The following is a 576,716-nucleotide window of genomic DNA, read 5'->3' as shown; positions in this document are numbered from 1 at the left end:
GGGCTCACTGCAGCCTCCTGCATGCTGCAGGAATCTGGCAGCTTTACATGCAGGAATACCTTACATTTTTGGCAATAGACAATTAAGTTTTGCAAAACCACATTGTTGCATTTAGCATTACCGCTGGGGGGAGGGAGTGTGTCGAGGGACCAGGCCAGCTGCATTGATTTATTCTACCTGTTCCTTGCCTCACTCGTCCCTTTAAGGGTTTATTTTCTCTCTCCCGCCCCAGTAAACATGACCACACCCTCATCTGTCTGTGAGGCTCTCTCCCCTTCCCCTGCATTATCACCAGAAGGTCACATCCAAGCGCCCATATTTTTTCATTCTCGGCAAAGCGGCTCTCTTTCATTTTCCCCTGGGTGTTCCCAAATAAACACGGAGCCCAATGCCCTGTCCCTTTATGGTCCCGTACCCCTTACTCCCAAGAGAGAGTCACAAAGTGCTGCTTCTCATGCAGTGGCTCAGTCAAAGCAGAAATGAGCTGCTCTCTGTATATAAAGGAAAGCAGATCTTTTTGGATCTTTGTGCAAAATCTCCCAAGTCATGCAGCTGCCTCCTACAGCCCTTAGAAGCCACATCCGCGGCCAATAAAATGGTCGCTAAAAATTAAAATAGAAATCCTGCTTGGCGTCTGACTTAAGCGCTTCATTACAGATGGTCACCATTTATTTTGTTTAACTGTCTGTCATTAAATAGGGATTGAGAGCAGGGAGGCGTAGCCATTCAGGGATGAGGCCCTGGGGACAGCATTAGCCTGAGGCTGCTCCTCCAAGCTGCCCCGGATCCTGAGAAGAGCATTCGCCGGGGGGCTGCTCCTGCATGCTCCCTCAAACCTTCAGAAGAGCGTCCGCCATAGTGTTCCTCCACGTTCCTCGGCTCCATGGGGTACCATGGCTACACAGATGGTGTTCAGACTGCCCCCAATCATAATAAACACAGGCGTGTACAGTAACACGTTTAGTCTAAATACATGGAGAGGGATGGGCAGTCAAAAGGGAAAGGCCTCTCATCTCAGAGATGTGAAACGGGGCCAGATGATTAATGTCGGAGATGAAGGTCAGACCACAGTGGCCTGTTTGGGAGCTTGAAAAAGCAAATGCAAACTTCAGATATATAACAATTGTAAAACACACATGCTAGCTAATTCTGTAGCATGGAGGCTGATGCATTTAATAATAAGAGAAATAAACACAAAACACAAAAATTCAATTTCATGGGCACCTTAATGTTGTACAGTGAAGGCTGTAAATGTTCCAGTTACATATTTAATAGATAGTTTTATCCTAAACAGCATGCAATCTTGAGAAAGCAGGGTCAGACAGTCTCTCAAGCAACTGAGAATTAAGGGCCATGCTTGCAGGACTAATGGTGAAATCACTTGGCAGACCTTGGGATTTGAACTAGCACCCTTCTGATTATAGACACAGTGCCCTAACCCACTCAGCCAGACACCACCCTCCTTAGTTGAGTATAATTAAGTAGGTAAAAGGCAACAACTCAGTTGGAAAATTAGTCCTGCTTTTGAGGGACCACCTCATTGACGCAGAGTTTACTCAGTGGTGAACAGATATTGTGAGACTGAAACTGAACTTGCACTTGTAGCTCAGGTGCAAGTGGTTCTTACCCAGGGCAAAAACGAAGACACCAAATAATAAAAACAGAAATCTGACATTTAGCATGCCAAAAAAACACATTGACACCACAATCACTTCTGACACCCCTGTGAAATAGCCAGAAGATCTCAGTGCAATTCCCACAGCTCGGAGGAAGTTTAAATCCAGTCTGGAAGCACTTAGAGTAAGTGGGACAGATAAATGAAGTAGCAGGACAGAGTTGAACAGTGACAGTCTCTCGGTGTCGGATTCATACAGCTGAGGGTAGCTGAACCAAAGCCCCCTCATTGGCCTTACCCCGGAGTTTGAATGACGAGTGGAGAATGCTGATTGGATGATCAGACAGTGTGGCATGCCTGCGGTTTCCGTGGCAAAGTCAATGACATGACAGTGAGTATGAGAGGAAAGCGAGCCCGAAAGTAGCTATTACAGGTTTTTAGTGATGGCCTTCATGTGCGATGCATCCTTAAGTAACAGTTCTGGGTCACATTTATAATGTTTTCCAATACATGTGACCTGCATCTTGGTGGATAGACTAATTCTCATTCATGTATCTAGAATGGGATCGTGTTGGTAGACACATATATAACTTTAGAATGGTGAACGATAGTATTTGATACTAAACGTGTGCATAGAAAGCCGTATATTAAGCACATAGATTTTATTTCTATATAAACATTTCCTTTTGTAAATCTTCTGGGATTTTATTAAGAATATTTCTTTATTTCTTTTCACGGGAAATTGCAACACACCAGTCACCGACATGAACTTATGGAGTTCACCAGGTTTACTGTGAAAAATAGAGGGGTTTCTTATGTGGTTACTAATGGGCATTTTTCAGCAATAAATGTGTCTGAAGGCTCTTAGCTTTCACTTTTGATTGTCATTAAATAACAAAGTGCTGGAAGTTCATTTTGTTTGCAAGTTTACACGAGACTTCAATGCATGGAATGTAAATAGTGTGTTTGGAAGTGCTGAAACATTGCAAATAATTTACATCTGAGCGGTGGGATCAGTTAGAATTTGGAACCTTGAGACGTGCAGATCAAACAAACACGAGGGCAAAGGTCACGGTTTGATATGCATCACAAAACCACAACGTTCCCGAACCGTAGCCCATTAGACGGAGAGGCGAGACTTCCCTTTCCTGAGATGATGTGTCTGGATGGGTGCTCCTTAGGTACATTGACAAGTCCAACCAAAATTGCATCGGCCTTATCGAAATACCGGCGACCCCGTTAAGGCAGGAAATGGTGGTGGAATGGGAGGATTTAGATGTGACAGCTTGCATTGAGTCAATCTCAGGGATCTGACTGGAACAGACAACTGCTATTGTAGAACAGTTCAGCATGCATTTCACATAGCATGCCTTCTGGTTGTGACCACCTGGTTTTTATGTATAACGGTGTATTTGAAGGTCTCCCGTACAGACATGGTAATGCGGTCCTGTCAACACCGGCCCCGAGTGCTGGGAATGTGATACTGCTGCTGCGAGCCTCGCGTTCAGCTCAACATCTCAAAGAGCGTTGATGATGTGAACAGGCGTCCCAGACCTAACTGCTCCACACCTAAGTGGTGCCCCTTCTGAAAAGCCTTTTCTTGTGTTACACTTAAAAATAACTCTTGATTTTAAACTAGACTGATCTTACTGCTCCAGTTATGTCTGCAGATGTTGATTTTTGAGTCCAAAATGTGCACCAGACATAGAAAAAGTTTGGTAATACACAGGACCTTGGTGGAATGTTACTCCTTTTGAATTCACTTAAAATGGAAAATTGGGCTCCTTGAAGGAAGTAGCTAAATTTTAGTGATTGTTGTTTTATTTAGAATGTCTGTGTTATGTGTTACGGTAATCATTATGTGTTACGTAATCATTATGTGTTAAGGTAATCATGTTTTTAGCCACTATGTGAGCAAACAGTGGATTTACCATTGAGGTGGAATCCATCTATTCCCTCATTTTATTTAATGATCTATATGCGATATATTTTGAATGGTGATATGTGCTGCGATGGGCTGGCCCCCTGTCCAGGGTTGTTCCCTGCCTCGTGCCTATTGCTTCCCGGATAGGCTCCGGACCCCCCGCGACCCAGTAGGATAAGCGGGTTGGATAATGGATGGATGGATGGATGGTGATATGTGACTAGACACATGGCTTTCCACACCATTTACCTTATAAATGTAATTTACATCTTGAGAAATATAAAACGCAGTTTGGATTCTAGGAAAGTCATCTTTGAAATGTTTTCACTCGTACAAATACCAGTAGTAGAATAAACAAAGGAAGATCATTTACTTCGCAGTTTTACACGGTTGCCTCCTGGCCGCAGAAATGATCTTTACCAAACGATGTTCTTCTTGTAGCTCTTCCTCTTCAAGTCCATGAAGCACTTTGGCATTTTTCCCCTGATTACTTGTCCTTTAGTGAATATAGTACTACATCCAAGTCTGTGTGCAAATTTCTCAATGCGAAGACAACTGACACCAAAAGACAGTAAACACTGAAGCGGGTTGATAATAAAAACCAGAAAAAAACTTTTACTCAAGCATTTGATTTCTGATGGAAATTTAAGTCTTTAAACCATCTCATTTGATTTCATTATAGGCTTTTAGCTATATGTTGAGGTTCTGTCTTTTAAATGAAGGAATTTACTGAACTAAAGGGGCTGGACCCAAAAACATGCACTGAAACTACTTTATGTATAAAAATTAGCTTAATCATATATGTATTTCTGCTTTATATTCAAACCTATGAATTACACAAAATTCTCTAACTGCTACATACAAAGATATTTCTGGAAGGAGGGATTTTATTCTGTGTGTCGGGATAATGGAATCAAGAGGCACTACAAAATAAATAACTTTTGAAAGTCCTCTCAATGAAATATCAAAGAAAATTAATGACAGAATGCAACAAAGCAATAAGGTCATGTAAAAGGGCACTTAGTAGGTGAACAGGAGACCCAAATGAGGGAATTACACTCAAAGAGTAAGGATCCCCATCCAAAAACAGTGAGTACAAAAGAAAGATTTTGATAACTGCCAAAGCCATTTGGGTACTGTGGTCCTCTGAAGGTGTTAGATTTTGGGTGTGAATGTCTAGGTTTCTCCACAAGGTTAAACTTACATGCCAATTTGTGCTTGTAGGGGGACAACCATGCTCAGCTAAACCTGATATTATTTAAAGGTGCTCTGCTTTTTTCTGATTTGATGGTTGTGGGATCTGGCTCCTGTGTACTGTAGGTGTTGGGTGTGGGTGTGTGCACAGTTTTCAGTGTTATTCTCCTGCATAAAAACTCAGAGACGGGTGAATACTCAATGGGCTTTTTGTAGGGCTTTTGTTCTAAGAAATCATTTTATTTATCATGCTCATTTCCATTTATCATGCACTATTCTGATTGGACCAAATCTGAAAGGTATGTCCTTATAAGGTCTTACAAAAGGATCATTTTGTTACTGTTGGAAATATTTCTCCTGTGTGCGTCTGGAGAAATGAAACCACTTTGAACTCAAGCACTGAAATTATAAGTATAATGCTTATTATATTATGTAGCTATTAAGTCAGTTCCCACAGCAGATTAAAATCACATAAAATAATCAAACTTGATGCAGGGTGTGTTATAAACTGAATGAAATATAGCATTCCCTTCCAGCCTAAAAAAATGTACTCAGTTCTCTGCAGTAAAAATGTGCATTGTGAGCGTTATACGCAGAGAAGCTGCAGAGGTAGGATGGAAAATGCTAATAACAAACGTCACAATTCAAGCTTTGGCTTTCTACAAAGAGCAGGAACGGCTACTGATCTTAATTCCTCAAGAAAACCTCTTTGTGACTCGATGAGCGGACTTGGGGAGGATTTGATACCCCAACTCAGGTCTGGTACTCCTTCAGAAAAGTGTTTTATCCTAGTCTTAACCTCCAGATCAAAATGGCTGCTGAAAGTGGTCTTAGTTTTGAAGTCACTGGCATGCGGAATTCCATCATTATTACCAAATGAATAACTAATGCTAACAGTTAAAAGTAATTGCAACCTTTTGGCACATCCAGGCAGTGATTCAATGAGGCTTTTGTGCCTCCTGAATGTCAGGCATGCAGAGTTCCTGTGTTCCCTCGGCCTTCAAAAAGCCAAAGCTGTCAGAAGCGTTTATTTTACCAATCGACTGTAAATCGTCACGCAACCTTTAAGACCTTGAGGACAGCTTGTTTACCGGCTGTGAAAGATAAAATGAATTGTAAATACATAATAATTTTTAAATGGGGAGTTGAAGGGGCCACAGAGCTAGACCTGGAGAAAATAGCCAGCTTAACATTTTTCAAGTAATAGCTAAAACGTGCAAGAATGGAACTGCACTTTGAATGAATGTCAAATTGGAGAAAGATAAATCTTGAACTATATCGTTATACTGTGCTGACTTGCTGGCCCATTAGTTCTCAGTTAACAGACTATAAACAGCTTAAACATCCTTTGCTTAAAATGCAATTTAATTTAATTAAGGTTTAATGTCAAGCTAACGGGGCTACATATTTGATGTGCTATTGCTTGCAGAGGGCAGGTGGTAAATGGCTGGACTCTTGGGCTTAGTCTCTGCTTTAAATTAGCGCCATCTGAACAGGCTTTGGTGTCGTTGTGGAAACGGAACGGGACTCTGAGAGCGTGAGTCCAGACCAGTGGTGAGAAGGTCAAGCATCCAGCTCATGGGCGTCACCGTCCGCTTTGGAGAATCTGCTATGTGATTGTGACACCAGGGACTTAAGAACCAGGGACATCAGGTGCGGAGATATATGGAACCAGATTATTTTTTTAAATGATCATGACATGCCTTATCATTTTCAATATGTAATAGAAGACATTCATAATACATAAAATTAAATTAAATCACGATGAATTTAGAAATCACAAGTATTACGAAATTTACTACCTTTACAGAAAACTATCCAGTTAAAATGAAAATAAATCCTCACTCAGCTGACTTTTCATATTTCTGTGGGCTGATTTCCTGATGTTTATGGTCTCATTTATTCAATGTATTTTCTTATACTTTCAGGTTACTGCAGATCTGTTTCCACCCTTTATTATTATCCTCTAGCTGTGTGTTCCATGTGTTAATTTTTGTGTCAAATAGTCTCATGTACTATTAAACATTAAATATAAACTTTAAATATTATGACAGTATGGTGGCCTTACAACCCCATGGTTCTATATTAGATGCCCTGTGTTTGGTGGGTTTCTTCCTGCAGTCTGAAAATATGCAGATAACAAATTGCTGACTCTAAATTCTCAAAAGAAAATACAATATTCATAATAGACTGTCATCCCATCCAGGGTGTCCCCTGCCTTGTGTCCTGTAGTAGACTTTCATCCCATCCAGGGTGTCCCCTGTCTTGCTTACTGTAATAGACTGTCATCCCATCCAGGGTGTCCCCTGTCTTGTGTCCTGTAATAGACTGTCATCCCATCCAGGGTGTCCCCTGCCTTGTGTCCTGTAGTAGACTGTCATCCCATCCAGGGTGTCCCCTGTCTTGCTTACTGTAATGGACTGTCATCCCATCCAGGGTGTCCCCTGCCTTGTGTCCCGTAGTAGACTGTCATCCCATCCAGGGTGTCCCCTGTCTTGCTTACTGTAATGGACTGTCATCCCATCCAGGGTGTCCCCTGCCTTGTGTCCCGTAGTAGACTGTCATCCCATCCAGGGTGTCCCCTGTCTTGCTTACTGTAATAGACTGTCATCCTCTCTAGGGTGTCCCCTGTCTTGCTTACTGTAATAGACTGTCATCCTCTCTAGGGTGTCCCCTATCTTGCTTACTGTAATAGACTGTCATCTGGTCCAGGGTGTCCCCTGTCTTGCTTACTGTAATTGACTGTCATCCCATCCTGGGTCCCCTGCCTTGAATCCTGCTATTCCTGGGAAATACCCGCCTCGCTCTACATTGGATAAGTGGTTAACAATGATGGACAGCTAAACAGATGAATGGAACTGTTTGTATAAGTATATATCAGTTTGGACCTACTATAATCCACAGTGTTGTGTGCGTTTTTTGCCTTTATTAAAAGCATTTTTACTGGACCAGAATGTTCCATATTTCCTGCTTTTATATAAGCCTCAAACTCTAACAAGATGGTCAATTTGGTTTTTGGAGTACAAAAAGAATGGGTTTCCAAAGTGTTTCCACTTTCTGTTATAAATTTTTTATTTCCCATTTTTAAAATACCTTAGTACAATAATAATAATTTGAAAGATATCTGTTTATTCTGTTGACTGGTGATTTTATATATAGAGTTAGATGCCATTAGTTTATCAAGATGTGCATTATTCACGTTATTTCATATTTCAGAGGGCAAAATACTGCGTTATAGAATACAAAGCCACGAGGGGTAATTATACAAAAGTGCGAAAATAAATCCCTGGCTTGAGAAAACAGAACATTGTGTGAAAACAACATTAAAACAAGCTCCCATAACCATGACATTATTCAATGGCGTAACACGCGTTTCTGTACTCGAATAATGGCAGGACCACCAGTTGAAATGGCACATCAGAGCTTTGTCTTCCTATTTTTGTGTATAAGAAAATAGAACTAGCCACAAAAGCATGCAAAACCACAAGCAAACATTTGTTACACTTTTATCAAGGAGACTTTAATTTCGAAATAATAAAACACTCACTGCAGTATATAACGTGTTCAGAACTTTTTGTGGTCCTAACATGCCATAAAATAATTTAACATATTATATAAATTCAAAACCTTTAAGTTTGTTATTCCCGTAATGCGCACACAGACTATTTGTTTAAATTCCCTTTAAGACTTTTTCTGAGACGTTTGCCTGTTTGTAACAGCTCCCCCTGGCCTCAGAGTAGAGGAATTGTCATTTTTAGATTTAAAAAATCTTGTGTAACATTAGTGTCAATTAACAACTCAGACTAAATGATTTATAATTTGATAATGCATAATTCCTGATTCACCCACTAGCTAGAAAAAGACATGGATTGGGAATATTCACTACGATGGACTAGTTCAATGTCAGCTGCCTTGTGACCTCTTCTGCGTATGTATGGGGTTGGCTCTGAGCTTATGGTGACCCTGAACTGGACAAGCGGTTTTGGAAGATGGATTGATGGACGGATAACAGAAAAAAGGAGAAAATATGAGTGTACCTCTTGTCAGGTTAGGACCTTAGCTATTACGGTTTCCATCCTTATGAAAACCAAATCAAAAGGGAGTCGTGACTTTGTTCTGTTCCTCTTTGAGTGTTTATGTTAGTTATACATCTTAAACAAAACAACTCATTCTGGAGAATGTCACGTGTTATATGTTCCATTTTAACCATTTGAACGTTCTCATGAAAGACTGTATTGTTCCAAGACCTTGTAACATAGCTTTATTTCTTGCAGTTATTTTTTTTTTTACATGCTGAACTAGACATTCATGTTTTGTTCAAAATCCAATGTAAAATTTAAACTAGCAGTTGTTAGTATTTTTCCAACTTAGGGTAAGGGCTTGTGGAAACACAAGCTCCGTTCACTTCCTATTTCAAATACAGGTCCGGGGTCTGTGCTGTGTTTACAGTCTTGGAGCGGGAATATGGTTCTCATGTGCAGTCACACATTTTTCTGTCGTGGGCTCACTGAGCAGTTTCGGCTTTGGGTAATGAGTGGGCTTCACTAGTGATGTCTGCAGGACATATAACAGAAAAGGAGGGGGTGCTTTTGAAAATGCCGCGATCGTGTTTGCATTTTATTGACGTTATTTACAAACACGCATGTTTTAAGATGAAATAAACATGCGTCGTTGCTTTCTGTGCAGTTCCTCGACCTCCCGGCATTAAAATGGTTTCTGTTTTGACTGGCATCAAAATAGCGAGGCATGTTGCAGATCTCAAATATCACCATCCTCATAGCCATTTATAAGATAAACAAGTCTGCATGATCAGTTAAAACGCCAACCGTAGAGGTAACAGTTTGGTTACTTATGTTATTCTTATGTAGTGTTTTCTTTTTTATGTAGTGCTTGTCTAATATTTTCTTAGATTTATCGTGTAGATTTACAGCTTAGTCGCTTTAGACCTTAGACAGGAAGTATTTGTTTCTTTTGAATGCGTGAAAGGTATATATAAAAAGAAAAACGTTTGTCTTGAGTGCATCTTCAATCCTCAGGGAGAAATAAGAAGTCATTCCCTTTCTTTAAATGGATAATTTCTCCAGTCTCCCTGTGTGTGTGTAAATGTAGTGTCTAACTCTACTTAAAGAGCAGAACCGCAAATAGATAAAACTTGTAATCTGTTTTGAAATGCATTGGGGGGTTTTAATGACAGTAAAATGTGTGTCTGCAGGACACCCCCACAAACGTAGCTGTAGATAATGTATCCACGTGTTACGCTCTTCCCCAATCAAATGGCACCTGAGTTGCAGCCAGGCTGATATTCGGGAAAGCGGATCAGTGTCTCTGGGAACGCGCCGTTGCCTCTCATGGACTCCGCTTCGGGCACATCCCTGGCCGCCACGCGCCAGCCCCCCCCCGCTCTCTCTCCCTCAGGGTCGGGTCCTTTCAGACCGCAGTGCTGCAACCTGCCAACACGCCGCGAGTGTTTAGTGACTGCGGGGCCGCCGCCTGCTCGGTCCCGCGAGTTTCACACCTCGTTTGTCCAAGTCCCTCCCAGCAGCAGCACATATTTCATCAGGGCCCCACCGCCTGACCCGAGACATAAATCAGGCCTGGGGAAATCGGGCCTGGGAGCTGTGTAAGTCGGGCCGGGGGGGGGGTTCGGCCTGCACGCCTGCTGCCAGGTGGCTCTGCTTTCAGACCTGTACTTCAGAAACAAAGGACGCTGTTTTTTTTTTTTCGTTAGTAAAGCGAGCCAGAGGATTGTCCTTGGACACATGTTAGCGAGTGACGATCGGGGGACTGTTAATACGACGCATCGCAATATCTCCCTGAACATCCATTGCTGAAGCTGGTACATATTCCCCCACCTTAGGAAAAAATGATGTCATGGTTCGCAGAGCCAGGTCAGGAAAGCACGGGTAGAAATGCAAAAAAACGGTGCATGGAGTAAGATCTGAGGTGCAGACGTTTTGCTCAATCTTGAAAAATGAACTAATTATTTGGATGGTAAAGGCCCCTCACCTGGGAGTGCAGCTGTCCCAGTCACCAAACAAAGCGAAACCGGTATGACCAAAGCCCCCGAGATGTGCAGTTCCTGGCCACTGACTGATGACATCATAAACACTGACGTGTGTAATTGGTGACCCTACTGAGGTCAGGGAAACACTTTGGTTAGAGATGGAAATACTAACTCGATCGATGTCCTTGTACTTTTCACCCTTAGGACTCTTTGTCAGTTATACCTGCAGGGGAGACATTTTGCAGAAAGAATTATTCTGGAAATTTGGCTGTAAAAAGCTAATGGTTTATGTCAGGAGAATGCTTTGGTGTTTGGGCTTTTGCCCTCGTGAATAGAATTAAAACAATTTAAATGTCCTACTAATATTCTACTGTTACTGATAAGCAGAGTATATATATATATATATATATATATATATATATATATATATATAAACGCCATATAAACATTTCTTTAAATACAAATAGTTGTTTGTACACCACATATCTCTGTGTAAACATAGGGAAACATTTTAGTTGCAACAATAATACTAAATTTCCAGGAATAAACCCCTTTCTATGCTGTAGCTTTTGGAAGGTTGGATCCTCGCCAGAGCATTGTGCAATATGAGCCACCAGCCTCTTACATGACAGAATATAATATAGCGTCTCATTCAGAGTGACTTGCATCTTGTTCAGCCATACATGCAAGTGGATATTTCCCTGGAGCAGCTGCGGTGAAATTACCTGCTGATCACAGCAACGCTGTTTTTCCTGAGGGTCTGACCGGCAACCTCTGGGTCACGAGTCACAGGTGCGTGCGTTTAATCATTCTATCTGCTACCAAAACCGCGCTGAAGGAACTTCAGCTCCAGCTCGAATTACGAGCTGTTCATTATGGGATATTTTCGGCGCTTCACAGAAACACATTGGGTGTCGTGCGGGGGTGGTGTGTGGCTGAGTGGGCTGGAGCGCCGTGCCCGTAGTCAGAAGGTTGCTCGTTTAAACCCCGCGGTCAACAAAGTGATTTCACTGCTGGGACCTTGAGGAAGGGCCCTTTGCCCTAAACCGCTGTAGATACCGTATGTGTGTTTGCATTGTATCTGCTAGGTCTTGACAATGTTAAATCGGCTCAGATTCTCAGATCCTGGTTCTCACATTTGGCAAAAGGAAGAGAGGCTTCCTGTCAAGGGTGATGGCAGAGTAACGGATGCCATCATAGATCACAACCAGATTACAAATATACCCTTGGACTTTAATTGGAAGATGATTAGATTGTTCTTTGCAACATCAGGTGTCATTAATAATCACATACTACTGGAATAAAACTTTTAATAATTATAAAAAAAAAATCCCATGTTGAAAATTGGGGACAAATCTTTAAACGCTGGATAAGAGCTTTTGAAATTAATTTGAATACATTTTTTAATAACACAGTTGTGTTTATCACTAAAAACATGATGAATGGTTAAATTGTATGTCGTCTTGTTTAAGTTGTCATTTTTGTGTTTGTGTTTACAATATGGTTTTTCTTTCTGTTGTATTTAGGGGAAATTAACTGGCAAGGGTATGATAAAGATACTGCGACGAGGAAAAAGTGCTGAAAAACAACAATGATATCAACAATTACAATGATACTTAAGGGGGCGTCTCCACAGGGATACGTAACCTGGTGTGTCTATTTGTGTCTGCTGTAGCATCCTCTCCATCAACGGTCCTTCCTCACGCCCATCATACACTGCCTGGCCAAAAAAAGTTACCATTTCAGCTTAAATCAGCAAGTACTTAAGAGCCAATGATTGGATCATTATTACAGCTCAGCAACATTTTGCAGCGATAAGGTGAAGTCAGCTGAGCTGAGTACCTACTGAACAGCCAGATTACCCCGTCAATGGATTTTTTCTTTCCTAATGGCATGGTCCTATTCCAGGATGATGATTGTTTTTGGCCAGGGCAGTAAACATACAGTATAAGTCGAAATAATACAATAGTACTAACATGCCAAAAGCAACTTTTATTTTGAAATTTATTTTGAAACAAAATGCAATCATGAAATTATCCCTCATTTCCTGTATAAAACTGGCCCTTTTTGAAGGTGTTATTTGGCATCAATTATGCTTTAGGATAAAACAGAACCGGACCCAAACACATACAAAAACTTCTGTACAATATGGAAGAGCCCAAAATAACAATTAATTCAAAAGCATGAAGCATACGTATTGTCAAACATACAAACATCTACCTATATATAAATCAAAAAGGCTTGTGGTTTGTAAACATTTTGTAAACAATGTTTGGCTGCTGTTATAGTTGCAGTAAACTATAAGATGATCTTTTATGCTGGATAATGGCGGTAGATTACCAATGCATACCTTTTGGGAGTTTCAGTTTGTTTTATTTTCCCAAAATCTGATCCAATCAAGGTACAAAAGCATGTCATAGTATAAAGAATTTTAAAAATCAGGTGTTCAGAAATATTTCTTAAATGAATTTGATAGGTTATCCCAAACCGTAGTTAATATGTTTACCTATCAGGTCTTATTTGTATCCTTGTAAATTTTATCTTGAACTCAGCAAAGCATAAAACACTTACAAACACACAGTCCCGGCAAAAAATTGGGAATCTTTGGTACCTTTAGACAAGCATAAATTGTCTTGATTTTAATTGAATTAATTTATTTCGCCTGCACAACACTGATAACTGGGCTTGTCGACAGATTGTAAAAGTCTAACAGTGACTGTACCACTTTTGGAGAAGGTACACCTGAAACTGAGGAAAGACGCAGTGTAAGAATCTGTGTGAATGTTTTCTCCAAAGCATGGAAAGTAACAAGAAATGAAATGTTACTTTTTATCGTAAGGAGCAGGCCTTGCATTAACCATCTGTGACTGTAAAGACTACACTGATATTCCATTATTACAGCTCTGAACTTTATATGATTGCCCATATTACAGTCATCACATGTGGCACATAATTTCTGCAATAATTCAGTCAAATTGCCATGCCATGGCCTTTGTCTTCAAAACTAATTTAATAATAATTCAAGCTTATTTTAAACATAATTTAACTTTATGTTACTTAAATGCTGACAAACATTTCCGTAACCAAGAAGGAGGGAGGGGGGGTAATTTGTTAGTAAAAGCTTAGGAAAACTCTTGTGGTGATTTGATTGAATGAAGTTTCTCTGCTCCAAGACAAGTTATTTGTTTGAAGGATTTTGGGCTTTTTTTCCGGGATCCATCCAAGAGGAAGGAGAACCGGGGCAGCTCTGTACAGTACCTTGGTAAACCTGCAATCGGGGATTCGGGTTTGTTTTCCTGGAGCTGTTGTTTACTCCGTCTGCCCTCCTTTCATCGCTAAACTGTGCAGTTTATTTACTTTGAACTAAGTGGGTAAAACGGTTCGGTTTTCACCAGAACTGAACCCCATATTCAACAGTAAATTATCTCCGACTCCGTCTGCTGGAAATGTACCTTATTTGATATGTGGATGTTTAGAGAGATCAAGAATGGGCAGTTAGTGAGGCTGAAACTGTGCTTCCTGACCAACACGGTAAGGAGGAGGCAGTGCGACATTCATCAGGCGTTTTAGGCAAGGCACTATAGGGGGTGCAAACAGCCGGCATGTCAGCAATGCAGTGTTTCCCAATCCGGTCCTCGGGGACCCACGGACAGTCCAGGTTTTTGCTCCCTCCCAGCTCCCGGTAGCTAAAAAACCCGGACTGTCTGGCAGGGAGCTCTAAGAGAACAAAAACGTGGACCGACTGTGGATCCCCGAGGGCCGGATTGGGAAACACTGATCAAATGTCACCGAGGCTGGAATCCGGACTAGCGGGCTGCCTTTGAGTGGCCACCGATGTCCATGTGCTTCTACATCTCCTACTTTTATACAGATTAGATGGTTGCCACTTCCTGTATATTCAATTTCTGACTGTGGAATTGACCTGAAGCAAAAGTAGAAGAGAACTTCACTGTACAAGCATTACAAAAAATTACAACAAAGGTTTCCCAGGTTGCTGCCCGCAGCCCTAATGTGTAATAAAGAACTTTCTTTAATATTGTACTATTTCATTGTATGAATAAAGCAAACACAGCAGCCTTGCCACCAACTTTGCTAATATAGTGCCTTTTCCTTCCTCTTAAGTTAATCATAATCGCTAATCATCACTAACGCAAGGGATTGAGTGACATAATCGACACTGATGAAAAATATATTATTTCTTACGCTGGACTTCTCTAACAATCAGAGAAAATAAATACATACAACATTTTTGAAATATAAATGCTTCATATAAATAGTCAAAAAAAGTTTGTTTTTTTACAAAGGTTGCAACTGTTAATCAGTCACATTTATTATTAATCTGGAAAAAAAATACACTGTACCTGTTATCCATATCCATAAAAAATGAAAATAATCAAACACCCCGCCCCCCTGCCAGTTTACAACAGGAGAAGGATCTGCTCTCAACAGACAATTCTGGTCACTGCCATTTCTTATTAAAATGTACTTGCTAATAAATCAATAAGAGAAATAAAACAATACCAGGACACTCTTTGGCTTGTCAGAATCTGAAATGCATGGCTGTGTGTCAAACAGGAGCAACAATTTTCAGAATATTGTAGAATATTACTCTCCAGCATTTATGGCAGTTTATATGCCCCAGTGACCAACACATTTAAATTGCCATTGTCCCTTTATTGCTTATGTCTGCATTTCACAGCAAGATTGTTTATATACATAACTCTGGGAACCGTGAGATGAAAACTGGGCAAGGTAGTCAAATGTTTGTTTCACCTGGTCATTTTTATCCTGGTAAATGTTTCTCATGTAAGTGCTTTACTTCATATAATGTTATACACAAAGGCTTTGTAGGTTTAATTTATTCATAAACAGTCTTCTGACATTTTTTTTTAAAGCACCATGTGATAAACGCTATGATATTTTGTCCTATTCGACCTACCACCAAACGAATGGAAACACTGCACTTGTACGCTCAGCTTACAGCTTTGAGTTCACTGTAAAGGACAGATTTTTGTGTAATTATAAAGTAAATACCCGCTTGTAGTTATTACTTTACTGCGTAATAAGGTAGATTGCATAGGTTTCTTAGTCTCATTGTTGACGCGACAGGACTGGATGCAATATGAGGTGACAGACGTCAATCCCAGCTTGCTTTTTCTGGAAACCGCTGTCACGGTGTCCCACATGCGAATGTTTGACATTCCACAGTTTTTAACTTAACACAAGCAACATAAGAAACAATTTTAAAAAATCTTTGGGTTTCCAAAATAGAAAATCGCACTAATTATATAAATTACTTATAAAAAAATCACGGTTAACTTAATTACATAGGCTTTAAAATTAACTTTAAACTATTGAATACATTAAACCATTTTATAACTTTGTATGATATTATTTCTCATTTTAAATCAATACCGGAATCCCTTTGCTGCTACAATTTACTGTTTAAGTTAAAACAATGTTTGCCAAATTTTTTTTCTGATACCACTGAATAAGACTTTCCCTAACTCTCTCTCACATTCACGTGCACACACACACACACACACACACTTCAATTGAGTACCAGCATGACTGAACAAGTTAACTATTTAAAAAAAAAAAAACCAGTAAAAACATTTAAATTGTAATAGGAAATTCTGAAATACTTAAACTGAATTCCCCATACAATCAGATGTGACATTTTCACGCAACACACATGTGTGCGTATTTCCCAGCAAACAGCCTCAAGCACATGCTAAATGTGAGTAGAAAATGGGAATCTTGTCATTTCTATAAATGTGCTAATTAATAAATGTCATTCAATTTGACACTACTTCCGTGGAGGAACGTGAAAATGTCACCATGATATCCTTGTTTATGGAAAAGCCTTTCCTGCTCAAGGGTGCCCCCTACATCTGACACTGTTCCTGCATCTGGAACAGTCACATAAATAAATATTTAAGGGAAATTCCTCAGAGCTTTCCATCAGCATCCCAATTAAAAAGTTAATGTTGAAATATAAAAATATTCACAATGGTCCTTTAAAAAAAGATGATTCCTTAATAAAAGTTTGTGCTTAGAAAACCATGTTATATTGGTACAGTACTGACTGTGGTTCTTGCAAGCTCTGTGGTCCTGGAACATCAATATGGCCTCCAGACGGACTCATCCATTCGTCCACTGGAGTTGAGTACTGTAGGGGAGCTGCTGTGACTGCCGTCGGCATCCACCCCATCCGTCTGGCTGCTGAGGTTGGGGTTGATCAGGGAACTGCCAGAGGAGGCGCTAGTGCAAGGTGGGAGCATCCGGGAAGGTGAACGATCTCCCCCTGGGACCATGGAGAATTGGTACGACCCAGAAGAGGCGCCATAGTAGAGATAGGGGGTACTGCTGGTCTGGAACGGTCCACTTTGGTTTTGGGTAGATCCAGGATAAGGAGGCGGCAGGTAGGTGTGGTAATGGGCACTACCCAAGGACATGCCCGAGGTGACTGGGGTGGGCGTGTAGGTGAAGGTGGCAGGGTAATGCATCCTGGGGCTGGAGAAGCGGCTCTCTGTCAGGGAGGAGAGGCCAGCAAACTGCCGCGGGTCAGAGAATGGGCTCAGATCTGAGGCTCCTGGGGTAGCAGAGAGACAGACGGTGACGTCACCATGGCGTCAGAGGGACAGGGTCACGGAGAACAGAGACAGGGCCAAAAAAAGCTGCTCAGGCTCGTACAGCATAAAAAATAACAAGACACAGGAGCAACAGAGTTAGATTACAGACTTTATCATGCCAGTGTTACACCATCATTGCAGAATACATACGTTTGCAAATAATTATTAATAATAATAACAATAATAATAAATATTCCCCAGTGCCATAATATCAAAGCTCTATGAAAAATACATATATTTTCTCTGAACATCCTGTTAAAGGATATTACATTTTTAGGCCAAAAGTTATGGGTTTATGACTGACAGACTTACAAACTAAATATGTAAGAAGATGAATGAAACGTAGAGGGTCTTAAACCACTAAGCAGAGCATTTCTTTTTTTTATTACTGACAATCGCACATCTGATATTTTAACCAGACCGGCATCACATCTTCATCATTATTACATCATTAACAATCAATGAGTCCTGAGAAAGATGTTTTTACATTTACACACTTTCCATAAACATCCTTTTCCTTGCTCTCTCCCTTGACTTTAATTCAATAACACTTCGCTTTAAAGTTAATACTCGCAAGGCTAAGTTTCAGACTTATTTTCTGTAAGGACTGTATATTACATTGGGACAAACTCCAGGCACCAGAGCCACACAAGCAGCACAGAGATCAGGCTGCATTTCTCATCTGTGAGTCCGTCTGCACGGCTGCCTGCGCGTCTGCATGCACTGGTGTGTGTGTGTGTGTGTGTGTGTTTGTATGCGTGTGTGATGCATTTCTACAGAAACGGAAAAAAAGCGCCCAGTCGGGATGAATCAGGAGTCGGCCATATGGAAGCACTTTGGGGGGAAAGCGGCATAATGAGCTGGGGCAGCCTCAGATGTGGCGGCGTGTCTCCGATTAGCCGGGGAGGGGGGCAGATCTCATCTCTCGGCTCCTCTGCTGAGATTTCGAAAAAATTAAAAACCGCTAATAGGCTGCGGCTACCATTGCGCCGGGCAGGGAAACGCTTCCTCCCTCCATAAATCGCGAGGCGTCCTCCCCGTCGCCCCGTCTGCCGCGGCCCCTGGCCCTCTGGGGGCCGCTCCCAGTGCCTCGCCGCTGCCCCCTCCCAGTGTGTGTGGTCGCTCAAGATCATTTAGCCCCTTTTCACGTTATCAGACATCTGTCGTTAAAATAATAATAATAACAGGATGTTTTATGCAAGACTGAGCTGCAGTAAAGAACAACAAAGTTACTATCCTCAGCAAAGTCATCACCAGTATGACAAGGGGTCTTATCCCAAAATTTGGAGCACTGCAGAAGGCAGATGTTATTATTATTATTATTATTATTATTATCACTTTCAACTGGTACTGTGCAGTTAGAGACTGAATATAATTGGTACTACAGGGAACACATATATAAGCACTTATAGCTTATATAAGCGTGTATAATTTGTTTATAGTTCCAGGAGCTAACACAGGCTAAGCACTCACTGTGAACTGGGAGGTGTTCAAACCCCTCCCCCCCCCGCTAATAAACATTGCAGATGTGCTGGTGAAAATCCAGCTACTTCACTATATTATATCGTCTTATTATATCCCAGACAACACTGCAGAAAAGTCACCTTATTTCACAATATCCCACTGCCTGTCCGCACATAAAGCAGCCCCTATATTTTTATAAGTGTGTGTCAAAAAGATTTCCGCCCGATGACGCTGGGAAAGGCCACATGTTAAGGTGGCCCCACTGCTGGCGGGAAACGTGAAAATTGAGCGGTTACACGGGATTCGCATAACGGACCGGAGCCTTCCAACCAAAACGGACGGACGTTAAGACCATGGGTGTGTGTGGCTCTTTGAGAAAAGAACAAAGCTTGACATCCCCAAGATGAAAGCGGGACAAAATCTAAACTAATCAAATCCGACAGGGCAGTTTGGACGGGCTTCAGACCTGCCAATAACAAGTCACGCTGAGGAGTAATTTAAATTCTCACATTTGCTCCGGGCTTAAGAAGAAACGCAAGGGTGCGTGGCAAAAAAAACGCAAGAAAAAAAAGGTAAAAAGGAAAAAAGAAAATGATCTGGCAGCAATACAGACAGGTGGCAAAAAAAGTGAAACTTATTTGAATTGAAATTTTAAAGCAGCACCCCAGCACAGAGATACAAATTGCAGTGCAGCCGTTCTCGATGCAGTGCATTAGGGTCACTGGAATTACCTCGACGGCTGCTTCAGGAGCACAGATCCCACTATAAACAGAGGCAGACGGGCTTTTTTTTCTCTCTGTGCAGGACCTGTTATTACCTGCTCCCCTGTTATTACCCATACTCCTCTAAAGATCAAACGTTTTAATGGAGGAAATAAGGAAACATAATCTCTCTTCACCGTTAGAAAAATACGCTTTTGGAGAAGCTCTTGAGGCTTGGAAACATGTTGGTGGTTTTTTTTTCTCCAAAGCATCACAGACTTTCTTTTTTTAAATATTTTTCCCCCATCTATAAAATCTATGGGTGATGTCATGGCGGAGGCTTTTCTTTATTTGTTATGCTATTACAATGTTTAAATTAAGACATATGAATGGATACTTTTTAGCAAAGGTGCCTATCGGATAACATAAGCAGAGATTTTCGGGGGTGCTAATTCATCCTCCAGAACGAGGCAGCATTACGAATGAGGTGGCTCTTATCGTTACAGTAACGCTAAAAATCAGCTGCCATTAGCTCTTGCCACACTAACACTAAGGATGAGTAATGCAAAGAAATAGCAGCATTTACCCATCATTACATTAACACTTAAGTTACCTTCCATTATCACTATAGTAATGAGTATGACTGAGTAACATTAATAGAGATAACAGCTACCCATCGCTATAGTCATGCAAAAAATAGGTCCCTTCATGAATAAGCTCTACCAGCAAAGGCAAACAAATTCTATACATAAATTTGATATCTGGAGGCTGTCCTCCTCGATCGCCCTGCCGTCAAACAAGCCCGTCATGTCTGTGTGGCTTTATCTTTCCATCATCCCTCCCCCAGGCATGTGAGAGGGAGGGGCACTGGCGCACCTGCACACAGGGGTTACCTGAGAGCCGTCTGGGCACATCGCTGATGGCGGGCAGCCCCGTGGCACGGGAGCAGGACAGAGGTGTGGTGGAGTGAATGGACGGAGACGTCATTTGGCTCAGGTATGGCGTGTAGGGCTGCTCATAGGACCAGGGAGGGGACGACTGAGACTGGCGCGGATCTGTCGGGGAGAGGGTAACACCGTGAGTTCACCGAGTACGTCGTCCCGGCAAACATCACGAGGAAAAAGTATCACCATCGGCAAACAATTCTTATGTTTATCTTGCTTCATTTTTTCAGCCATTAGTCACAAGTGTCATCATCCATTTGCATCTTCATCCATGACCTCGTTCATCCAGGTATTAGTCCTCATGCATTCATCCCTTCTTCCACATCATCATCATCTTTGGCACACTGGGATTCTCAGCCAGCAGGACACTGGAATCTCGATTACGGTAACAGACGATGTAGCTTAATGAGCAGTGAGCGTGTGTCCTGGATTGATCTTATGTTTGATCTCCCTGCTGAAATCAGCGTCAAACCAGGAAGGAAATGGAGTTTCTGGGCAATTACCAAGCTGAGCTGGTGACCCCTGTTTCCATAACGACATGGTTGTAAACAAAGACACGTAGAATGCCGCTAGAATTACTAATAGTCTCATTTTTGTAGGTTTGTTTCTCCAGTGGACACATAAACTAAAGGATCGAGCGAGCTTTAATGAAATGCTCAAATTTGCTGATCACCCACATTGCAGTGTCACAAAAGCACCTTGCATTTCATGGAAAAAGGCCTGGAGGACAGTGGAATCACCTGAGCGCTTGCACACACCATGCCAAAAAGAGCAGAACTCGCAAGTCACATAGCGTTACGCTGGAGCCCGTTTCACACATTACAATGCACCCCTTTATACGCAAGTAACTCCTACAGTGTAGTTTAACTCACTAATGCTCACCGATCACACTCCACAAGAAGGTAAGCTGGAGATTCTATACAGGAATCCTACATACGTACTAATAGGTATCAATTGAACAGTAACTGGACAGGAAAGACAAGGTACTGACAGGCCACAGAAGCATTCTGAACACCAAAGAAACCTGAATTTGTCTTTGTTTGAGGTGGACAGGGTTTTTTGATCATAATTAATAATAATGAATAATCATATTTTATAAGCCACATTGAGAGAGAGATAGCAGAGAAATCACTGTGACTCAATGTCATTAGTGCATCTACTGTTGGTTGACTGTAGTTTCGCTAGTGCTCTGTACCCCTGACAAATTTATTAATTAACAAAATGCCACAGAAGCTTGAAGTCATAAGGAGGCAATAAATTGCTACACTGTAAAGAGGCTCTGCATATTTTAGTATACATGGTTCATCTGGGGTTAATGAAGATGCTTTATTTCTCCTAACGTTGCCCTCACCAGTGATCTGGGTTTGTCCCTGTTGATTGAAGGAGTTTGGCCCTGCGTTCAATGACGGGCGGGGACTTTGCGTTGGCACGGTAACCCTCATGGTGGTCTGACGGATGCGCTCCAGCTCACTCAGACGGTCCGCGAACAAGCCGGGCTTTGGAGGGTCCTCCAGCTTCTGTCTGTGTCCTGCCAGAGCACAAAGACCCAGCCATTACAGTAAAGCCACGAGCGCCGTGCCACAGCCCGCTGTAACCATAACGCTAAGATCAACGCTCTCAATAAGTCACGCTAATCACCTGCCATTATCCAACACTGCAGCACCGCTAGGAATCAGCTACCCATACCTACAGTTACAGTAGCGCTAAAAATTACCTATAGTAACCCTAACAAAGAGCGGGCAGGGGTGCAGTAGGGGCATGAATACCCCAACAGATTTAGGAGGCCCAGCACTGTACAAGGACCATTGAATATGCAAAATTATATGTATTTTATATGTTTAGGGGGCCCATGGTGACATTTAGTCATGGGGTCCATCATACAGAAATGCCAAGTGTCATGTGAAAAACAACTATGGCATAATGGTTCTGGAGAAGGCTATTCTATGCCACTGTTTGCTATGATACTGTATACCGTTGGTGTGGCAGTGAAACCCCACGTGACTTGACAGTACTGCCAAGAATTAGCTCCTGTAATTCACCATTAGAGTAACGCTAAGAATTAGCTGGCATCATCGATCGCTACACCAACCATAAGGATGAGTAATACTGAGCGTTAGCGGCTATCCAGCATTACAGTAACACACAGCATCAGTTTCCATTATCTCGACAGTGATGCTAAAAATTACTACGCTGATGAATAACGAATAATAACATGAAAGTGGGAAGCTTACAATGCCAGACTATACACATTCAGCAGATATGCTGTCCAAATGGTCACCAGGAGTCGACACAGCACAGGACAGAGATGCCAGACTCCAGTTACAATTACACGAAGAATGAGCTCCCATAGTCCCATATCATTACGGCAGCGTCTCAGTTGAGCTCCCATAATTGTTGCAGCAACGCCAAGGGGAAAGCACCCACAATGCATCACTGTAATGCCGCAGTCACTGCATCCACAGCATTACTCTCTGAATATCAAACATGTGCTCGTGGCCCAGCACAGTGGGGCAAAAGCACCCCGTGGCCCTTTGAGGCCCAGTACACATGCAGAAGCTTCATTTTCTCAGACGCTGCTCTGACGCTTTGGCGACCTGATGGTAAACGTATTGCTCTGCCAATACTTTCACTTCAATGACATGCTAGAGCCAAACTGTACATACAGTACCTCCTGTGAACAGATCTGGTTCCCATACAAAAAGCTGGTAGCCGTAATATACGCACCGGCACCTGTAACTTCCTCTTAATGACGTACTAGTGACGCTGGCTCTTCTGCGAGCGACAAACGGCAGTTCAAGTAACGCTCCAAAGGGGGCGCCAGCGCGTGCGTCACATCAGGGATACGACATCCTACTCACACACACATAATAAAGCAACATTTATACGCCCCTCCTTTAGAAAAGTGTTCGAGTTGCCGTAAACAGAGCTTGTCACGCGATGTCCACGTCCCCTGCAGCCAGGCCCCGTCCCCGGCTGCTCTGCGAAAACGCGGCCTGACGCGTCACAATGCGAGTGCTGCCTTGCACAGACCTTTAATAATGCAATAAAGGCCCACAGGTGCATGCAGCCTTTCGGGGTAAAGCTTTTGTGTCAACACAGTGGAAGAATACAGGGGAAAAAAGGGTCTAGGCATGGCTAGGACTTTCTTTTTTTCACTCTTTCCCTCGACAAAATGAGTCTGTCTGTCTCGCCTGGGCCGGCTCCTCTGAATGGCAGTAAAGTAAATATCAAACACCAGAGAAAGACTCCTGCTGAAGCTGGCTAGCATCCAGTTGGCACGGCAACACTGAATTACCTCCATTCCTGCAAAACCTGACTGGGTTCAAGACCGAAACAGAGCGACTAGCGCTTTATAAGAGGAGAGTCGCTGTTTTGACCTAGACATCCGCTGTAGGTCTGAGCTGCGCTTGACGCTAAACGAAGCTAATCTGTAGAATGTGCCGGGGGTTACTGAAGATGGTTGTTACTAATATGTTTGATGACCTGCCAGGGAGCAGCTGCCAATGTGAAGCAATGAGCACTGAGATTAAGGACTCGTAAGTCCTCACTGTCAGTCCAAAGTTTTGATCGAATATTCCAATATGTGCATAGAGCTGGAGTTGGCTTGATAAGAGGTAATCTGGGCTCCTTCAATTTTATTGCTGTGTTTTCAAATACAATTTCTGGCCAATCATGAGCCTTCATTAGTACACAGTAGTCTGGAGTTTCCATCAATAAGGCCAGGATGTAGGTTTCTGTCAGATATAAATACAGCGAGACTTTAATCATGGGTTCTAACTTCTAAGATGTCCACATTTCTGAGACGTCACCTCAGACAGCTCAGAGTGTGATGGATTCGGATCAGTTTCACAAAGAGGCCATTTCTTATGATCCGCAAACTCAAGGAAACCTTTATGTACATCAGACGCATTTATAACACGGCGCCCAGAAACTAATGACAAATTGATTTCACCCTGTTATGCTAAAAGTATGTCAGGCTTACTTCATAAACGAAGCTCATTCATGAAAATCGACTAAATCACCCTGTGCGGCCGTTATGCTCTAACTTACCGACGTTAAAGTGCATATAAATACCTGAACACTGCGTACGGAGATGTCAGCGCCCCAGGTGGCCAGTAAATTCAGGCTGTGGTGCTCTGCTACCCGCCATCTACAGCGCTGTCCTTCAGCCTCACGTGCTTTAAGCTGTTACAAAGATTTTTCTTTTCGCCTGCAGGTCTAAACGCGGAAGCACTCTTTTTTTTTTTTTTTTACGGGAGCAGGCTTTCAAGCTGCAGCAGGGTGCGGAACACCTCCATCTTTTTGCACAGTCGGGGTGGGGGGGGGGGGGGAGGAGTAGGAAATTAGACTGTCAGATTGTCCCAGGGAACACAATGTCTTTCTTTAAAAAGTCTTCCTGGTTTTTTCCCCTTAAGTTTTTCTTCCTTGTTAACACACATCACTATGTAAAAGCGACTAAATCAGCATTTGTTTAATTTTTTCACTGCAGTCACTGTGAGTAATAGAAACAGAATCACATATAAGGCAGCTGCAGATGGCACCCGGAAATGTTTTAGCATGGAAAATGAGACCATGCTTTGATACGTTACAAGGTGACTACAGCTATAACTTAATGTACTTTACCGCTTAATATGATCATCTCATTATCAATAACTGATGGTGCATATGTATAGCGATTTTATTAGCGAGACATTTTCTGCGATAGCTATTAAATAACCAGCAGCTAGGTGAAGGGAATTTAAATGACACATCATGGGAGAGGGGAGAGGACAGTACGTACGACGGAGCATCATCCCGGGGCAGGAGTGCAGAGCGCAGAGATGACGCATCGACGCATTAGTGAGCCCACACTGCTCATGAAGGCTAAGCTAAAATAAGGGTCCCGCAGCGTGAGGCTCCCCTACAGCTCGCTACTCTACTTCAACGGCGTCTTCCAGGAGCTAACAATGATGTTTCATTTTATAACCTTATACAATAGAGACGTTGACTACACATTATGTTAATAAAGCAATATGATACATTGTAGCTGTGAGGGTGCCTGCGTCTTCATACTGTTAGGCAGTCAGTAAAGAACGTGGAAGGACAAAGTACATCCATCTATATTTCATAATGAAAAAAAAAAGGAGACCACAACCTCCGTGCCGGAGAATAAAACAATGAACTGTTTCACGTACTGGTTCATAACCACCGTCAGCCAGAAGAAAAGCTGGGGGCTGGGGTGGGGATTGGGGGGGGGGGTTTGTCAAGGCCAGGCGCCGTCGGCCACGAGGGTCTGAAGGAGCGGAGAGAGAGAGAGAGAGAGGGAGAACGAAGGAGTGAAAGAGGGGAGATGCGAGCCAGGCTGCGATGGAGGAGAGCCAGAAGTCTGTGTGGTCCCAGCCTTGCAGGCTTCAGGAAGCGCGGCGGCCAGTGCAGGGCATGAGCTACCAGGGGGCCGTAAATCGATCAGCTGTCTGTGCGCCTCGGACGGGCCGCCTGCCGCCGGCAGCTTAGAAACACCTTCTTCACTCCCATTTTGTTTACGACAGGAAAAAAACAAACATTTCGTTAGCTGTTTGGATGTAAAGCAGGTAAATCCTTTCATTTTCATTTACAACTGGGTTCTTTTAAATTTTTTTTTTAACTTTCCTGGCATTTTGAAGTGGAACCTGAACCGGCTCGACTAACTGCAAACAGACTCATCTAATTTTTATATGTATATATATATATATATATGAATTCTATATAAATATAATCCTTTTATATATTTGTGTGTGTGCATATATATATATATATATATATATATATAATCCAGTGCTTGTTCTTCAGAAAACTGAGGTGAAGGCCATAATATAAATACATATCTGAATTGGTGCTATCATTTTGTCTGAAAAAAGAAATTTACTATCAGCACCATGGAATCGTACTTGAAATTTAGCATGTATGATGGACACAGGCCGGCATAGATGCCGGATTTTGTGCCAAAACAACAAGGAAAGGTTCTGGCAAGCCAGCTAAGCCCGTAATTGGGAACGTTCAACCAACTCTACTGGTGCAGGACACACACTATCAGGCTCTATGGGTCCATTTATTCCAACAAAACTGCTCTTGGTCACTGTAAATAGCTAGATTTGTTCTTGCCAACTACAACAATAAATTTCTTTCTACATCTTAGGAATTTAAAACAAAACATTAAATTCAGCTCACTCTGGGGAAGAGCAGAAGAGGAACTGAGAGGAGATTAAGCATGCGCCGGAGAAGCTTTTATTTCCCCCGAACACATTCTCCCTGTCAGGACTTGTCCGAACTTGTGAAGATGTACTGGGTTCTTACAGAGCATGGCTTTGCAGGATTGTCTGACAGTGTCGCCCGTCTGAATCTCTCCATGGGGAAAATGGGAAAGGAAAACGCCAAATAAATCAGCCTCTCTGACTCTTCGTTTCACAAAATCATGGCTTCCAGCTAAATAAGCACATGTCGCGTATTATCCAATCAACGCCTACGGATGCTGTCTCCGATGGCCACGGACTACGGTGAAAGAGAACTCAACGGTTGGCTTTTTCGGATTAGGGAGGTTGCCGATAAATCAAGCTGGAGATGTTGCAGAGGCCATATAGAAGGATGGCGACACCGCAGCTACTTCAAACGTCCATAAGCATCCTGTCTCCATTCCCAGTGCTAATCTACTCTCCAAGCACTCGCCGTGTCTGCCGGGCTCATTTATTTACCCCCTTTCCGTCACGGCGTATCTTGCTGGTGTACGTTTCCAAAACAACTCCCAAATAATGCATGAACTCCAAAGTAGCTCCAAACAGAGCCTGTTTATACCTGTATCTCTCATGCTGTTTAGGTCTTTTTGAAGTCGAAAATACACTAATTAGTTCCTGCCAACAGCCTTAAGAGGTGCTTTCCGGCTCTTTTAGACAGTCTACACACCCAGCTCACATTCCTTAGACAAACTGGACTGTCAGAATAGTGTCACTTTTTATTACCTCGAACAGGTTTTAATAATTCATTAAATCATGTACATTATAAAAGCATATTTCAAGACAACATGTCCTAATTGGCTCAGTGTGGGTGCACTATTGGCTCATACATCTACGGATCAGGGTTTGAATCACGCTTTTGCTTTGTGTGTGGACATTGTGTGTGTTGTGGCACTTTTCTCACGCAGTCTGAAAACATGTAGTTAATTCAGTTGGTGTCTCTAAATTGCCCGTGGCACGTGTGTGTGTGTGTGTGTGGTCCAGGTATGCATTGTATTGTGGGGACTAGCATGCCGTTCTTTCAAGAAGTTTTATAATGGAAATAAATGATTTATAAATGTCCTTAGTTTTTCAATTGTGCTAGCTAAACAAGGCAGTTTTCTTCTCCCTGCTTCACGCTCCGCAGGCCGTCATTTTTGGCACTCGCTTATTGGCTCACGGACAAGGGGCGCGGAGGCCGGAGTGTCGACTCCGCAGGTCGCATGCTTCCTATTCTCGCCGAAATTAGAGCTTTAAATAGGTAGCTGGGCTCCATCTATTTTTGTTTATCAAAAACAGCCATTCTGTCAGCGCTCTCCACCTACAGGTTGCTGCAGATCATTTAGTAATGAGCAGCCTTCATTCCCGTCAAATTTCAGTAATATCCTATACATCCTGTCTATTACTGAGGTATGCTTCAGCAAATACAATCAAACACAACATTACTCAAAACAGGCTGCTGTAAAAACATTACCGCTCTCTTACGCTATGTTCTTTTTATTTACTAAAGAACAAACCAAGGATCACTACAGATCACTAGGGAGTGTAATAGTATTGACTAAAATCAAAATCTAGAATCTTACTGTTTTGATGCCAATAGTATAGCAATGATGCTACTAAAACAGAATGCAGAATATGTTGTACTGTGGTTCTATGATCAACATCTATTGTACGTGGTTCCTTAAACCTGGAAGGAGTCAGTTAAGGCTTTACTTCGCTGAAGCGCAGAGAGCTGTCTGATATTTACAACTTTCAGACAAAGCAGACATAACAAGACAACAGGTTGTAACTATATGATGCTCAAACCAACACCACCTTATTAGTCCAAACTACTTCTAATAACCGACATTAAGCATTCGCAAAATCCAACCTCACGGGCTAATGGCACAATTATAAAACACGCCCTCAAAGCCTTTTCTTCCTCTTTTTTTTTGCGGTAGTGGCGTACCGCAGAATAAGCCCAGAGCTGTCATCTGCTTAGGTGCCCCGTGAACACCACAGAGCAGGATTCGACTCAGTCGCATGTTCACCGCAGCAGCCAGCAAGACCTGTGCATTCTTGGAACAAACTACCCGCAGAGCTGCGTGCATTTGCTCCTCTACCACTCCTGCTCCTTGTCAGATAGCTTCCTTCCAGAATGTGTGTAGGAACTGCTACATTAAATCTACTCTGGTATCTGAATTCACCGTTATTGTGATATTTCAGTCTCAAGGAGCAGAAGACACTGAGACCACAGCGGCAAGTTGAGATGTTTCCTCTGGGCTTCCAGACCAAATCCCGAGTACTTCTGGAAACTGTGGCCAAACAGCTCGGCCCAAAGAGCACGCTCCATGAAGACCTGCAGCTCATGCATGTCTAGCCACTCTCTTAGTAACCCTGGATAATGGTGCGTGGATCCAGAACATGTGTATATTTACCCTTTCGGAGAGCCGTTTCCGACCGCACAGAAGCAAGTCTGTCCCGCTGAACAAAAATGCATCGTGTCCCCGTTCTCTCTCTCTGCGAACGAGTGGAAGGATTTGCTTATGGTCCTCAAGGATTCATACGGTGTCCAACAGGCTATGTAAAGTACATAAACAAATTGGTAATGGATTTCCTGTTCAGGAAAATGATGGTTGTTCCACCCGTACTAAGTGTGTCAGAAGTTCATAGAAAATAAATCCTGAAAAGTAAGAGAACCTGTGGTATTTCCCGTCCTGTGAGCACGCCATTGTGCAGTCTGAGGAGCGGCAGAGGTTGTAAGTGTGAAACTTAATTTCCCTAAACATGGAGCCTCCCGACTGTTCATGCACCTTCTACCACATTTCTTACAGGTAACTTTACTCTAGGAAAGCATGTTCCAGCTGATCTATTCTTCAACAACAAAAGTCCCAGACTACAGATTACAGTGAATTCATGTCTTGTCCTACAAACCAGCTCCTCCATCAGGTACTATAAACAACCTAAATATTCGTACTTATTTAACATACGACTGAGCCTTAATTAGGCTCAGGAGGAATTTGTATACAAAGGCCTTCTGAGACAAAAACATTGTGGGACAGCGGTTCTAAAGTGGGCCAGAAATAAGTACATGCATAGAGCAGGTAACAAAATGAAGGTATTCAGGTATTTCCTATCTGCACTACACTGTGTTTCAGTCTATGTGGTTTATATGGTAAGTAATTTACAATATAATTTACAAACCAAAAACATCACCTTGTCTGCATGAGTTTATTACTGTGTTCTATTCACTCTGGATTTGGAATGTCTTTATACACACACTCACATAAACACACACACACACATGTTTGCCACAGCCACAAGACAAGACAATGCGGACGTGGATGGGACAGGGTTCCGGGTAAAGGAATGTGTAAACAGGCAGTAGCAGCCCTGCGTTGCACTCACACAGAGTTGCACAACCCAGATGCATCCGTGTGTGTCATTTCCTGTTTGGCTACCTGCCTCACACACACACACATGCTGCAGGATGAGCTGATGGGACTTTTAAGCCTCTTTTCTGACTAGAAAACTGTTTCAAGAAATGTTCTCTTTTTTTTTTTTAAAAAAAAGAGACATTTCTGGATAATGGCTGATGAGCCGAAGGAAGAAGCCTATTTTCATGCTTCAAGCCGATCAGTAGTAGGTCCCGTTCAAAGTTTCTCTGCCAGATGCGTGGTTCTGAACGGCCTGAGATTCACAGCCACTGCTACCCGTCCAAAGAAACATTGTGCATGGTGCCAAGGCTAGCGCCAATCAGAGCTGACTACATAAAGAGTGCCAGCAGCTCCTCGTGCCCTGCTGCCACAACCAACACTCACAGAACTCGTCAGCAATATCCCATAATTCCTGATGCATGCAACGAAAACAGGACCTCATTCAACCGGCAGAAAGGCCTTTGTATCACATCCAATCAAAGATCATAACCAATAGAAATCAGATTGGCTTTTCAAAAGTGTAACTAAGTCATCAGAATCACACTTTCCCCGTCGTTTAGATTACAAATATGATCGCAGACGCTGCAAAGGACAAACAGAACTTGAGGATCCCTTTTCACACCAGACATGCAGAATATGCAGAACATCTGAATATACTACAGGTGTGTTTGACTGAAAAATGCGTTTTCCTTGTTGGTGCATATTCTTCCGCCTGTCAAACATGGCAGTGTCAATCAGGGATTTAATTAATCACGGGTATGCCACACGTTCAGGAGCTAAAGATGATTTAGATCAAATTAATAAAGTGATTTAATATGACATATGTTTTAAATAGCTCAATTACTGCTGCATCATAATTTTTACTGTCACAAAACCACAAAAAAAGAGACATCAAATATCCACCCTGTTCTGTCTGCCATTGTTTGGAAGCCTTTAGCTAGAACTTCTTTGAAAAGGTTCCTTTTTTTCTTTTTTGAAAAAAGCAGACGGAGGGTGACATGAAGCGATGGGCACATCAAAGGCGGAACGCGGCGGCGATGCCACGGGGCACCGTTCTAGCCGGCCGTAAACGGCGATCGTGTGCTGATACAAAGGCCCCTCGGCTCCCAGGGCCAGATGTGTTTATGGAGAGGGGGGAGAAGTTGTTTGCGATGTGATAGTGTTGATACCGGTGCCAAAGAAAGTGGGTGGGGTGAGTGGCGCAGGGGGGTAGGGGGACGACAAAAATATTTTTATGAACGAAAAGCATCTGGGAACAGCTGCTTGCCAGACCAGTTGGCATTGAAGGACACTGTAAAGTTGTTTTTTACATTTTTATTTTCCCAACCCTTTTTTAAACTTTAAATGTACCCGTTCAAAATAAGCTGGGGTAGCTCCATGCTAAACCTCAGGCTCATCTCACAGCCCCGAGACTTTCTGAGATATGAGAAGGTCATATAATCCACCATCTTGGGCAGCGTCTCTGACCCCAAGCATCCAGATGTGTCTGTTTGTGTTGGCTATCGGCACAAGTACGGGTACACTGGAACGCTTCTCCTCACCTACACCATCTTGCTCTCCATAGCTTGCAGGTCACAGCACAGGGTTAGCTAACATGTAGCACACCTGGAACTGGGGGTTAAGGGCCCTGCTTAAGTGCCCATGGACATGTGACTGTTCTTCCAAGGCTCAAAGTGGCAATCTTCTGATCACAGGCACAGAGACTCAGCATCTGAGCCTGACTGCTATTCTGCTCAATATAAATGCCATACATTGGGGTAGATATACTATTGACTACCATGCCTATGACACAAAACTCTATTTATCTCTCATGTAAATTCTTAGTATACTCTATGCTGTAAGTCTGTCTCCAGGATCATTGTAGTTGTATGACACACAGTTTCCTTTTAGCTGATAACAGATGTGTGTAAGTGGTTCCCAAGTGACTTAGAGATACATTCTTGGATCTGAAAGCAAATGTAAATGCCAACGCTGCTATGAAGGATCTCGATGTCACTCTCGACCGGGATCTCAATGTTTGACGGCAACATTTGAAAAGCATCTCGCTCGTCTTACTTTCGCCTGCGGAATGCAGCGTGACGGCCCAGGATTCCATCTCTACATGGTGTGAAGGCCCTGCTTTGTATATCCATAACCTCGAGATCCTAGCAGATTATTGTAACGAGTTTCTGTCCGGCTCTTCAGAAGCTCCAGTGAAGTGTCTCCAACTGGAACAAAATGCAGTTGCACATAACCTCCTAGTAAAAGAAAATTACAGTCGATGCTTCTGCACCGCCGCTCTCCCAATCGTGGCTGCAATATATCGTGGGGTTGGCGTAAGAAATTAAATGGGAATTTTTTGGGAGTTTTGCAAAAGTTGCAGACGACATGCGAAGGCCGGCAGGTGAACTTATAAATGCGTGAAATATATGTACGGTGCAGGTTTGGTGGACAGCGACCGTGTTTCTGGCAGCCTCTCGCGTGATATCTTGCGGTGATCTCGCAGTAATCTTTGTATCTTGCATTTTTCGTATCTTTTCGCTTCACTTCGCTCCGCTCATGGGCTCACTTTGCTTGCCAAAGGGACCAAAATTTTTTAGACGGTTTCTTCTACATCAGGAGGGAGGGGCCTGCGCCTCTAGCCACTGCAATGCAGAAGGGTCGACCGTATGCAAAACACGCTGACCCCTGTAGTCAGTTCCTATTGGCTCCCTCTTAAAGTTCTTCTCCCAAACGCTTAAACTTTTTACTGAGCATCTCATCGCAACCAGAAGTGTGTGGATCAAAGAGGCTTTATAGAGCAATCCATTGTTTTACAGTATGTTTGGGGTACAAGTTCAATCTTGGGTCCCTATGTAAAAACATACAGCTCCACTTATTTATCCCCCATCTGACTGAATGATGGATTCATATAAGCCTCACTGATTTCCTTGTCATCATTTCATGTATGACGACCCCCCCCCCATTGCCTTACGACGCCTTGACTTGGGATTGACCTTGTTTGTGACAAGCTGACAAAGGCTATCAGTTCTTTTATACTTCCTGGACAATTTCTGCATAGTAAAAGAAACTCACTTTGGCACCATAATGTATTTTTTTTCCCCATTATGCTTTCCCACTAGCTCTGAACATTACTGACCACAGAAGATGCCTAGATATCACAGTGTGAAGTCGGCTTGCTTTGATGTTCTCCTCTCTGGCCCTATAATAAAAGGAAGCTTATCACCTAACAATAATCAAGAAAGCCCCAATTCCACACCCCCAGAAACCATATTACCCAACACCCTCAACTGCATTCATAGAATGCCAGCCACTCTCAGCTATGTTCATGAGATCCTCATTCTGAATGCACTTTACTAATGATATGTGTGATTCATATAATTCATGTAATGCATCCAATCCAAAGCTTTTGAGCAAATCCAACGCCTTTAGTCTTTGCAGTCATGACAGACAGTGCAGAATTTGTTTCTGGCCCCTTGTCTGACTCATCTGTCATTGTCGTGTATCTAGTTTCAACAGTTTTTTGTACCATATTTCAGCATTTGTCCACATTATGCAAAGTAAGGTTTCCATCCAATTTCTGCTGGATGTTTTCTGAAACAATCCATAGCCATTCAACTCAGATGTCACCTGGATGCAGTGGGAACCGAGACGACAGTGGAAATGAGGGAGGTGCATCAGCAAGCTACCCCTGACTGGCATTTAATCCAGGTGAACAGAGAACACCCAAACAAGCTAGAAATTGGGACCACAGGGAAAACGAGAAGTCTAGCAAAGACCTACCCTCAATTCATATATAATCTAGGAGGACGGAGGAAACCGGAATACACTGGGCAAAAAGCTACCCTCGACACATGCATGAAATAAAAGATGCGATACTTCGAGACACATGGAGGTCTGAATGCTTGTCTAGGAGGCACAAAATGGAAAAAAGAATACAGCCAGACATCATGACAAGTTAAAAACAAGCTATCTGAAATAAAGGGCCATTGTTTCCATTTCTACAGCCTTCAGTGATGTGTCTAGCATTTGTTTCATCTTTTGTGAGATGCACCAAACATATAGTAAAAGTTGCTCTTAAATGAAAACAATATTGAAACAAGCTCTCGGGGGGAATCTGCCATAAAATCGCTTCGGATCGAACAATGGAGCTCAAAATATAAACCTTCCCCCATAGTTTTATGGTTTGTCTGTAGTCTTTTATTGTTTTTTTCAGTCGCACAAAAGCCTTTCATTCCTGATCTGTGTGCATGTTGCTGCTGCGTCCCAGTGTAAGCCCTGGCGAGAGACGCGAGTCGCCTCACACTAGCATTACCGCGGCTGGGCTGGCGGTGCACACGGCGGCCTGAACCGCGGCGGCCTGAACCGCGGCATCCTGAACCGCGGCGGCCTGAACCGCGGGCAGCCTGGACCTCGGCATCTGCAAACGATATCTTTAAAACGTTCTTCTTCTTGTGGCTCACCAGCTCGGATTCAGTTAATCCTCTGCAGAGCTCAAAAGGTTCTTTTTTTGTCTTTTGTAAAGTAGAATTTTTATCAATATTTCTAGACTTTCGGTACAGATTTTTGCACAACAAACTTAAAATGCTACGTACTATATAAATACAAGTATTCCTTTGTGTAAAATATCATGCATCTAATAAAACAATATAAATCTCAATTAACAAGTGATTTATCATCAATTAAAATTGCCATATAATCTAATGCTTCATAAGAGTTCAAATAATTTACAAAATATGCATATTATCCTCCTCTTTAGGATGAGGTATTGCGGTTCCTCGTACTCTATTTGGTAACAATTAATACTAATTACAATAAAGAAACCTATAGAGCCACAATAGTAATGACAGCTGATAAATAATACACATGGTCAAGGTTTTCCGCAATCACTGCCGTCCTGCAATAACGCCAATGCAGGAGTGACATGAACCCACCTCAGCGGCATGGGCTGATGCGTTCAGTAATGTTTATATGCGCTTGCAGAATCAACCACAGACCACTGACCTCCATCAGGATCCCACAGCTATCCCCCAAAAACGGAAGCCAGCCCTGCAGACCCCGCTCGTGCCCCCAATATTCCTCAGTTGCATTGCAAGAGCATTTTTTGGGGCCAAGCAATGAACGGATTTGAAAATTAATTTTAAATTTAATTGCGAAACTAATGCAGGCCATTTAATAACGAAGATGGGTTGGAGGTCTTGTTCCTGTAGATAAGTCCATTTGACTATTTGTGTTTTTACGTTGTTGACATTCAAGTTCGGTGATTGGGCATTTCTCAGAGATGATCTTCAATACAATAGCAACATGCTAATCAAAACAGCCGAGTCAAAGGAGGCCATGCTGTGCTAGCGTCCTTGCGACAGTGACTCGCTCGACGACGATGAATATTAATCGCGTCTGCGAAGGCGGTAATGAGATGCGCGGCAGTCAGGGGTCTTTGCGCGGGCGGGTCAGAACCAGCCCGGCACGTGCTGCAGACGTGATAGCGAGCCGAGAAGGTAAACATTTTTGTAAGGCGAGAGAAAAGCAGAAGCGCAAAGCAGTAAGTGGAATGACGCAGGCGTGTGGCAGCAGCATAACAGAAGGGCTTTGTGCGGCCCGATGACACAGACGTTTGTTAGCGCTGCGCCGCCCCCCGCCGCCGGCCACTCGCTCCGTCCCACCGCCTGGGTTAACTCGCCACTAAGACCGAAATACGCCGGACATGCCGCTAGGCTTCTCTGAGAAGTTGGGATGGGTACTCACTTCGGGGCTCGCGCGGCCCATCCACGGTGACCTTTATGGCTCGGTGGTAAGTAGCCACTTGGGGGGGGTTCGTGAATACGGTGATTGTCAGAGTGAAACTCTTGCCTGCAAAACACAAAAGATTAACAAGCCCATTAGTTGGCCCGCACAATGTCCCATATTCAGCGCTCCCGAGATTAGCATTTTCCTTGTTGGTGGCGAGACTGACTGTAGGCTTTCGTTTCAATGCTTACAGTGCAAAAAATATTTTAACATGCTTAATATGCTGTAATAATTAGGTCAAAATATTCCTGTCGGCCTCCATCACGCCTAGCTATTCTTCTCAAGATCTTCTGTTCTGCTCCTCCATATCAAAACAGCAGGCCCACCCTACATAATTCCTGAACCCCTGACAAAATTATTTCAACGGGGCTGGGCTCTTTATCCCCCCCCCAAACTTCCCCAGTTGCCCCCCCGAGACAGCAGGCCTGAAATTAGCTTTCACTGCTATGCTACCTTCAGCTAGTGTTCCATTCTACACATTAAAGATGGCAGCAATCATGTGACATTCCCACAAGTTAAAAGCAAACAGTGTTCTCCAACGTGCGACAGATGCTGTTATTCTGGCAGAAAGAATCCTTCAGCTGAATTATTATTAATATTCCATTCTGTGAAATATCTTTAAAATGAAACAATGTGTCATGTATTTCATTGTTTGCTTCACAGATAAAGGGATTCATTAAGGAGAGGAAAGCCACATATTCAACAAATAATTATTATACTCTTCCTGTTAACCACACTTTCTCTCCCACTGTAGCTCATCAGAGCCATGAAAATTTATAATCCATCACAAAACTGTTTATACTTAACGGATTACTCAGAAAACATTATAGTATAATGATGAATGTCTAAAGCAACAGATGGCTGCCACAAACAGCATTTGTATGTTGTGTTTTTTACTCAATAAATATCTCCGTGGGGTCATGACAGGTCCTGGAACTGGGCGGGTGGCAGCGCAGATAGATTCACGCAATAAACTGCGGGCAGACAAAGTGAAACCAGACACTCGTGTTGGCTGCATCCCTTCTTTGTGCAACTCGTGTTTACATGCGATGACGGAGGTGGAAAAACTAGCGTGCAGTCCTAGGCCATCATGATGCTATTTTCAGTCTTTAGGGTCTTGATGAAACGCCTAAGCAGCATGAATTTACGGATTATTTACTATAAGCCATATTTGATTAGTCAGAGAAAAGGGTCTACATAACATTAAAATTTGTTTAAAAATTTTTTATTGGCATATATAGAACTTGCCAAGATAGTTAACTACATACCCTAAACTGTTTTAGTGGAAGAACAAAAGCTCTGGTAAATCCTTACAACACATTTGCATCGAATGTTCTAAATGTTTAGCAACAAGAGACTGATAGGATGATAATTCTCTATCAATGCGATTTTTTGTTGCACAGATCTGCACACAATAAGGTGTAGAGTGTCAGGCGCAGCAACAACAGTCATCAGTGAGGCATGTGAGTGGCTGGTTGTGTCATATCTATACACTTTTATCTCTGAGCCCCACGGCCGGGACTGATCTGTGGCGGACAGGAAGAGGTGGGCGGAATTCTGGTGACTCAATAACACAGCCGGCAGCACCCGCTTGTTCCCTGTGCGTCAGGACGCTGCTCTGCGGACAGTCGGAATCTGCTGGTGTCGCCGTGGGTTTCTAACCCTGGTCTTTTCACAAATTGAAGCTGATGTTCCTCAAGTTGGTCTCTGGCCAAAGACTTTCTGGTACAGTTTCTGCATGACAGGTACCAAGTCACCCTTCATCTCTTACGTAAGCCCCCCCTGTCTGTCTAAGCCAGGAGGCTGAGAATACCAGTCTGTCTCTCAGGAGCAGGAGAGAAATTTCGGTTAACACTTTACTTAAAGCAGTCATCCTAATGCATTATACATACCGTCATAATGCATTATAATGCATTCATAAAGTATTATAAATACAGCTATAACTATTTATATAAAGGCATAGCATTTTTTTATATAGATTTTGCACACCACTACTGCTTGTGAAGCTAGCACACAAGAATTTCACTCATATGTACTGTACCAGTAACATGATGTGACAACAAACATTTGAAAGATTGAAAGATTATAGCCATGTTTATTAAGCATAATGAATGATCTACGAAGCTCTCATCTATAATGCATGGTAGATACATTCATAATATATTAGAATGGTCAGTATATGAATTAAGGACGCTTTGTACTGAAGGTATTTATAATGCATTATAGGATATGAGCTTCATAGAACATTCACAATGCATAATAGACATGGCTATAATGTGTTATGCCTTTTTATAAATATAGCCCTGTTTATAATACTTTATGGATGCATTATAATACCTTATAAAGGTGCCTATAATGCATTATACATGCATGGTTTAGGTATAGTGTTACCAAACTTCCTTGATGGAATTTGCTGAGTCCACAAAGGGGAAGAGTGCCAGTTGTCTTCCAGCTCGGCCAAAACAAACAGACTCTGTTACAATGGCATAACCAGTCCGTTCAGACGGTTGAGGGATGGCTTGCCTGTGCAGGATGCTGTCAAAATGCATGGCAGGCTACGCCTTTCTGCAGATAAATTCAGTCTAAATAGTTGAAACAGTTCTTTCCAAAACACTTGGCGGTGAGAAATTTCCTTCTCCAAAGTACCACCTCAACTTTCTCCAGACTCTTAGAGGAACTGAATCAAAGGGCCAATGCCTGTGACCACAAACATCACCCTGTTTTGCAACCACCTTTGTGCATTTCCATCTATATTTTTGAAAATGCATTTTTCTGCAAAATAGGTTAAATGTACCATTATAAAGGACAAGGATGATGGTTTCCTTAGCTAATAAGTCAAAACTATTGTCTCCAGTTTGGATAATGGCACTATCAGATATACAGTGGAGAGTGGCTCATCATTGAACCCTATTCCCTCACTCATTCTTCATACAAAATCACACACCTCAACTATGAATCTCCTCAGATTTCATCCATCCATCCATCCATATATTTTTTGTAACCGCTTATCCTGTTCAGGGTCGCGGGCGGGTCTGAGGCCTGTCCCAGAGGCTATGGGCGTAAGGCAGGGAACAACCCAGTATGGAGCGGCAATCCATTGCAGGGTGCATTCAGACACCATTCACTCACACCTACAGGCAATGTGGGGGGATACCAGAGTACCCAGAGGAAACCCCACCTCAGATTTCATATATCACTTAAATAAAAATGTAGATATACTTGCATGTTTGGCTTCAGTTGTGAAAAATAACATATTCCTTATTCTATATTGATCACTTGACCATAGGTTGGGTAAGAAGTTGTGTGTAACCATTAATCTAACTAACCCTAATAACGTGGTTATTAGAGTCAGACATCCAACTGACACATTAAAGCTGCTACTTTGAACAAAACAGCAGCATGTAGCCTAACCATTTAGCATATGCATGTGTAACCAGCTGGAAATGTTTAATAAAAAAACACCCAGGTCCAAAATCTGACAGATAACATCATCAGCTAAAACAAATAAGAAACCAAATTTTAAGAAATCAGATGTCTTGTAGATATCAGTCCACTGACATGAATAAAGATCCCAGTGAAGGCCAGGCTGAAATATGTAAAGAAGCCAGTGAAAGAGCTGGGCGTGATGCACAGTGATCGAGGCAAAGAAACGCCCTGGATGGGATGCCAGTCCATTGCAGTGTACATACATAAACACACCATGGGAGACTTAAACACGCCAATTCACCTGACTGCCTGTCTGTGGGCTAAGGGAGGTAACTCGTCTGCACTGTGTACTGTCTTACCATAAATGCTTACGGGTAGCATCTTAATGTACCTCCAGTGAGACAGTACTGTCTTTGCACTTGTTTTGTGCTATATTTTTGTATCCGTGCATCTCTTGTGTATCTGTGCATCTCTTGTGTATCTGTATCTCTTGTGTATCTGTGCATCTCTTGTGTATCTGTGCATCTCTTGTGTATCTGTGCATCTCTTTATGTACTTGCTGCTATACGCCAAAGAATTTTCCCCCTGGGATCAATAAAATATATCTCATCTTACCCGCAGTATCTGGAGAGAACCCATGCAATTTAGAGAAAACATGCAGACACCAGGGCGCTCAAACTCCCCGATGATGGAGTATGGGGTAACAGTGCTACCTAAGGAGCCACTGTCTCCTGCTCTATAATTAAATGAAATAATGTTATTTGCAAGTGTAATGATACTGGGTAACATTTTTACATTAACTGCCCCTTCATAATGCATTCATAGAACATTCATAAGCAGCATGTAACATCCTAACATACCTTAAAGCTTTAATATACATTAATAACAAACTTTACACAATTCTATATTTTTGATGTTTGTTATTATCTTATAGTTATATGATGTTTATTAATGTATGTTAAAGCTGTTAAGGTGTGTTAGAATGTTTAGGTGTACTTACATGCTGCTTATGAAAGTTCTATGAATGTGTTATGAGGGTACAGTTAATGAAAAGTGTCACGCAGAATAGCCTGTGAGAATGATTGGGTAAACCATTCATCCACCTTTAGAATGCTCATCAGTATATACACAGACACACACGCACACACAAACACCCCCCCCCCCCCCCCCCCCCCACTATGGACATACGATAGAGGTGACGTTTTAACCTCTGACCCAGAATGTATGAAGTAACCGCTCTCCACAACCACAGTGCCCCTAAACAAATAAACCTCGACTAATTGTACATATAATTTTACATATTCAAGGGCCCTGTAAAGTGCCAGGCCCCCTGAATCTGCCAGGGTATCCATTCCCCTACTGTGGCCCCTGTAAAGTGCTGGGCCCCCTGAATCTGCCAGGGTATCCATGCCCCTACTGTGGCCCCTGTAAAGTGCCGGACCCCCTGAATCTGCCAGGGTATCCATGCCCCTACTGCACCCCTGCCTCAACCGAACAATAACAACAATAACTAAATCTAAAATAGATTAACAAGAGAAACGGACTGTTTATTTGTGTCGTTGTCAGGACACTGCACATGAAAAACGGAACGAGTAATGAAACGTGCTTCTAAAGCATCACTGACGGCCTTTGACCGACGGACCACAGCCTGTGTATGCAGATTCATCAAAATGATACCATGACTGCTCTGCACCCGCAATCGGTTGCCTGGGAGTGTAACTGATGGAGGCTGGAATTCACCCCACAGAAGGTGAGCGTCTCCGGCTTAATGACTCTGCGTGGACGGGAATGCCGTCTCCGCATTGCACAACGTGAGACTGCGCAGTGGGAATGGCAGCCGGACTGGGAGACGTGTCAGGGCCCGGCTCCCACTGCGATCCCTGGATGCCACTCCCCTGGCAATGGGCTCAGGTTCATAATCCCTCTGACAAACCGCACCCTCGCTGCCAAGCCAGTGGGCAGAGTCGCGCTCGTACAGAGAGGGTCGTCCATGTCGCTTGCAGAAGTTGGGGGGGGGGGGGGATTTCTCAAACCCTCGCCTCATATATGTCCCAGTGCCACTGACACGCCTGAGAGACACGTGGGCAAAGTGCACGACACGTTCCAGACAGCAGTGGATTACACAAACACGGGTGAGCGTTCACACGTATGTGTTGTGTAAGGGATACGTTTTATTCTCGCCCAGCGTGTGTGTACATGTGCGCTCCGGAGGAGACAGCCAGAAAAGCGTGCACACCCTTCATTGTGGAGGCCAGCAGAGGTGAGACACTTTCATTTATGCCTGTGCTCCTCTAAGGCGTATTTACTTCGCAGCATCCACCCTGCGAGGGGCACTGTTCTTTTAGCCCAACGTTTACAATCCATTCATTTTCCCCCACGACCTAAATGTAAGCAAAGTAGGCTGTATGACTCTAATTGTAACATTATAGGCGGGTAATATTCAAAATGGCCTGAAGCCTAATTCAGGTCTGTAATATATACGTTAATAGCATGGCATGAACTACTAAGCTAGTTAACCCACTTTAAATAGTCAGACCTTTTGAAAATGAGCCCCATTCTGAAATATCCCGACATGCACTTTACAGATGTCATAAAATGTTTAAAATATTTGTTTCAATTATATCACATATGTCCAATGAGAGTGCAGATATTACATGTCATAAAATGCCCTGAGAACATCCTTGTTCTAATCCCCCAATCAGGGATACGGCTTTCCTTATGACACATTGTGGATACATAAGAACGAAATTTACTTGTCCCGTTAGCTTAAGTTTATCACCCACGAGCGTAACCCATGAATCCAGTGACTAAAGTAACACGACAAGGGTTGAGTTTGGCTTTACTCAAGCTGTGATGCTGATACGACGAAGGCGGGAAAAATTATGTCAAAATAGGATGAGAAGCAGACACCTTCACGGCAACAGCGAGAACTGGGATTGACGGAAATAACCGGAAGAGAAAGGGATCTGGACAGCTGCTGCCTGCAAGTCGTGGAGCGGCAGAGACGAACAAGCGCGGTCAGGCCTATCTGTCAACTTGACGACGGCGTACGACAGATCATTCTCAGGACCGTCTGGATCTGCTTCCCCCGACGCCACTTCCCTGAACATCCCCTCAGACCACATACAATGTACCGCTCACATAAGTTTGCCAGCTAATTTGAGCGGCTTGTAATATCAAGGCTAATAAAAAAAAGTATGCTGTCGATTTTCTTCATGATGAAAATCAGACTGTGATAATCCATAACATTTGTAGAATGATCCAGAGGTGGGGTCTTATTTTTCACTGTAGTCCAGGGAGACGGCGGGCTGTGTTTTCATCCCTTCTCATGCACAAAGTCACATGCTGTTGTGTTTTCAAAAGGCCACTATGGGAAGAGTAGTGGGTTTATAACACTCCCTGTCTAATTAACTGTAAAAGATTTTGGCTGCTTTTTCTGAGGATCCAAATGTATGTTTTTTTTTTGGGGGGGTTTTTTTGTCATAAAGTCAGCAGTTCCAGGGAAAGTGCAAAATCTGTCGTGCTTCATAGAGACAGGAATCAGCCTGACACAAACAAAATCATACACAGCTGAAAAACAGATTTATGTCCAGTGAGACACTGTAAATGACTGCACATATTTTAAAAATAAAATTCCAAAAGTGATTTAATGTTGTGTAAATCTGACTGGCAGTGTCATATTTATCTGTGATATCAGACTATAGAGCATTTAATTTCCCTGAAATGTGCTCACTTTGAAACGAAACAGACGTTTCATCCGACTTTACGGGATATTCCCTCTGAACAGAAACACTGTCAGAAACTAGGCTATAATCTTTTATTGGTTCTCAGTCTTATATGTCAAAGAAGACATATTGACAGGCCTACTACAACCTTGAGATTAGGTTCCAGTTTCACAGCCTTGTACCATCCATAGCTGATGGCGTTTATGGACAAAAGACCCCTTTAATTTAAGGCATTCTGCTGACTGATTAGTCAGGAGAAAATAACTTTAAAACCCATGTACAGACAATGTTTATGACGGAAACATTTTAAATAATTACAATTAATACGTTTACAGTCAGTCAGAGTTAAGTGAATTCATGACTAAACCTCAGGTTAAGATTATTTAAAAAAAATGTCTGACCAATTAATTGGGTAAGATTGGCAAACGGCTAAATGATTCCCCGAAGAGGCGGCCACGGTTTCCCGGTTATGTAAGTGAGATTCACTCCAGACTCTCCCTCGCCCGGCGCGACGCGCAAATAGAGGCCCTGTTTGTTTTTCCGATCTGCCTGACATGATTTGCACATAGATCGCAACATGAGGGAACTCGCGCTGGCGCCATGTGACCTGTCTATTACGATGTCATAATTCACCCTATCACTCCTGGGCATGGATGATTCAAATAATTATTATATTTTCTCAAAAGTTATAGTCGCGCCAACTTCATAAATACTGTGCAGTACATAATTTATATATTTGTCTATGAGAATGCAGGAAGAAAAATCAGACAATTTCAATTATCATATTGACTTTCAGTCCTTCTATTCTTATGTTTTTGTTTTATGGAATAATGGAGATTTCTCAATTTCGACATCTCAAACACAGTCGACTAAAAACGAAATGATTGTAATGATTGTAATTGAGTATTTAATGTGTTCACTCACCTCTTCCACTCCTGCCCACAAACCTCAGGTCATTAAATCGAGCCACCTGATTCTTCATGACCCCAGAAGCGTTACGAAGCTCAGCCGAGTAGTTCTCGTCGTTTCCTGCCATCACTGTTACAACTGTCCCGTCGGGGACCTCCCCAAGGGCCACCACCTGCAAAGAGAAAGGCCGTTAATGCGCTGCAAAAAGTCCCCGAACGCAAACGGGACCAAACCTGCGAGGAAAATGCAACTTAAAAAAAAAAATTCAAGCATGGTCTGATTAGTCATGAGACAGGAACTTTTAAAACCCATATTTGGTTGAATGTTTATGACACAGAAACACGAGGAAAATGCGAAGAACCGCAGCGATTATCTTCGGTGGGCTGCGCGACCGAGCGCGTCCTTAAGCGCGTGTGCGCGTTCACTGTAAGTCCAGATATATAAATAAAACTTTCACATTTACCGTTTCCGAAGAAGTGTTAAAAATATCTTATGGCATTATGTAAATTTCGACCAAAACATACATGCACAAATAAACGAGAAAAAAATGTAGTAAAGCAGCAAAGCTAAATAATAAACAGGAAAGGTCAATTACATGTGCATCATACGAAAACTGATAATATGTGCGTACATTTAACAGATTCACAGAAGGGCTCAAAAGTCCTAAAATACGTAGATAAAAGTGATCTAATTCTTTTGGTAATGAACAATAAGAATGTGGTGAAGGTGGAATGTGTTTCGGCGTGTATAATTAGTTTCACCTCGCCAGACCTTATAGATATTCGAAGTAAATATTTCATTTTCATATAGTAAAATATTCTTCGTGTTTATAGTACATATTTTACTTCTAGTTCTCATAAGACTGCAAAAAGGCATAACGTTTTGCACTTTATAGGCTAGTGCGTAAACATTTGTTTCTATACCTATATTTAAAGTAATAACATTGGCGATATATGCTCAGATGTATATGTATAAACACAAGAAAATGAGCAGAAGGCAGGATTGTCGTGTTTTTATATGTTTAAACAACATATCAAGTTATTCTATGCGTGTTTAAACAGCAGGTCTTTCACGGTTTCAGGTGTTATAACACGCCAGGTAAACGGCAACTTTATATTAATAATCTAAACGAGACATCATGTGCCCGTACTTGCATTAAAGGTAATCATTTATCATCTTGAAAACACAGCAATCAACAATTAATGTGACAAGACCACAGCAACTTGAACACACACGCAAACCAGTCGGAGTACTTAAGTGGCAAGTAATTACAGCAAAATGCTTCCAGCAATATTAAGAACTAACACCAGAAAAAAATGAATATGCCAGTTTATTCTAAGGAATTCAGCTTACATGTTATTAGAAATAATTGTTTCAATGCTTCACAGTTACCTACAATGACAGACAAAGCCCCATAATAACCAGTCTTAATAAAATTCATGCCGATTAATAAAACATTAATGTTAAACGTCTTACCTTAAATGCTACGGGTAGCGTCTTATTGCACCTCCAGTGAGACGGTAGTACAGAGCAGAGGAAATTGGGGCTGTCAGTGCGGACGAGCTCGGCGGGGTGGTCGGCGATGATTTCCACCATGGTGCGGTTCTCGTGCGGCCGTAGTCGAGGGACCGCCGAGTCCTGTTGGCCCGTCGCCGCGCTCACATCGCTCATCTTCCCGGGGACCGGCTGCAGGCTGCTTGACGGGGGACTGAACCTCCGACTGGTGCTGGGATCTATGGGAATGCGCATCACAACACTGTGTTAGCACAGGTAAGGCCAATATCAAAGTAAAAAAGGAGGAAAAACTTCTTTCTCCGACAGCAAAAAGGCTGCAGTCCCGTCGAAGCGGAGCAAAAAAAAAAAAAAGTCCGACAGAGAGAGAAAGCAAAAACTGGAGAGTCTGTCCCAGCCGATGCAGATCAAAATTTCAAAAGTCAAGAAAATGCGCTTCAGCAGCTTCGGAAGTAATGATGGAGGCGAAATGAAAAGTAAAACGTAAAATCTTCTGGACTGGCGTCTGTCGCGATCTGCAGCGTTTGCATATCTCTTCCTTTCCGCGGAGGAGCTGCAGTCGGTCTGACCGAAATTATTATTTAATGTATGTAGAGCCACCCTGGCAGTCGCTTACTAGATGAAATGAGTATATCTTTAAGTACAGTTGTAATCCCATACACGATACGTGCATTAAAAGTCCGTAAAAATACAAAGGATACAGTACATACATTAAAACTAATCACGTGTCATTCTTTTTGAAAGTACTTCATTAAAAATTTAATACAGTTTGTAATTTCTACAATGGCGGTTTGTTTTTGCTTTTTTTCTTTCGAATCGCGCTTAGATAGTCACATATCAGCCGCTGTGCAGTCTTATTAAATTGCTCCTACAAATACGGCTGCGTTTTGTATAGGGTTAAAAAAGCCGTTTCGAAAAGTCGCGGGTGGTAAGTTGAATGAGCCGGAATAAAGCCGCAGTTTTCTGTGTCCCAAATGTGGTTTGTCTATAGAGACTATGATTTTCTGTGTTCTGGGTTTTGCGGTTTATATCGAGCGCAAGGCATCCATTATGCTGATGAGATTCAAACACGTGGTGTCTGAAGCCAATTATCACCGTGCATTAGAATATATCAATCAATACTGCCCTCGGAAGCGCACTAAACCCGGACTGTTACTGAAAGCCTCAACAGAACCAATTTATGTAATAAACCATTTTCCCCTCCTTTCTGTCTGGAACATTTCCTTGAATGAATGAAAGAGAACCTCCACTAGATATAAAGGGTAGCATGCTAGTCCGTTTTACTGGAAAAGTAGGAGAATCTTCATGAACTCATTTTACATACCAGAATGTTAAAAAAAAAAAATAAAGGCACTCTTTCGTCCATGAACTTCTGACAGGGTCTCGTACAGAGACACTATCATCCGAGTAGGTCTCAGGCCGGTGCCTTCACCGCCGGGGTAACCCACATGCCCTCGTTGGGTATTCCTTATCCTTGTTTGTCTTTTAGGGAGTGACATAATGTGTAGCGCTATGAGAGGAGGGTGAAAAAAAACATCGCAGACTGCAGCCAATGAACTTCCCTGTTATTATGCTGTTTGTGCTGGAGAAACGTTTCAAACGGAACTTGAATCGATACCATCTGAGGAGAATAATAGTGGAAAATGGCTCCCCCCCCCCTAATTTGCCTGCCTCTAAATACATATACTAGAAATGAAATTCAAAATTTCTTGGGAATGGGGGCAGAGGTGCCTGAGTGAGGAACGATGCGTGACTCATTTCCCTTGTCTGACCCTGCATATGAAAATAAAGACCAAATAGCTTTTAACTTTTATTTCGGCCTCGTGGCTGTTGTACTTTTCGCTTTGGGACGGCTGGCTTTCTCTCCTGGAAATTTGGCCTAAAACCTCTGGGTCATATGAGCGGAGCCTTTTACCCACGGAGACTCCTGTGTATTTATGGGCCAGCATATAATACTGACTGAAAAGTGGGCAGCAACGGAAAACACAAGAACCAGAAGATAACGGTTCAAATCAGCCAGGAAAAAAAAAGAGATGCCTATTACGCTAACCAAACATGCTGATTTTTGTATTATATACTACACTGAGAAAAGCCATTCCCATTAGACCCAGGTATAGGTTTGCCAGTTAATGCAAACATATGTTTCTGCTGTTGATTCAAATTAAAGAAGTATTCGGTGACTAATGAGGAAAATTATGTCTCGCTTGATTTACTACACTGGCCAAGATATTTGGAAACAATTAAATTAAAATTTTCAAAATGCTATCCCTTTTATGTTTTTCACTGTTGTGGGTTCACACTTACGTCATACCATAATGAAACAGAGCCAACTAGCTGTTTCTAATGGCTCAAGGAATCAGCTGAGTGTATTGCAGCAAACTCCCACCATTATCATATGCTAAACAGCTTAGTTAGGAACGATAGGAGTTCAGGCCTACAAAGTAGCATAACGTTTATATGCTAACAAATTTGACGACATAATAATGAAATAATATTTATAAGGCAGGCAGCTTTATTTCTAATGTTTTTATAGCAGTTTTTGTCATGTTACATCAAAAACATCTGTAAGTAGCAGATACATGAGTTTTTAGAACTTGATTGATTTTATGTAGCTATGCCACTCTCCATGTATTAAATGCATTAACCAGAACATGTTTTGGCTATAGGGATCAACTTAGCAACTCCTATACAAAAATAATGTGCACGGTGCATCTGGAACTCCATGGATGCATCAGACATTTAACACTTGATTATCTGATCTAGAACATTAGATACATGCATATGATGATGTGATACGTTTCAAACATTTACTATATACATAATAGTTCAAATGTTTTTTTCAGGGGCTACATACCATCGTCCCTATAATAATTTGACAAGTCAATCTTATTTAAGCCCTGTCACTTCTATTTATTGAGAACCATGAAAATTCAACTGAATGACCAGCTTTAACATGCCCAAAACCATAAAATAAAATATTTTGTTATTGATGAAATAAACTGCTGAAAATGCAAGGCGCCCCCTAGAATTCAGATGAATTAACTTAATAGTAAGTGCAACATAATTATTTAACGTTAAGTATTTCCCTATAGATACACGTTATATATTATTGGAATATGTTTTAAAACAATATTTTACATTTGTGTAGATTTTAATTCATGTTCATATTTACAGTTTATAAAACATGTAATTACAGAATATAATAGACATTACATATTTACTGGTATTACTTTGCTGTAATATGCAATGGGATGGCAAACAGACCCATCTGACACTGAGTTTGGAAATAAGCATGAGGACTTTATTTTGCTTTGAAAATGAAGATGGGTTTAACAAAAGTGGCAGCATGGAAGTAAAATCAAAAATGGCTGTTTCAGCTTAGACACAAGGAGAAACACGCAAGAAAGCGAAGTGGACCTGTGGGTTGGTGGGACCTTGGCACCAGGATCTGGGGGTGGTTTCTAGAGATCAGAGGAAATCAGATCTTATGCAATGATTGATAGCCAGACACATGCTGAATGTGGCAACGCCCCCCCACCCGAATACAGTGTCATAAAGAGAGAATTTTACACCTTGTTCTGTTGCCAATTCTGAAAACAATAAGCTCCACACTTTGTGAATATCTGCTCCCCAACACAAATTTAAGTTTAGTACGTATGTGAACTGAACAGTAATGCTAGCTTACAAAAAAAAAAACAACAAATTTTCTGGTTACAAAATCATGTGTATTCATATCAAAAGGGAACATTAAACACATAAGTAATAAATACTGATTATTTCACTATGCTTGTGTCGCGGTGTGCGAGACAAAGGACTCGAACGCCAGTGTTTGCCAAACAAAAGGGGTTTATTGAACTAAACAGGAGCAGGGAAACAAACAAGACCATGAGGGGTCTAAACGAAAAGGCGAGTACAGAGTACAGAGAAGGACACAGGCAGACAGGAGGAGCAACGGCAGTGACTGGACCGGGGCTGACGGGACAAACAGCTACTTAAATACAAAGACTAAGCAAGGTAACAAGCAGCAGGTGTGACTCATCAGGGCCACGTTAGGGAGCAGGTAGGAGGGTCAGGCAGACATGACGGGCAGAACGTAACAGGTCGTTAAAATATCTGGTAAATTGACAAATTAGTTAAAAGGTTTGTTTGTACCTTCTATAAAAATACAAAGTATATGGGATCTGAACATCTTTATATAGTTGTAATTTGACATGTAATTATTGACTTTGAATGATCGAAAATGTACTCATAGAAAGCAATAATAAATACTGATTCATAAATACTAATGCTATGTTAGTTTACCACTTATGTAAATTAAAACTAGGGTCACTGGGATCAAAACCGATGTTAAATCAAAGTGCAAAGTCAGAATTTAACCAGTCAGGATATAAAAACAGAACCAAGAAACACAAAGCATCATATGTACGAATCTCAGACATCAAGACAGCTCCCACTTATCCTGAGATGGTGAAGTGTCTCAAATACAAAAGCTGATTTATTTTCTCTAATATTCACTAATGTGTGTCTGCATTGACTTGTAACTCATTACCACTTCAAACCATGACATCATAATAGAGTTAAATTGGAAATTACATTATATGTGAATCTACCCATAGAAATGGAAGCCATCTCCAATACACGACCCTCGCAGTAATGACTGCAGAATTTGCTGGGAAGGTTTCTAGAACATCCAGAACTTACGAAAGGGACCCCCAAAAAGTAGATTTCCTGCCTCTTTTGGTCGTTGCCTTCTCTTGACTTGAAACATATTTTCATTTATTACGATAAGACTTTCAAAAGTCCTTTGAAACAGATGGCACTATTAGTTGATTCAGCATATTTTCAGAAATGAAAACGGCTGTAAATAAAGGCTTGTGGTGCGATATCCCAGCAAGGCTCCATTTTAGAAGTCAAACGGCCATCCACCAACGATGATGTGCGTTTTGTGCATTTGGCAATGTCTCCTATGAAAACTGAACAGTAGATATAGTTTGTGGATAGTGCAACTATATAATGTAACTGCATTTCAGTAAAAATAGTTCCTTTTTTTCATTTTATGTGAGCAGAGAAAATAGATGTGGCAAAGGGCACATTTTGCAACTGAATTTTGTATATCTTGTTACATAGAAGTCGTATAAATTTATTGTCACCACAAAATAGAGTTGAAAAAAAGGTTAAAGATGATTTGTTAGACTTGGTTAGGTTTGGTAAGTGATACAGTTCCCCATTTTGGATGTTGGCTGGCTTTTGTTGACAAGTGGGTTGAAGCTGGGCTATTTCTATGCCTGGACCCTGTTTCTATGCCTCTGTTCCGTCCTCTTCAAGGGGGACTTTGCGTGACTTCGCTTATGCAGAGAGGATGGTTGGGGAACAAGGTGCCTAAGCAGAGAGCGGAGAAAGCCAAGGCACGTGGGAGCGAAATAAAAGCCGTAGAAAGCAATCCCTCATATTGCTTAAAAAAGGGGAAAGTTACATGTCCGCTTTTGCTGCTGAAATACTAGATATATTTATGATTTTTCGAAAATCAAGATCAGTAGTACATTATATAGAAACGATTCAGGTTCTGTCTAAGCAAATCCATATTGAAACACTATAGTTCAATTTAAATGGATAAACTTTGTGATGCCCAATACAACTGTTTACACTTCTGTTCTTCTGGCACAAATTTTGAATACTTTATAGCTATGTCTTTAAAAAACACATGTATAAAGCTAAACAAACAAAAAACAAGTAGAACATGTTATTCATTTATGAAAAAAATAACTCTATATTCTATATTCTATATAACTATATTCATTTTGCATTTTATTGTCAACTATCCATTTTATTGTGTCCAACCATTCATCTTTTACAAGGCACCTTATGACTGTTTTTTCCCCACCTTTATCACCCGATTGCAAATAAATCTGTTGCATTGTGAATCACAGACACTTCTCACACTGTACAAGACCACATGTCAGCGAAATACTGTATGTAATGTTCCAAAAAAGCAGAGTAGGACCCAAAGTGTAAGTCTGCTGTATAAAACATCACCTGGAACCATACAGTTTCACATAATTCCCCTTGAAGTTAGCTATATATATATATATACTGTATATGGCATTTGTGTGTGTGTGTGTGTGTGTGTGTGAAGTTATATGCCATTATATGTCATTGGCCAATTTTGCTTGGAGTTGCAATCAAGAAAATAATCACATTGCAGCAGATCTGACTACCTGTTTGTTCTAATGACTATCCTCCTGCACTTTACCCAAAATAAAACACAAGTGTTATCAGGCTCCTCTGTTTGTTTTAATCTGTTTTTTTTTTTCTTTTCATTTCTCTAGTTGCAGCAAATGGTTACTAAGCTATTCAAGTTTTTACAACACATAAGGACATACAGTGAACAACGGCAGCATGATTTTTGGGTTCCTGAAGCTAAATATCTATATATTATTATTACGCATACGCTGTGAAGGACTGAAGCACACGAGAGGAGCAGGATCACTGTTACCGTTTCTTCTGAAGACAACGCAGCGCATGCTTACAAGTCATCTGCGGTTTAGCTGTAATTTTTTTCGACCTGTCAAGTGTCTATTGTTGCAAAATCCCCAAGGTAAAGCCCGAGCGATGATAGTATAATAGGCCTAATGAGGGCTTTGTAAAGGATTTTCTGGTATTAAGGAAGACTGTCTCACGCCTGGGGTTTCCCTTAACTGCCTTCTTCCAGCCCACATGCTGATTTCTATTAATTAATGATGTTGAGCTGGTCCTCATTACAATGATCAACCTTCAGCCGGATATAGAGTCAGCTTGTCTGAACTGGTAAGGAGACAAAGCCACCCTTTGTGAATATGCTGTCTTCTAAGGCCTGGAAAGAATTTCACTTTGTAACTTTCAGCCTAATTTTTGCTGTATTGTTTTAGTTCATTGGCAATATTCAATTTGTTATCTCTCTTGTTGTTCTTAAAGAAGACTTCTTCCAATTTTACATATTTGTCGCTCATAAATGCCTCTTTGTTTGGCTGCCTGAGACTGTGGATCTTTTACTGCATGCCCATGATGTTCCACAGCTCTCAGACAGACACAGAATGCATCTTCACTGCCTGTGAGTTTTTTCCGCTGTACAGAAAAATGTTTTTTTTTTCTTTTTTTTAAAAAAAGCAAAAACAAACCAGGCGGAGTCCTCTCTGAGAGCTGCGCTGTAATAACTGTTAATTCCAGTAACAGGCAGGCTGTGCTTCAGGCATATGGTTCTGGTTCTTATATGAATCGATGCATCAGGAATCAGTTAATTCCTGAAGTGGCCCCGTAATTGCCACCGTCAGGGGGGGCTCGTCTTTCAGGTCCCGTTCACATGAAAGCCGCACTTCCTGTGCGGGACAGATGGGTGACAGGAGCCGGAGTTGGCGCCACCACCGAGGATCCGGAACAGCAGTTGGGTCTGGCGGCTTTAGTGTTAGGACAGTGTCTCAGTTTGTCCTCTGTATGCGTTTGACAAATGGCACAACTGAGCATGACGTTCTCTGGTGGGGGTGTATGATACTTTAAAAATAAGCTTTAATAACATCAAACCTTTCATTAAAAGATTACATGAGAATCAGTTGTTCATACCTTGGTACAGAGGTGTGTCCAGGCTTGATTTGCTGAGTGAATGATTTATTGTGTAGAAATTCAAATAATGATTTGATTACGTTACAGGCATGTTCTAATTACCCCATTCTGGTAGGTGAGTGTTCATCACATTAAGCAGATGCTTAGCTGTTTGTAAATGATTCACACTGTGGTCATTCTCATTTCCAAATATTACGAATTAATCTGATGACATTTACATCTAGACATATACTCTGTTCCATCTTAAATAATGTTAACTTGTTTTATTTTGGCCTGGCATCTGTGATTCGACGGCAAGGTCACATGACAAGGCTGGGAGCACATTGGTGACGTGTGATGCACTGATTGCTTGTATCATATATAATCCAGGGGTTTCAAACTGCAGTCCTGGGGGGCCGCAGCCCTGTGTAGCTTAGTTCTTTCCCTGTTTCACCAGAAATGATGCAGCTCAAGAGCTGTGTGGTAATTAGCACAAGGAGGTGCAAAGAGTTGAATCAGGTGTGTTAACTGAGGGGAAACCCAAAAATGTGCAGGGCTTCAGCCCCCCAGGCTTGGAGTTTGACACCCCTGATATATTCGGACACATCCTGTTACAGCCACATACTGTAGGTCAGTTTAGACAGCAGCAATACCACTGTACTTTCCAGTTATTGACAGCAGTCATTAAAAAATGTATTTTATTACTTTCATGACAAAAAACACAATCTGGACTTAATGTTTATAATGCAGGGAAATGTACGTTAAGCATTCTTTTTAGCTGCAGTATTGCTGACAAATGTTCAGTTACTTCAAATAATCTACTTCATATTTCATCAAAGGTAAAATACATAATTTAAGTCCGAGAGACATTATGTAACGTGCCAATGTTATGTGTCTGATCTTGATGCTCATATTTACTTTCAGTTTGTTGGAATGAAAGAGGCATCAGCTTAAGAGTCTGGCTCAGTCTCTACCTCGCAGTCCCCTGTTTTGCAAGACACTTAATTATAGCTTTATGTGAGAAACGTTTCAATGGCGTCGAAGAGCCTTCCAGTTTTAAATATTTGTTTCCACCCTTGGCAGACTCTGCTCTGTGCGGGGCGGTGACACTGAGAAGCCACTCATCCTCAGGGTTCTGTTGGTTCTGGACTGCAAACCAACCTGAGATTTGATCCGGACTTTTGATTCTCATTTTTTTCTTGATTATTATCTTTGGTGACATTGGTGTGGACAGTTATGGTGCCTTTTTAACCTGTTTTTACCAAGGTGTGCGGTAAGTGGAAAGACCAGCACCCTCTAGAGGTAATGTAGGGTCACAACAGCGGTGACTGTCACTGAGGATGCGGTGCCAGTCGATATTCCCTTAATCATTTTTCAGGATGTGTTCTCGATGATGTCTCTTTCCAGAATAATGAGCCCGGCTGGAAAAACGGTGGTGGGGGGGGGTGTTAGAGATCGCTCACTGCTGCTCATTCGTCCGCAGCCGCCTTCCGCCCCCCTGCCTTCGTGGAGGTCCCTAATTGAGATCACTTGTACTTATAAATAGCAGGAAGTCCTGTGGCTTTTGGGAGAGTTAAAATAGAACCGTATTATATGAGGCTAAAATTAAAAAAGGTCGCCGTTCTTGCCTGATGTTGGAACGAAACGTGTGCGGCTGTAGATCCCCTCCCCACCCCTGGGTAGTAGACCACCTGCTGTCACAGGGAATGCCTGAGCCTCCTCCCCTTCCCCCCCCCCCCCCCACCCCAGTCTTTGAAGGAGGAGGATGGTGCCATTACAGGCCCAATGCTGGTCTGGAAACGAGTCTCAGAGTTTCCAGAGTGCGTCTGTGTGTCTCCTGAAGACAATCAGACGTGACTCACCCCTTGGATGTCTGGAAGACGACCTTAAAAATGTCCCCAACCGCTAGCGCCTCGATCCCGCGCCCTGGCAGCCATTACGCAGCAGGTAACGCCGCCGCCACCGCGTAGGTGATGGGGCCGACGGGGATAATACCGCGGTGAGGAGGCTAAGTCCTACGTCTGACTGTCATAGACAATGGGATTAAAGTAGACGACGCGTGTGAGGTTTAAACAGTCCAGCTTAAGGTCTTGCATCACTAAAGGGCGCTGTCACGTCTACCAGTGAGGACGGGATCTGGTGTAACTGCTGACGTGTTGGAGCAGCTAACCTGAGACGAACCGGCGTTACAGAGGCGGCGGGTCAGGGAAGTTTAAGGCATAAGGCTCTCAAAATGATTTACGGCGCGGCTGCAGTCAGTGGCCATTTAATATACTGTTTAATATTTTCAGTTGAGCAAAGAAAAGAATGTGTCTTTTGAAGCTATCTTAGTATTTAATCTTTAAATATGCCCTGCAAAGTACTTATCTTGGAATGAGGAGCTGTGCTCTCCATACTTAAGTTGCTTAAATAATAAAGACACTCAGCAAAACGACATCATTCCTCCGTGTATTTTAATGCAGTTGACCTGACTGCTCAGCATTATCTCTCAAAACGACCTGACTGACTGAAATATTCATAATGCACCTATATGAGAAAGACTAGCAGACTTCGGACCATCTACCTATCATAAATAGCTATAGGACAACTAGAGGCATTATGCATGTTTACATTGAAATGATGCTTTACTTGATAATCATGATAGATGATCTGAAGTAGCTACTCTATTTGTTGTTAATTTATACTTTAGTGATAACTTAGTTACTAAGTTTCTGTGGCCCCTCAAGTAAAGTGTTACCCAGTTATTTATCCAGCCCCCCTGTAGCAATCTGGGGTTAGGGGCTTTGCTCAAGGGCTCAACAATGGCATTAGTCTGCCAATCCAGGGATTCAAAGCAGTATTCAAACCAGACATTCCGATAACAGGAATAGAGTCCAAACCCACTGAGCCAAACACTGCCCCAAAAAACATAGATTTTATAGATATAGATATGGAGTACAGAGAGGCTTCACTGAGAATTGCATGAAGGGAAAGTTCATGCATTGCGGTGTTAAATTAAAAGCCCAAAAAAATGGACGCGATTGGACGGTGCTTGGTCACATGACACAGTCATCCGCGTTCTATACTGTCCCAGAATATTTGTTCAGGCTTTCGGGATTTGGATAGAATGGAAAAGGCAACTAAAATCTTGGAAGGTGTGCAAAATAAAAATGGACTTCTCTAATGTATTCAGCCCAGAATAGTTAACATAATAAGGGAAGTCAGAGAAAGTGAATTACTTAGTGGAAAAAGGGTTATGAAAGCGTATAACCCTGGACGTACTCTTCAACTCCTGATATCAGTAGAACTAATTCCAGTTTACTGTGGGTAGTCTCCAAACCATAGAATAATAGTTATTTTATTATAAGGATAACAAAGAACAGGTCTGCCGGATAACCTTGTCATATTTTTGATTTTATTGTATTCTTCCTAATCCTATTACTTTTACAGGATTCATGCCAAAAGTTGCTCTAAAATCTTTTTCTGTGTGGTTTGAAATTTATCGTTTCTCATTTGAGTCATTTTCATTCACAATACAAAGCCTGATGATGCTATACACTAGCACCAATTCAATTAGAATTCATTAGAACTAATAGAATTCACATAGAATTTTTGTACAATCAGTGCTCTCTATTCTTTAGGGTGTAGCGTATAGAAAATGGGTTTTGGGCAGCGGGTGGAGGAGTGGTTGACTACATTCATAGCTCGTAACTTAGAATGAACTCATAACTCAAAGACTGTTTGCTTCGGTACTTGGTCCCCTAACCAGGGTTCTTAACCTATGAAACGGTAAAAGTTACAGCTGTACAAATGCATGTGAGGTGAGTTTGGGTCAAAAGAGCCCATTAAGCGAGCAAATGAAAAGGCAGGTATGAGGTGTGCTGCTTTGCACATAGCAGGGCACCTACTGTCTAGACACTCTGGCAATCACACTGAATCTGGGTTACGTGGACTTAACAATCAGCATTCTTACAATTCCAGAATTTGAGGAAACCCTGAGCTAAAGGAATTATTTTCTAAAATATTTTTCTATATTCTAAAATCTATCTATCTATCTATCTATCTATCTATCTATCTATCTATCTATCTATCTATCTATCTATCGGTCATCATTCATTTTCTGCACAATTACATTAGCAAAATTATCTCTATGACAACTTTGGACCACCAAAATAATTTCATAATAATCAATGTCCCAACAAAATCATACCATACTCTGCCTCAAGGGCACAGTAGGGGCATGGATACCCTGGCAGATTCAGGGGGCCCAGCACTTTACAGGGGCCACAGTAGGGGCATTGATACCCTGGCAGATTCAGGGGGCCCAGCACTTTACAGGGGCCACAGTAAGGCCATGGATACCCTGGCAGATTCAGGGAGCCCAGCACTTTACAGGGGCCACAGTAAGGGCATGGATACCCTGGCAGATTCAGGGAGCCCAGCACTTTACAGGGGCCACAGTAGGGGCATGGATACCCTGGCAGATTCAGGGCGCCCAGCACTTTACAGGGGCCACAGTAAGGGCATGGATACCCTGGCAGATTCAGGGAGCCCAGCACTTTACAGGGGCCACAGTAGGGGCATGGATACCCTGGCAGATTCAGGGGGCCCAGCACTTTACAGGGGCCACAGTAGGGGCATGGATACCCTGGCAGATTCAGGGAGCCCAGCACTTTACAGGGGCCACAGTAGGGGCATGGATACCCTGGCAGATTCAGGGAGCCCAGCACTTTACAGGGGCCACAGTAAGGGCATGGATACCCTGGCAGATTCAGGGGGCCCAGCACTTTACAGGGGCCACAGTAAGGGCATGGATACCCTGGCAGATTCAGGGAGCCCAGCACTTTACAGGGGCCACAGTAGGGGCATGGATACCCTGGCAGATTCAGGGGGCCCAGCACTTTACAGGGGCCACAGTAAGGGCATGGATACCCTGGCAGATTCAGGGGGCCCAGCACTTTACAGGGGCCACAGTAGAGGCATGGATACCCTGGCAGATTCAGGGGGCCCAGCACTTTACAGGGGCCACAGTAGGGGCATGGATACCATGGCAGATTCAGGGGGCCCAGCAACTGTCAGGGGCCCTTGAATACAGAAATTATACCTGAAATGGGGTGGGTGACAGTTTGTAAAGGGGCCCAAAATTTCTGCCTATGCCCCAGTGCAGCCCCCCCCCCCCCACCCCCAAGTTAATGCAGTGCTCCTGAGTTAGCCTGTAGGACTAACTATAATGACACAATGCTATTCCTTCTGTTAGTATGTCATCAAAATTAGTTCAGTGTCAGTAAAAGTCACCCTAAATGAACTTAATTAACCATTATTTATGTCTGTTAATATCCAGCCTCTCATGCCTGAAGGAATCATGTGGCAAAACTGAATCTTCCCTCTGACTGCATAGAAAATACCTTGGAAAAATTATGAATTACAAAATTATTACCAACTATTACAACTATAAACTATAGAACAAAAAACGGGAGGGACGCAGATATACCATCAAATTGTCAGCTCAAACCTGGAAAAAGTGTCTTTTAGTTTGAATTAATGTCTTGAGTGCCGTATTTTCCAATTATTCAAAAAAACATTCAGAAAACAATTAAACAGGAGAATGTAGCTAAACAACTTGCGTTTGGGCCTCCGCAGTTGGATGGCTCTGGGATTTTTGTAAGCTTTCCAGAACAGGCTTCCGCTAGGCGCTAACTTTGACAAAGTGCACAAGATTGCAAACAAATAAGAGAATAAACGTTTTTAATTAAATTGGCTTAACCTGCCGTGCTTTAGAAGCAGCCGAAGCCACAGGATTCTCTGAAGGCAAGCAGAGACGTAAATTTGCATAACATTCAGACACATGGAGATCACAACGCCAGGCCAGTTTACAGCAATTATGTGCATTTAAGACTTGTTGAGGAGTCGTATAATAATCCTTTGCCCCTCTGGGTGATTCCTTTGTTCAAGCTCCTGTCTTCATGTTGACTACTTCAATAAATCTGTTTTTTTTTTCTATTTTCAAAAGATCCTTAATTGTTTTTTTTTTCTTTTCTTTTTCAGAGAGTTAAGTTGAGACACGTCACGCTGGAAACAAACAGAAATAATGAGCTGGCTCATAGCATCTGGTTAACCAAACTGTAATTTCTTCCCCGAGAAGGACTCCTGTATTGAGCATTTGTTTACCAGAAAGTCACGCCGCATGTGCAAGATGATAGAGCACGAGCAAATCAGAATCTCCCTGCGTGACTTGCAATCGTGTGCACATGCGAACAAGTGTGAAGGCAAAACGTTCCTCAGTGTTCGGGAAAATGCCCGAATGATAGACAAATGGCCGTTTCTCATAAATCTCAGAAACATGGACCTCCGGAACCAGAACTGACACGATTCTATGGGTAAAAATAATTTTCTCAGAAAAAAATCTTTCAAAAAATTACACTGTGAAAAAGGTCAATCCATCTCACAACCACTTATCCGGTCCAATGTCTGTGGACAATTATCCAAAATATAAACTGAACAAAGTAAAATATGGGTAAAATATACGTAATTCCAGAGTTCTTGGTTTGTACTGATTTCCTTTCCTTGTCCTATTACAGATACTTTTTCATTAAACGCAAAGTACTCATTATTTTTAATCATTACAGGTTAGCCTATCTATAGCAAGTCATGCAGAATTATGACCTAGATTGTTTATTTTGCAGATGTCGGTATTCTCAGTAACTTACGTCTAGTCATAACTAGGTTATGTCTTTTTGGGATTCAAACCAGCAACCTTTGGCTGTACACTCTGTTGGCCTCTGCATTTAACCATATCGTTAAGGACCCTGACCAAGCCGTAATCTGAGAGAAATGCAATTAGGCTGATATGACTTTGAATTTATGAAAGCTGTACTGTAAAAGTAAGAACAGAAATGAAAAACAACCCCCTGCCCCCCCCACCCCATTTATGTCTCCAGTTTGAATTTTTTCAATTTTCTCCCTTTATCCAAACACTGTGAAGCGGCTGCACAGCAAAAGTACCTTATTTTTACTTCAAAATATTTTTCTTTTGAAAGTTGCCAGCGGAGGGTTAAAAAGCCCTCGCAGTCTGTATTCTGTCAGCAGGATTGCAAACCGTCATACCAGCTGAGTAAGACTGAGTTGTGTGGCCCTTGTTATTTTGTTGTGTGAATGTTAAAAAACTGTCTTGGGGCTCATGACTCACTGCTGCGATTTAATTACAAACAAAGGATATCATCATTCATTAATAGCTCCCGCTTTGCCATAATGTCAAGCTAGCAGGCAGCACTTCTGCGGTCCTTTGAGACAGTAACATAAAAAACTGCTTTTGATGTAATTTCTTTGAATGTTATATTACTAATTTTCTCCTTGACGAGTGACTCAGACTCCAGCTGAGCACCGACGACAAGACGACTCGTCCCCCCCCCCCCAACCCCACCCCCCACAGCCTCAGAGACACACAGTAAAAAGGCAGAGACAGTGAAACAAAGCACTAGTCTCTGTAACTCCCCCCCCCACAAGAAGCAGTGAGTCAACAACTGCTAAAAGAAAAGCGGACGCCTTTAGCGAGGGCCGGGTTCTGCTGGTCGGCGGTCCGAACGCCGGTCCGCACGTAACGCGTGGATGAAACCGCCTCCCAGCATGCTCGATACCGGAGACGTCAGAGCTTCCGAGTGGCTGTGCGGCTCGTAGCGGTCCTGTCCCGAGTGGCTGTGCGAGGGCGGCCCGATATGCTTCGTACTTAGAAGGTGTGATTTACTGGCCTGCATGGGGGCGCGCGGTTTTTTCCCCGGCGTCTCCAGCGGGGACTGCATCCGCATAATGTAGCCTGTCAGCCGAATAGCAGGACAGGCATCCTGTTCAATAAAGCGACAGTTTTACTGCTGGGGGTGATAACAAGACCCAGGATTAGTCACCAGCCTTGTTCCCCTCCAGACACGTCAACGGGGACAGACAAAAGATGGCTTCAAAGGCATCGGCGGCACAATACCACTACGATCTCTCGCTCCTCTCCACCCCTCCATACTCTCCAATGCCTGTGTGATTTCAGAGGCATTTAAACCACCTGTATGTATTACCTCTCTTGTACTGTATGTGATTAGGGCCTGTTTGCTGAGCACTGTCCCACCAAACATCTCTTTGTTAAAAGCGTCGGGGGTGACAGGCTGACAGGTCATCCCCTGCGCGGTACAGCGTGGGCGTGCCGTTCCCACTAACGCCACCCTGCTTTTGTGCCCTGCCGGGAAATACGGGCTTGTGTTTGTTGCACCCTGCCATGTTATTCTTTAGTTCAATTTCAGGTCCCCAGCTTTGGTCTCGTAGAGTGAGGGCAGATCTGTCTCACAGCATTTATTATATATATATATATGTGAGTTTATATATACATGTGTGTGCGTGCGTGTGGATACAGACATTGTAACAGCGTATCTGTGTGTGTGTGTGTGTGTGTGTGTGTGTGTGTATATATATATATATGCGCAGCAGGTAGTTTTGTGGTTAAGCACACAAACTGGTACCCAGATGACGCTGCTTTTGTCTCTTAAAGAAAGTTGTATAAATGAGTAGAAATTATAGGCTGCTTTAGATAAAGGCTGCAGCTACGCATCTAAGTGCAAACAGCTGGGCCAGGGTGATAAGTGCGATGCACAGATCGGCCGCTCACAAGACGTTAACGTAGCACGTAAACACCGTGCGGAAAACAATGCTTAAACGGTAATTTCTAGAAAATGAATCTAGTAAACACAGCAAATATTAAGCATACCATTTAGAAAGTAAAAATGTGCCTCTGTCTAATATTTCTTAAGAATTTGTAAAAAAAGTTTTGCAAACAATTATATATTTTAGTTTAATCTTCACGTTGAATAGTACAACATGTGCAGCGATGTCCACAGTGCACTCATGTGGCTTAAGCAGACATTAAACCTTTAAGTTCCTTTAAAAATAAGACATGAGTCTTTTCTCTGACAGGCAGGCCTGCCCCTCCCCCGGTGAACTGAAGCCCGGACACCTTGGCACTGGTTATCATGAAAACTTAGATTTGAGACTCCATGTGTCTGAATATGATCCAAGTCACCTGTCACACACATTATTTACAGCGTACACATATAGAAAGTGCCCTGTCCTTAGTTTTTATTAAAAGCAGGAAAGTAGCCCAGTGTAGATATGTTGTTATAGTTAAAAGGAAGTGTTTTGCTTTTAGGTATATACTGTAGGGCTCAGGAATATTATTTGGAAGTAAACCCCCCCCCCCCCCTTGGCCACTCCCCCTTTTTTCTTTTATGAGGTGTCACAGATAAAGTGCATTTTGGGCACTTACACAAAAACACAGTCTGAAAGAGTCTGGCTATGTGAGCGGCTGAAAAGCACATTGAAAAGTGACACAGACACACTCTCTGAAGTAATACAGACACACACTCTAAAGTGACAGACACACTCTCTGAAGTGATATAGACACACTCTAAAGTGACACACACACACTCTCTGACGTGACACAGACACACTCTCTGAAGTGATAGAACCTCTCTGAATTGATAGAGACACTCTCTAAAGTGACACAGACACACTCTCTGAAGTAATACAGAAACACACTCTAAAGTGATAGACACACTCTCTAAAGTGACACAGACACACTCTCTGAAGTAATACAGAAACACACTCTAAAGTGATAGACACACTCTCTAAAGTGACACAGACACACTCTCTGAAGTAATACAGAAACACACTCTAAAGTGATAGACACACTCTCTAAAGTGACACAGACACACTCTCTGATGTAATACAGACACATGCTCTAAAGTGATAGACACACTCTCTAAAGTGACACAGACACACTCTCTGAAGTGATATAGACACACTCTAAAGTGATACAGACATATTATCTAAAGTGACACAGACACACTCTAAAGTGACACAGACACACTCTCACTCTCCCTGTGGCCCTCAGTCTGCCCGCTCACTCACATTATTACTTGTAACTCTCGGGTGTGTTGTGCATATTTCAAAGTCAAAACCTCAGTTTTAGGATATTCAGCATTCCTGTAAAGGTTAAATCAATATGGGGGGTGGGGATCTGTCAGTTTTCCTGCATTGGGCAGAACAGACAGTGCCTTGTTTGTGGACCCATGGGTTTCTGAATCAGTTTGTTATGGCTGAACCAAAACGGCAAACGGCTACCCAGAGTCAGATCTGCGCGTTTCCACATTAAATCTCTCGGCTGCCTGTAGCCTCTAGACTTTAGCTTCATACAGAATGAGGTTTCAACCTTCATGTACATTAAATGTGATCCGGGGACAGAATCTACTCCTTGGGTTAAAAAGTGACTTGATGTGTTTACATGTGTGCGTGTTATTTTAAACATTTTTCTTAAACTGTATGATGTAAACACGGTAGTAAAACATTATTCTGAAATTTTAGATCCCTTTATATTTAAAAAAATAAAATAAAATTGAGGGTTACAGTACACTGAGTATACTCGTAGGTGGGTCATTAATGGTGGAATTACACTCCCTATGAGATTTTTGGATAAAATAAACTTCTGATTAGTTTGTAAATTATACCCTGGCTTTAGTTAGGACTGTGGATGAATATTAATCTGATATATTAGTTCTGGGTACCATAACAATGTTTAACTTACTTTTTTTCAAACAGTCTTTGTATGTTGAGGAAGTTCTGTTTAATTTAACTTCAGGCCCATTCATTGTTCCCTCATTAAAATGTTGTATTTGGCAAGAGGCGCATCTTGAGTGTAGTGCTGAATTAATTCGGGACGTACCCTTCTGATTGGCCTGGTGTTTCACGGCCTCACCGGGACAGTCTCCAGGCCTTAACCTGAGGTGACACACTGCGGTAGAGGAAAGGCTGGACTGAGGCTCCTTTAACGTTCGCTTGCGCTATTTCCACTACATTTTTAGGGTAATGATAATAGGTTCCTAACCATTCAGTCAGAATCCGGAATTAGCTTCAAAAAGAAAGATACTGGTGATGTGATTTTATTGGACAATTCATATCTCCCGCTCACAGTAATAAGGGTTTCATGAAGTTAGTTTTGGAGACTTTATTACAGACAAAAAGGTTGGAAGTGAATAAAAGCCTAATCAATTTCAGGATGGAGAAATACAGAATCCCAGTCCAACAATTCCCTTGGGAGTGAGGATGAGAGGCTGGTGCAGTCTGTGTCCCAGCTCTGTCAGAGACTCTCTACTGACCTGGACCCAAAGCACAGACTAACTCCATTCAGACACACATCCTGACTTGCGCTCGTGAGAGTGTGGCCTTCCGTGTATCTGCAATAAACTGTATATAAACAGCCCATGAAAACTACTTATACGATAAAGAGCATATTAAGAAATACAGTAGCAATATGCCAGCTTTGCCTGAATCACTCAGACTGAATGTGTTGTTTACATGTAAGATGTAAACGTGTTTGCAAAAATGCATCGCTCCTTCCAGAGCTCAGCCCGACCCGCCTGCCCGAGTGCACCGTTCCTGGGCCGCTCCGGCTCTGAAGGCATATCCCTATGGGTGGGTGCCGTTCCCGGTGCTCTGGGACTTTCCTCTCCATTTCCAAATCCCCCTGCCCTTCCCGCGTGTGGAGAATGAGGACGTTTCATCTACTCGCAGATGAAAATGAAGACCTAAGGACTGTGCTTATGTAGCTGGACATTCTTTAGAAACACACATTCTCTTCTATTCTGAATTACCTTTAGAATGTTTTTTTTTTTTGTCTGGAGTCTTTTAAATTGGTTTATTATATTACTTTATTTAATATTCATTTTCCATACATAATTCAGCTTTATAGTTTGCTAAATGCTAATCAGGTTGTCATATCTTTATTTTTTACAATGAAGCGAGACATATATTTAAAAACTGCTTTAAAACAACGATTTAGATTCAGACTGTTGTTAAAATGAAAATGTCTCATATAAGCAGTTGTTGGAATCAATGATTACATTTTAAAGCCTATGTAAGTGTATTTTTTTAAATGTATGTCCACACCACCAAAATCTGAGAAGATGACTTTAAAAGAACACTATACGCACATTTATTTATGTAAAAACGCAGACCATCCCAGCGGACAACCCAAATTAAATTTGATCCCATTCTCAGTTAGTTTGTCCTGGAGATGCTGGTGTTCAGTGCACGCAGCGAAACCTGCGGTGTTAAATTTAACACTGAGAGTGTTTACGCAGTTCCTGCAGGGCTGTGTAAACTCTCTCCATGTCAAAGTAACACTCTCGGTGTTAGATAAATGCTGCTACTCTTGCCATGTTACTTTTTTTTTTGTTTCTTTCGGACAATTCAGATTTCAGAGGCAGTGATATCAGGCCTTCTCTGAGACAGTGTGAAGCTCCGAAACGACACTCACAGCCATATTGTGTTAACATGGAAGAAGGAAGGAAGAATATTAGCCTAAATTGTGGTCGTCTCTTCGTCAGGCCGACCCGGACTCTGGGCTCCTTCTGACCCACGCTGCCAGCTTTCTTTTAAATGTTGAATTAACCTTTGGCATCATCTCTAATAATGTGGGATTCTGAAACGTGTACCTCTTGTTTTTGCTCGCATGGCCGGTGCACAGGTCATATTCCTGCCGTCAACACTGTTTTTCTTTTAGCGCGTCTCGCTGTGCTAACAAATTAAATGAATTAACGCAGCGCATTCAGCGCGTCCTGCGACCACCGAAGGGTAAATGAGAAGCATATGGCCAGAGCATTAGCGAGGCTCGGTAATTGATTAGCAGGGGTTAAAAATGCCACAGAGAGCACTAACATCTGTAATCCCTTTTTCCCCTCTTTCCTAAGGATAGACTAATGTCCCAGGAGTCTTTTTACCACTCCAAAAGCACTCTGAAGAGTCCCGTCAACAATACGCAGAAGTCTCGTCGTTGTGATACTCTTTATGGGCCGCTGACACGGCCTGATTTTCATCACTGCCCTGTGTGTCAGTTTGACTCAGGCAGGTGTAGTTTACCGAGACCATTTAACACGAGATGCTGTAGGCGTCTCTGAGGCTGCCTGAGTCTACTGCTGCTTTTGGAAAAAGTGCGACACGGCGCCTGAAAACTGCATCCCCATCGCGCCTATGGAACTCGTGGGACGTATGGATTATCGCCGAGAACTTCAGCCTTTCCGGGACCCCTGACTGATGGTACCACAAGCAAATCAAACAGCCAATTAAACACTGTCATTTAGGTAGGGGAAACACCGGCTTGTTGCCTGCAGTTTGCTCAGTCCAAACTACTCACTGTCCTGCAGTGATGAAGTCTAACATCCAGGCTATGTGCATTGAGCTGTAGAAATGAAAAGTTTGACTTTAAAATAATTTTTCACCATCCAAGGCAACATGGGGAGAATACTGCAAGTGCAACTTGGCATGCATGCTTTAACGTAATGAAAGCAAAATCTGTGACATAGTATGTTTTGTCACAAAAAATTAGAAAAAATAATGTCTCTTTATCTTAAAACGTTTAAGTTTTAATTATTTTATATTTTATTTTGTTTTATTGTGTTTTAATGAAGAAAAAAAATAACTTCATGCACCACTAATATTCGTTTTAGTCATTCATAAATGTCAGCAGAGTATTATTAACTTGTATTACTTATTGGTTTCTGTTTACATTTTAAATGATTCTGCTGTTTTTACATATGCTTGTTATTTACAAGAAGAGTTCTTAACTCCTTAAAATAAATGTTTCCGTCTGTCCATTTCAAATGTAATCTACATTCCCATCGCTATAAAAAGGATGGCTTTTTCCGTCTGATTTTAATAAAGCACCATTCTAACAAAATTCATTTTTATTTCCAAAGCCTGCTTCCTGGTCTTATTTGTAAAAGCCAAAATCAAAACTGAGCTGGTATTTTACTCAAATGGGGCCCTTTCATTTTTAGATGGCTAAAGCATATGTCTGCCCCTTTCAATATTTAATCGCAGTTCATATGTTCGTATAGTTAAAACTGTGAGATGATTTCATACAAAAGGTGAAAAGAAAGCTTCTTCCTTCTCAGACAGTTCAATGACATGTGCATGCAAACATATCCTGACTGCCATCTCCTAAAGCAACAAGGAGTGTTTAAATGTCAAAATAAGAAAACAATTCTGTCATTGCTCTCACATAATCAAATGTCTCGCACCTAGATCCAGAGTCTGTGGGAACCTCAGTTTCCATTCAGAAACTGTCCCCATCTCTCACGCAGGCTAAGGTTGCATGGGTGTGCCAGCTGAGCATGTTTGCAAACAGAAACGTGGTAAAAGACGGGCATCACCAGGGACGCCTCTCTGTCCACATGAGATACCATCTGAGCTCTGCCTCTCCAAACTGTCTATTGACCTTAGTCGATTCATTTGCCTGTGTCAAGATAACTGCTGAATAGCCATAACCTGAAACAGATTTCACCAGAGGGAAAATAATATTCAGGAGACTTACCCCAAAAGAAGTTTTGCTGGCATGGTGTCACTGAACTGAAAAGGCTGTTAGATGCCATAGCCTGTTTTACTTATTCTTTTTGGTTTCAGTGGCCCCTTGGTAAGTTCTAGAAAGACAAAAAAAAAATACTGCATCAGGATAAGGGGGGAAAAGCAAAAATAATGCTATGTTGTATCAGCAATTAGCATGGTCACAAATAACAGGCAGGTTTTACAAAAAAAGAGCGAGAATATGCAGAGAAGTACTGTGGCCGTGTTTTGCTGCGCAGACCAGTGTGGTCAGGGAGTACTTACTGATTGTTCGCTGCGTGTGACTGGAGGTGACCTGGGCGGCTTAACCATTTACTCGCCGGGGGCTCCCTGCCGTCGTCCTGGAGGAGAATCTCGGCACCGCACTTGTGGTTCTGTGGTTGTTTGTGAGGCGAATGAAGCTTTCACACAAACCCAAAAGGCATAAGCTTTAAAACGCTCTTTTTTTCCTCCGTGTGCTGTTACTGGAGAGCCTGGGTCATGTGCTCGTGACATCAGAGCACAGGAGTTAAGTGGGACTGCCTACCGTTGTGGCTTTTTACTCTTTTTTTTTTTTTTTTGACAAAAGCCTCTTGCAGCAGCAGCTCTTACTGGCATCCAGAGGGATGCAATTTCTGAATGCATGTGAGTCATGGGTGTTTGGTTGGGGGGGGGTGACTGGCCCTAGGGGGTGGGGTGCAGATTTTGTAAAAGCTGATATGATTCATAGACGCTCCCCCCAGCTCCCTTTTCACTTCCCCCATAGATTCAGAGCAACTCCCACGTGCGAGAGTGTGGCCTGGACCCCCGTCCTTTTCGCCTGGCCGGGACGGCTCCCCACGCTGGCTCCGGGGGGCGATGCCCGATGTTGCCGTCCAGGGTCTGCTTCACATTTGCCGGGTGGAGAGCTTCCCTCTGGTGTGCTTGCTGGCTGCCCCCCCCCACCCCGTTACTCTGCTCCCGTTACTTGCTCTCCCAGTTAGAGCTCTTACCGAAGTGACAATCTAACCTGAAAGCCTGCCTCTCTCTCCCCCCCCCCTCCGCCTCTCTCTCTCTCTCTCTCTCTCTCTCGCGCACTGTTTTAGGAAAGGTTCTCTTTGCCCTGCTGGAACCTGCACTCGTGTTCCATACGTCTCACACGTCCCGAGCCACACAGGACCTCTTCTTTGGCAGCATGTCTGCATTTGGCCAGTGATCATTTCCTAAATGTGTTTACATTTTTTTAAAAAATTCAAATATGCAGGTTTTAAAGTAGCACTGAAGAATGTGGGGAATGTTTTTAAAATCTGAGTCCTCGTACCATGGTTGTAGGGGGGGGGGGGGGGGGCAGGGGTGGGGGGCTCGCATTAAGCCCTTTTGTCGGAAGACGTGTGTGGCTTTCTGATGCATATCTTCAGCTGCCATCGCAAACTACTGGAATCAGAAACTTCATATCCTATATTCTAAACACAAATGGTTCCTGTTTAATGCGTTTTTCTGCAGAACAGCATTAAGGAAACTTTTTCTATTCATACTTTTCATACGTTGCTGGGGTAAAAAAAAAAAATACCACTTATATTAATCTTTGTGATGATTACATTTCAAATGTGCTCATGTGCACCGGGAATTAAAATCATCTCGGGGTATTTTGGGCAAGCCTAAATCCATGCCACAAAACCATTGAATAATTGCAGCTTGATTTCGTACGGTCTGGGCTGTTCGCTGAAACTCGGCTACAGATGAGGGCCTCTCATTATAAACGCATCCATGTCTTGGGGTCACAATTCTGCCAAACAAATGAGACGCTTTCCCCATAAAATCACTGCATCGTGTTTAATTAAATGCAGTAAATTGTTACTGACTTTGCCACTTGGCACCTTTTAAATGCATTTTTTAATTAAAAATCTCTCTATAGCACCCAGCTTTTCACCATTTGCAGCAGCTGCAGCATCTATAAAAATGTAAAAAGTCACGTACAATTTTCTTTCCTACATTTATATATTTACAAATCAGGACCATTTCTCATATTTCTGAAAGCCACTTAATTACATTGATGAGAATTTACATGTATTTCTGCCCCAAGGTCAAAGATCACACACACTGTGTGGCCATATTCTATATATTTTTCACTCACTTAACATTTAGTAAGCATGGTTTTTGTGTTATCATGGGTTTTCATATTCTGTCATTTTGGTTGCTTGATTTAGAGATATTCTAACATAGATTTTAAAATCCCATTTTAGATTTTGTGTTAATGTTAATTAATTATGTGATTTTACAGAAGGTATCTATAATTTTAATAAATTTAATACCAACAGACACGTTTATAATCCACAATTTTGTCGCTGTAAAAACATGACCTAAACATATAGTGTCAGGTATAAGTGATAATAATAATACAGTAATAATAATAATATTAATAATAATAATAATAATAATATTTTATTAAAATAAAACTTGCAATTACTTCAAATTTTATTGACATTTCATGAAAATAGAATACATGCAACCAGTGAGGAATTTGTGCTTCAGATAAGTGACACCAAGACTTAATTTGGAACAGTAAATTGAAACCTTTTGCTGGAGCGTATCGGTTTTGGCGACGGCAATATGAAAGAAGGGGTTTTGGGCAACATGCGCTTGTTTGAACTCATGATGTAATGAAATGCTAACCCACTTACTTACATGAGTACAAGGTTTATTCATGCGGACTTGTAAATGATCTCTGTCTGATTCATATTTAATGAGTAGACACAGGGTTTTTAAAAGGAGACCTGTATCTTTTTGTGCTTTGGATATGAGGTAAGTGCCGTCATTACATGTTTCTCAGGACGGAGGCTGCTGTTTGCCACCGTGCAAGGGAGACGAAGTCTAACCTGCTCAGCCAGACAAATAAATCTGAATCGTTCAGATAATGAATTCAAATCTTAAACTGTAATAAACATAACTAGCTAATCTCGGTAGGATGAGAAAGTTCATGTATTATATATGTATCGACTTTGTGTAGATGCTTTTAATATGCAGCTAAGAAGTTTAGTTTGTGATACATTATTGAACTCATTATAAAATATAATTGAGTAGGTCAAGGTGTTTCTCAACTCATTGATGTAAGAACTACTGGGAACTCAACGCAGTTATCATAATGCATTATAGATGCCTTCATAATGCATTATAATGCATTCATAAAACATTTTAACATGGCTATAACTATTTATAAAAAAGCATAACACATTATTGCTATGTTTATTGTGCATTATGAATGGTCTATGAAGCATCAATAATGCATTATAAACAACGCTTATAATGTATTATGACTGCATTAAGTAAAGTGCTACCTAACTATTTTCTCAGTCATTGCGCTTGTGGAGTCAGCGTCCCTGTGTCATGTGGGTTTCTTTTGACTGCTCTGGTTTCCAGCCTAAATCTAAACACATGCCTTTAGGCTAATCACTGTCTCGAAGTTGCCCGATTAGTATGTGTCCTGTGATGGACTGGCATCCCATCCAAGCTGCAGCCCAGCCTTGTGCCCTGGACTGGCATCCCATCCAAGCTGCAGCCCAGCCTTGTGCCCTGTGATGGACTGGCATCCCATCCAAGCTGCAGCCCAGCCTTGTGCCCTGTGCTGCCTGAGACAGGCTCTAGACAACCCTGACCAATATAAGCAGCTAAAAGATGGATGGATATTACACTTAATTTAAAAAAAAAAAAAAACAATTACAGACATCATGTCCCACTGCATAATTCAAGATTTTGGGGATGTACATAATGATACTGTAGGTGTTACACACTCAGCACCAGAATATTGAGGCAGAAGCTCTTCCTGGCATACAAAGGGATGCAATTTCTGATACACTAAATGTCAGATAACTGTTTCTTGGCGCTATACATTTTGACCACAATTATGCATTTTATACATTTTTTCTAAAGTCATTCGTTAAGTCATTTTGTCGTGGATGTAAATTATTTACATCAAGACGAGCAGAATCCCATTTAAAACGGATGTAATGTATACTCTGTGAGTTTAAAGAATCTGTAACCTAATTCTTTTCATTGCCATTATGATGCATTTGCTTTGGCTTCTTGTTGTGTATTTTGCCCAAATGAGAATGGGTGACACACTCATGTGAAAGTACCAATATTATTCTGTAGGGTGAGAAGTCCTCTGATTTCTCCTCTGATTGTCATGCCAGTGACCCTAAAAAAGCCAAATCTGGAGCAGCTCGAGCTGCTCTGGGGCTTCCCAGGCAGGCGCCAGGGGCTGCAGGCTGCCCCGCCGGGCCGCCGACTGGTAGCTGAGGCCCAGGCCAATGCTGCAGGGCCGACAGGTGAGGCAGAGACCGGAGCCCGGGGCTCTGGTTTCGGAACGGGCCACCCTGCCAGCAGTACGCGGTCAGCTCTGGACCACACAGACACTGGGGAAAGTCCAGCTTCACTTAATGCTCATGCCCTGACCTCCTTACATTGCGTGTGAATAGCTGTGAGGAGACTCTGCTCTGTACTGCCACAGCTCAGTGTGTTTTTCTGGACGAGGAACATGTCTTTGCAGGTCTGTTGGTCTCTTGTTTATTATTATTATTGTTATTATTATTATTATTATCTGCAATTCTGACCAGGATAAGTGGTTGGAAGATGGATAGATGGATGGATGGATCATTACTATAGTAGTGTAGTAGTAATACTATACTGTAGTAATACTTTCAACAACAGCTGTTGTAATGGCTGTACTTCTAATGGATAGTGTAGTCCTTGTTGTACTCCTTCTTTGGCACAGTGTTATGATATTTCTGTTCCATGTATCCCTGAGCTCTGACCTAGACTTACAAGCCAAAGTGTTTCTGGTTAAAGTTTGGGTGGCGGTGGTGGCTGGGGGTGGGGGGGCGGTGCGGGGTTGGTGTCTGTTGTAACCTTGAGAAAACTGCTTAATTTGAATCACTGGTTTACACTTAAAAATGCAGCTGTGCAAACAGCCGTGTTGGTGAGTTGCTTAGCAGAGGTCTGCGTGTCTGAAACGACTGCGACGTTAAGGTGATTCTGAGAGATACAGCAATGGTCTGGAATTAAAGTCGTGGATCAAATGTCACCAGCGTACCTGTACCTGCTGCCTATTCCCTTGTCAAGCATTCGCTGACTCTACATGACTCAGATTAACAACTGGAACACTAACAGTACTGTTTCTGTTTATCTTTCGAGTTTGCTAAAAAAAAAATAAACTGATATACAGGTATTTACCACAAAAATGACCTGATAGTAGCTCAGGGCCTTCCATAAACATCTGGGGCGTTATTGCTTCCGTTTCCAGATTTATACACATTCATCAACAATGTGATTTTAGAATATTGTGGACAATGGTACATTTATCTGTTTGCTTATTAAAAAGCTATATTAGCATTCTATAATTACATTCTGTCTGGCCTGGCTTCAAAATAAAGTTTTATCGTGTACACACTCGCTGGCACAGACAGGTACAGTCATTTCAGTTAACAGGACACCCCTCTCAAATGCCAAAGTAGTTTATGCTGTGGTTGATGCAAAAATTAACATGCTTTTATAGGAAACAAATGCCACTTTTAATCAGTTACTGCCGGACGCTGTATTTTTGGTACCAATATAAATATCCTTTTACACGTTTGCTCCACTTATTTGAAAGCTAACCAGCATAAATAAGATAATTGCAAATAGACACTGGGTGGTTTGGGTTGTACGAATTACATCGCTTGTGAGGATTCTACAGCAACCCATGAAGTGAACTTAATATGAGTACTTCGTAGCCAAGAGGACATCGAAGTTGCGCAAGCTGTTTGCTGTGGCATAATCTTAATGAAAATACATATTTTGTTTTTACGGTCAAAGAGTACGTCTATATCTTTTTATGGTTTCCAGGTCTTTTCTTGTGGTTGTAGCCTTGAGGAAAAATAAAACTGACCTTTTAGGAACAAAGGGAAATATTTCATACCAAGTGGCAATGCTACAAGTAAAACACAAATTAAAAATAGCTACCAAAGAGTTGGAATTGCATGGAATTGCAAGACAGGGCACATAGGATCACTGGAAGAAATTGCAATCACATTATTTTGTTAACGGAGATATTTTGGAGTGGTGACTGACCATTGGAAATTAAAGTGATTTCTTTTTTTCCCCCTTCATTGAAATCAAGGATTTTGTCCAGTGTAAACGGAGTCCTACCTACACTGAAGTTCAAACGCTGGGGGCCACAAGACTGGGCCAATGTTTCAAGGTTTTGGTCAGAGGTTTGTTTAATTTGCTACTTCGAAAGCTGGGGAGTGAATAGCTACCTACTATATGTATATATGTTTGCTCCACATGATTTTTTATCCCCCCCCCCCCCCCATATTATTTCACTATGTGGCTTTGGCCGCTGATTAAAAGACTCTTAAGTTTCGGAAATCTGTTTTCTTGCATTTGCGCACCCACCTTTGACTTGACATCGCTAACGTAAAAAGGCAGCATTGGTTGGGGCAAAGACAAGCTCTGCTGCTGGATTCAGAATGTTTAGTATTCTGGGGTGTCCGGCATGTTGGAAAAGCACCGAGTGCAAGGCTAGCTTCGCTCCTGCTCCACACGGAACCCCGCTGCCGGAATCAGGATTGTTAGTATTCCAGAATGCCAATCGTGTTGGAAAAGTGCTGAGTGTGAGGCTAGCTTCGCCCGTGTTCCTCATCACACCTCGCCACCATCCTCCAAGTGGTCCTTCTGTTCCCGGCCCTCGAGTCGCCCTCAGCTGGTTTTCCATTTTGTCGGAGGCGTCTCAGAATGGCAATTAGAGCTGGACGGCCTGTCATTGCGGCAGCGTTTACCACGTCTGGTTATACTGCGAGCCGCTGCTGAGTTCTCAGAGTCCAGAAAAGATGCTTGCAATCTTTTGCAGAGGGTCATGACTCAGTGAGTTTGTGCCTTAGCATATGTCAAACGTTGAGTGACTGACGAAAGGCCCTTTCTGAAACTGACACAATTCGGTGTATCGTATCAGAACAGAAAAAAACATGAATGACACAAAATATCAAACTAAATTTACTCCTCCTTATATACTCCATGAGTGATATGAGTTCTTGGTTAATCATCACCTTAGGGGGTTTAGAAAATAATCTAATAGGAACATCTTAGCACACAATATAACCATTATACATATGTTTCGAAATGTTTATTCTTACAAAAACACAAAAGGGCACAATGCCATGGCTGGTCTTTTGAAAACAAGCCTTTATAAAACTGAGATCAACATTTTGTTGTTAACAATAGATGAACAACGATGACTTTGTCTGCTAGAGTTTGTGGCTTTTTTGGAGGGGTAATGAATATTTTTACAAAGGAGTTTTGGGTCACTTTGCTGTCTTTTGCCTGTAACACGACAATAACTATGAGAAGAAAATCAAGAATTTTGACATTGTTTGAATATGTTTTTCCTGTTTAATTGTAGTGAATAATCTTACAAATATGTATACATGCCAGATTTGTAGAAAAGTTGATAGAAAATGTACTGATATTTGACTTTTGTTCTAAATACACAACAGTGTTGAGTTTCCTAAGCCACTAAAAAATTCTGGATAATTTCATAATGCTGATATGAAACGTATTACAAATATGCAGGTCATCCGCATAGGTGTCTCGGTCATACAAGGTGATTTTAATTGCCTGTTTTGTCCCTGAAATCCAAAGCAAGACAAATAGCAGCTCGATTTCAGTGTAAAAGAATGTCATACCATCAGCACACCACAATGATGTAGCAGTACCAAAATAAAGCTGAATTCTTTGACAGGGTGGACGCTAAGTAAACACCCCTGTTCTGCCACATGCAAGAATGTATGTTTTCCCCTTAAGTAGGGAGCAGAGAGTTTGTTTTTGCATTGAAAGTATATACTGTGAATATCACAGAGGCGGACAGCTGTGGTAATGGTGCATTCTGTCAAGGCAGCGGTAAAAATTAAAAAACAATTTCTGTCTAGCATGTCAAATGCATTCTGAACCGAAACACGCTGGAATATTTTTTTATTTTTTTTGTTGTTGTTGAGTTGTGCCTTGGAACGTCAGCCGAAATGTAATGGTTTTAACTGGGCCGCGGTGATTACTTAAGCTGGAAACCCTCAACGGTAGATTTGCCAGTTGATTAGTCTCTTGACCTGTCATGTGCTCAGGCTTGTAGGTTTTTCCGTACACTGTCACTGTCCTTTGTCTCTGTTTGCTGGAGCCATTTAATGACTCTGCAGCCAGGCCTTGTTTCATGTGGTTCTGGGAGGAAGACGAGCAAAATCAGTTTTGTGTACTGCGAGCGTAATTGTGTACTCAGACTTTAAGGCTAAAAGTTACATGTATATTTAGTGCTGCAATGATCTTTTAAAATGCAACACATGTGTGACAGTCTCAGTGGAAGGAGAGTTAAAAGAATGAATTATGGTAAGTGACATAAGTTTACAGCTATATTTTTGTGGTGAAAGAGGCGGGCTGTGCATAAGTGAAGAATGTAGTTAATATCCTCTTTTGTATTTTTTTTGGTGGGTGGGGCATATCTGTTTTTGACTGAGCATAGTAAGAGTGTTTTATTTTGCGATGTTTCACTTACCCCCTGGGGGGGAAACCAAATGAGAGAAATTTTATTCTAATAATGCCCTTGTTACTGTCACACACAAATAAAAGAATAAATTGCTAACTGCACTTTTTATATATGTATAATTATACTCTTTAGCGACAAACTAAAAACAATGAATTATTAGGCTTCTTGTAAACAGTAAATGCTGCTTGTTGACGGGTGCCGCCGGTGTAAGCGTTGTAGGTGGATGTGGTATTGAGATGCCGGCCGCTGTGATGGTGGTGATGTGCAGACCTGCCACTTTCCACTGCTGACGGCATGTGAAGGTGCTGTAGGAGGTGAAGCTCCGCCTCCTGACAAACAGCCTGGATGCAGCCGCTCGATTCACCAGTATCAGATCCTCACATGATGCTCCTCAACAACAGAAAGTTTGTATGTTTGGAAAAGTCCAATTGACTCATTTCATCCTCATCCTGCGGAATAACTACACATTTTTAATCGTACTGGTGTTAAACAGCATTTATTTTGTATAACACAGCATCAGTAGTAGTATTATAAGTCAGTTATTATTGTGCTTCAGTGAGTAATGCCCTTTCACACGCTCTTCTTCACTTATACAAGAATTTAATAACTTTCCAAGTGCGTTATGCAACCTATGTACCGTTTTTAAACTATTTCATGATTCATTTCAGCTTTAATTGAGTTTGAATAACAAATCTTCAGAGTTTATGCTAGTTCTTCTGCATAGTTATGTGATTGTAAAGGACAAAAATGAAAATTAAAAAAAAAAAAAGAAAAATCATGTCATTCCATTTAAAATATACCATGGAAAAAACAGTTATAAAAATTTTAGCTAGTTGTGCCAGATAAACTATATATTCAACACCTTTGATGCTGCAACTTGGGGGAGTGACTTAAGTCTATATTGCATGTATGGGGGGGGCAGTATCCCATAGTGTTTGAATGTAGCCTTGAATGGTGCCAAACCAAAGCAGAGGTTACTGTTTGTAGAAAGAGGTTTAGGTATTTTCCTGCTTACAGATGCGTGTTCAATGTCTTTCTGTGTTCATTCTTCAATCTATAAGGAGTATTTTGAAATATTATTTTTGAGAGTGATTTGAGATGTTCTCTGATTTGCAAAAAAAGCAACAACTTTGATGTATTTTTTCCAGCGGCTTCCTGCTATGAGATCCTTGCACATGAGTACCATAAGTACCTGTGTGTTGCAGACTGGACATGACTGAGCCATCTTAGTATTTATTTGCTTTGAATGTTTTCTGTTTACTGACTCTGGCTATTTTTAAACATCCTCCTCATTTGCATTGTGGGGTCCGTTTCCACCTCTGCGTGTGGCACTCCGGGAAAAACACCCTGCAGGAACAGGCACTCTGGTGGCCTAATGGGCTCGGCGAGGAAGCAGCGCAGAGCACACAGTTAATCATCAGTTAATCATCAGTTAATCATCGCAAGTGTTCCATGCGTTATTAATCTCTCATCGATAAATAACCCATCTCTGTAGTTGTCACAATGGCGGAAAATGCCCACATGTTCACATCTGATGGCAGAAATGAATCATGAAAGGCAGTTTGCTACCTGAGTGGAAATTAAAGTGGTTTTCTTTTTTATCGACATTTAAATACTGTCATTTCTGTGGGCTGCATTCAAAACTGTGAATTAATAGAAAAATATGAAAAATTTAATTCCACTAAGAACAGAGTAGAGAGTAAATTTTTTCATGTAAATGAATCAAAATCAAATTATAAACAATAAGACAGTTAATAATTGGCCATGGGATTTTTGTACTCAGTTCCATAAATGTTTGCTGTTAATACTCTTAGTCTTATTAGTCTGTAATTCCCTCAGCAGGTGTGGCCAGGATTACTTTTGAACATGAAGCGTTGTTCATGTTTAAGTTCCCGGCCCTGAGGACATCACGTGTTAATAAAGGTCGGTTCAACTTACAGGCAGACGTGCACATCGCTTATGGGCAGTAACTGAGACTGCGGCCCACGGAGAGCTACCTACCGGTACTTAGTGCAGATTTCAAATGAGAGCCTCAATGGCAGGGCAATTACACAAAAAACACTTCAAAAATAATAATTATACATTCAACATTATTAAAGGGGATTAAACAGTCAAATTATGAATATTTTTGCAGGATTCAAGCATTGACATTTTTTAACAGTTGCATTTAAGGACTTTAAGTAAACACACATATGCACTCTGACATGCTCCCTCTAAGCATATAGTTTCAGATGTTAGCTAAGAACAAAGACAGACCATAAAATCCCGCAGGTTTTATTCTCCAGAATTAGCAGAACAAACGAGCTGAGACACTTGTGTACATCAGGAAGGTTCACCAGCAATGGTGAGGCATGGAGCTCTGAGGGAAATGCGGACGAATTGCTCTCCGGTGGTCCTGCATCCCAGTGGGGGGGTGAGGGGGGGGGCAGCTGCGGGATGAAATGACAGGTACATCACACATTTAGTGTGCTCACCCCACGGGCAAGAAATGGCTGTTTGTTTACGTGGTGTAGTCCCATGTAGTATAGGGGGTCCACAAACTGAGCCACACTGCAGACAGAATGTTCCTTATGGGATTATAAATATCATAATGGCTCCTGGTGATATATACAAGGTGAGTTTTGTTTGTGTTTGTAAGCCTGGAGGCCTGCCTGGGTCATTCACTGTATTTAGACATATCGATGACCGTCACTACTCTGCAGTCTGCGACTTTTTTGTTTTTCTCAGACCTGTGGCACCCTGGCAAAATCCTGCACATCTACTGGGCCAACGGAATTGTTTCCTGCCGACTTCCATGGCCCACCTGAGATGACACGGTCTGCCCTGCATCGTGCCCAAAAGGAAGTAGAAAGACAAGCTGCACAAGCGCTTCTCAGCTGCATAAACATGGCTGAATTACAATTCGCCATCAGAAACGGATCGAAACATACTGACATTATAGACCTCTGTAATTAGAGTAATTGTGAATAATTCATACTTAAAGGCAAAATTGTAAGACATTTCCTATTTTTACTAATCTTCAGTACTACTGATACAGAGAAGCTCTGCACAAGTGGATGTTATTCATTTTGACTATTTCTATACCTGTTCATCCTGGCTCGTTAAAGAAAACGACTTGGATGGCGATTAAAGTCGACGGAGTGCATTTGCGAGATCTCCATGGAACCGAGTGTGGTTGTAATTCGCCCCAGTCGAGAAAAACCTTTCCGAGAGACCTGAGGGGAAAAGGGAAAGACAGAAAAAGAAGTGTAATGACAATTTTCAGACATGGCATTTTTAATAATCGGCCGCTTATGAGAGCTCATCTATGAGCCAGGTGTTGGTAAGAGGGCTTTGGCTGCAGACCAGAGTACTACCTTCACAGTGCTCAAATATTTACCTTGTTCAAAAATGTATGCTGCTGTATTGGGATTGGAATAATTGAAGCCGTTTTAGTGCAGGGTGGCCCAAGGCCAGGGCTGGGGAGTCCTGGTGTCTAATGGGTCGATTCTGGTGGTCCGTTAAAAGGAACAGGGCAGCTCGGGGATTGTTTTTAAATTTCTGGCAGGCCCAGACGGCAATAATTCAAACAGCTGTACCGATTCCAGTGAAATAAAATAAAAATAATGACATAAAACATGAATTTAAAGAAAGTTAAAAGGAAGGAAAAGTTTGGAATATGTAAGGGCTTAAGTTCGGGTCAATGCCAGGCAGAAATATATATACATATATATATATATACCCATCCATCCAAGCATTTTCCAACCTACTGGGTCGCGGGGGGTCCGGAGCCTATCCCGGAAGCAATGGGCACGAGGCTGGGAACAACCCTGGACAGGAGGCCAGCCCATCACAGGGCACACTCACACACCATTCACTCACACATGCACACCTATGGGCAATTGAGTAACTCCAATTAACCTCAGCATGTCTTTGGACTGTGGGGGGAAACTGGAGTACCTGGAGGAAACCTCACGACGACACGGGGAGAACATGCAAACTCCACACACGTAACCCAGACGGAGACTTGAACCCTGGTCCAAGAGGTGTGAGGCAACACTGCACCACCATGCTGCCCCTATATATATATAATACCTAATTCACAAATATATATATATAAAAAAAAAACTGTACTAAAAAAAAACACTAAAAATGCCTAGTCTTGTATTTTGTTTGGTTACTTATTGTTTAGGATCAGGACTGCATACGGGTTAAGGTTGTCATTGTTGGGATTAGGATTTTGCCCATAGAAATGAATGGTCGGTCCCCACAAAGATCTGAATACAAACATGTGGGTTATGCCCATAGAAACAAGTGATGAGTGTCTACAGCGATGGGAGTATACTTACTGTGTGTATGTTTATATATGACTGCGATATATCGTTCTTAAGGAAAACATGAATGTTTTGAAATGCAGTTCTTTCAATTTAAATATATGTTGCTCCCGTCCGTCGCCGCATGCTCAGTATAACTGACGTTTATGGGCGTGTTACCTGTGGACTGAAGGTAGACGCCAGCACCGGCCCGAAGGCTGGGGCGCTTAATCAGCCGCTACACGTCAGCACGCGGCCACGAGCCCTGCTGGGGTCACGCGGGCATCGGCTCGCCCGCAGGTACGAAGTGTCGCTATCGGTCCGGTGTCCACATTGGGCCTTGGCCGGATTTAATCCCTTTTCCTCAGAATTTCCACTGATGTTAGCATTTCTCTGTCGTTTTTTCTTTTACTACAGTTAGCGCAGAATAAGTACCGTTCGGCTCTTTTATTAAAAAGTCAACAGGTGTCCGACTGTGACAGGCAGAATTTTAACGGACAACTGCGATTTGTGAAATATGGTAAATGGATAATTTGTCCCTAAAACTATAACTAATAAAAATTATTTGGCCTTGTGGGAAAACACACAGTTTCATAAGTCTAGGGTTGGGTGGTTTTTTTCTGGATTTTTAAAAAAATATATTTCAGTAAGCTGCTCCATATTCTGGCTGTTTTAGTACAAATATGAGTTGAAATCTAATTCACTTCAACAAATAACAACACAGGACATCAGCTTCATAATTCTTTTTATTTTTATAATTCATTTGTAATAAAACAATATATTGATCTTTAGCTGCTGCCCGTAGCATATTCTGTTTATTTAGTATTCACAGTAATCAGTTGTAAGTACCATATCCAGGTCCGATAGCTTCCATAATAGATAATAGAAGCAGTTAATTATATCCAGTTCCATTAAAACAGATAAGATGTGGTAACCGGTATCTGTAACTGGAAGATTTGTTCAGCTAAATAAAAGCCTAGTTGGAAAGTATATTTGCTCAGAGTAATGGTTGCACGAAATTTTATAAAGGAAAAAAATTGAAAATTGAAACATACCATTCCTATTTACAAACGCGAATCAGTGAAACTGATTATGATAAATATAATTGAGTAAAACTCGCGTTGATAGTCCTGTTTTTATTAAATGCCCGGGTCCATCGTGTGCAATTCCAGTTAATATGACAGAAAATGATGCGACTGCCATGATAATAATGATCGTATAATATGTACAAAATGTATTCCATACATTCATATTCATGCCAACGTAGATCAAATAAGTGAATAATTTCTCTGGCAGACAGATGTCGACATTTTAATTTAATAAAAATTGACTTTATTTATAAGCATTTTCTAGTGGAGTCATACTATTCTCTGATGCGTCTGATTAAAGACCTGACCAAAATCATGATTAATTGAAAAAAGATACTTGAATTACACGAATGAGTCTTCATATAACGATCCAAAATATATATTTACGCTACTATATATAGGTCACTCAACAGGACGAGACTGTTTGATCCGGCCCCTTTAACCGTACATTAAACATAAAAGGTCTCAGTTTTATCCCACTTTATTCTTAATTTAGACGTCTGGGTGTTTTCGCGGCTTTCTCAGGGCCACATGTTCACAATCCATCCGTTAATCTCTGTCTCTATTTAGGAATGCATAATGAATTAACCGTCTTGAAATATCTTTCGCTTCACCTTTTTCATTTACTTTGCAAATGTTTCCGTTTCTTACCTACTCTTAACTACTCCGTTTCCCCTGCGAAACAGATGGGACTTGTGAACGTGAAATGGATTCTTTGATTCTGATTTATTTTCTATTTTTTATTTTTATTTGTACGGTAAACAGAAATCCAATTTAGGCTGTTTTATTTTACGATTTTCTGTGTTATAAGTAACATGAATGGGTGTAACTAAAACGACTGTTTTAGTAATTAACAGCATGTCTGAGTACAGTTTTAATATGAGTATTTAAGATAAATTGAATTATGGATGAAATTTACATTCAAATAATGGACGGTAGAGCAGATATTGTTGACACACATTTAATATTGTCTTTTGAATTTCTTTTCGGTTACACTTTTCTCATTCAGTAAAACGTAATTTCTGTCCGGTTACTTATTTCAGCACTGTTGTTATTTTCGAGGATAATCCAACCTTGCAAAGCTCAGTCTGGTTGCAATATTTACGCTATTTCTTTCTGAAACTAAAGAGGCACTCATTGTAGTGTATCCGCTATTAATTATGGTGTCTCTGTTTCTTATGTTATGAAAGCGGGACAGTAGCACATCAGAGGATCCTACGCATTATCCCCGGGAAAATCCAAGCCTCCTGGGACAAGGTGAGCTGGATTTCATTCCCCCTGAGCGCTGCATTAATTAACCCTGATTAGCTGCCGCCCGCATGAATTTGCACAAGTTAACTTAAACCAAATATATTATTTCAGGGATTGATATTATCCTGTACTTGTTATTCCAAATTTATGTCAGCTGAGGAATAGCTTAAAGTAGGAGAACACAAAGAAACCACTGTTGAGTTTGTTCCAGTGTTTTCCCCAACTACCACAGACACATTTGCTTCAAATTCAAATCAAATAATCTAGCCTAGCAGCTAGATTTATTAATTATGGGCAATATAAAGCAACCAACACATTTTATTATTCATAAAGGGAGTAACAGCAGGCCACATTTTTGGAAGTCTCAGAATTTATTGTTTTATAATTATATTTATACAATGTAGTTTTCCCTCAATCATGTAGTTTAATAACATTATTAGCGCTAATTTAATAAATGTTAATCTAATGTAAGAAGTCCTTACCTCAATAACAAGTTCAGTTTATTTTAAATGGATTCTGGGAAAAGTACGTGGTACCTCCTGCCTTTGAGGACAGGAGGCGTTGATCACCACTCCATCATGTCCACCACCATATTCTTTAGCAAACAAACCTTTGATGTTCTCCTTAATGTATCTTTAATAATAATTCACCACATTACCTGTGATGTTAAGAGTCTTTTGGCACTGTTGTGCATGTGACTTTGAGCAGTCATCAAATGGGCTTCCAGGTAATTGTAATTTTTAAAGTAGAAGGCCTTTCGTTCTTAAGTGTGACGTGATGACAGACAGACAGTGACATCGTGTGTCTTACAAAACCACAGCCCTCCTCGCTCTGGCTTCTATGAAGCGCCCTTTTCCCGCATTGCTCAACACAGAGTCTTGCAGTGATTGGTTTAGGGCGCTTTGCTTTCTCAGAGCCCAACATTAATAAAAAGAAAAATACCTGCGGGTTATGTGATGAAATTTCTGAAAAGTCATTTTTGATCATCTGAAATAGTACTTTTTTTCAGAATTAAAAATAATTCCCCTTCCTCCTTGGTTTTATAGTTAAATTGTTTCAGATTTTTAATTCTGCTCACAGTCTGTCTTTTGTAAGTTACCAAAACATGCTAGGAGACTGATACCTTGCTCTGTTTTGCACTGTCAGCCATTGTCTGACTGTATCGCAGATCACACAGTATTAACATTTCTGCATGGAGGCAGACATGAATCCTCCATAAGCATGTTTACGGAGTCTAGCACCACATGACCTTATGACATCACAGACACGGCCACAATCACACAACAAAACCAGGGTGATAATTATGGTCATATAGCATCAGCATACAGGTTCTGCTTTTAAATGTTCAGTCAGTGTGATTCATTGGTACACACAAGGCCTGACCCTGCCTAAACTGTATAACAGAAGCAGATTTATATTTTAATTTGGGTTTTAAAAAGATATCAGTTGTTTGTGTAATTCTTGACAAGAGATTGCTACTCTTCACATCCTTTTTAGAAAGGATGACAGTGCTACAGTTATTCAGCAGAGAAAAAATGAAGAATTATACTTCTGGCAACATCGCTGGATTTATTTGGTTGTAAATGTTGCATAAGTACTATTAGGTCATACAGTTTACAAGGCTAAAAACTATCATGCAGGTTCTAACTTCCTACACGGGCAATTTTTGAACCGGCTGGAAGGTTTGAAAGCTTATGCTACCACCTCTGTTGTTTGACAGTGATTTTATGCAAATATTGTTTTGTGATATTAAGGAAAAATAGCAAGAATTGCAGTATATTGTAGTGATATATTTCCTGAGGAATCCAGCAGACGTATTTTAGTTGTGGGGGGCATCCTAGTATGGATCGAGGGGGGTCATGTGGCAGGTGCCACAGGTCACCGTCTGCTATGACGACTTCCATCTGACCCTCGTTAGTTGAAATAGCTGCCCTGATTTATTTTAGTTCCTGACTAACTAGACTATGGAGAACAGCACGGTCCCGTATCCAGCGTGTTTCTAAGAGCCTTGTTGACTTAACGTAAATGGATTTCATGCGCTGATTTTACTTTTCCTTTTTTGGTATCTGAATGATTTGCTTCCGTTTTGGCTGCCCTGTTATTTTCAGCTCCTGTAGATAAAAAAAAACACTCTGGTCTGTTGCAATTTTCCTTTGTCACATTAATCTGTTTGCCATCTTGACCAGCTTCTTCTGATAGTTTTGATATTCTCTGATATTTTCATGTGTGATTCTTAGTGTCAAGAGTGAGCATTAAGTATTTCTAACTTTGCTTGTGCTTTTGTGTTGCCTTCTCTTAGTCGTGACCCATTTTTGGGAGACTTATTTCACTGATGTTACTTTTTTCACCCTTAGAGATTCTCATGCAATGCAGCTGTGAGTGCAGCCAGTGATGAGTGGTTTTGAGCTGAGAGGTCCTTGGGCTGTGGGCGTCCATAATGAGCACTGAGGTCGACCTCTAGCTGGAGCTGCGGGTTCCACACGATAACGTGATGATCCGTAACAACGGAGTCCAGCCTCTTTTCAGCTAGCTCGCCTCTTTTATGGTACTTGGCTACCATAAAGGCGTAAGATTCCACCAGATAGACACCAGAAAATCATTTTTTGAACAGCCCCTCCTACAAAATGTGGACTGGACCCTTTTTCAGTGGTGCAATTACGTAAACATTAATCTGTCACAAAACACATTTTGTAAACAATTATCACGCTATGTATTTATGAAGCATTCATGTGAAAAGACGGATTGTGCATTTATTTACTTAGCAGACATGTTTATTCACCGTGACATACAGTTGAGAGAATAGGGTCGGACACTGCGTGGAGAAATTTGGGGTTAAGGTACTTGGTCAAGGGCCCAACACTGACATTACTCTGCTAACCACAGGATGCAAATCAGCAACCTTTCAATCACAGAGTCACACACCACCACTCTTGTTGTGTAGGTTTAATGTTGCTGAGTAACAAATGATCAAGGATTTCTCATATGCATATTTTCCTAGAATTAAACTAGTCATATCTGCTCCATTTACCTCATGAAGCCCAGCCATGCTTGAAAAGAGCAGCTTGTGTGTGAGCGCTGAGCATTTGGAAAGAGTGTAGGACAGCACGAAGAAGGATTCATACAGTTCGGCTTTGTTGTTCAGAACAGTAGTCGGGTCAGTTTTCTGTGGCCATTTGTCAGATAAGGCCGTTGAAATGCAAGAGAGCGTCTCCTAATTGACTCTATCCACGCTGTCATTAGTGGCCCCACATGTGTTTTCAGGCAGATGCCGGGACGACCCGGCCTGCTGACTGATGCCGCCAAGGCGCTTTCTTGATGAAAGGGAGGAATATTGTTGCAAACCACTGTCACCGAATCATCTGCGTAATGGGGAACAGGCAGCGGGAGCTGTCTCACTGTCCGCATCTCCGCGCCCTTCTCCCCCAGTCCCAAGGGGCCTTAGATGGGGTGGTCTTCCATCTTAAGGCACCTTAGCTTCTGCCAGAGGTTAAAGCTTGCTTATGGACCCATCGGTTTTCCCTCTCTTTGTCTTTTCCACTTTGGAGCGAAGATGAAATTGATGACGTGATAATGGCTCACACAGTGAAATATCTCCAAAAGTCAGGAGTTTTTTGTGAAGGCAGCTTATGATCTGTTTTGCACATGGCAAATTTGCAGGCAAGCTCTGAAGATAAATACAAAAACTATATATTTTTTAATGTTTTCAGGAAACTGTGAAATGTGTGTGTTTTAGAAATGTAAGTTTTAACTGCTATACTTACATGTTATTAACCAAATCTGCTTTTCACTACTTGTGATTGTAGTGTCTTGCTGACAGACTTTACAGATTATGTATGTATTCTATCATTTTATTAATTCTAGTATTTTACTAATTTAGCTAGTAATGAAAATGATATTGAATGCACTGAAATACTATTTTAGTTAATTACATTATGAAACTTCTCAAGGCTGAATATATGTAAAACACACACACCCAAGAATAACTAGTAATGAGTATATGAAAGTCTCTGTAATGCTTTGTCAGGTCTCCAGGTCAACCAGATATGATGGTTACAATACAAACTATTACCAATTTGAAATCTATGTTCTACACCATGAAGTTTTCAGTCTACTTGCAAATGAAAAAAGCTTATGACGTTTAGAACATTGTCAAAGTTGTGAACATCTACAGGGACAATTTAGAGGGCTTAGCAGGAAGGAAAAGATTAGTATCATCACCATGGAAGGAGTATTAATGCACAGTCATGATTTTGCCTGGATGTCTAATGAATTAGGGAAGCCCCCGAAGGTGACCAGTTCCAGGCTAGACAGTGGTAAAGTGTTGAAAATGGCTAAGAGGTTCAGGAGTATCAGCATGATAAGAGATCTGAATGTAGGCCATCAACATTAGAGAATCCCTGTGGAATGCCAGCTAGCTACTGGAGAAGCTCTGAATGGGCTTTGGAAACAATTCTGAGATGAAAACATTGGGTTTGACGAAACCTGAAGGCAGATGGGGCAAAACTGGTTGGACTAAGACCTACTGATCAGAGAGCTAACGAATGGGACAATATCTGGAGAACAGATATTCTGCAAGTAGTTCATTGGGGATCAAGTAACAAACAAGAGACATGAAGTTCAGAACAAGGATTAAACTGAGTGTCTTTTTAGGAAATATTGCGTTGGGAATTTATGGGGATTTCTGATTGAACTGTTCATCCCATTAGAAATGCTGAGAAAGTCCTCACTTTTGAGTTGCAAGAAGGGGTGTAACAGTGGTTTAAATGTTGCTTGCAGTATGTAGCTAATTTAATTGCTAAGCTAAAAAGCTAATATAAGACTGATTTGCTTGAATGTCAAAAGGCATTTAGTTTGCTTACAAGTTGTTGCTACTGGTCTTCCAGGAAAAATTGTATATAAGCCAGTTTGAGGGCAGCTGGAGACAGAGTAGTAGAACAATGTTGATATAAGTAAGGAGTCATCAGTGTCCAGCACCACCTGAGAGACGAAGATGAGGTGAGAGAGAAAAGAAGGAGGTGGAATAGAAGGAGATGGGGGAGCAGAAAAGCTTCACAAACTTGCTAGTGCAAGTATAACTGCGTATAGTCATTTTTGATATGTGAAAGAATCGTAAATTATGTGATGCTTTAGCATAATTGCACAGTTTCCTCAATTCCTGCTATTCCATTTGGGCCTAGATATTTATGCGATTGCGAGAAGGACACCATGACGCTTCTTTTTGGGGGGGGGCGGCGTGATGTTTGTCAGTGGTTTACAGCCAGAAAAACAGAGGAGGCTTCACACTTAAATCCAACCGGCTTTCGGTGGTGGAAGCCGCCCGCTATGAGGGACAGACATGTGGAAGCACTCATGGATTAGAGAAGTAGCAGGCTGGCTGAAACGTGAGGTTAAAGAGTAAATGGCTGATCTGTTAACGAGTGCAAAGGACTCGGGCATCTTACATTTGTTGTCATGCAGTAGATGGTATCTGTCCTAGTACATTCAATAGTTTCACTCGGCAAAAACAATCAGACGTGCACTACAAGTAACAGAAAAAAACACTTATAAAAACAACTATTTTGTTTTATTCTGAAATGATGCATGTATTATTATGTTTATGAGCAAACCTTTCATGAACGAACAATTCATTTGCAGAACATTTTTAGTGTAACTGTAATTGAATATGCATTCTGAAGAAAATGTTTTACTTTTTCATTTCAGACATTTATGATAACTTTATGACATCCAAATGCAAGTATTACAAAGTTAATTATTTTTATTCTATATCTCTTCTACAAATTAATACAACCCCCACTGTATAGAGTAGTTATGGTTTATAAAAATGCACAGGGAATGATTATTACAAAAGTTCTCCAGAGGTTTGTAATATTTTGGTTAGCTTGTCACATCACTGCACCTTTTTGTTCAGTGCACAGATTCCAAATTTAACTTTCAAACATATGTATCGGCTCAGTGTCAGTATGCTGGTGAATTGAACCCGTAAATTTTGTTGGCAAGTGGATCTGAAGGGGGGTGTAATTGTGTGACTCTTTGGTTAGAAATACCATTCAAAAATCTCTGAGAATCAGGCTTCCTTCAAGGAAGAAAGACGCAGAATCACAATGATAATAACGCGTAAGAGCCTTTATCATACGGAAGGCTCAGACTGAATTAAAGTTTCCCCTCCTACACACTTCCAAGGTAAACTTGACTCTTTAGCTTTAAGATCTGGCTGCACTGTATCAAGCATCTTAATGTTTCCCCAGAAATATGTTTACCACATAATTTGTGAATAATCATGGTCTTTTGTTGAAAAACAATTTTATGGCCATTTAGAGAATAACTAAATACATTTACATGAATTTATTTTCAGGTTAACTGCTTTGTTTAACTAAGCATGTTTTTATATAGTTTACAAGGTCACCCTGACAAAGTAGCTATATAGATTTAAAATAAGGAAAATAATAAGAAATGTCCCAAATTTCGGGAATTGGGAGGGATTTTGCAAACAGAAGCTGTGGTTGATTTTAAACATAGCCTGTACGTATTTTTGAAATTACAAATGCTAACCATATCCTGTTATTGAAGGAATGGTATCTTTATTGCAATGTGACTGATGGATAGAAAATGTGAGCTATGGTGCGTGTTCCCTTTCTCAGGTCTCTTACGACGTGTACACGTCGGTGACATGAAGTTAGGCTCCCAGAGGGCAAAGCAAACCAAAGCGCTACCTGATGTTAGTGGTTAACGAATCTGGAAATGGTGGCATTTTTGGGCGTGCCTCAGAAAGTATGCTGGGTAATTTTGTCATTTACTGTGGTCTCGTGTTGGTGTATTACGGCTGTTATGTTGCTCGGGAATTCTCTCGTGCTATTTTTCGAAATGGACTGTTCACTCTGTGGGACATTTAACCGTTTGTGGCCACGCTGGTCCAGTAACAACAAATAATTAGAATAATAAGATAATGAACTAAAATAACATTAGACGCAAGTTGGTAACAAATTATTAATTATAATAAGTGAGTAATTTAATGCTGTTAATCACTTCGCTACCCTTTTTAATATACACTTAATCTTGGCATCTTATTATACTCATATTATTTAAAATAGGTTCTTATATCTGAAACTGAACCTGGAAAAATAATATGCTTTGCACTTTTTTGGGTTGGGGTTGGAGCTGGGAATGGGGGCAGGGTGGCGGGGGCTTAGTGTAGGAGCAACCACAACGGAATGGTACATATTTAATTTTATGTGCCTGGTAGATGTGTGTTTCCACAGGTTATTTTATTATGAAAAATATCCGCTGAGGACCTCTGTTCATTTTTTAAAGCTGAGGTCTCCTGAGCTTTGTCTGCACCAAATGCCCACGACTTCAAAATGACTAACAAAGTAAATAGTTTCTATTTCTATAATTAGGCTAGTAATAGTATAATCAGGGTGTGTGGTCTTCTGCAGGAAGGCCGGTCAGAGTTTGCTAAGCCAGTCCATATGAATTAAACTTAAAATAACACTCTACGTTGGGGCTGCAGTATACACTGACACCATGTACTTTAACACTCTGAGATTTATGCATGTAAACCGCGACAAAGTGCATTATTCCAAAAACGCCTCTGTTGGAAACATGCATGGCTCACACTTTCTGCTGTATGGGGGACACATGGGTCCCTCAGTGTCCCCAGCATCATCTGAGGGAACTCCTGTAGCTCTCTGTCACTCCTGCCTTTGATTTCTCAGCTTCCCCGAAGATGTGTGGAGCTTTAAATGAAATTGGAGAAGCGTATATCAAAATCAGCCACTTATCCTTATACCATGGCCAAAGCGGTGTATAGATACCATGTGTTCATAGTAGAATCCTCTGGGGGATTTGCGTAAGTGCAGAAAACTCAGATAAGCATTTCATCCCAAGTTTTTTAGAAAAAAAATATAATTTTATAATTATGTGAACAAAATTTGATTAGTTAATTTTAACAAACTTCTCAAACATTTTTCAGGAGAGTATGCACACATCAAATGACCTGATACAGAAATATTTCAAATGAGTAAGTTTTTTAATGAAATCAGAAATATTATGTATATCTCTATGAGTGCATTAACAGACACTGTACAAAAAGATATTTGTCCCCAGTTATTTTCAGAGACGCACAAGAAGAGTGATATTTGCCTTGCTGGGTAATCTCCTGTTTTTACACAAGCTGTCAGAAATTCAGATGTGAAACACAGTCAAGTAAGCATTCTGTAATGAGCTCTGAATGTTCCAATTTCCTCCGCCAAATCCCGGAACAAAATAACAAACCCTACACCAGTTATGAATGGCACTGTTTATTTTTCTGGACAGTGCATGATTATAAAATTTCTGAATTAACTGACAGACTAAAATATTTATTGAAACCGAACAAAATCAAAATAAATGTAATAATGCATCAGTCACTGTCGTCACAGCTTAAATGCTTAACTAGGAAACACCGTTTTTTTTTCACTCTAAATCTAGCTTTGTGTATGAGTGTGTATTTGTAATTACTACATTGTGGGGACCATATTTGTCCACAATGGGATAAAAACCTGTTACTATTAACCTTGTGCCGAAAGTCATGCATTTTGTTTGGGTACTTATAGTTAAAGTTAGGCCTGAGTAGAGGTTAAGGTTGTCATTGTTGGGAATAGGGTTATGCCCATAGAAATGTACTGTATATGGAGAGTCCCCATACCTGGATTCTGTGTGTGTGTGTGTGTGTAGCGATAGAGGAAAAAGGAAGATTTCTTTGTTCCTAACTGAGCAAAATCAAGCTTGTATCCTGGAAAATGTCATGATACAGGAACATTTACATAAGGGATAAACCACAACTGGTTTTGTACTTGTTTGCAAATAATCTCTGATGTGGTGGTGACGTTGCCCCAGGATAACTTATACTGAAGTGGTTTATTTTCTGTACAGCTCCATAGCCCAGAGAGGTTTATTCGGCTTAAAATTATAAAACGAATATAAAGTAGACAATTTTCATGAAAAAAAAAACTGTCTGCATTGTAGGAAAATTATTGCATTTAATTTAATTCCAGCAACTGTCTGCCAGGAAGTCCTATTAATGAGGACGGCAGTGTATGGGGAGTTTATTTTGCAAACAACAGGAATATCTTTGCTCTGTAAAATACACAATTTGGTGAATTATGAAACTTGATATGGACAATATGGAAAGTCCAATGATGGATGAATGAAACTCCACTGTTCATTTGACCTTATGGACTTCAAATCAAGGTCTCAGTTTCTTCCTGATTTAAGAGTAAGAACTAAGAACTTCCCTTTGGCAGTGGGTTTCTTTTCATCCAATCAGGGGGTGTGCTCCACGCGAAAGTAGTAATTGTTTCCAATCAATTTGATAAAATTACATGTTATCTAAGACGGAACTTTGATGGACGACGACCAGAAAAGATGATGAATGGTAGTTGGAAATTCATCGAATATCATTTACAGCTTCTAGCAAGGGTTTTCTAATGTGAAACAGAAGGATCTCTGAAATACAGTTACCCCTTTTTACCAAACAAAATTTTTGTTTCCCCCCCCCCTTTTTTTTCCAAATATGTCAGTTAATATGTGCATTTGAAACCCCAGGTTAAGCTACATAATTTATGTCTAAAAAATATTCTAGAGATGTATTAAGAATAAAAGAAAATATATATTAACGACTAGATAAGTATGATTTAGAACTGATATAGTGTATAGAACAGAGGAAATATCTTTCAGCACATAATCTGTTTTCTTCATCCAGAGAACTTTATGTCCACACATTGCACATTGTCCAGGGACCAAGAGTATACTTGCACGGCACAGTTTGTATCATTTTTATGTTTTTCACTCAAAGTCATCATGAAAACATACAAATTGAAAAAGATAAGGTGGGCCATTTATTTTTGGTCAATTTAGCTACAGAATTACAAAGAAATCCAGATGTTTTCTTCACTCGTTTTTAACAAATAGGATGGTCTTTTGCAGTGGATGGTGTGAGCTCATAAATTTGATTATGAGCTATTTTACACTAACATTTTACTGACCACTTACCAAACGAAGATTTAAAACCTTCCTGGAGGATAATTCAGTTCTGCTGAAAAGCGGTTTGGCTCCACACTATTTTCCCCTTTACGTGCAGCAGAAAGAGAGTTTTTGACAAAACTGACCTAAAGATATATGCAAAGCGAAATTGAGGCCAATTCTTTAAATAATTTCTTATCCTTTGGATCAAGAGGGTGAGTTGATGATAATCTATATACTTAAGGTTACATCGCTTACAGTCCCAATACAATTCATGGTGTATTGATTGCTGTGTACTAGTGCTGGGGGGTAGGGCCCAAAATTTGTATCATGGTGTTTAAGTAGGTTTACATTAATGTAATGGTTCCACGTATGTGGAGTTGCATGTTCTCCCCATGTCGCTGTGGGGTTTCCTCTGGGTTCTCCGGCTTTCCCCCACAGTCCAAAAATATGCTTAGGTGAATTGTAGTTGCCAAATTCCCCGCAGGTCTGCATGTGCAGTGAATGGTGTGTGAGTGTCCCGTAGGATGGGTTAGCATCTGATACTGGGTTGTTTCCTGCCTCGAACCCATAAGCTCCAGAAGCCCACAACACTGTACAGTTACAGAAAATGAAATAATTTTACTGCATAAAATGTTTCAGATATTCATACTAAACACAATGTACTTGTTTTCAGTCAAAATAAGACAATGTAGTATTTTACATGTACATATGCAAGCAATGATTTTTGGATGCCATTCATGTTATGCTAGTGATCCCAAGGCTGATGGTAAATATGCCTGCCATGGTAACTGCTTCTGTAACTAGAGATGATTGCGCTAAACGATATTGTCATCGTAAAATCATTTTATGCTACTAATACCCTATATTGCCAAAAGTATTGGGATACCTGCCTTTATACACACATGAAGTCTAATGACATCCCATTCTTAATACTTAGGCTTTAATATGGAGTTGGCCCATCCTTTGCAGCTATAACAGCTTCAACTCTTCTGGGAAGGCTGTCCACAGGGTTTAGAAGTGTGTTTATGGGAATTTTTGACCATTCTTCCAGGAGGGCATTTGTGAGGTCAAGCACTGATGTTGGACAAGAAGGCCTGGCTTGCAGTCTCCGCTCTAATTCATCGCAAAGGTGTTCTGTCAGGTTGAGGTCAGGGCTCTGTGCAGGACAGTCAAGTTCCTCCACACCAGACTCGTTCATCCATGTCCTTATGGACCTCGTTTTGTACACTGGTACATAGTCATGTTGGAACAGGAAGGGGCCATCCCTGAATTGTTCCCACAAAGATATGAGCATGAGATTGTCCTAGAATGCTGCAACATTAAGAGTTCCTTTCACTGGAACTAAGGGACCAAGCCCAACCCCTGAAAAACAGCCCCACACCATAATCCCCCCTCCACCAAACTTTACACTCGACACAATGCAGTCAGCCAAGTAAGTATCGTTCTCCTGCAAACCGCCAAACCCAGACTCATCCATCGGATTGCCAGACAGAGAAGCATGATTTGTCACTCCAGAGAACACGTCTCCACTGCTCTAGAGTCCAGTGGTGGCATGCTTTACACCACTGCATCCGACGCTTTGCATTGCACTTGGTGATGTAAGGCTTAGATGCAGCTGCTCAGCCATGGAAACCCATTCCATTGTTCTTGAGCTAATCTGAAGGCCACACGACGTTTGTAGGTCTGTAGCTATTGACTCTGCAGACAGTTGGCGACTTCTGCACACTGTGCATCTCAGCATGCGTTGTCCCCGCTCTGTGATTTTACGTGTGCTACCACTTTGTGGTTGAGTTGCTGTTGTTCCCAATTGTTATTATACCGCTAACAGTTGACTGTGGAATATTTAGTAACGAGGAAATTTCACGAATGAACTACTGTAATTGCACAGATGGCAGCCTATCACAGTATCACACTTGAATTCACTGAGCTCCTGACAGCGACCCATTCTTTCACAATTGTTTGTAGAAGCAGTCTGCATGCCTAGCAGCTTGATTTTATACACCCTTGGCTATGGAAGAGATTGGAACACCTGAATTCAATGATGTGGAGGATTGTCCCAATACTTCTGGCAATATAGTATATAATAGCATGATAATGGAAGTACACCCTTTCAAAAAGTAATGAACTTTTAATTCTTAAGAATATTCTGACATCAGACAAAAGTGTAAATATCCTATATAAATAAAACATAAATAAATCCACACAAAAAGTAGATAAAATGCACTCTCAGGCTTTATTAACAAAAATTGGATTGTACAGTATATTAAATATTTGGCACAGGGGTATAGAGAGTCATTCTTTCCTTTACAGGCAATATACTGCCTGCAATTTAATATCTAGGGATAGACGGAAAGTCATAGGACTTGTTGGGTACTAGAAAATGTCACAATGTAGCGCCGTTGGCTATTTCAATGGTTCAAGTTCATTGCATGAGAGGCCCAAAGATAAACAAATCATTACTTCAGCTAAATAGTTTTTAAATACGGTAACAGGAAGTATTTGACATCTTTTTTATTGTATCTCAGCTGGTTTCTGAACCAATATTTATTGTTCATAGTCATTTAGTTATAGTTATTTTATTTTCACGTGCTATTTTATTTCAGTTTATAGAAATGTTTTTGTTAATGATTATAACCCTGCCTGGCCTACTGTAAGTATATAGTACACAACCATACCACATTTCATAAAGATGACTGATAAAAGCAGCATTGCCTGGCATGTTGGTGCTTGAAGTATGAACATTCATGACCATGGATGGTAATGCACCGCGTCACTTGTGCCACGGCGTGCATACTTTCGTGTGAAGTATGAATCAGCTCTGTGTCATGCTTGCAACCCAGAGAGTAGACGTAGCGTGACTGGCTAAAATGTTGAGGACATTCATTCTTATGTAAACATTATTTTCCAGTATCAAGGTCAGAAGAATTTTATCACGGTTATGTCCATATATTGTGTGATGAGTCGATATCGTGATTATTGTGATAGGCCTAACAGCAAATCCTCTTTAATGGACATCAGCATGAGGCAGGTGACGTGGAGGTGAGCATCATGGTGTCGATTTGAGGTGGTGTTCAATTAAAAAATTCAGATTATCCTACCATCTGTTACCTTCTCCCAATTTTCCGTGCTCTCTCACTATAATGCTCTGCAAATGCAGTAAGCATACACCATCCAAAAACACCATACCCAAAAACACCATACCCAATAACACCATACCCAAAAACACCATACCCAATAACACCATACCCAATAACACCATACCCAATAACACCATACCCAAAAACACCATACCCAAAAACACCATACCCAATAACACCATACCCAAAAACACCATACCCAATAACACCATACCCAAAAACACCATACCCAATAACACCATACCCAATAACACCATACCCATACCCATCTTGCATGTCCCCTCTTTTTCAGAGGCCTTTATTCCAGTCCTATACACTCTTGAAAATGTCACAGTTTTAATTGCTTATTTATGCTCTCTTCCACATACTTATTGTCACCCTTGCATGTTAGAAGCAGAACTTCAGCAGCATTTTCTCTGCTACAACATGACCTATTGTAGTTTGTCGCCTCACTTAGGAACGTCTCCAAACAAAATCTCCGATCTTCCACTTGTGCACACGCAACTGTGCCACCAAGCCTATAGCTACACGCAACGTTAACATCTCAGTCTGCGAGTTCGGCCTTTACTCTGCCCAGCTTCACGCTCTTCACATTTGTGTTGGCTCCCCTACACTCCGAAAACAGAGAGGATCCGACCCTGTCTCTGGAAGCCCGTGTCGCAATAGGAACCATGTGGTCTGTCCAGTCAAAGACGTGTCCTTGCAGTGGGCTTCAAAGCGGAAACTTATATGGGAAACTGACAGTGGCACTAGCAGGTGATCACCAGCTCCTGTGTCCTGTCATTGGACGGCTGGATATCCCTATGTGCGTGCAGTGACCTGCATTATGTAACCATTCCCACTTGTACATGAAGGAGCTCTTCTTGATGCTGCTTATCCCCTTCTTTCAAACACTTCCTCATTACTGGTATTAATTTTCTCATGGTTCATATGAAAACACCGGAATTACAGCATCTCAGATGCAAGTTATGGCCCACTAACACTACCTGAGCCTCTCCAATGTTTAGTTCAGTTCATCCATGTTTTAACCTGCTTGTATTCTACAAGGAATACCCAAATAAATGTCATTATATTTCCAGGGGGAAAACGTGACTGTTTTGGAACAGAGGAATGGCATCCTCTTTGATGGTTGTTTCTTCCTTTCTTCTTGAGTTGTTTATCATTTGTTTTCTCCGTTGATTCTGTGTGTATACATAATCCATTCATCCTTCATCTATAAGCTCTCATCCAATACAGAGTCACAGTGAGGCTTGAACCTGGAAAGGATCAAGAATTGACATCTGGGATACTTTGTGTATGTGTGTGTGTGTACGGGGGGGGGGGGGGGGAGTCATGCATACATTACATTGTGGGGATCAAATGTCCACATAATGTGATAAAAACCTGTTATTTTGACATTGTAGGGACCACTTTTTTGGTTTGACAAGGAGAAACTCAATTGTATAAAAATCTGTGACTGCAGTCAAAAAACTAAAAATGCCAAAAGTCTTGTATTTTGTTTGGTTACTTATGGTTAAGGTTAGGACTGGGTAGGGTTATGGTTGTCATTGTCGGGATTAGGGTTTTTCCCATAGAAATTAATGGAGTCCCCACAAAGATTTGAGTACAAACGTGTGTGTGTGTGTGTGCTTCATTGTTTGTTTGTTTATTCATTCATTCATTCTGTTTATCGGATTAAAAGGTGCATGTACTAGGATATATATAACTGTCCTTCTGTATATCACATGACATGTGGAAGCACCCTTCTCTGTTTGGCTTTATTGGGAAAGACAGATGGAAGTCTATAATCAGACCGCAAACAAATATTCACCAATATTCACTACAGAATTTATACCATATAGTGAAGAAAACAACTTTATATACTCCATGTATATTCCATTCACTGACAGTGTCTGAATCTGCTTAAGTCTGCCTTTGTTCAGCTCACTGCAGCTTTAAAAATAAATACGCCGGTCCAAAGGCGAGGAAATAATTCTGGCCGGAGAAGACGGTCCAATTCGGAACCTGAACCCGTTATTATGAAAAGGCTATATCACCCGAAGCTGGGAGTTAAAGGGGGAGGAGTGACCGTACAGGGCGGCGTGTGCTGCAAAAAGCCGTATGTTCACAATTATACTCATGTTTATTGCACCATGTATTTGATACATTTTTGTGTTTTTCTTTCCCTTCTTCCTAATTGCTTTTTATCAAAGTCTTTTGGAGGGGTATTCCAACGCTGAATTTCCTCCAGCACTATAAACTCCTCTTATATTTGGAGGAGTTGTTGAGACTACAGAAAAGCCTCTGCTCATTTTTCGCGGAGGGCGAAGTGATTGATCGTTGTCCAATCTTCTTGTCCTAGAAAGACAGTCGTCTCGATAGTTTCCTGGTCAGAACTGAAGCCCTTTGTGACTAAACAAATGGAATAAATTATGCAACTGGAGTAAATTATAGATTTTCCTCTGGAATTCACTGGGATTTATTACATTTCAAATGGATGTATGTGAAGAAAATAAGCCGAACGGGGATAGAGTAAAAGTTCATTCATAGGCTTATGGCAGTAATCTCCACCATTCAGCTTCTAGGAGACCATTTCATGTAATCTTAGCGTGAACTGGCTCCTTTTACCTCCTTCATTTTCATTTCGAGGGACATTTAAAATAGCCAGATGCAACTGCAGTGAATTTTTAAATCATTTATGTCTCTGACAGAAAAAAATAAGGCGGTACCATTAATTTCTTCCTAACCTCAAATATATTAATTTCAATAGTGGTCTTGTAGCTCTCTGTTATTATCTGCAGATTAAAGCTGTCTTTTCCCAGAATCCCTTATATCTACATTTTCAAAATATTCCCAACACTTAATCAAGGTTCTTAAGATGTTTTAATTGCTTATAACACTCGCTTTATCTCTGAAACTGAAGCTGCCCATTTGTCTGACCTCGATTTTATTACTTATTCTTAATAAATTAAGAGAAGAGTTCATTAAAAGGCAGCAGGTCCTGCAGTCCAGTTTCATGAGTAGAGCTCCGACTTACCATGGCTTTCCAGAACCAGTTAAACACATATGTCCCACAATGCATTGCATCACACTTTGCCAAACTGGCCAGCAGGCCATGCTTGCGATATATGAGTGAACATCTGAGGTGAGCTTCAGGGCTAGCTTCACTTCTTTATGTTATTGTTCCAATGTACATAATGTGTATATAACACAAATGCCGGGGGGTATATTTCTACCTAATTCTTATATTTTCATCTTATTCTCTATAGCTACCAGCTGATGACACCCAGGGAGTGACCCAGTGATACACAGCAGTTGGATTCATCCATTTTTCTTCTTATCCAGTAAACGGCCACCACATGGCGGCCTGTAGCTTACCCCAGGCGGTGTAGCACACAAGAACTAAATGCCCTCTAAATAATTACAGAGTTCCCCACTAGATTCCCATCTAACCAGTTTGCCATTGGATTTGTGGTTACCAGTTGTTGGGTAAACATGGCTGGCTCCCTTTCTGGGTATCTTCATGCCTATTATCTGACATATGGACTCACATCAGTATCATGAAGTTCCATGCGCGACATAACATTTCATCTTCTCCTCTGTGAGCAGAGAAAAGTTCTGTGGATTTGCCACCACTGCCGCCTATATCTGCAGAAACTGCTGCCTTGATAAGTGTGGGAAGGTTTTGGCCGATTCTTTGTGGGAAGCGCAGTGAGCATACAGCTAAAGAGAGAGTAAACAACAGAAATATATGACTGTTGGATATGGTGTCAATGGGTGGAAATGGCTCGCGGCAATGACAGTAAAAGTCTGACTCACTCTGCATTAGAGGAGAGAGAGAAACAAAGAACAGAGAGACTGGGATACTGTCTCTGAGACGTATAAATCACCAAAATTATCGCAATAAATACTGCGAGTCATGAAATGTTGGTTACTCCTGTTGCATTACACTGCATGGCTTGTTTTCTGTATGCTTTGGAGGAATGATAATCGTAAAATCAATTATTAAACGTCTCACAATGTATTTGGGTGTGAAGGCCTGAGAAACATATTTTAGATATGTTTGTGATGAGCCACTTAATTTATTTAACAGATGATCTAAAGCAGGGCTGTCAAACTCCAGTCCTGGGGGGCCGGAGCCCTGCACATTTTTGGGTTTCCCCTCATTTAACACACCTGATTTAACTCCTTGTGCTAATTACCACACAGCTCTTGACCTGAATCATTTGTGGTGGAACAGAGAAAAAACTAAGCTATTCAGGACTTTGGCCCTCCAGGAATGGAGTTTGACAGCCCTGATCTAAAGTCTTATTTATTGTTTGTTTGTTTGTTTGTTTGTTTGAGAAAGCAGTGTTAGCAAGTTGCAGGAGCAATAGGAGTTAGAGCCCATGCTCATGGACCCAATGGTAACATTACCCTAACTCTGGGCTTCGAGCTGAAGACCTTCTTATCCTAACCAACTGAGCCACAAACCGCCCCACCCCCACGGCTTGTTAAATAATCATCATGAAGCACTTTTCTGTTTTCTTATTCATATATGTGCTTGTATATCTGTGAGTGTGAGAACATTATATTATGGATTCCTTTTCTTTGTAAACAACCCCTTGCTCAAACTGACCCCTGCATTGAGGGCCCTGTGCTGCCTGAATTAGGTAGGTGCAGTTTGAAATAACGGGGTCTGGGCAGGTGGACATTTTATCGCATACTAGTTTATCATGATTTTTAGGGGATGTCCTTCCCCCCCCCTCCCAGCCTCATCGTGATCCCATACTGGTCAAGTGGTTAGAAGATGGATGGATGGATGGATGGATGGATGGATGGGTTTTTGTCATTCTAGCCCTCCACCGCTGTAGACACAACATTGAATCGGTTGCTTTGTAAGAGCCTGTTTGAGATAGTGACCATGGAATTTGTCGGTCACATGGATCTGCCTGATGCAGGGCAGTCCGAGTCCACGGGCAGTGCCAGACACGGCCTTCAGAACGCTGCAGGTGCCTTGAGGTTCTACGGATCGGCGACTTTTACAGCACCATCTCCTCAGCTGTTAAATAAAACTGTTCGCATCTCTTTTCACGCAAAGCCGAGAACAAAGGCAAAGCGGGCTTTTATGTGATAAAACAGAGCAGAAAAATGCGCAGGATTCACTTTGATGAGGTGCAAGTTGTGGCCGCTCCCGTCCTGACTAACTCTCATGAAAAGAGGCACATTTTTCTGTATTTATGCATAGCAGTTAAATGTTGCACAGTAAAGGGACCGCAGCTTTGTGACATGGCTTCTTAATTACATGAAATGTTTTTTTTTCCTACTTTAAAATGTATTTCATGTCCTTTTTTTACAGAATCACACGTGCTTATGCAGGGGTGAATAGAAATTGATTTAGCATGTTCCTAAACAAATGAAAGTTAAGCTAGCAGTGGAGAATCCCTCATTAATAACATGTAATGCAATTTATTCCATTTTGCATGGTGTCTTTGGACTTGCTGGAGGATGGTATTCCTAGATTGCGTAATTTAAGTAATTAAATTCATATATTTTTTTGATCTTCGGTAAAATGCTCTTCAGGATGCAAAGAAAACATGATGATTTTGCCTACAATGACAAAGTAAAAAAAGATAATGTGACCATTTAGCAGATAATAGAAATATACTGAAACGGCTGGCTGAGTGGAATAACATTTCAGAAGCCAACAAGGGATATTCCGCAGGGAGGGAAAATGCCGGTGTTTTTTCAAAGTCTTGTGCAAAGGAAAACACATTATCCTACCATTGTGTTTGGCTTACCCTGTCTGGCTGGCCCTGCAAATGCTGGACTTTTGCAGCACTCCTTCTGATGTTTAATGTTTACGTTGGTGTACGGGGGTGCGACCCATCTATTGAGGTGCCGTATTCAAAATGTGTTCTGCATCTGTGGGACCTTTTTTCTTTTCTTTTTATAACTCTGCTTTCTTGGACCACTAGGCTGCAAAACAAGACTCCTGGCATAAGGGATTATAAACAGGCTAGTCATCAATTTGGCATGACAACACCTTTTCATCGCCCTAAAGGCCTGCGCCACACACGCACACGCAGACACATACGCAGACACACACCCTTACAACCTGTTTCTTAGCAACGGGCATGTTTAGGCCTTTTAATTTGTTCTGAGGCCGTTCCAGCCCTCTGTAGTCGGGGAATGTGTCGCTCCCGTGTCTGAGCTCTTACTTATTACAACTTGTCAAGAACTGTGCAGCATTCCGGTTAGAATTCCGTCTGTCTCATGGGGCATCATTGCAATCCCAATTTGCTGGAAGTAGCTGGGTTACGAAGGAGTTTAAGTAGAACTGATTGACTTTAAAAGCAACTGAAATGAGTTCTAGGCTGCAAACATACACGGAACCTTCGATCCTGTAGTGGCTTAACCCTAAATTTCCCACCCCAAACTATCCATTAATTTCACTCTTCTACCTATATTGAATAATTTTACATGAAAGGTCATAATTGTTCCTCCACTATATCTTGGACAAGCTACTGGAAGATGGATGGATGGATAGGTGGGTGATTGGGTGGGTGGATGGATGGCTTAACAAGTGTAGGTTGCCTAACATGTAGGTCGTCATGTTGCAATCAGTATTTTTAAACGGTGAAACACTTGACATTGTCTGATACTAAATTCACGATTATTAATTACAGTATTATTATATTAATATATCTAATATATCATTATTATTCATATGTGACAAAAACCAAAAAAGTTATTATCCATTTTAGAGAATTCAGGTTCTGATTAAATATATTTTTATTGCGGTGTGTTTAGTTTTCCATTTTGTATGGTAGCTTTCCCACAGATAAAGGGTGATGTGTGCGTTATGTGTGTGGGTTTTGTGTTGTGTGGGGTTTTGGGGTTGTTCACAAAAACACTAAATACTGACAAGTACCCCCCAACCCCCCCCCCCCAGCAAAAAAAATAAATAAAAAAAACAGATAACTGTCTAGTGGTTTAACTGGACCGTTGCTAATGTCTGGAGATGTCTCAAAGCCAGCTGAAACCATATCCCCTCTGGGATTAAGGCAAGTTCTGTACTTATAAACAATATATCAATGCCTACAAACAGTACATTTAACACATATGCAGTAACCCGCCAGGCCGCCTTCTGTGTACAACACAATACATAAACAGCTTCAGTCATGATTATAGTAAGATTACATACACTAAACACTATTTTAAAATGTTCCATTTCTATCCTAAGAAGCACTTACATGTCTGTGTTTTGTGATAGCTACAGTGTAAAACAACTAGAAAAATTCTAAAAACAAATTACAAAAAAACAGTCAGATTGTATATTTATTTTAAAATGATACACTGTCCTTTCAATCAATTCAATGTCCAATTCAAAATGCGCTCAAAATTATTAATAGACATAATGGCACTTGAAATTATAATATAAGTGGAGGGGAGAATTAATAGAAATTGGTGGGTTTTTTTTTCATTTGCAGAAATGTGCTCATATTATAAAACTTCTGTGAGCTAAACAATATTAACAACCTGCACTGGATATCTGAATGAACAAGCCATAAATTGCCAATAGCTGTACTCACACAGTATACCTTAATATATATTATTAAAACCTCTTCCTGAATCTACAGTATATCTTACATAGATGAATACAGTCCAACTTTCACAATACAGGTTAATCACAAAATGTTCAGAGTGACAACTAGATTTAATACCATGATGTAAATGTCACTCAGTACAATAACAGGGCTTCTCCCAACTTTTTCCGTTACAGTTATATTCTTGGGTGTGTTGTGAGTGAAACATTTCTTGCTATTCTGTGCCAAAATGCCAGAATGGGGCAGCCATCTGATAAATGACAGTGCTCCAGGTTTTGAGTGAAGCTCTCCTGGGTGCTCAAGGTACTTAGCCTAAACTGTTTAAACCTAACTGGGTAAAATTGTAAATCAGTTTTAAGAACCAAACCAGTAAAAAAAAGGAAACAATAACAATGCTGTTTGTTATCTTTACTTTGCATGCAGAGTCAAAATAAAGTTGCTATTGACTGTAACCATAAAATATACTTTGTCATTACATCATGTATAACAAAGCAAAAACAATAGCAAAGCCATAATACCCCCTCCCACTCATTCTACCATGGGGAGGCCAGGGTGGCCTCCTACATGGGTACAGAAAAAGGAGCAATCATTTAACAAACAAAAGTTGTCAAAAGATGAAAGGCGTTTCTTAATGGACGAAAGAAACAAGTGTGTTCAAAAAAAATTAGCAGAAAATGAAAACAGTATTATCACATTGGAGATCTGCCCACAGCGCATTCCTGATGTTAATCCCCGCGATTGCACCTCTGTGCCTCTGGTATGAACAGTGGTAGGTACATGCCGGGATGGACCAGCTCAGCAGACATATCACCTTGTAGGTGAGACACAACATCGGCGAGGCAACAGAAACGTGGGACAGAAATGTTACCTAAACCCGTTACGTAATTGTGAAACAGACAGCCGTCGTGATGAAAGGCCATGAAGAAACGTACTGCAAATGGGACAAAAGTCTGGTTGATATGTTATATGAAGCGAAGAACACATTAGTACGTGGAATATTCATGTTAAAGTGGATGCTGTATAAAAGACTTGGAAACTCCATCTGTCTGTGACAACGGCAACATGTGAAGTGTTTTGCCTGGGACTTAAGAGAGTGATGCGTAAATGGGTCAAAGTTCAGGCTGCGCCACGTGCTGCTTGTTCAACCTCTGACCTCACAGCAGAGGCACGCGCCCCTTCCCCATCCCCTTCACCACAATGGAGAACGGCCCCTTTATATCCTCGCGTTGACATATGAAAGCAGGCCCTCATAAATCAGGAGGTTAACCTGCACTTATGTGTTATTTATTATGAATTATTGGTCGTCTTGAGTAGACCCCAGATATGAAAACCAGAGAAGCTCTGCACAGATGTCTCTCCCCTCCCCCCACCCACAAATACCCTGAATCTGTGGCTGACAGACTACGACAGTGGGCTGTGTGGACTAAGACTTAAACTTGAATATATTCGCTCTTCACTAGACAGTCTCAGTCACTGATATGTAGACATTCTCATCTCAGTGTGTGGAGGACAAAGGCATGTCCATACATACAGTAATCCATGTCCTCATCCCTAGTTGTGTCCATCTGTGCATTGATTGTATATAAACTAACAGCTTAGCTACTTTTTGAGTCTGATGGAAGGTTATGCTGTTTAATAACAACAATTCTCAATTTTAATAAACAGCTGATTCATTTAACTGATTTAACTGACATACTAATGAACAGAGAGACATTGTCATCATTAGTATTGGCCAAGTAGCATCAATTAGCATAACCCAAGCTGCATTTTGTGGTTTTCAGGTAAAATACTTATTTGTACCTCAAGCCCATTTTGAACAAAAAGAATCTCTCTCTTCTCTTGAATTTAACCACAACATTTTCCGAAATGTAGTCACTAGTAGTAATTGTTCTCATTAATGGACTGATTGTATGAGCGAGAGAGTGATTTTATTTTATTCAGAAATTTGTTGATAATCATATATCTTTTTGTTATCAGAGGTTAAATAACTACTTAAAATAAATTGGGTAATACATTACGTAAGGCCATGTTTTTACTGTTTTAACATTCATAATGCATTATAATGCATTCATAAAGCATTATAAGTATGGCTATAAATATTTATTTAAAAAAGACATAACACAATATAGCCATCTTTATTATGCATTATGAATGCTCTTTGAAGCTCTCATCTATAATTCACTACCGATATCTTTACAATGCAGTACAGAGCATCCTTAATGCGTATACTGATCATTATAATGCCTTATAAAGGTATTTATAGTGCATTATAGATGAGAGCTTCATAATGCATTATTCACATGGCTATAATGTGGTATGCTTTTTGAGAAATACTTTTAGCCATGTTTATAATGCATTATTAATGCATTCTTAATGCATTATTATTTGTTATGAATGTGTTTATAAATGACTAAAAGCATGGCCTTAAGTAAAGTGTTACCGTAAATTGATTTGTTAATCTTAATTATTAATGCTGTATCACATAATTAGGAGGACACCGGTATATTTTTGTTGCGATTTTGCGTGTTATTTGACTTTATTCAGGTCATTATGAAGATTGTACTGAACCCCAAAGTAAATGTTACATGGAGATGCTTTATTTTAATGTTACCTGTCTTACAAATGAAAAGTCACATGATGTCACATGACGTCAAAGGATCTTTATCTGTATCCTTAGTGTCTTTGTATTTTTTTATGCATATTTATATAATATCTAAAGGATTTTAATTAAATACCAATGTAATGTAATAAAATGTAATAAAATATCTCACCAAGACATTATATTAAATTTCTTTTATTCATAACCAGACATTTCCAGCGCAAATTCTGTTACAAACCAAGAACTGCCGTTTAATTTTTTTTTTAGTTTCATCCCTCTAAGGTCACCATTTCTGTTCATAGTTGTATAGGTAAGCATCCAGAGGGGAAAATCTTTGCCCCGAACAAGTTGTCAGTATTTTTCTGACCTCAGTGTCAACATCTGCTCAATGTATCCTGATTTGTCTCTTTATCCCAAAATTGTGTTCTTATATCAAAGAGACTGTTCTCAGTATCCCATGAATCTCTGATAATGTGAAAAGCTAAAGAAACAGCAGATAATGGTGAAAATTCACCCTGTCATTTCACTGCCCATGGCAGTCTCTAGCCGCCTTTTAATAAATTAATAGCTGCAGTACGACTTTAGCATAAACACATTGCATAGTACAGGATACTCTCTGTGGGCGTGGGTAATTATATAAACTTTTTTCTGCAAGTAGAAAAATGTTGTTCCATTATTTGTGAAAAACAGCCCCCTTTGTGAAATCACTTCCTAATTTATTTTTGCTGTGTCTGCCCCGAGTTTTGAAAGCATGGCGTCATTATCGAAATTCCTGGCTCAGTTTATTACTTACAAAAGCCTAATGAATGTCATTTAGTGGGAAGGCACACCACGCACTCTCTCCCGGGGAAAAAAACAACATAATTCAGTAAAATCAGACCAAGTTGAATCATCTATGTTTGTCTGATTTGTCATTTATGTGGTGGCGGCGTAATAGTGGTGTTTTTACACATTGAGACGGCCAACATGAGTAGCAGAGGGCGGTGAGTATCGCCGATAACCTTAACCGAATTCACCACTTCCTCAGCCTAGAGTTTATTATTCTTTGCAGAGGCCAGTTGTAGTCCTTGCAGGATGGACGGCAATTGTGTGTATGCTACTTAAGCAAAGACCGCAGCGGTAATAGGCCAAATTATACAATAAATCCTTCCCAGATGTCCTGCCAAGCAGAAAAAAATGGCTGTCTCCTTGCTGTATACACTGCCCTTGCAGCACTCTCCTGAACTGCGCGTGTATATTCAGTTACCTCTGACAACTTTGGAATGTTTGGGTTTTCCAAGATTGTTTCCATCACTGGGCTCGTGTGGTCCCTGTGGAACGTCGACGTCCAGCCTTACGGCGGAATTACGGGCTGCACCGGCTCCCCCATATTTTGATAACCCCTTAATTGGTGTCTTGCTCAAGAGGCCAATTAGCCTCCCTTAAAAAAAGTAAGTCTTGCTAATAGTGTCGCAAAGGTTGCGCGCAGAGCTCCAGCTACACTTTATAACACAGAGTATTATTTGTATCTATGGTAATTGTAAGTGAAACAACAAAAATTACATGGGACCGGTGGAGGTCTAGACATAAGTCTAGAAACAAAAAGTCTTTTAGTGAGCATTTCATTACTTTTAAAACCTGCAGGCTATGTAGAAAATGAGTTGGCCTAACTTTAAATACTGAAACTTGTGATTTACTTGGCATCTGTTGTGATGAATAGATAGCATTATATATTCTATGGTTCCTTGGCAGGTGACGAAAGCAATCAAGCTCCCTCGTGGATTAAACTCATATTCGTTATAAGAAGGCCATTCAATGATAACAGCTACTGATGAAGAGTGGAGATGAAAAATCAGCTGTCAGGATAAAAGCGCATGACTTAGCTGGACAATTGACTACACAGAGTGCAAGGCTACGGCACACTGTGTAAACACCTCTGTACTGAGGTGACTGTTTTATCCAGAGCCACTTTTCACCCCTCTGTACAGCTGGATGTTTTACTGGAGTAATTGAAGTTAAGTACCTTGCTCTGGGCTACTACAGTAGGAGCCCTCTGGGGAAGTGAACTTTAAAGTGACCTTTGGGTTGCAAGTTTCCTCACAAGTGCCCTTAACCATTACAAATGATAAACATTTAAAAGTGTTCAGCACTCTCTTAAAGGCATAGGCAAATTTCTCCCTGTAAACTATGCATATATTTTACATACTGTATATGCGTTTTAACAGTATTTATGTGGCAGTAATGCATTCTGCATTCCTATACTATGCATGTCGCTACCAGTTTTTTCTAAAAGGTACAGTACAGTCCTATATGCAGGATGATTCTGGGCTGTGTGTAGCTCTTTTGCTCCAGGACACCCTACTTTTGTTTTGTCATATCCCTGCCTGGCGTTCTTCCCATGTCGTCACTGGGCCGGCTGCTGGTCATTTGGTTCCGGCTGCTCTCAGTGATACCCAGGGGTGTGATAATTGGGGGGGGGGGTGGTGAATGATTCAGTAGGGGTGGATTTGTTGTTTCTGGGGCCCCACCCGAAAAGTCACTTCGGGGCCCCCTGCCCCTCTTCTGATGTTTCAAAAATTAAATGGACGGATAGCAGGTTGGTTTAAAGCTTAGTGTGGGAGTCCTGGGTAAGCATTTTGTTGGGGGCCCAGGATGTCTCAGCCCATCCCTAGTGGTACCTGAGCCATGATAAAGAAACCAGCGTTTCATCTGAATTCAGCCTTAGTGCTCCACAGACGTCAGACATAGCCTGTATACCACAAACTGTAATATACTGTAGGGCAATAAATACTTTAAGCCAATTACACCTTTCAGCATATTTTATATCATATTTTATTTGTTTAGTAGACACTTTTACCCAAAGCAACATAATCCTAAGAAAGAAGGGTTAGACAGTCCCTGGAGTAATTGGGGGTTAGGGGTCATGCTGAAGGGCCCAACAGCAAAATCATTCTGCTGACCCTGGGATTTGTACATCCTGACCCACTAAGCCACACACCACGCCAAGTTACACAGCGCACTCATAACATATTTATGATCAAAAGGCCGCCTTATGTTTTGAAAACTCTCTTCCCATTCCCTATTATTTCGGCCACAGTAATCAATTATGGCTTTAAATGCAGATCTCTGCAAGGTCTGTCATTTGTCAGGTGGCTCGTTTGGCGTCCGGAGCAGACCTCCGCCCCCTGGGGAGCCCAAACACCAGGGTGAAAAAGCATCTCTTCCAGCTCCTCGCACGCTAACAAGCCAGCTCGGCTGCTTTCCGGCGCGACTCTGAGCCGTGTGCTTTCATCAAGCCCCCGGAGTGGCGTTTCCTGAATCGGCCCCGGCAAGGTGCTGAGACTGGGTGTGCTGGGAGTGAAACGGGAGAGCTGGAAAATCTCTCGTGTCCCGCTCCATTACGATCAAACCTCTGAGCTGAAGGCTAACAGTTAGAGCACTCGCACAGCTATCTGAGAAATGTCTTCCTCACATTGTGCTCATCCTCTTTTTGTCCTCCCTCTACCTCTTGGGACAAACAGAATCATTTTGTTGGATGGTAAAGCAGTTTGAGGTTTATTTGCATCCGTAGACCCGGCAAAACTCAGATACTTTACTGTCCCTTTTTGGTCACAATCTTTGTCCTTTCCAGAACTTTCCCTTAGGTTAGTACTGATGAGAGATCAGCTGGGAAAGTGTTCAGATTTTAGACAGTATTTGGTGGCCTTATCATCTATATTAGTGAAATATTGGAGGAAGATCGTTTCCATGAGCTTGACTGTGGGAAATTGATTTTGGCAAACTGACTTTGTCGATACAACCGATCATCTCGCCTTTTGCATAGCGCAAAGTACAGTAACAATGTAATGAACTGTAATTAATATCCATAATTTAATCAAAAAAGCATGTCACTGTGTCTCTATAATGCCCTTATTGTGAATGAGCTATTTCTGCTTTTTCTGATAGAAAAAACACAGTTGACAGGAACATCAAACACTTTTCCATTGAACTGGTTTGACATTTTTTTAGTTTTAATATGACAGTGTTTTTTTCTTATTAAAATGTGAATAATCAGTTACTTATTTCATTTTATCTTCCTGGTGTTTGTTTGATTCCCTGCTAAATTTACCTTCCAACCCTGGTGGTCATACTCCTGGCCAGTGATGTCCCCAGTCTGTTTAATTTGCAGATTTATTTATTTGCTGTGTCAGTAAATATGCAAAAAAATAGAAGTATCTATCTCCTTTACTCGTTTACTTATTCCTACCTCAGAAGACTGCAATCATATTTTTAGATTTGGTTGGTGCAGCTGGCAGTTTGCACTGAACCCAGATTCTAGCTGGCACTGTTCAGTCCACTGTAGGTCCGGTCCAGACCTGGGAATTACAGACGTACAGTAGCAGTGAAACCAAAGAAGGATGTGGATGAAGGAAAACCATCACCTCTGAACTCATCTTCCCTTGAATAAAATGTTAAAAACTGCCTCAGTAAAAATAAAAAATGGAAGCACGTTATATTTATTTGTTTTGAATTTGTTTCTTTAAAGACCAGAAACTGAATATTTTGGAAAGAAATTGGTTCACAAAAACAACACTTCAGCACATTGATTCAATCAAAGCCTTGAAGTGCACCTGATCCTTTTACAGTGTAACCACATTTCACCATGATTAACAGGAAATTTACAATTAAAAGCAAAAGGCAGAATTATGAATTTTGTTACCCCATGTGTAGATTCAGGAAGTTAATAAAACTGTGTTTTATAGGAAGGGCTTCTAAGTTCGGTACACAGCACAGTACCCCCCCCCCCACAGCCCATCAGCCAGGTGTAAGAAAACAGAAATGTGAAGCTGCTGACCATTTGTTCGCAAAGTCAGTCTCCTCACCACCACCGACATCTGGTTGCCATTACCTTTGCTTACGGTCACATCTCCTGAAGGCGGTCTCCTGTGTTTAATGGATACAGACAGAGCACACCATTGGGGGACTGCCTCTGGGATATCCCTGTTAGTGTGTGTGTCAGAGTTACGCAATTGGCTGCCAAAGTTGCCGAGAGGTACCCGCGTGTTTGTCTTTAAACGTCTTGTCCAATAACTGCAGGCCCAGTTCCCCTGGCTTGCCATAACTACCAACACCATTGGTCACTGGGAATTGGTGTGATAACGTGTTAGTGTGTCTAGGACAGTTGTATACATGATAGCCCATTTTGATGTGTCCTGGGTCTCACTGATGCTTTGATTCTGCGTAACTCATGGGACGTCATATCTTTGCCTTTATAACCTTTCTGTGCTGTGGAGTTCAGAGAGCCTTGAAGATTTACGGAGGTTACAATAGGACACATTGTCAATAACAAAATTAAATGGATGTCGTAAATAGCTACACTGAAATAAAATCAGAAACATCTTCCGTTAGATCCTCTTGCTTCACAGCCAAACGCATAGTAAAAACTTAACATCACTGGAAATAATTAAATGGTTGCAGTTTTTGAAAGATTTGAAAAGCATTTGTCCTTGTTTTATAGGGTTTAGCATATTTGTTGCCTTTGTAGCTCAAATTCTGGAAGTGTTTGTTTAGCCAGCTGTGATGCTGGAGGGGATCCTTTGGCGGAGTGAGCTGCTCTTCTCCGAAATGCACGCTCGGTTTGTCGGGAAGCCCGGGCAGCCTGTGTGGGCACGTGCCCATCTGCTAGCCGCCGCTGGTGCGCAGGGCAGAAAACAATGCAAATCAGGATAATGTGAGGAAACCAGCTCTACACTACTGATATACTGGGGTGGCGTGTGGCTTGTGGGTTAGGATGCTGTGCCTGCAACCGGAAGGTCACCAGTTCAAATTCTGTAGTTGGTAGAGTGATTTTGCCTTTGGGCCTTTGAGCGAAGGTCCTTCACCCCCAATTGCTTCTGGGATGGCTGACCCTGCTTTCTCAATTGTATGTAGTTTTTGGATAAAAGTGTCTGCTAAATGAATAAAATGTAACAAATGATTTTACAAGGCATCAGTATTTGTTTTTTTTTTCCTTTGGTTGAGCAATTCTGTGAAGTATGATGCCCGTGACATTTTCTTCCCAAGATTCACTTTGCTTTCCAGCACAACAGTGGTTCTACAGTAGATAGCGGGAAATGGTCTTTGAGATTTAAGGGATTAATCCCAGTGGTCATCATGGCAACAAAAACGCCCACTGTGGGCATGAGCAAGCAAAGACATTAAGCACCACACTCAGTGTCATCATCGTTTCCAAAAAGCTGGTAGTTGAAGTACAGTAAACAGCCAAACTTTTGAGACTGAGCTAGCGGAAAAGCGACCTTTAAGCACTGTGCCATACAAGCATCCAGCGGTCTAGCAGTTTGGACCACGTCTTTTTATGCATGCAGAGTTTTTTTTATTTTGCTCTTCTGAAAGAAGTGGTGCAATTGATCTTTACAGGCCTGTTTAACTGGATTACTCTTCTAACTTTCTGGCCCTTCTTCTTTGTAATTAACAAATGGACTCTGTAGCGGGGCAGCAGCAGTGGAGGGGAATTAGCACGGAGCGGGTCCATTTCCGGCTCTCCTATCCCGTCAGTGACATGACACTGACTGTCTCGGTCCATGTAGAAATGCCCCCAATCGTCCACTCAATTAAGGCCGGAAGGCTGGCAAACGCGCCTACATCTGCTTTTGCACTTGATGCAAAGCCTAAAACATCCTGGGTCACCCACAGCTCTCGACACGCTCTGCTCTCAGCCACCCCCATCCTTATTCCCGAAAGTAAAAGCTGAGCCTAGCTTTCAAGCCCTATGGCCTTTTAACCACAAGGAGGGAGGCGGTTGAGTGGTTGGGGGCAAGGGGGAGGGGGTGCTGGTATTCTGCAATGAAATCATAAACTGTAAAATGCAAAAAAATAGAACGGAAAATAAGCCCCGGACTGTGGTGGCGAAGCTCGTCATGTCGCGTGTACTCCATTGGCCGGTCTCCTTTGTTTATAATTGCAGGACAAATCAAGTGTTTATTCAGGACGTCCAGAAATGAGTGGTTTTAAAAGGGGGGTAGCAGGTGTCTCCAGAGCAAATAGACTGAATATTACCCTCCACAATTTTCTGTTTGTCGTCTGATCATGGATTTTAACCTTTGATCTGTAAGCTGTTCAGGTTTCTGGTGATTTATTTGAATCCCTGCAGTCACTGGCCTGACATCATTCTCAGCCCTCATTGCCTTGGTAACAGATCGGCACATAATCAAGATCTCAGGCCCCACATAACGACTGACTGCCCACCTCAAGCTGAGCTACCTGACAGGTTGAGCAGCATATCTTCTGGCCTGTCAAAGCCGGGCGTTTCTCACCCACTGTAGTGAAACGTTTGCTGCACAGCATCACAACATTATGCGTGTTAAAGAGCTGTGACAACTTGTGCAAAAAGACTCATCTATGCTTATCCATTATATTTTTATCTGTTTGTTATCTCATAGTACAGTTCTGTGTAGCTGAATTGTTCAAATTCAACTTTTTTTCTTGTTGGCTATGCTTCATCCCTCCCAGTATTTTCTGCGACACAATAGTAGCAGCTAATGGAATGTGCGGAGCCCTGGCGGAACCAGGGTTTTTTATTTTTTTAAAGGCACAGTGTACTAAATCCTGTGAACAATTTAGTTTAATGTTGCTATGAAATACTAAATCAAACTTACAATATTCTCAAAATGTGCATACAATTTACTTTTGTTCTGTTGTCAGTTTGCTAGTTCGAGCTCTCAGATTAATTTTTAATTTGATTAAACTTTACATTTTGGTTATTTATATTCTTGCCGAAAGAAAATGTGACCACAAAACAAGAAGCTAGAATAAAGTGCAGGAATACTATGAGTTTTACGGTAGTATGTTTATTCACTCAAATATCTGTAATAATACATAATATGTTTCTCATTCTAACTTGGTGTTATTTTGGGAGACTGGGCGCTTGTCCAAACATAGCTTCACCTAATTATATATAGATGGAAATTTGACATTATGGCCATCTAATTCTTAATATTGCACATGGCAATAACCAATATATGCATACATCTTGGAGCCTGTATGTTAATAATAATGTATGCCTCCCAATCCAAGTTTATTCTCCAGTGCTTCATAAAAATAAATTTGCCTTTTATTTTAATGAGAAGGCTTCACAGTATTACATTACTGTTTTGGTCTGTATTGCATTGCAATGCAAACACTCTAACAAAAGAAAAGGACAAGTGGTTTCAGAAGGTGGATGGAAGGAGGGATGATAATGCAGAATTAACACAGAGGGGAATATACAGGTCATTGTCACAAACGTATTACTGTAAATGTTGTTGCTCTAATTTTTTTAATTAATTTGAAGACAGACTCAAATTATACAACTTCATTGTCTAAACTGTTGATTTTGACTCTGGAGTAATTAATAAGTTTTGTTAAGTATTTATTTCTGCAATAAAAGTATTTCATCAAATCCTGGGCAATAGTTACTTAGATGAGAAAAAAATAAACTAACAAAAAACTGAGCAAAAAGACAATAAAAATGACCTATATTTCAGTATTTGTTTGATGGTTTAACTTAAACTTTTGATATACAGATTATTATTTTGTAACAAAAATGCTACTTACAAGCAAGTACAAGCTTGATTTTTATGTTTTCAAACAGGCATGATGAAGAGATGACAATTAGAAAAGAGACAATATTGTATTATAAGTAGGGATGATAATTATATTTTACTAAACACTATTTAATCCAAATGATTGATCTAAAATCTTAAACTTATTTGGCAAATGGCTCTAATAAAAGAAGCCTGTTAACAATTGAAAGTGCACATTATAATGTGAAAGTTCTTAAGATTTTGAGGCATAAGCCATCAATAAAATAAAACATATACTGCAAATTATGGTGTTTTGTATTCAGTGTACACCGGTGTCGGGCAAGTTTTTAAAACAAAATAAACCAGTAACATCAGCTTCCTTGTGAGATGCTAACTCAATGTTATGATTTTAGCTCTTAATTCTGGAATTCTGCCCAGCTCATGACCTTTACCTTTGCGTTGTTTACAACCAAGAATATTATAGGTCTCGATTAAAATCTATGCTCATACAATTCTCCCTTTTCGGTAACAAAATGCAACATGCATTTCACGTAATAACGTAATCAAAGAAATAATGTGTTTTTGTGTTTTGACTTTAACGCAACCTGTTCCCAGCCCTTATATATAGTTTTGGGACATCGAGTTGGCCATTACACCTACAGAAACTTTGCACCTACTTTTATTACATGCCGTTTTAAATCTATAGCCATCAATATCTAGTTGGTCCCCCTTTGCAGCTATAACAGCTGCCATTCTTCTGAGAGGCTTTTCACAAGATTTTGGAGTGTGTATTTTTGCCTGTTCATCCAGTAGGGCATTTTTGAGGTCAGGCACTGCTGTTGGACGTGAAGGCCTGGCTTGCAATCTCCATTCTAGTTCATCCCAAAGGTGTTTGATGGGGTTGAGGTTAGGGCCTTGACAAGTCCACACCAAACTCACCCAACCATGTCCTTACAGACCTTGTTTTGTGCACTGGGGCACAGTCATGCTAGAACAGAAAAGGACCTTTCCCAAACTGTTCCTACAAAGTTGGAAGCATAAATGTCTTGGTATGCTGAAGCATTAAGAGTATTAGAAATCATGGTGTTGGGTTTAATTGTTATGCTGATGATACACAGTTATACAGTATATATCAAGGCTGTTAAGCTGGATGATGCATCACAGCTGTCTTGGTTAGAAGACTGCGTACTAGATATCCGGTGTTGGACAGCAAAAAATTTCCTTATTTTAAACACAGAAAAAATCAGAAATACTGCAAGTTGGTCTTAAGGCTTCTCAAAATAAGTTTGACAACCTCAGCTTCAGTGGTCTTCCAACTTAGCCAAACACAGTGGTCAGAGATTTTGGTGTCCTGGTTCATTCAGATTTATGTTTTGATGTTCACATAACAAGTATTGGAAATTTTCCATTTTGTTCATTTGACTTCCCCTGCCACCCCCTGGAGGATGGGCTCCCCTTTGATTTGATTCTGGTTCCTCCCAAGGTTTCTTCCTTCTAGGGAGTTGTTCCTTGCCACTGTCACCTCCGGCTTGCTCACTGGGGGCTTTGGGTGGGGATGCTGTAAAGCGCTTTGAGACAATGTAATGTTGTGAAAATGCGCCAAACAAAATTGAATTGAATTGAATCATTATCCCTCCTGCATCACACTTTACAGCTGATACAATGCAGTCAGGCTGGTATCATTCTCCTGGCATCCACCAAACCCAGACTCGTCCATCAGACTGGCAGACAGAGAAGTATGATTCGTCACTCCACAGAATACATTTCCACTGCTCCAGAGTCCAGTGGCGGCGTGCTTTACACCACTCCATCAGATGCTTGGAATTGTGCTTGGTGATGTGAGGCTTGTATGCAGCTGCTCCGCCATGGAAGCCCATTGCATGAAGCTCCCAGTGCTGATGCTCCCAGCACCTTGGCTTATCACGTGATCTCGGACTCCCATATAGTTTTCATTTGTTTGTTTAATTTGTGTTTGTATGGCATGCTTTTTTCAGCTGACCTGGATGATTCCCTTTACTGGTTGACTCAATTTGCTGCAAGTGACACCCTCTTTTTTTCTGAGGGCTGCTGTTAAGGTACAAATCTAAAATGTCCCTGAGCTCAGTGATGGTGTTCAAAAGAATGACAGAAATGCCATTAGGCCCAAGGTTACACAAGCAGTAGATGAAATAAGATTAGCAGTGCTCATCATTGTGTATATGTGACTCTGATTGTAATGCGTCTGAATGGTTCTCTGAGTCAGGGACTTGGATCTGTGGCTTTCCCAGGAAATTGACCAGCTTGTGCCAACATCTGACCACAGTCAGCCATAGGCAGTTATTCTTATGCTCGATGAATCGTTGAAGGACTTCATGCATAGAAACAGAAGCCATCTTGAGACTGAAAATATATTGATAACCTCTGAAAACAGCACCGCTTATTGCTAAATTTTAATGTCACGTGCAGGTTTGGTGATAACATGACATAACTATCAATTTCATTTTGAGTGGAAACAGGATAAAACTATAACCTGTATTTAAGATAAATGCTAAATAAATACCAGCCATTTTTTGAGTAAAAAGCTTTTTTTTTTTTTTTTTAGACTAAAACTAAACATGAGCACACAGTTTTCTCTTCCTAGATCAGGTTCAGATGTACGTGAGAATATATGTAAGTTTAAGTTCAAAACGGCACTTTTAAATTCATTGTGTTCCTTAATAAATCTGTATGTCGGCCAGGGAAAATAAAACGTTAAGAAAGCCGCCTCCTGCCCGGTGCCCCATCCCGTCATACGCTCATCTGTTAAACGCACCACCCAGGGAGAGGAAACAAGCAGAGGTGCATTGTGGGTGTTCCCACCAGGCCGGCCTTGAAGCCTGACTGGAAGGAAGCAGCCTCGGAGCCTTCCCCAGCGTCTGTCCCTGCCTTTTGGGGGGGGCGGCCCTGCTGGCTTCCTGGCTTCCAGGCCCAACTGGGGAGACACAGTCCATGCACAGAGACTCTCCTCCACATTTTGCAAAATAATGAATGTAGATTCTTCCCAGAAAAAACAGAGGAGCACGGCACAATTGTGCCATTGTTCAGAGTAGGTAAGCAGAATACCACGTTAACCAGAGTCTTTATGACATTTTAATAACTCTAATAAAGGCTGTGTGGTCTCTTTCTGAGGCTTGAGAGAATTCGACTAGCCTGTCGGGCTCGTATTATGTTATATAGTATTACATGCTATAGTATCAAAGTGTATGGCGCTATATGGTTTGGCAAAAATATTATTCATAGGGAAAGCTACCATTTATCACGCTCTGCCAAAGTCCATGGAGGTACATGTAATGCCTCTAGAGGAGCACAGACACACACAGCTGGGAGGTAAAGTAAGTATAATGAGCCGCCGCCGGCGCAGAATGGACAGTATCAGCCCGGCGTTTGGAAAACACATCTCAGCATGAAACGGCACAAAGCGCATATTTAAGCGGTCGTGCATCATGGAGACGTCGCCCCAAAACCTCGGTGCCAAAAAGCACACAAGCGCCACTGGACATTGTTATACTGGCCAGACTTAATATATTTGAAATTATAATTAGCGGAGGAAATGTTACATTTGAAAGGAAGGATGGCTGTAAAATCCCCCTAGTTCAGGGACAGGCTCTTGGCATATCCATACTATGACTTTTCAGTCTTCTCTTTCTATGGGAAGGGGGATCCCTGAGTTTGGGGGGGGGGGGGGGGGGGGGGGGAGATGCGGCTAGTTTTTACTAGAATCTCCACACTATAATAATAATAATAATAATAAATCATTTTATTTGTATAGTGCTTTTCAAGGACCCAAAACTACTTACAATAAATGATAATATTATATACAGAGTATTGTATGAAATGTATTATTGAAATGAACAGCATTGGAAAATATAAACTATAGTACAAAATAACAATACATATATGTATGCAGTATATGACTAGTAACGTAATAATGACTAGAAAATAATCAAAAACTAAAAAAAAACATAGTCAAAGTTTCATCTCGGTGATCTCAGTTGTAACCAATATCCTTAAGATTTTCCACAAAATTACACAGTGTGTGCAGTTTGCTGTGAGATTTTTCGCTAAGCATAACATTATGTTAAATTATCAAAGCCACTTTGACCAGTCCCAGGTAGCTGGTGTAAAAAAGCACATGCTGTCTGTTCCAATCAGGAGGTAAATATGTCGAATAAATAGCACCAATATAAATGTGAGCTCTTTCTTATAGTTCTTATATTTTTGTGATTATAAGGCATTTCAGGTGTTGATTGTTTTTATTCACTTCATAATAGGAATTAAATATTATTATTTTTGGTAGTAATAGTAGTATTTTTTTCTTCATTTTTTCCCGTATTGACACCATGTAACCTTTTTAATTTAATTTAATGTCCATGTCATGTTTAAGTGAATTGAACTGAAGTGAAACTTTATTTCCCATTTGCACAGGTACAGAAGCACAAGCACATTGGAATTCTTGCATGGATCCCATGGTCAAGATTTAAAAACAACAAATAAAGCCAGGGCTGGACTGGCCATCTGGCATACCGGACAATTTCCCAGTGGGCCCATGGTTATGTGGGCCAGCAAAATGTTTGGTGGGGTACCCTGCCCCCCACTTGGCAAAGTGTAACTCAAAGTCCCGGGTGGGATTTTAATCTCAGGCCTGAACAAGACTATCACATACAGAGTTACATTACAATAGAAAGTCTTATTTATGTTCTATTTATATTATATTTATTACTATTTACTACTATTTCTTGCAAGACCGACATCTCATCATATGACCCATGCATCATACAGCAGAAGACCTTGGCTTGACAGTGGATTTTGAAATGTGAAATCCTCTGAAAAATGAACACCAGCTTTCATATATGAATATGAGAAGAGCTCGTCTTCGTTCTTCCTCATACCCATGTCCTTGTCGATACTCCACTTGCCGTTATGCTACTCACAGATGGACTACCTCGACCATACTCCGACCGTAAGCACTGGTGCTGATTAATGCTCTGTGCGATAGCCTGAGTGAATTTTGACTTCTGCGAGATTCCTACTGAATGTATAGTGGCGAGCAGGGTAGATGGGGGTCAGGAAGTCGATGCTGTGAATGTCTCAGTGAAAAAGCACCCCCTCAGTCCCCCAGGCATTCAGGCTGCTTGCTGATTTACATCAGGACAGTTATCATTCTGTCCAGAAGCAGACAGTGATTAATTACTTTTGCCATTTTTGCCCAAAAAAAATTATAAAAAATTTAATGAAGACTAGTTTTTGTTCTTTTCTTTTAGCTTTTAAATAAAACAGCTCCAGGGTGGTGATATTCATTTAACCTTTTATGACAATTTCAAATAAATAAAACTTCATTTTATTTGGAATGCATGATTAGTTCAAAAAACAAACATCTCACTAATCAAGTCTTACTACTGAGAACACCCTTCCATCACCCAGAACCCAGAAATGTTTATTATTTCACATATCTTTGTAATATTCCTGCATTATCCTTTTGCAATGCATCCAGAAGCTTCTGATTTCCGGCTGTGGACAGACGTGTTACTGGTTCAGAAAGAGAATCCTGATGGATTCTGGGATGAGTCTGGTACGAGCAGGGCTGCGCTTTGTAGGCCGCCACTCTCAGCTTCACTGTCACCATGTTTCCCGCGCTGAAGCTGGATTCGTTTAAACAGTGTTTTCACAGTCATGGTGTGGCCCCCGAACACACTGCACACAACTCCAGTGAACATCTTAGACCCCTTCAGGGCTCATATTGAGTGTTGTCAGACTAGTGAGCAGAAAATGTGAGGTGACACTCCCTCCCCCCAAATGCCCCCCGACCCTCTTTACAAAGAAACATCTGTCCAACTTTTTAAAAAATGGAGGTTTGAATTCCAGCGTGATCATATTCCCTGTGTGCTCCCCCACCCGAGGCTCGCGGTCTTTCTGCTTGCGTTTCGCTGACCCGGGTGTCGGGGCGGCCCGTCCCATTTGAAGTGGAGGGTCTCCCAGGCCAAGTGGCCAGCAGTCCACCCCGGGACCTAATCCTCACCCCTGCCGATTCGGGGACCAGTGCATCACAAGTACTGATTGTCTGATATTCTTCAGTCCCTGTTATAGAGGAATTCTAGAAGGATCCGCCTTCATCATTTTACAGTAGACAAAGTCCCCACAATCCTGACTGGGAAAAGTAGATGGATGGATGGATGGGCAGACAGATGGAAAAAAAAATTCTATTTAAAAAAACAATTCTGTAAATCCCCAACCTCCTCAATCAAAGAGCAACAATCTGCACTGCAGTGCTGATGTCAATCATACAGTTAGGCAACATTAAATAAACATAAAATAAATTAATAACCACTACACATTACAGGACCTGAAAAAAATCTTCAGTAAAAATTGAAACCTGATTAAGTAATATGTATTGTTTTCTCAGGTTTACAATTCTTTTTTTTTTCAAGAATTAAATCGCTGATTTAATATAAATATTAAACAAAGATAATATTGCCATTGTTAATGGCGATGGTGTACATAAAATTGGTGAGACTGAATATGCATTAAAAGTCACAAAACACTGTATTATATATATATATATATATGTATTGATTACAGGTGAAAAAAAGAAAATTGCCAAAAGGCAACATTATCTTTGTATTTCTGCCACAAAGCAACATTCTTGTAATCCTAAAATTTGAGAGAGGGATCTTACTTGTAATAGACGTTTGATATTTGTACCAGAAGCAATACGTATTCTTCAGAGGTGCAGAGGCCTCGCACGATTCCGGCTGCACGGTACGAACCACGGAACAATGTTAAATGCAGCCTTTAAAAGAACAGGCTGCTTGTCTATCCTTTAGGTGCCTGCTTGTCTGTGATGGATTTTCCCCCCTTTTCCAAGTAAAACGGTAAATGCAGCTTCAATGAATAAAATGCTAAAATAAGCCCTGGAAGCAGCTCGAATTCCAAACAGTAAACTTTTCCTCGGTTGATTATTCTTAGTCCTGCCAGGATCCTGCTTGAAAAGAAAGAAAAATGTTAAAAAGAAAAGGAACTTTAGAAGTTAATTGCGCTGTGGTGGGCATACATATCATGCATTGTATTCGGGCCGAGCAGTATCAGAACCTGGCGGCCTCTGCCCTTGGGCCCATCTCTTACGTCCTCTATATATCTGTGGTGAAACTTTACCGCACCGGCTACATGTGAAAGTGGCAAATTAAAGACAACCAATCCATAACTGTCAGCCTTTCCACTATAGAAATCCATGCATTTCTTTTAATTACGTGTGACGTTCTCCCTGACAGCACGTGTATCAGGTTGTATTGTAACTAATTATAATCATTGTAATTGACAGTTTAAGTTCCATGTACTATATGTTGAGGGTGGGGAGGGATTCCAGCCATTATCAGAGGATTAACTGCACATGTTTAAATACTGGAGGCAAAGAATTCAAACTAGAAGATAGTTTCATTATAAGTTTTCCTCCATTATTATCATCAAAGCTGGTCTCTGACCAGGTACTGGGCTGTTGATACGTATCACTGGACTGCATCAGTTGGACTCACTGAATCACAGGGTCTTATTGAAGTTTCATAGAGTCATACTGTATGTATCAGATGTTCACACAGAAATATCACAAGGTCTTACTGAAATGTCAATAGACCTCACAGTAGTTTCATAGTGAATTAATGAAGTATTAAAGGATGTTACTGAAGTGTTAAAAGGACTAACTGAAATACAATGAAGTTTCATATATTTTCACAGAGCATTTGATACTGAGTATCCGAGGGCTTTACTGAAGTACCACAGTGCCTCACAGAATTATTCATGGCCTTATTATAATGTCACAGGGCTTCAATGGAATATCAAAGGGCCTTATCAAAGTCTGAAATATCACTGTAACATTAGTTGGTGCAATGAAAATGCATTTAGCCTGGTATGCTGCTCAGGATGTCCCCAGCCGTGTGCTCTGTGCCGCAACCTTAAGCAGAACAAGAAGATGATGGATAGATTGAATTTGAAAGTAGCGCTTCTATTACATTTAACATTGCTTTCAGAGATTTCTTAAAATTTTACTGAATGATCTATTCCTATTTTCCTGCCTAGATTTAAATGTGTCCCATAGCTGAAGGAATTGTAGTAATGAAATACAATATGGAGTCAGAAATGGTCCAGGAAAGACATTAAATAAAAAATCAATGGTTAACTTTCCCCCATATGCAAATTTTGTGTTGGACCTTATATTTTACGGGACAGGCCTCAGGTTTATGGTGCCCCTGAACTGGACAGGCAGGTTTGGAAAACGACTGGATAATGGATGGACCAACTGCATTTGCAGCTATAAATCTTACAAACTTTCCTGCCTGGATGAATGAACATAATGAATCTCAAAAAATTTAATTCCCAATTAAAATTAAATCCCAAAATATCAAATCCTTCTAGAATACCTGATTAAGTGATAGAACTAGAAATCTTGCCATTTTGTTTGAAGTTTTTGTCTTTGTCTATTATTTTGATATGGGTCCATGGTATGGCACTTCTGTGGCAGATGGAATGCATCCGACTTGTGTTCAGGATGTTCAATAAACATGATAAGTGCATATATGTTCCCTTTTTTCTTGAGTCTGTTTGCTCATGCAAAATGAGATGCGATTAATATAGATTAAAAATGAATGATATTTAATCGTGATTAATCGAAATTAATCCACAGCAACCCTGTGATTAATCTGATTTTAAAAAAATTATTGTTTGACAGCACTAATTGTGTCACAAGTGTGTCTTGCGATGTGTTGTCATTTACACGACTGAATAGAGTAATATAGGCAATCAGGGCAAACAACTATACATACACAAATTGCAAAAGCATGTAATATTTAAATAAATTACAAATCATAAGTAGGCTATACATTAACATGTAGTTTAACCTAGATAAATTAATCAGAATGACAGTAACATTTAGTTCATCCTTTTGTAAGCTGTGATTAGAGGTCAGTATTGGAGGTTAAATCCCAACACCCACATCCATCATGTATGCCTGAAGACTAAACATACTGTGCCTTGTCTATAGGAAATGTAATGGGGAAATATTAGCAGTTAACATTAGCTAGCTCGCTGATCCATGTAGAGCTGCTGACTTGTTTGGTCCAGTTAGTTTGACTGATTGCCCTCCCTTTAAAAAAAATGAAAATGATAATATAAAAGGAAACTGAATGAAAGTTTGAATTAATTTATTATGAGGCTGAGCTTTCCCTGGTGGCCTTCAGGTGTGCTATTTGTTTTTTTGGGGGGTCTTTCTCAATACCTAGAACGCAAAGATTGTACTTGTGGTCTTGGCCAAGACCGTTCTTGCTAACTTGCCTCTCAAGAAAGAACTTGGGATGCAATGAATCATGGGTTGGTCTTGTTTTGGTGAGGGTGCAACTGATGTATCCTTGATATTTGGGGTGGAGCAAGAATGACGTCTATGTACTTCTGTTTTTAATATTGAAACTGGGCTTTGGCAATGGAATATGACATAAAACGGGTACGCTAGTATGTTCAAGTATGTATATTGACAAACACCCATAACAGTCAAACCAAGGCTGTGACGTTCTGCCACATTGCATTAGGGGATGCAGTAGGCAAGGTGGACTGGTCATGTGCATACTGGTGACATTTTCAAAATCAGTATGACATCCGGGTAACTTTGGCATACTGCAAATTTCATATTTTTTACATACTGCATACCAAATACTACTTTTTGGTCTAAATCAGTATATACTAGTAGTATGAAGTGTTGTTTCGAAACCGCCAAACAGTTAAGTTTACAGTATATACCTAAGGGGAAAAGGTTTTTTTTTTCATATTTTGGCCACTATCTTCAAAATGAGGCACAGGTTAAAGTATAATCCCATTGCTCATCAACCCACTCTTAAAAAATGAAAATCCTGCTGGTCTGAGACATAATTAAGATCTCAGACAAGAATGTGGAATGAGAGGCCGAGCTTCAGGATGCTGCCCTGGCTGCCTCAGGCTGGCCTGGTTTCATGGACGCTCTGTGGCGATTTGAGCGGACAGACCATGACAGGAATTGGACTGTGTGTCATTCCGGAACCTCTTGGCAAAGATCAAATTGCCCTCTGGGTAAATCTTACATCTCTGCATAATAAGCATATCAGAAGGTGATGATACTTCAGTTACTTGGCACCATTAACAATACAGAGAACATTTTTATTTAATACTTTATAGAATACTTTATAAATTTAATTCACATTCCTAGGCACTGTTTCTTGAACTAATTGTTAATTATGGAAGAGATCTTCATATATATTCTGGCTGAAAATGTAAGTCGAGGCGACTATATTCAGTGTGCCTGTCTCTATACTGTTCCAGATCTCTCTATCAGCTTTAACTATACACTAGTTGAGGTGCCTTAATTATAAGGCCACATGTACATATTTCTTCTGAACATCTCGAAAATGTGGCGTCTTAAGTGTCTAATTCCTTTTCCCTTTTTCATCTTCCCTTCCCTTTTCATTTACTTTTCATCACTACAGTAAATGATCAAACACTCTATTGCCCTTTCTTTTGTCTGTTAAAAAGAAGAACAGAAGATTTCACACCCTTTTGTCACAACAGCTAATGCACTCAATATCATTTTATTACAGATCACTCCCCTTTAATCTAATATAGTAAACACCGGTAACCATAGAGACACTGTTTATTTTTACTCTCAGCTAGTCATACTGACGTATTATTATTAAAGTAGAAGTATATTATTTTGTGGTCTTGTCCAAGTTGTAAGTATCATCAGGTGCTGATTTCAGTCCTTCAGAATTATTTTCAAGCCTCATTTGAAACAGCCCAAGTAAATAACAAGATCTCTGTTGCTGGGATTCAATCTTATGAAACTCCACTTTCAGGGTCACAGTGGGATAGAAAAGTAGAATATATAAATGGTATTATACTGTGTTAATGCATTTGTGTTTGGTGATTGTTGTATACTTTGTAATAAAAGCATTTTAATTTGTAAATGTCAAAATGAAAACTGAAGTCTTTACTTAACTAATTTAGGCCTACATATTTATCTCTTTTTGAATAAGTAACCAAAATGATCTGGGTGACAGCACAGATTCATTCAGTTCGTTCTCTGAGTTGTTGTTCATTCAGTTTGTTCATTCTGTTCAGTTCATCAAATGAGTGTTTCGTTGTTCAGTTTGTCCAGTTAGTCCATTGACAAGTAAGATGCCCTCTCTTTCGCCACCCTCTGGTGTAATGATGTACAGACACCTGAAAAAGTCTATGCCTAATATCTTGTAACTACCATTAAGTACAACATATAATGAGATAAATGCATGATATTTATTAATCAAAATATATGTAATTGCAGAATTAATGTAACATGCGATAAAATAAAATTGAATTCAAAGAAGGTGCCAAGGGGCAGCCACCATGGGACGGAAAAGGGGCTTGTATGACGTGGATGAATCAATGAACAAACCTGAAGAAAGAAATGTTTTACTTGACCCAAGCTGGTATGAAAGGGACTAAACAGTTCAGCTCAGGGACTCTGTTTATGATAAGTGTCAATGAATAGTTTGAAACAAAACTTTATTCATTGGTACTAGTACAGGTGCATCGGAGTTATGCGACCATTTATCTGAGAAACTAAGAAGCTAACAATCATTGACAAAGGAAATTTCATAAATGATGTGACCCAAATTAATGTTTTCATAACTGCCTGATATGTATGACACTATTCAATGCTCAAAATCTTAGCTGAATAGAAAAAAACGACACTGAAAACACTTGTCAGAGCAGCCTTGAGGTTGCGTGACATATGTGGGTTGACTGCGGTCCTGATTAGGTCAAATGTAGTGTCCAGTCTGAAAAATCAACCTGACGGCCAGTTTTGGCTGTTGTATTTATTCGTCTGCACGATTTGAGTGGATGACAGGGTTCGTCAGCTTTAATCAGCTGCAGAAACACCCTTTCGTTCACAGTCAAACCTGGAGCAGAATCCAGACTTCCACCAGACATGGGGCCTGCTGTAAACTCTCCCAGTGCGCACCAACTAGACCTCTACTTTGCACATAACAGCGCTAATAGAAATCTCAGTCCCCCCGACTGAATTTTAAGCAGTCAGAGAGCTGGATTTTCAGCATCATTAATTTGTATTCTCAAAGATGGAATTTCTAATGATTGCCAGCTAACCAAATAAAAAGTCTCCGGGCTGGTGTGGGTGGCCAGACAACTCTCCAGAAAGCCTTACATTGGGCACTTTCTCTATGCGCAGTTGTCAGACTATCCCGGGGCTGATAGACGTGGTGGATTTGGTGGTTATCCTCATGCACAATCACTAGTATATGTCTGGACACGGCTCAGGACTTCCAGAGACTTCAGTGCAGTGATGTGGTGTGCATGTATGTGTGCGTGTATGTCTGTGTATATACATAGACAGCGGTGCAGTCTGAGCAGTTGAAAGAATAGAAAATAGTGTTAAAATAACATGCATAGAAGTGTGATAACTGTCCCATGAAGGGTGGAGACTTAGCTTTAGCCAGTGTTTGTATTGGACTATTTTAGTCCATTACTGCCTTTTTCACAGTTCTGAAATTACACTGTACAGTATATGTGTACTGAAGTGTTCCAAAAGGCTGTATTCCAAGTTGTTGGAATGCTGTAGCGATGGATTGGTATTTATCTGTAGCACCTTAGTAGGGATCTGACTCCGAAAACAGGAAGATCAGGTCAAAAAAAAGAAAAATGAAAAGCTTTAGAGCACTTACACAACGCAGGAGGAGCGGCCCTCGTTTTTCCCCCGTGGGGCCGATTCAGCGGCAGCTTGCGGTGTGACTGACATGGGTCGCTAATCTCCCGCACGCTGGCTATGATTAAAGCACAGATCTGTCTGCAAGATAAGTCATGGCAGCTGTTTCCTGTGAAGATGCTCACCTCCTGGACCAGGTGCCAGGAAACCAGTCGTTGTACAAAGGGAGTGGCAAATAGTTGGATCCTCATTAGTTTAGTTTAATGGCCTTACATAGTCCATATCACTACATGTAGCTAATGTTCTTGCCACATTTTAATATTGTGTTCTGTGTAATAATGAATTCTCCATATTCCATAAAACATTTTGAAAGAGGAAGGACAACCTATAGCCTTCCCGCTACTTCTCTATAAAACCTATACTGTAAAACCATAAAACTTTACATTGAGCGCAAGCATAAACACAGCATCCAGCAACAGACTAGCAAAGTGAGTCAGCATTATATGAGGATCTAAATTTAGTCCTGAGAGACGTCTCCTCAAAGGACCTTTATGAAGCCAACGCAGGGATCCTTTCAGAGCTCACCAGCGCTGGGCAGAAGGCTGCATTCCTAAAGGAAAATCAGAGGATGGGATTAAGGCTTTGCCCACACACAGACCTATTTACTGGAAGTGTGTGCTGGCCTGGGACAGTGAAATGTTGTAAAGTCTCCGGCTCGACCCGACGGGGGCCCACCCTCCTGCTCTTCGGCGCTGACGACCGGTGACTAACGCCACCAAAGGTCAGGGATCAGAGGGCTGCTCAAAACCTCGATGGAGCGAATGCCAGCGGCAAATTGTCACAGTGGCACCGCGGGTTATGTCACGGACCGAAATGCTGTCATTATGTGTGTAGATGGATGGCTCAGCTGATTCCGAGTCACCCAGGCTCACATTACAAAATAAAAATAGAAGTCATAGTTTAAAGTCACTTTAGCAGAGCTTGAACTTCAGCTGTTCACAATAGGCCCATTTCGGCTGGAGTGGAGAGTGGCCATGTTTATTGTAACAAGCTGTTCTGATAAATAGTAGGAATGTTTATTGCTCATTGTAACAAACCTGATAATGAATTTCATTAGTCAACATATACTGTTTATTCCAAAGTAATGGACGTTGAATCTAACTTGAACGTGTTAATTGTAAATATGGCGAAGGCACACAGGTGAGATTGTTAAAAGTAAAGGGATATCAGTGCAGGGAGACGCGACCTACAGCAGGCACAGATCAGCAGCTAGCCAAATGCACGTTAAAAACAATGTGGCCTTCATTAAATAATAATTGCATTTACTCAGGGGCAAAGCCTGGCTTATTTAAGACATGAAAGACAGGCATAAATGTGACTCGGGGGTTCTTATTTTGTCCAGTAACGTACTGTAACAAATCGACCTAATCAAGAAAACTGCTGAAAGAACCAGGAAGTCAGTGTGTGTCCTTCCCACACCCACACGGACCCTGTGCTCTCCAGTTACCCATTTGTCTTACAGAAAGCTGACTTCCAGGGTATGTGCGTAGGTCTACAAGAAATATTCTCTGTTCAATGCAAAACCGTATTATTATTACTATGTTGGCTTTTAGCTTTTGTTTGGTTAGGTCAACCCTAAAAGAATAAAAAATAATCAAAGATCTTTGCACAAAATGTTATAACTACAGTTTTGATTAAATTAGTTAATTCTATATTAAATTGATTCATTCTTTTCAAGCCTGAATGGCATTATTTTTTAGATATTATAATTCAGGATTTCAGGCTGTTTTTAATCTTTCGTATAGTAGTTTCTGGCTAAAGTTTATAGCCGTTGTCAAAATTGAAACAGCATCAAGCCTGGCCAAATAGTAAATTTTAATAGGAATCTTTTTTGACTTGCAATGTTTCCAGGCAGCAGTAGGACTGGGAAGTGGGATTGTGACAGGCAACCACAACAGCTACATGGCTATTAGCAAGAATTAACCAGGGAGTCACGCCACGGCTCAAACCCTCTCAGTCATATACTGTCATATATTCTGAAACTCTCTTAATATTCAAATGAATGAAGATGATCTGTTTAAATGAAAGGCCTGTTATTCAGTTTGTCTTATTACACTAAAAATCCAATAGTGCAAGCAGACGCTATCTAACAGATAAATCCATTCTGTATTATTTTCACTGAACACTGTCTCTTGCCTAACAGATACCCATTGACTTTTTCCTTTTTTTTTTAGTCAGTACTTTATCACATTTTCCCTCAAATTTAGATCCATAAGTCCATCCATCTTTCTTCTAACTGCTTTTCCCAGTCACGGTCATGACATAAATCCATTGAGAGCATACTTAGTCTTTAACCACATTCTGCACCCGGTAGCTTAATTGATATTTCAACTAAGATGATATTCACTACTGAATCACGATTCTCAGGATCTGACTACATGTGGGCCAGAGATGTGCTGAACTATATATTATAAAGCATTTTTTTTTGTTTTGTTTTTGTTTTGTGTACTTTCTTTTGAACACGCGCCCATGTGCGATGAGGCTCTCGTACACAAACCGGCACGCTGTTTTTGATTTAGCGGCGTCCCTGGCGTATTCCCGCGGTGCGGGGGCTCAAAGCGCTGCCTTTTCAGGCCGCCCACATCACAACGGCCATCCGGCCTGACAGCCGCAAGATTGGCCCCCTCTCCACCTTCTCAGTACGTAATAACAAAGCCATAAAGGAGTTATATTTATCATCTTACTGCGCGCTCATTTTAAAGTGGTCAAGCGCTGAGGTACTGGAATTGTTGAGTGCAATTTGTGGTCGGTGTAATTTTCTTTTTAAAAGTGGCACAATTCCACCAGGGAATTAGGTACAATAATTTCTGTCCAGCTTGGAAAGACAGTTTACATTTTAAGTTTTCTTGTTTGTTTGTTTGTTTGTTTGTTTTGCATTGTTTGTTCTGAAATTAAGTTAGTTACGGAAGATTTTCCAGAACAGAGCCTCATCTGTTCCTCCTTCTGGATAAATGTAAATATTATGATGGAAAAGCTTGAAGCTTCTTAGCAGCACAATGTGGGACTTCAGCAAGCAAACGATTTAATTAACACTTAAACCAACGCTCTTATCCAAAGGCATTTTTGAACATGGATTTTTCACTAGAGAAGTTCAGGCTAAATAGATGCCATACCAGCCCCCCCCCCCCCCGGGATTTAAACATCAACTCAAGTTATGAGTCCGGGGCCTTAATTGCAGAGTCACCCCTGGAAGAACCTCAGTCATGTCTTGAGTTTGTAACTGTAGATAAATGTAAATTTGTATCGTTAAAAAGTGAGAAGTATTTTTAGGGGAACCTCATAACCACCATATCAGACACGGGTTACAAAGAATCGGAAGGGTCACTTTACTTCATTATTAGTGTAGTAGGCCTAAGTCTGAGATCAGCACCTGGAAAGCTGAGGCCGTGACCACAATGCCTGTCCACTCTGGTGTTTCTGAAGGCACCCATTTACAGTGTTGATTTTATACTGGCGACATGTGGCTGATCATTTTTAAAATGTCATCCATCTGCTTTTGATTACCCACAACAAATACCTGGGCTGTTTAGTAAGTCTTTAAAAGCTGCACATTTAGAAGGTGTCCATGGCCCCTTCTTGTTGATATTTTGCGGTTTCCCTTATCCTGACCAAACCACACTCTCGGTGCCAAGAGCAACAGTAGCGTGAGTGAAGATCTCAGCACGTGGGTATCGACCTTTCTCAGGCCCCTGACCTAAAAAGGACATCCCTACTTAACTTAATGTGAGCCACGTTTTTCTGCCTTGGCAATCAATACCAAGCATGTCTCATCAAAGAGCAGGAAATAAATGTTCCTGGAAAGTGCCTGCACTAGAAATTAGTAGTACTGTAAGTAACAACTTAATCCTTGCGCAGTGGCAATATTGCAGCCTGTGAGGTTTAACTGGTGCATGATTATTGCTGGTTAATTTTTTAATGTAGCTCGGTGGGTTCCTATGGTCAACAGATCAATTATATCACCCCTTGAGCAAGGCCCTTAACCCCAATTGCTGGGTATTGGATGCTAGCTGACCCTGTACTCTATTTCCAAAACTTGCTCTCACATCTTATTCATATACCTAGTGGCAGCAAAGGGAAGAATGACTGCAAAAGACAATCAATCGTGTGAGCACAATAACTCTAAAAATATTTGATGGATGTTTTTCAAACTTCACAGGAACATTGTATAGCTGATTTTCTGGTACCTGTTTTATTTTGAGACAAATCACACTAAAATTGAAGCATCACTACATAGTGATAGCAAAGAGAAAAAGCCAGTGTCTGGCACTTGATCTCTTCAGCACAATAACTATTTGAGTATATATAAGTATATGAATTATCTTTTTCAAGCTTTTCAGACACATTGTATGGGTGAAACTATGGAACTGGTTTCACTTTGAGAAAATCAACACACAAAAATTGAAGCAGCAGCATTAGATACCAGCAAAGGCAGGAAAGAACAGCTGAAGAAGTTCTTTTGTAAACAGTAACTCTAAAAGTAATTGATGTATCTTTTTCAAACTTCTCAAGAACATTGTATAGTTGTTTGACCTGTTGACATGTGAACTGTTTAATTTTGAGACAAATTGCACCAAAAATGGCACTTAGTCACAGCAAAGGGAAGAGCCACTGCTTGGAAGAGTGTAGGAGACCTAGAGATTTTAGAGGTTTGGGGGTATGGGAGGAGTAGCAACCTGATTGGGGGGAGGGGTTGATGGAGTCATTAAGCCTGGTGAATGTCAAGGAGTATGAGAAAAGAAGAAAAGATGGATAAAATTATGTACTGGGGAAGCAACAGAAGACATTTGACTTCATTCAAGTCAAGTGGCTTTTATTGTCGTTTCAACCTTATGCAGCAACACAGTACATAGTGAAACGAGACGGCGTTCCTCCAGGACCATGGTGCTACATATAACACACAGGACTACATAAAATGCAAGTGTGCAAAAACTGCAGACATTACATTCTGGTATTCATGAAGCAACTCTTGCTGTTTAGCAGGGTGTAGTTTGCAATTATTATTTTAGTATAAGAGAAGAACAAGATGGTTTGCCGCACAGCATGCACCTGGTCCTGTGCCTGATGTTCCTTGGCCATTATAAACCCATGCAGAGCAATCATCTGACCTAATCACTGCCTGCCTGTATCATTATGGATTCCACAGCATACTGGTTTTCTCCCTAATATAAACCCAGTTTAATGTAGGAAAAAGAGATGACTCATCAGATTGTATTATTGATACACCTGCAAATCAGGCACCAACTGTTTGATTTTCAGACCCCTTTTATAGCTAATATGTCTTGTTAATTGGCATTCAGCCTTAAATGACTCATGTTAATAGCTCTGTTTGTGATTGTGATAGTAATTTAAAGTCCTTTTTCATGTGGTGATATATGCATGTGTATGTGTGTATATATACACTACTGTACATGGATAAATGTTTGGGTCACCTGGTATGGGGCTATTACTGTAGAAAATTATTTGCAAATGTGTATGGAGTTGCCCGACTATCTCAGTCTCTGTGTGCGTAATTAGATTTGTAAATGTGTAGAAGAATTTGTAAATGCGTACTGTGATTTGCAGATGTGTACAGAAATGTCAAAACCTCCACATACATTTGCAGATCTGCCACAGCAGAAGTGTAGCAAGAATCACATGTAAAAAGACAGCCAATTCAGAGGTGTATCAATAACACAAATAATACTACACAGAATTCACACAAATTCTGAATACACATTTAGAGATTCCTTTATACATTTGCAAATCTCAGTATGCATTTACAAATTCTGTTATACATTTACTAATCTGATTCCGCACACACGGATTGGGATATAGTGACACAACTCTCCATACACATTTGCAAATAATTTTGCTACATTAATTAATAGCCCATATCCTGGCCATTGCACCTACAGAACTTTTTATAACATCCCATTCTAAATCCTTAGGAATCAATATGGATTTAGTCTCCCTTTTGCAGCTATAACAGCTGCCACTCTTCTGGGAAGGCTTTCCACAAGTTTAAGGAGTGTGTCTGTGGGAATTTTTGCCCATTCATCCAGAAGAGCATTTGTGAGGTCAGGCACTAATGTTGGACGTGAAGGCCTGGCTTGCAATCTCCATTCTAGTTCATCCCAGAAGTGTTTGATGGGGTTTAGGTTAGGGCTCTGTGAGGGCCAGGCAAGTTCTGCCACACCAAACTCATCCAACCATCTCTTCATGGACCTTGCTTTGTACCATGGAGCACAGTCATGCTGGAACAGAAAAGGGCCTCCCCCAAACTGATCCCACAAAGTTGGAAGCATAGAAGTGACCAAAATATCTTAAGCTGCAGCATTAAGAATTATTTTCAATAGAACTAAGAGGCCTAGCCTAACCCCTGAAAAACAACCCCATACCAATATACCTCCTGCACCAAATTTTACACTTGGCATAATGCAGTCAGGCAGGTAATGTTCTCCTGGCATCCACCAAACCCAGACTCGTCCATCAGACTGCCAGACAGAGAAGCATGATTCTTCACTCCACAGAACATGTTTCAACTGCTCCAGAGTCCACTGGTGGCGTGCTTTACACCGTAAGGCTTGGCATTGCACTTGGTGATGTAAGGCTTGCGTGCAGCTGCTCGGCCATGGAAGCCCATTCATTCCATGAAGCTCCCAGTGCACAGTTTTTGTGTTGGGGTTAATGCCAGAGGAAGTTTAGAACTCTGCGGTTATTGACTCAACAGAGCATTAGCGATTTTAACGCACTTTGTGCCACAGCACTCTGTGGCCCCGCCCTGTCACGTGGTCTGCCACTTATTGTATAATGCAGATACAGATCAGGAGCTTCAGTTAATGTTCACATCAAACACAAGAATGGGGAAGAAAGGTGATTTTGTATGTGGCTTATTTGTAGGTCCCAGACGGGTTGGTATGAGTATTTCAGGAACTGCAGATATACTAGGATTTTCATGCACAATCATTTCTAGGGTTTACAGACAATGGGCTGAAAAAGAAAAATAATCCAGTGAGCGGCGGTAATCTGACTGAAAATGCCTTGTTGATGGCAGAGGTCAGAGAAGAATGGCCAGACTGGTTCAAGCTGATAAAAAGGCAACAGTAGCTCAATTAACCCACATTACAATCAAGATATGCAGAGAGCGTCCCTAAATTAGAGTTTAGATTCTCTGCCCGAGCCCGAGCCCAGACCCGACCCGACCCGACCCGTGGGCCGGGTCGGGCCGATATTTCCTGCCACTATCTTCGGGCCGGGCCGGGCCGGGCCGGGCGGGGCCATGATCAAGCATTTGTGTGTGTTTTTTTTTTTTAAATCATTACTTAATTAGCCTAATTGGGTGGAGAGCTATGCCATAATTATAAATGTAGCTCCCTCCCGTAAGACACGAGCACAAGAGTCCTTTGCATTTAACTGAGCCGACGGTTTATTCGAAAGACAGTGGCTTCGTTATTATCACCATCACGGCAGACGTGAGAACTAAATACAGATACGGAAACACAAAATCAAGCACATTTACTTACAATATTAGCTAACAAACATTGAAATTCAAATGAAATATAAACATAAATAACAATAAAGACAGCTTAGAGAATTCATATACAGTTAACACGAACCTCAGTTAGCATTTACATTTACATGGCTAAATACAACAAACTTAACTAAAACTTAATTAACACATACCTCGTTGGCTGCTTACGGAAGGATTTAACCTTTTTCTTAACCCTTTACTTAAAGTTCGATGCCGAGCACACAAACTGGTTCCAGCAGCAAGCGAACTGGATAAGTGAAAACGTGCTTTTCTTCTAAACGTGTCTCAAAAATCCATTCTGAATAAACAAACAATGCAGTTTACATGCTTCGTCCTTGTTGCATTTTTCATTAAGATAAATCTAAACTAATTTCTGTAGTTCAAACAACTTAGAATTGTAGTTGAGAACGTCTGTTACAACGGCTCACGTATTAAAAAATAGTCGGGTTTAAATCGGACTCGGGCTCATAATTACAGTTAATGTGTCGGACCGGGTCGGGCTCGGACACAAGGTGCACGGGCTCGGGTAGGGTCGGGTTTAATTTTTTGGGCCCGATCTAAGCTCTACCCTGAATGCACAACACTTAGAATAGGGGTGGCCAGTCTTATCCAGACAGGGCCGTAGTGTATGTGGGTTTTTGCTGCAATTCCCTAATTAGATTACTAATTAGAGGACTGACTGGCTGAAGAGTCCTCACACCTGGGTTTGAACAGCTGACCTAAAGATTATCCCAAAAGCCTGCATACAAGCTGGCCCTTTGCGGACAAGATTGGCCACTCCGATTTAGAACCGTAATGGAGATGGGCTACAGCAGCAGAAGACCACACTGGGTGCCACTCTTGTATGCCAAAAACAGGAAACTGAGGCTTTAGTGGGCACAGGCTCACCAAAATTGGACAACAGAAGATTGTGGAAAAATATTGCTCGATTCTCTTGATTTCTGATGTAACATTCAGATGGTAGGGTCAGAATCTGGTGTAAACAATATGAACTATGGATGCATCCTACCTTGTGTCAATAATTAATAATAGTAATTGATACTGTCACGCCTGGCTTGTATGATCCTTGTGTGTGCCATGCCCCTCATTACCTATGTGTACTATCCTGATTGTGATCACCTGTTGCTTGTTCAGTTCAGCCTGTCTTGTGTATTTAGTCTGTATGCCCAGATCTGTCATTGATGTTGTATTGTTTGTTGTTGTGCTTCCCCTCCTGTCCTGCCTGTTCCTGAAATAAACCCCATCTTGTCCTCATCGATGACTCTGCTCCCTTGTTTGCATGCTCGTATCTGGCGAAACTTAACAGATACTTTATTGATCCCTCAACTTGCTCTTTGAAGAGTAAGTCGTCTGTGAAAGGCAGCCACCTGTTGGTGTGCCCAGGGAGCTGGGGGTTAAGGGCCTTGCTCAAGGACCCACAGACATGCTGAGGCTGGGTTTGAACCGGCGACCTTGCGGTTACAAGTACACAGGCTTAGCCCACTGAGCCACACGCTCATAATTCAGTAATTCAAGGACGCCCATAATTCAGTAATTCAATCATTTTCTTGGCAAACTTTGGGCCCCTAAGTATTAATTAAGCATCGTATAAATACCACAACCTACCTAAATATTGTTGCTGACCATGTCCATCCCTTTATGACCAGTGTACCCAGCTTCTAATGGCTACTTCCAGCAGGATAATGCACCATGTCACAAAGCTCATATTTCAGACTGGTTTCTTAAACATGGCAATGAGTTCACTGTACTCAAACAGCTTCCACAGTCACCAGATCTTGATCCAATAGACCACCTATGGGATGTGGTGGAACGGGAGATTCACATCGTGAAGCTGCAGCCGACAAATCTGCAGTAATTGGATGGACCAAAGTCTCTAAGAAATATTTCAACCTTGTTGAATATATGTCGCGAAGAATTAAGTTAACATTTTTGATAAGTGTTTAATAGTTCAGTGTTGCTGGAACGCCAGCTTTACTGACCTCGCAAAATTTCTCATAAAGACCGGGATGTCGGTCTTTAAGATGCTTTGCCAAGTTTGACGTGCTACTTGACTTCGACGCCACAACTTTGTAGCGCTGTTTGCATAGAGGCTTATCGACATCCTTAGCCTTTCCACGTTTATTTTTTTCTTCTAAAGCATCTTGCGAAGTGCCTTCAACTGCAGCATACTGTATGCCATGTTCGGCCTACTCGGTATGCGAGCGTTAACCAGCGTGAATGCGTTCAGCGGCTATTGAGAGGAAGGGAGGCAAAAACCTCACTGTTGGTATCAATAATGATGAAAATGAGTATCTGATCAGTTACTAATTTTTAATATCGATTAGTATCTCCAGTGTCTCCGGCGTCAGCTGTATCTTCCTTTTCTGATCTTTCGCGGTACATTTTTAGCGGTGGAGCAGTGAAAAAGGTCACCCCTGCTGCGCCATTTTCCAAACATTGTGTAGGCTATTTTAACCTGTATTGCAGTATAAGAAAAATTCATATCTTAACAGTAATAAAAAATGGTTTTCGGTATGAACCGGTATACCGCCCAGCACTAGGTAAAATATACTGTACAACATACGATACAACATCACACACATCTAACTAAACCTCTACAGTGGCAGCAAAATTGGTCTGTTTTGGTTCTTGCCACATACCGGACTTGTGGTAAAATACTTCCGCTAACGTCCACTACATCTGCTTCAGATGTCTCTTGATAAATTTCATTAAGGCTCTTGTGGGACATATCAGACATTACTCAATAGGACACTAGTCAACAGCTGAATGTATATACATGTTGTTCTTCGTTCTTGCGTATGTTCCCTGAATACGATCTAACAATCAAGGCACAACTCAACAAACTGCGTGACTAATTCCTGACCACTGCATATTATACTCACATCAAAGGGCACAGGCAGCCGTGTTTCACATCAGTCAGTTTGCCTTGAGGTGCTAGCAGATGGAAACGCAGGCCACAGGCCACAGGCCACAATACTGACATCCACACATTATCGTAATTGCAATTAAGGCCTTTATTTTCATATCTCCTTAATGGGTGAATCTACTGACACTGCCAGGATTTATTTTGGGACTGTATTTTTTTTTGTGGGGGGGAGGGGGGTTTGGTTGCCATGCTGGCACAAGGCAAGGACATTCTCCATGTTCAAAGCCAGAATTCACCACAAAGGAAAAATTCTAGACCACGGTGTTCCTAAACCGTAGGAAAATATAAAGGGGCACCATGAGAAGTAATTTCCGCCGTGCTGGATATTAGCAGACAGAGGCGAGTTGTAATTCGACACACGATTATTTCACTGTATCCTCCAAATATTAGTAGCTCCTGGTAGTGATGTTGGTGGATGGGTCCTTGCAAAAGAACGTACAAAATTTTAGACTGAAATGAGTCCCACAGCGGAGTGGAACCACGCTGTTATTTTAGGACACAAGGCAGCGTATTAAACGCTGATTCTTCAGAGGAACAAATTGAATTTTTGTCATACATGCATCACTGACAATTCAGATACCCAGACTATAAATCATCCTGTGCCTAGAAAATTTCAACGATCCTACTGTAAAAATATAAGACGTGTATTAATTGTTAAAACACAAGTTCCGCGATATTAAGGAGGGGTTTTCTTAAAACGTTAAGGTGTTTGAATCTGCGTTAGATCCACCAGGGGTGTCTGAAAAATGACTGACCCTGTGCTCTGACCGCACGTTTCATTCTCACCTGACTGTATGACTCGAAGGAGAGCAGGATGGTGTTGTGTGAAAATTAAAGAATTTCTACGTACCTGTACTCATACTTGTACAAATAGCAAATAATTTTTCAATTCTGGAGAACATCTGGAGGTGTATATTTTTTCTGATTGTGGATATAGGTAACAGATTAGCCACTTGTTTAAATCCTTCCCAAACTGTAACACGGTGTTATAGTGTCGGCAGAAAAATGCTCCCCCTTAGCCCATCCGTTCCCTGATCCAAGGTCCCACATCACAATGCGGTGGCTTACATTACGGCCCATTGAGCAGGGTTGGCTGTAGGCACACTAGAAATTCAGGAGTCCCCGACGTGCGAGCATCGCTGATCCCTTTCACAGAATCCCCAGAAGTGCCCAGTCAGCTGTAAATCATAGTATCTTTCCCCCATCACCACATTGGGTAGTTAATGAAGGGCACATGCTTTCAAAAGGAAGTAAATCTTTGTGAGTTACTGGTCTTCTTAAAGCAACTATTTTACTAAGATTTTCATAACAGAAAACACATAAATCTGATGAAACTCTGACCTTGATGCTATCTGTCCATCAGTATTTGTAAAATTGGGGGAGCCCAAAATTAAAAATTCAGATACGTTGTAATGGTATTTATCCATGTAGATTGTTGTGGTGAGAGTTGCCTAGTTTTGGAGATAGCAGCCATAACAATGTTTGTCTTTTCTCAAATAAGGTGGGATTGAAACGGCATTCTTTCTGTGGTGATTAAAGTGTGAGCTAGCAGTATTTGTTAGCATCAGCTACCAACAAACAAACAGCAACAATGCTATATTAGTTAATAATAATAGCTCAATTTGGTTAACTCACCTAGTCCCACTGAGCTAGCTAGAGCTCAACTAAGGAGGACGCCGTTCACGTCCAGTCACATTGTCAGCAGCACAAAAGCCCGGGCACTAACTTCTGTGCAGTGATATGGTTGGTGTGTGGAGTTCAGTAGAAAGAAAATAGTTCCTACATTATACTGCACACTACATGGTCTGTGGATTATCTTGAGTAACTGGGGCATTGGATTTCTGGTACGAGACATTGCTGCTGGATTTTTCAAATGTGTTTTTCTTTCGGTGTTTTAATCACCACAAAAAGAATACCATTCAGTTCTATTATATTTGAGAGAAGACTGATATTTCCAAAACTAGGCAACAATCTAGATACAGTAGATAAAAAAAAAAACCTTGCAGCTTACCTGAAACATGTTTTTTTAATTTTAAGGGTGAACTGGCACTTTAATAGTTTGAAATGATGAAATATAGCTAGTACTGATTCATTATCAAATATATATAATCTTTAAACCTGCTGCAAAGCACATAAGGTGCCAAATGCACATTCAGAGGGAATTATGACTGGTCCGAAAAACAGGACTCATTTTTAAAAAGCATGTTTAAAAGTGTATTTATAAAAAAAGCAGTATTTATAATGTTAATCCTACAGTAGAAGGAATTCTTTGTGTTGTTCTGGGAATTTTTTATTTTTCATATTCTTGATGGCATTAACACATGACTAAATAGCGTGTGGCCAAGTGTGGGAGTTAGGTCTTTATTTTCATATGAAATTCTGACAGGCTTTCCATCCTTTTCCGGCAGCATTTTAAAAATAGCTGCAGACAGCCGTTTGATGCAAGGCGCGATCCGGCCGTCTATGGTGTCCGTAACTGGGCTCCGTGACACAGTGCTGTAGCATCCTTCACTATATGCTAACTGAGCTAAAGTCAGGAGTCATCAGCGTGTAGCCCATCTATTGTGTTTGTTACTTAAATCCATGGCATGGCGCTGTAGCGTCCTCCGCTACATGCTAACTGATTTAACGTGGGATGCCATCAGCGTGTTGGTTGTCTATAGAGTCTGTGACACCCAGGTCATCAGGAGGACAGCAAGCTCAGTGGCCAATGGGAGCTTATGGAAAGGTGCTAGTCTGCACATGAAAACGGGTGAATGATTGTGAGTATGACCATGAGACCTTGTGACGGGGGAGGATCAGTGATCCAGGGTCAGGCATTACCAAGGACGGTTAGGTGTTGGGAGCGAATAAAGCAGACCTGAGAACTTCTGGTGAGAGGTCTTGTTTTGGGGCCAGACCAGGCAAGATGCAATGAATTCCTCTACTTCTTGTCTCCAACCAGGCCACCAGTAGCACCAGGCAAGTAGGTGAGCTGTATTGTAAATTCCTGAGGGAGCTGAGGGAGGCATGAACCCACTGTAATGTGGAGGATGGAAAAAAAGTGGGTACAAACAGCTTTCCTGGACAGCAGTCATCTGCAGGTGGTTCTTGTCGATGGGCATCGCGCAGTGCCATCTCAAAGGCCCAGGTCACTGTGCTTATGAAACACACTGTTCCAAAATGGGAGGCACCAGTTCTTCACAATCAGTGAGTAGAGGGACAGGGCATCTGCTTTCATGTTCTTTGACCCTGGCACACAGTTGAAGTTGAAATGAAAAGAACAAGGCTCACTTGACATGATGTGCATTGAGATGCTTGCCTGACCTGATGTATTCCAGATCCCAATTATCTGTCAGTTACAGGCTAGGAAGGGGTGTGCTGCTCTGTCCAGCTAATGCTGCCAGTCCTCCAGGGCCAGCTTGATCACCAGAAACTCACAGTTGCTAATATCATAGTTCCTTTCTTTCTGGAAAAGAAGCCACATGGGTTCACCTTCCCGGGAATTCCTCAGTCACTGCAAGAAGAGGGCCCTGCCCCCTATCTCAGAGGCATCCTGAATGATGAAGAGTTTTTACTGGTCGGGCTGCTGGAGGACAGGCACCAAACAGAAGAGACTCCTATGGCACAGGAGGGCCTCCTCACCCTCGGAAGTTCAGATGAGGCTGGTCCACCGGGTTCAACGGTCCGGTAAGCGGGGCTGCAATGGAGCTGAATCCCTTGATGACGTGACAGTAAAAATGTGCAAACCCCAGGAAGCACTAGAGATCTTTGACAGTCTGGGGCTGGGGCTAGTCTCGAACGGCTTTCACCTTATCCTCGTCCATCCAGACTCCTCCAGATTGGAATACGCTATCCTAAAAACTTAATGGCACAATGATTAAACTCACATTTCTTACCCATGACATACAAGTGGTGGTCCTGGAAGTGTTCGTCATTGAGTTGCTTCGGGGAAGTGGAATAAACAAGGATGTCATTGATGTACACAATGATGAACCAGTTCGGCAGGCCAACCAAGACCTCACTCACGAAAGCCTAAAAATAGAGGGGTTCATTAGAAAGGTGTCTTCCATTCACCACTGACTAGGATGTGAATGAGGTTATAAGCGCTGTGAAAATGTGAGTCAATGCAGGAATTCAGGCCCCCATCCTTATCCTTAACAATGAAGAAGCCGGAGGCTATGGGGGATGTTAAGGAGTGCATGATATCTTGGGCCAGCGCCTCTTGGATATAGGGCTCCATCACCTCTTCTTCCATTCTGGATAGGGAGAACAACTGCCCATTGGGTAGGGAGACCCCCCTGTACCAGATCTATGATGCAATCTGATCTTTGGTGCAATAATAGACCAAACACCTTAGTCTTGCTAAAAACATCAGAGAAATTCTGGTACTCCATGGGGAGTCCAGGACCAGATCTCATTGGTCGGCCCGTCTATGTGGGGCTTATAGTCTCTCGACCAGGGATGGCCCACAATGATGCCTTAATGGATGGATGGGAGGACTGGGAGGTGGATATACTCCCCATGGAATGCTTCAACCTGCATTGTCAGGAGAAGGGTTTGGTGAGTCACCCATCCAGAAGCCAGCAGGGTTCCATCCACCCTGTGTACAGCGAGTGGTGGCAACACAGGGTTCCACGTGGATGCTGGAGAACCAACTGGAGATTGTTGAAGCTCCCAGCTGCTCTAGAGTTTAGCAATGCCCTGTCCTCTACCTGTTCCCCTTCCTAGAAAAAAGTGAGCAGTACCACCACCTGCTTTTGGATTACCACCATGGGGGAGAGTGCTGCTACCTGGTCTCGGGAAGGTCGGACCAGGCAGGTGTGGATGGGGTGTCCTGATTGCCAGCAGTAGAGGCAGAGCTGGAGCTGGAACCGGCATTGATGTTCGACTGGGGACAGCAGAGCTCGGCCAATCTGCATGGGCTCATGTTCTGGCAGGTGGATGGGCAGACCAACCACAGAGAACGACTATAGGTCCAGCGGCAGTCCTAGACAATGTTGTCCAGCGAGATGGATAAGGGGACATACTCGTGGAAGGATTGAGCTGCACCATGGCAGGCCAAGTTCTGCTTGTTGATCCAGGTGCAGCACCCAATGATTTTTAGGGAGAAGGCGTGCCAGCCCAAGCCTGTGGCAAGTGTCTGGAACTCCATCACGAAGTTCATGGCTGTTCAGTCCCTGCTATAGGTTCCCCTGCCATAGGTTGCACAGGCAGTTCCCTAAACACCGTCCTACAGGGGTTGGTCAAAAAGCTCAAGGAAGGTGTTATGAAATGTGACTGATGAATTAAGGACAGGACTTGTCTTGGTCCACAAACTGTTGCCCAGGGGACTGAAATGTGAAGCATTGGGTGTTTATTTTCAACCAGGCAGACAGAGGTAGATTCAACAGATGGGATCTAGGGCAGGATCATGGTGCAGAAGGTTTGGTAAAGTCAGTCCCACACTGAAGGCTCCAGACAAGGGACATGCACACGGGGAAGATCTAAAGGGAGCAGGGCAGGACAAGAACCAGGCAGGCAGGGTGGATGAGGGCTAGACAAAAGACTCAGGATGCTCAGTATGCCGCATTAGAGTGAGAACAATACCTTGCACCAAGCACAAGGGTGATCCAGGTTTTAACAGGAAGCAGACAGGTGGCATCACTCAGCATTAATGAGTGAACATTCTCACAAGGGAGCACGTGACATTTAATATGACATTTTGAAATGCATAAACTGATATTATTTAAAAAAAAAGTTTTGTTTGTGGTTTTGTTAAAAAGGCTTTAACTTTAATCTCAAATGTATTCAGTCAGTATTTGTATATTGCAAATGTACAGTGGTTAAGGATGTCTTCTTTTAAGTCCTATGAGATCATGCTCCACTACCTATGAAGAAGATACTCAACCTGAACCTGCATAAATTAATTAAATTGCAAGTTGTTTTAAATGAATGTGTCAGCTATGCTGCTGAATATATAAAACATGTTTCTTATATTTCACATGCTAGTCCTAATCCTAACTTTTAACAGTGTCACAAATAATCTATGTTAGTCCTCAACTAGCTCACACTCTCGTCTGATTTTTTATACTGTAGAAATGTAACTTTGTTATGAGATTGGGGGCACACATTTGGAGAAATATTTTCCAGATAAGAAGAGTCTTGTGATTTAAAGGCCTACACACTAAACGGAAATGCAAGCCGCCATTACAAAGCATTCCTATTACATCGCATCAGGGGTCTGGAAGTAGTTCTTCTTGCTCAACAAACCACCGCTGACCCGTGCAAGATACTAGAACACAACCAGTGTTTTGATCTCCTGTCTGAACCCTCAAAAATATAAAATGTACTGTCCGACCTTATTAACATGATCATGTTCCTTGGCATCGGGAGGAAATAGGAGCAGCACGGGCTGCTACCAGCAAAGACAACAGAACCGGAACTGTCTTTCAGCACCCCGATGTGTGGCTGTCTTGGGTCAGCACTGGGAACTGTCCCAAGTGGCCGCAGCAGTGGCCCCAGTCAGAGCAGGCCGCTCATCAGAGTTACTGGTGACCAGCCGCTCATTCGCTGTCTTTCAGTGGGAAAGGCAACCTGTCTCACGGCTCCTTGCAACCAGTTAAGACCAAGAGGTGACTGACAGCCAAAATTGAATTGAGTGCTTCATATCTAGGTCTTCGGTCAAAGGGAAATGGCATCTTTTTAAAAGCTTTCATTTTTAAGAACAAGCTGTTCTGCCAGCCTGCCCTGTGTGCCATCATGTTTTTGGCAACAGCCAAGTTCTGGTCACATTTGATGCAGAATACAGACAAGACCCGTCCAAGGAGAACTGAAGACTGTTTTTTCCCCTCACCTATTGGATTGAGCTGCCTAGGTGGGATGCTGGTTAACTATGTCAGTACACCATGGATTCATAATGTCACCACAGCCAGAAGCATATAGCCACTTTTTAAGGATTATCACTTTTATTGTAGAGAAGATTTTTAAAAAGACAGTTTGGATTAACATTATATAGCTGGGTTCAGCATATTCTCAAAGTTTGTAATCCGTCCTGTTAGTCTTGATCCAGCCAGACAACTTTTAGCTTGGCAGGGCATTTGCACTATTTTTTTTCAAGCCTTATTGCTTTCATGGAATCTGTTACATAACCATGTCAAAGGTTGGTGGCATAATAGATGAAACTGGACTAGATGAAGAGCCCTTTATCACACTGGGCTTTGACAAGTGCTATTAGATGCTAAAGAGTAGTATGCAGCTGCCTTCTTGATACCCAATGACCTGTATGATTACAGGGTAATTTTCTTCCAGGCTACTGTACGTCTCGACTCATGGATTTAGGACTTTACCCATATGATTGCTCGTATGAGTATACCACCACATATCGAGCCTATGTCATTGTCTATTATGAGTTCTGGAAAACATGTTTACTTCAGTTGTGGCAGTACTTAGCTATGCTGAGGTTACTGAGCTCCCGTCTGCCCAGGGTTAGAAATGCATCAGAGACTTGATCCACTGACGGTCAGAGAGACAAACAGTAGTCTGTTTTAGAGGGTTACTGAAGTGCTTCTCCCCTGACCTGATGTCCACACCACTATCTTATAGATGTTAAATGATTGTGAAGGACATTTTATTTAGCAAAATATTGACATAGATAACAAGAATGTATGTGCAACAATGGAATTTCTTAACATTCTTGGAATAATTCAGCTGTATGTGTTAAATTCAATGCAAAAGCACATTATGCTCACCAATAATAACATTATCATAATAAAAACACTACATTTTAATTTAAAAAGCACGAACCATACTTTTTTTTACTCCAAGAATACTCTTTGCATTGGCAGCCGAGCGTGGTTCGAGGGTGCGGCCTACATGAGCTGTCAGACCCAAAGGGTCATTTGCTGGTTCAGCCTTGCCTTTCACAGCAGCATTTCAGCCCCTCTCACTGTCAGCAGCTCACATTTCACCGGAGCTCTCAGTAAATCCCACCCCTCTGCAGAGAACAGCCTCCTACTTTTAACACATTATCCTTGTGCTGATTCTCACACCCAGTCCCCAGGAAGCGGAGAGGCCTGTATTTAGGGCAAACCCCGGCCTCTGAAGCCTGGATAGAGGGTTGGGCTGCCAGCGGGTGTCGGACCCCTACTTGGGCTTTACACCTACCATAAGAGTTTACGTTTCCTGTTCTGTATTATCATCTTCCTTTTCCCCCACACAGACTTTTAGCACTTTGAAAACATCAGCCACTGGGAAATGTTATGTCTAGCTGGATTTCTGTGTGATGATTCTGTTCTTAATTTTTTTCCAACCCAAAATGGGAAGAGTTTTGCACGAAAGAAGCGAGTGAGTATGTGTGTGTGTGGGGGGGCTCTGATGGATATTAACCAAAAATCAGGTCAAATGGTGTTCACAAAGTAAAGTGAGATGCATGGGTGGGTATTCCATTATTTTTAAATATTTACTTATGCATGTCTTTCATATAGACTTCCGGTACCAATTGTGTGGTTTTATTAGCCTTGAAGTTTTTAGTCTAAAGGGACATCAAACAGTACATGAATGTCCGTGTTTGTTGTGTGAGCTGACTTAGTCTTGCCTTCTTGTAGCAAAGTACATAAAAAACAAATGAACTATCTGGATGTCAAAAGTGCAATAGCATATTAGGGCAGTAGTGGGTGCAGTAGTGCTCCATTTAGTGATTGTGGAATTTTTGTCATCCATTGTACTGATCCAGGTCAGTGCTTTGTCATCTGTTTGGAGGTCAAACCCATGACCCACGCTTCTGGATATTCAGCGTGAAACCAGCTTGTTGGATGTACCCCAAGATCTGATCTGGATACTGCAAATAGCTGAAAATGTTGACATCATTCCAATATGCAGCACTATAGCTATCACAGTACTGAAACATCTGGACCAGAAGCGTCGGCACCATGGAGACCAAAGGGCATCACCCAGTAATGAAACAGTCCTAAAGGATTCCTAGCTTTGCCTAGAATAAAACCCCTGCCAACATAATTCCAGTTTCTCTCACACAGTTAATTCACATAAACATAAAGCCTGTAATCCTTAAAAAAAGAAAAACAATAAATTACATAAGAAGGTGACAATTTTCTGTACCAAACAAAAGTAAGATATGAAAGGGTATCTTTCAAGTCATTCACTGCACCAGTCTACCTGTGATCAGGCACTGAAAAGGCAACCCCATGTGCACTACTTGGGTCCTTTACCAAAACTGATTACTGCAATACCCCTCAAGTATGTGCCCAAGACAGAGAATGGGAAATTAAATTACTCCATCCCTTTATTATGTCCAAGGTCCAAGGTGTCTCCACCACCCCTAGTGGCATATAATCTCAAAATCGTACCCAGAAAAACAGACATGAAGCAGAAGGGTCCGTAACAATCTATAAGAGTCACCCACAGAATAAGCATATATATATATATATATATATATATATATATATATATATATATATATATATATATATATATATATATATACACTGTAGCACTACCTGTAATTGCAGTGTTATAATGTGCATGGGCAAACTGATTGCAGTATTCGCATTTTCCAATAAACATGAAACACTGAATATCAAGAAATCTATCTGTCATGACCTGCTCGTCCGATCCTCCCGTGTGCCACGTCCCCTTGTTACCTCGTGTGGAATCCCATTCTCAGCTATGTCTAGTTGTTGTTAATCAATTCTGGAATTTAGTGCTTCCGAGTCTGTCTTACCCCTGTCCGGTGATTGACATTTGTGCTTGCATTTCTGTCCTGTGTTTTGGTGATTTCCCCCCGATAAAACCCCGTTTACCCAACTTCACGGCTTTCTGTGCTGCTTTCCTGGACGCAATCCGTAACACTATCCATCTTCCAAGAACATATCCACTACAAGGGTGCATGAAAAAAAAAAAAAACTTGAATTGTAATTAAAATTTATCAAAGTTCATTAATTGCTCTTGGTATTACTCACCAGTAGATTATTGCCAAGTCAGTAGGACACAGAGACTGATACAGTCTAGTAAATTTTTGCAAAGACCAACCAATAGTGCAGTTCAGCAATTGAAAACTAAACCTTTGCTGGAATATTCCACCGCGAATGCTGACATATTCTAGGTTGTCATGCTTCTGACCCAGAACCTTTAAAAAATATTAATATGCTATTAATTCTTAGAGGATAAGAACTGAAGACAAAGTTTTCAGGACTTTCTTGTTGCTATGTGCATGTGATTCTTCACAAGCTTCACTCCTGGTGCTTCCTGGGATATGCTCTAGGCCCAGCACAATCCTGTACTATATAAGTGACTATGGAAAATGGATAAGTGAATGGGCATGATTCTTTTATCGAGGCACACCTTGCCACTTTCAAAGCTGGCATTGTAGACCATGGGCTGTAGTGTCCTCTAGATTGTTTGGGTTGTTAATTTCCTCGACGTGGCCCTGGCATTGAGGCTGTGAGTTTGAAGGCCTCACTGTAAGGAAAATCGGTTATTTACATGAACAGAGCGAGGCGTCTGTTTCCCTCCGCACTTTCACTCTAGCTGTATTCCCCTGTAGCTGCTTATTTCCACTGCCTTATTAGACAGTACATAAATCACATACCAAATTATAAAAATTGCTGTCCTTCCCTCTTCTGGCAACAGACTACATAGTTTTCTGATGATTGCAATTACCTGTCATTTAATTTCAGCCTCGACGGCAGCTCTGGACTAAATGACATGTTCACTGAAATCTTAGCAGCTTTGTGTTTAGGCCTCCCCAAGATTATTTTTCTTGGTGCCTGTAATTGCTGCCCTTAAAGTTTACTCGGATATATATATATATATATAAATTCACAAAAACAAACCTGAACAAATTAAAAATAAATGTCTTTTGACATGTTCGATCATTTTAAATGTTTTTTCTCCTTTTAATTTTAGGCTTGACATTTTTTTCTGAGTTTAATTGATAAATATTTTAGTATTATACATAATATAGAATTCCACTTCATTCAGATACGTTTCAGAGCTTAACAACTCATTCTTTTATGACTTTGCACTAAACAAAATAAACAGCAAAATATCACATTTGCAAGGTTCATTGTAGCGATATGTTACACTAGAACTAAAATTATGAACGACATTAAGCGAATATTTCTAAGAATCCAAATATACTTTCTGTTCTGACAAACTCAAGCTGCACTATCCTCTTTATGATAGAGATGCTACTTTGTGATACTGACACCTATTTAAAAAGCTGGTTTGATCACAGAACAGACATTTTGGTGATGAATCACAGGAATATTGAGGGTTACTGAATGATGTTCAGTACACCAGTGCGTTTAGGTGGAATGTTTTTGTTGTCACTTATGTTTTCTTTCATCAGTTAACACACGACATCAATCTTGGTCTTGCTCAACCCCTCCTTACTGCTAGCAATAACAGTAAATGTCTCTGAATATGACATTTACAAGCATTTTTTTTTTCTAGAAGATTCTTATAGAAGTAGAGCATTGTCGGGTGTGAGTCAGCGTGGCTGTATCATTATAGTTGGCCTATGAAGTTCTTTATTGAGAAAGCCGGGTCAGACAATCCCTGGAGCGATTACGTGCTAAGGGCCTTGTTCAAGGGGCCCAATGGTGACATCACTCTGCTGCCACAGAATCTGAACCAGCAACCTTCCAGTCACAGGTACAGTATCCTAACTTACTGAGCCACACACTGCCCCATTTATCTGTTTTAGAATAGAGAATAGTACCATGAAATATTAATGCAATTTTAGTATATAATGTCTACAGTATAGTGAAATAATTCATGAGGTATTGTTCTAAGTGTATGGAAGTCCCTTAAGTCTGACATCTCAGATCTGGCTATACCCTTTATTCCAGTTTTTCCAAACAGATGTCAGATATGAACTGTAGACTGCATCATGTCTCCGTTCCCACCGTCTCCTTAAATAGCTTCGCAAACCACTTGTTAACCACTCCGAGGAACTCATCCACCCATTCTTTTATTACGGACGGAGTGGTCGCATCTGACCCTGGGTCCAGAGACACGCGTGACGCGGGCACTGCAGAATCGCACATTCCAGTCGGTTTGCTGAGGATGCTGGGAAACCGGGGCCTGCCGCTTAGCTGGGCAAAGCTCTGTAGATAATTCAAAGCAGATTTTCCGAGTTCTTTCTCTCCCTCCCACCCCTCCGCCCTCCCCTACCGCAGAAACGAAATAACCTTCATGGCCTACTGAATTGAAGGGCAAGGCAGGGCCATAAGCAAAGGCGTCTGTTCAAAGGGAACTCGGCAGTCTTTCATCTGCCGTTGGATGGGACCATCCCAACAGCCCTTAGATATTTTATTTTATCGGCTGTGTGTAGATATCGTGAGCTTGTAGGTCTGATTTTAATTGTGTGATTGACAGGCAGGATACATCTAAAGTATAAATCACATTTAGCGAGCCTGGATATAGATTACTTTTATATGGTTTCGATTTAGCCGAATGCGGTATATGTAGTCCATGCTTCTTCATATTGTTTGTTTTGGGCTTTGACGAAAAAGGGAAATGACACGTGGCCCTTGCGCCTACAGAGCTCCCAGACTCCATTTCATTTTTTTTGAAAAGTTGGCTGTTTTGTTCGCTTTGCCAGGGAAATGTGAGATTGGGGAAGGGCGGGGGGGGGTTTGACATTTCGCAAGTGTGGTGTTTTCATCGAGACAATTATGTGTATCTTTAGTGCACTCTGTATATCTGGGTTATTTGTGAAATTGAATGACTGACAGTAGTTGAGGATATTTCACAGCAGAGTCATTAGAATCTTCTAGAGAGTAGGCATAGGCAACCAGGAGACTTAATAAACAAACAAAATTTCACAAACAATACCTTTAATGGGTTGCCCAGTGCTTAAAGTGTAATGAAAAAATTGCTAATCATTAGCATATAATCAGATCCAGTAAAACAGCTACATGTTCTATTGCTGGTCATGCTAAGGCTCAGCCTTCAACCAGCAGCCTTCAAAGCAAGTTCTTTGACTGCTGCTACCTGCTGCCACTCCAGTCTGCAGACTAAATGCCGTGTCTTTTAATGCAGAAACGTCAAGCCCTCGTATGTCCGAAATATCAGCACAGACGCAAGCGATTCATATATGGCACACACAAACCTTTTGTTTCTGTCTCTGAGGAGTGAGCGTGATTTATAACTGAGTCGCCGGCTGCCAACGTGTCTTTCATCCTCTTTTATTGCATCCGTCTTGCTCAACTGGAGTATCAATTCCCATACCTGCATCTGGTTCCTGATTTAACGTAGCCATTCTGGCTATGGTCGCGCAGGAAGAGATGCACTGAGCACTGGTGCTAATAGGATGGGTATTTCTTTTTAATGGGCGTCCTGGGCCTGGAGTCCTCTCTGTCTACAACGTTAAGTTAAAAACTGATCTTAAAGGAATGATGGGTCTTGTAGAAAAGTGGTAGGACAATAACATTTTCTTCGAAGGAAATCAGTAATTGTGTTCCCTTCATTTTGTCCCAAAGTTAGAAGACTGCTATCCTGTGCAAAAAAAGTAACTCCTCTTCTTTCTTCTTGTGTGTTTGTGCCCCAAAATGCTTCATGGAGGTCCTACTGAAAAACTTACAGAAGATTGTTCCATGGATAGCTGTGAAATGCTACAAATCATCTACCTTGGCATATCATAGAATCATTTCTTGAGGAATTCTAAAACTACGGTTCAGGTTTCCAGGAACGTCTCAGGGTTTTAGAAACGTTTGGTAGGATATCTTCATGCAGTTAGAAATTGGGTACATGAATCCTGTTGAAAAATGGGGTATGGAAAAATTCAGTCCTGGCTGAGGTGCAAGTCATTAGCAGTCATTGTGCTCGCGTCCACCCAAGCTGACAGACAGACTGACGTATACGCTGCAGTTTCAGGGGGGTCCCAACAGAGGCCCACATAGTCACGGTCCACGTGCTGGACCGTCAGTGGACTGTCACTCCTTTGAGATACTGCTCCGAGTCTGGATCCTCTGCCAAACTGGAGGATGGTGATACGGATTGTTTAATCTCATTCTCTCATATGCTGGAAAAAAACTTGGTATAATGACTGTGATTTTTGAAGGTCCTTGTTTTCAAACCAATGTGGTTCTTCCATGATGTCTGTCTGAAAGACTCAGACTCACAGTGCGCACTGCACCAATACACTGCGAGTGTCCAATCACCTAAATCTGCAGCTCACTGGCTGCACTGACAGAATTACCTAGGAATCCTGTTACCACAGGTAACTTTAAGTATTCTAACCATATGATAGGTGCCCTGTCTCGAATTGTCACTTCTGGGACTCACTGATGCTGGATTTATCTACAGTGAATAAGACAGCTTGTGCACCAGCTGCAGTCTGAGCAGTACGCATTGGGTGAGAATGCAGTGGGAGCTACAGCTGGAGTTATGAACCTTAATCATACCAACGGTGATTTTAAAAGAAGAAAATAGTGAAATATTTCAGAGCAGGAAAAATGGAGCATGGCAGAAGTAAAAAATTTCCACTTTCACGAATTGGTGGGTGTGAACCGTTTATTTATTGTTTAAAGAGGGGGTTTAATTGCAGTATTCATGTGTTTTCAGCTGCGGGTAAATTCCTCTGTTAGAATATTCAAACAATATGATACTTAAAAATAATTTATTTGACTTGGACTAAAGTATCAGATAGGAAAGCAGTATTTTGACAAATTGATTTAGAATTTTGATTGGATTGATTTAATATTTGATTTATTGTTTTATTACTAAAGTATAATCATGCATAGTTATGTAGCAATATGTTTCCATATATAATCATAATAATTATTATTATTATATAATAATAATAATGTTATTGTTGTAAAACAGGTAGCGTTTCTCCTAAGCTGTTACGACAAGTTCCTGATGTGTATCTAAGCAGTCATGGACGTTTCTGACTCAGCGAGCAGCAACGAACCTCTGGCAGTTTTCAGTCAGGCAGAGAGGTGCCCAGGAAATCCAAACCACTGTCTCAAATAAAACCTATTGAAGGGGCCGTTGTGATCCAGTGAGCGAGTGGGAAGGAGGCTGGCTGAGCACAGCACCGGCCACAGGCGTGGCACGCGTCTTCCACGTGAACAAACAGCCAGGGGAGTTAAGAAAGAAGAGCCGCTTAGCTTCCGATCTGCAATCCGACAGTGCTTTCTTGGGCACTAAAAATGAGTAAAATGTCATGGCCGCTGATATCCTAAAAACCTACTGTTTCTAATAATAAACTACTGAAAAAAAATCATTTAAAAAGCAGTCTACATTATATAAAGTGTACATACTGCAAAATTAAACCAGTAAATTAAATTTAAACATCTTCCACAATTAACCAGGTGCCACTGAGCCTTTAAACTGTGTGGGGTGGGAACGGTATGGGGGGTAAAACATTGGCTTCAATTATAGCCTCATAAAACGTGTGAGGGTTGGTCTAGGTGGCTCCTCGGAGCCTCAGCAGAGCCGGTGCTGGCCAGCCACTGCTGCGTTCTACTCCATAAATGTAGCACAACTGTTTATTTTCTCAATCCGGGTGCAGTTTCCAGGAGCTGAGGAAAAAATGGGAACACAGCAAATTAAATGCCCCCTTTTTTACAGCCCGTTGATAAAGTTCTGTGGAATTTCGTAAGTTGGGCATGGAGACTGGTGGAGGATGAGGAGGAGACTGGGACAGCTTGTGCAACTGGTAATGAACATTAAAATAGACGGCAGTCCCACCAACCCTTATTAACCACTAGCCTGCAGGTAAGTTACACAGCAGATTTACAGACAATAAAATTAGCTACCTCACTGCTTACGATACTAAGCTGTAATCACATTTATAATGCTGGCCATTTAATGAGTCATTGCATTTTAAACACCTTGGACACCGCTCACAGTTTGAACCTGGGTTTGGAGAGCTTTACTGGTTGAATCCAAGGTGCATGCGCTTGGGCAAGAGAACCAAGATTACGGCAGGCAAATACTCTAGAGACCTACTTACAGGAAGTGACCTCAAAGGGACAATGTATCCATGACAACATAGAGTCAAAGATCACATATCAATTTTCTCTCCAATTTAGCCTGGAAAACAGCTGAGGAGAGAGGTAAGGAGCAGACTCACTGGTATAGCACAGTGCCACACCCACCACCTCAGGGATGAGAACCTGAGTGCAGCCGGTTGATACATCAGTTTGAATGGATTGGAACAGTGTGAAGTTTTTTTGTTTTTTCTCAGTGACTGGAGTGCCAATCCTGCCACCAACCCCCAAATATTCCCCTTGCAGAGCTGGATGTAAGTTAACATCATAACCAGGATGACACAATTCCAAGCTAAGGGCCTTGCTCAAGGGCCCGACAGAGTAGGATCACTCCTGCCATTCATGGGATTTGACCTAGCAACCTTCCAATTGCCAGCACGGATCCCTAGCCTCAGAGCCTCCACCCCAAAACGCCTGAGGTGACCTTTAAATAACCACTTCCTCTCACCACAACCCCTCCTGTGCTACCGACACGCTGAGCAAATTTTATCTCTCTCCCTGCGTTACGCTCTCAGTATGAACTTCCCTGATTTGGTTACCCCCCTGCCCTCCCCGGTCCCCATATTCACACCAGAGAGGAAATCTCGATAAGCTTCTACGTCCATGACACAGTTACGCAAACACGGCCGAAAAGCAGCAGACAAAGGCGACCTGATGAGAGATTTACAGCCTCAGGCTGGGGAAGTGAAGTATTATGGGCACTAAAATCTTACAGGAGCTTCTTGGCAGGGGGGGCACAGAAAACACTCTTTCCCTTTATGTGATGCATGTGAGGTTTGTGTTATAGTGTAATTTTAGATAGTTGATTAACTGGTTTTAGATGGTTGATAAATTGCTTTATGATAGAAATGCAAAAGAAAGACCTTAAGTGTCTTTCTCAGGTTCAGCTCCATTTCTAATCTTTCTTTTCTGGAGCTTGTGTTACCTGCATTTCTGCAATTTTCTTATTTATGCAACTGGTATTTGTAAAATAAATATTTATCTTTAAAATCTCCCTGAAACTCCTATTTGTTTATTTTCATGTTAAATCAGACTTCTGTCCTTTAACTAAGATTAAGCGAAAAAAAAAAAAAAAACACAATCAGGACTGCCTGTGATCAGAAGGTTGCTAGTTCAAATCCCAGGGCTGGCAGAGTAATTTCACTGTCAGGCCCTTGAGCAAGGCCCTTAGCCCCCAGTTGCTCCAAGGACTGTCTGACCCTGTTTTCTTAGTTGTATGTTGCTTGGCATGAAAGCATGCGCTAAATATATAAAAAATAATGTGAAAATGCTTGGTTTTAGCAACTATTGGTTTCTATATTTGCAATAATGCAAAATGTGGTTTTTAAGGGCTACTTTTAATTTTTATTTTACAAGTGCACTGTATGTTTCTTCTGATTAGCTCTCAAACACTTGCTTGAATAAAGGCCTCACTATGCATTGGGTCTCATTTGCAAATCTACTGCAAGCTCTTCATTAGCACATATGGAGGGAGCTCTTGTCTTTGATGAACACTAACACTGTGTTCTTTTCAATTACAAAATCCGCAAGTTGATTCATCGTGACAAAATGTGCTCCCAAAGAAACCAAAGAGGAAAAAAACTTAAATGGCAAAAAAAAGAAACATTTCAAGTTTGCTTTAGATCTAAATAAATAAAGAGAAGATTAAAAAATCATCATCAAAGATCAACAGTTTACTGATTCCTATGCCTTCCCACTTCTTGGCTGCTGAGGTCTTTATATTATTTAGGATGCATCAGCTGGTGATTCAGGTGCAAAAGAACTTTTCGTTAAAAACCTTTAAAACTGTTCAGTGTGACTACAGAAGGAAAATAAGTTGACTTTGTATTATAATGAATTATGTCTGCATCAAGCCTTTATGCACCAACCAGTCAGTAAAGACTTATCTAGTTTTGCTACTGTCTGTTTTTTTAATGATAGTATTTTCTAAGATTTGTCTTTTTCTATTTTTTGGTCTGAGGGTTTATTTTTCTTTTATTCAAGAGATACCAAATATATAAATAAAATGTATATATAACTAAATTGAAACTGGTTTATGGACTCTAAATTATCTTAAACTGAAGCTCCTGTCATCAAACAACGTAATCTGGATGATAATTCATCCTGCATTCCTGTAGTGCCATAAATGTCAGCCAATGTACAGCTGCTTTCACAGCAGAATGGTCTGGGTCAGTTTTTACCAGGAAATGTTTATCAGTTTGCATATTTGCATGCAGCTACCAGCAGTTCATTTATCCTGAACTGTGTTATGTGGTATAGTCCTGTCACATTGCTGTACACTCATCCTGTTCTCTTTATGTTTTGTTATATGCAAATTCCCATATTTATTATGTGTTCTGTGCCAGGATGATTTCCAAGATAAAACCAAACAGGACAGGCAGCATTTTCAAAATGCCATTGATGATCGCGGCTCCTTGCTATCAAAGCTGCTCGTGGCCGGCAAAGAGAAAATGAGTAGAAAATGCATTTTTGATGATGGGAAATCAACAACCGAAATGTAATCAACCTTTGCTGTTCTGGATCACAATTACCCACAACCAAGGAAAAGCTGTGATAACTAATATTTTCCAAATCTGGTGCATTGTGCTTTCATTAAATCGTGGTGTTAAGCAACATCACCAGGGGTGCTGCTGGAGATTTTGGGCCCCATGAAAGCATATCATACTGGGCCCCCAACCCAGACCAATCAGATTATGTTCCAAATTTTCGTTAAGGCCCCCGTCACTCAGGGGCCCCGCTGTGGCAGCCTCCATAATAGGCTTCCTTGTCTTCCTCCTCTGCTTTCCAGTTGTGGGCCATACTGGGTTCGGCATCTTCCTGTAGGCTGCAAGGATGGTAAGGAAGCTGTGGCATCATAACAACAGAACGTCACATTTGTATCAAAGTGGCTGTCTGGAATTGGATATTCCAGGTGAGAAGAGCTGAAAGTCAAATCGTTTTTGACCTTGGTCTCCTTGTAGCATGACAAGCATTACCTTCAATCCAAGTTCACCTCTGCAGCAATAGTGCCCTGCTGCTCTTTGACTAAATGTTCATTGGACTCCATGACTCTTGCCATGCAGGTTAATTCATTTACGACTGCTCTCTGTTTCATTTTGACTTCGTGCTACAGTATGTAATCTGTACAACTCAGCATGCGATAAATAACTGGTTGTAAGATAAATGTGAACACTGTGTGTTGGCGTATTTCTGCCTTTGTGTATGTTTGTCTGCTTTCTTATTGTTCTGGGAGCAAACAGAGATAATGCCAGACTTTGCTGCCACAAAAAATAAACTTTATATTGAGGTTTGGTGGAATGGCGTGAAGATTAAACTATATCACAGAGCATTTGAAAAAATACAATATGAATGCATTAGGGAAATAAAGTAGATTATAGATCAATCAAATGATTGTTTAAAGCCTGAAAATAAAATTGATTAGCTTTTAAACAGAATTTTATAAATGGTTCGTGGCGATTGATCCCAGTATAATGCGTGGGATATTTACAATGTATGTTTCAGATCATCTACCTGTTTCATAAGCTTCCTAGAAAGTTCTTCTGGCCTCCTTGTATACTGGATGATATTCAATATGGATTATTAGCTGCCCTAGAACAGCTAACGCCTTGTCAGGGGTATGGCCACAGTTGATGATGTGGTTGATACATATGGGTCAATTGTAGAAAAATCACTCAGTAGCCTAAAAGTCAAACACGTATCTGCTGAAAACAGGGGGCTTAATGAATCAGCCGCTGATCTGGAGTTCTGTCTGAAAAATCACCATCTCTTATGCCTCTGTGAAAGTTAAGTAGTGCTGGGGGGGGTGGGGGGGCTGGCTTTCCTCCGCAGGTCTGCCAAGAAGGCCTACAGTCCAATGTGCTTCCTGGACACATGTCAGCAGAACTGCGATTTAAATGCTGCGCTCAGCAACAATACAAGTGTCCTCAACATCAACTGTGAATGACGGATGGCTTTTTACTCGCTCTTCATCAGCCTGCGGCCCTGCCAAGTCTCTGTGAGCCTTCAGAGCCAGTGGAAATTTGAGTCATATTCTTGGGAGTTCTCTTTTTTGAAATTATATATATATATATTACATTATGAGCCCTACTTTGTGTTCTGTGTTAGGACAACTGTGCCTACAAGCAATGACACCCAAGCCGGTTCCATGTGTATTTGGTATGCAAACAATCCAGAGAGCAGCTCATCTAGAATTTGCAGATTAAAAATGTGATTTTTCAACTTTCAAAATATGTTTCCATCCTTATGCAAATCATCTCACACATAAAGATTATAAGATGCTTATGAGGATTTTGCTTCCCTTTTTTTTCCCATTTTATTTCCCTTCTTGGGAATACGGTAATATGATTTTCTTACATTCACTTCAAGAAAGAAAAGAAATGTATTCAAGACAACTTTCAGCCTAAACAAATGCCCGTTTCAGACACAGTCTGTTTGTTTTATGTATATATACATCTTGTTTGTTTTTGAGATATTTATAAGAGAGTAAACATAATACAGAGAACAGAATGGGGCTCCAACAAATTAGAACAACACCACCCCCTCCTGGAGGGATGGTGTAATGAAGACTAAATGAGAGCAGGGGCTCGGCAGGCAGTGTGGGGAGGTGGGTATTTGCTTATAGTTGTGAGAATGATTTTAATTATAATGTCGCAGTTTGGCCAATCAAACATGCAGCGTAATCATCCCCCAGATGGGCTTCTGTTTGTCAGGTTAAGCGGGGTGGGGGGAGGAAGGTGGAGGGGGGGGGTTTGGCTCTGGACAAAAAAGAAAGCACTGGCTAGGATGTCAGGCAACCGCCTTCGGGGACTGAGGCAAACCGCCAGAACACCACACTGCCGTTCTCGGCTAATTCCCAGAGGCCTGTTTTGGTTTGTTGATCTTGGTCATAATGGGCTTGCTGGTGACGGTTAATGCTGGTGGTCTGGGGTGGGGGGGGCACCCAGCCTTGAGCCTTGCTGCCCACCTGTCACCACTACCCGCTCCTCACTTCATGCAGCAAACGGAAGAGCCGTCAGATGTGCCTGATCTACTTGTAGCTTTTTAAACTTGAGGTACGTTAAACTGTTGTCAGAGAAAATACCCTGGTACCATTCTTTCCTAGTAACCCTGATAATGCTCTGCCTTGGATTCGCTGGGAACACTTTCCTCTGGTAACCCTGATGGTCTTTCCTGGTAACCCTCTCCCCAGGTAACACTATTATCGCTCTCCCTTGGTAACTCTAGTAACAGGTGCTGCCTTGTGCAGCACCTAAAGCTGTTAATGCATTTCCTGGAAGATCATTGGAAATTATTATTTTTTTCTTCCAGTTGGCAGTTTGCTTCTGGAATTGGCCCTGGACCCCCACAAGTCTGCATAGGATAAGTGGGTATTGAAGATGAATGGATGGATGGATAATATTTTAAGAATGCAGTTTTTTATATATTTATTAGAATACATTTTGCCCACCAATAACTCAGTTAGAATTATATCTTATGTAAAATAATTTGATGGAATAATGATAGCTGTTCATTTGGAAAGTAATCTTTGACTGAAAGGCTGTTTCTAGTTAGCAATATTCACTGTGTTGTAAAAATTGAATCCATTGTGAACATTTCACTAAAACGAGTAGAAAACATCAAACAAAACACACGCTTTTCATTTCTTTTGACTTGCTACAAAGTGTTTGTTTACATTAGTGCTGCTGGACAAGGCTGCGGGTTTTCAGTGTCCAGTGTAACCAGGAAACGGTCTGTGGTTAAGGGGCACTGACAGCAAGAGCCATGAAAGTTGAGGTCGCTGAGTTTATGTTCCACAAACCACAAAGTAAGGACACTGTGACCTGTGGATCTGAACCCACATTAACACGGCCCTCTGGAACACAAGCTTCAGAGTGCGAGAAGGGTTTCCGCATGAGACACGTTCACCCAGAATCATAGTGGCAGACACTCAGGGAGCTGCATCTTCTATTTACAACAGGATGAGCAGTAATACAGAGTCAAGATCTTCAAGTTCTTGAAATCAACAGACCCAACTGCCTTTCGAGCTGGACATAGAGTCCCTTTCATATCAGCCTTTGTTCTTACATGTTATTTATTTAGCAGCTTTTATCCAAAGCAAGTAAAATTGAGAAATCAGGGTCAGCGGGTCCACGGAGCAACTAGGGTTGGGCCTTGCTGGAGGACCTACAATAACACCACCTTCTTCTGTCCTACAGATACTGTATGCTCTACATCCCCTGACACAAGCACCACATACATTGCGATTGAAAATACTAGTACTGGTAGAGAAATGAGCAATGGGAAGTATTAAAGAGTAAAAGTGTGTGTGGACTTTCTTAGTGATTATATGTGCATTTACTGTAGGCCCCCTGTGAAGCTGTAACTCGGTCGTGCTGAAGTGTCTACTGCAACACTGCAGATGACAGAATCACGCCTGAAGGTACAGCAATGTTCCACAGAAAAGCCTCACTAACCGCAACAACATCGTCCAAAATGTGAAAAACTGACATTTTTTTGAGTACATTATGAGAAAGTACCAGGATTTCTTTTTCACTCAGTCTTGCAAATATTGGCGTGATGGGGATTGTTTTCTTTCTAGTACAACGTTTTAACTTCACTGGAAACCGAGCTGGAGGTATGACAGCTTTGGAATGTGACGACCATTCCAGATTATTTGAGACATGCAGGACACCCATTATTATGGTCTTTATTAACCTTAATGATCAGAGTCATTTAAAGCCTTGGTTAGAGAAGTAACAGTAACTCTGTCACATTCTGCTCCTCTAATCGTCCTGCTGCTCCTGCTCGTTTGGGCTGTACCTTAAATAAAGCTGAAATTCGTCCAGATCATAGGCTGCTTGCGTATGTCAGGAACAACGTCAGAGGTGCTGTAGTAGGACCAGGGCAGGCAATGACCTGGGGCCCCGAGCTGGGAGGGGGCCCCTAGGGGCACCTGATTACATAGTACATTGCAACGACAAATCTGCTTTATTTGTACATTCTGTTTATCACAGAAGTGAAAATAAAGGTCTTGTGTTTATTGAAATCTATTTATCGGTATTCATTTATACTTCACAGCAAAATTAATTTAATAAATTTGACCATGCCGGGGGAGGGGGAGTTGGAGGCCCCCATGGGCCCCCACTTTCCCTAGAATCACCTCTGAGCAAAGTGTACATACAGCACTGTCCTATTGCAGTAAACTGTAAGCTGTTTGGTCCAAATTTGTCTAGCACATTTGGTTTTAATTCTCGTTTAGAATTTTCAATGGGCAGTTTATCAATATCTACCTATTTAATTAATAACAATAATAATAATTCTCAGAACATCTCAAATGAACACGCTTGACTGTGGATACCAAACAGTAACTTCTCTAAAAAGATTTTTACACACATGAAATATGTTCAGCACCATTCAGAGTAGGACGGAAACACACGAATATCAGCATAGTATGGATCGAAACCTGCTGACATAGCTGAAGTGATACATCCAGACAGACATACTGAATAGTTACAGTGAAACCTCTATTAACACGGTTGAAAATTGCCCGGGACCTCTTGGCTAAGATTGCACTAACAGGAAAAATTACAATTAAGCAATTAAATGCTTTTCAGCAAATGTAAGCCAAGCTGCTTCACTAGGGTCGTGTTAAATAAGAAACACCTGAATTGGTTATAACTGAACACAATGCAGTATTTCAAGCCATAAAAATATGAATACAGTGATCAATTTCACTACCCCTAATTCCAAGTAAAATCTGTGTAATTGTTAATAATTTAGCAAAACAATCATAAATAATCTTGAATAAATACTATTGTCTAGAAATGAAGACTCAGAAGAGTAAACCTCTATTACGTGCCCATGTTGGGCCACAACCAGCTGGAAGTACAAAACCTTGCTCTCCTTTTCAAGTTACGCTGGCTGTGCTCCGTGCAGAAACTTGATTACTGGCTTATTGAAAGGACAGATAGCCAATGATGTGCATTTCGCAGGCAGTTTTTGGCCAACCAAAATACTTTTTTAGCATTTGAATGTGAAAGGTGGAATGGGTCTATTATTCCTGCCAAGAGAGCACGGAATAAGGGGCGCTGTACTGGCAGGAGCGACAGATGGGGTAATTCCTTTGACAGATGTGACGTAGGAAACTGGGATTTCAATGTTCCTCACACTTTCCAAATTGGCAATGTTGCATCAATGATAATGGATACTTTATATCACCCTTATTATTTTGACAGTGCAACTGAAGTAAGTCGGCGTTGTTCCTTTTGATAAATATGTATATAAAAATATTTGACATATATGTGTGTGTGTGTGTGTGTGTGTTTGTGTGTGTGTTTGTTCCTATAGGTCTCTGGTGTTTGTGTAATTTTCTTGTTACTTTTAACTCACTTTTAACTACTAATGCAGTCATTTTGTGGTATGTTTGGATTATTATATTTGAAATGTTCTCATAATAAGTCGCCTTACACAAGAATTTCTGCAAAATGAATGTAGGTATAAAGGAATAAATGCATATAAGCATTTGTTACTTTTGAATTTTTTAAAGCCATCCTGAATTTCGATTTAATTCAGTGGGGTAAGATTATTATTCCAAAATATAAAAATAATACATGCACCAGATATGGCCACCAGGCACATCGTAAGAAAGTTTAAGGGGAATTCATTCATTCATTCATTCATTCATTCATCCATCCATCCATCCCTTCATTATCTGCCACAGACCTCCTTCTCCCCAGCCACCTCCTCCAGCTCCTCCGGGGGAAATACCAAGCCATTCACAGGCCAGTCCAGAGATATAATCTCCTCATATTGTTCATATTGTTATAATTGTGTGTTTTTTTTTTAAGAAATAAATGAGTAAACAGGCAGGTGATAAACTCAACGAGTCGTGTATCTTTGGGGTCCCACAGTTTGGAAGTGAGTGACAGCTGACAGTCGTACCCACCTTGTTATTTGATAATTAATTTTACAAAATGTTTTAAATCGGTTCCATGCTCCTGTGAATTGCAGCCTTGCATTTTTAATTTCCTCTCTACATAAAATATTATTCACCGGCATCCAAAGCAAACAGAAACGCTACAGAGTGAGCAGCACCTGGCTTTGCTGTCTGAGTCTTTAACTGTCAAATACATGATTGAAAACATTAAACACACAAGCCTAACACCAGGTTAAAAGTGTCATGGAACGCAAGCACCAACATAACAACGGATGAAAAGCTGTGTATAAAACTGTTATTTCTCAAATATTTGTATTTCATGAGCTGATTTAGCTAATAAATATTCTTGCACACTGATTATATCTTCCATATGAACTGAGAGTTTCAGAAAAGTGTTTTTAAAACCATATTTTATGTTGGTGGCACAACTTTTTGAACCTCAAGCATAAATACGGGCAACACCTAGAAATCTCAGCTAGAAGGGTCAAATCAAAGGCGCCTTGCTGATCTGTGCAATAAAACAAGATCTTAAAGAAAAGCAGCATTGTTTACCAGCTCTGTTTATTGAAGAGTTATGCAAATGTAGAGAAGAGCTGCAGTACGGCTTTGTAATTGTTCAGTATACCCGCCGCCGTTTATCATTCATAAGTGTTCAGATTATGGACTTACATGTGGATATTTTCAAATGAAAGATCATTCAGAAACAATTACACTCAACGAATTTTATAGAAAAGCGAGTGAAAGATGACATTAAGAAATCAATAGCAAAGCCCCAGGAAAACTGGTGAAACTGATCATTGTTCCACGTTGTTGAAGAAAAGTAAATAAAAGCTGCAGGGAGTTTTCTGTAATGTGACAGGAGAACAAAAGAAAACCATTAAACCTAAAGGCGTAGACTTTTCTACAGGTTCTAGCCTGTATGGTGCCCTGGACGCCCCCCCTCTTCAGTGCCGACCCCCCCTGCCCCCCGCCAACAAAAATTAACCAACTGGCACTAACTGTGATTTTTATTATGACATTTAAAACTGCATAAATGTACAAATATATAAGATTATGAAATCAAAAAGAAGTAACAAAGACTAACAGAAACAAGCTGTATATTAATAAAAAAAGTTTATCAAATTATTACACAGTGCTTATACACTGTCTTAATGTTACACTTACTTAACCATTAAGTTGAATTCTTTAAATTTTTCAATGGCATGCTACGGTGGTGCAGTGATTAGCACTGTTGCCTCGCATTTGTGTTGGACTAGTATGCGAGACTCTATCCATGCTGAGTTTTCATGTCACTGGGGGGGGGGGGGTGTGCCCTGTGATGGGTTATTATCCAGGATAGGTTCTGGACCCCCACGACCCTGCATAGGACATGTGGGTATATAAATATACGGATGGGTAAGTTTTTTGCCTTTTGGCCTCTATAAGTGCCTGTGACAACTTGGCCTAAGCTAGTAGACTCTTCCCAGGGGCCTGTTCTATCTCCATGTGGCTGATTTATATAAATAACGATCGGTGGTCTGCTAGCTGCTTGGACCAATGCAGTAATGATAAACTCCTTTTCCCTTCAGTGCCACTCTGTGCTTTGGTTCAAGATAATAATAATAATATCGCCTTAAATATATCCAAATGTCATCTTTCAAAGGGTCTTGAACAAAAAAAGAATAAAAGGCGCGTGAAAGGGAGGATGTTAGGATTTGTATCTATATAAAACAAGACATTCCTTCGCTTTTCAGTCCATATGGGCTGAAAGTCGCAGCTCAGGGTAATGAAATACCAACTGGAACGCTGCGTTCAGAGCGCGCAGAGGGAACCGTTTTTTTTTTTAAATATATGGCACAATGAAGTGTAAACGGCAACTTTTTGTTTTTTGAGTTCAAACCGTGTTTTGCACACCACCGTACATTTTCCAGACGTTTAGGATAGTTTTGGTTTTTCACATGTTTTGTGGCATCACAGTGAACAAAGACTACAAAAAATAAAGCTTACCTGTGTATTTTATAACAAAAGAAAGAGGTACTTACTTTAAGCTACTTTGAGTGTATTTATTGCTTTTATCATGGGTGTGTTTGTGTTTGTATGAAACCTTTGAAGGATTTTCTAGAATAGTCTAGAGAATTATGTGGTCCTTAGCAGAGGGGCCTTATATCAAAACTCAGTAATTTAACCTGGCATAATTTGTGTAATTCATGCTGTCATGTTGCACTTGAATCATCTATCTGCTCTCCATTTATGGTAACGAATCGTTCAAATTACTTGCACTCGTTAGACAGCCGGGACACTGAAATTGACATCCTGAGATTTTACTATTTCAGATTTTTAACATCTGATTTATAATAACACTTTTAGTTTTATAAAATATATTATTCAGTCACTTGCTTTATGACTGCTAACATTTAAATACAGGAATTAAACATTAAAAGGTTGATAGGTTCACCATTGTGGAAAGATGACAGTAATCTAATTTCTGTGATTATTGGGCCTAACCTTTTTAAATTGGTGTCTATTGTTATGACATTTGAGATGCTTTGCAAAAAACTAATTTTGGGTAAATTATGCAGCCATGAAGGCTAATTGCCCTTTCACATGGAAACCTTTTGCCCAGAATTTTCCACTAATTCTCAGTAGTTACGATTTTGGTTTATGGCAAATTGCAACATCCACCCTGAGATCCAGCTGAATAAAACTAACAAAAATCAATTTATTATTGTTCTTATGTTTATGGAACCTTTCCTGCTTCTTACAAATTATCCTGTTAATTTTTAATTACACAGATCTCACATTCAGTGTAATATTGATTTATTCTGCTGCAGCACACAATGTTTTAATTTAAAACAGGAATTTGGTTCATATGTGCCATTTTTCACCATAATAGTTCATAAACCCTCCCTAAAATCTTTGAAAGTAATATTTTGAAGAAATAATTTTGTTTAAATTTGGCTTCCAAGCCCCATTGAACATTGAGAGAGGTTGACAGCTGTAGATGGTCTTCAATTTAGAAGCAGACCTTTCTGTTTTAAACATTTGGACATAAATATTGACAGACAGCTCTGGCAGCTGACAAAATTCATTCAAGATGTGTCACAGAGCAGGCAAGAGAGCCTTCTGTAAGGAACCTTGAGGGAACAGTTTCCAGAGTCCATGTCTGACCAACATGTTGAGGAGGTGATCAATTATGAGAGATGTACAAACGTAATAACAATATTGAATTTCACTATGATTTTGTTTGACAGTGTCATGTACAATAACAGATTTTTGTTCATTGCTTTACACTTACAGGTATATCAGCAAACAGAATAAAGGGGATCACCTTGTTCTTGGCATGTAATTCATAAGGGGAAGAAACATGACTTCAGCTCCATCATAAAATATGGCTTCTGTTTGTGTTCCATAAAGGCTTCACCAAATACTCGTTTTCATATTGTTTCAGAGGACATGCACCTTATGACCAGCTTCCAGGATTTCACAGTTTATAACCTCCTGAGACCCCACCCATTCATTTATGTCCATTGTAGTGGACTTGTTGTTTTTGCATCTATCTTTTCACTGATGTAAGGAAACATATTTATTCCTGTTGTAGACTAAAGAGGACAGGCTGTGAAATTAAAAATAAAAATAAATTTGAAAAAATCTAAATTGTAAGATGTCTTATTTCCTCCAAACACAAATAACCTATAACTGAAGGACACTTTTTTCCTTGGGTCTGAGGATATGAAGGTAATGTCTGTCCATCTGTACAAATCCAAGTTCAGGACTAATTAGCAAGACTGTCCTTTACTTTGTGCTCAGTTCCCTCAATGTTCAGATTGACGAGCTCACACAGCAATGAATGTGTGACATTTAAGCAGGAATCTTACAAACATTATGGGTTAAACACGTCTGTTTGGATCCCTTTGTTTCAGCCAAGTCAAAACATTTTGTAGCTAGACTAGGTGACTTTAATCTAATTGTCTTGGTCAAAAAGGGAGTCAGTAATCTCAATCCATCTGTTTTAATGAAATGCTCAAATCAAACTGCTGCCATGGTGATTTGCGGCTGCATGGGGTGGGGTGGCATCTCCTAAATAAGGAAGACGTTTATTTAATATATAGCGTAGTGACTGGTTGGGGTCAACGGGGGGGGGGGGGGGGGGGGGGGGGCGAGCTTATCTATTTTCAGAGTGTTGATCTCCAGATATAGATGCTGGCCAATAAGTGAAACAGGGAGGACATAGATGTGTCAGGGGGGGGACAAGATTATGGGACCAGCCCTTCTACTCACTGGTAACCAGTCATTAAGGGTATAAAGTCAGTCTTTGCCTTATGAGTGCAAGACACAGTCCAGAAACAGCCCAGCTCTCATATATGTACATTTTGTTTATTTTTAGCTATTGAGCAAAATTACTATTTTCGTATGTTTGCTCAGCTCACCAACCAATAAAATCAATAAATTCCCCCATTCTGCCCTCCAGTCCCTACATCTCATGGATATCTCCCACCCCAAAGACTAAGGTTTTCAAGCTCCTGTCCCAAAATCTCCAAGAAACACAAATAACCGCAAGGTGTATAAACTGGAATATTCAGTGGAGCTCAGAGAAAGTAGAATACTTTGTGATTGCACAATTGTACATATAAAAGAAACACTGTGAACACCAACACAGACACATCAAAGGACAGGAAACAATAAGTAAACTATGAATAACCAATAAATAAGACAAGACTGGGATTTATAGAAGAATGATGGTCAAATCACTGTTGCCCTTGCTCAATAACAGAGTCTAGAGGTTCAGGCTGCTTATGTAAGCATTTCAAGCAGCCAACCACCTTCACCTCACGTGACTGCAAGATTTCCCTGGCTTCATTCATCATTTCTTCTGCTGAAGCAATTATACCAGCGGGGCGATTCCGAACATGATTGAGTGGGCAAATGAGAAGTTTAAGGAACGTTTCCTCATAGTAAAATACCAACGTCTCTGCCCCCGTGAATGAGAACCTACCATTTGAGTTTCAGGCCAAGGAACAGATGTTTCTGCTCAATGTCATATTTCTTTAGACCTGAAGGAGGCGACGCTGCTGGAGCGACTTACAGGTTCAGCCACAGCTAAGCAGCTGCATTCATTAATGTCCTGGTTTTACAGTCTTTACCTTGATCATTTCCAAAACTAGGGGTTTTTCTAAAGTCCCAGAACGCCGCGGTTGTGTTGGAATCTCCCAATGCCAGAGCATAACTGTAATACGTATAAAACCTGCACACGCTTTTTTGTATTTATTTTTTAACAGCCAAGGACGGTAGTCGTTTTATTGACAGTCTTGCTGTGTGGGGTTATGCGTCAAAGAGACGGTCTTTACATGGTAATGAAATCTAATGCTTTCCAACCCAGATCTGAGGTTTAATTACCGTTTGTGGCCATCATTAAATGAAATAATGTGCAATTTTCTGTTGAATTTGCAGGTGTACATTTATTTCTCTCTTCCTTAATATTTTACTAGACTTTTCAAGCAGTGAAGAAGTCTGGAGATCAATAAAGCCCAACAAATAACATCATTATATGACGCTGTGTATCAGCCGTACACCATACAGTATATCAGTTGTACTGATATTTAACCATAGCAAAAACTAGTTTCTATTGGGTTGTAATGGAGTCGATTGCTTGAATAGGGATAAAATGAACAGCACCTGCACAGTGGGAGTAATGCTGTGAAACAACATCACATTTTGTTGTGTAAAACAACATTTAAACCAGTTGGGTCATTCACTTGCAGCTTTCAATAGAATAACATGTCAGTTCTGTACTGTGAGTGTTTTTTTCCCATCTCTGAGACTAATATGACCTCACACAAGTAAAATAAATGAGATTATTGTCTGAAGGCCTAATCACAATTAAGGTTCAATAATTAAAAACAGACTAATATTGAAGTAATAATAATTTATGACATTTTATTGAAATAAGCGGAATGTGTATCTATGCATCTGTATATTTGCACAGATGTGTTTAAAAGAGCTACGTTTTCCTAACAGCATCTGGAGTTTCTCCATGTTCCGTCCAAAAAAGTGTACCAGTCAAAAAGTAAAGGCTGAGTTGCAGTATTTAATCCCTCATTAGGAGTGTTATTAGGATATTTTAGGACTGTTTTGGTAAGGGATCACCGTTCATGGTGTTTTGGCTGCAGCACAACCAATACAGTTTCATTAGATATTTGCAAATGGATTTATAAATCTACTTTTCTTTTCCGGCAGACGGACATTTCATTTGCCTGTCAAGGAAATTAAAACCATGTAATAAAATTGTGCCTGGTGTATAACGATAAGCTTTAATAGGTGTGACAACTAGAAAAGAATGATCTGCGACTGGTTTTCCAGTAACGTGAAACCAATACGGCGTAACTGCTAGTCAAAGTGACATGTCTTAATGCCTCTGAAAACCTCAGGAGCGTCTGTCTCCTGCCAAGACACCCCTAATGGCCGCCTTCCAGTTCCCTTCTTTATTGTGAAGTGAAAAGTAAATAATTTCCCTTAATCTCTATCATCTAGGGCTCGCGTGCAGCAACACCCCCACTCCACCCCTGTGCGTTCATTTCATGCTTTGAATGAGGCTGCAGCCTTTCATTTCGCCACATACATCAATCTGGAGTCCCTGCACAGATAACGGCCTTTGCTTAAGGCTAACTGCATATTTAACTTGGCTGGATCAAACTGTGCCTAAGTTTAGAATCTCTATATCTGAACTAAATGACAATGCCTGACTTATTCTGTCGTGCTGCTATAAAGCTGATGCAGATTCTTTGTAAGCCCCCTAAGATACACACGGGTCTCCACGGCAATCCAGAGAAACCCACCAATGAACTGGTACATATGAGTTATAGAGTACTTTCATCCATCGTCCCGGTTGTCTTCACGCCCCAGACAGGCTCTCTGCACCATGCTCAGTATTATCTAGTCACAGGCCTTCATACTCGCTGGGGCTGCATGTTGCTTGTTTTGCTCTCCAGTATGGAAGATCCTGGCTGTGATTCATTTTCGGTTTACATCCTTGATTGTGACCAGTGACACAAATGGTCCTGTCCTTTCTTTGCTGGTGCGATTACGGGCATCAGATTTCTCTAAGAGTGAGAATAAAATCTATCGTGCTTTCCCAAGGGCAGTCTGCTCTCTCGAGCATTTGAAACGATAAAATAGTACTGTAAAGAATAATAAAACAGTGTTACAAGCATTACTGCAACACTAGTAGCCTGTGCTTGGGACCATAATTAGCAGATGCTTTTATCCAAAGCAATGAATTTTTTTGAAGAGGAAGCAGGATCAGACAGTTCCTGGAGCGACTGGGGTACCAGCCGTGCCCACAGGCACAAAGGTGACATCGCGCCACCCATGACAGGATTCGAACTGGCAACCTTCTGAGCATAGGCACAGTGGTGCAACCCAGAGACCCACACACGATTTGCTGGCTGGATGTGGGGGGGTAGAGCCTTGCTACTGGATTGCCCGCGATAGAGTCACTATTTTGGTGTCAATGACTTACAGCATTGCCACTGTTTGAGAGTGTGTGGTGGGGGGGGGGATTGGTGTATTCTGGTGAACGAACCCAGAAACGACAGTACGCGTTTCATTCCCATAGGCCCCATTCCAGGAGAGCCACTGGAAAGCAGTGTTCATTCAGGAAGCAAAACCTTACGGCGCTATTTTTAACCACTGTTAGCCAGCGCCAGGGTAAATCATCGTTTTTAATTAAAGCTATGAAAAATGTGAAGCCTGTTGATTTTAAAAATAAAAATTTCCCCATAGATATCGCTTTGATTTAAGAGGTGACTTTAGAGTCCACATTAACGACTTTTAACGTACAACCACACGCATCACCGGTCGCGGTGAAACAGGTCTTTCTCAGAGGCTTGGGATTAAGTAGCAACTCGGCAGCTGTGAATTTTATTCTTGTATTTTTTCCAACAACTTCACATTAGCCACCAGCTACGTAGCTGCTGATTAGATACAAGATCCCAGGGGGCAGGGAGGGGGAATTAAAAATCACGGCAGTAGCGTAAATTACATCAAACCGTGATGGTGCTGCAGATAATCGCGGTTTTACCAGAAATGTAAGAGATGCATATCATTAGCCGAAAAGAACTGGGAGGTTAGCTTATCATTGCTAAACTGTTAAAGCCAATATATATTTCCTGTACATTCAGCTCGGACTATAACAACTCATTTATTTTCTGCTATCCCATATTTAGTTTTCATGACTGAGCGACTCTTTCGTTGTGTTTGTCTGCATGGGGCTGCTGTGTTCCTCAAAAGCCGAGCCAATTTTATGGCAATTTCGGAAGCTAAACACACACTAAATAACAGTAATGAGAGCCACAAGCACTTTTTCACATGACTAGGAGTTCCTCCTTGTGGTAATTTCTCTTTAGCTTTACCTAACATCTTCTATTTTTAGAATGCAAGCTATTTGCAGACAGCCACATACTTCTTGGAAGCTGACACCAGTGTTTTTAAACACTCTAGCAGCAAGTGTGTTGTGTGTGTGTGTGTGTGTGGATCAGGTTTATTTTACATTGTGGGGACCAAATGTCCCTCACAATCTGATAAAAACCTGTTATTTTGACATTGTAGGGACCATTTTCAGGTCCCCAGAAAGATCTGTGAATGCAATCAAAAAAGTAAAAACACCAAAAGTCTCCTGTTTTGTTTGGTTGCTTACGGTTAAGGTTAGGGCTGGGTAGGGTTTAAGGTCATTATATTGCGATTAGAGTTTTCCCCATACAAATCAATGGAGAGTCCCCACAAAGATATACTTAAAAAGCTCTGTGTGTGTGTGTGTGTGTGTGTGTGCGTGCCTGTGTACACCTGTTTCAATACATCCGGTTACCATTCAGTACACACTTAGATGACAACAGGATTAAACGTGTGGTAGCGCTAAAAGCAAGACATCAAAACAGTGCTTTCCGTTATGCTGCGCTGCATCAGCATCAGTTTATAACTGAAGACCTGCAGATGCACAAGTCTCAAGTTTGAATGTCATGTGTTTGTAGGAATACAGTCAAATTCTTATGCCACAGTTACTGGGGAGGGGACAGGTGCATGGAGGACAATATGAAAGACAGCAGTATGCAAATATTATATAAATATTATGATGCAAAAGGGATAAGGATGAGAAAATGGACCACATCTTAATAAATTATTGATAAAACTACAAGCATCCTGGGAGATCCCTCATGCGCAAAAGCCTGTGCAGACCAAGCAGACCCTGTGCAAAAGGGCGTTCTGGCCTTACCGGAGCGAGGCCCGTGCTCGTGCACACGTGAACAAACACCCAGCCAGTGGTACAGGCTCCGCATTCATCACGCGTGTTTTCTGACACGTGCCGGTGACCCGTGCAGCTATGTGCCCGCGAGTGATACCGGAGCGGCCCGCAAATAAAGGGTATGATTTACTCGCCTCCCTTCTGCTTCCACGCCATTCCATGCCCTCGCATCTTAAACACTATTTGTTTAACCAATTTAAACCAGAGGAGTTTAACACTTACCTACCAGATTGTTCTAAAATGCCAAAGTTTTCATATTCAGCCCGTAAAATCTGTTTCCGCCCGCGTGTCAACACTTACTTAAATTCATGAGGAATATTTAGTCTCAGAAGTCACACTGACATACTGGGCCAGTTTAATGAATCTTTTTTTTCCTCCTGGTGAATACCTCATTGACTGCCTTGGACCACCCCGGCTGTACATCCCAACTATCGAACGTTTAAGCAGATTTTTTTTTTTCGAAAGGCGAAGGAAATGCTGAAACTTGAAAGTGATTTTTTTTTTTGCTTTTTAATTTTTTTTGGAGAGCCGTTCCTGAGTAGCGACAGGAATGCAATGAATCACCCAGCTCTGACAGCGATCTGTTTACACAGCGCAGTGAGATCTGGCCCCGCCTCCGGCCCGCGGGCTTGGATCAAGCCGCTGATCTGCGTCGGCGCCCGGGGAGTGACCGTGCATTTATTTAGCGAGGGGATCGCCGTGCAGTTTGTCTGCAGCATGAGGCAACAAATACGCTGTTTTTTTTTTTCGGGGGAAATACAATATCTCCCATCTTCAGCACCATATTTTAATAAACTGGGAAAATATGCTATTTGCATTTTTTTTCCTTGTGTGAATAAGTAGCAAAATTTGTAAAACGGTATTTTAAAAATGTGCATTTGCTGATGTACAAGAATTCCACCTTAAACTACTCAACGACATGAAGGGAAGTTAAATGTAAACCCGTCCTAATTCTGAGGAATGAGCAATGCGGAGCCGGGTCACTAGCCCATTCATTCAGCCCTCTGGAGTCTTATCCGTCCTGCAAGATTTGATCCGGTTTCTCAATCAGACGCAGAACACACGCCCAGACCCCGGTGCCCAAATCCTAACTGTTTTATCTCCCCATGTTTCATTCACACAGTTTCTTGTTTTCATTACTCCTGTATCTTTGACTTTAAGTCCCCATCAGATGTTCTGGTCACCATTCAGAGTCTCAGAAACATACAGTGGCCCAGCGAGGGTAGCACAGTGGCCTCAATACTCCAGGGTCGCAGGTTTGATTTGCACCATCGTTCTGTGTATTTCTGTGTTTACATGTCTTATATCAGCATGCACAGTAGCAGGGGTACAGTAAGAACTGTTCACAGCAGCCATATTTAAATTTGAAAGAGGGACTCTTTCCCTGGATGGAGATCGCCAGAACTTTGCAGAAGTTCTTGCATTCTCACCACCTCTGGAGACCTTTTATGAAGTCTGCTCCAAGGATAACATTTCAATAAATTTATCACAGCCTTTAAAATGCTTTTCCAAACTCCATCAAAATATCCCTCCAACCTCATTTTCATCACACATATTAATAAAGGTGAAATTCCAGGTCAAAACAATCTAAATTCAGTGGAAAAGCAAATACAAATACATGTATTGAGGACTCACCACAGATGTATTAAATCCTACATGACACATTTAGAATAAACTTATTCAGCTCATGAAATGGTCACTGGAACTCCATCAATTTGGCATCCAGCTTAAACAAGTTTAAGACAGAACTGCAATGACACATTCAACATAAACCTACTGCAAGCCAATTCCACACTGGAGGTTAATAACAGGCATACCTGACAATCACAAAATTGTGCATGAAACAGTGCAGCTCTTTTCATTTGCGAGTGATTAGTTGAATCCATTAGCAGGCATTTAAGAAAATGAAAGACGAACAGAATTTCGCCATTGCAAAGTGTTTATGCATACCAAGAAAGCCTTATTGTTAATTCTGAGTAGCTCTGAATACAGTACAGCACTGTCAGCTTTGGACGTCCCAAATCCCTGTCTGCGGCAGACAGGATTAATGTAGCAGGGCGCCATCACATCACTGAATATGGGCACCTTTGCAAAAAAATATAAAAGGCTTAGTGAGGTGCAAAAGGTTGTGAGCTACATTCTTATCAAGCATCACCATGTTACTATGTATAAAGTGTATTTTTATAAATAAGCATTCAGACATGCTGCAGACAGGAAATGACCTAGGCTTCCAGGTCGCCCTGCTCTTTGAAGGTGCACAGCTTCAGGCTGGTCTGCGGGGGCCGATCCCACAGGTGGCTCAGCTGCTTCAACACCCCCGTTTTCCTCGGCTCTTTGCTTCCGTCCGCACGTGGAGTCCAAAAAAACATTACCGGTTGCAGAAGCGTGGGCATATTTGAAGTCATGTGACAGTCGCAGCTACCAATATCAGATAAATCCTCCACAGATGTGTTTTCAAACCTAAAACCACCTGGATCCCCCTCACACAATCATTAAAATGCAGCAGTAAATGGAGCCCTTTGAATACCACCAGTGGTGACCACATGCGTAATGACCGAGGAGCAGGGTTCCGGGTTTGAGAGCAAAGCTCGACGTTTATCTGGGTAACTATAACAACGGCAGAAGTCAACATCGTAATCCTGGATGGACTGTGATAGAGAATCCCATCATTTCCCCCAATTACAGACCATGCAACATTCCTGAATTTCCCTTTCTAGAATGCACTTAGGAAAAAATATCCCAACTCTCCAAGGAAACCCGACAACTGATGGGAATCTTGTGGTCTCACATAAACTTTAGCAACCTGTGAATTAACCCCCCCCCCCCCCCAAAGCTCTACCACTATTAAACCTCTTCACCCCTGCCCCTGTTTACCTCCTGTGGTTATAATAACGCACCCTGGACCGACAGGAGGGGGCGGGGGGGGGGGGGTTATTGAAGCAGGCCCGGGCCCAGATGAGAACACGGCAGTCGTGACAGAGGTAATGAGCTTCCAGCAGCTGTTGGTAAATGTGCCGCACAGCTGCCACTACTATAAATTGTGTTAATTCTGCGAATGAAGTGGCGGTAAATGCCTCCCCCGCAGATCCTCCCGGACCCCCCATTCGATCCTCAGAAGTAGCTGCTATGTGAATAGGCTCCAAGTCGCCGCCCCGCGTTCCAAGCCAAGAAGTATTAAACAATCCCACCCTTTGTGAGACACTGCCTTGATTAACTGAAAGTTTAGCCATATGTGCCCTCAGAGTTTTTTTTTTTAAAAAAAAAAAGGTGGGGAGAACTTTTACTGGTGCCAAATGTTGTACTTCAGTTTTCCTGAATCCAGATTTATTCATGTAGCCTTCTCCTGAGACTGCATGATTTCGATGCTTCATTAAAGAAATAAATATTAACGCTAAAACGTGGAGCAGATGTCAGGCAATTGATGGTGGGAAAAGGTTCGTCTGTGACGCCCAGTCCTTCATGTGTGGAAGTGAGAGCAGCTATGAGTATCTGTCACAGTGCCTCGGCACCCCAAACATACTCTTTTTATGCACTTTCTGATTCTTAAAGTTATGTGTTGTTTGTCATATCAGAGTAGAAACACAAACAGGCATCCATATAGTTTGCAGCATGAGCTCTAAGCCACCCAGAAATGACTGAATTTCTCAACTCTTCAGTTTTCCTTCCGATCAAGGTTCTGAACAGAATCGCTTTCAGACTGAAGCCGACTTCAGAAGTTCAAAAACTAAACTCTGCTGCACCCTGCTGGAGAAGTACTTCCATTGCAATGTTATTGCAACTTAGACCTTGGCAACTAATGAGAGTGCAGGATATTAATATCCTGCAACACTGGCCACCTTCTCATCGTCCTCACAATGGATCTTCCGGGAAAAAAACAATAAACTCGATTCTTCACAATTACTTATCTAGCCAGTGCAGTGTCCCTGCGAGCCTAGAGTCCATTCGAGTGTAAAAGATAGGAGACACACCGGAATGCGCGACAGTCTATCACAGGGTATCACTCACTTTGGGCACGTTAGAGAAACAAATGACCGATACTGCATGTCTTTCAACATGTAATGCCTGTTCTAGAAATGTACAACATAATAACACGAAACTGTGTATCTCTTTTTAAGAACCACATATGTTGGTCATCCTTGATAATATCACCCTGTTTATTTAAGGTAGAGACGTCCACCCATGGTAGAGACATCCATCTAAATTCGCGAGCGGGCTGGAGCCTGTCCCGAAGGCAACGGGCACATTGTAAGGGACAACCAAGGGTGAGGCGTCAGTCCATCACAGATGGCAGCGATATGACTTATATATATATATAAAAAAAATCAAAATAATATTTAAAAAAAGACCCTCTGACGAATGTCTGGTCTGAAATATTATGTAGCGGTGTCGCCGCTGTCCCTGGTGGTCTAGTGGTTAGGATTCGGCGCTCTCACCGCCGCGGCCCGGGTTCGATTCCCGGTCAGGGAATTGTGTCTTATTATTGCAAAATCCATTAGAATCCATTATTCTATGTAATATGCCAAGACGTACAATAATCTCTCTGATGTGTTATTTTTACAAACTCCTTCTCTTTATAATTTATCCATTGAATAATTTTACCATTTTTGTATGTTTACTTTTATATACACCTATTGTTCACGTCATTTATATATTGTTTATTTCATATTATTTGTAATTGCCTTGGCCTGGTAAGTTCCAAACGCAATAATAAATAAACGTAAATAAAACGTAATAGTAAATAAAACCTTTTCAATCTTGAATGACTTCGGGCCCTGTGTTCCTGTTAACGTATAAATGGGATCTGAGGACTGCAATTATTTTGCTGATGGTCATTTTCAGATCTAACCACTTTCTTCATCACCACTGCCACTCTTCTCATAACAGGTGAGACAGCATTAACTGCATATGCTACCTGCCCCATACCAGGCCCAGCTCTTTCAATTTATTTTTATATAGCACTTTTCACAACAGAATTGCCCCAAGACGCTCTACCTGTGTGTGTTGTGATACATTCCCACATTCAAAACAGGGAAAAGGAAAGACAAAGAAATGAAAGAAAGAAAGCCAGGTGACAATGGAGGAGAGGAACCAAAATCTACCAAGCAGGGAGGAAAATAACCTCTGGGGGTCCATGGTCAATGGCTGCCCCCCCCCCCCCCAATGCAAGGTGTAGACCATGGTCAAGGTCAAAGCCAAAGTCCATCAATGAGTCAGTTCTCCATGCCAGCCTGCGATGGGGGGCAGATTGAAGGCTGCACCTACAATGTTGCAGTTTGTAAGTCACATCCATGATGTCACCCCCTCCATGAGACTGAAATCCGACAACTTACCCTTATAAGCCAGTAACCCCGCTTTGTAGTACAGGACTCCAGCTCAGGTGATGCCCACTCTAGGCGCCATCCGGACATGTGGGAAGGAAGGCAGAGAGCATGAGTTATGTGCCTTACATGTAAGTAGGAGAGCTTCTGAGTCAGTCCTGAACCTGACAGGAAGCCAGTGCAGGGAACTAAGAGAAGGTGTCTCATGTTCAAACTTCCTGCTTCTGGTGACTATATACGTGCTGCTGCATTTTGAATATGCTGCAAGGTGTTTATTGTGTGGTTCGTGCTCCCGGATAGAGCATTACAGTCATCTTACCTACTGTGTACAAAAGCATGCATTAGTTTCTCAATGTCGTGAATAGTAAGGAAACGTCGTAGTTTGACATTGTTAGGTATCTACAGGAAGCACACCTTGGATATTGCATCTACATGCACTTTGAAAAAGAGGTTTGTATCTAAGGTGACACTTAAGCTGCTAATGGAAAAGTTCAGCGTCTCAGAGCGGAGTCTTTGAGAGGACAATGACCAAATTAAAAAAATATTTTTTTTACATCCAGCTATATCTGACGTTACATTACATCATTCTCGGTGAAATTAGTTTTTTTATCTTTCTTAATTTCAAAATGCAGTTACAAAATAACAATGCAAGCGTATAGTGCAAAATAAATTACAAATAGGAATCAGAATATAGGGGTATACGTCAACGTTTCTACAATATATTTCGACCTGTGTTAATGTGGAGGTTATATGCCCATATACTGTATGGTTCATTGTAGGCGTTCTTTATTTTAAACTGGCCGTACACGTGGAGTCACATTTAGAATAATTTATCAATTAGATTTCTCAACACTCATTTCGTACGGCTGTTCGTTCAATTTTCACTTTACTTGTACAGTACAATACAAAGCTGACCTGGAAATAGCCTGGGACCTTGATTTCATGTGGTATAAAACTTGAGCATTATGATTATGAGAAAATTCTGAGAAATGGCCTGTCAAACTCGTATAACAAAAAATAACATGGTTTTCAAAGTGCATTTTCTTGCAAATGATACAGTGAAAGTCTGGACTTTCATATGATATGAGAATTTTTTTGCATTATGGGAAAGTAAGAATTTCATTGTATTTTGTTACGTCCTGTACTAAAACCAATTAATACAAACCTGTAGCCTACTAAAACATTGTCCTACGCGCGATCGCGCAGTGGAGTTATTTTACTAAACGTGATCTGATAAACGCGGATTATTTGACCGCGTAACGGCGAGACGCGGACAGCTTCACGCAGTGCCCATATTGTATTCAGAAGCAGGTGTTCCGGGCAAATCGGTTTCCCTATGTTTCCCCTGTCTATCAAGAAATAATGTTTCCCCTAATATTAAAGCAAAGAGGTATGTGAAATGTCTGAAAATCACTCAGGTACATTATTACATGTGAATATACTGTATTGTTATTAGTGCCGAGGCCCAGAGTTGCTGTATACCTGTTTTACCAGGGGGGAACCAAATATACTGGATGTCAGGAAATAATGTTTCTCCTAATATTTAGGCAAATATGTATGTGAGATGTCTGAAAATCACTCAGGTACATTATTACATGTGAATAAAGTAGATCGTCACGAATAATGTAGTCTTATAAGCAATACTATACCGTTTTCATCAAGAAATATGTCTATCCAGCGAATTAAATACTTTCATTTATTATCTGTAAAAACAAAAAACATCGAAAAGGCATGTGATGTTTTAAAATATATGGCTTGTTTACCTCAAGAGCTTCGTAAAAAGACATGAAAACAACAGCGCGCGACAGGGGAAACATAGGGAAACTGAATTGCCCGGAACACCTGTCAGGTCATGCAGCCTAATGTGTAGAAGGTTCCTTAGCTCACGATATGTCGAACCACCTATAAAAGGCAGCGATTTCTGAAGAATACGAACCTGTACTTGATTGTCTTATCAAAAATTAAAATTTCCCCATGTTAACCTTTTTGCACAAACCGCTCGTGAGCGCTTAAAAGAGATAGACCAAATATTTGAAAGTGAAAGCAGCTAATTTACAGCAGTACTTAATCTCCTAAAGGACGTCTCCTATACCACCCCTAATTTTGGTAAAGCAATTAAACCCGCGTCGCGGTGCTGATGGTTGCGTGGTGTATTTCCTAAACCATTCACATTGCGATCTAAGGGACTTTAATGTACTACAGGCGGCTTCTGTCGTGCCGCTGTGTCGGGTGTTATTTATGGTCAAAGACACGACTTCTTTTCGGGCTGCATTTAAATTGCCGATCACCTTGAATGCACTTAAAAATGCTGCGCGATTGTGTGGTCGTGCAACACGCGTGCGTAAGGAGCAGAGGATAGATATATAGCATCTGGTTGCATTTCAGTGATATTGGAGACTGCAAAGTGCAGAATTTGTAATATGATCCTTATCTAATATATCCTTTAGAGCAGGGTCAACAACAAACCTGCACAGACATACAAGAACCACCCACCCATCCGTGCAACTGGAGGGGTAACTGTATTTTTTGTAATGAAAAAATGCATAAAAATACGTAATGTCTGAAAACAATGAATAAGAAATTGCTTATACACAAACCATTCATAATTGCTTAATTGGGCTAAAATATAAGCATCCAAGTGATACTAAACGAACAGCCATTCGGGAGCCGTAAGAGCCGGCTCTTTAAAGGGAGCCGATCCAAAAGAGCCGAATCTTTGAAAAGAGCCGGAGTTCCCATCACTACAGCCCGCTATCTGGCGTCATTGCCGTTAGCCCTAAACGGCATACGGGCGGTACCTCCGTCCCAGAACCAACGCGTGCTGTGCCTAACAAGCGATCTCTCATCGGGCGCGGCTGCCCCCACCCCACTTTCTTGCATTCTCCGTTCTCCCTCTTTTAACACCACATCCCTAACAACCCAGGTGTAGCCACTTAATTAACTACTACCTTCCACACCAATCCCTCCCACCTCCACCCACACCACCATTACAATATATATACAACCGACTAATAAGCAGGGCCGTAGAAACCGGCGGAACCTGTGCTCCCAATGTTTAATTTGGATTATTTCATTCATCTCCCCCCCAAATTATTTGCATTTCCACTCCGCCCAATATCAAATTCTCTCTTACGCCTTTGCTAATAAGGGAACGCAATCTGCGCACTATTAATGCCCATCCCGAAAACTAAACGTGATGTTTTTGTCCGTACCTGGTGCATCGCGGGTAACGGAGAAGCGGGAACCAGAGGCGCTGATCTCGGTAAGAGTGCAATTGAGCAAATGTAATTAACTTTAAAGATTTCCGAGCAGAATGATTGGATAAAAGTTGTAAATCGACTGGTAAAAAAGCGTTGCTAAAGAAATTGGCAGACAACAGAAGATTGTCTGCCAATTTTGTCTAAGACGGGGATTTGTGAGGAAGGTGATCATAATGCACTGGCCTTTGGCAAATTATAACACAGTCTTTAAAAAGCCCAATATAATTTAAGTATACAGTACTTTGATTATTTCCCTTAAAATGCAGATCTCAGAGTGGATGTTAATAGTGGGGGAAATTAAGCGTTGAACCAGCTGTTGATAGGATTACTGTGCTATTTAAGTATGTGCTGTATGAAGCTGTTTGATGTAAGTAGTGTTGGGCGGAATTTTTATTATTCCTATGATGTGAATTTTTCTTATACCGCAATACCGGTTTAAATAGCCTAAACAATGTTCGGAAAGTGTCGCAGCTGAAAACTGCGCTGAGAATGTCCCGCGAAAGATCTGAAATGGAAGATACAGCTGACGCTGGAGACACTGGGGTTGCCAAAAAATCGATTCTAATCGATATTTAAAATTAGAATCTAATTAGATACTCATTTTCACCATTATAGATACCAACAGTGCGGTTTTTGCTTCATTCACCACACTTCACACAGTTCAAAAATGTTAACTTGGCCGGCACACACCTTGGCATTAGCCATTTATCCATAAGCAGTTAGCTAACAAACACGTTAGCCTTATGTTATCATTAAGGTAGCGGATAGGCGCAATGGATAATAAAATATAGTTAATGTGAGAACAATACAAAAACGTAAAACAAAAATGTGTCCTAGTCATACTTTTAAAAAAAAAATACCGTCATGTACCGTGAAACCGATATAACTTTGAAAAATGCCCTGATATAGTTTTTTTGGTCACCGCCCAGCTCTAATTGTAAGTACTGATTTATAAGCAACTTTGACCAGGTCACATGTTGGTGTGACTGTAAATGTAATATAAGGTCCCACCTGGACTTGGATCGTGGTTGATGGATGGATGATTGTAAATAAAAATAAGCATGCAAAAGCAAGTGACCATTGAACTATGTAACTACACTGGCACATTAACGCATTATGAAGTGATCAAAGATGAGTTAGTTAACATATATACACTCACTGGTCACTTTACTCTCTATACCTTGCTAGTACTGGGTTGGACCCCCTTTTGCCTTCTGGAAGTAGCCATTAGAAGCTGGGTACACTGGTCATAAAGGGATGGACATGGTCAGCAGCAACTCGGGTAGGATGTGGTATTTATCCAATGCGTAATTGATACTTAGGGGCCCAATGTGTGCCAAGAAAATATTACTCGCACCATTACACCAACACCAGCCTGAAGTGTTGATACAAGGCAGGATGGATCTGTTTTGTCATGTTGTGTATGCCAAATTTTGACCCTCCCATCTGAATGTCGCAGCAGAAATCGAGACAGTTGAGCGATGATCCATCTTCTGTTGTCCAGTTTTGGTGAGCCTGTGCCCACTAGCCTGAGTTTCCTGTTCTTACCTGACAGGAGTGACACCCGCTGTGGTTTTCTGCTGCTGTAGCCCATTTGCTTCAAGGTTTGACATGTTGTGTCTATAGAGATACTCTTCTGCATATCTTGGTTGTAATGAATGGTTGAGTTACTGGTGCCTTTCTGTCAACTGGAACCAATCTGACCATTCTTTTCTGCCCTCTGCCATCAACAAGGCTGATTTTGGCCCATTCCTTGTAAATCCTAGAGATTTCCTGAAGCAATCATACCAGTCCATCTGGCACCTACAAATGTGCCATATTCAGAGTCACTTAAATCACTTTTCTTCCCCGTTCTGGTGTTTGACGTGAACATTAACTGAAGCTCCTATCTTGTATCTGAATTTTTCTATTGCTCTGATTAGATATTTGCTTTATTGACCAATTGAATAGGTGTACCTAATAAAGTGGCCAACGAGTGTATATAATAAATCTGGGAATGATCTAAAACAATGCTGAGAATATATAAAATTATTTATTTATTCTCTTTTAACAGAAAATGAGTTCCATGTCCCAACAGCAAGAGGAGTTGGTATTCTTCCTTGGTAAGGTATAGCTGATAAACCAGTAATGAATATTAGAAGTTGTTTTAATATGAATATGTGTAATGAATATAAAAATTTAAAATGAATATAAACGTACAATTCTACAAGACCTGACACGATCAATGACAGCGCTTGATTGTATGTTTTGTGACATCTGGGTATCCATGGTAACATGACCATAGTCACAGTAGTATGTACAGGAAGATGGAATTGCCTGCTAGGCATTGCTGCTGGTCACACCTTCTCCGGTGCCCACGGGTCAGCTGCAGGATCGGCAGCCAGGAACCACCGATCAACCTTTCGCTCCTTTTAATCCTGGAACGTCTCCTGGGACGTCTCCCTGTCACCCCTGCAGCTGATAGGTGTTTTCCCTGCGGCTGTTATTGGGGTTAGTTGTTTCCCCAGCACTTGTCCTTCCTCCTCAGCCAAAGCCAAACACTCCCCTTCTCAGCCTCCTCTGCCAGCTCTTTGGTTGTCTTCTTTATGTTCCCTCCGGTCACTCCTACGTCCCTCAGAAGGTGTGTAGTTGACAGCCCTACATAGCCTCGGCATCCAACTTCTGCTGGATAGATGCTAGTCTTCCAGCCAGCCATCCGGCACCCAGCAGCCAGCTCTGAGTACTTGGCTTTTTTCCACTCGTAGACAGCCTCTATCCTCCTCTGCTGGTATTGTGAGCTCGATGAGGAGCACGGATTTCGCTTTGGTGGACCACGCCACTATGTCAGGGCGGAGAGATGTAGTAGTGATCTCGGTTGGGAAACGGAGCTGCCTGTCGACATATTTATGGTGTAGCATTGCTCCTTGTTCCTCAGCTTCCCAAGTTCACGAGTGCGTACTGTCAGTCAAAGCAATATGCAGCCTTTGGCGGTGACCACCGTTTTGGACAATTGAATAGAGCCCGGTGCCCCTGAGCCAGTCCCTGGCCGTTCAGGGCCCAAGGCTGGAGTACAGCCTGGCCAGATGCCAGTCCGTCACACACACAGTCCCGGCTTATGATTAATTTAGAGGCCCTTAGCCTGACTGCATGTCTTTGGACTGTGGGGGGGGGGGGGGAAACTGCAAACGTGCAACAGTGGGAGAACATGCTGATTCCTCACAGACAGAGCGCAGGTGGAATTCAGACCCCCAACCTTGGGGGTGTGAGGCTACTCACGCAGCAGCCGCCATGCTGCCTGTAAAGACATATCAGCAAGTAAAACAACTCTCACATTCTTAACACTTATAGTACATACACACTCTATAAATAAAACACTAAATACAGGAGTGCATACATACACACACACAACTACAGAATGCAGTCAGTCCTAGTGTGTAGCTGTATATACAATGTTAAAGCCAATACACATACATCCAGACTCTCCTAATACTATGTACAGTGTATTTTCAGCTTAAAGAACAGTTCATCAGCTATAGTATTATTTCCAGTTAATTACTAAATCCTGCCCTCTCGATTTTTTTATTTATTTTTGTTTTATTAGTTTCTGATTGGCTTGCAGGTAATATTCCAGTCAGTATATTGGTTGTAGATGAAGATGAGGAAGATTGCCGGGCTTTGGGTCAAAGATCAACGGGCAAGAAGACAAATAAGCCATTTGAGAAAGGTATTTGTTGTTCATGCTAAAAACTGTAATGTCCAAACATGTTCAAAAGTAACTGGTAGGACTGTTCAATACCCTGAAGAGAGTAAATTGTTCAAACACTCATATTTATGCAGATAGGAGTCCTCAGTTAGAGGAACACCCAACGCTGAGGTCGCCGGGGGAATCCAGAGGCGCAAGTAGAAGGACCAGTAAAGGGCGACACGAAGGTGGCGCCCCCTGTAGGCAGGCTGTGGAGGGGAACACGGAGAGCCCTGCTCAAGCTACTGAGATGAACAGTACAGAGCGTCAGCTGAGAGACCATAGATCTTGCCCAGTCCGTGACTGTTCCTCCCCCAGAGCGGACTCTGTCCTCGTGAGGTGTGTGGGTAAGAGCTCTGTGGGCTCCCTGCTTTGTGACCGTGTCACTCCTGTGGTCAGAGAGTTCAAGGAGGATCAATCAAGCACTTCGAGATGCAAGTCTGAGTGGAGCGTAAGTGGCCTGGGCAGCATGACGCGTAGATATAGCTGCCAGCAATGCCTTTATGTCACCTCCCGCTCCGACAGTCTGGCCTGCCACATGAGGATTCACACTGGTGAGAAGCCCTATGGATGTCAGGACTGTGGCCGTGCTTTTCGGACCCGCAGTGAACTGAATCGTCACCGTCACCCCAAAACGTTGCAGTGTGACGTCTGCGAGTATGCCACAAATAGGCTAGACCACCTGAAGATCCACAGGCGGATCCACACAGATGAGCGGCCCTGTGTTTGTGCCAAATGTGGGCTGGCCTTCCGGACCTCGAGCCACCTCACGCGGCACAAGCAAATTCATGGGGACAAGTTGGATTGATGGGGAGGTGACGTTTTATACGTCTGGAATGTTCTCACGCTATAAAACTGTTCTGGGGGGGGATTAAAGTCCTGCTTTTGGGTTCGACATCAGATCATAACCTCAGGGAATGAAGCTTTAAATGTCCTAACATGCAGATGCACATCTCCTTTGTCTCCTCTGAAAGTAATTACTTAAATTGCACATCTTTTAATATTTTGAAGTGCATTGCTTTTGTTGTGGTATCCCTGACGTGAAGGTCCTTCTCATCTCGTCTGTGATGAAACAGATTTTGATTGCTTTAGGAGAATTTTCTGTTGTCCACTTTGTTATAAAGTATACTTCTCATGCCATTGCAGTATTTTAATAATCTGCAGAGGAATATAATTATGATTCACGCTTCATATTAATTTCTATATTCTTTGAAACCAGCTCACTTATGTGTGGTGACGAGTTTGGGTCACATCATCGGTGCACATCTGTAATCTCTTCCCTCATGCAGGGCATTTCTGACAAAGCTTTGTGCTGAATACTTTTTGGTTTTCACTTCTAAAGCGAATAATGTCTGTAGCTGAAAATGTACAAGACAAAATTCGAGTTCAGTGTCTGGCTGCAGAGTAATTATTATCATCTTTTGCAGGACATGAGAGCTGCTTGCTAGACAGGGTTTGTTACAGCAGTTGCCACGAGTCGACAAATAAAATACTTGCAATTATGTTGTTTTTTGGCTTGATTTATACACACAGTATATTAAACAATGGGCCAGGCTATTTACAAACTCACACGGGGGTGACGAGTCCGGTTCTGCTCTCACACCTTTGAAGCTGCTTCCCTTCTCCCTCCAGACCGCCAGCGGGAGACCCTGCTTCACTGAGGGCCGTGTGCTGATCATGTGATTTTGGCTCCACCTCAGGTTTGAGCCTCAAATCAGTCAGGAAACAGGAACACTTGTGGATACTGTGGAAGAGGCTTCCTGTCTTCCTTTAACCAGAGAAGGCCTGACACCATCTTCAAGTACTTGCCTCTATCCATTCTCCAACCATTTATCCTGAGCAGAGATGTTGTTGAAGAGGAAGCTATTGTATTTTTATAATGCTGTGTGGAAAAATCCCTGCCATTAAGTATCATTCATACGTACATGGGTTGCACAATGAAACAAACACCTGGGTTTAGACTAGGGGTGCAACGATTATTCGACATTGTTGACAAAAATCGACAATAAAAATAGTCGCCGACGAATTTGATTGTCGATAATTGTCGCCAGACGTATTTTTAAACGGAGTGAGACGTTTTCCTTCCTTTATACTTGTGCAATACTACCGCTTTCCAATAGACTGCACCAATACACCACACAGGTGAGATTCGCTCTTGCGCAATAGCATTCGGTAACAGGTAGAAGAATGGTGGCCACAAATCAGGCATCGTCGCATATTAAACGCTCTAAAGTCTCAAAGGCTTTTAATGTCCGAAAACAAAGACGAGATCTACAAAAGGGTGAATAGCACGGACTTCTTGTTGTCTGGCGTATCTAATAATAAATAATAATAATAATAAATAATTATAACAACAACAATAATAATAGGGCATAATAATAGGCTAGTAGTAGTATATTTTACATTTTCAAAAAAGATCAGAATAGACCGTATTTTTGTTTGGAAGTCGGTGGTGTGTCATGAAGTGTCTCATTCGCTAAAAATTTAGCTAATAAAGGTCAGAAAACAGTGTAGAAAACCCATTGCTTAAATAAAGAAGGCAAAACTGAAGCTCAAGATTCAGGAGAGTGGCTCCGATGTCGCAAGTGCTGCGAGAGCTTATGCTCCCTTAAAAATAAATAACAGCAGTTTAAGTCCATTTTCTTGCTGTTAACAGAGGAATGGCAATGGGAAGCTGGGTCAGGATCTTGGGATTTTTCAGCCTGCTTTAAAATGAGTTTTTATTTGTAAACATAGGCTATATAAATAGCTGATATGACAAGAAATGACCGTGCATTTTAACCCCTATACCGCAAATGAAGTACGAATTAGCATATACAGGTTAAAATGCATGATAATTTCTTGTCATATCAGCACAAATGCACATAAAATACGTATTTGCACTGTCACAGCAAAAGATTGCCGCACGTATCGCTTATAAAAGGTGAATGCGTACTTGCGTACCAGTTATATGCAGCCCTGATTATAACAAATATTGTATCAGAAATTCGGATCGGTGCCGATCCAGACCTATTTGACGGATCGGGTATCAGCCATGTGTGACCAATCCACACCCTATACTTACTTATTTAGTTTTTGGCAATCTCTAAAAAGAAACCTCCCATTTCGTGTTAAATCTATTTGCACAATCAATCGCACGACAGCCTTTTCCCCATTTTACATGTGTTGTTTTGCGGCATTGATGTCGAACAATAACCTCATGCTAAATGTAAAAGCTGGTAGCTAAATAGGAGCCATTTTATAATTATGCAATTTATAATTCGATTAGTCGACTAATCGTTTTAATAGTCGATGACTAGTCGACTATCAAAATAGTCGTTAGTTGCAGCCCTAGTTTAGACTATAATTTATTAGTATGGTGTTAGGCCTCCATTCGTAGCCAATACAGCATCAGTTCATCTTGAGACTGACAGATACAAGTCCTGCAAATGGCCAGAGGGATCCTGAGCCGTTCCTCTTGCAGAACAGCGGCCAGGTCAGTATGTGATGCTGCTGGAGGAGAATGTTTCCTGACTCGCTCCTCCAAAATACTCCAAAGTGGCTCAATAATATTCTGATCTGGTGACTGTGCAGGCCATGATAGATGCTCAACTTCACTTTCATGTTCATCAAACCACTCTGTCTCCAGTCTTGCTGTGTGGTGGTGCATTAAGATCCTGATACATGGTGCCACCTTCAGGGTACAATATTTGATCCATCGGGTGAGTCCATCCCAGCAGAAATCAGCATGCTACCTTGTCTCTTTGCCAAGTCGTCTACAATCCTGAGGTCTACTAAGGTTCAGCTCTCCTGCTCCCAACTCCCACCTTGTTACAGAAAATTCTTGCCAAGTGCAGATTTCCAAGATTAAACATCTCTGCTAGGATCCAACTGTCAACAACAAATGTATTTTTGTATAGCGTGTTTTCACAACATTACATTGTCTCAAAGCGCTTTACAGCATCCCCACCCAAAGCCCCCAGTGAGTAAGCCACAGGCAACAGTGGCAAGGAAAAACTCCTGAGAAGGAAGAAACCTTGGGAGGGACCAGACTCAAAGGGGGAGCCCATCCTCCAGGGGCCGGCAGGGAGAGTCAAATCGGAGAGATGGCTAAGTGCAAAGTCACACAGTCTAAGTCATAAAATATGAGTCACGACCGGGGAGCAGGGAGGTGATGACGTGCCAGTATTGGCGCTCCTTCAGATCGCCGGGCAACCACTAGTAAGGCAGCCGGGCACCCGCTATAATGTCTGAACGGTGAAATAGGCAGCTGGATTGGGATCAGCCTATCATGGTCCTCATGATGTAAAAACTGCATGAACATTATCACATGCAATGTCGATAAAATCGCTCATGACCAATCCTATAATACCCTTAAAAAAGCCATTTTTGAAATCAGTACAAACACCCTGCCTTTGTTTTGATGACATCATTTTGCACCGGTACCAGTTTTTCACACCAGTGGAAGTACCTAGAGCGTGGTACCTGTTGCAGTGGAAAAGCACCCTAAAATATAATGAGATAGTGAAATGTAATGGAATCCCCTTAAAGTTTGAAGAACAAACCAGAGTCTTATCTGTAAGTCTAATCAGGAACGTCTTAAATTCATAAGTTGTCTGCAAATGACATGCAAGCAATGGGTTTATAATACACTTTTAATGTCCTAGGAACATAAGCATCATTCTTCACAAAAAGAACATATCATATAAACAGACACATTTAAGATAACTACTGTCACATAACTGCAACATTACTTCAATTCTAGATCCATTCTGAGTGTTTATAATGAAAAGAACAAATGGCATCTGAGTTCAGACAATTTTTGTTATTTTGATTGTGTTGCATTATTGATGAACCTGTGGTATTAATCATCTGAGAAGTACATCACGGTGTTTGAAGTTTTTTCCAGGATGTCGCAGTGTCATTTCTGAAAGCATCACACAGAAAAACGTATGATTTTCATTCTTTCATCTGGAGAAATGATCACAAGGCCTGACGGTTCTTCTCCAGGTTCTTCTCAATGTTGTCAATGACCTCCACGGCAGCTTGAGGGATTCTTGTCCCCGGACCAAAGATGCTACACACTCCCTTGTCATAGAGAAATGGGTAGTCCTGGGGGGGGGGGGGGGGGGGTACATTACTGAATTACACCAAAAGCAAGAGCATGCAAACTCCACACATACAAAGCAGGGGGGGAATCGGAACCCCTAACCCAAGAGCTGAGGAGGCAGAGCTTACAGTCGAGCAGCAATGGTGAAGACCAAGGATGACCACTCTAGTCTGTCTTGTAACAGTACAGTCACTGTTTCGTTTAGCCATGAAATTCCCACACAACCAGAAAGAAGAGCATCCAAGGAAAAATACTCATTTAAGGAAAGAAAACCAATTCTGAGATGCAGACTCCCACAATCACTCTGAGCCCCCTCGCCACTCACCTGCGGTGGGATGACCCCCCCACAGATGACCAGGATGTCGGGCCGGTTCAGATTCCTCAGCTCCTCGATCAGCTCAGGGACGAGGGTCTTGTGGCCGGCGGCCAGCGTGCTGATGCCCACACAGTGCACGTCTGCGTCCACGGCCTGCTGGGCCACCTCCAACGGGGTCTGGGGGGGGGGGGCGGGTGGCACATTTACACCTGTTCGAGCCCCACATTCCCCATAACCTCTTCATCTACTTACACCTGCTAAGCATAACCAGCCTAATCCGGTTATCTGGGAAAAGCTATAGATACTTCAGTGTGGGAATCCTCAGTATGGGAAGACTGGAATACTGAGTGTGGGAGTGTGGGAACACTGGAATACTCAGTGTGGGTGTATTTTGGACTTCAGCTGAATGTTTACATTCACAGCATTCGCTGACTCACAGCCAAATGGTGAAAACACTCCAATTCCCGTCTGATGCCTCATCTCAGCAACTATGCTGCAGCCTCTAATAACTGCACATGTTCCCCTCAGAGACAGACCACCACACAGAAAGCAAGACAAATGGACACAGAGTTCTGATTTGTCACAAATAACCGAGGTATTTTGGTTTGACAAAAGATCTGCATAATCAGGCAGTTATTGTCTGGTTGTATGTAATCTGATAATTCAGATTTTAGAACAGGAATGAATTTTATGCCAGTTTGACAACACAAACCAAAAGCATCCAAAACTCAGCTCCCCCTAAAAGCAGCCTGAATGAACCTCTTCATGATGAATCCGATTAAACAGCAGAGAGTCTAGCTGGGCGTCGTTTTCTCAGTGTCAGTCACATGTACCTGAAAAAGGGGCCCGATGTCAACATCAAAGCCCAGGTCGGCGAAGCCCGTAGCGATGACCTTGGCGCCCCTGTCGTGCCCGTCTTGCCCCATTTTGGCCACTAGGAGGCGAGGATTGCGGCCTTCGTGCTTCTTAAATTGCAAAACCCTAGAAAACGGTAAAGTGGGGTCTATTTTCTGAAAATCAGCTTTGATGGAACAGAAAGGTAGGGAGGTCTTTCTGATCTACAAAACACCCCCCAGCTCCTGAGAGAATCCCGAGGTCCATCCTACATCTTAGAGCTGTAATTAGACCTATCCAGTGCCATACGGGGGGGAAACAGTAAACATGTGATTAGATCTACTGCCCCCCCCCCCCCCCCCCAATAACTGTACACCAAGTTTTGGGGGTGTGATCCTCACCATCGACAGCACAGGGACAGTAGCTGAACAGTCAAAACACGCACATGAAAAATCACTAAATGGATTCTGGGTTAATATAGACCAGAAACAGCTTACCTGCCGTGTGCAGCGGTGATTTCCTGGTTCTCCCCAAACTCACTTCGATACGCTCCGCTCACCATGCGGCTGCTGGCTTTGTGCTCGCCAAAAACGCTCTTCATGGCGTCTGTGATCTCACCGACGGAGCAGCTAGAGGAACACACACACGACGCACATGAACCCAGTCAGTCTAACTCTAACCCAAACCCCCAGAGCCCCTTCATAGACAACATTGAAGTTCTCACAGAGTAAATCATTTTTAAACAAAAAAAAATATATGTATATAATAATATAGGAGACATTTTGGTGTCAGTTCCTTGTCATCTTCCCATTTCCAATCAATAAATTGTCTGTCCTTTGATCATCCATCCACCCTCTGAGTGTTGTGGTCCATTAACTCCTGCATTTCCAAAGGGCCTTACTTTCTATGAAGATTTAAAAGATTGTATTTCTGAACCTGTCTACTGTAATCATCCCTGAGATCCACTTCTAAACCACATGAACTCTATCATTAATGGCCATGCAGCCTCTGGAATGGTATCACGTCACTCTCCCAGTGGCCACACACAGTATTCTCTACACCAAGCATGGCCGATTCAGTAGCTAGATAGTCATTGTCATCACAAAAGCTCATGTCCAATCAGAGCAAAGCAGCCGCACGGTTTGGGGTCAGTGCCCAGCAGGCCCCGCCTCCTTTCATCCGCCCGGATGTCTGAGTCACCGTGTCCGCGCCGCCTCCACGGCCAGAGCCAGCAGGTTGCCGCTGCGGGTGCGAGCGCATTCCTCTATAGCGGACAGACACCTCCTGACGGCCTCAGCATCACGGCTCTCCCTCACCTGGTGACAGGGTACGGCACGTTAGACACACACACACAGACATCACAGTAACACACACACACAGATGCATAGTCCGCAGGGGATATTGATGTCGTGCAGACAGACACAGTCAGACACTCGCCTTCTGGAGCTTCTCAATCTGCTTGTTGCGCACGGCCGTGTTGTCGATGGCCAGAACCTCCACGGTCTCCTCCTTCTCCAGCCGGTACTTGTTGACGCCGACAATGACTTCAGAGCCTGAGGGAGGAAGTGCAGAAGAGTGATGAAGATGATGCTAAATAGCAAAGACATTAATAATAATACTAAGGATGGATGGATGGATGGATGGATACAATTCTTGTGGGGAATCAAGTGGAAAATATATACACATGTAACTACATAACTGCAACACACACTCCTCCCAGCAGGGGGCTGTCAGTCCAGTTTTCACTTGAAATTTCAACAGTAGGGGTTTCTACTGGTGTCAATATGAACAGAGCATGTGAATGTGAGGGGTCATAAAAAATGAAAACATATAGTTTATTTAGAAGTATTTATAAAGTAACCAACCCCTCCGCAAAACCCCCAGCGTTCTGCCGCCCAGTTGAATATTGGCCACAGACTGGTTCGGGGGGGGGGGGGGGACCCCTATTCAACAGCACTAATCACGCTTCTCAATTATATCTGAACACCCACACAATCCATACTACTCCACTAATAACTCTCAAAGACATTATTGAATCAGAACACATTTTGCCTGCAAAGATAAATTTTACATTTACTTCAGATCAAGGGCATTTAGTTGGGTTGGGGTAGCATCACTAGTCTACAAGCACCTCTGGTGGAAAAAAAGCCCCGATCACACTAATTACCTCCGTATTGAAGGTCTGCTAGGAGGATTCTGGAGTGTGAGTTTGAGCAGTACTGCTCAGGCAGGACAGACTGCCTGTATGGGCTGGGGGGCACAGCAATGCAGGGTGGTGTAGTTAACCAACATATTTATGTTTCTTTGATTAGGATTTCGCACCTTTTTAATTCAGCTCTCTCAAAGGCCCTTCAATCCAAAGTTCTGGTACCTAAAATCCTTCTAACTACCGTATTTACTCAGTACAGGATGATCTCTGGGGCTTATTATTAAAATTCTTTAATATATGTTTATTACAAATTTATAATTTGTTGGTAAAAATCTGTTAGACTTGAACTTTACCCTTTTCCCATTAGTTTGAAAACTGTGTCCTCCAAGCAGTTCTGCCCCCCCCCCCCCCTTGATATTGTGCATATCAGCCAGGTGTCCAGGTGTCATGGAAGATTCATTGGGGTACCTGAGTCTATCCTGGCCTGCCTTCTGGCGGCGCACTCCTCAATATGCAGTTTGGGGATGCCCTCCGCCACAGCCCGAGCCATGCCGCCCATCTCCTCGATCTCATTAATTAACTGGGACCAGGGGAGGGGGGGGGGGAGAGAGGGACGAGAGACAACATACCCAGGTTAGTCTGTTAGTTACGTTGCCTTTGAACATCATTCCAGCAACCGGGCTATATATGGACAGAAAACAAACTGAACAAATACAAAAATTAAATTGTCATAAATAATTAGAAATTGCTATAAACAGACAAACCAATCTAAAATAAGGTGTTTAACATTAGTTTTTGATTTAAAAAAAAAAAAAAAAAAAAAAAACTTAAAACACGTCTGGCATGACTTTATTAAAAACCTCAGTTAAAGGACCATGAAAATGATAAATGAAGCCAAGGGAGATTAAAGAAGGACAATATGACAAAACATGCAGTCAGAGGAGCGTTACATGCAGGACATACAGCTGGATCTGCACTTGTAAGTTAAAACATGTTAAGCCCAACACACCACCTTGTATAAATGACCTGGTCCTACTGGCTTTATAATACACAGGTAAAAACAGCAAAATGACCTAGACTAGGTACATGTGAGTTAGGACTGGTCATGGGGATTCCTTACCTTGAGGGCACCGTTGTAGATGTCACTGGTGAGGGACTCCATCATATATGACCCCCCCCACGGGTCAGCTACCTTGGGGATGCCCGACTCCTCCTGGATGATGATCTGTGTGTTGCGGGCGATTCGCGCGCTCTTGATGGTGGGCAGCCCCAGCGCCTCGTCAAACGAGTTGGTGTGCAAGGACTGTGTGCCCCCGAAAACAGCAGCCATGGCCTCGATCACGGTGCGAATCACGTTGTTGTATGGATCCTATGGCAGGGGACACCGCAACTTAAAACGGGCCGCAACCGGACTCAGAAGACGCCTACAATTTTATATTAAAACATGACCAACAGGAACTCTAATATCATCAACACTCCACAGGTTTTAGTAAATGCGGTCGACCCTTCTGCATCGCAACTTTCTTCATAGCGGTTTTGCGGGGTTGGCGTAAGAAATTAAATGGGAATTTTTCAAGTTTCACTCATAAATGCATAGAGCTGGTTTGGATGATGCCCAAGCGTTTTACGGCAGCCTTTCACATCACATCTCGCCATAATCTTCGTATCACTTGTATCTTTGTTTTCTTGTATCTTTTCACTCCGCTTAAGTGCTTCCTTCACTCACCAAGGGGACCAGAAAGTTTTATGTGGTTTTTCCAGATCACAGGGCGCCTGCGCCCCTAACCCCTGTGAAGTGGGGGGTCAACTGTATGTTTAAATAGGTCTAGGTTTCCCTATATTTTAGGCCTACCTTCTAGGGTTGGGCGATGTCTACAATGAAACATTGCGATGGATGACGGACTAAGCAACAGCCAGTGCCTAAAAACAACTCCTCTATATTTACGTCCCTCTGGCTTACCTGTTCTGTTAGAGACCATCCAGATGTCTGGCAATGAGCTCTCAGCAGCAGTGACTTGGAGTCCTGAGGTTGAAACTTCTCCTTGATCAGACTGGCCCAGAGTCGTCGGCCAGCTCTCATCTTGGCAATTTCCATGTAAAAATTCATGCCGATACCCCAAAAGAAGGACAGTCTGCACAACAAAGAGCAATGGACACAACATCAAGCTGCTTTCAACATCAACATCATTTGAATGTCACTGTGCCATTCACGAACATTCCCCCCACCAGAAAAAGTGCTTTGAAGACCAGTGAATTGAAAAGCAATTCTTAAACGAAAACACACAATTAACAAGACTGAACGAGTCCTTTTATCGACACCTATCTATGCACCTTGGGGCAAACTGGTCGATGGTGAGGCCAGCCGTTAGTCCAGTACGGCAATATTCCAGACCATTGGCGATGGTATAAGCCAATTCAAGGACAGCATCAGCCCCAGCTTCTTGTAAGTGATACCCGCTGATGGAAATGGAATTAAACTTGGGCATGTACTGCAGAGGGAAGAGAAGAGAGAGTTGACCATGAAAGGCAAAAGGAGGACTAAGTTTAATCAATGGTTAACACGATATGCCTCTTCTGGAAGGTACCTTGGAAGTGTAGGCGAATATATCAGCGATGGCATGCATGGAAGGCTCCGGAGGGAAGATGTAGGTGTTTCGGACCATAAACTCCTTGAGGATGTCATTCTGGATGGTGCCGGTGAGCTTCTCCGGTGGAACGCCTTGCTCCTCTCCAGTCACGATAAACATGGCCAGTATGGGAATGACCGCCCCGTTCATTGTCATGGAGACGGACATCTTGTCCAGGGGGATGCCGTCAAACAGCATCTTGGTGTCCTCGACGGTGTCTATAGCCACACCCGCCATCCCCACATCGCCGTGCACCCGAGGGTTGTCAGAGTCGTAGCCACGATGGGTGGCCAGGTCGAAAGCCACAGACAGACCCTGCTGTCCAGCTGTGAAAGCAAAGCGTACACCCAGCATATAATACTACAAAGACAGACATTACTGCAATTCAGCTGATGAGAGCTATTAAACCTTCATTCACTACCTATTCTTTACATTTAAAGAAGAAATCACATTAAAATGTGTCTACATGTATTTACTGCACTTATTTTTCTTAAACGCTTTTTCCCCCCCAAAGTACCTTGCAACTCTGAAATTGTATGGTTGGACATTTCTCAGGGCAATTCAGATCAGATAGTATCCTATAGAACAGGGGTTCTCCACCTTTTGATGAGTAAGGACCAGCATACGTTGTTACAAAATTGCCACGGACCGCTGTAGGCGGTGAAAGGTATCAAGAGGGATATCGGCTTGGGAGGCAGATTTAATAAGTTTAGCCGTTTACATTGTTTTCAGATAGAATCAGGACATGTGAGCGTCAGGGGTTGTAAAAATTCATGGCTTAAAAGTATATTGGTTATTTTTGGAAATCAACCAACCACAGCCCGGTGGAATACTGGCTGTGGACCAGGGGTTCAGAACCCCTGCTCGAGAGAACTACAGCACCTCTCTTAAAGGGACTTTAACAAGTTACGTCTCTGTCATCAATCACCATGCTGTCCTACACCTCCTTTATGAACAAACATGATAAGGGGCGGGGCTAACAATTACAAATAATAATGCAGCATACATTTTAGTTTAGGGTGACCAAATAATCCATGTCAGGGAGGACACTTTGAGTTAGCACAGGATTTGTAAACTACCATTTCAATTAAAAGCACCTGATTTTCACTTAAGGGCTGAGTTCTTGCTGTGTGCTGATTGGTCAGTCTCCTATAATCATGCATATGTCACTAATGCTAATGTGAAACAGCTGGGCGAGTCTTTCAATCAAGGAAACAAACCAAAGTACAAGAAAAACTGAGCTATTCGGCCAAACACAAGAACCTTTCAGTTTTAAAGTAGTTCGTAAAACCCTAAGTAGCTCGAAGTGTCTATGACAGATTTTCCGGTGACCCGATTTTAGATAAAAACATGTCCCACGTGTGCATTTTCTGCTTCCAAAAAGTGGGGCAATCTGAACAGCAGACAAACTGCATATGTACCATAAGACTTGTGTAAACCTATGTACAGCTGGTTCTGGCTTCGCCATTTTACTCTCTGCGTGAAGGTTTAAGCAGGCATACCCTTGAGGTTGTCTCTGTAAAACTTGTTACTTTCCTCCACGGTGCTGAAGCCCGCATACTGCCGGATGGTCCATGGTCTGTACGTGTACATGGTGGGGTAGGGACCCCGGGTGAAGGGAAAGACCCCAGGCAGCTCATCGGACACCCCACTCGAGTCAGCACGGGTATAGACGGGTTTGATGGATATGCCCTCCGGCGTGTGCCACATCAGCTCCTCGGGGTCCTTCCCCTTCAGTTGCTTCTTCGCCAGCTTTGCCCACTCTGGGTGCAGCTGGGCGGCCCGCACAGGCTCCGTGGCCCAGAAGCGCCGGCAGGGCTGGTCCGGCCAAGGCGCGCAAGCCGAGGCTGACAGGAGCCGCCGGGATGCAAGCGCCGTCCGAGCCGCCAGCATGACTGATCACCGGCCTGCACGCCTGCTTCAGGCAAAGGACAGCTGCAAAGCCGCAGAAACGCACAGTATTGATATAAACACGATCAACATAATATAAAAAAGAAAGAGGTGGAGGTCTAGCCATGCTGGCAGATGAAAGCTACGGACACCTTTATTGTACAGATATCAAACAGTATCTTGGATGTAGGATTTTGGTTGCTACGTGAAGAGTTTTATTCACTTGTTAAAGCAACTATTGCTGTTTGTACCGCTAATAAACGCACGAATCGCCGTCCTATTTATGCATTAGAAAATCGCAGAACCAACGCGGACAGCTTACCACTCTAGTCACGAATCTGACAGGCGCAGCAATTCTGCGTTATTGTTTATTTTCACTGAGATCAGAAAAGGTACTAAAATACAATTGAGTAAAAAGTGAAAAATGAATTCTGACCTTGCTTTATCTTGTTTAACTTATTTTAAGGGGCGTGGAGACTCTCCCAATCAGCGATCAAAACACAAGGCCTTCAGCCAATCAGAGGACGGGTAGGCGAACTTCAACCTCTGACCGGGGAAATAAAAATTCAGCGGAACCAGAATTTCCCACTAGGGGGCGATCGTGAATTTTGCTTAAAAAATGAAACATTATACCACTTTATTCCACCATGCGGCGCATTGCAACGCAAACATTCGTGTTCCATGGCCGTTTACCCAACATAAGGTAGCCGTGAGCAAGCGGGGAACATCCTGTATGGATTTAAAAAACCGGGGGTTTAGTGATGCAAACGATGCTTATATATTACAACATAATTCAATGGAATGTATACTGAAAACTACAAAATACTTTAATTTTTACCTAAACTTATTTAGCTTTTTTTCCTAATTCAAGCAAAAGGTTGTACTAATTTTCTTTTGTAGGCTATTTTTACAGAAGACATTTGCTGATTGAAGAAAAATCACCAAGTCGCAGTCATGGGGGAGGGGCCTCGAGCCTGTCTGAGTCTGTTTGTGATGCCAGTGCATAACAGGGTATACACATTATGAGCAATTGAGACACTAATTAGCCTAAATACATGTCTTAGTACTGCGGAAGGAATGCAGACTCAGAGTGGAGGTAGGAATCTGGCCAGCCCGTGGTGGTGTGACACAAGAGTGATACCCACTGAGTCACAGTGCCACTATTATTATTTTTAGTAATAGTAGTAGTATTATAAAATTTGAAATAAATTGTGTGGGGGGTCCGGCATCCCTGTCAGTAGACTCTGTGAGAACCCCCCCCCACTCCTCACACAAAGACACACTCAGTAGGTTCCACTTATTGGGTTCCTTTCAGTGGATTTCACTAGTGAAGAAGCAAATTTCACGTGTGGGGTTATAACCTGGCTACATGCCTCATCAGTAATAAAAAATCCCCGGGGAGGTCAGACACACAAACACTTTACTTCACTACGTGTCTACATGCTTGGTGACTCAGAAAATATTTCACAGATGTTTTTTTTTTCCACATTTTGCGGAGGTGTGATGAAGTGGAATTGATAAGATTTTGAGACAGATGGCATCAAAACTGAAGCATTACCACATAGTGATGGCAAAACAAGCAAGTTTTGTCACTTAATATTTTTAGAGCAATAGCTGAAGAAGTACTTGAAGGATCTTTTTTAAACTTTGTAGACACATTGTACGACTGAGGAACTGGGATTGAGCTCATTTTGGACAACTCATCCCAAAATTGCAGCAATACCACTTAGTGGAAGCGAAGGGAGAGGTGAAAGTATTTTAAATACTGTACGTAAAAGTATTTTAAGGATCTTTTTCAAACTTTGCAGACACATTGTATGGGTGACAAACTGAAAGTGGTCAAATTTTGAGACTCAAACTTGAGGCTCAAACCTGAAGCAGCACTGCAGAGTTACATCAAAAAATTCAATTTCAGACACTTGATCCTGTTACCATGATAACTCAAAAAGTATTTGATATCTTTTTCAAATATTGCAGACATGTTGTAAGAGTAAAGATCTGGACCTGATCGGATTTTGAGAAAAATCACACCAAACTGTAATGGTTAATCCTTTTAAGGCAAATCGGGAGTCAGAAGCCACTTGTATAGAATTCAGTCAGTCTTTTATTGTATCCACATATGGTACATCAAAGGCTGGACACCCTGCAGGAGTGTGTCCCATACTGGACTACACTGATTTTTATACACTTTTTGCATCTCTTGTCAAGATATTTGTCACAGGGGGTGTCCCAAGCATCATCTTTCTGGACCAACTGTTATCACTCTGCTCAGGTATTTCTTGCCCCTATGTGTCTTTACTGTTATTCCCTGTCTTTTTGGGGTCCAATTACTTCCCCACCTCTATAAATTTCAGGCTGTCAATCATTTCTTTGGTCGAACCATCTAGAAAACAAAGCAAACTGGGCTCCAAAATGTTTTATACACTCATGGCACAGAGCCCAAGAACCGGCCAGGGACATTACGATAGAGACCCAGGCAAGACACCCAGAACTACCACAAGAACGCAGGTGTTTCTTCAATAATGAACAGTAGCAGTCTGGCCGCATGTTGCTTAGCTACAGAGCCAATGATATTCTTGGGTCTTCAACATAGCAATATGCTGCAGAGCTGAATAAGGCACATATTCATGGAGCCAGGACTAACATAAGATACAGAAACTCTGAGGCTAACATTAGAAACATTAAACACATTTTGGTTACATCTGTATAGTTTTATCCTAAGGATTACATTCACTGTTATACAGTGTTATGTAATATTTCATAAGACCACAGAGTGATAGCAAAGAGAAGGACAGCCTCAGACACTCAATCTTGTCAGCATGATACCTCAAAAATTTTCTGACCTTTTCCAGACTTTGTCGACACATTGTATGGGTTGTAACCTGTTCAAATGTTGAGATAAATTCCCCTAAAATTGAAGCAATAGTACTTGGTGAGAGCAAAGACAATGGTGCCTTAGATAAGAAGTTGATCCTTATGAACAAGATAGCCCTATTTGATCTTTGATGGATCTGATTACCACTCCACAAAAACATTACATGGATGAAAATCTACACCTGAAAATCTACACCTGATAGGCCAGAGCCCCAAAATTTAAACTGCAGCGTTGGGGGGGGGGGGGGGGAGCAGAGGGTGAAATTTGAGGCTGTGGCAGCCATCTTGTGAACGCAGCCACCTGTGATCTAAACATATTCTGTGGAACTTTTTGTAAACTTCTAAGGAACATTGTACACGTTTTCTCAAACTGTGGTGTGTGGGATGATTTTCTAAAATTTGCCTATGAGGCAAATTTTATCGGTGTCAGTCCAGTAACCCGTCGGTGAAATTTATGATGGGGGAATTTCAAATTAAATTAAATAGGGCTGTGTAGACAGTGGGTTTTCTCAATATGCATGCTTAACCATACCTGTGTTCTCGCATACTCATTTTACATCATCTCCTATTGCCAAAGACCAGTTCCAATACTAAGAACAGAAGTACAGCGGACAGAAAAAATCCCCAAATGTCTTTCTTGCCCCGCCCCAAAGATCAAGGATGCATCGGTTGCATTCTTGCCAAACGAGAACAATCCCATAAGTCCAGGGACGGATTATGGGTTGTGTGGGCCCCTGGGCAAAACGTTCGCGAGGGCCCCCCCCCCCACCACCACCACCACCACAACCACCACAATTCAAGGGCCCTTGGCAGCCAAACGCCCTCCCTCCATGTTTCCATCAGAGGCTCTATAGGGTCAGGGGCCCTTGTAGGCAGAGGATCAAAGAATGTAGGCCCTCTAAAATAGACAAACGAAAATACATTGTTGATAAGCGTTGCAAATTGTTTTGGGCTAGGGGCCCCACGGGCCCCCTGCACCCCAAGGACCCCTGGGCAGCGGCCCCGCTGGCCTGGTCCGTAATCCGTCCCTGCATAAGTCATTGCATCCCAAATTTGTTCTTATATAGGAGGCAAGATAGCAAAACCACTCTTGCCAAGACCACAAGTACGATCTTTGTGTTCTTGGTATTGAGAAACATCCAGTGTGCAGGGTAGGCTTGGGTCATATTACGGTAATAGGACTATTTTCGATTTACTGCTGTGGTTTACTTCTGTGAAATTTATCATAGGCAATAAAACGTAGCCATAATCCTAGTTAATGGTGGCGCAAAAAATAACAGGCACAAATCTGGTGTATCTAATAGTAATTACTGCAACAAAAGTAGAAAAAAACATGAATACAGTGGAAACCACATATAGTGATCGCATCTGTCTTGGTGAAATTGATCACTATAAGCAGATGATCATTATAACCATTTTTTCCCTTTCTGTCTCAGGAAGGTTTCCATCTAACTGACATTTGTATATTACGTGAATCGTAATTGTTATTTACTGAATTTTATTGATTCTTTCAAAACACAGTACAGCTGTTTAAAAGGCGTTTTCAAATTATGGTACTGTACAACTTGCGTAATTCAAATACGCTATAATACAGATAATACAGTACTGAATATAAAATATACTAATAATTAATAATAATAGATACTTTATTTATTCTCTCTGGGAAATTCAGGTATCCCGTAGCTTTCAGAGAATAAGATAAAAGTTAACTACATTAATAAAAGGTAATACACAATAAAACTATAAACAAATGAATAAATACATCTATCCATCGATGCATACTGGACTGGTAAAATTTATTATTATTTACATAAAAATCTTGCATAAGAACTCTGCTGGTGGTGTCAGAGGAAGTGTCACCTTAAATTAGTTGAGCTATTAAAGAGCCTGATGGCCGTGGGGACGAGTGACACTCCGGACCTTCCTGTCCCGCAGCCTCCTGCCGCCGCTGCTGCTTCCCTGCTTCTCTACAGAGGACGGTTACTGGTGTTCGGGGTGGCCTGACCTTTTGCCCGCGTACACCTTCCCCAAAGTGTCCAATCTGTGGGTGACCAAAACCGAGCTTTCGGGGGCCGGCTGCTTATATTCAAAACGTTGATGTCTGCTTACGTGATTGTTTTTCATTTTAACAGGTGGATATACATTCACCTGGCTTGAAGGTGAGCAAAATTTCAATAAAAGTAAGATATTAATAAACACACAGTTCGGTAGAATCGGTTCTGTTATTGGAACCGAAGTTCCCATCACTAGTTTTCACTGCCAGCAAACTATAAATAAAGGCGGTGCTTCTGGTTTTAAAGTGGCATCGCTTATTTCTCAACATCACCCACAAGCTTGCTTCAGTTTTTCCCCCAAAGTTAAGATGCTAATATAACCTTTTGTGTTTATTTGGTAGTGTTTAGTTTTCATGAGCCTGGGATCTGGTATATTAAGCTATACAGATTTTATGTTGACTGCATCCCACATCGCCTGTTCCCCGCTTACTTGGAAGGTGTATGTAGCCTACAGTTAACAATCAAGGTATCAGTTTCCCTGCAACTAAGTAGATATTTAATTGAACTGTTGGTGTGTCTGTTGCAGTTCTTCAATTTTGATGTTATGTCATGGAAGAAGTTGGTCACAATGCAAATGAGAAACAAATAGAATAGAAATGTTTAGGCATATATCCATCCATCTATCCATCTATTTTCTGAAACCACTTGTTCTATTCAGGGTTGCGAGGGGGGGGTGGGGTGGTCTGCAGCCCATCCCAGATGCTGTGAGCAAAAGGCAATCCAGGATGGGGCACCAACCCATCACAGGGCACACTCACACACCAATATGCAGACATATAAAGAATATACATTATATAAATGGCACTTTATGACATGGGCATTAAGACATGGGCATTAAGACATGCTACAAATGGAATAGAGTTAATCACCTAAGTGGTGGGGAAATACTTTTTTGGGCTTGCACGTTTCCAGGTGATCCATCCAATAATTATAGAAATTGTTGAGGATGTGGGGCGTTGGAGGAGTGAGGATGAGGGGGAGACGGGTGAGGCCCGTGTGCAGGGGGATACACGTCAGACGTTCCAACAGCATCCTCTCTACTCATCAGTATTATTATCCATCTTTGGGGGCCTCAGGCAGCACAAGGCTGCACAAAAATGAAGTTCATATTTCATGGGAAGAAAAGTGTACTGAGTTGTTATCTATGGGCTGTTTAAATGGCCTTTATGTAAACAATATAAACATTTATAGCCTTTAATGTCACATAATTTATCTATTCATTTGTAGCCTAGAATTATGACTTTGTTTTTAGTATGAAAGTACAGTGCAATGTGGTTTAAAGAGAACTGTTGGACTGCTCTAGTTAATGGGCAGGGGTGTAGCTATAGAAATTCAGGCCCCCTGACAAGATGTATTTTACTGTTTGGGGGTGGGAGGGGGGCAGTAATCGACAGTGCTGTGCCCCAGAATCTTCCAGGAGCTACTTGTCCCTCTATTGTCCCTGATAACTGGCAAATGATCTTCAGGAAATGGTCACCCATCTGATGGGAATGATATTTTTTTTCCATCCTTGCTCTCATACTTGCAGTAGAAATATATTTCAGGCTTTACAAACAACTCTTCTTGATTTCAAATGTAAAATGACATGGTACTTAGGCTAACCCAGAATTGTGGAACCTGCAATGGAGCACACTGTGTTCAGTGTTTATGATTGTGGCGTTTACTTTATGGCAATCTGGCGGAGCACATCGGCGACGCCCACTTCCCTTTGGTGATTGTGGCTGGGCAGGGTCTGTCTGCGGGGAACCGCAGCCCAGCACAGCGTGGGATCCTGCAGACTGGCAGCCTTGGTGTGTGGAGAAAAATATCAACGGGGCTCAGCAGCAGACGCCTTTACTTTTGTTAATTGTAAGACTAAGAGTAAGAACGTTTTTGTTCTTTAGATCTTGTAAATTTGTTGTGTATAGCAGTTCAGCTTTGCATGTTAAGTTGCAGTCAGTAATACCAATCGAATTACCAATGAACACTCCACTTATTAATCTGTTTATTGTACCTGGAGTGAACCTGTTAATCACACACCAACCCATAAATAAGGCTCCCCGGATGTAGAAGAAAAATACTAAGTTAAGGAGGGTATGTCTTTACTGCAAACAAAATCAAGATGGTCACACACTCCTTCCAGCCCAGTGCTCAATGTTTCCGGTCCCTCTGCGTAAGTGATTAATATTAAGGTGGGATCGGGCATCAAGTTACTTTACGGTTTCTATACACATTGAAAATATATCCCACAAGCCACCCCCAGCTGCCATTACAATCGAGAAATCATTCAAACCTGTGTAAAACAGAATACTTTTCCAGGGCATTTCAAACCCAAATCAAGATGAAAATAATTATTAAATGTGATATTTACTGTTTATTTGCCATTTACTTAATTAGCATTGTGCTTGAAGCCATGACGCAAAATGAATTTCATGACTTTTCAATATATTCGCCGTCACCCCATAATAGCAATTCTGTCCAGCATTAAGGCTGAAAAAAATCAGTGAGTAGCTGATGGGGTTTGATCCATATTTAGAAGCAATGCTTAGGACAAAAATGAAAACCAGAAAGGTGAACAGACTCAAGAGCGACCAAACTAAAGAGAGCAACATTTTAATGAAATAAATGAAAAATCATGAAATAAAATGACACAGAGACAATATGAAGTCAAATTAAGTAAAAGATGACATCCTAAATGGAAAAGGCTGCAATCGAGCTGTCGGATGACCTGTCAGACACTGGAAGCTTTCAAAATATTGTCACGAGTGTGATGTGTGAACATGTTTCAGACGTTATGGTCGCAGCATAGGCATATGATAAATTTTATTACATGTTTATCAAGTATCATCAGAAGTAAAGCCATCTCTCACTCACACCTCTGCTTTTGTGTTCTGTGGCAACGACAAACATTCGTAACAGGGATTTATAAAAAGACAGCGATGCAGTTCATCACTATCATCACTTGGAGGACATTTCTTTATCAAGTTTTAAAGCAGACAGTAGTTGTTAATGCCCATTAAGATGCACGATATTGTCCTTTTACGTATTACCTCTATTTTAACAGCATCATAAGGCAGTGGTTTATACCCTTTATATATTCTATTTTTACTTAAGTTTGTCATATTTATTATTAAATAAAAATGTACAATGTAAAAATGGAGGGGGAGTTATATTTGGGAAATATTAATGATGTAACCAAGGAGGCCAAATTTGTTTGGGGAAAAAGTAAAGTCACTAAAGCATCGATAAGCATCTGACCGATACAGTTGGCAATGAAGCAGAACAGAAAATAAGTGAGAGGTTTAATTAAGATGCTATAGTGAGGTTCGGAGTCGCTGGGACGGAGGAGGGGGGCTTCGGGGGCGGGTCGTCCTCACTCCAGCTTCAGGAGTTCCACGTCGAATATGAGCGTGGCGTTGGGAGGGATGACCCCCGGGTGACCCGTGGCCCCGTAGGCCATGTCAGGCGTGCAGGTTATCTTCGCTCTTTGGCCCAGACTCATCTGTTCAGGAGGAGAGCAGAGCGGGGGAGCTGGCATGAGAGCTGAGATCACACAACTGAACACGCTCTGGCACCAACACCAGGAAATTATTCTCATATTCCCATCAGGAAATTTTCTTAATGGCATATATTTCATCTAATTCTTTTAAAATGAGCCTCTTAGGAGATAAAAAGGATGAACTGACAGTTTCGCCTGATCCAATAAGCATTGCCTTTGCTGATATTTATCCAGCTCAAATCCTATTTCTGTTACCTGCTGTTTGAAATTCCTCTGGCCCAAACACCGGTTCCGTTACCTGCTCTGTCTGACCCACTCGCCCCACTTCATGCTCTGCTTAAATTCACCCCAGCAGCACATGCAGCTGTTTACCTGTGCAACTCCTTCCTCCCAGCCCTTGATCACCTCCTGCTTGCCAATCTTGAACTTGAAGGGCTTATTTCTGTCCCTGGAGGAATCAAACTTTTTTCCATTCTGCAGCATGCCTAGAAAAACAAGGAATCACAGAAAAATTACAAGTTATTTATTCTCGGTTTTTAAAAGGTCCATTGGTCAGCTACAATGTAGTGGAGTAACAACACATAAAGTGTGATATTTGTGTTTGTGTGATTGTATTTTTTTGCTGAAGTTTTTTCCCTGTGAAAAGTGGTAAAGCTATACAATATTACAGCTTTATGTATACAGTATGTATAATCTACACACACATACAATCAGAAGCTAAAATCACGGTGATGTGTGTGATGCTTTAATGAACAGGAAAGCTGCTCAAAGAGCCACCTTTGGTGTTTCCTGTCCCGTCAGTTTTACACCGGATTTCACCCTGTTAGGTCAGAAACTGCTCGCAGAACTTTTAGTAGGGGAAAAGGATTTTTGATTTTGTAACCATCTGGCACTCACAAAAATATTGCCTCCGGTTAAGTATCTTCAGATAATATTTTTTTTCCCTGCCACATCATTAAATTCCTGGTGAGTCTAATATTTCATTTCATAGTTGTGCTGTATGTGCATGTTTCTTATCCGGGAGAGACAGGAGTGTCACACTTATATGCTGTGGAAATGTATGTTTTTCTTTTTAATACTCCAGTGTTTGGCTAGTCCTCCACCCCGTACTGTAATCGGTCTCTTAAGACTAGCAGGCGCAAATTTGAGACGCAGGAAATATCCACGAACGCGGCCGCGCCAAGCGAGCCCTATTTTTACCCCAGCATACTGTAGCACTCCCATCCAGTGGCCATGCTGCTAAATCATCCCTCTGACCTCACACGAAACTCAATCGGTTACGAACCCTGCTCACCCCCTACTCCTCCATCTACACCGACATTTACATACTCTTCTCAATTCAGTTATTAGGAATAACTTGTGTAATTATAGAGCTGGGACCAAAATTAGTCAGAGATTCCGTCTGCAGGACTCGGCCGAAAATAGCCACTGGCAGGGGAATCACCGGAGCCGGCAGTATCGGGAGAGCTGTGGATGGGGAAGCAGACAGCGATCGGCGATATGGACGCGCGTATGTGGAGCAGAGCCACGCAGTCTGGGTCAGCACCAGAAAAGCAAAAGGGCCTTTAGAGATAAGGCTGCATACTGATATGGTAATGGGGGGCGGGGGGGGAGAGTCTCTATCCCTGTAAAAACAGCACGGAGGGGAGGGCAACAGTATGAAGTCACCCGTACAGACTTCATTCAAAACATGATGGCTACATCATTCACATGTGTGGTGGGTAAAGAACGGGATCGTAATGTGCAAAGAGTAAGATATCATCACATTTTTAAACAGACTACTTAGAAATCAACCCTGCACTTACCTTTCAAAACATCTTTACATTTTACCTTAAATACAGACATAGGTGCCCAGTAAGGGCAGCTTCAATAGCAATACAAGAGCCACATGCACATTAAAGGCACAGCTCAGCTTTGGGGGGGGGTTTCTTCTTTCAATAATGACTTGAAATTTCAGTAACTGTTTGGACATGAAGAGTGAAAACGCCCAACAAGATTACTGCTGCCAGACAAAAACACTTCGCTTCACTCGGAGTTACTTTAAGGGCTATTATGGAAAAAGAAAGCATGCAGGACAAAAAGCACAGAGAGCCTGGGGAGAAGCCAGGGGTGGGAGCTCAGACAGGACATTAACACCAGTTAATAGGGCAAGGGGGGCCTGATATAGGAGTGGCTGCGCATCCGGCCCAGCTGCAGGATCACAGAGACGCTCCGGTTTGACTCATCAGCCCCCTTCTTGCTGAAACACACGTCTGCCGCACTCACTTTCGCTTCACGTTCACTTTCACAATGCTTTGCAGAAGTGGTTCCGCACCACCACGGTTTAAAATCTTCTCCTTTCGTCTTTCTGAGTTCACATCTTAGAGGCCAAAATGCAGAAAAAAAGAAGCAACTGGGTGTTTAGTTTAGTTTTTTTTTTTTGCATTTGAAGCGCTGACACGATCGCCGCATTAAGGAAAAGGGCACGAAAAATCACTGAGCTCTCAAAAAAAAGCCTTCTGCTTTAATTAGGCCTTTCATATGAGCTCATGGTTATTTTTGTCATGAGGTCAAGGCCGAATGAGAGAATGGGGTCGAGTCCACGTTCCAGCCTTCACAGCATGCATGTGAAAGCATATATACTGTATATTCTACGTAGGACTTCTATAGATGACCTGTACACTGACACGCTGCACATAAGAGAACCAAGTCTGATGGCAATTCTCCAGAAAAACCCATTTGGAAAGCTGTAGAAAACATGTATATCTCTGGACAATGTTAGCATCCAATTAATAGTTATATAATTACTGTCGTACCATGATATTGGCATTTTTCACACTAAGAGAAAAATCTTTAAGAATAAACAAAACAAAATCAAAACCTCTGAGACATTTCAATCAAAGCCACCAGTAAAGTTGACAAAGATATTCACTTAGTCAGGTTTTCCGTCCCTGGGCTCACAACTGAAGAGACCCCACCCAGGACAAAAAGGGGGGAAATGAGCGTGACGGGCTGCCAGTCCCTCAGAAGCACCGACATCTTCATCTGTAAACTGAGGGGAGGCGTGTCTGACTTCCTCTGACCGGTGGCTCAGTGCCGAGCTCAGAAATTCACACAAACCCTGAACAAAACGCAGGCGACACCCACGGCTCAGCAGGGGAGCAAACAAACTTGCACGGTCACACATAAAGGCCTCTAGACCAGCAATCAGCAACCCCAGGTCACTTACAAGAAATAAACATTGCAGTGAAGTTAGGGGCTGGAATTCGGAGGGACAATATACCACTGCGATTGCAGTTTTTAAAAATAAATAAAAAATAATAATAATAAAAAAAGTGGGACAGGGTGATACTACACATTGCAATTTAAATCAACCATATTTTATTTCAGCCTTTTCACATTTTCATTACATGTATATTTGTATTCTGTGTCCCTTTGGTTTTCTGCCGTCTAATTGTTTTACATGTTACTGACTGGATGGTGTCACTAAAATTTTCCTATGTACAAAAGGCATGTAAAGAATTTAAGAACATAAATAAATAAAATTTAAAAAATGACAAAAGTAAGTTTATTAGATCGAGTTTTTTTTGTTACCTATGTAGTGCACCACGCATGTCTGGCCCTTCTTCGGGAATGTCCTCCCTGCAATGAAAACAGAAACGCGGCCAGCGTTAGTCACATGACTCGATGGCCGCCTTCGGCCCCCCGTGGCTGTGAGCTCCTGGGTATGGTGCTGATGATGTTCACACAGACGCTCTCGGCCGTCGGCTTCAAGGACGGCGTCGGCATGCATTTCCAGGCGGTGTTAAAGCGCCGCTCTCTGGCGTCTGGAGGTTTAAACATCTAGGACTGTGTCCTGGCCTGAAACTCCCACGAATCCCTCTGATACGCCACCGTCCCTCTTAGAAGTATTTTTAGCTAGTTCAGCAAAACTGCCACCTAAATATCTGTCCTAATTTGATCGGAGGCCTCTTTTTTTTCCCCTTTTAACCATGACCCGTGCACGCACAGCGCCATTCCATCCTTAATATTAACATGAAAGGGCTCAAAAGTGTGGAAGCGGACAAATCTCACATGCATCACCTTAACATTATTACTGCATTATTATTGCATATGTAGCAGAGCCATGCAGTCTGGATCTGCATACTAATATGGTAATTGGGGGGGTAAAAACAGCACGGAGGGGAGGGAAACAGTATGAAAAGTCACCCGTACAGACTTCATTTAAAACATGATGGCTACATCATTTTTGTGTGTGGGTTAAAAAAAATAGATAAATAAATACTATATATTCAGGGGGGCTGTGGGGGAGGGTTGGTTAGGTCGATTCCAAAAAAATTTGGACCGTAATTGGACTGGTCTGCGATGGGGGCCCAGTACGACATCCTTTCACGGGGCCCAAAATCACTAGTGCCCCGCCTTTATATATCATTACAAGCTTTAAAAGCAGAGGAGAGATGAGTCCAAACCTTCATAAACCACACGTCAAGAAAACCTGAAGATAAGTAAACATGTCATATCTAATCAAAACTGTATGCAAACCAGTTCTACAAAAGTCCTGTACAGAGAGGAAGTCTATGAAACTGAGCTATGTCGTCACCATGGGAATCAGCAGGCCCATTCTGGACCAGAGGTTTAAGCACTAGATTCTGAATGTGACCGGTTGCCTGGCAACGAGCATGCTGTCAATATGAACTGTCTTTCTGTCCATGTTAGAGTACCGTGTCCCGCCTTGAGTTAGCGAGGACAGCAAAACTTACTTCCTCTCAGTGTCCATTTTCTGTTTAATAATTGATTTGTTTTTTCCTTCCAACACTTAAGACCTTGTCGTTGAACTCCCTTCTTTCCTTCCTGCATTTTCACTACTCACCAGTACCTGCCACACATACTATTATTCTGACATTATATTATACTAATCATTTTGATATCCTGCTAAAATTCTGCGTATTGCATTATACATTTCCATTTAGCTGATTCTGAAAACTTTTTTTCAGAAACTGTGCCAATTAGGGTTGCAAAATTGAATTTTATCGCTAAACTCCTACACATTCCCGCAAATTCCTATAAGTTTAGAACTAGGAATATTTCCAAAATTCCCCATCTTAACTTTCCATTCAGTTTCTGGATATTTTCCACCCCTTTGCAACCCTAAAGCCAATGCAGGGCCCAGGAAAAATCAGGGTTAAAAATAAAATCCGTGGCCAACCATTAGACGCAATTCCAGCTCTACAGTGCTCCAGCGTTCTACGATACTCAGCATGCACTGACATTTGGGCCGGCTGTGTGTCAGCTGCGAATGTAAATCCCATGATAAGAGCGTGTGTGCCTGGATAGGGCGTAAGAACAAACTCCAGAAACAACACAAGTGTCTGAACCGCAGTGAGGACAGCGTAGGACACTGGAGAATGCAGGAATTTACTCAAACACACACTGGAGATTCACACAATGACAGTGATGTGCCAAAATACACAATTTAAGGTTAACGCCTGAATCAATTTGCAACCTTTTTGACGATTACAATTTTTATTCTCTTTATTACGATTCCCCACCGTTTTTTCTTCATAATCTGATTCCTGTTACTCCTCGATTACCCGCTAAATATTTTCCCGTGCGCTCAGCCATAAAAGCCACATACTGTCAAGACACTTCTGCCATTTTTCCTTTGCCTGAGCCTTTCCGTGTCACTCCCAGTTAGCAGGGAAATCTTCAAGGCTGGTGAGGACAACAGCCGCATTAAGTTAGCATCACATATACATACATGCATCGGCCTGCGACACGGAAGCGAAAACACGACGACCCAGAAGCATTTGGGATCCCAAATCCAGGGCCTACAGCCACATATATTAAACATGTATTCCACAGCCTGCTTTTATGAACAGCTCCAACCAATCTCAGCTTTAGTAGACAATAATGAGAAACATCTCGTGTATTTCGATATTTGTGAGCCATAGCCCCATGCCCAGAATAAGGCCAGGTGGTAAAGAGCAATAATCACAGTAAAAACTATTCAGAAATCTACAGTAATGCCAATATAGTACGCTAATCTGTTTTATATGATATTATATAGACTAACAGCAGCCCATGTTCTGTTCGTTTTTTAATGGTTCAAGGACAATATTCATACTAGGCACATCTCTGAAACTGTCTAACAATTCAAGCAGTGACGATATAACGATCCCAATGGCCCTTAAGAGAACAGCGATCAGGCCCCTGATCACTGCTACAGGGCAAATCCAGGGAAATATCGTAAGACATTGTGCCACAGTACATGTGCATAGCATATGCTATGGCACTGGTACCGTAACAAGTTATATTTTTAAATCAGATAGCAGTAATCAATCACAAGCAGCCTATATCGATGTAGCGAAGACAAACTAGGACTGTATCTGAATCTCACAAGCGACGACTGATGCATCGGTAGAAATGTGGACCCTGCCCCCCCCACTGTAAAAATAGCTGACTTGGCCACGGCGCAAGTGTCTGCCATGATCAGGAAACATATGGATTGAAATCTCATTACCAAGTGAGGAAAAATAATCCTGCTACACTCAAACTAACACAATGCAGTCCTTTGCCGTAACAGACCCCCCGCCAAAGTCCATTAAATTACACACCAAATTACACCACTCGGTGTTTATTATACAATGTCTAAAGCAATTTACACGCGTATTATATCATCTTGCTTGTCTGTTTCTTTTTTCCCCCACACACATTTAAAGATAGGCTTTACTTACTGTGCCAGGAACGTAATGTAAATCAAATGTTGTTGCAAATACCGTTTCAGTGTTCAGCTAGCAAAAATACTTATACGGGGAGCCCCTGCGCCACCACAGTCCACCGATGGACAGCAAAACGTAAAAAAAAATAATCTGGATTAATACGGTGATTACTGATAAACAAACAAACAATTACAATCAAAACAATAGAAACTTTGAGTAAATAATCATCAAATTACATAATCACTTTGGATCAATTAAGCATATATACAGGAAGCCTTCATTTGATGACAAATCAATATGCTAATTAATGAAATATTAAAAATACCGGGTATAATGCTGTGCGAAGGCTTGAAATGGGAAAGCAGTGGTAAAATAACCAGCGGCGCAAATACTTGGTTAACTAGCTGTCAAATGGATGTAAAAACGCAGCTTCGCCTTGTAGGCGGACGGGCAGCCGCGCTGCTTTAATAACCGCAATTAACCAAATAACCAGCGCTCATTTACTAAATAAACGACACACGGGCACTTTTTATCGCGCAGATGTTTCCACTCACATCAGCATTTTCAGGGACGTCGTTACATTTACATTTAAAAAGAGCGAAAACAATAATAATCGCCGGCTGCTGTTTCTCACCGTCTCCCGGAGCTACCGTCTCGATTTCCACACCCATCCCTGCACCGCGGAGCTTCGGAAGAAATTAACGTTAAAAAATGTTACTAAATGTTACAAATGTTACAAATGTTACTAAATGTTGCGGCGGTCGGGGCCACAGTATCCGGCCAGCTCCCGGCGGCAGGGCAGCCTGAGCCACACACGCCAGACGCTTTGAGTGTATGAGCCGCCCCCTAGCGGTGGGACTGGCCTCCCATGGGCGCCACTGTGCACGCTTGCGCCGGGGACCCGCCATGATGCTGCGTCTAGAACAATCTACAGTGTTCTAGTGCAATGCAATGCATACGCTGTCCCCACTGCATGCGGAGCCCCACATCGGGTAGACGCGTAGTGGTGGGTATACGCAGGTAAAGGGAGTATACTACCCACCTGAAATGGTCAGAAATGCTTATTAGGCAAAGGAGAGGTGCGTATGCAATTCTACGGTGTAACAGTATCCCCACCTGCAAAGGCACCACTACACCACCGAAACTGTGCTGTTTACACATCTCTGCGCCTTTTAAAAAAAGAATTAATGTGTGAATCCTTCTGAAGTTACGTCTTCGTTATGTCTTGGGTAAATTATGTGCAACCGTCCTTGGATGGAGAAAAAGGAAAAATATACAGCATACCGATAATGGAAATGTGTGCGTCGCCTCTCGGCTTTTAACCTCTCTTCGTTTGGATTAACCGCTTAGTCCATGCGTGCTATATGAAAGGATCTTTGGACATTTAAACCAGGCAGTTTTGGCCGTTGCCCAGTACTCCCGAATTACGAGGAAGTGAAATGATAATCAGTTTTCTTGGTAGGGGGCCTCCCATGTACAGCTTTGCCTAGGGCCCTTGATAAGGAAGAGCCGGCCCTGATTAAAACGTAGACAAAAACGCCCCAAACCAAACTTTGGCATCTGTTCTTTATGAATGTAGGACTGGTCATCCATATAGCTGACTTCATAGACTCAGAGTTCGACTTTTGATAAAACACACATGATAAAAACGTGGATGTCTACACACTGAGGGAATACCACTCCTGAACGAAGAATATGGAACGACATGAGGTGGAGGTGCCACCATGGTGGATGGTGGCACCTCCACATTCCAAACACGTTATTGGAAACGTGGACGTCTATTGAGCATCCTGTGCCCCTTAGTCATGATACTGTCTGGAGTCACGCTCCTTATATTACTTATTAAACGAACATCATCTCGCTATTACGTCTCAAAGTGTTTATATTTAATACTGTGGATGACAGGGAGGATAGAGTATAAAGAAATCGATATCAAATATGTAAAAACGCGATTATGATGAAACGAGAGACCCGAATAATTGGTGTTACAAAAGTCCTCCAAAATGAGAGGAATGGAAAGGCGGCGTATCAAATTACATTATTATTAAATTGAAACATCTGGAAATACCAGCGCCGTAGCTGTATACAGCGCTTTATAAATCAAAGTAATTCACAATAAAGGGTATACAGTGCAGTAGCTCCCTCCGGTGTCCGGTCATGAAATAATCATTAAGTTTAAAAAAACTACGTTTCCCACATTATGGAAGAAAGCGTCATTTCCGGTCTTTAGTTTGTCAAACGCACAAGGCGATCCGGCGTGGGTCGAATGGCTACTGATACGAGATTGCACGAAGTACAAAATTCGGGTGAGAAGTGTATTCTTTTAATCATAAATTCGAATTTATAAGTAATGACTGAAACTGTTACACGCAGCACTTTAGGAGCTGGTGTCCAGTGGGACCAGCGCATGCTAGCAGTCCGTAATCATCCTTAAAAGATGTGTTACTGCGCAGATGGGCTACTTACCCAGCCGGGGCAATGAATGGTGATTTTGGAATACCCTATGGACTATATGCCTCAGGATAAGGCTTATGGAGTGTTTTGAATTGTATGGACACCACTTAGAAATAAAAGCGGTATCTTAAGTCTAAAATACGCGCACGTGTATTGTTAGGTCAGTTAAGTGTAATCTGCTAAAATCACTGCAATGGCTTGAACGTCTCCATAGGATTAAGGACTAAACATCGCAAGACGCAGAGTAAAGAGGCTTTGCTTTTTCATAGCGCGGGGAAGACTGGCCTCTGTGATCACCGTAGGGACAAGTTAGTGAGATTCAACTGCCGCTGATTTGATTAAACCCATATTTGATGCGTGAGGCTCCTTCCATAGGATGGACTTAGGAAAGGTGAAACTCCTGAGGACAGGTCTGAACTCTCTCCATCAAGCCATTCATCCGGTGCATGGAATAGCCTGGACTGATGGCAGGCAGATTAGCCTTACTTCTTTTTGTTTTGCCGACGGGCAGGCCAAGTTCGGCGACACCAATGTCATCGGGCAGTTCGAGCACGTGCAGGGGCTGTACTGGGGGGCGCTCTGCTGCTCGGGGACGCCCGCCCTCCTGGCCATTCAGCACAAGAAGCATGTTAGCGTGTGGCAGCTACAGCTCAGCTCGCTGGAGCAGAACAAGCTGCTGTGCATGCAGACCTGTGAGCTAAGTGAGCCGCTCCCCCTGCTCCCCCAGGGCTGCGTGTGGCACCCAAAGATGGATGTCCTGGCTGTACTCACCAAGCGGGATGCCTCTGTCCTGTTCTCAGTGAGGGTGGACAACAGGAGGGTGAAGGCGCCCATCAAGGAGGGTGGCCTTATCCGCTGTGCTTGCTGGACCAAGGACGGTACGCAGCTGGTGGTTGCGATTGGAAGCGCTCTGCACTCCTACATATGGAATGACATCGAGAAGACCCTCTTCGCCTGCTCGTTCTGTCCTGTCTTCGACGTGGGTGGTAGCATCTGTGCCATAGAGTCTACTGAAGGCCAGCAGGTTGCTGTTACCACCGAGCTCCCATTGGACAAAATCTGCAGCCTTAACGCTGGTATGGCATTCGATGTCCCCCCTGAGGCGGAGTCCCCACCCACCTTCTCTCCCATCCTTGTGCTGAGTGACGACTCCAGTTCTGACTCTCGGAGGAGGTCAGTGGACTTGGAGAAGCTGGGTCGCATCTCCTTGCCATCTTCTGGACCGATCGACTTGACAAACCTTCTCTCAAGGCACAGGAATTCAGAGCCAAGTCCCCTCATTCACTTGAGACGCAGGGACCACTTAACGGGGTCTGGCCAGGACTTGTCCCATTTAATTCTGGTGAGGTATGAGCAAAAGGCAACCACAACCCGGAAAGTGAGTATCCCAGGGATCTTGGTCCCGGATATCATCGCATTTGACAGGCGCGGCTGCACCGTGGCTGTGGCCTCCAACACATGCAATATAGTGCTGGTGTACTGCGTCACTCCTTCTTCCATTCCCAACATCCAGCAAGTTCAGTTGGAGAAGCACGACAGACTCAAAGGCGTGTGTTTCCTCGACGACAACACGCTGTTGGTCATGGTAGGAAATCCAAAGTCCAACGATTCTACTTTCTTACCATCTTCAAATACGGACAAGTACAACATCCGACTCATGATTAGAGAGCTTGTCAATGAAGAGAGTGGCAGCTTAGCGAGTCCCAGTCAGGATTCGAGTGCATGCTTGCCTGGGGTCAGAAGGTTCTCTGAGAGCTTTCCTAAGGAGGCGCATGCAGGCTTGACGGATCTTGTGTTGCCTGCTGGGTATGCGATCCAGCCACCCAAAAACCGGAAAAAGCTGGTCGAGGAGGTGAAGAGCACTGACTGGAACCCGCTGACGAGTCTGACTGACTTTTCGGACCGAGTGACCTCCAACATGTCGTCCCTCAACATAGAGGACTTTAACGTGGATATTGCCCACCGGCTGGCTGGCCAGAACTGCAGGGAGTCTGGGCGGCCATGCTCACCCAGGTTCAAAACCCTGGAGAAGCTGAACTCTCATCTCATTCCACCCAATAGTGGTGGCCCGATAAGGGAGAGGCCAGCCGAGCAGCTCAAGTGGAACATAGAGAGCATATCTTCTAAGTTTGACGAAGTACAGCAGTGCTTGTTGGAAATTCAGGATCTTACCCGGAATGAGAAGAAGCTGGTGGGGGCCTACCCTTCTGCACTGGAGCCCCCATTCATCAGTGTCACCTTTCAGGTACCTTCATAAAAGTATAGCGATTAGTATGTGACAGGTCCATCTTGGGTCCAGCTGAGAACAGAAGGGTGGGACCAGGCTTTGGTGAGGCCAACGGAGCCTGTCAAAGGTCATCTGCTTTCAGCCTGAATCGGCTTGCCTGCAATAAACACAGAGGATATAACCAGCTCAGTACATTAGGAGTCTTTACCCAAGTAAATGTCATGAGTTCATATCCCGTGACCAGATAGGTAATATCAGCATGCATCCCATTAGCAAGACCTTTAACTTGATCCAGGGACACTGGCTAACCCTGTTGTGATCTCCAGGACAGTTTCTGGTGCTAAAAAAAAGAAACAAAAGAATTTTCTAAATTATTATCAGTCTTCATTCGGTTGTCCACAGCCGTGTTGCATAAACATTTCAAGCAATAGACCCTATTAAAAATAGTTGAAACAAAACCGCGTCATATAGAATTTCAGCTAAAATAGCATTAATCAGTCGCATAATTATGCGGAGTACCAATCAGTAACAACAACGCAGCGATTCTTGAATAAAAATACTCGTACTTAGGACCAGTTTAACATAGAAAGGTTTCATTACATATATGCCTCTATCGGTGCCTCTGCACCAATTCACATGGGTCTGTCAGGTCACATGCAAAAGCAGTTACATTAAGCCTTATTGATGACATGTTTATACTGAACTAAGAATTATAGTTCCTGTAGACCAGGCCTGCAGGTCTTTACGTTTTTTTTATTTTTATTTTAATGTGCCTGTTACTGCCACTTATTTCCTTTTGAGTGGTTCAGCAATCCTGGCAGCACCTGTCAGAGTAGAGAGATCATGGCTAGTCTTGACTCTAACTGCCTGCAGCTTACGGAGGTTAAACCACTGTCCCCCTTTCTGTGCCTTCTGGAGTCAGCCAATTGGATGAAATACTGAGGTTGTGTGGCTTAGCGGATTAGGACCCTGCGCCCATGGTCGGAAGGTCGTCGGTTCGAATACCTTGGTTGGCAGACTGATTTCACCATTGGGCCCTTGAGACCGTTTACCCCTTAGTCGTTCCAGGAGCCTTTGAATAAAAGCATCTGCTAAATGAATAAAATGTAAAATGCGATCAGGCTTTCAGTGTGAAATTGTATGGTCTAAAATTGCTCTGACTTTTCCCATTTTCCTCTCCCAAAAACACGCTGGCACCTTTCTTCACATATACCCAGTTCCATTTTCGGACTTGTTCATGCCTCTTCTCCAGCGGAAGGCAGTGAGTTGTTTCCTTGTTCTGCCCCTGCAGAAGCAGCTTACGGAGGACGTCTTTGTTGACGAGAAGAGGCAGGTGCTGCTCTGTGATGGAAAGCTCAGCCTGCGCGTCCTCCAGGACCTGTTCAGCTTGACCGTGGTGGAGATGATGAACGGTAACCCTGTGTTTGGCATTACCCCAAGGGCTTTGTATGCATCATAGGTATCAGTGTCATTGAACTTGAAAGCATTATAATGTCCTCATTTCTAGGTCCTCACAGGTCCAGACAGAGTACTTTAAGAGCTCAATATGAATATGGCTGATCTCTGTGGTCTAAACTGTCCGAAACATGCCAGACTGGGTTTTATTGAACCGTGGCTCTCATTTTTGTATCATCTGAAAGTCCTAGTTGAATGACAAATCCTACAGCACAACTGGATTTCTGCGAGTTTGAGCTTTCAGAGTCTATGTACGCCTTAGTCGCAAGTTGCTTGCACTGGTTTATGCCACAAATCACTACAAAATTTGATTCTGAGACAAACACTGGACATGACGGGAAGAGCCGTCAATCATCTAGTGCAGAAATGCTGGCGGCTGACATAGAACTGTAGATGTTACGTTGTGTTCCATTTACCTTGGAGGTCGGAAGTTGGGGCTGGGAATGACGTTACACGCAAATTAACTGCGTTCCAGTATAAAAAGTCGGAAAGCCATTTAGCAATACCGCTTCTAGCCAGGTTCATCATTAACCATTGTTAGCAATATCAGATGGTAACACATTATGTAGTATTTTGCGCATACAAACACTGTAGCAGCATGTCCATAGATAGAGGTTGGACAGCACTGTGTGTATGACTGATTTAATGAGACACAAATAAAACACAAGTGCTAATATACAGTATATAACGACAGCTTTCAGTTCTATTGATGAAGGGTGCAGCCGTCTTAATTTCTGCGGTTGGGGCTGCAGAGCTTCTTCCGTCTTTCTGAGTCAAAACTCCGACTTCAGGGGGCGTTCCAGTTGACATTTCACTCGGAACTCGGAAATTCCGACTTCCCAGCCAAAATGGAAGGCACCATTAGTATTGTTGATTGGCTGGTGGTGGTAAAACCGGATGAATCGAAGGCAGTTGCGCTGTGTCTGTGTGGTGAACTTCAGAGATCCTCTACAGCCGCGAAGCACTGCTTGGCACTGAATGTGGAAGGTAAAAAATAGGAGGGCATTACGGTGGAAGATGGGCTTTAAAGATTCACACTGAAAGCAGCTTGTGATGCTATTTATAAGGATCCTCGCTGGATAAAGGTGGTCAGCTCCACAGGAGACTACTAAACCAATCAGGCAGAGCAGGACACACAGGGAATCCCAGAGAGACACACAGATATTAAGGAAAAATAGGAAATGTAAGGGGGACACATTTTAAACACGAAATTTGATGTGAACCTTTTTTGACATTTTTTATCTTAACCATACTAAATAATTTGAATATTACTCAGATGCGTGCAGTAAAGAAATCATTGTTGACCATATAATTTGCTAATTTTTTAGGTAATTCATGGATCGTGCTTGTGGCAGACGCTTATGGGTTTGTGCCTCTCACCTTCAAGCCCAAAGACAAACTCACTGTGCGCAACGGAAAGCCTAAATCACCAGCTGAGCTGCCCTGCAGCGTCGAAGGGCCCCGCTCAGGGAATCCATGTGGCTCATCGCTGGACGTTTGAGTGCAGTAAAGCGTGGGTCTCTAGAGCCGGACCTGCTTACTTTATGCTTCAACTGAAGGTTTGTAAATTCACTGAGTCTGTTACACTGATCTTTAGCAACCTTCAGTTTGAGAAGGTTTTCGTTACAGAAAGGAAGCTTCCTTCATTTAAACATCTGTACGAAGAATTTTGCATCTGTTACAAGAAATCCCTGCTTTGGTGACAAAACAGTGGCATTGTTTTATACTATATTAAAATTTATTTGAGATATATATTTTAAAGACATTGTATAGTTTATTTTTGGAAATGCTTTTGACTAGGTATATGTTTAAGTTTTGATGATTTGTCTTTTTCTGTTTAATTTTTTGAAGATCATATTTTATATGGAAAAAAGCTTGACAGCCTGTATCATGGAAATACCATCCAGAGCCATTCAGTAATTTGAATATACATGTAGATATATTTTTTAAAATAAAGTCTGCATAGTATAATAAAAGCTGGATATTAAAACCGATGTATGTAGCTGTAGTATAAGTCACCATACTGACCTTTTTATGTGACACGTCTGTGTTCTGTTGCATTATGGGGCGGATGTGGCTCACTGGGTTGGTGCCAGTCATTGGGGATCACCCAGTATCCCGTCCACATGCCCGTTGGGCCCTAGACCAGGACTCGTAACTCCCTGAAAAATGCTGCAGAGGTGCTGGACGGTCGCCTACCTCCACATTCACACCCTGAGCCTCCCTCCTCGTGCGTGTGTCTGTTCAAAGGAGAGCATGATGGGATATGTGTGAAAACTAGAGGATTCCAGTCCGTCTGCATTCATACTTGTGGAAATGGAAAATAAAAAGCATGATTTTGTTTCACTTAATATATTGAAATGCAAGGGCACTCATATTAAACATCCTTCATGTGTGTTGCTATAAAGTTCAACAATCCAGTATTTAATTCCAAATTTCTTTACTGAATAATTAGCGTAGCTGCTCTGACCTTGTTTAAAATTACCGTTAAAGTTGGTGAGATCCTCACATTTCAGCAGGTGTAAACATATACAAAATCTATATAAAAATGCCAGCAATTATATTCTACTGCTTCTCACTGGAATGGCTTGTAGTAGCGGGCAGTTGTTATATTTATCTTATAGCTTTGATACATTTAAAGGTTAAACATCCCGCCGCAGAGCCACAAACTCCCACCTTGGGACGTCTTGGTTATGTGTCCGCATACAAACTCACCTGCAGTCCAAGTTCTAAAGTACTCAGAGGGGATATGTGCAGGTTACTCTGGTTCAACTGCTGATTCATGTCATGTTCTGTCAAGATTAATGTTACTTTGTCACCTGATGGTGGCAGCATTTCATTGTGAAATTTCTCTTTTCATTCGTACTTGTACCTTTTTCAAGGTAAAAGGTGAACTCCTTTGTTTCTATATGTCTGTGTGTTTCTGTGCAGTTTTAGGTTCACTTTATGGTTGCGGTTCTATGTGTGTAGTTTCCGTCTGTATGTTGAAAAACGAACCTGCCCTCTTGCTGTTGCCTGTGCTCCCCCATCTGGCATTTCTGTTTAAGGTGCCCCCCCCTCACCTACTGGGATACGTTCCAGCCCAAGCAGGACAGACACCGGGCAAGAGCTTATAGAAAATAGACAGATGGACAATAAACTCAATCTCAGGTTGATACTCAAACAGCATTTATTGATCATTAAATATATTCACTGTTACTAATAAATAATCGTGTTTATAATCCAGTAATACATTTTATTTTGAGGAAAAATATACATTAAATACATTATTTGTGTGTATATATTTATATATATATATATTATGTATATGGATTTAAGTTACAAGTGTACATGAAATCACAACCGAAACGAATATAACATACAATGTCAAGTTTACACAGTGTAATATACACTAATAATGCTCCATCCAGTCGATCTGGAAGATGGTTGCAATGTTACAGGTGATGGCTTCCCAGGTGGTTCAGATCTTCTGTCTGAATTCTCGAGCTGAGGCTCTGTTTTCTGTGAAAGAAACCAAGGAAAGATGTTTTTCCCCTGTTTTTGAAAAGGTACCTGCATTCCAACTGATCTGACAGTCATTTCAGCTGAAGGGAGATTTTGAATCAGACGTCCTTTCCGGTCTATACTTTATTATACTTTATTCTCCCAGATTTTTCAAAACGTTTAATTTTTGAACTATCACTGTTTGGAGCACCATGCTGCAGTTCTGGGGGAGGGGACAGGTGCATGGGGCAGACACAGGAAACTGCAGCGCAAGAACCAACGCATATTAAGGTTCTCTTAAAATTGTACTAGATAAATCTTTATGGACAGAGTTTAATTTTAACTGTAATCAGGTCCAGAAAGTACAAATCCGGACCGAAATATTGTTTCAGCCAAGCAGTTGAGTACTCTGTGACTGTGACTCTTTATACTCAACCGGCTGGTTGGCACAAAATCTTGGTCCGGATTTGTACTTTCTGGACCAGAACTTTCCACCTCTGATTATGACTATTTAATTGAATCAGTGAATGTGAAGGTAACATTATAGTGGTCATATAAGCTCACCTGAGCTCGGCGAGAGCGAACTTGTTCCTAAGCCGCACTTTCTCGTTGATCGGGTAGAGGAGGAGAAGCACCAGCCCCATGATAATGAAGGCGACAGGTGCCATCCCAATCAGCAACTTTAGTGTGTAGGCCACCAGGGGGTGCTGTTGACACACTCTGGGCAAATATCCCGCAAACCTGCAACCAAACAAAATCCGGGCTCAGCTACCCATCCATGAGATCAGGATTACAGGAGGGCCTAGAGCCTATCGCAGATAGCACAGGGCACGAGGCTTGGATGCCAGTCCACTGCAGGGCACATAAATTCACGTTGGTTTTTTTTGTCAGGACCCCCCCCCCTACTTTTCTCCCCACAGTCCAATTAGCATATTATTGATATTACACCATTTTAAATATTCTCTAGTTTCTATTTTGGCCACAAAAGCCCCTGCCCCTGGCCACCCAAATCAAAATTTTCTCCAGCTGCCATGGGGACTGGATGCGAACACACAAAGTGGAAGTGGGATTTAAACCCCAACCCGGGGGGGGTGAGGCAGCAATGTTACCCACTGGCAGTTGTGCCTCCTTCAGCAGGTGCCATCCTTCAATACCTCCATGTAATTTGTTAGCATGAAATATCTGCCGTATTTTTTGCAATTATATCAATGTCTACAGATGTGCTTTGCTGCCTTAGTGGCAGGGCTAAAAAGCACTATTTAATCGACCAGCGAACTGTCTGTCATTCTTGCGATTGAGATTGTTTATTAGTAATTTCTGCTCAGTCGGGACATTGAGTCATCTTTCATTCTATACGCATAATCTGCGAATCGCACAGACTGACTGAGGTGTCTGTCACAGATCCCGTGAGTAGCTGTCGCTGATTCACTGTGCAGCACCTTGCTTCACATCATATGTTTTCCTGACTCACCAGCTGCTACTGCACACAAATATTACATGTCAATAAAACTAGAGATTATACTGGCAGTTAAGTTTGGTCAGTGCATCCCTGATGTCGAAGCAACAGGATTAGTCGGCTTAATATGCTTTTGCTCCATTGTGAAACTGGGGCTGTTTCTGATGGTGTACAAATAGTGATGTCATGGTGGGTGGGGCTTGATGGGTCTGCCAATCGGGTTACCTGAAGTTCCCCTCTCATTGGTTACCTAATTGGTTCCATTTGGGCTAGTCACTGTACATACTCTCATATAGCTACTCACTATAACTTTTCAAGTATCATCTCTTTCATCATTCATAAATATTAAATCACTGTTTTTGTTGGATGACCGTGCCTATTAAGGTGCTATATAAGCTAAAACAAACAAAATCCCAGCCTCTGGGTTACAGGAAGCATTTAGCATTTAGACATAAACGGAAACAGTTCTTTACTTCGCAGCCACAGATCTACTCACTCGAGACATAGCGTAGAGACTCCGAGTGAAATTCCTGCAGCAAACTTGGTGAAGAAAACATAGAAGGAGTAGAAAATGGCCTCGTGCCCCTTGGAGAAGGGATTCATCAGCCTGAAGTCATCAACCACATCTGGTAGCATTGACCTAGGTCACAGGGAAAAAAATGACATGGTAATTTCTGATAAAACACAATAAGTGCTGTGGTTTTTTTAAGATCTATATCATGGCGTCCCAAAATAGCACAGCATGAGAATATTAAATCTATAGATTTATGAGGATGTAATCTATCCATAATTACAAATCACTAAATTAGTATATATATACGTACCCAAAATAGCTACTTTGACTGGAAGAATGCCTTTCATTAAAACAGAGGCTTGTAGTTGGTTATAAACGTAAAAATAGCACAATTAAAGCGGAGGTAAGCGCTTAAACCTGACTAATGGCTGTAATTGCGTTCATGGGGGAAGCCGGAGTACCATGTGACTCGGTCATCCACCGTGCTCTGGCAGGGCGCCGGTGTTTAAATGTGGCCAAGCCGAACGGCACTCACCATGGCAACAGCAAGGATGCGGCCACGCTGAGGCCAGACGAGACGGCGACCACGTAGGCCACGGTGAGGTGGGGGGTAAGGACCAGCAAGATGATGAAGGGGATGATGGACTGTATGGGACAGATACGGGGACAGCCATGAGCAAAAGCCTGGAAGGGAGAGTGCCAATGGAGAAGCTCTCCCCCGAGAGTCCAACAGGGACAATGTCCCTCCACCCATCCATCCATCCATCCATCCATCCATTTATTCACTTGAGAAAACAATTAACCATGAACATTTCAGAAATATAAATATATTCAATAGGAAGCTCATTTCAGTATCACATTGACGCTATTTTCTTGATAAAAGAATGATTTATTGCGTTGATAACTGTGTGGCCCATTGAAGGCCTGTTAACTTATAACTGTGATGTTTGATTAGAAGCTTCCTGGAATATGCATATGGAATATGTTACCAGGATGTTAAAGCAATCAGCCAGGAAGGAAACAGTCTTTTTAAAATTACCGTCTTAAATGACTTAAATAAAAGTAAACCTAAAAAGATGAACATTTACTTTGGAGTTTGGAGTTTGTTTATAATTAGTTTAATAAAAACTGGCTGAAGTCGCTATAAAAGGCATGTGAGAATGCAGGGATAAGCGCATACAGCTGCCGGCTGAATGGCAGAGCGCCGTCAGCCAGGCCGTCCCCAGCGCGCCCGTCCCCAGCGCGCCTGTCCGCAGTGCGCCCGTCCCGAGTGCGGCCGTCCCAAGCGCGGCCGCTCTGTGACTCTCTGACGGCAATGTCACCCCGGCTCCTCACTGTCTACTCTGACACACTTCAAAGCCCAGAGGCGCCTTTGATTCCCGCCTGATCTCGTGAGATTACAGATCCTCCTCTATATCAAAACCAGGCCCTCCCATGGAAGGGGGTAGTTTCTGCCTTTACTGGGGGCCGACCGCAAGGCAGAGGGCAGGAGGGGGGGACACTTACCGAGATGCCGCAGTAAGCGGCTGTCTTCTTCCCGAACCTCTGGAGAAACCACTGCCAAAAGGGGATGCTGATGGCCGCCGACAGCTGGAAGACAGAGAGGAGCCTCTGATGATCGTTCCTTGTTGCCATGGACATTTGCCTCAGTCGCCGCGGCGACACGCCGCTGTCATGATGTAAATAACATGCCGACCGCTTCCCATACTTTAGCACAATACGTCTGTAACATATGTCTTCTACATCCTCGTCCAAACCAAGCCCGGTTTTTGTAGAGGAACTGGATGACTAGTGTTTGACGAGGACATGGGTTACATAACACATATCACCCAAAAATATAAATCATAAAACGTATAAATAGATTATGCATTCAGTATGGTTCATATTTCATAACATTCTCTCGTGTATGCGTAAATGAATCAGTACGTACCAGGATCGTTAACACGATGTTCTGGAAGTGATCTCTTAAATCAGCAGCATACATACAGAACAGGATGAAATTGCTCTGGACCAGCTGTGAAAAACACATTGAGGATGCAGGAAATCAGAATGATGCATAGTTTCAGTCACGCTACAGCGCAGAGTATCTTTACATTTATTTAACAGACACTTAAGTCCAAAGTGAGGAATGTCTGAGCTCAGAGATCATCATCAGTGGAGCTGATGGGCGTAAGGACCTTCCTCAAGGGCCCAAAAATGATGCGATTACTCTGCCAGGCATAGGATTTGAACCTGCAACCTTCTGAATATAGGTTCACATTCCGACCGAGCTACACACTGTAATGGTGTGTTGTTCCAATAATGAGTCACAAAGTAGCAAAAGACAACTAAACGGTAAAAAACGTATAATGGTCAGTGGTATCTTCTATGGAAGTTCCATGAAAGCATGTAGAAAATCCATCAAGATATGCAGCCTAGCTGCTGAGAGCACCAGCCCGTCGCAGTCAAGGGAGCACTCCAACCCAAACCCAAACCCAGCGGCAGTGGGAGCCACGCCAAATCTAGGAGGATCGTCGCAGACAGTCTGCTGGCAAGCCATTCAAGGGCTCTTCACGGCAAGGAGAACCGTGTTCCTGAAGAACCGGAAGAGCAGTGCAGGAAATTAACGGTACCTGTATGGCCACGGTTATGAAGAGGAAGCCGCCTGTGAGCGTGAGGTATGGCCCGTGTCTCATCACCAGGTAGAAACCTTTATGGAAAGGGATGGGCTTCTCCGTGCCCAGTGCGTACGGATCTGTGGGGAGACAGGAGGCCGAAGATGCTCTTTCATTCCCAGATTCTCACATGCAAAACATTACAAGTAGCCCCTGCACAATCAGTGGCAGTGCTTACCAACACTCAAACTACACATTTGTGTGGGCGCCCCCTGTTGGTCAGAAGCACTCACTACACTAAATATTAAATAAACACATTCCTTATTTAGTAAATGCTACAGCAGCGTGTTCTAATACTAACCAGCTAACTAGCTATGCTGTTCTGACTCTACTCCTTAGCTATTTATTTAGTTTTTGAAATGCCTGAGGGGGGGCAGGGGCCCCAACACAAGCTGAGCTCCAGAAACAACAAAGCAGCCCCAGGTGCCAGCCAAGCTGCAGCCAATAACAACGCAGATTCCACGTTAATATAAACATTGTTTCAAAAATCTGCCGATTTGCTTCAGGTTTTGTTCCACGAGTCTCTGGCTTGGTTTTAATATCCGGAGTTCTGAAAACCGACAGAATGAAAACTCCATGCTCAGCGTAAGGTTTCAACTTGCCTTCCACGCAAGTATTAACAGCTACATTAACAGAAAACAAAGGTGGTATTTATTCACATTTTATTCAAATTTGGCAGTTTCCACAGATCCCATCTTGCCCTCCGTGGAAGATACAGACACACACATGTATACCGGAGAGCAATCTGGGGCCTGAGTGCAGACTCAACCAGCGGTTTTTGGAGGTGATACGATTAGTTTGCTGGGCAAGGGAATTGAAGCCAAGACCTTCTGAACATGGGCACGTATCCCAAACCCCCTGAACCCCTCCCCTCCCAATATACTGGAATAAGACTGTGAAATTCAAGAGAAAATCTCACCTTCTTTCTCTTTAACTCCGAGTAACATCACCACGGTGCACAGGAGAAAGAGTGCAGCTATCACGCCGGCGGCGATCATGTACAGCTCCTTCTGCTTGGGGGGGGGGAAGCACAGAACATGGTGCTCAGCCTAGCAAGTCATCGGCAGGTCTCCTCGTCAGTCTCCCTACATTCATTTAATACTAAGTTAAGAAAAATCTAGCTCCAGATATACAGGCAGGGTTACAGGAACCCCGATACCCCCCAATAATTCATTTGAATTTTTATTTTTTTTTATCATTTGAAATTTGATATTTCATTTCATTCACCCCCCCCCCCCCCAATAAATAGACCTTTGTATATAAATTATTGTGCCCCCCCCAATATCTATTTGAAATACACGAACCCTTATGAGATGATTAATGATGAACGAACATGAGATCAGTATGTAACTAACTCTTAGTTTTAGTCTTAGTTTCTGGTTAATTAATACATTAGTAAGAGTGTACTACATTATTTGTGCCCCCTCAAGTATTGTGTTACTGGGGAATCCAGTATGATTAAGTTAGGGGATGTCTCTAAACTCTAAACTACACATGGCACAAAATGAGCCAGAAATTAATTGTACATTATATGTTACATATCACATGCGAAGAGAAAGCTGACAAGCTTTAAATAAAAAAATTCTAAACAAATAATCATGAACCAGCAGCATAATGGGTTATTGTGATTTAATTCCAAAAATATTGACTGTGCAACTTTCTGCCAAGGCCCCAAGATTCAGCATCTAAAGAAGATAATTATTCCCCAAAATCTACCAAACTGGGTAGAATATTTGCACTTAAAACACTACCAGTCTGTAAATATCCTCATGTGGACACATGCTGTTCTTTATGCATCTTTATATAGCTTCCCAAAAAAACATGCTAATATTAAACCTTGTTCAATCTCCTGTCTTCATACCTCTCTGGTACCAAAAAAGCATCAAAAATAGAGAGAATTTTCCTCCCTCCTGACTGTTGATCGGACAAAAACAGACGCATAAAAATGCATTACTATTCTCCATGGTTACAGCACGTGTGATAGCATTATGGGAAATCACTTGGGGCTCTCTGTATGGTCAGAAAGCAATGACGACAGACTACAGGGGCCATCTGAGATGATAATTCTGCAGATGTGTTTGTTTTTCTTTCATTTTGATCTAACTTAGGGATCAAAGAGAGGGAATCATTTGGAGTATTACATTTGCACTTCCTGTCTCCCAAAAGGCAGCATTTTAATAACTTCTGCGGCCTACATGTTTTAAAGCTTTAATTGATTGGCAGGTACCATGGGAACAAAAAGTAAAGGAAATTAGGCTCCCGCTCACCACGTATGACAGGATGTCCAGGGAAGGTGACAGGCTCCGGACGATCTGAGTGACCTGCTCTGCTGCCGTCCCATTTCCCAGCTGAGTGGCGCCGAGGCTTTGGTTGCGGCAGTGTTTGAGCGTGTGGGCGTTAGCCACGATCTGGCCCTGGATGGCAGCCCCCAGCAGAGTACCCAGCACCTCCATCGTCATCCCTGTGCGCACAGATCGTGTGTGAGAGGCACTCTGTCTGACATCGAGTTTAAATGTTTACATCTGTGATAAATTAAAGTTAGATAAGCGAGTAACATGTCATCATCATAGATTAATACTGAACAGTAGCTTCCCTGAAATTAACTTTAACTTTGAATTTGTAGTTTTACAAAAACGCACAGTAACACTTTACTTGAAGGGACACAAGTAACAAGTAACTTAGTAACTCAATTACTACTCAAGTGCACATCATGAACAAATACAGTCTTGAAATGCTTGAACCGTTATGATAAATTAATGAGGAACGAACATGGGATCAGTACATAACTGACACTTCCTGGGTAATTTTTACAATCAAGCAAGAGAATAGTACTACATTATTAGTGCAAATACACAATGTAGCATCATTCAAAACAATCAGGCTTCTGATAAATTACTCATAATGGTAAGTCTGTCTGTCAGAGCAGTTTACATTGTGCTGCTCATGATGAGCTTTGACTTCTAAAGCTCAAATATTTAATCATTGTATAAGCATAAAGGCTTTATTTTTCCCATGATGACTTTACCCATCGATCTTGCATTTTCCAGTATATATATTGATTAATTCTAAAGGTGGATCTGAAGTGCTCAGTAAAGTGACCAAACAGGGGTTTTTCCTGAAGATCACGCTGGCCAGTCATGGAATAAACCCCCCGCCCAAGAAGATGAAGCCTTATGTCATACTGTAGGCTGTGGCCGAGTCCCTCTCCTTCTGCTCGGTGCTCAGGAACATGGTGAGGGCTGAGTATGGCACGTGGAAGCACTGCACGGGATTGGGGGACAGAAATCATGTGATCAGAGTAGAGGAATCACACATGAATACAAGTGACCATGAGTTACACACGTTATACATGTTAGTATGTGTCAGTTGGAAACCCCTTACCATTTATATGATATGTAAGTAAAATGCATTTTATTTAAACCTGTTAGGTTTGCATCCCTCTGTTTTAACTACATACCAAGGTTGATGTTTGTCGTAATGAGTCGCCGTTCGCGTTTTTGTAATTTACATAACAGTGCAGTCAGCACTGCGGTGAACCGAAATGCCCAAAAGATACCAAAATAAATGAATCTATGAAAGACTTTCCAAGGCTTTTTTCATCCCAAAATGAAAGGCATGTCATTTGTGGAAAGTTTCTGAACAACTATTTATAGAATTCCGTTTGGGTTGTTTTCAGAGAATCACACGACAACATTAAACAATATTTGATTTCCCCCCCCCCACAAAACAAACTGCACTGATTATATGCGACGTCTGATAAAAACCCAACCGTACTTCTCAGGTACTTCAAAATGATGGTGTACAGAGATGGTAAACTGAGCTTATGTTTAACCTCACGCTAGACAATGAGAGACTCTAAAAGTGGAGACTGCCATTTATCTGCTGTCGGGGCTGCAGGCTGCGCAGGAATGACATGTTATTTACTGCACGCCGCACTGCGGTTTCACTGTGCCCCATACAGCAAAACACATGTGAAGGACACAGAAACGGAAAGGAAATGATAGCCCTGGAAGGGACCTCGCGGCCTGAGAACAAAAAGCAGTGATTGAGCCATTTTCAAAACAGTTATTTTAGAATCTGCACCGCGAACACGGCGCCCAGCGTGACTGCGCCGTATTTAAACAGCTCCGGCGTAACTAACACAGAACACACATCCTGAAAAGTGAAGTACCTTTAAGCTAAAACGTTCAAAACTAAGTATAGATAGAAGAACGATAAAATACAAGCCTAAAAGGATTGTGATTGGCATGACCGGTTAATATCACCAGGGACAATTTGTAATACAAAAAAAGCATAAAAATCTGAAAGAAATTAAATATATCTACTAGGTATTTCAGAAGTTTTTTTTCTTTTAATAAACCCCAAGTCTTCCACAATTTAAATCAGAGCTAGATAAGATTTTAACAACTCTGAGCTATTAGTTAAGTTCTCCCCAAGCGAGCTCGATGGGCCGAATGGCCTCCTCTCGTTTGTATAGTTCTTATGTTCTTATGTTTAATTTCAGAAGTACCTACCGTAATGAGGGTCTGGTAGACGCAGTAGAAGCCAAGGTACCAGACGACCCTCCCACTGATAAAGGGAGGAACGTACCAGAGGCAGAAGTAGGAGATCACCACGAAGGGGGTAGAGGCCACCATCCTGTCATTAAGGGGGTGAGGGGGACAAGATGTCAGCCAAGTGTCTCATCCCAGTCAAAGGGAGATTTTATACCTTCTCAACCAACAGCCTTATTAGTTACAGCAAAGAGGTGTATTAATCACCAGTATCAGTCAGGGTCTAGATTAAGTTAAAAGTCTGTAGCGGGTTCGAACGCCATGCCTAATAGATAACTATAGACAGTAACAGTGCAAAGACTGTCAGAGAAGAACTGTATGCAATTCTAAAGTAAATAGATTGAACTTAATAGTGTTGTACTGTGGACTATGCAATACGTGGTATCGTGTTGTGTTCACTGTTTGAGATAATATATACTTTATTAATCCACAAACTCCATCATGGTTGGGATAGGTGAGTGAAGATGAGCCAGCTCAGTCACCCATCCCTAAAAACGAAATGCAACAGGCACCTCTTTCGTTTCTCTGTCCCCAGAGGTCACCCCCGGACCTCAGTGCCGGATCCCATTTACCCCCCCTCCAAAGGCTGGGTCCCTATTCCGTCTTCCTCTGTGTTTCTCTTGTGCTGATGCCGAAATGCATTTTTTCCCGTCCCTCTCCATCCTTTTTTTTCCTATTTGGGTAAACCATCCCCACCCCTGTATCCAAATAAACCCCCCTTTGGATCCTCCCATGCACGTTGAATGGGTGTGTTTGCCGTATCAAAGCGTCGTGCTATTTCCACAGTGAAATGCGTGAATTATGTACGAACATAATATCTTCAACGTGCCGGCAGGTTCGTTAGTCAGTTGAGCGGCAGCCGCCCACAGTCAGCACCAGTCAAGGCCCGATCACCAGAGGAATCTAAAGCACGCAGGAGAAAACCCACAGGATGGCTAACTCTCCCCCCATCAGGATGTGGCAAGGCGTCCCGCCCGCGCTGATTTATGGGTGGTGAGCCATTATGGTCACCGAGAGCAGCCGCAGGGACTTCGACGCCACCCTACGCACTTTCCAAAACAGGGCCCCAAACACTCGCGTGTAATAATGCTCTGAAACCTCAGCGTGTCTCATCTCATCCATCGTTTCTAGGAAGCAGGACGTGGCTCGCCCAGCACCTGGTCTCCGTGTCCGAGTGTGACTTTAAGAGCTAAGGTCCAATCTGAGCCCTAATGCCCTGTTTGTGTATCTGATACCACACTCTCCCAACCTTCCTTGTTGTATTTCACTGTTCTGCCTTTCAGGCTCAGCGTGGACGGCCAGTTCTGGAACCGTCCAGCCCCCCTTTCCCACTGCTCTTCCAGAGCCTGCCAGCCTCATGCTCCCCTGGTGGCCAATTGTCCTCCGTACAAAGAGCAATGCGCTTCACGTTGTGGGCCGGTCAAGAGAGCCATTTGCTGGCTGTATACACAGGCCCGTTCCAGCAGAGGCATTGGAATATTCTGTAAGATGGGTCACAGCACCAGTGCCAGAAACAGCGATCCTGCCATTATGACAGGAAACAAAGGTTTAACCTTCTAGATGTACATCTGGCTGCACACAATGTAAGCAGTCAGCAGTTCTCCATATCGGGAGCCTGACTGTCTGGAGTGTGACGCTTGTTTTGAAACAAGCCAAACCATCTATCTATGCCCAGTTCCAGCCTGACGTTTTCATACTCTTTTGAACAATGTCCATTGGTGTGTGAGCTTGCTGCAAAAACAGATACCAGCGTAACACATTTCATCCTGCGTCTGACAGGTTCCGTGAGGCTGCGTCTGCGTGCGGCTGCTTTGTGGCTGAGCAGGCTGGCGCCCAGTGATCTGCCATCAGAAGGTTGCCCATCGGGCCTGTCAACGAAGCCCTTAACCCCCTGCTTTCTCAAAATGCACGTCTGATAAATAAATTAATTGTAAATGCGTGTGCTTGCGAGTTCCACAGTCCACAGACAATTGGGCTAACTGGCATCAGTAATCGGGACAGTATGTGTGTGATGTGTCCGGGATGTGGCCCGTGCTGCCTGGGACGGGTTCCAGGTCCCCCTAGACCCTGACTGGGATTAGCAGCTGAAAGATAGATGGTGATTTCTTTCTCATTTGGTTGGGGGGGGGGGGGGGTCAGTAAGGAGTGGCCGGCAGTAGAAGGGGCCGCGATGCTTCCCAGTTGCTCCAGACACTGTCGGCTGACTACAAACGCTAAGTGCTTCCTGTGTGGCTGTGCTGCCACACATCAGTTGCAAGGGTCATTACTGCACTTCCTCCTAGACAGTGATTTAGAAAAGAGTAGAAGAAAACTGAGGGAGGGTCTCGGTTTCTCACGGTAACGATACAAACTCAGTATAGTAAGTAATGATGGGTTGTGTTTCCTCCCCCGGCTGCTGCTGCTGTCACTCTCCGTAACTTTTTGCTTCCACGGTGCGGAATGTCGGCTCGTGTTTATCACATGACATCTCCCAGACTTCGCCATAATGAACCTCGTTTAGAGATGTTTCTCCTGCTCCCCACGGCTGATTTCAACTCCCTCTGATGCTCGCGTTACATCTCAATGTCTCGGCCCAGTACGATTATCCCTGCTTTAGGTCTATCTGCAGATAGAGATGACGTTTTTGGCCATATCAGCCTGCTCCTGTCCCGCTAAAAAGACACACAGGTATTTTTTTTCATGATCTCCTGCTTCTTTATTGACTTTGTCTGGAAGGAAGAAGTCTGTTGATCCACACTCCTGTCTTACTTACTCTTACCCTTTGTAACCTTTGCTCTCAACAAAATGAATTAGATTTTTATTATTTTAATTTACTTTAAGACATTTTTTTGTCATGTGCAAGTGAGAAAAACTTGGAGTCAAACAGTAGGATCAGTCAGCATCCTCGGAGCAATTGTGGTTAAGGGCCTTACTGATTACTGTTCAGCGATGGCATTCAAACCAACAACATACCGTACAAAGGCACAGATCCATAACCCACTGAGCCTCACATCACCCTTTTTCACTTGCCGTTATTCATAATGATGAATGCCATTAGAACCTTCTGGATCGGGGAGCACATACCAAGGCATAAGTCTTCCAATCTTTGTCCATCTGCTCTTGCTGATGAAAAAGCCGATGACTGGATCAGACACAGCACCCCACACCTTCCCAACGAACAGCACCACGGAGGCCTGGAAGGGGCTAATCTAAAAAGGACAAGTGTGGTCACTTCACAAGGGACAATCACGTTTTGGCCCGAAACAAATGCATCTTTGTGTTCTTCAAATGTGAATGTGTTTTGAATCTCAGAGAGTCTCTTTAACGATGAAGAACATTCATCTGGACACTGCATTGAGCATTCATCCAGGTGTCGCAATGGAACACTGCATGGAAGATTAATCCAGATGCTGCACTGGACATTCATTCAGGTGCTGCACTGAATGTACATCTGGATGCTGCATTGTCTCTGGGCCATAATGAAATTCTGTGCCCTTACCTGGGCAACATCCAGCAGGTAGATCTGCAGGAAGAATCCCGTGGCGCTCCCAGCTATTTGGATGGGAGCCCCTCCAATGGCAAAACACAGCTTGCTAAACACTGACAGTCGCTGATCAGGGCTCACCTGGAAGAAGAAGAAGACATTTTCAGATCCAGGAGAAATTAAACAGAAATAAAAGAATACATGTACCTGACTAACTTGCTAAGACAGATTTTAAAAATACATTAAAAGAGATCTTCAACACAGGAGACATGAAGATGTTTGTAGCATGGGGATTTGGGAAATCTGTGAGTGAAGGACATTTGTTTTACAGCATAAAGATTTAATACCCAAACTTTGAAGTAAACTGGATCCAAAGCAAACCTGGCAGTTGTTTTAGTTCCACTCCAGCAATAAGCAAAGCCATATTGATCCTCCTAAAGCAATTAATTAAAATCACAGATAGAGCCGATCCACCCGGCTACCTTTTCCACTACCCTACAGCAGGGATCACTGCAGAAATGACCCAGTCTCCAATTTCAGCTTTCAGACATGCATCCATGCACCCTCAAGGCTGGAGGACCTGCCGCAGACCCCAGGGCTAGCCCACTGTCCTTCCAGCCACATTCAGGAGGTGCATTGCAGTAGATCCTGTGATTTCAAAAAATGCAGCACACCAATATTTACGCAGTCTGCCGAAGTCGCCGAGTCAGAGGAGGCCCCAGCGCTGTTCAAAAAGGGCTCCTTCATATGGGTGTGGGGATTTCTTTGCCGCGACCGGTCCGTGCTAAAAATACCCGATGTCAGTGGAAGAGGGACGGAAGCCTTTTTCACACATTAAAAAATGTGGTCAGGCTGGTGCCTGACTCTCAAAAGAGGAAAACTATGATTATATTCAAAGCATAATATTTAAGAAAGCTCTGAAATTAAAAAGGCGGAGATGCATCCATCAATTGCCACGTTACAAAGATCTGGACTATATTTGAGTGACTGTTTATTTAACGTTTGCTATCTTCATCAATTTTTAGTGGCAGCGCCAGTGCTTTTGATTGAGGCTATGACAAGGAAATCCTGACAGTGACCGCGTGATACAGCAGATATCCTATTCAAAAGCTCTGTAATTAAGTCTACCACTTTGTTTAAACATTCAAGATTTTTGTTTAAAAAGTGTAAACAATAGGCGATTTGTGCTGTACAGAAGCTTTTTTAATATATTAATTTCAATTAATTTTTATTTGTCTTTCTTAACAAAAAGTGTGGTTCTATATTGATTATTGCATAAATAAACCATTTTATAATTTAAATTTGTCTTATGTCAAGACCATCTGTGCCCCTTTGACGCCCACGTTCACAAGTGGTACCATTCAACAAACCAGATGGAAAATGAGTTTACCTCTAAAAGAATAATAAAAGAATGAACAGCAATCAAGTCTGCGACTGAAATCTGCCTTTGAAGAGATGGGTGGAGAACACATTTGGGTAATGGTATTATTTACAAGTTCCTGTCCAGTTCAGAACAAACAGGAAATGGCTCCTTCTTTACACAAAAAAGTTCATATTAAAACTATGTAGATAATGACAGCGATAGCATACAACATGTTTGAGCAAGAATTTGTCATTCATGTTTGTCTTTTTATATATCTTTATCTCAAAATCTGCGTAACAGACAAAATTCCAGGGAAACTAAAATCCCCAAGTAATTTACTCGTCCTCTTAAGCTAAATTAATTAGCTTTCTAGCAGGTAACACGGAAACCAAATAACGCTGAAATCATCTTCACAAAAAGGTGATATACGGTAAGTTTCATGAAGATCAAAATCTAATCCAAAATCCTCCAGCGCTCTTTGAAGTGTCAGTAGCCTACTTTAGATAGAGTTTTGGCCGTTAGGGGGAGCCACTTTCAGTGACTCGCGTTTACAGCGACTTGCCTGTGGCGCGCAGAATTAGACATATTAACATTTTCACTATTTGTGGGGGCATTTTTAACTTTTAACTGATATTTAATTTAAAATGTATTTAGTCACACATGCTTTATTATTATTTGATTAGAATGTTCTATCAGGTAGAATACATAAAGTATGACACATAATTAACCAGCCAAATATGCCGTACATTAGTCTAAATAAAAAATAATAATAACTCTGACACGTAAATCCAAGCCATTTCATTCATTTTCTCAACAAACATTACTAGTCAAGATTTGAAAATATATCAGTTAATTAAACTCCAATGTTTTGTTCTCATTACTCAAATCGCAAAATTGAAATGACAGAGCGAATACACTGAAGCATTTGGAAATCATTTTTACACACATAAAAACCGACTTTTCTTACTGGCCACTTTACATCAATTACATTCTTTTCATGCGCAAATGTCTGTTAGCGCCGGACTTTAATGTATATAAGCTACAACAGACAAATGTAGCCTATATATTCATAGGCTATTTACAAACATTTCGCAAGGTCAATAAGTAGCCTACGTATTCCGCTTTATAAGTACAGCTGTACAAAATACAGTATATCAAATTTAACTTAATTACTTGTCAATTTTTTTACACTTCAAAAAATAAATGGCTTCAATTCAGATATTTCTGTATGGGTTTCTGCCGAACTTTACCAAAAATCAACAATTTTGTATCACAATGAGCTATAAATATCTGTAAATAACCTAGCTGTTAATATCTGAATGGTCGAGCAGAAACATTTACATTTCCATGTATTTTATTTGGCAGACGCTTTTGTTTAAAACGACGTGCAAGTAAAGCAAACAGCACATTACGAGCAAATGACTTGTCAAGGAGTCGGCATGAGTGCAGCTAAACGATCGTGTCCACCTTCACTTCTATGTGCAATAACACAGTATGACTCTGAAATCGTAAGTAAATAGACATTTTGTTGTTTTATTCGTTATACACTTTACATCACTCATGCTTTATAGATTACAGTTTTGCAGATGTATCCGTGCACTTTATGCTGAGGTAGACAAGTCAGTTTCCTTTTGGGATCAATAAGTGTATCATTTATCTATCGACATCAGCGTTTATATTTAACATACAATTAAGGTATTTAAATTAAACCCGCATTTCTGCATTATAATTTGGAGTATAATCCAAAATTAAAACAATGTTAAGACAGAAATACTTTTAATACCATTACATATTAGATTATTTCGCCGACCTAAATCCAGACTCACTGTCACTTTAGTCGCATCTTATGGCATTTAGTGCCTTCAAAGAAAACGGCGAATCTGAGGAACAGGGAGCGACAGTAAAGACAGAAGGCAGCCTAACCTGGTGCTGGACTTTGCTGAGGAGTGAGTCAGGGTTTTTGAAGATCCCGGCCGTGGAGCTCTCCATTGCTCTCTCACCCTTGGCCATCGCGGTGACTGAGCGTGACTTCCCCGCAAACGCCAATGCCATTCACATGCTGCTGTCAGGCTTGGGTGGGAGCCAGAATGGGAGGACGGCGTCAAAACGAATTCTCTAATAAACAGGTTTGTCAGTCCTCCAGTGCTCGGCTAATTACTCTCTGCACAAATCCCTCATGATGTACCTCCCATGTCTGAGATCACTCCGAGAAGTTCGGTACAAGGGTTTTTCCAGATACCAAATAGCTAGATCACAGCACATGTCATGATTTAACACACATTTCTTAACATTACAGTTTTAACGGCAACTGTACATTATGAACTGCCTGTCCACTTTTAGCCCTGAGATGTCTTCGTTTCATGATAATTCAAGGAAGAGTCCATTTACCTGGGTGTTAGTGGATGTGATCGGCTGTGCAGGATGTTTTATGCTGTGTTTCGTGATCCCCGCAGAAGCGTCAGATACTGCGGAGGTTTGACAGCGTAGCTGAACTCGAACCTGCCTGAGGGTGTAACCTGCGCCCCCTGGCGACGGAAAGGCGTCAGCGCGTTTGCTCGAGGCAGTGGCAGCTCTGGGAAATACCCGCCATCACTAACCTGAAGCGCTTCAGCATTGATCTCACACTGAGATTATTTCTAAATTTAAAGTTGCAGCTGGCAAAAATATCACAGTGCAATGCGCGTTTTGTAACGGGGTCTTAATCGATGTCTTGTTCCCACGCTATTGTTAGTAATATAATTCCGGCATTGAGAAATGTATAGGGAATGTATGAAATGCTGTGTGATGAGTTAGAGTAGGATTATGCCCTGGCTGAGCCTTTCCAAAGTCTCAGAGCGGTTTTTCAGAAAACAGGAGTGTCGCGCATCTGCATTCCTGAGGCATGAGCTGCACATACCTGCCGATACCTTTGCAGTAATTATGCCGCTAAAGCTTCACCTCTTGCTGGGCCTGCAGAATGAATGGCGCATTATTGCCGTATAACCTCACAAAACGGCCGGGGAAGCCCTTCCCTGCGCGTTACGTTTGGCATCAGCATGCACGTGGGGTGCATTAAGGTTACAGTATTCCCATAGCAGCAGACTCCATATGTCTGGAGCAGACAGATAGACATTGCTTAGATATTCATGGATAGCATATGTCCTATTTTTCATCATCCATCCCGGTCAACGTTACGGGGTGGGGGTGGGGTCGCTGCAACTTCCCATAAAAAATATATATATAAAAGTCTGAAATTGGCAAAGAGTGTAATGGGCATCTTTAAGTATGAAATTAATAATGCTTCAAATTAAAATTGAATTGAAGCTCAGAATGCCCCAGGTTCTGATGACTGATGTGTAATGTTAATGTAATTTTATTTTTATTTTATTTTTATGTGTCATATTTCCTTATTACAATAGTACATTCTCTCGCACAAAAGACATTTCACATTCTAACCTATTGATAGCTTTGAGAACCTGCTGCATTTTAGGTGTGTAAGATATTGTGAAAATTTTTGCAGACCATACATAGATTTAGTGTCTTGTAATTTCAGTAGTACTAGTGTTTGTTTGCTCAAGAACCAGCTATATTCAAACTATACACTGTAATATTTGTCTCTAGGGTGAAGATATGTGCTTTGTGAACAGTACAATGAATGGATCAAAAGCCAGCTAGTTTCTGTGAACCCAACGCTCACCTAACCCTCTGATAGAGGATTTTATTTTATTTCAGACAATTATCTCAAAATGTCATTATTTCCAGTTAAGAGAAGAATTTTACCAACACAACAAAACACATTAAATATGAACAAATTCACTAATTAAAAAAATAGAGAATTTTACAATGCAAAAACCTGCTGATACCTTTAGAGTAATTATGCCGCTATGAACTATTTGTTCTATTCTTGGTATTAATAAAACTTTAAAAGAAGGGAATGGATCTTATTCTCAGAAACATTCTGGCAAATGTTTAAACTGCCACTTGTCAAAAAATGCAATGTTTTTCTGCTTGGAATTCGGATTTTGTCGTGGTGGTTTGAACACCTTAATTTCCTTCCACTATCTGGAATATTGAAATTGGCCTCATGATTAGCACTGTGTTCAGCCTGTGGAATTTGCACCTACCCTGGCCTGAATATAGATGTATAATGAAGTGATGCCCTTAATGTCGATGGGTATGCATTACATGCACCGAGACAGAAACCCAAGACTACTGTCCATGCAGCAGAAAAGCATTTATTGCGACAAATAAAATAAATCAACTAATACATATGTATGCATTTTGAACTATAAAACCATTTATGGCTTAACTGTATGTATTGTGGTATTTCAAGTTCAGCTCCCAATATATTTGCATGAAAACGGTTTCATATAAAATTTTTAGCCAGATGTACATTATATTATTAAAATATCACATATATTAAGCAAAAGTTCACAAAGTAAACAGGCTGCAAACCAGAATGGAGACGATGTCATTTATTGGAATCAGTTCATTTAGTACCGATGATTAATCTAAACGTGTTTCTTGATTGTTTTCCGTGAAGGATGCAAGAGTGACAGCGACAGAGACCGCATGTGAAGTGCGACCTTTAGACAGCTAATTTTGCCCTTATTATTGTTAGCATGTATTGTAGCAGTAACAGTCTTCTATATAATCAAGTTTACACAAAAAAATCAGATTTCAACTGCAGACTTCATGGAAAGTCATAATTTCACCCATAAATCCAAGCAGTCCGGGAGATTCGAGGCTTGAAAAGCCTAGTCAGAGATTATCACGTGCAGTCAGTTACCAGATTGTTTAACCTACTGCTTATTTTAGTGGGTTCCATTAGGTTCTCACATAGTTAACTTATGAAGGTGTTGTGTGGCTCTGTGGTTGTGATCAGAAATCACTGTTTCAAACCCTGCGGAGGGCAGAGTTATGCCTCTATTGGGCCCTTAACCTTCAATTGCCCCAGGGACAGTCTGATCCCGCTCTCTCAAAAACATGTATGTTGCTTTGCATAAAGTGTCTGCTAAATCAATTAAATGTAAATGTAAGAAGCGACTGGCAGAACAGCACAGCATAGTCCCATCCTGGCCTTTGAAGCCTCCTATAATCTGCCAGCACAGTAAAGATAGTAAACGTCATTTTGCGTGGATACTCTATAGTACATGCAGGCAGTCTCTCGAAGCTTCCTGCTCGTGTGCATATCAAATAAGTGGAAGAATCTGTATTCTGCATACAACATGTTTGTGTGCGAGCTGGTGAACAGGTGTCCGGGTGCCCGCTTGCCGCAGAGACGGCCGCGGCAGTTTGCAGTGTCGCTACAGTGTGCCGCCGGTCTTTGGTCTCCTCAGTTAGCGCCGTCGGATGGGGACAGCAGGGGTCGCTGGACAATGACGGCGTTGCTCAGGTCGGCCTCCTGCAAGCTCAGGTCTGGCTGCCTCAGCTCGCGGAAGGGAAGTGACGTCGTGAGGATGAAGGGCGAGCCGGAGCTCTCTGACTGCTGCACGAAATCCCGCACATCGCTGATCCTGGAAGGCCACACGTACAGCAGCTACCTCAACAGTCATACTCTAGTTACATACATTACAGTAACTACATCATAATGACTATTTAACATAAATTCTATACTTCACACAGGGGCATGGGAGAGTTTTTGATATAGGGGCCACACAGTTTCAAAATTTAATGCAAAGGTCTATTTATTGGGAGGGATAAATGAATTGGGGGAGGTACATGTCCTTCCCAGTTCCCCTTAGTTCCTATGCCCAAGACATCATTCATCCTTTCATCCATCCATCCATCCATCCACTATAACACTATAACAGCTTGCTGACTTGGTGAGACACAAGTTAATCTGCAGGCCCTGCATATTAGACAGCTAAAGTGAATAACTAGCTCAGTTCTAAGGGAAAACTCCCAGCCTTTGCAAACTGAACCTCACTTCCTTCCCTCTGGTCGCAGGTTTACAGTCCTAAGGTAAGGAAATGACTCAAAAGCAGGTTTGTTCCAGCAACCATCGCACAAATAAGTAAGTTACAGTTACAGTACACCACTGTTTTTGATTGTGTTTGAGCTATATTTATTATGTTACTTATTATGTAGTTGTTATCTTAAGTTGCCTGTGCTGTAAGATGAATGATGTGTGGTAAGTGTCTGTCTGTAATGTGTGTCTATGGATGAGGACTGCAAACCAAATCTACCTGCAGGCACAGATAATGTAGGCCTGTCACTATCGATTATATCAAAGCTTGAGCTTGTTAATCTTTTTTTTTTTATTATTATTTTGTCCTTTTTTTGACACTTTGTGGTTCTGTTGTTTTGTAGTTCACCCCAGTATGTTCTCCGTCTTCCATAAAGCCCTTTTTGTCTTGGAGCTGCAAGTGGATCATCACCTTTTTCCAGCAGTAAAGCCACCACGCATGGTGAACATGTGAAATCAACACTGTACCGAATATTTACAAGGTAATAAAACTGTTACATACATGTTAATGCGTGTGCAGATTTGTCTTATTGAAAATCTCACGCCAGCTAGCTGACCACAGTTGGCAACCCTGTGTCATGTAAGACAGGGGCTAACCTTCATTTTAGCAGTGATTATTTTGACATACATGAAGCGTAGAAAGTAAATTAAGCGAAACAAGTCAACGTGATGACAAAGACAGGCTAGGCAACTCCGCCACGCTAAACAGCACACATCTACAGTTAAAATTGCGTTATTCCCACATTCTCCGAATGTCGTCTTTTAAGATATACTTGCATTGCAGTCGTTCTGTGGTGATATTTAAGTTATGCTTTGCAATACTTACAGATGACTGCATTTTGATTCACTTTTAATGTGAATGAAATTACTTTGTACTGCATCATATGCTATGCACGTCTTCCTTCCGCCACAATGCAGAGTAATCGAGAAGGAAAATTTTAATCAATGCTTTTTAGTAATTGACTTTAATTGCATAATTGTGACAGCTCTAAAATAAAGTAACTTGAACTTGATAATTTATAGACAAAAACAGCAAGCAATTTTGTCATAAAACAATAATTCAATGCATATATAATTAGAATGTATTATAATGATTTTTGTATACTTTATATCCATCCACCCGTCTTCTTTAACTGCTTATCCTATTCATGGTTGTGTGGGGGGGGGGGGGGGGGTTGCATTTGCTACAGGTGCAAGGCAGGGAACGACCCAGGATAGGACACCAACCCATTGCTGGGCACACTCACACACCATTCACACACTCACACACCATTCACACACACTCACACACCATTCACACACACTCACACACCATTCACACACACATGCACACCTATTGGCAGTTCCATAACTGGAGTACCCAGTGGAAGCCCACATAGACCCAGGCAGAACATGTAAACTCCACACACATGGAGCCATGGCAGAGATGCAAACCCAGGTCCCAGAGGTGTGAGACTACTGTTACTTAATATGTAAATGGTTTTTAATATAGTTAGAATAAGGTTTTAAATCCTACCCAATTTGTGAAACAATGCAATTTTAAGTGCCACTGAAGTACCATTCATTTCTCATATGGGTGGCATCTACAGTGCGCTCTCATGTAATCTGACTCCACTTCCCTCACCTGTGAGAAAGGTTGAACTTCTGTACCAGTCGTCTCCCATCTGCCAGCCAGATCTGAAGGCTGGTGACTGGCTGTGTGTCATTCAAGGACACTGACGGCACAGTGGGGGTGCTGTCCTCTTTGTGTATTGACGGAGACCTGGCTATTATCCTGGGTGCCACGCTGCATGAATGAAAGATGTTGAACAAATTATCAAGACCTTATATGGGTTTTAAACATGGTATGCATGAGGCTTTGTGGCGGTAATGCCATCCCAACAGCTCACCTAGGGGCTTAACAGAAAAATGTGACTCGACTCGGAAATTAAATTCCAAGCATTCTGCTTTTGTTTTCGGCTACTTACATGAGAATACAAGGGGAGGGGAGACTTTGATGATCTCAGTACTGTTTATACAGTAACTGGTTTGGTTCACGTCATGATACTGATTGATTCCTGTATGGCGATTAGTCACAATACTGGTTTGGAGCCAATGGTATCCCTATGTGACAAGTCCAAGCCAACAGGCAAACAGGGATACAAGACACAGTGATGACTTAATCTAATTAATGACTAATTTAGTATGGGACAAATTTGAGCAGAGACTAAATGTCAGCGTCATCATTAGTTGGCTAGGCCATTACCTCAGAATCCAAATGTGTGGAAATGTTATAAAAGACTCAGTGCTAAATGTTTAGGGGCGTACATATCACTGACATAAGTCAGAGAGACAGCTGAGAATTGATTTGACCCTGTTTAATTTGAGTAAACGCGGACATCCGTCTCAGAACAAAATAAGGGCTTTTGGAGACACCTAGTGGTCAAGCACAGTAAAGGCAAAACAATTTTAAAACTAGGATTCCGGAGCAGAACACAATACTAGGCCCCACCTGCCCAGTCGGTAGCCTCGGCCAGTGAAGGGGTGGAAACTCTTCTTCCTCGGCACATACATCTCTTCCTTCAAGTCTTCTACATTCACTTCCAGTTCTTCTTCCTCCGCTGAGTTTTCCAGCTCTGGTGGCAGCTCCCTTTATGTGAAGGAGACATTAGCATTTGGCTGTACACTATATAAACAAAAAAATTGAGACACCTGGCCATTACACCTACAGGAACTTTTATGACACCCCATTCTAAATCTATATGCATTAATATGGCGGGGGTCCTTGCTTTGCAGCTGTAACAGTTGCCACTCTTTGGGGAAGGCTTTCCGCAAGTTTAGGGAGTGTGTCTGTGGGGATTTTTGCCTGCTGATCCAGGACAGCATTTCTGAGGTCAGGCACTAATGTAGGACATGAAGGCATGAAGCATAGAATTGTCCAAAATTTCTTGGCATGCCGAAGGATTCCTTCACTGGAAAAGAAATTTCACAAACTGACAGTACTATGGTACTATGACAGTACCACTCTTGAATTTACTGAATTGTGAGATGTGTCCCAGTACTTTTGTCCATATAATGTATGTTGAGTTGTATACAGACAGAGACACATACACATTTAATACGGGACACATTTGAACAGAGGCTAAATGTGAGCATCATTATATATTTGTAAGTTTGAGGCCTATCTAAATGATATCTAATCTATTAGATATCAAAAGAATCTAATCTTTAGATTACTAATCCTCCTCTCCGTCTATCTTTCCATCCATCCTTCTTCCCATCCATCCATCCTTTTTCCATATCTGCTTGTCCACTGATGGGTTGCGATGAGCTTGGAGCCAATCACAGGAATCATAGGTCACAATCAAAATGTAGGGCAATGTAAAGACACCCGTTCATCTAAATTGCACATATTTGGACCAGGGACGGAATGGAGGTCCACAATGCTACTCAATGCTGGGCCCCTTTTCCATGATTTGCCCCCTATTTTACATGATTGGCCTCAGCACCACACTATTCCACTGGGAATAGTGTGGTGCTGAGGTATCACCCACTGCTGGACTCATCCCTGAGGTGGTTTGTTGTATGGTGGGAGTCAAAACATGCTGTAATCAGCACATACTCCTTGCCTTCCTATCCATATTTTCCATTTTTCCTTTGTACTATGATGGGAGCATAGGGTCACTAAAATTGTATGAACCATCACTAGCCAGGATCCACAAGGCAAGAAATTAAACAAAACCAACTTCACGTGAAAGTGGCCTCCATTGACCCACCCTCGTTTAATAGCCTCCAGGAACTGCTGATTTTCATCCTCAGAGTAACTGCGAAGGTCCTCGTCGTTCACGGTGAATCCGTTCTTCCACAACCTGACCACGATCTCAACCTGAAGCAGAGAGACGGCTGGGGCTTCAGACATGCTGGAATGCTGGTTTCCCAAACTGCACGCCTGTACTTTCACTGCTAATACCTACAAAGTGGAAACCTGATACCTTATTTTCCCCTGTCGAGACATTGCCAATCTTCTCCACCTCATCAAGCAGGTCCTCCACGGAGAAACTCCGCCTCATAGGTAAATCCTTGTCACTGTTGACAGCATCATCAACCCTGAACAAAATGGACTTAGAGTTCATGTCCTCCTCATGCAATATTTTAAAACTAGTTTCTGTTATTAATTTCAAAGAGTGTGCCTTGACGTCTCTCTTTGGGTGGTTACATTGACTGCTCTATCTTGATGCTAATGAAGCGTTTATTAACGTCCAATTAAGCTCTGCTGTCATCAGGGGTGCAGTAGGGGCATGGATACCCTGGCAGATTCAGGGGGCCCGGCACTTTACAGGGGCCACAGTAGGGGCATGGATACCCTGGCAGATTCAGGGGGCCCAGCATTTTACAGGGGCCACAGTAAGGGCATGGATACCCTGGCAGATTCAGGGGGCCCGGCACTTTACAGGGGCCACAGTAGGGGCATGGATACCCTGGCAGATTCAGGGGGTCCGGCACTTTACAGGGGCCACAGTAGGGGCATGGATACCCTGGCAGATTCAGGGGGCCCGGCACTTTACAGGGGCCACAGTAGGGGCATGGATACCCTGGCAGATTCAGGGTGCGCGGCACTTTACAGGGGCCACAGTAAGGGCATGGATACCCTGGCAGATTCAGGGGGCCCAGCACTTTAAAGGGGCCACAGTAAGGGCATGGATACCCTGGCAGATTCAGGGGGCCCAGCACTTTACAGGGGCCACAGTAGGGGCATGGATACCCTGGCAGATTCAGGGCGCGCAGCACTTTACAGGGGCCACAGTAGGGGCATGGATACCCTGGCAGATTCAGGGGGCCCGGCACTTTACAGGGGCCACAGTAGGGGCATGGATACCCTGGCAGATTCAGGGGGCCCGGCACTTTACAGGGGCCACAGTAGGGGCATGGATACCCTGGCAGATTCAGGGGGCCCGGCACTTTACAGGGGCCACAGTAGGGGCATGGATACCCTGGCAGATTCAGGGGGCCCGGCACTTTACAGGGGCCACAGTAGGGGCATGGATACCCTGGCAGATTCAGGGGGCCCGGCACTTTACAGGGGCCACAGTAGGGGCATGGATACCCTGGCAGATTCAGGGGGCCCGGCACTTTACAGGGGCCACAGTAGGGGCATGGATACCCTGGCAGATTCAGGGGGCCCGGCACTTTACAGGGGCCACAGTAGGGGCATGGATACCCTGGCAGATTCAGGGCGCGCGGCACTTTACAGGGGCCACAGTAGGGGCATGGATACCCTGGCAGATTCAGGGGACCCGGCACTTTACAGGGGCCACAGTAGGGGCATGTATACCCTGGCAGATTCAGGGGGCCCAGCATTTTACAGGGGCCACAGTAAGGGCATGGATACCCTGGCAGATTCAGGGGGCCCAGCACTTTACAAGGATCCTTGCAGTTGGAGCTTCAGGTCCAGTAACTACAAATCCAGACCAAGATTTTGTTTCTACCAACCAGTTGAGTTCTCTGTGACTCTTTATGCCCAATACTGGGTCCTGGAGTAGAAAAACGGAAGATAGGGGAAAAGTGTGGGAGTGGTGTGAATTCCTAGTTGTATCCATCTATTATGTAAAGATAGAGACACCATGCACGCCTTGATGAGCAGGAAACAGCCCAAAACTCACCAATCCTCATCCTTCCCGGATTCTCTAGATTCAGTATCTTTCATTGTGTTAACACTTATCCATCTAAAAAGAAAATGTGACTTCGTTTTAATATTTTTACAATAACATGAAACTCATGAGTTTCACACTATAACAGCAATTTAGCGTTTTATAATACAAATGTAAACAACGTCCTAGATCTTTGTGGGTCATCTTATCAATTAGAATAACGGTTTAACTGGAAAAACTCTACAACAATCTACACCAGTATACATTTCCTGGTTTTGGAAGCAGGAGAGCAAGTTGAGGATAACAGATATCAGAAAACAGGAGGATAAAATACATCAGCATTGTAAAATCATGGAATCTGCTGCCGGGATAGGGACTGGGACGCCTGTTCACACGGTTGAAGAATCACGGACATTATTTTAGAAGATGCGCTTTTTTCAGCAAGAGGCACCTCATCGGTTATTAAAGATAACAAGCACAAAATTAATGGTTAATTCGTAAAAAATAAATAAATAAATAAAAATATTTTTAAAAATCAGGTTTATACGGATGTGTCATATTTTACATTGCATTCTTCATAAAGCCTCTATGTCTAATATAAAGTAAACTCAGCTAAATATAAAAGGCGCTGACGCAGGAATAAGCCATATCCATTTTTAGCGTTTATGTAGGTTTGCTGTCAAATAGGTTAAAGCGCATTTAATAGGCTACTGGAAATCATCCAAAATTAATTCAGAAGCGTTTCATTTATATGTCATATTTAAAAAACGTTGATTTATATCCCGTAACTGTAAATCAACAAAAAAGCAACTTATATTCCATAATAATAAATACCCAAATGTAAAATACAAAAACATGTGAAAATAACGTTAAAATTACACGGCAACATAAACTAGAAAAATCAACAAGCACGACCGTAAATTGTGAACGGTTAAAAACGGAAAAAAGAAAATACATCGCATCTCCAGGCAGCAGGAGGCTACACGCAATGAGTGCGTCAAAATTACATAATAAGGGAGCAAAACGCAAGAGCTCCCAGACCACCTTCAGCCATCAGCTGAATGTTACGGAACACATTTCAAGCATTTTAGTTTTATTATTATTTGCAAAATCAGAAAGGTGAGCGCTTACTGGCTTTTGTCTCCTAGTCCGTTATGCAGAAGGGGATGTCGCCTGTCAAGTTTCTGCCGATGACGTTCCTCCCGCCCCTCGCTGACGTCACGCCGCCTGCGCTCCAAGCTCTCCAGTACGTCCAGTTCTGCTTCAATGCGGTCTTTAGGTACACTGAATTACCTCAGCGTTCATGTAATAAATCAGATTAGAAATATATATATTTTTTGACGAAACATTGCATTTCTTAAACCAGTGATCTTGTATCCATGTGGAAAACTGCATTTTGTAATTAGATTTGGAGATTAGTAATTAAATATTGAACTAAACTAAAATTAACCAGTACTTATTTTACAGTTGATGCATTTACATCATAGACAAATTTCAGCATTATAATTTAACTTATACTGTAATATAAGCCTATATTCCACATGCCTCTGTAGTTAACAATGTGGTCTGACACCTATAGGATTGTGGGTTGCATTCCTATCCCCAGCTGTGAGTGTGTTGAGGTAGGGTTCTACAGTCCAAAAACGTGGTCACGTGGACTGATGACCCTAAGTTATCTTTAGAGTGTGACTGTGATGGGCTGGCATCACATGCAGAGTGATCACTGCCCCATGCCCTAGGGTGCCCTGGAGAGGACCCCGGTCCACCATGACCCAGTCATGCACCATGACCCAGTGCGGGATAAGCAATTATGAAAGATGATACATTATTGTGAATTCCCTTTGTGATTGATCTGCGGTTCCTGATAGTTCTTTGACTACAGAATAGCACAAAATAGCTGCATAACCACACAAGTTAAACTTTATAGCCCATTTTGCTTAAACACAACAAATTACATTGATCCAGAACAAAATGAACATTGATGGGGGTCATTGTAATATTTTGATGAAGAGACATATGAGAGGGAGCTTAGCTGCATAATGAAGAAGAGGAGGGAGCAGTAGGGAAAACAGCTAACTTACAACATTGACTGAGTATAACCACCGGCACATAGGAGGCGTCCACAACCACCCTGCTGATGCTTTTGCTTGCGGTGTGGTACTCTCATCCTTTTCAGCTTCTTACCCATGTCAGACTGGGATAGGTGGACAAAGCCCATTTAGACATGTTTACATCCCCATGGGTGGCTGTAGTGCCTGGCGTGGGCCTCATCTGTTATGCTTTAGCACTGGCTAACGGCTAACTCCCCTTTCCTGTGATGAGCCAAGAAGAGAAGATAACCATGACGTAACAGAGTGTTTCTCAGCTGGTGGGTCATGGGACCATTTTCAGTGGGATGTGGACTGTGAGGTTTCAAAAACAAATGCTTTTACGGTTGCCCCATTATGGCATAATGACCGAAGAAGAATGTGGGTTCGAAGCCAGATGAAAAATACTGAAGTAGCATGTTATATACGGCAGACAGACAGACAGATAGATAGATAGATGAAAGATCTATTCAAATCAGACATCATAATGACTAATTTCCTGCTAAACAAGTGCAAAATACAAGAGACCATAAACAAGGGACAGCTGATAACAGTAGGTCAGTGGTCCGGCAAGCTACTTGGAGATTTTTCTGGGAAAGATGGGTCTTAACGCAGTTCTTGATCTAGCTGTCTTCCTTTGACAACATTCATTTGACTCACTACACTCCTGTCTTTCTGTATATCACAGAAATTCAGATTTATTGCATGTAGCTATGACAACAAGACTGGATCCTCAGTTGAAATGAAACAAGTCTACATCAGTTTGCTGTAGCCATCTGGCAAAGATATGATTAACACACACACAAAGGTTTGTCTTTGTGGGGACTCTCCATTCATTTCTATGGGGAAAACTCTAACCCCAACATAATGACCTTAACCCCTACCCAGCCCTAACCCTAACCATAAATAACCAAACAAAAAATGAGACTTTTGGGACTTTTAGCTTTTTGATTGCATTCACAGATCTTTGTGGGGACCTGAAAGATGGTCCCCACAACGTCAAAAAGCAGGTGTTTTATTACATTGTGGGGGCCATTTGGTCTCTAACATAAACCTAATGCACACACAAACACAGACACACATACATGTATACAAAAGTATCCATAATACACTGCAGTTTGGAACAGTTACCAGAAAATTTTACGTAATAACATTTAAGTGTTTGCTCTGGTCTGTACAAACAGTACTAATATTCATTGGTTCATATAATGTATACATAAATAATAAATGTCGGCAATATCTGGATATTTTCATAGAGCAACCAATTTATCAAAGCTATTAGTTTTGGTACCTACATGGATTAGATACTATCCTAGGTATACCAATATGCACATTTAACAATTCCATCTGGTGATTTAGGCCTAATTTTAAAGTTAATTTTTGGCGCTTTTAAAGTCAAAGTTTTACAGTTAAACTCCAGAGGAAAACGTTATATGTTAAATCATTCCATCATTTCGCAGGGATATCTCCGATCACTCATTCTGGAGTGAGAAGGCTCGCCGTGTTCTAGCGCAGAACAGCACGTCGTCTCTACTTTGGGTTATTCTGCTGGTTATTAGGGCGGTTCGGCTTGCGATTCAGCTCTGAAGCCGGTCGGCTGAGGCAAAGCGGAAGTGCTGCACAAAAGAGTTTGGCCTGCTGACGGCGGGAGGAGGAGGAGGAGGGGGAGCGAGAGAAAGAGAAATGGCGCCTCGGCACTGCGCTCACTGAGACAGCGCCGGGCGGAGAGACCGAATCAGCTAGAGTCGAGCCACAGGGGGGAAGGAGCCGAAAAAACACCATGGTGAACACCCGAAAGAGCTCGCAACATGAGCCGCCCAGCCCCTTCATCTCGTCTAGGACCAGGTCGTCCGTCAAGAACAACCCGAACCCGGAGGAGCAGCACCATGTAAGGAGCCGGGTTCGCTCTTATTTATTTTATTTTTAAACCCCCCCCCCCCCCCCCTTCCTCCGCCAGCCAGCGAGCGGCGGCGAAGTGTCCTCGTCTGGCCTTCCACCGACTCTTTTGTTAGGGTCCGCCGGTGGTGTCTGGGGAGCGCCGGGCGGCGCGCTGGGGCTCGCGGGCGGAACGGGCGGCCTCTGTCACCCGGCACACACACAGGTCCACAAACACAAAAGAACTTAAGTTGCCTTTGGTCGACTTTGTTTTGGTCTCGTTTCCCTTGACAGTGTGACATTCTGGGAAGAGGCGCCGCTCCGCGCCGCGCTCGTCTCTCCTTGTCCCTCCTGTTTTTTTAAGCCCCCTTTGTGCGAACCGGGGTTTGCGGGCTGGGCCGGCTCGCGAGCTGGGCTCCGGCGTCTCGCCGGCTGGGGAGCCAACTGCCTAAGAGCCGCTTCTTGCCTCTCTTCCTTCATGACGCCCATGTCCACGCCGGTGTCCCCCGGCCCTGCATATCGGCGGGTTCGGTCCACCCGGGCGAACCGTCTATCTTTTTGTTTGTTCCGTTTCTTGTTGTTTTTTGTTCAAATAAAGGGAAGCAGTGGCCGAGGTGGGGGGAAGGGAAGCCAGCGGAGCCGGGGGACCCCCCTGCTGGCTGCAATCGGACATTGTCTGTAGCCTAGCTAGCCGGCTAATTCCGCTCCCAAACTTCAAATCGGCTGCTAAAACTTTTAATTCTTTATTTAATTTTTCGGCTGCGAAACCAAAGCCCGACCGTGTCGCCTTACCAAGGCCGACTACGCGACCCCCGAGCGCCGCGCCCGAGTCTCCCTCGACGGCCAGTTTAATGTCATAAGATTTGCTGAGAAATACAAAGAAAGGAAGAGCGGCTAACGGCTATGCTAGACGGCTAACTAGGCTCCATACAAAGTCTTATTCCTGCACTCACGGCACCCCTCGAAATTAGTCAGTATTTTCTTAAGTTTTTTTTTTTTTTTAGTTAACCGACGTTCAGCACAGAGATTCATCTGTTTCTAGGTAATTTTTGAAGGTCTGTAAATTTTGTTTGTGTGTGTCAGTATGCAGTATACATCCCCACACATTTGTGCACATATATATTATAGTATGGTTTCATTGAGATACTTGCTTATTTATCGTAGGTCACGAACATTTATTGTGCTATGGTCTACCACAGGATCTGGGGAATAATCGAAGTTTGTGAACAAGGTCTCAGTTTCAGACAAAGAGCTCCTGCCTGCTGTGAGGTCTTATCAGCTTGGGGTGGGAGGGGGTGAAGCCTGTAGCACTTGTTGGATAGTGGTATGTTTGGGCTTTGACTTGTGTTGAGTCATTCATGACTTCGTGTTGGATCCTCTTGATTAAAGCAAGTTTACATAAACAAGGCTTGAGTACAATGTTTTGAAGTTGGAATGTAATTTCTCACTGTATTCCCACAAGCCCAGCATTGCCTTTTACCTGATTCTAGATTCTTAAGGTTAGCTTAGTCAGGGTAAGTTCTGCTTGTAACAAGGCTAGGGCCTGTTAGGCTGACAAGCAAGTTATAGGCAGAGGTGGCAGAGAATAATGTGACTATGTATTACTGGGTGTCTTTTCCACATGTCGGAATTAGCTTGAGAGGTATCAGCACTGATACTGTCAAATTGCTTTCTCTTCTGCTCCTCCAGCCAGCAGGTGGCACAAATGCTTCAGTGGTTTAAATAGTTCACTTATATGAACTTAAGGCATGATGGATAGACTCCTAGAGTATGTGTGGTTCGGTGGGTAGCACTATTGCCTCACATTTCCAGGGTCAGGGGTTTGAATTCCACCTCAGCTCTGTCTTTGGAGTCAGCATGTCCCCCCCAGTGTTATACTGGTTTCTTCTAGGTACTCTGGTTTCCTCCCACGGTCCACAGACATTCAATCAGGCTAATCGGTGTCTCTAAATTGCCTGTAGAGTATGAATGTTTGCAATTGTGTGCCCTGTGATGAATTGGCATTCCATCAAGGATGTCCTTAACCTTTGGCCCTGTGCTCTTCAGGCAGGTGGTGTAGTTGTGTCAATCTTATTATTGTCCAGTCATTACTACCCTTATTACTAGGTTTGTATGGTGCTTATATGATTCATGTGAAAGAGTACAGCCGTTTTAAGCTCATTTTCTCAGTAATTATGTGTTGAGTCTATGATATTTCTGACAGTGTGATTCAAGTAGATGAAACCTGGTGTGTCCAACAGAGAGATCCAGGCAGCAATGTCAGCTGCAGCAGCGTCCGCCTTTCGCCCCCTTCCAAACGGGCCCGCAGACACACCACCCCCAGCTCCAGTGATACCTCTCCTGTTCCTCAGGCCAAAGGTCAGAGAGTCTCATGGAACATCCCACCCCAACGTACCAGGTGAGAGCCCTCCATACCCATGTGCAAGACTGTTCCCAAAAGTTCATGTAGAAGTCTGTCTGTGGTATAACATTGAATGAATAGTGGCGTTTGTTCACAAGACAGTCAAGAATGCGCTATATGGCAAAAAGTATGTGGACATCAACTTGTCCAAAATCCAATTCGAAAATCAGGGATATTAATATGAAGTTGGTCCACCCTTCATTGCTATAATAGTATCTTTTTTGTTAAGGCTTTTCTGGAATTAGGCCAGCTAGAATGTGTGATGTTAATATCTACATTGCATGTCATGCCTGTGCAGTTGTCACATAAGGACCTTGATCGTCAGTTGGGTTGAGATTGAACCTGGGCAGTACCGAATTTTCTTTTACTGTCTGGACTTTATACTGTGGTAAAACATTTTGCTCTGTCAGAGGAAGGAAAACTTGACAAACTTTGCAGTTTTAATGATTTTTTCCTTTACAAGATTTTTACAAGATGTTTAAAAATCAGTATAAAGTTTTGCTGCTGCTTTTCCATGAGCTCTTCAGGGTGCTACCTGATCCAATTGTAATCATTTTTGTGCTTGCTGCCGGTCTCACTCATAGACATTGTAATGCATTTGTGAGAAATGTAGCATAAATGAGTGAGGAAAAGCAAATAAGTATGGTCACCAAGAGGCATTCACCTTCTGCTGTATGGAAATATTTTGGAATTAAGAGGCAATATTGAGCCAAAGCAAGAGCATGGGTGTGTGTCGGAGAGTCTATCAAATAAGTTCTGTTTGCTTATAGTTTATTTTAGGTCATTTTTGCTTTATAAATATTGCAGTATTCATTGCAAAAAAATTACATTGCAATATTTTTCCAGTTTTGTGCACAACTGTTGGAATGTTGCTGGTTGCATTTACAGCCATTTAGGTTGAGTTTTGATGCTGGCTGATCAGGTCCCTTTTTGTGAGTTTGTGTGGCCGACCACTTCGCAACAGAGTTTATTCCCAGATGTTTTTGTTTCACGATTACTGCCCTTGCAGTTGACCTAGGGAGAAATGTGGCAAACTGGCTTGTTGGAAAGAAGTGAAGTTAAATATCACTAACCTCTTCCATATGACTGGTCATTCTATTACCAGTGTTTATGGAAACTGCATGGCTGTGTGTTTAATCTATATCAGCAGTGGGTGTGGCTTAATTAGCCAGTTCCTGTTCCTCTAATATGGGTGTCCACATACTTTTGACTATTAGTGTATGCTTTTCATGAGATGTATTTGTGTATAATAGGTATGTATCAAGAATTTTACATATATATAATATGAGCTTCAGAGTCATTTTTTAAAGCGGGCTTGAATTCTGTTTTACTGATTATGCAAATCTTTTTTTTTAGGCTTTCTGTAGCTCTGCAGAATGGACACGGGAACATCTGTGAGTGTTCATCTCACTTTGGGTCAACCTTTCACCGGACTGTCTTTTCAAGCATTTCACCCAAAATATGACTTTACCTACATAAAAGGCATCATTACTTACTGTGGGAATTTAGTTCACTTTTAGCAAAGCTTCTAATTGTCCTATACATGCAGAGCGAAGTTGGTACTGAGTTTTTACTAGTCTGTTGCATCTTGAATACCTTCACTGTACCGGCAGTCACAGTGCTTGCATATCAATCCACCGTGACCTTATGTGGGAGTGCTTAGGTCCTAAGTTAGCAGGAATTCAGTCATTGTAAATGAACAGCGTTGCCTGTTGTTTTGCTTTTGTGGTAGGGCTGTGAGTTATCTGCCTTGTCTGTGGCATAGTTTTTTTTCCCCCTAATTGTTGAGTTTAGCACTTTTAAATGTACTGTTATATAATATATAGTGCAGATTTTTTTGAACCATTTTATTACTTCTTCCCCTGAGAAGAACTGCAGATTGAGTAGAGTATGTAATTTTTTTGTCTTGTGCTGTTGCATTGAAAAGGTGGCATTGTTAAATCACATTACAGTGAAAAATCAAAGAAACTCAATACCATGAATCACGAGTTGAGATGAAATTAGAACTTACTCGGTAGATTGCACCACGTGTTCTGTGAAAGGAAGTGTGAGTTTTTGGCATTGTGGTTTTTGTTGTGGTTTTTATCGGAGTGTCTCTTTAGCTGATGTTCCCCCCTTTCCCCCATCCTGTCTTCACTTGCACTGTTAACAGGTCACATGGTTTAATCACTGTGTATAAAAACACCTCTGGCAGTTTTGTCTGCCCTTAATTGCTGCTTAAAGTTTGAGTTCATGTCATACAGCAGTTTCTCAAGATTAAATTGAATTGCTATATATAGACATTTTAATGTTTCTCCTTCTAGTTGAGCTTTAAGGCTGTTTGTCTCCAGAACTCCCAAATGATATGGATGAAATTATGTTCTCAGGTTTCTTCAAGAAATAATAGTGGAAAAACAGGTCATTGGGTGAAGCATTTTTTTTTTGTAGCCTGCCCTGTATGGAGAAAGAGACTGTTTGCTGTCTGAGGGCGCGGCAGTTCATTTATAATGCACGGTCCGCCTTGCCATGTTGATTTCTAGCCCGTATGAACCTGAGGAGCGAGGATGCAGATGCTGGCAACCGCGACCATGCCCACATGAACGGGCACGTGGAGCTGAAGAGGAGCTGTCGCTCCCGCAAGGGTCGGTTCGAGCATGTCAATCAGAGCCTGCTCTTCGATCAGCTTGTCAACAGGTAACTGGGAGGGCTTGGCTGAGATGGCACCATAAGGGTGCTCTCACAGGGAAGAGGATTTCATTGGGCATTTTCACTGCTGAAATTTAATTGTTACTGGTGGTGTTATAGTAGAACATACAATGTAGATGTGCTCATGGGTTGTTATGGATGTTACACCAGCTGATGCAAAGTAAATGGTGCATTATGAGAATAATGATGTAATTGGTGCCCCTGTATGTGAGGATAATAGAAAACCCATCGTTAAAACCAGCTAATAGTCTCTGTTATATTTCTGCTGCCCTCTTCAGTCTCAGTGTGAATATGCTATTCTATTCGAGGGAATCCAGACCAGGCAGGAGAGCCGTGGGTATTTGGTGGGTGGCAGGTGGTCCTGTCGTAGACCATTCACCTTCACTCTTCTGTAGTCACCAACTGCAGTTCATGTCAGGCCTGGTCTGAAGACCTGTGATGTTTCAGATTAATGAGGGTGATAAAGTGGCTTGTTTGTGAGCTTCTCTCCCTGTTTGCAGTACGGCAGAGGCGGTCCTGCAGGAAATGGACAACATCAGCAGCATCCGGCAGAACCGGGAAGTGGAGCGTCTCCGCATGTGGACGGACACAGAGTTTGTGAGTGTGCAGCCGCCGCCTTTTGGGAAGGTGACAGAAAGTGTTGGAATACAAGCGGTGGAGGGTCAGTGCAGTGGGTAGGAAAATGGACCCGTAACTCAAGGGTTGCTGGTTCAAGCCCGAGGTGGGGCTGTGCCTCAAGTGATGCACTTAACCCTTTCTATCCATCTGCGGTCTAAAGGAGAACATGGACATGTACTCGCGGGTTAAGAGGCGGCGGAAACCTCTCAGGAGGAACTCCTACTCGATCCAGACGCATCCCAAAGTGATGAGCGAGGCAGAGGCTGAGGAGGAGGAAGTGACGGAAGGTGCGTATCACGACAACGTGGGGGTGTTGGGAGCTCGTGCTGAATGGACTGGAATTCACATACACGCTTCCCACCCCTTGGAAAGGTGGTATTTGAACAAACACCTTGTTGCATGTTTTTTTTTTTTTTTTTTTTTTAACCTGGGTCTCAGATTCTGTTTTACCTTCAGGGGAATGAGTATTTGGATTAGATGACAACCCCAATGTACTGTATGGTGTTTGTTTACAATACAGATCTCCCACCGTAATGTGAGGGCAAGGTGATAGTTTTGCCAAGGTGACAGTCAGACAGTCAGCATATTTACATTCTCACTATTCCGACTAAGACCAGACTTTAAAAGTACAGTAGAGTCTTGCTTATCCGACAAATGGGCTGGCAGAACGTCGGATAAGCGAAAATGTCGGATAAGGGGAGACACAGCCTACTAAACGTCAAGCTATTTTATTTTACACATTACGAACCTAATAATCATGTTTTACAACAAAACAACAGAAAAAAATAACTGAAAAAATGAACTTACAGAATTGTCTGAAGTTAAATACAGTATGTGCTTAATTTCAGTCCTGTGACAGGTGCGCCGCTGCACTGTCAGAGTAACTAATTAGCTGCAACAAAAAATAGATTACGCTCGCAACTTGCAGTTCTTGTTGCCGATTGATGCATTTTTTTTTGCGGTGTAACGTCTGATAATATGGAAGGTCGGATAAGTGAGACTCTACTGTACATGTAATCATCTTAGTTCGACTGAAATCATTCTAAATCAAGTCTCTTGGCCGGATCAAGACACCCAGATAATGCGATTGGTAGTTGTACTCCTGCATATCTACATTCAATTTGACTGAAAGTGGCCTAGGCGCTCTGCGCATGCTCTCCCCCCGCCCCAAGCAGAAGATGCTTGGAGCATAGCAGAGGTTGCGTTGTTGGCGTCATCTGCTTCTGGATGCACCACAGCCATTAGGAACAGCGTGCATCTTGTTTGTGAAATGCACTGCGCTGTAAAACTACCCAATTCACCACTCAACTAAAGGGCACTTTCCCACCACACCAGGTACTGTACTTTTGGTACTTCAAGAAGGTACCAAAAGTACGGTACTTCAAGGTGTTGGTTTTCCACTGGCATACCATCGTCAAGACATCTCAACGCAAGGCGGGGTATCATATAATGAATTCAAAAAATGGCTGTAGTAGGACAAAGAAATTCAATATTTATATCAACATTGCATGTTATGCGCTTCCAATTCTTGCATTGCTGGTCAGCTAGATTATTGCTGCGTTCCATTTTAACTCGTAACTTAAATTCCAACCTTCTAGTCAGAAATTTCAACTGGAACGCCCCCTCAAGTCCAAATACCAACTGCGTAATGTGTTATCCACTGATATTGCTAACGATGGCTAATTAACTGGGCTAGAATTGGGGCCCATTTCATTAAGCAGGATTTCTTGCTTAAACAGACAACTTTGTGGATTTAAGGTATTTTGGGCTAATTGTATGTGAACAAAGATAAAGGCCGTTTAAACTGCGGTAAATGAAATCCAGCAAGTTATCGAAGTAAGCAGGAAAGCTTGCTTTTTAAAACAGGTCCCTGGCACTGCTAAATGGCTTCCTGACTATGTACTGGAACACTGTTAACTCGTGTGTGATGTCATTCCCTGTTCCAAGTTCTGACCTCCGAGGTAAATGGAAAGCAGCACAAGATCAGCCTTTTTCTTACCTTGTTACATCTGTTCTTCCAATCAGATCGCAATTGAAAACTGTTGTCACTTCATTTGTCCGTGCATCCATTACTATTCATTTGTGATCTGTGATGTAATTGGTCAACCAGAAAAGCCCAATACTAACAAGCTGAAAGGAGCCATATCGGCACCTATCGTAGTGGAGTCACACATACTTCGGTCAATAAATCAAATCCCCTCCCATGTATGTCTACTGGGACAAGGACGGTAGTTCGATTTAAATGGCATTATCAAGCTATAACTGTAGCTCGACTTAGCTGTGCATGTAAATGTACTGAATGTGTATATACAGTAACTGTCCTGATGAGTGTACATGCTCTTTCCTCGTCACAGCATGTGCGTACATTTAATATTAAGAAATATGTAACACTGACGAGTGGCATTAGCGTCTTAGCTGACGCGTTTCATAGTGACCTGTTGTGTAGAAGGTTAAGCGTATTACTCATAACCGTCGCTGCTAGCTACCTCCCTTTTCCCAGGAGACGAGGAAGCATATCAAAGTGAAACGTTCCTCTGTCATAAAATCGGGGTGCCGAGCTTGGAGATGAAGCGCTCTGGTTGTGGGAAGCTCTATGACCGTGGCCTTCTTGACTGGGCCTGTGTAGGTCACTAGATTAGGGGTCTGTGACCATATCCAGAAGCTTGTGGGCTTTGGTCCTGTAGCTGCCAGAATAATATCACAATTGGGACATTAGGCACAATCCTTAACCCCAACTGCTACGCAGTGCTGTGACTTCGAAAGATGTGGTCACCTGTACATTCATGTGTGTCTGGCTCACTGAGGGAGACCAGGTTGGAATCTGGAAACTGCCTGATTTTCCCCATTTGATTTTTGTTTTATTCTATCCAGTCCCTCGGAGTGCAGGTTCTGTCCAAAGCCTGTGAGTCAAGTTAACATGGAAAATGCAGTGGCATTGCTGCTCTCGTGCAGGTTCTGTCCTAGGCCTGAGAGTCAAGTTAACATGGAAAATGCAGTGGCATTGCTGCTCTCGTGCAGGTTCTGTCCTAGGCCTGAGAGTCAAGTTAACATGGAAAATGCAGTGGCATTGCTGCTCTCGTGCAGGTTCTGTCCAAAGCCTGAGAGTCAAGTTAACATGGAAAATGCAGTGGCATTGCTGCTCTCGTGCAGGTTCTGTCCTAGGCCTGTGAGTCAAGTTAACATGGAAAATGCAGTGGCATTGCTGCTCTCGTGCAGGTTCTGTCCTAGGCCTGAGAGTCAAGTTAACATGGAAAATGCAGTGGCATTGCTGCTCTCGTGCAGGTTCTGTCCTAGGCCTGAGAGTCAAGTTAACATGGAAAATGCAGTGGCATTGCTGCTCTCGTGCAGGTTCTGTCCTAGGCCTGAGAGTCAAGTTAACATGGAAATGCAGTGGCATTGCTGCTCTCATTGTTGAGAGTTTCTCGCCCCCATTGACAGAGTCACATGAGGAGGGTGAGGAGGACGACGAAGACGTAGAAGATGATGACGACGACGACGACGACGAAGGGGATGAGGCAGAGGAGGCCGGAGAAGAGAATGACAGGCGCTACAACCTGAGGCAACGGAAAACTGTGCAGCGATATGAGGCACCTCCTATAGGTAGACCCCCCCTCCACCTGACTTCACTGAAGCGTCTGATTGGTCATATTTCATTATCCTGTGGGACCTTCTCAGAAGCATCCCAATGAGAAGTGTTGCTGTTAAGTTTACCTTCTGGGATTATGATTATTATTATTATATATTTTTTTTTTACAGAACCTGTGAATCGGAAACCGAGCAAGAATGCATTGTTTGATACGCATAGGTCTCCAGCACGCAGAAGCCATATAAGGTACTTTTGGAAGTGGGTTACTTGTGCTGGTTATGTGTGTTGAGTCAAGAACTGATAGTGGCAAGACTTTGAGAGAAAGGTGAATTATGAATATGCTACTTTTATGACGTATAACATCACCTAGGGCTTCTGCAGTTTGTTAGGATATTCAGGCTGCTTATTTTGATGAAGGCCTGTTGTCCTCTTCCTCACCACCAGAGTGAAGAAGCACGCCATCCACAGCAGCGATACGACATCGTCATCCGATGAGGAACGCTTTGAGCGCCGGAAAAGCAAGAGCATGACGAGAGCACGTAACAGGTAGGGGGAGGAAGGAGCCCCGAGCTTTGATGGCGTTGGCCTCTGCTGGTTTCAGACTTCTGGTGGGCAGTCTCAGGCTATGCTCCCATCCCAAACAGGTGCCTCCCCATGAACCTGCGGGCCGAGGACCTGGCAGGTGGCTTGCTACGAGATCGGGTCAAAGTCGGTGCCAGTCTGGCAGACATAGACCCCATGAATCTGGACACCTCTGTAAGTCCCCCATATCCCTATCAGGCTAGCAGGTAGCTGGGTGGTTAAGGAACTGTCCTGACAAAGCTGTCAAGACCAAGGAGGTACTCTGAAAGAGAGATCCTAAATTGTACCAGTAAATATTCAGATACCGGTTTTAGTCGCATTTTTAACAAAGATGAAGATATGTCAATGACTGATGAGGATTCGCATGAAATTGCTCCATTCTGGGTGGGAGGACAGAGAAGGTTCATACATGACCATAGACGTTGCTGTGATGATGAATGTGTGCTTTAATGACCATTCGAGTGTCCAGCTCACAGTGACTCCAACACGGTCCCCTTGTGTTCAAGGTGCGGTTCGACAGCATCGGAGGCCTCAGGAATCACCTTCAGGCCCTCAAAGAGATGGTGGTCTTCCCCTTGCTTTATCCGGAGGTCTTTGAGAAGTTCAAAATCCAGCCACCCAGGTGAGGCACTTGAGAGGTCAACCGCTGATGCAGTTGACTTAAAGCGGCTGATAAAAGTAGGTCAAAGTAGTTAAGATTAGCTATTTCAAGTGTGCATTTATCATGCTAGTTTGTCACCCTCTAGAGCTTCTGCCTTCACTAGTTCCTGGTTCCTCCTTGCAGAGGCTGTTTGTTCTACGGACCGCCGGGCACAGGGAAGACGCTGGTGGCCCGGGCTTTGGCCAACGAGTGTAGCCAAGGCGACCGCAAGGTGGCCTTCTTCATGAGGAAGGGAGCAGACTGTCTCAGCAAGTGGGTGGGCGAGTCAGAGCGCCAGCTCCGCCTCCTGTTCGACCAGGCGAGTGGATGCGCAGATCGCGTGATCGGCCTGAGTGAAGTGGATGACATCATTAGTGGCATTTCCATTGTCCTAGATTTTGTGCATTTTGAAGATAACTGAAAAAGTGTTAATGAAAGCACTCAAATTTATACATTAATACATTAATTGTGTGGGGTGGCTTTTATGGCAGTTTGAATGGAAACAATTAGCAAATTATTAGATACATTGGGCATGATGTCAAGGGTTTGATTTCCGGCTTGGCTGATGTACAACACATGGATCTTTATCTCGGGATGATATAAGGCAAATATTTGCATGAGATGTATTAATGGGAACAAATCCTATTTGCAATTGTTTTCTTGACATAGAAAATTCCCTTATTTGCTCAAAGCTTTAATGGAAATGGCTGTTGATTGCCCGACGATGAGGGCCTTGTCCTGAAGGTGGCATCGCCCAGTAACATGGTAGGTGTCTGCTCTCTGTAGGCATACCTGATGAGACCCTCCATCATTTTCTTCGATGAGATCGATGGCCTGGCTCCCGTCCGCTCCAGCAGACAGGATCAGATCCACAGGTATCTTGCGGCACTTCGCTCGACGTGATGGGATCCATACCCATTTTGTCGAGAAGCGCTAGGGTTGAGGAAATCCCATGAGGTGTCTGAATGTTTGTTTTTAAGAATGTCCAATGAAGTCCTCCTAAAAAAACTTCCTGTTTTAATCTGTATAACAGCTGTTGTAATCAGTATCAAAGCAAGCACTTCAATATCTGTATCTGTGAGTGTGTTTGAGCAGAAGTTGGTTTCCTAATGCTCAGTGATTGGATGTTCAGTGTCCTTTTCTGCAACTGGAAGCTGCTTGTCCTGACCTGTCATATGCCTGCCAGGTCTTTGATGTATCCATGAGCGGTTTAACAGAACATCCCCTACCCTGTCCTGTACCCACAGCTCTATAGTGTCCACTCTTTTGGCCTTGATGGATGGCCTGGACAACCGGGGGGAGATAGTGGTCATCGGTGCTACTAACAGAATTGACTCTATTGACCCTGCACTCAGGAGACCTGGTCGCTTCGACCGGGAATTTCTTTTCAGCCTGCCTGATAAAAAGGTGAGATTCTGGCACTTTGTAGGTCGTCTGGGCCGTTCTCCATTTGGCTTTTTGGCTCTTTGGCTCTTCGCTTTTCACCGCGTCCTATGATCAGGTCCAAACCCTGCTGTTTTTGTAGTGTTTACAACGGGCTTCTGCCCTCTGAAAATAGCTTGCAGCACAGTTTTGTTGGAGAATTTCTCTTTTCAGCAGTATAATAGTCCCGGGGGGGGGGGTTTGTAACACATTCGCCATATGTAAGTATGTGAACGGGGATATTGGAATGTGTTGGCACAGGGGGTTAAAGGGTTGATCACCTGCAGATGAAATGCCATCTTCTGTCCACAGGCTCGGAAGCACATTCTAGACATTCACACGCGGGACTGGAATCCCCGGCTGGTGGGATCTTTTGTCGAGGAGCTGGCTGAGAAATGTGTCGGTAAGCAGCTCACAGGTTTATCGGCGCCTCCTCTGCTTTAAAACCCCTCCATTTGCGCATGCATGTGGACGTCTATGTCCCCTGTCTGCCTCGGCTGCACCTTCTTAACCTAAAGACCCTCCTGCATGCTGCTGGCTTCCCTAAGGGAAACATGAGTAAAGATGTGTGACCTCTTCAATGCTCCCTTATCCAGTCAGCCTGGGTAATGCTTGTCTCTGTAGAAATGATGCGTGTTTGTATGTCTGGTAATGTAAGAGTGACCAAGCTGCGTGCTGGTCGGCGCCCCCTGCTGACACCCCCGTGCCACACCACCTCAGGCTACTGTGGGGCCGACATCAAAGCACTTTGCACCGAGGCGGCGCTGGTTGCGCTCCGACGCCGCTACCCTCAGATCTACAGCAGCAGCCAGAAGTTCCAGTTGAACGTGGACTCCATCGTCCTGGGCCCGCGGGACTTTCAGTGCGCCATGCGCAGCATCGTGCCTGCTTCCCAGCGCGCCCTGCTGAGCCCTGGGCGGGCGCTCCCCGGCGTGGTGCGCCCCCTGCTGGAGAGCACGCTGTCGGAGGTGCTGGCCTGCTTGCTTAGAGTCTTCCCCCACGCAGAACCTTCCCTCAGGGACGACACAGGCGGTGAGACCCTGATATCCATTGCTGTTTAGCAGCCCTGATCAGCCCATTCACCGCTTTTGTGCTTCTGCTGTCTGACATTATGAAGAAATATAGTTAATACCACCATTTTCTGCGGGTGAAGTGTCGCTATATGGCTTGTTCTGAAAATGAAAGGTGCTCTATGTTCTGAGGTACTGCAATCAGAAGCCTATTTTCTGCCTGAAGGCACAGTTTCTAGGTGTTTCTGTAAGCGATTCAGTTTGCGGGTGCCGAGCGTGGTCTGCCGGCATACACCACCTCACCCCAAAGGCCTGCTGGTTTCCCTGAACAGACGGCGACAATCAGCTGCTAGAGGAGGACTCTCACGGTGACTATGATGACCACGACGATGGTGCTCCTTCGATTTTCGATGTTCATTCAGGATCTCCAAAGAAACAAGCCCCTCAAGCTGGGCACCGGCCGTTCCTGCGTTTTACTGAGTGAGTCCGGCTGTGCAGCACGCTTTACTCCCTTCAGCTATTTTGAAGGCGCCTTTGGTTTCTTTAAAGTCTCATCCTCTGCTCACTGGACTTTACATACAAAATACACCGGCTTAATCTTTGGGAATCTAACAGTTATGTCTGACTTAATTCTGACAGCCTGACCTCAGGGTATACACCTTAAGAATGAGAGAGGGAACATTATTTTAATCTTTTTCGCAGCAACATTTTAATTAGTGCGTCTGTTAAGCAATATTATCTCGTAGTGTGGTGCTGCTGCCACCTGATGGATTGTTTGGGAATAACTCCTGCAGCTTTTTTATTTCTGAATGCATTTGCCTTCTATTTGAAAATATCAGTTGCGGGATGTTAATGTGTCACTACCGTTTGTGGGCATAACACGTGAACAAGCCACTGTCACTGGCATTCGTATCTGGGTGTAATACTCCTAGCAGTCGTGATGTGGCGAATCTGAGGTCTGGCCTTTGTGTGGGAGGCTCAGGCTGTCTTCCTGTTTTCACCTTCCATAGGTTAGCCTATCAGCAGCCACTCTCATGCCGGCCTCGCTTGCTCCTGGCGGGGGACCGGGGCTCGGGGCAGACCACGCACCTTGCCCCCGCCGTCCTGCACCACCTAGAGCGGTTTTCAGTGCAGCGGCTGGACCTGTCCACCATGTACTCCGTCAGTGTCAGGAGCCCAGAGGAGTGCTGCACACAGGTGCGGTCTGCTGGGCTGATGAGAGCGCCCCCTGCCTATCGTAGTCCGTATGACATTCCCCTGGGAATCCTCTCCCCCGCCCATAACTAAGCACGGTCCCCTGCCTCCCTGCAGGTGTTCCGGGAGGCCCGTCGCTGTCTCCCCAGCGTGGTGTACATCCCCCACATAAGCGAGTGGTGGGACGCCATGGGGGACACGGTGAGAAGCACCTTCCTCAGCCTGCTGCGTGACGTGCCGTCGTTCTGCCCCCTCCTCGTGCTGGCCACCGCCGAGACGGCCTTCCAGCACCTTCCGGACGAGGTGAGCCTGGCCGCCCTTCACACCGTCGTCTTCTGCTGCTTTATCTTTTACGGATTCTCCCCCTCCTCCCTATGCTTGTCATTCCTTATTTCCTATTTTGGACAGCAGGGGGCTTTGCCGTTCACTTTCAGGATCTCTTGAATGATTAAACAGACTCTTGTGCATTTCAATCATTTTTAAAAAAACCTGTATGCTATAAACCCCTTCAGTCTGTGCTATTGTTCTTATTTTGGGGTTCACAGCATGTGATCTTGCCCCCGGAACTGTGATCAAAAGTTCCCCGCATCCTGCCCTGCAGGCTGGCTTTACCCATGGTGCATTGCAGGGGGCTTTATGTTGCTAGTGGACTGCTTGATCACCCCACTTCTCCCCCCACTGTAGGAAAGGCGCACTCTTGCAGCGTTAAGTGAAAAGTGCCTTTTTCTCAGACATGAATAAAAATTTATAGCAGTTTTAAATTTTTGAGCTGGAGGAGATTGAGTTGCAGCCAGTGTTTCTTCGGGGTGGGGGGGTGAGGTGCTAAAATGTTCTCCCCCAGCAACTGAATTGTTCCCGGCTGCTGGCCATTTTATTACCTGTAGGCCTGGACACAGAGGGCAGGAAGCTGGTTAAAAGCCACATTTGAAGCACAGTACATTGGGTCCCGTCCCACTTATGGGGGAGTTTAGGCCACCTGCTCGCTCCAGCCGGGTGTGTGCAGGTTCAGTTGCCAGCAGTCGCCCCTGAGCGATGGGTCTCGACCCACAGCTACAGTGTGCTGCTGATTGGATTTGGGGTACATTTATTCCACCAAAGCAGAATACAAGTGAGACAGATGATGCATCACAAACATACAGCTCACCAAGAGCCCACTTGGGCACGAGTGCTGCCAGGCTGAGCTCCCGATGAGTGACCAGTAACAAATCCGCAAGCCGTCACATGCAAACATCCCGAAAAGCCGTTCAGGTAGTTGGCTGTGGGAGCGCTTGGCAGGGTCCTCTTGCCTTGGCGATTTACAGTGACTGTAGTCCAGTGGCCCGTAGAATTGGCAGAAGCGAGTGGCAGGGGAGTCGGGGGGGGGGCGGGTGGCTGACAGACGGTGCGGCCGCGTTGGCATGACCGGATCGTAGCGGTGACTCAGACCTCCCCCCTCACATCTAAAAATTAGTTTCCCTTGTGAAACATGGACATGGAGACCTCTCCTCCGGCGTTTGTGCGGGAGTCTGCTCAGGGAAAACATCACCGGGGAGGAGAGTTAGTGGAGCCGCCATTAAAGTGGCTGAATGAGGAATCGGGGTCCTGACCCAGCCCTGATTGCATTGGTTCTTCGCATTTTTCTCGCCCCAGTTGGAGCTCTGTGGTAGAGGGGAGGTATAGTTCAGCCTTCAGGGCTCGCTGTGTTACTCCTGGTCACCTGTTTCTGCTTCATCACGGGCAATCGGCGTGATTGCAGTGAAATGCTCCAGTCATTGTCACGTCCCTGATCCAGTCGTATCAGAATGACCAGCAGCAGCGGCAGTTGAGTTTAATGTGTCGTTTATGGTCGCTGGCTTTGAGGCGAGGCCAGCTGCTAGGCTTCTGGACACGACCGGGGGAGAGGTGGTGGCAGGCTACTTCAGGAGCGTCAGAGATCTTGGAGTGACGGCTGTATGCTCAGTGGGTCGGGCTGGGGCCTCAGGGGAGGGGGGCTGTCACTCACCCCGACACGCGGAGGCTTGTCAGGCTTTTACACACCTGCGTCCCACTGGCAGGATGCCTTGCTGCGGGGCCTTGTTAATCCGGGGTGTGTTACCGTGAGAATGGGGGGGGCAGCTCGTGCGCTGCATCCCTGCCGCTTGGCCATGCTTGATGGGAGCGTGAGCATGGCATGGGCATTTTAAACGCTCAAACCGGGGGTAAATGGGCACGCTAGAAGCACTCCACGTGCACGCCATCACAAAGGGCTGTGTGGCACTACTTTTATTTATTTTTTTTTATTTAAAAAAAAAAAAAAAAGTCTGGGGCGTCATAAATGTAAATCCCAGCTTGGGGATTTCACTGCTTGATGCTCCGAAACAGGATTCGCTTATGAGGAATCTTCGTCTGTTGAGTTTTCAATTGATAAAATGGCTTTAAGTGAACGGATTAAGCGCAAATCCACAGTTCCGCCCCGTCTGTGTGTCAGAAGAGCTGCTCTGCCAGGGAAGTTTGCCGCTCTACTTGCCGCCCTTGAGGCTGTGTTTGTCTGACTTTCACCTTGGCTCTGTCTCGGATCTTCATTCTGTGGTCCGTTGATGCGCAGCCAATAAGCCGGTTCCCAGTTCAGCGCCTTCTTCATCCGCTTGAATTAAGATAATTACCAGGTGTCTGTTCTGGGCTCGGCGTCTGTCTTTGTGCAGCGCACAAAGACAAAGGGTTCAATGCTTAGTGCTTTTACGACCAGCCCAAGGTTCTAGGTTTTTTAAAAAAAAAAATCTAATTTTTAAGGAATGGTATGTTTGTATCTTGGAGCAAAATGAAGAATTTCAACTTTAAAAACATCTTCTCATGGGAGATGGGTGCTAGTAGACGCTGGAGTCTACATGCTGAGCTCCACACAAGGGAATGAGGATCCCATCGGCCTGACCCTGGTCTTTTACTTCTGTCCTGTTTAGCTCGTGGCCTGCCTGGGCAGAGGAGATGTAATTGTCTGGGTTTCAGGTGTCTGTTAGGTCTGATCCGTTATAGGAATCGTTTTGGGTAATTGGGCGATTCAGAGCGCATGTAGCTGCTGCTTGTAAACACAAGCTGATTTTGCCGTACTGGGGTCCATCCTTCACGCCTGGGTTAGGTTCTTTTCTCTGCCCTGCAGGGGGGGAACTGGCTTTGAGTGACCCCACAAACCTGACAAGGTATCTGCTCTTTGAACAAAATTAATATAATCATTGGAGTTGGAGGCAGTTGACAGTGAATGGCCCATTCAGTGGGCTGGGTGTGGCGGATAGGGCTGGCGCCCCCTAGCCCTGTGGAGGAGTGGCACACAAACCTTTGTCAAATTTAATGGTTAAAGTTTTGTGGTGGCTAGCCATCTAGCATCATCCATCATGCTTTATCCCTTGCTGTCCCTATGTGTGTGTGTGTGTGTGCGGCTGACTGACCTTTCACTTCAGCATCGCTCATCCCCTGCATGTCCATGTGTCTGTGCAGTTGAAGCGCCTCTTCACCATGCAGTATGGGGAGGTGGTACACCTGCGCCGGCCCACCGAGGACGACCGCAGGAAGTTCTTCCAAGACCTGATCCTGGTCCAGGCGGCTCAGGCGCCGAGCTGCAACAGAAGAGCGGGTACGCCTCCCTCCCCACTCACCCTCTGATTTACCGTCCCACTGAAGAACTCTGTCAGAGTGTTTTAATGCCTTTAATACGCACCGGCGTCCCCAGCCGACACCGGCAGCTCCGTCATAGTCAAAACGTGGAATTAAAAGCGTTTGTCACGTCGGCGCAGTTCTGCCGCGGCCCACCGTCTCCAGTTCTGCCCCCGTACTGCTCGTTCCCGGACTCTGGGTACATCACACTCCAACACAGAGTTATTGTCTCGGATGAAGAGCATCTGAAGTCGACGGGGATGATGTAAGCGGCAGCTCGAGTGCCTCCCTTCACGCAAATTGAATTTGCCGCCTGGCTGACTGGTGTTTGAAAGGGTTCTGCTCTCCTCGAGACGGCCTCTCTCTCTGACAGCTCCGAGCGAGGGGGGGGGGGGCAAGGCGCTTGAGAGCACAGCTGGGGTCTGAAGCCAAGAGCACGCTCATCAGAAACAAGTGGATTTCTGATGCCGAGACATTAAACAGGAAACTGGCTGCTGCCTGTAAACCCCCCCCCGCTCCGGACGAAGCAGCATCACCCTGGGCTGCTTCATTTGACCTTCATTAAGTGGACGTTCATACATGAAGCGGGGGGGCATGTTCCTCCCTTGCAGAACGGCTCTGTTTACAAAAAAACAAGTCATACTTTAGTCATACTTTTTTTTTAAGGTGATATGCTCCTGTGATGGACTGCACTATGAGAAATGTCTTTAAAGTGCAAGGTTTTTTAATCTTCTAAAGGCACAGGTGGTCTGTTTGTCTGCAGGGAGCACAGCAGTGAGTGTGCTTCATAAGTGCTTCACATTTTCCAATTGGTGTAGTGGGCGGCGTCGATGCTGTCCTGGGTCTCGCGTCTCTTCTGCGGTTCTTTCCCGGAAGGGGAACCATCTCGATTTATTTCTGTTCCATCTGTGAAACCCACAGCCGGAAGACCAAATGTGCCTGAGCATAAGTAGCCCGCAGTGATCTCTTGCTTTCGACGTTCTGGGAAACTCCTGTTTTTTTTTTTTTTTTTTTTTTAATGATCTGTTGTGTTTTCGCCGCCTCGCGTGAAGCCTGTGGCTCCATCACCTCTCCTCGTCTTCACTCTGTCCGGGAAATGCAGGATGTCGGGTGGGAGTCTGCGTGCCTGGATGCCCGTGTGCCGAAAGCTCCCAGGGCGGGGTCCGATTCAATTAATCCTGCCGGGGGCGAGTGAACGGGACTCGACAGTGGAGAGCTTTCAAATGCAAATGCGGCGCAGATTCCCCTCTGAAGGCACAGTGGGGGGCACCTGCCTGTGCTCTGCGGGGGGGCCGCTGTATAATACAGCAGACCCACTTCTATCAGGGTCTGGAGAAGCGGGTTATGCGGCCCCCTCCGCCGTTCCGTAGTTGTCGTGACACCTGCCTTCCCCGATAGCGCTGATGGGAGTGATCACCCGGCTGATCTTGGCTCATCGCTGAAACCTTTAATCACTGACTGAGACACCCAAACACGCCTGAACAATGTCGGAATCTGAAATGCATATTCTATCTTAATTTAGCTGGCCGGTTTCGCTCTAGCCGCGGTGTAACTGATGGCCCTCTCCTGTCCCCCAGCCCGGCGTGCCCTAGAGGTCCTGCTGCCGGTTGAGGACCCAGGCCCCAGGCAGCTCTCCCCGGAGGAGCAGCGCCGCCTGGAGGAGCAGGAGGAGAACACTCTGCGGGAGCTGCGGCTCTTTCTCAGGGACGTCACCAAGCGCCTGGCCACCGACAAGCGCTTCAGCATCTTCAGTAAGCCCGTGGACATCGAGGAGGTGAGCCTGTAGGGGGCGCCCCCTGGTCGAGTATTGTGCCAGCCAGGTGACAGAACACACTGATGTGTACATCACCCCACCCTCTTCTGTGGCACATTCCATAGTCATGCACAGAAATATTTGTAACATTTTAAACCTATTTGCATGTTGGTTGTTTTGATCAGGAATATGTTGTACCTAAAAAAGGAGGCTGTTAATTACCTGAAAATGCCAGTGTAAAGGATAACCAGAGTACAGAGCAAATTTGGCAGTAGGGTCAGGATTTATATGAAGATGTCAAGATGGATGCCCCCCCCCCTCCCCTGTGTTCCTCTCATCAGGTCTCTGACTACCTGGAGGTCATCACACAACCCATGGATCTGTCGACCATCATGACCAAAATAGACACACGCCGCTATCTCACGGTGAAGGATTTCCTCACTGACATTGACCTCATCTGCAGCAATGCCCTGGAGTACAACCCAGATAAGGATCCTGGAGGTAAACATTCATACTGCCCGGGTTATTTTCACCTAAAGCCCTCAGTGGTATTATGCTGCAGTGTGCTCAGCCCTGGCATGCAGTTTCACACAGCATTTGGGGATAAAATAATCCTCGTTTTGCTTGTTTGCCATCGCAAACCTCCCTTTCCTTTGATTAAAACCAGAAGGCATTAGGGGTCACCAGCATTCATTTGTCAGATTTGTTAGTATGTTAATGTTAAAAGATATAGCTGGCACTTCTCAGCGCCTGGTGAGGGGCCACTTGACAGCCGTCTCTCCCGCCTGTCTCTCCCCCCCCCCCCCTAGATAAAATCATCCGGCACCGGGCCTGTAGCCTGAAGGACACGGCACATGCCATCTTCGCCTCAGAGCTGGACCCCGAATTCAACCGAATGTGTGAGGAGATCAAGGAGTCAAAGAAGAAAAGGGGTGAGTCTGCAAGGGGCCCCCCGTGTCCGTATGCATGGGGGGGACGTACTCGTCTGCACACTCATAGAGCGCCGACTTCTGTTCCTGGAACGTTCCATCATCGACGACATCCACCCCAAATGAGAGGATGTTTTTATTCCGGTCCTCCAGAGAGCTTAACACTGCTGTGTTTTTGGGGCGGACCTCAGCAAACGGTGAATGCAGCAGAGCTAGTCTGCGGGCTTCCCACCGCCAGCCCCCAAGTGCAGGGCTGGGACCCCGGCGTCCTGATACTGAGACGGCCGCACTACCAGCTGCGTGCCAATTTAGCCCTTATCTCAAAGGTCTGGCTCTTTAACAGTTTTCCTTTCAGCTGGACCCCCCCCCCCACCTCTGAAGTTCAGTCCTGTATTATGCTTTGTTGTCAGTTGTCACCCCCCCAGCTGTTCCTCATATTTTTGGGGGGATACAGAGGGCATTTGTCATCGTTTCCTAATCTCTGGTTCGCCACTTTTAATTTCTACCTGCTGGCTTCTGCCCACTCCCAGTCACCCGAGATAGGAGGGTGCCCCACCCTCCCCATGGTGCTGTGACTGTGTCCGCTCCGTGTAGGGGGGGGGGGGCTCTTAATCCTGTATACACAGCGCAGTGCAGGATTAAAAACACGTCATGGTGGTCCCCTCCGCTTGCCGGTTTCTTTGAGCGTGTGTCCATGTTTGGCGGGTCACCTTTTCTCAGGCACACACAGCATATTTACGCAGAAACCTCGCACCCCCGATATGTCACTCCCCATCTTCAGGCCCCTCACCAGTGTGCCACTGGCTTGAAGCATCGCAGTGACTCCCATAGTCCTCCAGTGGGCTCCCCTGGTTGTGCCATTTGCTTACCAGGATAAGCCTGGATGTTGGCAGTGTTGCCCGCTCGCTTACTTACATGCCTTAAGATGCAGTGGCGCCGGGATGTTGGTCTGTTCATATGTGTGGCATTTTAAGGCTTTTTAGAGTGTAGGAGGCGTGACACTGGAAGCTTGTGTGTGTGCATTTTTAAAATGACGCCGTCATATCAGTCAGTGCTGGTGGCATGACCCAAAAATTTGCGGTATCAATTTTTGATTTTTTGATTTTCCCCCCAGCAAGCATTTACATCAATAAAATAAGTTTGCTAATGTTTTTAAATAATTTTTAAAAATTCATTTACATTTAGCATAATCGTGTAACCAAGATGTTTTATTAGATTATTAATGTATATTCAGTTTTATAGACTTTTTATTAATCATAACGTGTACTTAACTGGATGAGAGTTGTGTATATGGAGAATTATGTTATGAAGTTATAACTGATAGAAGGGTGCATGCAGTTGACAGGGGTCCCCATGCTCTACACAGATCCAAAGCACTTCTAGCAGTGAACAATATTACATAATTTGCTGCCTATTGAAGCATTACAGCTATGTTGTGCCTGTATGTTAAAAATACATACCATATGGGGAATTAAGATTGGTATACTGGATGAACCGGAATACCACCCAGCACTGCCACAGGTTACAGTGGAGAAAAAGGCATTTAAACTGCAACCCCATAGATGCAGTAGCATCCCTGCACACTGCCATTCCTGTACAGAGTCATTGTTCTAACCCTCCCACATGTTTTCTTTCTGAGGTATTTTGCTTTGTCTTGGGAATCTGAGACTGCAGTTCCAGCACTTGACGAAACGTTTATCTGTCGGCATAAACATTCATTGCGTGTTTCCTGCCAGTCTTTCCTGCCAGAGATTCTCCCGCCCGCCGCCTTGTGACTCGGGGGCGTGTTGGTGATAGACTGATGTGGCTGTTTTTCTGCAATGGGGGACAAGACTCTCTATCACTTGGTGAAACTCCTTTTAATTTTGATTGCTATTTTCACGTCATGCTATTGGATTTTTTTTTTCCCTGTTAAAACATACTCCTGCCATGAGTCCATCCATCCAGGGCCTAGGCTCCTCCTATCCGTGTGTTCCTCTGTCCCCCCCCCCCCCCCCACCCCCTTTGAGCTGTAAGGCTTTTCTCCCCCCACATGCAGGCTCTCTGTCCGAGCCGCAGCAGCCTGTCCCTCTGCTGACCCTGGCGACGAAGAAGACAGCCGGAGGAGAGGAGCCCACTGGGACTGCGGCCCAGGCCGAGACGGCAGAGAACACCCCCGCCAGGTGCATCAGTGAGTAACTCCGCATCCGCAGGCCTCAGCGACAGCCGGCCTCCCCTTCGGAGGACTCGGGCCTAAGGGAGGACCCAGTGTGCGCTCACAAACATGGGGGAAGTTCCTGTGCATTTTCCTGCTGAGCTTAAGTGCGAGTCCCACCTTCCTGATGTAATTAAGGGCCGGGTGGCAGATCGGGAGAGGGGGGGGGGAGCCAAAAGATGCATGCCAGGCGCCCTGAGCCCGTTAGTCTCCCCAGGCCTGTTTTAAAACAAATGGAGACCCTGCATGGGACCTGGGCGCTTTGGCAGCTCATGAGGCGTCATCTGGCCAGATCGCGTGGAAATGGAGGTGATGCTTGGAGCCAGAGATCCCTACAGAGTCCTAAAGGGATCCAGCGGCTGCGTGTAATTCTGCCGCCGATCCGCTCAGCACTGGCGCGTTCAGACTCTTAAGTGATACTTTAATGCATGTTTGTGCCGCATGCCAAGCAGACGGTCGTGTGGCTGCCACAAACAACCACTCGTGGCATTTATAATCTGTGCGTCGGTTGGTATGTTTCTTTATGGTGCTAGTGGAGTGTGGTAAACCTACCTGTAACTGGACTCGTCAAACTATGAGAACCACATTCAACTTCCACATTCAAAATGGGTGACTGACAGCAGTAACCTCTGGTGTATTATGAGTAACTGCGGGAGATTTTTTTAATATTAAGTATAATTTTTGGATCGCTATCATCCAACTTCCAGAACACCCAGTTCATGGCATCTAGTAGCCAGCCAGTAAGGACTGTGTGAAAAATGGTTTGGGTTAATGGTTAAGTGGCCTTACACTAGAGTGTGTAAACGATGTGTACATTTATGCTGTCTATGGGGAATGATTTCGGCGTGCCCTTGTATCATAAAACACTGATATTCCTGTTTATTCTCCCTGATCCGCTTCAGCGGTCTCAGCACAGCTGTTATTTACCCAGGTCATACGTTCTCACCTCTGAGTCCAGGTGACCGTTTGATGACATCGAGGGGACGGTAGTTTTTATGTTGGCATGTTGACCCAATTGTCATTGTTTTTCCGTAACTCATGCTTTTCCGTAACTCATTCGGTTGCAGCTGTTTTATAATAACAGTACATGTTTTGTGGTGTGGCATCGGGACATTCTTTCTAGTTAGTCTTACTAAGGAAATCATGTTTCTCAGAAAGTGTGACATGAGTTAAGAGAAATTTGCTAGGAATCGCACAGGTTAGCATGTTTTAGAGGTTTGTCAGTGCATATAATTATTTGCACCTTGATAGTGTCTGTACCATTTTGATATGATTAGTGTGTCTCATTCAACAGTTAGTGGAGTGTCCTGTAAATATTTCAGAGGCTTGCAATGGGGCAGGACTCCCAGTAACCGTGAAACCACAGGAATCGCCCGGGATGAGAGTAGCGGACGCTGATGAGGGTCCACAGCATGCAGTGCTAATCAGATCTGCACCGTATGTTCTGTGAGTGTTTCTAAAAGGTTTAATGGGGTTGAGAATGTTGCAGCACTGGCTCCTGCAGGTTGGCTGGCTGTCTGTCTGTAAGTCCCGTCCAGTCTGACCCTCCGTGACCCCAACCCGCACAGTCGTGGGCCAGAGTCTGTTCTGGCCGTCAGATTGGGCAGGCCAGCCCAGCAGGTGGTCTGTGGAGAGACACTCTGAAACATCTGGGCCCCTGACCCGATGCCCCCTTGTCCTGGATTTGGAAGCCGCTGCTGGCATGTGAGATCTGGACGTTGGCACCACGCTGCGGGAGATGAACCGGTCGAGCCTGGTTCGTGGGCACGTGCCAGAACCACACATAACTGAACATGCATGTATTGAGTGTAATGCTGAACTCTCCTAGCACTTTCACTTTTTAATGCTTTCTCATAATTCAGAGCAGGCAGATTTCCTGCAATGCCATTTCACACCACAAGATGGTGTAGTGCTCATGAGACATGTATTACTGCGGACGGAAGGGCGAGATCGATGCTGAAAAGGGGGCGTTTAATATGAGAGAGCCCTCTAATGAGTGGGAGCAGTCGTTAGGGGCTTCGGTGAGAGTCCTGGCTTAAGAGCTCTGCTGCTGGCCTAGGCACGCTTGCTCTGCTGACACTGCGCCCCAAGGTGAAACCAGGGCCGTCATGATGCTTAAGCTGTAAATGATCATCCCGGGTGCAGCTGCATGCTAAACCGTTTGGTTTTAATCTCACACCAGTGGTAGGATCTGTTCCTGTCTTTGTCATAAGACTTGTGGGGATTGGGTAGAAGATCCGCGTGACAAGTGGATGGGGACTTCATTTGGAGTACAAGAGTGGAGAGTGCTTTAGTGTATACTTAATGTGTGGCTCAACTGGTTAGCCCTCTGTGGCTGTGATCAGAAGGTTATCAGTTTGAATCCTGTCCTCGGCAGAATAGTCATAGTCTGTTAGGAGCTTGAGCAGGGACTCCAGGGGTGCCAGATGAATTGCTAACCCTTTCTTAAAGGAGAGAAGACCGGATGTGATGAGGCATTGCAATATGCTTGTACTCATACTTGTGCAAATGACAAAGCATATTCCATTAAAGATGAGTAAATGGGAGACACTCGGGAGAGGAAAGCAGGTTGTGGATTTGAGGGTAAGATTGGAATCCCTTAGTGCAGCTCTGGGTGCCCCTGGCCCGTGTCTGACTTGGCTGTTAGGCGCAATGCTAGATTTTCTGGATTGTGTTTTTGTTTTTTTTTTTGTCATTCAATATGGCTTGTTGACGTGTTGGGGAAAAGTCACATTCTGCCATCAAGAGTAGCTGCGATGTGCTGTCATTCAAGCAGCCAGTTGCAAACTGGGAGATTGGGGTGGGGGTGCGGGTGGCAGGGCATGCTGTCACCGCTACGCTATGCTGTCGGTGCTAGAGTGACGCCCAGTGGGTTGTGGGATGTGATGCTCTAAGCAGTCCATCTGACGGTGGCGTGTCGTAATGAGCGAAATCTGCGATGGGTTCCTCAGCTGACTTCCAAAAGTTACCTGCGTTTGGCTTGAAATTGCCGTTTTTTTTCTTTTCTAGGGCGACGTAAGCGTCAGCCGCTTCTAATTCATAAACACTGGAAGCCAAGGAAGGAGATCATTATTTGAGGCTTTTTCAAAAGCAAATGGAGGCATGGGGAGTTTTGTGTGTAGTGTGTTGTCCTTTCAATTTTCATAATGCGTCTCTTCAAGACGGCAGATCCATCAAGGGATGACCTCAGGGCGTTTTTTCTAAGCAGTGTGACTTCTACACGAAGGCTCATGTGAAAGACGACAGGGTGTGGAGCCTCTCTGTTCACTTATCTGTTTCCCATCCCCCATAGCTCCATACGATCTGTAAAGGCTTGGTGTTGGGGCTGAAGGTGAGACAGCCTTTTTCGAAGGTGTTGTCGATCCTGTGCCGTACACAGCTGGTATATAAGGCTGCATGTGAAGTAAATGAGAAGTCACTATGTGCAGTGTAATTTCCAAATGAGGCCTTCTATATCTTCCAGCAGGTGTTTGGTTTGAGACTCGAGGCCCAGTCGTCGTTCCTGGCTTTAAGCTCTTGATATCGCCCAGGCCTTACCGCTAGGGTGCTTTCTTGCAGACACCCTGCAGTCCAGCTGTTTGCTCTATTTGCATCTGCATCCCGTCTTCTCCATCCACGGGGTTCTCTGTAGAAGGTAGTGGTGTTTGCAGCACACACTTCATCTTCCAGATGAGTGGTGCTCTAATAAGCCACAGGTGCCTCTTAAACACGGCTGTGCATGTTCTGAGACAGGCTGATGGCAGATTGTATACTCTTGTCAGCTGTTATCATTCTGATCTGATCCCAGCAGCTGATTGTGGTGTTTAATGTCCAGCCAATAAGTCAGACTCTTTGGGATTTGTATGAATTCACCAGTGGCTGGTTTGGGATTTTCCCAGAAGCGCTCTTCTTGTGACAGAATGCTCCGAAATGTTGTCCCACTTTCTAGCTCTGCAGCCACTTTGTGTGTGTTATCTGTCAATTTGGACTTGGACCCTGCAGTTAGGGTGCTGATCATGCAATGCCACCACCCTGTGAGATCACTACCCCTGTGCATGGAGTCTGGCTTAGCCCTGATGTGACTGTATATGATGGCCTAGTGTGTTGCCAGTGAAGTGCTGCTCTGAATCCTGATTGGTTGGTAGCAAACTAAATTGGCGGAGGTTGCGGTTCGGTCCCTGTGAGCCCTGTGATCCGAGATGAGGCTGCCGGGTTCCTCACCCTTATCTGGGAAACAGCAGGACTGTGATTGGACAGGAGCAAGTGACTGGGCCCTGGATGTGTGTTTGACAGCTCAGACATTAGAGCGGTGTGTGTGCCTGTCTTTTGCCCTTCAGTGATTTGGTGGAAAGTAGAACATTAAATATCCCGTATGTCAACATGTCAGCATTCTCACACTGGTCCATAGAACAGGTCAGAGAGGGTCCTCTTACTGTACCACACTAACAGGTACTACAAGCAGGTGCTTCAGAGAGAATAAACATTTTTCAAGCTTTGTCATTACACTACTCTCTGGGTAACAACGACCTGGATGAGGGGGATCCATCAAAGTGATGTTTTGTGGCTTGGGGAAATCTCATCATTTATGGTGCTCCTGTCTTCTCAAAGACTTTACGGTAGGTCTGCTGTTCATTGTCAGGCTTTGTATCCCGGGTTTCACTTGTAAATTTGATCAGCTTCGTATCTGACGCTGGAAGGAGCTTGTCGAGGTTGCACCCTCCCCTGCCAGATGTTCAAGCTCTCAATTCCTTTATTGGTGTGTTTGTTTGTTCATTTTCTTTCTCACGGGGCTGGAATGAACTCAAAGTAGAAATAAGGTAGAAATATGAAATGCTTTTCCCTCGGGTAAATATCCCAGGTTTGTGTCATTTATTAAAAAGTGAACTTAAAACTCAAACACAGAACAAGGTAAAGAGAACACAGTGACTCCGTAATGGCACTAACTTATTTCCACAAGGATTTCCTGTGGAACTTTGGAAAAAAGCCACAATAATCCTTTATAGACTGTGATGATTAAGAGGGGCTTGTTAATTCCACTCGCCGCCCCTCCAGTTGCCCTTTTACTCAGATCTTGGCTTTCTGGGGATAGATTAGATCAAATTAGACCTTGTATCACTGCATCAACAACGATAAAACAATGTTGGCTTGATAGCGGCATCTGTTCACTCTACCATCGCCAAATCTATGCATAAATTCTTCAAATGTGTCCAGACATCATGAATCTTATCGGGAGGAGGCAGCATTGCCTTGGAGCTTGGGGGGGGCACACATAGAGAGGCACGATGTTATGATTGCTACGTTGCTGTGTTGTCAAGATTGCTGCGTCTGTGAGCTGTCAAGAAATCCATGTCGGTGAGCTGCTTCTGTAAGCCATCAAGGAAGCCACATCAGTGAGCTGTTAAGGAAACTACATTGGTGAGCCACATCTGTAAGATGGATTTAGAGCCTCATCAGTGAGCCACTTTGATTTTCTGACTGTTCACCAATGTTGGTGAAGTGCATCTGTGAGGCGCATTGAGAGCTGCATCTGTGGGCTGTCGAGAGAGGCACGTCTATTGTGATGAGCATCTGACATCAGGCCTTAATCCCACCAGCTTCCTCTCAGGCCCCAATCCAGCACCTGCCCCCTGGGCTACACTGTAACCATCCAGGTTACCTTCACAGATCAGCACCTGAGGGTAAATTTCCCTGAATTTCCCAGAAGGGCACCGCATGTCTACTTTTGTCACAATCTTTTGCACAGGAGGGAATAAGGAGGCTGTGGTTACTGCGGTTACCGTGTACAGCACTGCTCATGCCAAACACGGTCGGGTACTTTTTCACGACCGTAGCGACAGGCCTCCTGGGGGAACGTGTTCAGGTTTGGGATTCCCATTGTGTTGAGACGGTTGGTGTCGACAGAGATTGTAATAAAAGTGCTAATCAGTCTGGCAGCTCGTTATCCGCATGCACTGATGACCCATTTACTCCGGATGTTTACCCAACGAGGCCCGGAAGACGCGTTAATAATGGGGTGGGGGGACGTGTAGTTGGGTGGGAGGGGGACGTAACAGTGACACGGGTGTAATATGTGCAGCCAAGCTTGCTTTATTATAGCTGTTTACCTGAATCTGCTCTCTGGCCCAGTAGGGGTCAGCAGTGAGAGCTGGAGGTATGGGGCAGGGGGTGGGGTGGGGGGGTCATGAGTGCTCCGATGATGGGGGGAGGTTGTGCTACCTGCTGTTCAGAGCAGTATCTGAAAATACTGCATATGGACAGTTGTTTACTTGCTGGCATTACCCACACATTACATGAAGGAATTTTTTATTGCTAAAAGGTCTGGGCAGAGGTTTGCGGGGACCTCTGCTTCCTGCCTGCGTTTGATTAATCTGATGGTAATATTCAGGAATATTCTGACGAATGATCCGTAAGCGGTTCTGGCAGGTTGGGGACCACTAGTTTCATAGAGCGACGCGTCACGGTGCTTTAATCGCTTTGATCGCGAGTTTCCAGACAGATGCCCCACTAGAGCTCCTCTGTAATGAGCCGGTCACCTAGGATCAGGAGAGTGGTGGGGCTCCCCTCCTTCTAAACGAGCACCGTATGGATTTTTCTGCATGCTGGCTCCGCATCGCTCTCGCCAGGGTGGTCGCGCTCCGTAGTTTCTGGCTGCACCTTGGCGTGAGCCGTGTAAGGAGTGTCTTTATCAGCCAGTCTCTCGTAGGACCTAGTTTGAGATGTGCTGTTGACTGGTAACTGGTTAAGACACACACACACACACACACACACACACACACGCACGCACACTTTAGAGTGGTTGACTTTTTAAATGATCGTTTAGTTTATAAGTAGGGGTTGACTGCATTGCCTGGTAGGAAAACGTATCTTTACGTTATGATAAAAATGGCTATTATGGTGCTGTCTTTCTGTAGACTGTACTGTCAGTCTCACAGTGAAGGCCCTTGCTGAACGGTGATGTTCAGTGATAGTGGCAGCTTGGTGCTGCTGCGGGGGCGGGCCTGTGGGGGGCGCCGTCTTGCGGTCACCGCGCTTGTTGACCTGGATCGATACCCTGATTTAAAGGGGATAGAGCTCAGTGCTTCAACCACCTTGGCCTCGCCATCCAACTTCCACGCTGCTGTTTAGCGACGGGATCCATGCCGCCATGCGTACTTCCGGCTTCTGCCGCTCGTCCTCGCTGCTGCTGTCCTTCATACCAGATTAGAGGGACGTGCATTTCGCGTTCAGTCTACCCAACTGCTTTCCTGACTGCATTCATTAGAATCGGGCTTGAACTACGTTTCTCGGCGCGTGCTCCTGGGACGTCGGCTGGCTGCAGTGCTAATTGGCCTGGCCCGTAGGCATCGTATCCCCAGCCGAGTAGCGGGCTGCCCGTGCCGCTAAGCTGGCTGTCTGTAGGACGTTTGAGTGCCTGCCGTTCTGCTGTGTTTTGTCTGCAGACTGGGTCCCATATGACGCTGGAGTCTCTAACCGGGCTTACGGTTCTGGGGGCAGAAATGACCTTTCGATCAAGGACAGCTGTGGTCGTCCTGAGGGTGCTGACTTTTACCCAAGCCGTGCAGGATCAGCTGTGCGCCAATACCTGCAGTCCGTGAGGCACTCATGTCCCTGGGGAGCCTGGGATGCTGTCCTGTTGGTAGGAGCTCGGTTCATAATGGACTTGAGTTCTGTGTGTGGCGCGTTCTCACTCTATGTACAGCAGACTACAGGGAGTGTCTCTGTCTTCTGATACGGTCTCACTCCTCTCTTCATTACAAATAAATAATAATCTCTTACTAATTATAATACTAGTAATAATAATATTTACCTAGATGCTTGTATTCAAAGGGATGTACATTTTGAGAAAGCAAAGTCGGGCAGTCCATGGAGCAGTTGGGGAGTTAAGGGCCGTGCTCAGGAGCACAGAGCTGAACTCACTTTGCAAACACTGGGATTTGAACCAGCAGCGTTCGATTCACTGGCCCAGCATCCAAACACTCTGTGCCTCACGTCACCCCAGCACTGATAGACCTTATTTTGGGAGAGTGTCTGTCTTCCTGTAGTTATAGCAGACCTTCTTCAGGGAGAGTCTGTTGTCTGTATTGTGACTCTCTAGATAAGCAGACTTAATTCAAGGAGAGTCTCTTTCTGTCTGTATCCTTCTTTCCAGGGTTTGGCCATTTGTCTGGTTCCATCAGTGAGCTGGAAATCCGCTTTCTGTCCACTGTACCGTCTCGCTGATTCCTTCCTACATGTCCACCCATTTAGTCCACCCTGCCAACTCTTGGTCCATTGGCCCTTAATTGTCACGTAGCCCTTCCAGGACTGGCGGCAGCCAAAAAAAGGGCAAGTGGCTCCAATTTCCGAAAGCAGGCGCGGGACCTCAGCTGGATGGGGATGTGACCGTTTCTGGCAGGTTAATTTGCATTATCACCTTGATCCCTTCAGCAGTGCCACTCTGGAAGCGAGCTGACTGCTGTGACTTATTCTCCAAATGAGGCCATTGTTATTCCAGCCGAGTTGCTGGGTGCCCCCGCTGCACGCCGAGGACGGGGCGGGCAGAGCCGAGATTTTCCTCCAGTTTTAAGGGAATCCAATGTATCCATTAACCTCCTGTAACGTAATAACCCAGGAGTCAGGACTCATTATCTGCAAACATATTTGGGCGGGAATTCTGGCTGGTTCTCCCTCTTGGATATTGCTGAAAATGCTCTCTTCCCCACTGCTGGCCCAAAGAGATTTGTCGGGTCAGGTGACTGATGTCCCAGTAAAGGGACACTGGCCATGATGTGGAGGTTACTGGTGAAGCTGTCAGACTGCTCTACTCGATGCCCAGGGGCTCAGATGCCCCGGGGGTGCATTTGTGCATCAGAGAGCCACTGGTGGTCATTTCTCGACATGGACTGAGCCTTGGGCATGCAGTAGATCTCATCGCTTCGTTTTGGGGACTCAACGCCAGCATCACATCTTATGGCTCAGATGACACTCTACTGTTTCCAGATATCACCCTGAACTTTCACCCAGCTCGTATTTCTATTGACAGCCCGCCGCATGAGCTCTCACCAGCAGCTTCATCCAGTCAATATTTCATTATCGTTGCAAATTACAAGGTGCAGTTTTTTTAATGATCATTATTATGAATTATATAAACTTTCCCTGCTGTGGTTCTAGCAGGGAAAAGTTTTAGGGTAGAGAAGAGTAAGGTGAGGCGCCCCGTGTGAGCAGAGCTGAGATTGCATCGTCTGGCTGGTGTGTGTGTTTTTTTTTTTAAAAAAGCGATTCAGGACCTGGGATGTACAATACTGCATGAGTTGTAGCTCTCCCTCTGGGTCTTTGTCCTCGTGGCTGAGTGTGGACGTGCCTCTTGCAGTACGCCAACGCACAAGCCAAACACGCCTCGCCCCTCTCAGGCAGGTGTACTGGACAAGGGCTAGATGTGTACAGTAAAGGGCTCTCTGCTGGCTTGGCGAGGCGTAGGACCGGGAGGGCCGTTCCCTATCGAGCTCATTTGGGTCATTGAAAAACACAGGCCATGTTGCACGGACATCTCCTCCTAGCCGAAATCATCTAATAACATTCCCAGCATGGGCGAGAGACCAGAGTGGCATTTTTTTTTTTTTTATACTTAAAGCCGGAGCACATTAATTCTGTAGAGCATCCAGAAACACCTCCTCGTCTGATGGTTGTGCTGCGGGAGCTCCATCAGAGAGACCCTTTCTCATTACCCATTATTCCCTGAGGTCAGCCTGGCCTGAAACGCACCGTGTCTGTCCCAGTGAGATGGGCAGGTTAATTTGCAGTGAAGCGTCCAGCCCTTTTTGAAAATGTCCTATTCAAATTTTTGTTTAAGTTGTCCCTTCCCTCCTCGTAGGCATGTGCGTGCGTGCGTATGGTTCAGATATACCTTACCTTGTGGGGACCAAATATACCCTCTATTTTTTGTTTTTAAACAGCAATTACATGCATGTCATGTGCAAATCACCTTTCCAGTGGGTTTACGACATTAGTAAATCTAAGTTTGCTGACCTTACTGAGAACCGGCCATTTTTTTAGTTTCCAGATTTTCTGATGGGAATCTCCTGATATTTGTGGGTGTTTCACATTAGATATTATCATATCTGTCCCTGGTGTATAGAGCCGGATGAGTTTTAGGATCTGCTCAGGCCATGGCTGCTTTCCCATGCAAAAATTATACAAAACAAAAAAAAGATTCAAAAGACCTCAGGGTCGACATTGAGGTTCTCCTGTACAGTGCATTGCACGCCAAAGGTCAGTCATTTATACTATCATCACTGTTGTCACCAGTAGCTGAAGTTATAGCTGTTGAGGTCTCTCAAGCACATCGCCGAATCACTGGATTTGAGGCCTGATATCTCAGAAGTGTGAGTACAGTCAAACTCTGGTCTGAGGGACGTCTGCTCCTGCCTTATAGTGTGTGGACCATGACCTCAAGTAATATCATCTGTTATCATGGGCTTATCTTTCCATCCCATCTTTCACAATTTGTAAGGAATCCATGCATTCTTCAGAAAGTCGACACATTTTCTCAGATTTGGAGCTTTTCTGTCACAACTCGTGTGTTCCAAATAATTATTCCCCGTTTCTGCATGTCACCATGCTCAGTCTCCTCCTGCGAGATGGCTCTGTGTAGATCGATGGTCAGGTGTGCATCCCATGGGCTTTGTCAGAACCCCAGGTCTCTTAGCAACCGTTTTACAATACTGAGGCTAATATTAGCAATAACCTGCCTGGGTGTTTGGGTATTTAATTCCTGTTAGCCTGCATTGATCTTACTCATCTCCCCTTCTGAAACTGTTTTTTCATGACACAGCAAGATGACTTCCTGTCATGTTGTTGGCTTGCACTGTGACCTCTAGCTCGTTTTGGGTTTCCTGAAGGGCGATCGCTGTCTGTCTGGTGACCTTGTAATTCTCACACAGCCTCCCTGTGTGCTGAATCGAGTCCTCAGCGGACTGCGACATAACATGCCTCTTGTGCATGTTGGCCATGACCATTTGCTGGGAACAAGTAGTGTGTTGGCCCTCCTTCCCCCCGTCTGGAGTAGTACTGCCCCCTTTTTCAGTTAACTTAGCCAGGATAATGTCATTTAGGCTGATACTGAATCATGGGGTCTTTGTAAAGACTGTAATAAATCAGACTGGATTGTAATGTGCATTAAAACCTTGAGCATAACAGCTGTGAACTCTTCCTTATAACATGACATTTCAGGCTGTGAAAGCCGTGAACCCGTCCTTATAATGTGATGTGTGTGCAGCTCGTACTGGCAATGGTGAGAGCCGAGATCTCGTCTTTATAATGTTATGTGCGTGGCTCGTACTCGAGACGGTGAGAGTCGCGATCTCGTCCTTATTATGTGATGCGCGTGTCTTGTACTCGAGACGGTGAGGGTCGTGATCTCGTCCTTATAATGTGATGTGTGTGCGGCTCGTACTGGCAATGGTGAGAGCCGAGATCTCGTCTTTATAATGTGATGTGCGTGGCTCGTACTCGAGACGGTGAGAGCCGAGATCTCGTCCTTATAATGTGATGCGCGTAGCTCGTACTCGAGACAGTGAGAGCCGAGATCTCGTCCTTATAATGTGATGCGCGTAGCTCGTACTCGAGACTGTGAGAGTCGCGATCTCGTCCTTATTATGTGATGCGCGTGTCTTGTACTCGAGACGGTGAGGGTCATGATCTCGTCCTTATAATGTGATGCGCGTGTCTTGTACTCGAGACGGTGAGAGCCGAGATCTCGTCCTTATAATGTGATGCGCGTAGCTCGTACTCGAGACTGAGAGTCGCGATCTCGTCCTTATAATGTGATGCGCGTAGCTCGTACTCGAGACAGTGAGGGGATGGTATTGTGTATTCCCTGTCTTTAACGTGACCCCATAAACACTGAATTCCTCAAACACTGAAAGTGTAGACATGCCCATCAGGCTGCAGTGTTTCATTTCCAGCATTAAGTCCTTTATTTTGTACATCTGTACACCCAGTTTGTGGATAATCTGATTTTGAAAGGTTTTAAGATGAGGTCTCGGTAAACGCTAACAACTGATTAGATCACAATGGTTACATTGGAAAGTTAAATAAAGATGAAACATTCCTTAATGAAGAATGTGCCATGTCTGGATTTCTTGGCGTCGTATCACAGAGCCTCCCTCATAATGTGGCATCTGCCCCATGACCCCATAGCTTTGCCATTATCTGTCCAGTTTGGAAGCCATACACTTCCCAACCCATGTGGCACCAGGAGCGGGCAGATGTGCACTGCAAGGCATAGGGGGTCATGACCCTAAAATGGAGTTTGCCTCGGAGACACTGCTGGCTTCACACATCCCGCCTCCTGACAGGACTTTTGATTTGGTAAACATGGGGGACATGAAAGAGAGGTTTGGAGTCTATCTCTCATTTTTAGAGTGTCCCTTTCATTGATGTCCCTTTCCCCCGGAACACTCCCCCTTAGACAGACTGCGAGGCAAAACATTGTGCACTATGGTGATTTCATTCAGAGAAACTGAGAAACAAACGATTATTTCCTTAAATTTAAAGTGATTCGTACACCTTACCGAAGGACCAGTGGACCATGGACATTCATATATGTCCAGGAGGTTGATTTCCTGACAACATATCTTGTAGAAAGTAACCTGACTGTCTAAATGTGCTTTAACATGCAGCCCCTTGTAAGGAAAATTGGGCTTGTCTTGGCCAGCTAACACTACCCCCCCTTTGTTTGTAGAACATAATGTTCATCATGGATTTTTTTTTAAATAAATGCTGACTAGACCTTAAGTTACGGAGAATATAAATGAATGATGCTAAATATTTAACTGATGAGTAGTCAATACAGTTAATAACTTGCGATATTTTACACAAAAATCTAACATAATTAGCATGAAGTGACAGTCATAAATCCACGATTCAGAGGCATGTTTCTGGATGTTTCTTCAGATTGCAGCAATCCATTTGCTTCTGTCTTAATTTTCAGCTGAATGTAAAAAGAGCTCAAATTTCCTGTTAAATTGATTTGTATAATCAGTCTTATGATGAGAGGTTAGCTGAGCTGAATCTGTTCAGCCTCGCGCAAAGGAGACTAAGGGGGGACATGATCCAGGTCTATAAGATTCTATAAGGTCTGGATGCTGTTTAGCCAAATGGCTACTTTAATATTAGTTTAAATACTAGAACTCGTGGCCATAGGTGGAAATTAGCGGGAGAACATTTTAAACTGAATTTGGGAAAGCACTTCTTTACACAGTGTGTAGTTAGAGTATGGAATAGTCTTCCTGCTAATGTAGTGCAAGCTAAAATCCTGGGTACCTTTAAATCAGAGCTAGATAAGATTTTAACAACTGAGCTATTAAGTTCTCCCCAAACGAGCTTGGTGGGCCGAATGGCCTCCTCTCGTTTGTAAATTTCTTATGTTCTTATGTAGTCGTACAACGGCTCTTTCACATGTTAAATGTGTGTTTCTGGCATAGAGGCTGAACGGTAACGCTGCCACTCATTTAATATATTTTTTTTTGCCACCCAATGGGAGTACGCAGTGACCTTCCTCTACTGTGACATCATGTGCATACCCTCTACACAAGTCACATCAGGAGTAGGACTGTTGAAGCCTGCTGAAGATAAAGCACTATAATGCTGCAGGTTGAAAATGGCAACATTGTGAATGATTCATTTACCGTATTTACACTAACAAAGAATAATTTATCAAATGTAAATCTGTAATTGAGCAAATTGCTTTGCTCTTTACTTGAGGATATCTGAGAATGTAGCTGGAAAAAAACTGCGCTGTTTTCAGAGGAGGCTTGTGAATGAGGATTAAGTCCTGAGGTGTTTTGGGGGGCAACCAGTGAAGGGAGATGTCTGTGAAGCGCCCCAGTGGTACATCTAAGACCACATCCCCTCACTGCTGTCTGGTGCCCCCCCCCCCCCCCCCCCATGGATTTCTGAAAATGTTATGAATCCATAATGGTTTAATTTGGTTCCTGAGTACATTTACATGCTTGTGTGTGTGTGTGTGTGTGTGGTTTTATATATAAAATACAGAGAGCATATACGACAATGAGTCATTCAACTGGCAGCATTTATAATGCTGCGTTACATTTACCTCAGAGGTCGGAATTGGGAATGATGTCACACACGAGGTAAATGCGTTCCAGTACAACAAGTTGGAAAAGCCATTTAACAATACCAGGGACCTGTTTCAAAAGGTAAGATTTCCTGCTTAGCTGGACAACTTGTCAGATTTAAGGTACCTCAGTTTATATGGGCTTTATGTTCACTCACTTACATTTAGCCCGGACTACCTTAACTCCAACATAAAATCCGACTAAGCATGCAATCCAGTTCTAGCCCAGTTGTTAGCCATTGTTAGCAATATCAGTTGATAACACATTACACAGTGTTTTGTGCATAAAACTCCATAGAAACACATCCATAGATAAGTTGGACAGTACTTAGTGTACAACAGATTTAATGAGCCACAAATAAGACATAAGTGGTAATAAACAGCATATAACTACAGATTTCACTTCTATTGATGATAAGTGTGCAGCTATCTTGGATTCTGAGCTCGGGGTTGTGTCGATTCCTCGGAGTTCATGAGTAGGAATTCCAACTTGAGGGGAGCGTTCCAGTTGAAATTTCTGAGTTCAAATGGAACGCAGAATGAGAAAAGACTAATTTGGGCAGTGACCAGACGTGACTTTATGGGAATTAAGAAACATTAGTATCAAGAGCTGATCAGTGTCGCTTCATTTTGGCATCAAAATCTGTATCTTTATAAATGTGCAAACAAAACATCCCAAGGTAGAAAGTGCCCCCTGTTACAGTAACATGAAAAATAAAACAGATGATAGTTTCAAGGGTGAATTTTTGATACTTTGTATTATAGTATCTTGTTTCAGCCAAATGGCAGCAGGTAAATGTGTTCTGTCCTGGGCAAACCAGTGCCTGATCATTATACGGTTTTGTGCATTAGAATGGAGCCTTCATTTTAATGGTTTTAGGAAAATATGGAACCTTTGGCCTTTGACAGCTGGGAGTCCTTGAGTTTCAGCCTGTCCTACAGTGTCAGTGTTAAAAGCGCTCGGATTAAAATATGCTCCTCAAGCTATGTGCATGTGAGCGAGGTGGGTAATGGAGTTAAAAAAAAAAAAAAATCCGAAACGTCTGCTGAAGCCCGTGGTGAAATGTTTTTGAGAAGTGGAATCTCTTCCAGACAGGCATTTCTCCCCCTACCACTGATTCAGTGCTTGAGCGTGAACTTTAATTTTGTTTACCAGTCACTAAAAAAATTACCAATATTGAATTTTTAAGTCATAATTGTCTGACTGTGCTCATTTGCTGTGAATATTAAGAGACGATTGATTAACCCCCCCCCCCCATTGGTCCTGTTTCTAATTGCATCCTCATAATAATTATTTTATCTTAATGGCAGAGCATAAAACCAAACTAATGTGCCAGTCATGGATTTACCTTTATGGTTGGTGTCACTGGGCATGTTTCTTATCCCGATCCCAGTTTCCAGCTTGTTTTCTGCCCTGCCTCTCGTCTCTGTTCAGCATGTGGTTGGTGTTAGATTATATCTGAAGGGCTTCTAGTTCAATGCAATCGATTTCACTGACAAAAAGCAATTGTCTGCAAGGTGGGTGGGTGGGTTGGGGAGGTAGATTTAATTGCCTTCTCGGTAATTACGAGTACATCTTTTTTCACTCATTGGCTCTGGTGCCTATCTAGTAGGACCAATGCTGGGAAAGAGCAAAACAGGGAATTTTATAAATTTATTCTGAATATTTGGTTGCTGTTACTTTCAATTAATGCATTTCAGGCTCGTTCAAAAGTAATTAAGCAAGTAGCTTTTGTGCATTAGGATTTTCCGTTCACTAATTGTTTATAGACTGGACTCATTTCTTGCATTTCATTGTACTGAAAAATGCTTAATGTGATTCTAAGCTGCTGTTCTTTGCGAAGGGTTGAGAACCATGCTTAATGTTCTGATCACAGATCAGATCAAGCGCAAGGCAAAGAGGAGGCCCTCGTGGGGGAGAGGAATCATCCGCAAGAAGAGGACCTACCTGAAAAAGGAGGAGGTCGAAGGGGAGGAGCCCGAGGAAGGACTTGAGTCGGGTGGCGGACTGGAGGCCGATGACACGGCCGAGGAGTCAAACACAGCCGGACCAAGCGACTCCTGTCTGACCCAGGATGAAGACTCATGCGATACGATGGACACCCCACAAGGCGGGCCTCAGCCCAATGGGTATGCACTGTCAACTGAAGAGGAGAGCTCTAACGAGCCACCCGTGGGTCTCGCGGGCCCCCAGCCTGAAGCAGAGAAAGCATCTCTGCCTGGCAGGCCGCAGGAGTGCATGAACGGGGACGAGTCACTGGACAGCTTGGACAGCGAGGCCAACAAGAGGAGCTCCGAGGGAGGTGGGGAGGAGGCAGCTGAGGATGGCGAAAGTGCTGTGGAGCCCAAGAGCTCAGAACTGGAAGCCAGTGAGGGTGACCTCGACAAGGAAGGTAAAATAGACCGCCAGCATGGGTGACCTCGACAAGGAAGGTAGCGTAGGACAAGGGTGTCTTGCCCCAAACGCAGACCTGTGCTCCGGTCAGAACTTATCGATTTGCACTACTGCCCTTTGGTATCTCCTCTGCCCCCTCAGACCACAGCCATCTGCCCCGTGTCCAGATGAACGGGAACGGCTTTTGCTATATCTGTTCAGATTGAGAGTGAACAGGGTCTGTTCCCTTGTCTTCCTGATAAATGACACAATTCTGTAGGGGGCCTAGAAAACGTGGGTTGTGTCAACGTGCCTCTGCTGTCACTTATAATTCACTTTATAGTTGTTTCTTTGTGGTTGTATTTATAGCTGTACATTTGTGTGAAATCACACCCTGTGCATGGCATTGTCTAATGTGCTTGATTCCTTATGTACCAGGTGCGTCCACAGCAAAGAAATGTAAAAGAACCTCTCTGGAGCAGCAGAAGGCTGCACAAGCGGAGGAGACGGCGGAGGATTCTCCTCCACCGCCACCCCCCCTGGTGGTCGATCACGAGCGGTTGGCGGTAAGGGCCCGTGGGCTTTTTTATACCTGTTAAGGACCCAAGTCACGCTCGCTGGGGGTATGCAGACAAAAGCATGTCACACATTGTCAGGTTTGGGATCGGAGCATGACAGGAATGGGGAGCATGCCGAAACCCAGGGGTGCTGCTCCAGACACGGCTGGTGTTGAAGCAGGGGTACAAGTGCGGTTAACGGTTCACTTCTGTGCTGTCATCGTGTCTAGGAGTGCACTGCTCTGTGGTCCAATTACTGGAAAAAAGACGGAGTAACTCGGTCGATGACGAACGAGGCACATGAGGAACACATCACTGGCAACGGCATCTGTAACGCATGTCACCAGGCTCCCTCCATGCATGGAGCAATGCCTTTCAGTAACATTTAGCTGTGAGTGTAGAATGCTTTGAAGTGTCTGCATCAGTCCAGAGACGCCCAAAAAAGGAGTCATTTAAATACAGTACTTCAAGCAAGGGCAATGTCCATAATTAACTTGTAGCATTACCTTATAAATTGACTTGTTTTCCCTGAGAAAGACGCTATAAGGGTAAAAGTACCTAAGTACCTTTCCTATGATTGTAGCTGGGAGTGGTTTCATTTTTCTTGCTTGCTGTTCTTGAAGCTGTGAATTAAAAGTAAAGTATGGGCTTCAGTACAGGGCTGAGTTGAAGGTGGTCTTACTATGGTTGGAGACGTGCTGTGCACAGCTGGGGTTTTCCTGTCCGTGCTTCGTGAATAGTGGCAGTGATTAAATCATGGTGTATGTGGCGAGAGGGTACCTGCTTCTGCGGCTCCCTCAGCCAATGTCATGTTGGGCGTCAGTAAATGGAGGAATATGTAACTTACACTACCAGTCAAAAGTTTTTGCGCCCGCTGAGAATTTCTACATTTGCATGTTACTCGCTTAACATGTACTAAAAATACACTTGATATTCTTTGCTAACAAATGTACAGAATGCTCACCATTTGCAGAGACGGGGACTCGGTTCGTTGATAGCGACTCGCGCACAGTAGGAGTCTTTGAGGCTCTGCCGAAATTTCTACACATACGAAGCACTGAGTGTACAACACTCCCCAAACAGAAAAGGCGTTAAACACATCAAGATGTGCAGCTGTGCACAGAGTATAGGAGCTGGAGCCGGAGAAGCGTGTCGCCAGACGGCACCAACAAACGCGCTTTTTGTTTTGCCACTAGTTCAAATTGCAGACTCGATACATGACAAAGCGCGTTATATTGCGAGTGTTATCCCACATTAGATTGCACCACTTAGACGTTGCTTAACCTGTGTCGTAAATTATATATAGCCCACGTCGTGTTGTATAGTGACACAGATCGACGTAGATTGCCATAAATCTGATAATTTAGCAGGTACGTCCCAAAAACATAATTTAGCAGGTATATCCCAAAATACGTTTCTGACATACCATTCCAAGTCGAGCTGTATTTCCTTACAACTTAAAACGTGCCTGCGTTGTGACCCACGTCCTGTGTGTTATGTCTTAAATTATTCGGATTTCCATCACGCATTGATATTTAACGGTTTTAATAAAGTGAAAACATAGCGCAGCAAATAATTCGATTGAGCAGTAATATCACTGATCACTCTCCCATGACTAATGGAGCACCTGCATGCACAGGAGCTGAGAGGCAAGTCAGTTTTACCCATTAATTGGAGTTTTTACTTTAGAAATTGTGATGCATTTACTGTACTTTGGCAGCACAACTAACGGGGTCTTTGGCTAATGAATGAAGATAACAATCACATCACTTTAACGTAGCTGGGGGCAGTTTGGTCTGACTGCCTCATACACAGGAAGCTTCTTTTTTGTTAATCGGAAAAGGTCCAGGTATACATTACATTGTCCCAACAATGTGATAACTTATTTTGACGTTCTAGGGACCTTTTTTTTTTTCGGTCTCCACAAGGGAAAGTTGAATTTTATAAAAATCTGTAACTGCAATCAAAAAACTAAAAATTCCAAAAGTCTTGTATTTTGTTTGGTTACTTATGGTTAAGGTTAGGCTTGGGTAGGGCTGGGTTAAGGTTGTCATTCCTGGGATTAGGATTTTGCCCATAGAAATGAATGGAGAGTACCCACAAAGATACAGGTGCGTGTGTGTGTGTGTACATAACTGGTTTGGACCCTCTTTGGGCTTGTTTGTAACTGATCACACTAATTAAAGTTTGTCTTCATCATGTTATTTTTGATGAAGTATTAGCTTTAAAATCTAGATTATGAAAGTACTTAGGGTCTTACAGAAATTTTATTTAAATGGCAATTACTTTGGAAATGTATATAAGCCTAAGGAACCATAATACAAGCAGTTTTTGAACTGTTCAAGTGGTGATTCCCATCTAGTCACATCAGGTACTAATGGAAGAAAAGCAAATAGGCGGTTAAATTTTTGATAAATACTAATGTCAAATTGGAACCATACTGGAGACTCTAATTTTGTGACTTGTGAACGTCTCTTACCATTTGAGTACCATTATTAGCAAGAAAATGTCATATCATTGATTCATCAAAGTAGCAACCTCTAGCAGCTATAACAGCAGAGATATTTTGAGCCATTCTTTCTGCAAGGGACATCAAATACTGCTCATGGGGTGAAACCCTTTAACTAGTGTTTTTAAAGTTAAAGGACAGCCTGGAATTTGACTGTACCCTCACCGCACAACCGGCTACCAGGATGTCATGTGCACTGTTACATACTCTTTCCATGTTATGGGGGAAACTTGTTTTATTTCAACTTTCATTTGTAGTTGTTCACTCAACTTTCCAGTGCTTAACAAGAATAAAAAAATCTGCAGTTTATGAGAAATCGAAAAGTGGTAAAACCTGCGTGGTGTGTAAAAACTTGACTGTTAGTATATATCTATCAAATGTTCAGTGTGCCTCTAGATCGCCCATGTCCACAGCAGAGATCAGCAAATTAATCAGTTACCTGTCGGTCCAAAGTGAAGCCCATAGGTGCCGACAGGTGGCGCTGTGGAGTAGTGTTTGTGAAGCAATGCTGTTCCCCAGCTATATGGGTGATGCTGGGGGCTCTGCTGTATCGATTCGTCACTGATTCTGAAATGCCAGGGACACATGCAGGCTGTTGGTGAATAAGAGAGCCCCCCGGAGCTTGTTACCCTGGCTGATCCCCGCATGTTGACTGTTCTCCGGTCAACGTCCTGCATGTGCTCTGCGTACCAGCCGGGTACTGAATGCCGTCCAATGGCATCCTTCGGGAGGTGCTGGATAAGCCTTGCAGTCCCTTTCCTCCCCAGCTTGCATGGGCTTTAGTAGCACACAAGATATCTTCTGTGTTTTTTTTTTAATTTTCACAGTATTTTTGAAAATATAACCGTGGTTTTAAAGCTAATTCCAGAAGGAAATGACATGATATTAAAGGTTTGTTTGTGAGCTCTAAGGTATGCTGCTTGTTGTAATAATGATGGCGCATCAAGTAGCGTGCGAGTGGATTTCTTTTGAACATCCGTGTTTTAATTGCCAACGGAGCCACCATTGGTCTTGTGCCTTTGTCTTAAAAATCTCATTGCCTGTACATGCTGCTGCATGCCGGGCTGCTTTTCTAGAACTTCAGGCATGCTTACAGGCGGACACGTATCTCTCAGAAACAGTCCCGGCCCTACGAACACCGGCGCAGTCGTGCCGAGCTTCACCCAATATCCGAGTGCAAATTGGATCGGCGCTCCTTGAAGTAATTCCGCGACTGGCGGCCGGACCAGAGTGAGCGGACGAGCGTAATTGGTGTAAAATCACCCTCCTAAACCGCGCTGATCTGCCCCTTATCTTTCAGCCGCACCTAATATCACACCATTATCTCTGTGTGGCGGCCTTGACAGGCGGCTCCCGCGCCGCCGTATCCGAGACCAATCGGACCGATGTTGACTTTGCTCTCTGCCGGAACCGGCCGCAGGCGGTGGGCTCAGCAGATTAGAGGCTGCTTAAAAAGCCTGCTTGCTGAACACGCAGCACTAATGCAAACTCACTTATTACTCTTTAGAAGATGTCTTTTGATAAACATACTTCTGTTCCTTGCAAATCTAAGTGTATATATAGAATCCTATGGGTTGATTTTGTGTTTTTTTTCCCGGTGATTCCATTGAAATTTGCTTCTTAAGAGTGTTTCAGCTCCTGCAGCACTGAAGAGACTTGTTTCTGGGATTCTTTATTTATCAAACCAGTCTTTTCTGTACGCATTCATCAGCACTCAGACCAGCGACAAAGGCTTATGAAAAGAGTCTGGATGCATTTTTAAGTCAGGGACCTGCTGTGGAGCTTGTGAAAAGGTCAGGTGTCTCTGGGCTAAATGGCTCCAGCTTGGTGATGTCAGTGTTTAAAGCGACCTCGTGCAAATAAACAGCGATACATCATGGGAGCCCAGACCAAGGAAAGAAGGACGACTCCCACATAGCAGATCCCTGCTAGGGGGTGCTGTGCATGGCTGTCTGCAGCTTTGGGTCCCTTTCAATTGCATCTGTTTACTCTTTCTTAGGATTTTAGTTGCTGGATCATTGTCCTCTGTGGCCCAAATTTTGTGCTTTCTGCTGCTCTTCTGGCCTCGTATAATTAGATCTTTCATGTCAGTTAAAACTGCTACATGTGATTTTAAAGACCTATTAGAGCTAAATGTACCTTTTTTGTCTAAGGAACTGAACTGATAAAATATTTAGGTATAAGAATCTTTTAGGCAGTTTATGGATATGTACTGGAACATTATATTTAAATGTCTACCTGACACATTCTTGTGGCGGGAAAGTCTACACTGTTGTGTATTTCAGGAGTTAGTTGACTGTGGATAGTGCTTTTCTCTCACCTCCAGGGTTTGGGTTTGAAGATGATTAGAAAAATGTTTGAATGGTAATGAAATCAAGGCCGAGATGGTTACCTCTCTGTACATAAATGTCTCTGTGATGTGTAGTGCACTCTCCCTCATTTGGGATATGCTTTAACGGTGCCTGCTTTTTAAACTTACAGCTTCAGGTTTTACTACAAGGCATTTCTGATTTTCCATCTACAATAACTAAGAGTGCAAAGAGTGTTTTTCTGAAGTGGGTCCATGGGTAGCGGGGAGGGATCAAAGGCCGCAAGAAATGCAAATCTTGCAGTGTGGAGAGGAGAGTTTATTCTGGCCTGGTCGTCTGTTGGCAGGGTTCCTCCTTGTGGAAAGTGAGTAGAGAGAGGAGCACCAGGCGTCTGTATCAGGGCCCGTCTTTAAACTGTCCTCAGCTTCACACCCGCCTGGCTCCTGGCAGGGACAGTGTGGCAGGAGAGAAACCACAAATCCCACTGATCATTCCAGCCCGGTCGGGTTCGTTGTGCATGGAGATGCAGCATCTTAATTGTAATAACATGTCAGATGTGGTGAGGCTACTTGGCTTGAACATTGTGTCCCCCCCCACACACACACACACACACACACACACAGACGCACGCGCAAACACACTACGATCACACTGGTGGTGTTCTCACTCTCCATTGTTAGTTGTTGCTTCCTCAGACCAAAACAAGCCCCCCAGCAGCACGGTCTTGCTTTTCAAGCTGCGGGAAAGTCATCACAACAGTTGAGTCATGTGTGGAACAAGGACCTGGGATGGGGGGGCATATCCCCAGGTGTGGCTCAACAGTCTGCACTCGCTGTCAGGGGTGACTCTGCGTGATATTGAAGCTAGAGGTCTGGGAAGGTTTTTCCAAGCCTCCTGTTGGGATGAGGGGGGGGTTTGCTGTATGGTACAGCAATATCTCAATATCTCAGCAGGTATTTATTTGGGTCTGTGGCATTTACCATGCCCCCAAACACCTGCGCCTTCCTAAGTTCAGTCGATGCATAGTTGCAGAATGTCCATGTCATAAAAAGCTATAACCCATAATGTAGTGATTCCCATTTTCTTGGGCTCTTTATGTAGCATACTGGATGTGTATTGGAACACAATATTTCTCCCAGAATGCACTGCATCACTTTTGCGAAAACAGAGAAAAAATTTTGGAAAAAAGCTGGTGGATACAGATGGCCATCTCCCTTTGAAACCATGTTTTGATGCCCTCAGCCTGAAGAGGTGCAGTGATGACTACCTGTTTTAAACAAACAGCTGCTACATTGATTCTGAAGCCCACGCTGACCTGTTTGCTTTTGAAATGTACAGTTTGAACTATGTAGAATTTTAATTGGGGGTGGGGGGTAAGCTTTTCTAAAGGGAGGCTGTGCCTACGTCTGGAATTAATGTACACATACGGTAGTAACTGCAAAAACAGCATCACGGTGTGGAAGGTGTGTATGTTGTGGTCACCATGATCCTGTGCTAATCACTGTCATTGTCTACATCCTCTTGTTTGGCTATGATTGGTATATGTTAGAGCCAACATTTTCAAGTTAATTATGTGACGCTGCTCTTTCCATCAACAGCAATTATGTCATTTCTAAGCCAAGACTTTCCGAAGGCAGCATAACTGTATAGTACACTTCAGTATGAGAACTTTCCTTCATACACTGGAATGTCTCATTCAGTTTTATCCTACTTGGATTGTACTGTAAGCGTATTATTGTTGATTAGTTTTTTAAAGCATCTAAGAGATGCTTCAAGGTTTTTTAAATGTTTAATAGTCTGTCATTATTTTGCTTTCAGTTCCATGATAATAATGTTTTAATATAAAGCACTTTAGCAATGACAACTGCAGTTTAATGGTTTATCTTGAAATTAGTTTGCTAATTTTAGGATAGTGTTGCACTGTAAATACTTTAATTTACACATTAAAGCTTAATTAGTTTGCAGATTTCAGCAGTGTGTATTGGCTTAATTGCACAGTAGCTTGTTAATGAAACTTTAGTAATTATATTCCTGTATCGTTTTGATTTTTTAAAGGCCATATGTCACACTACAAGTAATATTTTCCCAGTTTAGGGTTTCTTTTTATTTTAACAAAAATATCCCGTTTTGTCTGGATTATTGGGCGAAACATGCTTCCCTGTTTTTGCAATGATCACAAATGTGTATATATATAGCTGTCAGGTTTCTGTGAGCTGCTTGTTGCTGGCGATAGCACTGAGCGCCATGTGATTCTGGGGAGACAGAGGATGCTGATTGGCAGGGATGAGATTCACAGGAGCAGCCGTCTGCGGGTGACTAGTGTGTCACGTCGTCAGCGGACTGGCGCTGACTATCTGCACGCACGCTCGTTTGAAATACCATGGATGTCTGTAGTCATGTTTGCATTAAGTCTGCATAAAGGGACCCTGCCAGAAATCCGGTGTGCATGCTTATTGTCCCTGGATGAGACCAGATCCAGTCACCGCGTCGGCGTGCAGGCAGAGTAGATGCATATTTTCTGAGAGTTGATCAAGCACAAGGTCCCGGAGAGCCGAACCCTGCGGATATCGCACTGATTCGAGGATCCCTCGGCTGGGCCTCCTAAACAGGCCGTGACGGGATTCACTCCCACTCTGTCACTGCGCGCACAGTAGTGCAGTACTAAAGAAAACCGCCCTGGTCGCACATTGAATGTTTATCTCCTGTACTGTTGGCCGTGCCAGTAAAATGAGCTTTTCGGCAAGGAAAGGATATTATTATGTTATAGCTGTTATTCGTTGTGTTGTAGTATAAACATGGAAATGTGCAGCAGAGGTTGCCACTGAACTGAAAATTATGCTTTGAACAAACAAGCCAAAGGGACCTTGAGTTATTCTCATCTGTTTTCCTTTTTGTTGCTTGTTCTTTAACAGTGGATATAAAGTCTTCACACCCCTGTTAAACCTGGAACACACCTAGCTGGTTTTGGGAAGCCGCTGGGCTATTGGTGGCAGTCGGCGACTGCCGGTTGGGCTGGTGTGTGTGCGGCAGCCACACATGCTCCCTGTTGCCGCTGTTTTGGCCAATTGAGCATATTGAGCATCTGCGTCGAAGCTAGTTGGCGAAACTGAGTTTTCTGATTGGGCTGTATGTCAACCATTACTTGTAGTGCTGGTGTGTTCCAGTGCAAATTTACACAATGGACAGGAGCCAATGGCAGCTTGATAGAAGACTGCTTGCTCGTCGGCCTTGGTTGGTCCTTGTTTTTTGCCATTGGCTTAGTGTGCATGCAACTATAAAATTGCAGGTTTTCGTGATGTGAAAAATGAAACCAAGATAAATCATAGCAGATCTTTTTCAACCTGTACAGGGTTCCCGCAGGGTCTTAAAGTCTTAAAAAGTCTAAAATTCAGAAAGTTAAATTTAAGGCCTTAAAATCTCTTAAAAATGCCCAGATTTTCATCCTAGGTCTTAAATCTAATTTTGCCAAGTCTTAAAATTCTTACCTCTGTTCATTCCCAAAAAGCGTTGTCCGCAGAAAATAAAATGGTAAAATGCTGTAAAACTAATCCGTTGGTTGTGTTTTCTGGTCTGCATCGGTGTCTGCATGGTAATAAAACTACAAATCCCATCGCGTGATCACTGCAACTAGGCAAACAGATTGAGAAGGGTATCTGTTGGCTGCAGAACGTGTACTTTCAGCCACTGACGTCAGGTGCACGCTCAGCCACAACAGGAAGTGCAGGGGAATCAGGCGCTTAGTTCTTGAGGCCAATGTGAACGGTATGTTTTATTTGTATTACTGAATGATATAGTTACAAGTTTATTTCATTCCATACATTATTGCAATGTAAATGTTTTGATGTAGTGCGTTAGTAACTTTTTTCTCTGACTGGAGTGAATTTTTTCAGTTAAAAGGCAACTACTATCCAGTTGGCTCACGTTATAAAATAAGCACATTTCTACTTTTTCAGAGCTTTTCATGGAGTTACCTTGTGAATGTCTTAGTTTCCAGCATATAGTTTTTAGTTGTTCGTGTGGTCTTGAGGAGAGCGTTTCTCGGTCTCCTTATGGTAAGGCAAGGCAAGTTTTTATTATCATACACAGGGGTTATTTAATGTGCTTTATAAAAACAAGATTTAAAAAAGTTAAACCAAGACAAAAAAAAGCAAAATAGAGATGGGGGGGAAAAAAACTTATTTGAATAAAAATTGCTTGGAAAATCTAAAAAGTCTGATTAAAAGTGCAGTATGTCCTGCCCCGCTCGTCCGCTCCTCACGTGTGCCACGCCCCCTCGTTAACCCCATGTGGATTCCCCGTGTTTATCAGCTGTTTCCAGTTGTTTTCATTATCGCTGATGGGTCTGGAACGTAACTTCCACGATAGGCGCGGGATCACTATATATTTTAAGGCTTAAACTATAAAAAAAGTTTATGTATATGGTCTTTCTATATCGCGGATTTTCACCTATGGCTGATGGGTCTGGATTCCCTGCCTATCGCGGAAGTTACATTCCAGACTTTAAACACATGTGAACTTATTAAAACGCACTTTATAAACACATATGATATGTGGATCTTGGGTTAAGGATATGAGTGACATAAAATATGAGAATTTCTGGTACCATTCGAATGTTTCTAGTAATGCATCGTGTTGGTCTTAAATTTTACTCATAATGGTCTTAAAATGTCTTAAAAAGGTCTTAAATTTAACTTACTGAAACCTGCAAGAACCCTGCTATAATATTGCAACCAACAAAAAAACTTTTTGGGGGGGAAAAGGAAAAATCACATTGACAGCCACGATTTTCTTCATCCTCTTCATTGCATCCAATTCTTATTTGTTTTTCTTCATTGCAGAAACGTGAAATTTTAACAAGGCTGAACATCTCGGGTTGCTGTCCCTGGCTCACCTGAGCTGTGTGGCCGGACTCAGCACCCAGCTCCTTATGGCCAAGGCCCCTATATATAAAAGCGTCAGGGTGACATGACATGCCGACAGGGGGGGGCGTCCAGTGCCCCGAAACAGCCCCATCCACTCCTGGCAGCCATGCCGATGGATGTGGTTATTAAGTGCCTGTTTCTGGCAGAGTGCTGTTACGCGTGTTGATCAGTCCACAGTCTGGACGGCTGGCAGGTAGCGGTTACATCAGCCGCCCCCCATGTCCGGGAGTCGCCGGAGGGGGCTGTGCTGTGCCTGTTATTTGTGGAGGCCATTGCATCAGATTATGGGATGAAATATTGACAGATGGTTGCTATACCATAAGCAGCATTTTTAAATCAGTAGCTCTGGACAAGCAAATTCAATTTAAATGTTTCTGAGATGGAAATGAGAAACTGACATTTTTAAATTTTAAGCTTTTTTTTTTTATTCCAGTGTGAACTGGGTCTGTCATTAAATTGTCCAGTTCAACTTTCCTTTGGCTTAATTTAATACCCTTTAAAATTTGAATGTGTCCCCACTTGCCAAACTATGATGAATAAACAAGCACCCTGCCTTAATTAGCCAATGAAAGGTCGTCATGGTATGGGAAAAGGAGACTTTTTTATTAAGTAAAAAAGAAACCATAGGTCGTTATCTGACCAAAAAAGGGGAAACCGACCATTGGGTGTCTGCAGATGGCGTGAAAGAGTGAACAGCAAAGGAGATGTCGTCATTCTGCTAGCCACATTTCTGTCACAGACCGCACCATTATAGCAATTAATGTCATGTATTCTTTTTTCTGTTTGTTTAATACGAGGAAGACCTGCACTGTAAAGTGTTTGTGGAACACGCTGGTTCTTCTGGATAGATGTAGCCGTACCACTTTGCAGTTCACATTCAACAGAACACAAAAGATTGCAGGTAGTTCAGCTAAAATGAAGAAATCTGATCTATTACTTAACGGAGGGAAAGGATTGTGCTTCAACTCCGGGGAGCCTGGCTGTAAAATAACCTCCTGATTTAGAACAGGGCCTGGCCATTTTCCCCCCCGGTTGTGGCCTCATTTATCTGTGATTACTGTCATTAGCAGGTCTGGCCTTGTCTGTCCAATTCAGAATTTTGTATGTTTGGATTGTGCCCCCCCCCCCCCCCCCCCAGTCACTTTTGATCAAGACTAGTAATAGTTTAAGGCCAGGGATGATTTTCATTACACTTTGCTGAACTCGCTCTAAAGCTGTAAACCATCTTTATTGCTGCCATCAGAACGGTACATGGTACAGCTAGCGCAATGCTCTGATTATACAAGGCTGTACAAGCATTTTATTTTGCATGGGGCCTCAATGCAGATTGGGAGGCTTCTTTGTAAACACCTGAGTCTTTATGAACAGCGGCTGCTGTCACCCTCCTATCCCCCAAATAGTGTCTGTCTGTATATTCGTACTTCCCCGATGAGTTAACTAGCATTGATCGTCACTGTAGTTTATCTGCTAAATGTCTCCCCGCTGCATAATCGTGTCTAGGTTCTGGCAGCTCTTCAGCTGTGTGGCCCTTTTCTGTGCCACCTGCAAATTTAACCAGTTTATTAAATATGCCAGTATCTGTCTTGTGTGGAATTTTAATTAATGTGGATTGGAATGAATGATGGCTCCAAGACAGAACCTTGTGGTACACCAGTGATTTTTCTTCACAACTTCACAGTGGGGGGTGAACAAGCCCGGCAGTATTAATGCACATTCAGAAGCAACACCTACGTATGAAAATGAATAAACATGTATGAAAACAAGGGGGTAAAAACAGTGGCAAGTGGCAGAGCCCCTATCCGCTTAATTACTGTCCCTTTATTGTAATAATTAGATATTGTGTATATCTGGTATTAAATTGTAATTCAGGTGTGGAATATGTGGCATTTTTGTTTCCTCTTGATTAAACTGCTGTGTGAAATACTAAATTCTGTTCTCCTGTCATCTACCTGCTTGCTTCTCCCTCTTAGGTACGTAGGTGTTGCTTCTGAATGTGCATTACAGTTTCCAGCTCCATGTTGTGTTAAGAATTTTAATAGACTTTCAATAATATATGGTTTCATAATGTCGGCCTCCCTGCTTTCTTTAAACTCAGTAGCTAAATTGTGCCATTCTTTTATCCATGTGGACTGCCTCTTCATATGTTTTCTCCTACCTTAGACTAAATAACCTTCATAACCATTTTACCATCATAGTCTTACCCATAATAAGAGTAAGATTACTTGGTCAATTGGCTAGATTGGTCTTATTCACTGTGAATTTGTGAAGAAAATCGGCTTTAATACTATCCCTTTATTGTAATAATTCAATATTGTGCATATTTGGTATACATTTTTAATTCAGGTGTGTAATATGTGGTATTCTTGCCTCCTCTTGAGCAAACTACTGTGTGAAATTGTGAAGTTGTTTTCCTGTCATCTACATGCTGCCTTTTTTTTTGCACCCAAGCAACTTCTCCCTTTTGCCACCGGTTGGTGTTGCTGTACTGGAAGGAATGTCTGAGCATCATTATACTGATCCGTTTGCTTGTCCTCCCGTAGCTTTTGTGATCACTTCTTCATACCTTCTTCCAGCCGTCTACCGCATTGCCAGAGATGTTTTCAGTCTCTTGTATTGTCTTGAGTGCTCCCTTCTTTCCACCGCCTCCGCCTCTCCTGTTTAGCAGTTTTAGTTGACCTCATTGATCTGGTCCCATGATGCATTCCTTTAAAGCCTTGAATATATGTCTGAAATCCCGCTAGCTGTGGTGTAGCTCCCAGAGATGGTATCTTGTAACCTCAATGTTTCCTACTGTGTCCCAGGCTATGCATGAGAACCGGCCTGATTAATTAATATCCCTGCTATAACACTTCAAAGATTACATCTTTGTCCGGTTCAATCAAGTCCCTCCTACACATTCTATCCCCGGTCCACCAACCAAAGATGGAAATTCGCCAATTACTGCTGCATCAGGTTGCATAACCCATGGCTACAGTTGACATCTGAATCTGGTAGCATATCGAGTGGCCCTGCTGCCATAGAGGCCGTGCTCATTCTCAGACCTTAGCCGTACAGCCTCCACACGGCCTGCTCCCCTGGCCTGGGAGTTATATTTAGCTAGACTCCAGTCCCGTCCCCTGGTGTATCATGCTGGTCTTATAAAAAAGAGTATCTATTAATGTTATACTCGTTCTCCTCTCTGCTTCCCAGCCGTGTCTTTGTTATTCTGACAAAGTCACGCTTGCCTCTCAACATGATGGCCTCGATACTTTTTGCCTTTCAGTCAAGCGCTTCTGTCATTTAGCTACATCTCTGAGGGGCCCCGGACTCGCGGCTCTGCTTTTGAAATGACCCTCAGCTTCTGTACCCTCCCCCATCTGGTCGGCCCAATTCCCCAGCACCCTCTGGCCCTAGTTTAAATAAACGAAGCATTTGCCTCCCTGAAGCACACTGGTGTCCCTCTGGTTCAGATAACCATCCGGCTTGAACTGCTCCCATCTGTTCTAGGAGGTCTTCCAGCGCCCCATAAACTCTAACACCCCCCACCCCCGTCTCCCACACAAAGGGTTTAGCTATGAGTTCTCAGAAGCTTTTGGAGAGGTTGCAAAGTCTTGAGCAATTTCCCGTCTTTGCTGAGAGTGCTTTGTGATAACGGTAATCGTAAGTTCTTGTTCTCATCCACTTCCGGCTGACAATCTCTTGCCATTTCAGAACCTTCTGGAAAAGGTGATCCAAAAGTCTGAGGGGTACACGGTGGACCAGCTGGAGAGGCTGTACTCTGTGCTCAGCCAGTGCATCTACCAGCATCGTGGAGACTATGACAAGACCCTGTTGACGGAGGTAAGTCTGCTCGCTCTCCAAGCCAGATTCCTTGGCAGGTGCTGACCGCGGGAACCTTCTGCTTCCCCTGATGTGTTCCCAAGGCTCACGTAGCTCTTACCTCATCTATCTGCCTCAGCAAAAAGAAGCAGAACAAGGCCTGAGTGCCCCAGCCCCAGGCGCGGCGGAGCTTAGAGCCTGTCTGCATGTTTGCTCTGCCCGGTAGAGTAGTTCTGCTGGAGCTGCTGGTTCCTCAGGGCGAGACCAGATCACTGATAAGAGCTCTGAGTTTCAGGCACCGTCGTCATACCCTTGCTAGCTGCACGCACCCTCTTACTGTGGTGGTCGCCTTGCTTGTTTTTCTTTCTCATCTTGCTTGGGGATTAGCTGGCTGACTCCATACCCCGCTCGCTGGGGGAGGTGTTCTTAAGCCAGCCTTGTGTACATAAAAGCTGATCTTACCCTTAAAGGCATCGCCTAGTGTGTCTGGCCATAAAACATGAATGAAATATTAAGTGAAGCACAGTCTGGCAATGTGTGCCGGTCCTGGAGTTGTACCCCCTGCAGTTCTTAACCTGCCCGGAGCTGCTCCTTAAAGAGGGATTATTTCAACAGTGTTTGCAAACGCGAATTATATTTCCATTTGTCTCCTACGTGCATAATTAAGCTTTAGCGAAGAGCATTCATGCAAATGTTTGACCTGACCTGTCTTGCGGCTGGCAGGTCCCCTTCAATGTCAGACTTCCCTCAGTGTGAGTGTATTTTTCTGTGATCTGCTGGAGGTTGGAGTATAGGAGGTAATCTGTGGTACCGAAGGAAGTTGCAGACTGATAGGGCTGTAGTACTGCTGCAGTGGCTGCGTTTTCCCAAACAGATTGCAGAAATGTGTGCTTCCCACAGTTCTTAACTATGGAGGTGACATGGGAAGGGACACCGCAGGCTGCAGGCAAGGTTCACTTATACAGGCAACTTCTGCTCTATCACTAGGGTGCCATAATTAGGGTTTGCTGATATTTACTGTTTGTGTGGAAATCATCTATAGTCATTCAGGTTGGAATGAGCTTCTCTGGATAAATATCACTCCGGAAGCTGTTGAATAGTTGTCAGTGGAGATTGACTGAATGTACTTGTTTAGCAGACTTTAAAGGGACCTTGTGAAAGGCCTGACTTAGTCTGTCTGTTTGTGTGCCTGCATCAATGAATTGCTGCATCATTGACTGCCTTAAGGAAAATCAATCCTCACTTGATCACCTCTGAAAAGTGATCAACTCTGCTTATCCAGGCTACGATCAGTTGCTTCAGGAATCTTATCAGACATCAAGTTTAGGTCTATCATAGCTCTGCCTGTTGACAGACGGGTCAGGAGGAACATCATCTGACCACCTGGCTATTATCACTGTCAGTTCTGACCAAGACGCTCATCTCTACTCCAGTTGTATTTCTGATGTAAGATATTTATATATTTATAGACACCATTAGTTATTTCATATCCCCCCTGTTGGAAACTGTTAGTTCTTTAATTCCCAGTAGGAAAACCTACTGTAAAACACAATATGACAGCTTTCTTGAAATGATGTCCTGTATTGAATCATCATGAATAATACTTGCAGGTTACTGACAGTTGCTAGAATTGTATGTTTTCGGTTGCTGGTGATCTCTGGTGACACGCAGCCCCTTTGATAAAGCAGTCCAAGCCCCCAGAGTGTTTCCCTGTCCCCTGCCTGCACGTCGAGCCCGTCTGGCTGAAAGCTGTTAGCTACTGCCTGGAAGGGGCGAGCCGGGCAGAATGTCAAGCAGCCCAGTGTATCCGGACCACACGCTCTCGGCATAACCGGGGATCATTTTCCTCCTCCAAAAAAAATAAAAAATGGAACTAAGCTCCCTAAAGCCAAACTGTCACAGGATGAAGACGTGACAGAACTCGTAACTGTGCTCTGCTGCCACTGTGCAGACGTCAAACACGCTCTAACCTGCCATTTTAGACACTGGTTACAGGACAGTGTGTAGGGCACATTCGAGTGTGTAAATTCTTATGAAGTAGGCAGGCGGGCTAAAGATGTCAGGAGAAATGTGTGCTTGTGTTGGACCTCGAGATGCTGGAGAGACCTGAACAGCAGAGACATTAGGAATTGGGTCACTTAACTGTGCTGCTTCTGCGCTTTGGAAGTGCACTGCAAGTGAAAGTGGTCACTGTAGAGAGCCCTCTTTGGTCACAACGCCCATGTTCACATGCTGCTCTCCTGCCAGGCAGATGGATCCCCGCTGATCCCACGTCAGTCTTCGGTGGTGGCCCGTCTGTAGTTGTGAATAGTTTTATCCAGAGTCAGACCCGCAGTCACCGGCTGGTCGTCAGCAGCACGGTTGTGCTCCTTCTGGCCTCTGCAGTGGGGAGAGTTCCCCGACTCACTGGCCCATAGGAAACATGACCGTACGCAGCTTGAGTCCTGGAGTCTCCTACTGGAGGGCAAGGTGTTGTAGCTTTAAGTTTCAGCTCAATGTTTTCTGGGCCAAATCTCCTTGGATTCTTATTCTGGTTTTGACACCTGTAGGTCCCAACAGGCTTTTTTTCCAGGAGGACTCTGTCAAGTGTCATGTGTGGCTTTTAATCCATCAATCCCTACAGCCTTGCGATGGCGCTGTGTCCACTTTGGAGTTTAGAAAATAAGCTTTCGCCAATAATAGTGTGTGCTTGCAGTGCCTGCTGGAGTTTGGCACGGTTGCTGGAGAACACCGCGATAGGATGTCACCTGCAGGGACGCTTCCTGTTTGACACACGTTATACCTTTTAAACACAACGCGATTCATACTGCGACCGGTGTATTTGGTCTCGGCCATTAGCCTCTCTCACGGGAGCAAATGCTTATAAACACAAAGACACACACAATCACCCTGAACATCAGTGACTTCATCCATCTTTTTCTGGACCCAGTTTGTTGCAGTGTCTTAGTGCTTCCTACCTCTACCTCTGTCATGGGGCATGATGATGCAGCTGAAACGTCCTTCCTGGTGGAGTTAATTGCCCCAGGCCGGCTGCGCCTGACCCACCAGTGATCTTTGTTTTGGTGCTGTCGCCAGGGCGACACGCAGCGACTGCCCCGGGAGCCGGCTTAACGCACTGTGAGAGCATCACTCACCCCTGTAAGGGGCCCACACAGCTCCTCAGGGTCTGTGTGCATGTGCCTGTGTGCCGGAACGAGTTTTCTTAGCCTTGTGGGGATATTTTTGGAAGAAATCGTAAACGGATCCAGCAGGTTCTGTTTAATTTAGTTCCTGCAACGATAGGTCAACAAATGTATGATGGTGTGTTGTATGTATGAGCCAGCCAGTCAGTCAAATTGTATTCTGGTGTTTGTCAAAAAGTTTTACAGTGGAACTTCAAAAGCAGCTGAGCAGTACTTGAGAGTTTTCTGTGTGTAATTGCACACATAACAGATGCAGGTGTAATATGTGAGAATGTCCAGGGGGGAGGAGGCAGCCATGGGTCAGGGAGCGAGCTAAGGGTCGGCGTCTTCCTGCCTGCAGCCCTAATGACTGCAGTGACAGACGGGCTGCAGATCTGCCAATTGGTAATCAATGCTGGAGGGTTAAGACATCTGGTAACTTCTGGTGGAAATCTGTGTACCCCTTTCCTGTTATTATGCGTGCATGTAAGCACAGCCCCCTGCAGTGACTGCAGACAGAGGGGTTTGCATGTTCTGCTTCTGCCATCTATCCAAATAAACACAAAAGGAGAGAGAAGAAAGCGAGTGACTGGAAAAACCACAGAATGTCTCCCCTCTGCAACAGTGGGCTGAGTCCGTATGTGAAGTTTATCAAAAATACCTCTTTGCTTGCCAGGTCTGCCCCCCCATCCCCCCCCCCCCCCTGCCTCGTCCATTCAGCTGTCATGTTTGAGTAATGTAATGATGACGTCTGTCTGTCTTTTAGGAGATGGAGAGGAGGGTTGAACATTTCCAAACATTCCTCTGAGGGACACCAGCCTTTTTTGAGCCATTTTCCTTCTCTTCAAAGCCAAGCAAGATTGTGGTCTTGGTCTTAATGGAAAAACGGAGGAAAAAAGGAACACTTGTGTCGGTGACTTTGGTGCTATCGTCTCAGGTACCTGGACAGGACCAGTCTACAGAACCAAACACAAACTCATTAAGGTTTTCTTTATGTCAATGAGATGCACACACCAATGCTGTCTGTGCCTGGTGCTATCATATCCATTTGCTGCTTGGATTTCTTTAGACAAATGGGGTGATTTTATTTTTTTTGTAACAGTAAAGGGGCTTTAACTGGGGGTAGGGGGTCTTCAGACCCCCGGTATCACACCAGCAGTGACATTGCAGTGTGATTGAGGTATGGGGTCAGAAAACCGCATATCCCGTGAACCTCGTCGCCATTTTGACTGTCCTCAAAGCCGCGACTCTCTCTTTCCTCAAACACATTTCAACTGGAATCGCTAAATATGTTTTCTCAAGTACTCTGACAATTGTTGCCAAAACAAAATTTGTTCAGCCTAATTAGCACGTGGGTGGCGCTTGATTTTTCTTTCTTTTTATTTTTTTCTTGATTTTGCCACCACTCTCACTGGTGTTGGCCTCTCAGATTAGAGCATTTCTCCCGTGTTCCTCCTTCCAAAAACACCCGAAACTTCACACAATCCGTGTTGAAATTCTAAGCTTAGAAAGCTGAAAAGGCACTTGCTAAATGTCTGCTAGTTTATACTAATTCTAATATACATCTTGTGTCTTGATACTCACAAACCAAAAATAATCTGGCATCAGTAAATTGCATAGAGCTGGAGGAGTTTGCTAGCGTTTGCAGTCGTAACATTGGCTGGTCGGAAGCTTCCTCCCTGTGTTCACTGTGTGACTCTACCTTTAGTACACGTCGAGCTTGCTCGTAACATTCTCTTCACACTCTTAGCTGGAATAACCGGATTGATTTCAATTTAATGTCTCATTAGCACTGCCTAGCATGTGCCTTATGTACCCAATCATATTAAGATGTTCGGTGACAATGTATTGTATAGGGGTTTATGTATGAGTCTTGCATCCACACTATTAAATAAAAAAAATAAAAGGATAAAAAATACATTATACATCTCACCCGTTTTATTTGAAAGCAATACAGGATGTAGGCGTTCATAGCGACTGCAGCGTTATTTCTGTTCGTCCGCATGTTACGTCGTCGTTTGTGAAAGGGTCTGTGCCAATCTTTCGTGGGTTTTCTTTGAATTGTCAGTGTCCCTTTCAGAAGTGTTGTTCTTGTCACCTTGCAGGAAATATCTGGAGTTCTATACCACATTGATTTTTTTTTTCATTTTCCCATGTACAGTTTTTATTTGCATTTTTTGTACATTCGTTTTAACATCTTTCATTTCCTAAACAAAGAACAAGGTCATTCCAGGCAGTGCTGATTGCTTTTCAGATAAAGGACATTGTTTTGTTCATTTTATGTTGAACTTTATTCCTCCAATCCTGAAAATAGGGAGTTTTTGATGTTGGGCTCAAATTACTGCTGATGTTCACGTGATATGGATAAATCAATTTTTGTTTACAAAACAGAGAAAAAAAATTCTTAGGGTGCTGAATTTTGTCGGGCTGCTTCGGGTCACGGTTCTGGAAGCTTAGCTGTGGGATGTCCACTGTTAATTAGCCTGTTCATATAAGTGCTGGCAATAGCTGAAATCTCCCATGACCAGTGCCATGCCAGAACCCTTTCGGGTCGATTTGGGTGTGAAGCTTTTCAGACATATGCAATAGAAGCATTTCAAGACAATGGTTTTGGACGACAGAGGGATTAACGTGAAAACGCAGCTACCTCAGCTTAATTTATTTAACGTTGATAAAGGACAAGTCGTCCATGGGGTACAAACAGTGTTTGTTAGGATTAGAATTTCATAGCAACACCTGCCGACCCAAATGCTAAGGTACTGGATCAGTAGAGACAACCCTGTGGCCACTGCAGTTATCAGCGTTTTTTCTTTCCTTTGTTTTCATTTTGCATTTGAGCCAAGTTGAAGAATCGCAACTTTAAATTGAAGCGTCGTTTACTGTTTGTGTTCGTGTTTTCGGATGGATGCCCCTCAATTGCTTCTGTTCTTTGATACGGCTATACTTGCATACGGCTTGTGTTTTCTGTCCATATTCTCCTCTTTGGTTATGCCTTGTCGGCGGACTTTCGGGATTTTTTTTCATGGGTGTATAATTCTTATTTATTAATGTAATTATTGAACATGAACTCTGCGGTGTGATATTCATTTAAGAGTCTTGTATATGAATTGAAATTGGAAAAGTTGTTACTCGGGTTTTTAAATTTTTGCCGATCGCAGTGTAGCATAATAGTGTGTAGCAAGGTTTGTGTGGAAAAGGGGGTTTACAGGTTCTCAGGTTCTTCATGTATTAATCTTTCAGTTTGTATGTGTTCCACTTGTGAAGCTGGTTACTTCCCCCCCCACTGTTGGATTTTTAGTGGTGAGACTGTGATATACTGGATGGTGCCTAAGGGATTTTCTGGTCAGGTATGCAGGATTTGTGAAAGGAATGCTTCATTTTTTCTCTCTGTCGTTTCATTGCTCAGTAATATTCAGTAGCTGTCGTGATAGACCACCGATCCAGAATTCCTGTCTGTTGGGACAGGAGATCGTAGTTTTGCACTTGAAACCTGTACGATCCACCATCATCGCTCTCCATTACGCCATTGTTTTACATGTCTTTTATTTTCCTCCTTTCATTGTGCAGAAACTTTATCAAACCTCAAAAAAAAAACAGCTTGATGGATGAGTCCCGCGTCAGCTTGCTAGATTTTCACATCTCCAAATGTTTTGTTTTCCTTTAAACCTTCCCTTCATTACTGCATTCGTATCAGTCACACATCCACTTTGTTTTCCTGGAGTATAGAGAACATGGTGCAGCCCAACGGCCACAGTCTCCCCCAGTATTCACAGCACCCTTAAAATGTCAGCCATCGCAATGCCATCGTTTGCCCCTAAGCACAATATCTGGATTATCTTACCATGATTTTGTCTGTGGTTAAACAACCCCCCCCCCCCTTACTTTCACTTTCTGTTGGTGATGTGAGATCCTGAATACAGGCTCCTTGCATTACAGCTTCATCAAGTTCTTTTAAAATGTTATCTTTTTTTTTTTTTTTTTTTTTTTTAACTGTTTAGGTTTTTATAGCTTTTGCTGTTCTGTTTTTTGCTCTATCTTTGTTATATCATGTGTATTTAACACCCTTTTTGATCTTTGTGTTACTTTAGTGTAAGTTATATTTGAACTGAAGCATTACTGTAATTTCTGAAAGAAATTTTTAAAAACTGCTGTGACATACTTGAATAAAGGTGCAAATTGTAGTTGTGTCCTATTGATTCTCCCTGGTGTTGCTCTTACATTTGATAACATCAATAACACAAAATTTCCCAGTTAATGACATGTAAGTTTTAGCCAACTTCAGCAAATGTTAACCATATAATCTAGCACATAGTGATGTAAAGTTAACTATGCAATACAAAAGATATTAATACAGTATCACTGCTGTGAGAACTTTATGTAACCTACCCTGACAGTGAAGCCTTTTCACAAGATCCAACTGAAATTGACCCAGTAGTCATTTTCTGTCATACTTTATTTTTTTTTTTTAAGTTTCGTACAGATTTACAGACGTCCATCTACCCAGCTTTCTAAAAACATTTACAGAATCGATTCATTTTTTAAAATAAACATTTTTTTCCTTTCCTAATTTACAGCACTGCCTGCTCCCCACCCTTGCAATTATATTTCAACATTCCCCCAACAAACCTTATGAAATGTAAAACAAAAAAAGGAAGGACAAACAATGGAGGAATACACTGATACTGAGCGTGGTAAACCTCAGCCTCTGATTATTTGTGCTTTGGCCGAGTGCAGAGAAATGGCTCTGTGATGGTTTAATAGTCTGTTTCCAGCCCTTTAGATTTCAGCTCTTATCTCCCCACCATGTGCTGTTCCCCCCCCCACCACTGTAGTCTCTACTGCATGCTGCAAGCTCCGAAAACAGACTGGGGCCTCGAGTGCTCCTCAGGACGTCCTCCACCTATCGGGTCCTCTCCCCAGTGCCGTTATCCTCGCGGTGTGAGCCTCGGATCCGTTTGGTGATAACCTCGTTTAAACAGGAGCCGTTAGCAAGGAGGCCGTTACTGCAGCGAGTGAACACTTGGAGAGCGGCAGACTAATCCTAAAGTCTGTCGTTATATTCCTGTAATTTGTTTGCTAAGTTATCGCAGATAAAAACCAGACGTACCCGTGGAATGCACATGATCCTATTGTAATAGGAGGGGGGAACAAACCTAATAAAACCGATCACAGATGGGAAAATGATAGCTACCACATTTTAATGAAACTGACAAGCTAGTGCTGAAACCAGTACAAACATCTAGTGAAGTTACACTATGTTACATAGCTGAGGCTCTGGGCCTCAATTTCACCGAAATGGTGAAGAATGTCATTTACATTCGGTACAGATCGAAGGTGGGAGGGGTTTACCGATGGCAGGGCAGGGTGGGGCGGGGCCTGTGGCATCGCTGCCCGCCCCAGGATTTCTGGGTAAGAGTCTCTGTGCTACGTCGGCCGCCTCAGCCGCTCTGGATGTACTTCTTGATGACCACGCAGCCGTGCCTGAAGAGTGGACAGGGCAGGTTTTGCAGGAGTGTCCAGGTGCTGCTGCAGGGGTCGTAGGCCTCCATGTTGCCCAAAGCTGGGCCCTCGCTGCTGACGATGCCGCCCGTGGCATAGATCTTACCGTCCAGGATTGCAGCACTGGGTGGAGAGATGCCAGGGACAGGTCTGGATTCAGCTCTGAATGCATGTTTACCTCCAGGACTCTATTCTTTTTTCATCTCTCCTCCATCTCCTTCTTGCCACCTTCTCTCGCCTTACCTGGTTCCCTTTCCCCATTGGTCTCCAAGCCTCCTCAAAGTTTACCTTGACACCTCCACTTAATATTTAGTAAATCTATCTGCTGTCACGCCTGCTTTGTTGCCTGCTAAATCTGTTTTCTTTTAGGAGAACATGCCACCAATTAGCACAACTAGTCATTATTTTTTGTCTCAACTTCCACAACTGCATTTTTTCCCTGAATTTATCATGTCTTAAATAAATAATCAGGCCACCCTCAGTAATGATTTGACAGCTTTTCTGGCATTAATGCAGTAATGATACATAAGTTTAGTCTTCTAATGGTTATTCTAACTTGAAACATAAGTAGGATTTGTTTGCCTTTAAGTCCTGCACGTATATAACTAATCAAGTAAAGCAGCCAGGAACTGGATACCATTAATAAACTGTGTAATCTACAAATGAGACACAAAGTCTTTGTTTTAGGCTTCTAATAGTATCTCTCATCAAGACATGTTTCTTAATGTGCCAAATTAGTTTTGCCCAAACATTTTCTGAGCAGCGATTTTGCACATCATTGCACAAGTTAGAAATCCAGTAAACACAACTGCAAATCTCAGCAAATTTTATCCCTATAAATAGACTGTTTCCCTGCAGACGGAAACAACAGTTTTTCATAGAGAGGATTAAAACTTCCAGTTGTAAGGAGATTAGTGTTTTGTAGCACCTTTGGGATTTGACTGATACCATTTACATGAAGTGCCCTGATACCAGAGAAATGCGGCACATACAGAACGTATCCAGGCTGATTATTATGTGCAGATAAACTTAGAGGCAGGAGAAGGAGACAATCGGATGTGTGTAATGCTCCAGGACAAACTCCGATTCAGGATTTTAGAATAAAAAAAAGACATTTCAGTCGGGGATTCAAATGGCAATTGCAGAACTCATTTAAATGTGTCAGGGGGAAAATCCTACAGACCATTTTGATCAGTAAACGAATATCACCCGAGGTCACATTGTGTTAAAATGCAAAAATGAACAGAACACAGGCATATTGGAACAGAACTGAATTATATAACTAAAAATCTTCTTTCTCCATACAACTCAAAACAGCAGGAGTACAGATGTCTGAGGCATTGCCTTAAACTTTGTGATGATAATCTATTTTAACCCATTTATAACAATGTTTTTGTGAGCAGACAAAATGGGGCAGCTACGATGTGAATATACTTTTAAAATAGAAACGGGACTAAGCAGTGACCCTATTAAACTGCAGCCGATATTGATTTCTGGGTAAAAATATGACGAGCAAACTGAAAATGAGTGACTACATTAAGAGAAAGCATTTTGACAAAATGTGTTTTATTAAAGAACAATGTTTAAAGGCTTAAAATATTGAGTGGTCACATGTGAAACTGATCCATCCATCCATCCATTTTCTGAAACTACTTGTCCTATTCAGGGTCACAGTGGGTCTGGAGTCTATCCCAGAAGCTACAGGCACAAGGCCAGGAACAACCCAGGATGGGGCACCAACCCATCGCAGGGCACACTAACACACTCACACCTACACACCATTCAAGCTTATGAGCGATTTTGCTAACTCCATTTAACCTCAGCATGTTTTTGGACTGTGGGGGGGGGGGACCAGAGTACCTGGAGGAAACCCCACGATGACACAGGGAGAACATGCAAACTCCACACATGTGGAGTCATAGCAGAGACGCAAAGCCTGGTCCCAGAGGTGGGAGGCAATACTCCCAACCACACTGCCGCCTCATGTTAAAGTCATACAAATAATAATTATAATTCATGCTCTTTAATGGTAACTTCCCAGCATGCCATCTGCAAGTCGAATCCATAGAACTACTAGTTCACTAGAACCTATAAATATGTAGGCTGTCATTAAAAACATTTGTATATAATTTTCATACAATAGTTTCAAGCAAATTGAAATATGAAAACTGGAGTGGAAGTCTGTCAATGAAAACTAACCTAGCATCTGATTACACCTGATCCAAAGAAGTATGGAACCTAAAACTTTCCTCCTAATCAGTCTTATGAAAGGCTGTTATCACTCATCTAGTCACCGGTGATCCCAGCTGAGTCTGCTTTCTCTCCTGTGGCTGCCCTCTTAAGATGCATGTGGGAAACGTGTCTTCATATCACTCGGGCGCTACGCTATAGACAAACTCGAACCCAGAACAGACGTGCCCACGTCTTGGAACGCCAAGACTACGGGAGCCGAATCCCAGGCTCCTCTACAGAGAAACTCTACAAAGACGAGTCTGGGAGAACTTCAGTTCTTCCTGAAAACTCTTCTGGGGGTGGGGACTCACTCTGCGTCTCTGTGATGAGCACATGTACAAAGCTTCTATTCCCAACAGCACACAGACTTCCGCTGCAATCCCAGTGGAGATTCAGCCATCCACCATGTGACATCATACAGATAATACCTACTGTAAATCGCTTTCATCTTTTCTGAGCCAGTTGAGTATTCTGTCAACATGGAATTTTTAAAGCTATTATGTGAAGTAATTAGCAAACAGTGAAAATTTCCCTGCTGAAGCTGTATAATGAAACGGCTTTCTTCAAGTGCTTAATCATGAATTACAGTCATTTCCTCTGGGTTTATTTATTTGTTGTTTATTGTCAGTGGGATAGAGACTGACTTGAGTGTTCCAGCAATAAGACGGGGGTTTTTTACCGCATGTGTACGAAACGTCGTGCCCGTTTGACGCTGCAGGATGACCCGGTTTGGGAGCGGCAATGGCATATGCTGTCCACCTACCTGCAGAACTGCCTGGAATGGTTCATGCTGGGTCCAGCCTTGATGTTGCCCTTGTCTGGATCATAGATGGTGGTGGCCCTTGCATAGGCTCCACCCAGAATGAAGATGAAGCCATTGAGGGTAACAGCCGGAGCGTACTTATTATCTGCGTGCAACAAGAAGGGTAACACATCTCATTCACTTTACCGACATTACTGGTATATATGAGTCTTAAGTATAACGTACTATCCAGATTGCAGTTCATTTTTAATTACTTTCTAAGCCAACTGAATTAATGAAATCAGTCTAGTGTTTCCCAGGGCTGAATAATACATCCAAAATGTGCCATGATAATATAAAAAAAAATCCCTCCCCAAAATAATCCATCTTTCAGTTTAATTATTAAGCATCAACACTCAATAGCCAGAAGCTACAGGTACCAGCTCAGCAGAACAACTCCCAATAAGGAGAAATCATTTTCAAATCCCCAAAGGAAAAAAAAACATCATCCTAAAACTTCAGGAACTCCAGGTCATCCCTGCTGTTCCAGTTTTCCAAAATAAACTCTTTTCCATGTTGACAGCATGAAGAGATCCGAGTACTTCCAGATATATTTCTATGGAGAAGCTGCAGTATACGCTATTTTTCACGCTAGCTGGCATTTGAAACCACTATATATCTCTAGCCACTCTTGACCACTAGCTTCCATTAGATACAGAGACTCACACAGGTCTGTGTGCTCCTGTTCTCAGCTGGGTTTGCCTCATGTATTTAGATTAATGGTTTCATTATATTCTGAAATGTAGTGAGTGCTGGTGTCATTGGGCGAATATGGCATCCCGTGCTGGGGTGGGTCTCGCTCTCTCTGGATAGATCACTGCTTGGAAATATCATATTTAAGCATAAAATTAACTCCCTTAATTCACTCAGAGGGCCTTTGTTTTCCCCCGTCAGCCTAAAAGCCGGGAATTGCTTTTAACATAGACCTGTCCATTACGACTGGCATTCACTCCTCATCTAAGATACGCTTCCCACAGCACAGAAATACTGCGAAAATAAGACAGGATACAGATGTATTTGTCGGTAAGGGACTAGACTCCTGCACTACCAGCGAGTAAAAATGGCACACCCCCGCTTTACCCGGCACCGGGAAGTGCAACTGTAAGCAGAAAATGCACCCATCGCGTTCTGCCCGTCGGACATTTTTTCTCACGATCAGTGCTGCTGCTCTGTGTTCTCCTGAGTTCTCCCCCGCACGCAGACTGCATCCACAGTCAGGGGCAGCAGAAAGGCCAGTAACCCCGTCTCTCGCACTTAGAAGAACAGCAACTCCAAGTCTGATGCGCCGAACAAGACCGGCTGTCCCAGCAGAGGTACGAAAGCGGGACACTCCACACCAGCCGTACTCGGTGATTTCTGACTTGTTCAGAGTCAACGTGCCTGAAAAGGCTGAACCCTGCACTATCCAACTGAAACTTTTTGTTATATTTCATCTGTTATCATTATTGAAAAGTTGCTGGATAAAAGTGAAAGATAACTTAATTACAATATTGCAATAGCGTATTTTCTGGTCAAAGTGACAGGCGTGAAGAAATACTTTCTTGATGTCGCCCTTAAGACTTTTCTCCTCAAACACAAAAACATGTGAAACATTCCTCAGCCTGAGAAAGTCATTTACAGCTGTCCACATTGGAGCTGGATGAAAGTGTACCTTTCATGAGAACCAATGCGTGCTGCTGGAGCAAGAGACAGGACTCTCATTAGACTGGGCCAGCATGTATTGGGCACGATGATGTTTATTATTATTGATGTTGTTATGAAACTGGGCCGAAACTGAATATTTGATTTATTATTATTATTATTATTATTATTATTATTATTATTATTATTATTACAGGCAGTCCCAAGGTTACAAACGAGTTCCGTCCCCTATAGGCCTACCTGTCTTTAAGTCGAATTTGTAGGCAAGTCGGAAAAATAATAATGCAGTACATAATAATTATTATTGCACAATAATAATAAAAGTAACTACATACGGTACGGTATTGTACGGAGCCCCCGAAGTCCCATAGGGTGATTCTTCTTTTATCTTGTCCGCACAAGAAAATATCTTGTGCGCACAAGTTATGTATCTTGTGCACAAGATATATAGTTACAGTCCGTATGAATGGTCGCGACAGAGGTGAAGCGACATTAACAATACTTTTTTTTCGGTCGTTATCGGTAATCATAATATTAATACACTATGATAAACAGGTACAGTATAAATACATCATTACTGACACCTGTTTATTGTATTTATCGAACCAGTTTATACCTATTTTACTATGATTACCGATAGTGAAAGAAAAAAGTATTGTTCATGGCGCTTCACGTCATGGCGATCATTCACACGACCATTCACACGGACTGTGTAACTCCGCCTTAATGCCAAAGTAGTGCACAGCAGCGTTGCATTTACTCCTTCGAGTAATATTAATTGCAAGGCTACTGTATCTTATTATATTGTACCCTGATGCCAGCAATGTTTTTTTAGGAGAACGATTCGATTAAACAAGCTAGTAACATATCAAACACACAGCAATTCGTCTATCTAATTATGTCAATGAAATTATTTTTGAGAAATCAGTAAACTCTTGAAAATTGCAAATGCAGCTTAACCTATAGAAGTCTAGCAAACGTAGTACGGCAGCTATACGGAGCTAACATGTTCCTTACAAATATTAACTTGTGCGCACAAGATACGTAACTTGTGCGCACAAGTTATTTATCTTGTGGACACAAGATAAAAAAAAATCACTCTATGGGACTTCGGGGGCTCCGTAGTACTGTACCGCGAGCCGATAAACCACTGCGCTGAAGCCACGCAATGTTTTCATAAGCATCACACTATGTGCGTTCGTTATTACGGATTATATATGTATTTAATGCGATTTTTAAAATAAAAAACTTCATGGCCGTCCGTTCGTAAGTACGAGTTGTCCGTAAGTCGGAGGTTCTTAACCCGGAATTGTCTGTATTCTTATTATTATACTGGGCCGGCAGCTGGCGCGCTCACAGCTCCACGCGCACGAGTGCCTGTCAACCACTAGACGATTTACTCGAGTTTGACGAAAGTAGCGTGAAATCGGTTTCACGCCTGACTCCACGCTCAGTATCGCCGCACTACATAAACTGCGTGTGTAATTGTTTTCAATCACGATGCGCCGCCGATGCGGGCGTCCGGATCCCCCCGGGTGCGCGGCAGAGACAACCCGTCCGTCAGGGCGAGGAACCGCTGGCACGTTAATGTCTGCCCGTGTGGTCGGGTTGGGCTCCGGCGCCGGTGAGCCTGGAGCCGCAAACCCCCGCAGCGCCTCGGAGCGCAATCGGCGGAATAAATATGGAGAGACTGAAGCGGAAAGCGCTTGTAAACTGAAACCCAGAACAAATTAAAGTGCCACCGAGAACTTTCGTCTGTTTGGAAGATCAGCATAATATAATGCCGAGGATTTCATGTTTGTGATTTCTAAAGTTCACGTTCAGATGCTTTGCTTTCCTTAAAACTGGCCACGTTTAATGATCATGATATCGAGTAAGAATCCGACTTTTAGTTCTTAATAATTAACGACTTAATGATGTTAGTTTTAGTTACTTAGCAGTAGAGAAACGTTAAAAATTAAAACTATGTTTTACAATAAGTTGGTATTTTATCCTTTCATTTCCGTGTATTGGAATACAGACATCCAGCCCCACCGATCATCGGCGACTCGATGAAGCTCCAGCTGTCGGTCTGTGGTACGTAGGACTGCAGCACGCCGGCCGAGCGGCCCGCCTCGTTCACCCCGCCGAACACGTAGACTTTCCCCCCGCACACGGTGGCCGCGGCCGAGTGCACCGGCTTGGGAAGCGGGGACACCGTCTCCCACTGGTTCGTGATGGTGTCATACCTGCACCAGAAACACAGAAAAGCCACCATTACATAAAGACCCATCAGAGAGAGAGAGTATATATATTAAAATTAACACCATATATATATATATATATATATATATATATATATATATATATATATATATATATATATATATATATATATATTGTGCCTTTGTCTACATCAAAATTGGTTTAATGGGAAATGCTCTTTTTTGGGCCAGGCCGTATTTAAGGGAACTAAGAACCTGTACTCTTAATCATCCTCCTTATCTTTAAGCCAATAAACTGAGTAGCCTTTGCTCTTCCAGAGCTCAGTCACCTGGGAAGACAGTGGATCACAGTGGTACAAGGGCTGTACTTGTGCCCAAAACAGACATGAAAGTAATCAGATGCTGCCATTAAGCTCAAGCGATCGCTAATAATCAATCGCTGCTTGTCCCTTAGAAAGAGTGAGATCAGTATCTTATTTTTAAATATACCGCACAGCATCTTGGCAATACCTCCACCCCAAACACCTGGGGATGTCTGCGGAATTCAAGTTTACAGAACACCCATAATGCTCTGCTATGCCCACTTTAACACATTGGGGATAAAGTACTATGGATAATGGATATGCGCCGTGATCCAAATGTCGCTGGTTCATGTCTCAGGGATAAAACCTTTGAACAAGGTGCTTAAGCTGAACTGATGCATCCATCTATATAAAGAGGTACAAACTGCAAGTCACTCTGGACCGTGAGAGAGAAACTAGATGTGAGTTATGGATCGTGTAGAATGGATTTACTCGTTGATGCCAAAAGCTACTCCTTGTCATTGTCTTACCTTACATACACTGCCGTGAATCTATATTTCCCAAAGGCTGCTTTGAACACAGTTCCGGCATGTTACAGTGCACTGCTGCACTGGCGTGTCTAAATCACTGCCGTGAGCGATCACTGTCCACTCCAGTTAATGCAGCTTCAGCCCTGCACTCTGGGGTTATTTGCACTGATAAACAGGTGTCACACAAATATTGTTGTTGGAGGGGTATGTTACCCCCCACCCCAGTCCGACGAGACATGTACCTAACTCAACTCCTGATGCTGCAGATGCATTTTGACCGTATGTCTCCAGCTGTGGGAGGGACAAGCGATTGTCTGGCTTTTAGAATCACAAATTTGCGTCTGAATACACTGTACATGATTTCCCAAAAGTGACAGATGGCTTCCGGCAAGGCGGCAGGTAGTAAGTCATGCATTTTTCCTGCATTAGATACCAGTTGTTCCACTGTTTTCATTGTCTTCTGAAAAACATCTGTACCGTGCTCTGTAACAAGTCTAGTGTAAAAATCTGATAAACCAACAGACTGAAAAGCAGTTTGAAAACTTTCTAGCTGTGCAGATCCTGAAATGTGAAGGACATCAAGAGAGTTCCCACTCAGAACAGATGTAGTAGAAGTAGCTGGCCCTACAGAGGGAGGAGCCCTCGGCTGAACGCACCATCGGGAGCTCCTTATGAGCCCTGTGCGACATTTACTCCACAAGGCGCAGAACCTGAGCTTAGCCCTCAGGATCTCCTGTAAATCCTTCAGGCTGCTGAGGTCAGGGAGACGCCTCTGCGACCTCAAAGCCCCAACTGACGGCTTCCGGAGAAGCAATAAGACTCCTTAACAGGAGCACATGGCAGACAATGTGTCACTGCACTCCTTGTATGTCACCCCCTGTATTTTTGCACACTGCCTTCATCTGCACTGCTCTCTTATTGGTTTGTCTTACTGTTATATGGCATTTTATATTTTTATATTTGGTGTGTGTGTGTGTGTGTGTCATTACATTCTGGTGTACTTAGGGAATATAGTATACTATGTGTAATATATATACAGCACAGTCAGTGAATCTGCCAGAACAAGCATTTCACTGATGTTGGGAGTCATTATGCATGTGACACAGAACTTTGGTGTGTCTGAACACTACAGGCTGCTGAAAGCGACAAAGATCACACTGTTGGGGATGGGATTAGTACACCAATATTCACCATCCACCCACCCACCCACCTTCTACCCACTTATCCAGGCCATGGTTGCAGGGGTTAGGTAGCTGTTGGAGTGCTGTGTTGTGTTGCTGCATGAGAAACACTGTTTTTATGAAGCAGTTCCTAGCAGATCATTCAGTCGTGTCAAAATATGTCAGAAGGAGATTCCTGGCAATGAGCCGGCTGCCCCAGTACAGAGTACCAACGCATTCTCACACATTCATTCATACTTATGTACAGCTTATAAAGTTTACTCACGCGCAAACAGTTGTTATAATGGCCTTTACATTGATAATGAGCTCAGTGGGGCCCCCTAGAGCTGCGTGGAGGTAAGGAAATCTGGATGGGATTTAGGTGCTTCCGAAAAGCACAGCGTGCCCACGGATGGCCGTCCCGAGCAAAGTTCCAGGAACCAGAGAACTGCCTGAGTATCTGAGAGAGGAGCGGTGAGGAGCGGTCCGGCAGGAGGTGGTCCTGGCTGTCAGGCCAGCAGGAGCCAGAGAGGAGTCACCTCACCTTTTCACCACCACTGCGCTCTGCATTCCATCTGCGTTTCAGTGATGTCCTTCGGTCTGTCACCTGGACCATGTGACACACTTCTGATGAATTATTTTTATTCATGCGCTCAGTCTTCAGACTGCATTGCCTAGGTTATCAACCTGGGGGCTATTGTTGAGTAGGGATGGCAGGGGGGGAGGGGGGGGTCCACCTAAAAGTCTGTAGAGTAGCAGTGGGGGCTCCATGACCAGCTGGGGGTCTGTACAGCAGCAGCAGGGGGGTCCACAGAGGCGTTTCTCAAATGAATGCCATTATCTTCTGATTCAAACAGCTAGAAAAGCTGAAACAGACCCCTGGGCAGAGTGAAACATGCTTATCTCCGGCACAGTCCGCCCGCCTGCAGGTCAGGGCTGAAACGATTGTCTAACCCTGTATGCGATTAAGGTCTGTGTGACCCAGATTCAGGATCCACAGTCAGAGGGAATTTAATCGGCGGGGCGCTATGGGGAGCTGGTCAAATGACCTGTTAGATGAGGGAAGATTGCCATTCAGGATATCACCATTAATCGGCGAACGCAGAATCCATATTGCACACACACACACGCCATCCATTTATTTGAACTACGTATCCAGAAAAGGGTCGCAGTGAATTTTTGTTGAGCTGGATTTATGGATGTTACATTTCCTGTGAATTAACACCTGAATGCTTGGGTCCATTACAACAAAGCTTTTTAAAATCATGCTCACGTTTCATCGGTATGGGCGTGAAAGCATAAAGCCGGGGTCACCCTGCCGGCAGTCTGGCTTGTGCCTTTTCAGCTCGCTCCGATGGAAGGTACAACCTTTCCTTGCACATCCTTTTGCCGCTGTGCTTGAGCCAGACTCCCGATCGCTATGTCTCCATCTCCTGAGATGCCAGTCAGCCGCACATGTGAGGTTAATAAAAACACCGCACAGGTTCCTCTCCCGTTACCTCCTTCTGCCGGGAGATGCTCAGTTCCATCTTTCCCATCGCTTGAATATTTCAGAAGATGGAGGATAGGTCCTGTGGTGCACTGGAACAGAGTAACACGGGAGTGTGTGCATGTGGGGAGGGGCACAGGTTATTCATGACCCCTGAGGCACACTGCAGCTCACTCAATCACTCCAGTCACACATCTGCCCCTCCAGCAACTCCAGCAACTCCAACTCCAGCTCACATCCATCTGACCACATCACCCATGGTGAGCCTGATGCACTGGAGACGTGGCCCCCGCCTGGCTCGGTAGTGCAAACGGACATGGGACATTAATGCCCTCGCAGGGGGACTTGGTCATGGATCTGCATGTGACAGTGGCCTGGTTTCTCATATGCACACATACACACACACACACGCGCACACACAAAAGCTCACAAGAGGAATGGTGCAGCTTGCAGACCACCTGAACCCAGGACCATCTGCCAACGCTTGAGAGCTGACAGGGAAATACGACAAGCGACTATGAGCCTAAAAATCCTCAGAGCGGCATTTCAGACCCGACAAGAGGACTGTGATCTGCCTGTCATCCTACACCTGCCCCCCCTCACTCTAAGATCTAGCCGCTTAAACCTTTCAAACTCTATTATGACACAGAGAGTCATCAGTTCTGACTTCTCTAGAATAAAAAGGAGCTGTACACAATATCAGGAATGGGAAATTGTCTTTGCTGGTCATGTCATGGCCTACACAGATAAAACGTGATCAAACAGAACAAAATACACAACTGGCTGTGTAGGTTGGTGTGGGCGTGTAGATTGGTTAAATGTAATATGTACAATAATATCAAAAAGGACAAGCTAAGAAAGTAATCATTTTTACTTTTATCTCGTAGTTATACATTTAATTCATTTTATACTGCTTTTCTACAGCTGGGTGTTTTACTGGAGAAACTAATTAATGCGCTCTCCCTCTCGGGATATAAAACCTCAAGGAAGCAAGTTTTAGTCCATGACTTTCTTGTCAAGAAGGAAAAACCAGCTCTGTTTAAAATACCCAACAAATAAATAAATTCTTTATTAACAGCTAAGATTGCCCGACACGGTTTCTAAAGGGAATATTTATGATTTCTCCCATCGTCATCAAGGTATGACAGTTAAATTAGCCGATACGTTTTTGTGTGTCATTTTTTTCTGCAAGGTACAGGTATGTAGATTAATAAAACTGAAAAATGAAAAGAATCACCCCATTATTGCGCTGCAATTTCTCATTGTTTTCCGTATTTATCACAAACTTGGCGTACAACACAAATCTTAAGAGAGCTGCAGTGTAATGGTACCTTTAGAAGGTACAATTCACTCTCACTGTAGAAGATATTTAAAAATTCTGAGACATTTCAATAGGTCAGTTTGTCCATAAAACGAAACTCATTAGAATAAGATCCTGTCCACAAGAATTTTAAAAAGACTGTTGAAAAAAATATATATATAGAATGAAGAAATGTGAGTGGTGTCATGAAAGAGCAGCAGGTAGCTGAGTTTTAAATGTGCTTAATCCACAGAGTGTGGGATTAGTACCGCGGGGTGGAGGGGGGCCTTAGGGCAGATACCCCATGTGCCCCGTAGGGGGGGCAGGCGTCTCCCAGCTACAGGATCGCCACAGACCGGCTCCCCCAGGACGGAGTCATGCAGTTCGTCTGCATGGCTAATTAGGAGAGACGAGGGCCCTCGGTCCCAGATCCTGAGCCCCCTACCAATCTCCCCAGGAGGTGCTGAGGCACCGAAAGGTCTGCGGAGGGCGCTGTTGTCGGGTGCAATTTCGCGGGGGCATTGAGGGTCCTGACAGCTTCTTCTACTGTCAAACAATGGGCGAGATTACTGTCAGGGACGCTTTTATGCGCCAATGGTGTTGGCATCAGTAGCAAGGGCGGGGGGCAGACATTAGTTACAGCCCTGCACACCCCCTGCAAGGCCTGGGGGGGGGGGGGGGCGGGGGGCTCTCATCCAGGGCGGCGCCGCCTCAGGCCGTCAGGACGATTTCTTCAGCAGAGGTGCTTAAATTAATCTGGGTACGATGTGATTGCAGAGGGTCCGCAAAACCAATTAATTTTATTTTAGGAATTCAGATTGAGCTGTAACCTGTTTGTCAACACCCATGAAATTGTACTGTGTATGTTTACACACACACACATCAAGTAAAGGGATGCAGTAATAACTTAACAAATAACATAACATATATATAAAATGACATATAACATATTTAAATAAATATGTTGGGGCCATTCCGGAATGTATTTATCAATTCCAATCCAAATCAGGAAATAGAACTGGAGTTGGAATTTAAATCTCCCTGAAATTTGAATTAATTTCCAATTCTGTTCCCCATAGTTTTTTTTTCTGATCCCAACTCCAGCTCCATTTCCTGATTTGGATTGGAATTGAGAAATGCATTCCGGAATGGCCCCAACCCAGGTATTTATATTATATATACAAGATTGTACTGTAACCCTGTGCTCGGGAAGAGGCTGGAAAATGGATGGATTGAGATCATTTAAAATAGAAAGTATGTATTTGGAAGTGGACTTTAATTTCACTTTCACAGACCAAGTTAGGGGCACATAAGTTGAACAACAGTGGCTTTATCTAGGTGAAGAAATTACCCCTCAGTAAAAAAAAAAACATGATAGTATGGTGCATTACATAAACTAACTACAGAACTAAAATGGAACGTGAAAACTAAGTATTTTTACACTGGATAAAACTTTTGTTCTAATTATGGTCTTAATTATGTACATGAACCATGTGTGTAATGTCCTTCACACTCATCAGGCATGTATCAGTATATATATTAGTATTTAGTATTTTGATGAACTATAGGATCACAAAATGGATATAGCTGGACTAGTGTACTGAGAATTAATTAACACAATAAGAAATCAATTTATATTTTCATCATTTATTTACAGCCTATACAAAACATTCTCAAGCAGCCTCTGTGAGGGACCCACGGTGTCACTTCCTGATTTATCTAGACTCATCCCTCCCTGCTGCATGATCGGCTCGCCATGCCTGCATCTCGCTTAATTCCGGTCACTGATGCTACTCCTTAGATCCGCTCGAACAGCCTCATCTAAATAACTCCAGACGGCAAACGCAGCCAAGCTATTCCTCCAGTTCACATGCCGAAACCTCCTTTGGTTAATTAGTTTCCCTTATCATTAATCTGTAATTACGGCAGCATCGTTGTTATTCTGACTGCAGTGGCGTTCAGAGGAAGCTTGTTTTTCAGACGACTTCCTGCTCCCGGCTCCAGGATGACATAGCCTCTGCCGTATTAGGAGCCTTTTGTGCCTCATCAGTTGCTCATAAAAATTAATGGTATGATAAGTATTCGCACGCGAGTCACTGGGGTTCATTTCTGTGGCGTAGTTTTATATACAAATGTTAGTCTATCCATCTTAGAACCCAGTCCTGGTCACAGGGTGGGTGGGGGAACTTTTAGGCAAGTTGGAAAAATAATAATACAGTGCATATTAATTATTACACAGTAATAATAAATGTAAAGACATATGGTACTGAACTGTATGTTGAGCCAACGAGCCGCTGAAGCTGCGCAGTGTTTTCATGAGCATTACAAAGTAATGCATGCATTCATTATCACAAATCATTGTGTTTAATTCATATGTTCGATATGATATGATAATGATATGATAAATATATTCATGTCGGCCACTGGGGATTTATTACAGTTCGTAAGTACGAGATGCCCTTAACCCAGGGACTGGCAGTATAAATCTCACACTTCTGTTGAGATGTGCAGAATGTCAACAATTAAAGGACTTTACATAAATTTACAACCATTTACCTATAAAACTGCACACAAAGCTTATCTGCTGTTGCGTTGTGTCTTGTAAATGTCATTGGGAAAACAAGGCAAAGCGACTTAGCAAGACAGGAAGTTTGTACACAAGAAGGCGGTTTTCCTCATAGTCTTGGACACTGACTGTGAACTTCACTGATGATTAACTGCAATAACTCTTGCAAGCACTTACGTACAGAGAATTAATGAATGTCGTAAACCCCGAGGCATAAAAAAAAAAATCATATTCCCATTGTCTAATTACAGCATACACCACACATTCTCGAGCAGTTCCGCACACGTCAAAGACGATAATTGAATTTCCGGAGTTTTCCATTCATCCACTGGTGGCAGCTACTAAATGCTCTTATCGGACAAATAACAACAGTAAACACAGGTTTCTGGGCCTAACCAAGCTGCTCTCCTGCTCATCTGGGTGTCACTAAGCATTCTCCGCTACTGCTGGCACCAAAACTCTACAATTACCCACAGCTGAAAGAACACTGTCTGACCCCGGCAAACTGGCCTGTGCGAGTCACTCCCGCTTAGCCGCCTTCCTTATTTTGCTCCATTAAATCTCGTCCCCTCCCGCTTAATGGCCATGTCTGGTTCTGATGCGAGGTGCTGAAATCACTCTCCTTCTATTTACCCACAGCTCACCTGTTTTCCAAATTAAACTTAGTCGCCTGCCTCATGCTTTTTAGTTTTTTTGGTGTCCAAAGAGACTTCAATACAGACAGATGGAAATTTTACTTGAGAATTCCCGGGTTAAGTGCCTCGCTTAAGGGTCTTGCAGGAGTGCCCCCTCTCCCAAATCAAATAACGTGTCTTACCCACTACACTACAAGCTGCCTCGCAGATGAGGAACAGCCTGACATGGTCTTTAAGTACCAGGCCACACGTGGGGAGGAACAGCAAGACGGGGCCGTGGCTCTGGAGTCAGTCCAGCACTCGTGATCGTGCTTATAATGGATTCAGCTGCCACTGGCCTGCATCTGCATGACAAGCAAAATTGTACGACAGAACGCGGCGAATTAACGTGCTTCGCTATGAAATGAAGCACAATTATTTTGTAAATGAAAGCACTTTCTCCTGGTGTCAGCCAGGGCTACCAAGGTGCAAAGAAGATAATTTGATTTTTCTGTTAAACAGTTAAAATAATACAGATGCAGCTAATCAGTATGATGAATTATTGACCAAGTAGAAAAGTAGGAAACTAGCAGCTAAATAAATATGATATCTAATTACTGCAAATAATTAAAACAAATGTCGACATCGGTAATTACATTGCTGTTTATGTTTTTACAGAATACTACCAGTGTACATATGTATATAAAATACAATAATTTTAAATTAACAATTAAATTTGAGGCAACAAGTTAATTATCTTTGTAGAAGAATTCTGACATGTTTAATGACAACAGACATCATTAAAACACTAGTTACAAGCAAGTTCTTTTCAGAATGTTTTCTGTGTAAGTTTGATATTGGGAGCATTGTTGGGATCACTGGCTGTACTGGAACAGGCCCCAGCCTTGACCAAAGAACAGAAGCAGGAAAGCAGCAGACTGCGAGCTGCGATTCTGGATAACTGTGGCCCATCCCAAGTGAGGAGTGACCCCCACAAACCATCATAATCTCGGAATTTTTAAAAAGCCAATTTACCCAAGCCGATTAAAGACCAAATAGCTTCAACAGAGAAGCACCCACAATGAGAGACAAAAACACAAACGCTAACTCTACATCGACCGCAGTTGACTTTCAGAAGTTGCTGCTAATTCCCAGCTTAATTCTGCAGTGAGAGACAACACAGTGTAGAAAAGAGGAAAACCCAACTAGAAAAAACAATGGACATAAAAAAAAAAAATATCTGCCAAAATTCCCGAAATAAGAAAACGGATGATCGTTCGTTGGTCTGGCACACAGACCCCTTGTTGGGTTGTTGACTCAAATGAGCAAGCAGCAGAAACATGCCTGGCCTTCAGAAAGGACCTGATTGAGGACGTAATTCTGCCTGTAGACGATTTCATGGTTAGGAGCGTGAAACCCACAGAAAGATGGATGGCGCTCCACAAATTAGGAGTTGGGGATAAAGGTTTGGGCTGCCGGCTCCGGGTGTAACCTTGACTAGGAGAGGGACTGTGGCTCCGTAAACAATGGATTTTACTTGGTGACGTCAATCAACCTCAGACTCAAGCAAATCAAGAAGCCCCAGCTTTGCAACGATGACACACTGGGGAATAACAGGCCAACAGTAGTGAGATAAACACAGAGAAAATGTAAATACAGCACGAGAGCCAACAGAAGGTCATTAACACTGTGACGCAGAGCTGAACTTCCATATGGCAAACAGATTTATGGTGCAGAATATAAAAATATCTGGTGCATGACAAACGGCCTCTTAAACCTGCCCAGAGAGCTTTTACACTCCAGCATCACGTTCACTGGACCAAACAGCGGCGATTAACTTCCAGGCCGTGTCCGGCAATGGACCGCGTGGCGGTATGGACAGAAAAGCCTGAAGGAGCATACTGTTTCGGATGCAAATATCCTGCACAAACACCTTTTGCATTTGAAGAACAATCACTAAACAATAATGGATATTCAGTGGTGTCAGGTCAGCCCATCAAGTTAGCAATGCAGTACAGTTTCAAGCCTATTTACGAGATTGGGCTCATTTGATGGATAAAGCCTTCATTTAATGCACTGAAAGACATTTTGTGTCAAACTCTCTGGCTGGTCCATGCAGATCTCCCCTTAATGGAAGCTAATTAAGCAATTATCTTCCTTCTCTTTGACATTTCATAACTGCAGCCATTATTCCCGACATGGTCCGAAATCAGCCCCCCTTTTTTGTTTTCTACACACTTCTTTGGGGAGTATAAAGCAAGAGCAAAGAATAATTAACCACTAGTGGTGCAAATAAAGCTGGATAAGAATGAAAACCTGCGGCTGGGAGGGTCCATCGGGGACTGAACCCTAACCCCTGATTTAAATGCCATATTTCAGTGAAAACACTTCAATGTGTTAACACCGTCTCGAATTGATTAACATTAGGAAGTACCGGCTTGATTATGCCGATTGCATTTCAAGCGTAATTCATTTGTATTAATCGCAGGCTGTTTATTCAGAGGGATGTAACAACAGTCCGACATGTAACATGACGTTAACTCCACGACTGCGAATGCTGACATATACCCACAGAATGTGGGTAAAGGAGCTTGTGTTCAGACCTCTTAAAAATCAATTTATTGGTGTTCATTTGTGGCAACAATTTGTGAGAGAGGGAAATTCTATGATTAGCCTCAGAATATGTCAGCCTGAAAACCTGGAGCGAAGGTAGAAAATTCAGGAAGAACACCATCTGTATGGTCATCGGTAGGGGACATTGACCTGATGGCACCTAACATTTATAATAATTAGCCCTGATAGCTATGTGTCAGTTACCCTATGCTTTATTTTGATTGGCTGTACTCCCACCAATCACATGTTGCTGCTACCTCTGAGGCTAGCTCAGTTTGTAATGGCCGCCGTGTTTTCCATCAAGTTCTCGTGTCAATAAAGTACACAAGGGAGAGGCGGCACGGCCTGCTGTGTACGTCCGATGCCCGGGAGCGTGTCGTGCTTTACCTCTCCACGTTGTCGAGGTTCCCCGCCACGCCGAGTCCTCCGATGGTGTACAGCTTCCCATCATACACCAGGCTGTTGTGCCGACAGCGGGGGACCGTCATGCGGGACACCAGGTTCCAATTATCAAGCAGGGACATGTAGCACCACACGTCTGCCACCGCCACTCCCGACTCCATGCCACCTGGGAAGGGCGCGAACACAAATACTCACGATTGCCCGAGTCTCCATTTACACCCGCGTCCCCAATTTACACGCAGCGCAGCTGAGGCCCAGTTACACTCCACCCCCCCCCGCGAGATGAGGACTCACAGGACAGGACGGCCTTTCCCTGCAACAGACGGGACCGGCGCTGACCCACTTTCAGAGAACAGAACTAATAACAAATATAAAAATAATTCTGCTTAAAGGATGAGCGTAATGCTATATTAACGCAATTGCCAGTTATTATGAATCTAAGTCTCAGAACACCATTGATCTTTAAGTTAGAACAATGTGTTTATATCATACGGAAAATGGCACAATTTTATGGCAAATCAGGTGTACTTCCTTTAAAGAGAATTTAGAAAAATGACACCACAATTCAGAGCCATGTTTTGAAAGCTAGAATGAATCACAACCCTATTGACTTTGACAACCAAAAAACGATCCTTACAGTGTCAATACAGATAATCTAATAATGCATCTCCTAACAAGCTTGAAATAAGAGCTGGTAATTCATTGTGAACATAACATTATTAAAGGCCATTCATGCCAATTGAACCATAACTGATAACACAATGGACGAGAATTAGCTTAAAGGGCAGTTCAGAGAGGCTCGCTAGGTTTTCGCCAGCTGAAATTAGGGGTAAAGAGGCTGAACAGCCATCACCTGCACGTGTGAAAGGGCAGGTCAGAAAAGGCCATCATCACGTCGCTGCGCAAGATAACGCTGATCATCCTGACATGCTGCAGCTAGTAACTTAATTAACTGAAGAGTGGAAAGCAAACGTAGGTATGCATCTGTGAGTGAACAGTGGGTGAGTGTGCCCTGTGATGGATTGGTGTCCGCGCACAGTGTCGATGATCCATGGTAGCTTTAACAGCATGATACCCCCCACACATTCTTAAACTTGCAAAAGTGGGTTGGCCATGATTTTCCTGGACTTTAGACCGGGCGCTTTAGATCATTAAAATAGGGCCCTTAAAGTCACTTCCTCCTGTTTGATAGCATATCCTACTCTGGGGAAAAAGGCTCCGATTCCCAGGTGGGACAGACTGGTGGAGGAGCTTCTACCTGACAGGTAGATGTTGTCCCCCGCCGAGATGACGCTGAAGAACTCGCGGTCGTAGAAAGGCAGACTGGCCAGCGGGTACCACTTGTTGCTCTGCGGATTGAAGCAGGTGACGGCTGTCAGGGAGCGCTGGTTCATCCCAATGGCCTGACGGCCCCCCACCAGCACGATCACCTCAGCCACTCCTGGGGGGGGGGGGGGAGAGAGAGAGATCCAGAGCTGGAGAGACATACACTGTGGCTCCCAGGAAACGCACCCGGCGAGTCGGGACGTTAATGCGCCATTTAATCACCCGCAGTGAGAAAGCAGGATTTTACCCCAGTAAAAATGTGTATTTACTCTGGGCAGAGTGTGTCCCTGGACTGAATCATCTTCATTAATTACCATCTGTCCCGCTGAGGTCTTTACTCATTAATCAGACATTATATGGGCACCTTCATCAGCCCGGAATATCAATCACAGGCCAGTTTGATACAGCTTTTCTGTGTCAGTGTCCAAAAAGCAGCAAAAGGAGATGGCAACCACTTCAACACTTTATATCCGTGGCTTGTATAAAAAATAACCTCACCATTTAACATACAAATACACACACACACACACATGTCAGGTATACCTATCATTATGGGGCCCACTCATTCACTTCTATGGGAAAAATGCTAACGCTAACGATGACAACCTTAACCCCCACCCTGCCCTAACCATGACCATAAGTAACCAAGCAAAATACAAGCATTTTAAGTTTTTTTTTTCCCCATTAGGGAAAAAAACGGATATTTATCACGTTATGGGGACATTGTGTCCCCATAAGGATACTGTAGGTATACCCACTCACACACACACACACAGTTATTCAGGCTCGGAGCAACGGTAAGGGAGCTGCGTATCTCCCCTTAAGCGGCAGCTCGACACTCACAATTGATAAGCCTGTGCCCCCCTGGCAGCTGCCTGAATTCCCATCCCTCTGCCTGGGCTTTAGGGGCAAGCGGTTGGAATAAAGCACACGAGGAATAAGGCAAGAAATACAACAAAATAAAGAAATACTGTCTGGCTGGTAGCTACTTGCTTTTGCTTTGTTTTTTCCTCAGCCAGGACAAACAGAGAGACAAGTTGTGACATAACTGCACGCTGGCGAGCATCAGAAAGGCCAGTCAGTGTTTGTGTTAATTAATACCTGAGTCTTCAGTTTTCAGATGCCCTCCAGCATCTCCATTCATACACTCGCAAAAACAACATTAATGGAACTGATACTACAGTCAAATGCAGCCAGTGAGTATTTTCATAGTACATGTCAAAATAATTATTACTGGTTCAGCTTAGATATGCATAAATGCCACCCGACTGTGGTGGAGAGGTTTGTGTGCCTCTGTCTGATCCTGGGGCCTATGTTGTCGGGGGCAATGGCCTCCAAAGGCAAACTGGTCCTAGGTAAGTGGCCAGTGTGATTCACATAGACCCCCATGATGGGTACAACAGAGAGCGACATGACAAGGCCCAGACTGGGGAGGCTGGGGCGACTTTAACACTCACGTGGGTAGCGACAGTGAAAGTGTGATCTGAGTGTGACTGGGAGGAACAGCCTACCCAATATGAACCCAAGCGGTGCTCTGTTATTGGATTTCTGGGCTAAGCACAGTTTGTCCATAATAAACACCATGTTCAACCATAACGGTATTCATAAGTGCACCTCATACCACAGTACCCTAGGCCTCAGTTCCATGATCAATTTTGTAATCGTATCATCAGCTCTGCGTCGGCATGTTTTGTACACTTTGTAAAGAGAGAAGCTGAGCTGTCAAATGATCACCACTTGGGGTTGAGCTGGATCCGATGGCGAGGGAAGATGCTGGATAGACCCGGTAGACCAAAACGTATAGTGAAGGTGTCCTCGGAGGCGCCTGTCTGGGAGATGTTTAACTCACACCTTCGGCAGAACTGCATCCGGAGGAAGTCAGAAGACGTTAAGCCTGAATGGGCAACGTTCAGGCTGAGGCGGCAGTGGGGAGCTGTGACCGTTGGTTTTTGGTTCCTGTCGCGGTGGCAATCCCCGAACTCAGTGGTGGACACCAGCGGTAAAGGGAGCTGTCAGGCTGAAGAAGGACGCCTTCCGAGCTTGGTTAGCTTGCGGGATTCCTGAACCAGCTGACAGGTACTGGCGGGCTAAGTGTGATTCGGCTTTGGCAGTTACTGAAGCAAGAACTCGGGCGTGGGAGGTGAGGCCATGGAGAAGGACTTTCGGTCGGCCTTGAAAAGATTCTGGCAAACTGTCAGGTGACTCAGGAGGGGGAAGGGAGACTTTACCCATGCTGTTTACGGCAGGGATGGAGAACTGTTGGCCTCAAAGCGGGATATAGTCAAGCAGAAGAAGGAGTATTTCAGGGAACTCCTGAATCCCACTGATACACCTCCTTTTGAGGATGTAGAGCTGGAAGACTCGGAGGAGGACGTACCCATCATGATGGCTGAGGTCACCGAAGAAGTCAAGAAACTCTTCAGTGGTAAGGCTCCGGGGGTGGATGAGATTGATGTTGTTGGGCTGTCTTGGCTGACACACCTGTTTAACATTGCATGGAGGTTGGGTATAGTGCCTTTTGATTGGCAGACTGGGGTGGTGGTTCCCACTCCATTAAGAAAGGAGACTGAAGGATGTGTTCCAACTTCAGGGGGATCACACTCCTCAGCCTCCCTGAGAAGGGGTACTGGAGAGGTACTTAGTCAAACCTCAGATCCAGGAGGAACAATGCGGATTCTTTCCTGGCCGCAGAACACTGAACACCCTCACAAGGATACTGGAGGATTCATGGGAGTTTGCCCAACCAGTCTACATGTGTTTTGTGGACTTGGAAAAGGTGAATGAACGTGTCCCTTGGGGGGTTCTGTGGGAGGTGCTTCAGGAGCATGCGGTACCAGGGTCCACTGTTACAGGCCATCAGGTCCCTATATAAAAGGTGCAAGAGCTTGGTTTGCATTGCCAGCAGTAAGTCAGGCTCATTCTTGGTGGCTGCTGGACTCCGCCAGGGCTGCCCTTTGTCACCGATTCTGATCATAACATTTATGGACAGAATTTCTGGGTGTCTGGTTTCTGGCTCGGTTCAGTGGCCTCAGGATCGCGTCTCTGCTTTCTTGCGGATGATGTGGTCCTGTTGGCTTCATCGGGCTGTGACCTGCAGCATGTACTAGGGTGATTTGCAGCTGAATGTGAAGCGGCCATGATGAGTGAGGATCAACACCTCCAAGGGCCCCCTGTAGTCAGCATCCATTTAGCAGCAGATTATACCACTATAATGTGCTTGCAACACAATCAGATTGGTGCCAAATCACCACAAACAGACGTGCTGACAAGCAGACACTCATTTCTGTCACTGACAAACTGAATTCACTGCCGGTACAGTGGCTGCTTGCCGATTCAAAGGTGTTTTTAAATAGCTTTCAACTGAACTTCAGGCTACGCATAGAAGGTTACACTGTACCATCTTCTAGCACCCTATCCTGGTCAGGATCATGGAGGGGGGAGCCTGGAGTCTATCCTAGGCAGCACTGGGAACAGGGCCTGGGTACACCCTGGATGGGAGGTCGGGATTATGCTATACTGAGACTCAGTGTTGAGCATCTCAGGATCGGGGATAAGGGGCAGTCACATGCTGCTGCACACTTTCATGGTAATAAATAAATAGGGGCCAGCTGCTGCCCGGCCATTAAAAACTGGCAGCTTTATTTACATGAAATATACTGGCTCTTTCTGGAGGTAAATGCCGTGGCGACAGCGGCCGGGGCATTAAGCTGCGGACCGCCGCTGCAGAAACGACCCCGTCTCCAAGTGTTCACGGCTCATCTCCCCACTGGGACTCCCACCCAGCTCGCCTTGGGTCCGTGGGCCTCCGCGTCCGCCTTGCCCGCCGCGGGTGCAGTGAGACAGAGAAGCGAAATCGCGGCCCCAAGGCAGCCAGCCGCTGATCGGCGAGCTCCGCCAAGGGTCTGCCTGTCAGTCAGCCGTTGGCATGGTCATGTGGGGGAAGCGCACCCCCGACAGCCCACTTCTCTCTAAGCAAATAGGATGTTCTGGCACAGTGAGCAGCTGAAGGCCGCTCCCCGACCGCGTCTGGGTGGTGCCATCGTCGGGAAACCGTCCCGCGTCAGAAACTCATTAGGGTATCAGCTGTCACTCAAAAGTTCTTATCGGCAATAACAGAAGCATCATTGCTGGTGTTTATTTTACAGAGTCATAGTTCTCTGGTGCAGTGCACACGTAATGCTGTGCATTCTCTATGCCAGAAACACCACCCCCCCTCCACCCACCCCGAGGATCAGCTCCAACCGTGTTAATGTATCGTGACGAGAATCGGGGAAACCGGGTTTGCACCCCTAACAGGAGGTCTAATACCCCCCTGGGAGGGGGCGTCTGGCGTTGGGGCAACTCTGGATGACAGCCACAACCAGACAAGGAATTAGCATTTACGGGCTGGCCGTAAGCGTGATGGGTGACAGCCGTGGACACGCTCGCAGGGGATGCTGGGTAATCTGAGCACACATGCTAACACACAGAAACATCATACTTGCCAAACGATTACCAATTATCATGCTAACGTGATTAGCATTTTGATATTTATAACCCTGTTTTATCTTCGTGATAAAAAGCACAGATGCAGCGCAGTTCTCACCGCTAACCTCGACTCATGTGGGTAAAAGTGATAAGATACTCAGCGTACAACAGGGGGTCCAGGTTGTTAATCCATTACAGAAAGCGGGGATTTGGAATCCTTTGTCTCTGCAGTGCCTCCTCAGCAAACTTCCTCGAAATACTTGAATGTTACAAGATGCGAAATAAGGAGGAAACCAGGCAGGAGCTGAAGCAGCTGAATGAAGGAAAAAGCATGAAATCTACAGTATGCTGCTAATTTTTAACGGATCAGCGTAAATCAAAGTAAACAAAAATACATTTTACACTATGAACAAATCCTGAGCATTTGCAGCCTGATGTACAAAAAGCCAATAAGCCAAATAAAATAGGAAATTGCCCAGCTAATGGAAGCATGAGTTTTGCATTGACTAGAGGCGTTATATAATCCACCAATTTCATGCCTAACATACATGAGTGGTACAGGGCAGCCCAGCATCTCAGTGGGTACAACAGTCTCACCACAGGGTTTGGGGTTCAAATCCCACCTTTGTTCTTTGTGTGTGGAGGCTTCATGTCGGGCCCCTTCAGATGGATATATTAATTCCACAAGATGGAGAAACAATTAAAAAATAATTTACCCCTGGCTAGGGACGTGTCCCTGTGCACCTTCCGCTACAGTCACATGGTTTTCTGGTATCCCCACCTGATGTGTGAGGCTCCCGACAGCCTGTGACCCCCCCCCCCCCTAGCTGCTCTTACCAGCCCCCACGCACCATTAAGATGGGGGTGAAGTCCCTGCCCCCCGGCGGGTTCAGCCCCACATGCCCCCACCCCGCGCAGAGCTGGCACAGTAGTACCGCGGCTCTCACGGCCTGTGTAACCCCCCCCCCCCCCCCCCCACTTCTCATCTATTTTTCCGCTCGAGAGACCTTATCTGGTGGCGCAGGGGGGCTCTCTTCTGTGCGTGCCGGCCAGATTCGCTCCTCCACACAAGTGAGGCATTTACGTTTCATTGCAGGCGAGAGGCTGGAAGGGCGAGGGGGGGGGTGGGAGTTGGGGGGGGGGGGGGTTAGTCTCTGAATGCCAGCGGTTGAAGCTTAAACAAGCCTCGGTGACTTTCGAGGACCGTCGAGACGACGCGGGAAACTCACGGCTGACATTCCTCCTCACTGGACACCCCCCCCACACCCAGATCGACACCCCCCCCGTGGCCTCATGCGTGTGAAATGACAGCCGGCCAGATGGTCTAACGGCTAGAGCTTGTGCGTTCGGAGCGGCGCAGCATCAAAACGGGAGGGGACAGTCACTGCTGCAGAAATGACCATTTCCAAGGATCTGCCTCCGCCGGCAGGTACAGGTATGCAGGAAGGCTCAACGCTTTACAGATCAGAGCCACACAGTAATAAAAGGAAAACTACCAACGGAGGCAGGACAGACCGATGCTGCAGATCTGTAGCATTACATATACTACCCAAAACCATTTTTATATAACAATAATGGATGTGTCCTAAACAACAGTCAATCAATCAAATAGGGAGGTGTGTAACTCTCACCAGAATGTCGCTGGTTCAAATCCCAGAGTCGGCCGAGTGATATCACAGTTAGGCCCTTAGCCTCCCATCGCTGCGAGGACTGGCACACCCTGCTTTTTCAAAAATGTACGTCGCTTTGGATATAAGTGTCTGCTAAGCATGTAAATACGTTCCATAAAGTCCTTCCTGACACCCACAGGAGCAACAGATCCTCCAAAACGGTGCCCTGTGCTAGTAATATATTTTATAGTCAATAATTAAACATTTTATTGAGTCCTGAGGCTTGGCAGATAGAAGGAAATTATATTCAAATATCGATTTACCATTTATAAAAGGCTTGTTTTGTCTAATAAATGTCGGATGATGTTGAAGAAAGAACAGGATGGCAGAACTCCTCGAAAATAACCTCCAGACATTTACAAATATAATTTTTATAATACTGCATTTATAATAGTGTATCTAGCTATCCTCTAAAATATGTACAAACACACAGCAACAATAGGTATTTATTGATAGGTTGCCATGACACCCGCTCACTATATATATATATATATTATTTTATTGAAGTTACTTAAGTATTTGTCATACACCTGTATATATCAGGCTGCTATCTGCTGAATTTGGGGTCGTGACTGGCAGCTGGACAGGGATAGGCGAGGGGTTCAGGCTTATGCAGATAACGTCAACTGATCTTCAGACGGCTATAGAAGAAGGTGCACAGGGGCGAACAGATGCTGCCTTGTGGTGTGGCACTGAAAACAACACAGCCATCTATAGCTTCTCTTCACATGACATTGAATTATAGGCACGTATTGTTTTACACATAGTAATATCATATTGGAATGGAAAACTTCTGCCAAAAGCATCTGTGGTTCTAAATGAATCTTTGACATCCTGTCATGCAAACTGGAAATGGATTTTAATATTTTTAGATATCTAAATAGATTTGGTGCAAAAAGCCCAAACTTAAATGAATCAATGCAGTTAACATGCATTGCATTAGCACAACAGGAGACATTTTCAATTTCTACATTAATACACAAAATCGTTCCTCATCTAATGCAGCTACTGCTATGTAATCAGTAGTGACTAACACTGCAGAACTGCGAAAATATAAGATAATAGAAGTTGAAATAAAATTTCACTCATCTCTCGGAGGGAACATTTCCACTGTCCATCTGCATTACAGAAATAACTCCTGACACAATCCCCCCTCCCCAAGTAAACATAGAAATAAACAAACAAACAAATAATATGTGTAGGTACAGTGCAGGTGGTACAACAGCAGTATAAACATTTGTAGTAAACATGGAAGGTTCCGGTGGAACAATGCCCTGATGGGTCAAATTGGAACATGAGTTTCCTCCAAGCTACGGCAGCAGCGACAGAGCTGCATTTGGCATCATGGGCAGGACACAGTTAATGCCACCAGGACAAAAATACACTCTACAGAAGTAGCTCTGCGCTAATTTGCAAGGGTAGCTTTTAATGACCTGACCAATTTGGCGGGGAGCCGAAGGCCACTTCTACGGTGGGTGGGCGGCCGGCCAGGGAGCGGCGCAAACGCGGCGTGGCGTACCTGCGGACAGCCTAGGCCGGGTGCGGGGCGTCTGCATCTCCTGCCGTGCGTGGGGCAGCATGTGATAGCGCTTCGCTTCATTGACCAGGTCCCGGCAGGCCTCCGAAGACTTGATGAGCTCCTCGTTGTCGACGACATTCAGCAGGTAGCTGGGGTGGATGAAGGGCAACCGGACCACGGCCAACAACTCGGACACATGCTGAGAACAAGAAAATGACAGGGGAGGAGCGGCCGGGTAAGCTGTAGCTTGGAATGGCGCCCTCTAGGGGTACGTGTTTCACGGGTCTCTCTCACAAAGGTCACTTACTCTCGACAGTCAGCTATATGAGATGAAAACTTCACTGACTTCACTGGCAGATGGCCCCAAGAAATAAACCCATAAATAAAATGAAGTCGTTATATCTTATTGTCGTGACCCGGTCTTGGGCTCCTCACGAAAACGACCGAACGCTACTTGTCAGTTCGGTCTGAAAAAGTGTGAGGCAACTTTAAAGTACCGCCTCCAATTTAGCGTGGCTGTTAAGCTTATGTAATAAACTCCGAGTTCAATTACAGGGTAATTATACTCTAGCTGCCAGACCCTTATCTCTTCAGCGGGCGGGACAGCGGTAACTAGGAGACGGCTCGCTTAACAGGTAAGCAGTTGTGAGCGCGGCTCTGCCCCGCTGGAGGGAAACGGTTGCTATGGTGATGGGCTCCGCTGCTGACTCATGGCTGGCTTGGGCCGCATCTTCCGCCAGGCGTCCGGCTCACGGCATGTCAAGAAGAACGCGCAAGCGTGACGCAACCGCAACGCTTATCTTTTTATATCCGCTAGATGCACGTTTTCCAGCTCCAAGGGCTGTAAATGCGACCACTGTGTCGTATTTACTGTTCACGTTCGCTGGCTGTAATTTATGCACTCTTTGGCTGCTCCGGGGATCAGGCTGACATTTCCTAAGCGGTCCCCAAAGAGGTGCCTTTCCCACTAAACACCTGGGTTTGCAGTTCATCACACACTGTGCACAGAATATGGAGCCTAAGCAGTGCGAGTCCAATTAAACAGAAAAGGGTGCGAACAGTCGCTACTATGAAAACATACAACTGCATAAATTCCATTCGAAAATGTAGCTTTTGTTATTGAATTTGGTTACTTTAATTTCATATTGTTACCTTAGCTTAACCATTGTGTAATACCCATCCATCCATCCATCCATCCAATCATTCATCTGCAATGACTTTTCCAGTACAGGCTTGTAGTCACAACATAATATAAAGAAGCCAAATGCATGTTTTTTAGCCTTAAACAGACCAGATATACCTGGTATAACATGTCCCATATTTGTCTTAATTGTCATATGACAAAAATCAGGGTATTCACTTCATCTTAATTCTCACAAAATCTATCATTGTGACTTCAGGTAATGCTGTATCACCTTAGAGAAACGCAATATTACATCATACATATCACAGTATAAAAAACAGCAGCATAACATTTCAGGAGATATATTTAAATAGAGGAATATAAGAAATACTATGCAGAACTATGATAGGGTGGTTCTGAATCGACAGTATATTGTTTTGGGAGACATAAGACAGTTCAGTTTAAACTAATGAACTGATGAATTTAAATTAACCCGTCCAATAGTCATCTCTAAATATAATTCCTCTAGCTATAACATACATACTGCAGTCAAGAGAAATCATAGCACGGTACAGACCCTTGGCATCATTCTGTCTCAGCAGGTCTGTCCTGGGGTGACGCTCTTATTTTATCAGGGCTAAAAAGGGAAGCACTGCCACCCAAGATTACATCATAAATAATAAAATAACTTAATTTTTCCCACTGCAAGTTAAGAGTCAGAGAGGCCAAGGTACGTTTCATTAAACCCCTCCATTATCGTCATAATCAGCACAGAGGTCAATTACGCATTAAAATTACCGACAGAAACATGCACACATAAGCACCTGGTAACACAACAAACATTACAAAAGGCTGCAGGATCTCCTCCGTCACGCCAAATGCCGCTTTTTCATCTAGCCGCACCAGCGTAAATCAGCCAGCGTGCGTGTAGCAATGACTATCTCACTGGGGATAAATCACATTTGACTGACTGGCCACATAGACAAGCTGAAAGGTCGAAGGTCGCATGTGTCCATTAAGCGGTTTCTCCCTCCATGGCGTCAGTGGGGCTGGGGGGAGGTCAGCCGCTCTGTTGCCATGACGCCTACGTGTCACACTGGTGCCTGCCTGACCTCCTAGCAACACGCTATTCCAATATTACACTAACGTGTCTCCTGTTTGAGATGCTTTGCAGTCAGAAAATGTGTTTATCAACGGTGAGCAGCAAATGGTGAAGGAGCCACATCCAATGGCTGTGTGGACGTTCATGCAGATCGACGATCACTCTGTACTTACTCATTCGATGCCTTTACCTTACTCGCCAGAGAAATTGTGTAAATTAATGCTTTGCTATATGTAAATATCGAATAACATGCTAATGCGAATGCACTAGGTTCAATTAATCTGGATGCTAATTAGCAAGCATTGTTTTTTAAACATCTGTGCTAGTTGTGTCATAGCTAACACTAGAGCTATTGTTCCAATTATATTATTACAAAGCCAAACTGCAATTATGCCAGCTATTTACCAAAACAACCAGTACTTTTATCAATCCAGCTGTTTTCCATAACTGCATGTATCGCGATGAACGTGGTGCTTCTCAGGAAGGGACAGGGGGGACACCCCGGATGGGACGCCAACCACCACAGGGTATAATGCATGTTAGGAGCCTGGGTCATAAGGCCCTAGTTTGAACAATCCTTTATCGTCTTATGAGCCAATAGCCTTTGAAGAGGCTTTTGAATTGGGCAATCAAAAGTAGTCCCGCCTCCCTCAAGAAAAGTATGGCCTATTCCTAAATATAAAATAGCATCAGGAAGATAGAAAAGAGGCTTTTGAATATTAGATTGTGTGGGAGAACCTGTCTGTATTTTCTTACTTTTTTCAGATTGTTGTATGGCAGAGCTACTCAAATCACGGTCCTCAAGGGCCAAGCCCTGCTGATTTCCCAGCCTTCCTTTACCAGTGAGCCAGGTGTGAAGACTCTGTGGCCAATCAGAGTCAGTAATTATTAAACTAACTACCTGGGAGAACTGAAAACAAGGCCTGGATTTGGAATCGAGGGTCAGATTTGAAGAGCTGTATTCTGTGGATTTTGGTTTTGATCTTGATACAATGTTGATACAGATCTTGTACAAATTTTGTGCCTTTGGACTGTGTTTGGTTAGAGAATTAGTTAGGGAAGTGAACTGTATGCTTCATAATATTATTGTAGGATATGTAGCTCACAGCTTTTGTGTTTTGTTTGTTGTTTTACCGCTAGCTCATCCTTACTTGTGCAGTTACTTGTGATCGTGGTGTGTGGTAAAACATATAGAAGACATATAGAAAACATGCTTGCCTTTGTGTTTCAGTCAGAATACTTGACTAGCAGCTCTTCTGCATCGTTTCTATGTTACGGCCCAGTACTTCTAGACATACAGGTGTCTGATGTTGCGTTATTTATTTATTCATTGATTTCTTTTATTCGCCAGGAGATCAGATTCAGTGATCCTCAACAGATCTTAGCTCTCACCCTAAATATAAGTCGTGTACAATCAAATAAATATCAGATTTACTCTTATCAAAGGTACACAACCTCCCGGGCAGGAGAACCAGCCAAGTAATCTTCCCCAAGAAGACACCACCCAACTGATGACCGTGAGCCTCCGTATCTATGTCTACATACACCCTGCTTTGCCGGACGTGAACCCCAGGCACACAAAAACAAAGATGCTAGAATGGGATGCCCAGCTCCGCTACAATTTGCCGGCCAAAACACAAGGGAAGGCAATCAAACACCAGCAGGGCTCATTTCCGTCGGATTCATATTGATTTCCTCTCAGTTCACTTTCCCGATGAAGTCGGCATTCAGCTAAATAAACATAAGGTCACTACATCAATCTCCGTCGCTCCCTTTCTGGTTCATTGGAGCTAATCCTGCGAGGCCTCCTGCAGCCCAAATGGGGCCCGCGGCTGGCTCCGGCCGCTTTCCCAAAGTGCCCGAGTGTGATTTCCACGTACAGCAGATCGGAAAATAAACAGCTTTACACGACGCATTAGGCACGTCAGCGTCCGCCTGACGGTCCACAGAGAGCCGCTGTCTGCCGTTAATACTTGACCAGCCTGCGATAATCAAACGTGTCATGTAGAATTTAGTTTGTCTTCATGAAGGAACATGAGGAGTTTAAAAATACTTATCTTTTTTCATGACCAGGGTTATAAACTGCCTCTGCGAAATTAACTGGAGCAGGACCAGGTTTGCATGCACTGTGCTGCATGGTTTATTATAACAGAAAAAGCCTCTGAAAATGGACGACAAACACGGCAACTAAACGACCATAAACAAAACGTTCATTCAATTATCATGGCCTATTTTATTGTTTTGAATAATATGGCAGGGCTGATAAGACACAGCATTTGGAAGCATAGTGTAATGTGGGTTTTATTTAGCTATGAATAATATGTTCTATAAACAGAGTTCATTTCTTTCCCAGGGAGCACACTCCATCTACATGCATAAAACACAGAACAACAACACTCAGCTAGCTCTGCAATGCTAACGATGCCTAATATTTTAAAACATTAAAATTCCTATGAATTATAAATCCACTGAAAAAACATCCCATATTTTCCTGTTTTTTTCACACTGTTTTCCCTTCCAAATACGAGACACCATGCTTCTCTCTCTGGGCCAATGAGAATGTCACTCTCACCTTGCAATTTGAGTGTCCGAATAACAAACATCACCAAATCAAAGAATAAAGAGCATCATTGAATGCGATTACATTAATCAGCAACCAGGACCAGATGTATCTTTCATAAATTAACACCTGCTAACACTCACAAGACAGTAAGGGTTAATGATTTGACACGCATATTGTTGTGTCCGATTTCACTATTAAAAAAAAATCTTTAAGAAATATGTATTATGTCTAACGTTATTGTATGAAAACCTCTTTAATGTGAATATATTTTGAATACATTCAAATAATATACAGTTTCGACATTTTTGCGTCTCAAAGTCTAACAATGTGGTTCAACCATCTGAATAAATGAGCAGACTAAGAAATCTCTTAAAATTGGTATTCAAATGATTAAAAAATAGGCATAATTCTATGTTTGAAACCTTCAAACTCATTTAAAAAGTTACAAAATACTATGGTTTTAAAACCATACAAATAACTGAAAACCATTTGCGTGCAAATTTACATTACCTCAAATGTCAAGTGGCATATTCAGAAGAAGGGGGGGGTTATTTAAAAGACATTTTAGAAAACAGTAGACATCATAAAGAAGACCTCAAGTGACCTTCATGATGCAGTGAAAAAATTAGCAGATCTAGCTCAAATATTGATTAAAAAAAGGACCATTTTCACTCATAGCTAGGCTTCCACAGTCCAGGTCATGCGGAACAACCCATGAAAAACCATGAAAATATTGTAATATGACAAAACTCTTCCTTTATTTTTTAACTGAATTTTAAATTGTTTAAACTTGATATCACAGACAACAGTTTGTTCAGGTGTCCAAGCCATTGTCTGTTTAATTTGACATGAGCTTGAAAAGTCAGGTGGTGCATCTGCAATTAATATGACTACTAATAAATGTGAAAAATAATTAAGAATTATGATGTGATGTGTTGTAGACACTTAAATGGTTAATTTATGGAGGTTTTGATTTGATAAAAAAAAATTGTAAAATATCTTTTGGATGCCCCCACCAGATATTTTTCGTTATTTTATGAGGATCTTATTTGTCATTCAACCGTAAGAGGCCATCGTCACCCCAGCCATTCTGCTTATGGGTGTCATATGAATCTTCAAAAGCAGAAACATAGCAATGTCTGTTTCTTTTGTTTCTTTGTTCTACAAGGAATTGAACCAGCAGGGCAGAGCGAAAGAGTCTGCAGACCTGAAAATCATTGTTGAAGGCAAAGAGTTTGAAGTCCACCAAAATGTTCTAGCTTCCTGCAGCTTGTATTTCAAGGACCTGGTTAAAAGGTTTGCTTTCCTCCAGCTGTCGATCGGCTCTGTTTTTTTGTAGGGTCCATTTGTGTCGCTTTTCTCCCTCCCCTCTCTTGCAGGTGTGTGAAGACTGAGGTTCCTGTCACAGGGCCAGTAGCCATTCCTTCGACCTTTTGAAATGAATGTATCTCAGTGTGGAAGGTCAACCTGTGCCGCACCTTCTCCTCCCAGTAGAGCGAATGATCAAATATGCATTTTAATGGGCTGGGGAAACGCTTCTGCCGCCGGGGGGGCTTTCGTAAGACGTGGGAACTTTCTGGAAGTTCCACCGTAAAGTGACACGTCAGGCTAACTGAGGATGGCATTTCCTCTCCAGAAGTCATTCGGCCGCGGTTTTCCTACAGACCGTCGGGTCGCGGTACCCAGAGGCCGAGCCGTTGATGTAATTTCAGAGAAAACACAACAGCGAGGCCGTGCTTGTGTTTACAGCCACGTGAAGCACTAGACGTAGTTGCCCTTGTGGGAGTGTTATGTATGCACACACACTTCTAATGACGTGTCATCAGCATCCAGCATAACTTTCCAGTATATATATTCCGCTGATGATATCCAATGTCAAACTGTTTGTATACTTGTCATGCTGCTAATATGCACGTTACCTGCTTTTATTGTACAGATCTGCTCTCCTCCCCACCTCCTCAGCTACTTGAGACTAAGCTCACGTTTTCAGCGGCTTATTAAAGTCTGAAGCATACAGTTTATGTTTCAGCGAGCTCTGCAACTTCCATTTTTCTGATGTTTCAGTTGTTTTCCCTCTGGATTCTCTATATTAATTTAGTTAGTTTAAAATGCCAACAGTCTGAGTACTGAATTTTAAATCTTTTAACGAGGGGACCACTTACATTAGCTGAGTTATTATGTTGCGTAAAAGTTTTAGAAAAGGCAGCTGTGGAGAAGCAGGGAGATTTTCATTAAATTCCCTTCTCAGTTGCTGTTTTGAAACAATCCAAAGAGGCCTGGATTCAGGTCCTGCTATTTTTTGTGCAGCCCTCAGTTAAAGCACTGCATTCTGTCTGTAAGACCCAGAGTAAACCTGAATATCAGGAGCAGATCTGGGTGCTGGTCACCCAGCAATCAGTGTGGCTGGTGCTGAGTCAGCAGAGAAAATGAAGCTCATGGCTGCTTCACAGCTTCAACACCTTCAAACACTTCAGTTTATACATTATTCAAATTCCATCATACTCTTCTTTAAGGAGCCTAGGGTCAGCTGATGATCCAGCACCCCTGGTGTTGAGGGCTTCAAACCAACGACCTTCCAATCCCTGACGCAGAGTCCAAACCCACTGAGCTACACTTCACCCCTGCGTGAAAAATTTACACGAAGATGCTGTGAATTGTTATATTAATGAATTAATGAACCTTTTCAAATATATGATTCTCTTTTAGTCTGCATGGCCTATGACCTGACGATTTCACCTTTCAAAATGGAAATATTCTGTATTACTGTGCTGTGATTCAGATTAATTCAGGGTAATCCGTCATTTAGGCTTTTTTGTCTGATTAAATTTAGAGCTTAAAATCAAGCAGTGACATTGTTTTAGTCGATACTAGAAAGATCCAGTATTTGTCCTTAAAGTATAATTAGTGTGACGCACCTTGATGTACTGATTTTCCCACCTAATTTTTGTGTTGCAGGTGAAGGTGTGTATTTACCAGGTCAGGGTAAATTTGTGGGCATGGAAATCGCTGCGTGTTTTTATCAGTATGGATTTTACATTCAGGACACTCTCGTCTTTAAGTCCGGGGCTGGATCATCAAGCTTTCCTGACCAAGTTACCTTAACATGTACGTTTTAATCTTCATAATAAGTGAATGGAAGACTGAGTCCACATTTCACAGAGCCACATCAATCACAGTTTGATAACTTTTAACAATATCGCTGTACTCTCTCCACTGAGAAAGTAAATTAGCTTTTAACAGGACAGTGATCACTTTCTCCACACTGTTAATTTCTAATTAAATATTTTGATACAGCAGAACCATGTATAAACATGATGGACACATTAATGAAAATTACCCAAAAATCTAAGTACATATAATATGGAAAAAAAACTCCTTTTATTGTTGTGAGGTAACATTACTCTCCCTGTTTATCTTCCGCCCGCACAGAAGCTGCTCCATCTTCCTCTGCATTTAGATTAGATCCAGTTCTCCCATTATAAATGCCACCTTGTCTCTGTGTAAATCAGACGGTAACTTCTAGATCACCAGATCACTAGCTTAACAGTCAAACAGAATTCAAATCTATATAGTCTGCACATTAATATTTGGCGGGTTTTAATATCAGAAAATCCCACACAGTTCCTAACATATTTAGGGTCTGAACCAAACCTTTTTATTGCCGAGCATTAAGGTATAAGGAACTACACCGCTTAAACAAGGAAGAGCAATAAAGGAATAAAAAAAACCTCACAACCACAACAAACAATTTAATTATCAAAACCTCCATTATGCACATTTATGCATTAAGTGTGCAGATTATTTTTGTTTTATTAAGTTTTATTTTACCATATTTTAGAATACTCAATTTATTTTACGATATTGCAGCATTAATAAATGTACATACACACACACACACACAACCACACATATATACATATATATGTATGTATGTATGTATGAAGAAATCCTACCCCGAATGAACAGTTAGAAGACAGATGGACGGATGGATGACTGTCAAATTGATAACATCATCCCAAACAAAATTCAACCCGTAAAACACCACCAAAATGAATAGTTATTACACCTATTTTATCTCATCATCCTTCCATCCATTTTCCATACTGACCTCCATCGCAGACGGGCACCAAGCCTGGAATCCATCCCCGTAAGCACAGACATCCAGGGTTATTTCGAGACACCAATTTATCTGAACCGCGTGTCTATGGATTGTGGTTCACATGCACAAGGTGGAGAGGCAAACTCCATGCACAGGACAGGAACACACAACCTACTGGAGTGTAACCTCATGGTGCTGTCTGCTAAGCTACCACCCCCACTGGCTGTAAACCTCTGCCTCTCTCATCTCCCTCCCACAATTTGTTCTCCGGGCCACGCAGGATTCTGACCATCACACCCTGCTGAATATCTCCCACCTTCAAAGGAGCAGAGCTCACACTATGCTTCCTGTCATGTCCGCACACATGCACTGAATACACTCTTACATGGTGTTTTACAGGACTGAGGCTGGGTCTTGGCTCTTCATTGCAGAGCTCCTAGGCCAGGGGTCGGCAACCTTTTTAAAGCAAAGAGCCATTTTATCTTAAATGTCTGACCCAAGATTTACAAAGAGCCGCAACTGATAGAGAAGAGGGTTTGAAATACGATTTTTAATGCGATGTTGGTATACATGCATTTAACACAAAAACAAAACTTCAAGTACTTACAAAAAATAAAGAAAAACAATTGGGGGGGGGGGGGGGGCTCTCAGTTTTAAATCACTCGGACACATAACAGCGCAAGGATGACTAATATCACAATATCGTTCAGTTCTGCAGCAATAGTTTTCACCCTCACCCAAGTTCGTTTGGCTCTGCAGTTGTCTGCCCTTCGCTGTCCACTTCACTGCTTGTAACTGTGCTGACTGAGCAGTGCAAAATCCCAATAAACTTTCAAGCCGGAGACGTAATCTCGTCGTAGAGAATGACTTTGAGGAAGATATAAATTATCATCACGGGAGCCTCATTCACATATAGCTAAAGAAATATCTAAATGAAAAATAATATTAACCCATAAATAAAGTGTTTATATTTCCGAAAGTATTATCATAATATGTTAAGACATGAAGATGTGAATGCGTCTATCGTTCTGAGAAGAGCCTTGTGCTTGCAAGCCGCAGGTAGCTGTCCCCTGTCCTAGGCCAAATACTTCTGGATCCAGGAGGTCACGAGGTCAGCTGATGGCAGCCGAGGTGATTTAGTCATGGGCACAACAACTTAATTCTCATGAAGACTGTAGTTCCCATAGTTTAGTGGTAATGTTTGCCTAACACCTATAAAGCACTCAGATCAAAACCAGGTGGAAAGAGGCCTGCATCTAGGGGCTGCGTGCAGCTCAAAGGGTCAGGATGATGTGCCTCTGATCAGATGGTTGCTGGTTCAAATTCTAGAAATTGGCATATTGATTTCATTGTTGGTTCCCTGAGCAAGGCCGCTATCTCCCAATTGCTTCTGTGACTTCTCAAAAATATATCACTTTAAATAGCAGTGTCTGCAGATTAAATAAATTGCAAACCATGTTATCTACCCAGGAACAAGTGTAGCAATACCATAACTCAAACAATATGGTAAAATTAGTGTAACAAGTGCATGTCCCAGTTAAATTAGTTATTAAGCTTGAGCAACCGTGACTATGCAATAAGTAATTAGGAAGAATATAGTTATCTTTAGTTTTAGTATGTGCACTCATTCAGTAAAAGACTAATTTGACTTTGATCAAAAATTGTGCCAAGAGTCAAGGTAGAAATTATTTGAGTACCATAAAACAATACCTTTTAATGAGAGCCTCGTCTCTGTTCGGGGCTCATTTTATTACCTGCCTCGCCAACGGAGGAGAAAGCAAGGGGAGGAGAGAGACCGACCGACGCAAAACGCTGGGAAACCGCGATTGCTGAATATTGATTCCACTGGAGTAAAATTCCAGAACCCAGAACAGTAGCGGAATCCTAATGAAAGGAAAGTCCACTAGAACTGAAGGAGTTTTGCTGCATTTTTTATGCAAAATGCATCATATTATGGCCCAATAGTCTACGTCTAACACAAATGTAAATATAATTGGGTTAATGTGAAAGGTTCTGATAAAGAGCCAATTACCTGCACTCTACAGGTGGGGTCCTTCTTGATCCACTTGATGACGGTCTCGTAGACCACCTCCTCGGCCTTGGTGTTCAGGCTGTCGTTGGATAGGTAGTTGATGAAGTCCTCATTAGAGATGTTGAGGATCTCTTCCTGGGCAGCCACCTCGGGGAAGTTCTGCAGGGCAAAGGCTTTGGCCATGCTGTGCAGTTCCGTGCAGCGCATCGCCTCGGCCATGGCCAGCACGCCCAGGCAGTTAGCCGCCGTCAGCTGCTTCTCTGCGGGGGGAGGGGAAGCGAGTGTGTGAGTGTCGGTGGGGGGGGTCATGTCTGCCTGCTGTGTGCAGAGCGAGGTCATCATTCAGATCCCGTGAGGGGTAAACGAGGAGGAGAATCAAGTCAGCAAACTGACAGGGGCTGCCCAGGGTCAGGACCCTTCTCTACCTACAAGAAATGTCTCAAGACCCACCTGGAATCACCTCAACTAGGTCATCCAACCACTGTCCTGCTGTCTGCACTGATCTCTCAAGTGTCCTGAATGCTCTAGTATCTTTGTACTTGTCTTAGATTTCAAGAGCTCTCTTATTAGGTTCTTGCCATGTTTTTTGTAACATGTTGTTTTGCTCTTGCTCCAATCCTGCTTACACTTGTAATCCTGAGCATTCACTGGAAGCTCAGCCTAGCTGCACTTAAGGCCAATCGGCTCTTTGACAGCCGTACGCCGGCGGTGCTCTCTCTTCTTTGCCTGTACGAAGAAGGCGAAGACATCTGCCGAACGAATCGGCGTAAACGTAAATGTGTAAAGGTCTGGAAAGTTCTGCCCAGTAAAGTGGAGAAGATCTAAGAGGCGCCTACTGGGTGACTTCATGTTAGATTTCATCATATATATGCATGAAACCAGCACAATGCATTTTGTGGCATGTTTTGTAATATGTACAGTATTACAATAATATGCATGACGAAACACAAAAGGCTTGCCATCTTATTACTGTGGTGACAGAGCAGAGTTTACAAACATAACGTTTGGGGGGTTGTGTGTAGCTCAGCATGTTTGAATGTAGTGAATGTGATCAGAAGGTCGTCAGTTCGAATCCCAAGTTCACCACTACATCCTTGAACAAAGCCCTTAACTCCTAATGCTCTAGGAACTGCCCAACCCCACTTCTATAGCTGTATGTTGCTTTAGATAAAAACATCTATTTAACGTATATGTCTGAAACATAAGCAAGCCATAAGTGTTGAGCACAGTTAACTGTAACAAAGGGCTTTTATATTGGTGTGAGCAGAACTTAGCATTATTAAGGAGATTGTTAAAAATAGCAATAAAGCAGCAATATTATAAAGGGCCAGTGCTGTGTTCCCAGACACCCCTCATGCCTGCAGCCATGTCCAGGCTGAACAAGTCAAGCATAGATGAATGGAGAAGAACTCTTTATTATTTGCTGTTTCCTACATAACATTAATCACACTGAGAAGCCTAAGCACATCCCCTCCCCTGCCCCCCACCGCACTCACAAATTTGACAAGGCGAAGGCGGACCCCTCCTGGCATGTTTGCATCTTTCTGTCTCTGCTTCCTTAATCTGCATGAAATGCGATTTTGCATGCAGACACCCGGCCCCGCAACCCAGTTCTGGTGCAATTTGCGATTCGTGTCGGAAGCGGGGACCCTCGCACAGGCGACCGGAAAGCCCGAATCTAACAAGGAAAATTGGGATTTCTCACCTGAAGGCTGCAGTTTGCCTATAATAAGGCCAGCAGGTAGGACATGGAGCTGCTGGCGGGGTTGCTGATGTTGTACCTTTGAGCGAGGAGCTTAAGCTGGACATGTCCAGCGGTATAAAATGCTAAAAACTTACTTACTTAAGCTTTAACTTCACTTCACTGTGAAATACATGGCATGCTATCAAAAAGAGATAGGGAAATATATATAATAACTCTATATATATATGTGTGTATATATGTGTGTGTGTGTATTATATATATATATATATATATATGTATATATGTATATATACTGTATGTATGTATATATATACACTGTATGTATGTATATATGTATACTGTATGTATGTATATATGTATACTGTATATATGTATACTGTATGTATGTATGTATATATGTATACTGTATGTATGTATATATGTATACTGTATGTATGTATATACAGTATACATACATACAGTATTTGCAGCAACCATCCAATACACCCATGTATTGTTTGACTCATCCACTAGCACATCTCATACGACTAATCAATACCTGATTGACTTTTTTAACTAATTAAATTAATTAAGTGATCTGGTAGTGAAATTTAACGAATACATGGAATGGCTGCGGTGACACTGAGGAGAGGTTTGCGAACTGAAGCGATGTTTGTCTAGCCATCCAACAAGACATCAGTAAGTTTTTTTATAGAACAGAAGAAATTCTTACTAGTTTATATTGTGCTTGCATATTTCCTATGTTCTAATGCTAAATTGTGTTTTTAGTTTTTATTCTGAGCTTTTAGCCTTTATTTTGACTGGCTAAGATAGGGGTGGTCAATCTTATCCAGACAGGGCTGTTGTGTATGTGGGTTTTCACTGTAACTCCCTAATTAGATTACTAATTAGAGGTCTGATTGGCTGAAGAGTCCTCACACCGGGGTTTGAACAGCTGACCTACAGGTTATCCCAAAAACCTGCATACACACCGGCCCTTTGCCGATAAGATTGCCCACTCCTGGCCTAAGATATATATATATATATAGATATAGATATAGATATATCTAACAAGCATATTGTTTAGAGTCTTTTCTTTATGTTCTGTAATGAGGACCCATCTTCATATTCAGGCAATCAGGCCAAAAGGTGCCGTCGGAATTCTAGCGACCAGGTTTTCAGAGGGTCTAGGCCCCAGGTTTTCACCTCTGCCGTGATCTTCTCACGTGGCTGCGCTCTCCAGCGTTTACAGCTTATTACAGGAGACTGGCGGACACCGATCGATAAGGAGCGGCCGCTTTTCCACACCGCCCGCCTCCATGACCTTTAAAAATTCAGACGCGGCGTCTCAATATAAAAACAATGAAGGGGGAGGGGCTTACGCGGCACACCTACCCAAGAAGGAGACACAGACTTTGCAGAAGGTGTTGAACTGGAACTTGTTGGCGGCCTCCAGAAGCGTCTTGGCGTTGGCGGCGTCGATGACGAGCGACCCCGTGTAGACGAACTCCAGCAGCAGCTCCAACACGTCGGCACCCACGCCGCTCATGGACAGCTCCAGCTTCTCACCGTTCCGCTTCTCTCCCATCGACCTGGCAATGGCGGAGGGGCGGAGTCAGGAGAGGGCTTCGCGGAACCGGCCGAAATCATTAGGGGCAACATGGGCTGGGGAGGAGTTGTGGGGGAGGGGCGACAATTAAAACATAATAAAAAGAAATGCATAAGCAGGCTAGATTGGTCTAATGTATCTAGACGGCATCTGAAAGAGAACGTGCTCTAAGGTCATGCTTTGGGGGGGGAGGGATCCACTGATGTGTACGGCTGTCATGGCAGCACAGGTGAGAAACGAAATACGTTAATATCACGTGAGGATGCTGTTCACATGACTGACTTTACATATGCACACGTGACGGTATGGACGGTAATGGAGACTTCTTGAACAGAAGACCACCGTCTGCGGCTCAAGCCTCCTTGACTGATGGTTGGGTTGATTGAATCCTCACCAGCCTAAAGTATTATAGGCCACATGCCTGATTCATGGTTCCTTCGCCTGCCAAGTAAGGCCAGAATCATACAGTGGCTGATTCTTCTATAATTCTTGTTACACAGCTACATATTTCACTGGAGCAGACAAAGATGACTGCAGTTCTCAAGGGCACCACATCTAGGACTTGACCCAACAACCTTCAGGTTCCAAGGTGAAATCCTTAACCACTACGCCACCCTGCTATCCAAAGAGAACAGGGGCTGTCGTGCTGTGATGTCATCCAAAATCACGCAGCCTTGCCTTAAGAGCTCCCCTGGGCTTTCAACCTTGTGTAATGTGGGCTTGGAGCAAATAATGTCCCAAATGAGACACCGTCTCCTCCGAGTTAAAATGAACCTGGCTCTCTAGTGTCTATCAGCAGGGGTGTACATGCACATTAAAGGCACTATGCACTAATCCATCTGCATATTATTTTTCTCTCTCTCCATCTACCCATCTACTGATTCGTTTATGATCCATCTATTGTCTCTGTCTATCTGGATCTGTCTCTATGTCTCCTGCGCCACCTCCTTTGTTTCACACCCATAATGAAGACATGAAAGACACCGTTTGAAAGAGGACAGACAGGACGGACAGACAGTATGGTTAGAGCGGAGGGGGTGGGGGAGAGAGTCAGTTCTGCCACAGGTAGCCAGCAGCCATCCTTCTGGTGGGAGGGGGGAGGGTGTGGGGGAGGAGGTGGAGGCGGGGGGGGGGGGTGTCCATAATTTTGAACCTGGGTCTGGTCTTTTGAACAGGAGTTTCACTTAGACAAGCATCTGGCCACGCTGCCAAAAAATCACCATTGCCTGTGTATGAACTGAAATATTAGTCATACAGGACTGAACGGAAAAGACAGAGTGCGGCTCGGTGACTCTGGGATTGGCTGGAAAGCAGAGCGTCACTCCTGAAAAGCAAAGCCAAGGTGCGTTATTACATTAACGTATAATGCCTAGAATGGTACTACTACAGAAAGAGGCAAACTGGCGTTAAGTAATGTAGGACATGGACGGGAGAAAAGGGGGATCTAAATGCAAACGTAAGAAACTGAAAAAGAAGTACATGCCCGTCAGCAGGAAGATTAGCGCAGTCTGAGGCAGCTTTCAGCGGCCGCTTGCTATGTGTAATCACTTTTGTTATGGAAATGGTTCACTGCCTTCCAGATAGGTGGACATGTGCTCTGCATTTGATTGCAGAGTTGCTATTGAAACAAGGAAAGAAAATCTCCATTTATCAAAATGTGTTTTTCTTAATCCACAGAAATCAGTGGTTTCACATTAGATTCGAAATTTATGTACATTTTTAAAGCAACCATTTAAGTAATTTCTGTTAACTTTGTGTTTTTTATATATATAAAACCACTTTCTACATAAACCTCTGCAGAATTTGCACATTTGAGTGACTGGGAGGAAACATCAGTTGTAAATGCAAATCCTGGCGCCCTGGATCCTCGATAAACTCGGTTCTGGGCTTCGGAGTGGGAGGTGGCGCGTGTGGGAACCCCCACCGCGATAGCCTAGTGTTAAAGTGCGGCATCGGCGCCATCTGTACGCTGGGTGCGCGGGGGGGGTGTTGCACAAGAGAGATGCGCACCTAGGATGCCAGGCATCGTGGGAATAGCATGGCGATACTGCGAAGTCTAACAATAGCTACAGCAATGCATCGTGGGGATAGCATGGCAATATTGCAAAGTCTAACAATAGCTACAGCAAATCCATTGGCTTTCACGCACCAGACAAGCATTGCAAAATGTAATTATTTAATACCTGACCGGTTTGTCTGAGTACTTAAGCACAAATCTCGCCCTGCATCCCTAATTTCTTTTTACACGGCGGATGCAGGGTAATTGTACTGAACTCTATAACTATGCACACCTACTCAAAACACATCTGAGAAATGCCTTCTTCAAATGTAACAATGGCCTTTTGTGATGAAAGGCCAGCGCGCTTATGATGGTTTTCCTTTTTTTTTTAACATTCCACTTCGGCACAAAGGCACCACATCCATAAATTAAATCGGTGCACACACAGAAAATGAAATCACTCAGCCCAGTGCAGCTAACCTGTCCACGGCTAGGCTGACAAAGGTCGGCCGTAAGCATAATCGCAGGCCAAAAATGTGTGACTTCTTCTATATCTGACTGCATACCCTCAAGATATACCATTTCCCTCAATCAGTAGCAGCAGCATCCAATTACGCTGCACTCCAGATTCAAAATCTGGGTATACACGCTTACATAACCTATTTATACCTATCTATATCACTCATCTCTCTTGCTCTAAGACCAAGAAAGCTGGTTTAAGTACCCATTATTTTCCTGTGAAAAACTAAGAAAACGTTGCCTACTCAGAAGTGCCATGGTACGAGAGTTATATTATGCTGTTTAATAGTTGCATTACCAATTTAATCTCTTGGGATGGTCTACCAACAGGCCTACTGTTCATCTTTGAAATTCATATTTAATATTTATATATTTTGGCAATAAAGACAGCTCTTGCAGAACGCAGTGCCACTACTGATATTGATTAGCTGGCTGATTGAATTACTCATCATTAATAAACTGAATCATTTTATCTGAAGTGCTGTTGTGCTTAAGGCTTCGCAAAATGCACTTTAATTATGGCAGAAGCATGATTCTATATAATTACACTGAAATTGTATCGATGCACTTAAAGTACATGACCCGTTTCGGCACAGTTACATATCCGTATATTTGTGAACGAGCCGACACTTCATTACTCATACAAATTACCGCCTTTCAGTGTAATGCTGCTGCCGGCTGTTGAAGGCAGTTCTCAAGATGCTGCAATAACTGGGATTTTCACTCTTTTTTTTATAAGCAGCATGTTTTTTTTCCCCTACTTTTTCAAGCTTATTTAATTGCCGATCCCCTGAACATGGCAGTATCTGTCCTGATGCTTGGCATTAACGCCACTGAGTGACTCTTCCTTATATTACCCATAATCACTGTCACTGACTTGTCACTGAATACATTACAGGGGATCATTAACTGGTGAACAAACCCATGGAATTGGGAATAATTAAGTGTTAAAAATTCAGTGCCTGATATGTTCACAGGTGTATACTGCCTGATCTATACTGTACATTCTTACTGTTTCCTGCTACTTGGCTGAATATGTGTTAGGTAATTATAAACACAACACAATAACTAGGGGAACTTTTGGTTGTGTACGCGCTTTTAACGGTGATTCTGGGTCTTCATGCTGCTTGCCAGTTTTGCACACAAAGTAATTAGACAGTAAAGATACCGACATTGGTTTAAACAGCCAGCAATTAATCTTGTTGGCAGTGCTCAGGACACAGTAAATTCTTTTGGTAATGAATGGAGGATTATCTCAGGATATTTCAACAAATTCATATTTCCAAGTACACGTAACACGAGAATCTGTTTTGGGCGACAGATATGAGGAACCACTTTAATTTACACTGAATAAATTCTATATACAAGTCAGCTGCAGATAGGGTGCAATTTGCTTGTAATATAAGATGTTCAAAGATGACCAAAAAATAACAATTTTGTACCTTAATAAAGAAAGTCAGAATTACGTATAATCTCCTTCGAAGTATCTTATATGTGGTTCTGCTGTAGCAAAATAATTAATTAGAAATTAACAGTGTGGAGAAAGTGATCACTGTCCTGTTAAAAGCTAATTTACTTTCTCAGTGGAGAGAGTACAGCGATATTGTTCAAAGTTATCAAACTGTGATTGATGTGGCTCTGTGAAATGTGGACTCAGTCTTCCATTCACTTATTATGAAGATTAAAACGTACATGTTAAGGTAACTTGGCCAGGAAAGCTTGATGATCCAGCCCCGGACTTAAAGACGAGGGTGTCCTGAATGTAAAATCCATACTGATAAAAACACGCAGCGATTTCCGTGCCCACAGATTTACCCTGGTAAATACACACCTTCACCTTCGTCACCAAAATTAAATGGGCAAATCGGTACATCAAATTCAAGATGTGTAACACTAATTATACTTTACAGAAAAATACTGGAAAAGAGGAGCACGTCATGTTTTTGGCACTTGTCAGAAGGTTCTACATTAATTCATTCATCTACAATTCACAGCAAGACTAACATGCAGGGTTGGTGTGTGGTGCAGTGGGTTAGGTCTCTGTGTTGGGGATTGGAATGTTGCTGGTTTGAATCCCATGGTGACCACAATAATCATATCCTCCCCATCAGAGGTGCTGGATAATCAGCTGACTCGGGCTCCTTAAAGGAGAGTATGATGGAATTTGAATAAAATGTTCATACATGTATAACCTGAAGTGTCATTTCGGCACTGGTGTTGAAGCTGTGAAGCAGCCATGGGCTTCATTTTCTCTGCTGACCACAGCACCAGTCACACTGATTGCTGGGTGACCAGCACCCAGATCTGCTCCTGATATTCAGGTTTACTCTGGGTCTTACAGACAGAATGCAGTGCTTTAACTGAGGGCTGCACAAAAAATAGCAGGACCTGAATCCAGGCCTCTTTGGATTGTTTCAAAACAGCAACTGAGAAGGGAATTTAATGAAAATCTCCCTGCTTCTCCACAGCTGCCTTTTCTAAAACTTTTACGCAACATAATAACTCAGCTAATGTAAGTGGTCCCCTCGTTATAAGATTTAAAATTCAGTACTCAGACTGTTGGCATTTTAAACTAACTAAATTAATATAGAGAATCCAGGGGAAATGTCAAAATATCAGAAGCAAAATTTGAAAAAACTGAAACATACTGTAAACTGCATGATTCGAACTTTAATAAATCCAAACAGAAAAAAATGAGCTCAGTCCTGGTTATCCTTAAAGAAAGGAGATATAAAGAGGTCTTGATTATGTGGGGGATGTATCCCAATGGGGTGTTGGAGCCTGCAGCTGCATATGGTACAGTAGGTAAGCTACATGCTAAGATCCATGTGTAGAAAATGAAAACATCTACCAGTGTTAAACTGTGAAAACAAAGAATGAGGGTTTAGAAATATGAACCTGCGACTTTAAAAAGGAGCATATTATTACGAACCATGCAGCTGCTGACAGTACAAGTTACCATCAAGCCCAGTGTAATTACACTTCACAAGCTTGTTTAATAAATGCTTGTTAACAAGGTGCTCAGGATGCCAGTGTTAGGGGCCACTAGGTAAAATGGTGCCCAGCTCAGAGTGACCTCAGTAAAAAGCCACCTGAGAAGAAATGTAGAATAAAAGTTTGTCACTGGATATCATCACTGGAAAAGTTATGCTGGATGCTGATGATGTCATCAGAGGTGTGTGTGCATACATAACACTCCCACAAGGGCAACTACGTCTCGTGCTTCACGTGGCTGTAAACACAAGCACGGCCTCGCTGTTGTGTTTTCTCTGAAATTACATCAACGGCTCGGCCTCTGGGTACCGCGACCCGACGGTCTGTAGGAAAACCGCGGCCGAATGACTTCTGGAGAGGAAATGCCATCCTCAGTTAGTCTGAAGTGTCATTTTACGGCGGAACTTCCAGAAAGCACGAAAGCCCCCCCGGCGGCAGAAGCGTTTTCCCAGCCCATTAAAATGCATATTTGATCATTCGCTCTACTGGGAGGAGAAGGTGCGGCACAGGTTGACCTTCCACACTGAGATACATTCATTTCAAAAGGTCGAAGGAATGGCTACTGGCCCTGTGACAGGAACCTCAGTCTTCACACACCTGCAAGAGAGGGGAGGGAGAAAAGCGACACAAATGGACCCTACAAAAAAACAGAGCCGATCGACAGCTGGAGGAAAGCAAACCTTTTAACCAGGTCCTTGAAATACAAGCTGCAGGAAGCTAGAACATTTTGGTGGACTTCAAACTCTTTGCCTTCAACAATAATTTTCAGGTCTGTAAACTCTTTCGCTCTGCGCTGCTGGTTCAATTCCTTCAACATCTCTGTAGAACAAAGAAACAAAAGAAACAGACATTGCCATGTTTCCGCTTTTGAAGATTCGTAACACAGACATTAGAGATAACAGTGGACATCAGCGTGTACACAGGAAGAAATGGGAAAAATGTATCTGCACCCACGTCCTTAAACAACATGCACACAGACACATTCAGTTCAGTGTTTCAGATGTTCATTAATATGGAATTAAAGACTGCAAAGCATAAACAAACCCAACAATTAGAACAATATAAAGTAAGGAATTGTAATTATATATTGCAACTAGTATCAGTAAATTTGGGAAGTCATAACATCATTAGCAGCACATAAAGCATGTAGATCAATGTTGGTGATTGAAACTGAAGCCCATTTGGATTATTGCCCATATTTTGTGTCTGGTGTCCACACAGGTGTGATTGACCTATTTTGTTAATTAAGAGATGACAGGAAAACATGATTAATTGGAGTTAAAATTCACACCTTAATCCAAATCATTGACCAAAACCAAAAAAACAAACAAACAAAAAAAACCCTCCAAAACTCCCATACTCCCAATCTTGGAATTTCCATGACTTTTATCCACTTAAAAACTTTTTTTTTCCCGAGTTTGGAATTTTGATCCAAGGCATTCAAGGACATCTAGATAAAAACAGCCCCCATTTCCTTTTTTTGGGTCCTGTGTAATACCGTTCTGAGGTTATTTCTGGAGAAGGATGAAAAGCAAAGCACAAAAGAGACAAAAGAACTATCTCTCTCCCTCTCTCTCTCCCTCTCTCTCTCTCCCTCTCTCTCCCACCCACTCTCCCCCCTCTCCCTCTCTCTCCCCCCTCTCCCTCCCTCCAGAACACACACACACACACACACACACACAATGACTTACTGTATGTATGCCTCCATAACATACACAATCTGACTCCCATGCAATAGTGGTGTCCACCACCACTCAAACCACATATTTGGGAGGGGGCCCGAGTTTGGAGGCCCGCTGTTGGCCACATACAGTTACTACACTAAAGGCTTATGAGTGGTTTGAGTGGGACCCCAGTAACCCGCCACTGCTCCCATGAACAGGAAAGCTGCTCTCCTGACAGCCTCTCTCCATGCACAATAGTAATGGGCCTTTGGAGGAACATCAGAAAACAACTGTTCCATGCTTTCAGTCCTGTTTTTCCTGCTGTTATTTTAGTCAGCTATTATGGGGCCAGTGAAGGGTAACTAATGAACAAGTCAGACTCATGTTCTTAGCAGATTACTCAAAACAACAATGACAAATAAAAATCCGTGTGCAGCATATGTGAATAAGTGCTGTCCAATGAAGAAATGTTAACCAAGTGAAACAGGGCACTGTTGTTCAACCTGGGAACCTGTGAGTTTCAAAAGAGACTTAATCTAAGAAGGATCGGGGTGATACAGCTTTGGCTTAAGTTTTTAACCCAAATTTTTTTTTTCACACATCAGTCACCCTGTTAGGACTCTCTCCAGCCTTTGTGAACTGAAGACTGTGAAAGCAGCTCGCAGGATTTTACAGGATCCCTCACACGTCCTGTTCCCCGTGTCTGAGTGGCTCCCTTCAGGACACAGGCTTTGCTGTCCAGGTAGGAGAAGGGCCACCTTTGTCCCCAGGGGTGTCCAGCTCCTCAACTCTCAACATTGGAGATTCGGCAAGTAACAGAACTTTTAATGAAACTTTTTAACTGGAACTGTTAGAACACATAGCATTAATGCCTTTTATGTGTGCATGTCCTTTAATTCTAAATTTATTGTTATGTGTGAATGGTCGCTGTTCTACTCCATGTGCCTTTTTAATTGCCCCTTGGGAATACATAAAATCATTTGAATTGAACTGAATTCTTTCATATACAGTTCAATATTACACCAGAGCAATTCAGATAAGGTACCTGATGATGCAATAGAGAAATCACTCCTGGGACTTGATCCAACAAACTTCAGCATGCAGGTCAATGCCCTTAATCCCCAAACTGCCAAACACACCGCAACCAAATGTCATGTGTAATAATTTCTAACAAAGCCTCCTGTGAATTATCACTGTAGGTGAAACATCATAGCTGTCATCGTAAATTTATCTCAGCGTGTTCAGCAATGTTGGGAAATGGTCAGTGCTCTTGCATGTCTGTTAAATGAGTCTGCTTTTGAGATTTTTCAAATTATAATACCACAACTGTGTCAGATGCATCTTTAATTACAGGCCACGGGCCCTCAGCTCCTCTGTTGTTTACTTCTCATGTGTGTGTGTGTATTTTTTCAATATTAGTCATACATTCTCATTAACTTTATTTTAGCTCAGTTGCTGTAAGTTTTGGTGCTTTACTTACAAGTCAGTTGCGATTTGTTGATTTTGTCAGCAGGGTATATATATAAATATGAAGCCACATAAATGGAACTATAAAATTTAATTATATTTTTATTCATTGTGTGATTTTCATTTTTCTTCTGCTGGTTTTGTCTTTTATCCTTGTAAAATGTTTTAAGCTTAAACGACTATTCAGATTTCTTGAACTAGTAGTTATATATTTTTTAAAGTATGTTGAAGATGAAGGCACTTGTAAATTTAATTTCTATTAAATCTCACAAACGCAGATTTCACTTCAAGAACTGACAGGGTTCCAACAGGTATTGGGACACCTGCTTTTACACACACATGAACTTTAATGACATCTTACTACATAGGCTGTAATATGGCGTTTGCCCACCCTTTGCAGCTATAACAGCTTCAACTCTTCTGGGAAGGCTGTCCACAAGGTTTAGGAGTGTGTTTATGGAAGTTTTGACTATTCTTCCATTTGTGAGGTCAGGCACTGATGTAGGACGAGAAGGCCTGGCTCACAGTCTCCGCTGTAATTCATCCCAAAGCTGTTCTGTCGGGTTGAGGTCAGGGCTCTGTGCAGGACAGTTAAGTTCCTCCACACCAGACTCTCTCATCCATGTCCTTATGGACCTTGCTTTGTGCACTGGTGCACAGTCATTTTGGAATGGGATGGGACCATCCCCAAACTGTTCCCTCAAAGTTGGGAGCATGAAATCGTCCAAAATGGCTTTGAATGCTGCAGCATTAAGATTTTTTTTTTCACTGGAACTAAGGGACCAAGCTCAACCCCTGAAAAACAACCCCACACCATATTCCCCCCTCCACCAAACTTTACACTTGGCACAATGCAGTCAGGCAAGTAATGTTCTCCTGGCAACCACCAAACCCAGACTCATCCATCGGATCACTCCAGAGAACACGTCTCCACTGCTCTAGAGTCCAGTGATGGCATGCTTTACACCACTGCATCCGACGCTTTGCAGTGCACTTGGTGATATAAGGCTTGGATGCAGCTGCTCGGCCATGGAAACCCATTCCATGAAGTTCTCTACGCACTGTTCTTGAACTAATCTGAAGGCCACAGAAAGTTTGCAGGTCTGTAGCTATTGACTCTGCACACTGTGTGCCTCAGCATGCGTTGTCCCCGCTCTGTGATTTTACGTGGCCTAGCTACCACTTCATGGCTGAGTTGCTGTTGTTCCTAATTTGTTTCTACTTTGTTATTATGCCACTAACAGTTGACCGTAGAATATTTAGTAGTGAGGAAATTTCACGACTAAACTAATTGCACAGGTGGCATCCTATCACGGTACCACGCTTGAATTCACTGAGCTCCTGAGAGTGACCCATTCTTTCACAATTGTTTGTAGAAGCAGTCTGCATGCCTAGCTGCTTGATTTTATACACCCTTGACTATGGAAGTGATTGGAACACCTGAATTCAATGATGTGGAGGGGTGTCCCAATATAGTCTATCTTTAACAAAATCTCATTCAATTCCTGTCTAATTAACACAAAATAGATCTGCCCTGGTCATTTGAAAGGAATCCAGAGTTAGTTTCTATCTAGAGCGGCACAGAACAGTAATGAGCTGCATGGGAATCACCGTTCATCAACAGGTCACAAGCAAAGCGAAGACAGAACCCAGCCTTGTTCAGAAGAGCTCAAAATAAAGTGAATAAATGTTCCCCCTAAAGCACTGTATCACTGGGTTAGCAGTTATCTCATGGATTTGGCTTTGGGGCAACCTATGGCTTAAATAATATGGTGATTATTCAATATTTTCTATTATTAATAATGCACATTTACTGAACTCTATAAAATGTGAGTCTGGCTGTTGACTGAAAAGGAGAGGCAGCTTTCTGAATTAAGATCAGTGTTTGGAGTAATTGTTCCCTCACAGTATATGCCTAAAACAGTACTGCAATATGTAGTATTGTCTATCGATAAGCTGATCAACGAATCTTGTTGCGGGTTGGCTAGTCTGATTTATGGAGGTTCCCTTCAGCATGATGAACTGACAGATTTAACTCAAATTCTTTTTTTTACATTTATATTTGTTTATCCAGTCTCAGATATTACATTACACGCATTCAGCCGTCAACAAGGTAAACAGGCAAGAGAGCAGCAAGGGTTAGCTTCCAGTGAATGCCCAGTAACTGTGAGTTAAGATCAGAGCAAGAGCTACACAATGTTACGAAAACGTGACAAGAACCTGACAAGAAAGGCATTCAAATCAAAGACAAAGTCAAGTGCAAAAATACAAGAGCATCGAGGATACACAAGGTCATAATAGTCTCTTTTATTTCCAACGTGACTCTACATTAAACTTCAAATTCAATTTGTCATAATGGTGACTCAGGCCTGCGTCAGCCTACAGCAAGAGGCTCTTAGCTTATTTATTCATTCAAGGCTGGGGGTTCAGGGGATTGACAAGTTTTACCACCAAACCCTCCACCCCCCACCATCTGTGAAATTTCGATATCAAACGTAGATACCTTTGCATACTACGTTCTTAACCAGCATCTTTTTGGGAAACTGTCTTTGGAGTAATGACTAGCGGAGAAGAGAGTTTATATGAATATGCTTTGACATTCACTTGAAAAAACGTTGAACTCATCAGAAGGGATATCAAATGGCATCATGTGGATGCCAATGGATGTGTTTATGGAGCTGGCGAATTCAGCGGACAGCAGTGTTTCTGCTCAGGGCTCCGGCTTATTCCGGTATTGAACGGACATCTTCCTTCCCCTCGTCTGTCGTCGTGACCCAGATCTATTACTCCGTTCTGCTCTCATTTGGCAGCTGGATTCCCCATTATCCATACAGTGGCGGTCGGTATAATTGAACTTGCTACGAACGTGCGGCCACAATGTACGTCTCCGGTAAATGACACGGCTTTCACCTCCAATTCTGACACCGCCTCGGGGTCACGCGGGATACTCAAAGTGTACCGCGGCGAGTGCGGGAGACGTATTTGGCAAACAATGGAGCCTGCCTTACAAGTGACGGCCACACCTGAATAGGCCCAGAAAGATAATTACTCTGCATTATAAATGGGCCAATTCTCTCCTGAGAACAGCACGTCATTAGGGCAGGCCGTGAAATAGCACGAGGCACTTTTTCACCAGGCTGCAGTAGGGGGGTCCTAAATGGACCCCACAGATACTGCGCAGATATACACACCAGAGTCAAACTCTCACTAACAAGAAAATCTACGTGCTTATGGACTAGCCTTATCTATGTCCAATATTATTATCATTTGTGTTACTCGTACATCTACCTTTAGGAAAACCTTCCTCTACATTTTACTTTTTAAATTATGCAAACAATAACAATGTTGAAAAATGCTTTTGCAGTTATGATGACGTAGAGTGAAATGTCTGATGCTAAAAAATGCACTCCATGACCCAAAATCATTGTAAATGATGATGCAACTTTTATTTGAAATAGAAAAATATGTTTTGCAATATTAGGGGTATATGGAATCATTAATGAAGAAGTTTAATTATAGTGAGATTGAAACTACATAAAAATACGGGGCTTTATTAAATATATTGACTGAAACCGATTAACCCAAAAAAGAGATTACATGTATTGCAAATTACATATTTGTTATAGTTTTCCCCAGTGTGTTTATTATATCAAGATCCTGTGGATTAAAAAAACATATAATAAAAGAAAAATATCCACTTTATACTGTAGAATAAAAAAAACCAAAAAACATCCTTGAATTGAAGAGACTCTCAACACAGTCAATAGCTGTACTCTCCAGGGCGACTGTCTATTTTCTGATGATAAACAACAGAATTATGAACCTGACCAGAGTGGTTCTGACTCCAGACGGAAAAGTAAAAGTAAACAGAAGAATAAATGTCATATATTTATGTTTAATATGACATTCATAGCCTTGAGTCTGAGTAAAGTTAAATGGCAACAAGAATTCATTTTGAAAGGACTGCATACTTCATTTAAATCAATCTTCGAGACGTGCAAAAATAAAACAAAGTCATGCTTTTGGGCTTATTAATAAGACCAGGTAAAATATATAACAAAAAAAAGTCAAAACTCATCGCTGGATAAATATATATATAGATAGATAATTGATTAATGTCATCAAAGAAGCACGCAATGAAGAATGTGGTCAATGAGAAATTCTGGAGTATTTGAAATAGTTTTCTTTGAGATTAAAATTGTACTTAAATGAAGCAAGTTTATACAGAACTAGGGAGTGTGAGACAGCAATCTAACGAGTGAAATGCAGTCGACTGGAATATTTTAGAAGGGAAATGCACTTTTATAAGTGCTTCGTTGTGGTGAAGAAATGCATTTCATGACTTACTGGTGAAGCTGTGGACTGATGACATCGCCGATGGTAGCATGTTAAATTAATTACGCTAAAGAGACATAGCTGTAACTTCTGCTAACTGCTAAGGTGCATTTGCAAACATTGTTGTATAGGCCTGTTCAGTGTTCACACTCAACGAGGATCACTGCAGAGGCGATCATAACAAGACCTTATAATTCAGGGGCAGAACAAAGGGGATGTGGTGAATAACAGCTACCATTGTGGTCACAGAATGACTGATTTTATTTTACATCACTGATGGGGAAAAAAGAAAAAATCAATTGAAAAAATTCCTAATTAAATATTCAACATCAACATACTGTCTGCTACACGTACCTTCGAAGTTTCAGTAGTGACAAAATAAATAAATGCTCCAGGGAGAGAGGCGAATTCAAGACACTAACGAAACAAGAAACCATGATGTGATGTGGAGGTAAGTGTGTTTTTTTTCTCATTATCCTGGGCCTCAGTGTAATGACAAGCCAGTGCCTCGGATCAGACACTCGGTCACGAGATGCTCGCACAAGCGGACTTCTTTTCTCCTCAGACATCGAGATCGATCGTATGAGATTTTTTTTTTCTCCACAGATCAATTGAGCCAGTGTCTGCCCTCTAGGATATAAGACTGATGCGTCCGAAGAGAAATATAAAATATTATATAATATTAATAATTAATAAATACACACTGAAAAAATAAAATATATTACATATTGAATTTCTGGATTTTTTAAATATTTACTGTACTTATTTATTTTCTTTTCATCCAAAAAAACCACATAGATGTTTAAATATGTGCCGGCAAACAGAAGTTATAAATAATTTCCCAAGTATCTCTATGGTTTGAACAGTTATTTATTTTAGATTAAAAAAATAATAATTTACACAAAGTTACCTAAAACTGTATATTAACCTTCAATTAAAGACCCATTGTTCTAATATATTAGTATATAATATTCAAAGCAACAATGTTGTTAATGCATTTTAAATATACCATCATCAGTTTAAAATAATCATTTGAATATAATTCTTTGGTGTTGGTGTTCTGGTATTACTGTCATTAACAGTGTGAGTACAGTCATGATTATATGGAACTGAAAGTAATTACAACTATCTGTACTTATTGTACCAAAGCTTCTCTGTCTCGCATTTAATTATTTCTTAACAAACTTACCGGTAATGGCATAATGGTACAGTGTTAAAAAATTAACAATAATAATAATAGAGCAGAAAGTATATTAATAAGTTGGAAATCTTTAATTTGTAAAATTAATTAAATACTTGATTACTTGGTTTTTTCAAAAATGATTAAAAAATACATTTTACATAGGTACCAAAATCTGTATTGCTGAATTCCTTTATGAATCAATAAAATAAATTACAATTGTGATGTTCAATGTCCTCTCCTTAAAAAGTATCATATATTAATTACACCGTATAATATATTCACACTATGGATTTTTCATTTATTTTGTTAATGAGACACATGGGCCAATCTGGGGACATCATCTTTCAGGAGGGAGTCAGAGATGTTCAGCAGGCAAACAGAATTGCATTTAAAAGCGTCACATTTCTTGTAAAATCCTTAGCTACATGATTTCCATGTGAAATCCAAAGGTGATGTCGTTTCATGCATTAACAGTGACTGTGAAAGGATCTTGCTTTAGAATTTGACACACGGTTTGGTGGGAACTGTCAACTCAAGGCTTGGAAAAATGATTCACTTATTCATGCAAAAAGGAGGCATTTTTGTTGTTGTGGCGACAGCAGCACTCATGTGCCGTAGAGTCCTGAACGTGCTATTCAGAGCTCCTTCGGCACAATACAAGCCCCACGCACGTAATTATTTGAACGAACCCACATTTCTTCTTGATCATGCAGCAGGAAGCAGTGTATCGCCCTCACCAGTCTGCCGTCTCTCTCTTCCGAAACCTGACGTGATCATGCGCACTTATCCCCTCGTAGACAGAGAAGCGAAACGCGTCAAGCTGCTGCTCTTTCTCTCTCGACGCTCTCGTGGCCGAACAAACGCTCATCTGTAAACAAAGCACTCCACCATCAGGGCTCAGAGTGCACAAGGACACGAGCGTGATTAATGTTGGGTATTTGAGTCCCAGAATGAGACAGAATATACCTTAGCTGTAACCTTAAGCCCTAAAATAAGATAATCATTTATTATTATTATTATTATTATTATTATTAAAGAAAGAAAGAAAGAAAGAAAGAAAGAGAAATATAGATCCATTTAGCTGCAAAATATAGTTGAAAAAAGCCTGATAAGCAGTGTGTCACTGAGAATTTTATCCTTTGGTAACTGCCCATTTTCCTGATGGTGTCTTTACAAACGCCCCTAAGCGCGTGGTCTGCCCCCGCACTGTTTGATACATTCTTCCTCTGCAGCGCAGTCAGTGCACTTCCTGATTTACAAATGCAATGTCCTCAGCTGAATCACCCCACTGTCACCCAGCTAGAAAACCAAAAAGCTTGTAGTTACTCTTTCTTTTGTGTGTTAAACCGAAACAAGATAAACAGATCACTGGATATAAAACACGCCGGAACAGAAACGCCATCTTCGATTTACATGGTTTTCCTCCCCATGTACTGTAGACACTCACTGGGGAAACATTACACTGTTCTGGAAGTTGTGTGCATTTTTTGACTGGGAAACTCTTTGATTCATCATGCATTTTAATTACTCATATTGTTTTCAGATTGACAAATAAAATTAGACACACACCTTTAATCAATGGGGTAAAAGTATATTATACCATAATTATACCACATCTTCAGATCCAGAGCCAGCCCCTGCATGATATTCTCTGCTCCTTGAAGAATCAAAGATCTATTGTTCACTGTCATAGAAATGTCATGTCACCTGGTGCAACAGAACGCTGTTGATACAGAGCCCCAGTTCAAAAGAGAAAGGCTTGCTGGTGTTGAGGTGTTAATTCAGTTGTGGAGAGGACAGAACAAAAGGCTTAGCCTCGTTCTCCTGGTGGTCAAATCTGACCCCACCGGGCACCCCTCACGTCCTCCAGATCACCCTCTCTCACACCGGAGGGCTGCTGACGATGCCAAGCCTGCCATGTCCTTACACAAGACCCTCTGCTTTACGCTTTATGACTTTCACCACCAACACCTGTCATATCAAGTTATTTTACTCTATTTCTCATATTCCATGCTCCGGGATCTCACCACTTCAGATTATATTTTTTCATTTTGCCTGCTTAACAGAATTATTATCTTTAGCCATTAAGATTTTTTTTCTATCCACCATTCTAAGCATAAAAAGCAAGTAAAAAAAACACAAAAGAATAAAATCATGGCATGTATTATTATAGCTAATCTTCTGTGAAATGTCATTCATAACAAATTCTTTTGTTAGTTATATCCACATTTTAGGTTTTTCTTTAAAGGACCTAAATAATAACTGCTGTTAGTTCATTTTGTAACAAAAAAGAAAATAAATTAGTTAAAACATATAAAAATAGGTGCACAAATTAATTCCACAGATATGCTGCCTTACCAATGAAATTTGCACCACAAAGATGGAGGTCTACAATCTAACATTTCAGGAGCATAAAATATTAACCTGAGGTCAAGTTCGAGAAGCAAATGTTCCTTCTAAAAGTCAAGCCTTTAGACGAGATGTGGTCATTTTTAGTAACATGAAAGCCCAGCTTATGGTTCATATTTTAGGTCCATGTACAATACCGGTGCAGATCTCATAATTCTTACAGGATAACTCAAGCTTCACGCTCATACAAAATGCAGGCACGTTACTTAAAATACATCTCAATTTCTTCTGCATTTTGAACATTTAGTGTGTGTCAGGAACAACCCTAAAGCAATTGTATTTATATCAACGCTTACCATATTTAGATTTGTGCATTTTTATTATTTAAAGAAATGATGTCATTGGAAGGTCACCATGTTACGTTTTTTCATGAAAATTCCATTGTTGCCTCAATGGGAGTTAGGGGATATTTTTGTTTTTATGCTATTCACTGTTAATGCTGACACTGCACAGTAATGTCACATTTTCACAAGCGTGTAAAAAAATAAAAATAAATCATTGGAAAAGAGTGACATAAGTGTGGAACAAGAAATAAATCATTAGTATTTTATTAGTAATACCTTCTAAGTTGTGGTAGGCCGTGACTTAAGACAGATGCCTTTTAACAAATGCCTACAGTCTTTACTAATAAATCTCTGAGGAAGAAGACAGGAAAGTAATCATAGATTATGGCAAAGTGATGATCTCAACATCTCCAACTTTTTCAAAGACGATTTGAATGAGCTGTGCGGTTCTGAAGGTTGTTGGGTCATGAGGCTCGTAGTTTCTCCCAAGTTAGAGTGGGACTGTTGATGTTGAGCCACATTTAGGAGCACAATATGGCAGCAAGACAGCAAGAAAATAATGTAACTATTTAGTCGCCCTTAAAGGGCTGCTTTCATTTAAACAGCACAGAAATATTATCATTTAACAAGTAGTTTCCATGAATAATAAACTGACCTGTTAATACTGAATACATTTATGCAATGCAGACAATGAGCATTAGCATTCGGTAGCAGACCGTTCAGAAATGACACTTTTTGAAAACTGAAAACCATGTGCTGCCTTGACAAAATGAAAAGCAGATGCTTTTCTGCAGCGCAAGAGCGCAATGAATCGATAACAATACCTGCACCGATCTGAACCTGGTTCTCAACGGCACGCTTGTAGGAATGGTGTAAAGTCAGAAGAAATTCACACAAAGACCTTCGAAGAGCACAAAGCTCCATTATAAGGGATCGATTTTTTTTTTTTTTTTTTTTTTTAAAGAGTTTTTGGGCACGGTAAATGGAACCAAATCCAAGTGAATGAATAATAGGCGAACAGCCCAAGCAGGAACATCTTAAATTAAACAAAAAAACGAATATCTGCTTCTTAACGTGTATCCGTAGACCTGCCATTCGAAGAGAAGATTCACTATGTCTGTTTTCAGTGCTCCACGAAAATACCGCAGGGAGTGCAGACGGACCAGCCGTTTCATCTCGAGCGGGTGTGACGCATGACGATCCGAAGGCAGACCTTTCAATCCGGCACAGGGAGAAGTAGGACAGTAGAAGCCATCTGCGCTCAGCCATCTCCAAATGCTAACACGGTGAAAGGGCTGTGTCTGAATAATGTCTGCGGAGCTCGCTGATGGGACGACTTAGAGAACAGACAACACTGAGCTGCCAGCTTGATGACACAAGCGGGGAAGAATGAAATTGAGCTATGTAAGCATTTGGTACACCGCTTTTCGGACGTTTCAGAAGCGAGAGAGGGAGAGAGAGCACTCGCTGTACTAAATTTCAACCAGGTATTTGTTTTCAGTTTAGGAGAAACGATGTAAGATTTAAGTGCTGTCTGCATAATGTTTGTAAGATGAAACATAGGACATTAAATATTCTGGACGTTAAGTCAGTAACAGTAAATTAACCAACCTTCAAAAAAAAAAAAAGACTATTGGAATACAAGCACAAACTGATTCCGATTATCCCAGGTATTTGTTCCAGACGATTAGTGATACCTGTATTCATCAGCAGCCTGCTTCGTACACCACTCATTTTTCAGCAGCTTTGCAACAAGGCTCCATGCTTTTCTCCCTTCAGTCTGATGATGATTCCCCAGTGCCGCCTACGGCGGAAGAATCCCGTGGTTCCTCGATCCTTTGTCTTTCCAGAAAATGGCGTGTGGCTTTGAGCTTGGCCTTTCAAACGCCTCTGGAACTGAGATGAGACATCCGCACATCGAACAAGAAAGGTGTGGGTCCCAATCAGAGCCAAAACCTTCTTGAACTGAGCTGAAAAAGGCTTCTTTGAAAGGCTTCAGTGGTAGAAGTTTCTGGGCTTTGCTGCTTTGAACTTGGGAGGGGGGTTTTAGCAGGGGGTTGGAGGGGTGATGGAGGTGCAGATATGACGCAAGTCTGCAGGTGCTGGGTAGATCGTGGGAAGCAGCCGTTCAGATACTAGTTGTCTGTCAAACAGGACCACCGTCTGTGGAGACCGACGCAGGGACTGTAATCTGCAGCCCTTAACCAGATCCAACCGTGCTCACTCTTCGTGCCCATGCAGAGCACACCTTAGCTAAGCACAAGCCGGCCTATTAGCCTACCAAACACTGAGTCGCGATGGTCGCCCATCTCTGGACCGATGACTGGTAGAAAATATATTTAACTTGTAAATCACAATCCATGTTATGAATGTTATGAATGGTCTATTGCCACATATCCAACCCTAAGAGTATTTAGAAGAATGTCAGTACTATTCAGTGTTGTACTAGTTATCAGAAAATTAGTAATGATTTACAGCTGCTAGTTACTTCATTCAAAAATAATTACTTTACCAATTAATGTATACAAAAGTAATTGGTTACTAGGGAAAGTAACTTTTGCATTACTTCAATTCTCTTATTAATGCATACATACCCAGACAGCACAGATATCTTGCAGGGAAGTTGGTTTAAGACCGGAACATCGTTAAATGATTGCACTCCATTTAGTCTTAACAATATTTAAATTATTACATAAGCTAGTTTCAGCAAGCACATTTTTTCAGTAATTTTGCTTTAATCAGATCAGCATAACTGTTAATAATAATAATAATAATAATAATTGATACTTTATTGATCCCCGTGGGGAAAATGTCTTTATGCCTCCCTCAACTTGCTCTGTTTTGTAGAGTAAGCTGGCCGTGAAGGGCAGCCACCTGTAGCGGCGCCCAGGGAGCTGGGGGTTAAGGGCCTTGCTCAAGGACCCGCAGATGTGCTGAGACTGGGTTTGAACTGGCAACCTTCTGATTACAGGCACAGCCCACTGAGCCACACGCTGCCCCCTTTAGGCCGATTGTTACTGGTTCTGTCATATTGTCAATATTTAAAATAATAAATGTATAACCAGGTTCATAACTATCTCTTACAAAATGATCTATATGAAAAATTTCAATCCGGTTTTCGTCCACTTCATAGTACTGAAACTGCACTGGTAAGAATTACTAATGATCTTTTATTAGCTACAGACTCTGGCTTATTATCCATATTAATTTTTCTTGATCTAACAGCTGCCTTTGATACTATTTTTCATCGTATTTTGCTAAATCGTTTAGCCTCTATTGGTATAAACAATACAGCACTCCTATGGTTTACATCTTATCTTTCCAATCGTACTCTGTTTGTGCAGCTAAAGAACTTTACATCTGATCCATCTCCTGTTAGCAGTGGTGTTCCACAAGGTTCGGTCCTTGGTCCCCTTTTGTTTATTATCTACCTTCTTCCCTTAGGAAATTTGGCATTAACTTTTATTGTTATGCTGATGATACTCAGCTTTATCTTTCAGCAAAACCCAATAGTGTGTTTCCACCTGAACCTCTTCTGAAAGCAATTCAGGAAATAGAAGTCTGGTTTTCTCATAATTTCCTTAAATTAAATGGGCCCAAAACTGAAATTCTCTTAGTTGGTAAAAAGTCCACACTATCAGTTCTTAGCACCTTTTCTTTCCCCATTGGAAGCGCATCTCTCTCTCCTTCCCCCCAGGTTAAGAGCCTGGGGGTTATTTTTGATAGTACTCTCTCTTTTGTTCCACATATTAATAATATTACTCGGGCTGCTTACTTTCACCTTCGTGACATTAACCGTCTACGTCCGTCACTCTCTCTTAATAATACAGCTATTTTGGTTAATGCTCTTGTTACATCTTGTCTCGATTACTGCAATGCTCTCCTCCCTGGTTTACCTTACAGATGTCTTAGTAAACTTCAATTGGTTCAGAATTCAGCTGCTCGAGCTATTACCAGATCTAAGCGTTTTTCTTCTATTACTCCAGTTCTCAAGCAACTTCACTGGCTTCCAATCCGTTCTCGTATAGATTTTAAAATTCTTCTCCGAACTTTTAAAGCTTTACACAATTTGGGCCCACCATACCTCTCTGAACTCCTTGAACCATACTTACCGTCTCGCTCTCTTCGTTCTTCCTCTGCTGCTTTTCTCTCTATACCCTCTGCATCACTACCCTCTATAGGATTATGATCTTTTAGCTGCAGTGCTCCTCGGCTATGGAATGTTCTTCCTCTTCACATACACACAGTCACTTCACTTGCAGAGTTTAAATCTCTTCTCAGAACCCACTTATTCACACTGGCCTTTTATACATAACTCACATCTATTAGTTACTTATTTATTTGTATTTTATATTTATTTTCCACTGAAGTTATCATATAATTAATTGTATTGTTTCATCTATTCTATTCATATTGTTTGTTTTGTTGTTTTTGTTTAATCTATTTTGTTCTTTTATCTATCTGTTACTGTATTGTTTTATCTTTTGTACTGTGTGTAAAATTATTGCTTTTATCTTGTAAGGTGACCTTGAGAGTTTTGAAAGGCGCCCACAAATAAAATGTATTATTATTATTATTATTATAATAATAACGTTTAATTAGTTACATTTTTTGTGTGGTATATGTTTTTAAACAGTGTACCTACATGCAGGGTAAACAGAACAAATGTCCCCTTTAGTATATACTATAACCTTATTGTGGGTTATACACCCCAATTGGGAAAAATAATGGTAAGTTAAACTTCACATAGTGCTATCATTAACATCCTGTTGCTGTTGAAATACATTGTGCAGACATCAGGGGAAGGCTGGATCAATATTCAGTAGCGATGTCTCTGAGACACAGAGATGTCTCCGCGATGCTTGAGAATTCATCAGCATAGCATGGTGCCAGTGCACATGTGGTGTTTGGGTAGTTATATTTTTTTAGTGTTGCTGCTGTGACAGTGTGAGAAAATACAACCTTCAAATTTTATCTATTACTGTCCCTAATTTCACCCATTCTTTGTGCCGCCATAAGGCTGGGTGAAGTTACATCATGAACACATTATTGGTGCAATAAGCTGCATTTGTCCATTATTTTTACACATGGCAAAAGTAACAAGTAACGAGCCCATTTAAATTTCAGTACTTTCAACTGCATTATTTACTTTCAAAAAGTAATTAGTTACATTACTTGTTACCACCAAAATTAGTGGAATTACAGTAATGCAGTACTTTGTCAGTGGCAAGTTCAGGTCCAAAAAGTAGAAATCCAGACCAAGTTTTTGTTTCAACCAACCAATTGAGTACTATGTGAATATGACTCTTTATGCTCAACTGTTTGGTTGAAACAAAAACCTGGTCTGGATTTGTACTTTCTGAACCTGAACTTTCCACCTCTGTTACCAACACTGGTGCTACTACAGATTAACTGTTTACTGCGGATATATTTTACATTTCGTGGTCCGTCTGCCTTTTTGGAGCATCGCTGTATGAAGCGGCTTCAGTGCTACTCAGACCCCGGATCCGTCTACAGGAGCCATGAGTGGCCCCAACCAAGTTTAGCCTGAAACTCACAGGCGGAAAGCCGTAATTATCACCAAGGGGTCGCAGGTGACTTTGCAGGGTTTTAAGGCCCACCGGGTAGAAGAGGAAGTAAGAGATTTATTTGCAGTCTACAGTCTACTGATCTCAAGAGTGCCATTTTTAAGCTGTCATCATTGTTATAATTCTAACAATGGATGGTCCCAGAAGTCTAAAGAGAATGAGTTCTAGGTACTTTTAATTCTCTCAAAATGACAGCCAGTAACTTCGACTTCCAAGGCCCAAGTTACTTTAGGATGGTGTCAAACACAGTTCAAAGATTTCATTTTTAATTGAGTCGCACAACAGGAAAGGTTTCCAAAGAGTAACCCACGTGAATTTTTTGCAAATTATCTAACGCAGCAATTCTGCATGCCCGATACGAGAACAGTGCACTCGTCCCTGCGAAGGAAATCGCTGGCGGAATGCGAGGAACCGGCATGAAGACACGCAAACCGGTGGACTATGGATGAGGCAATTAGTGGGTCCTGCAAGCAAGTGTGGATACGCAATTCCGCGTGTTGGGTACAGCTGGCACTCTGGCTGACAAAGGGAATCATTTAACAAGTTAATTTGGGCCTCAATCTCAGTCTGGTGAAAGAGCATATTCATACGGAGGAGGGAAAAAAACAACGCATCGGGAATCGTAAGCAGAGTACGCAGCCATGCTGATTGACAGAGTAGCTAATGCGTTGTAATTGCACAAGGCAGCTTCAGGAAACTCGCTGGTAGTATCTCTGGGCGCAGAGAACAGTCCCATTTTCATTTACATGCCAGACCTCAAGACGCTGAAATATTAAGTGTGTTAGCATTGTATGTTACCATAACAGAAAAATAAATCGCACATAAATAAATAACATGTCTGGACAGCTCATGCAAAGCACCATGAATGGCAATAGCCACTATCTCCATAGAAACGAAAAACGGAATGCAACATCTACCCCAAGAGCAGCACACGATGTGGGCATCCTTAGCTTGGCAGAAACATGCTGCGTGTACAAACTCGCAGCCCATGCCATAGGCTGATTGGTATATACCCTGAGGTTCTGCGGCTAGGCGCCCCACATACCTCAAGACACCATGCTGATCAGTCCAACCCTAACTAAATAAGCAATTGTAGAGAATAGATGGGTGTATCTATCACTTAGCCAGCTAGCAAATTTAACCATGAGCGTGCTAATGCTGAACTGCCACACTCATATCGTACTCATGTTCCACCACTCTTCATAATGAGACAGTGATGACTTATTCTTTTTTGCATAATAATAATAATAATAAGAAGAAGAAGCAACTTTTAAAAAATAAAAACTGCAGCAACACATGCAAGGCAAACATTTCACAAATGTCTTGCTCACTACAGAGGGGGAAAGAAATGTATTCATTGGAATTTAGCTATAAGATGGTGGGTAAAAGATATCTATCCTTGCTGAGCCGTGGAGGGAGTTTAAAGGAACCTTTTAAGGAGCTCCCGCTGATGTACAGTCCCCGGCATCCACAAACACGAGAGCACTGGGACTCCCTCAACACCCTGATGTGTGGAGTCCACAGTTGCACGCGGCAGGTTTGGTCAGATACCCGCCGTCGGCGTCTATCAAAGCGTGCCGGGACACACGGTACACATGGACACTACAAGAAGGTAAGGCTTTGGGTTGATGTCCCAGGGCAGACAGCGAAATGCTTAGGCTTGGCTCATATATTCAGGCTTTTCTGCTGCATTTAGGCCAGGTTTTTATGTTATTCATTATACGTAATTTATTTTTTCACCACGCTGTTTGGGCAATCTTCAGTTTACATCTTATAACTCTGATATGCACTGCCTTATCTATACAAAGGTGCTTATATAAAGGTGTTTACCACTGAGCACAGTCCATCAAGCAGGTGGATAAAGCATTTCACTGCATGCATCTACTGTGTACATTTGTGCATGTAACTAACAGAACCTGAAGCTCATTACAATCCATAACTAAATATGGAGAGACCAATTTCACTTCATCCTTTAATCTGTCGTCTAAACTTGTTTAGTGAAAAGGGGTAAATTAAGTATGGGTGGTCCAGAAGGAACCAAACTGCCCATTTGACAAAGAATCAGCATTTAAATCTGCTCTGGAATTTCTCACAAGACTTTCTACTGTATGCAAGGCATCCGTGCAAAGTGCCAAGAAATCCCTCCTCACGATGCCGGACGTCCATTAGTGTCTTACGCAACGTTGTTCCCGCTGCTCCCAGAAAATGGCCGGGGGACACCACACAGTGCACTGGACACAGCTCTCCGGTGTGAAGCTGCCGTTCCCAGCACATCGTCCGCCGCTCACCAAAATGGGCTTTTTCAGGTTTAATTACTCAGAATCTCATTAGCTGAAAAACATCAACTATCGACTTCCTGCCCAGCAGCATCTGGTATTTTTACAGTCGGCTTCATAGATTATACATTACTGCCCATTTCATGCCCGATGAGCGATATAAAGCATCGACATCTGACTCCTAGCAATTAATTCCATCAAATAAAAAAATAAAAAATCTTGACATTCTGCTTTAACCCGCATCTGCTTTAATTTACACAAATAAAATTGGAGTATTAATTTATATTATGAATACATACGACACGTCACTTCAGAAAAACAACCCATACAACACAAGCTTCAGAGGAGGCTGGAGGGAATCGCGTCACGTGGACAGACTGAAATGGCCCCAGAAATTTTGTCATTTTAAAGGTGTCATGTAAAGGCATGCAGGCTGGAAGTTGCAGGGAACAAGTGGCAGACAGTCCTGTATTTAAAGACCGTGAAAATGACCGTAATCATTTTTGAAGAACACAACGACAAAGTACAGTATTGGTAATTTGATCGATGAAAGACATGCAAGAATTTTGTTAGAAATAAAAAAACAAAACATGAAATAATTGTAGAACAGGCTGTTTTTGTAAAGGCAAAGTATCTTTGATTGTGGCCACTTGTAAGGATTCTTGCCTAAAAACATTCCCTTGCCAGATTTCTGATTGCTAAAACTGCTGGCACATCCAAAATAAGAAAGAGAAATATTTGAATATATTACTATGGTGATATCACAATATAAATTAAGTCGTAAAGTGTGGATGTTGGTTTTCATCCAAGGATTTGCCACGGCATATTTAACAAACTGATATTTTTGCCAAAGCCAGACACCATTTTACTGCCTCTCTTGTTCTGACATCTCGCCCCTGAATCTCCCAGAGGAAGGACCTCCAAGCCTGCAGGGGGCACCGAGAGATTTTATAAAGACATGTGCAGCAGTCTGCTTCATTTCACCTGTGACAGTGCTCACACAATAGTAAATCAGAAAATAAAAACTTGGTAGAAATCTGTCCCAAAAGTAGAGTACTAACAAGGCACACTGCTTAATGACTATCAACTTCTAATGAAATTAATAAGCAAAAGCAACAAATTCAAGTCACCATCTGGACAGATACTTTATATAATAATTTGTTCCGAACTATCTTATCTGGTTAAAAACAACATTTTATAATATCAGTAATGTAAATGGGGGGGGGGGGGGGGGGGGGGCTTTTTAAGCATCATGCATGCGGAAGACTGTACTCTGCAATTTCAGAATTCACCAGGTCACCAGGAAGGCTTCTTCTCAGGTGCTGTTAAAGAAATCAGCAAAGGGGAGCAGAGACAGGGAGCAGAGACAGGGAGCAAAAACAGGGAGCAAAGACAGGGAGCAGAGACAGGGAGCAGAGACAGGGAGCAAAGACAGGGAGCAAAGACAGGGAGCAGAGACAGGGAGCAGAGACAGGGAGCAAAAACAGGGAGCAGAGACAGGGAGCAGAGACAGGGAGCAGGGACAGGGAGCAGAGACAGGGAGCAGGGACAGGGAGCAGAGACAGGGAGCAGAGACAGGGAGCAAAAACAGGGAGCAGGGACAGGGAGCAGAGACAGGGAGCAGAGACAGGGAGCAGAGACAGGGAGCAAAGACAGGGAGCAGACAGGAGAACCACCACAGAAGCTCTTCAATGGGCCGGCGGAGATCTCCTGTGTTTGCATGCGTTATTTCCTTCTGAGCTCAGTCAGCAATCTCCGCTCTAGTAACTTATCCAGTCGGGTCACATGTCAGCACCACTAATGATAATGCCCCAATTTCTCATCTCGCAGGCAATAATGTAACAGCCTCCTGCTTTAGTAATTTTAGAAGTAGGCTCTAAAATAAATTATAATTTATTATCCCATCCCGGAATCATATACATACGCACACATCCACCATTCTTAGCTGACGGTGCCAAATTATCTTTTACCTTGGTTGGTCAACCATTAAAAAAAGACACAAACAATCAGCTCAATAAATGTCATTGGAAGACAATTAATTTTCCGGCAAAAAGAAAACAAGTTGACAATACGGTGATGAAATATTTTACACAATGTCCTCTTACGTGACACTTTCCAAATGCGACAGACTATTCATTAAAATGCATTTCCTTTGCCAAATTTATAACTTGTTTCAACTAGTATCTTAACTGAAGCCATATATCCATGATATTATTAGGTTGTTAAAAATGATATTCACTGTCATGCCTATATATTATTTCTCTGGACGTATCCCATCTATCCTCTGCTATGCAAACAGTTGGGTGGCAACTTGATAAAATGACCCAGAGAAATGTTACAGTATCTAATATTAGCTAATTAGTATTTAATAACTGACCAAGTCCCAGCAGCTGAATAAGCATGCGGTGAAATGAACTGTGACAGAAAAGGCAGATTACCCATTTTGCCATAATTACATTGTTTGATTTCATTATAACTTGTTCTTTATTGATTAAAAAAATAAACAAACGGGCCGCTTATGATGTTGTTGTCCCTGAGTCCCAGTGAGCGCTGCTGGCTCTGAGCTGGACTGAACCCGTTCCAGGTAAGAAGGTCTGTCAGACCCAGAGGGCATAAGCCATTACACAGTCATACATGGCTTTGGTGTTCAGGGAAATAAGGTTCTAAAACAATGGCACAAATACTAATTTAAGCATTAGGACCAGTAAAAGCAGTGGCAATTCTGGAAAAAAAGGCTTTCAGGATGGTAGGCAGGAAGTAATTCAATTCAATTTATTTTTATATAGCGTCTTTCCCATGGGTGTCAGCCCAAAGCGCTTAACGCAATGTGAAACAACAACGGCATTTACTAAGACACCGTAGATTGGGGAACAAAAGTCTAAAAGGATTATGGGTAAGAGCCATAAAATGGTTTTATAGGAAGAAAAAACCTCTGGGGTCAAAGGTCAACTGGCGGCCCCACCTCTACAGTACATGCTAACAGTAAACCAGCCAGGAAATGGAGCTTGTTTCTGAACTGCTCTATCTCCTATCATGCCGCCCCTGGGCAACTCTCCTGTTATCCATCTGTGGGCTGGTCTTCAGTCCTCCACTGACCAGCAGTTCTGCCCGATCGATAAGCACGCCACAGTTTTCGGGCACCGGAGGGGGCGGCTGGCTGCCAGGGCGCGAGTCCCCGTCAGCCGGGGCTGCCGCGCAGGAACGCCTAATTACATCTTTCGTCTCTCCTGCCCCTTAAATCCATTCTTCAGGTTTCCGCCGTCAGCCTCCTAAACGTCATGTTCCAAGCTGAAAATGGGTCATTAAAGGGCTGACTTACAGTACTGCCAGGAGACGAGGTGTCAGGAAAGCGTGGTGGGGGCCGGGACACGGCCGGGCGCAGAGGGCCGGCCTTCCCTGCGGCTGAGTCGCCGTTGGCGCTCTTCACGGGACATGTCGCGGAGCGGCGGGTGATTGATGATGGTGCGCCGGCTCCGGCACACGGGGGGGGCGGCCCGCTAGCCATCAATCTTAATGAGCTCTCCAGTTTATATTAACAACGGGGGGAGTAACAATAATGGCACAGATGAAAAGTTTTTTGTGCGCTAAAATATGATAACAAGTGAAGCTGTCACCACGCCTCTGATGCCAAACCAAACACTCTCACGCTCACTGCAACCGACGCCATCCATGATCGCCAAGGAGAGCTGGGTCCTTCGTTTGCATAAACAAGTTTAACCCTCATTTTCAGCTCTGTGATATACTTGCGTGTTCTTCTCCGGTCCAGTAATACACCCAGCCCAACCATCAACAATAAGATTTTGCTCTTTTTCGACTTCCTCAGCAGTCTTAAATATGGCATTCGCTGGACATAATTACACACTGTAACTGTGATTGGCTGCTTGTGGTCGTCATGGCCACAATAGATCAAGGTTCCAGGGCTTCCTGGCTGGCAGTGACGTCACTGAGCACCTGTCAGGGTCCTAGCAAAGGCCCCCAACCGTCTGGCTACGCCTGCACTGGTCTCTGAGTGACCTCTACCCCAAAATGGAGCCGTGGGCAAAAAGGGTGACCTTCCCCCCCTACCGGGGTAAGGGGCGATGTGGCTGGGGGGAGGAGGCCAGGCTTTAAAATCCATCATCATAAACCAACAGTAGCACCAGGGTGAAAAATGGAGAGGTATCCCAGCCTCATACATACAGCTTAAGTAATTATTCCTTCATTTTAAATCTGGACATTTACGGAACGAAACACCAAATCAGTGTCTCATCAGTCTTTAGTCTCTGTTGACTCTTTAAATAGAATTTAAGCAGAAATTCATTAGATACATCCTAATCTAAAACACATCACTTCTCCAACCCTGTCATATGATCCAACCATCCATCCATACTCCATAAGTGATTATCCAATACCATTAGCTAGCTACGATCTTTTGACTGTATTCGCTAGCTATATATTTAGCTTTTAAAACGTCTGAGGGGGAGGCAGGGACCCCAAAGTTACATTTTTAGTGGGGTCTCAGTAACAACAATCCCACGCCTGACTGGATGACCTATACGATTACTTAGATGTCTATTTTGTGGAACTAATATGAGCTATATGCTAAACTGGATGCTTTATGCTCAAAATTGTAGTAGGATACATTTGTTACACAGGTTAACGATAGTTGACCCGTCCCTGCGCCTCTCATTACAGTGACAAGGTTGGTCATGTGACTCAACACCACCACTCACATCCTTGATTAATACTCCCTGTGCTGCCATAAAAATCACCGAAACGTCCTTCATCTTCAGTGTCCCCCCGGATGCACGCCTTCCGATAACTGCATTTCCGACGGGTGTCATCTTCAGAACCTTCCCTAATTCAAGTGGCAGAGAATAAAAATCTGTCTGCATGTAAACAGGATAACTGAAGACAAAAGGGCTGTTTTCACAGTGTGACTCTGCCCTCATTTACAGAAGAACGAAATGGTTGATTGCTCCACAGAATTCACTCCATGACTGTCCACGGACCTCGGCAGCTCCAGGGTTGGTACTCAGGTCACATGACTGACATCTGCCCTCGTCAGGTGACACATCACCTATATGAGACGTTACTCCCTGGCTGGGGGAGGGCACCCCCCTAGCCAGCAATAAATTTCATGGGATGTCCAGCAATCCTACCAATACATCCTACCAATACAATAGTTTTACTACCTGGTTACATGCTGGGGTACACGGGAGGGTACGAGAGTGGCTCCGCAGGGAGACGGCAAACAGCCATGTGACAAGGACAGTGGAAAGCAGTGAAGGAGTTTATTCTGAGATGTGGGGGGGGGGGGGGTGAAAAAAGGGTCATGGGAAGGGCAACAGCTCAGCTTGTGGTCGGGGGTGAGAGCCCATTTTTACTAAAGTGTCAGAAAACAAAGTGGAACCTTGTGCAATGCAACGAAAAGATGCCCCAGCCGAACATAATGCGTGTGCGTATCACCCGGGTTTCACCCCCCCTACCCCCTTAAGTAGGGCCCTTTATAATGTGATCTTCCAAGTTGCATCGTCTTTCTGACACATACGTTCTGCTCTCAGACCTTCTGCAGTCTGCTGTTTCGTATCTGTGCTGTGCCACGGGATCTGCAGCCGGTGGAGTCCGTGATCACTGCCCCCCCCCCCCCCCCCCCCCGTTAATGTGGGTCTGATCCGGGCAGAAGGCCTTTTAAAAAACACTGGCAGGGTGGTAGTGAGATTTTCTAAACTCCCCTGCAATAACCCAAAATATGTGCATGACAATATATTTAAAGAAGCTTGTTTTATAGGAGGTAAGTTTTCAGTAAAGTATTTTTAATCTTTTAATGTCGTCAACACTTAAAGAGGATTAATTCCATCGCTGGCGATAAGAGACCCAAGGGTCTGCTGGGCTGACAATTAAAGCTACGACAGAAACTTTACCACAGATTTCATGCATAACTCTGAGAAATTAATTTTATGATTCTCAAGCATGTCCATTTAGAAAGTGCGTCATTAATAGATAACGCTGAGAATCCTTACCCTTTGTTAAAAGGTATATTGGCTTGTTTTTTGCATTTCAAATGTTAAGTGAGACAGAGCTGTTTTTTCTTGCCATGTGTTGATCAGTTTTAAGCTGAACAAAAATAAACCGATTGATGAAGGTATCATGAGCCATGGATGAACTACATGTCACTAGTTGCATCCCTTAGCTAGATTCTAATTTTATAATCAGTAAGAAGTTTGGGGTGAGCGCGCACCCTGCGGTCTGTGATTTGGGGCTCGGCGAGCGCGCACCCTGAGGTCTGTGATTTGGGGCTCGGCGAGCACGTGCCCTGCGGTCTGTGCTTTCGGCCTCGGTGAGCACACGGCCTGCGGTCTGTGCTTTCAGCCTCGGCGAGCGAGTGCCCTGCATTCTGTGATTTGGGGCTCGGCGAGCGCTATCCCTTACCATACGTGACCAGACAGAATAAGACCATTTTGAGTTTGTTGATTGCAGACACAGATTTTTATCAAATTGTTTCGTCTTGTGGGAATTAAAAAGATGGTCCTCACAATGTCAAAGTAACAGGTATTATCACATCGTCCCCACAATGTAATATATACATGACCACACACACACACACACACACACACACACACACACACACACATCAAAAGCAAACACTTTAATCTCAGATGAAAGTCTTTCACAAAAACAAAAACCACAAACTCACCTCTGCCTATACATATCAGAACATTTATATATGCATGCAGTCAAAAAAAAATTAAATTCTGCATATGCTTTATATGTGTATAAATTCTGAATCTGAAATACATTTGATGGCATTTTAAGTTCAAAAGGACAGAATATATCACACCTACACAGTCCAACATATAAAAGATGCTGTATATTAATAATGTTCGTCCCCAGGCCATTACAGCATCTCTCCCACCTCAAGTAAGAAAACCAAACAGGAGCGACAAGCACTGAAGCCAGAACAGATTGACTTTGTTCTGTAAAAAGGTCTAGGAAGAGATGAAAGGCAAGGACGAGGCGAGGCGATAGTGAACTCCCTCAGACAGGAACTTAAAAACGCAAACCACCTAATACCTGTCAAAACACACGCATGGGCTTTACCGCGGCTGATTTAATCTCCTCCTGAGCCTGTGTCCTCGCACACCACTGAAGCGCTGCATGCTTTTTTGTTTTTGTTTTTTTGTCGTCATGTTTGTCATAATTAATGACGTGACTTGCTTACCTTTCGGGTGCCAGGGGTCAGTGAACTCGTACTTCCCCATGCCGACCGTCCGCAGCATCTGTGGCCCGTTGGGACTCTCCTGATTGGACGGAAGGGTGGGTGGGGCTTGGGGAACCGCTTGCCCATTGGCCAGCGGAGGCGCGCCGACCGGCAGGGTGGCAGAAGACAGAGGGGGCGCCTGCATCATGGGATGGGACATGTGACCGTTGCCCATGACACCGTGCACGGGATGGGTCACCTGACAGACGGCAGGCATGGGGGATGCAGTGGTGGAGTACGGGGGCTGGGTGGCCATGTTCATCACCATGCCGGTGAGAGGCTGGGACGAGGGCACCGCCAGTTGGAAGTGAGCGGCTATGTGCGGGTGATGTGGGGGCACCGCGGCCTGCAGGGCAGGAGTCACCCCTACGAGGGGCGACTGCACCGTGACAGCCGGGCTGTAGGCAGCAGGCTGGGGCATCCCGTATGTGTGGGCCAGAAGAGCCGGCTGACTGGCGCCCGGCACCGGCGGGACCCATGGCAGAGCTGCAGACAAGGGGCGACAGAGAGCATTACAATTCCAGCTCATCTGCTTATAATGCACTTAAATCCTGCAAATCCTGAAGTCAGAACAGCCGATTTGCTCGCGATTTGCTCTCTTATCACACATTTTGGTGTCACTGTTTCCTTCCAGGAATCTCTGCGCCTTTCGGGGGTCACTGTCACCAGTGATTCCTGCGCTCCTGGGTATTTGTTGGAAATTGTCAAAATAATATCCATATCATTGTTAGGCTACTTCCATTTTAAATATCACATGCATGCCAGTATAGCTTCTACCCCCATCCCTGCACCCAAAATAATACCCATACAAATTAACATTGTACCTAAAACAGTTACATGCAGCACACCACATATGTATTACACACAACGGGAAACATCTGACAAGTGTTTTTCCATCTACCATCTACATTTTGGATGTATATGCAGCACAAGATCACAGTGTGCCTGGAGCCCAACAGCATGAGATGGGAGACACTGTCAACGTGATGCCAATGCATTGTGGGCACACAGGTTTCAAAGTGCAGGAACATACTCTGAGCATGCATAGAAAACCAGAGAGGATGCAGGGAAAACACGTATATGCCACACACACACACACACACACAGCCGACAGAGAGTTTGCGAGACTACAGCTCTACTTTTCAGCAATTTCTAAAATAAGACAGAATGGAAGAAGAAACTTTACTTCTAAAAATGCAACTTCACTCCTACAGAAATCCGTGGGTCTGTCTATGAGTTGTGTGGTATGAATATGAACAACAGTTTCTAGAGGGAAAAGAAGTAGGAGGAATTTAGTTGAAAGATCTCATCTTGCTTGAGATTTATTTCACTTTTGAAAGGTAAGCATGAAAAGCAGCCGAGAAGCGGCTTGCATGTCCACTGGGAATTAGTATCCATAGCTGAGGCTGGCCAAGCCCAGCTGATTATCCTCATGAATACACAGCCATATTGAGTCTGTCACCTTCTTCCCGTTAAACACAAAATGGCTCGGGACACCAGAAAGCATTCAGGGTCAAACAACAGTCAGTAAAAAAATCTGTGTATTTAAATGTGATGTTTTAAATTTCGGCATGGAAGGTTGTCAGACAAAGGAAACAGCAAGAAACAAACGCAAAATTCGGGAGTACGGTTAAATATAAGCAACAAGCAATCACGCCGTTTGACATAAATAAATGTATAAAATAAGAGCAGGAATTTCATTTTCTCTAGGCACCTGATTGCAAATTAAATGCAAATAATTTCTAAATGAATAAAATAAAACTAATTAAGTCCAGGCTATGGATTTGTTGAATTTGTTAAATTAAAAACTGTTCCCTTGCTCCTATAATTTAAAGAGGGCCGAGGTCATGAGTGTTACTTAACACTCTGCGTTAAGTATTTAGAATTTTAAACAAATGCTTAATAATACATTCAGATTAGCTACAAATAAAATATTTTCTTCTATAAAACATATTTAAATAATAATTAAGAACATTTAAAGATTAAAGGATTAATCATGATTTATTATTATCCTTAGAATAAATATTTTATGCTGTTAGGGACTTCATGACTTTGTAGATTCTATAAATTGGTAAATAATGGAATGACATGTTCGTGTATTATGATACTTGTCATGTGACGTTTGGACAGACAATGTAAATTCCACTGTCAGAACAGGACTGTAAACCCAGCGTTTACATTAGTCATCAATGCAAGCTCACACCAAACCCGGACCAATTGAAATACTTTGCCAAAATTTCTAGCATGCTGACATATAGCGTAAGGCATCCTTTAAAGTGAGCAGCCATGCCTGCAAACTGGAGCGTTCGTTTAAATACACCTGTCCACACATGGCAGACAAGGGACAGAGACAAGGGAGGAGGTGTGTGGCTCAGCCTCTGTGCCTGTGATCAGAAGGTCACTGGTTCAAATCCCACCCCAAATAAATGAATGGCTGAATGCATGAATCCCAAGCTTCTCTATCAGCTACATGTGTCTCCTAAATAATAGAGCTATAGGATATGCAAAAACTGGCACATTTCAATGTACCTGTACTTGCAAATGACAAGCAAAACCTCATTTCAGGTTTCAGGTTCAGAAACTGCAGAGTATCAGGCCGCTGCGAGCCAATAGAGGCGAATCCCAGGAGCTCCACCCCCTGCTCACGCTTCCCTGATTCCATCCACCTCTAAAATTCCCAAACAGTTATTCCAGAGAAGGGAGCCTTTATTAGCGTTAACGCGGCATAATTTATTGCCCGCTTTTCCTCACCTGACATCTCATTTAAGTACTACGACGGTCCACAACTTCATTTGCTACTTACTGAAGAGTACGGCTCTTCACGGGGGGGGGAGGCGGCAGCAGGAGTAATCGCTCGGGGCAACTAATTCCAAGGCTGTATATTACATACAAGGGAAGTAGCTTGAAAGTTATTGCTTGACCTTTAGATGATTCTCCAGATTTTTACCTCCAGATTACATAGAAAAAACCGCTGTGATACTGCATTACACCCTCCATCCGTGTGGCCGTTGCCATATAACGCCCACATGCCCTGTGACACACTGCATAAGGATCCAAATAAAATACAGATTTACACTCTCCGAGGACTTTGGTTAAGCTCCCACAGCCGCGTTATTCGTTAACAGCTCATCAGTTTCCGCATTATTGCAAGTGACCATATAATAAATATTTGCACTGCCGTCAAATCATTCACGACTCGGCTGAGATTTAAATTCACACAAATTAACTGCATTAATTATAGTAATTACCTACCTATAATTACAATTAAAAGCATCGGCATGACTTTCTAAACATGGCAACATGCGAGACAGTTAAGTTGAAGGCAGGGGAGGGGCTGTTACCGTTGGCCTCCCTATCCCGCAGCTGTTTTGACGGGGGCTCGTCCGTCTCCCATGGTGTCGACTGATTGATGGGTGTCTGCCCCCATCGGACCCCCGGGGCCAGGATCTGGCCTTGGCCGTGGTTCTCCCCCGGTGACAGTCCAGACACCTAGAACGAAGTGAAGATGGATCAGAGAGGATTAACACCCACACACTCTTAATTACTGCCTTTATAAATAATTCCTTCACTGGCCAGATGTTGTACGTCATTGTCCTTTGTTAATATTCTGTCCAATTTTGCTTTTAATTACTCGTCTCATGAAGATTAAAGTAATCAAAAGCTTTGAGGAATCCAAGGTCAACCAACACAAAACTGGGGTGGAAAAAAAAGATAATTAACAAACAAACAAATAAATAAACAAAATAAAATACATATGCGCTTACCTTTTTTTGTGCTGATTAAGCCTAATCTGTGGGCACAGCCTATTTACTCGGGAGAACATTTACAATCGGATCTGCAGGCGAAGAAACGCATCCGAAACTAAACTTTCCTGTGAGACGTTACACTGGGGTAATAGCGGGGAGGCGTGGGGGTGTCAGCGAGCTGAGTAATGCAGAATAATGCAGGATAATGCAAGATAACAGAAGCGTACAAACTGGCCCTGGAACACAGCATGGAGCTCCACCTACTTCGCCCTGTGGGAGGCGCCGGTATTCGCTGCCGGTGGCGGGCAGACAGCCACGGCATCTCATCCCGTCGCCCTTCAGCCTCCTCGTCCATCTCCCATTACCCCATTACGGACTCCGCTTTCCTTCGACGCGACAATCAAACCGGCACCGGGAAACCAGGCCCCACAAAGGAGGACTTAACCAGGCTTAGTCGCCCGAGGTCTAAGCCACAGTAACGACTCCCTGTCACCCGCAACAAGACAACCCACCTAATGATTGGACTTTACCTGCCACAAACACACATCCTGCATATAAAAATGATCTCATCATTTTATCGCCTTGAAATTTCCCCTACGATTCAAGCCTCATTAAGCAGCATCAGTTTATTTTGCTCACACATCATCTATTACTTTTTCCCCACTACCACTAAGTTTCTACTTCTTTGCTGTTTCTTTTTCTCTTAATTATAAACACGCATATTTTAGTGTGTCTGTTTACTGAAAACATTATTTCACTTGTCTGGTCACACAGTGAGTCCAGCAGTAGGCCAGAGAAAAGCCTGCCTAATGACTAAATAATGACACCAGGAAAAAACAAAAAATAGTAGCTGCTTATATTCAGACGTCACGTTGCAGAAGCCTTGTGTGCAGTGGATCATTTTTCTTCTCGTGGTCTAACATTTACCCCCAGCGTGTGAATCTCTTTTCCCAGGTGACCAATTATTACGTTGAGGCAGACGGCTTTCCTATGACACGTCTAGAATCAAGAGGGAGCCGGCAGCAAATCATAAATCTTCAAGCGCTGCTCATGATGAGCTGTGCTCTGCTGTTCGGTTCGAATAATAGCTAAGGGTGTTTCCATATTAACTCTGCAGGCCGCTGTCCTGACTCGGCCGCGTCACGCACGTCTCCCCGGAGACCGGCACAAGGTTTCCCGGTGCCTTTTCGCTGCAGGGGGGACACGGAGGAGCACCCGAAGTGCCGCGGGTCAAAATTACAGCCATCGGGCCCCCCCAGTTGCTGGAAATCACCACCCCGCTCCGCTGGAACTCACCTGTGGGCTTCTGAGGCTTAATTTCGACATTCCCGCACGCCTGGCCGAGGAAGTCGCCTGGCGCTTAAGAAAATCACATTTCTGCAAACATAATACGCGAATGTGATCTGGCAGCCTGATCTACGGAAATTCAGCCGCGGCCCTCGAGCAAAGAGAAATGTAGGTCTTCCATATTTAATCAGAAAATGTATCTTTTCTGCTGCATTTCTCTGTTATTAGGAAGCTCAAAATAGAAAAGGGCCCTTTTCAAAAGGCAGTCTTTCTTGCACTGTCAGTTCCCTCCGCCGCTCAGACGGTAAGTTTGAAAAGGCTCTGTGCTGCTGTTAGGTCCTGAACCGAGTTGCCGGCGGGAGAATGGGTGGGGCAGCGCTCCAGCCAGCAGAATTATAATGGCACTACACCGTAACACGCGGTAAGATGAATAATTACAGCTCTGTGAAAGCGACTGCTCGCTTATGAGAAATCGTAATCAATACTGCCATGCATCGTTAACAGCTAACCACACCGATCTCATATAGAATGAAATAAGCTTCGTTTGAGCAACCTGTTTAAAAGGCTTTTTTTTATAGTTAACGCCAACTCCTCACATTTTAATCTCCGTGAAAGCAGGGGAGATACATTAAATATAATAATTAACACCTATGATGTTACGCCTGCACGGTCAGTACACAGACAGCTTGGAGGGTAAAACTGAAGGCATCATTTTTGGGATTGTTGTGAGCTGGTCGTAACCCCAGCTGGGGAGGTCTCAGCCTCATGGACTGCCATCCTATCAGTTTGCAGTTAGCTACTGTCACATGTACATCCGATGCAGCGCATTACCGGCGGATGATAACTTAATACCGAGCAGCTCAGAGCAGAGGTGAAGTAAAAGCTCTCCATCTTCCAGCTGCTTATCTAGTGGGGGGGGGGTGTGGTTATCAGGCGGGAGAGCGGAGGAGTAAACCTTGGACAGGGCACCAGTCTGTCACAGGGCACATGCACTGACACACAACAAGCAATTCAGAAACATGAAATCACCCCTAACTGCAGGATTTTGGACTGCATATCAGTGTGTTTGTCGGAGGAACGTGGAGATATCAGCGTGCTTTAGGGAGATCCTGGAGATATCAGCTTGTTATTATGGAGATCATGAAGACATCAGTGTATTTTTATGGAGATTGTGGAGATATCAATGCGTTTTTAGGGAGATCATGAAGATATCAGGGTGTTTTAAGGAGCTTATGGAGATACCAGTTTGTTTTTAAGAAGATTGTGGAGATATCAATGTGTTTTAGGTGGGTCATGAAGATGTCAGTGTGTTTTCAGGGAGACTGTGGAGATATCAGTGTGTCTTTAGTGAGGTGATGAACATATCCATGTGCTTTTAGGGAGATCATGGAAATATCAGTCTGTTTTTTCATTCTGTCAGCATTTCATCATAAATTTTAAGACCATTTCCCACACAAAGCCCTAAACATTCCTCCTTTTGTCACTGCGGTAAAACACTCCCTGGTCACCTGGCCACAGCTTTTTTTTTCTTTCTTTAAAGGTTAAGACTGCAGTCATACTGAGGATAAATCCTCCCTCTGTAGCTACATTCATGCCCCAAATCTACAATGCACCTGGAATCAAATACTGCTGACCGCAGAAGCAGGACATCGCAACTTCATCAGGCAGAGCCTAACTCTCTCTGAATTATGATAATGGCTTTTGCGGGGCTAAAAACGTACAGTGGAATAACACAGGACTATTCTGTTACTATATATAGAGTCCTGTTATCAGCCGAGCATTTCAAACCACACCGAATCCAGCCATATCTGTTCAGACCAATTATTTCAGCATTTAATACATTCAGGCCTCCGAGGACACCGCCATGCTAAACTCTCAACAATAACATGACCATCTCTTACACACTATATCTTATTATTTACCTGCTTTATCCTCCTGAGACCCAAGGAAAAAAGTATCCTTCAATTGTAGGTTATTTGTCTTTGGAGGAAATAAGACATCTTACAATTTAGATTTTTTCAAATTTATTCTTATTTTAATTTCACAGCATGTCCTCTTTAGTGCACAACAAGAATAAATATGTTTCCCAACATCATGCAAAAATACAATGTCCACTACAATGGACATAAATGAACAGGTCGGGTCTCAGGTGGTTATAGCCTTTCATCAAATTTAGAGCTTTCCTGCTGTCCTGTCCAGCGTGTTTCCTGGGACAGGATCTGGGATAATACTGGATCGGTGATTGGCATACCGATGAATCGATGGATTGATGGATGGATGGATATCACTGATGCTTCTTCACAGGTTTTATCTGTGCCGTTGCATTTAAGTGCTACCACATCTCATTAAAAATGTCTTTTGTAAGCAGACGAGTCGAGGTGGATGGAAAAACATTTACGTGGTGCTGTAAATGCGTCCTGCATCAGCCCTTAACCATAGCCTAATTGTCCTGGGACACAAATAACATGACGAAATAAACAAGAGAGTAAAAAAATACAGCTTGTCATGTCTTTCCACTAGGATCCCGTCTTGGGATTGGAAGATTTAAAAGGCAGGCTGGGGGTATATTACCAGCATCACACGTCTCTTTATGTAAATAGGGATGTGAGCTTAGGCAGGGGGGGCATGGGGGGGGGGGGGCTTGAAAGGGTGCCTTTTAAACGCACCACTGGATCTCCTAATAGCTGTTCAGCAGGGTAGATGGCATGAGGGCGTCTTGGTGAGTGACACCCAGTGTCCACTGAGAGGGAATAAAACAGCGAAGACGCTGACAGATGCATGCAAATGGCGCGACCGCGAAGTTGGCAGCAAATTGCATCCCGTAGCGCTATTAAGCGAGTTCAGGAATCCGTTTCCCGTCTAGAAAAATAGCCTGAGCAGTCCATTTATATAACTGTTTCAGAGCAACCCCGGGCATCGTGTGGGGAGAAGCAAAGCCGGGTGTTGGGGCTGCAGCTCAAGACGACGGCGCTGTTGGCTTAGAGTGTCAGAGACGGTGGGAAGAAAAGACGGGCCGCTCCCTCCTTACCGATCAGCCGGCCAGCACGCCGCGCTCATGAGCCCTGATCGCTCACACAGTTACACACCCCACAACTATCATGCAGCTGTTGTCGTACTGCTTTTTTTTCTTAGCATTTGACTGATTTGCAGCAGTATACTTGCAATGAAAAGGCTGGGCTTGGCTACTGAAATCCCTTCAGTCCTTTCACTTACCGTACTAAAAATACCCCCGGTTTGAGTTACCGCTCAGGCCGTTTTGACGTACGGTGACAATCTCCACCAGCTCAGGAAATCGCTCATCTTCTCTATATCTCTGAAGCTCTGAACTTAAGCCACTCCTGTTCCTCATGACCGAACCAGTAACAATAACCGCCTTTCGCCTCCTTACCGAGCCCCAACCAAGACGTTAACTAATTGTTTGACAGATTGTGTTACATGAGGAGAATACATTTTAAATTGTTGTAACCATACCAGGGACCTTAACCAAACCAGACACCTTTGTGCTAAACATGCTAAAATATGATGAAATTCTTTAAAAAAAAATCATTACTCACTAATCAAAGCTTATTTGAAAACTGCAGGTGAGAATACAGACCGTTTAGGCTTTTTCTAAGAGATCTTGGTCCTTTGAACACTACAACCTTAATCCAGCATTATCTATAGCCAAAGATATCCTCCAGTCTTGTGAACTCCTAAGCCAGAGTGGACTACCCCTAGTTAGTGTCTTTCTCATGAATTATTACTTTTGTTCACTGACTTCAGTAACTAATTATTGTCTTTAGACACAGTAGCATGGTATAAGGCTAACTAGACAGTTTGTAAGAGCCCTGCTTGATCAGACTTTACTATACCATTAATTGCTCTTTTGTTTAAAAATATGCATTTCAATAACACTACAACAGAAATTTAAGGCTAATTATGGTCAGCTGAACCTGGGTGGGAGATTTCAGGTTTGCTTCTGACATGCATGGTTCTGCACAGGACATGGTTCAGGGCCCAGTACCAGTGATCAGAAGGTCATCCGTTCAAATACATGGGTAGGCAAAGCCCTTGACCCCAGATTGATTCTGCTTTCTCAATTGTACCTCACTTTGGATAAAAGCATGTACAGTACTTAGATTCTGCAGGATTCTATAAACCAGCTAGCATGACTAACTGACGTTACTAACGTAGTTCTGTGGAGAATTATCTCATCTAATGTCAAAACGTGGAAAGGGTGGAGGCGGCAGCGGTGAGGGAAGGTGAAATATAAACGTGAATCTGGCTGCACTGACTCACCACTCCGGATAGCTCAGGCACGACCCGCGTTTCACTTAAAAAGCTGGCACCAGTGTGACCTAGACGTTTGCGGTTCCTCACTCCTGAGATCCTGTTTCTTGACACCAGATAACCATCCAAACGAGAGACAGGGAACAGCCCCCCCTCCCCCTCCCCCTCCCATCCCTGCCCCGCCGCGACCCGACCCCGCAGAGAAATCACACACATCCTTACAACCTTATAAGGTCTAGAGGTGAGCCGCAGTCGTCCCAGCGGGTGAAATCCATTTGATATTCACAGCCATAATGCTCAGGCTAATCGAATAAAAAGCTCCCGTGAAGCGGACTGAAGAGTGAAAAGTCCCAGGATGAAAACGTTCTTTGACGTGGCACTAATCTTTCACACGGAGGGCAACCAACCCGTTTGGCAATTTGCTTTTACGACCAGTAAAGCAAAGCTCGCCGCCCTGGTGGCCATATAGGAAATTAAATAGCACCCTTTCCACAATACTTTCTGTAATGATCTCACATGCGCACCAAAGCCACATGTGCTCACATGTGCAAAGCACATGCATCATGCTTCACGCCTCGCATGGCACTTCCTGTACAGTTTTGCCTTCTTGTGGTGAGCGAGGCGTGGAAAGAGGGCAGCGACTCTGGGTGACAAATATGCAGTTGATGAGGTTTTGCCAGCAGTCGATACAGCTCAAGCCGTCCCCAGGAGGACACCTTCACGGTGACACCTTCATGCCGAGGAGCATTACTTACCCCCCTCTGTGGCTGTGTGCGGCGAGAGAGAGCGGCGCCCAGCAAAGGGGGACTGTCGAGGCCACAGCTTGAAAAACTCTCCACGGCGTTTAGCTGCGGAGCTTATCGTTTCATTCCGTTTATCCTTTACGCCGAAGCGGTGCGGCGCCGACGAGGAAGACCCAGGAACAGCAGGAGGGGAAACTCGTTTTAGTTTTAATTGTGCAGCCGCCCAGGTCATTGTAAGGCTTATTTAGAGGAAAGATAGCTACAGTCTTTCTATCAATTATATCGTTTACGCCGACATGACACCTTAAGCTTCTTAAAGCTGACAGTCTGACTGCTTTCAGGTCAGTAGGAAGGATAACTAAAGCCATTCGACCTGATTCATGAACTGGCATATCTGCTGTTTCTTATTATTATTATTTTTTTTTATAAAGAACCTTTCAAGTTGTTTGCCAAATAAATTTAAAAATTGATATGAAGCCAGAATATGGTGTGAATTTGTTTTGCATTTGGATTATAATCATCATGAGCGGAAATATCAGCGCATTATCTCTCAGTGTTGAATATAACACATTTTCCTTTTTTTTCCCTAAGCCACGAGTTCTATAAATGAACAGACCGAACACTTTCAGATGTTCTGTGTACACATTTAACTAACAGCACACGATTCTGCATCCCTGGATTTTATCATCAGCACAATGTGCAGCTGCAGCAGAAATAAAATGGTCCTTATTTTTGCATCCGAAACTCACTATTGAGTAAAAAGTTTCATTTGGAATACTGCATAATTATTTACCGCACAATAATGATAATATCTAGCTACAAACGTTCCATGTTCAGTATGTTCAGTAAACACTAACACGATAGGCCTATACACCAGAAAATGAGAATTATCTTTGTCAGCCGAATAATATTTTGGGCTCAGCACTAAAGCTGAACTGAAGGAAGTCCCTGATTTGGCAGAAACACGGTCCCCTGCCCCGCAAACACTCCGGCCTCGGTGCGACCATCCACATGGTGCTGAATCTCCCATCATGCCAAGTCACCAGACTGTGGCTACCTCCACCAGGGCATAAATTGCACTTAATTTAAAGTGAAATTACCTTTTAGAAAAGCTGACTGGAATACTGCCCGATGAAAAGGGCCTGGTTTGGAAAACAGAACATGCCTGTTTAAGAGCAACAACGTGAGAGCCTGAGCACCGTGCTAAGTACCTCTTCACGTTCGTTATAGCTGTTCAGCCTGTTCAGGTCTCTGTTTTTTATTATTTCCTGTTTTTTCCTTTGCCTTTTCAAAGGCCCAGACTGTGCCTCCTTGGAAAAACAGTCCTCATGTTTTTTTTTTGTTTTTAAAGGTGAAAAGCTTAGATAAAGAAAAAACAGCACTCAGCATCCCAGACAACACGGCAGAAACGTGGGCGGTCGCAGTCTAGCAAGAGGAGCACAGCAACGGCGCTGGCCAAAATCACTGCATCTTAACCATACTATATATTTGAGAAATGTTATAATACAACAACTATCAGCTGTGCCCAAACCTTAAAAAGAAAGAACATGGTGACATGACAAAAAGGGACTGCATCACCATCCCCACAGTGGGGTAGCAGCGTAGTAGGTTTGGGTGGTATCTAATAAATTTTGTTGGCAACATTTGAAAATACCATGGTATATCATATTACCGTAATATTTCCCAGGCCTAGAAGCGACCTCTCTTAAAGCTGTTCTGATGTATCTCAGCAACACACGTCTTCGATTTCCCTCAATCGTGCCGCATTGTTGAAAAATGCTTTGCCTTCAGTTTACCATGGATTGCGTAGACTTACGTAAAACTGACATCTGAAAATATGAACTTACGCAAAATATGTCCAAGATACATTTTCCAAATTTACAAAAGTGCTAATGCAAAAAGCCAACAAAAACGCAAAATTTAAGCTTGATCTTTTCATTAATTTAATATGCATCCTTTAATACATATTAAATGCATATTTGTGGCTTACGTGTTTTTACTATAAGCTGCCTAGAATGGGACAGGAAGGTAAATCTGACTTAAGTAAGGGTTTGTGAACAGATTACTTTTGACGGTTGAGATCTGGGTAAATACCAGGAACAGGTTTGGCACATCAGAAGCCAGGTAGGATGGAAAACCTACTGGAGAATAGCTCTCCAGGACCGGAGCTGGAGATCCTTGGTTTAAATAAACCTCTGTGAGCTTGCAAATCCCAGTCATTCATTCTGCCATTGATGAGAATGTACAGAAGAAACCTGTACCTGTTTTGAGTGGAATATAGCAAACAGAAGCCAGTGCACACTGCATGCCAGTGAAACCGCAGTGGAGATTTCTTTTAGTCATAATTAACATAATTAACAGTGCAGGCTCCAGGGTAACTTTGTGTGGTGTTGTTAAAGTATTGCCATATTTCTAATAAGACTGTTATTGCTTCAAACGATCAAAGAAAAAGTAACTGTCATTTATCTCATTAATAAAATATACATGTACAAGTGCGCAGACCATTTTTGGTTTAATTTCAAATCCATTACAAAATACACAACTTAGAGTGCATTAAATTAAAATGCCAGCTCACTGGAAGCCACTATAGTCCATTTTTCACGCATCTTCCTTTGAAAAATAACATCTATTAGTATGACAAAACCCAAATTGCCTGAACTCAAGTGAAAAAACAACAAAAAATATTTAACAAAAACACAAAACAAAAAACATTTTTTCAGACCGTTCAAATCCGATTTGAGATAAGCATATGTAGTGACACGCAAGTTAATTATCCAGGCTATTCTTTGTTTATTTTTTTTATATTATTATTTATTATTGTTTATTAGACGTGACTGTATTTATTATTAGTACTGACCCATTGCTTTCGTGTCTTCTCTCCCATTGGTTGGTGCCTCTGTGCTCAGCCAATGGGCTAACTGAGCCAGGTGCAGTGCCTTGACCCCGCCCCAGCCAGGGAGCCGCCATTGGCTGAGCTGCAGAGTGTCACCAGCTCTCCCGGGGGCTAAGTTGGCCATTCCCCTCCAGCCAGTGAACACCCTCATTTCTGACCCATAGAAGGGTAGCATGCCTGGGGGGGATTTTGGGCTGCAGACTTGGCCTTGCACCCCAGAGACCCCCCCCCCCCCCCACCACAGGAGTTCTTGTTTTTATATCCTACCTTCCAGATGTTTCTGGCTGTTTTATTGTCTTCCCATGATGGTGTCTTTCCATGGTGGTGTTATCATTAAGCTGTGGCACAACAGTGCTGCAAAGTATGCTATAGAAGTATGCTAACTTATTTATTCAAGTATGCTAGTATGCTAAATTATTTATTCAATGCATTTTTATGCCGCTGTAGATGAGGTGACAGGTGATGCCTTTCATGCATCATTCATTATTTTCTATAGACCACACTGGGAAATTAATGATTCTTTTTTTTCATTTTGATTTATATCTAGTTGGTAAAATATCTGCAAGAAGTGCCCCTGTCCTTCATGGTGATCACGGCCACTCAGTGCCATTACAAAATGTCCTAATTCATCAATGCTTTTTCAACTTTCCCTCTCAGCTTAGATAAACAGGCTTGGGGTGGATTTCCGCTGATAGCTAATCATCTTGGCTATTATGGAAGTGAAGAATATGGTGCCTCTCAACACACGAGGAAAAGCTTCTTGAGAAGATGTCGATAGAACAGCTCATTTGTATTTGTAAGCTGCACACCCACCACAAACTGTGGAGATACAACCGTATAGATACAAATGCAATATTATCAAGTACCAAGCTAACATTCAACCTTATTGAGCTGTCAGTCTTGAACTGCAGACAGTGCTGATTGATTTCCTGTCATAAGGCTGAAGCAATCCTACTGCTCCAGTAAAGCCCCTGTACACTGTACTTTCCAGCTCAAGGTACATAATCAATGAAGAAGATCTTTATTCAGAGGGACCCACTACAATCAGGAACTTCTACAGGAAATAAAAAAGACAGATAGTCCTGTAGGATAAGAATGTTAAAGTCAGTGCAATGTGGAAGGGAAATAATAAAGACCATTAAATACTATCTGTTCATTCATCCATTTTCCATAAGCATTCATCCATCTCCAGTGAGCCTGGAGCCTATTTCAGCAAGGAAGCACAGGGCACCAAACAGGGGACGCCCTGCACAGCATGCCGGTCCATCACATGGGGACGCCCTGCACAGCATGCCGGTCCATCGCATGGGGACGCCCTGCACAGCATGCCGGTCCATCGCATGGGGACGCCTTGCACAGCATGCCGGTCCATCGCATGGGGACGCCCTGCACAGCATGCCGGTCCATCGCATGGGGACGCCCTGCACAGCATGCCGGTCCATCGCATGCGGACGCCCTGGACAGCATGCCAGTCCATCGCATGGGGACGCCCTGCACAGCATGCCAGTCCATCACATGGGGACGCCCTGGACTTCATGCCAGTCCATCACATGGTGCCAGACAGGGGACGCCCTGCACAGCATGCCAGTCCATCACATGGGGACGCCCTGGACAGCATGCCAGTCCATCACATGGCACCAGACAGGGGACGCCCTGCACAGCATGCCGGTCCATCACATGGGGACGCCCTGCACAGCATGCCGGTCCATCGCATGGGGACGCCCTGCACAGCATGCCGGTCCATCACATGGGGACGCCCTGGACAGCATGCCAGTCCATCACATGGCATCAGACAAACACATCCACTACGGGCAATTCAATGACATCAATAATCCTAACAGAGTGTTTTTAGACTATAACAGCACAGGAGGTGTTTGCCCCAAGGATGCCCAGATCATTTTAAATTAATTAACTACCAACCAATAAAGCAGACAAAATGTACAGCATCATACACAAGCAAAAACTCGCAGTAATTACTCATTCCTTTTGCTGAAGACGTGCAACAAACCCGCCTTGTGGTAACTATTTATTAATTTCAGAACATCACCGTGAGAAATTCAATTCAATTCTGCAAATTAAAAGATGCATCTTACACAGGAGTGCTCTTATTAACAAGTCCACGTCTCACGGGTCAGCAATTAATCAGCAACTAATGGATGAAGGTAAAGTGACTATGTGGCATCAGACAGTAGTTTTTGTGCTGAGGAGGATGCTGACCGGGAGCGAGTCGCAGCCACACGTCCTTTGTGAAAAATACACAAAAAGGCAGAAACCTGAGCTGCCTCATTAGGCACCGTAAAATGAATAATCATTTGAAAATTACATGCATAAATATCTTGCTATTAATTGAAGTAGCCATCATGATAATGGCGACTGACGGGGTTCTCTGAAGAGATACAAGAGTTCATTTAGCCACGTAATACTGCAAATAAATAAATGACAAACAGTTTGTACTAGATATCGACTGTAATGGCTTTGGACAGGAAATACAGGCCCCCCTTCGCAAATCCTCCTAGCTGGGGGTGGGAGGCAGGGGGGGCGATGGAAGGTAACCGTGGTACAAACTTCATGACCATTTCTGCATCTGCAAACCCACTACACACAGAGTATGTTTTATGTGTATGACAAAACTTGAAAGTATTCAAAACAGTGTTGTGTAAAGTTTCTCTCGTGTGCGTTAATGTTTACACTGCAAAGCTGGACCGGCACTCTATGCCGTTGTCTGGTACAGCTCTCACACGACGGCGAAGCCAGAATGGGTCGGCGGATCGGCACCGCGTGAGAGTGTGCGTGCCAGTAGCGACAGCTGCTGGTTTTAACACGCTCAGGTGTAATTCTGCGGGTGCCGCTGGCCCGCTGACACGCCAGTGAAAGTGATTCATTAGGAAGTGTGAAGCTGCCCTCCGCACTCGAATAAAGGTCACCTGTAACTATGAGAAACACAGCTCCTTAAACAACGGGGACCCTCAGGCTCGGGCCGGGAAGGCGCCGTGCCGTGCGGGAGAGTGTCGAGGTTTCCGTGAGGACGGCTGATGCCTCCTGCTATGGTCCCAGTGTAACAAATTCCCCAGTGCCCACATCCCTGCCCTCCATCAACTGGAAAAACATTCAGTTCAACAAAGCCTTTGGATGCCAGTGAACGAATCTGAATTTCAAAATAACCCAATACATGTCTCTGATTGGTAAAGGGTCCCAACAGCTTCCCATCCAGGGTGTACTCAGATCTGTGTCCTTTGCTGCCTGGGATAGGCAGCCAAGCCCCCAGTAACCCTGACCAGGTTAAGCAGTTAAAACATGGATGGATGGATTGATGCATGTCCAGGCACAATGGCATCACTGGGCAAATCAAATCTGTTTACTGCAGGCCGTGTTCAGCAAACGAAGGCCAACAGATGAACAACAGCACGCCTGTCCACAATGGCTACATCTGCTGCCATTGTTCTGGCCATCCCACAAACGCAGAAGACAAGGCAAAAAAGGCCGTCGGAAGTGGGCCTTTCGTGTCGATGGGAGATGATTAACGAGCAGCGACTGATGGTGATTTGCTGTGTGTCTGGGATGCAGCATGAACACGTGTGAGACTGCGCATCCATGGCTGCGCAGAAGCGCAGACGGACAGCATCACAATGGGCCCGATTTCCACCTAATTAAACCAATGATCTGACTCTTTGAGCCTTTAATTTTATCGTCAATAAACGTGTGATTTATTTATTATGCAGGTTGAGTCTAAATCTGACACAGATGACGTTTGAGTCACGTGGGCTTAATTCTGGGGACATGGACACCAAACGAACATCACAGCAGGGTGACAGGTACAGCTGGAGCTGTGTTTCTGCTCGAGGTGGCGATCACGCCGCATTCGTGCCCCCACCCTCACCACAGAAACGGCCAGCCAGGTGTAATCTCGCCCTCTGATCGCTAACAGAAATTGGTTTCTCTTTTTTTTTCCCTGATAAAAAGGTCATAAACACACAAGCAAAGTTGTTAGGGTAACAGCCCCATATCCGGCAGGTCTCTCCGCTAACGCCCCAGATGGACGCTTGAGACACAAGCGCACCAGCGTAACAGATAGCTTAAATAAAATGTTTAAACCGATTTCAGCCGAGTTCATCGCAAGGTAAAGCGTAACCTACTGGATGAATGGCTCAAGCTCAAAGGGGCTTGATTAGAATTACGATGAATAAAACATGAGATTTAACAAGAAGGCTAAACAAACGCAGCACGTTCCTCTGGATGCAGTCACAGAATTAAAAAAAATAAATAAAAAACAGGACTAATGACAGGATTGTGGCAAAGGAAAGGGAACAGCGATGTCAGCAAACCGGCACGGGACACGCGGCGGAGAAAATTTGCCCCGAAAACAAGTGAGACAAAAAATCTTTGTGAAATGAAAAGAGTGTCTGAAATGGGCATCCAAAAAAGCTGCAGGTTGCCCACCTAGGTAGAGCGGTCGTTTGAATTTAGGACAAAAGAACCTCAAAGGACAAAGCTTTTACTGTCAATAGAGAAAGTCGCTATATGCCACGAATTTTCTCTGGCTCAGGGGCTGAATGTACAATGCGCTCTCTGACATCCACAGCTCGCGGAGTGCCTTTGAAAAGCACTAGAACAGAAGAGATCAGGTATTAAAGGCAAGAATATATACATTATATTACTGAGAGATGTACGCTATGAAAAATATAAACACGGTAAACAGAGGGAGGCCCTGTGGTTGTGTGTTTTTCCTCCTCCCCTCTGTCTGGACGAGGAAAGCAGGCGAGCTTCATGGATTGTATCTACAGCTGACAGCTACGTTACCGGTTATCATCCGGCCTCAGCGGCGATGCTGGGTAAAGCACGGCACAATCTTCAGGCAATTAATTCTCAGGGCAGATGAATGTAATCAAGATTGCCGGGACCTCGGAATAAGCGAAGCGGCGCCCTCGGCCCTGAATGCCAAACACTGCGCTCGGCAACGCAAATGGAGTTCGGACCACATCAGGAGAACCTTCTGGCTGTTAACTGAGGAGAGAAAAATGCATGTGGATCAGACTTCCTCTGAATTATAGCTATATGACTATACAAGTATAGCTCTGTCAGCAAATACATACCATTATTCAAAGCTGAGAAAACCATCTTTGTCATATAATTATTGTAGGAAGCTCAAGGATGCATCATTTCTTCATCTGATCCAGCCGACTTCACCCAGCAGAACAGCCCAGAAATGCAGTCCAGACAACTTTGGTTCACTAAGCATTATTTTCTGACTCTTTCTTCAAATCAATTCCCTTAATAGCTAAAAATCTTTGTGTAAATGCACACAGCCGAGTGTTCCCTCATTCCGACCCACAGCTGATTCAGCATTAACATGCCAAAAGATCAGCTGAAAATGTCATGCCGGAATTACATGAGGAATGGACACCTAAGTCGAAGGTTAAAAGTCTAGGCGCTAAAACAGGACTATCACCAACATACTCTGTTGGTCATTCTCCAGAAGTGTTTTTCTATAATGCATCTTTCATATCTTTGGGTCCTTGTAAGATTTTGGGAGGAACATGGATGTTTCACTATGCAGGACCTGGGCAAATTCAGGTTACTGATTGCATACAGCATTTCACGTATTCAGCCGAAATTTTTATGCAAAGTGATGTACATTTTTGAGAGGGCAGAGCCAGTCAGTCTCTGAAGCAACTAGGGGTTAAGGGTCTTGCTCAGGGGGCCAGTGGTGAAACTGCTCTGCCAGCCTTGGGATCTGAACCCACGACCTTCCAATCACAGGCACAGGGTCCTAATTCTCTGAGCTACAGCTCCGTTCTGGGGTTTCAGCCTTCCGGAAGCCCATGGACACTGGAAATTATGCTACGGGGTCATCAGTATTTCTTCTGAAAATAGGACCGTATTAATCAAGCGAGACACAGGCTGCACTGCTGCAAGACAGACTCATCGGCCCTCCTGATTACGTCCATGCGCTCGGGGTCTCTGTCCGCTGCTTAATAGAGCAATCATATGCACCGTAAGTCACCTCGGAGAGACAAATCCAATTTCGAATGGTGAACCCTCTCATTTTACTGTCTGCCAAGTAAATAAATAGACACGAACGTTTGCTGCTGGTATTACTCAATCAGCACGGGCAACTTTTTAAAGCAACTTTCTCTGTTCGGGACGTGAACTGTTTAAAAAAACAGAAACCCCATGAGAGATCACGAGCTGCCTGTCTAGAAGTACTGTTTTTTGGGAGAACGCATGTTCGTTTGTGTGGATCGCTGCAGCAGTAAATATGAGGAACAGCACAGGAAATGATAGACTTGAGGGATTTTCTATTTAAATCTGTACCAAGTTCAACATGAATTAGATTACAGTGGCCATATAGCAGTAATCTGCTTTACTCGCGTAAGATTATTCTGGAACAGTTTGCGGTAATAACTGTAACTACCGCTCAGTACTGTATTTATTTATACATTTAACCCCCATTACATCCTATCATCCAGACCAAAGTCTGAACATTTAATGCATGATAAACCATTTTTAACCCTTTAGGGTCCTGGTCCCAACCAGACAATTTAGACATAGTACAGTTGTAATGCACGCCGGGGCATGGACCGGGGAAGCATGAACAAGAGTCGAGGAATCGAGAGAATACAGGGTTTCTTTGGGAAAACACACCATTCTACATAAAACCGACGTCATACGACATTAATGACCGGACTCGGGAAACATACTTTAACGCGGACTTATATACACAGGACTAATCAACATGACTAGAAACAGCCGGTAACACATGGATTCCACATGAGGTAGTGAGGGGGGCGTGGTACACGGGAGGATCAGACGAGCAAGGCATGACAGCAGTGGCCTATATATTATACAAACACACATCCATTCATCTTCCTTAACTGCTGATCCAGTACAAGGTCGGCATGAGACTGGAGCTGATTGTAGGAAGCATTCATTGGATGGGAACCAGCCAATCAGAGGTCTCACACATGTAATCACCCATTAAGGACGATGTAGTGACATTAGTTCACCCAAGCGTTTCTTCTTTAACTGGGGGAGGAGTTCTGGTGCATGTAGGAAACCTGCACAAACATGGAAATGTGAATTCCGTGCACACAGAGATGAGGGCAGGAATCAAACACCAAACCCGGGAGTTGAGGGGCCACGATGCCATCAGCTGATCTAACACGTGACCCCACATGCATTTAGATCAGAATCAGAGCTCACCTTATTGCCAAGATGTACAGAGATACCAGGATAGTTTGCGGTCCAGTGCCAATCATGAAGTACATAACAATATAGCATTTTACATCATCGCAATATTTACATAGATCAAAGCTCTCATGAAGGAGTTTCTTCTGAGATGTCATATTCAGATCACGTATTTCACATAACATTACAAGCTTTCCCAATACACCTCGAACCTTGTGCACCGTGTCATGTTGTCAGCTTAACTCCACCTCCACCCTGCAAGAAAAGGATTCCCGGCAATCTCCACCGCGGTCACCTTCTCTGCTAAAACGGATTCAGCCGAGCATTGAAAAGTGACACCACGGTATCTCCGAGATCCCTGACCTCCCCGATAGCTGTCCGAGAACACAGCACGTAAAAAAAAAGCTGCAGCCGCGCAAGACGCATGAACACAAGCCTGAAGCACAATCAGACATCAAATGCATTACATACTGCATGCATGGCGCCTATTCTTTTGTTGTGTCGCCATTGTTTAGCTGCTTAACCGTTTCATATGATCCATCCTTTCTTCTCTAGCTGGATGGAGGTCTTCCCAGGCAGCAGAGGGTGTCAGGCAGGGGACACCTTGGATAGAATGCCAGTGCATCACAGGCTCTGAACACACACACCACGGGCAATTAAGACACCTAAATATGCCTGACTGCATTTTTTGGAGTAAAGCAGAGGACTCCGGAGAAACCCATGCTGATTCCTTATGCAGCTGAGGTGTGATTCAACCCCCAATCCTGGGGATGTAAGCCGACAGTACTGCCACTGAGACACAGATTCTTACATTACTCAGGAATATTTTTATATAACTGAACGATAACCATACATATTATTAACTGAGCAAACGCTGATATCCTCAGTGACGAACATTCCCAGAGGCACGGCGATGTAAGATATTAAGCGAGACAACACGAACACTCAGAAATATTACAGTACATATTCTTCTGTGTCGCTGTAAGTACGGAAGACCAGCGATTTCTTAAGCGGCAGACTGTTTCGTGGAGTCATGCAAGACGGCTTCAGCATCCATTAATATCCCCTGGCATGTCGGGGACAGACCGTTTGATCTCTGACTGTCATTTGATTTAAAGTACCCTATTTTTAAAAACCTGTAACAGGTGAAGCAGCTCAGTGCTATTAGTCTGCAAGGTTTGCTAATGCAGCAACACATTTCATGCACTTCTGCACCCAGCAGAATAGAAAGCAGCTTCTCTGCATTGAATCAACTTGGGAGCAGCATTTATTGTGCATTTCAAAGCTAATAAAACCAAGAATTCAAAACATAAATATGCGGTTACGTTTGAGCCACATATAAAATGCTTCTGCCAAAGGTAGGGGGCGCTACAATTAGCGAGCTTAGAAATTGACTGGATTCTGTACATAGATGTGGTATCTAGTTTACAGGTTCTATGCAATGTTCAAAGTAATTTAAGGAAAAAAATGAAATTATTTGACCATAAAGGAAACTTTTCCCATTATCACCACTTTCAGGGAGCAAGGGGGATAGTAGTTAAGAACATAGACTTACTATGAGTTTACTCATTATGAGTTCCAGGGGAACCTGCTGTCATACTTTCTAGAAAGTACTTTATGTAAACTGCTTCAGTAACTTAACAAGCAGTATTGTTGGATAAATAACTGCAGGTCAAAAGAGCATCTAAGCATACATTATAGTAGCTAGCCGATTGTAAAGTTATATGCTTAAATTAAGTCAGTACCACAAAACAGCAAAACTGCTATGTCAGCAACCATCACCTAGAACCATATTTTTTTAAGCAAAAGATTTTGTCTGAGTAATAAACTGTAAGTGTGGTAGTCAAGTCAACTGGGCTTTACTGTCCTACCGGCCATATACAGGTATATGGTGGCATGAGGTATGACTACCCCTGAGACCCGGGGGGGGGAGAGTATTCTCAGGAACAGCTACAGTACATATACAAAGCATGGGATTCTTTGATTTATTGAAGTTAAAATGGCTCCTCTTCCTGTGTCTTTGTAGCATGGCACAGATTTCAATGCATACACAGCTGATGAGTTTATCGCCTGTCCTGTCTGTCTAAACCACCCCTCCCCGCTCCATCCGAAAACCGCCGGCTTCCCTCCCTTCAGGTGCCCCCCCCCCCCCCCCCCCACACACACACACACTTTACGCTCACAATTCACGCGTTGCCATTCACCATTCAAATGTTTCTCGATCATTGCTGGGATGAGGAAATAGGGAATAAGCATCCAGCCCCGCCCCCCCCCCCCACCCCCAACCCTGTCCCCATGAAAACTAATTTGCCAGCACCCCCGTTCATCTACAGCAGTTTGTTCAAAGAGATTCACACTTCTAACATAACACGACTTATTTTGAACGTGTAGGTGGGGGGAAAAAAATGACACAATAGCACGGTGGCTGTTGCTGTTTCCAAAGCCAGATGTGCAAATGGAGGCGCGGTACCTCACAGCCAGCCAGCGGAGACTGACGCTTCGGTTACTGCACATGGCAACGCATTAAACTTGCTGTGAGAGACACTGAACCGTGTACAAAACGCTGCAGCCCTGCACGCCGGAACCACGCTGTGATGGAGGCCCCTTTTCATCCCCATTTCCAGGCAGATTCATTGTTTTTATTTTTTTCCAAGACTCTTTCCAAGAAACTTTTCGGTGCCTAAATAAGCATCATTATCTTTCCAGAGTGGTGCCTATTTAAAATGGTTCCGATTCCGATTTTTTTTTTTAATTAAGCATGTTAGTAGAGTGGGTTTGCTTCAGTTCATTAATAACTAGTAATGAGAAACATCCTTATCAGCATTTTGTACATCGGTCCTACTCGTTTTAATTGCTTTTTAAAGCCGTCTTCTGATAGCATTCGCAATGAGGGAACCGGTACCTGGATTAGCGTCATTTCACACTGAAAATGCAGACCAGCAAGACGTGAAAAGAACACGACAACGAACGGACCTGCGTTTCAATGAACGGGATTACACTATTTGAGATTGTACATACACGTTACGTTTCCATTTGCCCTCCGCTGAAGATTAGGCCTATAGAAGCGGGATTAACTGGCCATTCCATATTTGGAGGAAATTTCAAAGTTTAGGTGAACGTGGGATTATGAGTTACAATTAACCCATGTAACAGAAATGGATTTCATGTAAAAGTAATACTTAGACTGGATTAGCACTTCCTATTTTCATTACTATGTAAAATGGGTCATATTTCACGAAGGCTTCATATTAATAATTCTGCATATATGAACAGGATGGTGGCTCATTGGGCAGCACTGTGGCTTCTTCTGGGCTTAGGAGTTCAAAAACCACATCTGCTCTCGGTGAGAAGTTTGCATGCCCTCCTCGTATCCTGCAGTCAGGCTCCAAATTGCCAGATGAATATGTTTGCTTTTGTACACCTATGGACTGCTATCTCATCCAGGTTGCTGTCTGAGATAGGCTCCACCTCCCACCAGACAAGGATGGTTAGAAAACTAATTAGAGCACATATTCATCAAGTTCCTTCACACACATTTACATATTTATTTATTTAGCACACTATTTTACCCAAGGTGATGTACAATCTGAAGTTGGGTCAGCCAGTCCCTGGAGCAATTCAAGGTTACGGCCCTTGCTCAAGGGCCCAACAGTGAAATCGCTCAGTCAACCCTAGAATTTGAGCCAGTGACCTTTCAATCACACACACAGCGTTGTAACCCACCGAGTCACACACCACGTCACAGGAAAAATGCAAGGAGCATCATTTTGCTGCAAATGCCACAGGTAAAAATAAAAAATAAAAAACAGCTCTCAATTTCCATGAAATTACGTAACAAATGTATGCAAATGGACGGTTTCTAACTGCTGCTGGTCTAAATAATTCTGATCCCCCCGTTCTCCAAGGCAATTTGCTCCCGGGAAAACTCGCATACGAGTAGCCTTAATGTTATTAATCAGCGGGGTGTAAACAGCACCTTCAGAAGCGAGAGCGGACATTTATCTTTTAACAGAGCCGTCACTCGCCGCGGACGGCGAAATCACCCCCCGCCAGTCTGAACCGGACGGCAGTTTGCTGCCGTTTTCCTTCGCGCTTGATTTAGTTTATTACTGCAGGGCAGCAGCAGATGGCAAAGTCGGCATCTGAATGTTGCTTAAAAATCCCGCAAGGACAAGATTCGGCTCTTCATAGAAAGTCACTGCACATTGCTAACCTTACTCATTTTTCTCAATGTGTAAAATCACGTGTTTGCTTCTGACAGGGAGGAGTCTCTAAGCACCCCTGCCCCCGCCCTGAGATCCAGGGGCACTGGCTGGGGTTCAGAGACTTCAGCCGAGCGCCGATCGATAATCAGCCTGTCCGCTCTGTGCAGGAGATGACTCATGAAGATAGACCACAGAAAATAACATCAATCCACGCAGGGGACGGCGACTTGGGGCTTTCATGGCAGATGACAGAGAAGCATAGCTTGCGATATCGAATGCTAGCGATTAATGCAACTCTTTTCCTTGTAGAGAGAGTGTGTGTGTGTGTGTGTGTGTGTGTGTGGGAGGGGGGGGGGGGCTTCCACTAAAACAATTTTTTTCCTGCACAATCATCAACTAAATATGAAAGGAACATGATAACACTGAGCTTAACGACACGTTTAAAATACTAATGCCTACGCATTTAAAATGAATATAAATACATTTAGCCTCAAGTGTCCTACCGAAGAAAAAGCTCATTTCTCCGTCATGACTGAAATAAACAGCTCTGCTAATCTTTCACGGGGACAGGGCAACAAAACCAAAATATCATGGTCATATACAGAAGTTTGTGCACATGACATGAATTAATAAAGGTTTCATTTATTCACACACACATTCTTGCACAGAAATAAGTAAAGCATCTTGCTCTGTAGTGCAGGTGGGGAAAAAAAAATCCCCAGAGTAAAAAGAAAAAAAAAAACAGAAAATAAGATTAAATGAAACCCTGGTATCTTGGTTTGCACCTTCCCCTGAAAGTGTAAGATATAAATCCAGAGAACTAATAAATAAAATGAGGTGGGGAGAAAAACACAAATACTGCTCCGATTCAGACAGGACTTCTGCTTTTTCTTCTGGACATTCTGAGCAGTGACCAAATTCAAGCCTCCCTTTGTCACAACAATACATTATTATTATCATTACTATCATCATCATCATCACCACTTGCTGTCTATATGTTGCACTATCATCCTGGGTGGACGTTATCTCACGCCACTGAATAGCTCATGGGAGTTTATGTTCTGAGGGCAGAACAAAAAATGATTGGTTCACAGAAATAACCAATCAGATTGCAGAGTGGTGGATCCAAGCAACTACAGGAGGCAGGGCCAGCCAATTAGATGTCTTGGTCACACCTCCTCCAGTTGTTTGGACCCACCTCCTCTACAACGTGATTGCTTAGCTTGCTGAACCAATCATTATTTGTTCTGCCCTCAGAACATTTTTGTGTGAGTGAAACTCCCAAGAGCCGCTGTATACCTGTATGACAGTAAAGTCCACTTGACTTGACTTGACTTGAAACGATCACAGACGAACACAGGAAGTGAAGACAGGACAAGCTTTGTGATTTGAGCAGATCCCAGGAGGCGAGAGCACCCCCCCCCCCCCCCGCTTACCTTGGCGGTGGCGGTGCTGGAACTGGAGCCGATGCGTTTACACGCCAGCTCATTGCTGCTGGTCGTCACGGCGACCGTCACAGGGCTGGGGAGCAATGAGGGGATGACGGGCAAGGGCAGCAGTCCCGGCCGGTTGTTGCCGCCTGTCCCCACGCAGCCGCCGCCACTGTTGCAGTTGCCGTTGTGGCCGTTAAGGGCCACACCGCGATCCCGCCGCTCCCAAGCACCGCGGTAATCCCGCTCGAAGCGGTTGTGGTGTCGGGACATCTCCGCCGGCGTGCGCTCTGCCTCAGAGTGAACTCAAGTCGGCCTGGGAGGAAGGGAGAAAGTGGAAAGCCCTTTAGGGGTGTGTTGACGGGGCAACACTGGAGCCGGAGCTCACGGGAGCCACAGAGGCCTCTGATGACAGACCGAGCTGTGAGCGCTTCACAGGGTGAGCTCCGAGCTCACAGGTCTAATCTCTGCCATCCACCTGGAGAGTTTACATCCAAACCAGCATTATGTGAAGTGACGGCCCGTTGGGACTGCATCCTTTTCATAATTGCATTTAACAGCTTTACAATTTAAAAATTACGTCAAATTTAAGTAAATCTGTATTTACGCAAAACTATCCGAGATACATAGTTCACAGGAATGTCATTTAAACACCTTATCTTTTCATTTATTTCATATGTGTCCTTTAGTATATAATTACTAATTAGTTTCTGCTGGAAAGTCTCTCGAATGGTATAGGAAGATAAATCCAGCTTACATAAGGGTTTGTGGAACAGATTACTGACATAATTTCTGAACCGCCTGAAAGCACTGCTGTGCTTGATACAATGCTTCGTGTTTATAATTGAACTTTCTATGGCGGTTCTGTGCATTATGCCACTGGAATCTGACAGACAAAGGTGATCATTCATGTACCGCTGTGTGACCTGCTCTCTTTCAACATCAACCCCCCCCCCCATGAATTTAGTGATGAGCGAAGGTGTTAATAAGTGTCGCCTTCGTCGCCCAAGTCTGCCACACAAGAGATGACCTCATAAAAGGCCGACGCCAGGATCTTTAACGCAAGCACCTTGCAGTAAGGAGCAGGACAATGCGGCCATCAAGGATTTGCATATGGGGCCGTGACCCAGCAAGACGCACAAAAATGACCCGCTTATGAAAACTGACTGCATGCATTCATGAATAAATAACCTGCTTGATTATGACAAAACAACATCAAATTCATTGGATGTCAAATTATAAAAGATAAGTATTCATAAATATGTCTCGTGTTTAAGATTTACACACCAGCCTGCATGCAGTGTCTTGCCACTGACAGAGAAAATGCACGACTGTCCAAGCTTGAGGATTTGTGCCCAGAACAATTTTTCCATTGTCCCCCACCACAAACCCCCCCCCCCCGTCCCAGGCCCAGGCCCCCCCACCCCCTCCAACCCATACCGAGTGCATAAAAGATTTTTCATCAGAGTTAGGGAACTGGAACTTATGGCTGGGGTGACTGGCACCACAATTATGACAATTATGAACGTCTTCAAACAGAGTCCCTGCAGAAAATCGGAATCTGATGGCAGACGGAGGCCTCCCAGTGCTGCAGAGAGCCCATAATTGGCGCTGCCATGCCGTGTGTGTTGCTCAGGACAGAATTGGAACAGTGAAGCGGAGCCTAACCAGCCTCAGGAGACATTCCAGGAGCTGATGTGGTTTACACTCCAGCACACAAGCTGCAAAACGCTATATTTTTATGTTGGATAGTGTTGCTAACATTCACCGGTTCGTATTCTCAGCGATTTCACCTTTGCATGTGGCCTTTCCAGCACCTACATGCACCCCCTTAATGTTTTGTTTATTTATGTTTATTGGACCCTTTCTCTGAAAGTGATATATGTTTGTTTTTAAGGAAGCAGGGTCACCAAGTCCTTGGAGTAATTGAGGACTAAGGGCCTTGCTCAAGGGCTCAACGGTGAAGCCACACAGCTCACCATGGGATTTGAACCAATCACAGACAGAGAGGCCTACGCTAATGAGCCACACACCGAGGGTTTTCTCGAACCTCCAAGGAAAACGAGACAATAGGCGAAGAACTTTACCGCTTTCTTGCTGGTTTATTTGTGGACGCTGTATTAGCTTATTAGCTGACGGCTGAATCAGCTCCACCATCAGAGTGATTGACCGTCTGCAGACAATGGGCTCCACATGGCTGCAGGCCATCTCACCTCTCCCAACCAATCGGATTCCAGCATGGCCAATAGATTTTATTTAATCAAATTTTTTTTTTCAGCTCCTGCCTTGTGGTACTTCAGCCTGCATTAATTTAACTCCAATCAAGGCTGTACGTGAAAGACATGACTCCATAATGGAATCTGCAGGGGCCATGCGTACATGTATGTGGGTAGATGTGGGCTGGCCTCAAGAATAAAGATTGCAGCTCTGATTCAGACGAGCTCTGCTAGCTGAGAGAAACACGACCACTAAGAGCTGCCGATGTAGCTAATGCTGCTACGTAACACTAAAAATTTTGAGAGGTATGAGTGAGATATTATGAAGGTTCCTCATTTCCCAAACACAATAAGCAACTGAACGATAAGACATTGAGATAGTTTGAGAAATAAAGAGTTTACCACAGGAAAGGCAGCTTGATCACTGTTTGACACACAATGTTATAAACTAAACTAAAGATCACGCTTTCATCTTTCATATACACTGGAATTTTACTATTTATGTATAAGTGGCATAGCTCTATCTCACGTGTCGATTTCTCCAACATTTTACTCTGTTACCTAAGAAAACTGGAGCAATTAGGATGATGCTCATGACTAATTAAGTGGCATGATCAAACAGAATGGGTATGCCGTATGGGCCTAATTAGCTAAATTAGATCACAATTAAGTGTTAAGTCTTGGTTATGACGTGGAATGTATGTCACACAGAGCTACTGTATGCGTTGGAGCAGTTAGCTAAACACAGGGAACAGTAACGCTGCAGTCATCAGTCTGTGGATGTTATCCAATTAAAAAAATAAGTTCCGGCTCTCTCTTCTGCTTCCGTTTAAGGTCGCAAGCACAGCACTCTGTGTCAGGGAAATGCCTTTGTATCTTGCCAAACTGTCTCAATGAGATGGGCTAGGATAAAGGGCGCTTTTCCACTGCGCCAGGTACGGACTTTAGGTACTAAAAAATCAGTACTTTTTGCATTGATTTCCAGTGCAGTACCAGTACCAAAGTACCAAACCAGCAGGGATACTCATGCAGAGCTCATGCAATATCAGCAGCGGTAAACTTTAGATACATTTTTTAACATATACTAGATAATCACCGCCACCACCAAAGTAAAAGCAATAACTAATATTGCAAAGCTTGCTAAGTTTTGATTCCTATTACAAAGTAAAAATATTTTGCCACAATTTAACCACTCAAATGTTGTTTTTGAAAAATCTGTGCACCACAGTATAATATCCAGACAGTACGGAGGCATGAAAAAACCTGACCTCAACAGCTATTGTGATCCTTGAGATGTGAGAATTGCATGTGCATAACATGAAATGTCGATATTAATATTGCATAATATCTCCTTAATATTGCACGAAACACCCTGCCTCATGTCGTCACGATGTCACTCTACACACCAGTGGATAGCAAACACAGGTAGTACCACAAATATTGTTGTGAAGTACCGAAAATTTGGTGCCTGTTGCAGTGAAAAAACACTAAATGATGAACTTCACTGATCCCAGTGGGAAATTCTTGTGCATACAGCAGTTATTTAAGGTACAGAACAAACAGACATATAATGCAAAACAAGACAAAGTGCAAAGACAGTACTTACAGTACTGACAAATTAAGGTGCACAAACAGAATATCCTGAAAAAGAATGTGTATAGTGAGGTAAATGTGCAAATAGATCACATGGGGCTTGAACTACAACTAAGGTGGGATGCTTCATGACCTGTTGTGGCTGGGAGTGGGGGGGCACCATGTAGGAAGGTGGCATTTTAGTGCCTCAGGCTCATTCTATGTCACTCTATTTAATAATCAGTGTAGTGACTGTTTGTGGCCAGCAGGGGCGACGGTGGGGAGGGGGGCAAACCTCGTGGACCCCATGCAAATGTGGGTCTTGTGGGCTGTGAACAGGGAACAGCAGTCACGGCCGTGTCACGCATCATCATGGCGGGGGATTCGTCGATCCCCGAAGTCGGCCGCACCAAATGCCAGGTCACTTATTTAAATCGGTCACCTCTGTGCTGCTCTGACCTCAGTGCTGGCACCACAGTGTGTGTTTTCAGCCCAGCTGAGCTCTTAATTAATTAGCCCTTTTTCTGATTAAAAGAACTGCTGGACTCAAATCAGATTACATGGCGACCACCCGTGCTACTCCCACACACATCAGCAATGCCGGCGCGTGATGAGATGTTGGCGAGAACGGGGACAGTGTGCCACTCAGCAGGTTAGGTCACTGTGTCTGTGATCGGAAGGCCGTTGGTTCAAATCCCATGGTGGGCAGAGCGATTTCACCGTTGGGCCCAGAATTATTCCAGGGACTCACTAATCCTGCTTCTTCTCAGTCGTATACCTCTGGATAAAGGCATCCGCTAAATGAATAAATGAAAGAGGAGCAGGATAAGAGAGAATGCGGGGTGAAGCCAGGTGATGATCCTCTCTTTTGTTAGACATGTGCCTCGTTTTAATCCATACAGGATGCGGCTCTGTTGTTCCCTCAGCCAAATGCTGATCCTTGATCCCACACTCTGCTGGAGCTATTTCTCCAATTTTCTCTTGTTGTATATTTCTTTTGCTAACACCAAAATGGCTGCCTTTGCTTTTCATCCCTCCATTCCATCTTATTGAACCCATCTCCATTGACTTCTCTTAGCCCTGTGGCACAAATCTTTGCCTGTCATTCTTCCTGTTATATGCATGTCATCTTCCTTGGGACATACACAGATATATGTTAGATTTTTAACTTGCTATGTGGCCTGTGTTTCTTGGGTAAATTATGCGTGAGATCCAAATGTGTGTAGATCCAAATAAAATATGAGAATAATCAGACAAACATTATGTTAATATCCTGGCAATTACTCTGCTTAGGGGTTCCAACAGAAATGGAGGAAGGATGGAAAAATCCCAGAACATCGGTAAGAAATATGCATTTTAGATTGTGCACAGTGTGGGGTTAGTAATTGAGTAAGACAGGCTGAAGTATCAGAGACTACTGAGAGGTGAATCATGGGTATGAAGATTATTTTAAAAATCATAAAAGGCCAATGAGGAAAAATAATTCTTTCACCAAAACCAGTTGTGATGGACAGTAATTACCCAGCAGATCTCTGTAATGACATGGGCTGTGCAGATCAGACTGGATACAAACACATCAAAAAATATATAAATTAAAGCTATAAATAATAGGACTGAATCAAAAAGGGAGCATTTTTGTCTCAGCGATAATTAGACAGTGTGGCAATTAATTTTCTCACAACACAAAGCGATGTTGAAGCTATAATGAAAAGAATTATATACACTATAAAAATATATTTTAGTTTAAGCATGTGGAGCTTAAAAAAAGACGAAAATTCAAAAGTATTTTTTTCCCCACAATGCAAAAATGCTTTTTAGGTCAAAAGACTACAAAGTGCACATAATGGTCTCCTCACTAGGCACGATTCTCCCTTTATTCCAGTGCTTTTCAGAATAATACACAAACTTCTGCTGGTTTTCAGGCCATTGAAGCATATCGTGGGGGACTGCGGCCACCCAAAAATCAAGAACGTCCCAGTGTAAGCTTGATTTCTCCCTTCTGGATGCAAGCACAAGCAAAGACAGAAGACGAAACACTTATTAATCAGCTTGTGAAAAACACTCCCTGTAACGGTTAGTGTGACCTAAAGTGCTTTTTTGTTGTGATTTTTTAGAAAACCACATTCATTGCTAAAGAAATACATACCTTCTGCATAAATAAAGTGAAACAGCCTTACTGCGTGGTATTATAAATTAGATCGACCTTTAAATTCTTTCGGAAAAGAAAAGGCACCTCAGGTTCCTTTGTGAGAATATACTACAATATAGTATTATAATTAACGTGTGCGCTCTCAAAATAAATTTCAAGAAAAATGAAAAGCAGCATGTGGAGTGCAGGTAGTTTAATGGCTCCTTCTGAAACCCTGCCAGGGTTATGGTGTATAATTTAGCGCTGAAGTGTAAACACAAGGCTGTCGGGATAAATATCTGTAAAGCTGAAAGCGCTCACGGCCCCCGCCACTCCCCAAATCACCTCACAACGGCACTTTGAGATGGCTCCTTCGTGCCAATTCACGGGATAATCCGCCTTACGGAAACCCTGCTGGGCACAGCTGGAATCGCCTGAAATCTGCAAACCTGACATGTCACTCTATTAGTGACCCCCACCCCACCACCCCCCCCACCCACCCCCCCTGTCCTTCTTTCCATCCTTTGGATCCAGAGACCTACCCCTCACGAAGCTGACACACTCACATTCACGGTCGCATTTCTGTTGAATAAACGCATTTGTACGTCGCGCAGCGGAGATAGAGCAGGTTGCCAAAGAGATTACCCTAGCCCAGAGATGGCAGGAGGGATGCCATTGATATGTAAAGGGGCGAAAGGGGGGGGGGGGGGGGCTGGGGAGCTGGACCGTTGATGCGAGGCACCACCACTGATGTCACAAAGCGGCAACGAACTGCTGTGTTTCACAGCACAGGCTGTCAAAGTGAAACCCACGGCTTGCAACGTTCCGCACCTCAAGCGAGGGCTTTCTGACCTCTCACTACGGGGTCTCCAGATATCTATGCATTTCCTTCACTAGCTGAGTACTGCACACTCTTTTCATACAGTATGTAACACACAGACTGATAAATTGTGCTTAAGTGACAGATTGTTACCATACAAAGTTTTTCACAGTACTGAAATATTGTTGACAGATTCAAAGGTTTATGGAGCAGGGGTCAGTCGTAGGGTAAATAAGAAAGACCCACAACATGGCAACATACACATTTACACGTGTCCCTACGCAGAACTCACACAGAGAATACTACTGTTTGCTGGCCCTATTTAAATCCTGATGAAACCAATCAGGGCCATAAGGCTGGCAATAGACTGCCACAGAAATACAAAAGATAACGTACGTCCAGCCTGGTGTCTTTGTGTACCAAAAAAAAAAATTAAAAATTACACAGCAACTCAAACAGTAGCTTGTGGGACATAATGCAGATTATGCAACCCTAAATCTAAGCATGTAAAGCAGAAGAAACAATGCTGTTGGGATGAATAATCTGTATGGTTGGGGTGTTACTGGAGTGGAGGAAGATAATACAAGCACATGTGGCGTATGTCGAATATTACAGGCTGCTACGCTTTGAATTGCATCGCATGGACGGCGGGAAATTAGACATCGCTCAGCTTCACGGGCAGTAGGAGGCACGATCCAGAGACTCAGAAATCCGCCGGATGCTGTCCCGCAATCACATGGTGAAGAGCAAGCAGCCTGGGCTTACGGGTACTCAGAGTATCACGGCGATAATGACCGGTCCCTCTCTGAAAACAGTAACACCGCGGCATGGACAAGATACCATTATGGAGGTTAAAAAAAATGCATGTTTTTGTGTCACTCTCCGGAGGAGAACAGAAATGCTTCTTTTTACATTATCTCTGCAAGAAAGGTGCACGTGCGGCCGATCCCCCAGCTGGCACTCGCTCGCACTTCACGGTGGTGCGCGATGGCTGGGCACAGACAGGGAAAACGTGAGATGCACACCTGTTCACCAGGACTCTGCCCTCTGCTTCACCTTCAAGTACCCCATTCATCCGGAAGAGTGATTCGGGTGTATGTCTCACTCTTATAGTCAAGCTATAGTGCTATTTTTGTTTTGTTTTGTTATTAGCAGAAAGAAAACCAAAATTATCTTAAATACCTATTTTTCCATGTCTGGACAAATCTCCCAATCCCAGGTTAACATAAGTGTGTGTGTGTGTGTGTGTGTGTATATATATACACACACACACACACACATATATATATGCAGTTATTGTGATTATGTGCCATATAAAAATTGTCATATAAAAACATTCAGCCGAATAGTTAAGTCGTAATGCTCTGCTTATGAACAGTAGGAGTTTTTTTATTTCCTTTAATAATGCTGAATGCTGCTAACCAGCCCTCTTCATCTTCACCTTAGTGTAACTCTTACCTGCTTTGTTCAGCTTGCAGAAATACGATTTTTAACTGTATATTTTTTCTGTTACTTAATGGAAATCCATGGGAGAGCAGATCCAGTCAAATAAAGGAACTGCACTGGGGAAGCTACGCTACATTTAATTCCAATTAGCTTAGCAGTGCGGGTCCTCTGCTTTGTTCGACGACTAGACCACCTTTAATTTTACCCTTACATACATGCAGCCCATCTCAGGTACGCAGGGCACAGGGCAGGGGACACACTGGACGGGATGCCAGACCATCACAGGCCCACATTCATATACACACTCACCCAGAGCAAACACATGTGACACGGGGAGCGCATGCAAACTCTACACGCACAGAACGGATGTGGGATTTGAACCAACAACCCTGTAAGTGCGATGCTATGGTGCCAACCAGCAAGGTACCGCGCTCCCCTTTTACAGTATTTGATAAAAGTAGCAATGTAAAATATGATGAAATCATCTTCATAAATGGCTATAAGATGAATGTCCTTATTTACACATCATGGGAAGGGTCATGGGGAGGGAGGGCAGGTGCCCGCGGTTGGTGTGCCCATTACTGGCCCTCGACGCTGAGATGGATTTAAAGCAGGATCCCCTGGATGAAAGCAGAGAAGCGTAGGGACCCCGACCACGAGGGAATCATCACATGAGCAACCCAGAACTAAGGGGGGGGGGGGGACCTTGAAGATGTTTCACTCTGTCAGTTTATGTTTCATCTCTGAAGACCCCCTACAACTTCTCTATGGACCCCCAAGGATGAAAACCTTTAGTTTATAGTCATGTGATTGTTTTCCTGGCCCCCAGTAACCAGCATTTCTGTTTCTCCGACCCCAAAAAGGCTGTGCTGATTCTCTTCTCTTTTCTTTTTCATTCCGCACCAAAAGGATGGCTTTTTTAGAGTGTGCCGTCTGTCCGGTTCATACCAAACCTCGTCCGTGCCAAATGAAGATCTAGGTCCTGCTGCATCCTCGTGCCCAATATTTCCATAAATACTTACATATTATAACGCGGTGCAGAATAGCACAAACAAAAAAATGTGATTTAAGGTGTAAGATGTCACAGTTGAAATGGAACCAAAGCATGGTTATCAAAAATATATATGTGTTGGGAAATTAAGATACCATTAACACCGCTGATCAATTGAAACCCTATGCTATAGAAAGCTGTAACTTTCCGGCTGTTGTGCTGTCACGGTCCCCTTGTCAGAATGCCGTCTCCCTCAGTGAATTAACCGCACCTGGTGCTGGCCCCTTTAATAGCCTGGGCCACCACACGGTCAGTGCGAGGGATTGTTCCTCCATGTGGGGCTGCACTGGCTGTTTCTTGCTTGTCTCCCGTGTAACCCTGACCCGACCTTCCTGCCGTGTTCCTGTCCGCCCCCGTTTCCCCCGGATCCCTGTGTGCTCCCCACTCCCGTCCGGCATCTCCGCTGTAAGACTGACTTCCCCAGTTTATTTCCACTCCATGAGCCCGGCCACATCTCTGCCTCTCCATTCTGCTTCTGTTTGCCCTGGTTCCAATAAAACTACCTGCTTGCTCGGCATCGGGATCCTTCCCGAGGTTTCTGTCATGACACTTTGGGCTGTTATCACCCGCTAAGCGAATTTCGGTCGATTTTGGGAGCATTGCCCATTCACGTTGAATCATGCCTCTGACTCTCTAAATTTTGACACCGGTAACCAGGGTGAGGAGGCTTATAAGCCGGCACTTGCAGATTTGTACTATTTCAATTTATAATTGTGTTTTGCACAAGCGTTGAATCATGTTAAAGTCATGATGGCTGGGCTCACTTTTTCACCCTCTTCGCACCAAAACGCTTTACGAGGGTTTATGAACCCTTTATACGTGACCTAACTAACCTCACATTAGAGGGTAAAATAACCAAACGCCAAGGGAATCACCATTTATTTTATATTATCTTTATCAGTAAGTCTATTATGATGTTAAATAATCACATAAATGTATTTACAAAATATATCTTCAGTAAACTGTTTCATTAACATAGTTTTCAGTCAAATCAACTCGTAAATGATAAATCCTTTATTTGTCATTTGCATAAGTCCAGGTACATTTGAATGCTTCTATCTGCCTACCCCATCTTCCTGTCCATAGTCTGGGGGTCACAGTGCAGAGTCAGCCAATGAGCAGAGCCCCTGGAGCTGGGGGACTTGTTCAAGGGCCCATGGACATGTGACTCTTCTAATGGAGCCGGGACTTAAACTGGCAACCTGCCAATAAGGCGCACAGAGGCTTATCCCTCTGAGACACTCACCTCCCCAGTATGAAAACGTAAATATGAAAATAAATAATAACATGGAGAAATGAATGCATGCATGCCTGATCTGCTTTGTGGTCATCTTTCAGTCCCAGCTAAGCGTAATTGACATGTCTATGATCAAAGTCCATAAACAAAATGTGAAATTAGCCAAGTGGTAAGAAAGAAACTCTCCTTTTCAATATGCCATGACCTGAATATAAAATCAATCCAATTAGCATTCAGATACCTTGGGCCTCACATCAGAGATTAGTCCTCTGACTAAGAGCGAATAACATCAATAAGAACAAAAGGGCTCCTCTTTTACAAGTCTGCAGGATAAAAGCAGAAGATGGTAATTCAGCATAGTTACACGTGGAATTTGATGTGTTCTGTGCACACCGTGTCTGCAACTACATGTGACATCTGGCGTATTGCATGCAATTCAAGGATTCATTCAGAACAATGATTTGAAGAAGGTGTGGAAGCAGAAGCAGGAAGCGCTGTGTCTATGCGCACAGCCTAGAGAGCACTTTGATTTTACGGATGACATCTTCCCCATAGCTGTCTTTTCATTTTGGACACGTCTCAAACCACTCAGTTTATCGATCTGCCGTTTAAGATGGGCTTTGAAAAAAGGACTTTATCTTAACAGAAAAAACAGAGACCCTAAGTCACAAACCACTTGCAAAATTATACTTACAAAGAAGAAAACGATATTAACAAACAAGACACAAAAAGAGAGGATACTTACCCAGTGAGTTGTATAGGGCTGCAAATCACTGTGTGCACCCAACTCACACCGTGTAACACCAGGGGGCGCTGTGTGACTCAGCAGGTTAGGTCTCCATGCGTCTGATCTGAAGGTTGATGGTTCAAATCCCCAGTCACGTGCTTGGGCCTTTGAGCGAGATCCTAAACCCCCAAAAAATGCTTCAGGGGTGTCAGATAACACCAGGCCCTTTAAAGGACAGCAAGATGGGATATCGGAAAACTGGAGTATTCCAACGTACTTGTTCAGCATCATTCCCTCACTTCAGCAGGTTTTCCACAGCTTCTCTGTGTCAGGATCCACCTCCCATTTGTACAACTCAATCAATCAACCCATATTCTATACACATACAGTGTCCACAATTAACTGAAAGTCTCAAACGTTGCTTTACATAAATAAATAAGACTATGTACAAAGAGAGAGAGGAGGGATTAGGTACATTAAAATAAAAGGGCCGCTTTAATTCCCCCCCTCCCCCCCCCAAATTAGGACATTCCCCAAAGCATAACTAATCACCACCGAAACACAAAAGACAGGTTCCAAAATTTATATATCCCAGATTCCCAGAAAAAGGAGGGAAATGAAAACGCGGTAACAGCATAGCAAGGAGCAGCAAAGACAAGAGCTTCCTTCCAGAAGGAGTGAGCTCAGCTCTTTATGGATAAGAGCGGTTAGTGTAGGAGGACGAGGTGCCTGTCACCTCTTCTGCCTTAGAGGCTTCCACAGTCTGGTGTCACCAGAAGACACTCCCAGCCTGATCTGCACTAGATATATTTACCTTTAATTCAAAATAGTATCCAAAAATCTCACCCGTTGCATTGAATGACAGCCCCTCCCCTTCCCCGATGCCAACTCCTCAGTCCAGCATGAATCACTGGTGCTATGAATAAGGCAAATCACAGGTGAGGAAGAAATGATCTATGGGATCTGTAGGAAGACTGCCAGTCAGGCTGAGTGCTGCATGGTCAAAACAAAAGCGAAACAGACTTTCTTTTTTTTGTAGTGGCAGAAACAAAATAAGGGTTAGGGGACCTACATTCCATATTATACATGAAATAAGGTAAAATATTATTATAATACACTCAGCTTCTACTGTATATTTCCTCAAATTATTCAGTGTGAAAGGAAGCTTTATCTGCTGTTTGTGCATTGGAACGTGTTAATTTCCACAAATCCCATCTTGCTGCCTTTATTTTTAAGAAACACACACAAGTAGAGGATGAGAGTGACTCTTGAGGTCAGAGAAAGCCATTTATATTGTCCCCTATCCCCTTTAAGGGCCTTGCTGAAAGACTCAACAGAAATATGGCCACTCTGCTGAGCAGGGGATCCGAACTGGTGACCTTCTGTTTGCTGAGCTGCCCCCCCCCCCACACACACACATTTATACAGCTGCATATAAATTGTTATATCTGTTCTGGGAAAAATGCATATAGCTATAGAAATATATTTGTTATTGATGCACCTTTGGCACCAGCCACCCCCTTCGCAGCCCCCTACTGGCCCAGATTCACATAAAATACACAGAGGTGGGGGTTTTCTGTAGCAACACCCCCCCCCCCCCCCCCAGAGAGGTACACCAGGGCACATAGAGAGCTGTCCTCGGGCACACAAAAAAAATTCTTTTTGATGTTTTGGCCACTGGAACATCATGGAGTTTTCCTCCAATTTCATACCTCGTACAGTAAGCAAGAAAAGGGCTTGACACTAATTAATGCTGCACTGGTTTTATTTAATGCCGCGCTGGTTTTATTTAATGCCATATGTAAAATCCTGTTTATGTTTATTACATTAATTCATTGAGCAGATGCTCCTATGCACAATCCAGGTCTTCAGCAGAGGTGAGTGTAACAGACTCCACAGTAAATGACCTTTACATTTTGTCAAATTAGGTTTGATGTACATTTAAACATGCTGACTATACTATATAACTGCTGTTTATGTTCCAGACAAGAGTATCACAATTGAAATGTCTGTCATGAAAAACTCAGTTCTTTTAAGTCCTCTTTAAAAGTACTGTCCTTTTCGGGAAATGTGTGTGTGTCTGTGTATATTTTCTGGAAATGTGTGTGTCTGTGTATATTTTCGGGAGATGTGTGTGTCTGTGTATATTTTCTGGAAATGTGTCTGTCTATGTATATTTTCGGGAGATGTGTGTGGGTGTCTGTGTATATTTTCGGGAGATGTGTGTGTGCCTGTGTATATTTTTGGGAGATGTATGTGTGTCTGTGGATATTTTTGGGAGATGTGTGTGTGTCTGTGGATATTTTTGGGAGATGTGTGTGTGTCTGTGGATATTTTCGGGAGATGTGTGTGTGTCTGTGTATATTTCCTGGAAATGTGTGTGTGTCTGTGTATATTTTCTGGAAATGTGTGTGTGTCTGTGTATATTTTTGGGAGATGTGTGTGTGCCTGTGTATATTTTTGGGAGATGTATGTGTGTCTGTGGATATTTTTGGGAGATGTGTGTGTGTCTGTGTATATTTTCTGGAAATGTGTCTGTGTCTGTGTATATTTTCGGGAGATGTGTGTGTGTCTGTGTATATTTTCGGGAGATGTGTGTGTGTCTGTGTATATTTTCTGGAAATGTGTGTGTGTCTGTGTATATTTTCGGGAGGTGCATGTGTATGTCTGTCAGTCTTTGGGGTAAAGCAGTTACCAAGCCATCATGCTGACAGTCACCCAAAGCAGTGAACAAGCTCCCTTCTCCCACTCGCCAGAAACTCACTATGAGGAGGAGAGTAATGCTGTCCCCCCCAGCTCAACCCCCTCCCTGTCAGGAAACATAAATGCAAAGCTTGCCTTCTGCCTGAACCCGCACCCCACATCTCCCTGGCTGAACCCCCACATGCCAATTAACTGCGAGCTGCAAGAAGCCACACGCTCAGTCTCCCACTCAGACTCAGGCAATGTGACTTAAAACTTCCAAATAAAAATCTTTTACAAACGCATTTTACTGCCAAAACTCTTTGGGAGGTTCCTCTGATGTCCAAAAGTGAAGGAACATCACCGTTTATCCTGGGCAAAGGTACGCATTTCCTAACAGTCACCGCGTTTATAACGTATCGGGCTGACAACCTTCCCGTACAGGGAGCGGCTGCTCCCAATGCACCCTGACTGACCCCGGCCCTCCTTGCCACCTCCATGCGCGACCTCAACATGCTAAAGCAATTCCCCCTGGCAGTTAAACATCACGGAAGAACTCCCTCTCCCCCTGGTGTGTCTGGGCCTCTTAGTCCGGGTTACCTCCACATACTTACTGTATTCACCTCCTCCCTGCTGCCGCAGGAGAACCACAGTCCTCTGGCCTATTTGCACAAACCTCCCTGTCTGATGCAGTATGACCTGGCATAACTTGTATTTGTGTTTTATTTGTGTTTACTCTGGCCGGAAGGACATGCTGAGCTAAGTTTTTTTGTTGTATAGCGTGACTGCTTACTCTGCATATGACAATAAACCCTTGAATCTAGAATCTTCCAGCCCAAACCCCCCCGAACCAGATCTATCGCTTCATTTCAGCTCTCCTTGACAGCACGCCAGGGATGGTCTGCCACTGACGATGTTAGCACTCGGTCGCAGATGCCGGCTAGGAAGTCCCCGCCAAACCCAGAATCGTAACTCCAAGACGTGCCTGACAAATTCAGTACCGTGTTTCATAACACAGCTCTGGGGTAAGTGGAGTCCAACATTCACCTGGAAAGCTGGTGGTTGCTGAATACTCAGGTACGTGATGTTTCAGAAGAAGAACATTTCTGTGGGTACTCTCTCCAGTTAATGCCCCTTCAGGAACATTACAGAAAACACACTCATCACGGGGCTACTAAAGGTCGCAAAATATCTTAGAATTCGTATCCCCCCCCCCACCACCACATCTAAAATAGCTCTGGACAGTGTTTTCCATCGTTTTCAAGACTTCAACATGACATGTGAGAATTTGAACTCCGGGAAATGAGAGGAAATGAGTGTTACTGCAATTCCTATGAACACCAAATATTCCATCTTCAGGGGTGGGGGCATGGGTGGAGTACAAGAAGTTCATTAAAGCACATCACTGTACAGCTGGCCCTCCCCATCAGTGGTTGGTTGAAAATATATTTTTTATATATTATATTATATATATAATATATATTTATATATATTCCCTAAAGTTCCAAAAAGTAAAATTTTGCCGCCTAGCACTATGCTGAATGCAACTGAATGAAGTGAGGTGTAGGCATACTCTGCTGTAGTAATGAATGTAGAATGACGTGATGTGCAGGCACACCCTGCCATACTGATGAATGAAGCGTATAATGAAGTAATGTGTAGGCATACCCTGCTGTAGTGATGAATGAAGCGTATAATGAAGTGATGTGTATGCATACCCTGCTGTAGTGATGAATGAAGTTTGGAGTGAAGTGATGTGTAGGCATACCATGCCATAGTGATGAATGAAGCGATGTGTAGACATACCCTGCTGTAGTGATGGATGAAGTGTAGGGTGAAATGATGTGTAGTCATACCCTACTGTAGTGATGAATAAAGTGTAAAATGAAGTGATGTGTAGACATACCCTACTGTAGTAATGAATGATGTGCAGGCATACCATGCTATAGTGATGAAGTATAGAATGAAGTGATGTGTAGGCATACCCTGCTCTAGTGGTGAATGGAGTGTACAATGAAGTGATGTGCAGGCACACCATGCTCTAGTGATGAATGAAGTATAGAATGAAGTGATGTGCAGGCATACCCTGCTATAGTAATTAAGTATAGAATGAAGTGATGTGTAGGCATACCCCACTGTAGCCTCCTGCCATTTCACACATCCTCAGTCTCTCTCCAGCACTCTTCATCTGAGCATTGTTTGTTATGCGTCTCATTCGTTCACTACTTGTGTTGTAAGTGTAAGTATCTGTAAGTGTTGAAAGAAAGAAAATGTTACATTGTTGCTGATGTGTACTATGTAGTTAGTCTTACAATGGTTGCATTTGTATTGAATATGCACAGACTTTTTTCATGTCATAACTCCCTAAAAAGCACAATATAACAAAGATTTACATAGCATTTACATTGCATTAGGTATTTATAATGTGATGATTTATAATATGCAGGAGGATGTCCATAGGTTATATGCAAATATCACGCCATTTTATTTAAGGGACTTGAACATCCACAGATTCTGGTATCCACAGGGGGTCCTGGAACCAGTTCCCCACGGATACTGAGGGACGACTGTACAAAAAACCCAAACAGAGAGAGGAGTTGCATGTTTTCATTCTACCAAAGTCAAATGACATTAAAGGTCAGTCGTTTCACCGGGGACTGAATCCAGAAACATTACCTCGTACCACGCAAAGGTGTGCTTTCAAATCTGATATAAATAGCCTGTAACCTTTAACAATGTAATTTTACTTAATTACAAGGATGAGGCAGCTTTAAATAGGTGATTTTTCCCCCCAGAAAACAATCTTCCCTGGAGACATTTTTGTTGAAATGCGACAGACTCCAGAGAAAAGCAGCCCAAAATAGCTGTCTGTCTTTACACATTCCCCTTACTTATCGTTTTCTCTTCTTGCCGTCCTCCTACACGCCCAGGGTATAAATTCACATCTAGGGCAGCACAGCCCTGAGTTTGCATGAGTGGTGTGGTGGAGGAAAACAACGTCTGGCCAGCGTATGCCCAGTAGGACTTCGGTTCAGTTCCAGTCAAAAGTGTTTCTGTTAGCCGCCAGCACTGCCGGATTTAACCGACTCAGCGTGCGGTGGATCGGACGGACACAGAGAACCCGGGCAGGGACCCCCCCCCCCCCACCCCGCCTGATCTGTGAGTGGAGCCCCAATGTGAGCGGAGAGATTACGCGAACAGGAAATCAAAGCCACCAGTGTGTCACCCCCATTTTTCAGTTCAGTGAAGTGAAATTACATTTCACGTCCTGCCCCCGTCTCCACCCCAGCCCGCCCCCCTGAAAAAAAAATCTTTTCGGCATCAGCGTGTTTTAGGTAGAGAAATTCACCCTACAGTAACTAAAAAAAATATATGGAAAAACAGGGGAAGAGCTCAGATGTAAAAGAGTCCCTGAAGTCTGGAGTATTTCATTAAAAAATCATGTCTGCGCATGGATGGATGCTTCTCTTTACTTGTTGTAGGGGTCGGACAGAGTTCAGGGCAAGGCTGGGTTGGCAGGCCAGCTCTCCATCGCGGGGTTAGCCCTGTCCGCCAGGATGCCCTGGTCACTCTGCAGCCAGATGCCTGGAAGCAGCCAAGAGATCTGGGATTTGTTTTTTTTCCTCTGCCGCATCAACACATCCTAAGGCCAAGTGTGGGAAGTGAAACTGGACTGAAATCATTTCTAATGGATGGGGGAAGAAAACAAAAATATAAAAATGCGTGTCTAATTTACTGACTCTCTGACGCCTCTTACAGCCAGAAGCCGCGCATTGTATGGGGCCCCTGAGGTTTGGCCCCCTGTTGGCCGCAAACAATCACGACACTAAATATTTAATAAACATGTTCTTCATTTAGGATGCTGAAGCAGCGTGTTCTGCCAACCAGCTAGCTACGATCTTCTGACTTTACTCACTATCTTTTAATTTAGTTTTAGAAACATCTGGGGGGGTGACTTTTTGAGTGTGGCCCCAGAAACGACCTGCCTACAGCAGGATGGACGTAAGGACGATTAGAGACTGTCAGTTAGACCCCAGATCGGCGAAGAATGCGTGAAGCCAAATGCACCGTCGTGTGCTGCGATGTGTTTTTTTTATGTCTCACCAGCTTTCGATTAGATTGCAGGCATCTCGGGACGCTCAGGTGCCCCCCCGCCTCCCCCGTACGCTGGACAGGACAAGATACTCAAGAAGTTTCAGATATCTGCTTCTTTACAAGGTCAAAACACACGGGAGGCACACTGTCCTTGGCAGGAACCCGACTCCGTCCGCCCAAGGGACAGATCGTTGGATATCTGTCTATATACCATTAATTGGCCCGCTGCCATCGCCAAATAACTCAGCGGTATCTGTCACGCTGGGAAACATACAGCACAGCTCGATAAAACCTCACCAGTCTCCGGGGAGCCTCATTAATGTGAGACAAAAAGTAAATATTGCTGTCTCACTTAAAGAATCCAGAGGATAAAAAAAAAAAACTATGGTACGTGAGAAACAAACAGCCACGAGGCTGTCTGCATGCAGAGTGTGATTCCATCAATCTGCAGCAAAAGGACGGGTCCTTTCGCCACCTCCGTCAATGAGGTGTCCTTTATTGTCGTCACATATGATTTTGTATCGCAGCCCCCGATTGGCCGTCATGATGTCTGACAAGGGCGTCTAATCAGAAATGGCGTCGCACTAAGCCGCAGAACAATGGGTAGACATACGGAAATTTGCATGCGGTAAAACATTTACCGGAAGGTTTTTCTGAAGCTGGCTTGTCAGAATTTCTTAAGAAATACTGGGAGAGAGGATGAGGGAAAAAACGACGTCAAGTAAAGGAACAAGGTAAAACAGCCAGAGGCTGTGAAAGATTTCCATACAACGATCTATCCATCCATCTTCCTACCGCCTCTTATCAGGGTGACGGGGGGCTGGAGCCTGACCCACACAGCATAAGGCACAAGGCGGGGGCACACCCTGGACGGGATGCCGGTACAGCGAATGATGTACGTGCAAACATATAAAAAGCTCTTTAAAACAGACACTTGCACATAACGGATATCCTTGAAAGAAGTGAACACAAACAGAAACGCCAGAGTGTATGGCCTCGAAAGTAGGAATAAAGGACAAAAAAAGACAAAAAATCTTGAGTCTGTACCAACAGCTTCTAACAAGAGTTTGGAGCTGGTACAGGTACCAGAGAGAACCAGACGTGACACCGCCATGGCAAAGGTCACGGAAGATGCTAGCATGTAAGAAAGAATCTCCGCAGAGGTGATATGTCTCCACGGGTACAAAAGAGTAAATATATTTTCACTGAGAAGCAACAGGGAGCATAATAAGGATGACAACAGTGGACAAACTTTGCAAGATCGTCAACATCCTGTCTAAACACACTCAGGAGGCAACTATTATGGGACAGTTGAGTTGGGTTGCTATGCAACTGCTGATAAAACCAGTCGGTGCCCATTTTTGGGTCCGGTGGTGCAAAGAGCAAAGGCGCTGGACTGTACGGCCCTCCTTTGACACGCTGTCAAAGTCACCAACAGGAGAAAGCCTGGCAGCAGCGCTGCGATCAAAAAATGCAACGGATGCATGAAACATGCGAGGCTGCAGCCGTCTTTCCATAACGCGTCTGCCGTGAAGGTCCAGCTTCCGGACTGTAACCTCAAATAAAGTCTCTGATATTCGGATTCGGTGCTGAAGACTTAAAGAAGCGTCAGAGTCTTCGAACCGAGAAGCAGCAGAGTAAAGATCAGACTGGTTTGACACTGAAGCTGAGTGAAGAACTTACTCATTTAAAGAGGGTGGATCCACATGATTAAGCGGATGGAAGTATTTAAACGTCATCAATTACTGCAATGCAATGTTTAGAATATTGTTTTAATCAAAGGTTAATCAATTTAACAAATTGATTAAATAAATCAAATACATTATTTTTTAAATAAACATTTAAATTTCCCATACTGTGTGAATGTTTCTGTGTGCGTGTGTGTGTGTTTGTGTGTGTGGTCCAGATATATCTTACCTTGTGGGGACACCACAACGTGATGAATACCTGTTTTTTTTTACCTTATGGGGATCAGTTTCCTGATCCGTGACTGTAATGAAAAAATTAAAAATACAAAAACTCTTCTATTTTGCATGGTTACTTATGGTTATGGTTAGGGCAGGGTAGGGTAGGGGTTAAGGTTGTCATAGTTAGCGTTAGCATTTTTCCCATTGAAATGAATGAGCGGTCCCCAAAAAGATATGATTACACAACTCTGTGTGTGTGTGTGTGTGTGTGTGTGTGCGTAGTCAAGGATATATTACATTGTGGGGCCATTTGATCTCCACAATGTGATAAAATCCTGTTATTTTGATGTGGTGGGGACATTTTTTTTGCTCCCCACAAGTTTATAAAAATCTGTGACCGCAATTTAAAAACTACAATTGCCAAAAGTCATGTATTTTTTGTCTACTTGTGGTTAAGGTTAGGGCTGGGTAGGGTTATTGCCCATAGAAATAAATGTTTCCCAACAAAGATTGGATTGTGTGTGTGTGTGTGTGTGTGTGTCTGTGATGGACTAGCATCCCATCTACGCGTAGTACAAACTTCACCTCTTGTCGTTACCCTATACAGAATAATCGGTGAAACAAAACAGATGGATTGTTGGAGAGAAATTTAATTATTAGTGATACATAATAGCTGTGGATTTTTTTTTCTCTCCAAGAAAGCCTTCGATCGCTGGATGCATTCCGCCGCTTTCTGAGTTATGCAAACACCCTGCTGTAACGTGGGAAGAGGCTGCAGGACCACTACACCCAGAGCTTTATTAAAAACCATTCGTCGTAAGAACTTTGCTTGGAACTGAATCTTGGATGTGACACATATCCACTAAATTCTCCGCGTTTCACATCTAATGAGGACAGCAGCCTGTACATTCAGGAATCAGGAAATACCATCAGCTTCTCTGTGTGGAAATGGCCAGCATATATCTATGAATTACAAGCAGGATTTGACAGGTGAGCACTACACTTTCATGGACAGACTTAAGTCCTATAGAGTCTGATGGGAGTGAGGCTAAGGACTTATGGAACCACCAGGTAACTTCACATTGCTGCTGCCACAATGCCACGTTTCTGTAAAATGTAATTATATAAATACAAAAAATATTTTGGGAAAATGTTTATTTCCAGCAAATATCAAAAGAGGATTTATACAGCACTTCCAAACAGACAGACAGACAGATAGACAGATAGACAGATAGACAGACAGACAGATAGATAGACAGACAGACAGACAGATAGATAGATAGATAATGCTCATTTTAGGGTGGCACCAAGCTTTTAAACTATTAATAATTTCAAACTACTAACAATTTTTAAACTATTAATAAGGATATTATATGAATATTCAACTCTCCCTCTGAGCTTTGTGTATATGCAGCATTTAAAAAGGTTTATGAACCAGTTGGTTCGGCATTTATTATTTATACTGGACTGGACTGAACAGAATTAGTCGAAAGCGTTGAATGCACTGGCAAGCCAATGGAGTATCCAAAGAGTGAGGGCAACATCGGATTAACCACTGAAGAGAGGATAAACAAGAGAGTGCCAGCCCTCTGTGTTTGCACATGGCTTTTGGGCGGCTGCTGCTTTAGGGGAAAATGTAGAAAGTGTCAAGCACTGGATTATAGCCACATTCACAGCAAATGTGCCTTTCACTCCATAAGCGGTCACAAAGAGCTGAGTCAGCATTGGCTTTGGCAGGGCTATAAGTCTGAAGAAAATGACTCTACTATAGCAATCAGCTGGGTATGGAGAAGCTGGTTTAAAGGAATACATTTGGCTGGTCGGGAATGTGAAAGTTCTCTCTGGATTATAAACCGTCCTCCAACTCATGGGAGTTTTACTTACACAAAAAAGTTCTGAGGACAGAATGAAAAATGATTGGTTCAGAGAGATAACCAATCAGATTGTAGAGGAGGTGGATCCAAGCAACTAGAGGAAGCAGGACCAAGGAATCTAATTGGTTCTCTTTTTCCTTCTGCCCTCAGAACATTTTTGTGTAAGTAAAACTCCCATGAGCTGTCCTCCAGTGTCATCTGATTATAGGGCTACTTAGTGTTGTAGTCAAGACCGCCTAAACCGAGACCAAGACATTGCCGAGACCGGAGGGTATCAAGACCAAGACACTGCCGAGACTTGAGGGTACCAAGACCAAGACCAAGTCCAAGACCAAGACCAAGACACACTAAGGCGAGACCAAGACCAAGACTGGTCGAGACCAAGACCAAGACCGAAAACAGACTAGGGCTAGAATCGACATCACATTACCCAGATCAACTGTAGAGAAAAAAGGCATTGCTGTAAAGTGTCATTACTCGTTAAATCAAATTCATGTTATCTTTTCAATTATATTGTCCGTATGTCCATATGTCTCTCATTTAAAATCTCCCAGATTTGTCATAGTTACGAGACCTGATAGAAAATAATATTCTCAGCAATCCTCTCCTATAACCATTTTATCAGACCTCGTCAAGGGAAAGAGATGGGATGTACCAGAAAGATGTTCATATTAAGTCTCTTATACCAGGGACAGAGGCCTTGGGTAAGCTATGAATACAGCTATGTAATGATCCTTTGCTTTGAATTGAAGAGAATGAGCCTCCAGATTGACTTGCACCTCCAAGACCGTGCTTTCTAATCAATGTAAAATACCTAATTTATTTGAATTATAACTATGCTATAGACTTCGCGGACATTTTCGGACATTTTTTTGCCGATGTATGATACGATGTGTATGATGTGTGTGGACTGTGAAGCACTGGCAGTGTCCGTGGAGAAAATGTATAAAATGTAACGTTTTTGAAATGGATGCATCTGACTGGTTGCATTTGAATTGAGGCGCGTAATAAATAATGATACTGTTCTGTGAGGATGTGCAGTTTTCTCTTTTTTTCCCCATCCCATCGAGACCGCTATGTCCGAGACCAAGACAAGACCGAGACCAAATAGAGTCGAGACCAAGACAAGACCGAGACCAAATAGAGTCGAGACCAAGACAAGACCGAGACCACAAAAAATTGGTCTCGAGACCGGTCTCGAGACCAAGACCGGTTTCGAGAACTACAACACTAGGGCTACTGCACACCATAGGTGTGTCCGAAATCACATACTTTTTTGCATGCTTTTTATCAGAAGCCTACTACTCAGCTGTTATATTGTATGTAGACATGAGAACAGTATGCACGCATTTGGACACACTGCGGTTGCTATCTTGCATATCGGTCTTTGACAGTTGATGTCACACTCGCTAAAGTCGCAGTGTATTCTGGGTCGAATCGCCATTTTGCAGGTATATAACTCAAGACCAAGCGTTTGCATCCGCCTTTATCCTTCGAAAGATGGGATACTCGTGCTGTGTGAAAGGCTGTCATACTAAATCACAAGGCAGAAAGGTGGACCACAACATAAGATTTTTTCGGATTCCCACTTGGAAAAAAGGATATGGACGGCAGGTAGAGGAGGTGTTAAATTATTCCATGTATTATTATTTATTATGCATTTGTAAGGCTGTCTACAGGATTACAGTTAACTTCATCATATAATTACTAATAACTTAACTTGAACATAAGAACATAAGAAATTTATTGAAGTAGCCATTTGGCTGCATCCAGACCTGTTAGAATCTAATATGCCTGGACCATGTCCCCCCTTAGTCTAATTTGTTCGAGGCTGTACAGATTTGTTTGCAACTTGATTACAAGTTAGCGTACCTTTGCAGTGACGATTGTGTTGTCGCAGTCCTGCGTTCGAAATGTGAACAGATCCTACACCCAGCCATTGATGAAATGTCCGTGGGCTTCAAGAGATTTATAGTTCTTGAACTGTTCATATGTGTAAGCGCTGATACCATAAACAAGGTAGTTTGTTATATCCAGAGATGAAGTTAGAGGCAACAATGTCGCGTCGGAATTCCATTTTTTATGTGAGATCATACGGATCTATATTGCTGATTGTTGACAATTTAGCCAAATACTGATCCCTGGCGTCCTTCATAAGTTTTTCTCTGTAAGGAATTTTCTCGTTCTGCTTTTTCTTCTCAATTCTTCCTAGTGTTTGCGTCCGCGAATACCTTCAAAATGGCGAATGGGGGCATGTCAGACAGTGCAGACACGTGACTGACAAAGACCGATTACCTGACCCGGACGTTTACCAATAATGTACCTTGACTCTCAACAAAAAAAAGGACATATTTCAGTCACTTTACGTATCTGGGTTTTGTTTTCTACTTAAATTTGTACACAGACAGCACTGCATTCACCACCTTGACAAAAATATGTGTGCAAGCGACATTCTTTAACTCTGGTTGCAGCTCCAGTGGACTTGTGAGACAGTGTAGCGTCGATTGGTTGCACACTTTGGAATTTCACAGAACGTAGTAAACCATCTGAGTAATATTCATTCACTATCTCACCCTAACTGAGGACTGAGAAACACTGCTCATGTCTCATACTATATTTCGCCTACTACCTAGCAAATAAGTATGCAATTTCGGATGCACCTTATGACAAAGGAGGCTCATCAAATATCCTGGGGTGTAGACAGTACCGGTGTCCATAAAAAAGGAAAGATTAGCAAATAACAGCAAGACAAAGAGTGGATCTGTGCACGGATGAAGAGCAACACTGATCATGAAGTGCACTTCAGTGTGCTATAATTGAACAAAAATCCATGAAAAGCAGAATTATACAGAACCAGTCAGCACAAAAATGTACATTAGCGACTTCTGCCTGCTGCCATTTTCCTGTTGACATGCGAAGTAATCCATATTTTACACTTTTCCACATTTGATAAGTTATATGAATATGGAGAGGCATTCACACTTTATTGGTGCCAGCTATGAATTTCGATGTCAAAAATATCATAAGAAAAAAAAAAAAGAGGAATGCATTAATTAATAGAAAACAACCCAACCGTTCATTACATAAAACTTCAAAATTCATTGGGAGTTTAAATTTAAACCAAACACCCATCAAATACTAAATATTATTGGTAGGCCCATAACATTTACCAATGCCCAATATTTAAAGTAAGCCCATGAGACAGCTGAGAAGGATTAAACAGTGGTATACTGTAATTCATCCATTTTCTGTAACCGCTTTTCCTGTTTGGGGTTGTATGGGGTCCAGAGTGTTTCCTGGAGGCTACAGATGCAAAGCAGGGAGCAACCCAGGATGGGGCACCAACCCATCGCAGGGCACATTCACACATCATTCACTCACACCTAAGAGCAATTTGGTAACTCAAATTAACCTCAGCATGTTTTTGGACTGTGGGGGGAAACCGGAGAACCCAGAGGAAACCCCACAGCGACACGGGGAGAACATGCAAACTCCACACACATGGAGCCATGGCAGAGACTCGAACCCAGGTCCCAGAGGTGTGAGGCAGCAGTGCCAACCACTGCCCCACCCTATACTCTAAGCAGTTTGCTATAAGACGCAGTAAGCTAACATTATAGCATTATAAAGTACTTGATCACCAATATTATAACCAGCACCACTCCAGCAGAAAATAAACATGGATACATTGGTATTAAATTGTGGTTTAAACATTTTATGTCGTATAATAAGAAGAGTAAGTTTCTTTCTAACCATGGAGAAAACAGTATTTTTCCAATGTTACGCAACACCTAACCTTACCACAGGAATGTCAGTGTCTTTTTTAGTATAGCCTACTATGCTATACTGATTGAGTCATCTGTGAGCTTAAAATAAGACGTTTTGTAAGGCACAAATCCTTCCCGTGTCTTTGATACGTCACTTTCACTGTTGTCTGCTGATAAGGACACATTACGTGAGTCGGCCAGCGTGTAAACAATTGGCAGCAACCCAAGCACCTACCGGCAAGAATATAGACCCCAGGGGCAAAATCGATTAGTTGACAAAATAGTAAAGTTATAAAGAGCCATTAGCATTTTAAAAGCAGATTAAAATTAATCTAAGGCTATAAAATAAACATGTATTTCACCGTGAAAACCTCTCCAGCCCATAATGATAAACAGTCTGCTTCAACAGCCTGCATAAAAAAAAAGATACGAGTTATTTGGCTTGTATTTCAGTCTCCCATCGTCTGATAAAGAGCCTTAAAACATTTCTGGCACCTGCTTCAGCTGAACACAGATGTGACTAAGTATGACAATGCAGGTGAACTGGGCTGGGTAATTACAGATGTGTTGAAAAGAGGCCAAAAATTACATATATTAAAGCCAACACTACCGTTACATTTCTGAGCGTTAGAAAGGCACCGTGGCTAGTTCCCATTTGCATGTCTGTGTATCACAGGGCTTCTGGCACCGCAAAGCCACCCTGGGCCCATTTGCTCCTTAAGTAAACCACCTATAAAAGAAGTGGCATCGTCTATTATATGATAAAAGAAACAAAAAAAAAACAAGCCAATTTATGAAATATAAGTTCAAATTACTGAGTACCTGTAAACTGATATTTTAACCCTGTGTTGCGCATGATCTGACACCTTCAGCGGTGCCTGAAAATACCAGTTACACCCCCGAAAAAAATATTCCCACAATTCCTTGAAAGTCAGTGCACATATTCCATTAGTTCAAATGAGTGTTATTAACAGACCCCGGCTTGTTTCCAATGCTTATGCGTGAGCATGGATTTTCCTGCAAGCTCGATATTGCTGGGCATCCTTCATCAAAATGGTCAATAGGTAAAGTGACACGAATAGCTCTCACATCGGCGCCCCCCCGGCAAACATGAATAACAGCTCCAGTTTGAGAGTCTACCTTCAAATTTATCTGCCACGATCAGACCTCGGCAGGCGCCAGTCCAACTGATACAGTCGATAGCTATTAGTCCCCATCCTCTGTATACAAGATGATTGATCAGTCGCCTAACCTATGAGCCCCTCACCCGTTAAACAAATATTGCAATAAAATAGAGAAGCTGGTATGTCAGACCTTGTCTGCCATCCATTTCATTTTGAAAGCGTTATTTTAAAACACGTTAAAAACCTTTTGAGTTTAACACTTTGTGTGCACAGTACAGGATTAATGCAAAGACTGGTGCTTATGCACAATAACAATCCTTCCCGTCGATTTGGTCCTGATTGCTGTGGACAGTCCAGCTGTGCCCTATCTGAGTATTAAGACCACCTGCGTGCTAAATTTAATCCCCAAGACAAATTCCCCACAGCCTCCAGAGGGCCATAAAGAACATTTTCTGACGTGAACCTGCGATCGACGTCAAAGTCCTGGGTCTGACAACCACTAAGAAGTACAATGGAAGCCTTCTTGCATCTGTTTTGCACTCTGTTCTGAGAGTAATGCGAGGAATGAGCGAAAGGTGATCTTCCAGGTCGTCTTTACTCCAAGATCTGCAGGACAGCTTAAAGGTTGTACAGGTCTTCACAACAGCTTCATACTGAAAGGCCTTCACACATCATCACAGAACAAATCCTATGGAAAAGTTCAAATAGGTACTTAAATGCCAGATTTTAAATGTTTTTTCCAGAAGTGGCAGATAAATAAACGGATTCATGTACAGATATATAGTCACTATGCATTCATGTGTGCTGAAACCTCAACCTCGAAAACATTAAAAACAACAACAGTAATACCTATAATAACAACAACAATCCGTTGCTTAGCTCACCACCCAGAACGCTCTAGGGTACCACAGCAAGATCTCTCCAAGGAATTGAGTTGACAACAGTAAAAGGAAAGATTTTCGCTCCCTGCACGGCACTGACTCACCAGGATGCATTTTTACACTCCTTCATTGTGATAAAGTGTCCTAGGTGTGAACAAAACAATAGTAGCATTAAGTCTGTATTAAATCTATTTAGTATAATCGCATCGTGATACACAGCCTAAAATGTGCTCTATTTTGACAAATCTTCACAACAATCCCCAAAATGTTTTTTAAGAAAGACATAGCTAATGGACATGATGTCATTAATTTAAAAAAAAAATCAGTCGTTCGTAGTAACTCACGGCCTGACTTAACCTGAAATAAAGCTTTGTATTATTAAGTGTGGAGCACCATGTATTACAAGACCTGTTAATACAGCCCTAGTTCACTGGTACATGACAGGAATACCAACAATGGCAAAATGTATCGTACATGGTTGTTTCTGATTGGATTAGGAAAGAATACATTGTTATTTTCTATGTTTTCTTGGTGATATGAACAATTCTCCATAGCATCCATATTGCATTTTCAGTCAATACCGTTATTTATACATCTCTCACCATCACTGTCATCCCTGGAACTAGATTTCGTATATTTTATGTCAAGATAGATGGAAAAAGTCTCCTTAAATCCTTATTTAAATCCCTTCGTGGTTTTACCGTAATTGTGCCATGGAACAACAGGTCAGATGCGTGTTTGTGTATTAAAGGTTATTTTAATATGTAACATCATCTTATAAAAGCGCACGGTAAATATAGTGGAAATCCCAAATCACACAATAATTAGTGTCATGCGGCACTATGAGTACTGTACAGAGATTTGCAATCCACATAATCATACAACTTACACAAGCCTTTTTACAGACTGGGCTCCTATATTGTAATTGTGCGTTTCCAGCAATCTTCAGCTATCTTCATTACCTTTCGCTGGTTTATCAACCATTTAACCCAATCCGGCTTACAAAGCAAGGTTACACAGCTGTTAAGCACGGTGTTCGGGGCGTAACAGTAGCTCACAACCTTTGACGTTCCTGTCACAAGTCAAGCAGCTCATTTGCTGGGCAGATTAAGGACATAATGTGCTACCTTGTTCTGTAGCCTGACACTCTATGCATTCTGCTTTTAGTACAAATACACAATCGTGGCCAGTGGTGTAGGAGAGAGCTTGATATTGGTGGGGGGGCACAATTTAATAATTTAAATGTAAAGATATATATTTTTAGGGAGAATGTAGCCAAATTAAATATTGGTGAGAACACATCCCCCCCGGCTCCTACGCCAGTTGCATGGGATTATTTACATGACATTTGTGTATTGGTTCAGCTCAGGCCTTAATAACATAAATATACAGACTGAGTGAACAGAACACTACAGATATTTCACCTTCAGGATGGAAAAGTAAAAAAAAAAATATGTGCGTGTGTGTATATGTATACATACACACACACACACGTGCGCACACACACACATATGTGGATTATGTTGATATTACATTGTGGAGACCACAATGTGATAAAAACCTGTTATTTTAACTTTGTGGGGACCGTTTTTCATGTCCCCACTAAGATCTGTGAATGCAATGAAAAAAAATAAAAATGACAAAAGTCTCGTATTTTGTTTGTTTTCCCCATAGAAATTAATGGAGGGTCCCCACAAAGATATAATTACAAACCTCTGTGTGTGTGTGTGTGTGTGTGTGTGTGTGTGTGTGAGAGAGAGAGAGAGAGAGAGAGAGAGTATTGAATAGTAAAATCTTTTTATCGGAATGTTGGCAACATTAACAACAGAGTCCCATGACTGACTGCCTAAATTTAAAGGGAGAGCTGGGCAAATATATTTGGATTTTTGAATAAAACATATAAACGTGATACTGGGACAAAACCTACAATAACTAGTGTAAAACCAGTTTGGTACTGAAATATTTTTCATCGGGCCAATGTGGCTTTTAAATGAGGAATGTGACTTGGCCATCAGCTGGAAAATCTGTTAACTTGCTTGTGAAAATCATTTGAATGTAAAGGCCCAAAACAAAAAATGGGGGATAAAAGGCTAAGGGAAAATTAAGAGCCCTTTTCCCTGGTGTCTCAGACACAAACAGCACCTCCAATAGTTTAGTGTTAATAGTTAGAATAGCCTTGGGGGGGGGGACTGAAAACTGCTATGGCAGCAGGACAGTATGATTTGAGAGTAGTAGGCTTCTAAAGTTTCGATACAGACCAGTCCTAAATGACTTATTTTACGGGGAAATGTCTAATTTACAGCGATGCCGTCAGACAATACCATCTTAAATGCAACAATCCCTTAAATTTCTGCGGGGCTCTAGCCAGAACATCAACTTGCAAAACAACCTAATAGTTTTTCCAGTTGCTCTACAGCCGCACCGATGTTCCAGAGAGTGTGTTATTATGGAGTATGATTTCCTGTATCGGTATGCTGTACATGGAGTTCTCTTATGTGCTATTAAACCTACAGGCTGGAAAACCTCCCGAAAAAACACTGCCCCAGGCCCTCTTTTACAAAGCTGCCATGTGTAAAAACAGCCCTGACCGCTCTGCTCGACAGAACGAGCATGAAGACAACGCCAGCGCGCTTCCAGGGACACGAAAACACTATCTGTGTGACGTGAAAGGCATTACCAAAAACACCAACAACACACACAGACACACCTTTGTTTACCTGTCGCCCCTCAATATATAATCAACGCTGTCAGAGAAAAAGACCAATTTATACCTTTGAGGGCTCAATTACTTGTCACTGGAGCTGTATCCTGAAGGATCTGCCAATAGTACCTTAGCTGTAGGTAAATGTTTTAAGATACAAAAATGGACTCTAAAGAACATTTTTGTACCATTGGAGGTACATTAATGTTGTTTATACCTTGGGTGTAATTATGTATCACATAATTCCATGACTAAACTCAAAAATATATCAAGGTAGATTAGCAAAAGAGGGAACATATGTTATAGGGATTTCCCAGCAAGGTATCTCTGGGAAAGTGTCCCCACAAGGTAATAGGAAGACGTGCTCATATGCACAAGCATGGAAATTCAGTTTGTAGCCATTATAATATCACAGAAATGCACTCAAACCTTGTTTTTTGACCTGCATTCAAGAATCAACAACACAACATCTAAGACAAATGAACTTCATGGACATTCATTCTTGGCTGCAGCGATACTCCTTCAGTAAGAAGTGCAAATTATTTAGATGGAAATTAATAAAATGTGCATGCATCTTAAAATAATGTGACACAATCATATTTTTCTTTTTTTTAATCAGGTGCTCATATAAATTAACAGAAGATATATTCTGCTTAATGCCATCCATGGGGCAAAGTAACTATTTACACAAACAAAACTATAGGGACTTTTTACTTTTAAATCCTCTGCTAAATATCGCCACCCTGTTGGGAAAAAAAAACAGCATAGGCCAGAACAGCTGGTTACCAGCATGACCAGAATAGAGCATTTTGGTTATACCAGCATATGTCGTGTTTTGGTGCTGATGGACCCTCATCATTAATGAAATATTGCTGGTGGACCAACTTCATGTGCAGGTAGACCAGTACAGCTATGCTGGTCCACCTGCCACACCAGCACTAGCCAGCATAGACCAGCTTGGAAATCATGCTGGTCCAAGCTGTTTTTTTTTTCAGTAGAGCGGGAAGCCACCACATTTTAATCATGGGCAAACACACTTGAGACTCTGCATCAGCACCACCAAAAACCGTCTGTCCCTAGTAATTCATTTAATATTTACGAGGCAACGTTGCAAATCGTAAAATAATCAGAAAATAATTGCTCTTTTGCTGCAACGTCATAGTAAATTTTAATTATATTGTTCGGCACGCAGGTACAAAACAAGATAATTGAATCATTTTCAGATTAGTAATTTACTCCGACAATAATTTTGAATAAGTGATGTCATTTGACTGCGTGTTCTGTATATGTAATATCAGATGATTAACATGTGGTCTCAGCAATGTACATGGCCAACAGTAGCAGTTAACGTAACTCTGCAAGAATTTGCACAGAAAACAGTGCTTTATCCAGAGTATGTATCACTGGTTGCTGAACTACTGAAACACCTGTTTACATATGCTGCACTGCCCCTTTAAGCATGGGCAGTACTTCCATGCATTAATTGTACTCTCCGGCCTTCAGGGAACACGTATGGTTCCAGCTTTGGTCCGCCGCCATCTCCACCGCCACTGCAAGACACTTTGATATGTGAGCCAAGAATTGAAACCTTTGACAGATCTTTTTTAAGCTTTGCACAGGCTTTGTATAGGTAAGGAACTAAAACTGATTAAATTTTGAGACAGATCGCCCCGAAATTGAAGCAGCACCGCATAGTGATAGAAAAAAAAGGCCAGATTTGACACTTGATCCTGTTAAGACGATAACTCAATAACTGTTTGATGGATCTTTTTCAAACTTTGCAGAGGCACTGTAGGGGGGGCGGAATGGAACTGATTAAATTTTGAGACAGATCACCCCAAAAACTCAAGCAGCAACGCATTACGGAATTCAGCTGGTTAACGACACTAACGGGGTATATTACATTGTATAAGACGCTCTTATAAAGCTCTAATAAAATGAGTTTACTTAGGTATCTTCCAAGGAAAAGAGAAACAGACGAGGTAGGTAAACAGATCAGACATTTAGTTAAGTGGGTGGCGATAACACGTCTCTCTCCCTGCTGTCTTATATCCCATTCACACTTACCTGAAATCTGCACATTTATTTCTATTTTACCATTATAGTGTCAAGAATGGGTACAAAACTATAAAGTCTACAGCTTAATCTATCCCCTGGTGACCTGGTAACATTAGTGATAACTTTCTGAAATGACTCCAGTGTGAATGCGAAACCATAGCAGATTACTTAGAGAAGTGTGGTGGGGGGGCATTTGTCCCACTTTATTCACTACACTGATGTCAGTTCCTCACCTCCCACAACAAACCCTTTAAGTTCGACTGAGTCACATACACAGTTAGGCTGTGTGCAGTGCAGTTAGGCTGTTGTTACATTGTTGAGTGAAACACTGGAAACTGTTAAACTGCTCTGGACCTAAAAACAAGTAGTTATTACTGTCACTAAGAAACAACTAGCCCTTATTAGGTGTCTGTTTACCTCCATAGACACAGAGGGAACATGCCATCACTAAACCATAATAATAATAATAATAATAATAATGATAAAATGTACAACCATGGTCTGATGTCTGCATTTTCTTCAGTAGTACTGCTGAAAAAGTGTAACTCTTCAGATCGTCCCAAAATCAAAGTCGTACTGTTGAATGTCAGCTAAGTCAAAATGTATTTGATAGATCTTATTACTACTTCACAAAAATATTATGCGGATGAAGATCTACATCTGGTGTCATTTCCAGACAAAATGCCCCCTAAAATTAAGCAGCAGTGTTTTGCGGCAGCAAACAAAGAAAACCACTGTTGTAGAAGACACTTGGCCTTATGAACACAGTATTTTGAGACTGATCGACCCAGAACTGAAGCAGATAATGATAACAAAAAAAGGGTAGTTTCGGATATTTGCTTCCATTAGCACCATTACTTGAAAAATATTGGACAGATTTTTTTCAACCTTCGCAGGTAGCAAGTGAGAGGTGAGTCTCTGTGCCTATGATCACAAGGTTACCAGTTTGAGTTCCGGCCTTGGTGGACAGTCCGTGAGCCCTTGAGCAAGGCCCTTAACCCCCAGCATCTGGGGGACAGGTTGGCTGACCCTGCCCTGTGACCCCCCAAGCTACAAAGAGCACGATGAGGTTAGCAAGGAGAAGAACTCCAAGGCACCTGTACTTGTGCAAATAGCAAATAAACCATTTATCATGTAAGGTTGAAGATCTGGACCTGATCAAACTTTGAGACAATCCATACCAAAACTGAAGCAATGCCACAGTGATGGCAAAGAGAAGGCCAGCTCATACATTGGATCTTGTCAGCATGATGACTCAAAAATTACTGGACTTATCTTTTCCAAACTTTGCACATTCTATTCGTGGAGATATGGATGTCCTCAAATTTTGAGACAAATTACGACAAAATTGAAGCAATGGCATTTAGTGACAGCAAAGAGAATGAGACGAATAGAGGCTTATCCTAGTGTGTTATTTGCTTTCTTTACCCCAATTGATCTTTGATGGATCTTATTACCACTTCACAAAAACATAAAATGGATGAAAATCTACACCTAAATCCAAAATTGGAACTGCAGCAGCAGAAGGCAGCCAAAAGTGAAAATGGAGGCTGTAGCTGACATTTTGTAAACACAGAGCTGTCATCCAATTTTTTTCTGTAGAGTCATTTTAAAACTGTGGGGCGCAAGATGATTTTCTGAATATTCTATTATAAAGTTTATATTTTTGGTTGCTAGCCTCCCCGTTCGGCAAATTATATCCATAACAGTGCAAATTAGCCAGTCAATGAAACGTACCGTATGAAAATTTTATATCACGATCAGTATTATCATGGGATTGTTAAAATGTGCTGAAAATGTTCAAAATGTACTGATACACAAACTAAAAGTATTTTACCAAGTTCAATACTGAAAACCACATACAGTATAAGTATATTACCAGCACAATCCACCGTTTTGTTTGTATAAACATAAAAAAAAACCCAAAATATAACCAAACTTAGTCTTCTTAGAAAGCTGAAAAATCTCCGGAGTGCTGTCACTGCCTTCCGCTATATATTCAATGGTACAAAACATTCAATTAATAATACATTTACTGACTTTTACATTTCCAGGTGATCCATATAGTCATTCAAGAAAATGTACAAGTCAGTGCGTGTGAGACGGCTACGGTTTAGATGGCCAGACCAAATGACAGGGCTTTCCGGGGAATACAATGCTGTGAATACAATGCTGTTTCTGACAGCACCAAATCCGGCTTCCCGGTGTATGTAGTACACCTGTTCATTGTTTCACAGTGTATTGTACATGGCTGAGATGACAATAAAGCTTTACTTGATTTGACTTGAAAGTGTGTCTAGGAATTTGGCACAACTACTCCTGTTCACTTTGGGCAATTGGAGGCCACAAGTGTCATATTATCTTTGTCCTGCACTCCTTTTGGCTTTTAAGAATGTATTAAAATCAGATTGTAGAGGTGATTCAAATTTGCAACAGTGTCAACACAGGTACACCTATCTTAATATATGAAATAGCCTTTATACATTTTAGTTTGTGATCACCAGTGTTGGGCATTTCAGGTCCAGTAGCTACAATTCCAGACCAGGATCTTGTTTCTACCAGCGTAAATTTTTTTGATAAAAACTAAGAAGAAAAATACTCAACAACATTTTTCCAAATTAAAATCTAAATTAAAAAAGTGCCTTTAATGACGAAAACTAAGACGAATGTTTTCAAATCACTATTGAAGAAAAATAAGCAAAACAAAAATGTTACAGACAACTGGACAATGAGCGATGTGATGTTCTTTGAACATTTCTATTATACATGACACGGTCTGGCAACAAATAAAGAGTATGAATGCAGCAGTGCAATTTTTAAAACTTGTATGCAGGCTTGTAATTGTATAAGACTAATTTGGGCACGTCAGGAAATCATCACATCAAGCAGAATCCTACTCTACTCCTCTCTGCTATGTCAGCCAACATGATTCTGATTCGGTTATGTGTTTGTCTTACCTCTCATTCCTGCCCTTGTGTTATTCACTCCAGCTGCCTCTTGTTTTGCTCCCTCGTTAATCCTTGTATTTAACTTTTGTCAAATGTTTTGTCAATTTGTTTCTCACCTCTTGCTTACCTTGTTAGGCTTCCTTATCCATGAAAAGATTGGTTTTAATATTTTTGGTGTGGCTTTCTGGACCTTTCTTTTGACAGCATACCTCTCGTTTTCAATTAAAAAAAAATTATGGTAAAATAAACCTCAAGCAAATTATGCAAATAAACTGAATTGGTCTTATCTTGCCTTACATGTCTGGGCTTGCCTTGCCTAGTGATTTTTTTTTTATTTATTTTGTTTACATGGAGGTTCCTGACAAAGTCAAAAAGCCTTGATGCAGTACACAAATTTATGTGGTGCTTTTATGCATTTTAAACTTACAAATGGATCGGTGTCGACCTGAATACCAGAGTGGATATAATCCTGACCAGAGCATTTATAATTTAGTGAATTTTTTTTAAATTTTCTTTTCATTTTGTTTAAATAGAGGTTCCTGACAAAGTCAAAAAGCCTTGATGCAGTTCACAAATTTATGTGGTGCTTTTATGCACTGTAAACTTACAAACGGATCGGTGCCGACCCGAACACCAGAGCGGATATAATCTTGACCAGGGCATTTATAATTTAGTGATTTTTTTATTTTATTTTATTTTGTTTAAATAGAGGTTCCTGACAAAGTCCTTGATGCAGTACACAAACTTATATGGTGCTTTTATGCATTTTAAACTTACAAATGGATCGGTGTCGACCCGAATACCAGAGCGGATATAATCTTGACCAGGGCATTTATAATTTAGTGATTTTTTATTTTATTTTGTTTAAATAGAGGTTCCTGACAAAGTCCTTGATGCAGTACACAAACTTATATGGTGCTTTTATGCATTTTAAACTTACAAATGGATCGGTGTCGACCCGAATACCAGAGCAGATATAATCTTGACCAGGGCATTTATAATTTAGTGATTTTTTATTTTATTTTATTTTGTTTAAATAGAGGTTCCTGACAAAGTCCTTGATGCAGTACACAAACTTATATGGTGCTTTTATGCATTTTAAACTTACAAACGCAAGTGCTCCCCAGTCCTGGCAGTAATGTAGATCCTGCTTGTGGCCCGTCCCATTGTAGGGTTCCGTTCTTCCACTTTTGATACCCCCACAATCCAGGGCGGCCAACTCTCATGTACCTGGCGTGACACTCACACTTTTTGACTCTCACGCAAGAAATATTACGGCAAATCTATATTATTCCATTATAAACCTAAAATTAGCTACATCAAAAGCGTTGGGGTAGTTTGCATACCCAACAACATATTTACAAGGTAATAAAACTCTTACATGCATGTAAATGCATGTGCAGATTTGTCTCACACCAGCCAGCTGATCAAAGTTGGCAACCCTGCTGTGATACTGTTCCTTTCTGTTTTGGTCTATTAGTTGAATGAAACCCAGTTTGTTTGCCCCATCTCCTGCTCCCGTGTCCTTCGTCCTTTGTTGCATGACAGTCTGATACTTGACAACGTTTCTGAAAGAGGACACTTGAGTTTTATTTATTTTTTTTATAATACGAATGAAGACAGCTATTTTGTTTGAGACAAAATTTTGGCTTTATATATATTTTATTTATTGATATTTAAATTTCATATTAAGCCATTTAAAAATCGCAGTGTTCTGCATTACAACAGTTAAATCTATGTCCTTAAAGACTGTATGCTCAAACCTAATGCCATGCTATAATGACAGCTTTACAGATGTTTCCTTCAGGAATCTAGAGTGGAAAGAGGCAGACCTGCATGTGTGCAAGTGTGTGTGTGCATGCATGTGTTAGACTATGACTAAACCTGTTAGTTTCATTGACTGCATGCACTGCAGATTTAGTTGACTCAATCTACTTTAGCTTTAGTCAGCTAAATGTCCTGTAATTTTTGTCGACTAAAACTAGACTAAAACAAAAAAAAACATCAGATGACTAAAATATGATTAAAAACTAAGTTGCATTTTCGTCTAAGGACTAAGACTAAAACTAAGTCAAAATAAACTGTCACAATTAACACTGATTTCTACCAACCAGCTGAGCATAAAGAGTCACAGTCACAGAGACCTCAACTGGTTCGTAGAAACAAAATCTTGGTCTGGATTTGTAGCTTCTGGACCTGAAATGCAAAATACTGGTGGTCATTGATGTTTGCAAGAAATTCATGAGAAACACCTGAATAAAAAGAAACAATTTAACAGCAAATTTAGTTTGTTTACCTGCTGCTAGAAAAGGAAGCTTTGGCAGGAATAGGTGAATGAATAAAAGCTGAATCGCTGTGTTCACGGTTTGGGAAACAGTATTTTTCAAGATCCTAACACAAGATGGAGGGATTCAAAGAACAGAATAATGATAAGTATCGTAATACACCTAAAGTGTTTACTACAAGGTTAATTCCACCCAAAGCTTTACAGAAAACAGTATATCAGGTATTGTAACCAATAACATCACAGTGTGCCAAAAAACCAAACTCTTGTTGTTGGGTACTCCCAAAAGATCCATTATCTCCAGAAACATCCATGCTTCTCACTTCTCTTTAGCTCTGTTGGCACCGTAGTATCACGAGTATTCTAGAGTTTTAAGATGAAAGTCTTAACTGACTGATTTTATACCGAAGCCTGTAAACAGACCTAGATTTCTGTCTCTGCAAACTTTCAAACATTAAATAATAAACATTAACACATTTAATCAAGGCCCAAACACTACAGGAAAAAAAACCTTACAAATGTGAATGAGAGTCAGAGATACTAGCGATGTCTGCAGTCCTCCTCTAGCATAAATAGCTGGCCAGTCCAAAACTGTTATATAAACCAACTGTGCTCTACCCAGAACAATCCATAATAAGGACTTTTACCTGGCAACACTTAAATACCAACAAATAATTCGGATTACATTGATCCTTCTTCACTACATATTCACACTGCAAAAAAACAAGCGTCATCAGTAATTGATTAAAAACAGACTTGCATGCATTTCTTTCCATTTTATCCTATTTCACAGCATTAAAAGCACAAAAAGATTGATGAATATGTATTTAGCCTTCAGAATTTAGTCTTTTTAATGACTAGTAATTGTGTGAAATTACCAATAATGTGTATTATTATTATTATTGTTGTTCATCTTCTTCTTCACATTTCTCAGTGGGAAGTTCTTACAGAGCTTGTGAACAGGAAGGGGTTAAAACAGAACCCACTTCCATAGCTTTAAATCTTCGTTTCAAAGCTAGTGGAAAAATGTAGGTTGAATGAAATCCCATACATCCGAGGAATGTGCCTACCTCAGTACATCCGCAGAGACACACTCCCCCCTATATAATGTGCGGACCAGCCGTATTTCACGTGTGGCTGCTTGCTTAAACCACAACGAGACAGGCGCTTTCGTGGATCACGAAAATCATGTAGATGTGACGCTTCTGGAACATCTGGGGTTTGCTGGACAACAAAAGCAGTTGTTGCACTTGAGATGTTTGTTTTTTTTTCTTTTACTGCACCCTTGAGTGGGACCCTTAACCCCAAACTGCTCCAGGGACCGACTGACCCTGCTTCCTCAAAAATATGTAAGTGACATTGGACAAAAGTGCCATTTAATTCAATGGTTCTCAGCCTTTTTTTAATCCAAGGACCCCCAATGTCCCAGAAAACCTGTTTTGCTCCCCGCCTACACAAGTTATGATGTCATTTCTTTTGTATGTATTCTGCAATGTTGACAAAAACTGCCAATATGTATTAATATAAAGATATTTTTATTTGGTTACAAAGCCAAAAAAATTAATTTCTTTTAAATATGACTCAAACAAGGTTTCATTCCACTATGTCCAACAACATTCCTTTTCTCAGTTCATGATACTGTTCTCAAAACAGAAGGTGAATATTTACGAACAAAAAAACCGAATGGCTCTAAAATCAGAAGCCTGACAGTCATTAAACATGCACTAAATAACTGAAAAGACCCTCGTTTTAAGGTATTAGCCTTCAACAAAATAAATATTGTAAATTACAATATAGCTTGCAATTAAATGAATGAACCAAGTCACAATGATTCCTTTCCCCTCCATCATCTTCCCTGTGAGACAACACTAAATGAATGGTTTGATTTTAGCTATGAATTCGGGGATTCTGAAGCTGTTCTGCTATTTACAACCAGGAAGAAATGCTATTGTTTTAATAAAGCCCTAATTTTAAAGCACAATTAAAGTATATTGATATTAATGATAATGTGTCATCCTATATCTCATTTTGAAAAAAATATCGCTATAATGTAAAAAATCTATATTGGCTACTGCCCAACCCTAGCTTTAGCAATGAAATATTTTTTTTCAACACTTTGCTTTATTTGCTTTCCAAATAAATTGTGCAGCCCTCCACGCTCCTCGCTGAGGCCCCCTAGTGGGCCACGGCCCCTGGAGGCCAGCCACAGAATTACAGGAAATAAATGTTCTGGCAAATCCATGAAATCTAGAACACTAGGCTTGAAGAATCAACCAAGGCGTTCATCAGCATCAGATTGATGATATGAAAAGGATTACAGGCTGACAGGAACTGTACATGAGGACCGCTCATATTCAGTGACCTTGATTACACTGGGTGCTTCATGAAACACAAAGACGGTTTAGTTTCCATCAATATCAAAACAGATAAGAGATGTACTGCATCTGGCAGGTAAAAAAAAAAAAAAAAGTAAATCACAGTAAACTTCAGATTGAAGGTTTTTGAGAATTGACCAGGAGAAAATATTGACTCAGCTGTCCATCCATCCATCCAACCATCTATCCATCGATATATCCATCTATCTATCTATCAATCTATCTATATATCTACTCACTCATTCAACATGTGAAACTGTCACTGGATGTATACTTAAAAGTGTCACAGATAATTACATTAGTTATGTTGCTTTTTTCTAAACATACGCCTGTAATGAATGATAAACTAGCATTGAAAGTGCTGGAAGTTGTGCAGAAAAAGTATAAACCAGCATTTGTAGGCTGGCCTTGTTCTCCTGCCCTGAGGTTTTCCAGGCAAACACTCTCTGCCTGCAGATGGCCAACTTCCCACAATCCTACAGTGAAAATGGACTGACTGAAGTCAGTGTCAGAGAGGAGTGTGGTGAAATCCAGAGTCACAGCTTAAAACCACACCCTCTTCTCTGAGTTTCCATGTTATCCCTGTGTTTTCTGAACAAAAACATGTGGTTTAGGTGAACTGGTGTCAAGGACTGGCATCCCATCCAGGGTCTTCTCCCTGGATGTCCCCTGTGCTTGCTGGTAGGCACTCCAGGATCACCGCAACCCTGTGCCAGATAAGCAGCATGGAAGATAGGTGGATGCAGTAAGTTTCATCTGCTTTGTGCTTCTCCATCCCTAATTAAACCACCAGTAATCCAAGGTATCCGGGAACCCTACCTTCACTCTGCTAACACTAGTATCACACATTACTGTTTAAAAAAGATACCTTTGTGATTGACAGTGAAAAATGAAAGGTCCATTTATCATAATCTGGTAAATCAGACCTTTCTTTCATACAGTAATTATTAATGTAATTAATATGCTGCGATTTAAAAAGAAAAATGTATTCGACATATATCTTCAGACACCCTCTGAGAGTATTTCTGACAGATGGGTGTTTTAAAAATGCATTTTTTTAGATCTTTTTTTAATCAACGTTTCCTCAGAGATCCCAGCTCAACCCCCTTATCTTCTGGACCATCTTGTGTCCACCCAGCTCATCCTGCTGGACAGTTGAACCCATGCAGATTACACCTCAGTGCTCTCCCTGTATATTAAAGCCAGCCATGCCTCCAGCGGCAGTGTTTACATCCACTCAAACCACACATTTATGAGGCCCCACGACTTGGCCCCCTGTTGGCCACAAACAGTCACTACAATAAATATCAAATAAATACTTTCCCTGTTTAGGAGATTCTGATGCACCAGCTAGACAGCTATGACCTTCTGACTCTACTCACTGTTTATTTAGTTTATGAAGCATCTTTTTTAGTGAGGGCCCAGAAACAATAAACCCACCCTGCTTGTCTCTCTGTGCCAGTGGCCCCTAGTGGGACTTAACCAGACTCACTGACTGCTGTCATACAACACGGCGGACTTGGCTGGTTCACAGATATTAAACTCAATAGCATGGGTGAGATATCATGCTGTGACCCCCCCCTACTGTGTGCCGGCCCCCCTGTGGTGGTGGCGTGGAGGGTGGGAGGGTCGCCTCTCTTTTCCCTCTTCACCCCAGATGTCTTAATCGTGACCTGCCAGGATGCTGGGGGGTGCGAATGACAGGGGGGGCCGCGATTGGGAGAGCCATGGTCTCTACCGCAGAGATGGCATCCGAAGCTGTCATATAAACATACCACCCACATGCTTCCCATTACTCTCTTTATAAATTAACTCTCTGGGCAGCAGGTGGAATAATAGTTAAGGACATATAGATTACACATATAATCTGAGAGACACTGGCCCCAGATCTGGAATGGGCTCTTCTGTTAGACCATTGAGTAAAGTATTTAAGTATTTAACCCAAATCGTTGTAGTTCTACCTTGAATTTAAAAAATATATATATATATTCCAGCCTCTTGAGGTCTCGGGCACGTCTACTCTCCCGACAGCCGAGCTACCGTGACATAAACAAACTATACTGCCCGCCCCCTCCCCCCGAGGTCCCAAACACGGTCAGTCAACGGCTGGATGAAAGAGCGAACGGTGACTGAAATCGAGACGGCGGGTAGGCAGACGGACAGACGGCCCTGCAGTGCACATCCAGATGCAGACTAATCAGAAGCATGATATATAAATAATGAAAGCCAGCGCCTCTCTTACTGCGTGTTTGGGCGGCCCGGTGCCGAAAACACCGCATGGCATTAACATACTGAGCAGGAGCCGGGGAGCTCTGAATAAGACAGCACACCGGACGGCTTATCTCACTGCCGCCGCCGCCGTCGCTGTCCCTGCCTCGGCTAGGCTAATTTAACCTCTGATTAAATCGGCGTCCTCCTCGAAAGCCTGCAGCATTAACTGGACTTAAGTAGCCCAGTCCGTGACTTGCTGTCAGGTTAAGCGTTGAAGAGAAACAGCGAGAGCGAGAGGGAGAATGAGTTTCTATCAGAGTCCAACAGTAATTTCAATTATTTCTCGCGGAATTCAGCCACACCTCGCGAAATCTGCAAGTCAAGTACCTTCATGGCGTTCCCTGTCTAACCACGACGAAAGAAAAGCAACATCCTGCTCCAATGGTATCAGGAACAGGTGGCGCGGAACAGCGTATAGGGCACTTAGAGGTCGTACATATGCAGACAGATGCCGTCACAGCAATTACACAAAAAATAAAGTCCCCTAATCGAAGAAAATCCAAGGACCATTTCGCTCAGTCGCGTGTAATTCTGCCTGTAACGTTAAAGCATTTTTCAGGTTGCTGCCATTCGTATTTGGACAATTATTTAAATATACGAGACAAGTGTCATCGGACATAGCTGTGGGTTTGTGACTTACCGTAGAAAATGCCAGCCGGACAGAGATGCTCATCACAATTTGCCAGGGTCTCTCTCGTCCTGTTGGGCTGCTCTGAAAGACAAAAGAATTCTTGGTAAACTCAATATAGGGGATTTTTGGTGTCAATCATGTAACTCTACATTTTTTGTTTCTTTTTTTTTAACAAAGAAAAAAGTCTGTCAAAGACATTTTCTATAGGAATTTTCTACATGCAGTTGCCACTAATTTGCACGGTGTCGCACATTGTGAGATTTTGGTGTAAATGAATGACAAGCATTGGGGTCACACATTAGCAGCGGGGGTCACTCTCAGCGGACTCCATACGAGGAATGTGTGCAGTACGATTTCTCTCCCTCTGTCCTGAACAGAACAGGCCTCTAGCCGGCCCAAGGACAAATAAACACATTCACTGAATACCACATACACTAATCATCTTAAAACTGCATCATTTTAATGAGAAAAAATCACATCAGTTTTCAAAGGAAGAAAATGATAATCATATATCATGTTCAATACAACTACCAATTATAAATGAACATCTAATAATAACAATAAACAACATGTAAACACAACCATTGTTATTCTAATGGAGTGTGTCAATAAATCATAAATCAATTCAATAAGTTCAATGTTAGTTCTTTATGGAGGTTGCAAAAACAATAAATCAGGAAGCAGTGACAAAACAGGTGGTGTCCAGTGTGACACACAGATCCTGTTCTCCATTATACCATGACTCTCTCTCAGTCACGTGATCTTGTCACGACTCTCTCTTAGTCACATGATTTTGTCATCAGAGGCTGAGGAGGCAAAATGACATCATCTCTTTTTTGAATACCATGTTTTAACCTGTTTTGTATATTTTTTCTCCCCTATCATATTTATTTTACGACAAGGTTTCAGTTCTCTTTTCAGTATAATTTTTATATCGCAACCTTAAATTGCCTGTCAAAACAATTATTGATGTAAACTAACACAAATAACAATTATTAAAAATAGGCTAATTTAAAAATGATTATTATAATTTGTTAATGAACACAAAAAAGCCAAAAAGATTATCTGTCTAATGTTGTTCCATTTAATTCAGTTCAAACTACTTTATTTGTCTCCAGAACAATTGAAGGCAAACAGGTAAGCAATAAAATGAACAGTAATTTCATCCACACACACGCACACACAATATACAAACTGACAATCTAAAACAATCTCAATAAACACTGACAAGCTAAAAAAAAATACATACACAAGCCTGTCACACTAAAATTGAAGTGCAACGTGCCTTCGTCAAGGTAAACTGACGATCTCTCGTGCTTCCCTTAAGCAAAAAAAAATTAAGCCTAACTATGATAGTGAGGAAAGTTATTAAATTATTTCAAAATATTAAAAATCCTGCTTCTCGTGTTGTTTATTTAAATTGTCATATATTTAAGCTTGTATCAGCTTAGTGCTTTTAGGGCCCGGATTCACTCCACTACCCAGCCGGGAGACTGTAAGGCGAAACGCGGGACTCTTGGATACGGTGTGAAGATGCGTGGTACGGTAAAATATTTATTAAATTTGGCTGCGATTTTCTAAGTACAGAATGCAACATATTCACCAAAATAACGGTACTCGCGGACGGTGGGGAAAGACGCGCGTCCGCAGCCGACATGCAGTGAGCTTCATCTCCACGGCCGAGGGCTTCCGGACGATGTCAGCAATTTGCTGTTTCGCGAAAACTTAACAGTTACGCCTGAGAATAGCTGTCCATAAGACGCACCGGTCTTAGAGAGATTCGGGATTTACCTTTTAAGAACTTGTCAGCATTACCACCGCGTACCGTCCCGTTCAGGCCATCGGTACCAAAACATGACGAACTGAGATGGAAGAATAAGATGATTAATCTGACCAACAGCGAAGACGATTTCCAGTTTTATCCTAACACTTCTAAAGCGTGTAAGACACTTTCACGGGCTGCTTTTCATGGACTGCAAACGCGCTCATGTGAAGGTGAAACGGATAACAGGCGTCGGGGATTCATATCAGCTGTAATTTAACATCCCTTCGCGTCGCTTGTATTTGTCGAACACTGCGGATTGATTAATATTTTAATGCTAAATCTGCAGCCTGGCCTCTGCCCACTGCACAGTCCTGGGGGGCTGGGAAAACCTTCATTCATATTGGTTCAAAAAGCAGTAAGTTGCAAAATGTGCAGCGTGAAGCTTTCCATCCTGCTAATTATTGCTTTGTCTCTGATGTATTAATTTCCTGTCACCGTTTTATTGCAGCACATGTACAAAAACATTAATTGAATTAAAATTAAATTTATAATGCCGATGTTTTAATAGACTTTTTAAGAATGCATATATTATACAAACAATATGTCTTCCATCTGTAAATAGTAAAGCTATTTTGAAACTCATCAAAAAAAATGCTGATCCTCCATACAGCTACCATATCACTCTCTCCTATAAATCAAAATGTTAAGTAAATTCAGGTCACATTTAAAAAGGAGGGAAAACATTTCTGTGACAGTCTTCATGTTTTGTCTATGAATGCCTCCCCCATTTTACTGTCTCCCCCCCCCCAAGAGTAACCTGGATTCACCACTGCCATGGCCTCAGGAGCACCTGAACGACAAAAAGCCTGAAATAAGGCGATGACTCCCTGCTGCTTTCAAACGAATGTCATCGGTGTGTCAGCTACAGGCAGATTAATGCAATGTATTCATCCTTATTAAATAGCCGTATTCCTAACAGGCCAAAACTGTTTCCTGAGAAGCATCTGGGAACTGTTTGGTATATTAACAAGTCATTTCTCAAAATACAGGCAGGGTCAGAGACCTCAGAGACTTCGACAAGAGTGAGAAGATCAGCCAGTGACACAGAGGAAGAATTTAAAACTTTTGTGCACCGAGCTAAAACTAGCAGTAAGGATTCCTGTGGCATCCTGTGTATTTTTTTTAACTGTGATTCAGAGGAGAGAGGACCCGCACACGCTGGGGGGGGGGGGGGGTGTCTGATACCTGAGACTTCGGCATAGAGATGAAGAAAGAAGATGCAAGAGTCACGTGACAAACTGCACAGTGACCATAAGGAAGGAAAACTAAGCCTAAAACTCCCATCGAGTAACGAAAACAGGGACGAATAAAATAAAAAAGAGGTGAGTTATTTCAACAGATTGGTCACAAGTCATCTACAGAAAAAAATTATTATTTAGGTTTACAAGTGATATGCTTTTGGAAGACAGATATATTCTAAGATCTGTATTATATATGTATGTATCAGAAGGTATGTTATGCACTGAGCATTACTAAGTACCTGTCACTAGTTTGGCATTAATCTTTATTTTTATGTGGTATCACATTGCACAGAAGGTTTCATTTATGCAGCCTCAGATCTTTTGCTAAGCTGTGAAGCGTGAGCAGTAATTATGAGGCTTCTATGTTCACTGGCCCATGTTGCGTGTGGCAGGGTGAACTTTAAAGGGTTTAGCCGCGACCTTTTCATTTGGATGCCGATTTTGTCCTCACGACGAACTTTACGTTCTTAAAAACAATAAAAAAGATGTAGAAACGTTTTTTAGATTTTGACATTTCTAGTACCTGACAATCAGACTATTGAAACAAGTAGGATTTTTTTCTGGTCAGACGTTCCATAATAATACATTATATTTGCATTTTTATTGAGTAGCAGTAAAGGTTTATTATGTTTCACAATTATCCTTTTTCACCACAGCCCTGTACTCAATAAGTGGCTAGAAGATGAATGGACAGAGCAAACTTTATTATAATTGTACAGCAATTGCTACAATAACAACAACAAAACATCATTTTGGTTCAAAACTTTCTGCTACTTTTCTGTGCCATTATTCATACAATAAAATGCAGCTGGACAATGTGTCGTTTGTTCGCTATCGACTGAAAGTATTGTTGCGGCTAAATCTCACACCGCTGCTGTTGACTTTAAGTCAATAGCAATTTATCTGCCAAGTCAATCTGAATAGACCCACCAAGGCAGTGAGACATTAAATATTAGGCTTGCTCAAGCCAATCAGGTGTTACACATGGATTGGTGATGTACAATGGGTTATAGAACCATCAGCTAATTGTGTTGTGCCCATTACAAAGATGGCCCCCGCCACTCCTGAGATGTGACCGTCGGCTGGTATGAGAGATATCGGGTTTGTCCTTCTGGCGATGAGGTTCTCATCTTGTACCATAACCCATCCAAGCTTTGGTCCTTCTTAGTAGACTTGTTTTCCCCTGAGGATTTCCATACCAACCTTAAAATAAACCAGAATTCATGAATCGATATTCTCCTGAAATCCAAAACCACTTTAACGTGTTATTTTACGAAGACAAAGTGGAAGGCAGAACGCTAGTATTTTGATGAAAAAAGTCGACTGTAACTTTTAACTGCATGCTTTTCACTTTCCGCTCTTACTGCTCCACCATGTCACGAGAATTTTTAATGCCTGTCAGGAAATTAACTGGCTCTTGTGGGCTCACGATCCTGCCAGCTAGCCGCAGTCGCCCTCCTCCAGCCGCCTGACCAGCTCTGCGTCCACCTCCCCTCTCAATCTCCGCAGTCCTTTCAGCTCAAGCACCGGTATCAAGCACGGCCGGACTTTCCAGCTCCATGCCCCGGCTCTCCTCATCCTGCCCGTCCCCGTCAGGCCCCCTCATGGCCTGCTGCTCTCAGACCTCCATGCAAGATACAGATTCAAGATCCTTTATTTACCTTTTGCACATCAGCACATAGGAATTCTTACATGCATGTAACACAATCAGGCACTCAGAAAACATCAAAGCAGACTTATAACTAGCTACTATAAAAGCACAGGTATCCCCCACTCTATGAACGCTCCCTTTATGGGTTATGTATTTACTATACTGTACTTTTTATCGTTATTTAGGTTAAACCGTATAGCCTAGCTGTATAGTAGACAAAACCATCTCGGTTTGTCTACATGACAACATGTACATGATGTTCTCACAATGGCGAAATCGCCTTATGATACAATGTATCCCAGTTGTCAAGTGACGGCGTCGTCAAGAGCTGTGCTTAACATTCATTTTCTGAACTGGATTTTAATTTTTGCGTCCATTTTTGGGTCCACTGTGCTGACACTGTAGTTAATTCTTAATCATATCATATTGGTTATGTTGTGCTGAAAAAAATGTTATGAGACACGTGTGGTAAATATTTTAAAAAGTTTTGTATGAAGCCAAAATTAGACATGCAAAATATGACCAACAAAGGCTCTGATTCTTAATGATAACATGTTACCATTTATCTTTATGAAATATCCTTAAGGTATACAATCTTTGTGAAATATCCTTAAGGTATACATTACAAATGTTTGTAGCCTTGTCATAAAAAAAGAAAAATTAAAAGTTGCATACTTTGAGCAAGACTGATCTGCAAGCCAGATAAAGGGCATATATATCATTTGGTTACCGTTCATAATGCAGTGTAACATGCTTCAAACTAATTGATCAATAGCCACCGGAACCTGCACTGAGAAGGGGCCATCAACCCTTCATGGGGGCCCTATTTCCATGCACCCCAGTGTGGCTGTATCAGCTGCACGGCCACTAATTCTGCCATGTGTTCTTTAGTACAGATTGGATTATGTGTTTTTGCTGTAAGGTGACTTGAAGGCTATGGAGAGGTGAATCTGACATATGAAATTTGACTTACGTAAGGGTTCGTAGAACGAATTACTTATGTAGCTCGAGATTATTACAGAATTCTCGTTAAAGGGAATTCCAGCTAAAAACATTAATAATGAAATTCATTTTGTCCATCACCTAGTGATTTCAAACATTTCCAGGAAAAATGAAAGAAAAACAGTATGCACCATAAACAGAGAATTTCTTTGTTTTACAAAGAATTGTGCCCTCTGAGATCAGAGATATTTTTGTTATGATCTGCATGCACGGAATTTGTGTTTTGCATATTATGATCATCTTTCGAATTGCTATATCAACCCGCCCTGCATGTCCAACATGACTCTTACCCCTATGGCATTTCTAATCTCCCTTTTCCCATTAATCCGTGATGCTATAAGAACCAGCAATATCTAGATAGGACTGACTGCTATCCAAGCTGCAGGACACACAGAAACACAATAACACTCATTTTTTAAAGCGATTTGGTGTAGATTCCAACCACAGCATACCTGACAATCTCAGATTCGGAAGGTCAGCTCCTCCATCAGAAATACAGTCACGTGGGCTTCCATCAATCTCCTTGGAGTTTCAGATCCCCAGACATAGCGACACTTTTGAAATCTCCTACCTGGTCCCCTAAAGCAGAGGACATCATACATGGCTATCTCTCTGTCAGCTCTCCATTCGTCCACGTCCCTCAAAGCCTGGATTGACCTCACACCACATGGGGACATCAGATGGTAATCTCCCCACCCTCGCCACATTTTCTGTGCCCCCGAAACCCGGCCTCGCCTCACTTAACTGATCTGGCAAGGCCGCTGCATTTTTACAGGGTCTGCTTTCCTTTCCCCTCTCCAGATAACCGACACATTCTCCCCTTCATCCCAGCTTCACTCGTTCCTCCACCACTGAGAACTGCTGTCTTCAACCATCCCTCAAAAGCAATTTTTACAAATCATTTCGGGTCAGATGTGATCTTGTTTCAAAACAAGTCAGGTCTTTCCGATAATACTTTTTCTCCAAGAACAGCAATATCATAGATCCAAACCAGAGCACGCTAATCGTTTATCATTTTAATCCTCCTGGATCTGGCTCCAGCCTCTGTTACCTTCAAAGCCACATTCCTGACATGTCAGGTGAAAGCTCTGGCTGTTATCCTTAAAAAAATGTGAGAAGACTGACAGCGCCACGAAAACGCAGGGAGCGGGGCTGGAATCTGGCGACATGAAATCCAACAAGTTTATCAATATGATTGTAATCTATTACCAGCTACAATGTAACTGGTTTTAATGGGTTAGCTATTTGTTTTCATCTTTGATTTATAAATACAATGCCATTTTTCCCTGAATGGTTAGCTTTGGTTTATGAATACTATCCTGTTTTCATTTATGTTTAGTGAATGGCTATTTTTGTTTAGAGAATACTGTGCTATTTTCATTGTTTTTTTGGTACTTGAATGGCGCCTTTGTTTGCAAACTCTGTTATTGCTGTATTTGAAGTACTACTGTACATCTTCACTATCTGTTCAACATAACGTAACTTGTACAGCCAAAAATTTTAAATAGATCAATGGATGCATTGCATGCTGTACATATTTCCAGAATTTTAAAACTAGTTATCCTTTGTTGTGTATATTCCCATATCAAAACTGATAATTACGGAGCCCCTGAAGGCACCTGTGCAAAAAATAAAATTATCTTAGTTTCGCGTGCGCATGCGAGACTGTCTCGTGCGCAAGCGAAAGTAACGTCATTTTAATTTTTTGCACAGGTGCCTTCGGGGGCTCCGTAGATAATGGCTTTAGAAATATTCTTTGGCCTATATTTTATTAAAACTTAAAAGAATTAAAATCTTTATTGAGCTTTTACATCTAATATATCATTGAAATATGACTTTGACAGTAAGTTAAGTTAGTTGTGCAATCATTCCACCAAAATGTCCGTGTTGTCAAAGAAATCATGTTTAGCAGACTGGAAGCAAACCCGGACAGAAAGACAGAAAAACCTGAAAATGGCAGCATTTTTATATTGACACAAATCACAAAAACAGCAGTGACCATTTCAAGCAAATGCACATAAAAGATAAAGATCCCTTCCAGAAGAAAGAACGAAATGCACATACGATCAATGCAATTATAGTCTATGGAACTATACTGACAGATTGGGTTTAACATTCAGCTCATCACAAAGAATCACATTTTTTAAAAAATATATATATATTCTTTACCGTCCCAAAAGGATGGCATTCAAAAGATTTTAATGACCCGGCTCACTACAAAGATGGAGAAGGTCTGTTCATCAGCTAGGAAAGTGTCAGGTTCCCAGAAACCCCTTCAAGATATCAGATTTAATGGACCTCCCCTTTAATGCATAATTTATTTTGCTACCTTTACAGTTGAATGCCTTCTACATCAGGGCTGGAGTTTGCTGATGTAAGAGTGTCCTATGAATGCCACGAGGACTTTAATATTGCAATAATGTAAATACCGTCTTCATAGTAGAATAGATACATGTTTTTAAGAATAGTAGGCCTATCCTCGTGTAGTTATTGTGCTATCCTGCTCTTCTGCGCTCTGAATAAAAGCTTTAAATTATCAAGACATATCACTGTTTAAAAAACCACAATCATTTTTTTTCTGTTGTGCATGCATGATTATACGTGTATTTTAGAGGTATGTGTATGTAGCCTACCTAATATGATAAGTTGGTACAGTTTCACGACCGAACTGCTTATTTTTTGGGATTTCAGTGCTCGTGATATTGGACAGTATCGTACAGGTAGACTGCTAAAGTTATGCTTAAAATGAGTAATGTTTCGAACGTCTATTTATTGCCGAGGGAGCATGGAAGGTATTTTCGCAGCGGGGATGCGCGCTGAATGTCCCCGGCTCCCCTGCACTCTGCTCCGCATTCTGCACCGGGATCCGTGCGGTGCTCGGGAAGCCCGCACTTTCGCAGCGGTGAATTATCCGGCCAGAAATCCTGCGTAATTGTCAGAACAGAATTTTTTCAGAAAAGCCAGTAACAACAATGTGATTCTTTCAAGATTGTAGGTGGACACAGAGTATCGTGTAACAGAGGATGAGCATCAAAGTAAGAAACCAAAACCCGCTTTAATTAGCTACATCCATCGTGACAGACCGAGCTTTATCTGTGGCTTTAATCGAGAAGAAATACGATCAATTTCCTATAAACTGTCACCGAAATTTCATTTCGTTAATTAATATCATATTTAATTTAATTATTCTGCCGAAGTTTATAAAACATAACTGGAATTACATATTAAAATAAATATCACTTTCTGTAATTCATTTTTATGAAACCCTTTTAATAAAACAGCAGCACTCCTTTAATTCCGTTACATTATTTAACGCTTTATTATTTTATTACCCATATTTGTGTTGATTTGCGTGGTGAGTTAGGTACATCTTTCACGCACTTGGTGGCCCTAGATTTTACATGTTAATTACCGGCAGCCAATTCAGAAACGTAAGTAAGGTACATTTTTGTGCATCATGACACTGCCAGCAAACCGGTAGCTGCATGCGGCCGACCGACCCCCTCACCCCCCTCCCCGCCCTGACCACAAGGGGCGCAACACCTCCAAATCACCACAGTGGTGCTTAATGCCCACCCTGGCTAAAAAACGGCAGCTTCCCAGATGACAACTACCTGGCAGGATGTAGGGGGGAAAAATCAGAAAATGATAAATGCCCTCTTCTAGACGGAGAGGTCGGCAGGGAGCCCAGCAGGGAGGAAGATACAAACACCTGATTCACGGCAGAACACAGGACAGGGCTGCAAAGAGGACCATTTATCCATGGGACTGAGTAATAATCACTGCGAGTTTGTTGCAGGCGCAGAAAATGATTACATTGCACCTAAATAATTCTCGAGTGTGCCTTGTAGTCCTCTAACCCACATTTTAACTTGATACAAAACAGACAGTAGCTTCAGAAATGATGGAGCGGTCATTTAAAATAGTAAACAAAACCAGCACATAATTACATGTTAAAAGAATAAGTGAAGGCCTTGAAAGTAATGAAAGAGAGGGGGGGGCATTAAGAACAACACCACCTCAGATTAAGGCTCTTCACAGCCACTGGCCTCCGGACAAACGCGGGCAGATCACCACCATAACATTAACCCCACCTCCCCACCACTGAGACCTGCCTACCAGCCACAACCAGCCCCCCCTATGCGTGACCTGAGGGTCGGGAATGTGTCACCATGAATGGCGACTTCTACTCCATAGACACACCCGGTGTTTGTCCCCTCAGTTGATTTTTCCGACACCCTGGTGAAGGATCACTGACTACATTACTTCTTCGAATGATACAGATTAGTTAAGGCACAGACTCAACCTGCCCTGTTCCTAGACCACAGGGAAGGCAGATAAAGGCAGGAGAAGATCTGAGCCTCATCTAATGCCTGTAAATGTGTTGTTGTGTTCAGGCTATTTCAAAGCAATAATTCATTTCCATTACAACCAATACAGATATCGATAAATAGCATTTCAGCCTGACCGTATGGCTTCCCGCCAACATCCTATAATTTGCTGTAGCCAATTAGCAGCCAATTTGGCAGCTGATTCATCCCAAAAACATCCCAGACAAAAGTTCATCCGAAAGCTCTGGACATGCAGCACAAACCAAGGGAGGAGAACTTGATTTCCACATCTGGGCCGAACACTCATCCCATACCTGGTCCTTCATATAAATATTAAACTGGCCAGAAGTAGCATCTCTCCCAATTGTTACACTGAATGTAGCAAAGCTTCGTCCCACCGCATAGGACCGCCTCTGAATCATGTGCTTGTGTGATGTATTGCACGCCAGTGGCAAACACATGTTTAACTGATAACGAGCCTTTAATTGATTTAATTTACAACAGAGCATTTAGTTGATAACAGTCCTTCTGAGATTGTGAAACCACAGAAAATCTTTTTTTCCCCTGTTCAGTGCCGGATCAGCATACGGCCATCCCTGGTCACAGAGCCGGTCTTCCTCATAGACGACACAGGCAGAACTCCCCCGTTATTAAACTGTATTTTAATAAACCATCACTGAGGGCCATCGGAGACAAAGTGCATAAGCAGAACGTTAAAGCAACCCTGCAAATTTCCAAACGATTCTTCCGAACGTTTCCTGTCTAGTTGGGACCTTTACATCTACTTAGAAAACAGCGATCTGTCATTCTTCCGAAATTCTTTCAGTCCAAATGTAATTAGAACAAACTCTTGGTTTTATCCATACATGGATGCATAATACAGACACCAATTGCTTCTGGACAATGATTCAGGCGGTTTATCACCGATACATTTGGTCTGAATGCATATTCTGGTAGCCCCAACATTCGAAAAGTCCCTAAATGTATTTAAGATACACATCATAAGGGGCAAAATATATTTCCATAATAAATTGAACCTCTGCCTATAGCACTTGAAACCTGTCCTGTGTGTTTGTTGCCTTTAGTGTAACAGTACAGGCACATGGAGCGAAACCTCACAGTTAGTTTGGAAATTAAATCTGATTTCATATTTAAGACCAATTAATAAGAGTACAAAATGTATCTCCAATTTGAAAAAAAAAACAGACTGGATTTAATAAGATCCTGCAGGCTTGCATACTGTCATTGTTACAATGTGTGATAATATATCTGTTATCCATCAATTGAAATTCAGGGCATTCTTCCGTTCTTTTGTAGGGATGTGCGTTTGGAGTGTTTGCATGTTACTATGATTCCAAACAATACAGACAGTATCTCAATAAATACCTGTAACAGCACAATCCATGACAATTCTAAGACTTTTGGATGGAGGATTTTTAAGAATGAATATGGCATCCCCCATTATTTATGGATATGATCTGCTGTTTGGGCACAGCTAGACATGTGTTTCCCATTATGGAATTCCAGAACAAGAATCCAGAGCAAAGCAGAAATGGTCCACCTGATTTCATAGACGATCTGAATGGAAAAGTATCAAACAAACCATCTGGCAAAGTCAGCAAAACACCCCAAATGACGGCATTTATCGCACATATTATTGGACGAATGCAAAATAGATTAAACTGCTGGACTATGCCTCAGAAACATCAATTAAGTAATTGTAGCAGGATATGGAGAATCTAGGGTCTATAAGTCAATCTTCCAGAAAAAAAAAGAATGACTTGATCATTACAAGGCACAAGAATAGACAGGTTTTAGTGTTAATTCTGTTTAACAAAGAAACGCAGTCCTAACGTCGGTAGCGTTATGATTTTCCGTTCCTATTGTATGCTATTACAGAAAAACGCGTATAACATGAGCATATCGCACATTTTACCCACGCGGCGTCCTGAACTTGACGCCTAAGACATATTCTTTCTCCCCCTGAATTACATATTTTACCTATTTAACCACTTTCTCTGGTAAACCACGTAAATACAGTCTGAATTAAAAATGTTCTAAGACGGGCTTATGGATAATTTTGTGTATTTTACGGAAATCGGTTGTAAAAAAGGAACACTTCTTACAGTACGTGAATTTAATTTTATACAGCCATAAAATATAAATGGAAAATTCCGTCCACTACCAAATTCATAAGAAAGGCGACAGGCGATAAGAAACGCCAGTTTATGATGTAAGGTAATGATGTTTTTGGGCTTTGGGATTTTTCCACAATTTTCTAAATAAATGTTATATATGTGTGTGTTTATATATATATAACTCCACTCATATTCAGTCAAGTGTTTTATTTTTTAAATAATACCCAGAAACCCTTTAAAACTCCATTATGGTAGTGTGTAGATGCGCAGGAAAATACGTGCATATAAAATAAGACTCAAATCGAAACAAATAAATATTTCATGACTTTCTTGAGAGATGGAGAACTTCGTTTGGCTTTGTTTATAGAAGGTGGGTGTTTATTTGTTTAGAAAGTGGTTGAGAGAAATTAGTCTTTGACCTTTGTAAACAATGAAATAAATTACAATTAAATGTTTTAATTGCATTTATTTAAAGCAAATTATTACCTTCGTAATAATGAATGGTGCAAACGAGCACCTTCACTGGTCATGCATATTATTACTGAGGATTGGCAAAATGATTAACACAGAGCAATGTGCAGCTGAAGTCGGCCATCTTTACTCACAGTATAGCTAATCTTATGAACATTATGTTGAAAATGCACTGTTGAAAGTGTCTTACTCTTGAATTTAGAAATATAATCACAACATCTGGAGAAGGTGTCTGTATGATTACATTTGAGTATATGCAAATTAATTTTAAAATATTAATATAATTTGTATTAATATAATTAATAGTAAAATGTAATTATTTATTACTACTATTTCAGTAGTAAGATCGTTTTACTATAACAGCTGAGTTTCAAAACAATGTATAATGTGAAAAACAAAAAGACACAAAGACATTGTGTTTGTGTTTATTATTTTTATTATTTTATTTTCCAAAGATATAGGCCTACTATATAATTGAAAACTGTAAATGGTTCACTGGAATAGCTGCCTTTAAAATAAGATACTCTATGCAATAACGCTAATCAGTTAATATAGTATAATATTGTATCATCTCGACTTTGAAGTTGTTATTTAGTTTGGAATCAATTTGCAATTTACAGTTCTAGGATCAGTATTGCTAAGAAAATGTGTGAATATGTGAACTATTACCCATTTATATCATTTCACCATTTAACATGCTGTCAAAAGCTAGCTTTTTCCAAGAGATCAAAGACGTAAAAAGATAGCTTTTACCTAAACCTTTAGACACACTGAGCCCCACATGCTCAACAACTATTACTAAGAGACACATTAAAATGCAAATCTCAGACTCATCTCCTAGCAGTCTCTGTTCTGCAAACAAAAGAAGACCCTGTAGTTTAAACTTAAACAAACGTCTTGGCCCTTTCTGTCCCGAATGGCCAGGTGTGTTTTCAGCACACTTTAGACACACTCGCACTTTACGGGAAGCTGTGACACTGTGCCATCACCCACAGAACCCAGAGCAGTTTGCATCCAGTGTCACGGGAGCGGCACGCCGGGCTTGGACTGGAACGCCAACATTCTAGCTGTATGAAACCCCCCTTAAAAACAGCTACCGAGAATTTCTGTTGGTACCACAACCGGCAACAGTTAACCTCCCTTTTCCGCGATCATCGTTCAGCTTTGGCGCTGCAGATTCGGCTTTCACGCATGTAAACATACCAGCTGCCAGAAAAGCAGTAACTTTAAGAAAAAAGAATGAACGAGAGCTTTGTCCCACCTTAAGTCTTTTTCATTGTTTGTCAGTCTCCTAGGGAGGGTGTTTCTTATTTGGTTCTTCATACTGACCATTTCACAAGCCCAGGACGTAAACGCAAGGCGAACACATGCTACTGTTCAACATCTTCAACGCTGCCTTCTCTGACCTTCTCAACATGCATTTTATTCCAGTTTATAAGGTACAGTGTCCTTCCTGGGAGATGTAAAAGCAGCTGGGGTTTCATCATTCTCCCTGAGCATCCTTTCCACGTGCCGCTGGCTGAGAAGCGTTAAAATCATGTTCTTCTACTATTTGTGTCTGTGTTTTTCACCGATATCTGGACATTTGGACATTTGGAACACCCTGAGCAGTGACAGGTGCATTAAACCCCATCTTTAATCACAACCTATGAGTCCCCTTGGCCCCAGCATTTTGTTATAATAAGCAGGATTACACAAATGAACTGATTGGATAAAAAAGAAACAACACAAAACTGAAAAAAGACAGAAAAGAGAATGAAATCTGTGCAATTAAGCTTAAGATGCCTCCTTAGCAGATTCTTAAAACAAACAAAATTGTACAACTCCAGAAATGTTCACCGTGTTGGTTATATTACATAAATACCTTAGGTGTAGACAAGAGTGATTTATATTAGCGATTTTACAAAATGTTCATAAATAGATTTGCAACTGAAAGCTAAACATAAAGTAGCCAGTTCCTCTGGAGCTTTTCGTACTTTTTCACTAATTTATTATATGTCACGACCAAAACACAGTCCATTCCGCAAAACCCGACACTTCATGCCCTCCCAAGTCACATCCCAACGAGTATGAGAAGGCCAAGCCACCGCTTTTTTGGCGACGGTGATACCCGTTGGATGTGGCCACATCTCTATTCCCGTTATCTGGTGACAATGTCACTGTGACAGGCGGTGACAAGCAGGAAGTTTTTCTCCCACGTCGGGGCGCTTGCGCACAACGAGGGACTTGCACGCCCCGTAGAACAGTATTACGATGCTCTACAAGGGGGCGTAAAAACACGTACCTCATGGCACCTCGTTAATAGAGACAGCGCACCTCCTGTTCCGCCCGCTCCTGCATGCAAACGGCACTGCACATGTTGTAAGCATCGCCCCTTACCTCGCTGGTCGTGAGAGGGCTTGTTCGCCGTTGTTTTTTGCTGTGCAGCTCAGTCAGGAAGGGTCTCTTTAACCCAGCAAGCGGCGCTCGTTCATTCTACTGAAGGAAAATAAAAAGTAGCGTATGGTCTCTTCTCGTCCCTTTACCTATCATGCACCGTCGCCCATCTGCACTGTCTACTCCATTGCAGCGGCTGATCGTCCACCGAGTGTGCCGGAGTTGGAGACCCCACCGCGGCTGCTCCTTATCCCGTGGCCCGAACAGCCTCGATACTTAAATGCGGGCGACTGGCTCGCGAGGTACACCGCGCGGCTACTTTATTCGCCATCTGCTCCTCCCCTTTCACGGCCGGCTTTGTGCAGGGCCCTAGGGCTCCCCCCTTCGGCCTCACCGATGAACTGCATCTTGCATCCTTTCTTTAAAATTTATTTTACATGATTGTTTTTTTTTGGAGTGGGGGGTGGGGGTCGCCTCGCCTTGTACCTTTTAAACTACAGGGGACCGTAGCTTTGGAGGCTGTACTAAGTGAAATTGAGACATAAAGAAATGTTCCATGCTTCCTAATCTGAGCATCAGTGAATGCTCTCCAATTTTTTAATTTTAGTTTTTATTGGTATACTTCAGCTCGTACCATGCTTCTGCTTAAATAATTATTATCCGAACATCATAATCAACGGGAAAATCTTACCAGTGCTATTAAACGAAATAAATCTAACTATGCTGATATATCCCTGTAACATATATTTTACTTAACAGTTTTCAGAAATAATTTATTACATTAATTTTAATACTCAGAGATTTGTATGATCCACCCAGTACTCAGTTTCATGTCCCCCTTTTTAGCTTCACGTGATTCATACATGAATCGTGGATTTCACGTGACCTACACTGTAACCAGTGCAATATCACAATAATATAAAAATCAACCTCAATAACATGCATTAACACCAATCATTGCATTAAGTATATATTTATATTATATATAAACTAATTAGAAAGTTCTCACCTAGCATATTTTTTGAAAGCCTTAACTTCGGAATCGATGCTAAGATCTAGTTTTTTTGAGTTGGTCACCGAATCGACAACGACACTCAGTGAGATCCGATAGACAGGCAAGGCACTGATCCTGGGCCAGTTAAGAGCTTAACCCCCAGTGGATGAAATATCCTTATCTGCTCCCCCTGACCATCCCTGGCTTCAGCTGTGTTTCTGGGAGGGCGTAGGAACGGTGACGCTTGTTGAAAGATAAATTTATCACAAAATACATCACTATAGAAAAGCTGATACTTTGGAAGGACAATTTTCCAAAACCTCATCAGGTCTTTCATTATTATTACATTATTACACATTTATATTTTCATATATTCACCATACACGCATAACTATATTTTTGTGTATTTATCCACAAAAAAATCAAATATTGCATAGGCACCATTAAATATGCTTGTTTGTTGGTGTAATTTGAAGTATGCATATAACAGTTGCAGCGTATAATTGCCCCCAATCCACTTTAATGACACTCTTGCTTCGGGGCTGGAGGCCCTAAGACATACGTAAATATCACAGGGCAGAGTTTAATCAAAGCTCCGCACGCTACCTTCTACACCTGACCTCCACTCAGCAGGGATTTTGCTTGTAAGCTCCTGTTTTGTCTTTGTTTGAGACACCCAGCTATCCTGGAGACCATGTATACTGTGCCTACGAGAAGAGCTCGATAAAGATTGCATCTTTTCCTTAAACGGTTTCTGGAACATTCTTGTCGGGAGAAGCAGATCCAGCAAGTTTATGTAAGTATGCAGATAAGCATATGCTAATGAAGCAAATGACTGTTTTTCTTCTTTTTTTCCCCATTATAAAGCGCTCACAGATGATATAGAGGCGACACCCAGTTTTGCCACAGGGATCTTTGGCTTTGCACACAGACAGGAAAACACAGGTATCAGAGGGAAAAAATGGATGCATAAGTGAACAGACAAAGATAAATAACAATGAAAGATTTCCTGCTCTGCTGCTGTGGAAGGAAAAAAAAACACACACCCACTTCACGCCTGATGAGTGCGTTTAAAGAGAAAAGGGAAGCAAGTCCAAAAAAGGCATCCACTGTCACAATCACAGATGGCAGGAAAGAATCAGATGTGAGGCAGACAGCAGGCAGGAACAATGGAGAATGAGGGGAATCCAAACAGAACAGCCATGGGAGCGGATCCCAGGGCCGCAGGCGTCTCGGGCTCAACCTGACGGGGGCTTTTCCACAATTATTATACAGCACACACTCTTACAAATTCACTTTTTTACATTTTTATTTAACTTCAGCCCAGATCTAACATTTATAATCAGAGTCATTTGTGGATAAATTGTGATACAATAGCCAGGTTTAGTGTTAGTGACAGGAAACCACATCTCATAGCTTGTGGAGTCGCAGAGGTTAATTAGAGAACTGACTCAAAGATTCCCACAGCCGCTGAGCAACGTAAAACATTTTATTTAACGGCAACAGTTATCAGACATCTCTTTTGGTTCCTAAGGGTGTTTTCTATAAAATTTCAGTATTTTTTTTTCCATCTTACAGCCACATAGGCCTAAGAAAACTGTGTGCTGTACAATACTTTGTTTTATATAGTAAATATCTGCAGAATAAACTCTGACAAGTCAGTCACCTAAATGAATACAGATACAGTACAAATCAAGCTAGTAGTTTTTTTGTTTAATTGATTCATTTTACCTTTAGAAATGTCGGCAAACTGTCAGCTGCGTTTCACATTGAAGGTGCATAGGAGGGAGGCAGCAGCAGCCCGCCGGCGGCCTCAAGCAGCGGCGCTGTGCTCGCGATGCGGCCGCTGGTGAACAGATGGCGCTTGTTTTCGCAAACACGGCTCAGGTTAAATCCTCCTCCCCGCCGCAACGCGGCCATACGCTGCTGTTTAACTTTTCTGACATAAACATGAATTTAGGGATATGTGAAGAGGATGACAAACACGCCACTTGCGAGGCAATTACAAAGTGCAAAAAAAGGACAAATAGCAAAGCAGAAAAAACGTTATGTAGCCTACTCGCAGTTGCCTTAGAAATGCATTTTTGTGCATACATTGTACACACGTCTTTTAATGCAGTTCGGATTTCACTCAAAGGTCTGTGCCTGTATGTCCATTACAAGGATACAATAATTATTTTTACTATAGGCCTATGAAGTGCACACATAAAGAGCTGTAAAGTTAATATCGTGTGATATGCAAGACGCTGCCTTTGTTCCCCATCGCCTTATCTCCGCATGTTTTTAAAGGCTGACTGGCCTGGCTTTGCAGGCCAGATCCTACTCCTAGGCTGCTGGTGTCAGTTTGAGTCCCGCTCCAAAAAAACTGAAAGGTTCTGCAAGATTGACGTGTAAGCAGCAGCCATCACAGGTAATTAATTCAACATCGTCATCATTTCTTTGTTTGGCAGAAATAACTAAAAGATTAAATTAATGCATAAAAAAACAACAGACGATGTGATTTGTAAACAGCCTTTTCTATTTGGCAGGCCGCAGTTTATGTGTTTGTTTCCTTGAAGAATATTAACATTACACCCAGTTTACAGTAGGACGGTGGTTTGCAGTAGTTGGTCGGCCTATGTTAAGAAAGTCCCTTTTTCCAGGTTAAAAATGATACTGACCCATATCTTCCTGGGTCATTAGTCGCTAGTCAGCTGATGGTGAGCAAGAGCGCCGAGGACATCCTGTACCATCCCGCAGCTGGCAGACCCAGGCCGCGTGATTTACGACCGTCCGGTGCATCTGCGGCTTTTCCCAGCGCCGCTCCGACATCAACACGGCTATTAAGTTGTCAGCTTCCCCACTGCTCCTTATCCTAATCGGGAGGCAATCATTGCCTTAATACGCTGTGCTCGGCTAGATGAGTTAACTTAGACAGCGGTGACCATTTTTATTAAGCATCGGGATCTAGCTAGGGACCGTTCATTTTGCATTGCGAAAAATAACCATTCTGGGCTGAATATTTCAGCCACCCGAAATATCTGTGGCAAAGATACTCTGAAGCGGTTTCGAAGTCGGCAGAAAACAATGACACTTTCCCGTCGGTAGTCGTCACTAAAGCCGGGAAGGTATCTTAAGTGAAATCTAGTGGTTTAAAAGTGAATTAAATGCTCTTAAACGGCTTAAATCAACACCCATATGTAAATAAAGGTCCTCGGTGAATGACTGCGTATAAAATTATACAATATTTAACTAGAGATTTGTATACAAAGTTTATTATTCGTCATCATTTATATAGATTGCTTTTAATGTTCTACTAATATATACACTTCATCCTTTCATGCAACATCATCTGCAATTAGAAGACATTGTACTCTAAACTATGTTCGTTCTAGCAATCAGCCGGCAGGGCTAAACAAGGATAATTGGGCATTGACAAAAGTGAAGAAAATGAAAAGATGTTGTAACATCTTCCAACCAGTTTACTTTGGCAGCTTGAAGTCCTGATTACACTGTTTGCCGACTACGTAATTTCTGAATCCTTAACAAAACGGACATGCAGCGAGGCATATAATTAACAGACATCGTGAATCATTTTGGTGAGCGTCTCTGTGCCTGTGTACGCGCGTGGGCCTATCTGTATATAATTTTATTCTGAAATGTGATCATAATTTTATTTTTGTAATTTTTAACCATTGAAAAATGTGTTAGATCTACAATGATATTTGCAGATTTGTGTGTGTGTGTGTGTATATATATTTTGGCTTAATGTCGTATATATTAATTTCTGTTTTGTATTTTTTTCAAATGTATAATATTTAACTGAATTTACAAATAACGAAAACATAAAGCGTTGGGTATGTCAGAGTAGTTTCATAATGCATAACTTTGAATGAATGTATCTGTATATTTTTATGAAAATTCATATGGGGCAATTATTACAACAGAAAATGTACGCAGGAACACAGTATCCGTGTATATGTATGTATGCATATACGGTGCACTGTATAACACAAATACACATTTGTTGTTCTCTCACTTCCAGTAGGTGGCAGCATTATGTCGCAAACAGCATCGATTTTGCTTTTGTATATGGTTATGAAGCGTAGCGCAGTCTCCGTTTGCCGCACCAACAAGAGCTTTTGGTTCAACCGTTGTCTTGTATATAAAATTCGTACATGAAAGGAGGACAGGCTTCCAGTTAATTATGAATGACGAGTTAAAAAACTGGAATTTAACTTCTCTTAAAACATCTTCTACTAACGAGGAGTTGTGGTTAAACACATTTGAAACATTTCTAGCGGCACCTCAGCCACATGACAAATACAGCAAGCATTTCATGGCTTCGAGGTAATCAGATTCCCTCTCCACCTGCATGAAACGCCTCAAGACCCATCTGTAGCAGGAACATCCCCACTGGCCTTCACCCCATATTCCCTGAATACTCTTAGTGTTGCGGTTTCTGCTGATTTGAATAGCAGTATTATTAGGTTCTTCCTTTGTTTGGAAGATGTACTTTGATGTTGTCCCCCACAAACCGCTCTTGCTTAATCTCAAAGCTGCAGGGATTTTAGGAACTGTAGCAGCTTGGACCGAAAACTGGTTAACTGACAGGAAGCAGCGAGTAGTTATTAGAGGCACAATGTCGCAGTGGGCCTGCGTTCTTAGTGAGGTACCGCAGGGTTCAATTTTAGGACCATTATTGTTCCTAATTCACATTAATGATATTGACACCAATACATATAGTAAACTGGTTAAATTTGCAGACGACACCAAGGTGGGTGGTGTAGCAGATACTGAACTAGCAGCACAGAGGCTACAACGGGATCTTGATTTAATTAACAGCTGGGCTGATACCTGGCAGATGAAATTTAATGTAGATAAATGTAAGGTAATCCATGCAGGGAGCAGAAATATAAAGTACAGATATTTTATGGGTTCCACTGAAATAAAGGTAGCTGATTATGAGAAATACCTCGGTGTGTATGTTGATGCTTCCATGTCCCACTCTCACCAGTGTGGGGAAGCAATTAAAAAGGCCAATAGGATGTTGGTTTACATCTCAAGGTGTGTGGAGTTTAAGTCAAGGGAGGTGTTGCTACGATTATACAATTCCTTGGTAAAACCCAGCTAGAATATTGTGTGCAGGTTTGGTCACCATACCTTAAAAAGGACATTGCTGCCTTGGAAAGGGTTCAACGTAGGACTACAAGAATTATTCCTGGCCTTAGAGGAATGTCTTATGATGAGAGGTTAGCTGAGCTGAATCTGTTCAGCCTCAAGCAAAGGAGACTAAGGGGGGATATGATCCAGGTATATAAGATTCTAACAGGTCTGGATGCTGTTCAGCCAAATGGCTACTTTAATATTAGCTTAAATACTGGAACTTGTGGCCATAGGTGGAAATTAGTGGGAGAACATTTTAAAACATTTAAATTTGAGAAAACACTTCTTTACACAGTGTGTAGTCAGAGTATGGAATAGTCTTCCTGCTAGTGTAGCGCAAGCTAAAACCCTGGGTTCCTTTAAATCAGAGCTAGATGAGATTTTAACAACTCTGAGCTATTAGTTAAGTTCTCCCCAAACGAGCTTGATGGGCCGTTTGTAAATTTCTTATGTTTTTACTGTGACCCCTTCTCTAATTCTGTAACGCTAGTACCTGGGCATTCAGCTCAGCCCAGCTGCACTTGAGCCTATTAGACTCCTTGACAGCCATATGTTTGTAAGATGCTGTTCGCATTACTTGTACATTGCATTTGACAAAACTGTCTGCTCAATAAAATAAATGTAAATGTAATCATTGTGGCATAATCATAAATCCTTGGTTCAGTCAGCAAAGTCATGTGACTCTCCTTCCTGAGATGCATGGCGCCCCGCTCTGAAACCCAATTATTTAGTATTAATCAAAGTCTAATGAAATTGTGGAAGATCCCTACAGGTCTGCCGCTGCTTCTATGTTAAACAATTGGACATTTCTGGAAAAGTTTGGTAGATTATGTTAATTAGACATTTGGTGAGTGAACATAAATACTTTACTGTGAGCCATGTAGGTAGGGGGTCCACACTGTCACCAATAACTCCCAGAGCGGCTGCTCCTCTCATCTGCAGCTTCCTGTTGTAGGACATGTGGGAAGGTTATTGTCTCATGTTACAGGCTTTCATAAAGAACATTTTCGTAAGCTTGGAATCAGTGAGATGAGGGCGTTTGAGCAAGCAGCTCCAGTCTTTTTTAAGGGATTGGATTTTGCCTGCTACAAAATCCTATGCTAAAAATGCATTTACATTGCAAATGGACCGTGTAAAGTTGTTGAAAAAAAAATCACACTGCAATTTCGATAACTTATTATGTTAATCGCTCGCCGGGCAATGATAATGTTGCTTCCAAATCAAACAGAGATGGCAGCAAGATTTGCGGTTTGTAATGTATGAATATGGTTTAAATTTGATTGCAATCCCTCAAGCTCATTATATCCACATCTAAATTGCATGCATTGAGGTAGCAGATGGGTGGAATATGCATACATGACTGCAAAAGTTGGCTAATTTTCTGGTGGTATTTTTTACTTCAGACCACAGTATGTTATTATTCATAATAAAAAGAAAGGTGACCTGTCTTAACTACTGGTATCCAATTCAACCAGAATACAATAGAATAGAATAGTTCAGGTAGTTTCATTCAGCAAAGGTCACATGGAATTCGTAATTTATTGTATTCAATCATAATTTACTTAGGTGTCAGGCAGTAATTTCCCATAAAACTTTCACTTAATAATCAATCAACTGTAAGAAACTGATATAGGAGTTTTTATTACCAACTGTAAACACTCAGTGGCAATCATTAGGTGCACCTGCTTGCTAGCTCCTCCATCAGCGAATGATGTAGCTGAACCTCAACACATTCAGCATCGAGACAAGAACTGGAGTGGTTAAGATGGTGGATCTAAGCGATTTTGAAAGTGGCACGATTGTTGGTGCCATACGTGGCGATTCCCGCATCTCAAACAGCCACTCTTTTAGGATTTTCACCCCTTTAAAGTATAAACCAGGAAACATCCAGTCTGTGGCATTTCTGGAGCTGATAAACAGTTTCTTAATGAGAGAGGTCAGAGAAGAATGGCCAGGCTAATAGGCAGGCCTCAAGTGCACAAATAACAGCTCAGTATAACAGCAGTGAGCAGAATTCCTTCTCTGAATACACAGGTCATCAACCCTTGAAGCAGTTTTGGAGGCAAAAGTGACTCTTATCGGATAGTAGCTACATACTGTACGCCTGAAAAAGTGTTTTAATTAACGGTTATTGCAGATGCCATCTGTAAGAATAAATACATCACATCACATTGTTTTTGTTCTATTCGTTTTTCTTTCTTTCGGAAGCGGCGGACCCTCAGAAGTGTAGGCCATGACTGCGTAGGTGAACACCAAGTTGTTCCCAGTCAAAAGGTCCAGGTCTGTCGAAATGTCCCCTTTTAGAGGTGAACCAGACTGCAGAAAATCAATATACCTTCAATTTATTCAGCTCGGCCCATGAAAAATTACCCAATACTGCAGAGTGGCGTATTTTAAATTCCTATGTAATTAAATATGAATATTTGAATATTTATCAGCTCTAACAACACCTAAATCAGCACATTCTGAGAGAGGAGAGTGTGTTTGGTATTTGCTGAATTGAGCATGACGCATTGTATATGGACTGTGTGTCAGACTGATCTTTAAAAAGCAGGGATTGCAGCCAGGACAGATAAAGTGATGTCCTGGGTGCTTGAGAGGACGTCTGTAAGTGCTGATCTGAGGTCAGTGCTGCATCTTTTATATTTCGGTTCAGAGTCCTCACTCACCTTCACCCAGCTGAAATAGTCAAATCAGAAACAGCACAGCTACTTCAATGGAATCATGTACATTAAATGCATAATGAAACATTATCCTTTGAATTAACCCTTTTTAGACTGTTTATTCGTTACACAGCTGGGACCAGTCTCCGCCATGGTTCCATGGCTGTGGAGTCGGCAGTTCGTTCTCCCTGTGTCGTCATGGTGATTCCTCAGTGTTCCCCCAGAAACGTACGGAGGTGAATCGGAGTTGTCAAATTGCTATGGACCCCTGCGACCCTGCAAAGGCCAGTAGGTATGTGCACTGCTTGGGACCTTAGTACATCGGCTAATGCCCCCGGATCATGACATATCTGATAACTTGTCATCATTATACTGGAAGTATGAACTCCCCCTAACCTTAGCATCCTGTTTGTAAGTTTCTCTACATCCCCATGAGGGCCATAAATGTGAAATGAAATTTTCCTTTTTAGAGTCACGCCCTAAAATGGCCAATTAGGGAGCCTGGCCTAGACAAAGATATGGATATATGGAAGTACTCCCCAAAAAGTGGGAGGGACTGCACAAAAGGCCACAGGCATAGTTATGGATTCATACGATGCCTGTTAAGATACATGCATAATCAAATCCCGTTAATCTCAATATCTAATATGTCCCTAATTATCTATTATCAGAACATTCAACAGCATTTAAATACTGCAATGTTTACATTAAAAGACAACACTCCATCCCAACCCCCCCCCCCCCCCTTTATGCTATTAATGGGTTCTATATATAATATATGTAATATAACTACAATAATTATAAAGAACAGACACACTGACAGGGGGCGCTATGCAAATAATTAGCATGATCCATGTTTCAGGAAGCAAACCCAAGATTTTTTATTTTTTTGCTACTGTAACCACAGGAAACATGTGAACTTTGATCAGGGGAAAGGGATGAACATTAAAGGTGCAAAAATAAACACCGTTAAGGTTTTGCAATGTTTTTGCAACAGGTGTTCACAAGTCGAGAGGCGTCAGTCACACATTCCCAGCTATGCATTACACTGACTAAACAGGAGCGCAGAGCATCCAGGAGCGGCTTTATTTATTATTTCTGACGTTAATGCATAAGGCTAAGAGCAGTAGCCCAGTCACATACCCCACAGCAGGTTCATGCACCTCAAGATCCATCACAGGCGTGTGTGTATCGTTATACCGTGTAGCCCAGATAAGGCAATCAAAAGACAACATTGCCCCACCCCCCAGAAAATAAAACAGAGACCCCCACCACTCCGACATCTTTATACCATATTTTCAGATGTTTTCTACCATACTTTTACTGTCAAATTCTCCAAGAAAAATACTGCGTTGTTTCTTTTTCAGATGGGAAAATTTCAGTATTCAAAAACATCACAAGATATAGACCCAGGGCTAATAGTCAATATCATCGACTCAAAAATCCAATGTCCTAATTTTTCAGCTTCAGTTAAACTGAGGTCAGACAGGTTTAAATATTTATGCAATCTATTAATGTATCTGAACAGTGACAGTGGTGTCACATACAAGTTATACTATATAACACTGAACAAATTATTAACCCTAAATAGATAATCCATGAAGTAGCAGATTTTGTGGTAGAAGGCCACACCAATCCGCTCAGCAAGGTGTTTCTGGGGATGTGAAAAGGACTCGCCAAATATGGAGTTCAAGGTTTATTTAAGGAGTAAATTTAGACAAGACATCGAACCAGATACATGACAAAATCGACGGCAATGAGAACTCATCATGCACATAATTCAGGAACCCCTCCTGGGAAAAAAAGGAAAAAGGCTCCTTAGACATTAGCACCAAATCAGCACCAACTTAAGAGTAAAAAAAAATTACAATTTAAAACAGAAATAATACAGGAAGTGGAAAAGACTGATGGACAGACAGACTGAGCGTCCAACCAGCTTGTGGGAGTCTTGCTTACACAAAAATGTTCTGAAGGCAGAAGGAAAAATTATTGGTTCATAGATACCAATCAGATTTTAGAGCAGGTGGGGCCATGTCGTCTGACTGGTTGGTCCCACTTCCTCTAGTTGCTTGAACCTACCTTATCTACAATCTGATTGGTCAAGAGAGAGAACCAATCATTTTTCCTATTGCCATCAGAACATTTTTGTGCAAGTCAAACTTCTACAAACGACCAACACACACTCAGCCTCTAGCTGGCTATAGCATCTGTAGGGCATATGCCACAAACTATAAAACACATATTCAAGTAAAGTTTAGCACGAAATATCCAATTCTATGCATCCAGAACACAGGCGTCGCACAGCCTGTTCAGGCTTAGCAAACTACATACTGGAAACTAGTCATAGTAGCATCTTCTACAACTACGATTTCTGGGCAAAAGGAATTAAAACGACGTGGAAAGTCATCACAAAGCAGTGGTGATGCAAACACTGGCGCGAGTCAAATTGATTATTCTAAACGTAAGACAGGTCTTGCTGTTAGACCTGCCCCGTGTCCATGTACGTAACAGATATATATATATATATATATATTAAACAAAGTGACTCTCTGAAAACAAAACACTGCAATTTATTAAATAAAGCACTTAAATGGTAAAATTGGGGGAGGTTTGGTGCCAATAAACTAGGAGTTAGGCATGTGTGTTTCCTGTGTTAGCTACCGAGTGAACACGGGATACATTTACACATGTAGACCTTTACAAATAGTGCACAATAACCTGATCTGGAAGCGGATTTTAAATAAACTGGAACAGAGGAGGGGCGTAGAACAGCCTTGCTATTAGCTTAACTGAACAAATAAGAGGTGCCTAATTTTCTTTGGGGGGGAGGAGGATTAAATAAAAGGGGTAAAAAGTTAAATATATTATTTAGGATACTAACAAAAAGCTGTTTGTTCTCATCCATATTGTTCCATGTCCAAGTGTATAAAAGATGGGGTCGCATAACAATCAAAAATTACAGCAGTTGGGGGGGGGGATTGATTTTGGAGTAGCTCACTGAATTGCAATTGTGTCCTTCGACCGGAAACGGATTCTTTAACGGGTCATTGACCAAACCCGAAAGCACCACTTCTGAGCATCTGCTACACTGTGAGGGCATTTCACACATACGGGGGCTTCTGGGGGGTATAGAGACTGGCTGACACTGCTGGAACCTGACAGCAGACCAGTCTATGTCTGGGTTTGGGACACTTGTTTTTTTGTTCCATTTTTTGCACATTTTAAGAGCAGATCCCATCTCTGGCTGCTCAGATAAAGAATTTGTCCAAATCCTCCTCCATATTGACATCGGGGACGACCTGATCCGACGTCTCCTTGTCTTGCTTGCCTTGTCCCAAGACCGTGGAACGGATGCTGGAGGAGAACCAAGGGTGGTCGAGGATTTCCCTGGACGTGAGCCTCTCAGCAGGCTCCCTGCGCAGGATGCTCCGAATCAGGCACCTGGCTTTAGGCGTGAGGCTTTCCGGAATGCTGAACTGCCCACGGCGGATCTTGCTGAAGAGTGAGCTGGGCTCCACGTCGTGGAAGGGGTAGCGGCCCACCAAGATGGTGTAGAGCATGACTCCCAAACTCCACACATCAGCCGCCTTGCCGGAGTAGCTGCCCGTGGTGTTGAGGATCTCCGGGCTGACGTAGGCCGGGCAGCCGTGCTTATCTGACAGCGAGTCATCCTCCCCCTGCAGGATGTAGGCGTCCTCCAGGCTCTCCAGTTTGATGAGACTCCTGCAAGGCAAGAACATACAGTTACCCATGGGCAAACGTCCGAGTCGCAAGCCGCCGTGCTGTAGCCTGGGTGACATCGAAATTGCTCCCCACACGAGACGCCAAAAGCTGGATAAGACCACGGACACCCTCGGTGGTCTTCAGCCACCTTCACACTTCCAACCTGGAGTTGTGGTGGGTGAGGAAGCAGGCCTGTGAGGTGGTCTCACTGCAGAGCAAAATGCAGATAACGAGCGTCTTCTCTCCAAATGAAGGGATGGAAAATATTATTCATACTTTCGTGACTAACTGAAAAAAATAAAATGGAACCTACTTTCTGTGGAACCATATTCTAAATGTGAAAGCTTTATTTAATTTATTGTTCTTTTAAGGTGCATCTTAGTCAGTTCTGTCCCAAATACAACTTTCAGAAAATTAAACTTTGTAAAAGAGATCAATTAAATACTTTAACATATTAATAATTAATATATCAATAATCTCCAGAAATTATATCAAGTTTTGAATAAATAGTTCCAATACTTCCCCGGTCATCTGGCATGTCCTGCCACTCCATGTTCTGTGAATGTTCTTGATGTTACAGTACCTGCTATCTGAATATTCATCTTATTAGCTTCCTGCTTTGTTTGGTAGATGCTGTGTAGCTCTTGCTCCTGTACTGCTTACACTGTTACCTGGGCATTCATTGGAAGCTCAGCCTAGCTGCACTTCTGCCGAGTCCCTGACAGCCGTATGTTTGTAATGCGCCATTTGCCTCACTTGTACGCAGAGGAAATGTACATTTACATACAAAGGATTCTGCTAAATAAAAGTAAAATGTATATTTCCTCTGACCAATAGTAAGGACCCAGTGCTTCAAATGAAAGGGATCAGCTGAAATCTCCCAAAGTAGCACTTCTATAATATTTCGATTTCGTCACTGACAAGCTGCATGAATGAGCAAAAACGTGACACCCAGAGGCCTGAAATGAAAGCTAAACCAGCGACCCGACACACCAGTACGGCACGCATCCGGGGTCCATTACCTGTCCTCACTCGGGAAGATGAATTTCCTCAGCTTCAGGTCTCGGAGCACGAGTCCGTTGTCATGGCAATGGGCGACGGCCGAGGCTATCTGATAGAAGAGTCTGGAAGCCTCGGCCTCCTGCAACCTTCGGCAGGTGCGGACGAAGGAGTGCATGTCCCCATGGCTCTTCCTGAAGAACACGTAGGCCCGGGAGTCGCCCAGGAGGATCTCCACTATCTGGTTGATGTTCTCGTGGGCGGACAAGCAGAAGTAGGCCGCTAGCGACTCCTGATAGCGCGTGATATCAAACACCTGGAAGCAAAGAGCAGACCTTCTTGAGGCTGGGCCATTCCCAAAATATACATACTTTGCAAGATAAGCAAAATGATCTACAACAATATTTCACTGGGTGGATTTGAATATGCAGATGTACCTCGTCGGTGTATTTGCATAAACATAAATGACACTTTATTTAATGTATAAGCATTATAATGTTCTCACTATGACACACTGCCCAGCTAAACCTAATGACTACAACAAATAAAACAATCTACAGATGTCAAACTGAGTAAAAAGGCTAATACATTTAACACTTTATAATCACGATTAATTTCTTTTTATATAAAAAGTTGCCTTTCTAAATGATCAAACTACAGTAGCGCATTGCATTTTCGTCTTAAGTTGCGTGACTATGAAGGGCAGCGGCAATTAATTACCTGACGCACGATATTTTTACAGTAATTAAGTTCGCCAGAACAAATATTATAGTAATTAAAACTGTAGCTGTCCGGGGTGCTGAACATGATTTGTTTTTTAGTTAAGTGATTGATTAAATTGTTATTCTCTAGCGGCGTTTATAACCGTTAACATTAACATAACCTACAGGCCTACGCAAATACAAAACGCGGTTATTTTTCCATTGACAGGTAATTACAGTTAACAGATAATTTGATTTAATGGTCCATTTGGTAGTTTAATCATATTTAAAGCTCTTCAATATCGTTGTCCTGAATGAGTCCATCGCAAATAATTGCAAGAAGTGCAATTAAAATAATTCATTTAAAAGTCACCTATCACTCCCATTATTAATCCATTTGAATTCTGTCGGACTAAAAACAATATTTAGATTGCTTGCAAAACCAATTACAACTACACCTATATTACGGCAAACATTTGACTTGAAAAATCTAATTTCCTTCAGTAATACTTTAGCTATTACTCTGCCAAAACTAACGTAAAGATACGCGATGAGTACTTGAATAATTGCTTTATCTACACTAGAGCGTTTCCGTAATTATGGCTTACATAATGCCATTGGAATTGTATTCTTGATCCGCCTTTTGTGGCGCGGGTCCATGTGTCGCCCATATCGTTTGTATCCTCTTTCTATTATCCGTTTTACCTTCTTTTCTTTTAAAGCGCTACATCAAAGACACACCATTAAGAAAAAAAAAAATATATATGTAACTGGAATATTAAATTTAATATACTTTCAATTTTAAATATTTTGAAACGCAAGACAAAAAACTGATCGTAACTGTATACGATTAAGCAAAGCAAAATGCGTAATATTAAAATTTTACCGTCTCCGGATATGTGTCTCGGACATCAGAGAGGCCTGGTGAATATGATCAAGCCGCTGCGTCCCGGTACACAGTCACACAATGAACTTGACTTGTAACAATGCAGACAAGTTGTACAAACGATTTTACTCACTCAGAAACGCGTCATAGATACGGCGTTTATATATGTATATAAAAAAAACTCGGAGAAAGTCGGTTTTGCCAGTAAGCGGCACTAGATTTAACATTTGAATAAAACTAAATAAGGATCCATAAGCAGCACATGGTTTCATATCTAATCACGAGATTCATGCTCTTAGTGACTTCATTAGAGTATTTGCACATACCCCAAAAGCTTTACGTACCCTACATTTGGATGTCCCACTTTTTGTGTTCATGTTTTCGCATATATTTGTTTTTAATATACATTTTCTACCTATATTTTACTTTTTAATAATCTATTTTTGTCCTGGTTTTATGTTTAGATATATGATTTAATTGTATATGCCAGACCACCACCTGCATCAAAACAAGTTCCTTGTACTTTTGTGTACTTGGCAAAAATCAATCCTCAAATAACTTTGTGAGACGGACAGTAACGCATGGGTGCGCATTTTTCATGGGGGGGGGGGGACGCAGTGTTTAGGGGCCGCACTCGGTTACATTGTGACGGAGAACAAAGACGCCCCGCGAGGGCTACAGATGCGGCGGGGACACGTGGCCGGCGCCATCCGCACGCGCACAGCCGCCGCTTCCCGCAGGATTTACGCTCCCGAAACATGACGTGTGACTTTACAGCGTCCCTTTCAGGGAAAAAAAAAACAGCCAACTCCATTCATAAGATTCCGGCGTGCATCCAGCAGAGCTGCGTTCGGAGTTAAATGGGCGTAATTCATCACTGAAAAACTTAAATGTGAATGCTATCCGTCCGAAAACACTCACGGGCGACACTGCATGCGTTTACCAGTAATTGCACCTGTGCATCGATTAACCTTGATTATAGAGGTGATACTACGGTAGATGTGAAACCAAGAAAAACTTGCAGACTTACCTTACAAATGAGCTCTTCTCCGCTATGTATGTAGGCAGCTCTGAAAATGTGGTCCCCCTCGAGCGGCTCCAGCAATAAGTATTTTCCAATGGAAGAAATGCAGTAAGAAGTACTGGGTGTCTCTGGAGGAGTTGGGGATCCTAAATTTGGGCTGAAACTTTGCACCGATTCCGTAGTCCTCAGAGAAGACAAATCGTCAAAGTCGTGAGATTTATGCCTCGTTCTCCCATAACGCGTTATATTTATGGGGTTTGACCTCCGTATGTTCATGGGTATTCAATATTTTACTCCACAAAGAAATTGGCCTTCGAGTAAAAGCCGGGCTCCAGTTAACCTTAAAATGTCAATAACGGGGAAAAAATCGCTAGGAAGATTCACACACTGCTCATAGTTGTTCAATCATCAAACCTTGTAAAACTTTCTTTTCGTTTAACACTCCCTGCAAAACCCCAAAAAGGTAGCCTAAGTTAAAAACAAAACAATGTTCTTGTTCAAAACAGTGACTTGAACACTAAAAATGAACAAAACTGTTTTAGAGACCGTATCGGAAACTATTAACCCTAAAGTCTATTTTCACTAACCAAATGGGTTTTTATAAAATGCAGCTCGCAAAACTGTGTACCTGTACTTCGCTAGCTAGTTCTGTGAAACAAAGCAATAGCGGGCTATTTTAGGGATACAGTAAAGTCTCCCAACAACACATATTTCAAAGGACAAGAAGAAAAAAGGATACTAATTAGTTATCAAAACTAGCGAGGTAGCTTCCTAGCTGAACCGGTGCCAGCCTTCATTGATTCAGATCACGCCGAATAATAGACAGAAGCCGCAAGTTACAGATGAGCCGCAAAACGCGCACGGAGGATGAGCACAGGTCCGAACCGGGCGCCGGTTTTGCGGCTTCCCGTGCAAAAGCAAATAAGGCGAAAACTACACGTCCGTTTCCATCAGATGTCCTGCATTGTGTGCTCGGGTCGCTCTCAGGCGCCTCCCACAATTTATATCCATGTATCTCGCTGGCAGACTCGGCAAGCAATCGTGGAGGTCAGCAGCTATATTAAGTCACGTTTCGTTTCTTGAGGGGAAAAAAAGCTGAATGTATATTGCGTGTAAGAAGTCCTCCAATCCAGGTTATTTTTGTCCAAAGTTTCGGAGCTGCGATTAGGTGCAAAGGGATGGCCGTTATCTCCCCGGGGCCTGTCCCCCCCTTTTCAACAAGGCATCGTCCCCCAGCGGTGTCACTGCCAAACCGAGACCGAGAGCCAAAAGCAGCGCCCCATTCACGGATCAGCCAGACACGCACACGCACGCCGCGCACTCCGGTGCCGAGCAACTATAGCGAGCGCGCCCCCGCGTAGCGCTGCGAGCGTGCATCGGGCCCGCCCCTTGTACGTCAGCGGAGCTGAGCGGCGGCAGAGCATGAGGAAAACCTCACTAAAGTACAGCTCAATGAAAACTAACCGGGGGGATATATGACTTACCCGCGCAAACTTATTTTTTTCCGCCGATTGAAGGCGTCTAATGTACGATAGAGTGTAGCGGACTACATTTTACAGCCATTCCCTGGGATATGTGTCTGCTTGGGGATAGGAGTTGCTCCCAGGGAATTGTAGTTTAATACGGTTGGGTTGTTTGTGCCGGAGACTGTCCTTAGGAAGCATATTTAAGTTGTAAGGATGTAAGGGATGTACCGGTGATTTTTCAAAAACCGAGGAAATACTTACTGTATAAAAATGTAGACTAAAGAAAAATTCTTAGAAAATCACCAGTCACATGCTAATGTTGTGCTTTGACATAAGCCACATGAAAATAGGCAAGTTAAATAATCGTAACGTTTTGTCTTATTATTAAACGGGTAAGCCTGTGTTAACTGCAAATTTGATCATTTCATCATTTTATCTAGTATAGGGGAGTGTGGAGCCTATTTCAGGGAGTACAGGGCACAAGGTAGGGATACACCCTGGATGCTATACCAAGTAATCATAGGACAGTTACAGACACTACATGCATTTAAGAGATACCAACTTCAGTGCATCTCCCTGAATTGTGGGAGGCATCAGTAGGACATGGAGAGACCATGCACACTGTGCACACCACAGCACAGGCATGATTATGACCCTTGATCCTGAAGGTCAGAGGTCACTGTGCCATTCTTAATACAATTGTTTGTTAATATGGGTACTCTAGTATCCTGCTGCTTTTCCCGATAAAAATGGCAGTATTATTTACACAAAGTGTATTAATTAAGAAACTACAGGCAGGTAAATTCTAGAATGGATCAATTTTAGGAAGAACTCTCAGTTTTCTACATGAGGAATTAGGCAGGATATTAGACGTACAGCCAAAGAAACACGGTGTGATCATACACTTTAGCATCTTTCTTGTCATTCCTGGCTTAAGAGTAATTTCTCAGCTTGTCTCTGATCTTTCAGCCACAGCCAAAAGGAGACTTGCATAGACCTGCACCTCATTTCCCAGAACGAATGTGACACCAGGTGCATTTTTGACAAGGCTGTATGTTTATATAAATAAGTGATTTATACAGATTTCAACCCTTTGGCCTTAAATTATATGTATTTGCAGCTGTCACTCAGATTTACTTCGCCAATCTTCACACCTAATCCCCTCTCTATACATTTCAAAAGAAAATCCTTTAATTCTTGTATTAATCAGTAAACTTTTTTTTACAAATGCATTATTTAGCTGTTGTTATGAAATTGCTGTTTATATTTTTCCATAAATAAATATAGCCTGACAAGTGTTTATCTCACACAATAAATACTGTCGATGATTATTGAGTTGTGTTTTCAGAAGACACTGATGCAGTAAAACAGCATCCACTTAAGAATGTTATGTGGTTAGTGATTCTTAGTGTTTCTTTGTCACGTAAAGTACGTACTTATAATCCATTAGCCATGACACTCATCTTTCCATGCTCTTCTTTCCCTGAAAGGCTGTACGTGTTGGGAGAATAATAGGATCAAAGTATCTCTTCTAAAACAAACGAGTGGTTAATATGTAGTCTTCTGCAGAACCTTTTTGTGTTATTGAAGTTGGCTTGTCTGTTTAGGGGTGTCTACAAGCACATTTTCTATTTTCATTATTGACATAAGCCACATGTATGTGACATTAACAACATGCTTTGAAAACAGGTTCTTAACATAGGTGGGACCCAGGATATTCCTGATCTAGATAATGTCTGGTGATATGTGCTGTAGATTGATTATCTTTGCTTGAAATGACCTGCTATGTTTCATATGAATTGGCTTGATTGTGTAACAAAAAGCCCCTAAAATACAGCAGCTGTAGTTCCTTCTCGTTTCATTCAGCCTTGACCGTCATATAATGGTTGGTTAAAAAGACAAATACATTGTTCTGGGGACTCTATTTTGAGGAAGTTGCAAACAACACATTGACACCCCCCCCCCCCAAAGCAATAAAACTGAACCCTACAAGCAATTAAAAGTGCATTTGAAAGGAGGCCCTTTGGAAAGTAGCTTCCGTGTGCTTTTGTGATGCTTCTCGGCCGGTCACATTCAAAAGGACGTGCGGATTAGGACAGTGACACAGAACAGCCCGCAAGCTGTTCTTCAGCAAAGTGGGCTTTGTTTATATTTTTCCTCATCGAGTTTCCTGGCAAAGGCCGTGCTGGAACTAAATGTCCAGCCTGTTGTCACAGCAAGCATCCCTCAAAACACAAAAGACGCCGTGCCAGTTAAAAATGTATCACATTTTTGTGTCTTTTGTGTCTTAACAGGAGTGGGATCTTAACATTGAATGCTGCCAGTTCAGGCTGTTCCACTACCCATGAACCAACTGCAGAGCCAGTCAGCCCCGGTCAACCTGGTTATATGCACAGTTTCTGATTCTATAAAGATATTACCGATCCACCTTCTAACCACTGAGCTTGTACATGCATCATGGGATACAGAGCAGGATGGCATGTCTAACGCAGGGCAAGTCCAAAACCAGTTGGCAATTTAGAGAGACCTAAGTGTCTTTGGACTGGAGTACCCAGTGTTGGTACCACAGGGAGAACTGGGGAAGCGTAGCCCCCCCCCCCCTAAAAAGAAATAAAAAATTATTACCCAAAGATGCTAAAAAGGTTAGTCTGTTTGCCAGAGGAATGGCTGCCCATCCAACTGTCACCCTGCCTCCCCCCACCCCACCGACAACTTTTACTGTTGCCCCCCCCTCCTAGATCAACATTTCTGACACCCCCCCCCCGAAAGCTTGGGCTCAGTTGTCAGCTTTATTCTGCCGCCAACACCAGGGGTATTTCTCAATACCAAGAACACGAAGAACGTACTTGCAAACTTGCCTCCCATGAATAAACTTGGGACGTTATGAATCATGGGATTGTTCTCGAACAAGGATGCAACCGATGCCTCCTTGATATCTGGGGTGGGGCAAGAACGACATCCGGGGATTTTTTACCATCCTCTTGTTCTTTAGTATTAGAACTGTACTTTGGGAATAGAAGATGATGTCAAACAGGTTTGCAAGAACACGACAGTCAAGTATACATATTGATAAACACCCCCGAAGGAAATCTGCACGAGAACATGCAAGCACACAGAACAGGGGTGAAATTCAGACTCCCAAACCTGGAGGTGCAGGGGCACTAGTGCTGTCCAGTCATTGTAAGGTCACATTTGTAAATACAAATGCACTTTCACTACATTTACATGACTTTAGCCAACATGTAAATACAGTGTGCATGAAAAGAATTTTTTACTGTTTAATATATTGCTACATGTGTCTGGAGTATCAATGACTACCTTCTGAAGAATTTATTTGGATCGCGTGAAGTGTGTGTACACTTCTGCATGTTATTCAGACATTGCATTTCCCGTGAAACACATTACATACCTGTGAGCTTGTCTTACCCACGTTTTCCCTAAAACACATTAGGGGCCATTATTGCATGACTCATTGGGAAGTTCCCCGACGTCACCCCTGACTAAAAATAATGGTATGAGTGATGTATTCCATCAACTTATTGAAAGTAAGGGTAAAAATACACAGACACGCCTTGCTGTTTGCCGGGTCGAGTTCAGCAGTTAGTTAACGCCCTTAACAACACCTGTATATCACCGTACATGGTTTTTAGTTTTAAAATTCTTAAAAAGCTTATAAACAAAATCAATACAAATGCAAAATGTCACTTTGTAATGTCATACAGCAAGTAACCTTTGTTTTCCATTAATTCGGTTTTACCTGTGCTGTCAATCAAGGTAGCAAGACTTGTTTAATCATAACCTGTCAGCCTTGATAACATATAAATTCAACGTCTTTTATTTATATATAGAAGAACAATACGAAAGGGGGGGAAACAAGAATACATTTATATTTTAAATGCTTATTTTGAAAGCAATCAAAAATATGGAAAATCATCGATAATGTATTACAATGCAAATTTCTCTACTGTTCAAATATGTTTTAACTAAATATCACAGAATCATGTGCACGGTCTGATAAGGCCAATTATTATGTTTTTATTTATAAATCCAAACATAAAATAAAATATTTCCCTGCAGATTTACTGAAAAAAGACAGCAGACTTTGCATTTTCGGTCTCAGTATATGTCTTGATTTAAATTGACATTACTGATGCATAAACTTTGATCTGCAGCAGAAGGAGTCTGATGAGGGACACATAGATGGATTTCTGACACATTAATTCCCTTTAGTTACACGTTACTTGCCAAGTATCTGAATTGATGCTATTCAACAGTGAGTCATTTAAGGGAAACAGCTGGGAAAAGTATTTCCTTTAAAGTCAGCGGAAAATCGGATTGCATGCATTTATGTTCTGGTGTCTTTCCCATAGAACCTGACACGGCGTGACACATATTTAAAAAACGATAATGTATTTCAAATAGTCATTAATCAGTGAAGTGTTGGTATTGAATTTACTGAGTCACCATTATCCTGTGTAAAAATGACCTCAAATCCCTATATTGCAGTACACATGACATGCTTTGTGAATTCAAAACTGATCCTCTGGAAATAAATGCAAGTTTTAGGTTTATATTTTAATTTTATATATGATTATTAAATATGAAAGGATATCAATTATAACTATGAGTCAGGTGTCATAATACAGAAAACTAATAGTGTCCTTCTTGGATTTTAATTAGCAAAATCTAACATTAGAATCCGTTTTTTATCATGTTATTTGGATTTTGCTTCACCATGATGCACATGACCTACCTCCCCTGTAGAAGTTGGTTCAGTTTCACACCATGAAGAGCTCATCACAGAGCTGCCATCTCTGGTCAGCTGCCTGGCGTGATATTCGATTCCACAAGACTGCACATGCGTCTACACGTATGTAAGATTTTTATTTCCTTGTAAATAGTCCGTAGAGTTTGCAAACACTTTTGATGTAGCTAATTTTAGTTGTTATAATGCAATAAAATAGATTTGCCGTAAGATTTCTTGCATAAGCGTGTCACGCCAGAGGCGCGAGAGTTGGCAACTCTGATATGATCATATGACCCCCCCCCCCCCAAAAAAAAAATGCAGCCCATCAAGACCAGTACCTCACATCACTAGAAAGGTTTCTTCCCAGGCAAGATCATTAACATGGTTCAGACATCCATGGCACCCACACTAATTCTGCCAGTGTATACTTTATTTATTTATATCTACATTTTTTTGTGACTATGCTACTGTGCATTTCATTCTCTACTGTCTTGTGTGGTTCTTGTTTTGCTTTTTTGCCCAGTTTCAGCATGCTGTCTTTATCACCCAATTTACTGGATGATTCTATTGTCTACCATATTGTATCTAGAATCGTTATCGGATGTTAGTTTAGTGTTGTTTTTATTTTTTTAATTCTTGTAACTGCACTGACATACCACGCCAAGTTTCTCGTGCACTAATATATACTGCGATAATAAATCTGATTCTAATCCTGATGTAAACACATTTCGTGCATGCAGTGATAAAGCTGAGTCAGTCTGTCCTGAATCCGCCATTCATCAGCAGTGACACGTACGGCGCGTAGACAGAAACCAAAGGTCCCGCGCTGCTCCGCACGCTGATCCGGGCGCATGGGAGGGATGAGCCTCGCAAGCCTGCCGTTGCTTTCGTGGGCATGGTCCCGGTGGGATTTATCCCGCTTCCCGTCGCTTTGTCGTCTCCCATTAGGTTAAACCGACCAAAATAGATAGTACGTGAAAATCACAGCTACTGCGGATTTTCCAAGCGCGGTCTCTGTAGGAGTCGCCCAGCAATTATAAAAATGCGCAGAGACCGGAGGAATGTAAAATAAAGTTTAAAAGCCTGACGACGAGCCCGACAGATGTTGAATAAGCCTCTTTCTGTCCCTTTCCAAACAAACAAATAAAACTAGAATCTGTAACGTCAGCGTTATAAAGATGTCTGGAGTGTGGCAGAGAGCTGTGGGGCGATTCACGTTAAAGTTGTATTGATATTTTTGTTGCACCTCTTTTTCACTTGCATTCGTTGCATATTTTCTGAACGGAAATAAATGCGTTGTGGACAAATATCAAGGCAAAGAATATTGAGTAATGAATATATAATTGCGTGGGTTAATACATTTTCCAGGGTGCAGGTAATTGCGGAGCAGGGCAGCAGCGACGCGAAGGTCAGGCCCGGTCACCGTGCTGGGGAATCCGCTAACTCTGGCCGGCGCTTAGTCAGATTCCTGTCCGACCGCAGTCTGCTTGTGAGTCATCACCCATTAGAAGAAAGAGGCAGAAACTGAAGAACTGTGCAAATAAACGTTTGTAAGTGTGGTTTTCAGCTCCAGGCGTTTGAGGACAAAAGCAATCTTTCCTCTGTTTGTTATGCATGGTTAGAATTAACTGCCATGTGGAAGAATCCATTGAACTCCCAGACATATTTAATAAATGATAGGTGCAAGGAAGAAGTCACTGTTGGTGATTTGAGTGTCTTTTTCCCCTTTCATTTTCTTTTAAACACAACAATAATAAACACCATCTAGTCCAGGATACAGCAGTTACCGTTTTACAGATGCATGAAATTGCAGCTACATGTGAACATTCACCATTTTAAGAATGACTTATTTTAAAATAAATAATATGAATAAATAGTTCCATACATCAGATAACTTTCATAAGATGATGTCTTACGTTTTTAAAATGAAAACTAAAAAGGTAAAACCCTTTTCTGGGGGTGAATGTTTTTCTAGGCGGGCCGGATCTGGCCTGTGGGCCGTAATTCGCTGACCTACAGTCCAGGCCAATACAGCGTTCTTATTGGAAGGCTGTTAGCAATATTTCAGTTAAATCAATAATCCATCAATGCACGCTTGCTAATGATACAAACATAAGATGTGCACAGACTGTGAAATAGGCTATTTGATGATAGCGGTAATGTCTGAATCACCAAAATACTTTGGAAATGATATTGGAATCGGAGTTTGAAATGCCTTTGAAAAAATCCATGGTGACAGTGTTAGAGGAAAACAACACAGAGTCGATGTGAGTGTGTAAACAGACAGTGCTCCTGAGTCTGACATTGTGAAATGACACAGTGGACTGTCATATATCACACGTCGTGCAAGCAGCTTAACAAACTGGCCATTCTATTTATCATGGGGTTGGATCCGGTCATAGATGATGCAAGGAACCGTCGTTACGAAGGTGTCCTTTAATGGACACTGACAGACACAGGCTTCGACCTGGAGGAATTTCGGATTACAGTTGTTGAGTACATTGCTACTACTTATTGTGTTTTTCTGTGTTTATAGACCAGAGTAGCTTTCTGATTTGACGCAGGATACCTAAATTTTAGTTTGTTGCATTGTCTTCGACTGAATGGTATCCAGCTGTTTACCTAAATTCTAAAGAATAGGGGCATGAATGATATCCAGTGCTCACCTTCCATTATTACACTAAAAAGTGGCTATTTACTGTCATGTTTTACACACAGAGTTTTTCATTGCATCGTATCAGAATCAGAATGAGGGTTGTTGGCCATGTAATCTTACTTTTATAAGGATTTTGCTTTGGCATAGGGTTCACATAACTTGGACAATAAACTATTTAAGTACATGTGTGTAATTACTAACCATTCAAAGTAGCAGGAAATGTGTAGTAATTTATAATTTAAGTCCCACAGACTCTAAGGATCTCACCTGGGGAATACATCAAGGTGAAATTACAGATGCCCACAAAAAGACCTTCATGAAGCACAATAAGGTAAATAACATTCCTCCAGACGTGGGGAAGCTGGGCCAGCAGGACAGCTTATGTCTGAAAATGGCCATGTGGAGGTGTCTGCTGAGCTAGACAACCGAAAAAAGCAGAATGACAAGGGGCAAGCGGCAAGACAGGTCAGATGTTGGCACTGGGGGAACATAAGACCTCATCTAACAGAAACGGAAGGTCACCTCAGAGTGCTGGAGAGGATGGTTTGCCTGGTGGTTCAGCTGCTGATCCACTAGGAACTATGCTGGTTTTGCCTTGACTGGGAATCAATGGATCAACCCTTAATATCCTCATGGTATTCAGGGTTTTATGGGAATATGATAATCCGGTCTTCATGTGCCAGGCCCAGTTATGGGAAAATCGATCTGAAGGTTTGCTAATGGATTAGCCGTCCCCCCCCCCCTCCCTCACGTCATGGGAGCTGCATCAACCAAGTGCCGAGGTGGAGCTCCTCACGCGTCATGGGTCAATGTCTACCATCTTCCGTTGGGTGATGGAAAGGATGTGATCGCTGCCGTGGATGGATGGACACAGGGATGTTTTGCTGAATGGCTCGCTGCTGGAGATAAGGAGAGGAGTTGACTGTGGTTTGGCCCCCTGTTGGCCACAAATAGTCACTACAATAAGTATTAAATAAACACGTTTCTTATTTAGGAGAAGCTGAAGCAGCATGTTCTGCTAACTAGCTAGCTAGTTACAGTCTTCTTACATACTTGCTAGGTATTTATTATTTTTTTTTAAACATCTGGCGGGGGGGGAGGGGGGCGAGGTGTTTTTGAGTGGGACTGCAAAAATAACAAACCCACCCCTGACAAATGACACTGATTACCAGTGCCAACCTACCCAATAGTTTCACTTATTCTATTGACTAAAGCCCTTCCCCCTCATTTATAATATTTATGGTACCCTTGCATATACCCCCCAATGTCTCTTGTACCTATTCATTGTGTATATTGTGTTTTTATATTGTTCTTATATCTTGTACTGACACTGTCACTTTCTTGCATCTTTGTGGTCTTGCCAGCTAATTTCGTTGTCCAGGCAACTGTACAATGACAATAAAAAAGTCTTGAAGTCTTGATTTGATAATTCCTTTTGCATTTAGTTTTTTTTTGTTGTATGTTTTCCATTTTACGCTTTTTGCTTGCTTCCACAGACATGCACCAGGCAGCACCCATGTGTCCAGTTTCAGGGGGGGGGGGGGCGCGGCAGAGACACTACACGCCCCCCGCAGCCCACATTTTGTGGGAGGCAAAAAGGGAAACCGTGTCACACGCGGCCACAGTCCCCTTCCACACAGTCCTATCTAACGAAAAACAATGCTCTCTATTTTACAGTAGTGCTGCCATGGCAACCTGCCCCTGCTTCCACTAGAACAAACTGTAGTTTTTTTTTTCTTTTTTCACAAGAAAAATAAGATGTCTTTCTCTTTGGCAATGAGGCAATTTAAAAAGCCTGAAAAACTGACATATGTAATCATGACCCCATACAGCTTAGCATTGTGGGAAATAACTTATAATTAGTGGTTATCAATACAATTCCAATGGTTTCAGTCCCACGACTCACGCAGAGCAGAGCGACCCGCCTTGAGAGGATGTGCAGAACCCTTGGAGGGCGACATAAACCAGGCCGCCATCTTTCCACTGAAGATTCCCATCTGTGACACTTGTTTGAATATTATAGGTGCCCAGGGCCTCATTTCCTGTTGTGAGCCCATCTGACTTCCCTCACACTGTTTCTGGTAGGTGTACTGTACAAGGCGAATGTGATTTTATGGCCGTCGCTTCAAATACTGTGACAGAATTCCCATTTGATCGCACTGTACCCCTGTACCGAAGACTCCTGTCATCTGAGTGCCGTGACTCCAATTTCCCTGTTATGCTTCATAAACACCCCCGTGTCGATTCACTTTAAATTCCTCCCATGTGTCCTGGAGCTCAGGTCTTGACAGAAAATAAAAATACTCACTTCATTAGCCCGCCTACAGTGCCTTTTCTTGGCTGCTTGAGGGGTGATATTTATAGATCGAGCCATAACATGCAAAGAGCTACAGAGGCTTTTACCAATATTACCCAAAACACCCACGGCCTCTGATATGGCATCACTGTACTCTGTGTCTCTGTTTCATCTCCTTACCCAGAGTGGTTGGATTCAGCCCGGCTGTGGGCATTCTGGAAAATTTACCAGTATAGACTCATTCCAAAAAATCCAAAATTGGTTATTGGACTGAGAAGTCCAACAACATGTACCCTACTTAGGCAAAGTGGGACTGAATGTGTAGGGGCTGCTGCAGGTTTTGCTATGTTTGTCCCATCATGTCTGCCGTACTCCCATTGGTACAGTGGCTCTCTGACTCATAAGAAACGGGATGCTGTTTAATTATGTCGCAACCGATGAAGAACAAACTTACATTGCTTTATTATTCCTAATTACGCCATCCTTAACCCTAAAAGCCTCAAGCCTTTTTCCAAAAAATGACAACAAGCACACATTTGCCAGATAATAGTGCAGTTGACTTTGTTATGTACGTGTAATTAAGAATGCTGCTGGTTCTCAGCCATAATTTAACTGCTAATAATGTATCATCATGGAATATTTATGAAGCAATATTCATTTTACAGTGCTAGTGTTCTGTTCACAAAGCTATCAGTACTGTAGGAATTCACACTTGACATTCGAACGGATTGAGAAACCCCTAGAACCTGGAGATTCAGGTTAGCCCCATAAGAAAATAAATGCTCACGGTTTGTATTAAAATTGGGCTGATGTAACTATGGAAACCCAGGAGTTCTGTTAAATTCATTCAGAATTATTAAGCCAGTAAACAGCCCTGAGTACAATTTTCGCTATTAATTTAATCTTAAAAGAGTAACTATACAGGTTATGCAGCATAGTGTCTCAATGAGCCACAAGCATATCCCAGGCTGCACAGGATGCCCATGCCTCACAGGGTGCACACATGCACACGCACACGCGCGCACACACACACACACACACACACACACAGACACGCACAGTCATGTAATCATATCTTTGTGGGTACCGCTCATTCATTTCTATGGGAAAAATGCTAACGCTAACTATGACAACCTTAACCCCTACCCAGCCCTAACCATAACCATAAGTAACCTAACAAAATACAAGAGTTTTTGCATTTTTAGTTATTTTTTTCATTGCAGACACAGATATAAAATAGAGTTTTCCCATTAGGTAAAAAATATGGGTATTCATCACGTTGTGGGGTCATTTGGTCCCCACAAGGTAAGATATACCTGGACCACACACACACACACACACACACACACAGAAGAAAGAGGAAGACTTTCCAGGACCCAGATTCTTGGAGAGCGCACACACACACACACACACACACAGGAGAAAGGGGAAGACTTTCAAGGGACCCTGATTCTTGGAGAAGACAGACACCCAATCGAGAGAATTTTTCAGGTGCTCAGCCATGTCTTTGTGTGGTCCTGCCCCCATGCCCATAGTAGTGGAGGAATCCTGCTCAGACAGAGAGACACAAACACCGTACACAAAGCGAAGGCAGGGACTTGACCCACAGTACTGGTGGTATAAGGCAACAGTGCTACCAGCTAAAACATCACAACACCAAATAATGCAAGGGCATCATTTTTTATATTAAATTACTTTATTTAGTAAACATCAATTAGGCTCCAAGCTCGCCAGTACCCTGACCTGGATCAGTGGTTTTAGAAGATGGATGGACAGATGGGTGGATTGATGTATTGATCGTTTACCAATCCACAATGAAGAAAAGCCACATCCAAAAAGCAAAGGTCATTAATACAAAGCGACAGTGACGAAGATCTGTCCTTCACACAGAAACATTAGAGGACAAGGATCCCTCACTGCCACAAGAACTGTTTATAAAGCCAGACTTTTTGACCATAAATATACACTTAAATTCATAATTACAGCATGCACCCAAGGCTTCCCAGAGGGGAATAAAAAACATTTTTAATTTTAGATTTCTTTGCCATGAGTTTCATTTTCACATGACTGCAGCCTTTGAATTATGGATGTGTGTTTTAGGCAGTCAAAGTGACTAAAAAACAAAGGCAGCCATGCAATCCAATTTAAGAAAAGATTTTAATGCTCGGTAACTTAATTGCCTGCAGAAGATTTGGGGTTCGAAGAGCTTTCATTATATTTTTTTGCAAGAATGTCATTAAAAATGTGAATAAATCAGCACCACTCTGTGCGGCTTGAATTATTTTGCCCCTACTGCTTGGATTTGAGGCGTTTGATGGAGAAATGCTACAAAGTTAATTCACTGTTGTGTAGATTCCCAGTTCTGAATGCATGGAAAGTTAAGCAACACTGGATCACTAGACACATACTACTGCCACCATCTGGGGCCACAAACCTGGAACATTCCATTTCTGCTACTAGTGCAGTGGGGAAAACTCAAGGTTCATACCCAAAGAGTTTGTGATTATCACGTTGCCAGTCACCAACTGAATATGCCAACAATTCAACATATTATCTACTCTGTTGGTTCCCACTGGGTTAAATTAGGCAGTGATTGACAATTAAAGCTAATCTAACCAGCTGTACCATCTTAACGATTTGTTTGTCCCATCATTAGATGACAGCATATTGCTCAAGCGATTGCGTAACGCGATTGGCAGAGAGATACGGTGCAGTAGGTGATCCGCCCAAACCTTTGTGATTTGCTCCATTGAGCTCATGTGACAAGGCTTGACATGAGCATTGTGTAATACCAGAATCCCCAACTGACACCAAGCAGCAGCACCTGGGAGGCGATGTGAAAAACAGTTCAGGGCAAACTTGAGTCTAATCTGGAAACGCCTTCCTATTAACTCCTAAAAAGAGATCTGTTTATACCAGTCATCCAGGAATAGTCATCTGGTAATAGTCATTTAGTAGGAGTCATCCAGTAACAAGTATCCTGAAATGGACATAACGTTAGGTGCCCTGCAGGCATCGAGTCATGACAATTCAGTCGTTTGCTTTTATACAGTAATATGCTCTGTTTTCCAGCAATAGGCGTCCAGTAATGAGCCACGAAAACACCCAGTTTTCTGACATGAAATGTTCACATGGGAGGAGGTCACATGCAAATATCTGTTGCAAGCTTGTTTTCAACTTTGAGTATTGTCCAAATACTGAAAATTGCAGTGCATTATAGAAGAGAGCTTCATAGAGCATTCATGATGCACAAGAAATATAGCTATAATGTGTTATGCCTTTTTGTAAATGGTTATAGCCCGGCTTATAATACTTTATGAATGCATTATTGTGCTTTATGAAGGTATCTATAATCAGGGATTGACATAACTGGTATGCAAGTACGAATTCACCATTAAAAGCGATACGTGCTCTAATAGATTGTTGTGTGGATTTTATTTGCATTTGCGCTGATATGACAAGAAATTATCGTGCATGCACGGTAATTTCTTGTCATATCGGCGCAAATGCACATAAAATACGTACGTATTCACACTGTTACAACAATCGATTGCCGCACGTAACTCTTTTAAAGTTGACTGCATACTTGTTAATTCCTGTCTATAATGCATTATGATAACAGCTTTAAGTAAAGTGTTTCCCATCTTTCCTTGTATAATTTTCACAATAGATTTCCACCACCTGTCAGGTTAAGATATCTGCCTTTATCTCTGGGCGTGGCTCTGTGGGTGCGGCTTTGTGGGTTTGCCTGCGATCTGAAGGTCGCCGTTCCAAATGCCGTGGTCAGCATAGCGATATCTCCCTTGAGCTAACCCTTTAACCTGCACTTGCTGGCTGGCCCTTCTTTCCCAATTGCTGCTTTGGATATATGGGTCTGCTAAATAATATTAATCCTTCTCATTCACAGGACTATGTAGCAATTTCCCCCCAACAGGTGTATCTGGAGAAAAAATGAGAACACAGTATGCCTTCAGGTAAAGGAAGACCCATCGGTGGGCTGAATGGCGTTATCACGCCAACATCGATGTCATGGGAACCACGCTTCCTCTGTCTGACTGTCTGGGGAACTTGAAAGAGATTTTTCAGCCTCTCACTATTGTATTTCAAAAGAAGATTGCAAGGGATGTCCCTTATGACTTAAAGACAGGATGAGAATTTAAGAGATTAACATGGGAATTCTGTAAATTCCCATTTAAAATCACCCCGTATGCATATATAACATACTTAAAAAAAAAAAAAAAAGTTTAAAGGTTTAGTGAAATATCAATTTGTTGTCCTAAATTCCTAAACAATACCATTAAAAAAAATACAAACTCATACAAAATTAGTAATTTAGCTAGTCTCATACAAAATGGTTTGGGATAAATCTTGTTGGTTTTATTTGGTTATTTGTTAATCTTTTCATTTGAGATCATCTAAATTGTGATTACTTTTTTTTATTGTGATGTAATTCTATTTATCATATTTTATTTACTACCAAATATGTGACCATCATATCTTACAGAAAAATACACTTATTGGGATAAAAACACACGAGGTGCCCAAATTCCACTCTGGGCACACAGAACAACATCACAGGAACCAGATACAACATGGTAATAGCTGGAGTCTAGATAGTAAAACGCCTCTCCTCCATTATATACAGTATATATATATATATATAGTATTATGTTACTTGGTGCTCAGAAACCACTGGCACAGACGCTGCAGTCACATGGAAGACGCCATTTTGAGCTTCATTTGACGACAATGAAATCTTGTTAAAAACAGACGCGCAGTTGTGCCTGAATGTGGCGGTGTGATATGCAGCCTGCTGTTTCCGTGCCCTCCTCCCCCCCCAGAGAGTTTCCACCCTTGCATTTTGACTGCAGCACACTCCACACTCGCTTTCCTCTAATCCCCCTGACACTCGCCTTGGGTGCTTAGCTGGGCACATGGTCCACTCTGGATGCAAAGATGAGCCAAAGTTGAAATGAAGATCCATCACAGCGCATTCAGTCGCAGAACCGATGGACCTCTGCAGGACAGACCCAGCAGGCAGCCGAGAACAAAGTGTTTAATAATCACACTCTTATGACCATATAATGGTATAAAGAAGTAAAGTTTTGACAGAACCGTTAGCAATATGCTAATGATTATGTAACAGAAGTGAACAGGGCAATTATATCTGACGAAAGTCATGTGAAAATGCAGAAAAACATTACTGCCTGTTGGCCTGTATTCATCTTCTCAGTGCTGCTTAGCCTAAATGACATAGGCTTGTCATTTCTTTCCGGCCGAGTACCAGAGGCAGTGTGGACAGCACGGAAGAATTAACGTGGCAGTAATCTGCAGATAGGTTCTGACCGGACGGATTCCAGACCCCCTGACCAGGAAAGAGATGGGGTGCGGTACCACAGCAGGCCAGATGCTGGGCCGGCGGCCAAAGGCGCAGTGGGGGGGGGGGGCACCAGCTAATTCCTCACGCAGACGATAGGAAAATGAGCAGCGGCTCAGCAGCGAGCCGGCTGGAGGTTTCCGCTGACATCACTCTGGAGCACTTCCAGAGCGCCATATCGATCGCCTCTGGGACCTACAAGCCTTTTATGGAACCAGGTGTCTGTGCAAATGGATCTTTGACATTTTCTATAATTAGGACACACATGCAGATACAGAACAATAATAATCCTTTATATCTTGGGCTGTATTGAAGTAGCATTATCATTTTACATGAAGTCATGTGTTTTACTCTCGTGATCAGCAATTTTGAATAGGCTTGGAGCAAGAAAATAAACACAGACCATGTGCTTTGACTGATCTCTCTTTGTTACTGTGGTTACTGAAATATCAGAGTTATTTTCATCTAATTTACCTTTTTAGTGTCAGTCTAGGGTCCAGAGAAGTCTGTCACTGTGGTAAATGAGATGCTGTCATTTTCAAATGTCTTTTTTTGGATAAACAAGAAAAAGAAACGAAAAGAAACAAGTAAATATGATAGTTGTCTTTTTCTGAGGAAGAACCAGTACCTGAGTTGAGTATTATGGGCTGCAGCAGGAATATTTGGACAGCTATGGCGGCTGAAGTTTTCTGGAAGGGTTACACAAATCGGCACCATGGAGATCAATACTGATAAAATTGTGCTGTGTGGGCATTAGTCAGGTTTATTGGAAGAAATATGAGTGTAAGCATTTCAGCTACGGCAGTAGCTCAGATGGAGCACCAGCGTCTTTATGGTTTAAGAGAACATGGATCAACCCGCATTTATTCGACGCCGGAAATAATAGGAGGGGAAAATTATAACCCAAATTCATACTTCAGTTCAACGAGGGACAAGGACAGGCCGCTGCGATAAGCAGTTGGAAGATGGATGGGCTGGTTATAAGGGATTCAGCATGGGAAATTCCTCTGTGGTCTCCAAAACAGTTGTTGAGTGTTTGCATCTTTGAAATAAGAAAGGAATTTTCCCGAGCTCTGGAAAAACAGCGCTCAGCAAACATATTAAACGATACGTACCCAAGCATGCTGGGAATTTATCTCATACCAGAGCTTGGGTGGAGTGTGACATCCCTGATGTATCAATTACAAGAAAGATATCATTCGTCTCAGTATCTGAAGATGCTTTCAAAAGCAGCTTCAAACTGTGAGATAAAGGCGTCGCCTCCGGCGTGCGAGCGATGCTGTAACCACGCCACACCCCCGAGCCTCTTTCCTGTCTGAGGCTGCCGTGCTTCCCGTTGGCTAATCGCCGCAGGGTTTGTTCCAGAAGGTTCCCAGCAAGCGGAGCAGAGGCAGCCCTGGAGGGCTGGTCATGAGGTAGGGCTGTTCCCCGAGATGCCATGGATCATCCCGCACCATGTCGCATGGGAGATCTGTGAATGTGAGGCAGGAAGGTTAGAACCCCCCCCCCCAACCCCCCCACCCCGACGTGGCTGGCATGCCGAATGTGAGCTGCCCCTCCAAACCCCCCCATGACCACGATCCTGCCCTGTGTACTCAGCCCCCAGCAAGGCTCATTACCTGTAGAGATGATGGGAAATACTCACCCCCCCCCCCCCATCTCAGGCGACATTAATATGGCAACTTGATGCCAGAGAGGAATTGTTTATTTGCCAATGAATCTGCTTAATATTCTGAGTGTATTACACCTGGGTGCTATGCATACATGTACACATCACATATTTTATATATCATATCTTTATTTCTTATTGACATTAGCCCCCTAAGTAATTACTGACAGCTTTTGGTCTTTGATGATCATAATACCTAAATATCACTAGTTATATCATTGTGATTGCTGATGTTACATAAACACAGACATTGTATGCACAGGTATATTTGTCATCAGTGCTCACAGACCATAATAACACATTCCCAACATGTCCGGCCGACTCCCAGTCGTCAAGTGCAGGCTTGAGAGGGGCAGGACAGTGGTAACGTGATGGGCTTGGATGACTCTTGTGTCTCCATGACAATGTCTCAGGTAATGAGAGCCAGCTGGCCCTAATTGCACCAATCACTTTTTAGGGTGTAATCAGGGTCAGCTGAGAGGGCGGGGGGGGAGGCACTGGAGTAAATGGAAGAAGCGTGCTGCCTTCCTGGGCAGTGTATTCTGTTTCTGCATTTCCTTACTTAGTGTTACTTTCTCGGCTTAAAGGGCCGGCGTCCACATTTTGTTCGCCTTACTGACTGTGAAATCTCCCTTTGTTTGATTACGCCTCTGCCTCCCAGGAATAATAACATCCCCATCTTGATATATGGTGTGCGGTTCATTTTCTCCCTGCCCCTCTTCCATTTTTGACAGTGTTTCCCCCATTTTTGTCAGCATAAATGAAATGTCCTGTGTCCTGCTGGTACAACACCATCCTGTGGAGAGCAATCCAGGCTCAACTGATCCTTATAACGTGGTGTTAACTGGGGACAAGTCTGGGGTCACCTTTGCTTCCTCCTCACACCTAATAAAGCCACTTGTACCCACTTACCCTCTTAAACCTCATCTCAACCTCAACATGACACGGTGTCACACAGACTAACCAAACCCAACCCGCTTTTAATGACAGTGTCTGACTCTATCACATCTTCTCGCCGTGCTTGACACACCTACCAGGATGGAGCCAAGGCATATTTTGACAGTTACCGTAGTTACTGTACTTTCTGTTTTAAATTGATATACCCAGCTCAATATCAGCTGTCGTCTTAGGAACAGTAAGTGACACGTCAAGGTGTCTAGCAGGATCCCTGAAGAGCTTAATTCGTGTCTAACTTTGGGGTTGATAATCCATTTTACCGGCGTGCTTTTTCTGTCCTACTTGTCCACTCTTAAATTAGCCTTGTCATTATGTTTTGAAAAAACGCCGCAGTACCTGAGCTGTTATTTTCAAATAATACATTATGCCTCCCTCTGGTGCGACCTTCACGAACTCTGCAGCCATCTGCTGTTCTGGGAGGAAATGTTCTCTGCTGTTGCTGGGAGACACAGGGGGCTCAACCTCACCTTTCCTAAAACTCAGCGCATTAGTCCACTGTGCGGTGTCTACTTTGGTCTCCAGCCACTACATATATTAGCAGCTAGAATGTGTATTTAGCATGTAGCGCCGTTGGACACTATTAAGACGCATATGTTAGTGATTAGCATGTTTGTTTAGCATGTCGCGCGTGAATGCTGATAGTTTAGCCTGCACTGACCTTGCACAACATTGAATGCTATTAAGATGCATGTCTTAGCGATTAGCTTGTATGTTTAGCATGTAGTGTCGTGGATACTGATAGTCTAGTCTGCACTCACCATGCGTAACATTTGACGCAATTAAGGCACATATGTTTAGCATGTGAGTTTAGCATGTAGCGCGGTGATTAGTGATAACTTGCACTCATGGTTACTATGGCTACTTTCCTTTCTATTTGCTTTTTTCTCAGCTTCAGATACCAACAGTTTCTTCTTCAAGCCTTCAGAAGACAGTCAAGCTGATCTTCAGGAAACAGTCACGGTTTTCATGTGACGGTCCTTCTGGTTTGCGTGTGACAGTCCTTTCAGGGGACAATCGCTGCAGCCGAACAGAAACTCTCCATGCCTTTGTTACAGTCTGCCTCAGGGATTCCCATGGATGTGAATTTCATGCTTATATATTATAGCGAGAATCAGCGCCGCTTACACCGGGTCCCATGACATGCGTGTAATTTAACACCATCTCAACTTCGGGAGGGAAGAATCCCCCCGCCCACTCCGCCATTCCTCTCAGCGCCACTCTCATGAGTCAGTCCTCATATGCATGTAGATGTGTTAGCCACTACTGACATTTTGCACCAAATCCCATGGCAGCCTTAATGGATGTATCTATTTTCTCTACCCCTGTCATGCGTTTTTCCCTTAAATTAAAGCTAGTTCAGTCAGGTCCTTCCCACGCAGCGGCGCCGCATGCTACACACTAATATCACACATCCTGCGGTGAAGCGGGGCTCCTGAGAGCCTACAAATGTAATTCAGGCCGTTAACCTTCACTCTGCAGCGATCCTCAGCTTCATTAGTTAATGTGCTTCCAACATGTTTCCTTGAATACCCACAGCCGTTAATTGTTATATCTCACCTTTAGCAGACTAAATACAGCTAAATATGTGACTGAAGATGAACTTTATCAAGTTTCTTAATGAGAAGAAAAGAACAAACATATCGGATCATCTGAGAAGCCCGAGGAGAGCTTCGAGAAGCACTGTTCCATGAAGTGCTCGATACACATCGATATTTTAAGTGCATTCTAATGTTGTCTGAAGCTATTTGATGAAATTCCTTTCAACTGTAACAATTTCCACAGAAAGCTCGTTTCTTGCTTGTTCACATTCGGTATTCTACACAAAAGCCTCTTTCCTTCTTAATTATACTCATAATCAGGAATCAGAAATTGGTGAATGTGGTTGAGTGGGTTTGGATGCTGTGTCTGTGATTGGAAGGTCACTGGTTCAAACCCCAGAATCGGCCGAGTAATTTCACTGTTGGGCCCCTGAGCATGGCTCTTAACCCCCAGTTGCTCTGACCCTGCCTTCTGAAAAATGTATGTTCCTTTGGAGAGAAGCATCTGCTGCAAAGAGGAAACTCACAAGCAGCTCTGAAAGAACTATTAGCCATTCAGCTGCTAATGCTATTTACCTCAAACAGGCCGTTCCCTAAATCAGGCTTGTGGCTCTGCCACTCTATTCATCCCCACATAACTGGCAATGTCATGATGCTTTCATCATGTCCGGCTGGAGTTTCCCAGTGACAGCCACGTCCCGGTGAAGGGCATTTGTGGAGATCATCCGGCTCGCTATGCTAAAGGAGGTGGCTCCCAGCCCGTCTCTTGATCGATTCTCCCCCTGCCCTTCGCGTGAACTCCTTCCCCAGGCTGAACCACTTGGGAGCCAGGCAAGTGTTTGGAAGTGCTCACTGGTCCACAACGAAGACTAGTTGCCTTAAAAATGTGCAGTTTGCCCTTAAAGCACACTGGCTGTCCCTCAGCATCTCACACGCAGTAACAGGTGGCTGCAGGGGGCCCAGACACTATTTTGCATGTAGTTTACATACATTTTAATATATTTACAAGAAAAACATGGTGTGTTCCTGAAACAAACTGATAAGAGGCACCTTTGCAATGTCGAGTAGAGTCAAACTCAAAATGTATATACTTTAATAATTATGAGAAAAAAACATGATACATGATTCATTTTATGTGATTTGCAACAAGGCATCGATTATGATTTATATCTGCATTTCCAGGCTTTTTATTGAGTAATATGTAAGTATTGCTAAACTGACTTGGGCAATTACTAAAAGATGAATATGAGGCAACTTTGAGTGGTGTGGGAAATGGGTTGAGTTATATAGGCTATGAGTTGTGTAGGTAGGGATATGTGTTGAGTATTGATGGACACAGGTTGAGTAATGTGGGCTATGTGTTGAGTAGTGAAGGATATGGATTGAGTAATGTGGACAGTGGGTTGATTAATGTGGGCTGTGGGTTGAGTAGTGAGGGGTATGGGTTGAGTAACGTGGGTTATGGGTTGAGTAAAGAGGCATATGGATTGTAGCATGAGCTGATGTGCTGCTAAACCTGCATCTGTATTTCCACGCTGGCTATGAACCCACTAGATCAGGCTGTGCTCAACATCTGCTACATCAGGCCGCTCCCACTCATGCAGAATGCCGCCATCTTTCACTTACCGCATCATTACTAATATCAGGCTTGCATAATTCACCTTGGTATTACCATGCAACCTTACACATACAACGGAGCCGTCTTTCTACGGGAACTTCATCAGTGTACTCCCCGTTGCTAAAGTCAATGCAGTCGGCAACACGAGGACGTCTCGTATCCACCTCGCCCCCCGGGCCAGATATCATCATGTTAACCTCTGCCTTCTGTTCTCCTGCTCTTCTGGAAAATGACTCAAAAACCCACATCTCCCCAGCTCAGTTGCTGCTACCTGAACACTGGCAGTATGTAGACGTTTGTGTTTCTGCAGATTTCCAAACGCCCTGAGGACATATAAAGTTTCGATGTTTGGAAGGAGGCCCCCGTACACAGCTTCACTGGGCTTGCAGTTACACTGGATATTTATTATTAGGTCCACTGACTCTACTTGTACGCACAGTTGGTGTTGCTTTGGATGAATAAACTCACGTAAATGAACAATAATAAAACATAAAAAACAAACACATCACTCATCAATGCATGGTTGTTTTGTGACAACATATAAAAGCCACTCTTGTTGCCAAGGAAACGATTTTCAGCCAAATTTTTATGAGACCATAAAAGGTACTTAAATCCCTGTCACCTGCCGTTAGACGCATTCTGGTCACCAACCCTTTAATGCAAGCTGCTTTGATCAAATTAAATTTGTGAATGTAACCCATACTGAGAAGCATCTGATATACCACTGAGTGCATTTTACCTTAATTCCTAGTATATATGTGCAACACTTTAAAGAACAATGATATGTCTAAATGAACTAAAGATATGTCTGAATGCATTTTAAATTACTCCAGCTCTGTGTAACAGGAAAAGAGAGACTTATGCCACATGAATTCATTTTTACAGACATAACAGACCCCGTGTACATAAATAAACATTGGTTATTTGTGGTATTGATATTTTTATGCTACTGTTTATTTTTAAACAGATGCTGACAGACTCAGTTAATAGAGTGATGTAAACAATAGCTTAACATAACTGTAAGCTGCACGCGTCCAGAATAAGGACTCCAGGCTGCCACAGCTGCTTTCATGTCAGTATGATAGACTTTCATATGTCTTCATCACAGTCATGTAGCTCTGGGAACAGACTCCTCTGCTCCTATTTGACAACCGTGCTTTCAAGCACTACTTGATGTTCTGAGAGCCGGTTAGTAACCTTGTATCACACCACGCACCTGAAACACGGCAAGGGATTGTGAACCAGAGAGGAGAGCCAGAACTGATAACTATTGTCCACAATGAAGATCCACCATCCATTATAAGAGCAGACAAAAATACTGTAGATTGTTGGGCTACATCCATCCATCCATCCGTCTTCTGTAACCCCTTGTCCTATTCAGGGTCGTGGGGGGTCCAGAGCCTTGTTCGGCTACACACACCAGTAATATCTTTAATGTGGCATTTCCTTAAATACAGTCATGTGATTTCAATTATAAGGTTTTATGTATCTGGATATAATAAAAAAATGATCTGGTCCTTAGCAGATCTTAAAACAACCTCAGATGAACAACAACGCATGACATATTACACTGCGTTATTATTTATTTAAAAAAGCTAAACCAAAATACACAAGCAGTGTGTGAAAAATTAAATACACCCCTATGCTTCCACAGGAATTAAGAGAGTGAGCAGCAGCCAGGTTTAGCTAATCAAATGCACCTGATTAATTGATCATCAGCAAGTGCGACCACCTTGATAAAAGCAGAAGTTCTGGTAGTTTGCTGGTCTGGAGTATTCAGGTGTGTGTTAACATAAATCTAAAAAGGAAAGACGACGATGTTAGAGAAGCAATTGTTGCAGCCCATCAATCAGGGAAGGGCTAAAAGGCCATTTCCAAACAATTTGAAGTCCATCGTTTTACAGTGAGAAAGATTATTCACAAGTGGAAAACATTCAAGACAGTTAATCTTCCCAGGAGTGGACATCCCAGCAGATTCACCCCAAGGTCAGACAGTGCAATGCTCAGAGAAGTTAAAAAAAATAAAACGAGTTTCATCTCAAACTCGACAGGCCCCAAGACACCAGCAAATATACAACAGAATAACTGAAAAAGAAAATAAATAAGAAGTGTTACAATGGCCCAGTCAAAGTAAAGACCTCAACCCGACTGAAAAGCTGTGGAGGGACCTTAAGAGAGCTGTGCATAAACGAATGTCCACAAACCTCAATGAACAGAGGCAACGTTGTAAAGAAGAGTGGGCCAACATTCCCCCACAATGATGTGAGTGACAGATAAAGTCATACAGACAACGATTACTTCAAGTTATTGCTGCTACAGGTGGTTCTAAAAGCTATGAAATTATGAGCTGTATTTAGTTTTTTTGCACATGGCTTCTCCATTTTGGCTTCATTTTTGTTAAACAATGACATGGTGGAATCTGTTGTGTGTTGTCTTACACCTGATGTTAGACTTAAGTAATATTAGAACCTGCTAAGGACCAGATGATTTTTTATGTCCTGATATGTAAAACCATAGAACTAAAAGAGGGTGTACTTTCTTTTTCACATGACAGTATATTATGCTCTCCTAAAAACCCATGATAAATAACAGACTAAACAGGAAAATCTAGACACAATCAGCATTTTTTGCTGCTTAAAGTAACATTATGCATATGGACCCTGTGTTTATTTGCCAAGTTTATTTTACGGGAACATGTTTGCGAAACAAAATATTTACTGGAAAACTACTGAATCCATTGTTCACAGTTTGTCACAGTGCATGTATCATCCATCTCTCCTTCCATCCATCCACACATCTTCTGTTTGCGTATCCTGATCTCTCCCAGTCTCCATGTATCATTTTTTATACATTATCATAAATAATTTCTGGCATTTAAAAAGTCTTCAGCTAAACATTTTTGTTTGATTACAATCTATACTGCAATCTATATGATTATATATCAAGTGCTAATCTGTAGTTTACAACCATGAAAAATAACATCTTACGACCTTCATTTGACCTCTAACATTGACTTTCATGCCATTACGGTCTTTTCAATCCAAAATATTTATATGAGGACACAATCATGGGTAAAGTGTGGAGCTCAGTGGTTTTTTGTTAAATTGTAAACTCAGAGCTGACACAGTCACTTTTGGCAGAGGGTGGGATTGAAATCGGCGCGCACGAATGAACCAGAAACAGCTGAAATATGCTCTCTCCTAGTGCCTGTGGCTTTGAGGAAGCTACACCTCTGCAGCAGAGGCCTCTGGAAGACCTGCACTCGCAAATAAATCACCAGGGTTGGGTGGGGGGGGGCTTTCCCGTCAAAACCATCCACACAGTGCGCACAGGCAGACTTCTGGGAAGGACTCTCGTGAGCGACAGAACGTGGAGGTGGAAATTGTTACTCCGGATACCACGCTAACATTTCCTTTCTCTTCTCCGGGACACTTGAGCACCCTGTCATGAAGAAAAAGCGTACATCCTTGACTTAAGACAGAGCTCAGTGTCTGGCTGAGGATCTAGGGGAAGGTCTCTGCCTCTTATAGATGATTTGTCTCCAGCAGATGAAACGCAGTGAAGGTGTCTATTCAGATGGAAGGATAACATGCAGACAGGATGACTGGCGTATGGCTTTCCAACCCGTGGATGATCACCAGGGGTGGGTTTGTTGTTTCTAGGGCCCCAATGATAGAGTCACTGCTGACCCCCCCCCACCCCCACCCCTAAATAAATAGCTAATGGGTAGAGTCAGAAATTATAGGTAGCAAGCAAGTTAGCAGAACATGCTGATTCAGCATCTCTTACGCAAATGTGCAGTGTGAGTGGTGATAACAGAGGGTGAAGAGTAAAAGTCCAGACCAGGATTTTGTTTCAACCAATTAGTTGAGTACTCTGTGACTGTGACTCTTTATGCTCAACTGGTCTGATCTGGACTTTTACTGTCTGGACCTTAATTACCCAACTTTGGGAGCAGTATAGTCAGTTAAAACTTCCCTCCTCTAGTCCAAATACTCTGATTCTGGTTTGGCTCTGAAATGTCAACTCAATAGCCATCCCAGAGACTCTTTCTGGGAGACATGACCTCCCTGCTTTTGCAACTAAACAACAATGTCATCGACGCATACACACACATACATCTCCCCATTGATACCTGGGTGTGCATTGATTTTCAAATACTACTCTGGATTCCTTGAAATGTTTGCGTCACATATACAAGGTTAACGAAAACCTGTTCTCCCTGTGTGTCATAAACAGGGAGATGAAGAAGATAATAGAGATTTTCCACATACTGGAAACTCCCAGCATCCACAATTTCCCCCTGCTTCTGGAAAGAACGATAAGGTTACCTAACTGGAGAGAGCACTCCAGCACTCACCAATCAGCAATGTAAAGAGATGGCTGTAAGGTGAGTCCCTGTTTGTATACACAGCAAGCATAGAAACTCAAGGTCATTTCCTGATATGGTTCTCCTACACATTGCAAACAGATAAAATGCAGATAAAGTCCGTATCATGAGTGGTCACACGGAAGTTTCTTCACAGGCCAGTCATAACATTTTCTGGTGTATCTGTTTGTGATCATTCATGAAAACTGTTCCCAACCTGGCACCAGCATTGGGTGGCGCCCTCTGTCTTCCAGCTTCTGCACCTGCAAGTTGCCTTGCCCTCAGATTATCGTGACTTCTTATTCGTGTGACCTGTAGCTGGGTTCAAGAGTCATGTTAAGTGGTCACCTTGTGTTAGTGTTTTTCAAACCGACACAAACCTGAGCATTATCTGTACTGATATCATCCGACAGATTGTCATTCAAAGGGCCAGATATTATGAGATCGAACTGCAATTGAACATTCCTAATAAGATAAACATTGTTCTTTAAGTATTAAATTCTGGAACACCTTCACACGTGTTTCCCTCATCCCTACTAGAAACTGTCAGTCCATCCATCCATCCATCCATCCATCTTTCTGAACTGTTGCTCCAGTGCAGGGACATGGTGAATCTGGAATCATTCCCAGGAAACAGGGGTGGAGCAGGGAATGTGCAGTAAGGGAGGAAGAATGGCAATACATTGTTCTAGTAATTTTATATTCTATGCTCTTTGGCCTTCACAAAGAGCAGTGAGCTTTAAAATGCAATACAGCATCTGGTTAGTGACTAAATTACATCCAGAGCAATATAAATCAAATCTTCCAAGCTTCTGGGGTCAGCACTGAGAGTGATTATTAAGGTGGGATTGCCAGTGATATGCCCCATTCATACCACGTTACGTTACGTTACACTCATGTAAACCAAGGAGAACCTGCAGAATGGACAGACAATGTATGTTTGTCAGCAAAGGGCACATTTCTGCCTGTAGTGCCTATCACCACCTCCTAATATCGCAGATCATATTCTCTTAGTATTTCCTGTTTTGCTTTTTATTACTCTCACCTAGGGCTTAGAGTGAACATTCTATAACAAAACTGCTCCATTATCGGTCATGAGAAAATCAGGTGCTGTGTTTTTTCACTCCTGTAATTCCCACACACTTCATCGCATGTCTTCATCTGACAGGCAGGTCGTTCAATGCCTTTGTTAGTGTAACACCTTTCTCACAGTTTTTGGGAAGCCCTACCCTTTGTTTAATGGCAAGATCGACAAAGTGAGGAGTAGGGAGCCGAGGGGACGTGTGCTCATATATCACCTTCGTTGATCTCATGTGTGTAATCTCTTGAGGACGGGCAGTCTTTTGAAATGACATTATGGATGCCAATTCACCCAGAAATAAGTGTAGCTGGGAATAGTAATATGGATAAAAACTCTGAGTAAAACACCACCCTGATCTTAAAGGTTTGCCCTCAGCCTCCGCTGACTGCACACTGGGCTCCAGAGCCGTGAATCACTGTTTAGTTCTGCTGTCCAGAGGGTCTCATTCGGTGTGAGTCATCCTCATTAGGCGGTCAGTCCTGGAACATCTGCACAGCTGTGAGCTCAACTCGTACTGCCTTAAATTAGGGGCTGTTTCTGCACGCATGACTGAAGTCACTCGTGGGTGATGCTTTAGCAGGCAGTCCTGAAATTCTGTTCATATCACAAGATTTGAAGGATAGGAGAAGGCATGCTGTTAACCTAAGGCTTCTGATGCAGAGCAAAAGTATTTGAGGCTGACAGCTGATGTATCAGAATGGATGTCATTCTGCCAAAGTGGCTTATCAATAAATCTGTTCAAGATGTTTTATTTGGTTTAACACTATTTAAACACAACTTGGGCCACCTACAAATAATGGACAAACAATGGAAAGACATATATGCTACTTTTTACTATAAATGTGCATGTGTGTTTATTTCTCTGCCTCACAATACTAGTGCCTGTGTATCTTTGTTAACCATATAACCATCAAGGAAGTCAAGCTGCATTGCAGCTTATTTAAGGCACCCTTGCAGGGAAACCATGTTTTTTCAAATATCAATGTGAGTGCATTGCCTTTTATAAATACTGTAGTCAGGTTATTGCCAATCTTTAGTAACAGGTAACAAATGATAAAGTGGATTTACATGAAATGTAAATTATCTATCTATCTATCTATCTATCCCAAAGGATCAGCAGCAATTAACCCAATTAACCAAACGGACCACTGCAACTAACAGGTGAGCACATGGTTCGACATGGAGGCTCCATCGAATGAATAGAAGCTTTATTATCATTCTATACTAAATACACAATGAAACTAGAATGAGAGCTAGGAGCCGCTGCACACTCTTATGTCGCCATCTTGATTGTTTCCCTCTTGGTTAAAGAAGAGTGAAATTCATCCATTAAAACAAAACAGAAACAAATACAAGTCCTGTGCTATGACCAAAAGCGGCAATTTATTCCATCCTTCTCATTTAAGAATCAGACCGTTGGTTCTGTAAATTGTCAGCTGTCATGTCACTGAATTTCTGATCAAACTGAAGCAGCTCCCTTCAATCACGGTAATTGTTTAATGCATCATAATCGACCAAAGCAAGCTGTCCAGTCATTGTCTGTAGTAATCAAAGGAAATAAGTGGCTTGTTCTTTCACGGGAAACAGGAGAGAAGTGAGCTGTCTGGCCATGATTAACAAGCATCCTAGAAATCTTCCGGGCAGGGAATTGTCTTGGGGTGATGGACATAATTCGCAAGAGGCAATGCCAAGCACGAAACAGAAGGGGGCAAATGTGTAGGCTCTAGTGGATGAGAGACGAGCTGCGGACATCTGTAGGGATAATCTGCTGTCGATAGTGGGAGGGGGGGGGGCGTCACTGGGCAGAATGCGGCGGTAAAGCCGCCAGGCTACAGACTCCTCCCACGTTCTGCTGGATCTCAGAGTTTTTGTGTCCAAATCGAAATGAGCTTCACTGGCAGGACAGGCAGATGGTCGCTGCCAAAAAAATAAGGGAATCATGCGTAACGGAGGAATCCGTAAGGAAGGAACCCCCCCCCCCCCAATTAGCCCTGCTTTTTTGTACATAACCACCATCTTCCTGCATGTTAATGTTCCCTCCACACCAATGATCAATAATTATACTATTTTATATTTGGCCTAAAGTAATAAAAAATAATAATTTGCAATCAGTAACAATAATAATACAAAGTATTACATATGATGGGCAACTTTTAATGATAATAATTCAATTTTCACTTACCCCATCCTGGTCTCCAAACCAGAGATTCCAAATCACCTAAACACAAGCTTTTGGGTGGAAACTGAAGTACTATGGAGAAAGTATGCAGACCTCAAAGGTGTAAGGCTACAATGCTACCTACCGACCTGCCGTACAGCCCGGGAGAATGCAATCACATTCAGTAACGCTGCATCTCAGTGGTCTGAATGTTTTCTCTGGGCTGTAAGCCTTAGGGAGCTGGACGCTGAGGGTAAATTTAGATCTATTGAGCAGTGTTGGTTCCTCCAGCATGAGAAATCAAAGCTTCCTGAAGGTTGGGGTTTCAGATCAGCGCTTTTTTCTCTCTCTCTCTTGCTAATGTACACATTGACCTTGATGGGAAAATGATGCCCGTCCAAAATCCATTTTAGTCAAATCGAATCACACAGGGCCCAGGTCTCTGGGTTTAAAAAGCCATTCAAAGGCCTGGATGAAAGAGCCGAGTCTGTCAGCGTGCATGCAGGATTTAATGAATGAATCCAATGTAATCAAATAGGCAAAGAAAACATTTGACCAGAATCATCTCCCAGGCTGAATAATTCAGCTTTAATCAATTTGAAGAGGGCTCCATTTCCTGCCATGGCTCATTAATAATTACCTTTCAGGACTGTACCTGTTTGCACAGTGCTTGATGGATTGTCTGCGTGAATTTCACAGTGTCAAGGCTGTGAGGCAGGCGAGCAGGAAAGCAGGCAAGCGGAGCCGTGACTTCGGACAAACAGGGTTTAATGGTACTGGGATGGCTGACAGGCACGAACACCAAGACAATACATCAATGACAGATCTGGGGAAGACTGACTCAGACACGGACTAAATACTAAAGACAAGCCGAGACAACAAGGAACAGCTGGGCACGATCGGGAAAGCACACGTGGATAATGAGGGGCGTGGCACACATCGGGATCGAACGGAGCGGATCGTGACAGAACCCCCCCCCAAAGGCGCGCACACCGGGCGCGCCTGGGAGGAGGCGACGGACGAGACCGGGGAACAGGACCTGGAAGACAAAAGCAGAACGTCAACGAGACACCGGAAACAGGACAGAGACACAGAACAGGAACAAGGACCAGAAAAACGACAAAACCTGACAGAGGACAGGGAACGCGGACAGGCAGACAAAGAAAGGAGACAAAGAGGGGACAGAAAATGGAGGAACAAAAGGGCCGGGAGTGAACACGGGAGGCACAGAGGGACGAGCAGCAAAAACCGGAGTGACAAAGGGACCAGAAGGGAACGGAGGAGACACAGAGGGACGAGGAGCAAAAACAGACGGGACGGAGGGAAAGGGAGGAGGAGCCAGGGGAGCCCGAAGGAACCCAGGCGGGCGACGGGCAGCGGCCGGAGGGGCCACAGGCGAGAGGGAGAAGGGAACCGAAGGGGACCACCCAGGGGCCAAGGGAACGGGACGAGGGAGTGACGGAGGGGACACGGAGGGAGCAGGAGGGAACACCGGTGCAGGCAGGCAGGAGGGGGAAGCCGCGGCAGGCGGAGGCGCAGCCGGAGCCGGCGAAGGCGCCGTCCGACGCCCAGCCGGAGCAGGGGGGCCCGGAGGCGACTGACAAGGAGCCGGAGGCGGGACCGAGAACCGGCACCGAGGACCCAGGGGGGGACCCGGCGGCGACCGCCGACCCCGAGCCGGAGGACCCGTAGGCAGCCACCGCGCCACCGCCAGGGGCCGAACGGGCGAGCCAGGGGGCAGGGCGGGCGGGACCCGGGCCCGACGCCTGTGTCCCCGTCCCTTGCGGGACACCGAAAGGCGGGGTCCAGGGGGCTGTTGACCTCGCCGGGGCAAGGGCGAGGGAGTCATGAGGGAGGTCAGTCCTGGGCGGACAAGAGTCAAGGCCTCCACAGGCGGGGCAGCCAGAGCCGCGGGCGAGGCCGCCCGAGCCGCGGCCGCAGGCGGGGCAGCCGGCCGAGCGGCGGCCTCAGGCGGGGCCGCGGGCCGAGCGGCGGCCTCAGGCGGGGCCGCGGGCCGAGCGGCGGCCTCAGGCGGGGCCGCGGGCCGAGCGGCGGCCTCAGGCGGGGCCGCGGGCGTGGCCGGCTGGACAGGCGAGCAGGGCTGGGCCGGCTGGACAGGCGAGCAGGGCTGGGCCGGCTGGACAGGCGAGCAGGGCTGGCCGGACAGGACAGGCGAGACGGGCAGAACCGGCGAGCAGGGCTGGCCGGACAGGACAGGCGAGACGGGCAGGACCGGCGAGCAGGGCTGGCCGGACAGGACAGGCGAGACGGGCAGGACCGGCGAGCAGGGCTGGCCGGACAGGACAGGCGAGACGGGCCGAACCGGCGAGCAGGGCTGGCCGGACAGGACAGGCGAGACGGGCAGGACCGGCGAGCAGGGCTGGCCGGACAGGACAGGCGAGACGGGCAGGACCGGCGAGCAGGGCTGGCCGGACAGGACAGGCGAGACGGGCAGAACCGGCGAGCAGGGCTGGCCGGACAGGACAGGCGAGACGGGCAGGACCGGCGAGCAGGGCTGGCCGGACAGGACAGGCGAGACGGGCAGAACCGGCGAGCAGGGCTGGCCGGACAGGACAGGCGAGACGGGCAGGACCGGCGAGCAGGGCTGGCCGGACAGGACAGGCGAGACGGGCAGGACAGGCGAGACGGGCAGGACAGGAGCCGGCCGGACAGGCGAGACGGGCAGGTCAGGAGCCGGCCGGACAGGCGAGACGGGCAGGTCAGGAGCCGGCCGGACAGGCGAGACGGGCAGGTCAGGAGCCGGCCGGACAGGCGAGACGGGCAGGTCAGGAGCCGGCAGGACAGGCGAGACGGGCAGGTCAGGAGCCGGCAGGACAGGCGAGACGGGCAGGTCAGGAGCCGGCAGGACAGGCGCCGCCATCACGTGGCCAGCAGGGGGCGCCGTCGCGGGCACCTCCATCGTGCGGCCAGCAGGGGGCGCCGTCCTCACGCGGCCAGCAGGGGGCGCCGCCATCACGCGGCCAGCAGGGGGCGCCGCAGCGGCCGCCTCGGGCATTGCCCTAGGCAGAGCAGGCAGGACCGGCGGGTCAGGCAGGACAGGCAGGACAGGCGGGTCAGGCCGTGCTGCTGGCTTCGCAGCGGCGGCATCAGCAGCAGGCGGTGCCGCGAGCAGACCGGCGGCGGCAGCAGGCAGCGCAGCCGTGGGCAGATCGGCGGCGGCAGCAGGCAGCGCAGCCGCGGGCGGATCGGCGGCAGCTGCAGCAGGCAGCGCAGCCGCGGGCGGATCGGCGGCAGCAGCAGGCGGTGCCGCGGGCAGAACGGCGGCAGCAGCAGCAGGCGGTGCCGCGGGCAGAGCGGCGACGGCAGCAGCAGCTACAGCAGGCGCGGGCAGGTGCGGAGCAGGCAGGTCCGGAATAGGCGCCAGGATTGGCGCTGGGCGTGCAGGCGCTGCCCCTTTAAGGGCCTTGGGGATCCGGGGAATAGAGTCCCTGACGGCCCTGGCCCCTTTAAGGGCTAGCCGTGTGCCCTGGAAGGGGAAAGTCGCCTGCGATGGCCGGATAGCAGCAGCGAGACAGGCATCAAGCTGCTGCGGTGCCGCGGGCAGAGAGGCGGCAGCTGCAGCAGGCAGCGCAGCCGCGGGCAGTGTGGCGTCAGCAGCCGTTGTTGCTGCAGGCGGTGCAGCGGCGATGTCATCCCCGGCAGGGAGTAAGGAGCAGGCCCCCAAGAACAGCGTCGGGGCGGCTGCTTCCCCTTTCCCCTTCCGCTTCTTCTTCTTCTTGCGGCTGGGGCATGACGATTGCGGCGGGGTTGCCTCGGAGAGGGCGAGCGGCTGAAGCCGCTTCTCCGTAACCCTGTCAAAGAGCTGTCGGAGGTTCTCGCGAACCTCCGCCATGACAGGCGCTGCCGTGAGCGGGGTTACCTCCTGGAGGAGGGTCCCGCTTTTACTGGCCAAGTCCAACAATCCGGTGTCCTCCCGGACCTCCGGTTGGTGAAGCCAGTACAACACCTCGCGAAGCAGATCGATGCGCTGGTCATCGACCTGCGGAGGTGCGTTGGGGAGATCTGTCATTCTGTCAAGGCTGTGAGGCAGGCGAGCAGGAAAGCAGGCAAGCGGAGCCGTGACTTCGGACAAACAGGGTTTAATGGTACTGGGATGGCTGACAGGCACGAACACCAAGACAATACATCAATGACAGATCTGGGGAAGACTGACTCAGACACGGACTAAATACTAAAGACAAGCCGAGACAACAAGGAACAGCTGGGCACGATCGGGAAAGCACACGTGGATAATGAGGGGCGTGGCACACATCGGGATCGAACGGAGCGGATCGTGACACACAGGTGACCGTATTCATGCTTGCATTTCACTGCGTCATTTCACACTCAACACGCCAGCTATTCTTCACTTTTTATAGCACCCATTAAAGGGTATAGTAAAAAAAGAAACATTTGACTTGTATTAAATATTCATTCATATATGAAACATTTATCCAGGTTAATTTAGCAGTGATTAGCATTTTCAACCAGACAGCTCAAATGGTGTAGCAATTATTTAGCATGCAAGAGGTAGTGGGATCAATACCCGCATTCTCCAAAGCACCAATTAGATTTTTTTTTTCTTTACTGCTAAGTACGCACTATATATGGTTATTTATGATTAATGTTATTTAATGTTTTGCCTCATTAGACTTATCCCACCTGTTACCAAAGAGTTAGGCAGCCAAGCATTACACTACACACTGTACTGATTGTAGATATGTATAAGACAAATAAGTCTTTGATCTGATCAGATTTTATAATCTGAAATGGCTGAATAAACGCAGACAGCGCTAACTGCGGTCGCATTTTTAGCGATCCTCTGAGCCCCGCGGCGTCACCTTGAGTCAGGCAGAAATGCTGCTGGGGGTGAATGGAGCGTTTGGGGCAAACAACCTGCGGCAGAATGTGGGAGATTGGGACAGAGGCTGCTGGAGTAGGACGAACTCACTGCCGGTTCCCAGTGCAATTTGTAAAACAATGGGATGACCAACTGTTTGAATAGATCTAGACACATATTATTTATTGGTACTGTTTATTACTGTTTAAATGAGTGTCTTGTGCAACTGTGAACCTGTAGTTTCATCTATCCATCTATCTATCTATCTATCTATCTATCTATCTATGCATGCCATTTACAGTTTGAGCCCGGCACAGTTAGACTATATATTTGCCTTTATTTATTTCATTGGACGTGGAGGTGACATGAATTACTTAAAAAAATATGTATCCTCCATGTTCAAGTTCACATTCTTCACAGTTAACGTGCTGCTCTACATAGTCGCCGACTTGCTCACAGTCATGACAAACATTTTAAAGCCGCGTAAAGAAGGCTTCCCTGGGATTTTTTACGAGTCTCTTCAGTAAGCAATTTCCAGGGGCGTTTTCCTTTTACGAGAAACCGCTGGGTTTCCACGGCTCCTTACGTAAGCGGTAGCCAGTCTTCCCCCGGTGATAAAAGCAATAGCGACGTTTGGGGGCAAAACTGACCTCCGTTCCATGCCAGCTGGGGGAGAAGAGCCTCCGCATCTGGCCGTGCCGATAAGTAACCGTGAACGGCACTGAACCGAACGGTGAGGAGCAAGTAACGTTAAGGATGCTCCTTAGACGGGAAAAATATCTGCTTTGTTATCCAGATAAGTGCTTGTGCGCATTTTGGCCAGCAAATGAGTTTGCCATCAAAAACCATTTAAGAAGAAGCTGCATTTCCACGTCCATCCACGTAAACTGGATTCCGCAGATGTTTACAACGCAGTGATGATCTTTATACTGAACAGAGAGCCAAATTGCCAGTATCCCTCACACCTCAACAAGTGCAGGTAATAGAGATTTTAAGTGACCTTTGACCTCACTCCTACACGGCAGAAATTGACCTGATTGGAAATAACTTAACAAAAAAGGTCAAACTTTGGGTTTCTTTACTGCAAATGAACATTTACCAGAAACATAAAGTGGAATATAATTATCTACAAAACTAAAACGATTAGCCTATTTGGACCCTTCAATGACATGTAGTACATGTCAGTCAATTAAAGATAATAAATTTAGAACATTTCAGATTTGCTGATGTGGTACAAGGTCCTGAACATTTTCCCATTGTAAAGTGGCGTGTTTGGACTTTTTGTTATATCTGTAGTCCTGCTGAATCACTCTTTAATTATGATATCGGTGCATATGACAGGGTTATAATTCTCCGGGGCTGAAAGTCCTCGTGTCCCTGACGCGTGTTTGCTTTGCTTACCGTAACAATAAGCCGTCTGATCGCCGGATCGTGGGGGGCGAGCTTTCCCGACAGCACTGGCTAATTTGCAGGGAAGATCGCGCATGGCTCTCCAGAAAATCCCTGCTGTTAAAGGAGCCGGGATCCAAACCGTGCGGGGCGGACTAATGGAGCCCTGCTGGATTTGCAGCAGATATTATCGGTAAGGAGTGTATTTTTGTCCGAGGATGTGCTGCCAGCCCTTAATTGCTTTCCCTCTGTACGATCAGTGTAAACAGGGGCCGTAATGAGGACATGCCAGCGACGTCCTGCGACTCCTGCTATCCCTGTCAGTTTATCACTGCGATTATGTGGCTAAATGTGTCCGTGCCACTGACACAGACTGTGGACTACATCTGTATTTAGGTACCGGACTGGGTTTAAAAGAGCGAGAAAAAGACGTGAAGTCGAAGTTTTATTTGTTTTATTTATTTTAACACAGTTAAACTCAGCACAACACGTAGTGAAATGCATAAATGAAAGATTGTGATGACAGGAGAATAAGTTTAACGACACAAGACATTAAACAATAATTATAAATATCCATATTGTGCAATTGGCAGTATAGTGACAGGCGGTCGTGCAAAAAAGTCTAAAGAAAAAGTAAGTATTTGCACGTGTAAGCTGTACGTGTTTGTTGAGTAGGCTGCTGGAACGTTGGTTGCGCAAGTCACAGACACTCCGAATTAAGGATCCGAACTGAATCCTAATGGAAGCAGCACGTGGGCGCCAGCCAGCGTTTTGCGTGTCTGTCCTGTCAACAGCATGTTACATTTTATTGCTAAATACCGTTTTATATTAAATAACTGAGAATGGTTAATTAATGCAGCTAAAAAGGAATTAGTCAACATTCTGGGTTCATTTTTTTTTTTGTATGTGACAGAAATGAAATAGTATCAGGTGACATACATTACATCTACACATTAGACAAACATAATAACACACATAAGAATGTTTGTGTGTGTGTGTATATATATACTGTATATATATAGCCTATATATATATATATATATATAATGATAAACATGCATATACTTGCTGCGTTTAATTGCATATACCCTGTGTGCAAGAGACAAATAAAGCTGTTGACTTGGTTCTGTCCCTGCTCGGGATCAAATAGGCTAGGAAAATACCTGCCGCCCCCCCACGGATTCCAGCTGGTCACTGGAGGTGTTGTAGCCACTGGCAACACAGCATGCGGGCCAGCCTGGGTCTCCCCCTGGCCAAGGGGGGAGATGGGAGACGTGATCCTCAAGGTGCCCAGCGGTGGATACCCCCCCCCCCCCCATCTGTCTGATGGGGTCTTGGGGGAAATTAACTACAAATTGCCATATTGAACCAACGAGGAGACGGGGGCTCCTCAGCCAGGCTCCTCAGACGTCTTGACAACACCATCGGCTCGGAGGGCCAGGGAATGCGGCCTTCCTGATTTCACACAGGTTTAATTTCCACTTTAATTAACATGATAATGGCATTTTGTTCCGCCATTTTCCAGATCCCTTTCAGTTCACCTTTATGCATCGACATGCCAGCTACATCCTATTAATTATTCAATTTCTTCCACTCTCTTACTCTAGATGGTAATTTATTATGCATAGTTGCATATACAATATGCACACAAGCAGGACAGGGGAGTTCAACCAAATGAGAAAACATAACTTTATTACTTGTAATTAGAACATAAAATGGGGACAAGGCTTCTTAAAAAAAAAAGTCTTTGTTGTGTAGTTTCTGCTGTTAGTGTGGGCTTTTTAAATGAAATACTATGGTAAATTTTCCAAAAACCCCTGGGCTACCTTTAGAACAGTGCCATCCTCCAGATGTGCATTTTCTGACTACACATTTTTTTGCCTAGGTGGGTATAGCTGAGGGTGGCTTTGCTCTTTCTGGGGACCCCACTCAAAATGTCACTTTGGGGCCCCCTGTTCCCTCAGTATAGTGACTGTGTGCAACTGACAAGGCCCCCAACACCTCGGCGGTCCCACGCAAACACATGGTTTGAGCTGTGCTAATCACTGCTACTGAGCATAACCTGGGAGAGCTGGTTGAAGTTTCCGAAGTTTCTAGTGGTAGAAAAGGGAAATGAGTCTCTATCACGGGTTACGTGGGAAAGGCTTCCGGGGGAGTAACGGTGGCTGACACCTTGGTCTCTGTTTCGTCTTCTCTTTGCGGAGAAGTCTAAATACACACGGAAGCTCATCCCCCATCTGTGCTCAGAGAAGAGGGGATGTTTACCTGACAGCCTGAGATAACAGTTGCAAAGTTAACTTTAACATAGTTGTGCACATGCATAAAGACATGAGGTAGTGGGCTCTTAGTGCAAGCGTCACACATAGGACGAGTATTAAAAGAATGCAGGAGAATGGAATAAATAATAGCATTGAAAAGAAGTGCAACAGTTTCCAGGAGTTTGGAAGGGTGCAAAAGTCTTCATTCTACAGTGCTCATACTGAAATGGTACAAAAACACAAGTGTTCATGCTTTAATGTTACATACTGCAGTGCTCATACTGAAATGTTACATAAAGCAGTGTTCATACTTCAATGGTACATACTGCAGTGTTCATGCTGAAATGTTATATAAAACAGTGTTCATGATGAAATGTCACACAAAGCAGTGTTCATGCTGAAATGGCACATGCAACAGTGTTTCCTCCTTTTATCGGAAAAATAGCACATTATAAAATTATGATATAGATGCCATTAATGGCTCAAGACAACTTTATAAAGATAGAGTGAGAATAATGTCAGACTTTAAGTTGATTATAATTTTAGGAGTTTTACAGTTTTATATTTAAATATTAATATCTGTTAAAAACAAAAACTTTTTAGTGTGACAGCAAGTGGTCTCATCTGCTGCCTTTGTGTGTTTCAAAGTACTGTAAGCTATTTCAGAAATAACACATTTATTTTATTGCCAGTGATGTGTTTTTTTCAAACAAAGCCTGTGTATCTCATTCAAGGGTTGGAAGGCATCCATTTTTAAAATTTGTTTTCATCATTTAAACATTTGAAAAATGAAATGGACATAAACTGTTGTGGGCTGTTTTTGTGTCAAATGCTGGATTCCATTGTAATTTAAGATCCAATGTTTAAGTAGAAAACAAACCAGTTTCCTTATGTTTTCCCATTGATGGTAAGAAAATATTTTATCTTGCAACACCGTAGTATGATTTTTTTTCCTTATGCGGTTTTATAACTCTTTCAGGACAAAACATGCAGATTAAAAAGTGTGCGATGTAATTTGAGTCATTTGTTTTTATGACTTCTTGTGGCTGATTTAGTTTTGCTCAAATGCATAGAGAAATATGGAGTGAAAAATCAGAGATACCTGATCCAGCTGGTGAGCTAATCTCCGCTTAACGGGACAGTGCTGGCAGGTGAAAGAGTCAGCCGAGAGACCCGGCTCATATTTCACTACTCTGAGAATGCCTTCGGGCATCAGAAGGTAAATCAATTCAGCTCCCGTATCCAGCATCACCCGGAATATTATGAATGAATCCTTTTGAAAAGAGAGCTACATTAGACCCAAGCACTACAGTCATGTCTTTTTTTGTGAGCTTGGGCCTATGGGGCTGAAACTGAAACCTTGGGATGCTTACGCCCTTGGGGTAGCAGGGGGGTTGGGTGGGGGGGGGGGAGTTGAAGGTTGGAGAGCTGCCGTGGAAAGGGGCTGGATGCCCTCCAGAATCCCAAGGCTAACCAGGCATGAAATTCCTGCTGCGGTCAACAAAGAGCCCATGAAGAAGGAATTATGTGCAGCACCGGGGAAGGGCGTCTGACCGCAGGGGCCGGCAGACGAAGCCAAAGGCCGCGCGGCGATGTCATCAGCGGGGGGGCGTGGTCCGTCCGGGCTGGGATGGCTGGATGGTATGACCTTTTGGGGAACATGCTGATGGTCATGTCCTGCCTTAGAGAGCTCTCTGCCAACCGAAATGCTCCCCATGATGGGGGAGGTGGGGTACTGATGAATCTTTGCCAGGGTCTCGACCCAGTGCCAGACAGGAAGTGTGTCCATATGACCGAGCGGCTAATACAACTAGCTTTATTTCTGTGCTGTAGCCTTACAGATTGCCTACTGACAATTAGGGACCAAATTATGTTTGACCTATACTACACATCGAATCACAAACCACACAGCTGCTGATGTCCCTTATGATATCTTTGTTTAAACACAGTTTAATACATGTATTCCACACATCCTTTTATACATGTAATATAATTGCAGGGGTGTCTTACAGACATATGAATACTGAGACCTTTTGAGGTCTGCAAGCACTTGGCAAATGAACGCAATTACGCATATTGTCGGATGATATAACTATTATGATCTATATAGAATTACGTTATGAGATTTGTGTAGAGTGGCTTAGTCACAAGCAGAATAGAGGGAGACCTGAGTACTGAAAACAGGTCATAAGCAGAGATGTATAGACAGGAAATCCAGGTAGATTACATTAAGGCTCTGCCAGATGTTCTCTCCTTTGCCAGTGAGATGGACGTCATGGAACCAGGAGACTGCTGATAGTCTGAGCTTTCATCAGCTTCTTTTTAGATTACATTATTGTGGCACCTTCACTAACATATATAAAAAGAACGCCCAGCTCTCATCTGATTCCTTCCGTTGTCAAAAAGCAAATTCACACTCATCCTTCAAAATCCCGCTTGTGAGGTATTTTTGTTCCCCCAGCCCTGCGAGTGTAAGAATTTCCTCTGTATTCACGTCGTTCCACTGTGGTTTGTGTGCTCAGCCAGTGAAAAAAGAACAAATAAGCCCATACAATTCGATGCAATCTGATAGCGGCAGTCCTTCTGTATTCCTTGGTAGCTTTTGGCTCCCTGTGAAAGGAGACTTCCGGATTGTGCTCCTCTTGTTTGTCTGGTTTTTGCAGTATTGCTGTGCAGGTAATTCCCTACTTTGTTTCTATTATGTCGACAGCATCAGGAGAGCGGAAACATCCGGAATGTTAATGTGAAGAATGTTCAACCCTCCCCCCCCCCCCCCCATGTGACAGCCTAATTTGTTAAACTGCACTCTGTGCCTGCTTTTCTTAATGCGTTGCATGCTCCCAGAGAGATGACCACAGGCTAGCGTGGTCTCGCTGTTTGCTCTCCTTCGACGGCCGGGAGTAATGAGAGAGCAGTTCCGGAGAACCATGGGAAGGTCAAGCGAGGGCACGGTGCTCCCACGTAAACACAAGATGAGTCAGCCTTGCTCTGGAGCGTGCTCAAGCCTATTTACCCTCCACTCTCAATATACTGTTCTTGGTGAAGAGTAAATATATCCCAGGAATGGAGTGAACTCCCAAAGGAGGGGCTGTGGGTGGGCCAGTGATGTAGGAAAGTGGCCTTTTAACCTTGAGGTGGCCCCCACTACCTCATAGATTCATACTTTGGATAGTTAACTCTACGACTGGCTGATCTGACTTTTAGTACTTTTTCTGAAGGGCACTTAACATATACTGTACTGACAGTTTCAATTTTGCCACCTTTAAACCCAGATCATTTGACCCACCCCCCCCCCCCCCACACACACACACACACACACACACAAGTTTGTAATTATATCTTTGCGGAGACTCTCCATTCATTTCTATGGGGAAAACCCTAATCCCAGCATGTTGACCTTGACCCTAACCCAATCCTAACCTTAACCATATGCAACCAAACAAAATATGAGACTTTTGGGATGTTTCGTTTTTTGATTGCATTCATAGATCTTTGTGGGTACCTGAAAAATTGTCCCCGCTATGTCAAAATAATAGGTTTTTATTACATTGTGGAGGATATTTGGTCTCCACAATGCACAATGTAATATAAACATAACCCACACACACACACACACACACACACACACACGGGCATGTCTGAATGTTTAAATTAGCTTCACTTCATCTTACAAATGCTACAATTTATTATATATATCATTATATTCTTATATGTTTATTCATTTGTTATTTATGTATATTGCATGTAGTATCATATAAGACACATAATAAACATGTTAATGAATATTATTCCAAAGTACAGTTCTGTCAATATAGGATTAAATGCAGCATGCCTTGCTAACGGTAGCTCGCTGTGTATGTTAACCCTAAAGCCTGTAATAATGTTTCCTTTTTTTCTAACTTCCCCTGAAACATGAAATGTACTCCCTGGACCCACTGCAAATATCATTTTGATCCAGTTAAAAAGAAAACCACAGGAAGCAATTCCCTGCCCAAGATTATGTTACGCTGATTATTATTTTTGCAGACATTTTTATCTGACTGCTAAGTTTTTGAGAATCATTTGAAAAAAGGTCAGTGTTCCATTAATTTTCGATTCAATTTTATACCATTATTATTAATAAAAGGTATCATTAAATAGTATATTCATTCCCACCCCAATTCCTAAATTCATGCGTGCTACAGAAAATCAGGATATTCGATCCACGCATTTCAATGTAAATTTACAGGAAAGGATTGTGTACTTGCAGAAATCATTACGTCTAATGGATTTCCTAGGTCAACTGGAGCGTTTTGGTTGTATCGTGGCTATTGAGAAACACCCGCTCACTGCGGTCACCTAGAAAACTGTGTAAGCAGACTTTAAAGACAACAGTGATCTTTTTCGGTTAGTTCACGGTGTGGACATGATTCTTCGGGATATCCAGTTTCGTTCTATATACATTGCATGGTTTAATTTACTGAATAAATCATTTTTAACTAGACTTAAAAAATGTTTTGAAAATACAGATGTTACAGTCAACGTGTCAAAACAAGCATTTATACAATACTGCCCTCCGGTGGACATACTGTAGGTTAACATAACATTAATGGATTTTACCCCCCCTCGGAATTAAAACAAAGCTTGGGAAAATAATTACTTATTTATATTTATTTAACATAACATTACATTACAAATTATTTAAAATATGCATATATGCATACCACACTTTCTTCTCACTACTGAGCTGTACCTGCATTTTAAAATGAGTCGTATTCACAAAGTACTGTAGAGTACAATATCCATTGTATATTATACTGTTGAGTAATTACATAGTACTGTAGAGTGCTCACATGATTTGGTGAAATACTCATAAAAGTGTCTGATACTACAGCATTGAGGTCATATTATTGAAAACTGTATAAATGTGAGTACATACAGTACAGCATGTAATTTAAATAACATTGTTACACTAATGACATGGTTTACACAGTGAATTTACACAGTCATGTACAGTACCCACCGAATGGAGAACTATACTCCTGCACAGCAGTACTCATATAATGATCATGCAATGGTGGCATCAGTCATACTCATTCATGACAGTTACAATCGTACTTAAATTATGAACTAATCGGAATTAACATTTTTCCACTACATAAGACTTTCTTATTACAGTTTTTCTCAGTTGCTTTGGTACATTTCTCAGATCAGAAATGAAATTCTCATAACTACTTGTACAACCTCCACCTCATCGTGTTACTTGTGCACATCGTAAATGCGAAGTGTCATTCATTTGGTCAAATTGCAAATGCTTTGGCACAGTCATGCAAATGATTATGTACAATCATCTGCTGATTCCTACATTATCAGTCGTTTATGTCATGTTGGTCAAAAGCCTAACCCCCAAAACATCGATCTAGGCATTAGTTCATTGCATAAGTCATCACATGCAAAATGGTTGAACCAGTTGTGTGTGTGCGTGCGTGTGTGCGTGTGTGTGCGTGCGTGTGTGTGTGTGTGTGTGTGTGTGTGTGTGTGTGTGTGTATATATATATATATATATATATATATATATATATATATATATATATATATATATATATAAAAAATATAGGGGCGGCATGGTGGTGCAGTGGTTAGCACTGTTGTCTCACACCTCTGGGACCTGGGTGAGTGAATGGTGTGTGAGTGTGCCCTGTGATGGGCTGGCCCCCTGTCCAGGGTTGTTCCCTGCCTCGTGCCCATTGCTTCCGGGATAGACTCCGGACCCCCCACGACCCAGTAGGATAAGCGGGTTGGAAAATGGATGGATGGATATATAATACAGTAGTTTGGTTCATATTTAGTTTTACATTTTAAAAACATAGTTGGCCTGTTTGTTATCATATGTGAATAACTTTAAATTTAAAATTTAAATGTCTACTTTACTAGTTTTTACTTTAGTTAAAGTAAAAACAAAAATAACAATTGTAATCATCCTTAATTAACAGACATGCTGCTCACAACAACATAGGTGAACATTTTCCGGTTGTATTTACACATACTCTCGGCCACCGTAGCCTGTCTTTGAAGAGGTGTGGCCACAAATCCTTGATAACGTCATTATCCTAACCTATAGGTACAGGTCTGTCTCCAGGCGCGTAGCCAGTAATGGGCCAGGGCGGCACTGGCCCGCCCACATTACTCCCTGGCCCACCCAGGCAAGTTTGATCAAAATACATTTTTAGTTTATTTTTATTATTCAAATGTATTAAAAAATATATATTCATATAAAGGTGTGTTTTTGCAGTTTGTTTGTCTATTATTTTTTCTACTCTCTAAGGTTTAATTATTATTTAAGTAATATTTTTTTCTAGGAAAAAATATAGGCCCGCTCACTTTTTCAATGGCCCGCCCAAAATGCAATTTCTGCCTACGCCACTGTCTGTCTCTGGATCGGTTTGATCACTTTCATTACACCATCACAAGTGGAACTGTGGATGAATAGTGTCACCCCAGATCGGCTGTTAAGGACATAAACTAACCGAGGCGAATTGACGTTTAAACACCGCAGATGAGGGAAACGCCCTCTGAGAGAACGGCACATGTGGCAGAATAACACTTGTTATTCGTATGCTATTCATAACCAGCATACATGACCGGGGCGCCATTGTATGTCACCCGCCATTCATAACAGGGTGCAAAACAGGAAAACAGAAGGATTGCATCTTTTGTCATAAATTTAATGAAAGCTTCTGTATAGAAAAAGTTTTAAAACCGCATAGGGAAAATTATTGAAAAACATACTACAGTGTTGCAAGATAAAATTTAACAAAATCCTCTTATCACATGAGTAAGTACCTAGCTGCTGTATTATTATTATTATTATTATTGTTGTTGTTTTGTAATTTTTCAATTCATACCCTAATTAATAATGGAATATAATATTCCTTCTTAATGAATCGTTTCCTGACATGCACACCTGTTACTACACAGCTGATTTATGGTGTTTGTCACATATCTGGAGGGTGGCACAGCGGTTAGCACTGTGACCTCTGGGACCTGGGTTCGAGTCTCCACCAGGGATAGGCTCCAGACCCTGAATAGGATAAGTGGCTTCAGAGGATGGATGGATACTTCTGTGTTTTGCATGGTATCAGGCCACCACATAGGTGTAAACATCTTCCAGCTTTTATTCAGTGTAGGAGGGACATTGTCCTTCATGTGGCATCTTAAAAGAATGTGATACTGAATATTCTCACCTCCACATTTCAGGGTGGCATGCACTAGTCAAGGTTATGATTGACCCAGTGAAAATAGCATTATAGAGTTATTAGTGTGGATTTTCTCAAAATGACTGGCTAAGATTATCTGACACTTACTACATTAATGCTTGTTTTGCTTTCAGAAGACAGTGCAGATGGTTTTAGTGATAAGCCATCTTTATGAATATGCTGATAAATATAACACTAGAGTCTAAGGTCACAGCTTGCAACCTGCTCACATCTCTCAGCTTCCTTTACCAAGGTGGACATCTCTGTGATGTCATCATCCAGACAGAGCTTGGAGATGCTTGCAGAAGCTTCCCTGTCCACTAGGCAGGCCTGTCTGCATGCAGTAGTTACTTCAGAGATGTTCTCCTCAGTGGGGACACTACAAGGGACCAGCCTCCAGATATAGTCCTTGAAAACACTAACCCTGACGATTTTGCAGCTTTTCTGGAGTTTCTCTACGCTGCTGTAGTAGAGATCCCTCTGGACCACCTGCCCAGGTTGGAAGAAGTGGCAAGAACTGGAGATAAAAGGTTGACCAACAACAGAGGAATACAGAGACCAAGCATCATCAAATGCGTGGCATTAAAGCTGAAACTGACCGGGCAAACGTATCTATGACTGTTCTGAAGACAATGGGGGTCACTGGGGGTCCGGATTGTGGAGAAAACAAGGACAGTCCTGGAGAAGGTGAGAAGAGAGGCCCATACACCGTGACAGCAGATCCTCATGTGTGAAAAAGGCCCAGGAGAGTTTCAGTCTGCACAGACCTCTGAGGATCGCAGGGAGAGGAGACACAAGGCGGAGACATTGACCAGGAGCATCTCTGACCCATGTGACCACGAAGGTCCTCATTCACTAGAACTTGTGCCTGGGGGGTGGGGGGCAAGGTGGACCCAGCTTGACGTAAGTCCTTCAGCCCTGGAAGTGGAATAATGAGTCCCATCATGACACATGGTGGGCAAGTGCCTTATAAGACTAAAGGTTCTGTTGATGGTTTCTCCCAGATGTCTTCCTGTCATACACATTTGTGCTGGTTTAGATTAGAATGGTAACTGTCTTTTTGCTTTACCCCATCTTGCTCTCTAAGACACACACAGACACAGCACTGGCTCTTCCAGTAAGTAGCACCCCTGGAGCTGGGAGTTAAGGGCCTTGCTCAGGGCCCCAATGACAGCATCAGTCTGCCAGCCCCAGGATTCCAACTCATAATCTTCTGATCATGGGTACCAGTCCTAACCCATTGAGCCACCCACCACCGTTTGATATGAATCAATATAATTTAAATAACACCATTTCATATTGATATCACTGGAAAGTTGATATCACTGGAATGTTGATATCACTGGAAACCCATAGGAAGCCAAAGGAAAGAGTTTTCTAGTTTCTAGTTTTTAAGAAAACGAAGAACGTTGAGCAAAAACTACACTTTACGGTAAAATCAGAGGTGAGAAGTTCAGGTCCAAAAAGTACAAATCCAAACCAAGGCTTTGTTCCAACCAACCAGTTCAGCACCCTGTGACTGTGACTATTTATACGCAACTGTTTGGTTGGAACAAAATCTTGGTCTGGGTTTGTACTTTCTGGACCTGAACTTTCCACCTCTGGGTAAAATAGAATGCTGTCAGCAAGGAGGGATAGTATGTATGCGGCCATGTCCACTGTGTTGATGATGTTGCTTAGGTGCGGATGAAGAAGAATCACTGTTGTGCTACCTAACAAACACATACTACGCCCTACAGCCGGCCTACAGTAGCTGACATACTGGATCATATGTGAAGTCAGGTACAGAGTATGTGTACAATATACACAGAATATGATCTGTAACGTTTGCATTCCAGTTGAATGACTCCAGTTGAGTTTCTTTATCCATTTAAAAATTAAGATGCACATTCATGAATCTGCTAGTAAGAGTAACAGTAGAACTGAGGCCTATATTAAGCTATATTTGGTAGGATTAACCCATAAATGATTTAGCCAAATGAAAATCGAAAAGAGCGATCTGTTGGAAGTGGGATAATCTAATTATTGTTTGGTAGTTCATAAGCCAACCTGCACTGGGCTTTGAATCCACGTTCCCTGATTATCCCATTGTGACCTGCCAAGCCACGATGGTCAGTCACAGAAAGCAACACTTCATTTGTACATCGCTGACATTATTCTTTAATACACTATCGATATCTTAACTTGTATCTTGTTTTTGTCATTTTTTGTGAATAGAGTCCTTCTGTTCTATTGTTCCTGTCTCCAATTTATTTGTGATTGTCATCATCATGGTTTTTCTTCTCTTACCGAAGGCGAGCGACTGTTTACGTGCAACATGTGTGAGAAGAGCTTTGCTTCCAAGGAGTACTTAAAGAGGCACGAGGTCTGCTTCCTGGGGGTGAATCCGTTCACGTGTGAGACCTGCAGGAAGACCTTCAGGTGTCCTACTTCCAGCGCTGCTCATTCTGTCCCCAGTAATAATCATCTGCAGTTCCTGAGCTGACGATTTAATCCGTATAGGTGTACAAAAATACCAGTTTGTACACCTGGATGTTTACAGGAGACCTAAAGATTATGCACCTTTCTCTAGAACCCTGTTGGGATCTGTGGTTGTAATTTAAAGCGCGTATAAACAAGTAAACAATTATCACTTTGAACAGAAGCATTAGCCATGTAACTCCACATAAAATTCCTTTTTAGTTTCAGTTACAACAATATTTCTAAAGATTAATGAATCTTTATTAAATAATAATAATAATAAATAAATAATGATAAATGACATTCAGAAATCATTAGAGACACATTCAAAATGTCACTATTTTATGTAAGTCCACAGCATAAAAGGAAGGTAGAAAAACACCTGATTCATTGCTTTATTTTTTAAATACTAGGCCATACTTATGTGAGCAGTGCGGGAAGTCATTCACTCAACAGGGGGCGCTGAGGAGACACCGAAGGATACACACAGGCGAGAAGCCCTTTAAATGTAAAGCCTGTGAGAGGCCATTCACAGACATGTCCGCTCTTAGGCGACATGTGGCAGTAAGAATGGAAAGAAATATCATTCACGTGCCACTTTTCTTTTTCTCCTCGATCAGTAAACATCAGTAAATGTTTTTCAACATCTCTTCAGGTCCATGACAAAAAGGCAGAGTGGCGAACTTATGTTATTGATCTCATGAAGAAAAAAGAACACGACTGGTTAAAGATCGAGATTCTCTAAGTTGACCGGATGAATAAACAGCTGAAATGTATATTTGTTCTGGAGCAAAAGGGTATGGCGTTCATCGCAAATCTGCACAAAGTTTATATCTCTGAAAATCAAAGATCAGCTGTTTTAAACCATTTTCTAAAATTAAACTGACATCACTTCAATGACTGAGATTCAAATAATTATCTATTTTTATATATATGGAAGTATTTGTGCCCAGCTTATGTCGTACTATGTTCAGCATTATGTGTCAAAAATTGCTTTTAAATAATCAGTGTTGTGTGTGTTGTGTTTTGTCAGACTGCCACGGTCACTCGGGGTAACACCAGGCCTCCCATCTGCAGGGCTGTGGGTTTGACTGCTGTCCTGTGGTGGATTTTGCATGTTCACCCGTATTGGTGTAGCTTTCCTCCAGCTTGTGTCTCTGATTTGTGGCTGCGGGACTGCATCCCATCCAGGGTCTCCCAAACATCGGACAGGTTTCCCGACTCCCCACAGTCCCGTCATGGATATGCGCTTCTGGAAGGAGAATGAGAAAACTGTAGAATACAGATGCTTTGCAATATGTGACTGAAAAATAAACAGCACAATTCATTTTCAGTGAAAGATGTATCATTTTGTATGTTGAATTTAAATGTATTACGCAGTGCAACTGAAATGGAAAAAAGATGTTTTTGATAGCACACTTAAGTAATTAGTCATTTTAAAATCTTAACTGCTTTACTTTCCAATTCTAGAATTTTGTTCTTCTGCAGACATAATTTGATATATGTCTCGTTAGGATAGACCTATGTGGAAATATAAACGAAAACATTCCAGGTCCTGCTCAAGTGATTCCATATAACCTGACAGCAGAGAGAAGACATGTTTAGACCAGACCAAAAGTCATTTACACCATAGAATTTAATATGATATCCCTTACTGACATATAGTTAATTGTAGAGCAACAATTCGCTACACCGTATAACAACACATATCTGTCAATTATTGTTTTGGGTAATTATATTTTAAAAAACATTACATTTCATTCACTGAAACGTGAACATGCCATTTTATGCATACATCTCAGTTTAACCTCCTGAGACCCCACCCATTCATTTATGTCCATTGTAGTGGACATTTTGTTTTTGCATTTATCTTTTCACTGATGTAAGGAAACATATGTATTCCTGTTGTACACTAAAGAGAACATGCTGTGAAATTAGAAATAGAAATAAATTTGAAAAAAATCTAAATTGTAAGATATCTTATTTCCTAAAATTGAAGGACACTTTTTTCCTTGGGTCTCAGGACTCTCTCCATTTCATACTGCATTATTTGAGAATTTCTACAGAGAAGTCTATGGTGATGATTATTACTATTGCTACTGGTGATGATTTTATATAGCCTTAATGCTTAAATGTAACGTACAGTATAGCTTAATCACTATAATGTATATAATAATAACCAGTAGAAATGAACAGTGCGGCCGCTTTTTACATTACTGAAATGGCGGAGCTGTGCTCTGCCGCGTCGCTCACCCCGCTCAACATGGCCGCCGCCCGCGCACGGAGGAGCGCTGGGTGCAATTTCTACAGGAAATACTTTCCGGGGCTGGAACCGTGCGCATTTGTCAAGGCCGCCATTTTACCAACCTTACGGTAAGGAGCGCTAAACGGGGGCGATGTGTGTACTTTTTCCCCATCTTTCTTTCTCCCCCCACTGTGTTGCTGTGCATTGAGTTACATTGAGGTGTTTTTTTTTCCCAAATTGTACTCAAATTGGCGTTAGCAGCCTTAGCCGGGCGGCTAACAGCCGCTTACAATTTTACCGTTCTTACAAAAACCCCAAACATTATAACAGCTCGATAGTTCTTTAAAACATTTCGTTCTTTTTCTTTTTATTGTTTTAAATGTTAACAGCCAGTTAACGGGCAGGTTAACGCGCAGTCAGCATAGTCGTCGCGTTGTTTAAACAGACGTTGTCAGCCGGCTAACTAGCTGCCCGAAAGGCTTTTAGCCCGCATGCTAGGTGGCTAACTAGCCAAGCGAAGGCTGATAAACCGCATGCTAGCTGGCTGTCCATCCAGAGTCTGATTAACGCACCGCCTGCTGATCGGCGCCTCTGCTTGTCAGTCTGGTTGCCTGTTATTTATCCTGACAAACTCGCGTTTTGCCCACTAGCTGCTTTAATGGGTGACGGCTAGTGTTAGCTGGCTGTTAAAGCTGCAGATGATGCAGTACCAAATATGAACGAATATAGAATCACATACATATCGGCTGGGGGACCTTATTTTTTATGATCTATACCCCTGAGAAATGCAATATTTAAAATATGACAAATTTTCCTTTGCGTTGTATGTGGCAGACATGGAATTATATTATACAATTACCAATACAAATAACTGTAAAAACTGGGAATGTTATCAGGAGACATTTATGATGGAATGTTTTTCTCCCCCCCCCCCCCCCCCCCCCCCTTTCCAGCAGACGTGAGAAATCATGAGTGACTTTTCTCTTCAGCTGGTTTCTGAGGGGTACCATGAAAATTTGCTAAGGCAGATGTGTCAGTTGAGGACTATGGGACATCTCTGTGATATTGCAGTCCAAGTAGACTCTGGTGGCCAGATGGAGACATTCAAGGCTCACAGAGTGGTATTAGCTGCATCCAGTGGTTACTTTCGAAGCCTTTTGCTAGAAAAGGATCCACCCAGCGAAGTCTGTTTAGACAATCTCTCAGCTAATGATTTTGCCAGCTTTTTGGAGTTTGTCTACAGTGCCAATTTAGAGTTTGTGAAAGAGAGGACTTGCAGCATTTTGGAAATGGCCAAGGCGCTACAGTGTCAGGACCTCGTGGAAGCTTGCAGTGGGGTCAATAAATTTATGGTCTCTGAAACAGACAGTGTTGCATACAAAACAGATCCCATAGCACACGATGGCAAAACCACGGCAAACACCCAGAGCAATGTAGCAGCAAGTTTGCAGTTAGAAGAACCCAGTTCAGATAAAGCTACCTCAGAGGAATTTAGTGTGGTTGAAAAACCAGATTCTCCAAACAGGACAGTAAAGAACAAAGAGATAACCCCTGAAGTGCAGGGCAGGAGGTTGAGTAACAGATTAGCGGGCCGAAAAGTATGCGTAAATCCTCCCAAGAGAAAGTACGGGAGGAGGCTGAAGGAGCAGCACAAAGCACGGCAGGGGTCAGGGAAAACGCAGAGCGAGAGGGCGCCACAGGAGGCGCGGCTCGGGGCCGGAGCTGACGGGGAGAAGCGGGTCGGGGATGACAGGCAGGCGTCTGATGAATTGCCTGATCTGAGCGACACCGACGAGCTGGAAGCAGCAGAAGACGATCCCAACGACCTGGACTTCCAGAGCAATGAGGGTGAGGAGGAAGGCAACAAGGGGAAGAAGAGGAAGCGGAGCGTCCAGTTCCGCTGTGAGAAGTGCCAGCGCTCGTTTCACTACGGGAAGAGCTACCTGAAGCACTTGATGGTGAGCCACGGCGACCTGCCCGAGGTTACGTACCGCTGCGGCACTTGCCAGCAGACCTTCGCCAACCGCTGCAACCTCAAGATCCATGAGCGGCACGTGCACAGCGACGAGCGCCTCTTCCCCTGCGACGTCTGCGGCAAGGCCTTCAAGCGCAAGAAGGACGTCAAGAGGCACACGCGGCAGGTGCATGAGGGCGGTGCCGACCGCCATTTCTGCCCCATCTGCGGCAAAGCCCTCAGCTCCAAGACGGCCCTCGTGCTGCACGAGAGGACGCACACGGGCGACCGGCCATACCAGTGCGGCGACTGCGGGGCAAAGTTTTCGCAGAGCTCAGCACTGAAGACCCACCGCAGGTATGTCACTGTTTCGGTTGGAGGGAGGATAATGGGTATCTGAAGACTACATTGAACGCTTGTGCCAACTTGCTATTTGTGCCAACTTGCTATTTGTGCTAACTTGCTATTTGTGCTAACTTGCTATTGTGCTAACTTGCAATTTTTGTCAAACAGGACGCACACGGGCGAGAAGCCTTTCTCCTGCGATCAGTGTGATGCTAGGTTCACCCAGAACCACATGCTGGCCTATCACAAGCGATGCCACACAGGTATGGGGCTGGCTAGCCAATCAAATGTACCAGATGAGTATATATAGTATCCATGGTGTATATTTTGACACCTTCTGTTAACATCCTTATCATTTAATAATCCTTTTAGTCATTTTTTTTTTTTGCTTCGACCAATCAGGCGAGAAACCCTACATGTGTGAGAGCTGCGGGAAAAGCTTTGCATCCAAGGAGTATTTGAAACACCACGCCAGAATCCATTCGGGGTCTAAGCCATACAAGTGCGAGATCTGCGAGCGGGCATTTGCGCAGAGGAACTCTCTGCACCAGCACATGAAGACACACACAGGTAATCCGCAGAACCGCCTGCCGAGTCCGGGTCGGGCCGTGTGGGGGTCACGCGACACCCTGACCCGTACCCATGTCGTCCCTATGCCAGGCGAGCGGCCATACAGCTGCAATGAGTGCGGCAAGCAGTTCACGCAGCTGAATGCCTTGCAGCGGCACAACCGCATCCACACCGGGGAGAAGCCCTACATGTGCGTGCTCTGCAACCGCACCTTCACGGACAAATCCACCGTCCGGAGGCACACCATGGTGAGCAGTGGGCCGGGGGGGGGGGGGGGGGGAGTCCAGGTCCGAGAGATCAAGCAGTCACGTGACCTAAAGAACATTCTGTCCTTTAACAACATGAAGCAGAAGCTGTTTAGACTATTTAGGAAACTAAATGTTTACACTTTGGATCTGCAGTACACATCTGCTTGTTTATATATGATCTGATATATCTTTATGGCTGTAGCTAAAAGTGGTTTCACCTTCACATTACAATTACATCAGCTGAGCAGATGCTTTTGTCCAGAGTGACGTACAGGAGAGAAAATCTTGGGGTCAGAGAGCAGGGTCAGCCAGCGTACCTGGGGCAGAGGTTAAAGGCATTGCTCACGGGCCCAGTGGTGATGTTTTCACTCTGCCAGCTAGGGAATTGAATCCCATGACCTTGTGGACATGGGCGCAGATCCCTAATCTGCTGAGTTTTGCTAGTTAAAAATAATTTCTAGTGTATTTTGCAGTGTTAATTACAATATCAGTTTATACCTAAACCAGGTCCATATTTAAGTGAATAGTTTAGATTTACAAGCGCAAGTCATGTCACCAGCTAGCTGGGGTGTCATCCACAGACGCATGACAAGGACATTCCGTGGAAGAACTACCTGGTGGTGCTTAAAGGAAACGTGGAGAGCGGACCAAAGAGGATAAAGCAGGATGGCACGGAGGAGAAGGAGGACGAGAGCGAACTGGACGGTGCCGGTAAGGGTGTAAAGGCTGAGACGACGACCACAGTCCAGGCTGAGTCTGTCACCATCTCGGGGGACTGGAGCACGGCCGGGCATGGCGCCATCGCCCTGGTGAGCCACCCCACGTTGGGCGGCTTCACTGTCATCCAGACCGACGTGCAGGCGAGCCAGCTCCAGTCAGCAGGTGGCGCTGACCCGCTACCTCTCCCAGTCACAGTCTCCATCCCCCTGCCCGTGTCGCTGTCCGTCCCTATCTCGGCGCCGCTCTCCGTCCCCGTTTCGGTGCCCCTATCGGCGTGCACCCCCGTCGCCGACGAGGTGTGCGTTACGGTGCAGTCCTCAGAGCTGGACCCCGAAGCCGACCCGGAGCAGGTGTCTGAGATTGCCGCAGTCGGACACCTCGGGGTGACCGAGGACGTGCCTGTAGAAACTATGAGCGTGGAGATGGAGGTCACTTCCGAGAGCGTGTCCGACACGGCGATGTAGGGCTAAACTCCGCTGTCTTTAGAGAATGAATGTGATCTAGTTCCACTGTAGCTGTTGTAATGGGTTAGATCTCAGCTATCAGAAGGTTTTGTCTAAAAATACATGAAATGCATATAATCTGCCCATGCATCATTTTGAACTAAATAATGATAAATTTAGCAGTTCTGTAAATAATCTGAGTGCCTGGTTCTGTTTGTTTTAGTTCTATAGCACTGAACACTTCCAGTGCTGAAGAATGATGCGACATCTTGTCCGTTTGTGTAGCATTTAATTGTTTATGTTTGACATTTCAAAGCATTGAGACATTCTCATACTAATGAGGGCTGTTTACACCCATTGTAATGCACACTTAATGTATATAATTCATAACTGACCAGATGCTGTACAGTGCTCTTTGAGCTACATTAAGTATTTCAGTATGTAGGCTTCTTAGTTACAGACAGCTGTTTTGTACTTTAGGTTCGGCCTGTCCTTTTACCTTAACACGATAAAGGTTCTGTTGTTCCCTGGTGCAGTTTTTAGACGTGTGATAGTTTCACTAAGGTCACGCTTTCATGGGTGAATGTGTGTCCGTCTCGCTGTTACCGCTATCCTTTCAGTCGAAAGATGTATCTGAGATCAGATATTCCTCGCAGCTGGAATGGTTAAGATGGTAAATGCAAACCCAACGTGGCACAACCTGTCATAAAGATACAGTTTCATTACCATCATTCATCTTCATTCCTGCAGTATGTACCCAACAACATCTGACCTCTGCTTTGTCAGATGCAGGTTATGTGCTGGTAGACTAAGACATAGCTTTTTAATGTACTACATTTGTGTATTAGGATGAATATAACACAACTGTCTGTACTCGGGTGTGACATACCAAATTTAACAGTACAACTGCAGTGTAATTTGGTGTTTAAGGAGAATAAAGTTCAGTGTTGAATTAAGGGCAGCTGTTTATGTATTGTGTGACGTCGACAGGACTGCAGGGAGATTAAACCTTGTGTTTTGGCAATTAGTATCCCCTGGTTCTGGCACATGTTACTGGCATGATCTGTAGGACAGGAACATACAGAGTCCCGCAGGCTTTCATTCCAGGAGAGTCCAGCTGTCAGCCTAATTACTTTGCAACACATGTAAAGCTGCTGCTGGTGCGCACAAACAAAATGGGTTTAAAATAAGACGGGACAAGAATCGAAGACCCATGAAAGGCAGACCAGCTCAGAGACCCTCCTTTATTACTGTACATTAGCAGAAACTGAAATACAATAATACATACAGTAGGAAGTGGAAAGACTCGTGGGTCACTTTCTCTTTTTATTTTTGGTTGTTAAAAACCGGGTTACGCGTCACAATACCTTAACACTAATTACATGTGATGACATGCTCGTATGCGGGATCCTGGGGATAGCTAGTTCACCTCTAACAAGTAGATACTCACAACACGGACATTAAGCACACTGAGACGTTACACAAGACATAATAAAAGTGCCATTGTACCAGAGGGGACCGGATGTGTCTCTCTCAGTTAACCGTGCAAAAAATAAAAAAAATTAAAAATCCATCCACAGGCCGCTCAGCGTAGGTATAGTACTAGCAGTGATGGGAAACAGTCAGAATTATTTGGAGGGTGGCGGTGAAGAGAACAATAAACCCAGGAAGCAAAGGGAAAACTAAAAATAAAAAAAAAAGGTTTCGGTACCTCTGACACCCCCAGGATTCTTAGCATCTCCCATGACCTGAACAGAGCATCACTTCCCATCATGTAACGATGATTTCTGAGCCAAAAGCAGACACCCTGCCCTTAAACGGTCAATAAACAAACATTTAATTTCTCTATTTCATTGCACAACTACATCTGTGCTACTTTGTGGGTATCTGGGACCAGATGAAACCTAGATTATACTCTTTACTGCGACAAAAAACAGTATTTAATACTTCATTGCGCCTTCTGGTTAACATATCTCTGTGTTTATCCTTTTGCTGCAGAGCCAGATAATGCTTTTAAAATAAATTACAAAGGGGTCTAAATAGTTCCTCAGAGGTTCCTGCCTGGAAAGCCAGATGGCCTTAGCGCTTTAGCATCTTGCGTGAGACTTTATGCATCTGAACGGTGCCTGGAAATGAGATGGTGTAACCACAAGAAACAAACAGCAATGAGAAGAAATGAACACTGCTTTTTTTTAAAAAAAAAACTCGTAAGTGATTATTTAAATATTTCAAAATAGACTGAATTTCCACTCCATTTAAATAATTACAGCTGTACAATAAGCAAGACCTTCAATAGTAACCAGGTAAGTGTCTAAATGTGGAAATGCCATTTTTTTCAGTTTTCTGGAATGTTCTGGGCTGCTTAACGTTGCGGAAACTGCACTCGGAAATGCCACCAAAGAGCCACGACGTTCAACCGCATCCTGCGGGAAGAGAGAAGACGACCTGGGGGGTATAAACCGGACAAATCTGCAGTGATAGTCATACGGATACATGGGTCGCGTTCGGGAGGGGGGGGGGGGGGAGGATGGAGACCCTAAAGCAGACCTTAGGACACAAACGTAGAGAAACGTGGGATCCCTGACTTCACTTCAGATCCCCAGCATCACCCTGGATTGTCTTCTTAATGCGTAAGAGCATGGTGGTCAGCCACTGGTCCAGGCGAGAGATGGAGTCGAACTCCTTAACCTTAACAAAAAGGCATGAACCACATGAGGCCACCGCTTACAACAAAAACGTATCTGTAAATGTGCTTACCGAGACTGGCTGACGCTACGAACGATTTAACTTGGAGATAACTTACTGCTTCAGTAAAAGCCTCACTGTTCTGTTCCTCATGAGCTTCTAGAAGTTTCTGTAGAGAGAACACAAGGATTCTGGATAAGCCAGTTAGATATACATAAATTGCTATATTTAAAAAAAACATTATTCAGAAAGTTCAGGGTGGTTTCTCAACTGCACTCAAATTCCCAAAAAGTTTTCTTAAGAGCCCCAGAGGTAAAAGCAGTGCACTCTTACTTAGTTTGACTGGTACAATATGTAGTCTGAACTACACAGATGGGGAACATCCAGATAGTCCTCTTTTGGCTTTATGGCTTTATGGCTTTAGTCTGAACCACAGCCTTGCTTGTATATTGCTACGCAGACGAGCTCATAGTGTTACAACAAATTTATGAAAAATCAATACTCGTATCATGATACGGACAATATCATCTCAATCCAGGGCATAATTTATTTAGTCTCACAGGACTAAGTTTTAAAGGAATATTGATTATATTATTTCCATAACATAACATAACAACACTTGGCTTTTCGTAAATTGCAAAGATGTGAAGATTTCATGCATTGACACTGATTATTAGTCTCTCTATAGACGGTGTAGTGCTTTAAATAATCCCTAATGAAATTTTCTGCAAAACACGCAAAAAAAAACACATCCTGCATTGACACACTCTCCCCAAATAATAACTAGTGTTAGTCCAAAAGTGTTCACAAGAAAAGCAAAGAACAATAAGAATCTCCATCAACATGAAGCCAAAATGATCTTTCACTTTAGAAAGTGATGAATGTCCTTAGGCCTCCCAACCGTGACTGTCAGTGGGCTCCGCCCTTTCCGCAAGATCCTTCCTTTTCCTCTAGTGCTGGTTCCTCACCCCCACCTGAATTTCCTGCCACTGTCAATCCTCGGACCCCCCCCCCCTTTTTTCATAAATAAAATGCATTTCATTATATGACATGCAACGTGACAATTTTTATTTACGATATTCAACTGACAGAAATAAGGTGGAATATTAAGTTGTACATTTAACATTAAAAGCACTGAAATAAAAACTACCAAACTAATGTGCAATATATACGCTACGCATTGCATCTGAAAACTTGTACTCGTTCTCCTGTAATTATGATGAATACGGTTCATTGCACAGGACTTATTAAGCAGTGACTCTGATCCACTTATGATCAAAGTCTGCTTTTATTTCAGAGGGTCCCTCTAATTAACGTACCTTCAACAACTTGCACTCTCTGGAGTCAGAAAATGCTGGAAACATTTCCTCATACTTCTCCACAGCAAGCTAAAATACATAAATAAATAAAATAAGCGACAAAGAAAAATGACAAGATGAGTCATTTTACAACAAATTCCAGCACAGGGCTTTTGATGTGACACCCACTAACTTACAGTACAGGGACATTTGTAGCTGTACCTGGTGCAGCTCCTTAAGCTTTGCATCACTAATGAAGTTCAGAAAGACTGGTGACCACACACACACACAGGCACACACACACACGGGCACACACACACACACGGGCACGAAGATGCACCTGAACACATACTGACCTTCGCATTTAATTCGTCGACAATAAAATGGCACAATGCAGCCTTGAAGAAATACTCTTTTGCACTGTATTTCAGTAGAGGGTTATCCATAGTGTTGGTTCCAACCTAAAAAAAGTTTATATTATATATATGTATCCACAAACACACACACTTTAACATCGAGCCACCAAAGTGTCATTCTGCAGTATTTTTAGCCAGGCCAAAGCGGCTCTTTCTGGTAATGAATACAGATGGACATTTTACTGGAGAGGTTCAGGTTAAGCTTCTCACTCTCTGCACTGCACCAGGACCCCTCCTGGGACTTTTGACTCAGCAGTCCGTTCCCTTAAGTGCTATGCCACCTGCTGCCCGTAGTGTGGAATGACAGAGCCGCCCACCTGCTCGTAGATCTCAATGGCTTTCTGGTACTGCTCCAGCTGTGCACTGTACGATGCCACTTTCAGCAGACACTTGTTTGCAGAGCTTCCGTGAAGATGAGGGAACAGAAACAAGCTCCGGTCAGACCGGGACGGCGGTTCTAATCCCCACAGGGCGTTTCCACTAAAACCTCCAGAACATCCTCCTCAGTGACGTCACGGTTCACATTAAACTGTGCTTTGGGTCACATTAATCACAAACACATGCATTTACTTTAAAAAAAAAATTGCGTAGTAGACATTTTTACACAAAGCTACGTACAATTGAGAAAGCAGGGGCAGCCAGTCCCTGGATCAGTTGTGGGTTAAGGGCCCCCTCCAGAAATTCATACAGACAACCTCCCGATAACCCACAGTGTCACATGTTTACCTGTTAGATTCCTCGCCTTTGTAATAATCTGCTGCCTGTTCATAGTGGGCAATCGCCTGGGGGGGGAGTAGAAGCAAATGACTTATTAATAAAATTAACATTCAATTAAGCACAAAGTAAGCACAGCTTAGAGAACTCCAGGTCATCCAGTGACAGAACACTGGCGAGGGATGTTCGCCAAGGCTAACGGCCCACGTGCAGATGTACCTTCTCGATGTCCACCAGTTCAGACTCGTAGACCTCGGCAATTGTGATGTGGTGCTTCGCGGCGATTGTGAATCGTCCCTGGGAAGACGAGGGGGAAGGAAGGGGGGGTTGACTGATGAGTGAGAAATTCAATTTCAAGTGATGGAAAGGGTACTACAAGGAGCCACGCCTGCGCTCTGACTATCCGCATCATGAATATTGACATCTGAATCTGAATGGAGGAATATGACCTTTGTCACCATGGAAACGGTCTGACCCATTATCTCCTATGACACATTGTCACTCATACCATTATGACAAAAATTAAAATTTAAGTTACTTTTACTGACAACATATTGTCCTTTATTCTCAAGACATTCATCAGCTCTGTACTTGAAACTTACTTCATGCATCTGACAAGTATCTAACAAAGAAATTTCATTAGCCAAGGGCTACGAGGCTCGTTACACTCTGCACTCTGAAACGCGCTGTCGGTCTCTGGGCATCTTACCATATCTGTGTATATATCGATGGCTGCGTTTAAGCAGTTGATAGCCTCTATTGAGCGCATGAAGGAAAGGAAGACAGGATAAAGGGTTTGGGGATTAGATCAACTGACAGGAAAGGCAAACAGCAACTCTCAGCCACTTTATCACCTACTGGACTGGTTGCTCGCAAAAACAAACATTTCTGGCAGACCCTTTTTCCAGCATGGGGGATAAAATGACCACCATTCATGGCTGTCACCTTCTGTTTCAAGAAGCCAGGATCAAACTTGACTCAGGCAGCTTAAGACATTGATGGACACTTAAGAGCCGGCAGTATGTCCATCAATCTAAGCATCCAATGTGTTTATCCAGTACCGTGTTGCAGGGCGCTGGGATCTGATCCCAGACAGCATAAGGCACAAGACTGAGGTACATCCTGGACGGGACACCGGTCATTCGCATCGCACTCACACACTCATTAAAGGACCTTAGGAGGATGCTGAAATTAGCCTGACTGCATGCCTTTGGTCTGCATAAGGAAATTCGTGCAAAATCCAGGGAACATGCAAATTCCACACGCACAGAAAACTGCCGGGATGCAAGCCCCCAGTCCTGGAGGTCTGAGACCTCATTTTTGCCCACTGATGCCAGCAGTACCAGCAGTGAAAATGGCATAACCCTACACTCTGGGGACTGCTGATACATCTGAACGTCTGTGTTTACACAGGTGGGGTAAACTATCTGTTCAGAGGATATTTATTTTCCGTCGGACAGCAGACAGAGGAATTCTACACCAGACCGGAGCGTATCTCCTTCGTCACTATAACACCGATGGCCAATTCCACAAATAAATACAATGACCAATCATAAATATTTACTACTATCAAAAGCACTGGAGCGTTTGAGTTATCAGACAAAAGATAAGTTTGATTATCGTGGATGCTCACCTAAACACTGTAAAGACATTACATAAAATTACTAAAATAAATCACTAGGCTTATTTAGGCTTTACTGCTGGTCTATGGTCTCTGGCGCTGAATCGTGAGAATCTAGCAGCAATGTGGAATGTTTAAGATGTAAAACGGCTGCTTCTCCAAATGTATATTCAAGTCCAGTAAGGAGTTAGAGTTTTAGTTCACTCTGATCCATTAATTTCACTGGGAAATTGGTTGTACGCGCTGACCACCCAAAACCAAACACCCGCAGACTGTATACCAGCATTTCCTAGCAAAGGCGAGCAGTGAAGCTTTCAGCCGGCAAGATAAGGTGATCAGTGGGATTTGCCAGGCGCCAGGACCAGAGTCGCACCAGCTACACTCTGTGGACCAGAGACGTCAACATAGATTTAAATTGGGAGGCAACATCAGTCATTCATTTAAAACATAAAGGGAAGCACTTGGGGTGGGGGGGAATATACTTGTTTTGCTTTTTTACCCCAGAAAAAGCACATTTTGTACTGGTACAAAACCTCAATAAAAATTATGCTGGGACATTCAAATAGAGCACAAAACTGTCAGGTTTTCAGTTCACCAGACTGCCTGCAAACTCGCAGTTTGTGATGGGTGTCTCTCCCATGATCCAGCCCCCCCACAGCGCACAGTCCTCCCCGCCAGGCTCCGGCTAGGCGGCCGGGCTCCCGGCAGGCTGGGACCCCCCCCTCGCACGCTCACCCTGGGGATCGGCCTTCTTGTAGGCATTGCCGGCGTCCACAAAGCTGGTGGCGGAGTCGTGCTTATTCTGTAGCTGCATGTGAAGCTTGGCGGCCTGACAGAAGGCGCTCCCTGCAGCTGCAGACGGAAACAGACAGCAGAGGGCGTCGCGGGCGCACGCCTGTCACCGCGCTGGCCCCGCCGGGCCCCGCCAAATGGTGCCCCCTCCCAGCTCCGCCGGGCGACATACCACTCCAGTTCTTGGCCATCTTGAACATGTTGGCTGCTCTGGCGTACATCTCACATGCTTCCTCGACTTTGTGGTTCCCGCTAGAAGACAAAGGCGGGAGACGGCTCAGAAGACGGGGGCGGGGGCGGCCGGGGAAACGCCGTGATATGGGAGCTGCAGGACACCGACTCGCAACCACTTTGCATCCTGGTGCATAAACGTCAACTACATTACATTCTGTTTATTTGACAGAAGCTTTTATGCAAAGCTCAGCCAATTCCTGAGAAATCAGGGTCGACGGTCCCTCGAGCAGCTGTGGGTTAAGGGCCCAACCGTGACGTCACTCTGCCGATCCTGGGATTTGAACCAGCGAACTTCTGATCCCAGCATTCTAACCCGCTGAGCCACAGCCACCCCCCACCCAAGCCACTTCAAATAAAAGAATCAGCTACGCAAGTACTTGTAAAACTGGCACTTTTCAAGAAAACCTGAGTTATTCAATAAATAACTCCGGAACTCCTTCGTAAACTCTGATTTTACTACATGTGTGTCCAACCACAATGGCGGACTATTTGGTACACAAACAGGATTAAGAGTTTAGGGTGATGTTGACGCTGACCTGAAAGCTGCATCCTGCTTCGCACCCGGGGGACAAACGCCGCCCCGGGGAACCACACACTCTCCTCACATCCTCACTTAGCCTACTTAGTGTCCTGGGGGCCTTATCGTCCAGGGAAATTCAACCTGAAAATAATGAAAAGCGTGGATGGTTTCTGTTAAAGGGACACGTGCTCTCTGACGCTCTCCATTCACTTTAGACTGAGCACGTCAAACAAACTGCTCCGGTCACTTGACATGGGGAAGGGCCATTTATTAAACGACCCGTATAAACATGTGATCACAGCTGATTTACAAAGCAATAGCCCAGGGGTCCTGCAGAACCAAGACCACATTTACCTCTCAACAGCCCAGGGGTCCTGCAGAACCAAGACCACATTTACCTCTCAACAGCCCAGGGGTCCTGCAGAACCAAGACCACATTTCCCTCTCAATTCCATGTAAATCCCTGATCACGTGAAAATAATTATATATCTTTTATTTAGCTGGCACTTTTATCTAAATTGACACGCATTTTTGAGAAAGCAGGGTAATTCAGTCCCAGGAGCAATTTAGATTTTTAAGGACCTTGGTATGGGGCCCAACAATAAAATTACTCTGCTGGCCCTGGGATTTGAACTGGTCACCTTCTGATTGAGGCACAGCATCCAAACCCACAGAGCCACACACTGCCAGTTTACTTGTAGGCTGAAGGCTAAAATTGAGCTTTTACACAATAAGGCTGACATTCCACATTTAACCAAAACATACATGCAAACAACACACCTGCCCAGGACCCAGGACCTCTCACATCCGCCATCTCCCCCAGCAGGTGGGTGTACACTGTAAACTCTGCCCAGTCCTGTGGATTTCTGGCACATGCAACTGCCCCATTCTTTAATGGGAAGCTTACATCACATTTGATTCATTTAGCAGACATGTTTATTCCAATCACACAACACAGCATCCTAACATGCTGAACCACAACACCCTGCCCCAACGTGGAATCTCTGCCACAGTGTCACGCCAGTGAAACAACCCTGGATAGTGATTAATTCATTTTCACTTGTTTGCAAATGAATTTGTGCAGCGACACGGGTGCAACTGACACTTGGGCTGTAATACGTTCATTTCTAGGAGCAGGATGGTTTACGGTGAGGAACCGACAGACAGGCGCTGGGCCAAAACCCAAGGTGACTGGGGATAACCTCACCAATCCATACTGCAGCCCTATCTGCTGACTAATCATTCCCCATCAGCTCTGGAGGAAATCTAACCTTAAATGCACCAAACGATTGCAGCAAACCAAAAAACAACGATCACAGGATGTAAAAAGGCACAAACATAAATGCAAAATGTCTTAAACACCTCCTCCTGCAGTTATGACCAAGATGAGCAGTGATAATATATAAATATTTAAGTATATATATGATAAACACTAGTGTCAAGAGAACAAAAAATCAAATTTAATATTGCTGCAAACTGAATGTATTCCAACTCAGGACTGTATATTTAAGCACTGTTTGTGTAGTTTTAAATGAGTTGTATGAGATTCTGCTACAACCCCTTGTTTCTTCAAGATATATTTTACCGTCAAGCTTCAGCCAAGACAATGAGAAAATGACAGAAGCTGAAAAGGACAATGGGGGCCTTCATGTTATTTAAGGGTACAACATAACTGTGAAGCAAATGCCACATGTGGAAAAGTGTTTTCAATGCTGTATCTAATCAATGGATTATTTAAACACCTTTATTATGTTCTCATGCAACTGAAAATCAAGTCGTTGCAAGGCAACTGACAAAACTGTGGCAATCAATTACTTCCTCGCATATACAAAATGGTGCACAAAACCAAGAATAAGGGAAGAGAAAGAAAGAATGCCATAAGACAATGAAAGAGAGCAAACGAAAACTCCAGAGTATGGAGAAAAACCTAAGGGGGGGGGGGGGGGGGGGGGGTCCAAGGAAGACTGGCTGCCCAACCCCCAACAGGGCATGAAAACATTATAGAAAACAGAGAAAATGAGCCTGCAAGCAAGGTGTAACCGGTCAGTCCATCAATGACTATAGTATCCGTCTGTCTGTCTGTCTGTCCGTCCGTCCGTCCGTCCATCCATCCATCCATCCATCCACCCATCCAAAAGTATTACCAGTAGTGTTATAATATGGCTTGACCTAGCGTTGTAATATATTATATTGTATATGTATACAGCTGCACGTAATTTTTACAAATTATTTTTTACAAATTATCGTTGTAAATTAAAGATGTCTTTTCAAAATATTAAACAAGGTTGTTATTCCAATCGTAGACAGCGACAAGCGTCATATTTTCTTATACTGAATTCCATTTGAAAATCAATTTAAACGTTTATCATCCATGCAAAGTGGATTGATAGGTGGTTGATGACCGGGTCTTATGCCAGTTTCAGCCAGCCGATTACCAAAATAAACGTGCTCAGTATTGTCCAAATTAAAGATGACTTGGCAAATTTCACCCACTGGATTTTGCTCAACACGCTTAACTGGTCATAGGAAGCAGAAACAGAGACAAACTCTGTCCACATCGCATATGTCGAAGCAGAGGAAAAGCTTGCGTTGGGGGGTGAGGTGCTGTTTCACGTTACTGGGAATAAACGCAGGCTTCCTGATCACCTACGCAAGCCCTCTGCGCATTTTACGTACCGTAATTATTTTAAAGCAGCAACATTTCCACTTTCTGTTCCTTCTGCTTATTTGTATTTTTAGTGAAATAACTCTTCTGCATATTCTTTCATAAATCAACATTCGCGAATTATATAGGTGGCTGAAAGAGTGGGTAATTCTGAGTTTTAAAGCATATAACCGATGTTGCGACTATTTCAAATAAATGTTTTAATGGTAGTTATTCATCTTTCTGATTCTTGCACAGTCAGTTTTGTGATTTATGAAACTATGTATTGTGGTGCGCTACATTTAGTGACATATTTAGGAATGTTCGATATAATGTGACCATTAGAATTGTGTAAACAAGACAATACGTTTTGAAAGATGTGCTACTGCTTTTTCACACTGGGGTATTTGATTGCTGTGTCACTCTTTTTCCTGTAATTTTATGGGGTCACGAAATCTGACGACAGCTATCAGAGAGTGTGACCCCTCTGCCACGGCTGATCTTGATCACTAAACCCAATTGTAGTGGCTCTTAAGTCATACATCACGACGGTTACAGAATACGGTGTAACACCGAAAATTAAAAAGGAACAACTTCAGATCTGATCGTATCTGCATACTTAAAAACGTCTTTTACTAAAACAACCCGCGGCGTATAACAATACCCACAAAAATCGTATCATCACAAATCTCCATAGAATCAAGTGGGCAACCCGCCCGGTGCGCCACTCCGGCAGGGAAATGATGGCCCCTGCATGGGAACAGGACCTCGCATTTTAAGCAGCAGATACGGCTTATGGGTGAAATCCGCACTCCTGGTACGAGAAGGGCACAGGTCCGTTGTCTGACATACTTCTCCGGTCCGTCAGACCCCAGCCCGCCTCCCCTCTCCGGTCCGCTGTCAGACCCCAGGCTGCCCCCCTCTCTCTCCCTCCGTCTCTCTCTCTCTCTCTCTCTCTCTCTCTCTCCTTGGTGCAGGGACGGAAATCCCGACACTCCGCCATCGGCCGCTTAGGGACTGCTAGAGTGAAAACGAAGACTTATCATCTAAGTACTTCGCCCACCCCCCACACCCCCAACCCAAATATGTATCTCATATATATATATATATATATATATATATATATATATATATATATATATATATATATATATATAGAGAGAGAGAGAGAGAGAGAGAGAGAGGGAGAGAGGGTGCATTCCATTGCGTATTCTTTTGCATCACCGTAGCTGTCCATGTATGAACATTTACTAGATGTCAACACCCCCGCAAGCACAAAGCGAACTCTTTCCTTGCCCTTCATCATCATCATCGTCGTCATCATCGTAATTATCATTATTATTCTTATTATTATTAGCATCAGCAAACAGCTTAGCTCTCCCCCTGGCTAAGGGCGCGCTGTCACCCAGCATCCTCTCCCTATGACCTGCTCAGATTCAGCCCCCGACCCCCACACCTCCTCCACGTTCCCCTCCTGCCCTCCGCAGTCCTGCGGACAGACGCCCCCCGGCTTGGGGGGCGCAGGCTAGCCGGTTAGCCTGCTAAGGAAGCCGCATAAGCGCGCTGACCGCCGCAGCGCTTCTTACCCAAACATCCCCCCCAGGAACGACGAGGAGGACTTCACTTTCTTATCCGCTTCGGCCATAAGCTGGATCGCTTCCTTCTCTTTACCGGAATTGTCCATTGTTGGTTATTTTTTAAGAATAACAAGCTTTAGGTGCACCGGTATATTTACCGTTACCTAGATACAAAATATCTGCATCGGCTTATGGTGATGGAGGATTACAGTCGGTGGTTTTATGTAGCGTAGGTGTACAGCGGACAACGCGGGTAATCGTGGTTTATGTAGTTTTTGAATCTCTCAATAAGCAGCGGTTTACGTAATATTGAACTACAGCTCCCGGGAACCCAACGGTCTTGTCCGGCGTAGGTTTGTGAGATGGCGAAGTGGTCATCATATGCTCAATGGTCTTATTCGGCCGCGGGCAGTACTGGAAACTCCTTCGGGGAGGGAGGCTGCGTTTCTGCGTGATTTATCGGTCATCATGACCACAGGGTACTAGTATTGAGGAAGGACAACCGGTTTGGTGCTGGCAGTCTGTATAGTTACGTTGCATATTTTAGACATCACAGTAGGATTGTGAGTAAAACCTTTTCGAGCCTATTATTTTGAAACGCACTAGAAACGGTGCACAATTTATGTAGAGGCGGATATAGTGCAACAGGACAGTACCGATATAGATTGGTTTTGGTTATTTTAAATATAGCGAAGTATGTAATGATGCGGTTATAAAAATAAGCTATTAGTAATATTTTTCTAAGACAAATTTTAAGCTGGTATAATATATGCACATATATACATAAATGTGTGTGTAGTTATTTTATTTGGTAATGTATTTTATTGCTGTAAATGTCTAGTCAGTGTCATTGGTGAAAACTGGAAATTCTTGCATGTTTTATTTTGCTTGCAGCGTCCACTAGTGGACAGTTTGGTTAAAAATGCAGAAATAGATATTCCCTAAATTGCTGATTAAACTCAAAACAGAGACAGCTTGAGACCTTTAGCGGGGTTATGAGGTGCAGTACTGGGCACGAAGTGAAATATAAGAGCAATTTTCCTCACACATTCAGGCCTGAGGGTTTGAGTCTCCCCTCCAATATCCATTATTATGTATGACAGGAATGTCAAGGATACATCCATCCATCTTCTAACCAGATAGGATTGCAGTCCATCACGGTACACAAGGTTGGAAGCATGTCCTGGCCAGGATGCCAGACTATCACAGGGTTCACACAAACACACTCAGGTCATAAATTATGGGAAATTTAGAGATAATGTACTGAACTGCATACTTTAGGACTGAGGGAGGAAACTGGAGTACTCATGTTTCACAGGGAGATCATGCATACCCCTTCACACAGAGCAGAGGTGGGATTCAAACCCCCAACCCTGGAGGTGTGAAGCAACTGTCCCGCTGGGATATGTATAAATATATGTGGGCAGGGTGATTATGTGACATCCTCATGCAGACAAGGACAGATACAAGGACAGATAAGGGGACATGGCACCGTAAAATGAATCATCTCATCTCTGCCTTCTTCAAGTCTTAAAATGCTATTTGCTCTATCATTAAATCTGTAAACAAATGAAACTGGTGAAAGGTAAAGAGTTCCATATAAACGGGGTGAAATGGGTTTTCTCACAGCTATGGAAATTGGTGTGTATGATCCAGAGTTTTGTCGACAATATAGAATATGCTTATAACTGCATTTGATTGTGTGAGCATTGTAGATTGCTTTTAAACGACTACTAGTGTTTTTTAAAGAGAATAATTTTTGTATGGCCTTAAAGCAGTGACCAAAGTGGATAATGCCAGAAAGATTGAGAGAGGACTACAGAAACAAGTTTTTTTAAACGTTGAAAAACAGGATGCATAGTCGAGGCGACAAATTGGCATCAAAATTTCAGACATACAAGATTTGGCATAAATCACAGATATAGATCACATTCACCAGGAAAATAATTTTGAGAGCTATGGGTTAGTTTGGCACTCATAAGCAATAGATACACACACTGCTCAACAGTGTCACCTCTCATTTAATCTTGTATTAAAAAAACACTAAAAACAGCAAAGTTGCTGTTCACATTTTCTCTCAAATGTAGATCCATTAAATAAATTATGTACATTTGAATTTTTTCATATCTAAAAGCAGGGCAATATTTATGGGAGCCATATTTATTAATTTTTACAGTATTTTATATTGATCCAAAGGGATACCACACTTAGGAGACATGGTGAGGGCTAACAAAATGAGTCAAAGCATTTCACCATGGCAACTACTATAGAAACATGATGCAATGAAATACCATACAGTCCACTGATGAATGCAACATATTTCATTTGGTTTTACCCAAAAAGCCAATGCTCTAGCCAGTTTTCATTGGTCTTAATTCTTTTTTATTTACGTAGAGTAGTCCATCAAAAATGCCATTCAGTACCATTTAGAATACATTTAAGACATCTGCTGTTCCACAGAGGATAAGAGCACAAATGTACATAAAATGTCAAAGATACAGTGCAAGTAAGCATCCATGAGTGAATTCCTGCATCATATCAAGCTGCAGCTGCATTGCCATGGAACATGTGAACAAACGAACAACATGAAAGAGTGCTATGCACACACTGAAGTGAGGTACTCCTGGGTATGTGGACTGAAACAATCAAACACCCAATAATGTCCAGTGCTACCACAGAGTGTCACATTAAATCAGTTATACAGGTTCCAATGCAAGCACACAGTAACTTGAGTAGCAAAAAACACACGGACATAGATGCAGTCTGCAGCGACATCTGTCTGCTAATCACGGTTTCAAAATACCACCAACGTTCCATCACTGGCTCATGTTGGGCTTTTTTTGGCAGCATCTACCCAGGTTCAAGGCGAAACACTGCAAACAAGTTCAGTTGAAACCATCATACATTGTAAGTAAATAGAGCAGCATAATCACCTTTTCACCAGTTATTCTGAAGGTAAATGATATTGTTTTTTTTTTTTTTTTTAAACCAGCCAGAGGCATTCATGTTTTTTAGTGTGACTTTCAGCAATTCACAATGTCATTATACGCAGCAGGTTGTCAGCTAAAACAAAGGCAACGGGACGTGTCCTGCAATCACGATGAACAAGCTTAGATCCTAAAATAAATCATGTATGAATTTACAGGCATAGAGAAGTACTGTAAAAATTGAGTTCTGCAAGTAACAGATTATTTTATATGAATTTGTGCATGTGAATTATTAGGGAACACAAGCACTTGAATGTATTTTACATAAGCCGCAAAATTCAAATATGTACTGAGCATGCATTTTATAAATAACTGCACATTTATATATATATATATGTATATACTTATATGTTATAAGGTGTGCTACTGTGAAACAGGATCCAGACCCATAAATGAACGTTTATGAAATTCTCCACTGTGCCTGCTTATCTGTATTGAAGTATCAACATAATCACGACTGAGAAACATGTTAAGGCTGACAACCCAAGCAAGGAGAAACATTTTCTTAAAAAAAACAGCAGTTGGGAAATGTGTACAGGCATGTATAAACATTTCAAGAAAAGGAAAAACAGATTAATGATTGCATCTGGCATAGTCGACGTTAAGCTTACACTTCTTAAAATAAGGAGTCATGGAATAAACATAATTTGGTGAAGCTACACAATAATGATCTATACAAACAAATAAATAAACCTGAGGAAAAACGGTTACAAGTTGTTCAGCAGCTCTGCTACTGTTACATACAACTGTGGCCTACATAAATGAAAAGACTGGTTTTCTGTGCATTTACTTTTTGAGTCACAAAGCTGAAGCAGTTTTGGCCATGATCACCTCCCAGGCTCAAATTTAGCAGTGATGGAATAAGACTAGTCTTTACACATCTGCTGGCATCAGCACTTGGTGAAAGGTCATGATGAGCTAAGGCCTGAGTCGGATTCAGCGCTGCCTGCCCCTGCTCTCCTGGTACAGGGCAAGGAGGAGCATGGGATGCTGTAGGCAGAGCAAACGCAGTTCTTCAGTGTCTCCTCTGGAATGACTGCCTTCAGCGACACCTCCTCCTCTACTTTGAAGATGTTTGACTGCTCGACATCACAGATCCTAAAGCAGAGAGGAAAAACAGCCGAGTTAGCAGTCATACTGGCACGGAGGTGATAGGACCTGGCCAGGTGTACTGGTACATTCCTCCACCTTAATGTCCTCCTTTATTTCTGTGAACCCTCACAGTTCACTGGGCCCCCACAAAGACAATGAGGATTGGAGAATTTCCTCTGAATCCATCCTTATTTGACAGCATGCAAGGACTGCTTGTATGAATAACCAGGAGCCCAAACCAAATGTAATGCTTCTTTTAAAAAATTAATGACATGCAATAAAAATGTTTATATGTTTAGCCATCCATATTTAAGTTAAACCGAGCAACATGCACAGCAAAATTTATGAAGCGAAGTAAATGTTAACTTCAGAAAAGAACAAAAGTGTATTATTCTGACCAAAACTGCTATGTATAAAATACCTTTGTGACACCTACCCTTGCATCTACATGCTAACTGTTCACAGACACCCTTTCGAACATCTCACAGTTTGTACTGAGTAAATCAGAACCACCACAATACAGAGGGATCCAATCCAGAACATCTTCAGCAAAACCCAGTGTTACTTAACAGTGAGGAAGGTTTCTTACTCAATAAGAACAGACTGTCTTTCCCTGCAATTATTGTGCAATCTTGAGAAATACCACTGCCTTGACAAATTTCAGTTTGCCAAATATAAACAAATAAAAAATGTTATCTTTACATATCAAATTGTTCAACTGGTAACAAGTACAAACTTGTCTGGGTTTAATCACCTCTGCAGTATAACTGAAATGGCTGAAACTATTCATAGTTCAGTTAAGAATGTGACAAATTCTTACAAAATTACAATCTTTTCTGATCAGAACTACTACACATGACCTTTGTTGTTTGCAAAAGTACATAATCTATATAACAAATGATAGCATTAACAATTAAATTTTATATTAAAAATATTCTTCCTTTCAAGGTTACTCAAGAAATATGTACAATTCAAGAACTAGAATCGTATTTTTTAAATAGTACACAAACACATATTACACAGTAGGAATAATTGATATTTAAAAAATTAATAAAGCAAGATCATGACGAAAAGTATATAATAAAAAGCAATAATGAAAAACTAGGTGTGGTAACCAGAGGGAGAACATGACCCACGGAGGTAGAATGGTACTGGCAGAAGTGAGGAGTGGCTTTTGCATGCTGGATTTGAACAGCTTACTTAGGAAAGACCATGCTTTCATCCTAACAGGAACTCAAATCAGACTCACAGCCACAGAAATGGCTAAACCTCCATGTTTCATCTACATCCAAATCTGCTCATGCAGTCAAAGAAAATCAGGGAAATCACCCTGGATAGCCAAGAAACCACACTGAGGAAAAACTCAAAGTATTAAGTAAAAGCCAAAAAAAATAGCACCTGGTATTAGGAAGTAAGCTGACTGGGCCAAACTCAAAAACGATGGTCAGGGCAGTTGACTATATCATATATAAAATAGACATCATGTCTCTTATTAAAAATGGGACTGAAATATTTTACTGGAAGAAGATTGCAATCCATGCAACTGTAATAAAGTAGATGATAAGTCAAGCACCAAACATCATCGTTGAGGAATGTGATAACATTCCCTTTGCAGTTTAGTGAACGTGGTCACTCAGTCTGGGGCAAGACATCCAGGTGAACAAAAAGATAATAAAATTTAATTTACAGATCAGGTAGAGAGACATTACTGGTGTCTGTAGAACTCGAATCAATGTAATGTGCCATCTGGCATTCAAAAATTCTGAAAGAAAGAGGCAAAGTTATCAGACAAAAAAAATGGAGTAAGTCGGAAGAACGGTGATAACCTTTGGGAACTTTTATTACCAACACAAGCAATGGAAACAAGCACAATTTTATGGGGGATTTCTTCAAATTAAGCTACAATACACCACTGTTAAATCACAATTTAACCTGACTGACTTGAAATTGTGGAGGATGCCGTTCCAACAGTGTTAGTCCTTATGCCAAAATATTGTCAGCTCCGCAGATCAGCACAGCGGCACAAATGCAAATAGATGTTCACCGACAAGGGCATCCAAATGAGAGGACTGTTAAACCAGTGAACTTCTGTTCAATTGCTTGTTGAACACAGGCCAAGCTGCTACTTGCTCAGAAGGAGCCCTTAATCCATTTCCTTTCATCTATTCATCAAAATCACCTGAACGAGATAATCACCTGCAGGACGTCACCCAAGGGTATTACTAGGGTATTACTGCTCCACCTAAAGGCAGCGGAATGGCACCTGGAGCTGCCTACCTGTCGTAGATGAGGCCGTCGATGCCGTGCTCTCGCAACTTCCTCCTGTTCTCGTGATCATTGTTGTCGTCCCCCCAGCAGAAGATCACCAGGCCCTTTGACTGGGCATCTCTGATGAGGTCCATATTCCTCAGCAGATCCTCTGTATGCGCGCTGATTCCCTGAGGAATTACATTTTACAACATCAGCTAAGATGGGGAAGATCACAGTGCAATTAAATAAAAATACAATTTTACTATTACTGTGGACAGATCACTAGTTTGAACCAGTGAGTTTAATTAATTTTCCAGCAATGACTATATATTACTCTGTACTATACTCGATACTCCCCATGGACTGCAACACCAGCACAACACCTACAACTACACTGGAGGTCAATGGCCAGCTGGCCCCTAACCCCCCCAAGTAGAGTAACCATGTGCATGTACCATTGTCAGAAATGGGCTGTCTGCTACAGGAAGTAACATTTTATTAACACAATTCAAGGCATTTGAATAATATACTTTACTCATCATAAAATGAAAAGAGCCACCATAAGGATGTGATTCATCCCTCACCAAAATATCCTCACTCTGTGCAAAACTTATAGCGATTTCAGTTGTGCGGCAGCGAAGATCCATCAGCTCTGGGTAGATGTCAGAGACGCCTTGAGTTAGAAACAGAATGGGATATTTGTTCTGCTTCTGGCGAACCCTGCAAACAGAAAAACAGGCAATTTCCAAGCTTGCTCTTACTGCACTTCAGTAAGCTCTGATTCCATACGGCACTACTATACATCCATTGTGTACTTATTTTTTTATTTGCCCACTGTTGTAAACAATAATATAGTCGTTCAACACTGTATCAACAGCAGGTTACTTGTCATATAACCCAGCCCTGTTGCATGTGGCCAAAAATGAGAGAATTTTGCTTGCATGATTATTTCAGTTCCTCATTTCAAACTGCTACTCATCCACTCTCAAGTCTACTCGAAAAAAAAAAAAAGACCAAAAATTTCTTTCAATGACTGAAATTAACAGCACTATGCAGATCAGTGTTACTGATGAATAATAAACACCTACATTGTGCATATATCAGGATCAAAGGATGAGAAGACTATTCTTCGTTTGCCTGCAAGCTGGTGCACGCATACTAGGATGGTGTCAAGAAACATGTTCATGTCAAAGTACGATGAGAGGTTTCCGTCCCAGGTTCCATCCTTGATTTAAAAAGAAATAAAGATAATTCCAGATTGGCTTCTATCCTTCATTCATAAATCAAGTATACTCCACCATGTAAGATAAAAAGGAAGATAACAGCTCACATACCTTCATCTGAGAAATCCATTTCAGCTCAATGTTGAAGCCTACATGTTCAGGAACTGCTTGAAAGATCTTGGGGGAGAAATTAAAAAATTGCTGTATGCACCAGAATTTCCCCCTGGGACCAATAAAGTTAATCTTAATTTTGAGAACTCAGCTGAATGATCACTTAGGGTTAGGAGCAGGTTCAATTGTGTTTAATACCCAGAAAGACTCAAACACAGAATACCTGAGAAAGTGACGGAAAAGGCTGGTGTTCAGTGATATACTCCTCCTCGTCAAAGCAATCTGTCACAGCAAACCAGAAGAAAAAAGAAATCACTCTGGATGTGAAAGCTACGAATATGTAGCACAAATTCTATAAGAGTGTTCAATCAGTAATTCAACCTTGTCTTATTTGCAGATAATCCAATGGTGACACATTAAGATCAAAAAATCCTGTTTAACAGTCATTCCTGGATGAAATGAGGGAGAAGTAAAAGACCGGATTTTGAAGACCTACCTTTGTGGTCTGTCACTTTCATGGCTGTCACATGGGCCAGCTATAACAGATAAAAATGGAGAATATCCTCATTAAACACAGAGGCCCTTTCTACTACAGCAAGGTACTGAAAACATTTCTATGTATACTATACCTTCAAAAGATGGAGCTGATCAAATGTAAGATCCTTTACAGGAACTTCAAGCAGTTCAAGAGGGAGTTCCTGATTTTTCTGAACAGGGCAGAAAAAGACTTTATGTAGCACAAATTAAATATACACATACACACTTATTCTTATAAACAATCAATTGCTCTGTAAAGAAAAATTTTCCCCCAACAAATGATTTAGAAGTATTTACCTTTTTTGTAGAAATACAGCATGTGAGATCATGGTACACAATAGGGATACAATCCTTGGAAAGATGGACATCAAACTCCACATAGGCAGCACCCTGAAGAAATAAACACATCATTAAAATATCCATAGCTTTTTATTTATTTATTTTTAAAACTATTTTCTGTTATATTCCACACCACTGATGTAACAACAAATAAGTGCCTTTAAACATCAGGTAACCCCTCTCGGAGGACCTACATGGTTTGCAGCACTTTTGAATGATGCGATGGTATTTTCCCTGACCTTGGTGTGCCTAAAAAATAAAGAATGTTTGACAGGCGTGAGCTCAGTATGGTATGCAGGGACTGCCTTCACAGTAATGCTTTCGTGTTTTTACAGACAGGCAGTATCCATTTAATTTTCAGCGAGTGCACTCAGTAGCATAGCTGACATTTTTATATTTAACATTAATTAACAATTTTTCATTCTAGGAACGATTACCGATTGAACTGATGTTCCCAGAACATTATCCCAGTACTAGAACTACAACTAAGAATAATAACGTAGCAACAAATGATTAGAGCACTGGGTAAAGGCTGGTCCGTACTTCTCCGCATATCCACTCTGCGTATGCGTGCACGGAAACGTTCTCCGGTCAAGACACGTACTTTGCACATGTGCCCAACGTGTCGTATTTATATAATTTTTTAAATAGCATTATTATTATACAAATTATTATTCTGATTTCCATTCGAGACAAGTATTACACAGGCAATTACATGTATGTAACAGTTTTATTACCTTGTAAATAGTCTTTAAGGTTTGTAAACTAAAGCATCCATGTTGGTGTTTAAAGTGGACGCTAGCAAATTAATCATGCGCTCTGTGTCCAGAGTTGCGCGTTCACAAATTTGGAGTGCAGCAGGCGTTCGTCCGCAGAGGCGCACAATGACAAACGTATCAAACATTCAAGCGGATACGTCCACTAGTATACGTGCAGAGAAGTATGAACCAGCCATAACACTGTGACTTAATGGTCATGGGTTCAAGGCTGGATATAGCAGTTTTATAAAACAATATTTTTCAACATTAACTGCATTAAAAGGAGGTTGAAGTAGTAATGTTATCATGCTGACACTGACAGAACCCTTGTTAAAATTTAAAATGTGGAAATAACGTTCTATTAACGTTACAGTAAGAAAGAAGACCTTTGAGAAGTTCTGGGAATGTTCTCTGTTAGCTGGGAACCATCTGTAACCCACTCTAACAGCCGAGGATTTCACTGAAATGAATCACCTTAAGTATCTCACTCAGAGGTAGTAGACTATGGTCCCTTCTAGGTCTCGAACCAGCAACCTTCAGGTTACAACTCCATGTCGTTAAACCACTGCCACCACCAAAATGGGCAGAACAGGCTGCTAATTTTACAGCAGAAAGCTAGTTATTTTTTTGGATCCATATTTTCCTTTAAGCTTCCCAGATAAAGAGTACACCAGAACTTTCCCTGCACCCAGGAAATACTAATCACACAGATAAGTGTGTTGCTATTCTTGTCATTCAGACCAAACAGGCTGACTGCAGAATGTCTCCTTGAACTAAAGGCCCAAGTTGCAGCTGAAACAGGAGAGACTTACTTTGCAGGATGTGAGCAGCCAGCTCCTCTGTGCCCAACATCCAAAGCACTTCTCTTCTTCCAGTACTTTGTGAACGAGGAATGCATGTCACACATAAAACCTTTAATCGGTCTTATCACAAGGTAGTCCACTAAAATGGGTTGAGAAGACAGGAAGACAAGCTTAACACTGACAGTTCTTGTTATGCTTAAGCTCTTAACTCCAATCTGCCCAACCCCAAAATGAGTCTACAGGGAAACATTCCGAAGAAGATGAACCAATGAAGTTGAAGTCACTATCAGTTAAGTTTGCTAAACACTTCACTGAGCGTAGGGGTTTTCTAGGCTTTCCTTGACTGGATTTACCTCTGACTTTGCCAATGGTTTGCCTGGAATTTCTGCCCATTATGGGCAGAGTGACCACTCCAATGTTCTTCCCACTTTCCAGAAAGAAGGATGAGAGCAGGCAGGCAGTACCGACATGGCCAGGATGAACATCGCCTTGGACAACCGTCTCACTCAGCTCCTCCTGCAAAGGTGACCAGCACCCAGCTCATCATTTATACATGAAGATCACAATATTCAATTGCATTTATATACTAAATATCTCCTTGCACTTACATTTATATTTCAAACAAACTAAAATATTGTTCTAACACTGCCAATAAATCTGGAGCTCTGTAACTGAAATTAGTATGCAGTGAAAATATCTATTTTTAGCTAGCTAGCAAAACTGTAGTTATAAAAGTACAGCACGCTTAGATGGGAGCACAGTATTAAAAATAAAAATGAATTCCTATGGATCAGAAAAAAACTGCCCATGATTTTCTCAGAAAATCCTGCATGTGGCTGCTAATTTTTTCCTTTATGTAAAAATATACATAATATTCATCATATCTAAAGAGATATGGGAATCATTCTCATTACATAAAAACATGATTCTAAACAACAGTGACTGAAGTTAATGTTCAAGGACCAATAACATGCAAAAGCAGCATTTTACTAACAGCTAATTCAATTGCTTAGGCCAAAGACGAACATCTTTAAACATCAAACAACTTATCCCTGCATAAGCAACAGCTTCAAAAGAAAATCTCTATAAAGAAACACTGTAGCAGTTACATTGCGTATCCAAGACCTACCAGTGTGAAGCTTTCAAAACGTAGATCATCATAACATCAGTTATGGCGCAATTATTCTGTACGACACCTGGAAAGTGACCAACCTCAAAGAACTCAAAGGTCAGCTCGAGGTTGTCGGGATCCATGGTAAGGATGCTGTATTCGGTCCAGCGGTCAGGCTCAAGGGCATAGCCACATTCAGGCTGTGAATGACGAGACTTGTAACCACTGCTGCTGATCATGCTGATCTCCAGCGTGGTGGTCATTTTATTCCAGGCTGTGGGACTCTGCTCCTCATCATCCTCCTCTTCCTCAATGCCTTCCAGCATCAGCCTCAGCCTGCAGAGAATGTCAAGAACACAAGCTCACCATATGCCGTGTCCAGTATTTCTATAGCTAAATCCTTATTCCTCCTGGATTGTTTTACAGAAGGCAGCCTATGATTGTACCTGAATCTCGACTTCTTGAATTTTTTCTTTGTGATCGACACAGGGGGCTTCTGGGAATGATGGAGGCGCAGGCGGATTTCCGTCTGACATGTCAGCCAGCCTGAATCCACACATTCTATGCCGTCTGCAGGGACAAACATGTTAAAATGCACCAGCATGAACAAAGTACTGCTCTGCTGTAATGATCAAGCTCCATAGCACAGTTATTACTCATTTGTCATGCTGTTTTTCTGTATTGAAACAGGCCCTCTCTATCTTGGCCTGTGAAATACAGGTGGGTGACATGGCTAAAATATCACATTTTAGGCTAGAATCACAATCCAGAATATAGATCACGATATTATTACATGTCTACAAACCATCCACATTGTTATGTATTGTGACACCATGGAGCCGGGTCGGCATGCGTGCTGCACCCTGAAGCAGCCTCAGTGCAATAGATGTTTGTTTTTATATCTATATGTTGGAAATAGTAAATGTTATAGCTGCATAATTCTTTGCTGTGGAGTGTTTGTTCATTCGCATCTAACCCCAAATGTGAATGTCACGAAAATTGTTGGCTTCTGTGTTTGTGCAACTGCTAGTTTGCACTGGTAGCAAACTGTCCAAAAAGTGCAGCATCTCCATCTTAAAGCGTCATCATCCAAAAGATCGCCGCAGTATGTAGTGATGTTAATTAACCAGGTGACCACTTAACCAGCAATTCTATCCTAACAAGAAACATCGCTTGTAGTACAATAACACACACAATTAAGGCATGTAAAATACTGTACATATAAAAAAAAACCTAATTTTAGCGAAAGTGGTGTTTAATTGCCAGAATGTTCTGTTGTTATAATAGTGTTGCGTAGTGCACTTGTGCCTGGCATTCATTGGAAGCTTTCCCTAGTCACACTTGTATGCTGCTTTGGACAAAAGTGTCAGCTAAATTAAAGTAAGTGTAAACATTGTGCTGTATTGCGATTCCTGCAATACTTCTGATACACGTAGAGTGGAAACAATCGTAACTGGTTACAATGAAAGACTCAAATCACTTGCTTTCTCTCATGAATATTTTGATAGAAGGAACCCTGAACAGCACTATTTATATCAGGCTTTTTCAAAAATAATTTCAAATGAGCATACAACTCCACTTTATTACTGAAGAGCATCAAAACCAAAGTGACTTACTGTGAAAACCGAAATGTCCATCGTCGATAAAGACGTCTGACTCTGTAATGCAGAACAATTTAAAGGTTAATAAGAAAGGACAGAGTATTTCAATTTTCATTTTTACTTTTAAAACGATCTATTGAAAAAGTATGCTTAATTACAGTGGGGTTTCAATGATATTGAGCTTCATGACTTATCAGATCCTGTGTTTTATTTTCTTTGACAGAAGAATGTAATATAAATACTCTGCTGTTTATGCTATTAATTTACTCTAAGTTAAATGTCATTATGTTTATCCTCTTATTACAAACACCTGCATGTGTATTTAAACTGCACTCCTAATGTTATTTTCTAATGTTATTATCATAATTACCTAACAGGTTAAATCAAAATACTTCATCATGCACACTAATAAAAAATAAAAATCAAATAGTTTAGTGCATTATCTAGATGAATTACAAAGAAGCCAAGTATTTATATTATTTCATACAGTTTGTAAACTTACCAAACATTTTAGTTTTTAAGACATGGTTCCCTACCCCAAACTATCAGTGTGTATTAAACAAACAATACACAAGAAATTAGAATTAGGAAATAATTAAATCTGACTTTTTAAAAAAAAAAAAAAAAACTGAATTTTTTAAATCTATAAACTGCCATTTATCTATAATCTGCTTAAATATCAATGAACCATCCTTAAACTCAAACCAAAGTAATATGTATGGGTGAATCATAGACATATTAGACCATGAATCCATTACATTTAAAGAGTGTGGTTAAATTAAATGCAGGTACAACTTAACAAATATTTAAAAATTGAACATTTTCCTCAAATAGTAGTCCTAGCTAATATTTTCCCTACAAATTACAGCAATATAACTGTACACCTAGATAGGACCACTCATTAAGCATTGCTAAATTGAGTTCAAATCTATTTTGTACTTTAAATGGAAAATATACTTCTCACATTATCATTTTTGGTTAAAGTATCTATTGATAATTTAGGGTGATCAGGCAAATTCACTGGGTGAAAACACATTTGTAACAAATCTTTCCTTCTATAAAGACTTCATCAGACTATACTTTAACTTTCAACTTTCCAATAAGATTAGTTACGGCATGAAAATTATAATGAATACATACATGCCAGACTTACACATTGTCAGCTAGGCATAACAGACATATATACAGAAAAGTCAATATGCAAATAAATACACATTGCATCATATGTATCAAATCTTACATCCAGTACCTATAATTGTTCTGACAAAATGCATCATCTCCAAAACCTCACATCCCTTATTTATGAAATGTGGCAAAACAGCAACTGCAAGCATCTGGGGTGAAGCATGTACTCCTGAAACAGTATCTGACTCCAACAACTTACAGGATACATCCTTTAAACATGCATAATCTCAGTATGTTAAATGCCAACACAGATCACAGGTCCCCCATAAAAGACCTGATTGCACGGCAATCAAAAAGTAATCCGTACTAACTGAACAGATTGTATTCACCCAGCTTTGCCATGTTTACTTTAGCTGCACAGAAGGTGAAATAATTCCTGCTTTATCCAGTAGAAAGTTTTCTAGGAGAAACATAGAGTGAAGCTGTATAATGTGTTACCAAGCCATGCAGTGTTTGGGTATATATACCTGGGCACTGCAAAGTTCGCGGGTGTTGGTGAGTCTCCCACTTATTGACTATGACTTGACATGGAACACCTGCGTTCTGCAATTCCAATGTTTAATATAGTGTTAACAATAAAATAAACATTCTGGTTATGCTGGCTGTTTTAAAGCAAAGTTTGTCTCCAAACAGTTTGAGTTGGAATATTCACCAATCTCCCAGCCAGTCAGCCACGTTTGGGTGAAGTCTGCAAAGTGGATTCATTAGTCAAGAAAACACTTTTATCATCGTTGTTGACCAGCAATAACGATCTAGGATTAAGGCAAAAATATTTTAGTGAGCTCATTTATAATCAAAAACTAAGACTGACTTAACTGTGACAAAACTGAATCACTGGAAAAGTACATAATATGAACTTCAATAATTATCAAATAGGAACAATAAGGCAGTTGAATCACATTTTAATATCAGTGGAAGATGAAAATCCATGGTGGAGGATTTCCTGAAAAGAGATCACAGTTTTGTCTTGAAATTACCAACAGCCAATCAGCAGTTCATGTTAACCACTTATATGACTAATAAATCTGTTCTTCCCTTTCAAAGTTAAGTTCTCATAATGATACACTGTAAGTTTGTATATTATTTTTTTCTCATTTCCTCATACATGTTCACAAACTGCCATACACTCCACAAAGTCACCGTTCCCAACCTGAGGACTATCACAGCACTCAAAGCGTCCCCAAGTATCACACCATTCACTCTTGCCAGAAGCTTTAAAAAATCCCTTGTGCTTGACATTAGCCAATTACTGGCACTTCCCCAGTAATGGGCCCAGCACCACCACCAAAAACAATGTCCAATGAGAACCATGGAGTTCAGCTGCAGAATATAATAAATTCCCTGGAAAATGCCAGTGAAAAATGCAGGCAACAATTTGTTTCTATAGCACAAACATGCAGTCATGGAACTGAGTAAACACAGTGGAACACTTAAACATCTCTGGTATGGTAATTACCTGTCATCAAACCACAAAAATTCAGCATGAATGCTGAAGCAATGGAAGACCGCTATATTGGAATAAAACTTAATTGTGCAAAGAAAGAGGGGAAAAACAAGAGCCCACCTCTTTAAAAAGTAATATTCATTTTGAGTGACGGTTGATTTAAAGGTTATGTGCATAAAAAAAAACAAACAAAATAATTCATCCTTAATCATATCAACAGATATCCAGGTAGCTACAGCTCCTTTACCACATGTTGTAAAAATATTAATATGGGAGACCTCTTTCACTACTCATCCAAGTTCGAAAAATGATTATCATCATTATATGATTATGATTAAAATATGTAATATAATTATGTCTGAAAATGGAAGAAATCCAACAAGAATGTGTTAGCTAAAATGCACAAGGCATCAACTTGACAAAAAGACAACCTTTTGCACAGGTTCTCCCACATTAACATTAGTCTCACAAACACAATTAAAAATTTAAGTTAAATTTCAGTAGCATCCTCTGGCTTGAATTCAGATACTTCTACTGTATCATATGTTCAGCACATCAGTAAAAATTTGACTGGTGATCACCACTGGACTCACAGTCCTGGTATTAACAGTGAAGGAAGGAAGCACTTCTGACATCAGCATCCTTTATGTCAAAGGTTATTATAGAAATGCAATCATTTGCCAAAACGGCTCATAATAATGGAAGTATCTGAAAAACCATATTAGTGCTGCACTTTAGCTAACTAAATAGAGGGACTTTTACATCAAGATTATAAATTAAACTCTCCCGATGAAAACAAATGGAGCTCTTCTCACCTTAGATTCTAGAAAGTAGCCTTTAAAATAGCGATAATTTGCTACAACTCCCCTTGGGATGTCAATAGTCTGTTTCCACAAAGTGCTGCGGAAAGAAACAAAGACTATTACTAACACTAAAAAGCATTATGAAAAGTAGACATGAAATGCAAACTGATGGAGAGTTTTTGGTGTTTACCCATCGTCCTCGGGGTGAAGTATTACTGCTCTTTGGGCACACCAGCTGCCAAGCCTCTCACAGCTACCCACGACCGCGATGGACTCTCCTGCAGAAAAAAAGCACTATGACGACTGAGGCATCTCCCAGCAGTACCAGGCACTTCCACGAAATGAAGGGCAGGCTACTAGACTCCTGCGTAGGGATGTCATCAGGACTGATACTTACGATACCCATCAATTCCAAAATTCTGAACACGCAACGGTACTTGTTTTTTTGTGGTGATAAGCAGTTCAAAACTACAGTTTTCAAATGTTCAAAAAGCCATGGAAAATGATGCCATTCATAGGAATCATTGCAGCGTCTACAAAAAATTGTTGCACTACTATCACATAAATCATAGTACTGTATTTTGTCCTGTACTGTTGTTGCTTTCATTAACAGAAATGCTAATGTTAAATTGCGTGGGATAATCTTGTTCTTACCATGATATCGAATTTGGAATTGAGAATCATGTAATTCTACTGGCATTGGTACAGGCTACTAAGTTTCTTGTATCGTGACATCCCTACTCCTGTGTGATGCAGCTTATTTGCATAACACTCTATTAACATGACCTTGCCTTACCTGAGCATGTCGATCCTCTTATACTGAGGGTTACTTGAATGTAGTCCATGACTGACAAAGAAAAAAACCTAAAAATGAAAATAATTATTAAAACAAGAAGTTATTACACATAAACTTTATAGACAGAAAAAAAACCTAAATGTGGAAGAAGGGGATAACGTATGTCTTCTCCCTCACATAATCATTGTTCCTGAGAATAAGTTGTCAAATATAATAGTTACAGAACTACGCAGCTTTAACATCAAATTACACAAGTGCCACAATACTGTTAAACGACCTTTTGCATTAGCAGTGATATTGTTTTTGCTGCTACACGTAAAAAGCAAACTTCAGACTTTGTAAAAGAACACTATGTTTTACTATGAGGAATTTGAACTTTGGCCAAAGACAGGTCTGTACTTTAACACTGATAATTACAAAACTACTCTCACGATAAGCAAATGTCAAATACCAGAAACCAGGCATAACGAAGGCAGAATATAGTACAGGAGCATATAAATTCTCTTGTTTCATTTACAGAATTAGATGGTGTCTCAGCTGCGGTTACAGACCTGCAGGTAGGGCAGTGGTTAAGGATGAGGCCTCACACATGGAACGGCTTCTGGTTCCGCTCCCACAAAGGGTCCTGCTGTTGTACCCTTGAACTGGGTATTTAGGCTGAATTGCTCCACTAAAACAACCAGCTATGTAAAAATAAAGACAAAATATGCGTCTAGTAAGCAACTTAGCAATATATCAACAGCCTGCTCAATTTACACATGTAACCATTACTTTTTACTCCTTTGCACCACCTGTCACTTTTACAACCAATTAGACACTATTGTTATTTATGATTATTGTTTAATGTTTATTGGCTAATGTCTAACGACTAGTCTCTTTATAATTGTGTGCCTTTTTTACTTATATCACCAGTCTTTGAGTTAGAGAACCATGCATTTCATTGCAAACTGCACGGAGTATAACTTGTGTATGTGGCACAAAAAAAAACTTATAGTCATACAGCTTATAGCGCTGCCCGTGAAATCGTAAGAGAAATAATTTTAGGTTGGGCACACAACAGACCGATGAACATAAGGTGCCAGTGGGTCTCATGAAAATTGAGCAAAAGCTGACACGTCACCATGGTAAAATATCAGCATTAAAACACGGCGATGGCAAAACACCAGCATTTAAAGACTGACAGTGCGGTTTCTCATAGTCCTGCCGGTAACGTTAATCATCCTCGCAAAAACAAAAGTTAAAAAAGCTCAAGCAGTGAAAGTACATACCGGGTTTTTGCCCCTCAGGCTACCAAATACCCATAGACAGCGCAGCTAACATGATTTTTAAAGCCAGTTACACTCTAACGCGTATAACTATGGATGTCGATAAATACAGAGTTTGGCGCCAATTTGGTGTTATTTAGCAGCATTATTCCGGCTCGGCTGGTGAGCTCAAACCGCCCCAAGCCGGATCCAGCCTGACGAGGAGTTTCGCAAGCCACTTAACCGGCTAGGCATTGTTAGCCACCGGTAGCTCACCTCCGCAGAAGGGTGAATGACCCGTCAGGGTGCCTAAACAGCCGGCAGAGCTGTCTACTTTCACTCGGCTCCCGGAGTCCACTCTTCGGCAAAAAGCCACACTGTAGTGCCTTCGTACTCCATCTACCCCTCCATGAACCTTCCGTTACCGCGGTCACGTTATCCCAAGATCTTCCGCAAGACAGTGGATGCCCGACTCTGCGCCGCAGTGCGATTGTCGCCGTCAGTAAAATGGCGAACCGCCGGCGCAAACCAACCAAGACAAATATTTAAAATACAAACCACGGTTACCTTCTGCATGAATTCACAAATGTGTAGTCATCATATGGATATGTATACGTTGCACCGACACTTTCCTGTACGCGGCGACTTTACTCAGTGAAGCTGAAGGTGGAAATATCCCACCAGTAATCTATCTTGGCCCGCCATGCCGATCTTGATACACTGTTCATCGCTGTACTGAGCTGGTGAACACGAAAGTTGTTCGCTTATTGGCCATTCCGTTAATCGGTGTACTCGATGATTGGTCAGTCATAGTTGCAGTCGATTCACAGTACGCTTTCTCAGATAAGAGAAAAATAACTTTATCGGCGGATGCTTCTTTTTCCTCGACCCACTGGCTCCCGTCCTCGCACAAATAACCCCACAGCAAATGCACCAGAGGGGATTCTTCAAAAAAAAAATCTAATTCAAAAATGCAATTTCAATTCAGTAGATTCTGCTACAGAAATGAATTAAGCAAAATAGAAAAGGAGACTTAAGAGACTTATTTAAATAATGTGGAGTCGTATAACGGCCCACGTCTCGATTTCCATGACGCAAAATAAACTTAATTCAAATTATAATAAATATTCTGAACTAAAGAGCACTAGGCTACTGGCTACAAAGAAAAAGCATTTATTAAAAACAATTTCTATAAAACTCATTATTAGAAACCCCAATCACTCCAAGTTCATGTGTCAGAATATTCACGGCACACACGGCAACAGCCATCTCAGATAGCACCATGTTATTGTATCAACGTTGAATTATGGTCAGTGTCAAATTATCAACTTTGAAACTGAATTGATTTTCAATATTGAAAAATCGATGGTGGCAAAATCTTGATTCAATGTTGATATGAAGTGAAAGATTGAAGATCAACGTTGTTTCAACCTTTTTGTCTGATATGGAATCAATTTCATCTCAACATATGTGTGCTATCTGGGATCACAATTCACGTTCAATAAAATACAATACAGCTGTGGCAAGGTGATTAACTATTGTTTGCTTACAAAATGGTCAACATTACTGCTCCCATTTTTAGCATTTGTGCAACACATAGGAGTAAGATATTACAATCGCGTGTCCCTTAATTATTATACTATCTTGGACTTGTGTAACACGAGGTGCGTCAGCTGTAAATATTAAAAGTATGACTTCCTTTTAGTACACCGTATAGCATGTAACTAGGCCCATTTTACAAACTAATGAAGTACTTTTTTCCAACAAATACTAAATAGTAAAATAACTTAGTCAGGCTAACCTTCCAGGCAGCACAATTAAGGCTAGCTGCACCGTGGGTGGGGATGACAGTCTGCCGCAGGGCGCACACACGCAGTCATAAACTACAGGTAAGTTAGAAATATCGTTTAGCCTATCTGAATGTTTTGGACTGTGGACGGAAACTTGCGCAACACGTGCAAACTCCACTTACTCATAGCAGAGGCGAGATACAAACCCCAAACCCTTAAGGTGTGATGCCATTGAGCCACGATCCCAGCCCGTACACGTTGTATACTGCTAAATGAATTTGTGCACTTGATGTCTCCAAAATTTAATTAGAAATCTCTCGAAATTATGCCAAGTATTCATCCATCCATCCATTATCTATAACGCTTTATCCATCTGGGTCGCGGGGAAGCTGGAGCCAATCCTAGCATCTTTGGATGAGAGGTGGAGTTCACTTGGCAGGTCGCCAGTCCACCACAGGGCCAACAGTCACACCTATGGGCAATTTAGAGTAGCCAGTTGACCTAATCTGCATGTCTTTGGACTATTGGAGGAAACCGGAGCACCCGGAGGAAACCCACGTATGGACAGGGAGACCATGCAAACTCCACACAGAAAGGCACCCTAGGCGACCCGGGGATCGAACCCAGGACCTTCTTACTGTGAGGCAGCAGTATTATTTCCTTTAAATGCAAGTGATTAAGTGATGGTTACATGTCCCTACAAACTGGATTTCAGCTAACGCCAAATGTAAGTCACATAAAGATGTTTTACAGGTACGTAAGGCTATGTCCATCGTGTTATTATATAATACTGCGTGAACGTAAAGGACGCATTTTACTTACATTCTGAGTTCATTTTCCTGCGCATGCGCGTTGCTGCAGACATTACACACACATTGCACAACATTGATATAAAATTGCGGATTGTCAAATACGCATATTTAATCTGCTTCGGACATAACTGTTTTACATGTCGACTATTTTAATGACAGCTTCCTTCATGACACCATATGCGAAATGTACAATATTTAAACATTTCGATACAGCGCAGTATTTTAATCACTACACTGTATATCATTTACTCGGGCGTGGTTTGTTAATTTGCTTACTGTGGTCTGGCTCGTTAATTTTCCAGATAACTAATCTATTTATCAGAGCACACACCTGTGTAATGGCACTAGTAGAGGAATTTAATGAGCACCGTATAGTGCCAATTGAATCCCCCCGCCCCGCCCACTATGATCGCATCGGACACCCACGCATATTTTCAGAATAAACTTCATCTCCGTCTAATGTGCTGGCAAAATGCCTATTTAGTGTTTTTGTATTTCATTTATTTATTTTTTATTTTTTTGCCTAGCGCTTCTTTATTTTGACAAAGTAATTATCTTTATTGTTATGACACACAAATAGGCCTACACATTCCTGTTATATTACTATGTATTCCAAATAAAACACACGTTGCTCAAGAAGGTGCTCATCCCTTGATTACTATTACATAATCACGTTTATTTGTGCTTGCATGTATGTGTTATATTCTTATTGGCTTATAACAACGCGCAGCTCAAAAAAACCGCTCGTCTTGATTATTACGTAGGCTGTGCCTAAATATTTGTGTTCTTATGGGCCTTTTGTTTAGCGTCTGTGAACATTATCTGTGAAAGTCCATAAACACGGACGGACATGGTATATTTTCCGTAAAGAAGCGTAAGCTGGTCATCCATTCATACTGCTGGATATTTTACTGATGTAGTCAGGTATTAAGTCAATTTGTTTAAATCTTCAGTCCCTTATGAATCAATTCAAATTTGTTCAAATTTATTTATTTCAAATTTATTTCTATAGCACACAACCGCAGTTGAAACAAAGTGTTGTACAATCAAAATAGTAAAAACCCAAACACTTAAACATCAAAGACGATAGCCAACTTATATATATATCATGTGATACTATTTACCATCCGTTCTAGACGTTCTAACGCTAAGCCCATTACGAAAGTTATATAAGATTTTTTTCTGGTGGCTTCCTTCCATTCCAAATGCAGAATAACTTCCAAGGCATCCGCTGATTAAAGTATCAACTATAGGAAAGCATTGTTTCACAAGATGAAAGAGGTAATCTGGTTAGTGTTAAAGTATAAAATCTTTACTTACGTTATCCTTTTAAATGTTCAAGTATTCCTATGAATATTTGCGCAAGTTCCTATCTTTACTCATTCGTCCAGTCCTTTCATGAAATCAGCAATTTAACACATTTCAAGTTAACCAGTTTACCAAAGTTTTTCTCTGCTCTTTCAAAGCGGCGATCGAGCATCTCACTCCCCACTACAGGCTATAAGGTGTGTGCCTCCCGCAGGCATTATTTCTAGTTTTTATTGTTCGTCTCCACCCAAAGTAAACAAACCAGACAAAGGTCGTCAACACTGCTGTATGATGGCGCAGGGGAATTTGGTCTCTGGTCAAAATGTGATCATTTTTGTAGGCTATTGCCATAACAATACATGAAAGGAAATACATTTCCTTGGTATTTTTTTCCTTGCTATAATAACAAGGGAGCTCCGAGGTCCTACATTATAATATTAGAAGCCGGCAGTGATTATTATTACATTGCATGTGATGTGTTTAATATTTGTCATTTGTAATATTTACTATTAGTAGTTACTGCGACAACCTTCGATGTAAACAATGAGAAACGGCCTAAAAACGAATATTTTCCAGTTGGATCTGTACGCTTTTCACAAATTGTTTTTTTTAATTTCATGGACATTATGAGATTTGTAATTTGTGCACTTATAATTTATATAAATAACATCGCCACCTAGTGCCCCCCAGCGGAAGGACAGCCGTAATCAGATGCCCTCGATCAATTTTCTGGTGAGATGAGTCCTTACAGCGGTCACTCGATCTCTAACAGGACGGTCAGCCCCAGGTCTTGATGGGAAAATATGATTTTTGCCCTGTTTTATTTCGAACATCTCCGTCTTGTAATTTGTCTCAGCTTTTAAAGGTTAACCGTTATTTGTATTCTCATTTATGGTGTCCTCTGCCTTGTATCCTGTGCTGCCTATGGATGGATGGAGATATTTTTTAAGTGAATAATAGGTTATTTTTATTTTAAACGTGTATTTGATTCTGTAACTGTTTTAATTTGACATATTTTCTTTAAACTGTATTTTAATAACTAGTCAGTGGTTACCTGGTCTGTGAGTTTCAAGAAAATGATCGGTATTTCTGCTATGCTGTTCGGGTACGGCGTGCATGAGTGTGCACAGCTCAAAAGTTAACCATGTTTTTCAAAGTAAACACCTTCATGTGGACAGGACAAGGGATACTGCTGGGAAGGTGACAGTAAAACGAGTCTCAAAAACCGCCCGTCTGCCCTCCATTGGATATTGCAAATTGTGACCGTATGTATTTTTCAGGTTTTACTCAACCGGTTCTTAAAATTACAAGTACTGTTATGTAATGCTTTTTCATATATACGACCTCTTTATAACAGTATTTCACGCAAGACAAAATAACAACTGTGGAAAAGAAATACCAAGTTTTTTTGCAAGATATATATGTGTAGTATAGGTGCAATAACATTGTCATTTCGTCTGTTATTGTAGCGGGCTCTGAACAAGCCACGAACCAAAATATATAGCTTATATATCCCTTTGAAGATGCACAATGA

The 576,716-nt window shown here is 42.7% G+C and overlaps 13 protein-coding genes, 6 long non-coding RNA genes, 1 other non-coding gene and 1 pseudogene across 43 annotated transcripts; 11 read left to right on the top strand and 10 right to left on the bottom strand.

The window, feature by feature from the left end:
• Nucleotides 1–12,709: 12,709 nt before the first annotated feature.
• Nucleotides 12,710–67,835, bottom strand: LOC111837672 (runt-related transcription factor 2-like). 4 transcript variants are annotated; one of them, XM_023799932.1, is made up of 8 exons: nucleotides 67,705–67,835; nucleotides 67,412–67,517; nucleotides 45,424–45,680; nucleotides 43,963–44,119; nucleotides 35,846–35,950; nucleotides 21,833–22,009; nucleotides 20,431–20,592; nucleotides 12,710–17,332 (listed from the first exon to the last, which is right to left on the bottom strand). In XM_023799932.1, the coding sequence occupies exons 2-8, from the start codon at nucleotides 67,467–67,469 to the stop codon at nucleotides 16,860–16,862; spliced, it is 1,389 nt and encodes a 462-aa protein (XP_023655700.1). In that variant the 5' UTR covers nucleotides 67,470–67,517; nucleotides 67,705–67,835; the 3' UTR covers nucleotides 12,710–16,859. The 4 variants fall into 4 exon arrangements, with proteins under 4 accessions (XP_023655700.1, XP_023655715.1, XP_023655708.1 ...); XM_023799955.2 differs by having other exon boundaries at nucleotides 17,172–17,332; nucleotides 20,414–20,592; XM_023799947.1 differs by lacking the exon at nucleotides 21,833–22,009.
• A 10,387-nt stretch (nucleotides 67,836–78,222) lies between these two features.
• LOC111837361 (uncharacterized) lies at nucleotides 78,223–80,776 on the bottom strand. Its single transcript, XR_002836639.2, has 4 exons — nucleotides 80,437–80,776; nucleotides 79,049–79,179; nucleotides 78,694–78,787; nucleotides 78,223–78,393 (listed from the first exon to the last, which is right to left on the bottom strand). It is a non-coding gene; the product is annotated as an uncharacterized lncRNA (long non-coding RNA).
• Nucleotides 80,439–119,675, top strand: LOC111837366 (uncharacterized). Of its 3 annotated transcripts, none has more exons than XR_002836644.1 (3): nucleotides 80,439–80,556; nucleotides 82,535–82,601; nucleotides 118,864–119,675. It is a non-coding gene; the product is annotated as an uncharacterized lncRNA (long non-coding RNA). The 3 variants fall into 3 exon arrangements; XR_011984129.1 differs by lacking the exon at nucleotides 118,864–119,675 and adding an exon at nucleotides 98,983–99,710; XR_002836642.2 differs by lacking the exon at nucleotides 80,439–80,556 and adding an exon at nucleotides 80,572–80,776.
• An 11,375-nt stretch (nucleotides 119,676–131,050) lies between these two features.
• Nucleotides 131,051–131,180, top strand: LOC140581236 (U4 spliceosomal RNA; annotated as a pseudogene).
• A 45,026-nt stretch (nucleotides 131,181–176,206) lies between these two features.
• On the top strand, nucleotides 176,207–176,278 carry trnae-cuc (transfer RNA glutamic acid (anticodon CUC)). Its single transcript has one exon. It is a non-coding gene; the product is annotated as a tRNA-Glu (tRNA).
• Nucleotides 176,279–180,132: 3,854 nt separating this feature from the next.
• LOC111837414 (uncharacterized) lies at nucleotides 180,133–185,612 on the top strand. 2 transcript variants are annotated; one of them, XM_023799457.2, is made up of 4 exons: nucleotides 180,133–180,391; nucleotides 182,443–182,491; nucleotides 183,970–184,092; nucleotides 184,206–185,612. In XM_023799457.2, the coding sequence occupies exons 1-4, from the start codon at nucleotides 180,326–180,328 to the stop codon at nucleotides 184,916–184,918; spliced, it is 951 nt and encodes a 316-aa protein (XP_023655225.1). In that variant the 5' UTR covers nucleotides 180,133–180,325; the 3' UTR covers nucleotides 184,919–185,612. The 2 variants fall into 2 exon arrangements, with proteins under 2 accessions (XP_023655225.1, XP_023655232.1); XM_023799464.2 differs by having other exon boundaries at nucleotides 180,134–180,391; nucleotides 183,988–184,092.
• A 3,114-nt stretch (nucleotides 185,613–188,726) lies between these two features.
• Nucleotides 188,727–197,554, bottom strand: mmut (methylmalonyl CoA mutase). 2 transcript variants are annotated; one of them, XM_023800590.1, is made up of 13 exons: nucleotides 197,452–197,554; nucleotides 196,628–197,060; nucleotides 195,084–195,451; nucleotides 194,830–194,987; nucleotides 194,459–194,630; nucleotides 193,619–193,867; nucleotides 192,967–193,078; nucleotides 191,787–191,902; nucleotides 191,550–191,665; nucleotides 190,847–190,978; nucleotides 190,349–190,496; nucleotides 189,525–189,692; nucleotides 188,727–189,201 (listed from the first exon to the last, which is right to left on the bottom strand). In XM_023800590.1, the coding sequence occupies exons 2-13, from the start codon at nucleotides 197,016–197,018 to the stop codon at nucleotides 189,073–189,075; spliced, it is 2,259 nt and encodes a 752-aa protein (XP_023656358.1). In that variant the 5' UTR covers nucleotides 197,019–197,060; nucleotides 197,452–197,554; the 3' UTR covers nucleotides 188,727–189,072. The 2 variants fall into 2 exon arrangements, with proteins under 2 accessions (XP_023656358.1, XP_023656350.1); XM_023800582.1 differs by having other exon boundaries at nucleotides 197,338–197,476.
• Nucleotides 197,555–204,519: 6,965 nt separating this feature from the next.
• On the bottom strand, nucleotides 204,520–212,959 carry fkbp1b (FKBP prolyl isomerase 1B). 2 transcript variants are annotated; one of them, XM_023800566.2, is made up of 4 exons: nucleotides 212,754–212,959; nucleotides 208,995–209,042; nucleotides 205,794–205,906; nucleotides 204,520–205,424 (listed from the first exon to the last, which is right to left on the bottom strand). In XM_023800566.2, exons 1-4 carry the CDS (start codon nucleotides 212,788–212,790, stop codon nucleotides 205,296–205,298), a joined length of 327 nt encoding a protein of 108 aa, XP_023656334.1. In that variant the 5' UTR covers nucleotides 212,791–212,959; the 3' UTR covers nucleotides 204,520–205,295. The 2 variants fall into 2 exon arrangements, with proteins under 2 accessions (XP_023656334.1, XP_023656339.1); XM_023800571.2 differs by lacking the exon at nucleotides 212,754–212,959 and adding an exon at nucleotides 212,445–212,581.
• Nucleotides 212,960–214,431: 1,472 nt separating this feature from the next.
• On the top strand, nucleotides 214,432–220,606 carry wdcp (WD repeat and coiled coil containing). Its single transcript, XM_023800601.1, has 3 exons — nucleotides 214,432–216,818; nucleotides 218,092–218,212; nucleotides 219,584–220,606. Exons 1-3 carry the CDS (start codon nucleotides 214,950–214,952, stop codon nucleotides 219,754–219,756), a joined length of 2,163 nt encoding a protein of 720 aa, XP_023656369.1. The 5' UTR covers nucleotides 214,432–214,949; the 3' UTR covers nucleotides 219,757–220,606.
• Nucleotides 220,607–221,401: 795 nt separating this feature from the next.
• Nucleotides 221,402–238,257, bottom strand: mfsd2b (MFSD2 lysolipid transporter B, sphingolipid). 2 transcript variants are annotated; one of them, XM_072702741.1, is made up of 15 exons: nucleotides 238,130–238,257; nucleotides 237,665–237,811; nucleotides 234,394–234,519; nucleotides 233,979–234,103; nucleotides 230,877–231,000; nucleotides 229,545–229,623; nucleotides 228,630–228,823; nucleotides 227,282–227,375; nucleotides 226,321–226,442; nucleotides 225,639–225,722; nucleotides 225,215–225,298; nucleotides 224,244–224,353; nucleotides 223,691–223,834; nucleotides 222,303–222,479; nucleotides 221,402–221,756 (listed from the first exon to the last, which is right to left on the bottom strand). In XM_072702741.1, exons 2-15 carry the CDS (start codon nucleotides 237,791–237,793, stop codon nucleotides 221,690–221,692), a joined length of 1,659 nt encoding a protein of 552 aa, XP_072558842.1. In that variant the 5' UTR covers nucleotides 237,794–237,811; nucleotides 238,130–238,257; the 3' UTR covers nucleotides 221,402–221,689. The 2 variants fall into 2 exon arrangements, with proteins under 2 accessions (XP_072558842.1, XP_072558843.1); XM_072702742.1 differs by having other exon boundaries at nucleotides 227,282–227,372.
• A 1,678-nt stretch (nucleotides 238,258–239,935) lies between these two features.
• ubxn2a (UBX domain protein 2A) lies at nucleotides 239,936–248,582 on the bottom strand. 2 transcript variants are annotated; one of them, XM_023799359.2, is made up of 7 exons: nucleotides 248,447–248,582; nucleotides 247,328–247,390; nucleotides 245,660–245,774; nucleotides 245,444–245,553; nucleotides 244,180–244,317; nucleotides 243,313–243,474; nucleotides 239,936–241,236 (listed from the first exon to the last, which is right to left on the bottom strand). In XM_023799359.2, the coding sequence occupies exons 2-7, from the start codon at nucleotides 247,369–247,371 to the stop codon at nucleotides 241,056–241,058; spliced, it is 750 nt and encodes a 249-aa protein (XP_023655127.1). In that variant the 5' UTR covers nucleotides 247,372–247,390; nucleotides 248,447–248,582; the 3' UTR covers nucleotides 239,936–241,055. The 2 variants fall into 2 exon arrangements, with proteins under 2 accessions (XP_023655127.1, XP_023655136.1); XM_023799368.2 differs by having other exon boundaries at nucleotides 245,660–245,753.
• A 2,380-nt stretch (nucleotides 248,583–250,962) lies between these two features.
• On the top strand, nucleotides 250,963–311,800 carry atad2b (ATPase family AAA domain containing 2B). Of its 2 annotated transcripts, XM_023799239.2 has the most exons (29): nucleotides 250,963–251,290; nucleotides 253,518–253,675; nucleotides 255,035–255,072; nucleotides 256,198–256,351; nucleotides 256,864–256,960; nucleotides 257,142–257,268; nucleotides 260,420–260,581; nucleotides 260,738–260,813; nucleotides 261,012–261,113; nucleotides 261,212–261,323; nucleotides 261,656–261,771; nucleotides 261,934–262,108; nucleotides 262,576–262,664; nucleotides 263,037–263,196; nucleotides 263,524–263,614; nucleotides 263,932–264,243; nucleotides 264,554–264,701; nucleotides 265,232–265,418; nucleotides 265,533–265,718; nucleotides 268,863–268,998; nucleotides 270,596–270,792; nucleotides 271,113–271,272; nucleotides 271,581–271,703; nucleotides 273,437–273,547; nucleotides 273,739–273,870; nucleotides 289,867–290,382; nucleotides 290,802–290,929; nucleotides 304,351–304,479; nucleotides 308,386–311,800. In XM_023799239.2, exons 1-29 carry the CDS (start codon nucleotides 251,183–251,185, stop codon nucleotides 308,425–308,427), a joined length of 4,272 nt encoding a protein of 1,423 aa, XP_023655007.1. In that variant the 5' UTR covers nucleotides 250,963–251,182; the 3' UTR covers nucleotides 308,428–311,800. The 2 variants fall into 2 exon arrangements, with proteins under 2 accessions (XP_023655007.1, XP_023655016.1); XM_023799248.2 differs by lacking the exon at nucleotides 273,437–273,547 and having other exon boundaries at nucleotides 250,966–251,290.
• Nucleotides 311,801–312,054: 254 nt separating this feature from the next.
• On the bottom strand, nucleotides 312,055–470,081 carry LOC111837707 (kelch-like protein 29). 5 transcript variants are annotated; one of them, XM_072702864.1, is made up of 14 exons: nucleotides 469,717–470,081; nucleotides 454,688–454,759; nucleotides 411,890–412,199; nucleotides 389,467–389,614; nucleotides 386,087–386,611; nucleotides 360,360–360,498; nucleotides 353,954–354,150; nucleotides 350,875–351,134; nucleotides 339,956–340,154; nucleotides 332,232–332,414; nucleotides 330,959–331,139; nucleotides 319,828–320,021; nucleotides 316,114–316,258; nucleotides 312,055–313,241 (listed from the first exon to the last, which is right to left on the bottom strand). In XM_072702864.1, exons 3-14 carry the CDS (start codon nucleotides 412,154–412,156, stop codon nucleotides 313,058–313,060), a joined length of 2,622 nt encoding a protein of 873 aa, XP_072558965.1. In that variant the 5' UTR covers nucleotides 412,157–412,199; nucleotides 454,688–454,759; nucleotides 469,717–470,081; the 3' UTR covers nucleotides 312,055–313,057. The 5 variants fall into 5 exon arrangements, with proteins under 5 accessions (XP_072558965.1, XP_072558967.1, XP_072558966.1 ...); XM_072702866.1 differs by having other exon boundaries at nucleotides 454,688–454,754; XM_072702865.1 differs by lacking the exon at nucleotides 469,717–470,081 and adding an exon at nucleotides 456,282–456,314.
• On the top strand, nucleotides 319,170–346,003 carry LOC140581099 (uncharacterized). The gene is made up of 4 exons (XR_011984138.1): nucleotides 319,170–319,666; nucleotides 319,814–319,869; nucleotides 340,044–340,190; nucleotides 345,912–346,003. It is a non-coding gene; the product is annotated as an uncharacterized lncRNA (long non-coding RNA).
• Nucleotides 456,731–457,590, top strand: LOC140581038 (uncharacterized). Its single transcript, XR_011984122.1, has 3 exons — nucleotides 456,731–456,858; nucleotides 457,255–457,356; nucleotides 457,493–457,590. It is a non-coding gene; the product is annotated as an uncharacterized lncRNA (long non-coding RNA).
• A 2,382-nt stretch (nucleotides 470,082–472,463) lies between the features above and the next one.
• On the top strand, nucleotides 472,464–474,409 carry LOC111838047 (uncharacterized). Of its 2 annotated transcripts, none has more exons than XR_002836796.2 (3): nucleotides 472,464–472,594; nucleotides 472,997–473,117; nucleotides 473,350–474,409. It is a non-coding gene; the product is annotated as an uncharacterized lncRNA (long non-coding RNA). The 2 variants fall into 2 exon arrangements; XR_011984185.1 differs by lacking the exon at nucleotides 472,464–472,594 and adding an exon at nucleotides 472,601–472,844.
• A 5,789-nt stretch (nucleotides 474,410–480,198) lies between these two features.
• On the bottom strand, nucleotides 480,199–487,170 carry trib2 (tribbles pseudokinase 2). The gene is made up of 3 exons (XM_023800736.2): nucleotides 485,855–487,170; nucleotides 483,261–483,553; nucleotides 480,199–482,238 (listed from the first exon to the last, which is right to left on the bottom strand). Exons 1-3 carry the CDS (start codon nucleotides 486,122–486,124, stop codon nucleotides 481,764–481,766), a joined length of 1,038 nt encoding a protein of 345 aa, XP_023656504.1. The 5' UTR covers nucleotides 486,125–487,170; the 3' UTR covers nucleotides 480,199–481,763.
• A 34,867-nt stretch (nucleotides 487,171–522,037) lies between these two features.
• On the top strand, nucleotides 522,038–525,281 carry LOC140581068 (uncharacterized). The gene is made up of 2 exons (XR_011984132.1): nucleotides 522,038–522,202; nucleotides 523,160–525,281. It is a non-coding gene; the product is annotated as an uncharacterized lncRNA (long non-coding RNA).
• A 10,898-nt stretch (nucleotides 525,282–536,179) lies between these two features.
• gzf1 (GDNF-inducible zinc finger protein 1) lies at nucleotides 536,180–541,443 on the top strand. Of its 4 annotated transcripts, none has more exons than XM_023799891.2 (6): nucleotides 536,180–536,335; nucleotides 537,164–538,518; nucleotides 538,675–538,769; nucleotides 538,909–539,076; nucleotides 539,167–539,324; nucleotides 539,906–541,443. In XM_023799891.2, the coding sequence occupies exons 2-6, from the start codon at nucleotides 537,176–537,178 to the stop codon at nucleotides 540,506–540,508; spliced, it is 2,367 nt and encodes a 788-aa protein (XP_023655659.1). In that variant the 5' UTR covers nucleotides 536,180–536,335; nucleotides 537,164–537,175; the 3' UTR covers nucleotides 540,509–541,443. The 4 variants fall into 4 exon arrangements, with proteins under 4 accessions (XP_023655659.1, XP_023655664.1, XP_072558598.1 ...); XM_023799896.2 differs by having other exon boundaries at nucleotides 536,216–536,335; nucleotides 537,161–538,518; XM_072702497.1 differs by lacking the exon at nucleotides 536,180–536,335 and adding an exon at nucleotides 536,343–536,360.
• A 274-nt stretch (nucleotides 541,444–541,717) lies between these two features.
• napbb (N-ethylmaleimide-sensitive factor attachment protein, beta b) lies at nucleotides 541,718–553,245 on the bottom strand. Of its 2 annotated transcripts, XM_023799920.2 has the most exons (12): nucleotides 552,998–553,245; nucleotides 548,186–548,265; nucleotides 547,957–548,073; nucleotides 546,310–546,356; nucleotides 545,820–545,897; nucleotides 545,613–545,668; nucleotides 545,204–545,288; nucleotides 544,827–544,931; nucleotides 544,492–544,560; nucleotides 543,291–543,341; nucleotides 543,035–543,175; nucleotides 541,718–542,932 (listed from the first exon to the last, which is right to left on the bottom strand). In XM_023799920.2, exons 1-11 carry the CDS (start codon nucleotides 553,093–553,095, stop codon nucleotides 543,074–543,076), a joined length of 888 nt encoding a protein of 295 aa, XP_023655688.1. In that variant the 5' UTR covers nucleotides 553,096–553,245; the 3' UTR covers nucleotides 541,718–542,932; nucleotides 543,035–543,073. The 2 variants fall into 2 exon arrangements, with proteins under 2 accessions (XP_023655688.1, XP_023655677.1); XM_023799909.2 differs by having other exon boundaries at nucleotides 541,718–543,175; nucleotides 552,998–553,244.
• A 2,102-nt stretch (nucleotides 553,246–555,347) lies between these two features.
• Nucleotides 555,348–575,405, bottom strand: gpcpd1 (glycerophosphocholine phosphodiesterase 1). Of its 4 annotated transcripts, none has more exons than XM_023799822.2 (21): nucleotides 575,195–575,405; nucleotides 570,580–570,711; nucleotides 570,029–570,096; nucleotides 569,423–569,510; nucleotides 569,245–569,329; nucleotides 567,453–567,528; nucleotides 565,816–565,857; nucleotides 564,646–564,769; nucleotides 564,301–564,535; nucleotides 563,442–563,604; nucleotides 563,098–563,227; nucleotides 561,722–561,776; nucleotides 561,486–561,578; nucleotides 561,281–561,358; nucleotides 561,148–561,187; nucleotides 560,875–560,933; nucleotides 560,652–560,717; nucleotides 560,406–560,542; nucleotides 559,902–560,037; nucleotides 559,345–559,505; nucleotides 555,348–557,073 (listed from the first exon to the last, which is right to left on the bottom strand). In XM_023799822.2, the coding sequence occupies exons 3-21, from the start codon at nucleotides 570,075–570,077 to the stop codon at nucleotides 556,884–556,886; spliced, it is 2,007 nt and encodes a 668-aa protein (XP_023655590.2). In that variant the 5' UTR covers nucleotides 570,078–570,096; nucleotides 570,580–570,711; nucleotides 575,195–575,405; the 3' UTR covers nucleotides 555,348–556,883. The 4 variants fall into 4 exon arrangements, with proteins under 4 accessions (XP_023655590.2, XP_023655581.2, XP_023655572.2 ...); XM_023799813.2 differs by lacking the exon at nucleotides 575,195–575,405 and adding an exon at nucleotides 571,840–572,012; XM_023799804.2 differs by lacking the exon at nucleotides 575,195–575,405 and adding an exon at nucleotides 571,549–571,818.
• Nucleotides 575,406–576,716: the final 1,311 nt, after the last annotated feature.

Source organism: Paramormyrops kingsleyae, chromosome 19 (assembly GCF_048594095.1).
Source record: "Paramormyrops kingsleyae isolate MSU_618 chromosome 19, PKINGS_0.4, whole genome shotgun sequence".
NCBI lineage: Eukaryota > Metazoa > Chordata > Actinopteri > Osteoglossiformes > Mormyridae > Paramormyrops > Paramormyrops kingsleyae.
The sequence above is the reverse complement of the archived record's forward strand: the minus strand, read 5'-3'. Positions and strand labels throughout refer to the sequence as shown.

Excerpts from the sequence above, each read along its gene's own strand:
- LOC111837672 (XM_023799932.1), bottom strand. The coding sequence starts at position 67,469 with ATGGCATCTAACAGCCTTTTCAGTTCAGTGACACCATGCCAGCAAAAC. Across the intron at positions 44,120-45,423 it reads CGCTACCCGTAGCATTTAAG|GTGGTGGCCCTTGGGGAGGT; the intron begins GTAAGACGTTTA and ends TTCTCTTTGCAG. Across the intron at positions 35,951-43,962 it reads TGTGGGCAGGAGTGGAAGAG|GCAAGAGTTTCACTCTGACA; the intron begins GTGAGTGAACAC and ends TGTGTTTTGCAG.
- LOC111837414 (XM_023799457.2), top strand. The coding sequence starts at position 180,326 with ATGTTTTTGTCCGTACCTGGTGCATCGCGGGTAACGGAGAAGCGGGAA. Across the intron at positions 180,392-182,442 it reads AACCAGAGGCGCTGATCTCG|AAAATGAGTTCCATGTCCCA; the intron begins GTAAGAGTGCAA and ends CTCTTTTAACAG. Across the intron at positions 184,093-184,205 it reads AAATAAGCCATTTGAGAAAG|ATAGGAGTCCTCAGTTAGAG; the intron begins GTATTTGTTGTT and ends ATATTTATGCAG.
- mmut (XM_023800590.1), bottom strand. The coding sequence starts at position 197,018 with ATGCTGGCGGCTCGGACGGCGCTTGCATCCCGGCGGCTCCTGTCAGCC. Across the intron at positions 194,631-194,829 it reads ATCGACCAGTTTGCCCCAAG|ACTGTCCTTCTTTTGGGGTA; the intron begins GTGCATAGATAG and ends TTTGTTGTGCAG. Across the intron at positions 191,666-191,786 it reads AGATTGAGAAGCTCCAGAAG|GTGAGGGAGAGCCGTGATGC; the intron begins GCGAGTGTCTGA and ends CCCTGTCACCAG.
- fkbp1b (XM_023800566.2), bottom strand. The coding sequence starts at position 212,790 with ATGGGTGTGGAAATCGAGACGGTAGCTCCGGGAGACG. Across the intron at positions 205,907-208,994 it reads ATGCGTGGTGCACTACATAG|GCATGCTGCAGAATGGAAAA; the intron begins GTAACAAAAAAA and ends TTGTTTTTCTAG. Across the intron at positions 205,425-205,793 it reads GGGAGGAAGGAGTTGCACAG|ATGAGTCTGGGCCAAAGAGC; the intron begins GTAAACAGCTGC and ends CCTCCTGAACAG.
- wdcp (XM_023800601.1), top strand. The coding sequence starts at position 214,950 with ATGGACTTAGGAAAGGTGAAACTCCTGAGGACAGGTCTGAACTCTCTC. Across the intron at positions 216,819-218,091 it reads TCATCAGTGTCACCTTTCAG|AAGCAGCTTACGGAGGACGT; the intron begins GTACCTTCATAA and ends CTGCCCCTGCAG. Across the intron at positions 218,213-219,583 it reads CGTGGTGGAGATGATGAACG|GTAATTCATGGATCGTGCTT; the intron begins GTAACCCTGTGT and ends CTAATTTTTTAG.
- mfsd2b (XM_072702741.1), bottom strand. The coding sequence starts at position 237,793 with ATGGCATTGGCGTTTGCGGGGAAGTCACGCTCAGTCACCGCGATGGCC. Across the intron at positions 225,299-225,638 it reads ACATCGTGTTAACGATCCTG|CTGTCGGCGGCCATCAGCAT; the intron begins GTACGTACTGAT and ends TCTGTCTTCCAG. Across the intron at positions 223,835-224,243 it reads GCATCCTTGCTGTTGCCATG|GTCAATGCTACCAGATGTGG; the intron begins GTGAGTGCCGTT and ends CCTGTGACCTAG.
- ubxn2a (XM_023799359.2), bottom strand. The coding sequence starts at position 247,371 with ATGAAAGATACTGAATCTAGAGAATCCGGGAAGGATGAGGATTG. Across the intron at positions 243,475-244,179 it reads CGAGGCTACCGACTGGGCAG|CGTGGCACCCAGGATAATAG; the intron begins GTGGGGCCTAGT and ends TCATTCATGCAG. Across the intron at positions 241,237-243,312 it reads AAGTTCAACCTTTCTCACAG|GATCAGCGATGTGCGGGATT; the intron begins GTGAGGGAAGTG and ends GTGGCCTTCCAG.
- atad2b (XM_023799239.2), top strand. The coding sequence starts at position 251,183 with ATGGTGAACACCCGAAAGAGCTCGCAACATGAGCCGCCCAGCCCCTTC. Across the intron at positions 262,109-262,575 it reads TCCGCCTCCTGTTCGACCAG|GCATACCTGATGAGACCCTC; the intron begins GCGAGTGGATGC and ends TGCTCTCTGTAG. Across the intron at positions 262,665-263,036 it reads AGACAGGATCAGATCCACAG|CTCTATAGTGTCCACTCTTT; the intron begins GTATCTTGCGGC and ends CTGTACCCACAG.
- LOC111837707 (XM_072702864.1), bottom strand. The coding sequence starts at position 412,156 with ATGTCCCGACACCACAACCGCTTCGAGCGGGATTACCGCGGTGCTTGG. Across the intron at positions 386,612-389,466 it reads GCGGGATAGGGAGGCCAACG|CTCTGCCATGGGTCCCGCCG; the intron begins GTAACAGCCCCT and ends CCTTGTCTGCAG. Across the intron at positions 351,135-353,953 it reads AGTCTGTGTCTCCTTCTTGG|AGAAGCAGCTGACGGCGGCT; the intron begins GTAGGTGTGCCG and ends CTCCCCCCGCAG.
- trib2 (XM_023800736.2), bottom strand. The coding sequence starts at position 486,124 with ATGAACATACGGAGGTCAAACCCCATAAATATAACGCGTTATGGGAGA. Across the intron at positions 483,554-485,854 it reads GAGAAGAGCTCATTTGTAAG|GTGTTTGATATCACGCGCTA; the intron begins GTAAGTCTGCAA and ends CTTTGCTTCCAG. Across the intron at positions 482,239-483,260 it reads ATCTTCCCGAGTGAGGACAG|GAGTCTCATCAAACTGGAGA; the intron begins GTAATGGACCCC and ends CTTGCCTTGCAG.
- gzf1 (XM_023799891.2), top strand. The coding sequence starts at position 537,176 with ATGAGTGACTTTTCTCTTCAGCTGGTTTCTGAGGGGTACCATGAAAAT. Across the intron at positions 538,519-538,674 it reads GCACTGAAGACCCACCGCAG|GACGCACACGGGCGAGAAGC; the intron begins GTATGTCACTGT and ends TTTGTCAAACAG. Across the intron at positions 538,770-538,908 it reads TCACAAGCGATGCCACACAG|GCGAGAAACCCTACATGTGT; the intron begins GTATGGGGCTGG and ends TCGACCAATCAG.
- napbb (XM_023799920.2), bottom strand. The coding sequence starts at position 553,095 with ATGGACAATTCCGGTAAAGAGAAGGAAGCGATCCAGCTTATGGCCGAA. Across the intron at positions 545,289-545,612 it reads AAAGGCGAGGAATCTAACAG|CTCTGCAAACAAGTGTCTGC; the intron begins GTAAACATGTGA and ends TCTTCACGGAAG. Across the intron at positions 543,342-544,491 it reads GAGAGTGCAAGTTGTTGAAG|AAACTTCTAGAAGCTCATGA; the intron begins GTACGTTAATTA and ends TTCTCTCTACAG.
- gpcpd1 (XM_023799822.2), bottom strand. The coding sequence starts at position 570,077 with ATGGACTACATTCAAGTAACCCTCAGTATAAGAGGATCGACATGCTCA. Across the intron at positions 569,511-570,028 it reads AAGAGGATCGACATGCTCAG|GAGAGTCCATCGCGGTCGTG; the intron begins GTAAGGCAAGGT and ends TTTTTTCTGCAG. Across the intron at positions 560,934-561,147 it reads GAAAGTGACAGACCACAAAG|ATTGCTTTGACGAGGAGGAG; the intron begins GTAGGTCTTCAA and ends TTGCTGTGACAG.